Source organism: Jaculus jaculus, chromosome 1, assembly GCF_020740685.1.
Source record: "Jaculus jaculus isolate mJacJac1 chromosome 1, mJacJac1.mat.Y.cur, whole genome shotgun sequence".
NCBI classification, from domain to species: Eukaryota; Metazoa; Chordata; class Mammalia; order Rodentia; family Dipodidae; genus Jaculus; species Jaculus jaculus.
In genome coordinates, this window is record NC_059102.1 from 23356237 (window position 1) to 23932952 (window position 576716).

General features: G+C 42.8%; 5 protein-coding genes and 1 pseudogene across 9 annotated transcripts; 2 read left to right on the forward strand and 4 right to left on the reverse strand.

Annotated features, from left to right (window-relative positions):
- Nucleotides 1-20781: 20781 nt before the first annotated feature.
- Shoc2 (SHOC2 leucine rich repeat scaffold protein) lies at nt 20782-110621 on the reverse strand. 2 transcript variants are annotated; one of them, XM_045140228.1, is made up of 9 exons: nt 110409-110621; nt 72491-73421; nt 48160-48297; nt 34891-35021; nt 26956-27144; nt 26088-26210; nt 24593-24730; nt 24173-24290; nt 20782-22834 (listed from the first exon to the last, which is right to left on the reverse strand). In XM_045140228.1, the coding sequence occupies exons 2-9, from the start codon at nt 73191-73193 to the stop codon at nt 22626-22628; spliced, it is 1749 nt and encodes a 582-aa protein (XP_044996163.1). In that variant the 5' UTR covers nt 73194-73421; nt 110409-110621; the 3' UTR covers nt 20782-22625. The 2 variants fall into 2 exon arrangements, with proteins under 2 accessions (XP_044996163.1, XP_044996168.1); XM_045140233.1 differs by lacking the exon at nt 110409-110621 and adding an exon at nt 109750-109831.
- Nucleotides 62193-62562, forward strand: LOC105944068 (annotated as a pseudogene).
- On the forward strand, nt 110098-121512 carry Bbip1 (BBSome interacting protein 1). Of its 2 annotated transcripts, none has more exons than XM_004659231.2 (4): nt 110098-110531; nt 111177-111262; nt 119898-119972; nt 120892-121512. In XM_004659231.2, the coding sequence occupies exons 3-4, from the start codon at nt 119927-119929 to the stop codon at nt 121047-121049; spliced, it is 204 nt and encodes a 67-aa protein (XP_004659288.1). In that variant the 5' UTR covers nt 110098-110531; nt 111177-111262; nt 119898-119926; the 3' UTR covers nt 121050-121512. The 2 variants fall into 2 exon arrangements, with proteins under 2 accessions (XP_004659288.1, XP_044996218.1); XM_045140283.1 differs by lacking the exon at nt 110098-110531 and adding an exon at nt 110770-111039.
- Nucleotides 121513-122623: 1111 nt separating this feature from the next.
- On the reverse strand, nt 122624-153269 carry Pdcd4 (programmed cell death 4). Of its 2 annotated transcripts, none has more exons than XM_045140243.1 (12): nt 153108-153269; nt 147144-147248; nt 141291-141593; nt 139546-139640; nt 136702-136815; nt 134100-134321; nt 132614-132711; nt 131670-131784; nt 128508-128615; nt 127996-128106; nt 126860-126999; nt 122624-123337 (listed from the first exon to the last, which is right to left on the reverse strand). In XM_045140243.1, exons 2-12 carry the CDS (start codon nt 147184-147186, stop codon nt 123277-123279), a joined length of 1410 nt encoding a protein of 469 aa, XP_044996178.1. In that variant the 5' UTR covers nt 147187-147248; nt 153108-153269; the 3' UTR covers nt 122624-123276. The 2 variants fall into 2 exon arrangements, with proteins under 2 accessions (XP_044996178.1, XP_044996186.1); XM_045140251.1 differs by lacking the exon at nt 153108-153269 and adding an exon at nt 151149-151167.
- Nucleotides 153270-194836: 41567 nt separating this feature from the next.
- On the reverse strand, nt 194837-436884 carry Rbm20 (RNA binding motif protein 20). 2 transcript variants are annotated; one of them, XM_004659350.2, is made up of 14 exons: nt 436715-436884; nt 258999-260073; nt 257214-257275; nt 254886-254977; nt 254420-254517; nt 237542-237682; nt 234631-234762; nt 223541-223620; nt 220880-221549; nt 212223-212327; nt 210240-210897; nt 208625-208759; nt 200710-200831; nt 194837-196457 (listed from the first exon to the last, which is right to left on the reverse strand). In XM_004659350.2, exons 1-14 carry the CDS (start codon nt 436882-436884, stop codon nt 196347-196349), a joined length of 3651 nt encoding a protein of 1216 aa, XP_004659407.2. In that variant the 3' UTR covers nt 194837-196346. The 2 variants fall into 2 exon arrangements, with proteins under 2 accessions (XP_004659407.2, XP_004659408.2); XM_004659351.2 differs by having other exon boundaries at nt 210255-210897; nt 237542-237685.
- A 79078-nt stretch (nt 436885-515962) lies between these two features.
- Smc3 (structural maintenance of chromosomes 3) lies at nt 515963-565380 on the reverse strand. The gene is made up of 29 exons (XM_045155549.1): nt 565254-565380; nt 564368-564443; nt 557520-557558; nt 555771-555838; nt 551055-551126; nt 550396-550475; nt 550082-550160; nt 548729-548846; nt 546650-546825; nt 545583-545663; nt 545196-545360; nt 544802-544923; nt 544288-544501; nt 538564-538667; nt 538107-538206; nt 537255-537415; nt 536523-536664; nt 535076-535226; nt 532364-532516; nt 531203-531354; nt 529601-529759; nt 524902-525009; nt 524003-524111; nt 521962-522209; nt 521579-521791; nt 520772-520963; nt 520446-520623; nt 517927-518033; nt 515963-516362 (listed from the first exon to the last, which is right to left on the reverse strand). The coding sequence occupies exons 1-29, from the start codon at nt 565266-565268 to the stop codon at nt 516291-516293; spliced, it is 3654 nt and encodes a 1217-aa protein (XP_045011484.1). The 5' UTR covers nt 565269-565380; the 3' UTR covers nt 515963-516290.
- Between the last annotated feature and the right edge of the window lie 11336 nt (nt 565381-576716).

Consider the following 576716-nt stretch of genomic DNA (forward strand, 5'->3'; position numbering starts at 1 on the left):
TTCTTACTTCCTAGGTTTGATTTTGTTTTATTTATTCATTTAAGAATGAGAGAATATATTGGCACACCTGGGCCTCTTGCCACTGCAAATGAACTCCTGACACATGTGCCACTTTGTGCATCTTGTGTTACATGGGTACTGGAAAATAGAATTTGGGCTTGCAGGCATGGCAAGCAAGCACCTTTAACCACTGAGAAATCTCCCCAGTCCCACTTCCTAGGTTTGGAGTCTCCTAAAAGGGATGGTCAATTGGAACAAGAACTCCCTTTTCATCAGGGAACTAGTATGCATCCTGTCCAAGGCTGCATGGGTGGGGCCAAAACCATATTACATAGAGTTCTTCCTCCTGTCTGGTGTTCCTTATCACCCCAGGTTCTGCCTCCTTAATATGCCACACAGGGGTCATGTCAGTGAACTTGGAAAAGCTGCATGTACATCACTAATTTCTGCTCAAGTGTTTCATGATATGTTAGCTGAGGAAGCCAGGGCCAACAACAGACATTTCCATGAAGCCGAAATATTCTGCATCCAGCCAGTACATCACATTGCCCAGGAAGACACATACATTTATCAGTGCCCAGCCAGGCATATAACAACTCCTGGAGCCCAAGGCGGGATGTAGCATGGATCCTTTAGCACAGCCCCTTAAGAGATATCAACATGAGCATTGCTAAAGTCCCTCCATCCAAAACAATACCTCTCAGCAGGGTGCTGACGAGCAGGGACAGTGTCAGGTTGAGAATCATTGCTTTGGCTCTAGGGCCAGCAGGACCCCCAGGACCTCCGGAGAGCTGAGGTAGAGCAAACAATGTGAAGTCATCATAAAAATATGGAGGTGGGCATTGGTGGCATAAGTGCCACCACTGGGCACACAAGTAAGTAAGGTCTACCATTGTTTATTTATCTATTATTTATGTAGTTATTTGAGAGAGGGAGAGAGAGCTATGTGCCATGGCTTCCTGCCTCTGCAAACAAACTCCAGACACATGGTGCTACTTTCTGCATCTGGTTTTATGTATGTTCTGGGGAATCAAACCTAGGCAGTCGGACTTTAAAAGCAAGTGCCATTTCTCCAGCACTATTAATATTTTTTAAATACTTTTTACAAGAGGGGGGAGGGAGGAAGGAAGAGAATGGGCATGCCAGGGTGTCTTGTTACTGACAAAGAACTTCAGACACATGCATCATATCTGGTTTTACATGGGTACTGGAGAATTGAACCTGGGCCAGCTGACTTTGCAAGTGATCACCCTTAACCATTGAGAAATCTCCCTAGCTCATATTTTGCTTTTTCTTTCTTTCTTATTTTTGTTTTTTTTCCTCCTTTTTTTTCATTGATAGTATTAATAAAAATGAATACCATTGATTATCACTTAATGCATGCCAGGCACAATGCTGACAAGCTTACACACTTACACATTATATAGTTCTCAAAATAGCATCACAGCATAGATTTTATTTGCCTATATAAATGAGGAAAACAAGGCTAAGAGAAACTAAGTAAATTATTCATCCAATAAGTAGCAGGGTCAAATGTGGACTTGTGTTTCCTAATTTTGAAGTCCAATAAGCTTTCCAACTCCCTCTGCCTAGTGGTAAAGGAGACCCTGCAAAAAATTGATCTAAAATGAGAATGTTGGGCTGGGGATGTAGCTAAGAAAGTAAGGCCTTGGGTTCAATGCCCAGCACTGAATAAACCAGGTGTAGTGGTGTATGCCATCTTGGGACAGTGAGACCCTACCTAAAAATAGGTAGATCTGTGCCTGCTCTCCTGTCCATTTGTGAGTACAACAGATCAGCATGGGGTGAAATGTATGCCTCCACTCCACAACTGATGCTCACAGTCCTGGGCGCCGCCTCAGGGAAAATGACAGAAAGCTGATGCTTTCATACCAATGGCCAGTCTGATGCAGAGCAGACAGGACCTCAAATGCTTTGGTAATGCCTGAGTCCAAAGGAAACCCCTACCCACCTGGTTGCTAGCACATGGGCCCATCATTACATTCACAGAGCACACCTGAATTGGGCTGCTTAAAAATCATTCCTGGGGGTGGGGACAGATCTGAAGAGTACTTGTCTAGTATGTACAAGGCACTGAATTTCATCCCTACAATAGACAGATGGTGATAGACGATAGATGATAGGTAAGTAGATAGACAGATAGATAGATAAACAGATAGATAAAAGATAGATTATAGACAGATGATAGAATAGATATACAGATAGATGATTGATAGACAGACAGACAGACAGATAGGTGGTTGTGCATGATTTTTGCCTTTAGTCCCAGCACTCAGGAGGTGGAGGTAAGAGGTTCACCATGAATTTGAGGCCAGTCTGACTTACAGAATGAGTGTCAAGTCAGTTTGTGCTAGAGTGAGACCCTATCTCAAAAAGGAAAAAAAATTAGGGCTGGAGCGATAGAGCTCAGTGGTTAAGGTGCTTGATTGCAAAGCCTAACCACCTGAGTTTAGTTCCCCAGTACCCACATGAAGCCAGATGCACAAAGGGGAACTTGTTTCTAGAGTTTGTCTGAAATAGCTAAAAATGCTGATGTACCCATTCTTTCTCTGTGCCAGGCATGGTGGCGCACTCCTTTAATCCCAGCACTTGGGAAGCCAAGGTAGGAAGATCACTGTGAGTTCGAGGCCATCTTGAGACTACATAGTGAATTCCAAGTCATTCTGGGCTAAAGTGAGACCATACCTCAATAAAAAAAAAAAGGTAAAAAAACTACATATATTTTTCCAAGCATGGTGGTATGCACCTTTAATCCCAGTACTCAGGAGGCAGAGGTAGGAGGATCACTGTTAGTTTGAGACCAGCTTGAGACTACATAGTAAATTCCAGGTTAGCCTGGACTAGAGTGAAACCCTACGTCAGAAGAAAATAGATCGAGATACATAGATAGAAGAAAGAAAGAGAGAGAGAAAAAAATATGTTTTTTTGGAACAGAGCCCTTGAACATTCAGATTCTTTAGGAGTAGGATGGGGTCTGGGCACTTACATTTTAAACAAATATATTAGTCATTCAATAAATACCAAACTATAATAAATACTAGTATAGATACTCACTGAATGCTTGTGTGATGAATTAATGAATCAGCAAATGGATTCTACTCACGACTGAGCTACCAACGAGGCAACAGCACCTACAAGAAGTCCAACATAACTAGTATTGCAGTCCAAATCAGGATTTAATTTAGCCATCTAAACTAATTCATGGATGCAAATATTTTTTCCTAAAAGGAAGATGAAAGTACATGGCCATGTTCTAATCATAACTATCAGCTTCGCAGTTTACCAATAAGTGAACGCTGCTTACGCTGAATAATCCGTTTGCCTTGGAATTGCATTAAAGTTTCAGGCAATACACAAACATTCCTTGGCTTCTCTGTTTCACTGTTATGGCTTGAATATGAAATGGTCCCCACAGATTGATGTGTTGAAGGCTTATACCCCATCTAGAGGTGCTATTTTGGGAGGTAATCACAGCTTTAAGAGGTAGGGTCTACCTAGGAAACAGGTCCCTGAGGGTATGCCTTTGAAGGGCATACTCAGTCCCTTGTCCCTTCCTCACTCTCTCTGTTTCCTGTCTGCCATGTGATGGACATAGCCCTGACACCATGATGTTCTTTCCGCCCAAGCACATGGGGCCAAGCAACCATGGGCTGAACCCTCTGAAACTGTGAGTGGAAATAAATCCTTCCTCACTTGTTTCTGTCAGATATTTAGTTATGGCAATAAAAAGGAACTAGTAGGGCTGGAGAGATGGCTTAGCGGTTAAGCGCTTGCCTGTGAAGCCTAAGGACCCCGGTTCGAGGCTCAGTTCCCCAGGTCCCACGTTAGCCAGATGCACAAGGGGGCGCACGCGTCTGGAGTTTGTTTGCAGAGGCTGGAAGCCCTGGCGCGCCCATTCTCTCTCTCTCCTTCTACCTGTCTTTCTCTCTGTGTCTGTCGCTCTCAAATAAATAAATAAAAAATTAAAAAAAAAAAGGAACTAGTATACTTAACCTTGATGGAGTGTTTAATCTAACAGATACGCAATGCTATGTAATTTGAGGGGTGATAGGTTTTTATGATTCTATTATCTTAAAAAAATCTAAGTTCCATTAGCCTGTACTCCTAGGGTGTGGCAAGACACTTTTTGGTGGGTTGCATTAGGTGTCCCCCATAAATCCATATGTTCCATATCTGCAGCTAATGACAATTTAGGAATTGGAGCCTTGCTGGGGGAGTTGTGTTGTTGGGGCAGGTTTATGGGTGTGATAACCAGCTTCCCCTTGCCAGTGGTTGGCTCACCCTCCTGCTGTTGTTGGCTGTTGTAGTTGACCTGATGTTGGAGATGATGTCCAGTCTCTGCTCATGCCATGTTTTCCCCTGCCATCATGAAACTTCCCCTCAAGTCTGGAAGCCAAAAGCAACCCTTTCTTCCCACAGCTGCTTTGAGTCACTTGTTTTGTGTCAGCGACGAGAAGGTAACTACAACACCCTCTCAAATAGAAATTTTCCACCCATGCATATAAACACAGGCAGGCCACACCCCCACCCAAAGACAGTAAACTTAAAACCCATACTCTCTCTTGTCAGGGAACACAATGTTCCCAACTACTGCCTGTGCCATGCGCACAGCTGGAACCCAACGCTCTAGTAAGGCACAAGCATCTTTCAACTTGATGCTGACAAGAGATAACTAAGGGAGTCTGTATTGTGTAAGTCCTCCATCTTGCTATTGCTGTGTGGGAGCCCTTGGGAATCCCATTGTTATTGAAAGTGGCTGGGGACCAGAAGGAAAAGAGCTTTTCCAGGAGTGCTGTGCTAAACAGCCTTCCTCATCACCTTCCATGTTGCTCCCTCGTCAAGTCTGTTCAGCTGCTCACCAGCACGAGTGACTGGCCCTGACACTGCCTCATCTCCCTCTCTCTAAGGAGTCAGCCCACTCTGCCCCGGCCTGGTGTTTGGTCTCTCTGCAGTGGCCTCCAGCCAATGCCAAACAGACAACGGTGAGAGGCAGGATCCACTCTACCTTAAGAATGCCAAGCAATATTTGAGCTCCCAGCTGGCTCTGTGCCATAACCTCACTCTGTTGGACATACTGTGTTTGCATTAAAACGTGACTGGAGGAGGTGAGTGCTCACAGAAAACTTACCATAATGCTTCTCAGTCCTTGCAAATACGTGTCTTTCCCCTCATACAGTTGTTATATTGCCCACTTTGTCCAGTGAGCAATGGCTACTTGTTCTCATATACAACACATGAGAGGAACCAGCCCGTGGGTATAAAGGAGACGTTTGTCACCAATGTTAATAACTCTTAAGCTAACATTCCATTAATCTAATTAGGTAAGGTGAATCACCCTTCATGTTTGCTCAAAGAAAACACTGTGCCTAAAACACAGAGGGAGAAGAGAGAGAAAGAAGGAGGGAGAGAGGGGAAGAGAGAGAGAGAAGCAGTTACTGCTCCCTAGAAATGATCTCTTTTCTAATCTCCCCATTCAATGACAACACACAAACCCTTCCTTCCTAAAAGAACTGCTGTCTGACAGATCCTGGAAGGCAATTCAAGTAAGGTCTTAATAATTTTGGGCTTTGGAGCTCTGGACCAACTTGTGCCATTTAATAACTATATTACTTAATTTCTCTGAACTCAATTTTTTCATATGGAAAATAGTTTTAAATGCCTCATACGTACTCTTAAATGGAGGTTATGTGTGTGAATATACAGAAAATGCATAACACCTACTTGGGTTTAATAGGTGCTGAACACATATGAGGTATTTTGTTTATCTAACAACATTTCTCCTTTGTTAATCCGAGTTTTCCTGGGACACATGCAAATAGACACTAAGAGCTACCCATCTCAGAGATGGAATAACATGCTAGCATGAGGAATAAAAAAGTAAAACAAACTGAACAAAATGAAAGTGGGAAACATGGCCTTAACATATTTGTTACATTTGTGGGTCAGGCAAAGGAAGAATTGGAAGTTGATGTTTTGAACTATTTGTGATAAGAAAGGAACTGCTTATATCCCTAGCCACCAGAGGACAGAAACACCAATGGTGTTCAGAGAAGCAGCAAATATGGGCTTATCAAACAAAGGCTCTCCACAGTGCTAAAATCTGTAGCAGAAGAAAACTGGGACTTGCCTCTTGGAGGAAACCCACAAGCAGGAGTCACATGTGTACTGATCTGGAGCCAGATGTGGAGATGTGGACTAGGTCAGGGCCAGACATAGTGAAAGGTGTCCAGCTCAGAAGGCTGAGGAACCTTAAGAGGATAAACAGACTGATGCATTTCAGGGAGCTTTCTTTCACAGCTGGAGCCAACTCTAGCTACAACAGAACAGAAAAATGGATGGATTCAGGTAAATGGAATTTGGTTCAATCCAGGAAGTGGCTTTGGGAAAGGTTGGTACAGTGACTCAGTGCTGTCACTCAGGAGGGGATCTGAGGCCAGAGAGATGGCTTAATGGTTAAGATATTGCCTGCAAAGCCAAAGGACCAGGTTCAATTTCCCAAGACCCATGTAAGCCAGATGCACAAGGTAGCACATGCATCTGGAGTTCATTTGCAGTGGCTAGCGACCCAACACATCCATTCTCTCTCCCTCTCTCTCAAATAAATATTTGGGGAGGTTCTTTTTATTATTTTTTCTTTATTAATTATGTACATACTCAGTGTGCAAACAGCCATGTTGGTACCATCCTTAGCCTCCTACCTGTCCTCCCCCTTATGCAGGGACCCTCCTTGTTGGGGAATGTGGGTCATGCATTGTGCCGGTAGCCATCAGTTATGGGGAACAGCCAATGTCTCTGTGCATAATGACCCAACTTTTGGCTCTAACAATCTTTCTGCCCTCTCCCCCATGAATTTCCATGAGCCATGTTGGGTTCGTTTTAGGTCTATTTCAGTGACAAGGTCTTGGGAGCCTCTGTGTCTTTGGATATGTGGTTTGGTTGCATAACCTGAGGAATCAGCCCATCACACCTCACCAGGGTCCCAACTGAAACCATAAAGGAATTGGGGATATAAGCAAAAGTGCTGCTTTCTTGGTGAAATGGGTATCAGCACAAGGATGGAGATAGACAGAGAACACTCAAATAAATAAATTTTAATTTTAACAAATTTTTTAAAAAGGTGAGAGTACTCTCTCACCTCTCCTCTTGCAGGGAGAAAAGAAAGAGAATTAGGCAAAAACATGGTGTAAAGGACACACGGAACCATACAGTCTTCTCTCCAACAAACCCTGGCCAAGAAGATGACTCTTCTGGGTATTCAGGTTTGCTTTCCTGTGCCACTGAAGTGGCATGGACCTCTTGTTTCTCTTCCATGAGTTCCCATGCAACTCCAGAGCCCACACAGCTACCTCTTTACCTCCTCGAGTTGCATTCTGTTCTGTGGGACTAGAACAGTTGACTATAAATGGACACAAGCCTGTCATGAAGCATCATCAGGGAGCCAGTCCCATGATGACACAGCCAGCCCCAGACATGGTTCCAAGTCTGCACTGAGAACACTGAGAAGAGTCTTCCGTATGGCCTTATAGAGATGCAAAATATCTATGTAACTGAGCTTATTAAAAGGCAGAAGTAGGGCTGGAGAGATGGCTTAGAGGTTAAGCGCTTGCCTATGAAGCCTAAGAACCCCGGTTCAAGGCTCGATTCTCCAGGACCCACGTTAGCCAGATGCACAAGGGGGCATATGCATCTGGAGTTCGTTTGCAGTGACCGGAGGCCCTGGTGTGCCCATTCTCTCTCTCTCTCTATCTGCATCTTTCTCTCTCTCTGTCCATCGCTTTCAAATAAATCATTTAAAATAAAACAAAAAAAAATTAAAAAGCAAAAGTTGGTTCAATTCCCCAGTACCCAGGTAAGCTAGATGCACAAGATGGTGCATGTGTCTGGAGTTCATTTGCTGTGTCTAGAGGCCCTGGCACACCCATTCTCCCCCTTCCCCTCTTTCTCCCTCTCTCAAAAAATACATAAATGAACAATTTTTTTTTACACAAAGCAAAAGTATTTCCAGCCATGATGGTACGCTGACATTTGAAAACACCCCTTTGTCTAAGTATGCAGAAATAAGATTAAAGAGATAAGAAATAAGATTAGGGCTGGAGAGATGGCTTAGCGGTTAAGCGCTTGCCTGTGAAGCCTAAGGACCCCGGTTCGAGGCTCGGTTCCCCAGGTCCCACGTTAGCCAGATGCACAAGGGGGCGCACGCGTCTGGAGTTCGTTTGCAGAGGCTGGAAGCCCTGGCGCGCCCATTCTCTCTCTCTCCCTCTATCTGTCTTTCTCCCTGTGTCTGTCGCTCTCAAATAAATAAATAAAAATTAAAAAAAAAAGAAAGAAGATTAAAGAGATAAGATGTAAAAGATGCCCCCACAGGAAGCAAACCTCTCAGGGCCTCTGCTACCATACATCCCAGCAGAAAACCAAAGTGAACGCTAAGACTAAAAACATCTGAAAAATACAAAAGCAACTGCTTCAAAAATAAACAATAGCAGGCCAACTAAGAAGAACAAACAAAAATTGAAGAGGAAACCCACATAAGAGCATATCCTGTTTATTGTTTTTATCTTTTACCTTCCAACTTGACCCACAGAAAGTTTCAGGTGGAGCTCAATAACAGGTGTGAGAGCAAGTGAAGAAACCCCACCCATCTAGCTAGAGACAGCATTCCTAGGGAGCTAGGGAAAAAGGTTCGCTGGAAGCTGGAAAATGTGGAAAGACTAGGAAAATAATTTTCTTTCCTCTCTTCTCACTCTCTTGGCTCTGCCCCAGAGTGTTTGCAGGTGGGGAAGAGTCTGCTGGCAGCAAGGGCAGCCAGAACTTTGAGAAAAGAAAAACGAAAATCTTTTCTGGATGGAAGAGGTTCCCTGTGTAGAGATGAGCAAGCAGGGCTGGGCGCTGAACTCAGTTCCCTTTCTGTTATTCTCTCACGGCTGGGGCGGAGGATGGGCTGTGCCAAGCAGAACAGAGCAGCAACATCATGGGTGACCAAATTCCAAACTTCTGGCCAAATGAATGGGAGATTGGGTCCCAGGAGGTGAAGAGCCTTGGGGAACCCACAGAGTGGAGAAGGGGGCCTCAAACCTTGGGTAAGTATCAGGGGGAAAAATGAAAAGATGAAGATGTCATTATTTGGCAGAGATTAAATTGCTGTTATAGTTAGGTCCCAAGAGTAGGTAAATAATCACGAAGTAAAAGTAGTTTTCCCATAAATGGAAATTATAAAGAGGTCCTTGTGGCAAATTTTAAAATTAAAAAGAAAAAAACCTCACTGAAAGAATTATATGAAGTCCCTATGGCTGTTATCATAAACTAGGTGGCTTATGATAATATTTTCTTTTTCCTCTCACAGTCTTGGAAGCAAGAGGTCTGAAATTAAGGTGTGAGCTGGATTACACTTCTTCTGAAAACTCAACCTAAGGGAATTTCTTGTATGCTTCTGAAAATAACTCTGTGCCAGTTTGTAATGATCTCCTCAAATACTTTTCTATAGTTGTATAGTATTCCATTGTGCCTATCATGATTTCGTCAACAAATTTCCTGAGCTTGGATCCAGCTTCCAACACTTTGCCACAATAAATAATGCTGTGATGCATAGCTTTATGCACATGTACATCCATATTGCTGGAGGTGTATCTCCAGGGTAAATTTACTAGCAGTGTGACTACTGCGTTTAAGAGAAAATACATATCTGGTTGTGCGATATACTGGCCAATTTCCCTTCATAGAAGTCGAACCATTTTGCTTTCCTACCCATGATTTATTAGTGATTTTATCCCCCTGAAGTCTTGCAAATTGAACCTATGGTCAAACATTAATTCTGCCAAGCCCCTGTGTGTATGTATGTGTGTGTATATATATATATATATATATATATATATATATAGATATAGATATAGATATAGATATAGATAATGTAGATATATATACACACATATATATGTATATGTTTATATATATATAATATATATATGAAGCATTAATTTGCATTTCTCTTATAAGTGGACATTTCTTTCATGTGTTTATTGGTCGACTGCACATCTTTTGCTACTTACTTCTTCTCCTAGTCATTGGCCATCACATTCTCAAAACAGCAAACACTATTTTAATTACATAACCAAGTAATAACATATCCCTCTTCTTAAAACGATGAGGAAGATAGTTGTTAGGTTCTGTACACTTCATGTGTACTCATTTAATCCCCAGGACACTGACAAAATAGTGATTAGATACCCACCCTGGCTTAGACAGGAGTACATCTGAAGCCGGGAGACATACTTGGCCTAAAGTGTTATGGCTAGCAGTGCAGAGTCACATTTCAGGGTAAAAACTAAAGTCCTTACCATGATTCCCAAGGTCTCAATAACTTTCCCCTTCTTGGATCTCAGTCCAGCACAGGCTTCTAGCCAACTTGCTTTCCCAGCTCTAGCCACATGCACCTCATTTTCCCTCCAGTAGCAGAGTTCTACCAGAAATGCCCCTTTAGTCCTAGAGGCAGTTGAATAAAATCTATAATGTCTGACTCAATGGTGTCCTCTTAGACAGAGTTGGACTGATCACCCTGTTTTGAGTCACCTGTTTTGCCTTAACATACTTTACTGTTTAGAATAGTTTTAGATTCACAGCACAGTGATTAGAGAGTGCAGAGATTTCCCATGTGGTGCTCCTCACACATACCCATGGCCTGACTGACCATTCTCCTCCTCCAGAGTAGCCCATTGACTATAGGAGAAAAATCAGTGGGGCAGTAAGATCCACATTCCATAGCTTACATTATAGTCCACTCTTGGTGCTGTTCATTCTCTGGATTTTGACAAATGGATAATGATATGTATCACGTTATTTTTTTTTAATGTTTTTATATTTATTTTTTAAGAGAGGGGGAGACAAAGAAAGAGGGGGAGGGAGAGAAAGAATTGGCACACTAGACCTATTAACATTGCAAATGAACTCCAGAAACATATGGCACTTTGTGCATCTGGCTTTACATGGGTACTGGGGAACTGAACTCAGGCCAGCAGGCTTTACAAACAAGCGCATTTAACCTCTGAGCCATCTCCCCAGCCCTTCTTTATATATTAAAATATATTTTTTCAATTTTATTTATTTATTTATTTGAGAATGACAGACACAGAGAGAGAGACAGATAGAGGGAGAGAGAGAATGGGCGCGCCAGGGCTTCCAGGTTCTGCAAACGAACTCCAGACACGTGTGCCCCCTTGTGCATCTGGCTAACGTGGGACCAAGGAAACCGAGCCTCGAACCGGGGTCCTTAGGCTTCACAGGCAAGCACTTAACCGCTAAGCCATCTCTTCAGCCCCCCTTTTGATATATTAATAGGTATGAAATGGCATCTCATCTTGTAGCTCCCTAATGGTAGATAATATTGACCACTTTTTTCAGATTATTTTTATAACTTGAGGTAATGTTTAAATCTTTTGCCCACTTTTAATGATTATCCCCCCTTATTTTAAGTTTTGATATTTTTGCATATTTTAGAAAAGAATCTATGCTAGAGAAATGGCTTAGCTGTTATGGCACTTGCCTATAAAGCCAAAGGACCCAAGTACGATTCCCCAGAACCCACATAAGCCAGATGTCCAAGGTAGCACATGCATCTGGAGTGTTTGCAGCAGGTGAAGGCCCTGGCACATCCATTCTCTATTTCTCTGCAATAAATGAAATGTCTTTAAATAAGAGAACTCTATACATTTTCAAGTGTTTCCTGCCATTCTGTGGGTCATTTCCCCAACTCCTTAATAGTACCTTTTGCAGGGCAGAAACATTCAACTCAGGGATTCTTCCTTTGGTGGATGCACCTTTGCTGTTATGTCTATAACTCCAGGGCCAGACGCAGGCATCTAGTCTCTCCAGGCCTTGTGGAAAGTGTGCCTTGTGTGTGTGTGGGTGGGGGTGGGGGGGGAAACAGTCTCAGCCCTTTAACTGTTCCTTCTCCTTCAACACAATATTGAACTATTTGTTTATGGAGCTAATATTTTAGTTAATTTTTGTCAAAAGTTTTAGATGCAGTTTGTGTGTATGCAGATAGATGCCAGGTGTGTGCATGCTGTTTGGAAAGGCTATCTTCCTCCATTCAATCCTCTTTCAGCCTTTGGGAAGAACAGTTGTACTTGTGTTGGTTTCCTTTGGGGCTCATTGTAATGTGAAATTGATCTATTTATTCTCTCAACAGTACAACAGGCATCTCTGTCGTGTCTTTTTAGGGCAAAACTAGGGATTGAACCCAGGGTCTTGTACATGCTAAACAGGCACATTAGTACTGATACTGAGCCCCTGCCTTCTTTCTTGCATCTTCTTTTAAAAATTTTGAAACAGAGTGTAAGTTGCCCATGCTAGCTTTGAATTCATTTTGTAGCCCAGGCGGGCTTTAAACTTGTGATTCTCATCCTGTAGCCTCCCAAGTAGTCAAGATGGGATGACAGGCCTGGCATCATAGTGGCTAAGCTGGGTAGCATCAGCCTTCTCCCTCAGCATTATGCTGCATGGTCTAGGGCTTGTGCTTCTCCATGCAGATTCTAACAGCTTACCAGCATCTGCAAAATAACCTTCAGGTATTTGGAGTCTCTTGAATCTGTAATCATGTTGTGAACATTAAAATATGGTCTTCCTTTCCACAAACATGCATCTCTCTCCATTTTTTTTTAGCTTTTCTATCATAAGATACTTATTTTTCCATATGTAGATCTTGTATTTTGTTAGACTTAAGAAAATGGCTAGCTTTTATAATTTTAACTATTCTTTGATGTTACATAAAAAGCAACTGAATAAAATATATGCTTTTTCATTATGAAAGAGTGTTGGGTTTTTGTCAAGTGCTTTTTCCCATCTATTGATACAATAATAGAGAGCTGGCCTTGAACTTGTTATGTAGCATAGGATGACCCTGAACTCCTGACCCTCCTGCTTCCTCCTCCCAAATGCTGGGATTGCAGGCATGAACCAAATTCCATAGCTTACATTATGGTCCACTCTTGGTGCTCATTTTCTAATGTTGAAATGGCCTTCTTATCTGGCATAAATACTGCTCAGACATGTTGTATATTTCCTTTTACATTATTGGATTCAATTTAAGAATGTTTTGTTGGAGACCTTTACATCAATATAAGGCAATTGTCGGTGCCCATCTGTTGTAAAGCCTTTGGCTTTGGTGTTAAGGTAATCCAAGTTCTGTTGAATAAGGAAATACTCCCTCATTCTATCCTCTGGAAGAGAGTGTAGAGCTGACTGTATTAACTATTTCAGGAATTCCTTTCTTTAAATGCCTTACACACTTCACCAGTGAATTCTACGTAGTTAAGTCTTGACTCAATTGCTTTCATAGGTATGGGCCTATTTACTTTTTTTGGTGAGTTTTGGCACATTGCATCTTTCAAGGAATGTGCCTATTTCATCTAGGTTATCAAAGTCAGAGGCATGTTTTTTTCATACCATTTCTCACCATTGTACTATCCTGGGGAGTTGTAGTGATGTCTGTGCTTTCAACTCCAATAAGGAATTGGGGGGGGGGTGCATTTCTTAGCCTAGCTAGAGGCTTACCAATTTATTAATCTTTTCAGACATTGTTTTTGTTTCATTGATTCTCCCAATTGACTATTTCCAATCTTATTTGTCCACTCTAATTTTTTCTTCTGTTTATTTTGGACTAAATTTGTTCTTATAAATGTTCTACAATGGATCTTTCTTATTCTTTAGAATAGACACACAACACAATACTATAAATGTCCCTCTGGGCCTTGCTTTCACTACACTCTACAAATTCTGACAACTTGTATTTTTCATTGTTATTTGGCCCAAAATGTTTTTGAAGAAATCAAAAAACACATAGGTCAAAGTTATTTAGGTTTTAATATCTAATTTTTATTGCTTATATGAAGGAAGCCCCCAAGTGTCATAAGGAATTGACCAGCTTCTTATAGTAAAGTAGTTTGATGGCCCATTTTTAGACACATTAAAGATTACCTTCAAGAACTACCTTTCATCATTTAACTATTGACCCTCTCATCTCTAACAATTTTCCTCTCTAAAGCCAGCTTTGTCTGTAATTAATGTATCTATCCAGGCTTGATTAGTTTTAATATGGCATGTGTTTCTCCATCTCTTTACTATCTGTTCTACAATTCCTATACACACCAGCCCTCAAGAACATGCTGTGTTCATTAACTTACCCATAAACTAGACTCACCAAACAAAGCACATTCAGTGAGTAGTGAGCAGCTGTTACTATTTTGAACAAAAAGATCAATTAGAAAGCATGAGGGCTGAAGAGATGACTCACTGAGTCTGTGCTAAAGCATGGGGAAGGGTGGCATCCTTAGTCCTGTAAGTAGGTTTCAGCATTTGAGTGGGGCATTGCTTCTTCTGGTCTGTGATCACAAAAGCTTCCAGTTTCCAGCATGGGGCAGGAAAACTAGAGGTGCCTGGAGTCACACATTTCCCAATATGAATTTGGCTCCGGTAAAGTAGTTCTTTGGAAGACAGGTCTTATCAAGAACAGAGATCATGGGGCATTTCAAAAAGTTTCCCTTTTCCCTCTTCTTGATGGAAATACATCATTTCTACTCTTCATTACAAGATCCTAAGACAACACCTGGAAATCAAGTAAGAGGAGATGTACTTCTCCTGAAGTTCAATTTTAAAGTATTTGGACATTATATACATTAGAGGTATATAATGAACATGTGCATTACACGGTGATTTCCACCATCAAGTTAACATACCCTTCAACACATCCCGACTCTCACTTGACCACACTGCTCCTCTAGCCATTTTCATTTGAAGTCTGGTTCTACACCCAGGCACTGCTGAGTTTCTGCCTGGCTGTGAGTCTCTAGATTGGCTTGTCTGTCTCCAACATGGGGTCTAGGGCTGCAACCTATCCCTCACTTCTACTCTGTGATGAAGCCACAGCTTTATTTTCAGCTTGTTGATCTACTTGTTAGGAAAGAATGACAATTTCTAAGCACCTTAAATGCCAGACCAAAACCCAAAAGCCTTTTAAAGTGTTTTTTTTTTAAATTTTCATTTATTTATTTATTTGAGAGCGACAGACACAGAGAGAAAGATAGAGGGAGAGAGAGAAAATGGGCGCGCCAGGGCTTCCAGCCTCTGCAAACGAACTCCAGATGCATGCGCCCCCTTGTGCATCTGGCTAACATGGGACCTGGGGAACCCAGCCTTGAACCGGGGTCCTTAGGCTTCACAGGCAAGCGCTTAACCGCTAAGCCATCTCTCCAGCCCTTTTAAAACCTAATTTACCAGCCTCTAATTAAAGTAAAAGCTTTACTTAGTATACTTATCATTTGTTTGCATCACTGAAACGATAAGTTTCAGGCACATGATACTGTTTACCTCTAAAGGAGTCATTTATCTGACACAAACCCCTAACTCTAAAGTCACTATCCAAAAAAGTTAAAAATTAGTATTCCCTCTTCAAAAATTAAAGATATACAAATAAAAATAGCAGCTAAGTACTACTGATGTCTAGCTAGATGGATATACTATGTCCACCAATCTGACCGCCCCCCCTCCTTTTTTTGAGGTAGGGTTTTTGAAAACCTTAAGTCAAAAAATACACAGATGAATAATTGACAGAGGATAGCCTGATACTACCCTCTGGCCACATGTCTGCATGGGGCACGAGTCTGTGTGTGTGTGTGCGCGTGTGCACACACACACAGGGGTGAGGGGGAGAATACTGTAATTTCCTTTTCTCGTCAACATTTTAGAGCTTAGGCTGACCTGGAATTTACTATGTAATCTCAGGGTGGCCTCAAACTCATGGCAATCCTACTATCTCTGCCTCCCAAGTGCTGGGATTAAAGGTGGGTTTCAGCACACCTGGCCCAATCTGCCCTTTAAATACTTATGCCCCATATACTAATGCTCTCATTTTTGGTTAGAGAAACTTTTCAGATTATGTTGACCACTGGGGTGACTCAAAACTCAGCAACAAGCTGAGAAGACAGTGCTGACAGTGTTCAGCACTGAGATCTCTTATCACACCCTCCAAGGCACAGGGTCCCTTGTGGAAGAGGTGGCCAAATTAATCTAAGAACCAAAAGGGGAGAAGTGCTTACAATACTGTCTTCCAGAAACGGGGGATTAATATTCATGACCTCACAATGGCTGATGCTACCTACATTAAGAGCTGTATAACAGAAGGGAGAAAATGGTATCAAAATAGGACAGTAGTTGGAAAGAAAGGACTGCAGGGGAAAAAATGAGAGGGTGGTGGGAGAAGACTATGATCATGATATATGGCCTATATTTATGGAAGTTGTCAAAACGTTTTTTTTTTTTTTTTAAGGCTGGGAATGGCCATGCATGTAGGTAACCCCAATGTGTGTGGGGGTGGGGGAGATGACCCAAGAATCACTGGAGCTCATGAATGGAAAAAAGCAGCTCCAAGTTGAAAACCTTAGTCAAAAAATAACATAGATGAGTGATTGACAGAGGATAGCCTGATACTACCCTCTGGCCACATGTCTGCATGGGGCACATGAGTCTGTGTGTGTGTGTTTGTGCACACACACACACACACACAGGGCGGGGGGGGGGGGAGAATACTGTAATTTCCTTTTCTCGTCAACATTAACTTTCCCCTGAAGGGATTCTGTACTTTATTTCTACCATTAATTGACATACCATAAGAAAGGTGAATCCAGGTATTAAGAGTACACTTAAAAATGTTCTATTTATTTGTGAGGGGGAAGGAGAGCGAAAGAGAGAATGAATGGAGGCACTAGGATCTCTTGTCACTGCAAAAGAATTCCAGAAGCATGTGCCACTGTGTATCTATCTAGCTTTACATGAAAATTGGGAATTGAACCAAGGCCAGCAGACTTTGTAAGCAGTGCCTTCAACCACTGAGCCACCTTCCCAGCCCCCAGAGTAGACTTTCTTATGAAAGGTTAAACACAAATATTTCTTTTTAGCACTTGAAGAACATGCTAGAAAACAGGGTCTAGTCTCAGAGAACAGTGGAATTACTTATAAAAATATTTCTATCACAGGACAGGCATCATTTCAGACTGTAGCAGCAAAGCATATACCTAAAAGCCCTGTGGTATAGGGCTTTATAGAGTAAGCAGAAGGACTGTGCATGTGACATTGCTGCAGGCTGACATGCACTAGCCTTGTGGAGGTTTTTCAAGTTATACCATTTCTGGTTTTAAAGTTTCCCAAAAGATTACATGTAATGAAAAAAAAATTTTTTCCCCATCTTGCTATGTAACCCAGGCTGGCCTCAGACACATCTCCTATCTCAGACTCCTGAATGCAGAAGTGAGTCCATAGCATCCATCTTCAGTTCCATTCAGTTCTTTGTGGTTTCAAGATACTGCAAAGTGTCTCCACTGTCAGCATTAAAAATTGTTTGCTTGCCTCATATCCAGAACTGCTAAGCATATGAGGCAGTACTAATACTGTAACAATGGTGGAAGCCTGATCTTTCCAGGAGAAATATATACACATTTTGTTATAATCTCATTTAGCAAGAAGGCAATTTTTGAACTATGTTAAAATGAGTTCTGGTGTGGGAGAATTAAAAAAAAAATGCCTGAAGAAAAATTACATCAGCATACTTTCTCATTATAAACCAACATCAAAACAAGTAAATGATCTGAGCCAAACATATCACACTTTTAGTACTGGGTACCAGGTTTTAAGTACTAGGTACATGAATGGATTTCAGGTAACACTGTTTAGTAGTGGGTACCAGTTTTAAGTACTAGCTAGATGAATGGGTTTCATGTAACACTGTTTAGTAGTGGGTACAAGGTTTTAAGTGCTAGCTACTTCATCAATGGATTTCATATAAACATTCTTTTGTAGTGGATACCAGGTTCTAAGTGCTTGCTAGATGGACTTATCATAATTTCTTCAAGTTCATGAAAAGAAAATGTTAGATGGCTGGTATCACTGCCACTTGTATATCAAGTTTAATTAAACTAAAAAGATTAAATCCTCCATATATATAAAAAGGCAAATTAAGTAATGCAGGAAATCTACTGATGATCACTGATAAATCCTTAGGCACAAATCAGATTTTCCAAGTAAGATGGTTCTTTTAGGAATACCTCTTTTATGGAAAATGCGGACATTGTCATCTAAATATTATCCCGTCATTACTACTAGTTTAGAAAATAGCTCTAATAAATGTTATAAAGACGGACTCCACTCTGGTCTAGCGAGAGTAATAAGGAGCTTTCTCAAGACTACATCTGTCAGAAATTTGAAATAACATAGCCTTTTTAAAACAAGGAACTTTAATGCCATACACTGAAAATTTGTCATAATAAATATATAGATCTATAAAAGCCAGGCGTGGTGGCACATAGCATTAATCTCAGCACTAGGGAGGCAGAGGTAGGAGGGTCGTTGTGACTTTTAGGCCAGCCTGGGACTATAGAGTGAGTTCTAGGTCAGTCTCAGCTAGAGTGATATATTATCTTGAATCACAAAACACACATACACACAAATCTGGCAGGGGTTACAGCTCAATGATAGATCACTGGCCTAACATATGCAAGGCCCTATATTTGATCATTAGAACTGCAATAAATATGGAATAAAACTAAGATGAAAATGAACATTTTCCCAATACATATTTCTGCCACACACTGCACAAAATGTTACCTGACAGCCATGCCCTGATGCCTCTCAACTTTACTAGACCTTCTCCTGCTAAATCAGAGCAAGTTCCCAATATCAAGTACTATGAACTACTACCTAGTTGAAGCCTTAACCACAAACAGGGATTTATAGTTCAAGCAGTTTACATGGAGAACGTATAATGCCACACAAGTAAATAGAAGAAAGTATTATAGGAAACGATAATCAACTCAAGTTTTTAAAAGTTTAAAACAGAAAATTCAGGCTGGCGAGATGGTTAAGCAGTTAAGGTGCTTGCCTGAGAAAACTAAGGACCTAGGATTGATTCCCCAGTACCCATATAAGCACCCATATGCACAAGGTGGCACATGTGTCTGGAGTTCATTTGCAATGGCTACAGGCCCTGACACACCCATTCTCTTTTTCTCTCTTAAAGATCAAAACAGAAGTATTTTTAATTCATAAAAAATCTCTTATATTCTTAGCAATATCAAGATACCTCCTTAAAGACCAAGTCAATATCACAACCCACCTATTTAAACTTTCAGGGCAGATAATCATCTGAAGATTATCTTTTCCAATTGCCCAAGTCATTTACCATAGCAATCAAAGGATAAAATAAGTGAAAAGCATTAGCTATTTGGTAGGCTAGCTTATCCTCTGGTACAGGCAGAACCTTTTAACTCATGAGTTATTTATCTTCATTGAATTTAATGAGTTTTAGGAACTTATTCTTGTTTTGGATTTTGTTACTTGCTATGTAATTTTTATCATGCAAAAGTGATGAAACAACCCCATATCTCCAAGATAGTTCTGACATATGGCTGTCAGCCAAACATCTCCAATGGATAGTGCCCCTTCCCTTCACGAGTGTCCCATTTTATACATCTCCTTGTAGCCCCCCACGCTATTTTTCAAATGACAGGAAAGGGTTTATTTTAGGTTTACAGGTCCTAGAGGGAGCTTCTTCATGGTGGAAGCAGCTGGCTTACTTCATCACACATCCACAGCAGAGACAACAGGCAGCAGTAGCAAGCATGAGTTGATGCTCGTCATTCTTAATGATAAAACAACTGCAGATTCTGTGAGCTGAAACCTGGGACTTAATATGCCTGCTGAGAAATAACTCAAATGAAAAACAAAAATTTCTATTAAAAATGTTTATAGAAAACCTAGATAAACTGTGACTGTAAAACTTTATCCATCTAATTTCTTTTGTTGTTATTGACAGGGTCTCAGTATGTCACCCAGACCGACCTTGAACTTATGATCCTCCTGCCTCAACCTATCAAGTTCATACTACCATGTTTGGCTGTTTGTCCATTTTATTTATTTTTTTAATATATGATAGTGGGAACTGAAATGCTCCACTACTGAGCAATATCCCTAGGTCTAAATGTATTCACTTTAAATGGCCTAGGCTATATAAAATAAATTGGAAAATTTGAAAAAAAAATTCCCTTCAGGAGTCTTTTACTGTTGTTTTAAGTATCCAGCCATCAATTATTTAGCATCTGTTTTTCTGTATGAAATAAGCATTTGGAAAAAGAAAGAGTTTAATACTGCCATTTCCCTACTACAGATGAATGCTAGGTTCGTGCTTTTGTAATATAACATTTTATGGCATTCTTAACTGAACCTCACAGACAGACTATACCTAATTTCTTATTTAACAAAGGAAAATTCTGAGATATGATAAATTAGTCCTACTGATGTTTATGGAAAAATAATAGCTCATAAATGGTCACTTTGTAACAACCCTTATTTAAGTAAGAAATACTTTGATTTTACAGCCTCCTAACTAAAGTCCATTGTACTTTGTGGATACAAACAGTTAACAATATCAATGGGCTCTTCAAAGGCGGCAGCCATACAGAGGATATATATACTGAAAGCATATTAAAGTCTGTGGAAAGTCAGATGCAATGTTTACATGTAACATTACTTCTACATTTAAGACTGCAATCATTTTACACTTTAACTATAACATAAATTAATGTAGGGGAAAATGTTTTTAAAATTACAACTATTAGATGCTTAGATTACTACTCTTAAAGTTTTAAGTTTCATCATCTTAATATCTAAATACACCTAGATATGAGGGTTAAAGAAACAAATGACACACAGACACACTCTAGGTAGAGCTGTAATAAACAAATTCCTTTTATAAACATTTTAACTGAAAAGCCACAGTAGATGGAAAAGGAAGAAAGGATATTACTTGGTAAAATCCAGTGACATCTACAATAGTTTTACAGCACATTTAAGCATTCTAGAGTTTTAAATCTTTACCTGCCTCCCATTTCTTAGTTGCTTCTTCTTAGAAATTTGCCAATTAGGAATACAGATTTGATTTCAAACCTTGTCCTGAATTTGAATGCCAGGAAAAGCCAAAGTCCAAATTTTATCTTAATATTATAATTTTAATTTAAAAAATAGTTGTTTAGGACACAAAGCCCAGCAACATAGAAGAAAACCCAAAGCAGCAATCTGTAATTATATATACTAGTTGTTCAAGACATGATTTTAGAATGGTATCTAGAATGCACTTGCTCTGTGAGTCTCCTCAATAATTAAACTGACTTAGACCAATACTACCAAAGTAAGAGCACTACATAAGGGGCACACATTTACAATTCTGCTAGTCTTAAAGGCAGTAAAGCAAAAGAAAATAGCATCAAATAGTACATGCACATCTTACATAACTTCCACGGAACTACCAATGGCTTCTACACAATGTGTCTCTTTTCAATAACTGTATTACCAGCTACCAAGAAAGGAAAGATGAGATTAAAAGTAATGGTACTGAACTGAATTGTTTGAAGCCAGTGCCCCATATGTGGGGAAAGTGCATTTAGTTCAGCAGCGATACAGCCCAGTGTGAAGATATTGTGCTTAGACACAGATATTCCAGAACAGAAAGATGTATGAGGCAAGTCAAGATATGAAACCATAGAACACTGTTAAATAACCTTGAAACGCAGATATTGCAGTCTTCAAAGACATTCATTTCATTGTACAAGGATAGGGAGAAATCTTTAAAGTTACCTATTGTAGTTTATGATATAATAAATACATATCTATATAGCATTGTATATACATATATAGAATGTGTGTTATGTGTAATTTATTTATTTGCCAAATTTTTCTGTTAATTTTTGTGGATCTGCAACATTTAGGAATGGAAAAAATAACTCCAACAACAAAACCATTTTATCACAAGTTTCTGTTCCCCCCAAATTAAGAAAACATTTATATTAGGACAGGTCTCAACAACCCCCAACCCAGACTGACTTTAGATAACTTTGTCTCACAGTTCATCACAGAAGCAAAATTAATAGAATTACAGGTTTCTGAGTGCACATTTTCTTTTGCCAGTTGTTTCTTTAATATTTAAACTAGCTGATGAAATTCTTTAACAGAGGATATGAACTGTATATTTAACTGATTAAAACAGAGCAAATCAAAACAAATAAAAATCCAGTGATTTACTCTGACTGTAAACAATATATAAAATTTAAATTTCAAATTTCAAAATAAGTTAAAAGAAAAATTCTACCTTCAGGGCCTACAATACTATAAAGATCTGACAACTGGTAAGGGAAAAATGTATATGAAAAGTTGCGACGAAATTTTTGGCCCATATTTTTCCTTATAAAAAGAAAAGCATATATCTTACTATACTACCTCTGTCCCTTAAATTTAATAACTGCATCATTTGTTGGCATTTTTTTAAGCAAACTGGCATTATCAGATTATAAAAAGAAAAATATCCATCAAATTTAGCAAAGAAAACTTATATAAGCCTTTTTTTACAGAATTAAAAAAAATCTAAATGGCTATGATTCCTCTATTAGCAGAAACACATAATGCAGTCCTTATAAATCTGCCATATATCAATATCTACACAGAGATACAGATATAGATAGGAAATATTAATGGCAGTCTATTTTTGAACAGTGTGTGGGACCAGCAGATTTGTATCAGACCATGGCACGATACGGACCCTGCATCTTTAAGAACTGAATGATGAAGGAAGGCCCTCCAGCAACAATTTGAGGTGGAAGATGACTGAGTGGACAGTTCTCAATACTCATGATTGAAAGCTTGCTGCAGAGAGCCAGCTCAAAGGGAAGGCTGTGCAGGTTGGGGTTGTCATTCAAATACAGTTCTTCTAGGTTCTCCAGTGTACCTGTTTGGGAAATTAAAAAAAAAAAATTCAATTATTCTTGTTTTTAGTAAGTTACTATTTTAAAAGTTTGACTGGACATATCCTGAGTATTACATGCAAATAACAACTTCCAATCTTGAAAGTTCAAGACCCATAAACATTAACAGAAATTTGGCAAATAAATAAATTACACATAACACACATTCTATATGTGCGTATACAAAGTTTTATAATAACTAATCTCTGCTCACTACCTTCTTTTAGTTTTAAAATACTTTCGTGTGGATCTCAAACTTTGTTTCATATCCAAATCAACTGAGCTTATGATTAAAAAAACAAAAACCCAGGTCATACTCCATAGCACCAAAATCAGTAACTCTTCCTTTATGATTGCTTTTAAGCTTGAGCAGCTTTTTGAAAACATGCCATCTTTAGAGATCCTGTTTGGGCATCTTGTTGTTCACATATGGATTTTTAATCTTCTAGAAAAGAATTTATTATATATTGAGGGCCTATAGTCACTTTTCTGTTACTGACAGTATAATGATTTTTCATTACTAATACATTTCTCCTGCAGACAGTTGTTACTTGTTATAAATCACATTAGTAAGTAAATCAAAAATCAATTTTTTGAAGCCTTTAAAAAAAATTTTTTAAGACTATCATAGGATAGTCATGCTTTGTGAGCAAATTTCTCAAGTAATTACATGAGCCCAGCTGGAAAATGATGCTAGAACTTTAAGTAGAAAGTTGTCTTATGTGTTCTCAATGTATTTTGCATGTGTATGTATGTGGCATATATGCATGTTTGTATGCTCATGAGTGTGAGCACATATGCATGCACATATATACATGTGAAGGAAAGTAGCATCTTCTGCAACCGCTCCCCACTTTATTTCTTGAGACATGGTCTCTGTTGAACTGGGAACTCAGTGATTCAGCTACAATGGGTGGCCAACAAAACCTTGAGATCCTTCTGACTCAGCTTCCCCAGTGTTGGGGATTATAGGCGTGTGCCATCACACCTGGGTTTTACATGTGTGCTGGTGATCTAGTCTCAGGTCCTCACGCTCGAATGACAAGCACTTTTACCAGCTGACTAATCACTCTAGCCCATATTCTCTACTTTTTTTACTTTGTATTTGTGTGTTTGTGTATTGAGGGAACACACCTGTGTGTGCTTACATAAGGAGACCAGAGGTAGACTTCCTCAGTTGCTCTCCACCTTATTTTTTGAGATGGTCTTAAGCCTAATATAACTTGAGTTTACCAAAAAGCAAATTTGTCAAACATCTCTGAAATTGTTTCAAAGCACAAGAACAAATTACTAATAGAGTTTAACCGTCCAAGGGGTCATACCAATTTCCTCGGGAAGATGAGTAAGTAGGTTTTCTCCAAGTCCGAGATGTGTGAGATTGGTAAGGTGACCAATGCCTCTGGGAAGAGTGGTCAGCTGGTTGTTTGTCAAGACTAATTTCTAAAAGATTATCAAAATAAAACAGTTACATATATTTTTCCTGAAACTGGTATAAACTTAAGATAACTTATGAAGACTAGAACTTTTTTCTGTGTTGCATAAGACTAACTTGGTAAAATACAATCTTTTCTCTCAAAAGATATTTGTTAGAACAAAAGCAGACAAGTTTTACCTTTGCTTAACCTAACTTTAACATAAACATTTTTATAGTCTAAGAATTAAACCAAAATCTTAAGAAAATGTGGAATGAGTTCCAAAACCTTTCATCATACAATGAGAAAGCCATCAAGATAATGGTTTACCTGTAAATCCTTAAGATAAGCAATTTCATTTGGCAAGGATTCCAATTTGTTCTCTTCTAGATCCAACTCTCGTAATTTCCTAAGGTTTCCAAGACCATGGGGAAGCTTCTTTAGAAGATTGTTTGATAATATTAGAACCTACAGAGAAATGATTGATAACAATTAGCAACTCACAAGATGACATTATATTGTTGTGTGGCTTAAAATTTATCAAACAATGTTAATTTCCTTAAAAAGTGAATATTAAGGGAAACATTTAATTATAAACCACATTAAATATTTTACTTATTATTCTAAAGAAAATTTAGACCCACTATAGTTGCTGGAAAGAGATTTTTTATTTAGTGATGTAAAAACTAATGAAAGGAAGTAATCTGAACTGAATTACAAGAAGCAAAAACTATTTGTACTAATTGATAGAGTTAATGCATTATGACAGAGAACAATTATGAATGTGTAATACGAGATTTTTTTATTTAAAACTCTTTTTAAAATTTTTTTTGTTCATTTTTATTTATTTATTTGAGAGTGACAGAGAGAGAAAGAGGCAGGTCGAGAGAGAGAGAGAGAGAGAGAATGGGCACGCCAGGGCTTCCAGCCACTGCAAATGAACTCCAGACGCGTGCGTCCCCTTGTGTATCTGGCTAACGTGGGTTCTGGGGAACTGAACCTTGAACCGGGGTCCTTAGGCTTCACAGGCAAGTGCTTAACCGCTAAGCCATCTCTGCAGCCCTATTTAAAACAATTTTAAATGCACTCACTTAAAAATGGTAAGAAACAGACTTACAACTAACTCCTGTGTCATCAACACACTATAGTCATTATTTGTGATAGTCTTATATTTCAAGGATTCTATAATATACTGACATTTATCTAAAGAACATGAATACACAATACCTTAGGAATAGTACATGTATGTACTGTTCTAGAAAACTCGATCAAAAATAGGAAAACTCTTGAAACTCAGAAACACAGGTAATCATTCTTGACTAAAAATGTAAGAGCAAGATAGATCTTTAATTATGGGAAAGATTTTTAAAAGAAAAAATTAAGAGGCTGAGAAAAAAATATTCTAGATACCAAGAATAGGGCTAAACACACAGAATAGAAATATGGATACCACATTCCCAACAAATAGGTGGGTGGTTAGGATAAAAATCAGGCTGAAATCATACCATAAAGTTTCTGAATGCCAATATAAGGAATAAGTAATTATTTTTGCAAATCATGTTACATTTCTTTAAAAGAGTTAAGGAAAAAGTTTTAAATACACTAAGGTTTAGAGATTTCAATGATTCTTTACAGTAACATTTAAACCTATGAGCTATTAATGGGTAAGCATAATTCAGAAATTTTAGAATTAAACCTCTATTAACTAATATAAACACCTCACAGCTCTAATTATGATCATTTCTAATTACTCCATTCACCCAAATAAAAACTGCTGTGTTAACTTGAAGCTTTGTATGATAATTGTTCATCTATGTTCACTCACCTCAAGAGAAACGAGACCAGATACATCCTCTGGGATCTTTGTGAGCTGATTAGTGGCTAAATTCAATTCTACCATACTGGTCCAAGTTCCAAAATCCAAAGGAAGTGATGTTAACTGATTGTCCTGGCAACGGCAAAAAGAAGCATCCCAGGTAGAACCATAGAAACAAAGTTCCCATTTGGAAAAAAAAAATCTTAGAAAATTTTATTCCCCTTAAATCATCTAACTATGGAAAGAAAGGAAAATCAATTAAAAACCCTGAGCTCCCAAAGTTAAGTAGGCAAGTGCTTTAACCACTAGGCCATGTCTCCAGCCCCCAAAGTTTTAAGTCAAGAAATTAGACTTTTATTTTGGGATCAAACAGAAAGCTTTCTTTTTAAGTGGGTATTTATTTATTTATTTATTCATTTGGTTTTTTGAGGTAGGGTCTCACTCTATCTAGCCCAGGCTGATTTAGAATTCACCATGTAGTTTCATGCTGACCTCAAACTCATGGTAATGCTTCTACCTCTGCCTCCAGAGTGCTGGGATTTAAAGGCGTGTGCTACCACACCTGGCTTTAAGTGGATGTTTATAATGAAATTGAAAAATATGCAGAGAAACAACCTGAAATTTCAAAGATCCTAGAGATAATGTTTTGTCTATTTTACAATAATGTTCAGAAAACATTGAGTAAAATATGAATGTTCAAATGGAAGAAGACAGTAGCACAAAAGGAAAACCAAGAGTTTAGGAATTACAGAGATGCTGAGCAGTAAAGTAGGAAACAAAAAAAGGGGAGGGGGGGCTCCTGGTAACATTTACCTAAAACTTCATCTCCAAAGGCCATGAAATGGTAAACTATCCCCCAAAACAAACAGATGCTTACCTTCATATTGAGCTTACTTAATACTTTTGCTCTGGAGAAAATTCCAAATGGTATTTTGTTGATTCGATTGTGTTCCATGTTGAGGGAATAGATGGTAGAAAACTGGGATGGACCACCCACAGGATATAACTGGAAGCAATTTCTAGCTAGGGTCAAACTATTCAATTTTACAAGACTGGATAAAAGACTCTGTAAAGAAAAAAAAAAGCATAAAATTTAGAACTGGAAGGAGACTTATTTTGAATACAACAGCAGTTCGAACCACAAACTCTTAAAATAGCTTTGCAGGAAACAAAATGGTAGACCAGTTAGATGGGTTCTATGATCCCCTCATCTTCAAAGCTGTTGCCATGGCTTGTAAGACGGGGAGGAGGGGCGTCACTGTAATCAAATTTCCAGAATGCACAAGAAATAGGAAATTATCCTGACTCTTATTCTTTGGTCTTATTTTATTTAAAACACTCTATATAGTAAAGAAAACATGACTGTAGTGTGAAATGTTCTACAGTGGCCAGACACACATGGCCTGAAGCCAGCTCTGCCATGTACTATGTGATCAATCCTATCTAGGTCTTAGTTGTATACCCATTTCTAAATTACTAAGATTAACAATTTTTGGCACTGAATAAGGTATTGTTCAACAGTTTAATGATCCTTTAGGAAAATTACATTCCATAGATTAAATTTATTAATATTGTATGTCACTTTTCTATGCTATTAAATCTAAAAATGTTAACTATCAAAAAAAAACCAAAAAACAAAAAACCGGGGTCCTCAGGCTTAACAGGCAAGCGCTTAACCGCTAAGCCTTCTCTCCAGCCCAAAAGTACAATTTTTAAAACCATTTTTAATTACACTTTATGAAAGAGGTAAGATTTAAAAAAAAAAGAAAAGAAAAGTATCTATCAAAAGTGTTCATTGAGTATGTAACTCCATCTCCCCTAACTTAGCTTTCTACTATGCAAGCAAAGTACTAAATATATAAAAGAAATTCTGGCATAAAATTGAACCTTACTTAAATCAAGTAAACTGATATGAAAATAGTATAAATTGCTCATCTTCAGTAATAAATTACATAGAATAGGCTCTTCCTCTTCAAAGTCTGCGTCAAGGAAGGTAAAAATCAGCATCCCATGTGGCCTGCCAGAAATTTTAGGCTGTGGGCACATACCCAAAGAATCATAACATTTATTGCAACAAGACTCACTAGTGATTCCTATGTTCATTAACACAAGAAACTCTGTATATGCTAATAAAACTACCTTTTAATATAGAAAGAGACTTTGAGCCAGATACTTTTCTGAACCTTAGTTTGTTAATTTGTTGAAATAATGATGCCATATAGACTGTAGTGAAGTTATAAATCTCTTTTCAATTTACATGCAAAAGAAAAGAATAATAGAATAACTAGATATACAGAAAGGTTGGGATGAGATCTTAAAGGGGGAAAAAAACCCTTAAGACTTCAGAGTAAAAAAGAAATCTGGAATGAAGCAAAAACTTAAGCAAAAAGAAATGAACAGCTGTGGGGTATGTTTTGGTTCAAGCTTCAAGTTGTCTACCATGACAAACTGCAGACAGTATGTCAGTCAGTACAGTTGGCAAGGTCAGGTATGAAATAACTACACAACTGAAGGAATAGATACAGACTAAATTGAAACTTGTGCTCTATACTGAATATTAAGAAAGTACTTTTACCAGTCATCTTACATTAGAATTGTGCTTAAGAAACCCCTGTATCAAAGTCAATTCAAGAAAAATGTTTTTAGTCTATTTAATTGAAAATAAAGCTTTACTGAATCTCATGGCAAAAAGTCATGCTTAAATTGACTTTCTGTATTGAATTACATTCTCTGTGGCAAAATGTCACTGTCTGCGATACTATGAAAGCACAACAAGAAAACTCTTTAGTCCTTCATTTCTTATGTCACATTGTAAATATGGGAGGGAGTGGTTCCCAATCTATCTTCTGCTAGCAGTTTTGCTGAGTTAATTATATACTCAATCTATATCTTGTACTTTCAGAAATATAAATAATCATAAATTTGGCACAAAACTTTAACTTTTCTTATTCCTTATCCAACAAGAACACCTCCCAAAATAGTAGGACTGTACTGAAGATTAAATAATACCTGTATAGCTCTTAGCCTCATGCCTTGAACATATGTGCTTAAAGTTTTTTTCTTTATATGTCTAAATTAAAGCTGGTCCATTTTCTGAGGTCTTCAAGGAAAAACTTAGTTCTTTTACCAGCTTTAATTTCAAAAATATAACAAGCTGACACTGAAACATAATTTCCTTACCTAACTTAGCTTGAATGTCTCATAAGTGCAAATTGATTTTATTGTTCTCCTTGCTGAGCTTATTTTACAAACACAATTACACATTTGCATTAAGAATATGCTACTTCACAAGCTGGGCATGGTGGCACACACCTTTAATCCCAGCACTCGGGAGGCAGAGGATCACCAAGAGTTCGAGGCCACCCTGAGACTACATAATGAATTCCAGGTCAGCCTGAGCCAGAGTGAGACCCTACCTTGAAAAAAAGAAAAGAATATGCCGCTTCTGGAGCTAGGGAAATGGCTCAATGGGTAAAGTGCTTATTGTGCAAAGATAAGGACCCGAGTTCAGAACTCAAGGTGCTATGTGTAAAAAACAAATGTCTTGGCTGCTTCTTGTGGCACATGCCTTTAATCCCAGCATTTGGGAAACAGAGGTAGGAGGATCGCTGTGAGTTCAAGGCCACCCTAAGACTACATAGTTAATTCCAAGTCAGCCTGGACCAGAATGAGACCCTACCTCAAAAAACCTAAATAAATAAATAAATAAATGTCTTCTCATATATTATTACTAACATGGACCAGCATCAGTTAATTATAAGTCATTATAAATATTAATAGTAGAGACTAGGAGGGGGAAAGAAGGAAGGGGACAAAAAGGCCTTGGGAGTAGAGGAAGGGGAGATGGGGAAAATACACAAAATTAAGGGCAACATGAATCAATCCCATAGAAATCTTCTGGGATACTGTTCTATAATTCATTAACCTCAACAAGGGGAAGGGGCAACCTGAACAGAACAGCCCCTTAAAAGGTGGAGAAAGCATAACTCTAAAACCATGGGCTCTGGCTTATAATTCCCAGGGACAGAATTGGGTTCCTCCCACAGTGAGTTGTTGTTCAGGGAGATTCAACAAGGTCCCCAAAATAATACAGGTCATTGCCAAAGCATTAGGTTACCTGTAAGAGCTATGAGATAAATCCTTAGTGCTGAAGACACCACAGCCTTTGGCCACAGGACATTAAGTGAACATGCTGGAACAGAGAGGGAATCCAGTCACCTCCCAGCTAGCCCTCATAGTGATGGAAAGTGCTATGAAAGCAGCTGGAGAATAATGGTTGCCAACAGACTGAATAAGCAGGAAATCCTGCCAGATACAAAATCAACCAGCCTAGCAAGAAGTATACACTTGTGTAATAGTGGCACACAGCAGATGCAGGTAACTAACTGCTCATGGATAGGACATGAGACATACTTAGTGGGGGAGAACTCATATCTGATTCAGGAAACCAAACCAGATTCCCTAAAAAAGGAAACAATAGACTTCAGAAAGAATCTCCACTGCTCGTTGGAAGAATGGACACACACATCAATAAGTCTCTAGAAGAACTAGACTTATCCCCTTTAATTCAAACTACTCTCACCTTTGGTTGGAGAATATGTTCAATCTTACAGATAGTAGAGAATACTAGGGAGAACCAGGATAGATCAATACATCAACTGATTGCCTATCATGAAATGAGTCACTGCCATCTCATTTGCCCAGGCCCAGAAGTCACTAGAGGAAGCAGTGACATGAATATTGTTCTCAAGGCTAGCCTGAAAACCAGTTCCAGAGATGGAAACAGACACTGTGGCCATTCAAACCTTATCAAAACAGAGATCTAGAGGCTATAGAGAAGCAACCCTAAGTTAGATACCTACCTTGCCAGCCAAGGCTCAGAGAACATTGCAGAACAGGGGATACAGCCAGGTGTGGTAGCACACACCTTTAATCCCAACACTCGGGAGGCAGAGGTAGGAGGATCACCATCAGTTTGAGGATACCTTGAGACTACATAGTTAATTCCAGGTCAGCCTGGGCCACCCTACCTCGAAAAACCAGGGGAAAAAAAAAAAAAAAAAAAAAAAGAAGAGGGGATACAAAGACTGAAAGAGCCAAAGGGTGGGTGAGAATAGCCTGAGGTAGTGTATCCCCCACCCCCAGAAACTGACTGAGGCCTCTTGGTCCCCACAATAAATACCAATAACCCCACCAAAGAAGACCCTCAGCAGAACTGGGAAAGAGATAAAGAAGGAAGTGAGGCCTAAGAATATAACCTTTTTACTTAAAAAAATCAATAAATAATAAAAACTAAACTAAAACAAAAAGAGCCAGATGTGCCAGTGGGTACCTGTATATTCTAGCCCTGCAGAAGAGAAAATAAGGAATCTGTAGAGCTCACTGGCTAGTGTCACTGAACCTGTGAGCACTAGGCTCAGCAAGAGACTAAGATTCTATCTCAAAGAATAAGGTGGAGAGTGACATTTGCTATTGAATTCTGGCCTAGAAACACACACACACGGAATATGCTACTTCAACAGCATAGACAACTTTTAAATAAGATTTAGTAATTTTCATATTTGGACCAGGCCAGTCAAAATTCTCCCCTATAGCATCTCTATTTGAAAATAAATCTATTCAAATATACACCTGTATACATAATCATACGATCTTCCTTGTTCAGATGGAAGAGAACTGTCCTTTTATAATCTTATCAAAATTAAAATGACTTCTCTCTCTCTCTCTCTCAAATAAAAAAATAAAATAAAATTTTAAGAGCAAAACAGGCTGGAGTGATGGGTTAGTGGTTAAGGCCTTTGCCTTCCATGCCTAAGGACTCAGATTTGATTCCCCAGTACCCTGTTGCACACAGTGGTGAGAGAGTCTGGGGTTTGCTTGCAGCGGCTAGAGGCCTTGGCATGCCCATTCTCTCTCTATCTTTGTCTTTCTCTTCCTCTCTCAAATAAATACATGAAAGCAAAATGACAACCCTAAAACAGATGTGTATAACATCTTCCAAAACTCAGGAAACATTGTTGAAGAGGGGACAAAACAATATGAGTCACAAGAAGTGGAGCCATACTTTGGGGCACTATGTTCCCATCATGAACTGGTACCTTCATGACTTCATAGTAGTTACCAAGAAACTTTCACTGTTCTGATCCCATCAACATTTTGAAATGGAGGTTGGAGGAGGACAAAAGGAATGAAGCAACAAAACAAGGGAAGGACAACATTGAAACAGGAGGTTCCTCAGTGAATGAGGGTGTGTGGGACAGGGGACAAAAGAATGTGACAGGACAGGAACACAATGAAATTACAGTATGTTCATGTATGAAATCTTTCAGCTAAACAAAAGAAAATGGGGCTGGAGAGACGTCTCAGTGGTTGAAACTTGCTTACAAAGCCTAAAGGTTCAAATTTGATTCCCCAGTTGGATGCACACACTGGCCCATGCATGTGGAGTTTTGTGGGCAATGGAGACCCTGGCATGCCCCTCCTCTCTCTCCTTGCAAATAATTTTTTGTGAAAAGTAAAATTAGGGTTTACTACTCCCATGCCTACAGCACGTAATCTGTTGGCATAAATTGCAAGGAAGGAGGATGAACAGGTGAAACACAGACGACTTTAAGGTAATAAATTTCTTTCGTGCAATATTGTAACTGTGGAGATATGCTATTATAAGCTAGTCTAAATAAATATAATGTACAACAGCAAAAGTACACCCTAATATAAACTATGTGCTTCATGTGATCATCATGTGTCCACATAGCTTCATCAGCTATGTTGTAACAAGTCAGGGGATGGATATAAAGAAAATCTTTACTATCATGTCTCAATTTTGCTAAGCCTACAACTTACCTTTAAAAAAGAAATTGTTACTTATTTCAGGTATATGCTGTGTAAGAAAGTAATCACTTCTCACAAAGTTTAATCCTAATAGCCCAATAATTATTATTTTCCTCCGTTGACACTAAACTGTTCATAAATTCATATATTTCTCATTTTTAAACTTTGCAAAGACCCAGTCTTTATATGTAAGCAAATAAGCAGTTGAACTTGAGTTCACAAACTACACCCAAAGAGAACATCTCCTTGGAACTTAGCTGAGCACAGCAGCACACACCTGTAATACCAGCACTGAGGGAAAAGCTAAGGTAGGAAAACTGCTGAAAGTTTTGTTAGTCTGAGCTATATAGTGAGTATTACATCAGCAAGGCTACAAAGCAAAAACAAAATGAAAACAACAACAAAAGAACTAATTAATTTAATGCGCTAAGTACCCTATGATCAATGACTCACCATTAGAAGAGCGTAAGACTAAACAGTACAACCTCACTCCCTTTCAATACTGTGAATTAACACTCTCACGGGACAAAACTCCAGAGTCTAGTTCTTGGGGCAGTTCCTGACATCTGTGAAACTTATTTCTTATTCCAGTTAATTTCTACCAACAGTACTGCATTTGTTACAGTAAGGTACTGTCATGGTAGTGTTATTAAAGTGGCCTATCCTAGAAACTGCAACTGTGGGAAACATCTTTATAGTGTAACCAAACTATTTCCTGAAGACAGAGACAAACTAATACTAGCCAACTTAACAGATGCTGCTTTTTATTTTTTGTCCATCCAGGAAACAAGTCAAATGAGATTACTCATATTATACATTAATCGATACAAATCTACATAGTTATATCTACTCAAATGGTTCTTCATGTATCTGGCTCCAACCTGAAGTACATGAAAGTGTATACACACACACACACAACACACACACACACTTACATATACACCCCCCAAACCTATCAATAGCCAAACTGTAAAAAGACCACTTAGGAAAAGACTCTGCAAAGCTCAATCTGTGACTCCAGTCTTCACTTGTCAGGATACTATAATATACATGAATAGACATAAGAAAACTGCTGAGTATGCAAAAATAGGATCATACTGTTTCAACAAAGGCAAGAATGAAATTGTAAATCACAATGAAGTCCACTATTTTGTACAGTAATTAGAGAAAGAAACAGAGCGTGGCTCCAGAACTCAATAAACAGGAGCTATCTTCTCCACTAGTGCTAGAAGGAAGCAAGAGAAGAGAGATCAAAGAAAAGGAGGGAGTATAAGTAAAATTGCCTTTAATTATGCAGAAAGATTATTTGAGTATTTTATCTGACACAATTCCTAAGTAAGTATTTTCCTAATAGAAGTAATATAATCCAAATTAAAACATCAGATTTGGTAATAATAAACTATATATAAAATTATGTATTTTTACATTTTAAAATTTTATATAGACCTTTGTATTTAAGCAAATGGCTTAAATACTTAGAAAACACTGGCACCATTTAACAAACTCATCTTTAGAGTCAATTTGTAACAAATGTTTTTACAGGTCAAACATCTCTAATCTGAAAAAACCTGAAATGTTCCAAAACCAGACACATTCTGAACATCATACAGTAAAACAATATTCAGGTCACAAGACAGTTGCAGTCAATTCTAATCTTGAACTCAGGGCAAACTTCCTACCTCCACCTACCGAGGAGGTGTGTGCCACCACACCTGGCCTTAGCAGTTTTTATTGTCGCTTTTAGGCCTACAGGGCATTGCAGCACACTGAGTTTTTTCCCTGCTCCATATACAATAATAATTAATAAATAATAATAATAAGCTGCTGTATCCATTCTTCCCTCTTTAGAATTTTTATTTCAGTGGTGGCTATATGCCCAAGCATATTATTTAAACACTTTCAGGCACTAAATTATTGGCTCAGCTGTAAGACTGATGAGTTTTCTCTTCAGTTACCTTGTTTTCTCTAAAACACTTCTTACCTCAGGTAAAGTAGAAATGTTATTGTTCTCTAAATTTAATTCTTCAAGTGCACTGCATTTTGCTAATGATCTGGGTATTGCTGACAATCTATTGTATCTCAGGCCAAGACGATTTAAACTGGATAGGTTTCCTGTAAGTAAAAGAAAAAGGAATCTTACACAAAATATGATAAACATCTTAGAGAGGCTATCCACTGGAGATTTATGGATTATTTTGAAGCACTACTTCAGCTAGGTGTTTAACTTCCAGACCCAGGGACTAGTGTTAGAAAAACAATGGAGTATACAGCTATAAATTGATTTTTAAATAGAAAACACTGGCACTATTTAACAAACTCATCTTTAGAGTCAATTTGTAACAAATGTTTTTACAGGTCAAACATCTCTAATCTGAAAAAACCTGAAATGTTGCAAAACCAGACACATTCTGAACATCATACAGAAATATACCTACAATATTAAGGCTCTCTAAGCATACCTAAGGTGAACATATATAATCACTGCTGAATAAATGAAAATAGCTATCTTAAGGAATAAGGTTATCTACTGTCATGAAAGATTCAAATCACATTTAATTTCCCAAGAAATATGTGTAACTTTGTTGTAATATTCTACTTTAACATTTTATTTATTCCTTTGAGAGAGTGAGAGAGAGAAGAGAGAGAAAAGGGGAGATAGAGAATGGGCATGCCAGGGCCTCTAGGCATTGCAAACAAACTCCAGATGTATACATTACTGGCTTTATGCGGGGCTCAAACTCAGGTCCTTGGGCTTTGTAGGCAGTACCTAAACTGCTGAGCCATGTGTCTGACTCCTGTAGTGATATTTTAAAAGGTAACAGTAATAAGAATTTAGTTTAATGTACTTCTTGGTTATAACCAATTAATTTCTAACTGCAAATTGTAACTGCTGTTATGACAAGCTTGGGTGGGTCAGATTAAGAGTCAAATGTTGCCTTTACTTCTAAATTAAATGGATTTCCCCAAAGTCAGAAATTACAGAAATGGATGTCTAAAGCCATATGCACATTTTTTGAGACAAGTATTTTGAGGCATTTTCATCAACCTCTTGACATCTTGTTGCTTTCTTTTTGCCCTGTTCATTCTTCAAACAGCCGTTATATGATCAACTTTCTTTCTTAAATGAAACACTACTATATAATACTTAAAAAGAAATAATATTAGTTAATAGCATAAGAGGGCAGTAGTTTATGACCAAATTCTTACCTACCTATTATTCATCTGCTGTTCTTCTGAAGAAATTAGTGGCAAGTTCTTTAAGAAAATTAGTAACTAGAGCTATTTTTAAACCTCTACACTATCAAGGTAAGAATCAGCCATTGCAATAAAATTCTAATGAGTCTATACTGTAAGTCTAGCCAACTATAAGGAGAAAATTTTGGCAAGCATTTCCACTAGAACTGTTCCATAGGTGCATGAGGCTCATTTACATCATTTTCTGACAGTGGTGTGGGAAAATGGGCGTAAAAGATACCAAAGGAATAACTTAAAATATAGAAGCAATAAAAACTACCATTTAGCAAAGACAATTGAGCTTTCCAAACAAGATTTCACTAGCTTCTTTATGATTAACACATGGAAAATGTATCCATGTTCAAGAGACAAAACAAAACAAACAAACAAACAACAACAACAACAAAAAACCAGCACTAAGGCAACTTTCCAAAACACCAGAGAATGTACAGATTAAAGATAAGGGTAAAAGATAGTACTTGCTATTGTTACTTGACACTGTTATATCTTGACACTGAATGACCTAGGTAATAGTTTTATGTTTTAACTACATATGTTAAGGCTGTTTACATACTGGCCAAGAAATAGGAACAATTTAAGCATTCAATGACAGAAGACTAATTAAACTGGAGGTAGCTGGGCGTGGTGGCGCATGCCTTTAATCCCAGCACTCAGGAGACAGAGGTAGGAGGATCACCGTGAGTTCGAGGCCACCCTGAGACTACATAGTGAATTCCAGGTCAGCCTGGGCTAGAGTGAGACCCTACCTCGAAAAACCAAAAAATAAATAAATAAATAAAAGTGGAGGTAACATAGTATAATAGGAAATGAAAATATTTTATACCATTTAATTGGATAGTGACTTAACTCTCCCAGTCTGTTCTTCATTCATCAAGTGTAGATAATTCTTTATAATACAAAGACTGTTCTTCTAAGTTAGGTCTAATGTGGCTAAGATACTTAGGCACCAAGACAGTACATGGTCAATAAAAACTTTTGTTCTGTGGTTCAGCTACAAAATTATATCTCAGCATGTAATCCCCAGAATACTGGAGGCTGAAGCAAGCAGATCCAAAGCAGATCCTAAGTTCAAGACCAGCATGGGCAACATAGTGAAACGCTGGAACAACAACCAAAAAAAACTAAATAAAAACAAGTAAAAAAATTTAGGGCTGGAGAGATGGCTTAGTGGTTAAGCGCTTGCCTGTGAAGCCTAAGGACCCCGGTTCGAGGCTCGGTTCCCCAGGTCTCACGTTAGCCAGATGCACAAGGGGGCACACGCGTCTGGAGTTCGTTTGCAGAGGCTAGAAGCCCTGGCGCGCCCATTCTCTCTCTCTCCCTCTATCTGTCTTTCTCTCTGTGTCTGTCGCTCTCAAATAAAATAAGTTTAAAAAAAATTTAAATGTACATACATAACATGATGTGGGTTTACATATTAATTGAATAAAATAAAATAAAGCTGTATTTTTATAATCTCAACAATGTAAAAAACATACAGGCAAAAAGAAGAAAATGCATCAAAACTGAGTTATCTCTGCAATGGCAGAACTGTGGGTGGAAGATTATAATGTTTTCCCTTTTAAGTTTGTCTACCCTTTCCTTAATTTTCTATTGTGTTTTAAAATGTTTTAAATTTTACTAATTGTTTGAGAGAGAGAAAAAACAAAAACCCAGGACAGAGAGAGTGTGTATGAGCACACCAGGGCTTCCTGCCACTGATAACAAACTCCCAATACATGCATCACTTAGGGCATTTGGCTTGATGTAGGTACCTGGGAATCAAACTCAAGTCCTTAGGCTTTGCAGGCAAACACCTTAACAGCTGAGCCATCTCTCCAGCCCTCCCATAAAGTCTTTTAGAGTATAGCCTTTAATCCTAGAACAGGTCAATTTCAAAACTTTTACAAGGTAGGTATTAATACATCAAATTATACTTATTTTTTATTTTTATTTTATTTGAGAGAGAGAGAAACAAAGACAGAGAGAATCAGAGAATGAGAGCACCAGGGCCTTCAGTCATTGCAAACAAACTCCAGATGCATATGTGCCACTTTTGTGCATCTGGCTTATGTGGGTCCTGGGAAACTGAACCATGGTCCTTTGGCTTTGAAGGCAAGCACCTTAACTACTAAGCCATTCCTCTAGCCCCAAATTATACTTCTTTATAGAATGACCCTACCCAATTACTAGAGTCATAACTGAAGTTAATTCTGTACACATATATCTTGTGTTTTAATTTGTTTACAAGAATACAATATTCAAGAGAAAACATTTCAAATGAAATTGATATGGCTATTTCACTAAATTCAGCCATATAAATAAATATTTTTCAGCTGGAAGGACATGAGATAGCCTAGCAATGCAGATCAAAGGTAAGGAATGTCTACAGAGTATATGCCATTTGCATCTTGAAGAAAGCAGACAATTATCCATAAATTTTATCCTAAAATTTTCTTTTTTAAAAATTTATATTTATTTATTTATTTTGGTTTTTGGAGGTAGGGTCTCACTCTAGCACAGGCTGACCTGGAATTCTCTATGTAGTCTCAGGGTGGCCTTGAACTCATGGCAATCCTTCTACCTCTGCCTCATGAGTGCTAGCTAGGATTAAAGGTGTGTGCCATTATGCACAGTCCTATCCTAAAATTATCTAAGATAGTTTCTTCATAGCTAACTCCCTTAACTTTACACTCGATGACACAACCCAACTCCACCAACCTCAGGGGCAGGCTGCATGGATGTACCATAACACCAGGACAATAGTTCAAGAATCAAAGATGTCATACCAGTTACACATGGTAATTTCCATTTCTATGTCTCTTTACAGACCCTAGTGAGTTCTCTAGTGTCAGAATGCTGGTACAGAGCCAGTCAAATAATATACCCATTTGAGTATTACAGGAATCTCACAAGCACTGAAGTGCTAGACTGTATCCTAAAGCGTTTTATGTTATAGTGATACAGAATGGGAACAAGGTAGCTTTTTTCCTATAGGTAGTTAGCTAGGGCCTGGCCCACAGAAACACAGATGCCACCTTGCTTGCCCTGAGAGGACTGAACCTACATCTGATCCAGGTTAATCCAAGATGGCTGTAAGCAACTATTCCTCAGCATCAACTTCCTGTTCCTTTCTCAACTTTTTCTGGATTTAGCACCTGTGGGCTGGTTCTGCCTGAGTCAGCCTCTTTCCAAGGCTGTCACCCAATCAAGTTTCTTTCCACACATCTGAACATGGTGATGAGGCTCATTCTAAATGGATGTCTACTTCATATAAACATACCTGTGCAAGCCACTTAGCTTCTTCTCTAAAGGGTTCTTTCTCAGAGAGAAACCCTTCTCTGTATGAAGGAGATAGTCTCCATCTTCCCTCCTCCTTCTGGCATGGGAGCTTTGCTTTCTCTCTCAACTCTCCCGAAATTAAATCTCCTAGTTAACCTTTCTTAACTCTGTGTTTTCAATGTCTTGTTAATGTGGATAAGAACCCAAGACCTGGGATGGAAAGATGGCTTAGCTGTAGAAACACTTGCCTGGCAAGCCCAAGGATCCAGGTTCAATTCCCCAGTACCACATATGCCAGAGGCACATGGTAGCACATGCATCTGGACTTTGTTTGCAGTGGCTAGAGGACCTGGTATGCCCATCTATCCATATATTCTTTCCCACACACACGCACACATATGTACACATATACATAAATAAATAAAATATTAAAGAAGAGAACCCAAGACTTAAGAGTTGTTGTTTCTTAAGAGCTCTCTCCCAACTCAACGGAAAGGGATTTCCTAACACCAATTTTAGTCACTCCAAACCTGTCATCAAATTCTATGTCCTCAGAACACTTTTCTCCTCTGTCCCTACTCCAGCCCCTCTCTTGTCATCTTGAAATTATGATAGCTGGCTTTAAAAGTACCTTTTAGTACTTACTCCTATACCACAAAATGGTGGGGATAATTCTTTTTTTAATTTTAATTTTTTAAAATTTTCATTTATTTGTTGGAGAGCAACAGATAGAGAAAGAGGCAGAGAGAGAGAGAGAGCATGGGCGTACCAGGGCCTCCAACCACTGCAAACAAACTCCAGATGTGTGCATCCTCTTGTGCATCTGGCTAACATGGAATTGAGCCTCGAACCTGGGCCCTTACATTTCACAGGCAAGTGCTTAGCCGCTAAGCCATCTCTCCAGCCCATAATTCTACTTTTTAATCTTGTTACTGATGTAGGGGGAAAAAATTATACAACCACCCCCCCCCCCCCCCGTCACCAATATACCAAATGTAAGCAGTCTGCTACTTTCTAAGGCTTCCCATAATTGCACCCTATCTGCTGATCCAGATACTTAACATGTAAATGATACACAAACAGTGTCCAATTTAAGACAGCTGATCTATTCTTTTAGAAGCTTACTGTTACAAGTATTTATTACACTTTGATTACGAGTGGCCTAAGAGAAGTGTTAATGAAATGCTTTGTATGTCTGCCATGAGAAAGACAGTTTCCAGCAGGTTTAAGTTACTCTTACAAAGGAGGAATATCTTGGATAAAGGAGAATAAAGAAAAGATAAAGAATGAAAGCAAAGAAATGTAGAGTAAGATGTTCAGATATTGTACTGTGTGAGCTCATCTACATAAACTGAAGATATGAACTAAACTAAAAAAAATAGCATGGTGGCTTAAAGTTTTAGGCAGTCATCCAGTAAAGAGGGAAAAAAAAAATCAGCAATTACAGCTGTAATAAAGTTTTCTTGTTGCAACTAAATACCTGTCAGGAAGCAACTTAGAGAAGGAACGATTTACTTTGGCTCACAATTTGAGTGAGGGCATAGTGACAAATTGAATGGCTGCCCTGGGGCAGAAGAGGAAGCAGGACTGGGCTATAACCCTCAAAGTTAGTCCCTAGTGATCCACCTACTCCAGCTACACCTTACCTCATAAAGGTTTTACAATGTCCCAGAACACTGCCACCAATTAGGGATCCAGTGTTCAAAAAAATGAGCCCATGAGCCCTAACAAGACTTATCTGTGGTAATCAGTTTGAAGTTTAGCATGTGGCATATGAAGTGACATCAGAGTCACCAGCTCAGAGGCAGAAGGAGATCCAAGCTCAACTGGCTGCTCCCAAGAAATCCTCTTTCAGAGTCTTCATTAACTTTGTCCATTATCTTGCTTCCTCACAGACACAGAAGCATGCTTTACTCCTTCTTAGCTCTGTGCCACATGACTGTCCATACTGCTATGCTCATTGAATGCATCTTCTTCCATAGTCCACAACATTTGGTCCTGCAGCTTCCCTAGCCATTCAATCTCCATCTTAATGATCCTCTAGGGAAGTGAACTCATGGCAACATGATGTTTTCACCATAAATTGGCATTTAAACATATCTGGTCTTAAGTTGTTAACTGTTTCATAAATGGGTTTTCCTTCACTAGAATGAAAACCCTTTATGTAAGAGGTGTTGCTGTTCATTTCTCTTGCTACAGAATTTGCTTCAGTGCTAAACACATAGAAAACATTGACTTATACTTTTTATAAAGTAGGTATTCATTTGAGAGAGAAGGAGAAGGGGGAGATAAGGCAAGGGGAGGCCAGGGTTTCTTGTCATTGCAAACAAACTCCAGATTCATGTACCACTATGTGCATCTGGCTTTACATAGATACTGGGGAACTGAACTTGCACCATCACTAGGCTTTATAAGTAAGCACCTTTAACTGCTGAACCATCTCTCCAGCCCTGATTTTTACATTTTAATAGTTACAAAAGCTAATAACTTTATTTGTCCTTTCCTTGATTACTGTTAGGTAAGGGTATTTGTCCTTTCCATTGGAACAAGACTCTAAAGTAAAAATTGCTAAAACTCCCTGTCTTTGACCCATTATTTAAAACAGTATGAGTATCAAAAGATAGTCGTTCTTTATTTTTGAGAGAGAAAGAGACAGCGAATGGGCACACCAGGGCCTTTCAGCTGCTGTGAACAAACTCCAGATGCACGGACCCCCGTGCAACACTATATACCTGAATCACTGCATCTGGCTACGTAGGACTTGGAGATTCAAACGTGCATTCTTAGGCTTCACAGGAAAGTGCCTTAACCACTAAGCCACCTCTCCAGCCTTCAAAGACAGTCTTTACTGATTCTGAGTTAAAAGTATTTATTTGATTTACTTAATTCATCTGAATTAACTGTCTGACAAAATTTTCAGGAATTGTTTTGGGATACTCAATTTTTGTGTAGACCATGCTTAGTTCTCAGTCATCAAGAAAGTGCTACCAAAACTTTCTACAGTCTTCCTATTCCAATATGCTTTTTAATTACATCAATGCATTGTACTGTATTCTCCAGATAACCATGGCTTCCACTTCAGTGTATACTGCTGAGACCTCTTCTAAGTATTTACCCAAACAATACAAATACAAAGATTACTTTCATATACACTTTCTTCCCATATGAAAGGCCACAGAAATGGTTTCATGTGAGTATAAAAATGTATTTCATTCCACTCAACCACTGTAAAGTTTCTGTATTTGTATACCACTATCAAGCTAATCATGATCCAAATGCTATCAATTTTTAATGTTTAAAGAGTTCCATAATGAATACCCTTAAAGCTATATTTGTGCATATATGAAATCATTTTCTTATGTCAGAGGGGATATGTTAAGTCTTGACGAATTTGATGACCACAAGGCAACACCAATCTTATTTTCACAAAACAAGAAGGGACAATATCCTTACAAAATAGAGTGACAGTACATTTTATCCTTTGGCTACGGTCACTGCTACAAGGTTGTTAAAGGTGAATATTTGTCCTTCAAGTACTAATTGTGTCAGTCTACAAAACTGTAATATCTTCTTATATAATTTTATCTTGCTGTAGGTAGCAAAAGATGCAAAAAGGCAGCCCACCTAAAGGAAGAAGCAGAAGTAGTCAATGCCTCCTCTTCCTCTTTACACCACAGTTTTCTCTACAGAAGCATTTACCAGGGGATATCTGAAGTCAGCCACAAGAGCAAAGGGCCTATTAATAATGAAAAACCTCCATCATTTTGCTCTAACAAGTTGTAGGTCCCATTTCCTCACTACTTACAGGTGAACAGTAGACCATGTGTTAAATGTTTCTTATCCTGGGCTACCAAGATGGTTCAGCAGTTAAAGGCACCTGCTTGCAAAATCCTAATAGCCTGGGTTCAATTCCCTAGTACTCACATAAAGTCAGACGCACAAGGTGGTACCATATCTGGAGTTTGTCTGCAATGGCAAGAGGCTCTGGCATGCTCACTCATTCATTCTCTCTCTCTCTCTCTCTCTCACCTTCCCTACCACCCTCCTTCTCCTTTAAAAACAAATTAAAATGTTTTTTATATTGTATTTTAAAAATTTATTTATTTGACAGCAACAGAGAGAGAAAGAGGCAGATCGAGAGAAATAGAGAGAATGGGAGGGCCAGGGCCTCCATCCACTGCAAACGAACTCCAGACGCATGTGCCCCCTTGTACATCTGGCTAACGTGGGTCCTGGGGAAACGTGCCTCAAACCAGGGCCCTTAGGCTTCACAGGCAAGCGCTGAACTGCTAAGCCATCTCTCTGGCCCCAAAATAAAAACGTTTTTAAAAAATGTTTCTTATTGTGACTGAAACCTAAAAACATTCTGTGGTAAAATTACACACACACACACAAACACACACACACAGTAATCAAATTATAAATGCTCATCTCAAAAGCCCAGTAAAAAGAATCCAATCCAACTTCTCTTCTAAAAACCTAAATTTCACTCTTGAAGTCACAATAGGATTCTAGAATTTAAGAATTATAAAATGAAATGCCAATGTGGAATCTCTATCTTGCTTAGAAGGCAGATGAATTTAAAAAGAAAGAAAATGTAACCCATGAGAACTTCACATTTTCAAGTGCCTTATCACTTGTTTTAAAGTGTGGCATATTCAAAGAATTATTGACTTTTACCAAAATCCTACTGTGATTAACAGAATAGATTTTTTAAATTAAGGATAAGATAGCAAAACTTCTTTATGCCAGAAAAAAGAAGGAACAGCAGATGCTTGGCATTTATTGTGATCTGCCCTGTGCAGTGGTTTCAACTCTAACCTCTTTCAATGAGTGGTTGTAACCACAAGTAAACCACAACCCAGAAATCCAGAAGTGGCTTGCTTTAATGTTGAGACATTGTAACTAACACCACTGTGGCTGAACTTCTCTGTGTAAACGGAGGCTGAAATGCCAATTGCCAATCACTGGCATTTAGCTTCTAAGTACTTAACTCTGACTACAAATTGTTCTGTGCTCCATTCTGACAGCTTGCTTTCTTTATATTGTCAGATTAAAAAAGTATATGGAGAAATTACATGGCTATGAATTAAAATAGATGTTTTTTAAGTTCAGCAGCTATAAGACATCTTCTTTAGGTTAATTCAGTGTTAACTGTTAGTAAGACTAATTAAAATGGTCTTCAACTTATTTGAACAAAGTAGCAAAAGAATTAGTAGGAAGAACGCAAGTCTAAAGATAAATAATGTCAAAAGTACAATTAAAAAAATTTTTTTTGTTCATTTTTATTTATTTATTTGAAAGTGACAGAGAGAGAGGGAGAGAAAGAGATAGATAGAGAGGGAACGGGCCCACCAGGGCTTCCAGCAACTGCAGACGAACTCCAGACGTGTGTGCCCCCTTGTGCATCTGGCTAACGTGGGTCCTGGGGAAAGGAGCCTTGAACCGGGGTCCTCAGGCTTAACAGGCAAGCGCTTAACCGCTAAGCCTTCTCTCCAGCCCAAATGTACAATTTTTAAAACCATTTTTGGTAACACTTTATGAAAGAGGTAAGATTTTAAAAAAAAAGAAAAGTATCAAATGACCTTGCTCCAGTCAGATCAAGTGCTACTTCTCCAGTGAATGAGAGGGAGGATCTTAAAGGCAGTCAAACCTATCTGAGTGAGTACTCTAGGTGGCACAGTTGCCTAAAATACTCAACAAACAATAGTGTTTAGCATCTATAGGAGCCTAAGAAATACATAGTGACTAAACACCAATGAAAGTATCAAAACTTTAACTTTCTTTCAAACATCTTGAGTATGTTATAAAATTTTGGCTTTCCTATCTTACAGTAAAGCACTACTCTTTCTTTCTAAAATTAAGATTTTAGATTGCATGAGTTATTTTTGAAAGTAATATTTTTGGCACAAGTGTATTTCAATGCTCTGCATAGGTGTGCTTACGCATGTTCGTGTGTGTGAGTGCATGTTTGTGGATACATTTGTGTGCATGTATAGGGTAGACTTTGACATTAAGTGTTTTCCTCTAGTGTTCTCCACTTATTTACTGAGATGGTATTTCTCACCTCAGCCCAGAGTTCACAGATTGAGCTAGTTCAGTGGCCAGCTTGCCCCACATTCTCCTGTACACCCCCACCCCAGCATGTATATGGGTGCTAGGAATCCAAGTCTTCATGCTTACATGCCAAGTGCTTATCTATTGAGCCATCCCAAGAGGCAGAAAGAGAAAGAAGGTATGCCAGGGCAAATGAATTCCAGATCCTTGAGCATCTGGCTTGTGTGGGTACTGAAGAGTAGAACCTGGGTCCTCAGGCTTCACAGGCAAGTACCTTAACAACTAAGCCATCTCTCCAGCCCTCTTTTTTTTTTGGTTTTTCAAGGTAGGTTCTCACTCTAGCCCAGGCTGACCTGGAATTCACTATGGAGTCTCAGGGTGGCCTCGAACTCACGGCAATCCTCCTACCTCTGCCTCCCGAGTACTGGGATTAAAGGCGTGTGCCACCATGCCCAGCACATGTTATTTTTCAATGTGACATTCCATTGGTAAGTTATTGTGTTCCGATTATGTACTTTTTTTTTTCCATTACTATCCCAATTAGTTGTTCAAAATAAGCAAACCTACAGAAATATATTTCAATGTAAGAGTATACAAAAGGAACTAAGCACATCATAATGTGCTTTTAAAACAATACTGAAATAAAGTCAACATAAATGTTATGCTGGCCTAGAAGTATACTATAGGAATGTCATTGCAAAAGATCAACACTGAGTAAATCTAGTTTTTAAGTTTTAAAAATAAAACGTTATGTGCCTGGTAAAAGCTTAAGTGATTTATAATGGGGAAAACTAGACTTGCCTCATATTTTGTATAATTAACTCCAAAGACAATAAACTACCACTTGGTTCTAACATCCTCAAAGAAAGGAAAACAGATCCAGTGATTTCATGCTTGGCCAAACTGTTCAAACATTCATGAACTATGTTCCCAAGGACAGCACTACTGCTTTCAGTCCATAAAAAGCTGATGAAAGTAACTAAGGCAATAGTAATAAGCTGATGAACATAAAACTAAAACAAAATAAGGGTTACATATCAGCAAAACAATGTTACCTATCCTGACAACATAACTTTTGAAAAATGGAGGAAAAGTACCCCCCACGCCTCCAATAGTACAAGGTATGGTGAGGGTAGAATAAAATCACTGACTCATCTATACTATGCTTAGAGTTCATGGAACACTCCATGCAGCAGAAGTGGAATACATATTCAATTGCATATAGAATTTAAGACAGAATACTTATTTTGCCAGCATTACAAACACTAATTATTGTGATAGGAAGAGCGGTGCACCAAAAAGACTAAAAGTGCAAATTTGCCCACTTTTCTATGTAAGTAAGCTGTTTGTTCATATAATCTGAGAAACCTACTCAGCCCTACTAAAAATTTCCCTAATCCTTCTGTTTGAAGAAACAGTAAATGGGCTGGAGAGATGGCTTACTGGTTAAGGCACTTGCCTGCAAAGTCTAAGAACCCAGGTTCATTTCCCCAGTATCCACGTAAGCTAGATGGACAAGATGGTTCATGTGTCTGGAGTTTGTTTGCTGCAGTGGATAGAGGCCCTGGTGCCCCCATTCTTACACTCTACTTATCCCTTTATCTCTCATTCATAAATAAATATCTTTCTATTGAGCAAACAAAACATAAACAACAACAACAAAAAGACTCTAAAAACATCTTCCAAAGTAAAAGCCAAGAGACCTAACAGGTAGACTAAATGAGTCCAGAAACAAACAAAACACTGGATAAAATTGTTTCTTAGAGAGCTTCACTAGCCATAAGATACAGCAGAAGTGCTAAGTCGTATTTCTGATAAAGCTAGAACCTTTCAGGGTTGGTCCTTACTAATATACAAGTAGCTAAAAGTAAAGCAGTCTTCCAGTCAGACTTCAACAAACCTTTGCATCACACAAAGGACCAGAAAAAAAAAATCTCAAGCATTATAGTAATTGATTAAATGGTTCCCCTACGAACATGACAGAGAAACAAACAAATACTGTTTTGGAGAAAGACAGCATCACTGTAGACCTCAATGATTCAGTAACAGCACCCCTAAAATATTCATTATTAAAGTTATACACAGAAAGACAGATATAATTATCCTAAATAAATAAATAATATCCTCATACCACACTGATAACTAAAAACCCATGAGGGTATTTTACAACTTGCCTTTTGGTTTGTATATATTTATAAAACTGAAAACTAGATAAATGTAGAACATTATCACATTTAGCTAAAATCAACCATTTGTAGTTTGGCAAAATCTTCAAAACCATTTTAAACATGAAGACATCTTTTACTAAGTGAAGGTTCCAGATAACAACTTTAAATTGTATGTTTTAAAAACTAAGCAATAGTTTAGTTTTCAGTATGGCCTATTTTAACAAAGAAGGCATGTTAACAGTATGTAACATGTTAAAATAAACAAGTCTCCATCCATTCTGCAATAAGCTGTAAGTATACATATAACTTAAGTCTTCTGAGTAAACAAACTCGGTTCATTTCCTAAAATCTATTTTCTTTGTTAAGAAATAGGTAAGTATATGAAATATCATCTTTGAAGTTTTACCTACTAACTTCTTTGACAATTTTGAATCTGTATTACCAAAATGGATATAAGTTATTGTACTATTAAGGTAGCTATAAATATGAATGACTTCTTTCCCCTCTCATACCTATAGTATCTGGGAGGTCTAGGAGTTCATTGTGCTGCAAGTCAAGGTTGGTTATCTGTGTACAGTTTCCAATCTCCTTTGGAAGGTGTTCAAGTTGATTGTGAGCTACATCCAGCGTAATGAGGTTACATAATTCACCTATAAATTGAAAAACACAAAAATTTAATAAGTATTAAAGGATATAGCAGGTAACACTTGCAAGCAAGGAAGTAAATTTTATAATTTCTAAGCAAAACTTCTATTTGAAAATGGTAAATTAGGGCTGGAGAGATGGCGTAGCTGTTGAGTGCTTGCCTGTGAAGCCTAAGGACACCGGTTCGAGGCTCGATTCCCCAGGACCCACGTTACCCAGATGCACAAAGGGGTGCACGCGTCTGGAGTTCGTTTGCAGTGGCTGGAGGCCCTGGCGTGCCCATTTTCTCTTTTGCTCTTTATCTGCCTCTTTCTCTCTCTGTCTTTCTCTCTCAAATAAATAAATAAAAATCTTAAAAAAAAAGAAAATGGTAAATTATCTAATGAAGACACCTGTACTCTAAGAAGAAAAAATTTATCTTTCCCTATTATAATTATATTCTTTCTGAACAGTCAATCACAAAACCTAAAACTACTATTTCAAAGTGACATCTGATGAAATTAAAATACTGCTCATACTTTATCAACATGTGCTTTATATTCTTATTGAACTCAGGGCCTCAAACATGCTAAAGCATGCACTCTACCAATTTAAGCTACACCTCCAAGCTTCTGTGTTATATATTCATTTTAAATAGCCAGTTCAACCACAAATGTTAATATCTTGCAAAGCTTTAAAAAAATCAATTTTTGACACCAAATTCAATGAAATATTACATAGAACGTCAGATCAAGAGATACTACTTTCCATTTTTATACTTTTAAACATAATTTGTTTTGATGTTATGTTAATGGATAAAATGAGATTTATAAGTAAAAAATGCTTCTCATTTTTGAAGAACTTTGATAGGATAGAAGTTAATGTGTATTTCTCCAGCCCATTCTGGTTAGAATATGCAGAGTAGCATCTCAAAAATCTAAAGATACAATATGCATATAATCTATCAATTCTACCTCTGGAAAGTTTTGAGTTCCACTGCATAAAAATTGATATCAGAGACTTATACAGATATCTGGAAAACAATGTTCATAGCAGCATATTCACAGTAGCCAAAAGGTAGGCATAACTCCAATGTCCAGCAATGAATGCATAAACAAAACATGGTATGTGCTGATAATGGAACATTTTATAAATTTATAAAAGAATGAAATCCAGATATATGCTATGAACATGGTTTAAGCTTTAAGAAATGAAATCAAGTGAAATACCATCAAGACACAAAAGGACAATGAATTATATAATTTTGTTTACAATAGATAACCTACAATAGCCATATTTATAGATAGAAAGTGAAAAAACAATTACTGGCTTCTGAAGGCAGTGGGACAGAAATTCTTTAAAAACTAAAGCTACAGGCTAGAGAAATGGCTTAGTGGTTAAGGTGCTTGCATGCAAAGCCAGAGGACCCAGGTTCGATTTCCCAGTACCCACATAAAGCTGGATGCACAAGGTGGTATATGTGTCTGGAGTTCATTTGCAGTGGCTAGAGGCCCTTGCATACCCTCTCACTCTCATAAATAAATAAATAAATGTTTGTGACCAGAATTAATGCTAGTAAGCAGTACAAAAAAGAAAGCTACAGACCAAAGATCAATGTATCTCATGTACATACATACATACATACAGGTATACACACACACACACACACACACACACACATCCACATATACAACCTTACATGCACTATATATATGAAGACATTTACAGACACAATGAAAGAATCATAGACCCTGTTTAAATGGAATTATGTCCAGATACAAAACCCTTGTACAGTATTTTAAAAATCAATCAGTTTTTAAAAAGTAAAATCATCTGACAATTGATACAAGGAACAGTATTTGACAAAATGAAAAATGTCATGATGTTAAAAACTCTAATTAGAAAAAAAAAACTGTAATTAGGGGCTGCAGAGATTGCTTAGTGGTTAAGGCACTTGCCTGTGAAGCATAAGGATCCAGGTTCAATTTCTCAGGATCCATGTAAACCACATGCACAAGGTGGTGCATGAGCCTGGAGTTCGTTTGCAGTGGATACAGCCCTGATAAGCCCATTTTCTCTATCTCTACCTCTTTCTGTGCCCCTCAAATAAATAGAGAAGACAATTTCTAAAACACTCATTAGCTCTGCCTGACATGGTGGCACATGCCTTTAATCCCAACACTGAGGAAGCAGAGGTAGGAGTATTGCTGTGAGTTCGAGGGTAGCCTGAGACTCTAGTGAATTCCAGGTCAACCTGAGCTAGAGCGAGACACTACCTTGAAAAAAAACCAAAACAAACAAATAAACTCTAATTAGGAACAGAATAAGAATATAAATTATACATGTATATACAGTTCATTTTTATTTTCAGAATGTTATGTAAAGAATTTGTCAGTCAACACTCCTGTATTCACAATAATAAAAAGAGTGAGAGCTGGGTGTAGTGGCTCACACCTTTAATCCCAGCAGAAAGGCAGAGGTGAGAGGATCACCAAGAATTTGAGGCCACCCTGAAATTCCAGGTCAGCCTGAGCTTTAAAAAAAAAAAAAGAAAAAGAAAAAGAAAAACACAGCTGAGAATCAACAACTCTTCTTATCTCTTTCAGAGACTTGAGGACAAAGGACAAACTTGAGCTGGGGAGATGGTTCAATAGATAAATCATGTTTGCTTCCAGAGTTTAGATCCACAGAGTCTTTATGAAGCCAGACACTGTTGCAGGAGCCTGTCATCCCACTGTGCGCCTGTATGGGAGATAAGAGACAGGAAAATCCCCCAGAAGCTTAAGGACCAGTTAGCCTGGTGAACACAATGGTAAATGAGAAACTACCTCAAACAAGATAGAAGGCAGGGACCTAGACTCAAAGTTGTCCTCTGACTTCTACACACATACCATGACCCATGTGCACCTACACACACACACACACACACACGTGTGTACACAAACTCATGGCCCCAAACCAGGCGGAAAATAGCAATTCAGAAATGAAGTATACCAGGAGTAGAAGCTGGAGCCCACTAGGAATGAATACCTGAAGGATACCTGAATAGCTACTATAAACCGAGTGTGGAATACAGGAGAGATAAAATGGAGTAGAATGGAGGGTTGAATATGAGGGCCCTCCTAAAAAGAACAAACCCTTCCCAATCTATGCTTTCATGAGTTTTACTTCCAAGAGCTCTAACCCAGATCCTCAGAGTAATGACATAAGAAAAACAGTCTCCCATTTCACATGGACATAGAAAACTACAGAAAATCAAAGACAAAGAGAAATTTCTTAAGACAGAGGAAAAAATATCTTATATTTAGAAGAACAAAAATAGGAATTTAAAAAAAAAGCGAAAAAAAAAATAGGAATTTCATCAGACTTTTCTCCAGAAATCATACAAACAAGACAGTGGAGTAAAATATTAAAAATGTTGATGGGGCCGGGTGTGGTAGTACATGCCTTTAATCCCAGCACTCAGAAGGCTGGGGTAGGAGGGATGCTGTAAATTCAAGGCCAGGCTGGTGCTACAGAGTGAATTCCAGGTCAGTGAGGCCTAGAGTTAGACCTTGCATCAACAAAAAAAAGAAAAAACTGCTGATGGGAGAATTCCAACAAAATTATCCTCCAAAGGTAAGGGAGAAATAAAGACTTCTCACACAACAAAAACTGAGAATGCAAAACTGTCAGCACATGCGTGCACACACACATACTCACTCTCTCTGTGCTGAGAGAGAGATATAACTAATAAGGTAGAGAGAATTGAAATAATGTAAAATGCTGAATTAACATTATAGAGAACTGAACCTGTTGACACATACCTATAATCCCAGCACTTGGGGTATATAGGCAGGTGAATTCCAGAGTTCAAAGCCTGAGATCCTGCTTCAAACAAACAAACTATGGAGAAGACATACGAAGACACAAACAGTGGGTTTAACTAAGGAAGAATAGTTTTTTAAATATTTATTGATTTATTGGCAATCAAAGGGAGACAGAGAGAAGATGGACAGATGGGTGGATGGAGAGACAGAGAATGGGCGTGTCTGGGCCTCTAGCTGCTGCAAACAATCCCCAGGTGCATGTGCCACATGGTGTACCTGGTTTTACGTGGGTACTAGGGTACAGAACCAGGATCAGTAAGCTTTGCAGGCAAGTGCCTTAACCACTGAGCAATCTCTGCAGCCCAAAAGAAGTTTTAAATATTAACCAATAATCCAACTAAATCAGGTAAAATTTAAATGTGAATCTTCTAAATATACTAAGTAATACTTTCAGGGTAGTCCCGAAAGACCCACCACTATAAACATAAGCATATAAACACAAGCAAATTAACAGTGAAATGTTAAGTCAGTTATTTTTACTTCTTCATTTCACTGCTCACACAACCACATGGGGAATACCTGCAACCCTACTAAGAAACATACCAATGGAATGGGGGCAGAGATGAGGGAAAAGTGGGTACCAAACACATGATATATCCATATGAAACATTTTGTTAATAATAATAATAAACATTAAAAAGTGAAATTAAAAAGAAATGCAATCTAACACTAATCAAAACAACGTTGGAGGAGCTCTAATAATTTCAGATAAAGTAAACTTCAACTAAAGGAAATTATCATGGAAACAGGAAAGCACAACATAAAGGTAACATGAATGGGACAACTGTTAAAGAACTAACAACCCTCAGAGTACAAGCACGTGTATATATCATGTATTAATTAAAAGAATGACAAGCAGAACTGAGGAATATCAATTTGGGATCCTAATAGTCCTCATATCAGTTTTGTCTTTTTTGTTTGTTATTTTTTTGGATGGTCTCAGTGTATAGGCCAGACAAGCCACCTTACTAGGTCAGCCTCACAAGTACTGGGATTATAAGCATGCACCACCACTTGTAATTATCTTTCCTAATAAATAATGCCTAAGGTTATTTCAATTCCCACTAATGTACTAGAAGCTACATAATAAATTGAAATGTATACAAGGATCAGACCATTATATAAGGCAAGCTGGATGGACAATATGGCTAACTTTTTAATCATAAGCAGCTATGATTCAATTCAGGAAGATAATTATTGTTTTGCAGCACTTCTAAATCTCAGCCCCACTGACATTTTAGACTATTCTCTACTCTCTATTGTGGGAGGCCATCCTGTACATAGACAGCATCCCTGGCTTTTAGCCATTACATATGAATAGTCATCTCCAATGAGTCATGACATCAAAACTGTCTCTAAAAATTACCAAAATGTCCTCTGTTGAAACACTGCCCAGTATGTCCCCGCTTGAAAAAGCAATGTTATGCTGGAATGAAAGTTCAATTACATCTAAGTCTCAGTTTTCATGAAAAGGTACAGATGTAGACTTCCATATAAAATCTGGTTCTTAAATGCCAGTAACTAATTCATAGGTTAAAAGAGAATGAGAGACTTTTACTCAACACCTGTCAGCTTTTTGAGTAAACAGTACATACTTTGTTACCTCTGCAAACAGAAAAGAATTATCAACATCTTTAGAGAGAAGCTTGCCTGTGACTATTCACTATGACCACTAAAGAGCACTTTTCAAAAAGCAGTATAGCTGGCCATGATGGTACACACCTCTAGTCCCAGCACTCAGGAAGAAGAGGGAGGAGGACTGTAGTGAGTTTGAGGGCAGCTTGAGACTACACAGTAAATTCCAGGTCAGCCTAGGCCAGAGCAAGACCCTACCTCAAAAATACAAAAAAGGCCCCTCCTTTTTTTTTCAGGATTGATAAAGGAACTTGAATCTATACATACTAGGTAAGTGCTATGTCACTGACAGCTATCACCCCAGCCCAATACATTTATTATTTTAAGCCTATATTCTTTCAACAATGTTATCCTCCTGTAATAATCCTCTCCAATAAGTCAGAAGACACTGATACATTAAGAATGTCACCTAAAAATGCCTTTCTTTTTCAATATTCAAATTCACAAATAAAGAATTTTTAAAGGTTTTAAAAATCCTTAAAATTCACAAAATGTGACATAATTTTAACAACATGACTTAAATATTGTCTATAAATCTATGATATATAAGTAGCTTAAAGCTAAATTATAAGCTACTGTCAAATTTAAATTTTGTTTATAATTTTCCAACATCTATATATAAATTTTATAAGAAAAAACCTATTTCTGAAAAATTTTAATTTATAGGATTGAGAAGATAACTCAGTTGGTAATGTGTTTGTCTCTCAAAGGTAAGGACAGAAGTTTGATCTCTACAATGCAGGTAAAAAAGCCAGGCATGGAAATACACACTTATAATCCCAGTGATGGGGAGGGAAGCTGAGGCAAGCAGACTTCCAGGGCTCATTAATCAGTCAATGTAGCCTACTTGACAAATTCCAGGGCAATGAGAGACTGTGTCTCAAAGAAAGTTACTAGGACTTGAGGAAGAAGACCAGAGGTCGTCCTCAATAAAAAGATTAATAACTCAAACAAGTTTATTATAGTTTCTCTAAAAATCGAAAATACTTTTGAAATGAATTCAAAACTTTCACAAAATATTTTTAGTCAGCATTTTCAGGATTTTAAAACATGTCTGCTTGTCAAACACCAAAGCGAAGTTTTTGGCTAAGAAATGTGGCTATACCCATCAGAAAGCTTCTTAAATAATTATTCTTATTTCCTTTAATCCATGCTGGTCTCACTCCTGTTTGGAGAATCTGTGTTTATTAGCAGGTGGCAGTGAAAACCAAGAAGAATCAAGATCCACCACAAGAAAAGATAGCTGACTGCCTAGCACAAGATTACTCACCTCTACCATATCTACTAGGGCCCAGGAAATATTACAGAGAAAGTAACAATCTAAATATGAGTGTTGCTCTCACTGCTAGCCTGACAACCAGCTTCGGGGAGATGGCAATAGACAATGAGGACACCAAAAACTCATCAAAGCAGAAATCCAGAGGTTTCAGAGGGCTCAACTCTAAAGGAGACTTATAACATACCCACTATAAGGCTCAGGAATGGGAATATTGCAGAAGATGGGAGTTAGAAAGATTGTAGGAGCCATAAGATAGGAAGGTGTATCCCAAGGCACTGTCCACAATACACAGACTGACAGGTGCATTTATGATCACAGAGTGAATACCAATAACCCCAATGAAGAGGGTCCTCAGTGGATTAGGGGTGGGGGAGAAAGGATATAAGAGTATATCCTGGGCTGGAGAGATGGCTTAGCAGTTAAGCGCTTGCCTGTGAAGCCTAAGGACCCTGGTTCAAGGCTCGGTTCCCCAGGTCCCACGTTAGCCAGATGCACAAGGGGCACACGCATCTGGAGTTCGTTTACAGAGGCTGGAAGCCCTGGCGCGCCCATTCTCTCTCTCCCTCTATCTGTCTTTCTCTCTGTGTCTGTCGCTCTCAAATAAATAAATAAATAAATTTTTAAAAAAAGAGTATATCCTGATGGCAATATGACCAGCATGCAATTAATTAGTTCATATAGTGAAGTCCATAATTTAATTAAAATATTACAAACAAATATCTTCTTTTGAGTAACATTAATAACAACTACCAATGCTGCTCTTGGTCATATTCAAATAATCAGGAAAGTCTGAAAAGTTCAATATAATGTAAATTTTATACCAGACACACTGAGGCAGTAGAAGAGCCTAAGTTATCCTATGATTTATAAATAACAAAATATCAAATATGAAACAGTTAATGAAATGTATCATTTACTATTCTCTACTCTGTCCACTTACTTTTAAATATTTCCTTTACCATATTAGACACATTAACAAAAAAACTATTAAATCTATTTCAGATGATTTGAAAAGATAAGGCCTTTAAAGTGATTTGTTTCTGATTAAAGTTAAGAGTATTATTTTTTCTCTATACATTTATAGTTTGTGGTTTTTCTGTTTTAATACTTTTAAATTCAAAGAGGAGTTAAAGGAGATTCAAGATGCAAAACTATCAACCTAACAAATATCATACACACAGAAAGCTATTTTCTGAATCACAAATAGAAGTTTTCTATCTGTGTACATGTATCTGCTTAGTGAAAATTTATTATGTAACATAGCATATTGATATGTTATTAATATTCATTTTCATGACTAACTCCACACTTAGTAAGCAATATATTTTTTAAATATTTTATTTTATGTATTTATGAGAGAGACAGAATGGTCACACCAGGGTCTCTATAGCCACTGCAAATGAACTCCAGATGCAAGTGCTACCATGTGCATCTGGCTTACATGGGTTCTGGGGAATTGAACCTGGATCCTGAGGCTTTGCAATCAACCACCTTAACCACTAAGCCATCTTTCTAGTCCATTACTAAACAATATTTTAATTTTAGGTCGGGCTTTCCACATAGATTTGCATAATGAGAGAACAAGGACTTCAATGACATATATATTCTACAAATACTTATTAAGCAACAACTATGTTCTAAATGCTAGGTATACAAATGAGGGAAAAAGGAGAAAAAGTTTCTGCCTTTATAGAACTGTATCTTAGTAAGGAAAAAAGTAATATGTAATCAACATCAAGAAATTTAAGATCTAGAAAAAAAATAATGCAAGGTCAAAATCCAGAGATGAGAGGTGTCGAACTCATCATACAGAATAGTTTCAAACCCTTCCAGAGTTCCTGCAACTATTCATCTTATAGTTTCACTTTTCCCAAAACATCATAAATCACTGAAGTGGCAGCCTAGCATTCCCTGACATCCAAATGCTCTTTCATTTCTTCTGTGGCTTAATAGTTCATTTCAGTCACTAAACAATACTCGACTGCATGGATGTATGACAGTTTATCCATTCACTTGTTGAAGGACGTCCTAGTTGCTTCCAATGTTTGACAACAGTAAAGGTACTAAAGACATTCATGTGGGATTTTTATGCGAACATAATTTTTTATAACGATTAATTTTTAACTCATTAAGGTGTATACCTACAAGCATGCATGACAGATCCTATGTCAAAACTTTATTTTTGTAAAATAAGGTGACAATTTTCTCCTAAAGTAACAGTACCATTCTGCCCTGGATAAGAGCCTCATCCACATTTGACATTACCAGTGTTTTGGATGTTAGCATTTCTAATAGGCATGCTGTATGCTGTGGTAGTAGTCATATTTTCAAGTTCAGCTTAAAAGATAAAAGGTAGTTTATGTAAAAACTAGGTTGTAACAGTAACAGTGTTTCTCCTTATTGAAACTGAAAATCTATTTTGGAAAATAATTTCTACAAAAATAAAAGTAGAATGCTAGAGACAAAGTAAACTTGTACATTCAAGTGAAAACACACACAAGCACACACACACAATTACAGATAAACAGAGAAGCAAGATTCTAGATGAATGGATTGTGGCAAGCTAGACTATATGAAAAATGAGCAAGAACTACATAGAAATTCCAAGAAAAGAAATACTATGATGGAGGGGGCAGGGTGGAAAAAAAGCATAGGCTCAGCAATTCAACAAGTCCATATATTTACCAAAAGACTTATACTTAGTATAATACAATAGCACTATTTACATTAACTTCAATTTTAAAATTACCAAAGAACAAAATGGGTAAATCGTGGTATATTCACAATTATAAATTAGATAGCAATGCTAATACATAATCTATAGCTTTATATATAAATACAGATGAAAAAGTGCCAAGTAGAAGAAATCAGACACAAAACACACATAAAGTTCAACTTCATTTATAGACCATGAAGTAAAATGAATGTCTTTGTAGAAGTCAGAATGCAGGTGACCCTTAAACCTTGAAGAGCAGTGACTTAACAAAAGTGAAAGAGGAACTTACTGGGTGGTCTTGATTGATGGCTCACATTTTAACTTAAATTCTGATTATATGGCTTGAAAACATTCATTGTATTATACATTGATGACAGGTACAGTTGCTTATAAATAAACTTCAACAAAAACTTAAAACACAGTTACAACCCCAAGTCTTTGCTTTGAACATTTAAAACCAAAGCATTTATGAAATTTGCTATATAATCTTCAACATATTTTAGTGAAAATGTTTTTTACACTATACAAAAAAAAAGCTAACTGTGTGCTGGAGAAATGGCTTAGCATTTAAGGCGTTCACCTGCAAAGCCAAAGGATCCCAGTTCAACTCTCCAGGACCCATGTAAGCCAGATGCACAAGGGGACGCATGTGTCCAGAGTTCGTTTGCAGTGGCTAGAGGCCCTGGCATGCTCATGCTCATGCTCATGCTCATGCTCATGCTCATTCTCTCTCTCTCTCTCTCTCTCTCTCTCTCTCTCTCTCTCTCTCTCTGCCTCTCTCTCAAATAAGTAAATAATTAAAAAAAAAAAACTAACTGTATTTTGAATTTCTGAAATATTTTTCCTTTTGTCCTGTCTTTAGAAGAGGCATTCACACTGTGTCTGGCTATATACATTCTAGGGATCCAAGCTCATGGGGTCATTCACAGCAAATACTTTCACACAATGAGCTTCAAGACTAAGAAATTTTTACTAGACTTAAGGACATAACCAAGTAAAAACTCTAAAGGCTAAAGCCAAGTCTCTACAAAATTAAAATGACTAGATAATAATTTAGTGTGAAGCCAAATAAACTTAACACTTTTCAGGGTATGACAAGCAAATATATTCCCAGCCACTATAAAACATCTACTCATAAGAGCCAATCAACAAACTACTAGATCGATTTCCACATCTGGCCATAACGAAGAAGAAAATGAACATACTATACAAATGTTTTTGTAGGCAGTAAGTAAGAGCCAAACATGACTTTCCCTGATACCATGGGAAAACTATGTGAGCCTTATGGTTTCTGTTACAGCCCCAAGACATAGGTTCAACTCACAAACCAGGAGGAAAAGAATGCGCAAATAGCAACAAATTCACTGAGTTCTGGCACAGACCTAACTTTAGGACTGAGAGGAGGGTACAGTTAGGGTGACCGGGCCCCTGGAAGTAATAGAAAGGGCAGGAAATCACTTGTAAGAAACCAAAGATGATCTAACTTCTGTCTTTTGCCTAGTTCCCTAGACCTGTTTTTCTACAAACAGGACCCCTCCTGGGAGGGAGGCCTTTCATAGGATTTAAACATTGTGGCTAGTCAAGTTCAGCCCCTGGCACCAAGGTCTGAGACAGTCCCTAATCCTAATCAACCAGCTGTCCCTCTGGTTCACCTGAGCTGAAAGACAGCCCACCAACAAAAGATCATAAATACCTTTAGAAGGGGAGGGCCGGATCTCTGACCACTCCTGGCTGGACCTCAGCCAAGACCCAGCTAGGAGGGTACACTAGCCCTTACTTTCCACATGGGTTCTTTATCCCCTCCAGTTTTCCACATGGCAAGAGCTCTTTGAGGTTTCTTTTCTCTTTTCTTTCATTGGTTTTTCCAGGTCCTCCACGTGTAATCTCTAGCCATGTGGGTGCCTTGACTCTGTACTTCCCTCAATAAATATAATAATTTAATAATTATCCTTCTCGGTCTTTTTTTTAATTTAATTCTTTGGTTAAAATTAGAAATGAAAAAAAAAAAAAAACAAAAAACTAAAGCCAGCAGGGTGGCTCACGCCTTTAATCCCAGCACTCGGGAGGCAGAGGTAGGAAGATCGCCGTGTGAGTTCAAGGCCACCCTGAGAATCCATAATGAGTTCCAGGTCAGCCTGGGCTAGAGTGAGACCTTACCTCAAAAAAAAATTACAAATGAGCCTAGGGTTTGGGGTTCAAGGATGACTTTCCTGACCTCAAACACCCGGTTACAGGACAACTAAGGGAAAGTAGGGAAATTTTTTTTACAGGATTTGAGAGACAGCAAAGTGGCAGAAAGACCTGGGAAGGAATGTCCCATTCATCATTTGCTTACACTCTCATCAGTAGTATATATGTGAAAGCAAATTATGAAAGATCAGGCAAGAACCAAACAATAAAAATAAAAACAAAATAAGGCAACCCTAACTAATAATTCCCAGTAACAGTAGATGGGTAATACTCTGAAATCTTGCCACTAAGAGAAACATGCTTGGCATGGTGGGGCACACCATTAGTCCTAGCACTAAAAGGTTAAGTAATGAGGACTGCTGTCAGTTCAAGGCTAACCTGGACTAGAGTGAATTCCAGGTCAGTCTGGATTAGAGTGGGATCCCACCTGGCAGGGGGTGGAGAGAAAGACCTCATAAAATACAGTGTATAATGCTGCTAAATTAAATCTACTGGAAACACCTTATAACCAAAGCTTAATAGTAAAAGAATCAAACTGACTCCAAAGTGATGGAACTGTAAGCCAGAACAAAGTCCAACATTATTTAAAGGAACACAACACAAAAAAACCTAAGACTCAGTAAGTGCAAACTGAAGATAATAGTGCTAACATCCAATTAAAATTTACCAGTCATGAAGACAAGAGAAAGATGTGACTAATCCTTGTCCAGGAGAAAAAAAAGAATATGGCAAAAGAAGCAAAACCAAGAGATGGCAGATCTATAAGAACACTGAAAAAGCTACTAAAAATGAGCTCCATATGTTTAAGAAAGCAAAAGGAAATATGAAAAAAAAAGACATTCAAATGGGATATACAGTGGAAAAATGTTTGAAAAGTGATTTTCATTGCACTGAAATAACCAGATTTAGACAGAAAAATAGCAATCTTTAGAATCAAATATACACACAAAATAGTAGTGACCTCAGAGACAATACAAAGAAAATGAAGGGAACAAGAAAGGGGAAACATTTACAGAAATAATGGCCAAATTTTAAAAAAACCATGAGCACCATGAAGCTCAGAAACTCAGTAACAGCGACCAAAAGCTAGGCCCAGAGCAGCCCAGCTGTACCACTAGCACTCAAAAAGCCAAAAGGGGAGACAGGAACATCAAGAGTCTGAAGCCAGTCTGAGTTACTCCAAGAAAAGAAAGAGTAATAGCAAAGTTTCTGTCAAAAGCTAAGCAAAGAGATGGGAAGATGGCTCAATGGTTAAAAGAACCTGCTGAAGTTTGGATACCTAGTACCCAGGCAAAGCCAGACTTGTCTGTAATCTCAATGTGCTAATAGCAATAGGAGGCAGAGACAGGAGAATCCTGAAGATCGCAGGCTAGCTAGTCTGGCCCTTGCGGAGGAAAAAACAAAGAGTACTTATCTCATACAAGAAGGAATACGAATATCAACACCCCACGCCTGTCCTCTGACTTCCACATGTGAGGTATCTCTCCTCTCTATTTCTCTCTCTCTCTCTCTCTCTCTCTCTCTCTCTCTCTCTCTCTCTCACACACACACACACACACACACACACACAGAGAGAGAGAAAGAGAGAGAGAGAGAGATACAAAGACAGACACCACACAATTTTCTTTAAAGTTAGGTAAGCCAAAAAAAGAACACAAAAAGAGTCACTGGATTTTCAAAAGTGAAAGCAAAATAAATGCTTTCAGACATACAAAGATGAGAGAATTCACTATACAGAGACATACATACACACAAACACACTCACACACAAACATATATACATGAAAGTTTTTTAGGGAAAAAAAGAAAATTAGCTCAAGAATGAAATGGTAAATAAATAAAAAGATACTTTTCTCATTTTTAATCTTATTTGCATGTGTGTGCAGGCCAGAGACTGGCAGGATCAGTCTCTACCTTATTCTTTGGGGCAAGGTCTCAGATCACATATTTGACTAAACTAGCAGGCTGATGAGCCCAAGGACTTCCTGTATCCACCTCCCAAGCAATGGGACTGAAGGTACACCCAACTCAGGTCCCCATGTCTATGAAGCAAGCACTTTACCAAGCCTTCTCCTCAGCCCTTTCACCTATCTTTTTTATTTTATTTACTTAAGAGAGAAAGAGGGCAGTTTGAATCACCTTGCGAAGAGGAAGTAGGTGTTGTGAATCTCGCCATCTCACTAACTTAGCCTCTTCTCTCCCTTGCTTGTGTGAGCTTTAGCACACTTGGAGATGGCTGGTGGCAAGGCTGGAAAGGACTCTGGAAAGGCCAAGATAAAGGTGGTTTCCCGCTTGCAGCCAGCAGGCTAGCAGTTCCCTGTGGGCCGTATCCATCAACACCTGAAATCTAGGACAACCAGCCATGGATGTGTGGGCGTGACTACAGCGCTGCCATCCTGGGGTACCTCACCATAGCAGTACTTGAATTGGCAGGAAATGCCTCAAAAGACTTGAAGGTATCACCCCACGTCACTTGCAACTTGCTATTCGTGGAGATGAAGAATTAGATTCTCTGATCAAGGCTACAATTCCTGGTGGTGGTGTCATTCCACACATCCACAAATCTCTCTTTGGGAAGAAAGGACAAAAGAAGACTGTCTAAAGGATGCCTGGATTCTTCATTATCTAAGGACTCTAGATACTATTTACAGCTCTAGAGTGTTGGTGATTCCAGTGGACTGTATCTCTGTGAAAAACACAATTTTGCCTTTTTCTAATTCTATTTGAGCAAGTTGGAAGTTTAATTAGCTTTTCAGCCAGCCAAATTTCTGCATTCGAGTCTTAACCATATCTAAGTGTTACTGTGGCTTCAAAGAAGCTATTGATTCTGAAGTAGTGGGTTTTGATTGAGTTGACTGTTTCTAAAAAACAGTTTGGATTTTAAGTGTGATGCAGAAGTTACAGTAACAAACATTCAGTTTTGTACAGACATTCTTTCCACTCTGGTGAATAAGCTCAATAAAGGTCATATCCCCCCCCCAAAAAAAAGAGAGAGAGAGAGAAAGAAGCAGATAGAGAGACAGAGAGAATGGGCATGCCAGGGCCTATAGCCACGGCAAACAAACTTTAGATGCATGCACCACCTTGTGCATCTGGCTTTACACGGGTACTGAGGAAATGGAACCTGGGTACTTAGGCTTTGCAGGCAAACAAGCCCTGAATCTCTCTATCCCCTCACCTATCTTTTTTTAAAAAATATTTTATTTATTTATTTGACAGAGCGAGAGGGAGAGAGAGAGAATGGGAGCGACAGGGCCTCCAGCCACTGCAAGCAAAGTCCAGGACGTGTGCCCCCTTGTACATCTGGCTAAGGTGGGTCATGCATGGGGAATTGAACCTGGGTCCTTTGGCTCTGCAGGCAAATGCCTCAACAGCTAAGCCATCCCTCCAGCCCTAACCTATCTTTTTTGAGACAGGATCAGCAAGACTAGCTAGCTATTAAACCCAGGGGCTTCCTGTCTCTGCCTCTTAGCACTGAGATTACAGTTGTGCAACATCACGCACAGAATTTGGGGATCCTAACTCAGATCTTCATGTTTGTGCACCAAGCACTTTAACCACTGAGCCTCTCCCAGACCATGCAACTTCTTCTGAGGCAGAGTACTAAACCTAAAGGTCACTGATTAGGCTAAACTATGTAGCCAGCAAGTCTTAGGGATTCTTAGGAAGGGAAGAGAGGGGGAGATATATTAATGATGGCATGAATCAGTTAGCTCATTAAAGCTGGGCCTAGCTCCCTCTTAGTTAGCTAATTAAAAGATAGAATTCTCTTAAAAAGAGAAGGGGGTTGGCTAAAGAAAAGAGATGGTTTGGGCAAAAGCACCCTGCAGGAGTGAGAAAGCTAGACCCTAAAACTATAGCCTGTTGCTGGAAAACCCCAGTGCCAGAAATGGGTTACTCCCACAGTGAGCTTTTGATCAGGGAGGCTTGAGGCCCTCAAAACAATGCAGGCCATTGCCAAAGTACTTATTACCCACCAGAATTCAATGGTAATACGCTATTTCTAAAGACACCACCGGCTGCTGTTGTGAGCAGCACTCACTGAGAGATCATGCTGGAACTGAGATGGAAGCCATTCTCCTGATGAATAGCTCTCATAAGACTAGAAAGCACCATGTGAGCTACTAGGGAATAAAGGTCATCAACAGCACGAACGAACAGTGGATCCTGCAAGCTACAAAAGCCTAGCAAGATGTACACACCAGTATAGCAGTGGCACATAGACTATGTGGGAAAATCAACTGTTCTCTGGTGGAATAAGACCCATTCAGTGGAAGGAATTCATCCTGGTACTGAAAACCAAGTCAGAAACCTGTGTTTGGAAGGTTATAGAATCTAGAGGGGAGCTTCCACTGTATATTTACTAAAAGGAGTGGTTACACCTGCCCAAAAGTTTTCCACATAACTCTGTTTATCACCTTTGATTCATGCTTCTTTCACTCTGGGCTAGACAATCTTCCTTCCTTCCTTCCTTCCTTCCTCCCTTCCTCCCTTCCTTCCTTCCTTTCTTTTTTACCAAGTAAACCAAGACAAGGTGTAAAAAGAAAACAAAGATAACTGTCTAGCATGAGCTGGCATCTCTATCACATACGCCAGGGCCAGGAAACATTACAGAGGCAGAGGCAGAGGCAGTGGCAGATTAAATGAGTGCTTCTTTCACTGCTAGCCTAAGCACCTCCTTCAGGGAGACGGTAGCAATGAGGAAACTCACAACTTATCAAAGCAGAAAATACTAGGTTGCTGAGAGCTCAACACTAAAAGAGACATATAATTCATCTTCCAATGCTCAAGAAACTTTGCAGAAGATAGGGCAGAAAGAATGTAAGATCTACAGGGAAAGAAGATGTACTTTGGGACATTGCCCTTCCCCAAGTTGACTGGTGCTTTCAGACCCCACACTGAATACTCATAACCCCACCAAAGAGGGCCTCACCAGAATGGAGGTGGAGAAGAGGGAACATAAGAGTATAACCTGATGGGAGTATGACCAATTTTCAGTATGTTCATATAATAGAGTTCTCAATATCTTTTTATGTGTACTGAGTAGATATTCAAAGATTGGTAAATGAATAATTTAGGTTTCATAGGTTGTAAAAGTTCCTATCTATTGTGGTCATGCACGAAGCAATGTCTGAGATATATTCTAAGATGTAATTTCACAAGGCAATTTCCTTGAATAAACATCAGAGTGTATTTATACAAGAATGTCATATAGAAATTTCATAGGATTACCATCATACAAGCTGTCCAGTGTTGGCTAAAATACTGTTATGTGGCACAAGACCATATATGAGTCATTCAGAAAATGTTTATACATTAAAAAAAAAAACTCATTCTTGGGTTGGAGAGAGACTTAGCAGTTAAGGAGCTTGCCTGCAAGGCCAAAGGACCCAGGTTCAATTCCTAGAACCCACATAAGCCAGATGTACAAGGTGACACATACAGCTAGAGTTCATTTGGAGCTGCTGGAGGCCCTGCCATGCCATTCTCTTTCTTTCTCTCTCTCTCTCAAATAAATAAATAAATATAAACTATGTTTTCCAAAACTCATTTGTGAGCTATTTTTATTTTATATTATTTATTTATTTATTATTTATATTTTATTATTCAGTTTAACTCTATTTTAAAAAAATAATCTCAGGCTAGAGAAATGGCTTAGTAGTTAAGGTGTTTGTCTGGAAAGCCAAATGACTTTGGTTCAATTCCCTAGGACCCAGTAAGCCAGATGCACAAGGTGGTCAGGCGTCTGGAGTTCATTTGCAGTGGCTGAAGGCCCTGACACACACATCTTCTCTCCAATAAGTAAATGAAAATATTTTTTAAAAATCTCATCAAGCCTTAGTAATACATGTATAAAAATAATACTAGGAGGCTGGAGAGATGGCTCAGCAGTTAAGGTGCTTGCCTGCAAAGCCCGGGACCCGGGTTCAATTCCCCATTACCCAAATAAAGCCAGATGCATACACTGGCACATTCATCTAGAGCTTGTTTGCAGTGGCTAGAGGCCCTAGCATGCCCATTCTCCCTGCCCACTGAAATCAGTATTTTTAATGGTACTAATAATGAAACTAATTCATGTGTAAAAATACACTTGTAAAACTATGTAAATACACTATGTAAAACTGCGTAACTATCAAATCTGGAAATAACTGTCATACAAGCTTGAGCATATGTTGAGATTAGGATTGATATCATCACATTTAGTCCATGGTCAGGTGGCATCACTGTTTCTGGACCTGTGGAGAGGTCATGGCAAAGCAAAGCTGCTCACAAAATGGCAGCCAGGAGGTAAAGAGGAGGAGGAAGAGGGAGAAGACTGGGGTGGGAGGGAGGGAGAGAAAAGGGTAGAGAGAGGTTGGGGACAAGCTCTACCTCTCGAATACTTCTTCTGACTAGGCCCTACCTCCTAATAGCCCATTCTGTTATGAATTCACTAATGGATTAATCCATTGCTGAATTTAGCATCCTTATGACTTAATCATCTCAACAAAGCCACCAGCTGGGAAGTAAGCTTTCAACACATGAATTTTTGTTGACATTTTACAGCCAAACAATAATGAGAATAAAAACTTAGAATAAATTGCCTAGTGCTAAGGACTTGTGAAAAAATAAGAATGATCAGTTACGGTCACATATTTTCTATTCATGATGACATAAATGTACTAAAATTATTTGCAATGTCCACAACAGTTCTGAATGTATTAAAAATCACTTAACTGTATATTTTAAATATATGAATAGTATTGTGTGCAAATTACATTTCAGTTAAGCTGATCGCATCACATCACAGAGTTTCCTCCACAAAGTGGAGTACAATGGTTTTCACCAGAAGCTGCACATAAAATACAACTTACTCTTTAAAAGAAGATACCTTAAATCTGCACAAGACCACATCAGAATCCAGTACCCACTTTTCTAGATCAGGGGCCAATACAAATGGAAGCAAATAAAAGTCAGGTTCAAATCCTGTCTCTGCCAACATCCTGGCTGCATGATCTTCAGTAAATTTTCAGTAAATTATCTCGTATGATCAGGAGCCAATAACACTTTCATTGGATTACTGTAAGGCTTTAATTAATGACATATGCAAAGTATACATGATGTACAGTTCAGATGTGTTTTGTCCCACAAAGATTCATGAATTAGAAGCTTGGGCTTCAGATTAGCAATGTAAAAGTGGCTGGGTGAGCTGAGGCCTCGTGGCAGGTCCTTAGATCACTATCGGGAATAAGGAAGTTACTGTGGGATCTCTAATCTTTTCCAAGAAGGCTGTTATGAAGGAACAAGCCTGGGTATCCCACAGCCTCTTTGGTTTCCTATCTTGCAGCATAATTGTTGCTTCTTGCAGATACTCCCCCAAGGTGATGCTATGTTCAATGAGATCTTCAACTATAGCCAGCTAATGTCAGGACTGTGCAGTTAAATAAACCCTTTTTAAGTTATCCCTGGCTTAGGATTTCATTATAGTGATAAAAAAACAGACTAAAAAAATACATATCAATACAAGATATATGACACTAAGCTCAAGCAAGCATACATACATATACACATATATACATACTAGTATATACATACATACACACACACACACACACACACACACACACACACACACACATATGAATGATATATTGGGGGGTGTTTGTTCTGAGGTAGAGTCTCGGTCTAGCTCAGGCTGACCTGGAACTCACTCTGTAGCCCCAGGCTAGCCTTGAACTCATAGCAATCTTACTGCCTCTGCTTCCCAAGTGCTGGGATTAAAGGAGTGTGAAACCTTTTTATTAGACTTTTTATTATTTTTATTAGACTTTTCTTTTTCCCTAAATGCAGAATTTGTGTATGTGTCCCAAATTCATGCATCTAAGTTAAATATTATAAATCATAATGCCTAATAAACATTAATTAGGATTTACTTTATACTTGATGTACTTCTTAGAATAAAATGAACATATATGATGCTTTAATTTTTAGAGTAAATGGAAATTAGAAGAACATCAACTAAATTTTCACTAACGGTGGGAGAAAGATTATTAACAAATTCAATGGTCATTTTTAGAATTACAAATACATAAAAATGTCAAGAGTAGGTACCATAAATATAAGCATTTAATATGTAAAGTGAAAATTGGAATGATAGATTTGTTTTCAAGTAAAAATGTGGCAGATATGCTTAAGAACAAGCAAGTCAAATTCTGGGCTGGAGAGATTGCTTAGTGGTTAGGTGCTTGCCTGTGATGCCTAAGGACCCCAGTTCAAGGCTTGATTCCTCAGGACCCATGTTAGCCAGATGCACAAGGAGGCACATGCATCTGGAGTTCGTTTGCAGTGGCTGGAGGTTTTGGCACACCCATTCTCTCTCTCTCTCTCTCTGGCTCTTTCTCTCTCTGTCTGTCGCTCTCAAATAAGTAAATAAAAAATGAACAAAAAAAGTTTAAATTCTGTGAAATAATTCCTCACCAGTGAAGATACTCAACAGTGGACACTGCAAGCCATATATTTTGCCAGCCAGTCCAAATGAGCCAATGGGTGCAATAGTGGAACGCCTATCATGGTGGAAACCAACTGCCTTCTAATTGGACTGGAGGTCCACACCATGGGAGGGAATACATCCCTAATACTGAAAACCTACAACAGGGGTAGTCATGAACCCTAGGGATGTAACACCTACAGATGTCTGGCTAAAAGTATGTACTATGCTCATCAAACTGCCCAGTAAGCACTTCCCTTAATATTCATACTCTTATATTAATGCTACTCTCACTTTTGGTAGAGAACTTTCTCTTTTCAGATGGCAGTGAACTTGGGATGACTTGGAAGGCACCATGGTGCTGGGAAGAAGTGACATAGGAGTGCTAAACACTGCAATATCTCTACCACACCTTCCAAGGCTCAAGGTCCATTGCAAAAGAGGTGACAGAATGAATGTTAAGAGCCAAAGTGTGCTCCCCCAGTCAAAAAAAGGCCTGGATATCCATTGTGACCCCATAATACCCGACACTACCTACACAAGACCATCATAATAGGAGGAAAAGATGATGACATCAAAATAAGAGACAGACTGACTTAGAGGGGAGGGGATATGACGGAGAGTAGCGTTTCAAAGGGAATGGGGGGGAGGGCATTACCATGAAAAATTATTTACAATCATATAAGTTGTTAATACAAAAGTAAAATAAAATAAATAACTAATTAAATTTTAATAAATAAATAATAATAATAATAAATATATAAATTCTCAGAAGCCAGATGCAATTGCTCATGCCTGTAATCCCAATAGTCTGGAAGCTAGGGAAGGAAGATCACAGGTTCCAGACCAGCCCAGGCTACAAAATAAGCTCTTGTCTAACTACCTAAGAGAAAAGAAAAATAATAAATTTATATTCTACTTTTGTCTGCTTTTAAAGGCTTTCACTATGTGGCCCAGGCTGGCCTCAACCTCAAATTCACAACACTTCACTAAGTGCTGAGTATACAGGCATGCACAATAATGCCCAACAAAATGTATGTTCTTAAGTCCCAGGTGATTTGAGAGTAATACTATGGAAACATGTCCTAAAAGAAAAACTAAGGAAATAAAGTCAAACTTTTAATACTAAGAGTAGCACAAATAAGAAAGATATTTAAGACATTATAACATTTTATATTTCTACATAGAAATTTGCTTTGGTTGTTTCCCCAATAGCTTATTGCTAACCAAAAATGAGCTACTTATACAGGTCACATTTTCACCTAAATAAGTATGAAAAGTCATTCAACAACCATTTTTCTATAGGAAGACATGGATAAAATCATTTGTATCCACAGATTCCTAAAACTAGTTCAATATCTCATAAGTGAGTCATAATTTGTATGTGTAATTTGTATGAGAAAATTTGTAATGAGTTTTCTAAATATATTTAATTAAATCAAAACTGATGTTTAAGTATATAAAAGTAAAATGTACTACAACAAATATATAAAGTTTAAACTGTAGTGTTTTTAAAGTTAAACAAATTTTTAAATATCTGATAAAAACATCAGAAAACATGATAGCCCTGGAAAGCTGCAGAACCTGAAATCAGAAAATTTCCTTTATCATTCACTATAATGCTTAAAGCAACAATAATTTAATTAATTAATCTCTGTCTATTTAGAAGAAAACAATTTGTCTGTGGCAAAGCAAAGACTCTTAAAATTCCCAAATATGTTTTTATTTGTTACTTAATTGTCTTGCCAGGCATGGTAGCACACACCTTTAATCCCAGCACTCAGGATAGGCAGAAGTAGGAGAATCACCAAGAGTTCAAGGTCAACCTTAGACTACATGGTGAAATTCCAGGTCATCCTGGGCTAAAGTGAGACCCTATATTGAAAAGACAAAACAAAACAAAACAAAAAAACCGTATCAAGGGGCTGGAGAAATCACTTAGCGGTTAAGGCATCTGCCTGCAAAGCCAAAGGATACTGGTTTGACTCTCCAGGACCCACATAAGTGGTGCATGCATCTGGAATTTATTTGCAGTGGCTGGAGGCCTGGCACACCTGTTCTCCGGGACCCCTCTCTAGCCCAGGCTGACCTGGAATTCACTATGTATTCTCAGGGTAGCCTTGAACTCATGGTGATCCTCCTACCTCTGCCTCCCAAGTGCTGGGATTACAGGCATGTGACACCATGCACAGCAAAATATAATTTTTTAAAATATATTACAAAAAAATATTATCATGGGCTTGGGAGATGGCACAATGGTTAAAGATGCTTGCTTGCAAAGCCTCACAGCCCAAGTTCGAGTCCCTAGTATCCATGTAAAGTCAGAGGCACAAAGTGGCACATGTGTTTGGAGTTCATCTGCAGTGGCAGGAGGCCCTGGCTGGCTTACTCGCTCTTTCTCCATAAACAAACAAACAAACAAACAAACAAACATACATACATACATTTTCAAAAAGCTCACATAGACAATAACTTTGTCATTTCTTCAAATAATTGCTGCCAGTGAATTACTATATTCCAAATGGTTTTAGAATGTTTTTCTATAATTAAAAATTATCAAGTTAACTAATTTGTTTTCACTGACTTGCTCACATATCTATATTCCTTACTTCTTCTACTATCATCCTTTAAGTTTTTCATTTGTTTCAGTATAACTTAGCTTATGTACACCACTAAAATGAAATCTAACAAAGTGCCAACAATGTTGCTTTTATTATAGGTCTCCCTTCTGCCTTTCTGTATTGGAATTTTGAGGGTTTGTCTTCAGTGTTTGTTCTTGTTGTTTCTGAGACATAATCTCACTGTGTAGCTCAGGCTCAAGTGATCCTCCTGAGCCCCCTGAGTAGGTAGGATTATAACAGAATCACTGTACCCTGATGTTATATTTTATTATTATTTAAATTTTATTTATTTATTTGCAATCAGAGAGAAAAAAAGAGGCAGAGAGAGAGAGAGAGAAAATGGGCATGCCAGGGCCTCCAGCCACTGCAAATGAACACCAGATGCATGTGCTCCTTGTGCATCTGGCTTATGTGGGTCCTGGGGAATCAAACCTGGGTCCTTTGGCTTTGCAGGCAAACTACTTAACCCATTTCTCCAGACCTATTTTATTATTTTTAATAGACATGCAGTAACTTCAAAATGGGGAAGATTTTTTTCTGTTTTCTTGTGGCACTATTATTTTACAAAGATGTAATATGACAACTGTCAATGCTGCAGTAGGTAGAAAGTAATGTGAACTTAAACAAGCACTTTTCAGAGAAAGCACAGAAAGTAGGGATGGGAAAGTAGAAGCCATATAACTGATATACACATACAATGATACTAAAAAAATATGGTAACAACCTTTAAAAAGTAGACAATCATCTTTCAAATTTATTTTTTCCAATGAAAAATTAAAGCAGGGCTGGAGAGATGGCTTAGCGGTTAAGCGCTTGCCTGTGAAGCCTAAGGACCCCAGTTCGAGGCTCGTTTCCCCAGGACCCACGTTAGCCAGATGCACAAGGGAGCGCACGCATCTGGAGTTCGTTTGCAGTGGCTGGAAGCCCTGGTGCGCCCATTCTCTCTCTCTGCCTCTTTCTCTCTGTCACTTTCAAATAAAAATAAATAAATAAATATTTAAAAAAAAAATTAAAGCAGTTTAAGCTGTGAGAAAATTTAAGTATATCTATCTTGTAACTCACTTAAGCCTATAAAATAATCATAGTCATATCATAATCATATATCATAATCATAGTCATGCATACTAATGTGTTTAAAAAAACATAAATATGACTGAATTTAGAATAAAATGTTTTCAGGAAAGTATAAGGAAATTTCTGACATGCAAAAGTGTTCAACATCCAAGGCATGGTAATGGTAGGGCATGCCTTCAATCTCAGCACTTGGGAGGCCAAGGTTAATAGGTTCAGATAGCAGTGAGTTCAAGGTCAGCCTGAGATATAGTGAATTCCAGGGCAGCCTGAGCTAGAGTAAGATCCTACCTCAAAATAAATAAATAAAAGATGTACTCAACAAATTTATCATAACAAATACTACAAATAATAGTAATTAGGACGCTTACCAATTTCAGCAGGTAGTTGTTTGATTTTGTTCTCTCGAATGCTGAGTGTGCTGAGTTTTGGCAGGTTTTTGATGTCCTTTTCCACAGTAGTTATACGATTAAAGCGAAGGTAGAGAGTGGTGAGAGAATCTAGCCTATACACAACTGAAGGGATTTCTCTCAGTTTATTATGCCGTAAATCAAGCATCCGCAGCTTCTTCAAGTTATCAAGAGAGTCAGGCAAACTGGTTAGTGAATTTTCACTCAGAGCCAGTGTCATGAGATTTACTAAACAGCCCACCTCAGCTGGAAGGGACTGTAATTTGTTACTGTATAAATAAAGTTCTGTTAATTGAGTCAACTCTTTGATTGATGATGGCAGTATGTGTATAGACCTTTTGGATAAGTCCAAGCGCATTGAGTTCTCCTCCCGGCATTTGTTAAGCTCCTTAATTACCTCAGCATTGCTGGATTTTTTTCTAGTCCCAGGTGCTGGATTTGGCCGTTTGATAGTATTATCAACTGAAAAAGCCACCCCTGGCTGGGCAGCACTGGAATCCTTCTTTCCATCTTTGGCATCTTTCCCTTTGGTTTTAGGTTCTTTTTCTTTACTTTCTTTCCCAAAACCTCCAGAGGCTTTTGCCTCTTTTTCTCTTTCCTTGGCTGATGGTACTTTGGGATCTTTCTCTTTAGAGTCTTTTTCTTTTCCTAAACTACTACTCATGGTGATTCAAGGTTGGACAAAACACTACATGAACTCCTTTTATTGGTCAGCAATCCAAAATCAAAGATGAAGAGACAAAGATCTACACAGTCAAAACAGTGTTGGCATGAAGTAATCAGCATGGAGTAACATCCACCTGCTACATGTTGGATCAATACATACTATGACCATTTCTGATAGCTCATTCCAGCTGGTAAAATGGCACTTGTCAGTGATTCACTAGAATTCCTGAAATACAAAAGAGAGTAGTAAATTACCTTAGGTTACAATTTACATTATGTAAACAAGCCACTAAAAAACAATCAGTGTAGAATTTTTATTTTCCTGTGACTTGATAAAGCAAATATTTATCATTTACAGTATAGCCATGAGGAATTCACTGGAAACTACAAAAGTTAGTAAAGCACATTAGCCATTCTTTTGAGTAACTTATAATCAAACAGTTAAAAGTAAAAAGTGAATCCAAGATGGTCCTGAGACTTCTGGGTAAGGTAGCTTAGTTGCATAGGAGTCACACCAATCCAGCCTACAGAGGAATTTGAGCAAAGCCACAGCAAAATACACTCTTCATCTGAAAAGTGAAGGTGTATAGGTTTTTTTCAGCCAGAGAAGCAGGAAAAACCAAGATCTATCAGAAAAAAAAGAAATCAGCCAGAATCCCACATAGGAGCTTGTGAACCCGGACCAGATTGGTGTGGCCTTTGGATTTGCGCACTAGCCAGGAACCCAGGTGCAGGAGCAGAGACCAAACATTTTTTTTTTTTTTTTTTTCAACCTCATCAGCCTCCTTACGAAGTCAAGACACCTGAAGAGGAGACAGCAGAGGAGCTGCTGAAAGGGACTCAGGCTGGACCAGCTGAGTAGCTCCAGTACCACTACAGCATTCCTGCACCCTCCCATCCCCCAACCTACAGCACTGCAACCCCCTGGAGAACAAATTCAGCTCCCAGCAGCATGGCACCCAGCACCAGCTCCACAGCACCACACACAGGGATCAAGGTGGGCACTAGGCATTGGTGAGATATGAAGCCAACCCAAAAGGTAACGAGGCCTACTGACGAAGAAGCAGGGCAGGTTGCTATGGGTTATATATTCTTGGTTGGATTTGCCATTCTCAAGCTGTATTTAGGGGTTCAATGGTTGCCTTTGATGCTTTCAGATTCATAGGGCCTTTGTCTTTTTCTTCTGTCATTATTGGGAGCACAGTCTCATTCAGACCCAGGCTGACCTGGAACCCAATTCAAAACAGAAATCTCAACCTCCCAGCTGACAGGATTAAGGGTGTAGAGCAACACAAACCCCTAGGGATATTGGCTTTATAAGATTATCTGGTTTTTTTTTTCAATCCCCACAATTGCATACACTGTGCTGGTTTTTATTGAATGTGTATATTGCTCAGTTGAATTTTAGAATTTGCCAGTAAATTGTTCCAACCAGCCCATTAGAATACTGGAATAACAGGCAAACTCAACAACACCTAGGATTACTTCTGTGGTAGGACTGGAGTACAAGAGCTAAACTTGTCACCTTAAACTTCTACCCTCAAGGTACATTAAACTGAATTTCCAAATCTGAAAGCACCCAAGATTATTAAAAACCCAACATCAAATCAATTCAGGAGGCAAAAACCGCAACATTATATTACAAGAAAACACAAACGAATCCCACCAAAAAGTATAAATGCATCAGAAATGGCCCTCAATGAGACTGTTTTAGATGAAATGCCTGACAAAGATTTTTTTTAAAAAAATGATTTTTACCTATACTCAGAGAAATAAAAAGGAATCAAAGAAGAAAACAAAGGAATTAAAAAAGAAAGCAAACTCCTGAAGGAATTCCAAGGGTACACAGGAAAAGAGCTTAAAGAAATAAGGAGGTCACTACAAGATATAAATAATGAAGTAGAAATACTGAAGAAAAACCAGGCAGAAATTCTAGCACTGAAAAACACAGTCAAGTGAAAGGACAGAACAGGAAATCTAAGCTAGAAGACCAGGTGGCAGACGTAATACAGTCCAAAAAACAGAAAGACATATAAATGGGAATTCCAAGATATCTAGGACACTATGGAAAGATCAAACATTAGAATCAGGGTATAGTAGAAGAAGAATTTCAATCCAGAGGCTTAGTAGGTATTTTCAACAAAATCATAGAAGAAAACTTTCTCCAAATTGGGGAAGAAATGCCAATGCAGATACAAGAAGCTTTTAGAAACACCAAACAGACAAAACCTGGAAAGAACATCTCCTCAACATGTTATAATTAAACTACTAAACACACAAACCAAAGAAAATATATTGAAAACAGAGAGAAGAAGCAAGTTGCCTATAAAGGCAAGCCCAGCAGGACCACAGCAGATTACTCAACACAAACTTTAAAAGCCAAGAAGGGCTTAGAATGATGTATTCCAAGTTCTAAAAAATAACAGCTGTCAACCAAGAATATTTTATCCTGCAAAGCTATCTATCCAAATTGAAGAAGAAATAAGGACATTCCACAACAAAAACAGGCTAAAGGAATTTATGACAACTAAGGCAGCTCTACAGAAAATACTTGAAGGAATCCTTCACGCTGAAGAGAAGGCAAAGCATGCATATGAGGAAACAGGAAAAAATAAACCATACTCAAATAACAGTTAAAACAAGAAAGCAAAGGGAATCAGGAAGTACTACAAAACAAGAAGAATGGTGAGAATAAACACAAACTTTCAATAATAACTCTTAATATTAATGGCTTCAGTCCCCTAACCAAAAGACACAGGCTTTCAAACTGGATTAAAAGGCAAGATCCTGCTGTTTGTTGCCTCCAGCAAACTCATCTCTCAATAAAAGATAGACACTGTCCATCTGAAAGGACGGAAAACAGTGTTTCAAGCAAACAGGCCTAAGAAACAAGGAGGGGTTGCTATCCTAATATCTGACAGAACAGACTTCAAACCAGCATTAGTGAGGAAAGATAAAGAAGGTCACTTTATGCTAATTAAAGGAACACTCCAACAATCCTAAATGTATATGCACCTAACACAAGGGCTCCCAATTTCATCAAACACTATTAGACTTAAGGTCTAGAGACAACACACCAAACATAATTGTAGTGGGTCACTTCAATACCCCACTCTCATCAATTACAGGCCATCCTGCCAAAAAATAAACAGAGACACAACTGAATTAAATGATGTCATGGAACAGATGGACCTAACAGATACCTACAGAACATTCTACCCAAATGCTGCAGAACATACATTTTTCTCAGCAGCACATGGAACATTCTCCAAAACAGACCACATGTTAGGATACAAAGCAATTCTTAACAAATACAGGAAAACTGAAGTAATCCCTTATATCTATTTGACCACAATGGGAACAAGTAACAACAACAACAAAGACAGAGCATACAGAAAATCATGGAGACTATACAGTATACTATTGAATGAGGAATGGGTCATTAAATAAAAAGGAAATCGATATATTATAGAATCAAATGATGAGAATACAACATACCAAAACCTTTGGGACACAATGAAGGCACTCCTAAGAGGGAAGGCAGTCCTAAGAGGGAAATTTATAGCTCTAAGTGCCTATAGTAAGAAATTAAGAGAGTTCACAAGTAAACAATTTACTGTTTCACCTTAAGGCCTTAGAAAAAAGGAGAACAAGCCAAACCAAAAATACGCAGACAGGAAGAAATAATAAAGATTTGGGAAGAAATCTTTTCCATAAAATAGAAAAGAAAGGAATTCTATCAAACTGCTTCTACAAAGCCAGCATCACCCTGATACCAAAACCAGACAAAGACAGAACAACAACAACAAAAAAATTACAGATGAAATCTCCCTCATGAGCAGATGCAAAAATTGTCCATAAAACATTGGCAAGCAGAATACAAGAATACATCAGAAAGATCATTTACCTTGACCAAGTAGGCTTTATCCCAGAGATGCAGGGATGATTCAACATATACAAATCAATAAACATAATACACTATATAAATGGACTGAAGGAGAAAAATCACATGATCATCTCAATAGATGCAGAAAAGGCATTCGACAAAATCCAACATCCCTTCATGGTAAAAGTTCTACAGAAACTGGGAATAGAAGGAACATATCGCAACACAATAAAAGCTATTTATGACAAACCTACAGCCAACATAATACTAAATGGGGAAAAACATGAAGCTTTTCCACTAAATTCAGGAATAAGACAAGGGTGTCCACTGTCCCCGCTTTTACTTACTATAGTATTGGAAGTCCTAGCTACAGCAAAAAGGCAAGAGACACTCATAAAAGGGACACAAAATGGAAAGGAATAGATCAAAATATCATTATTTGCAGATGACATGATTCTACACATAGAAGACCCTAAAGACTCTACTGTTAGAGCTGATAGACACCTTTCAGCAATTTAGGAGGATATAAACTAAACACACAGAAATTAATAGCTTTCCTATATACTAACAACAAACATGAGGAGGATGAAACCAGGGAACCATTCCCATTCACAATTGCCTCCAAAAAATAATGAATAACCTTGGAATAAACCTAAGGAAGTGAAGAATCTCAACAATGAGAATTTTAAAACACTCAAGCGAGAAAGTGCAGAAGACACTAGGAAATGGAAAGATATCCCATGTTCTTAGATTGGAAGATTCAATATTGTAAAAATGGCAATCTTACCAAAAGCAATCTACACATTTAATGCCATCTCCATTAAAATTCCAATGGCATTCTTCACAGAAATAGAAAAAAAAAAAAAGATCTTGAAATTCATCTGGAAGCACAAGAAACCTTGAATAGACAAAACAATTTTGAGCAACAAAAATAAGGCTAGTGGTATCACCATACCCGATTTTAAGCCAGAGTACCAAAAACAGCAAGGCACTGGCACAAAGAAAGACGTAGATCAATGGAAGAGAACCCAGATGTTAATCACACAGCTACAGCCATCTGATTTTCGACAAAGTGCCAAAAATATTCATTGGAGAAAAGTCAGCCTCTTCAACAAGTGTTGTTGGGAAAATTCTATGAAGGATGAAAACAGACCCTTGTCTTTTTCCATGCACAAGAATCAAGTCCATATGTATCAAGGACCTTAATATCAGACTTGAAACTCTGAATCTGCTAAAAGGAAGAGGAAACCCTTCATCATATTGGCACAGGCAATGATTTTTTGAATATAACCCCAATTCCTCAGGAAATAAAACTACTAATCAACCACTGGTATCTCATGCTGTGAATAGAGCAAAGAGATAACTTACATAATGGGAGAAAATATTTGCCATCTACATATCTGATAGAGGATGAATATCCAGAATATACAATGAACTCAAAAACTAAACAATAAGAAATCAAACGATCCAATTAAAAAATGGGCCATGAAATTGAATAGAGAATTCTCAAAGGAAAAAATACAGATGGTATATAAACATCTATAAAAGTGTTCTATATCCTTAGCCATCAGGAAAATGAAAATTAAAACTACTTGGAGATTTCATCTCACTCCTGTCAGAATGGCTATCATCAAGAAAACAAATGACAATAAATGCTGGCAAAGATGCGGAAAAAGGGGAACCCTTCTACACTGTTGGTGGGAATGTAGTCTGGTCCAACCATTATCGAAATCATTGTGGAGGTTCTTAAGACAGCTAAAAATAGATTCATCATATGATCCAGCTATAGCACTCCTAGGCATAGATCCTTATGACTCTTCTCACTACCTTAGAAATACTTGCACATCCGTGATTATTGCTTCTTTATTCACAATAGCTAGGAAATGGAACTGAGCTAGATGCCCCACAATAGATAAATGGATAATAAAGATGTGGTACATTGACACAATGGAGTTCTATTCAGTGGTAAAGAAAAATGAAATTTGCAGGGAAATGGATAGATCTGGAAAAGATTATACTAAGTGAGGTAAACCAGGTCCAGAAAGCCAAACGTCACATGTTCTCTCTCATATGTGGATCCTATCTAAAAATGACCTGGAACCAAAAATTGGTAGCAGAGGCCAGTAATCATTAAAAATGCAATGAGGAAGAGAGGAGAGGAAAGGACTTTAGGAGGATGATATTATATGTATGTATGTATATATGTGTGTGTGTGTATATATACACACACATACATAAATAAAAATAACAGATTACAGGGAGTGGAACGCCCTAGGTGAGGCCAAGGAAATAGACTGAGTGCGGCGGGAAGGTCAATCAAAATTCAATGGCATGGCTGGAAGCTGGAAGAGAGTCAGTCCCCAGTCAGTCAGTTTGTCTAGTGCCAGAAGGTGCTACATGGGTGACTGGGGGAAAATGACCAGTATCTGTCCAAGCAACTCATGATCTAACCTACTTAGCCACAAATAACCTGCAGTGATGCTTGCAGAAGTGTAATTGTGGCGCACAGCCATGGTGGGAAACTAATTACTCTTGATTTGGCTAACTGATTCCCTCAGTGGTATGGGACCCATAGCTGGATCTGGGAAACAAGTCAGAACCATACTGAAACATAAGCCTGCTCTCCATTATCAAGCTACCACCAATTGTGGGCTACAAGAGGGCCTATACCTATTAAATTCTCTATAAAAGTAAGGGTTATCTCATTTGTTGGGTGCTAACTTACTCTCTGTTGGAGAATCTGCTTCTCTTTTTTCAGACAGACGTAGATCCTAAGGAGAGAACCACCCTATCATACCTCAAAACGGCCCTGGCTGAAACTAAGAACAATTGGCAAAACAAGCAAAGGTGCTATTTTCTTGGTGAACTGGGTACCAGCACAAGGGTGAAGGAGATCAACACAGAGAAATATCAACGCCTACCAAATAAAATATCCAGAGATCCCCAGCACCTCAGCACTGAAGCAGACCAAAAATGAACCCAACATGGCTCAGGGGAATTTCGTGGAAGAGGGGGCGGAAAGCATGTCAGAGCTACATGTTGGGTCATGATATGCAGAGACATTTATCCCACCCATAACTGTGGGCTAACTCGAGAATGCATAACCCATATACCTCAACAAGGAGGGGCCAGAGGGAGGGGGTAGGACATGGATGAGCCTAACAATGGTACCAAATTGACTGTATTCACTGAGCACAAAGCTAATTAATAAAAATAAAAATATCTAGATGCTTAAAAAAATTCAAGATATTCTGAATAAGACATAAAAGCCTACGTTTTTGGATAATGGCATATCCAAAAGCCACAGATTGCTACTAGAAAATTTCCAGTGCCAGGGATGGGATACCTTCCAGTCAGGTGTTGGCCAGGGAGGTCCCTACTCCCTCCATAACATTACAGGCTATTGCCAAGGCCCTTGGTTTCCCACAAGTAACAGGTAAGACTCTATTGCTGAAGACTTCACATGCACGGGCAACACAGTCACTGAGAAATCAAGCTGGTGCTGAGTTGAAAACCATCTCCCTATTGACCAGCCAGCTGAAAGCTGGAAAAATCTGCACTGCATGCAGCCCTATGGGAGACAGAAGTCATCAATGGTGTAAACAGTGGACACCGGAAGCCTCAGGTTTAGCCTAGCAGGCCAAATGAAGGAACAGGTGCAACAGTGGCATGTCTGCTCTGGGGGTAATGAGCTGCTCTCTAATTGGACTGGAGGCCCGCTGCATAGGAAGGAACATACACCTACCGAAAACCTGATCAACATCCTATGGCAGGGGAGGTTATGAGCCTCAGGGTTATAAAGCATGCTCTTATCTGGCTAAATGGATGTATTATTCTCATCAAACTACCCTGAAAGCACTACACTTAATCTTCATATTTATATATTAATGTACTCTCACTTGAGAAGCTTCTCTTTTCAGATGGCAGTAACCACTGGGATTACCCAAAAAGCAACATAGTGCTGAGAAGTGACAGAGTGTCCAGCACTGAAACATTTCTATCACACCCTCCATGGCTTACAGTCCATTGTGGAAGAGGTGGCGGAAAGAATGTGCAAGCTGAAGGAAGGGTACCACTGCTTAAAATGCAACTGTCCACACAGAAATTGGCCTTGATATCCATGCCCTTGCAATCCCTAGCAATACCTTCACAAGACCCTCATAATAGGAGAAAAAGATGATGGCATCAAAATAAAAGAGACTAACAGAGAAAGGGAGAGGATATGATGGAGAGTGGAGTCGTGAAGAGGAAAGTGGGGGAAGGGAGAAAATTTTCATGGTTTATTGTCTGTAAATATAGATGTCAATAAAATAAATTTTGAGTGGCCAGGCATGGTGGCGCACGCCTTTAATCCCAGCACTTGGGAGGTAGAGGTGGGAGGACTGCTGTGAGTTCGAGGCCACCCAGAGACTCCATAGTGAATTCCAGGTCACCCTGGGCTAGAGTGAGACCCTACCTCGGAAAAAAAAAAAACAAAAAAAAAAACAAAATTAGGTGAATCCAAGTTGACTATGGCACAAAACAATTAAGAGTTCAAAAGCATGTGATATCACAATAGCATTTATTAAGTATTTTCTATGTGCAAGCACTGCCTAAGGAACACGCAAATATTTATTTGTTAATATATGTAACAGTCCTGTGAGGAATAAACTGTTATCTTGATTTATGCAAAGAAACAGTAAAGTACAGGAACTTTCTAGTATTATTAACTGTGAATTGTACTATATGCACATACAGTATATTGGTCATATTCCTATTGGGTTAAACTCTTATGTTCCCTCTCCCCCACCCTCATTCCACTGAGGGCCCTCCTCAGTGGGGTTAGTGACATTCACTGTGGGGTCATAAATGTACCAGTCTCTGGGGAGACAGGGGGACAATGCCTCAAGATACTCTTCCTCATCCTGTGGCTCTTACAATCTTTCCATAGCAACGTTCCCAGAGCTTTGGAGGGTATGTTGCAAATCTCCAATAGTAATAAGCTCTCTAATCCTCTCATTTTGCAGGGGAACATTTTTAAGTAACTAACATTTTAATCTTGGAATAGTAACACAGCCAAGAATCCAATTAGATAGTGTACATCCACAGTCTATTTTCCCATTACACCAAGAGTGCTTTGTCTACAACTAATAACCAGATAGCTTTAAATACAATGAGAATGAAACTGATAAAGACTAGAATGTAGTACATCAAAAAGTACATGAAAGCCGGGCGTGGTGATGTATGCCTTTAATCCCAGCACTTGGGAGGCAGAGGTAGGAGGATCACTGAGTTCAAGGCCACCCTGAGAATGCAGAGTGAATTCCAGGTCAGCCTGAGCTAGAGTGAGACCCTACCTTGAAAAACAAAAAAAAAAAAAAAGTACATGACAGGGCTGGATAGATGGCTTAGCAGTTAAGGCATTAGCCTGAAAAGCCAAAGGACCTAGGTTAGGTTCCTCAGGACACCCACGTTAGCCAGATGCACACGGGCATGCACATGTCTAGAGTATATTTGCAGTGGCTGGAGGCCCTGGCATGCCCATTTTCTCTCTATCTCTTCCTCCCTCTTTGTCTGTCAAATAAATAAATAAATACATGACAAACACAGTGAACGACACATGAAATAAAAGCATATGGGCTGGGCTGGAGAGATGGCTTAATGGTTAAGGTACTTGCCTGCAAAGCCTAAGGACCCAGGTTCACTTCCCCAGTACCCACATAAGCCAGATGCACAAGGTGATGCATGTGTCTGGAGTTTGTTTATTGTAGTTGGAGGCCCTGGTGTGCCCATTCTCCCTCTATCTGTTCTTTCTCTCCCTGTCTCTCTCAAATAAATAAAAATAACTTAAAAATTACATGAAATGATTCTGAAGGAATTAAACCATAGGACTGCCTTTGAGAACCAGTGATTAAACAGTCTCCAATAAGTGCTATTACTTTAGGATCAGGAGAACTATCAGAGGCACAAGATTCTTAAAGACTGAAAAGATAAACAAAATCTTTGTGGAGTCGTCTCTGAACGTTTTGAAGTTTAAGATAATAATTCTCTCAACTTGTGACTTGTTAATTCTGTATCTCTGGTAGTTTTTATCTTATTTTTTGGTGCTGTGACTTAAAAATTAAATTACAGCACCTTACCTAGTTAACCTAAAAGGTTTTAAAAGTTACTAAAATTTGGGCTGGAGAGATGGCTTGGTGGTTAAAGCACTTGCCTGCAAAGCCAAATGAGACAGGTTCTATTCCCAAGTACCCATATAAAGCCAGATGCATGAGATGACACATACATCTGGAGTTCGCTGGCAGTGCCTAGATGCCCTGGTGTACCCATTGTGTCTCTATCTGCCTCTTTCTTTCTACCTCTCAAATATTAAAAAAAAGTAAGTTACTAAAACTTAAGCTGGGTATGGTGGCACGTGCCTTTAATTCCAGCATTTGGGGGGGCAGAGGAAGGAGGATTGCTATGAGTTCAAGGCCACCCTGAGACTTCATGAATTCCAGGTCAGCCTGGGCTAAAGAGAGACCCTACCTCGAAAAACAAAACTGAAAATAACAAAGCTTTCTAAAATTTCATCAAATTGTCAAATGCAGACTTTCTTTTTAAAATGTTTAATGCTAGACATGGTGGCACATGTCTTTAAGCACTCAAGAGGCAGAGGTAGGATTGCTGTGAGTTCAAAGCCATCCAAGACTACACAGTGAATTACTGGACCAGACTGAGACCCTACCTTGAAAACAAAAGCAAAAAAAAAAAGAAGAAATTCTTTTAGTGTGGCACTATAGCTCAGCAGTAGGCTGTGGCCTACTATGACTGATAGCCCTAAATTCAATCCAGGAGTGCAGGTATTTGGATATGAGCCTTACCCATACATGATTAGGGCTTAGACAGCAAGAACACATACAAATGGTAAGACAGCATACTAGTTTCTCAGGTGGGAGACATAAAGTATGATATCAGTGTAGCCTGAGATTACAGGGAAGAGTGGCAAAGCACTGTAGGTAGAATTCCATGAAAGGAACTTAGATGGGCAGCTGGGTAGTTGGCTCAGTAATTAAAAGCACTTGTCATTCAAGCCTGACCACCAAAGTGTGGACCACCAGAATCCAGGTGAAGATACATCTGAAATCTCCACAGGCCTACAGAAATGTAAAGCAGCCAGGAGAATGCTGACATTCATGAGCTACCTAGCCTGGTGTTTACACAAGAGATCCTGTCTCAAGCAAGGAGGAAGGTGAGACAAACACTGTCCTGACATCTGCACTTGCATGCACACACACAAGCCAGCAACCATCTGTATGGCTCTCAAAATCACCCTACTGAATAAAACAATCAAAACCAAAAAGTTACACATTTTAGGATTCGATCTGCACATAAAGTGACAAAATTATAGTGGTGATGACTCAGTGGCTGACATGACTTGGGCTTCAGGTGGAAGTTTAAGGGTAGCATGCAGTAGTTTCTACAAGATGAAAAGTTTGAATCCTGTGACAGTGCTTATAAATATCCATACATGCAATCAAATTTTATAGTACCATCGACTCCTATAGGGGAGTAAAGGGTGTTAATTTATAATTTAACAGTATTAATCAGTATCAATTTCCTGGTTTCAACAGCTATACCATTTTTCTTAAGATGTCATCATAAGGAGAGACAGAACAAAGGGCACAGAGCAAAGGGAACAGGGCCATGCTGTACTGTTTACATAAATGTTGAATTTAAAATTATCTCAAATAAAAATGTAAAACAAAAAGCCCACAATGGAAAGTACAAAACTACAATATGTACTCATAGATGTATGCATTTTTAAGTAAATAGAAAATTTTAAGATCACTATTTCAAAAAATAATCACTGAAAAGATAATTTAAAAATAAGTGCAACAGCACTGATCTGTGATTCCTGGCATGTGAAAAGTGGACATAGGATGAAATTAAGTTCAAGGTTAGCCAAGGCTGTGTAGTGCCTTCATGAACAGCTGGGCTACAAACGTAAACATGTCTAAAAAAATATATAAAGCCTACATTAGACTTCCCATGCAAAATACACAGGGAAAACATTTCTCAATCTAGTTCAATAGCAGATTTCTAAAATTCACAAATGACATCTAATCTGAAAAGATGCCTTATAATAAATAGTACCAGGAAATAAAAGGGTTTATTTTAAATACATACACATATGCTTTAGTTAAAATAATGGCTATTCCAAAAGTAATGATAAGCATATCAGGAATAGCCTAGTAACCATTCCCCCATCTTCTGGGTAAGTTAATTAAAACAGGATTAAAGGCTTGCCTTTATACTTCATATTCTCAGTAACTCCATTTTTATCACTAAAGCTAGTATACAAAACTGAGCCTCAGTTTAAAAAAATTAAGTGGGATTAGAATAAAGAAAAATACTTATGATGTGTCGTGTTACCATAATCCTGAAAGACAGCCTGCCAATTCTAGTAAGTAGTGTGCTGATGTAAAAATCATTACTTTTTTGAAATTTGGAGGTCATATTTAAAAGCCACAATTACAAATACTTTCTTTCCTTGTATATAATTTCATTAGTTTGTAATTCACTTGCTTAAAACTTAAATGCCTTCTATAAATAAAATCAAAGATGAACATTAGTGTTAGAAAACATATAAAGAAGAAATGATTTAAAACTAAATTGAAAGCAGGTATGGCAGTGCACACCTTTAACCCCAGCACTTAGGAGGTAGAGGTAAGAGGATCCACATGAGTTTGAGGCCACCCTGAGACTACAAAGGGAATTCCAGGTCAGCCTGGGTTAGACAAAGTCCCTACATCAGTCTACTCTCCACCACCACCCCCCCCCCAAAAAAACCCAACTGGGCTTGGAAGGAGGGGATCCGGACTACTGTTAGCATGGTCTTGGTAATGTATTTTTTAAAAAATGTAATGCATAAAATAATTATTGACTTGAACATTTTGATAAATGTGATATGAACAGAAGATACCAGTAAGGCATAGGTAAACAGTTCCTAAACAGCAATTCACATAAGACCAAAAGAAAGACTGTAATTATGTCATTCATACTTTTAACATGTATTTACTGAGCTTCCCCCACGTGTCAAGCCTTAATACTAAGTGCTGACTAAATAAAACAGTCCTGTTTCCTGTCTTCAAAGTGCTTACATTCATGTAGAAAAATAAACAGGACATTCTATAATGAGAGAACATTTACAGGCTGGGAGATCCAAGACACTGTGAAACAAAAGGACTAAATGGAATCTAATGTTTCATAATTGTTAATAAGGTTTGAGTAAGACAGACAAGGCACAGTTAAGAAAACGTCTTTTATTTTAAACTGGATATTCCATAAGCTTATCCACTGCTTCCAACTTCACTGTGCTCCATTTATTTATTCCTTTCTCTTCTCGGGGACCCTGTAAAATACTTCTAAATGCCTAAATCATGTGATGAAAATGTGCCAATAACTTTACACTGTGTCTCTCCCTGAAGATAAACACCAAATAACTGTCCAAGTAGACCTTGTCCAACTGTTAAGTAGAGCTACTACAACCAACAGATGATCTCTGATGACAGCATGTCCAGTTAACCACTGGACAAATTAAACCTGGAACCTAATGTAACAAGGTCTAACTACATGTTGTCCAATGAACTATACCATCCCAGTACAAATAAATAGTGCCTTTTTTTTTTTTTTTTTTTGAAGTAGGGTTTCACTCTAGCCAACGCTGAACAGGAGTGTGTGCCAAACACTGGCAAGGGGAAACTGGCTGTAATACCTATAAACCGGCCCCCAACAATACACTGCCTCCAGGAGGTGTTAATTCTCCAATCTCCATCTGAAGTCCATCAGCTAGGAACCTAGCATTCAGAACACCTAAATTTATGGGGGACACCTGAATCAAACCACTGTATCAGTAATGCCAATATTCTAATGATTTTTCTAACTTCAAAACCACAAGTATATTGCACAGGTTTGGTATCCCTTATTACAAAAGCATGGGAACAAAAAAAGATTTAAGATTTCAGTTTTTTGAATTTTAGAAAATTTGCATGTGCTTTCCCATTTGAGCATCCCTAATCCAAAGAACTAACATCTTAAAATGCTCCAAAATTTGAAGCAGTTCGAACACCACTGATGCTCAAACTTTCAGACTGTGAAGCAGTAAGGATGTTCAAGTTAGGGATGCACAACCTCTATACAGGAAAAGATAAAAAAGGAAGCTGATTTTAAAATGTTAGTAAATGTTAGTAGCATAATAAAATATACAAAGAAAAGACTTCATACCCACTAAAAGTAAACTTGGGAAACTTCTGGCTTTCTTCCCCTTTTGTTCACAAACCTAATGATTAATGAGGGGAAAAGGTGGGAAATCAGGCAAATAAGAAGGTCTTCTTTCCCATTAGACAAAGCAAGAAGCTATGTGGTACCCAGGCAGTAGGTGAGACAACAGGCTTCACCTTTCAACAGAGTAGCAGGCTCAAAGGATCAGACATGAACAGCAACCTCAAACATGAAGCACATCAGCATGTGGTTCTCTATTATCAAGACTGAACTCTCATCATATTATAAAGCTAGATTTATCTGGCTATATCTCCTCATTCACTCTGTATAAACTAACCTTTAATGTAGCAGTTGATTATGTCTAACCTTAGTTTATCTCAAAGTTCAAGCAATATACTTTTAATCTGCTAAACCATGAATATGTAAGAGTTTTATCTTTAGATTAAAAACTCTAGGCCTGGAGAGATGGTTCAGTGGTTAAGGCACTTACCTGCAAGGCCTAAGGACCCTGGTTTGATACCCCAGTACCCACATAAAGCCAGATGCACAAGATGATGTATGAATCTGGAGCTTGCTCATTGAAGTGGCTAGAGGCCCTGGCATGCCCATTTCTCAAACTATCTGCCTCTTTCTCTCTCAAACAAATATTTTTAAAGTTCTACAGTTATGTAAATCAAATTTTAAAAGTAACCAATTAGAAGGGAAGAATAAGGTGGTGTACAAGGGACAAGCATGAACAAATTAAAATGATAAAAAAGTATGAAAATGTCATAAAGAATCCTATTATTTTATACACGAAATTTAAAAATAAAATTAATTAATCCATATACATTCTCCTAGAAATTATCAATCCTGGGCTGGAGAGATGGCTTAGCGGTTAAGCACTTGCCTATGAAGCCTAAGGACCCTGGTTCAAGGCTCGATTCCCCAGGACCCACGTTAGCCAGATGCACAAGGGGGCGCACACGTCTGGAGTTCGTTTGCAGTGGCTGGAGGCCCTGGCGTGCCCATTCTCTCTCTCTCTGCCTCTTTCTCTCTCTGTCACTTTCAAATAAATAAATAAAAATAAACAAAATTAAAAAAAAAAAGAAATTATCAATCCTATTAATATCAATATAGTACCATTAAAAAAACTTTGGTAAAATTATCTGGTACAGGGCTGAAGAGAAGAGGCACTTGCCTGCAAAGCCTAATGACCCAGGTTTGATTCCCCAACATGTAAAGCCAGATGGGTAGTGGTACATAGTAGCTGGAGTCCCTGGTGCACCCATATATTCTCATATTCTCTCTCCCCTCCTCTCTGCTTACAAATAAATAAAAAATAATTTTAAAAAAGATTATCTGGTACAAACTATCCTTCCAACCATACACTCATTCATGAAATGTTTATGAGTCAGATACTGTGTATCTGAGGCTTATTCTAAGAAAAACAGACAAAATTTTTGCTTTCAAAAGCCATATAAGAATCAAACTATGAGAACAAAGAAACAAGAGGAGGGAAGAGTGTGATGATGTGTAAAGTTTAATAAGGACTCACAAGTTCACACTGCAGGTAAAGGTATTCTGAGCACAAAAGATACTATGAGAAACTGCCCCTATCTGGAACAATGAGCAGTTTTCCTAAGACTTAAAGTCAGGCTGTAAGATAAAACTGGAAATGTGACTTATAAATCTTGAAAAACTTGTTATTCAAGTTTAGTAATTTGGGCTTTATCTCGATGACACCATGATTTTCAAGCTATAGTCTCTAAAGTTAACATTGAGAGAAGATATTGTCAAGAACTGCTCTAAGCAAACACAAGGAACTAATAAAATAGTGCTGAAGGCAAAGTGGGGTGTGGTTACAAGTATATTTGTAAAAGTTTATCTGATATTGTTTAGAATGTTTTAAGAAAACAACAGAGGTTCAGGAAGAAGGCAGCAAAATAGTTAAAGGACAGCAATAATTTAGTTCTCAACTGCTTCATCAATACCAATCAGTAATAGTAATTTGGAAAGCTTAGGAATGTGATAATTAACCCAATCATGCTAACCAAATGAATATTCTGTGGTAAACACTATTAATTTATACATTTAAAGAGTTTTCCAGGTAATTCTAATGGAGCTCCAGATTTATAAACCACACCCAAATTTTATGGTGTACATAATAAAGGTATAATCCAACTACTTTTAATTGTGCTATGTAGGAATTTCACAGATTTACTTACTCTAAGTTGTTTCAATGTTCATGAAAATGATACTGGTATTTAATAGAGTTTAGAAGTAAGAAAAACTATCTTTCTATAATACATATCATTAAGATGGCCACCAGATATATAACTAGATGAGAAAATATTTGTTAATAATTTTAAGTACCTATAGCCTAATTTCATTTTACATATAAACTTTCAATTATTTTTGCGCATCTACATTCTAGAGGGAAAACGACTTTAACCTGAAACTTCCAAGATTTACTCATGAACTCTGACAGTCTCTGACACCCATATTGATTTTGGTGTTTAAGTCACAAACAACACAGTTCATACTTTCACTACTAATGATGACAAATGTGCAAGTTTTTATATGTAAAAAATTATTGATTGCCCTCTAATTGTCGCTGTACTTAAGCATTTACATGAAGACATACAAAATTTCCTTTTATTTCCCTTACTATATTTATATTTTTAATTATGAAGATTACTATTTTGAAAGGGGTATTACAATATAGTTATATAAATGTGATACTAGGTCTGATTTACTAAGAACCATTGGTTTAAGGCAGTAGAAGATGATAATACATCAAGACACTTTTAAGAAAACAGGGATGAGTAGACATGGAAGAGCAAGGGACCCACAGTAATGCATAACCTACTACTCATATTAGAGAACATGGGAAGGAGAAACTAACATTTTGGATAAACTTACATTGAGGTTTCTGAAATAAGGTCAGGACTTTGGTGTCCACAAAAAAAGGATTAGGATAAGAAATCCACAGATGATGATGAAATATATTGACACTGTGGGAAGAATAAACATTTCTAGACAGAGGGATGACCGGCTTTTAAAGAAATGGTGATATGCATTATGGTTGTTTGAATCTAAAATGTCCCCTATAACCTCATGTGTTTGCAATTAGGCCTCATACTTCACCCCTGCTGGTGGATCCTTGGAACAGAAGACCTTTGCTGGAGGAGGTTTGTTGCTGGAGGAAGGCCTTGGGATATAATACTCCAGACCCATTTGGAGTACTGCTGCTGTAGACATGTGGATGCTCAGCTGTCTGCTCCTGCTGTGCTTTCCCCGCCATGATGAAATTTGCCCTCAAAACTGTAAGCTAGTTCCCTTGTTTTTTGTGTGGTTTTTTTTTTTTTTTGGTCTTTTTATGATTCCCCCCCCAGTGCTGAGGACCGAACCCAGGGCCTTGCGCTTGCTAGGCAAGTGCTCATCCACTGAGCTAAATCCCCAACCCCTCAAAACTGTAAGCTAGAAATAAACCCTTTCCTTCCACAAGTTGCCACTAGCCAGGTGTTCTGTCCCAGCAATAAGAAAATAACTGCTGTACATATGAAACAGGTAAAATTATTCCCAAGGAAACAGTTCAGTCATTTAAATTGTAGGAGTAGAACTGGAAAGATAGCTTTGCAGTTAAAGCATTTGCCTACAAAGCCAAAGGACCCAGGTTGAATTCCCCAGGTGCCAGATGCACAAGGTGGTGCATGCATCTGGAATTCATTTAAGGTGGCTGAAGGCCCTGACACAGCAATTCTTTCTCTCTATGTCTCCCTCAAATAAAAACAAACTGAATTTTAGGAATAGTGAGAAAAGATCTAACATACTGGCAAAAGGTTAACCTTAGAGGAAAAGGATCATTTCTCTTTTCAAGCAGAAAACTAGAGTAAGGGACAGGCATTCATTTGGAGATTACATATAGAATCTTATTGGTTTGGAAAAGCATAAGCAAATTACTCTGTTGAGAACAAGAGGCAATGTTCTGGAAGAAAGACCTAAACCAAACAAGAGTCTGGTAAGGTTAGATATCAATTTGTAGTACCAATCTCCAAAGCTACAGATACTATCCCAATATTATTTGGAAATCTGTGATGGTTAATATTGTCAACTTGGCAGCACCTAAAATCACCTAGTTATGCCCATGGGAATTCAGATGACAGATTATCTATATTATGTTAACCTCTGGACATGTCTGTAAGAGATTATCTTGATAGGTTAACTGAGGTGGAAAGATCCACCATTTTATGAGCTAGGGTCCTAGATTATATAAAAAGGAGAAAGCTGGCTGAGCAGAGTTCATCATGCTTTGTTTTCTGAAAGTGGACACAAAGTGACAAGCTTTGCTGCCCGCTCCTGTCAATGTGCCTTTCTCACCATGTTTAACCATAACCTCAAATTGTAAGCTGAAACAAACCCTTTCTCCCCTAAACTGATTTTTGTCAGGTATTTAGTCCCAACAAGAAGAAAGGAATACCATCAAAAGCATATTCCTAAATTAACCAAAAGTTGGGAGGATTTGGACCCAAATCAAACACAAAGTAAAAGACCACACAGTAGAGATTAGAGTGGTTGAAGAGTAAAAAGTAAACTCAAAACTAGGAAAGAAAGAAGAAATCAAGGAATTAAGAGGAATAATTGAAAACTGGGTATTTTAATGACTGATAAGCTGATGTTTTATCTGAGGATGAAAGAACTTCATATTTATCCACACACATATACATACAATACCAACAAAGGCCAGCAAAAATATAAAAATCACAATGAAATATCACAACATATTGAGATAATCTAGAAGACAGCAGTTACTGGACTTATAAAACTAAATACACACTTACCATAAAACCTAGCAATTGAAGTTCATGGCATTTATTCTCAAGAAATTAAAACACATCTTGATACAAAAAAATCTGTGTACCACTCTATAGTTATATTAATTATGATGGCAAAAAGTAGGCAAATGTCCTTCAATGAGGGGTTGAATAAACACTTTTATGTCCACATAAGGGAAGAGTACTGAGTAACAAACAGGAAGACACTACTGACAAATGTAACAATCTGGATCTCAAGGGTATCATTTTTAGTGAAAAAGTCACTATCAAAGAGTGATATACTTTATTTCATTTTTACAGCATTCTTAAAATTATAAAACCATAGAAATGGACAAAAATAGTGAATCCCAGAGGATGGTATTATGAAATAGATGTGGCCACTTTAAGAGAACAGATGCTGCCCAAGCCAAGGCAACCTTGAATCATAAATTTACCTTCTTGATCTAGTACCTTTCTGAATTCCCCAACCCCCATCCCTGCTTCAAGCAGGACCAGGGCAGAATCACAAGAGGACTGCTCCTCCCTCTTGAAGACCTTGAAGCACTAGAGGCCTTCAACTCCTCCTCACTAGTCCATTGCCTCCTTGACTTCTCTCAGAGTCCATGCAAACACATCCCTTCTCACCAGAAATGTACATAGGGACAACATGCTTTATTCTCTGGAACTGAAGCCTTGCTTTCTGTCAGAACCCTGCCATGTTCTTCCAAAGCATACTAACCACTCTTCCCCCAATAAACCTTTCCATTATATAGAAATCATGTCAACATCTCTGTACTGAACCTACCTTTAGGAATCTTCTTTTAGTAATTCTAAAGATGGTAACAAGATAGACAACGGAGAATTTGTTTTTAGTCACAGAAACATTCTGTATTGTGACTGTAGTGGTATTTAAATGAATCTATATACCCAGGATAAAACTATGTAGAACTACACACATAAACAATGAATACATGAAAGAACGTTTTCAAAGTCTAAGTAAGTTTTATAATCTACCTATCAGTGTTATAACAGTTTGATATTGATATAGTACTATAATTATGTAAGATGCCAACATTGAGAGAAGCTAGGAAAAGTTCTTTTTGTAATTTCCTATGGGTCTATCATTATTTCTAAATAAAATTTTCAAAATGGTTCACTCTGGTAGTCTTACATAAATTACATTTAACTTCTAAGAAACTAGATCAGGTTTTCAAACAGTGTTAGAGAATACAACACCTTCAATTATCTGAGAAGAGAAACAGTCCTATAATTTGCAATTATATTTCTAGGATAGGTGAGAGGGGCTAGATAATGGCTTAATCACCAAAGACCAATGATTTGACAAATGATACTGTGTAATGAAAGTTTCTTAAGAATCTCTAACTCCAAGGTTGAGAAACTTGGTTTGATGAATATGTAAAGGTACAAAGGTGATGATGTACTGAGAGTATAAAATATTCATGCCTCTTTTGCCAAATATTACCCTTAGCTTGGTTCATGAGTTGTATATCCTTTACAATAAACCAGTCAAGTATAGTGTCTTTCTGAGTTTTATGAACAGTTACAGCAATTAATTGAACCTAAGGATGGACCTTACAGCTGGTTGGTCAGAAATTTGAAGTCTGACACCACCCCAGACAATGTCAAAACTTAACTGTAGGATGCCCACTTGGTGTCAAGAAAAAAGTGGAGAAAATCCTAACCACCTTCAGTGTCGGTTTGAAGTGAATAAAAACAATTCATATTCCTTTAAGGTTTAGAAACACATACAGAGTGCTCAATGCTACCAGTCAGCAGAAGAATAACTACAGCATCATCAAGGACAGCATCACACCTCAAGAATTTATACCTAGTTGAACTATAGTTCAGGATTGAAACAACAGTTAGAAACTATTAAATATGTAAAAGCTCAAAGAATATTGCATCTATAAAGAAAAAGTATGCAAAAGCAAAAAGTAAAACCACTGACCAAAAAAAAAGTCTTGAGCATTGGTTTCAAGACTAAAAAAAGATATGACTAGAAAATATAATGCATATAGTGCATGACATCAAAATAAAGAAACTGAGAGGGGGAGGGGATATGATAGAAAGTAGAGTTCCAAAGGGGAAAGTGGGAGGAGAGGGGAATTATCATGGGATATTATTTACAATTATGGAAGTTGTCAATAAAAAAATAAAAATAAAACTTAAAAAAAATAAAATAAAAAGGGAATATAATACAAATGTTACATTCCTGACTATGCGGAGAAAAAAATATTGGGGTAATAGGGAGACTAAAGTATAGTTTCATCTTTATGCTACACTGCTTTACACCTTTAAATAAATTCCTATATTCCCATTGCTGTAATTTATCTCAATCTATCGACTGTAAGTGGAAATAAACGTGTTGCCCTAATCTATAAATACAGATGAGCTAAATATACTCATTAAAAGGCTCAGGATATATCACAGAACATTCATATTCATAGTTATATGAATATAAGACATCTTACCTCTAATTTCAAAAAGATGATAATAAAGAATAAGTATAGATTCTAATATTCAAAATGATAGAGCACAGGATACGTGACAACAGCATTATTTTTTAAAATATTTTATTCATTTTTATTTATTTGAGAGCGACAGACAGAGAGAGAAAGAGGGAGGGGGAGAGAGAGAGAGAAAGAGAGAATGGGCACGCCAGGGCCTCCAGCCACTGCAAACGAACTCCAGACGCATGCACCCCCTTGTGCATCTGGCCAACATGGGTCCTGGGGAATAGAGCCTCGAACAGGGGTCCTTAGGTTTCACAGGTGTTGCATTGCTGGTAGAAATCACCTAACCAAGAGCAGCTTCTGGGAAAAAGAGTTTTATTTTGGCTTACAGGCTCGAGGGAAAGCTCCACAATGGCAGGGGAAAACGATGGCATGAGCAGAGGGTGGACACCACCCCCTGGCCAACATAAGGTGGATAATAGCAACAGGGGAGTGTGCCAAACACTAACAAGGGGGGCTGGCTTTAACACCCATAAGCCTGTCCCCAACAATACACTCCCTCCAGGAGGCATTAATTCCCAAATATCCATCAGCTGGGGAGCTAACATTCACAACACCTAAGTTTATGGGGGACACCTGAATCAAACCACCACAACAGGCAAGTGCTTAACTGCTAAGCCATCTCTTCAGCCCAACAGCATTATTTTTAACTATACATAGAAATACCAACATGCCCCTCAACAAGGACCTGGTTAGATTAAAATTGATATTACTGGAACACTATGTAGTTATTTAAGAGAATGGGGAAGTAAGTATTCAGTGGTATGCAACAAATGAATCAGTACAGTAGCACCCTCTCTCTTTTTTTGCTTTTCATGATTTTAAGTTATTTATATAAACTTCAATTATGACTTTCAAAAATATCAAATGGAAAATTTCATAAATGAACAATTCAAAAGTTTTAAGTGGGACAAAAGTTTCATATGATTCTCTACTGCACCAGCAATAGGAATCATCCCTCTGTCCAGGGATATCTATGCTGTTGACGCTACTAAGTTGGCTTAGTAGTTAGTCATATCCACTATCCTACTGTAAGAATTATTCATCCTATTGGTTACTAGGTATTGTTGATCTCTTTCTGTGCCCACTTTATAAGTTAAACTTTATCATATCTTTATATGGATAGTAAATAAATATTATACTTGTTTTTCAGCCTTCCCGTGGTTTCAGGAATCCACAGGGTTAGGGGACAGTTTTGAATGTAAACCCTGCAGAGAAGGACAAGGTACTGCATGGCAAATAAGCTAGCAGTGAGACCTTTAACCAGTCTGCTGGATTCACCTCCCAGCTCCACACCTGCAAGCATGCTAATTTCTGTGCCCCAGAGTCTACCTCTGCAATGAGGGCATAACACTGCTTCTCAGAATGGAGATGAAGAATAATAATCAACACTAGTGCTTGTTAAGCACTGTATGTTAGATAATATCACAGTTAAGTGAGAAAACTGAGCTACGGAAAAGTATGCTACCATTTATGAAATATATATGTACATATGAGTAAAATATACATTTATTTATAAGCTATGTATAGAAAAAGTACATAAAACTGGTTTCCCAGGAAGAAAAACTAAGCAGAAGTTGAGAGTGGGACAATTATTTTTTCCATTTCTATCTCTTGTATTTTGTACCAGCTACATATTGACTAGACAAAAACCAAATTATCTTTAAAGCCCTTGAGTAATCTAGGATAACCACACAGTGGCATGTGTCTAGCTTGTTCTGATCACCATGTCTAAAATATATTTTACTTCAAAGGTCATATAAGTAGCACACTCTCAGATACTCAGTTTCCACAAACTATGAAATTTCATATATTTAATGTGTCACTGTATAAAACTACAAAAAGAACTTATCACAGAAAACACTACTAAGACACATAAAACTGGGTGCTTACTACAATGTGCATACAAATGGCTAAAAATAAGAATAACCCAACTACATATCAATATACTCTTAGTGTCATCCCTTAAAACTACTGAGCAGATATCAGGAATAGCTCATACATACAGTATGAAAGTTGAGTCAACTATCTCATATATTTCCCCTATTGTGCTAACCAGTTTAGGTTATCTGACTGGTATCATGTCAGAACTGAAGCTTAGGGTTCCACTTCAATTGGGTTATTGACTTATATACCATTTATCAGGATTCAGACCTAAATATCTTCTTATATACATGTTGTAATGTTGTAATGCTTCTTTCTTAGTTGGGTTTTTCTTTTAACGTAATCATTCACAAATATAAATGAACTTTAAGTCTAGAAAAAAATACCCATCAAATTTTAGGAATCTTGGGCTTAAAAGATAGCTCAGAGGTTAAGAGCACTTCCTATGCAAGCATGAGGGTCTGAAGAAGCCTGAGAGACTACTGGATTGTGATTCCCCAGGATCCACATAAAAGCTGGACATGGCCACAAACACCAGTAACCCCAGTCTTGTAGGAGAGCAAAGACCCAAGAATCTGCAGATTCCAGGGGGAAAAGAGCAAGTCCAGGATCAGAAAGACTGTCGGAATAAGAATGGGCTCAAGAGTCATGGACACATACACATGCATATACCACACACATGATAAAACACACACACAAACACATACATATATTGAAAAGTTACTTTTTACTTTTGTCTCTGTATGAACATTTCTTAAATAAACACAATGGTCATCACTTTCTAAGTATTAAGCAAAAAAAAAAGTCTAACAATGACTGGTTATGTTGATATTTAAACAGACAGTGGAGAAAGCAAATTAAAACTTAAGAAGACTGAATGTATAATACAATATAATAAATTTCTCTTAAATTAACCTCTAAGAGCTTCTAAAGAACTTAATTTAAATAGTACTTCAGGTCAGAGTTGCAATACATATTATTTTTGTAAGTGGAATTCAAAAGTCATGAAAAAATACTTTAAAAATTTTTTTTAGATTTTTGTGTTGATTTTTATTTATGTGAGAGCAACAGACAGAAAGAGACAGAGAGGGAGAGAGAGAAGACAGACAGACAGACAGAATGGGCATACCAGGGCATCCAGCCACTACAAAGAAACTCCGGACGCGTGCACCGCCTTGTGCATCTGGCTAACATGGGTCCTGGAGAATAGAGCCTCAAACTGGGGTCCTTAAGCTTCACAGGCAAGCACTTAACCACTAAGCCACCTCTCCAGGCCTAATTTTTTTTATTTATTTACTTATTCACAATCAGAGAGAGAGAGAGGAGACAAACAGGGAGAATGAGCACACCAGGCCCTGCAGCTGCTGCAAATGAACTCCAGATGCATGTGCTACATTGTGCATCTGGCTTTATGGGGGCACTGGAGAAATCAAACCCACATCATTAGATGTTGCAGGAAAACATCTTAACTGCTGAACCATCTCTGCAGCCCAATTCACTTTTAAGTTGCAAAACAGAATCTGAAGATTAGCAGTTTAGAAAACCAATTTTCTCCAGTTACAAATGTTAAAATTTTAACAGGTGTACTTTCATTGTTAGCATTTACTTAATAGATACTGTGTCACTGTGCAAGGTGCTACATGTGCAATATCAATAAGGCCAAGTCCTTACTTGTAAATACAGGCCAAGTAACACAAGAGAACAGTGATTGGTTGACACACATAGAAGACATTTAACCCAGACTTGGTACTCAGAGGAATCAGGAAAGACTTCTTTAAAACAGAGATAACATCTAAGCAGAAAGCAAGCAAAAAAGGTGAGAGGTGGCCAGAAATTCTGCAGTTGTGCTTATTCCTTCAATCTCTCAATTTTCAGATCCTAACCATTACCAAATCCTACTAATTCTTCTCCCAAAATGTCTCCTGACTTCGTAAACCTCTCCTCAATGTCACTGCCAGTATCCAAAACAGGGTACAGTGAATATCCACATCTCACCTCATCTACTCCCCATCTTGTTCCTGCCTCACAACAAGGTACTCAGAATTCTTTCCTACAATAGCTTTCTAACTTGTCTCACCATATCCACCTCCATTCTGTATTTAACACAATCATTACACTGTAAATAGAGTGACCTTTCAAACACTCAAACCTGTGTTCTTACAGTTCAAATTAAAACTCTTGGAGATAGCCCTCGAGATAAAACCTAAAAAATTCTTAGCAGTCCTTTCCAAGTCTTTCAGGATCTGTCTCCTGCTTAACTTTTGCCACAACCCTAATATTTTCCATTCTGCACTATGATCACATGAACTTTTTTCACACACCATAGCAAGGCCTACCACTTTTTGTAACCAGTACTTTGCATAAGCAAAAGCTATTTTTTTCTACCGGATGAAACACAGTTTTACAGTTCTCTACTGAGCAAACTCCCATTTATTTCTAATTATTGAAGAGTCTTTTCTACATACCCTCTCCTCTGTGCTCCCACTTAAAAATTCCCTCTATCAGAATACTTAACACACCTGCATTATACTTGCCAGGTTAGGTAGCTCTTGCATTTTAAAGGTAAAAGAAAAACAAAGGGAACAGTCTATTATTTTCACTTATACCCCAAGAGTTCAAGCAAACCTTATGACTGTTTTATATAGTAAAAGGATGATCTTCATCAACTTTAGGGTGACATGGGATGATGGACTTTTGAGACAGGTCTCAAACTCATAAACCCTCTGCTTCAGCCTCCAGAGTGTTGGAATTATAGATGTGTACCACAGGTACATATCGCCATTTAAGTTTTACCTACCATACTAGACAGTTAGTTCCTGAGATATAGAAGCAATTTCTTTACAAAGTGCTTAATAACACAAGATATTATGAGTTTATTTAATACACAATTTAGGTGTTCAATAAATACTTGTGGAATATAATTGAATAAGCAAAACCAAAGCCTTGTTTCACACAGAGGGTTTTCCAGTATCCTACTTAAAATCAACTCTCTATCATATGTTTTATACCTAAGAATAGCAAGATTTCAGTTGTACTTTTTGCTGTTGTTTATAAGGATCTGCAAGGTTCATTATTCTTTTAAATAACTTCAAGGACAAAAATAAACTATTACCTCTAAATAACTTAAAGCTGTTTATGAGTTTAAAATGGAATCTTCAAAAGTAGGCCAAAAGATTGTTCCAAACAAGAAAACACCCAATAATATTAAAGTGGACACTACTGTTTACAGAAAAATGCATGGTTACATAGCTAAGTTAACCTGAGGCCTGGAGAAATTTCTGTGCATGGAAAATAAACTTCTCTGGTAGGTGGGTGCTGCACAGCTCATTGGAAAAGGTGCTTGCAGTAAGGGAGTTTGGATCCCTAGCACCCACATAAATGCTGATGGTATTTCTGTAATCCTAGCATGCCTACAGGAACATGGGAGGCAGAGACAAAATTGAAAAGTCAGGCCAGCAAGCTGGCAAGAGCAGTTATGAACAGAGATCCTGCCTCAAAGTGGAAAGCAACAACCATAGTTGGCCTCTCTCTTTGACAAGCACACCCCACACATCAAAATATGTGCTCATATTAATTAATGTCAGTGGTTAAAGCACTTGTCTGCAAAGCCTCAAGACAGGTTCTAGTCCCCGGTACTCACATAAAGCCAAATGTACAAGGTAGCACATGTGTCTGGAGTTCGTTTACAGTGGCTAGAGGCCCTAGCACATCCATTCATTCATTTTCTCTTTCTAACCCCTCTGTCAAATATCAATAAATAAAATATTTTTTTAAAGAACTATGTCCTCTTTCTATCTCTGCCTCTTTCTTGCTCTCTAAAATAAGTAAGAATTATATCAAGAATTCACGTAACAGTACCTTTAAGTTCATTTTTCCCCACTCCTTGCTAAAGAGTAAGATCAAATAGTTTGGCAGATATGGTGATAAGACTGATTGATTTCATATTGTAGCAAGTAAATGGGAATTGTTTTGAAAAGATTCATTACTTTATATTTACAAGTTTACAGCAAAGAGCTGAAAATTCCTGTTTATCCAACCAGTAACCTAAGTCCTAATTGGGATCATAGCTCTCTTGTACATCACTTTGCCATGTGTACAAATTATAACAGTCTGCAACAAAGTCTCAATATCAAATATCATCAAACATTATCTGAAAAGCTTTTATACCTCATAAAACATTACTAAAAAAAATTTACTAGAGCCAGGCGTGGTGGTGCATGCCTTTAATCCCAGCACTTGGGAGGCATAAGTAGGAAGATCTGTGAGTTCAAGGTCACCCTAAAACTACATAGTGAATTCCAGGTCTGCCTGGGCCAGAGTGAGACCCTGCCTCAAAAAAAACCAAACAGGAAAAAAATAATAATAAAGGAAAGAAAGAAAATTCACTTATGAGCACTGCTTAAATGGTCTTTCTTACCAAAGGCCTACAGATTATACACAACCTAAGTATTTCCATTATATACTTTAATTTCCAATGCATACTGGCAAAAAATTAAAATGCCAGTTATTGCAGGGGGCATGAGACCACTGTATACCACAGAGACACTGAAAGAAAACCTGTCCTCTTTTCTATCAGTATCAGGAAGAGGGATGCTCTGGGTATTTTTGTTGTTGTTTTTGTTTTTTATTTTTATTTTTTTGTTTTCTTGCAGTGGTAGCAATTTATCCCAGGGTCTTACCTATAACCCTAAGCCTTTTCTGATATAACTTTTATTATCTGACTTTATCTACATATCAAGATAGCCTTTATGTCATGAAATTCAGCCCATCACTCTAGCACCTTCAGAAGTCCAAAGCCCATATTCTTTTCTATGCTCAGGGTATTATAATATCTTCATCATTTGATCCTTGAGTCTCATACTTTGGGAGACTCGTGTGTAAATATGTAATGAATTATGGTTTTTCTCCTGTTAACTTGTTACATGTTAATTTAATTCATAGACTACCCCAACTATTCAACCTTGCCATATAATCATTCTCATATGATTATGACATATAGCTAGCTATATAGGCTATCTATATATAATGTCAAGTATAACTGACCTCCAGTTGAGAAAAGGCCAGATGGTTTTTAGTTTTGTTTGCAAATAACTGGTCATACAGTAGATCATATTCACAGGGCTCATCCAAGAAGAGTTTTAAAAATGACTTTTAAAGCAAATTTGTTAGGTCAGTCCTTTTTTAATCACAGAAACTGAAACATTTAATGCAGGCTCAATTTGGTCCCTTTTTAATTTAAAAGCTGATGAAAGTATTTTTAACAAATCCCTTTACAACTAAGTAACAAAAATTAACTAGTAGATATTATTCTTTGGGTTTATACAATGTGCATGTGATTGATGGAGGTGTACACATACCATGGTAAGTATGCGGAGGTCAGAGAATAGCCTTGGGTGTCAATCCTCTTTGTTGTTTGCTGCTGCATATACCCAACAAGATGCCCTGCATGCTACCAGGGATTCTCCTGTCTATGTCTCCCACTTTACTGGAAGAGCACCTGAATTACAGATATGTGCTACTGTGTCCAAACTTAAGTCCTTACATGGCAAGTGCCTTTCCCACTTCCCAAGCCGTAGATTTCATTTATAATAGTTTCTAACCAAATTCAGTTCTCACAATGTGACAATGCTACAGTGTACAGGCTGTGTAACACTAGGCACAAATGAAATGCTCAAAATATACACACGCATCATGGCACTTACATCAGTTAACAAACTTTTAGTAAAAAAAAAAAATAGGATAATTTTTTTTGTTGTTTTTTGTTTGGACCCTAAGACACTTGCCCCCCAATTCATAACAGACTTTCACTGATCACCACAGTTAACCATTAGGACTTAGTGTCCAAAACAAAGCATGATAGTCTCACATACTCTTTTGGCTTCAATATACTTTGTTCTTGTCTCATATCCTGTATGTACTACTATAAGCTGTTATATAACAGGAGGTGGGGAACATAAAAATATTGCAGCACTACTAGCCATTTAGTATGCTGAGTTCCCACAGTTGCTTAGTGGGTGTTCTGAAATGAGGCCACATTTGTAGTATTAAGAATTTCAAATCGCTGCTTCCAAAGCACAGAAATAAATGTCTTCAAGATTAAATCATAAAGCCTTACTATTTTAAGCTGCCTAGTATATAAGCATCCCACTTCTATGAATTTAGATCTATGATTAACATGTGGAAAATAAACCAGTATTTGTTTTAGCAACAAAATAACTATTTTTTTCTACCTATCTTTATACAGCCACTGAATTTAAGAGATCTCAATATTCAGTTAAAAATGCAACACATTTAACCAGAACTAAAGCCATTAACAGTAATGTTCAATTCTCTATCCTGTATACACATAAGTTAAAGCTTCTGAATTTAATATAGTCTCCTTCAGGTTGTCCTATCTCTTCCTGACCAAAGAATTCTGGTAAAAAAGTAACTGTAACCTCAACTTATTTTCCCAATCCAGGTGACTAAGATGCCAAGAGAAATAAAGCTGACTCTCTGTAACACAATGAAAGTAGCAACAACACTTATGTCATTTTTTCACATCACTTTAACAGATTGGATTTTCATTCAACACTGATCAAGAAAAACATGTTACAAAATTTTACATCTTACAAAGCTAACAAAGAAACAAGTGGTTAAAGTATAAAACCGTACCTCCAGAAATTTAAGGCAATATTCTTAGACTTTCAGGTAATTACTGTTTCAGTTTATTTTGTCCAATAAATACTAACACCTATGTTTCACCTGATTAATAACAAAACCTTTCACCCTAAAAGCTTTCAATTGCATCATTTTGGATGAAAATCTTCTTTACCTAGGTAACCACTAAACTATTTATAAAACAAACAGCATTTTGAAAGATTTTTACATTTGTGAATTAAGCTGATGTAAAATACTATCTTTTAAAAAAATGTCTTGCAACTTTTTTTTTGGCTTGTTTTCTGACACAGGATCTCTATAGCACAGGGTGGCCTGGAAGTCCACCATCCAGCCTCAACCTTAGGCAGAAAGTCACCACACCCAGTTTTCAACTGCTTTTCTTCGGGTTTTTGTTGTTGTTGTTTTTCCAGATAGGGCCCAGGCTGATCTGAAATTCACTACCTAGTCTCAAGGCTGGCCTCGAACTCACAGCAATCCTCAGCCTCCCAGTGCTGTTTCAACTGCTTTTTAAGTATTCTCCCTCTGCTCTTATTTGCAACTCTTTATGGCTTCTAGGAGTAATTACAGTCCTTTTAACATTGGCTTACCAATGTTTTTAAAAATTACATATCATATGATAGTATAGCAGGCCTAAATTAAGGCCTAAGGGGATCCAAGTACAAGAAATGTATGTTGAAGAACAAAACTGTGATCCTATCTCTTTTCCTTTTTAGTAGCCTATTTAGTTTGTTTGAAGCTCTACACTAGTAATTTAAAACTAATTTCTACTAAGAAGCTACAAGGTCTAGACATTTTACAGTGAAGAACTAGTAAAGACGGGTATGCTCAGTGCTCAACGTGAAGCACGCATTTTAGAAAAAAAAAAAAAGCATTAAGCAAGTCACTATAAAAAGGATGCCTGGTATAAATGAAAATACAGATGCTAAATACCCTTGAAACATGATCTTCTAGTCATGAAAAGTCTTCCAAATGTCATCTAGAACCCAGGCCTGAGGAGTGATGTGAATTTAGCCAGAAAAGAATACATGGTACCTAAACTGTTTAATACCAGAAAGTCTTAGTTTCCTCTGAATTTAAGTTTGAAATTAAATGGAATGTTTTACAATTCAAGGTAATTACTAAAATGTGAAGATCTTAAAGAATCTAGATTGTTTTTAAAAAAATTACAAAAAGAGAAACATCTCAAACTTGAATAATAAGCCTCACTACATCCTTGAAAATACAGTAAGTAAACCTATATGAGAAATTACTTAATTGTTGGGTGTGGTAGCACAAGGCCTATAATCCCAGTGGTTGAGAGGCAGGAAGACCAGTTCAAGGCCAGTCCAGATTACTCAGGGAGACCCTATTTCAACAATAACAAAAACTTCCACATAAAGTCAGACAATAAGAGCATATAAAGCTTTCTACTAGAACTAGTTGTTGACCATACAGTCTGAGTTACCTGGAGAATGATCACTGTCAAGTTAAATACACATGTAAGTTTTTGTTATTCTCAAAAGAATTTTAAATGCTTACATGATAAAAATTCATCATGAGATCTAGGGAAATTAATGTGACTCATAATGTGCTGCAGAAAAGGATATTTAAATAAAAATTTGAAATGTATTATCAATATCCAAGTTGCCTGGGAATTATCACAAATTAGGCTAGCATGTTCTCTTTGTAATTAAAATATTAAAGTTCACATAGGTAAAAACTTTAAGTAGCCAGGCGTGGTGAGACTCCATAGTGAATTCCAGGTCAGCCTGGGTTAGAGTGAGACCCTACCTCAAAAAAAAAAACAAAAAACTTTAAGTAGTAATTTAGAACAGCCCCTCAACATTAATATGAGTACATAGCTCACAGCCCATATTAAACTAGGCACATAAGAAATAACCACTAAAACATAAGTTTTAATGACATTCTACTGTAGGAAATAAAATATTGTTATTAGAATCCAGTTACTCCTCATAATGTTAAAGATGGACCTTAATTATCTAAGCTTGTTTTTTTCTAACCCTACATCTATCACACTTGTTATTCCAGTTAGTGATAGCCTTAACACAGTAAGCACTGTCAGTTTGAGTCTTAACTCAGCATTTGCTAACTATTGCAGTGCTTGTCACATTAAAGTCATAAACTACTGACTTGTCCACACAACAAACCAAAACTTGAAAGCAGAAAACATGATATATTTTTCTCTGCTTTCAAAGAGCCAGAGTCACATATGTGACACTCAATAGAAACAGTATGACATTAGTAAATATAAAAAATACAGTAAGAAGCTGGTCGTGGTAGTGCAAGCCTTCAACCCTCTAAGCACTCGGGAGGCAGAGAGGAAGGAGGATCGCTAGGATTTCAAGGCCACTCGGAAACTACATAGTGAAATACATGTCAGCCTTGGCCAAAATGAGACCCTACCTAGAAGAACAAACACACAAAAAAAATCCCAACAGTAAGAAATACAGAACAGAAAAGTCAGACTTTGCAAGACTAAAACTTGAAAGCGTAAGTACTATACAACACGAAGATTGAAAACACAAAAAGCCCAAATCTCACTGCTGATAAAACTAACCCTAGTACTAGAAATGATCTGTCACAATAAGACATTTCCAAATTACTTCCAGCATATGAGAAAAATTGGTGTGGAAATGCATGCCAACAAAGCCCAGCAATCAAGAGGCTGTGGCAGGAGGACTAAGTTGTAGGCCAGTCTGGGACTGTACAGTCTGAGACCAGCCTGAGACTCTTGTCTCAAAAAGGGGAGAAAAGGAGAGACAGAAGAAGAGGGAGAGGGGAAAGAAAAAGGAGGAGGGGGAAAGAGGGGAAGAAGAGAAAAAACAAGGAGGGGGAGAGATTTATCAGCTACAAAATTTTCTAATGGAAATGGTACAACTTATAAAGAGTAACGGAGGATAAACCACCTACTTTTAAAACATGAGAAGTTTTCATACTGACATAAAGACAAAACTACAAAAATAATTTATAAAGTCAGACATTCTTCACATAGAGGTCTAGTATACCCCCTTTTTTAAGATTTCCTATAGTTCAGCTACAAAAAGCATGTTCATTCTTTTAGAGGAAAGAATCCTAACCTTTTACAGAATGCATTACTTTCTGTCATCAGCTCTGATACTCAGAAAAATTGGAATGAGATATATGGTGTAAAGTCAATTTAGTTCTTTCAAGTCTTGATAATGAGAACTGCACACTTCTCAAGAAGCACATATGCTACCAGCATCTCTAAAAGCTTAAGAACTCTTCGTAATTATAATATTTTTTCTATGTGTTTGAACCTTGCTTTGCTAAATTAAAGATGTGTTGCTAAAAGTTGGGAACCAGAAAAGAATACTTGAATAAAAACTATTTTACCTCAAAATAATTTTTTAAAAAGTCTGAGATTTCTGCATGTTTCTTTCAACCTGCACTAATTAACAAGCACATTTCAGAATACTCTATAATATGCCAAATTCAAGCACAGAATAAGTCACTTGTAGCTAAGGAATTTCAAATCTAAAAAGTATGGACAGAGCCGGGCATAGTGGCACATGCCTTTGATCCCAGAACTTGGAAGGCAGAGGTAGGTGGATCATCGTGAGTTCAAGGCCACAGATTACACAGTGAATTCCAGGTCAGCCTGGGCTACAGTGACACCCTACCTCAAAAAAACAAAGACAAAACAAAAAATGTAAGTAAATATAAAAATTTAACTGTATTAACAGAGAAAATAATTCTTAAAAAGATCTATTGGACATAACTTTGACATTAGTGTGGCATGTATATGAAACAAAGTTCAGAAGACTAAGCAATTAAAATAAGAGATACCAAGATAACAGATAGCTGTTTATTATCCTTGAATTATAAACTGTCTACTATGCAATATAAATGCATGAAATATGGTAAGTCTAGCAATACACAAAATTATCTACCAACCTAGTATTTGGAGACATTTCAAGAATCAAATAAAAGTACTGTATCATTCTACTGCTAAATTATAGCCACAGCCTAACCAATTCATCTCAAATAAAGAATCCATTTTCATATTAGAAATAGAAAGTATTTACATCTAAATTCCATATCTTAAGACTTGTACAAACAAATTATAGAACTCTTGCACTGAGGTCAAACTATAAACCTCAGAACCCATGGAAGAATCTGATTTAACTTATTTGCTTGCTTTTTTTATTGCTCGGGTTTTTTGTTGTTGTTGTTGTATTGTTGTAACCATAAATTGTATGCCTTTTTCAGAAACGAAAGATACATAAATGGCACAGCAAACACATTCCTATTTTATTCATAATCCATATGGGTAAGCCAAGGCAATAAATCCAATTTATGTGCACTCTGCAACCAAGGCAGAGAAAATATAATTTATTTATTTTTATGTATTTTTTGGTGCTGGGGAATCAAACCTAGTTGGCACTCTACCACTGAGCTACATCCTCAGCCTAACGCAACAACATTTTAAAAGCATGATTTCTACAAGTATAAGAATTTATTTATAGGTTTGGTGTTCCTAATTGGTTCGTTCTTCACATATTGATATGTGATCTTTACTTGCTACAATTACCAAAATAAAGGATCTGATCAACTTCCCAAATATGACAGTTTAAACACAAACTCAAAACTAATTCAGGTGCAAACTATTAATCTAGCTCTCAAAGCCACTCACTCTTAGACCAAAAAAGACAAAAAAATAACCAGAGATCTGAAAACAAACGCCAAATGAGAAAAATATACTTTTTTCTTCAAAAACTGAACAAGCACTTTGGAAAAATTTAAGTGCCCTCAGGGAAAAGGCTGTGTCCATAAGCTCAAACTGAGACTTCAAGAATGTGATTTTTATGTCATCTTTATGGTACATTTTAGTCATTAAAAAGTGAACAAACGTTAGACATTAGTCATTAGAAAGTGAACAAACCTTAGACAAAAAAAAATACTTTTTGTAGTCTAATTTTCAAATGCATGTTCATAATTATTTTACAGTATATACTTTACGTCCAAATGAGTATAAAAGGCTTATCATATTCGGTACAGAATACTCATTTAGGGACCTTGTTTTTAAAAATTATCACTGCCACACAGAAAAGTACCAAAGCTTATAAGCTTGCCAAATGTTACAAATTGGAAATAAAAGCTAAGTTTCTTCAAATACATAGTAACAAGCAATTATAAGGACCCTGCTGTCATGGAGGAGTGACGTTGGAAATTAGTACACCAGTAAATTTAGGACTTTAAAAGAAAACTATTTGTCAGTGTTGATTTAAAGACAAAAACGTTTGGTTACCCAAAGGTATCCTGGTTCTTAAACAACAAGAAAGTTTTGTGATCCATCAATCCTTCTGAGTAGATAGATATGAGACCTCCTGACGTCTATGAAGAATGTAGATTACACGGAGACTAAAGCTGGAGACAAATACCATTAAGTCCACATCTGTAACCTCATTTTGCTTCAGCATCCCCAGAGAGTTCTAAAATATTTTTGGGGTTAGGTTGCAAAACAGTGCTTCCTCTTTTTAGTCTGCTCACCCTCATATTGATACAAATCAATAGACAAAAAAGAAAATCTCCAAGTGTAAGGGTGGTATTAAAAACACACCCAAAAAGCATCTTCCCAAACCCATAATCGGCATTCAGTCCACCTGTTTGTAAACCCCTACTTCTACAATTGACACAAACCCTCGGTTGAGAGAAAGAGGAGGAGGAGAGGAGAAAGCGGAGAGAGGAAAGAATAGAGAAAGGCAAATTAATAATGCTTTGGAGTCATTATTCTTCTACCTAGGCATGGGGGAGGGGATGGTACAAAACAATGGATACGAAGGGGCGGGGGGGGGATCGTTTTGTCCTGAACCCTCTGGCGCTGTGAGCGGGGGGAAGGGGCGGGGAGTTAAACTACTTTTCCTCTATCCCTAAAAGCTATGGGAGAGATTGCCACCAGGCACGTTTAACCAGACGCTCTGGGAGGCTGCCGCTCGCTTCGCCCAGCCACACACCCAGCGCCGCTTCGCCGCTCTCCGCCGAGGGGTCTTTGGGGAGGAGACTGAGAGCGCGGTGGACTTTGGGGGAGGAGAAGACCCCACCCCACACGGCCAGAGCTGCGCCCCGGCCCCGGTCAACCATTTACCCGACCCCGGCCGCCCCGCAGCCCCGGCCCTGGCCCGGGGGCCCAGGGAACCGACGGGAGGTAGCCCGTCCGCCCGGCGCCCCGGGCCCGCGCCCTCGCGCGGCTCGCCCTGGCCCCGGCCCGGGTGCTGTCCCGGCCTCCCTCTCCGCAGCAGGCCCGGCCCGGCCCGGCGCTGTCAGAGTGAGCCGGCGGTTCTCCGCGCCCGGCCACTGGCTCCAGGCATGGGGCCGGTTCCAAGGAGCCAGCAGTCCCGGCGACGGCACCCCGGAAAGCGGCGGCGGTGCCTCCTAGGGCCCCGGCCCCTCAGGCCTCGCCCCAGCCGCGCCGGCTCGCGCCTGTCAGGGCGCGCGGGGCCTCCCCCTATCGACAGCCAGCCCGACGGAGAGAAAGACAGGCAGGAAGAAGCGACCCACTGGCACCCTCCGCCTGGTCCACCCCAGTTTTACCGTCAGGAGCCCGGACTCCGCCATCCTTGCTCGCCTCCTTCCTCCTCCTCCTCCTCAGCAGCGACGCTACCCTACCGCCGCCCCCCGCCCGCCCCTCCCCCACTCGCCCCGCCCCGCCCCCACTCGCCCCGCCCCTCCACACACTCTCGCTCCGATGTCCCCGCCCCGCCCCTCCTGCGCGGGGCCGTCATTCGCTAAGAAAGATGGGAGGGCGGAGCCAGAGCCAAGAAAGTTGTCCAATCAGCGTGAAACACTGGCCCCAGCTTCCCTCTCTCCGCCCTTTTCCTTTCCTCCGCTGCTTGGCACGGTCTCCCGCCCACTGGGCGCCGCTGGCTAGCTCGGTCACCGAGTAAGCCTCCCGGAGGGTAGAGAAACAACTCCCTGTCGGAAGTTACAGTTGACGCTTGGGCAGCCATAGTTGACAATGGCAAGAATTGTTTGCTAGCTTCCTGTCTCCAGGGTGACGTATTCTTCCTTCGCCCAGCCTCTTCGTTTCCCTGGGCGACGGCGGAGTCGTCTGCGAAGGGATGCACCCGTGAGTAGGCCTGGAGGATAAGCCGTCGGTGACCAAACACCCAGTATTTACGAGTTCATTCGCAGTCAGGAGCTGCACGCTTGGTTTCGTAGTGATTACGGTACCTGGACGGCTGATTACTCACCTACGAGAACTAAAGTGGAGGGCTTCGAAACGCCCTCTCCCCGGAAGTGATAGCTAGGAAGTGGGAATCGTCCCCGCGGTCGGCGCCCCCAGGGTGCTCTCTGCACCCAAGTTGCCCAGAGAGGTGAGTGTCCCTCGGCGTCCATCTGGGGGACAGAACGGGACTGGATGGACCAGGTGGAGGGGAGGGCACTGAGAAAGACAAGCGGGAGCTCTGGCGGTTTCCGCTGGAAGAAGGACTTCTTTCCGGCTGCCGGGGCGGCCCGCCTCCTTTCCTCCCTCCGTCCTCCGCCCATCTGTGGTTCCCCGCGGGCCGCCCTGGCCTCGCCTGAGCCTGCCCGGCGGGAAATGCCCTAGCGGGTGTGAGCGCTGGCCCCGGGGCGGAGCCCCAGCGAAGGCCACTTGGCGCTCCCGACCACGCCCCCACTAGTTCCTATTTACTGTGTTTTCACTCCGTGGCCTTTCAATATTGGAGATTTCAGGAACTCGGGGAAGGCAGTGTCCACCCAAGTATAAAGGAGAGAGAGATGAGGCCTTCCCTGCCAGGGCGAGACCTCTACAGCTTAGTTCCCCACCTCCTGTCTTCAAATTTCTGTTTGTTGTTCTTTCCTTTCTGAAGTTCTGGATTAAGGGTATGTTGTGTTAATCCTGCGTGTGTACAGTTTACTAAATAATTTAATGCTTGTGAATCGTTTTAAGACCATATCCTTTAAAATATTATTTCAATGTTTGACAGAACTGTACAAGACTATGACATTATCTCTTACAGTTCCTTCTGTAGGTTTGAGTCAAGATCTCAGTCATCCTGATAATCCCAAATTGGATTCTAAACGCTGCAAGAAAAAGAATTTTCAGGTAAACTTAGAAATACATATATAGGTAACCAATCAATGAGTGTGCAAATTACCTAAATTTTACTTGCTTAGTACTCATGCTCCAGGCTAAATGAACTACTCTTGTTTCTTCTGAAAGTAATTATTGTTTAGTGTATTAACAGTAACCTTTCGAGATTTTGTATCATGATTCTGTTATCCTTGGAGACACAGAGGTAGCTCCAGATTCTCCCCAATGCGAAGTAATTTCCTCTGAGCCTTCCTAGCACTTACATATTTCATGGCAGTCCCTATTATGTATCTGCTGCTTATGATTAGCTTCATTACTATTTTTATGCTTAAGTAGAAATGGATTGTATCAGCTTCATCTGCCTGTCAAGTTCACTGGATGTCCAAGACATTTTTAGCCAAGTTTCATGTATCTTCAATTTATCAGAAATTCAACATAGTCGCTACTATTCTGCCTCCTACATTTCCCCTCTGAGGTCTACTACGCAATGCCATCCTGTGCCAGCCCAATGTTATATTGTGAAAATGTGCAGACATTAAAAAGCTGAAAGAGCTGGATATGGTGGAACATGCAACCAGGTGGCTAAAGCAGGAGGGTCACAAGTTTAGAGCTAACCTTGGCTATATAGTCAAATCCTGTCTTAAAAAAAATAAGTTAAAAGAATACAATTAAAATTCCTGTATCTTTCACCTATATACAACAGTTAATATTTTGGTATATATGATATATATGTATTTACCAAATATATATATATTGTGTGTGTGTGTGTGTGTGTGTGTGTGTGTGTGTGTGTGTGTATCAGTCATTCCTTCTCATGCATTATTTGATTGCTATGTGGAAAGAGATTGTAGGTACTATTGTTGGGCAGAACCCCTTATGAATTTTGAAGTAGTTCTACTGAAAACATAGAATTGTTATTACAGCAAAGAAAACGATTCTGTGTGTGTGCACAAGTACACATATATGCCTGCAAGAGATAAGGGGCTTTCCTTGGCCTGGAACTCACCAAGCAGGCTTCAGGGGTTCACCTGTCTCTGTCTCCCCAGCACTGGGATTACAATAGGTTACCACACCACCTGGCTTTATTTATGGTGGTTCTGACCATCTGATTCAGATCTACATGCACCTATTGAGCTATCTCTCTAGCCCAAGAATATCATTTTTATTTCTCTTAACCCCCAAATCAGAATGTGATCAAAATTTATGTATTGTACACAGACATTACTCTTGAACCTTAATCTACAACTATCTCCATTCCTTTTCTCCTCTGTGACATTAAACTTTGAGGAAGTTAAACTAGGAGTGTTTTTGCAAGAGGCTTGATTAACATTTGACACTTTTCTAATTGTGATGAACTTTCTCAAGTGTAACTACTTGTATCCTTACTATAAGTTGCTACTTAAATCTATACCATGAGCCCAGAGTTTGGCATTTAATCCTCCTGTGTCTGTAGAGTATATGTTTGTGCCTTGAGCTGGCAATATACTCACTTACCTTTAATAAAGCACTGCAACTTTGCCTGAACTTATAGCTGATGCAGTGAAATCTGTAGTAGTGTACTGATGTCAGCACAGTAGAGTTTCAACTCTTGGCACACTGCAAAGTGTTGTTGAAAGATGTGTGGGCTCTGCAATTCAAATACAGATGAATCTTGATGTTATCAAAGCACATACCAAGACAACTATTGTCCATCTGGCCACAATCCAATTTAGCCAATGTTATTTCTCCCTGAAATTCTTTTGCAAGTTCTAATTGGTCCTGATGTTTTTGTGATGGCTTTTTGGTAGCATCAAGCACAGCCTATTAAAAATTGCAAAATCAAGATTATGCTTAGCACTTAGTTCATTAGGAACATTCTCTCCCCTGTGGATTCCACTGTTTGTGGAATTTATAATCACCAAAGGAAAACTCCCAAGACTGCCTAGCTCTTGTGCTCTTACCCTAGACTTATTTTTCATGTTCAAAGATAAGATGAAAAGGAAAAAAAAAATTTAAGAGAGTAAAATCTCTGTTAGGTAGATGTGGAATGTTTATAGTCATTACTGAAAGTTAAATAATGTACTTCATAGGTACTTTCTTGGGTAGCTGTAAATTTGCTCATGGGACAATTTTGAGTTGACTCTGAATTCAAGAAGACAAAATAATATACCAGCTCAGATTAAGGTTTTAGAATCAGACCTGGGTTTCAGGCATATGACCATTCACTTACTATCTTTTCAAAGTTTACTTGTTATGTCTAATATCTAATGAATGGAATCTGAAGAGCATGTCAGTCTGTTAAAAAGAATTAACTAAAACATATGTACACAAAGTACCTTAGCTTGTCTTATAGCACATATAATATGGCTAGAATATGGTGCTTATTAATTCCTAAGGCAGTCCAATTTGATTCTGACTTCTGGAGAATTCAGAAAAAACTTAGATTTTTAATAATAGTACTAGGCATTTTGGTGTAGATATCTGAGGAGATATCTTTGAAAAACTATAAAATAACAAATCTCTTCGCATAATGTTGAACTAGCTAACCACACAGCGCAGTTACTAAGCAAATAATTTTCCTAAAGGTAAATTGTTAGCTTTTTTTTTTTTTTTTTTTTGCCTGTGCATGTATATATGCGCATCTGTGTGTGTGTGGTATATGTGGCCTTGTGGTGCCCCATATGCTTACCTGCACCAGGGGTCACTGGCCTGTGGTGACTAGAGTGGAACTTCAGGTGTGCCACTCTAACACTCTTCCACCTGGTCTTGTTTGAAGCCTGTCTCTTTTATCCATTCCAGAGCCTATGGTGGCCATGTCCCAGCTGTTTTACATGGGATCTGAAGATTTGAACACAGGTAGTCTCAGGCCCTCATGCTTCCACAGGAAGTGCACTTAACCACCAAGCCATCTCTCCTAGCCCATGGTATTTTTAAGACCACTGTCCAAAACTAAAAATGAATTTTAAAATAAGAGAAGTTACTAGAAAACAGCATAAGTAGTACATGCCACTTTCTATGAACCTTTCTATGAACCTGCTATTGTAGTATACTGGAGCCAGTGGCATCATCCAAATCCACCAAGAACAATTCCTGTTATGAGGGAGGCCTAGGCACATTTCAAACAGTAGACACCACACATTTTATTCACATGACTCTGAATTAATTAGTGAATTGAGCATGTTGCAACCTTTTTCTACTAGCTGGTGCCAGATAGCAGAGTAAAAACTACTACGGTCTCCAACTATATAACATTTCATGGGCATAGCATCTCCAGATAGAGGTTGTTAGTCCACACAAAGTACCCTGCTGGCATGTGCAATTGCTTGAAGAGAGTAAGCATTACTACTTTGTTTACTGAAAACTGAAAATCTCTTTTTTCATATTTGCAGTGAAAATTCTCTATGGGACTGGAGGTATAACTCAGTCCTAGACAGCATCTACTGAATTTCATAAGGAGCTAATTTAATAAGTCTAGAATGTCAAAAAAAAGCAATGTCAAAGTTCCAGTGGCATATTCTTTGAAAATAATACTTGGGGCTCAATGGTAGGAGCAGTTAATTAGCATACACAAGGCCCTGGGTTTGCTCCATAGCAGCAGCAGTGGCACCCCCCGCCCCCCAAAACTGATGTGAACAAAATTCCATAGGCAAAAACAGGCTTTCCTCCTTTAAAACTTTCCAGGTTGGTGTCAGACATGACAACTGGAACACAAAGTAACAACTAAGAAGCAAGAAAAAGAACATTCACATTCTGGCTAGACACATACATTAGTCTGGTTGTTTCCAAACTAAAGAAAGAAAAAAAAGAATGGTTTCTGAGTTTGTGTGCTGTGTGCCCAAGGCTTACTGTTTGACACATTGTATTTTTAGCCTCCTGTGTGAAGGTCATTAGTGGCTTTAAAATTGTTCAGTCCTGGGCTAGAGAGAGATGACTCAGTGGATAAAGGCCTTGCTTGTAAAGCTTGATGGCCGGGGTTTGATTCCCCAGTGCCTTCATAATGCCAGATGTGCAAAATGGTGCAGGCACCTGGAGTTCCTTTACAGTGACAGGAGGCCCTGACAGACCCATGTTCATTTATTTATTCTTTCTCTCTCAAATAAAATAATTTTTTTAATGTTCAATCCTGTGGATTTTGAATAGTACATTACTTCAACCTTCATTAGTTTCTACTCAGTGTGGTCTACTCTATCATTTAACATCTTAAAAGCTTTTGTTTCTTGGGTGGAGCTCCACAGTAAATCTACTTGGAGCCTCCAAGCCATTCATCCAGGTACAGAAAAAACTGAAAACAGGACCTGGTGTTGGAGTAAGGCAGATAAGCAAATCTGGGCTAGTGCAAATTCTGTTTCTGTATTTACCAGCTAATCATGTTGGACAAGTAACTTTAGACTTGGTCTTAGTTCATTAAATTGAACGACATATGAGCTGGAGAGGTAGCTTAGTGGTTAAGGCACTTACTTGCAAAGCCTAAGGACTCATGTTCAATTCTCCAGATCCCACATATGCCAGACACACAAGGTGACACAAGCACAAGGTCAAACATGTACAAGGTGGCACACGTGTCTGGAGTTCAATTGCTGGAGTTGGCTGGAGGCCTTGGCATGCCAATTCTCTCTTACCCACTCTCTCTTTAAAAAAAAATGTAATGTGTACATAAATATTGGGCGTTATAGTGGGAGGATGGGTACATGAATAATTCAGTTTTTTGATAGTGCCCAGAGCACTTTAATTCTAAAATCTCCTTTTGGAGTAATAAACATTATATACAAGTTATAGAGAAAGTCTGTTAAAACATTGCTGTTACAAAGCTAAGGTTCATACCTGAATATTTAAATTATTCTGTATTTAGCAGCCTGGGTAGTTCAGTAGGTATAGCTGTGCAGGTCTACAACATTCAAGTCCAACAGATGACATGAGCAAACTTTTTCATAACAAAATCATATATTTGTGTTCATATTTTCAAAAGTTCTATTATTGATAATTGCTTTTGTTTTATGAACTGTTGCCTGGTATAGCATTGTTTGCTGGCAGGAGCTATCTCTACCCTCTCAACTTACATAATATTCCATTTTTTACCCATACTTCCTTCCAACTATCAAGTCTTTCATGTTTTTTGCTTGCTTTTTGTTTTGAGGGATTTTTTTTTTTTTTTTTTTGTATGAGGTCTCACTATAGCCCAGGCTGGCCTTAAACTAACTCATTGTTAGAATACCTCAGCCTCCAGAGTGCTGGGATTATAGGTGTGAGCCACCATGCCAAGCTTCAGAAATTTCTTAAAAGTTTCGCAAACATCTCCATTAATATTCACAAAAGTGGTAGCTGGGTTTGGTGGTCTTTAATCCCAGCACTCAGGAGACTGAGATAGGAGGGCTGCCATGTGTTCAAAGTCAACACGTACTACATAGTGAGTTCCAAACACATTTTGTGTGTGTTTGGGTGCAATGTGTAATCTCACTTGTCCTTGTCATCTCCTTTAGCTTTTCTTGACTTCACGATTATACAGTCCAGCTTATTGCTAAGATTAAAATCTTTCACCTGCACTAGACTACTTAAAGAGCATTTTAATTGTCCTCCTAAATATTTAAGTCTGTTTGAGTCATTTTTGTCTTTGACATTTCAATAGTTACCTTTATATCCTTCTAAATCAATTTAGGTATAATTTAGTTAATAGTAACTTTTGTAGTATTTCTCCCTGTCTTCCATCATAATGAACCCTGGGCTTTGAATTACTCGTACTGCTATTGAAAAAACTGTTAACTTTTTTCCTTCCCAGGGCTTCTCAAATTTTAGTAACAATAAAATTGTCTCAAAAAAATCCGTAACATTTCCAAGAATAATATGGTGTTGATTGTGTAGATCAGTAGTATTTGTGTCAGGGTTCATATGTCCTTCAAGATGAGTAATGATAATAAAAGGAGAATGGAAGCAAGCAAGGTTGAGAGTAATAAACTCACAGACTACTAACTTCCATGTTGTCTGCTGCTGTTAGAATTCTCCATAAAAATGGGGCTGTGGATAAACCGGCATGGTTAATCTCATTTCCCATCTCCCCTTTCATAAACACCTTTCTAAAACTTAGCCAAGAAAAGCATTATAAATTATTCATTTGCAAGCAGAGAAGAGAGTATGGGCACACCACTGCCAACAAACTCCAGGTGCATGTGCCACTTTGTACATCGGGGTTTACATTGTACTAGTGAATCAGACCTCTGCTGCAGGCTTTGATAGCAAGTGCTCTTAACCACTGAGCCGTCTTCCCTATTCCAGAAAAGCATGTTTCTACTTCATGTGGAATTTTGTGATGGATGCTTCAAGGTGTCTTCAGTTGCCAATTTCAAGACATAACACATACTTGTGCCACAAAAGTCTTTCAAGTGTCACCCTAATGGGATCATGGTTTTCCTATTGCAATTGGATTCCCCTCCTCCAGCATTCCTAGACCTTAAAACTGTTTTTTCTGTAGCACATCCTACCTTCTTGTATTTTCTTTTCTCTCTACTCTAGGCTGTAAGCTCCTGAAGCAAAGGTCTTGTTTTGTGTGTGTGCCGCTCACTGATGAACACTATCTGGCACATGATAGGCACTCATTTATTGAATGATCACAGCACTTGTATGATACATGAGTGTCAGCAGCAGCTCTTGCATCTCCTTCTATCCATCTGTTCCTGTTTGTGTGTGTGTCTCCTAACTGCTGAGAAAGTATGCTTAGAAGCAGCTACAACTTGAGTATGCTATACCATACAAAACACTTGGGTTCAACTAGTAACATGCTGTTGTGGGAGAAGGAAGTAAATCTTCCTTCCTGTTGTAGGCTCTCAGAGCAGCTAATTATCAAAATAGTGTAGCCTAGCCATCCAACCACTACCTTGCTTATTTTAGCCCTTCCCTTCCTGTTTCTCTCCTGTCAGTGCCTAAGGGGCCTAGGAAGAATCAGCACTACTAAAGCTGAAACCACCTAGACAAGTAAGGACACTGATCTTACCCAAACCAGATCCAGCACACTGTACTAGTCATTTGGCCCCACACCCTTTCAACTAACAATAGCTTAGTCAATCAGAGAAGTAAGCACCAGGTTTCATTGTTTTCCTCTGGACAGTTTGTGGATATGTAAAGGTATAGACTAAAAGAAAACAAAGGACAGCAGCTTAATTGTTGCTCATTGTCTAAAACAGCGAAGTATTTTTTGCACCTAGTGTCATAGCATTTTCTAATACATACAAAAATGCTGAGTTGCTGTGTCTTGTACTTAACAAGGTTAGTAATGCCCCTCTGTTTTAGTGGCATATGTCAGATGTGTGCCAAATATGAGAATACTGTCTTCATTGTGCTGTCATGGAGAGGCTAGGGGGTTTGGGTAGCTATATTCAAAGTTAATCGTTAACTAGCCTTCAACCTAACCTGGGAGGGAAATAAAAAGGTTATGACTGTCAGGTATCAGTCAGGCCTAAATAACAACAATGAATGTCATACAAGGTATGCATTCTAAAGAAACTGCACAGTCTTTTTACCTCACATTTCATTTAATGATGAGCTGCTTTTTTTCCTGGGCCATTCCCTACTTCATCTTTCTTTGACAGAACAGTATGGGGTTTAAGTTTTCATGACAAGTGTGCTGAAAGATTAGATGTTTCTCAGGAAACTAAATATTGCAGAGTAATTTGCACTAGAGGGAAGAAACTTGGATATAAATTATTAGGAATGTCAAAGTAGTGGAACTAGAATGAGTAAGACCAGAAGCAGCTTCATTTGATTATAATTGTCTGTGGGTGGAATAGAAAAGGCAAGCACTAAGCCAGCATCACTTTATAAATAATAAATCTTTCTTTTGTGGTGATGTTGTGAAAGACATGGTAAGGTTACATCAGTGTGGTAAAACATCACTAGTGGGTTGGACTGTCTGGGAAAGGATCATTGTACAACTTTTTCAGAACACCTTGAGCGTTGGAGCAAATGTCCTTGGCCAAAGATGGCACATAATGCTTGGAAATTTACAACAGACTGTTAAAGTAAATGCTGGTTCTTTAGAATATAGCATCATAGCAATAAGGAACAGTACTGGAAGCATTCATTTCTATTCAAGAGTTATTTTACCCTTCTGTGCTTTCTTACAGATGATATCTGTAGACAATAACTGATCTTTAAGCTTCTTTTTGTTAAATGTATCTATAAGGATTAAAAGTAGAAATGAACTGTTAGCTACTGAGAAAGGTGGGAATGTTAGAAAGCATTTGCCTACTAGCTCCTCTTCCTCCCTACCTGCTTCACCCCTCCCTTTCAGTTGACAGTCATGTTTAAGTCTTCCCTTTTAGGAGAAAGACCATTATCAGTGAACCGAGATGACTCTCATATAAATTCCTTTTCCTCAGCTGATATGCATGAATCATTTTCTCTTTAACAAACTGAAAGCCTACCAGTTTTTCTCTTGAATGGGAAAATATAGAAGTCAGCACCCCATTATCACTATCATAAACTGACTGGATACTTACACATAGTATCTCAACCTTGTTTCAGTACAAAGAACCACAGAAACTAATGGGGAAATTCTGCAGAGTAAGTAGTTCACTTTCTACAGGAATTTTGGTTTTACTTCTTAACACTATAATGACGATGTCTCTGCTAATATTCTTCAGGAATTGTTTTAATATTAATACTTGATTTCTCATCAAAGGAAAAAGTGCTATATCCAACAGTCTACATATGGCAGAAGTGAGGTCAATGTTCCGGGAAGTTCTTCCAAAACAAGGTAGGGGTAACACACATATTTAGGCCACAGATTTGAGACCTATAAAGTAACAGTTGTTATCACTTAGCAGAAATTAATAAATACCTGCAACTATTGTGTTATGCTTGTATTTTTACTATATGCTTTTTTTCCATGAGTAAGCTATAAAGGGAAATCTCACTTTTCTGAAAGGATAACAAAAAAAGCTCTGTTTTTTTAAACTAGAAATCCTTTTACATGTACAATGTGAAATTTTCCACGAAAATAATGGAGTTCATCCTAAGATCCAAAAGTGAAGGAAAATAACCTAAATCAAGTAAGAAAAGCTCACATTTAAGAGTTCAGCACTTTGAGTATTTGTACTGTTATTCCTTGTGGTATTTTTGTACATTACATATTCTTCCAATTTAGCTTTTGGTACAAAATGTTGTTTATGGCACCTTAAAGAGTTTGAAGTTTTAAGTCTTGGGATTGGGTGCGTAAAGTGCTGGCTATTCAGGCATGAGGACCCCAGTTCAGATACCTAGCACCCAAGTAAAAGCCAGGTCGGATACGGTCCTGCAAAACCAGCACTGAAGAAGCACAGATAGGATTCCCTAATGCTTGCTTTCTAGCTAGCTAGTAGTTGGTAAGCTAGCTCGAGGTTGTGTGAAACCCCTTTTAACAAAAATCCCTCAAAAAAAAAAAAGTACAGTAACTGGGAACACCTGACAGTGCCTGACTTGCATGCATACTCGATACACATTTTTTTTTTAAAAAGTTCAGATCTTGTCTTTAAGACATACTGAGAAATGCTGCTTATAGAGTAACTGCTTATCTAGCAACAGAAATTTTTCATTACAATGGATAAGTTTTTAGACATTCATTCTATCTGTAAATCCAAGCTACCAAACAACTCAGTCTTCCTTGAATTAATTTTTTTATTTCTCATTAAACTTAGGGCAGTTGTCTGTGGAAGATGTAACCACAATGGTGATGTGTAAACCCAAACTTTTACCCTTAAAATCTTTGACTCTGGAAAAACTGGAGAAAATGCAGCAAGCAGCACAAGACACAGTTCGCCAACAGGAAATGGCAGAAAAAGAAAATGGCAAATAATTCACTGACACCTTAGGAAACACCTACCTTACCTGTTAGAAACTAGAAAGTGTTGTGTATGCAAAAAGACTTGGTAATAAAATGGATATTCATATAATTTTAAAACAACCAAGATGTGAAATTTATGAATTTAAACAATGGCTTGTAGTGAAAGAACTTTGAATCAAGTTTTATGGTATTCTTTTTATAAAATGATCTTAACCATTGTAAAACATTCATGATTCCTAGTACTGTTTCCTGTTGCCATAAACCAAATACTCTTTTAAACATTGTATCTATACATGTATACAAAATCTAATTTGAAAATACATTCCAGACTTGGCATAAAGTATTCTGCACTAATTAAAAACAAATGTTTTAACTATGTACCGTGATATGTTTAATGTTATCTAGCTGACCAGTAATGACACCAGGAATGATAAGCTCATTTTTTGAATAAACTTTAACTTTTAACAAACCTTCACATAGTCTGTCACCAACTTTTGTTTTTTCAAAGTAGGGTCTCACTCTAGCTCACGCTGTCCTGGAATCCACTATGTATTCTCACGGAGGCCTCGAACTCATGGCAATCCTCCTACCTCTGCTTCCCGATGTAATATACTTTTAAGTACACTAACTTTAAGAAGAGAAGAATTACATAACTGTCCTTATCATCCAAGTACTACATAAAAACCTGAAAATGTTTATTATAGTTACCTATATAAGCCTAAGTAGCATGGGCTTTTGTAAATGTGAACATTATGGAGTTTTAATTCTAAAAGTACCTGTACCTAGAATTACAATACACATATTCCTTATAGTTACCTTTGTAAATTAGGAATGTAATTCTTGGTTTGCTTCAAGCACTAGACACTTTAAATTACCATGACTCTGAAGCCTGATCAATAAATTAGGCTCTGCTAAGAGGTAGAAATGTGACCTTTTTTTAATGTAATAGTCATTTATTGGTATATTGTGTTTTCTCAAACGTTTGGGTAAATGGTAAGCTTTAAGTCTTTGGAGAATTTTTAAAACATTAACCATTATTTGTTAACAATTTAAGAATTTAATAAAACTATTGTATATTAGAAAAGCTTCACTGAACTCTAGTTGAGGTCAATAAAGAGATTAAACTGCATGCATCTTCCCTAATAGAATACTAAAAGAGTTGTTTTTTTTTTTTTACTATTGTGCTGTTGATTTAAATGTTTGCAAGTTAAATAAAATGTATCAGTTTGAATTCACTAAGTTCCCAAGTGTTTCATGCTTCCTTATGCTGTATAAAATTTTAAAGTTTGGGGGTCTTTTTGTTGCTGTTTCTTTTTGAAACAGTCTATCTCACTATGTAAATCAGGCAGGCCTGGAACTTGCTGTGATCTTGCTATCTTTGACTCCCAAATGCCAAACATGATGGTACATGCCTTAAATCTCAGTACTTAGGAAGCTGAGATAAGAGAACTGCTTTAAATTCAAGGCCAACCTAGGCTACATATTAATACCCGAGATTGAAATGTTAGGGTTTATTATACATAGGGCCTTGTATAGGCTAGACAAGAAATCTAAGCTTTCAAAAGACAAAATAAACGTACTCCCACTAAAGAATCAACACTGCTTCACATGTTTTATTTTGTTGTACATTCTTGTAGAACCGGGTTCATTTTTCCAGTTTTGTAGAAAAATAGATGTTCCAGCCACCATTTACTTAACTGTCTAGTCTTTAAAGACCAATCAATATGTTCCCTGGAAAGATGAAAAAGTCTCATGACTTAACTCATTTTTTAAAAATTCTTTAAGACAAAAAAAAATTTTTTTTTAACTCCCAAAGCACAGTATTTCAACAGCAGCAGCCAACATGGGGTTTTAGCAGCTTAACTTTACCCCCTAAATAAAGCTTTGTATAAACCAGTGATTTTACTACAAAAAAACACTGTCCTTGAAAGAAAGGAGTGGCAGTCAGACGTCAATGCAAAACTTGGAATGATTAGGTCATAAACATGGCACTTAAAAAAGGTAGCTTATTACAATATTCCACTTAAGAAGTGGTTACTTTTCTGTCTCTCCTTTAATCCCGTCAAAGAAAAAAAAATACTTCCTTTAAAAATTCCCCTTAAATGTAAGTTTATAAAATTTCAGAAATGCCTTGTACCCAAAACAAGTACTTAAAAAAAAAAAAAAGAAACCTGTGCTAACAACTCTTACAATTCAGATATATATTTTATAACATCTAAGACTGCAAGAGTTCTTAGTTTCAGTAGCTCTCTGGTTTAAGACGACCTCCATCTCCTTCACTTACAAAACGCTTTCTGCCCCTGTAATGAAAAGAACAAAAACATGAAAACACATAAAGATTTGAATCCTTTCTGCATTGTTTTTGCTTATACATTTAAGATTTAAAGAGTCTTCATAATGGTTGCTTCTACACTCATCATGTCTTAATTACTATGAAAAAGATTTTTCCTTGCAATACATCTTAGCTTTATAAAATGGGAGCTGGGGAGATGGCTAGCATTAAAGGTGATAAATTTAAATTTAGAGCTTAAAAGTATGAGCTGGAGGAATGGCTTAGTGGTTAAGGTATTTGCCTGCAAAGCCAAAGGACCCAGGTTCAGTTCCCCAGGACCCACATTAGCCAAATGCACAAGGGGGCACACGCGTCTAGAGTTCATTTGCAGTGGCTGGAGGCCCTGGCGTGCCTATTCATTCCCTCCCCCCCCCCACACACACACACTCCCTTCTCCCTCTCTCTCTCTGTCTCTCTCTCTCTCTCACACACACATTCCTTCCTTCCCTCTTTCTCTGTCAAATAAATATTTTTTTAAAAAGTAAAAATAGAAAATGACATTTTATTTAGAATTTAATATTTATTTCTACCTCTAATATGTATCTATCTCTACCTCATTATTTGAAAACTAAGCAAGGAGACAAACAGCAAACAATTTTAACATGACTGAGAATTACACAAACTAGAACCAATCAAAATGTGTATATTTAACAAATTTTTCTCAGCTTTAGGAAAGTACTAACATGAATGTAGGAAACAAATCCAATTTTAGCCTATGCTCCATTTTGGGATTCTTGCTACCTTTGCTAAAAATAGGCCAGAAGGAAGAGCCTAAAGGCTAAGACTATGTTAAGACCAAGGTAAAGGATGACACAGTGAGCAGCAAGAAGCCTTTTACTGATGCCTATCATTTGACACACAAACTGTGCCATCACCAAGCCAAGATCTTCATCTCCAACCATTTTTACTGCCACTATTAATTTTATTTACAACCATTTTGCACTTTTCTCTCAATGGCTAACAAACTTTCTAGAGAGACTACCAAGAAATATTTTTCTGAAACAAATTTCACAGAACAAAATGAAGCTTGGGGCTGGGAAGTTAGCTAAGGTGCAGTCTCACAAAGCCTTTGAGCCTGGGTTCAACTCCCAAGCCACCCACATCAGCCTAACAAAAACAGTGGTGAAAAGTATCAGGTGGTGATCATTTGCAGCAGCAAGAGGCTGGGCTGGAGAGATTGCTTAGTTGTTAAAGCGCTTACGCTAGCCTCTGCCTCTCTTTCTCCCCTGCCCCAATAAATAAAAACAAACTTTTAATTAAAAAAATGAAAATTTACAATGTACTCAAAATAAACATGTTTAGGTGCAACTTACTACATTATAAGCTTAGTTTAACCAAGAAAACCCTATCAACTCCTTAAGTAATCACCTACAAAGCAAAACACATCTGCCCTGCCCTCCACACACACTTTCTAACAATGAGTCCCACGTCTCGAAGGCAGCTCAGGTGGTAAAGTGTTTGCTGCATAAACATGAGAACCTGAGTTCTTATCCTCTTATCTTACTTATAGCTGGGTGAGGATTTACTTTAGAACTTTTCCAAGCATTTTTATATCCATTACTTCGTGTAATCAATATGACCACCTTGAATTTATAATCCTGTTTTACAAGAGTTGATTCAAATCAAGTAGCTCTTAAATTAGTAATTCTATGTATCCTATTTTGCTATTTATAGTGTGTTGTCCCAGAAGCAAAATATTTTGGGAGACTGGGCTGGGAAGATGGCTTGCAGTTAAAGGCACTTCCTTGCAAAGCTAGCTGCCCCGCATTCAATTCCCCAGTACCCACATAGAGCCAGATGCACAAAGTGGTGCATCCATCTAGAGTTCATTTGCAGTACAGCAAGAGGCCTTGGAGTGCCCTTAGGCTCTTTCTCTGACTTTCGAATAAAAAAGAAAAGAAAATTTTAACAATGTTTTTAAAATGTGACTGTCACTTACTAGCCTTGTGACATTGGATAAGGTTGATCCCTCTGCAATCCTCCAATTTCTTACCTAGAGAAATCTATTAGCTGTTAAATATTAGTTTTACTACTCTGCTAGTACTAGTGGTTAAATACTCCAAATCTTAAAATTAGGACTATGGAGGAAGGCTGGGGAAGTGGCTCAGTGGGTACAGAGTCTGCTGTGCAAGCAGGAGGACCTGACATTGGATCCCCAGCATGCACACAAATTGCTAGGTATGGGACTGGAGAGATAGATGGCTTAGCAGTTAAGACGCCTGCCTGCAAAGGACCCAGGTTCAATGCGTCTGGAGTTCGTTTGCAATGGCTACAGACGCTGGCACACCTATTCTCTGACTCTTGTTCTCATCCTTGAATAAATAATTGTTTTTTGTTTGTTTGCTTGTTCATTTTAATTCTGGGCATGGTAGTGCACACCTGTAATCCCAGCACTAGGGAGGTGGAGACAGGAGGATCCCTGAGGCTTGCTATCCAAGTAGTGTATAGCCTAGTCTTGAGTTGCAGATTCAATAAGAGACCCTGTCTCAAAAGAATAAGGTGTTGGGGGCTGGAGAAATGGCTTAGTGGTTAGAAGCTTGGCCTGTGAAGCCTAAGGACCCCCAGTTTGAGGCTCGATTCCCCAGGACCCACGTTAGCCAGATGCACAAGGGGCACACGTGTCTGGAGTTCGTTTGCAGTGGCTGGAGGCCCTGGTGCACCCATTCTCCCTCTCTCTCTCTCTCTTTTTCAATCTCTTTCTCTCACTGTCAAATAAGTAAGAAAAAATAAACAAAAAAAATAAGGTGTTGGGCTAGAGAGATGGCTCAGCAGTTAAGGTGCTTGCCTGCAATGCCTAATGACTTAAGTTCAATTTCCCAGTACCCACACCCACACTGTCAGATGCACAAAGTGGCACATCCATTTGGAGTTCATTTGAAGTGGTTAGCGGCCCAAGAGTGCCCATTCATACTCATTCATTCATATTCTCTATCTCTCTGCTTATAAATAAATAATATTTTAGTAAAAAAAATACAGTGGAAAAGCAAATCATAAAGGAAAACAATGTCAATCTGTGGCCTCCATGTACAAATGCACACACCCACACATGTATCCACACACAAAGAAATGGGCCTGCACACCTATACACAGACAAAAACGTCCTATTTCTCCATTCTATGAGGAAAAGAAGCTACACAGTATAGGAAAAAGCCTTTGATCTGTGAAATCGTTAAAAAAAAAAGTATAAATTTAAATTTGGTCTTTGCCATGTACAAGTTATCTAAACATGGAGAAGGTACATTACACATACATCATATTCTTGGTAATAATACCTACTCACATGAAAACCACTTACAGCCTGACACACAGAACTATTCCACAAAGAGAAAATTTAATATAGATTTACAAGGAAACAAAACAAGTTTCTCCATAAACTCCCAGTAAATGGTTCTCTTCCAGAAAGATTTTTATGTTTATTAGAGTTAGAATAAGTAAACTATCTTATCTCCCACATACTAAGTATTCTACAATGAGAAAATATTTAAAGTACCTTGAAGGACAAAGATCTCGGAGTTGTTTGGAAATTATTCCAGCCTGAAAACATTCCTCCACAAATCTCTCAAGCACAGAATATGAATGTGGGGCATCAAGATTAATGTCTGGAATTTCATTGTAAATTCTCTCATAACCCTTTAACAATGAAATTATACACAGAATTGTTAACCTATAAAATACATGCCATAGAACCAATTTTTACTTATGTATCTATACGTAAAGCCAACTGTTTACAAAGTGAAATAAGTCGAATTTAAACCTTGAAAATAAAGTTAATTTGATGGTAGAGTGTTTCTTTAAAACTTTAGTGGGCAAACATCAGACACTGAGCAAAAGTCCTGCCTCTTTGCATAAAAATGCAAAACAAATAACCTCATCAACATTTCAAAAATAACACATAAACTTTTAAATAGGAGGCTGGAGAGATGGCTTAGCAGTCAAGGTGTTTGCCTGCGAAGCCTAAAGACCCAAGTTCAGTTCCTCAGTTCCCACATAAGCCAGATGCACAAGGTGGCACATGTAACTGGCGTTTGTTTGCAATGGTTAGAGACCCTGCCATGCCCATCCTCTATCTCGCTCTCCAATAAATAAATAAATAATTTTTTAAAAAAATTAAATAGAGACTAGAGAGCAGTGAAGGTGCTTGTCTGCAAAACCAAAAGACCCAGGTTTGATTCCCCATATCCACGCTTGCCTACAAAGCCAAAGGACACAGGTTCCAAGCCCCAGTACCTACATAAAGCCAGATGAAAAAGGTGGCACATGCACCTGGAGTTCATTTGCAGTGGCTAGAGCCCTCACGTGCCCATTTTCTCTCTATCTGCCTTGTTATCTCTCAAATAAATATTTGAAAAAATATTTTAAATAAGAAAAAACTGAAGTACAACTCATTTAAATGTTTTTTTCCTAGATATAAAGCAAATTATCTTAGAAACAGAGGAATTTTAAAAAAGCACTAAAGTGTTACTACAGTCCAAGAATCCTTATGAGTTTCAAACCCAAACAGTAGAAAAACAAAACCTACAGGCATAATAATAAACAAATCTAGAATAAACTTTTACTAACAAGTCATAGGCTTTACTTAATCATACAGTTAAGCCTTAAAGCTGTTCAAAATAATGTCATACTTACTCTTTTCATTTGGTCTACAGTAATTGTAGAAGACTTCCACAAGGATTTTAATAAATCCAAAATCATCTTGAATGCACTTTCTCCAGTTGACTCTAAAACCAATACAATAGCCTAAAAATTGAATAGTAAACGAATTTTTGGTCATTAACTCATAAGAAACTACTGCTCCTAAAATGTATCAGATCCCTTCTCTAATGTGTAATGACTGTATAAATTTGTAATGATTATGGAAGTTTTAAGGTCATCTAATAGTTTAAGACAGAAAGAACAGCAGGGCATGGTGATGCACATCTTTAATTCCAGCACTCAAGAGGCAGAGGTCAGAGGACTGCCATGAGTTCAAGGCCAGCCTGAGTCTACATAGTGAATTCCAGGTCAGCCAGGGATAGAGAAAGACCATACCTCGAAAAATTTTTAAAAAAAGAAAAAAGAATATGTATTATTAAATAAGTATTACTGTTGTGCTAAAGGGATGATTAAAAATTCTCTTTGTTGTGGGAAAGTTATCATACTTCATATACAAGCTCATGGTGAAAATGAGGTACTTCCAGTTCCTTAAGGCAATGTTCAGCTTCAGATATATCTCCAGAGAGTAAATACTCTTTCAGCAGCATATCAATCTGTTAAGATTTAAAAGTGGAAATATGTTAAAATTCCTGATTTTTGGAAAAAAGATTGTGCTTGCCTAAAATTGTTTTACATTCATCCAATATACTAATTACATAATGACACAGCAAGTCACAAGTAAGAACATACATCCTTATCATGGTACTATCATAAAATAACTTTTCATATTTAAAAATAAACTTCCAGGACTAGAGAGATGGCTTAGCAGTTAAGGTGCATGCCTGCAAAGCCTAAGAACTCATGTTCAAATCTCCAATTCCCACACAGCCAGATGCACAGTAATGCAAGTGCATAATGTTGCACATGTGCCACAAGGGGGCACACACATTTGGTTTCCGCAGCAGGCTGAAGGTCCTAACGTACCCATTCCTATTCATTCTCTCTCTCTCTTTCCTATTCATTCTCTCTCTCTCTCTCTCCCCCTCTCTCTCCTTCTCTCTCTCTCAAAATAAAACCTTTGGATGGTTCATTGATATGAAGCAAATACAGAACTTCAGTGTGTCTAAATAGGCCTGGGTTGGGACTATAATGCATCCTATTAAAAAGGTGTTAGGGGCTGGAGACATGGCTGAGTGGTTAAGGCACCTGCTTGCAAAGCCAAAGGACCCAGCTTCGATTCCTCAGGACCCACATAAGCCACATACACAAGGTAGCACATGTGCCTGGAGTTTGTCTGCTGTGGCTTGAGATCCTGGCTCATTTTCTCTCTCTTGCTCTCCACCCCCTCTCAAATAATAAACACACACACACACACGTATATATGTGTATTTGTGTATATGTGTAGATATGTGCTGGGGGGGGAGATATATATATATACACACACATATATATGTGTATTTGTGTATATATGTGTGTGTGTGTGTGTGTGTGTGTGTGTATAGATAGATAGATAGATAGATAGATAGATAGATAGATAGATAGATATTCCCCCCCCCCCCCGCCCCCCGCAAGGTACGGTCTTACTGTAGCTCACATTGACCTAGAACTCACTATGTAGTCTCAGGGTGGCCTCAAACTCACGGTGATCCTCCTACCTCTGCCTCCTGAGTGCTGGGATTAAAGGCATGCACCACATGCCCGGCTCTAATAAAAATATTTGGGGGGAGGGCTGGAGGGATGGCTTAACAGTTAAGGTGTTTGCCTGCAAAGCCAAAGGACTCAGGTTCAATTCCCGAGGACACACATTAGCCAGATGCACAAGGGGGCACATGTGTCTGGAGTTTGTTTGCAGTGGCTAGAGGACCTGGTATGCCCATTCATTCTCTCTCTCTCTTCCTTTCTCTGTCAAATAAATAAATAAATAAATATATTTTAAATGTTAATCATAATACTACTAATAAAAAGGAAAATATATAAATCAAAAAACCACTAGAGGGCACTAACTTACAGTCTCCATGAGTTTTTAAAGTGGTACAAAGTATCAGGAAGATATTAATGCAGTGGCAGCCAAAAAGTAAAGGAAGATAATGGGGCATTACTAGACAGGGCAAATATTTTCATATAGTTTCTCTTTACAACTGAGGATTTGAAACTAAGTATCAAAAAAATTCAGTAATTCAGCTTCTAGTTTTATAATTGTACCCAACTCAAGCTATGTAGTAACATCTCTGACTTTAGGGGGGAAAAAAATGGGAAAAGATTATAAACATTAAAATTTTCAACTAAGAATGCAAGACTGCTTAGAAAAACCATCTTCCATATACTGGGCACTACACTAAATGAATGTTAGCTGACTGAATAAAGTAATTTTACTAAGAAATCTACTTCTATTCCAGCACTCAGGAGGCAGAGGTAGGATTGCTGTGGGTTTGAGGATGTCCTGAGACTACATAGTGAATGCCAGGTCAGCCTGAGCTAAAGTGAGACTCTACCTGGAAAAACCAAAAAAAATCTTCCAAAAGGAAAAAACAGAAAACTACTTCCAAATTATGTATGTTCTTAAAAGGAAAAGGAAAATTTTATCACTAGACATATCTAATAATTCCTATTGCCTTCTTTAAAAAAAAGAAAAAGCACATCATTGCTGGGCATGGTGGTTCATGCCTTAATCCCAGCACTTGGGAGGCAGAGGTAGGAGGATTGCCCTGAGTTTGAGGCCACCCTGAGACTACATAGTGAATTCCAGGTTAGCCTGGGTTAGGACAAAACTCTACCTTGAAAAAACAAAAATAAAAGTACATATTGGAGCTGCAGAGATGGTTCTGTGGTTAAGGCCTTGCCTACTAAGCCAATAACCCAGATCAATTCCCACCACACATGTAAAAACCAGATGCACAAAGTGGCACATGCATCTGACGTTCATTTGCAGTGGCTGTCAGCCTGGTGTGCCCATTCTCTGTCATTCTCTTTCAGCTTCCAAATAAATAACACAAGAGTAAAATGTTCCCATCATATTCAATGTATTTTTCAAAATGACAGATTATAAGAGCATAAATAGATTTCAAAAATGGTCTTTAATTAACCCTTGCTTCCCTGCATATGGGTATCCAAATAAGGTCTATCTCAAACTCATATACTGGTAGTTTTATTTTAGTTCTTCAGTAATTCACCTATCATAAAACATCTTGGCAGTTTCTTAAAATATCGTATCTAGAAAGGATTTTTATCTTAATAATATTAAGTCTTCCCATCCATAAACATGGGTTATCTTTCAGCAATTTTTTTTACAATTTTCAGCAAATAAGATATGGCTTTTTTTGTTCAATTTCTGAGTGTTTTATTGTAAATGCAGTTTTAATTTACTTCCAATCATTCACTGCTACTACTAGAGAACTAAATTGTATATGGTAATCTTATATCCTATAAACTTGCTGAATTATTAGTTTGGTTTAGATCTTCGAAATTATTTTATGGATTCAGATGGATTATGTCATCTGTCTATAGAGCTGGTTTTATTTCTTTCGAATCTGAATGCCCTTTACTGTTCTTACTTGCTTCGTTTCCCTAGCATATTGACCATGACTGAAGTTAAAATTTTTAAAAAAAGATAGTAGATAAGTTTTTTCTTTCACACAAATGCACATAAATTTGTAATACCCAGTAAATACCTCTTTAACAAGTTGATTGACAGATTGCTGCCCACCTCCAGAGCCCCAGACACTATCTTTACGTTTTCCACCTTTAGACATACTCAGGAGCACAGTAGCCTTATCCAGAGCAGCTCTACCAAAAAAAAAAAAAAAATTAATTTTAATACATGCCTAGGCTAAGCAAATTATCAACAGATAAAATCCTACATGAACTGAAAACTTTCATATACCAAAGCAATATAAACTTTTGAAAACTTTCAAGACAAAAAGTAGGTACCAAAAATGTATTATTAATATTCTCATGTTGTCTTACTTCCACTGCTCAACAACAAAAAAAGACATTACAAAATAAATGATCACCAATAAAAGAACATTTCACATATAACTAACTTATCTACATCTAGGCCTTTCCATCCAAGGTTAGGCAACTAAAAACTAAAGTAGCCCTACAAAGTTAACATCTAGACCTGGGAAACCTAAGGCGTGTCTAAAGACACAATCTAAGTCTCCAGAAAATTAAAAGCATAGAGCCAAAATACCTCATTGGCTTAAAAGCAATGAAATCAAAAATGAAAAGGAAATTTTCTAAGTAAAGATTTCTATATTAAAAAATAAAACTATAAATGGGGCTCTTCTGCTAATAAGATTGTTCATCTTGTTAGAATATTAAATGACTATAGAATCATAGAACTGGAAGAGACTTTAAACATTGTACATGTGGTGCTTTCATTTTATAAGTAAGGAGACTGAGGCTCAGAAAAGGGTGACTTGCAATGTTAGGTAACACCCAACTACACTTCAGCATTTTATTACTGTCTTCTTTCTGTTATTTCATGCCAATAATTTTACCAGTGGAATATAGACTAATGGCAAATACATGTCCATAATGTCTGATTAATGCAAGTTTCATTTCACAGGATGCTATAGTTTTGAAATGCTAAGTAGCAAAATTTTTTACTTACCTAGCCTGTACACAATCTACAGTTCCTTTGTAACTATCAATATAGGTATTACATAAAATTCCATCTCCAACAGCTCTAGCAATAAACTGGCCCACCAACTATAAGAAAGAGAGAGAGCTATTTAAAAAATTCTAAAATAAACCCTTACAGGATACAATTTCTAAATACATGAATGATAACAATTAGTTGTACTATAGCCAATGCCTAAAATATTTATTAGGATATTCAAAAAGCACCTATTTAACATCAATTACTCTTGGCACTTACTCCATATTGGCCTTCAAGTTAAAATGCCATTGGAGTCAAGGCAACATCTGTTTTGCTATTAAATCCCAATACTTTGCACACTATCTTAACATATGATCAAAAATACTTGTCAAAATGGCTAAAAGTCAAGAGAAATGCATTTTCTAAAATATATATATATATGTGTGTGTGTGTGTGTGTGTGTGTGTGTGTGTGTATATATATATATATATATATATATATATATGAACATCTCCACACGTGTATAAAACACATTCCACACACACTAAAAAAAAAAAAAAAAAAAAGCATAGAAAAAAAAAAAACCTAAAATGTATGCACAGCATGGGGAAGGAAGGAATAAGATAAAATTCAGCTTACAGTCTCAATGAGACTGTTTAAAAGAGGGTTGGGTATATTACCTAGCATATGCAAGACCCTGAGTTCAATCCCTAGTACTCAAAAAAATAAAAGCAAGCAAAAGTTAAACTGGGTGTAGTACAAGGAGGATTGCAATGAGTTCGAGGTCACCCTGAGACTACATAATGAATTTCAGGTCAGCCAGGGTTGGAGTGACACCCTACCTTGAAACCCCACCCAAAAAAAGAAAGTTAGAAAAGGAGCTAGGGAGATGTCTCAGTGTTTAAATGCAAATGCTTACAAAGCCTGCCAGCCAGAATTTAATTTAGTACCCAGGTAAAGCCAGATGCGCGCTTATAATATCAAGAGACCCAGGCGTGCCCATACACACACATATACATGCAAATAAATTTTTTGTTTATTCTTCAAGGTAGGGTCTTACTCTACCCCAGGCTGGCCTGAAACTTAGAGCCATTCTCCTTCTGCCTCCAAGTGCTGGGATTAAAGGCATGTGCCACCACACCCAGCTATATTTTTTTAAGTTAGAAAAAAATACACAAAGTTACAATGCATTTTAAAATTTTTATTTATTTATTTATTTGCAAGGAGAGAGAGAACACAGGTGTGCCAGGGCTTCTAGCTCACGAGCTCCAAATGCATTGCCTCTCTGTATATCTGGCTTTACATGAGTACTAGAGAATTGAACCCAGATCCTTAGGCTTTGGAGGCAAGCGTCTTAAGAGCTGAGCCATCTCTCCAGTACCACAATGCCATTTCCCTTCCATCTATTAAAATTTGCTAGGATAATGTATTATTTTTATAGTCATTTAAGTGTAGAAAGTAATGAACAAAAAAAAATGACACAAAAACTGACACAAACCTGGGGTGCTCTAGGAGTATCCAATGCTAATTCAGGTAGATCTTTCAACAACTTATCAAATGACTTTTCTACATCATTTGTGCTCATGACTGTCCCACAAAGGTCAGAAAGAAGCTTAGATGTCATTTCTCTATGACTAGCCTTGCCCTCCAGTGCCAACGACACTGCCAACACCGGTACTCCACTTTTCATTTCTCCAAGGTTTAAATCTCTTAACATTTCCTATTGAAAAGAATAGGGAAAAAATGTATTTTAGAAAGCATGTCATTATAGCTCAATGGAGTTTTATTTTTGGAAAATTATGCCTCTATATATTATCTTTCCCTTTCTTAGATATAGTCAGAGAAATAGAACTATTAAGCACAGTCAGAATAGTAGTATTAATCTACTTTGTCTAGCTTTTACTGCCTGAATATCAATATATCCAAGACTATGAATTATACTGAAAATAGTTTATTAAACAACAAAATACTGCTAAGGGTTTTTTTTTGTTAAGATTTATTTATTTGAGAGAGAAAGATACAGAAATAGGCAGGGAGAGAGAGGGAAAATAGGTGTGCCAGGACCTCCAGGCACTGCAAACAAACTCCAGACGCTCCCTTGTACATCTGGCTTATGTGTGTACTGGGAAGTCGAACCTGGGTCCTTTGGCATTGCAGGTATGCGCCTTACCCACTAAACCATCTCTCCAGCCCATTGCTAAGTTTTGAATTAACTAATCCTTTAATCCTTGGCTTGACATTCTATTACCATTATTTCTAGGAATACTATTAGATAAGCATTTATTGTGAAATTCATTTTTAGATTATAGGCCATCTACACACTCTTCATAAAAAGAAGACAAAAGTTTACTGTTTCATGAAAAATTTAACATGTATCTAAAGTGAGATTAATGTTTTATTTAAGTGCTGGGATAAAATTAACTTCCCCCATTGAAAATAGCAATTAATATATACTGACCACTAACAGTGTTATCAGGCATTGTAACAGACATTTTGTATTACCTCAATTTAATGATCAAAATAACCTGAAGTAGAATACAGGTGGTATAAACCTAAAGGCTAAGTTCTAAATCCATTACTTAAGAGGGACTTCTTTACTGAAAATTTTTTTGAGGTTCTTTAAATCATGATATATCACTAAAAGAATGCCAGAACTATTTTCACAGCTACCTAAGTGGTATCCTTGTTAGTAATTCCTTCATCTTGATAATTTCATTTTCCTCTGACTATAATTTAACAATGTTTTTAAATATGATACTCTTTTTCCTGGAAAGCTTTCTCATCATCAGATGCCTCAAAAACACCTCTTTGATTGTTCTCCATTTTATACTTCCATAACACTGCTCATTCCTTGGTTCATCAGGATACAACTGGTTTACAGGACAATCAAATATTAATAGTCCTTGCCATCACATGACTCTTTTGCTCCAACAGAATGTTTTACCTTGTATTTTAAGAGCTGTCTACTATCATTTCCTTCAGCTGACTGGGCATAGAGTAGGAATCACCTATCACAAATTCCCCCCATGTGGCAATGCAATAAACCAGTAATTATTTTGAACTGAAATCCTGCAAATCCAAAGATAACAAACCTCAAATAGCAGACAAATCACATTATGAAACATGTAAATCAAAAAAGACCAGTCTGGATTTTAACAATCCAAATAATAAAATGTCTTTAAATAACTTCTACTGTATTTCATTCTATAATCCTAATGAAAACAATAATTTTATTTTACCCTTTTAGATTTATTTTATGAAAAAATGATAAACACATTAAATATTCTCACACAAATTACGTTTCAAAAACATAATTTTATTCTCTTGGTTTACTTTTTGTTTTTAAATAGCTGTATTGGTGTTCTTTGTTTTTTGATACAAAGAGACCTTAGATCTGGAGGGATGACTTAGTGGCTAAGGCGTTTGGCTTCAAAGCCAAAGGACCCAGGTTCAATTCCCCAGGACCCACATTAGCCAGATGCATAAGGGGGTACACACATCTGGAGTTCGTTTGCAATGCAGAGGCCCTGGTGCACCCATGCGCGCGCGCGCGCGCTCTCTCTCTCTCTCTCTCTCTTCCTCCCTCCCTCTCTCTGCCAAATAAATAAAAATATTTTTTAAAAAAAAACAAAGATACCTTTAAGCTAATCCAGAACATTCAGGCTTGCTTAACTGAGTCTCATGAAGAGGCTTCAGACAATCCATAAGTGCCCTGAAATTGCTAAAATTATCTTTTATAAGTTACAAAAACAGATGTTATAAATGTGTATTTATTTTATTTATTTATTTTTTTTTTTGGTTTTTCGAGGTAGGGTCTCACTCTGGTCCAGGCTGACCTGGAATTAACTATGTAGTCTCAGGGTGGCCTCGAACTCTCGGTGATCCTCCCACTTCTACCTCCCAAGTGCTAGGATTAAAGGCATGCGCCACCACGCCTGGCTAAATGTGTATTTATTTTTTAAAAAAATAGTGGTTGTATCATTTTTTCCCCAGAAAAGACACAGTATGTAGATCTCATCAGATCCCAAATATACAAGCATGCTTCTAATAGCGTTTTCTCTCCTACACTAAATAAATTATACTTGTAACTTTACACCTACCGCAACTTCATTAGTATCTCCATGCTCAAAATATTCCTGTATAATTGGTGTCAAAGTCTTCTCAAATGCTGTTTCATCCAAAGGTAAAACTAAAGTTTCATAAACACAGTTCTCCTATGAGAAGATGAGAGACATATGTAAGGACAAAGTATTCAGATAAACTAATTGGAATTTTAAATTCCAACTGGTTAGTTATCACATTTAGGCAAGATAAAAAGTTCAAATTCAGGACTGGAAAGATGGCTAGACAGTCAAGGTGCTTGACTGCAAACCCTAATGACCCAGGTTAAATTGCCCAGTACCCATGTAAAACCAGATGCACAAAGTGATACATGCATCCAGAATTTGTCTGCAGTGGCTAAAGGTCCTGGCTCGCCATTCTCTCTTGCTGTGTCTATCTCTCTCTATTTCTCTCTAGTTGAAAGGTTTCTTTTTTTTAATTCAAATTCAATTAAGTCAACAAAATATTTAAAATAAATAAGCCAAGAGCCAGGGCTGGTTAAGGCGCATGCCTGCGAAGCCTAAAGACCCAGGTTCAATTCTCCAAGTCTCACGTAAGCCAGATGCACATGGTGGCACATGCATCTGGAGTTCGTTTGCAGTGGCTAAAGGCCCTGATATGTCCATTCTCTCTCTCTTCCCTTCTCTCTGTCTCTAACAAATAAATAAAAATAAATAATGAAAGCAAGAACCAAAGCTTTTATAATAACCATAATCAAAGTATAGAAAATCAATATTGTAATAATAAAAATAACCTAAGGAAAAGCACTATTCTAACTGAAATTTTAAAAAGGAAGATTAAAATGACAATCACAAAACCATGTCTCTCCCACACAAAAACTTGTACTAAAATATCTATGCAATTTGTGACTGTCTACAGTCTAACAACATATACTTGGAAAACAATAAATATGAAGCAGATTCCACAATATTTGCACACCATTAATTTTAAATCTAGTTTTTTCATGTTTCATAGAAATATTTCCATGTCCAATCATTAAAGTAAATAAGTACATACAAACAATAAACAATGAAATCACCATATACCCTGATATTTTACTGTTTACATTTTTTATCACCAGTTCTTATGCTGTTCAAAGACAGAATGTAAAAAAAAAAAAAAAAAAAGAACTTCGTGAAAGCTGGAATTTAATTTTAAATAATCCAGAATTGGGAACAGGGGAGTACACAAAAAGAAGGTAGAAAGTATATAAAGGTACAGGATTAAGTAAGGTTGCCTACAAGTTAACAAATAATTAAGCATTGATACTGATACAGCTTAAAGTTGAGTACAAGCAGGATCATTATACTAATTGTCATAGTTTACAATGGATATTCCCAATAGATTCAGGAGTTTACTAAAGCTTATAATTAGAGATCTCCAGCCACCTTGCTGGAGGAGGTGTCACCCTGGCAGATCTTAGGGTTCAGCCCTAAGGTGTACTTGGAGGCAGATCTGATTTCTAGTCTAAGGTATGCAATAGTTGGTTGAGTTCTGCCTGCAGTTTCTAGAGTGTGCTAGTGGCAGTATCTGTGTGCATGGACCTGTAAAAGCGTCTTCTACCATTATAGAACAACCCCTCAATCTATAAACATTAAATAAATCCTTTTCCTACCATAAACTGTGTCTGGTTTGGAGGTTCATCCCAGCAATGTGAAGCTGACTATGACACTAATCTCTATTTTTGGAATTTTTTCATTGAAAAGTATACAAGCTAGGAAGATGTCTCAGCAGATAAGTGCTTGCTCTACAAACATGTGGGCCAGTATTTGATTCTTTTAACACCCATGTAAATGCCAGGCGAGCATGGCAGCATGCAACCTGTAGTCTTCATACTAGAGAAGAAGGGATGGGATATGCAGGGCAAGTTATCCAGCTAGAGGAGCTTAATCAGTGAGCTCTGAGTTAAAGTGACAAGGCCCCTGCTTACGTAAATAAAGGCAGAGCAACTGAGGAAGACACCTAATACACAGCTCTGGCTGTCACACACATGCCAACACACATCATACATGTTAAAAAACATATATATGTATAAAACTTCACAATAAATATTAATACATTTGCATTTTGGCATTAACCCTGGAGAAAAATGCACATATCCTCAAAACTTAATTATCTGTAATTCTTAGGATATTCAGATATATCATAGGATATTCAAAATGTTACATATCTCCTTTTTCAACTAATATAGTAGCTATGTGAACTCTAATAAATTTAACAATCCTAATTCAATGATCCTAACCCTAAACTTACATCCTTTTGACTCTAGAAGCAAAGTGAAAATTACACATAATTATAAACTAACTGGTTTTCCTAATCTGAAATTAACTTAGCAAACGGAGTTCTGATCTTAATATACATGCTGTGTGAATAAATATATGATTTGATAGCTACAGAGTATAAATTAATGCACATCACTTCACGAACTTATGAATAAAACTAAAAGTTTACATTTTTTCCTGTTTTATTTTTTATTATATTATTTATTTGACAGAGAAAGAGGGAGCAAGACAGAGAGAGAAAATGGGCACACCAGGGCCTCCAGCCACTGCAAATGAACTCAAGACATGTGTACCACCTTATACATCTGGCTAACATGGATCCTAGGGAATCAAACCTGGGTCCTTTGGCTTTGTAGGCAAATGCCTTAACTGCTAAGCCATCCTTTCTTTTCTTTTCTGAGGTAGGGTGTCACTCTAGCCTGGAATTCACTATATCATCTCAGGGTGGCTTCAAACTCACAGCAATCCTCCTACCTCTGCCTCCCGAGTGCTAGGATTAAAGGCATACACCACCACACCCAGCTTTACAAGCATTCTGAATATTAAAAAAGTAATTAATACCTGGTCATCGTCATAGTTTGGATCTTTCACATCCACTTCCTCCACATCATATACCTGCCCAGGTGTACCCCAGACACCTTTCCCTCCTGCACCACCTGAAAAAGTTTATAATTTAAAAAAAAAAGAACACAAAGCTGACAGCCTGCCAAACAACCAAAATTTGAAACGGTAAATATGAAAGTGTTAAGTAACAGGTAAAAAAAAAAAAAAAAATCTGTGTTTTTTATTTCTATGCTAGTTTTTCCAGTTAAAAAATATATTTGAAACTTTTTATTTAGATCCCATTTGATTGTATGCATTTTGCACCTTTAAACAATATGCCATCTTCTCAGCCCAGTATTTTTTATTTCCTAAAGCTAAAGTATCAAGTGCAAATAATAAATAATGTAAGACTTAAAAACTAAAAAGGCAAAGGTTTTAAAATATTTTTTTAGAAAATCTGAAGAGTAGACCTATTGAGGAACTTATGGGAAATGATACCACAGTTGAGCTCTAAATTCTTGACATTTCTGAGAGACAGCGAGAGAAAACACACACATCAAAAACAGCAAAATGTGGCATGCAAAGCTCAGCAAGACTATTCAACAAAAGAAAAAAAAAATGTCAGGCATGGTGGTGCATGACTTTAATCCCAACACTGGGAAGCTGAGGTAAGTGGATCGCAATGAGTTTAAGACCAGCCTGAACTACAAAGTAGGTGAATTCTGGGTCAACTAGAGTGAAAACCTGCTTCAAAACACACACACATACACTGCCTACTAGGTGAACATTAAATTTACTTTAGGTATAAAAGTATACATTAAACTATACTTTGCAAATGCAAATAGCAGTACGTTACAAGTAACTGTTTAAGCATAAATGTCAAAATACTCAAAAAGCAGAGCTATAAAGACTCAGAAACAGATCTAGGAAAATGTTAAAATATAAATTAGGGGACTGGGGAGATGGCTCAGTAGGTAAGCACTTGCTGTATAAGCATGAAGACCTGGATTCAATCTTCAACACCCACATAAAAAGCCAGGCATGGCTGTGCATGCCTAACCCCAGTCTTACATGGAGCAAGGACAGGAGTGTTGTGGTCAGCCAGTCTAACTGAAAATAAGCACAAGCTCCAAATAATAAGGCAGTGTAAAAATGATTATGGGCACTTTCCTTCTCTATCCTCTGCAACATAGGGCACATACCACATGTATAGACACAGATAATTTATACTGTTATTAACAGTGAAAAAAAAAACAGATTTATTCAGTAACACTTATGGATTCACGACTTCTTTTAAAATGCATATATAACTGAAAAGTATCAGCATATACTCTACTTTGCTGGGAAAAAAAAATTAAGTTGTCAAAAATAAATAAACCTGGGCTAAGGAGGTGGCTCAGTGATGAAAGGTATTTGCAAAGCCTGCTAGCCCAGGGTTCAATTCCTCACTAGCCATGTAAAACCAGATGCAGAGTGGCACATACATCTGGAGTTCATGTGCAGTAGCTGGAGGCCCTGGCACACTCGTGCTTTCTTTCACTCTGTCTCTCTCAAATAAATAAAATATTGTTAAAGGAAAACATAATATGGTCCTTAGTATTACTATGTAAATACACACACACACACACACACACACACACACACACGCACAAACCATAAAACCCTTATGATTGTTCATATTTCTATCATTCTTAGATGAAAATTACAGTACAAGGACTAGACAATTCTTCCACATTTATTCACTGCACATGGTATATGCCAACCTTTCTTTGGCAGTCCTCTTCCCTTCCCAGATCTAGATCGTCTATCTAGCAGCCTTCCTTTTGGACTGGTGGGCACAGTTACTCCACTTCTAATTGTTTCGCTTCCATTATCACTGACAGAATCGCCTCTCCCAGAGTCCCGGGATGAGTTTTTTCGTAGTCGTCTTTTTGCTTTGGCATTAATTCTAGCTTCGTTAATGGAGGATGCGGAAATCCAATTTCCATTTATTTCATTCTTTATTTCTTCAGTACCAGTATTTTCTTCATCACCAGAAAAGAAAGAGTCACTTAAATTATCAGGATCTTAAAGAGAAAAACAAAGAGAGAAAACTAAGTATTTTAAGTATCTACTATTAGGCCACATAGTCTTAAATTTGATCATAGCAACTCATATGAAATTAACATTTTTATAGATTAGTTAACAGTCATATTGTCAACTTCATATGGATCAATCTAATAAATAACAACTAAATATTACTTTTCGTATTGTCAAGGAAAGTAAATAGGCATTAACTTTTAATAAGCAAATTTTCCTGAGAAAAAGTCACATAACATGTTTAATGTGATAATAAAATTTATCTTAATATGAATACCAAAAAATCAGACTTGTAAACAAAGAGTTGAGTACCTGAAGGTATTAAGACAAAGGATCTTGATGGGAGATAATCTATTTACAGAATGTCTATTATTTATTAAGCCTTATAGTGGTACTACCAAATTCAGAAACTAATTATACCATTTATACAAATATGAAAACTAAGGCTCAGAGTATATTTAAATGACTGTCCAAATACTATCTACTTAATTACAAAGATGAATAACTCCAGAGAGCAAGCAACACATTGGCAAATTTGTCATCATAGTTAATAACTGAGCTTCAAAATAGGGCATGTTTTCAAAACCATGATCTCCAAATCGTACTTCATCTCTCCATAATTGACTCAAATTAGTTTCTATTCTATGAAGTTTCTAGTCTACAAAAGATGGGCACATTGTCCCCTGAAAAACACTACCATATTGGAGTTCCATATGGTCCCTTACTTGAAATGTCATTTAGCCGGGCGTGGTGGCGCACGCCTTTAATCCCAGCTCTTGGGAGGCAGAGGTAGGAGGAATGCCATGAGTTCAAGGCCACCCTGAGACTACAGAGTTAATTCCAGGTCAGCCTGGACCAGAGTGAGACCCTACCTCGAAAAACCAAAAAAAAAAAAAAAAAGAAATGTCATTTAATAACTAGTCTCTCAGTTATCCAAATTATTTAGGAAATACCTCAAGTCTTATTCCCTAACATCTATAGCAAAAGTAACACTAAATACTTTTTGTCTATTTATACATACATACATATATATTTATATTTATATTTATATACAAGGAGAAACAGAATGGGTGCACCAGAGCCTCTTGCCACTGCAATGAACTCCAGACACATATACCACTTTGTGCATCTGGCTTTACATGGGTACTGGGTATTCAAACCCAGGATGTCAGGCTTTGCAAGCAAGTGCCTTAACTGCTGAGCCATCTCTCTAGCAGGGCCTCACTGTAGCCCAGGCTGACCTGGAACTTATTCTGTAGCTCCTGGCTAGTCTTGAACTCAACTGTGATCCTCCTACCTCAGCCTCCCTAGAGCTTGAATTAAAGGCATATGCCACCATACCTGGCTCTCTAAACACTTTTAGTCAGAAAGCCTTCTGAATTATTACTGCACCAGAGTTTTGTTCAGTGTGGCTAACTCATCAGAGCTGAATCACCCAAACAATTTTTTTACTTCTTTTTTCTGATTTATTTTTATTCATTTGAGACAGAGAGAGGTAGAGAATGGGTGAACCAGGACCTCCAGCCCCTGCAAACAAACTCCAGAAGCGTGTGCCCCCTTGTGCATCTGGTTAACGTGGGTCCTGGGGCATTGAGCCTTGAACCGGTGTCCTTAGGCTTCACAGGCCAGCACTTAACCACTAAGCCCCCAAACAGTTTTAAGTATGCTGTGGTGGTTTGACTCAGGTGTCCCCCATAAACTTAGGTGTTCTGAATGATAGTCTCCCCAGCTGATAGCTATTGGAAATTAAAGCCTCCTGGAGGCAGTGTATTATTGGAAGGGGGCTTATGGGTGTTATAGCCAGTTTCCCCCATAGTGGTGTTTGGCACACACTCCTGTTGCTATTGTTCACCTCATGTTCTCCAGGGAGTGATGTCCACCCTCTGCTCATGCTGTTGTTTTCCCTGCCATCGTGGAACTTTCCCCTCCAGCCTGTAAGCCAAAATAAACCTCTTTTTTCCCCACAAATTGCCCTTGGTTGGGTGATTTCTACCAGTAATGCAAACCTGATTGCAACAGTAAAGTGGTACTGAGGAGTGGGATTGCTGCTAGACACCTGACTGTGTGGCTTTGGCCTTTTGGAGCTGACTTTCAAGAGGAATGTGGAAGGATTTGAAACCTTGACCTAAGAGATGCCTTGCAGAGCTGTAAGTACAGCTTGATGGACTATTCTGGTCAGAGTTAAAAGACCTGAATGCAGTAAGAACTATGGACTGTGAGGTTTAGCTTATGAGAGTGAAAAAAAGCTTTGCTTGGACTGGGCTGGAAGCAGTTTGTGTGAAAAGCTTGCCGTTATGCCTGTGTACTGAGAAGTTGTGCAAGACTGCTTTGTGAAGAAATGAACTGGTGTGAACACAGGGGTATGACACAGAAAGAAATCTTTAGGCCAAAACTGCTGCCTATTCAGCTGCAATTGAGAGATTACAACCTTTGAGATTGGGCCAGCTGACCTGCACTAGAGCAACAAGAAGAATGCAGACTCTTTTAAAGGGGCCTGAGTGCTCAAGGAGTGTCCTGTTCTTCAAAGTCTGCTTTATTCCCCCCTGGATTAACAAACTGGCACTCTATCTGATGCTGTGGAGTATAAAAAATGCAGGAAACAGACGGTCATTGAGTTTCCAACACCGTTTTGTGTTTTGGAAACAGCCATAGGCAGTATGAAGCAGGTTTGCTGGATGCCTGCATGGAGACCCGATGGGCGTCATGAGGATGAACTGTGTGTTGCAGTAGAGACCCAGGGAGATGCCGGGACCATGAGATGGCTGCCAAGGAGAGCTGCTGATCCCACAGGAAGTTTTCTAGGACTGTGAGTAGCCTAGCTGGAGGGGCAGAATTGGAATACCAGAGACTTGTTCCTGGTTAGAATTATTGGACTTGGAAACTTGTCATTGACTAGAGTTGTTGGACTTAAAGCTACAGAGTTTGATGTTTGTCCTGGTTGTTTTAAAACTCATATTGTCTAAATGTTTCTTTGCTAGGCCTAATGCCATCTTTTGCAATGTGAATGTTTATTCTGTGCCATTATGCCCTGTGGGGGGATATTTTTGGTATTATGGCTCAGTTGAAAGACCTTGGACTATGGGGATGTTTGAACATCATTGGGATTGATAAAAACTATGGAGACTTATAAAGTTTGATAAATGTATTACATTTTAAAACATGTATGGTTATCAGTTTATGGGGGCCAGGGGTGGAATGTGGTTTGATGTCCCCCATAAACTTAGGTGTTCTGAATGCTAGTCTCCCCAGCTAATAGGTATTGGAAATTAAAGCCTCCTAGAGGCAGTGTATTGTTGGAGGCAGGTTTATGGGTGTTATAGCCAGTTTCTCCATGCCAGCGTTTGGCACACTCTCCTGTTGCTGTTGTCCACCTTATGTTGGCCAGAGGGTGATGTCCACCTTCTGCTCATGCTATCGTTTTCCCTGCCATCATGGAGCTTCCCCCTCAAGCCTGTAAACCAAAACGAACCTCTTTTTTTTCCCACAAGCAGTGGGAAAACTCTTGGTTGGGTGATTTCTACCAGCAATTCAAACCTGACTGTAACATATGCCTACTTATAATTATGTGTCCAGTCAATGTTCATTCAGGGCTTTGAAATGTTGAAACTAAAAATTTTAATCAACCTATTAAAAAACCTAGATGTGTTAAACCTTTCTCAATTCAAAAAGAAAAATGTCAAAAAATAAATACACACCTTTCAATAATAACTCTTAATATCAATGGCTTCAATGCCCTAACCAAAAGACACAGGTTTGCAGACTAAATTAAAAAGAAGGATCCTAGCCCAGCGTGGTGGTGTATGCCTTTAATCTCATCCCAGCCCTCGGGAGGCAGAGGTAGGAGGAATGCTATGAGTTCAGGGCCACCCTGAAACTACATAATAAATTCCAGGCCAGCCTAAGGAGTGAGACCCTACCTTGAAAAAAAAAAAAAAATAGCAGGATCCTTCAATTTGTTGCCTCCAAGAAACTCACCTTTCTATAAATGATGCACATTATCTTAGGGTGAAAGGATGTAAAACAGTGTTTCAAACACATGGGCCTAGAAAACAAGCAGGAGTTGCTATCCTAATATCTGACAGGGTAGACTTCAGACCAACATTTGTTAGGAAAAATAAGGAAGGCCACTTTATATTGATTAAAGGAAAACTCCACCAAGAGGGTATATCAATCCTAAACATATATGCACCTAACATAGGGGCTCCCAATTTCATCAAACAAATGCTATTGGAACTAAGGTCACAGATAACACCAAACACTGTTATAATGGATAACTTCAACATCCTACTCTCATTAACTGACAGGTCACCTCAGCAAAAGACAAACGAAGATGCATTTGGATTAAATGAGGTCATAGAACAAATGGACCTAACAGATATATACAGGACATTTCATCCATGTGCTTCAGAATACACATGCTTTTCAGCAGTATATGGAACATTCTCTAAAATAGACCATATGTTAGGACACAAAGCAAATCTTAACAAATACAGGAAAACTGAAATAATTCCTTGCACTCTATCTGATCACAATGGTATCAAACTACAAATCAATAGCAAAAAAAAAAAAAAAAAAAAAAAGCTATGCACCATAAACAAAATCATGGAAACTAAACACTACACTACTAAATGATGAATGGGTCATGCAGAAAGCAAGAAGGAAATCAAAAAATTTCATAGGATCAAATGATAATGAGAACACAACATATCAAAATCTCTGGGACACAATGAAGACAGTCCTAAGAGGGAAATTAATAGCTTTAAGTATCTATATTAAGAAATTAGAGGGCTGGAGAGATGGCTTAGCGGTTAAGCGCTTGCCTGTGAAGCCTAAGGACCCCGGTTCAAGGCTCGGTTCCCCAGGTCCCACGTTAGCCAGATGCACAAGGGGGCGCATGCATCTGGAGTTCGTTTGCAGAGGCTGGAAGCCCTGGCGCGCCCATTCTCTCTCTCTCCCTCTATCTGTCTTTCTCTCTGTGTCTGCCGCTCTCAAATAAATTTAAAAAAATACTTAAAAACAAAAAGAAATTAGAAAGGTTGCAAGTAAACAACTTAATGCTTCACCTTAAGGCTTTGGAAAAAGAAGAACAAGGCAAACTGAAAATCAGTAGACAGGAAGAAATAATAAAGATTAGGGCAGAAATTAATAAAATAGAAACAAAAAAATCCAAAGAATTAATGAAACAAAGAGTTGGTTCTTTTAAAGGATAAACAAGATTGATAAGCCCTTAGCAAATCTGACCAAAAGAATATGAGAAGAGACAAAAATCATTAAAATTAAAGGTGAAAAAACTCCAGACATATGCACCACTTTGTACATCTGGCTTTATGTGGGTACTGGTGAACTGAACCTCAGCCATCAAACATTGCAAGCAAGTGCCTTAGCCTCTGAGCCATCTCTCCAGCCCTTAAAATGTTTTTTAAAAGTACAAAATGTGTTAACTTCAAAACATAACAAACAGTTTTACTATCATGCTTCCATAAAATACAGAATGGCCTGAAGCTTGCTCACAAAACACAGTTTAAGATATTACTTACCTGTGGGGTTTACATTTAGTATTTGCTCATTTTCTACATCCATTTTTCCTTAATTTCACTTGCACTGATTAAACTAATTACCAAATGAAAGTCTTCCTTTTGAACCTATTTTTTTAAAAAGAGAAGAGTAAAAGTTTCAGTATCTTCTACATTGATAAAATTAAATTCAACTTAAGCACATTATTTAAAAAACACATAATTCCATTTTTAAGTGCTTTACTTTTAAAGATAACCTAATTAATATTTGGTTCCAATTCTCTTGACAAGTTTATCTGAGATTTTTAAAAAAAAAGCAATACAGGGCTGGAGAGATGGCTTAGCCTTTAAGGCATTTGTCTGCAAAGCCAAAAGACCCAGGGTCAACTCCCCGGGAACCCTTGTAATCTAGCACAAGGGGTGCATACATATGGAGTTCGTTTGCAGTAGTTAGAGGCCCTGAGCGCCCATTCTCTATCTGCCTCTCTCTCTCATTTTCTCTCTCAAATACATAAAAATATTTTTAAAGACAAAAAACACTGGATTTTAGCATATGCCAATATCACATAATTATTTCAAATTAAAGAAATACACACCAAAACTTTAGGAACATAAAAATATTGGATAGTTCTCCATCAATAACATATGGTAACTACTATAAAACATATACAACTCAGTTTTGGTCAAGCATCTGTAATTGTTATCATTCACACCACAGCAAATCTGAAAGCAGACAATTATCTACCCCTTTATTACCCACATCTCTATTATTACTGAGACTAACAAAAAATGTGTAAGTCAGCTTTTTCTTTTTAATTTCTTTTGAGGCAGGGTCTCATTCTAGGTGGACCTGGAACTCACGCTGTAGCCCCAATCTGGTGTTGAATTCAGTTACCCTCCTACCTCAGCCTCTCAAGTGTTGGGACTAACAGTGTACAGCTCCACACCCGGCCTCATTCAGCTTTTTCTATGAAGAACTCATTTCCTCTTTAAATTTTAGCATATTGTTTTCGTATTTGAAAAATTAAATCTTTTTTTTAAACTCTTGGTTAGAGAGATGACTTAGCTATTAAGGCACTTGCCTGCGAAACCTAAGGAGCAGGTTCAATTCCCCAGTACCCACAAAAGCCAGTTGCAAAAAGGGATGCATGCATCTGGAGTTCATTTACAGCCCATTCATTCATTCTCTCTCACTCAAATAAGTATTTAGCCAGACATGGTGGGTGCACACCTTTAATCCCAGCACTCAGGAGGCAGAGACAGGATGATCACTGTGAGTTCAAAACTACCTGAGGCTACATAGTCAATTCCAAGTCAGCTTGGGCTACCTCAAAAAAAAAAAAAAAAAGTTATTAATGTCATAAGGTTTTAATAAAATCAATTGTCTCTTAGGACAATTAACTGAGGGAAATCCAATGTTACCTGAAATGCTATCAAGGTATTTTTTAAAATATATGTCCATGAAAACTGTTACTAGAAGGCATAACCAAATTAAATTTGAGAAATATTCTTTAGTTAAATGTTTTTCCCTGTTTAAACCAAAGAGGTTGGATATAAGTTCTTCTGCCCAGTTACAATCATTCCATTAACAATATTATTTGTCTTTGAGATGTAGACTGGCAAAAATTCATTGTAGAAATGCATTTTTACACAACATAAAAATAAAAGTTGTAATCAGTATACTAGTTAGTATACCAGTCTGACTTAGGTTGTTCAATTTATTGTTGGATACAATGATATGGGATGTATCCTACGATTCAAAGGTGAAACTGGTTTTTTTTTTAATTCTTCAATAAATATACCATTATTTATCATCTTTATGTTTTTTCTCAAAAAAATAAGCAAGCATCAATTCCTAAAACAAAAATAATACCCTATGCTAAAGTTATGATATAATCCTTTGGCTAAAACCAAGATGCTATCATAGTACTTGAGAAACAGAAAAAGGTAAAAGTCTTTCTCTAGTTCTCTGCAAAATAAATTGACATTTGATTCCTTATAGCCAGTGACTAATGGGGCCCCATCCCTCACCATACAATTAATGGTTGATATTAGAGGGAGAGACCTTTTTCAGTAATGTAGCCACTGATACTGATATGGTGACCATGATCCTGTAAATAACCCTAACTAAACTCAATGGGCCACAAAAAAAATAAAAGATGTAAATAGGAGACTAGTTTGAAAATGGGAAGGGATTAGTTGGGGTGAGAAGATGGGAGTAAATATGATCAAAACACATTATGTACATCCATAAAAAATATAAAACCCACTATCATATACAAATAAAAATATTGAATATATAGGGCTTAGTGGTTAAGGCACTTGCCTACAAAGCCAAAGGACCTAGGTTCCCCAGGAACCACGTAAGCCAGATACACAAGGTGGTGCATACATCTAGAGTCAGTTTGCAGCATCCGGAGGCCCAGGCTTGGCCATTCTCTCTCCTCTCTGCCTCTATCGCAATTAATAAACATATACATACACACACACACACACACACACACACACACACACACATATATTTTTTAATCCTGATAGAGAGCTGGAGGGATGGCTTAGCAGTTAAGGCATTTGCCTGCAAAGCCAAAGGACTCAGGTTGGATTCCCCAGGACTCAAGTTAGCCAGATGCACAAGGAGGTGCACATGTCTGAAACTCGTTTGCTGCAGCTGGAAGCCTTGGCATGCCCATTCATTCATATTTATTCTCTCTCTCTCCCAGTCTTTCTCTGTCAAATCAATAAAAATATTTTTTAAAATTTTTTTTAAAAAACTCTTTATCTATGAAAAAAATACTAGCCAAGCATGGTGGTGCATGCCTTTAATCCCAGCACTTGGGAGGCAGAGGTAGAAGAATTGCATTGGATTCAAGGCCACCCTGATATTACACAGTGAATTCCAGGTCATATTGGGCTACAGCGAGACCCTACCTGGAAAAATCAGTAAAAAATTAAATAGTAAAAATATGTATATAGGGGCTGGAGAGCTGGCTTAATGGTTAAGGCACTTGCCTGTGAAGCCAAAGGACCCAGGTTCAATTCCCCAGTAACAACATAAACCAGATGCACAAGGGGGCACATACATCTGGAGTTCATTTGCAGTGGCTAGGGGACCTGGAGCCTCCATTATCTATCCTTCTCCTCTCTCTCTCTCTCCTTAAAAGTAAATTTTTAAAAAATCATTAAAAGATGTATATACTCATACAGATAAATGACCAAAAATAATTTGTAGAACTAAATATTTAATACTTGCCATGATTTTTGAAAATGCCACATGGTTTCATCTCAGTGAATGAATTGCATCTTGTAAGGCTGTGTCATGTATATTTGAGACTTTTTTTTTTTAAATATTTTGCTCATTTTTTATTTATTTTGAGAGTGACAGACAGAGAGAAAAACAGATAAGAGGGAGAGAGAGAGAATGGGCGAGCCAGGGCTTCCAGCCACTGCAAACGAACTCCAGACGCATGCGCCCCCTTGTGCATCTGGCTAACATGGGACCTGGGGAACCGAGCCTCGAACCGGGGTCCTTAGGCTTCACAGGCAAGCGCTTAACCGCTAAGCCATCTCTCCAGCCCTATTTGAGACTTTTAAAATTACACTTGAGTCTTATATTCTTTTTTATCTTTTTGTTGTTGTTTTAGTTTGCTTTGGTTTTTATTTTTTCCAAAGCAGGGTCTCACTCTAGCCCAGGCTGAACTGAAACTTACTCTGTAGTTCAGTTCCAGGCTGGCCTCAACCTCACAAAGATTCTCCTTACCTCTATCTCCTGAGTGCTGGATTAAATGTGTGCACCGCCACACCCAGTGTATATCTCACATTTTTGATGCAAGTATGTTTGAAAAATTATTTCATGGCCAGGCATGGTAGCACATCCCAGCACTCTGGAGGCAGAGATGGGCTGGAGCAAGACCCTACCTCAAAAACAAAATTTTTGCAAAGTACTTAATAAATGAAAAGAAATACCTATAACTGAAGCTTACAATGCCCTTTATAGTTCAAAATGGATTTGATATTCAGTATTTCATGTACCTCGCAGGACAGTCTTGAGGCAGGCATTCTACTCTGAACACAACTCACAGTAAAAGAGGGTTCATGATCTTTCAAGAAAAAAAAAAAAACGCAGCAAAATGAAGAACCAGAATCCAAACCTTGTAATTTTAATACAAAAATCTATAATACCCCATAGAAACATAATTAAGATTAAAAGAGATTCATGTATTAAAACATATACTTATTATGACAAATTCTAAAATAGTGCCTGCCAACACCAAAAATAATTAAACCATTACACAGAAAAGTAAAAGAAAATTATCAAGAAATGACTATCACAGCCGGGCATGGTGGTGCACGCCTTTAATCCCAGCACTCGGGATGCAGAGGTAGGATTGCTGTGAGTTCGAGGTTACCATGAGACTACATAGTGAATGCCAGGTCAGGCTGGGCTACAGTGAGACCCTACCTCAAAAAAAAAAAAAAAGACTATCACTAACAACTTACCAAATTTGTTTCAAGTTATTATAACAATAGTCCTTTTTTAGACAGTAATTTGATCAAGCAATCAAGAACTCAGATACACTTGATGGCAACAAAGCTGTTTTAAAGGATATGTTCCACATTTTTACCCTCTTTCATGTACTAGGCTTTTTTCCCCCAATACATTTAGCACTCCTTAAGATACTTACCTCAAACTTAAAATGTAAGTCAAAAAAATAAAATAAAATCTTCACTCAATTTCTTTCATGCTAATCTATAAAAGTTCCTTTTAATTGAGAAAATTTCTTTTCTCCAGTGACTATGCCTTGAAAATTACTGTGACATTTCTGCCCCGTCAAATTTAGACCTTATGTTAACTAGTATGTTCCTGGAATTCATTCCTGAGTCACAATCACACTAATTAGCAACTTGAAGTCAGGCTAGCAGCACTCTACACAATGATGCAAAAGCAATAAGTACAGAAAATATCCAAGCAGCTTTTATTTTTGCAATGCTAATAATTATTTTCCCCTTAACATTACCACAACAGAAAAAAAATCAACGAAAATATAATTCCAACATGCTATAGAAATAGGAACTAGGAAATCCAATAAACCGTAATGCAGGAACGTTATAGATCTAAATATCAATAATTACATTTTAAAACCTGGCTGCTAAAGTCTTTTGGAGGGGGGATTTGGGGGGATTTTTTTGTTTGTTTTTAGAAAGGAATACGGTGGTTTCCCAAATGGCTCGTTGGTTTCTTCAACTAGAACACCACGGCCGCAGAGACCATGGTGAATCAGGCACAAGTTAAAGCAGCGGATAACCGCCCCCGTCCCCGTGGCTGCTTCTCAAGCCCGCGGCGGCGGCGGCGGCTAGCACCGCGGCTGCTCCCGGGGCGTTCGGGGCGGGCGGGCGGGCGAGGGCCCCGGAGCCCGCGCACGCACTCCGCCTGCGTGTGCACAGACGGCCTCCTTCCTGCCTTTGTTTTCGCTACATATTCCACTTTGGGGGTATTTGGGGAGGGGAGTATATTTTTATTTGTTTTTGGAGAGGGCCCTCTTTGGCCAGCGCGGCCTCGCGAGCCGGACCCTCCGACGGCCCCAGCCCGTCTGGCCGGGGCCAGGCGGCGGCCACGCCTGGGCTCCGAGGCCCGGGAGTGCGGGACGCGGCGGGCGCCGTGAGGGTGGCCGGCTGGGGGGTTCGGGGCCGCCTCCCCCGGGCTCTCGACGCACACGTCTCCCGTGCCCAGCGCACGGTTCACCCTCGGCCGGCCCAAACCCGAGGAGACCCGCGCCCCCCGCGGGCTGAGGAGAGGACGGGCCCCGGCCGGGCCTGCAGGCTCCGAGGAAAAAACCCCCGACGCGAGGAGACCCGACCGGCGCCCCCTCCCCCTGCCAACGTGCGGCGCTCCTCACGGGAACCAGCGCCCAGGCACGCCGTCTCCCCGAGTGCGCGGGGCGCGCCCGCCGGAACCGACCCCTCAGGGCCGCCGCCCCCGCCGCCGCTCACCCAGGCCCCCGGGTCCGCCGGCCCCCGACCCCGTTCCTCAAGCCACCGCTGCAGCCTCCGAGCGTCTCTCTGACCCCTCTGGCTCTGTTTGTTTTTGTTTTGTTCTACCCAGTAACACGGGGGCGACTGGGTGGCGTTTATTGGCCGAGGCCAGGAGGTGGACTGGCCAATCGTGGCCCGAGGAGCTGCAGCTGAGGAGGCAAGGGAGGGAAGTGAAACATGGAAAGTCGGGGAGGGGCGCAGCAGAGCGCGTGCGCAGCCGGCAGGGGCGGGAGGTTGGGGGGGGCGGGAAGTGGCCGGCCTAGGAGCCCCAGAGCGGGAAGCCTGGGTTGGAAAGCGGGCGTGGAGATGTAAACGTAGGCAAAAGGACTGCGCCTGGGCTGGGATCTGAAGTCTGACTGCTTTGACCTGTCTCGCCTATTCCTTTCCCAGGGAGGGCGTAGGGCAAACTCAGCCAATGCAGACTTCCCTGTAGGTGGGTCCTCACCTCCATTGACAGAGAGCCATCCTCCACGCTTAGTTCCTTCTTTGTGCACGCCATGGCTCCTCTTGCGTGCCCGGGTGCTGAGAACTTTCTTTCGGCGTGTGAGAACTTACAGCCCTTCGTTACCATTTCAGCGCTAAAAGAGACTCAGAAACTTTGCAGGCCACGCTGCAGGGGTTCACATGTTCCGGATTCCAGCACTGGGCTTCTCAACCATGGCTATAATTTTTCGAGCCCAAGCAGCCTCTGTGGTTGTGGTCTGTGCTTTTTTTTAAAAAAAACCCTCTTCCTGACTGTCTTTTCTTTAGCTCATCTTTCACCCAGTCTTTTAGGTCACTGTCTCCAAAGGTGATGATCAGTAGGACTTTGTGCAGTCTCTCTTTTGGCCTGAATTCCCTGTTGTCTGGTGGGCAGTACCTAAATGTTCACTTGGGAACCGAACTGCCTCCTCACTCACTACCCTTTCTGCCCAGTCTCCCCTTGCCTAGTGCTATTATTATCTAGTGCACACGAAGTCCTTCACAAGCTTCCCTCTGCCTCCCTGGAGTGCCAGGACCTCCGCCAGGCATTCTCGGCCTCACTGTGTGGTTTCCAGGCTTTGGGGCCCTATCTCTTCCACCCCTTACTAGAACCTGCTGCTCCATATGCTTCCTGTCTCCTGGTAGGTCTTTATCATTTAGAAATGCCTCTCTTTAACTGCCAGCTTTCTGCCTGTGAATATCCTACCCATGCCTCTTGGCCACCCTCACACTCCTTACATTACTCATGATATGATCCATTTTTCTGTCCTGCCACACATCAGAGTATTATTAACCTCCTGTACCTCAGCTGGAGGCCCTAATCACATTCTACTTGGTATTATTTTATCGTATCTCCCTATCTTGGTTCTTCTCCCTAAGAAAAATGTGACCTTGTTGAAGACAAGATCATTGTCTCATTCATCATGTATTCCTGTGTGTTTCTGACACTTTGTACTTTATTAGACCCATACAATAAATACCCTTTGATGAGTTGCAAAGGATCCTAGCAGTTGGTGTCATCGCTGTCTATTGAACAGGGGTCTCCTGGCATAACCATCATCTGAATGGACCTTATTTGTCATCTCCACTTTTTTTTTTTTTTTAATTTTCAAGCAGAGAGAGAAGAGAGACAAAGAGAGAATGGACACACCAGGGCCTGTAGTCCTGCAAATGAACTCCAGACTCATGTGCCCCTTGTACGTCTGGCTTACATGGGTCCTGGGGAATCGAATTTGGGTCCTTTGGCTTCATAGGCAAATGCTTTAATTGCTAAGCCATCTCTCCAACCCTTGTCATGTTCATTTTTATATTTTGTTTTGTTTATTTTTGAGGTAGGGTCTCTAGCCCAGGTTGACCTGGAACTCACTCTGTACTTCCAGGTTGGCCTCAAACAGTGATCCTCCTACCTCTGCCTCCAGAGTGCTATGATTAAAAGCATGTGCCACCACCCCTGGCTTACTTTTTAAAAATAAGTGCTTCCCAGCCACTCAGCAACAGCTCCCTCTCTTTTTCCCCTTATCAGTGACCATCAGTTCCTTTTGTACTCATTCCTCTCTCTACATGTTTCCTTTGCCTACTTGCTTTTTAATTTTAAAAAAAATTATTCATTTATTTGAGAAAGAGGTACCAGGGCTTCCCTTAACACTGCAAACAAACTCCAGATGCATGTGCCACATTGTGCATCTGGCTTCACTTAGGTGCTAGGGAATCAAACCCAGACTATAGGCTTTGCAAGCAACTGCCTTTAACTGCTGAGCCATCTCCCCAGGCCTAATTTTAGTTCTCAACCCTCTCATTTGTCCAGCCTGCCCCCAGCCTCTGACTCCTGATAAGTCCTTTCCTTTACTCATTTAGTACATTTATTAAGCACCAATGGCATATTCATGCTTCGTTGGACAAGTATCCCAAAATATATGAGAAAAGGATGGGCTATGGTTACCATTTTTTAAAAAAAAGATATATAAAACAATATCTATGTTTAGCAAATTACCTCCAACAAGTCCTAAAAGGGAGTAAAATATTCATATTGAGGTAGTTTGGGGATGAGAGGGCCCCAAAGTGAATAACTTGTTCCTTGATTAAATGCAGGAAATGTCCTTGTGCCTGTAAGGGGAAATCTAGATCATTACAGTTTATTACAGGTTAGAAATGTCCGAAGGGTCGGGCCTTTTCCTATATCTGCCCCCTTAGGGAGTCCTTCCACCTGCCCCTCCCAGAAGGCCCTTCCTCCAGAATTAAACTTTCTGGGAAGATAACCCTTTTCCAGAGATCTTGACTCCAGAAACCTGATGTCGAGACTAGACTGACAAGATCAGCCACCCACCCAGGGGGCTCACATAAAAGACCCCAATCTAAGTCTCAACATGTGCTTCTCAAACTTCATCTTCCCCTCTTGTGCAAGAACTCTGTTTTCTTTCTCTTCTACGTATAAATCTAATAAAATCTTTTTGAACCTTCTGCTCTGGTCTGTGGATTTCATTCATTGTATCCATACGACAAGAGCCCAGAGACCTCTGATTCAGTGAAAGTTTTGTGTGACAACACATTGAGTTTTCCAGCTCCCTGACTCCTGAATTATCATCCACCCAAGCCAAGATAAAGACCCAATGTTCTCAATCTCTCAAAACTGCCCCCCAAGATCCCACATCAACATAATTTTTGATCACCATTTCAAACATTACTCATGGTATTTGGAATCATAAGATCTACCTTAGGATGTGGTTGACCAGTTTTGGGAAGAGAGGAAATGGAGGTGTAGTCCCAGCTCCTCTGTTCTATTCCAGTAAGAACTTCAGCCCATCTTAGGACCTGATTATGCACCAGTCAGATTTGCATATTTTCCAAAGAATATGAATTTTACCTTTAATAGATAGTGCAAAAAAATTAAAGTTGGGGACGGAGTATTCCATGGGATCTTGGAAAGACCTTGTTTCAACAAATTAAACTATTCCTTTAGCCCCAAATCTTCTTAATATTTTGGGTGTTCAGGTTATAAAACTTAATGTCTCCTTATTTATTTGGAAAAAGAAATTTTTCCTCAAGATACTTAAAAACTAGTTTGGAGGGCTGGAGAAATGGTTTAGCAGTTAAAACGCTTGCCAGTAAATCCAAAGGACCCAAGTTTGATTCCCCAGTACCCACATAAAGCCAGATGCACAACGTGGCACATGTGTCTAGAGTTCCTTTGCAATGGCTAGAGGCCCTGTTGTGCCCATTCTCTCTCTATCTACCCCCACTCAAATAAATAAAAATATTTTTTTAAATATCAGTTTGAGAAATATAGACAACAGCTATTATGACCAAGCTTCCTTCAGTCATATTGAACCCTGACACCTATGCCTTTGTAGCTAAATGTTTTTAAAGCATGAAAAATTAAATAAGATGGAAATGGAAAAACATCCAAGTGCCAAGGATTCTTGCCTAGCCAATAAACTGACAAACATTTGCCTATTCTGTGAAAAGAACAGAATTTCTCCAGCTGTGTTCTTGGCAAAAAGTATTATTCTACCTTAGGGCAGGTAATACCTGAAGCCTAGAGGAGCCCAGGCTTCTGGCTACTGCATATATTTTCATTTTGCATTCAAATTTTTCATGAACTGACTTTGTGTTATTTAAAGCCCTGCATGGCTCATTGTTAATTTAGTTATTGGGAAAAGAGCACGTCCTTTTAACTCATTCTATTCTTTTATCCAGAATAATGGAATTAAAATGACTATTTTCCTTCAGAATGACTCATTCCAGAAGCCAAGGAGAAAAAAGACTATCATCACAGTTACCTAGGACAAGACACCTGTTCAGAAGTAGCAACACAAACCTATGTGATCAGGTAGACATTACTCACCTCAGCTTCTCAATAAGTGACCCCCAGGTTTCAGTGCTGTAAAGGTACACAGGATCAGTACAGTGTTTGCAGCACCTGAGTTCTCCAGCACCCACATAAAAGCCAGGTACATCAGCACATGCCTGTGATCCCAGCAAAGAGGAGGCAGAGGCAGGAAGATCCCTCATGCTTGCTAGCCAGCTAGTCTAGCTGAGGTCTAGGTTTAGTAAGAGACCCTGTCTCAAAAAATAAGCAATTAAAGCCGGGCATGGTGGTGCACGCCTTCAATCCCAGCATTGAGACTCTATCTCAAGCAAGAAAAGAGTGGTGATTGGTGTGGAGTGCTAACGAGTTAATGTGGATAAATTGCCTGTAAATGCCCAGATGAAAGGCAAAAACACCTAAAATAATTGTTATTACCCTTGGAACTCTTCAAAGCCTTTTCATGCTTTGGCCACAGGCACGTTTTGAAATTTGAAAGCTCAGATTTTTTTCTTTTCTTCTATTTTTAAATCAAGATTTTTACTGTAGCCTCCAAATCCCTTCAGTATATGAAACTCTATATATCAGACTTTGTTAACTATTTTTGGTTTTTAAATATATTTTGTATTTATTTATTTGAGAGACAGGCAGAGAGAAAGGGAGAGAAGGAGGGAGAGAATGGGCATACCAGGGCTTTCAGCCACTGCAAACAAACTCCAGACCCGTGTGCCACCTGGTGTATCTGGCTTACGTGGGTCCTCAGGAATCAAACCTGGATTCTTCAGCTTTGCTGGTAAGTAACTACTAAGCCATCTCTCCAGCCCTCAGAATTTTTTAAAAATATTTTTATTTATTTATTTGAGAGTGACAGACAGAGAAAGAGGCAGATAGAGACAGGGAGAGAGAATGGGCGTGCCAGGGCCTTCAGCCATTGCAAACGAATTCCAGACGCGTGCACCCCCTTGTGCATCTGGCTAACATGGGTCCTGGGGAGTTGAGCCTCGAACCTTAGGCTTCACAGGCAAGCACTTAACCACTAAGCCATCTCTCCAGTCCAGAATTTTTTTTTTTTTTTGTAACTCATGTAAGTTTGAAGCTATTGTAGACTTTTTTTTTTCCTGGCTCATCATAAAGATTAAGTACCCTAGTAATTCTTTCAGAAAGATTTTTTTGATGTGTGTATGTGTAATATGTGTGGCATATATGTGGATATGGTATATACACATGTGTGCAGATGGGAATGACCAGTACATATGTGTGCAGAGGCCGAGGGAGGATATCCAGTGCCCTCCTCTGTAGGGTTACAGGCAAGTGCAATCATGTCAACATTTTTATATGAATGCTAGAGATTGAACTCAGGTCTTCATGCTTGTGCAACAAATTCCCTTCCCCACTTAGCCATCTCCCCAGGTCCAAGAGAACCCTGATTTTTAGTAAGCACCTTTCATACCTTTTAGTGAGAGAGAAGGAGTGGTCTCTGGGGAATAAAGGTCAGTCTAGCCCACTTTCTTCCAAAGAACTTGGCAGGTGTTATTGTAATTTACCATCAGCTTCACTCATCTTAACTAATGTCTTCTTTTGTGGAACTCAGGTCTGAATTTTAGGAACTCCTGTGAGGGCCGTGGCTCCTTTAGCACAAATTAAGTATGCCTTGGAGAGAGCTGTGAAAGGCATGCTAGTAATGCTAGCTTACGTTTGTGTTGTTCTAAGGTTTATGGAGCATTTTTGCATAGATTTTGACCATTTCCCTATGCTGTGCTTTAAACATGAACTGATGATCATGGGATTTTTATGCTAAATGCAATCTGGGGATTCCCTAGTTCAAACCCTTCATTTGATAAGTGGAGAAATAGATCCAAAGAAACTGGGTGAGCTATCCAAACCCACACAACCAGTTGGAATCAAAGCCATAAGTGTAAATGAGGCTTCCTGCATCAGCCTTGTAGGGATCTGTAGACTGGAGGAATCCAGGCATCTGACACCCAGGCTGGATAGATTCTTCGTGACACTCACCCATTGAAATCAAACAGCTGGTCGGAGAGTCTCTGGTATCAGATGCACCCATTTTCAAGCACTGAAAATGAGGGTGAAGGATGGAGGAGGGGTAGAAAGAATTTGTATGATGTTAAGAAACTTCATGGGGCATTTTTGAGAGTCTTTTTCCTAGCATAAAGAGGACACAGTAATGAATAGCATGGCCCAAGTAAGTAGAAGCAACATTTTGACATCCCTTGTACCCAAAAATATGGAAGACTAATGAGGATTTACTTCCCCAATTCAACTTTGAGGGGGTTTCATTTTGCATTTTTGGGTTTTTTGGGTCTTATTCTATCAAATCACTCCTACTACTTTAAGAATTTAGAAACAAGTTCATTTCAGGTTGAGGAACTCCAAGAAGACATCTTCCCCCTACCAAAAAAAAAAAAAAAAAGTAATCTTTTCTTTTTGGTGGGTAGGTTTTGAGGTAGAGTCTTGCTGTAGCCCAGGCTGACCTGGAATTTACTATGTAGTCTCAGGCTGGCCTCAAACTCATAGCCATCCTCCTCCCAAGTGCTGGGATTAAAGGCGTGTGCTACCACGCCTGGCATAAGTAATTCTTTTAACCACATCTGTACCTGGCTTGAGTTCTAAGCTTGTGCAAACTCAGATCCTCCCGCTTTTGCAATCATGGGCCATCCAACCCCTTGCTTTCCAGTGCTGCGATGACAGCTCCACCCTGCATTTAATTATGCCAGGCTATGCTCCTTCCACAGCATCTCTGGGGGCTTTATTTGCATTCTTCTGGAACACTGGGTCCTTGGCGAGACCACACGTCTCACTGAGTGCACATAAGTGCCATTACACCCTCCTCCCTGCTGTCTGCACGGTGTCTGCTTGCCTCACAAACACCAAACTCAAGGCTAGCACCCAGGGGGACCTGGGTGGGAATGAGAGAGTTTTTTCCTGTTAGAAAATAAGAGTCATGAGGTGAGCTGACTCAGTGGATAAAGTGTTTATTGCAGTAGCCTGAGAAATGGAGTTCAGATCCCCAGTTCTCACATATGTGCTTTGTGGACATGGCAGCCTGTCCGTAATCCCAGTATTAGAGAGGCCGAGACAGAGGATCCCCAAGGACAAGCTGGCAAGCTTGACTAGCCAAATTATCAAGCCCTGGGTTCAAGTGAGAGACACTGACTCAAGTAGGGTGGAGAGCTGTCGAGGAACACACCCACGTCAACCTCCGGCCTCCATACACATACAAACACACACATGCACTCATACAACACACACTTAAAAAGTGTAATGAATGATCTTCAGTTGTGATTAGGAGACCAAGGTCTGCATGGAAATACAGAAGAGGGAAAGGGTACAGGATGGGTTCAAGAAAATGCTGGGTATAAGGAGATACACAAAGAAAAAGAAGTTAACAGAACTAATCAAGGTTCTATTTATTTATTTTAATGTTTTTTTCATTTATTTATTGGAGAGAGAGAGAGAAAGGCAGATATAGAGAGAGTATGGGTGGGGTGTACCAGGGTCTCCAGCCACTACAAACAAACTCGAAATGCATGTGCCACCTTGTGCTTCTGGCTTACATGGGTCCTGGGGCATCGAACTTGTGTACTTTGGCTTTGCAGGCAAACGACCTAACCACTAAACCATCTCTCCAGTCCCTTCTGTTTATTTTGAGCAGAAAATATAAATAGTAGCAAATAAGAGAATGGGGAACGCCACAACAAAGGTCAGATTTTGTTATTCAGTTTCATAGTAAAAAGCGAAGTCCACCCCCATGGCAGGTGCAGGGGAAGGGGAAGGGAGATGCCTAGCAAGGCCCAGATGTCATGTGAACCAACCCAAACTAAGGCCCAGAGATGGATGCATCTAGCTCCAGGCAAATACAGAGAAATCTTAATACGTGCAGCTCCCTGCTTTCTTCGCGCAAGACCCTGCTTGTGCCCTGCCGTTCTGCTCCTCTGCTGCCTCTGTTCTCAACCCTGCATCTTCTCTCCAATAGGCTAGGAAAGCCACTTCCAGAAAGAAAACCTAGGACTGGCATTCTTAGATCACAGCTCTGGGAAATCCCCAAGCCATGCAGCTGAGCATAAACAGGGACATGATTGACATTCCTTCAGCACAACGGCACAACTGTTATGGAAGCAGGACCTAGCTGGCAACAACCACCCTCCAAAAACTCAGAATTCAATTCAAAGAGGAAAAAAGTACTGCAGAGGGGCGACAGAGAGGCTTACCGTCCCTTGTGTTGGGCATGTATGTACGTGTGATGTTTTTAGAAAGTTCTCTTTGAGGGCAATAAATCATTAATTTCAAATATTTTAGATATTTATTCATTTGCAAGCAAAGAGAAGCAGGGGGAAGGAGAGAGAGAGAGACTGGGCACACACAGGACCTCTTGCCACTGCAAACAACTCCAAATGCATGTGTCACCTTGTGTCTCTGGCTTTTGCATGGGCACTAGGGAGTTGAACCCAGGTCCTTAAACTTTGCAGGCAAGCACCTTAACACCTGAGCCAATTCCAGTCCCAAATCAATGGTTTATTGATGCCCTCAAAGGGTGCAAAAACTCCTAGAATTCTATGTATGTTTTACATATATGCATAATGAATGTGCATTGATGCATTTCATGAATAATGAACATGCATTTGATATCAAAGCAAGAATATAACATTTTTCATTAGAAACCAAAGCAAGTCATTTTCCAAAAAGGATCAAGAGCATTTAGAAAATGCCATGCTTTCACATTGGGGCTCATGCTCAGAGTGGGTACTCGACCAGGTGTGCCACCAGACTCCTTTCCTCAATAAGTCAATCCTGGTACATAGTCAGATATGATTAGAGTAATCACAATAAGCAAACAGAGCAAATTTATTTTAAGAACAGTAGTTGTCTTTTTAAGAGGTAGAAATGGCCTGGCATAGTAGCACATGCCTTTAATCCCAGCACTTACTGAGGAGGCAGAGGTCGTGGTAGCACATGCTTTTAGGAGGCAGAGGTAGGAGCACCACCATGAGTTTGAGACCACACTGAGACTACATAGTGAATTCCATGTCAGACTGGGCTAGAGTGAGACCTTACCTTGAAAAACCAAGGAGAGAAAGAGAGTAAAAGGAGAGAGAGAGGGGTAGAAATGTGATTTTGGGATACCCCAGGAATCATTCCTGTCAGGTATGCCAGTAAAAAGAATATAAATTGAACCTCCAAACCTTTCTTAAACAAAATTTGTAACCTCATCATTAAAATCTCTTGAACTTAAGAGAGGAAGCCTCATACAATGTCCCAAAATGCTCCACAGATGACAGATGTTCTACCACAAGAAGGTGCTGGGATGAAGGAAGCTGGAGAGAAAACTTATCTTCCTTCTTGGAAGATTACAACATCAGAGGTAAACACATAACTTTGTTTAACCCAGTGTGTACAGACCTTTCTTTTTTTTTCAAGTTGCCTATTAATATCTTAGGGCACACACATTGAAAAACACAAATTCAATGAAATAGGGTTTTAGAATAGAAGGTAAGTAGCTTGATTTGTAATTCTAGTTCTGAGTTTCATTATATATATTACCTATGTCTTTTTAAAATTTTTTGTTTGTTTTTATTTATTTATTTGAGAGCGACAGACACAGAGAGAAAGACAGATAGAAGGAGAGAGAGAATGGGTGCGCCAGGGCTTCCAGCCTCTGCAAACGAACTCCAGATGTGTGCGCCCCCTTGTGCATCTGGCTAATATGGGTCCTGGGGAAATCGAGCCTCGAACGGGGGTCCTTAGGCTTCACAGGCAAGCGCTTAACCGCTAAGCCATCTCTCCAGCCCTTGAGGAGAATTTCTAAGTTCTATTTCAGATAGTCAAAAGACATAGGTCGGAGAATTTTTAAGTTCTATTTCAGATAGTCAAAAGACATAGGTCGGGCTGGAGAGATGGCTTAGCGGTTAAGCGCTTGCCTGTGAAGCCTAAGGACCCCCGTTCGAGGCTCGGTTCCCCAGGTCCCACGTTAGCCAGATGCACAAGGGGGCGCACGCGTCTGGAGTTCGTTTGCAGAGGCTGGAAGCCCTGGCATGCCCATTCTCTCTCTCCCTCTATCTGTCTTTCTCTCTGTGTCTGTCGCTCTCAAATAAATAAATAAATAAAAATTTAAAAAAAATTCTCCTCAAGTTCTTTCTGGGCTTTCAAGCAAGCTTTTTTTTGTGTGTATTTTCTGGTTTTTCAAGGTAGGGTCTCACTCTTGCCCAGGCTGACCTGGAATTCACTATGGAGTCTCAGGGTGGCCTCAAACTCATGGTAATCCTCCTAACTCTGTCTCCCGAGTGCTGGGATTCAAGGTGTGCGCCACCACGCCCGGCCTCAATCAAGCATTTAAAATAAAAGTTAAAATTTATTTAGTTGTGCATGCATGTGTGCACACATGTGCACCAGTAGAGCCTCTTGCCATTGCAAACAACAGATGCTTGCACCACTTTTTGTATCTCACTTACATGGGTGGCTTGGGAATTGAATTATGATCAGCAGGTTTTACAAATAAGCATCTTTAACTGCTGAGCCATCCATCTTCCCAGATTCCCAGGCCTGTGATCAATCCAATATAATCTCTGGGTTGGCTCATGGCCCAAGATTGTGCTTATAGCATGAACCTCTTTCCATGGTTACACGTAGTTTCATCCTGGAGGATGAGTGGTATAATATTTGTGCTTATAAGCTAATTTCTCACAACATGCTTTGAAGAGACAAATCTCAAGAAAACATGAAAACTACGTGGAACCGACCCTCTATAAAAGCCCTTTCATTAGCCATATATGACTAATGTCATATAGCCATTGTGGTGCCCAAGGCCATCAACCTTAGCAAACCCAAAGGCTCATAGCTATGGACATTGAAGGATTAATTTTTGGAAACTATACAATCTCTTTGAAACCAAAGTTTTGCCAAGCACAATCGATGATCATAAGAAGAAAATAACACTTTTCAAAGGACCGCAGCTATTGCTATACTCTGGGGGAATCCTCTAGCTGAGGAAAGGAGTTGCTGACTCCAGCTCCCTTTCAAAGGTGATTGAGTCAATAGCAGCCCCGATGCTGGGTCTCCCAGGGACTACTAGAGGCCTGGGAATATTTTAAGTACCACCTGTGAAGTGTCTCTAGCTCTTTCACAATCAGTGTGGAAGTAGCCTCGGGTGGTGCATTAATACTATGTGTGCTCTCTGAGTCCTAAACTTAGGAAGCACTATAAAATTTCTGCAGGCAGAGCACAGGAAGGCCTCTTAAAAAGTAGAGGCCCCGGGGCTACAGGGAGCAAAGCCAGAAAGGAGTTGGAACTTGTTCTGTGGAAGGACTTCTTCACAGCCACCACTGTGGCAATTGATGTGACCTTGTATCCAGGTGAGACCACATGTCCAAGCAGGCTACGCCGGGCCCTGTTCCCTACCTCATCTCAGAAGTCTTTCAAAAACAAGTCCATCTTATTGTCCCTTTGCTCTCTGGTTCCTCATGAAATCTAGACCCTTTGCTTCCCAGATGAACTTTGTTCAACAAATGAAGTGTCAGTTTTGAGCAAGTTACATTCCCTGTGCCTCGCCAGGTATGGTGGTGCATGCCTTTAATTCCAGAACTTGGGAGGCAGAGATAGGAGGATCTCCGTGAGTTTGAGGCCACCCTGACACTACACAGTGACTTCCAGGTCAAACTGAGCTAGAACGAGACCCTACCTTGAAAACCAAACAAACAAACAAACAAAATTCTCTGAGCCTCAGTTGCATCTCCTGTAATACAGGGATAATAATAGTGTCTGCTGCAGGAGAGCTGTTCAAATAAATGAAATAACATTTATAAAGTGCTCATCAAAATGAGTCACCTATTGTAAGTACTCAGTAAATAATAACAACACTACTTCATTGCTACTGAAATTACTTTTACTTCTGGAATCCTGGATGGTCTTTTCAGACTTGTAAAATAGCATCAGCTATGCATTTTCTTCAGGCCAAGAAAGAGTGAACTTTCCTTCTCCAGTGTTTGCATTATCTGTCCATTCTCATGCTGGGGGGTTTCCAGGCTCATTCAGCCTTTTGTTTCCACATTTGATTCTCAACTGGTTTGTGTGTTTTTTCTTTTTCTTTTCTTTTCTTTTTTAGTAGGGTCTCATGTAGCCCAGGCTGGCCTCAAAACTCACTATTACCTTGAACTTCTGATCCTCCTGACATTTCTACCTCTCCACCTACCAAGTATTACAGGTGTGCATCACCATTCCAAGTTTATGCAGTGCTAGGAATTAACCCCAGGGACTTAAGCACTCTACCAATTAAGCTATATCCTCAGTTGCCTGGGTTGTAGGTGTCTGAAAAGCCAAGCCTTATCCCTGCATTTGACATAGTATAGGTGCTTGCCAATGTTTGGTGAAAGAATAAAGGAACTAATAAGATTACTATTTTTCTGTGCAAGAGTCTGTTTGGGACTGTCCTTAGAGTTTCACATCCTGATTTGCCTAAGCAGATGCCTTTCATTTGCTGGGAATTCCAGGTGCTCTTCAGTAGAATAAATCACAATGCTTGCAGCTGAGGCCTTACTTTACGGTAAACATGCCAAGAGAGGAGCTGTTGCATTTTTGCCCACCATTCCCCAATGGCAGGGACTTCTTCAGGGTCCCCAGCCACACTGGATCCTAGGTAACCCAAGCAAGTTGATCTACCCAGAATTGATCCCTCCACCTCAGTCCAGAGGCCAGCCTTCTTTCCCCAGTGAGCTGGCTTCACTGGGGTGAGACCTGGTTCAGAGGAAGAGCTCACAAAAACAAACCAGGGTGTCAACAAGTGGTACAGGAAGTGGCAGGTCTAGGAGCCAGAGCAGAGCATAGCTATGTGGGTGAGCCACCACAAGAAAAGCAAGGGGAAGCTCAGACACAAAACAAACCCTCACTCTATCTGCATTCAGGATGGGTCTCTTCTTCATTTGGGGTTCAAGCCCACAATCCCTGCTACTGTCAGGTAGATCTAGGCCCAAGGTCACCTCTGCTACCCAACTGGGGATTGAGTGTATAAACAAGTGATTTCTCTTGTCCGAGACCCATTGGATTATAGAATATATATTTTTTTAACATAATAAATATATAAGTGTATTATGTATTGGGTAAATTGTGTATTTACATAATGAATATATATATTTACACTTGCATAATAAATGTTTCCTTCCTTTACTATTGATCATCAAAAGACAAGCCTCTACAATTTTATTGTAGACAACACAATCCCCACACACATGTACACCACACACATACTGCATGCAGATACACACTCTGCATATATGAATACACACATACCTATACATCACATATACACCACACATTATATCATATACCACACAGACACACACACATTCTAAATTACACATGCTAAGTTGAGAACATTTACAAAGCAACAACTCCATACTGTTCTTCCGTTAGCTGCTTCCTAACTAGAAACACATTGTCATCCATTCAACTGTCTCTGGGCCAAAGTTCCTCTAAATGTGTGTCTGCTCATGATTATGTTGTTTCCTCTTTTTCAGCCCATACTCATTCGACACTATTGCCTGGGTGTTCTCTGCAGTCCTGGCCTTTTATTAGTTCATAAATCTGAGGACTGGGGGGCTGCTCACAAAAGTTCCTAACTGCTCGACTATGTGAGTAACTACTGCATACCCCCATACCCCATGTCTCTATGACCTCATCACACCCAGCAAGTGACTGCTGTTATCCCCCTTGTACCACAAGTGAAGAAACTGAAAGCCAGAGATAGGAGGATCGCTGTGAGTTTGATGCCAGCCTGAGACTACACAGTGAATTGCTGGGCTAAACAGAAAGAAAAGAAGAAGAAACTGAACTCAGAAAGGTAAAAAAAAAAAAAAAAAAAAAAAAAACCTGCCCAGGTCCTCCCAGCAATAACAAGCAGGACTGGGATTAAGGGATTAAACCAGCCTGAGTTTTCGACTGCCTACATCAGCTTTGTGAAACAAAACCCTAGTTCAAGTCCCCGAGGGGTTCCTTGTCTGCTGCCCTGAATACCACCCAGGCTACTGCTTTCCCAAGTTTCCACTTGGGTTCTATTTGGCGGGAGCACCAGCTCTGCTTGGAGCAGAGCCCCACTGGCAGAAGGCTGGAGGCCTCCACTTCCCTTGCCCCCACCAGCATAGCCAACACAAACTCCTCACTGGAGAACTCTGTGCCTTGTGTACAAAGGCTCTGTGTGACATTAGGGGAGCTTCCTGATAGATCTTCTGTCAAAAGGCCCAGCTGGGGTAGCTGGGCTGCCAGGTCTCAGACTGCAGAGTTCATAAACAGCTTCGAATGGACTGCAGCCAGCTGCTGCCTGTCTTGGTGCCTAGACCCTCCCTGACCTGGCCAGCAAGAGCCATTTTCTGGGAAACCAGTGGGGCAATAGACTCTTCAGGGGCAGGACCCAAATAGGCTGCCTCTTCACAAGACAAAACAGATTTCTATGGGAGGCAGACCCTGATTTAAATCCCAGCTCCCTCACCTGCTCCCTGTCTGACTTCAGGAACGTTGATTCTCCTAATAGGACCTCAGTTCCCTTGGCTTTAAATGAAGTTAAACACATCCACAGCCCATCACCCGGTACTGGGTTTTAGTCTCCTTGTCTCGCCTCTGAAATGAAAGCGTTGGAGCACATGCCCTCGAGGTCTCTGTCCCCATTGCTCTTTGGGGAGGCTGGGGTGGAGGTGTTCTTTCAGCAGATGGGTGGAGTTGGGAAGTTGGATGCCTTGTCACTTCTCTCAAGGTGAATTCAGCCTTGTGGTTGTGGGTTCCTCCTTCAACAAATTTTATTGAGCACCTCACAAAGCGTTCCACATTAAGGCCTCGGGGTACAAAGATAAACAGAGGCCCTACCCCTAAGGAACATATAGATTAGGCCAGTAGAAATGATGCAACCCACAAAAAGTATTGTATGTGGTGGGAAGTGATAAGTGCATTAGGAGGGTGCTAATCAAAGACGAGAAAGAGAGAGCAGAGAAGGCGACTCCCTGCTGGGAGGGAGGTAAAGCGTGGCCCGTCACTCATGGACTTGAATGATAGTTCAAACACGTGAGGACCATGAGGACCCAGGACCTCGGAGGGAACAGCTGGAGGGTTAAAGCCTTTGGTTAGTTCTCGGTAGTGTTTCCAAAAGAGAAAGCCCATTTCCACCATGGTTCTCTTAATGTGCAGTGGCTCAAGGTCCCTGCTTGGTCCTGGCCAGTTGGGCAGCCTGATGCCCACTCTCCTCACTGCCTTCTCGCTGCAGGCGAGATGTGACAATGAGGCACGTGGGGCAGAAGACAGGAGGCTCACAGATACAGTAGTACCTCCGGAGACGGACTCCCCTGGGGGCCGTGGCAGTTTGTTTTGGCCAAGTTCTCAGCATTCTGAGAAGTCAGACTGTTGGGGAGAGGACGTGTCAGTAACATTTGGTTTAGGTTACAAAGAGCGAGCGAGAGGGAGAGGGAGAATGAGTGCATGCATGTGTGTTTAGGCTAGGTGTTTTGCAGCTGATTTCTATCTGGGTCAGAATTGTACAGCCCTCAGCACATCTCACGCTAGGGAAGATAAGCTCCAACAATCCCCTGCAGGACACAGCTGCAACAAACCAGCACTCTGGATATAAACGCAGCTATTTGGCAAATGCTAATTCCTTGTGGTGAAGGGCCCTGCTTCATCAGCAGAAGGGATCTTGGTGCATCAGGGAATTGGTTAAACCCCATGAAGTGTCAAGGGTCTACAAAGAGCTGGCCCACACTTCCTGAACAACATCCAGGAGAGGCTCTAGGGAGCTCTGCCCCAGCCAAGTGTCCCCACTGGTCTCAGCAGGGCCAGACCTCATGGGATCATAACAGTGAGGAAGGCATTCATGTTTGAGTACATGATTTGTCAGTTACTTGCCATGTGCCCTTGCCAACTCACTATGTCTCATTGGTATCCATTCCTTCATGTATAAAGCAGCACTATTGCAAAAATATCTTTTCAGTGTGGAACCAGAAAAAAAAAAAAAAAATCCCAAAAGACTTGTGAATGAGCAAAAGAGCTGATGCCATCTTTTCTCTTTTCTCTCAACTCAGAGGAAAGCTTTATAGGCCCATATTTTCTTAGCTTACATACTGAGAGTAAGCTTGGATTTTTGGCTTCCTGCCATGGGTGATAAGTAATAATTAAGGAGTTTTGCTTTTAGAAATAAACATACTGGGTTGGAAGGATGGCTTAGCAGTCAAGGTGCTTTCCTGTGGAGCCTAAGGACCCACATTCGAGTCCCCAGTACCCATGTAAGCTAGATGCAAAAGGTGGTGCATAGGTCAGGAGTTTGTAGTGGCAACAGGCCCTAGTGCTCCTGTTCTCTTTATCTGTCTCTTTCTTTCAAATAAATAAACAAATAAATAAATAAATCTCACACACGTGTGTGTGCGCGCGCGCGCGCACACACACACACACACACACACACACAGTGCATGGTGGTGCATGTGTCTGGAGTTCATTTGCAGTGGCTGGAGGCCCTGGCGTGCCCATTCTCCTCTCTCTATCTGCCTTTCTCAAATAAAATAATATTTAAAAAACAAATAAACATACTGATTATTAATTGGAACATAAAAAGGTCAACATGAGAGCAAGGAAAGGGAAAGCAAAACTTTAGAGAGGAAACAAGACCTTTAAAAGCAATGTAGTCATTGAGTTCTAGGGCAAACAGGTTTGCAAACATCACATATCCAAAACTCTGAGGTCACCTTCACTAGGAGCTTTGTAGAAGGATTGACACAAGGGCTTTCTCAGAAAATGTCAAATGTTAGCATTCTATAGTTTAGCAAGACAGAGCTTTAGGGAAAACACACTGTTGGCAGCCAGAAAATATTATGTCAGAAAATATTATGTCAGAAAACACACTGTTGGCAGCCAGAAAGATGGCTCATGGGTAATCTGCTTGCTGCAGAAGCATGGGGACCCGAGTTTGATTCCCAGAACCTATGTGAAAAGTCAGGTGTGGCCACACATGACGGTAACCCCAGGGATTAAAAGAATCACTAGGGCTCACTGGTAAGCCAGTCTAACCAAAACCTAGTGAGCTCCAGGTTCAATAAGTCTCTGCCTCAAGGAAATAAGGACAAAGAATGACAGACGACACCCAAAGTCGTCCTCTTGCCTCTTCATGTGTGTCTGTGCACACACATCTGCACACATATGTGCATACACCACACACCTAAATAAATAGGACGAACAAATGAATGCGAAATTGTTTTCAAATCTGGAAAGTTTAGATGCTTAAAGGGCATATTCTCCAAATTGTTGAACCTCAGATGTGAGGGAAGATCAGCATTTCCCACAAGTGCTCTGGTGGGTGTAGTTATGCCATTTCCCAGCATTCCTGGGTCTGGTCTAAGGATCAAATCAATGACACACATACTACTGAGAAGTCATACCACATAATCCAGGGAACCCCTGGGGCAGTGGTGGGCAATCACGTTAGTGTCAAAGTGTTGTTGAAGCCTGAAGAAATGATCCTTACTGGTCATTGCTGAGTTGGCCTACAATATAAATTCATTTGGCTTTTATTCATGTTTTTAGAGTTGATTTTCCCAAACACATGTAGCTTACCCACTGTAGGAGAAAAGGGGGAAGACAGGAAATAGATTTGCGGCCAGAATAAACATCGCAGTTCAATGAGTTGACATCGCTATGAACACTAAGTCTGTAGAGAAATGGAGCCATTGAGTGCAAGCCTTTGCTGGGTATCAGACCCCACACTTGAAAGGAGAGCCGAAAGTGTGAAGACACCTGGGGCTGCCCTCAGAGCCTGCCTGTGTGCCTCGTGAGGACAGGCCTGCCGGGACCACTAGGAGATCCTGATGAAAATCACCTCTCCTGACTTATTTCTTTGGATATATTTTAGTGCACAGATAGTAGTAATTTATATAGGTAAACAAGAAAGTGCAAATGAATACAGGAAATTTAGAAACATCTGCAATCCCATCATAGAAAAATAACAAGTGTTTGACATTTATATTAATAATCAGGATTAACAAGCTGTTGAATTATCTATGTAAGTGTGTACATTAATGAGATCTCATGCCGACATTTAAAAAAAAAATGGTTATTTTTATTTATTTATTTGAGAGCAACAGACAGAGAGAAAGAGGCAGATAGGGCCTCCAGCCACTGCAAACGAACTCCAGATACATGTGCCCCCTTGTGCATCTGGTTTACGTGGGTCCTGGGGAATCAAGCCTCGACCTGGGATCCTTAGACTTCACAGGCAAACGCTTAAGTGCTAAGCCATCTCTCCAGCCCTCATGATGACTTCTTTAAAAAATAATTTATTTATTTATTTGAGAGATAGAAAGAGAGAGAGAAGGAGGGAGAGAGAGAGAGAGAGAGAGAGAGAGTAAGTGAGTGCCAGGGCCACCAGCCACTGCAAACAAACTCCAGATGCATGCTCCCCCTTGTGCATCTGGCTTACATGGGTACTAGAGAATTGAACCCAGATCCTTTGGCTTTGTAGTTAGACGCCTTAACCACTAAGCCATCTCTCCAGCCCCATCATGCTGAGTTTTTTTAACTCCTAAAAAGGAATAAGGGCTGGAGAGATGGCTTAGCGTATAAGGCACTTGCCTGTGAAGCCAAAGGATCCAGGTTCAATTTCCCAGGACCCAAGTAATTCAGATGCACAAGGTGGCACATGTGTTTAGAGTTCATTTGAAGTGGCTGGAGGCCCTTGTGCACCTATTTTCTCTCTCTCTCTCTCTTTTCCTCTCTCTCTTTCTCTTAAACAAATAATATATTTTTAAAAAATCGAATGAAACCAGGTTTGGAGAGATGACTTAGCGGTTAAGCACTTGCCTGTGAAGACTAAAGACCCCGGTTCAAGGCTTGACTCTCCAGCACCCACATAAGCCAATTGCAAAAGGTGACACATGCATTTGGAGTTTGTTTACAGTGGCTAGAGGCCCAGATGCGCCCATTCTCTCTTTCTCTCTCGCTTTCTCTCTGTGTCTTTTTCTCTCTTGGTCTGTCACTCCCAAATAAATAAATAAAAATAAACAAAAAAAATTCATAAAAAGAATGAAACCATCTCCCTAATGCACTTCCAGGGACAAGAAAGGGAAGGTCAGAGATGCAACTGGACTCTGCTAGCCATGTACATTCCTCATCTACTGTGAATACAAGTTCCTGAGACGCTCACACAATGGATATAAGTAAGCGAGGCCATAAAAGCGTTATAAGACACAGGAGACTAATTATGTAACATGAGGATGAGGAGCCTGCTTAAGCAAGACAGGAAACCCAGAAGCCAGGAAGAAAAAAGAATTGCAGATATGACTACTGGAACATTTTGAATGTTTGCATGATGAAAGATAGCACAGATAAAGTTACAAAACAAATGGCAGAGCTAGGGAGATGGCTCAGCCGTTAAGGCACTTGCCTGTGCAAACTAAGGACCCAGGTTTGGTTCCCCAGTACCCATGTAAGCTACGTGCACATTGTGGTGCATGCATCTAGAGTTCACTTGCAGTGCCTAGAGGCCCCAGCATGCCCGTTCTCTCTCTTTCTATCTATCTCTTTCTCTCTCTCAAATAAATAAATAAATATAACGTTAAAAAAATAAATGCAGCCTTGGGTGAATTGTTTGCAACATTTAGTAGTCAGAGTGTTACTACCCTCTTATCAAACACAGTCCTCTGGCACCCAGTTCTGGCTGTACACCCTGACTCCACCCCATCCCTGGGTGATTCAAAATACATTGTTTTTCACTCTGTGACAGATGTCTGTTCTAAAATACAGAGTGATTAAAATTTAGAAAATTCAGACATCCAAACAGAAAAACAGGTGAAGAATATAAATCAAAAATTCAGAGAAGGGCTAAGAGATGGCCCAGTGGTCAAAGGTACTTGCTTGCAAAGCCTGCTGGTGTGGGTTTGAATCCCTAGTAGCCACCTAAAGCCAAATGTACAAAGTAGATCATGCATTCTCTCTCTCTCTCCCTCCCTCTCTCTCACTCACACATACTCTCTCTCTCCTTGCAAATAAATTTTAAAAAGAATTCAGAGAAGAAAGGCAGATGGTGAATAAACATTAAAAGATGTTCAACTTCGCTGTTGTCGGGGAAATGCAATTTTTTAAAAAATTAGCTTATTTATTTATTTGAGACAGAGACAGAGAATGAATATGGGTGTGCCAGACCTTCTTCTAATGTAAAGGAACTCCAGACATATGCACCACCTTGTTTATCTGGTTTTACATGGGTACTGGGGAACCAAACGCAGATCATCAGACTTTGCAAGCAAATGCCCTTAACCATTGAGCTATCACTCCAGCCTGGAATTCAAAAATTTAAAAAATGAGTAGAGCCCAGTGCTTGCAAGGATGTATGAAAGTTAGCATGTTCATACATTGCTAGTGAAAGTCTAAATTGGCACAATTTGGGGAGGAAGGTGATTTGACAAAATCTTCTAAAATTTTACACATGTACTTTTGACACAGCAATGCCAGTTTCAAGGAATTGAAATAAGACAGATTTATAGACACATATGTCCATTTCAGTAAAATTTGCAATAGAAAAAAAATTCAGACTGGAGAGATGGCTTAGTGGCTAAGGCATTTGCCTGAGAAACTAAAGACCTAGGTTCAATGTCCACATAAGCCAGGTGTGTAAGGGGGCACATGCATGTGGAGTTCATTTGCAGTGGCTGGATGCCCTGAATTGCCCATTCTCTGTATCTGCTTCCTCCCCCCCCCCACCCTCTCCTTTCCTCCCTCCCTCTCTCTCTCTCTCTCTCACTTTGTATCTCAAAATGGATAAATAAAAGTAAAAAAAAAAACATTTGAGGGCTGGAGTGATGGCTCAGTGGTTAAACCACTTAACTTGTCTGCAAAGTTTAACAACCCAGGCTCAATTCCCTACATAAAGCCAGATGTACAAAGTGGCCCAAGTATCTGGAGTTCATTTGCAGAGGCTAGAGGCTCTGGCACACCCATTCTCTCTGTTTCTCTTCTCTCTCTCTCTCTCTCTCCTTGCAAATAAATAAATAATTTTGAAAGATGGGTATGGTGGTGTACGCCTTTAATCCCAGCACTCAAAAAGCAGAGGTAGGAGGACCACTGTGGGTTCCGTCCAGCCTGAGACTACATAGTGAATTCCAAGTCAGCCTGGGCTACAGCAAGATCCTATCTTAAAAAAAAAGATTTTTTTTTCAAGTCAACAAAATAACCATTACTAGGTATGTTAATTACCAATACCCACACTAGTCACTGAAAAGAATATTTTGTGTATGAACTTGAAATGACATATATGATATATTGTTGAAAAGAGTTCTTATATTTAGAAACAAATAGACCAATATGCACAGTAATATTTTCTTTATAAAATATACACACATATATGTACACATTTGTATCAACATAAGCATGGGGAAAGTCTGGAAGTATGTGAACTGAAGTATTAATGAAACATGTCTGGGGAGAAACATTTGGTTTAAGAGGACTTTTACTTTCATCCTTGCATATCTTGTCATTATCTTGACTTGATACAGTTATTTATCTATAGAATGGATAAAAGGCCATTGCCATAAAAAAGGAGTCTGAGGCTGGAGAGATGGCTTAGTGGTTAAGGCACTTGCCTGCAAAGCCAGAGGATCCTGGTTCAACTCTCCAGGACCCATGTAAGCCAGATGCACAAGGGGCAAGGTGGCGCATGCATCTGGAGTTCGTTTGCAGTGGCTGGAGGCCCTGGTGTGCCCATTCTCTCTCTGTCTCTTTCTCTCAAATAAATAAATAAAATATATTTTAAGAAAAAGAAAGAAGTAAAGAGTGGCTTTAGTGATTAGTGTGAAGCCAAAGGACCCAGGTTCGATTTCTCCAGTACCTACTTAAGCCAGATGCACAAAGTGGCTCATACGTCTGGAGTTTGTTTGCAGAGGCTGGAGGGCCTGATGTGCCCATTCTCATTCTCTCTCTTTCTCGCTCTGTCTTTGTCAAATAAATAAAATAGTAAATTAAAAAAAGAAAGAAAAATAGCCAATGACAAAAAGAAGAAGAAGAAGAGGAAGAGGAAAGGCCACTAACTAGCCAGCAGCATGGCTACGAAGGCCACATCTTGATTTTTATATGCTGGGCTGCTTGACTGTCTGGCCTCCTGCCTGAACCAATATGTCAGCACCACCCTATCCTGGTTGACATTCCGGACTTGGCTTCTCCCCTCAGGTCTCATGATGCTCACCTGATCCTCCTTCCTGATACACCTTCTGGAATTGCTCAGGCAGAGCCTTTCTGGGCAGACATGCCCTGGCCAAGGTGACCCACTGACAAGCTGACACCTTAAAAAGCCCAAAGCCATCAGGGGTCACTTTATCTCAATATCTTATCCACATGTACACACAGGCTGGCTAATTTCCAGTGACCTGTTCTGGATGGTAAGCTCCCTAAAGGCAGTAACCATGTCTGCATTTCTGCTTCGTACCAAGAGTATATTCAGGGCCTCGTACATAGAACCCACAGAGCTCCCACAAAATCCTGATGACCATGTGGCTACTGGAAGAATCTGCTTATACTCCCTTCCTTCCTGCCACAGTTGGCCACTTAAGACATTGCTGTGGAGACAGGAGAATCAAGTTTAGGCTCACTGTCAGACACATAGAGTTTGAAGCTAACAAGTTTCTATGAAACTTAAAAAAACTATTTATTTGAGAGAGTGAGAGAGAAAGAAATAGAGAAAGAGAGAGAAAGAATGGAGGAGCCAGGGCCTCTAGCTACTGAAAATGAATTCCAGATGCATGCACTATCTTGTGCGTCTGGTTTACATGGGTCCTGGGGAATCAAACCAAGGTCCTTTGGCTTTGCAGGCAAATGCCTTAACCGCTAGGCAATCTCTCCAGCCCTCTATGAAATTTTTATTGATGAAATTCAAAGTAATCATTGAGTATATAGCTCATTGGTAATATAGGTCTTCTAATGAGAAAAGCTAACTTTGTTTTTGAGGAATAACATTTTACATAGTTGAGATTCAAAGTGACTTCTACCATTAAAATCTACTGTAAATGTTCATGTATATGTACTGGTGTATTCCAAGATTTTATATATTTTGTTTTTAAAAAGTGATAGCTGAATGTCACATAAGTTGTTTATGTCATAAAATATTGTCTTTTTAAAAATAATTATTAGCTCATGGGGAGTGGGCTGTGCTTGATCGGTCCTTTCAGCAGAATGCAGAGTGGGATATTTTCAGTCTTTTTCTTGCTTCTGCCCCTAAAATAAAGCACTTTAAAAAAAATCTCTGAGCTGAGGAAATGGCTCAGGGGTTAAAGGCTCTTGCTTGTAAAGCCTGCTGGTCCAGGTTCAAATCCCTCAGTACCCAAGTAAAGCCACATGCACAAAATGGTTCATGCATCTGGAGTACATTTGGAGCAGCAAGAGGCTCTGGTGCACTTTCTCTTTTTCTCTTCCTGTCTTTCTTTCCTTGCAAACAACTAATTTTTTTTTTAATTTTCAAAAACATTTTGTTGATTTGAGACAGGAGGGAGGAGAGAGGGAGAGAGAGGGGGGGGGGAGGGTAGAGAGAGAATGGGCATGCTAGGGACTCTAGCCCATGCAAACACACTCCAGACCCATGCACTACCATGTGCATCTGGCTTATGTGGTCCTAGAGAATCAAACCTGGGTCTTTAGGCTTTGCAGGCATGCACCTTAACCACTAAGCCATCTCTCCAGCCTCCTAAAATATTTTTTGGAAAAAAAAAAATCTTCACTGGGATGAGATAGCTGAGTAGCTCCAGCAATGGACTGCTACAAACCCTTCCCCAAGAAAGAGCCCATGCTGAGCCAGGAGCTCAGGAGCACTCTCCCACCAGGGTGGAGGTGGCTCAGCTCCCTATTGCTCAACCGCCCCAGCATGGCAGAGCCTGCACAGAGTTCCTGTTTGCCCTTCCCTTTTCCGAGGTTGGCATTAGCACTTTGTTAGCCAGGCCTAAATGAAAACCTCTGGGAAGGGCCGACTTGTGGTTCTTTTCCAGCCCAAACCATACAGAAGGGAGGCTTCAAAGAATCTGGGTTAATGGAAAACAGTTGTGCTTGTTGAGCCCTATGCACTGAGGGAACAAATTTAAATGCCTAAAGTCTCACTACATCCTGAAAAACATATCATTTGGAGAAGATAACTGTTTTGAAATGTTGGCAAAACAGCATAAAGAATGCACTGTGGGGAGCTCAGGTTTATAAATATAGAGTGCCAGAGAGAGTGGGGACCATGAGCGCATCAATCATTCATGATTCAAGGGCGTCTAATGGGCTGAGAACATATCAAGCCATGGGCATACTACAATGAAGAAGGGAAACACAGTCTCTGCTTTTGTGCAGTTTATGGCATAGCCATCCCTCAGTTCTTACTGGCATTGTTTCCAGGACCTTCTAATAGAAACTAAGACCCACGAGGACTCAAGTCCTTCATGTAAAATGGCATAGTGTTTGCATGTAACCTTCACATATCCTCTCATATATCTTAACTCATCCCTAGATTACATACATTAACCAATACAGTGATTAACTTACTATTTATTAAGAGTGCTTGCCAAATGTACAGATTTAATACAATACCAATAAAAATTCCAATATTTTTCTGCACAGAGAGAAAAAATGATCTCAAAATTCATATGGAATGGCAGAAGGCCTCAGATATCTAAGCATATCCTCAGCAAAAAGAAACGCCTCTGGAGGTATCACCAAACCTGATCTAAAGCTATATTGCAAAGCCATAGTAATAAAAACAACATGGTACTGGTCTAAAATCAGGATTATAGACCAATGGAACAGAATCGGGATCAAGCAACTACAGCTACTTGATATTTGGCAAAGGCCCTAACACTGTAGGTTGGAAAAAGATAGCATCTTCAACAAATGGTGCTGGATAAACTGGATAACCATATGCAGGAAAATGAAACTCAATCCATACATCTCACCATACAAAAATCAAGTCCAAATGGATCAAAGACCTCAATATAAGACCAGAAACTCTGCTACTACTGGAAGAAAAACTAGGAGGAACTTTCCTTGATATAGGAATGGGAAAAGAATTCCTAAACAACACTCCAGTAGCTCAGGAACTTAATCACTCAACCACTGGTGTCTCATGAAGCTGAAAAGTTTCTTCACAGACAAACATACAATAAGCAGAGCCAACCCACAGAATGGGAGAAAATTTTTGCTGGAAAGACAACTGACAGAGGCCTAATTTCTAGGATCTACAAAGAACTCAAAAACCTAAACAATGAAAAGTCACACAACACAAAATGGGGCAGAGAACTAAACAGAGAATTCTCAGAGGAAGAAATATAAATGGCAAACACACACTTAAGAAAATTCATCATCCCTAGTCATCAGGGAAATGCAAATTAAAACAACTATGAGATTACACCTTACCCCCAGGAAAGATAGCAAACATTAAAAAGTCAAATGAAAATAAATGCTGGTGAAGATGTGGAGAAATAGGAACACTGTTGGTGGGAATGTAAGATGGTACAACCACTATGAAAGCAATATGGAGACTCCTAAAAAGGTTGACTACAGAATTACCAACAGAGCCAGTTATTCCCTTACTGGGCATTTACCCTAAAAGCTCCATGCCTCAGTTCAGAGAGATTTGCTCAACCATGTTTATAGCTGCTCAATTCATAATAGCTAAGAGCTGGAATCAATGTAGATGTCCATCATTAGACAAATGGATAACCAAGATGTGGTATATCTACATGATGGAATTCTACACAGCAGTAAGGAAAAATGACACAATGAAATTTGAAGAAAAATGGCCAAACCTGGAACAGATCATTCTCAGTGAACTCACCCAATCACAGAAAGACAATTGGCACATGGTCTTACTCATCTATGGCTCCTAACCTGAATCTACCTGAGATGCTGACATACCTCATAACCATTTCAAGGACCGGACATTAGGGAGGGTGGGACAGGAGGGGAAGGTAAGCGGGGGGGGGGGGACACAAAACTGAACCCAAATGGCAATGGTACCATAAAATTCTATATCCTAAAAGACAGACTAAATGGTTGAATCTTCATCATGTCCTTAGAAGGAACACCTGAACCACAAGGCCCTGGAGAGAGTATGATGAAGACTAACCTTAATCTTCTCATTTCTCTCTTTCTCTTTCATATTACCTATCTTTTTCTTCCTTCTTTTCTTTGGCACTGACCTATAACTCCCAGTACCAGCATGTGGCTACCATCCACAATGAGCTGTTGACCAGATATACCTACAAGGTTTCCCAAAACAAGACAGATTTCTGTCAGAGTACTTGATGACTCACCAAAGGTTAATGGTAACACCCTATTGCTGAAGACATCATATGCTGTTGGTATGGAACATGCAGTGACCTGGCTAGAATCTGGAAGAGAGTCAGTCCCCAGACAGCTCATCTAGTACCACAAGGTGCTACATGAGTGACTTGGAGAAAATGACCAACATCTGTCCAAGCAACTCATGGTCTAAGCTACTCATCAGTAAACAACCTGATGTGATGCTCACACAAGTGCAATGATGGCACACAGCCATGGTGGGTAACTAACTGCTCTTGATTTGGCTAACAGATCAGCTCACTGGAACAGAACCCATAGCTGGTTCTGGTAAACAAGTCAGAACCATATCCAGAAAATGGGCCCACTTTCCATTATCAATCTCCCACCAATTGTGGGCTACAACAGGGCCTACATCTATTAAATTCTCTCTGAAATAATAATGTTTATCCCATTTATCTGGTGCTGACTTCACTCTCCATTGGAGAATTTGCTTCTCTTTTTCAGATGGGTGCAGATCCAGAGGAGAGAATCAGCCCATCGCACCTCACCAGGGCCCCAGCTGAAACCAACAGTAATTGGGGAAATGAGCAAGAGTGCTGTTTTCTTGGTGGACCTGGTCCCAGCGCAAGGGTGAAGGAGATAGAGAACACTCAACTCCTACCAAACCAGATATCCAGAGACACAAGCTCCCAAGACCTCATCACTGAGGTAGACCTAAGATGAACCCAACATGGCTCAGGGAAATTCGTGGGAGAGGGGACTGAAAGATTGTTAGGGCCACATGGTGGGACACTACACAGAGACATTGCCTCTTACCCATAACTGATGGCTAACCCCACAATGCATGACCCATATTCCCCAGTGAGGAGGGTCCCTGTGGGGGGGGGCAGGGAGGAGGCTAACGATGGTACCAACATGGCTGTATACACAGTGTACATAACTAATAATAATAATAGAAAAGAGGAAACATTTTCAAATAAAAATTTCTAAAACACCAAAAAAAAGAGAGTGCTTGCTAAGCACATTTTCCTTGCAGCAAAAAGATCACAAGATGAAATAGCAGAAGATAGAAAGGACAAAAGTAACCAGTGACTTTAGGACCTTCAGCACACTACTTCGCATTGAGAATCTCGAAGGATGCACCCATCCCCAGCTTATTTCGTTATGGTGTCCTCTCAAGAGTTGCATCTTGGGCACCAAGTCACATGAAGCATGGGACCATGGGCTACTGCCATGTAGGGTGTGCTCTGAACACCTCTAGTAAGGTCACTCACGTTGATACACATCCATGGCGCATGACTTTTAAAAAAATATTTCATTTATTTATTTGAGAGGGAGAAAGAGGCAGATAGATAGACAGACAGACAGACAGACAGATAGAGAATGGATGTGCCAGGGCCTCTAGCCACTGCAAATGAACTCCAGATGCATGTGCCACCTTGTGCATTTGGCTTACATGGGCACTAAGGAATCAAACCTGAGTCCCTAGGCTTTGTAGGCAAGCACCTTAACTGCTAGGCCATTTCTCCAGCCCCCAAGGCACATGACTTCAGCAACTGTAGGGCAAAGCATGAACTGCACATATTCATATGGTTCAAGACGTACTAGATTCGAATTCCTGAGCCAAGCCTGGCCAAGATGGAGGCGCAGTCACATCTTACCGCAGCGCCTGGCTGCGCCGCCCTGAGGATATATAGTGACTTGCATGAATGACTGTTTACCAGTTTCTTATCTTGGTCAGGCTTGGCACAGGAATTGGAAGCCAATGGGGTCTCAAGGGGTGATTGGTAGAAGGCATGGCAGAGGGGATTCCAATGTCAGAACTTAGGATGGAGAATGATTATCCACAGTCTGCACCAACTGATGAATGGCTGGCGCAAGACCCTGCCTTGAAAAAAAAAAAAACACACCAAATGTCTCAGCATCACTGCAAAACTAGTGTTGACTTTATGCAAACATGTGTAGTCTATACACCAGCCACTGACATACAGCCAGCAACTTCGGCACACAGTGTATCTTATTGACGGTGCTGGCTACATCATGAGAAAGAGTTTAGTGAGCCCATCAGGATCATGTTCCTCTCTCCAAATCAGTCCCAGGGGCTAAGGAGGAAGTGTTCTCATTGCTTAGGTCTACATCCCATAAACACGTGTCTGAGAAGAATGGGAAGAATGGTGCTCTGCCTATCAAATCACAGGGAATGGACTTCCATAAATAGTGATGACTTCCTTGCAGGAGGAAGAGGGAAAGGACAGGCTACAGCAAACACTTTGTGACTCCGTAGGATAAGTAGGTGGTAAGTGCTTCAGCAGAGGCCTGGGGCCATGCCGGAGGGAGCTGGAAGCCAGCACCAGGCAGGAGAGGACTTGAAAGCAGGAGGATCCTAGGACAGACCTGCTCTCCACCACCCCAGGACACCAGCTGCTGCAGCCAGTTTGTTAATTCAGCGGGAACAGGTGGCCAAAGCCCAGGTTGGTCAATGTATGTTTATAGAGATTGGTGCTTCCTTCTGTGGCAACTCTCGCCAGGGGTACCATATGACTTTTACCAGTTTCTTATCTTTGTCAGGCTTGGCACAGGAATTGGAAGCCAATGGGTCTCATGGGGTGATTGGTAGAAGGCATGGCAGAGGGGATTCCAATGTCAGAACTTAGGATGGAGAATGACTATCTACAGCCTGCAACTGATGAAAACAAGCTATGGTCACTCCAGGCAATGCAGCTTTAAAATGCTATTTGCTCAAATGCAGTGCTATCTACCAGAACATTCTGCTCTGGTGATTAAAGCCCCCCTTACCCCTTTTTAAGTGCTCCCCTAGGTTTCCTTGATGTCATACTTTCTCAGCTTCCCTCATAATTTCCTGAAGGCTGCTTCTCAGATTCCTTTGCACATCCCTTAAGTGATGGTAGGATTTGGGGGCTCGGCCACAAACCTCCTTTCTTCCCTTGAGGGCAATGTGATCGACCCCCATGCTTTCAATTCCCACCACAATTTGTTTCTTAAAAACCGCTGAGGGCCACCCCCATGTCTGCAGGCACAAATGTGCTCTTTGTGCACTAAGCTCCCTCTGGACTCTCCTCAAGAGCCTGGGATAGTCAGAGAAGTTGGCACCAAGGCTGTCACAAGCCTAAACATACACAGTGGGACAGAAACCAAGTCAGTGTGATTACCTCAATGGCTGACTGGTACGGTAAGGGACGGGGGGGGGGGGGGGGGGCGGGGGGCATGAGTGTGGCCTAACTTTCTATCCACATTTCAAACTGACGTTCAAATGAAAAAAAAAAGTTCTATGAAGACTCTGAGAGAGGACTTGCTACAATTCCTTAAGACTATGTCATTGCCTCATCTAATGTAGCTGAGTGAATAATCCTTCCATGTGTCAAGCTCGGAGAGTAGACATCAGGAGGGCACAGGGCAAGAAAGGATCCAAACATATCTGTAGTCTAAATCAGTGTAAGAGCCACACACAGTCCAGCTCCAGCAAATTGTTGCATTTGAAACAGTCTAAACTGAAAGTATTAGATTCATGTATTTTAACACACACACATCTCACATTTTAACATAGCTGAACCACGATGTGTCTAAAAAAAGATTTGTTTGTCAGAGTTGGACTGAAAGTGTTATTTTCTTTTAAGCCTATCCAAAAGACAAAGATAAAGAAAGGAGCTGGAGCACTGGCTCAGTGGTTAAGGGTACTTGCTTGCAAAGCCTGACAGCCCAGGTTTGATTCCCCAGGACCCACATAAAGCTACATGCACAGAGTGGCATATGCAGCTGAAGTTTATCTGCAGTGGTAAGAGGCCCTGGTGTGCCCATTTCTCTCTCATTCTCTCTCTCTGCTTAAAAATGAAAACTAAAATTTAGGGCTAGCAAGATGGTTCAGCAGTTAAAGGTGCTTGCTTGCAAAATGTGCAGGCCCAGGTTCAGTTCCCTAGCACCCACATAAAGCCAGATGTGCAAAATGGCACATGCATTTGGAGCTTGTTTACACTGGCAGGAGGCCCTGACATGCTCTCATTGTGTCTCTCTTTCTCTCTCCGTTTTCAAATAAATATTTAAAAATTAAACTAAAAATGTTTTTAAATTTTGCAGAAGATAAAGGAAATTTATAATTAATAAACCACTGCTGTCTTAGGTTAAAAAATATGTGGATTGCCCAAAGAACATGAAATGAGATCAGATCTCTACTCCACAGCATGGTGCCGTGAAGTCTTTGCTTTTGTTTCTTTAGGTTTTCAAGTCTCTCATACCTGACAACTGCCCATATGCCTCCCTCTGCATGCCTAACTCTCAACTGAATGAAATAAATAGGCTCTCGAGAAAAGAAAAAAAAAACTGTTCTCTTTCTCTCCCTCTCTTCTCCTCCTCCATGGAGCCAGCCTCAGCCATCTTTGCCAGTCATGTCCCAGGCAATCTACTCTGGTTCTTTCTCAAGCCTGATTTAGACTGATCTTCTCAATAGGAAAAAAAAAAAAAGGAAAAGAAAAAGAAAAAGGAAAAGGAGACACGTGGCAGATAGTACTTCATTTACCTAGGAAGGAAGGAAGGAAGAAAAAAAGCTTTGAATTGTCCCACGGGCATAGCTGTTAGGCGGGAACCAAGGATAGCAGGCACTGGAGGTGGGTGCATAGAGCCACAGCAAGGGAGGGAGGGGGCGTTACCTATTATTGAGATCCTAGGAAGGCTCAGCAGGTAAAACCTCCCCGCAAGCTTCGTATGTGTGCCTGTACATGTACACATCTGACCACTTGCACAAACACATGCATATGTATGGTGGGTTGATTCAGGTGTCCCCCATAATCTTAGGCGTTCTGAATGCTAGGTCCCCAGCTGATGGGGATTTGGGAATTTGCTTGCTGGAGGCAGTGTATTGTTGGGGCGGGCTTATGGGTGTTATAGCCAGTTTCCCCTTGTCAGTGACAGGCACACTCTCCTGTTGCTACTGTTTACCTTATGTTGGCCAGGGAGTGATGTCCACCCTCTGCTCATGCCATCGTTTTCCCCTGCCATCATGGCACTTCCTCCTGAAGTCTAGAAGCCAAAATAACCATTTCTTTTCTCCCCACAAGCTGCTCTTGGTTGGGTGATTTCTGCCAGTCATGTGAACCTGACTGCGACAACATTCGAAGTGCGCATGTGCTCGCACTGTAGCCAGAAGCCTGTCTGGGCCGCACTGCATCGCACGGGGAGGGACGGAGGGAGGCAAGCCCAGCACGGCTGCACTTCTCCAGGGATGAAGATGCCCAAGGAAGGGGCAGGGAAGTGGTCCTGTTAGCGGACCCAGCCAGTTAGTGTCAGGACAGGAGCCCGATTCCCACATGCTGGTGTTGCAATCAGGTTCACATTGCAGGCAGAAAACACCCAACCAAGAGCAGCTTGTGTGTGTGTGTGGTGGGGGGAAAATAAGGTTGATTTTGCCTTACAGACTCGAGGGGAAGTTCCATGATGGCAGCTAAAAAAAATAAGTGGCATGAGCAGAGGCAGGACATCACCTCCTGGCCAACATCAGGCAGACACCAGCAGCAGGAGAGTGTGCCAAGTACTGACAAGAGGAAGCTGGCTAGAACATAAGCCCACCCCCAACAATACACTGACTCCAGGAGGCTTTAATTTCCAAGTTGCCATCAGCTGGGGACCTAGCATTCAGAACACCTAAGCTTATGGGGGACACCTGAATCAAACCACCACTGGCTGCAGAGAACTGGTGGAAGTGTCTCATCCCAGATAAGAAGGCTGGGTTTTCCAGGCTTGTTTGAGGCCAGGGAAACGGTGGGGATGAGCTCCGTACCTACCTCCATTCCCCCATTGAATCTACCCACAAATCTTTGAATAACATGAGCAAAGAGTGGCCTCCACTGGATAGAGAAGGTCTTATGACTGGGGGCATGTGAAGCTAGGAGAAAGGAGAAAAGGGGGGCCTCTGGGGAGATCATACATCCCAAGGATCTTAGAAAAATAAAGGCAAAGCTGGGAAGATGAGCCTGAAGAGGGGGAGAGGGAGGGAGCCCCATTTTGACCACAGGTTTCTACCCCAGAGTATGGGTCATCCCCCTCTGTGTGGGGGGGTGTTAAGGAGAAGGTGGAGTCTGGACAGTGGGAGGTCTTATTGCTGGAGAAGGTCCCATCGGAGAACTTGGTAGGTCCCTGAAGTTAGGGGTGGGCTGCAGCCTGGCCACCTGGTCCCCACCTCTCTGAGCTGAATGTTGTTCCTCAGCTAGCCTCAGGCAGCAAGCCAGTCAGAGGCAGGGTGAGTGTGCCCTGCCCTGTGCAAGGCACCCAGCAGTAGGAATATAAGTAAGGAAGGGAGTGGTTGTACTCAGGAGCTCTGAGGGAAATTGGGTGTCAACACAGGTATAGTCGTAATCCTGTCTGAACTGCAAATCCAACCACACAGCACAGCCAAGGCTGGCTGTGCCCCAGCCGTCAGGCTGCTCAGAGCTCAGAGCCTGAGAAAAAATGGAGAAGGGCTTTCTACCGGAGGATGTGGAGACCTTAAATCCTGAATCCTTATTCCCTGGAAGCTTCCAGAGTTGGGCCCCTGGGAAGCTGTAGAGGCTGTTTCTCAGCAAGGGTCTGCAAATTTCTGGTTGAAAGTGTGTGTCACCCAAAACAGGTTAGGTTTAATTATTAATCACCTGGCCAAGGCAATCAACCTAGACCAAGGTCTCTTTCTCCCAGGGCTCTTCCACTCCATGTTATCTGTCCCCCACCCCCATCACACTCCCCAGTGCCTTCTAGCTAGGCAGAGGGGGTGGTGGCAGGGGCTCCCTGCAGCTCCTCGGTGTGCAAGAGGCATTAATGAGGTGTAGGCTTTAGGCAGGCAGGTGTGGTTTCCAAGGTGCAGGGTGAACCAAGGCCATCCACCCAGTGTTGACACAAGTGTCATAAACACAGCTTTGTTCCCAGCTCTGCCTGAGAAGGTTCTGGGGAACTGGGTGAGCCTGGCTAGGTGGGGACACAGAGTGAGGACAGACAGGTTTGGGGAGGGGTGACCCTGGGGACACAGGGCCATGAAGCCCGCATTGGAGGCCCAGCTCTGTGGCTACGAAGGAATCTGGCTTGCATTAAAAGGCTAAGATTTGGGCGACACAAGCAGAGTGATGAGCTCATCAGAGCTGGGAGCCAGCCCTGACGTAGGGGATGCTGGTAGGGGAACGATGGACAAAGTAGAGGGTTGTGGGGGGATGGTTCCTGGGTCCATCCTGCTGCTACAACAAGGTAGGCCAGTCCTTGCTGCGTCCGAGGCTCGGGCACCTGTTGCCCCAGTCAGTCCTAGGGATGGGCAAAAGCTCTTCAACAAGTAGTCATTAATCACGACCCCATCATGCACACAGGCCTGCCTTTGTAGCCTCAGTGACTGCTGTCTCCCTCTTAGGCCTGTAGGCAAACAAGGAAGGCAAACTTAGATCACAGAGCAACATGATAAGGTCTTGAGAGCAGGGCCCTGAGTATGATGGTGCTCTAGGGTAGGGCACAAAGGGATCTGGAGCACAGTGGGAGGAAAACCTTGAGGGCAGCAGAGAGAGTCAAGGCTTTCTAAAGAAGGTAACTCATGAGGAGAACAAGAAAGAATGTTTAGTTGTCAAGTAGTGAGAAAACAGGTGATCCTGGGTAGCTAGTGGAAAAGCCACTTGCAAAATCAAGCAGCTGAGAAGGGACTTGTTTGGGGACCAGTGAAATAGGAGTGGGAATGGGTCTCAATGGAGGCTTGTGGGGAGCGGAAGGGGATAGGGTAAAAATGAAATAGTGTACATTGAGCCACAAGCTAAGGCATATGAAAAACACACGAGTCTAAGACCAGGGTGGCAGCACCTGAGGAAAACTACCCCACAGGGGTTCTTCACCGGGAGTGGAGAGATGGTAACATGACGGTGTCCTTCCCAGGACTGTGGCCGGCAGCACGAGGGATTTGAGAGAATTCAAGGAGGAAAGTGTCCAGCCACTCCACGGAGAAGGACAGCAAGTCTCTATCCCATTTTGCTCTCGCCCTAATGCTTCAGGCAAGCACACATCAGATGGCCATGTGGGAAGCCTGAGCTGATGAGGTCACATGTCCCAGCCTCACTGTGGATTTGATCCCAGGAAGTCAAGGTTCCTGACCCCCCAGTGACCTGTCTCTGAACCAAAAAGCTCTCCCTCTCAAAGGCTTGCAAACAAGGTCGCCCCTGCGTTGTGCTCCCCAGGCTGCACCTGACCACACAGGTTATGAGACAGTTTCCAGGCTCCCCTGAGGAAATCAGCATTGCTCAGCAGGTTGTGGTCATCCTTTAGGGGGGACTCCTTGGGGAGTACATGCTGGAAAGGTTTCCTCCCAGAGCTCAGATGGGCAAGGACCTGACCCGGAGCTCACGGCGGCAGTGTGGTACGGCGCTCGAGGGGTAACACTTCCCTCTTCCTCGTCTTATGGACACTGGTCCCAGAATTTTTGCTAATCAACAGGAGTGAGAAATTTCAAAAAACGAGAACAAAAATGAAACAAAAGCTCCACAGATTCAGGCCAGTATGCTTACTGTGAGGTAGACTGGGCAGGTGTGAGCCTTTGGACCCTGGGATGCCACCTTGACAGAAACTATTGCACACAGGAAAGCGTCATTTTACACCATTCTAACGTCCCCTCCAGAAGGGTCTCCGCTGTGTTCCTCTTCGACACTGGGCTGTCAGGCACTGACACCTTTCAGAGCCTCTGCCCACACCACAGGCAGGTCAAAGTACCCGCAGACCCTAGCTAGAACAATCTCTCCTGGGTAAACTGCCCATTCCAACAAGGAGGAGGAACTAGATCTTTTGTTGTTGTTTTGTTTTGTTTTGTTTTTAGTTTTTTGAGATAGTGTCTTAGTCCAGGCTGACCTGGAATTCACAATGTAGTCTCAGGCTGGCCTCAAACTCACAGCGGTCCTCCTACCTTGACTTCCCAAGTGCTGGGATTAAAGGCGTGCGCCACCACACTCAGCCACCGTGTCTTCTTCCTGTTGCCTTGGCTTCCAGGAGGTTCCCAGGCACATGTCATGTTTACTTACTAATCCTCTGTCAGCTCTGACTGATCACATGCTTGCTGCCTTCAATCTACAGTTCTCTGTTGTCTTAATCTGCTCGCACCTGGCCTGTATTATACAACCTCTGACTCGTGGTGGAAAGAGGCAGGAAGTAAATAAACAACTAAGTTTCACTGAGGAAGGGGAGGTCAAAAGCACAGTGTTTGCTAGCCTTATGGGGTCATGAGGCAATGCCTTTTAAATTTTTTTTTATTTGTTCTTATTTATTTGAGAGTGATAGACAGAGAGGGAAAGTGAGAGAGGGAGAATGGGCAGGGCTTCTAACCACTGCAAACAAACTCCAGATGCTTGCACCCCCTTGTGCATCTGGCTAACGTGGGTCCTGGGGAATCGAGCCTCGAACCACGTTCCTTAGGATTCACAGGCAAGCGCTTAACCACTAAGCCATCTCTCCAGCCCAGGGAATGCCTTCTGAATCACAGGGTACCTGACAACAGAGAACAGGGGCTTTCCTTTCGGACCTCACCTGGAGCAGGGAAAGTGGAGCAGCCCCAAGGCCTTCCTTCTTCTCATCCAGCCCTTCTTGTCCCCTAAAGACCCAAGTTCCCAGGCAAGATCTCCAGAGTGGGAAGTGTTTCTTCTGCTCCTACCTGGGCCTGCTTTTCTGGTCTTGTTGTAGGTGGGGAACGTTCGGTTGACTTACTTTCTAGGAAGGGGGAGATGTTGGAACAATCACTTTCTGGAATTTAGTAATGAATATATCTGTCACAACTACCTGGAATACAGCCAAGTTAGGCTGCTCTTGACATACAAAGGTTTTAGGAACAAAAGTCAGCCAGCCCTGAGATAGGCAGGTGAGGATAGTGGCTAAGAGCATGATTTGAAGCCCAAAGTGGTGGCCCATACCTGTAATCCCAGCACTTGGGAAGCTGAGGCAGGAGGAATATAAATTTGGGGCCTGATAACATGGGCTACATAACAAGACCCTGTCTCAAAACAAAACAAACAAAAAATCATGGTTTGTGTCTAGCTCTCCCGCTCACAGCTTATCCCCCCACACACACACCCAACTTCCGCTGCTGTAAATGGGAAGAATGCTTGCCTCTTGGCTTTGGGAAGAGGCGAAGGGACAACATCCTTGCAAAGTCGATACAGGCCCACAGAGGGGCTCGGGAATCAGCAGGACTAGTGAGGGGCACGGTATTAGCTCAAGAAAGTGAGACAAACGCGTGTGACCAGGGTCCCTGATCAGTGACGTGGTCCTGGCCATGCCCATGCTATCCAGCCCTGCCATCTCCTCAGAAGGATCACTGACTGGGCAGTGTGACCTCAGGGACTGGACTTTGGATCTCCAAGGGCCTCACTAAGGACCTCTCATTTCCAGCGACAACCCTGAAAGACTGACTGGCTGACCAAGGGCAGTAACTATTAAATCCACTAAACAAACCTTTCCCATGCCCTCACCCTGGTCTCGTGACTACCCCCAAACTAGCTCCCACAGTATCCATCTACCAAGGCCAAGCTGGTCACCTTTCCTATAACCCCCATTGTCAAGCTTTTCTACGTGAGAGACCCTTCCGTTGAATGTTCTCTGTTCAGATCACTCCTTCATGCAAGCCCAGTAAATGTCCCTTCTATTCTAGGAGATTCTGGGGAAGTCCCTGGTAGTCATGGAGAACAGCACTGTTCAAAGTGTGATCAGTGGACACCACCTGCCCTGAATGCCCCAGAAGATTGTTAAAATACCCAGGCTTGACCTTGATCAAACTCTCCATAACAGGCCGAGAATCTGCAGTTCTGGCTAATGCTTCCTCCAAGTGACTCAGATCAAGGATCTGTCTTCAGTCCCTTGCTGGCTGCCAATGTCCAGTTAGGACTGAAACTGGAGGATTCCCAACATAATCTGATGACTCTCTGGGTGGCCTCAGCAGCACTACCCAGGAGATCAGCAATTCAAGAAGTTACGCTGCTTTAGGCAAGTCACTTCCTCTTGCTAGGCCTTTTATTTCTTGCAAAAAGAAGGATCAAGCTGGGCAGAGAGGCATGTGTCTGGAGTCCCCGCACTTGGGAGGCTGAGGGGAGAAGATTGCTTGAGCTCGGGAGTTCAAGATCGGGCTTGGCAATATAGCAAGACCATGTTGCAAAAAAAAAAAAAAAAAAGGGGGTTTCAGGAAGGGTGGACAGAGAGTTCAATTGGCAAAGTCCTTGCCTTGAAAGCAACCTGAGTTTGATTCCTTCATCCCCATGTAAAACACCAGGGACCATGAGCCTTTAATCCTAGAACCAAGGAGGCAGAGACAGTGACACCCCTCCCTGTAGCTCTCTGGCCAGCCCGTCTAGCCGACTCAGTGAGCTCCAGGCCAATGAGGGACCCTGTCTCAAACAGAGATGGAGAGTGTATCTGAGGAATAACACCCGAGATTGTCCTTTGGCCTCCACATGCCCCCAGGCGTGCGCGCGCACACACACACACACACACAGAACCAAGACTAGAGTCTCTGGAGTCATCCTGTTCTAACATGCTTGCGGTTGCATTTGGGTTAGGTGCCTGTGCAAGGCCATCATTGTGGGAAAACAGAGTGGGAACCTATTGAGGACCCGCCTAGGTAGTCAGTTAGCATTTGTGATTGGCTGTTCAAAGAGCACAGAGTCCTCAGACCACACAGGGGCCAAGGCCATTATCCAAGTGGCCTGACCACGGAATACTAAGCCATGGCAGCCAGGAGCTGACCCCTGAGGACAGGTTGGGGAATAGGGCAGAATCTGAATATCAGGGCTCCAGTCCAGCTGACTGAGTTAGAGGCAGGCTGTTGGCCCCCAGGGACATAGGGAGCAGATGGGAACACCCAGGCATGGGGGAGCAACGGCCGCTCAGGATGGAGGGAGTGATCCCAAGCTATCTACACTGCAAAGACCTGTGCCAACATGACACGGAGGGCAGCGTGCGCAGTGCCTTCCCGAGTTGTGCCTGTCATTCAATATGCTGGGACTGGGTACTGGGCCACTCTGAATCATCCAGGACACTGAATTTGGGATAGCGAGACAAGCTCATACTCTGTTTTAGCCAGCTAGGGCGCAGACTGCAAGTATAGGGAAGGGTGTCCCCTAACCCTCTCTGGAACTGAAGGCTAGTCACCACAGGATGGAGGTAGGGTGGGGCAGTAAGAAGTGCCACAGGAAGTGCTTTTAGATCTATACTATAATCTATTTCCAGTAATGACAAGTGACCCCACTCTGCCTTGTGGGTCTAGGCGTCTCAGCCCATCCCCATTGACTCAGGAGCACTGCCAACCATGGGAAAGGACCTACGGAAGGCTCCAGGTCATTCAAAGCACTGGCCAGCAGAGCGGGGGAGACTGGCATTGTTTTTTTGGAAGACCTCCTGTAATAAAGTGGGCTACTATTCAGCACAGACTGTGAAAACCAAAATGATTGGGTGCCCTGCTGTGTACAAATGCTCTCACCTAGAGAGCTTAACCCTAGAGGCGATTAGCATCACTACTTCCTTTCATGCCCAAGGAAATAGGCCCGAGGATGTCACAGGGCTGATAGTAACAGAGCCAGGCCTCTGCTTAGGCCTGTTATGTCCACTGTAGCACTGACCACCAGATCTTTGTCATCACCTGACCCTGGTTCAGGAAAACTGGATGCAGTCAGAAGGAGGCCAAGAAGCTCCGGGTGGCAAAATCAGGGGTTTGTAAGGAAGCCGACCTTGAAAAGGGACAACAGCCTTCTTCTTCAATCCCATCCCGAAGCCTCACGACGGAGAACCCGATTCTCTCGAGTGTCTTACCCAGAGTTCTGTGTGGAAGCTGTTTTGTCAGCTCTTCACAACCCTTTAAAACATCTGAGATTCAGGAAATGGCCCAAATGCCAGGACTAGGTAGATGGCTCCATTGGTCAAGTGCTTGTCTGCAAGTATAATGACCTGAGTTTGAGTCCCAGAAACTCATATTAAAGGGGGGGGGGGTGGAGCTGGAGCGGTGGTTCAGCCGTTAAGGTGCTCGCCTGCAAAGCCAAATGACCCAGGTTCTATTCCCCAGTACCCACATAAAGCCAGATGCATATAATGGTGTATGGATCTGGAATTCGTTTGCAGTGGCCCTAGCATGCCTGCTCCCCCACCCCTCCTCTCTCCCTCTCTCTTTCTGCTTGCAAACAAATAAATACAAAAATTTAAATAAAAGCATAGTGGTATACATTTATAATCCCAGTGGTGGGGAGAGGAAGGGAGGGAAGACTGGGTGAGTTCCTAGCCAATGAGAGACTCTGTCTTAACACAGGTAAATAGCACCTGGTGTCAACACCCAAGGCTGCACGCAGGCACTCACACGTGTTCCTGCGCATACATCCAGCCCAGGGCTCTGTGAGCTACCCCGGACTAGACATGGACAAACACTTGCACATGGCCACGCACTCGCAAGCTTTCAAAGTCTCTTTATTAAAAATTCTTTTTTTTTTCATTTTGTAAAAACAAACACTTTGCAGTCAGTTATACAAATCAGGAAAAGTGATAACAATTTATAAGACACTCAAAAAAAAAATCAAATACTTTACAAGTTCAAACTTAAATTAACTAAAGCTTTTCTTTTTCTCCAAAAGCCACCAAACAAACTCTGGTCCAGTTCAAGTATAATCTTATAGATCACAGCCTCGGACTGTCCAAGAATAGGAAACACTGATACTAAGAGCTGCTGCTCACACCAACATCAAGTTTGCCAAATTCATCGGGAATACCACCTGGATATATTTTATTCTGGGTGTTAACAATGAAGAGAAAATTAAATAGGCCTTCTGTTCTATTAACCCAAGTGAAGCTGTTATGCAAGGCAATGACTGCTCTTGGGCAATCTTTCCAGGGAGAAACATTTTAAAATGGTTGACACAACGCTGAAGAAAAGAATTAAAAAAGAAATCAGTATTTTCCTGGTTGCTTTAATATTGCATTGCATGTGACATACATAGGAACAAAAGTGCAAATTATAAGGTCAGTGAAGGGCCATGTCAATGGAATTATATAAAAAATAAATAAAAATAAACATATAAATATATATATAAACACATACATGTATAGAATCTCCAATGATTTTATTAATTAATGTATTTATTTTGGTTTTGCAAGATAGGGTCTCACTGTAGCTCAGGCTGACTTGGAATTCACTATGTAGTCTCAGGGTGGCCCTGAACTCATAGATCCTCCTACCTCTTCCTCCCAAGTGCTAGGATTAAAGGCGTGCGCCACCACGCCTGGCTATATTTATTTATTTTTTAAATGTGTTGCCACGGCTTGCATTGAACTCCTGATCCTCCTGCCTCCACCACTTCAGCAATTTCCTACTGGCATGTGCCACAACAACCGGGTCCAGTGATTTTAGACTGAAGGCTTTGACTGAATGCAGAAGCTGCCTCTTCTCTCTCCCTTCCAGGGACATCCTCCCTCTTGCTGTCCCATATGGAGGTCAATCTACTAACAAGGGAGCTGGGAACTGGGCCGTGTGGATTTCCATAGAAACACTACTGAGGTGGGGCCAATGGAGCTGGGGAAGTCTGCTCCCACTGAGCTTGGGGAGCAAGGTTCTGGCCTCTGATAGAGGTGGCCAAACAGCTGCTCCCAGAAGGGATTAAAAGCTTGCTAAGAAATGAGGGGTTTAGCTGGTGATCAGAATGTTGGGTTTAAAAACTGGGTGGAATGAGCCAGAGGAACAATGGGTGCTAAGCCATAATCTTCAGCCTTTTCTCTTTGAGACACAGTATTCCTGAAGCCCTCCCCAGATAGCCCAATGGTGGGCTATTTCTTGCTTCTTCCAACTTCTCACCACCCAGTCTATACAGACCTGTCTTCCTCCCCTCCTTGTCGTAACTCTTTCCTCTCTCAGGTTCCCAAAAATTCTGAGAACCAAGGTTTATACATGGTTAATTTCAGATTTTGCATTTGTTTCATTTATATGCCTCAGTTTCCTTGCTAATAAAATGTTAATTGTTGAACTAAATAATTTCCCCACCCTTATTGCATTTGCACAGAGTGCAGAATACAGTATAAGGGGGAAAGAAAAAAAAAAAAAACAAACACGATCCCTGCCCAGTCTGCCTGCTTGCACCAAGGAATAGAAAACCCACACGATCCCTGCCCAGTCTGCCTACTTGCACCCAGGAACAGAACCCACATCAGAAGCCATCTGCTTCTCTTTCATTCTCTCAGGCTTAGCCATGTAGTGAGCCTACAGTGGAACATCTCAGCCCATGGAAACTGCACCAGGCTCTCCCTGCCCTCCACGGCTCCGGTAGAACCTCATTCCCAGCATCTTTGTCCCCAAAGCTTCCACCAACACCATATGACCTGTGTAAGGTGGGTGGCTGACTCTATCTTTTCTTCCCAACATCTTCACTTCGAGGCTTGTACCTGTGGTCAACCCCTTTGAGCCCTTCCAACCCCTGTGTTGTCAGAATGGGCCCACCTACCTACAGACACCCGGCACACCAATGCTGTTCTTTGGTCCTCTCTTATTTTCTCTGGCGCTGAGGAATCATTTAGAAACCGCCCCGAGGTGAGGTCAGTTGGACCCCAGAGCAGAGGCACCCAGGGTGAGTCAAGGTCAGATGGCCGTTCCTTTATTCTGAGTCAAACCAATGCCTCAAATTGCAGAAGCCAGCTTGTACCCTTGGCCCACACCAACTGCACTTTAGCTGGAGGAAGAACATACAGCTGTTGTCGTTTTTAATTAAAGCGAACCTAGACCAAATGCATTGTCCTGAGGAGGACAAATCCTGACACCTTCTGCAATCAAGAGGGAGCAAGGGAGTTTGGATGGAGCCTATCAGAGCTCCCACAATAAAGAGCTCTTATTTTCTCTATAAAATTAATTGGATTTTACTTTAAAGTATAAACCTGGTAGAGCCCTAGAATAATTGAGACAATGAAAATTCTATTAAAAAGGGAGCTTTTGGCTGGAGATGTAACTCTATTGTAGAGTGCCCACTTAAAATGCCCAAGGCCTTGGGTTTAATTCCAGACACCACCTTCCTCTCCCCCTCCAAAAGAAAGAAAAACAGGGGCTTTTCAAGCCAGTGAAGTCCAGCTGAGGAAACTCAATGAAGCTACTCCCATGTTTGCCAGCTGGTTCTCTTTGGTGAGTGGTCTCAGAACCACAGGACCCAACTCTTCTCTCCCTATCCATGGGACGCACAGAGGCCGGGCTGCAAGAGTGCTGGAGATTCAGTGACGAGGTCCCCACGTGCAAGGACTTCTGCCCGGCCTTCTCCTCTCATGGTTCAGCTCACCTGAGCTGTCATATCCTATCAAAACTTTAAAAACACTGACAATCCCTGAGACATTGGATTTTATGAAAAGGAAATGACTCTTGGCACAGAAGGCAAGAGGAAGGGAGAAGAGCAAACTGAAAGTTTGTGGGAAAGAAACTAGAGTGTGTAAGGAGCTGGTGGCCCTCGATGACTGGACAGGCCAGGGTGACTTGGGTCTTGGGAGAAACTTTGGGGGCATTTTAACGAGGTTTCTGGAAACAAGGCCAAGCACCATGCCCTGCCTGGCTGACAATCCTTTCTCTCTGGTGTCATTCCTGTCCCCAAGGCTGGGTGGCTCCCACCTCAGCAGACCTTTCTGCCCAACTTCCCGAGACAGCACCAGTAGCTGTAGCATCAGAGCCGTTTCCTCTCAAAGTGTGGCACAATTCCGCCGTCCTCAGGGCTCGGGCTGCCGGCCCCCTCCGTCTCCTTCAGGCCCTCCTCTGCTAGCTGGGATAGGTACTTCTGTGGAGAGAGCACAGAGGAAGCAGGGAGATGTTAGCAGTGGCCTGGAGGGGGTGGTGTGTGCGCCTGGGGTCCCTCTCCTCAGCACCTCCCTCTTTACCCCATTCTCTTGGGTGGACAGGTCCTCATTATGTTCATGTACAAATGATGTGAGTCTCTTGGAGAAAAAGTAAAACGTACAGACACTAACAACAGCAGCCACTTCCCACGCCACCTTCGGTGCCAAGCACTTACTAAATGCCTGGTTTACATAAACTCGGGCTGCATGACAGTTCTTACCTGCTTTCTAAAAGACCAGCACGTCCATGTGTAAAAAGCAGAAGGAGCAAAGCTGGAGGGACACAGAAACCCTGGACGGGCTCATTTTGACATCAGAGACCCTCAACAACCTCTTTCCTCCAGGGACAGGTCCTGGAGGTTTCTCGATGGAGTGTAAATGGTATGTTTGCTGTGTAGTTGGGGGCTACCTCTGCAAGTCCAGAAGCATTCGGGGCTATGATTGACCCTGCCAGAGAGCCAGCTGGGGCTGCCTTTGAGATGTTTAGGACCAGTGTGGTGAGACAAGATGGGGAAAGACCTGGAGCCCCAAGAGAGGTCCTGTGACTGTGATGGCACCAGATAAAATGGCAATGCCCACAGTAATGTACTGGGAGCCAGAAGGGTCAGATCCAGGCCAGTGGTTAAGCATGCAGGCTTAGCTGAAAAGGTGACCTGAGTTCAAATCCTAGCTCTCCACTGGTAAGTGACTGAATATCCCTGATTATCTGTATAGTGTTGAGTAACCATGGCAACCCTGCACAGAGCTGCTGTGAAGCTGACAAGAGACCACACAACTCTTTCAGCACAGTCCCTGGCAGTAAACACTCAGGAATAGCATCTTTTCTCATGAACAGAACCAGTGGTAGGAACTGGGGGACGTTCTTCATCCCTCTCTGCCCTAGGCTTCTAATCTGCTAAGTGAGGGCAATATGTCCTCCTTACCCTCATCCCGGGAGACTGCTTAGCTTTCGGAGGTGGTTGCCTCCTGATGGGGAGAGAGGCCTCTGTGGATGCCTACGGGTGAGTCTGCTACTGAGAAACCTGTTTCTCCTCTGCCTGGCTCAAGAAGCTGAAGATAGTGAGTGAATGAGTTAACCTACTTTTGGGCATGCTCTTCTGCAGGGCCTGTCGCCAGCAAATGTCTACTTTTACTACCCAGCATGGCCTCCACCTGCTGTTCCAGGTCACTCCGGGCAGGTTCCCATAGGGCCAAGACCAGAAGCAGGCACAGCAAAGGTTACTGGAAGAATACAAGGGCACCTTCCAGCTGCGCCTGCCTCTCAAGGCATCCCTGACCCCCACCCAAGGCCTCCTGGTGGGTGCTAACTTTACAAGTTATCTGACTTAAGAGCCAGCAAGCACTCCCTGCTTGGGCCTGAATTCTTCACTTTTCACACATGTAGTTTGAGGTGGGGTGGGCGAAGTTGTGGGAACAGAGGCATTCTGTCAAGGCCCCTGACAGAAACCCTAGCTGGAAACGCTGTGACTGAGGCTCCTGGATCCCTAACAGGTGCGCCAGGGAAACCTGAACTGAAGTTGGCCAGCCTGAAGGGATTAAGCAATGTCTACTTGTCATGTGTCTGTGGACCACAGGAGTGGTGCTGGCCTGCTGTGGGGAGGAGAGGCTCCCCGGGTTTCTCCTAGAAGCCTTGAACACAATGCAGGCCACTGCCCTGAGGGGAAAGAAATCAGGCCTTGAACTCTTCTTAGCTCTCTGAGTGACAGTGATCTTGGGCTATGTGGTCTCCTTGGAGGCTGCATAATTCCACTAAGAAAAGACAAGATTCTCATTTTGAGGCATTCGAAGTTGCTGGAAAGGTTTTTTAAACTGCAGATTCTTAGGCCAGATGTGGCTCAGTGTTACAGTGTTTGCCTACTATGCATGAAGCTTTGGGTTTGACCCTCAGTACTGAAAAAACTTAATGCAGATTCCTGGGCCTAGCCCAGAAACAATAAGCAAGCAGGTAGTAAATGGGGTCCAGGAAGCCACATTTTAAAAACAGGCCACCTGAGACAATGACCAAGGTTTGGAAAATCAGAACCATTTCATCTCTACCCTTCCAGCTTGCTATTCTAGGTCTGGGAGAGGATGATGAGGTTTTGGGGCTAGATGACTGTCCTCAGCTGGCTCTACAGAGGACAGCCTGAGCCTTTCACCAAGCTAGGCCTTTACCCACCACACTTACACACACACACACACACACACACACACACACACACACACACACAGAGGAGATGGGCCTGTGGCTGGCCAGGTCATAGAGCAGCTGCTCTCTGGATGGAAATCAAGAAGATTAAATGACCTGAGCTTGGGCACAGCCAGTGACAGTCTTACAAATGGTGACCTAGGCCAGGACATTATAGGTTTCAGTTTCCAAGACTAACTTAGTAGAGTAAAAAGAGGCAAGTGATTAAGAATCAAGTGATTCTGATCCTAGGCCCAGGAACTTACTTCTGCATGGCCTTGAACACATCATAGAGCTTCTCTTAGAGCCTCCATTTCCTCAGACATAAAACAAGTAAGAGCTTCATAACTACACGCGCACATTGTAATCGGTTCAAGAACTTTCTCAAATTACACTTTATTGCCTACCCCAACTCTCCTAAATATCTGACCCAGTTACATGTATGCTCAAAACTCTGTCCACATGATTTGAGCTCACATTCTTGGTTAAGAACCACTAGGTCAGTCACTAACAACCTAACAGTAGCTGGAAAGTCTGGTCTGGAACCAGGGGACAGACAACATGGTGACCACTTGGCTGTGATTCAAACCTGGCTCTTACAGTGAAAATGGAGGTGTTTTGAGGTGCTTACACCTGGGTATGTGAAACCCAGTCTATACCAGAATTTGATCATCAAAACTTAATTTGCATGTATTAGGTGAGTATGTATTGAAGACCATATTAGTATTGTTCATTGATTTTAAGGTACCCATATAAAGGCAGATGCACAAAGTGGTGCATACATCTGGAGTTCACTCACAGTGGCAGGAGGCCCTAGCATTCCCATACTCTCTCTCTGTTTGCCTCTTTCTTGCTGTCTCTCTCTCTCTCAATCTTTCTCTCTTTCTCAAATAAATAATAAAAAATGTTTAAAAATAAAAATAAAAACATATTTGGAGCCGAGGAGATGGCTCAGCCTTGTTTAATTTGTAGCCCTGCTATTTCTAGTTGGTCTCAGAAATAATGTACTGGGGGCTGGAGAGATGTCTTAGTGGTTAAGATGCTTGTTTGCAAGCCTGATGGCCCAGGTTCGAATTCCCAGTACCTATATAAAGCCAGATGCACAAAGTGGCACATGCATCTAGAGTTCATTTGCAGTGACAAGAGACCATCTCATGTCCATTCTTCACACACCCCCCCCCTTGCAAATAATAAAATTTTTAAAAATGTATTGTGCTGAGGATGTGGCTCAGAGGGAGACTATGTGTTCAATAGGACCCTGGTTCAATACCCATGATGTTGAAGAACGAACAAATGAAAAATGTTGTCTTACAAACTGTGGCACCTTAGGTCAGACGATATACAGCATATAGTATATTTTGAAGGTGTCTTGTTTTCATCCTGTATCACGTAGCTTTTTTTCCCCTTGGTGCTGAGGACTGAACCCAAGGCCTTGTGCTTGTTAGGCAAGTGCTCATCCACTGAGCTAAATCCCCACCCCCTCACTATGCTAGAATGGAAGCTCTATTAGGACAAGGATTTTGTCTTTGTTGTTGTAGTCTCAGTATCTAGAATAGTGGCCACTGCATGATCTACCTGTGACCATTATCTGCTATGTTCCATTCATTTAAATTGGACACAACCATGATTTGTATTCTCCAGTAACCAGGGTACCTGCATGGAGGAAGAGAAAAAGAAATGTCTGCACCTAAAGTGCCCAGGCCTGGTGGGAAGGGATCAGACATACCATACGTCAGAAAAATACCAACCTAACTTGCGTTATGCTCAGTCTAGCTAGGGAGGTATGCAAAAATCAAGCCCAAATGTAGTGTGGTACCAAAGTGGAGGCAATGCTCTGGCTGCCCATGGGATAAAGACACTTATGCAACAGCCTGCTAAAGTCAGGCATTCATTCTCCATGTGTTAGGAGGAGACATAGACTTTCAGAAGCAGACTAAAGAGTGGGAGCTCAAGTCAGACTCTGGGTGCCTGGGCTGCATGTGGAGACTGGGGAGCCTTGCAAGGGCCCCAGCAAGGAAGGCAGTTACCTGTAAATTCCTGTAGTGGATAGTACTGCGGCAGTGGCTCACCTTCGCCGCCTCCTCACTTGTGTAAAACAGGCCACACAGCTTGCAATAAAACCCAGTCCTGGGAACCACGAACTCCACGCCTGGGAAGGGTGGGGAATGGACAGCATTAGGAAAGAGATGGAGGCCTGTGGTCCCATCAGCCACAGAAGATCCAAATAAGAGCGAGCTCCACCCCTCTCTTGCTGTTGACTTTGGAGGATTGCCTAGCTCCTCCACGCCTCACCTCACACTCCTCATTTGCAAAACAGACACAAAGAGCATCAGTGCCTAAGTGATTCACAGAGGGCTGTGAATACCCGATGTGCTGGGCAAGGTGGACTCTCAGGTTCAGGCTCTCCGTCAGCTGCCTGCTTCCAGGGATAGCAGGAGGAAGGAGGCTTCTGCCACCTTTATTTGGATTTCATGTCTATACTGCCCTCCCCCCTCCAATTGTGACCAAGATTCTGGAAGAATTTGTTCTGTTTTGTTTATTTTAGAATTATTTTCATTAAAGAAAAATAGGGCAGGGGGGATGGCATAATGAGTGACGTGCTTGTTGTATGAACGTGAATACCTGAGTTCAGATCCCCCGAATCTACGTAAAAAGGCTGACGCTGAAGCACGGGTGTCTGCAGTCCCAGCGCACCAACGGTGAGAAGGAAGGCTGAAACAGGACAAGCCCATGGGCCAGCTAGCTTGGCAAATGCAGGGGTGAACGGCGGAAGTGAGAACCCCTACTTCAAACAAGGTGGAAGGCAAGAGCTGACATGTAAAGTTGCCTTCAGACCTCCACACATGCACCATGGGACCCCTCCCCCCCCAGGAACAATCTAAAACAAAAGTGAAAGGAAAAGTCACCTAGTCACTCCAATGCAAATATTTCTGTCCATGGGACTGATCCATATGCAGGACTGCCCCCCTCCCTGCCCCACCGCTGCCGGAAGTACTTTATTGTTTTTTCATTTATTTATTTGAGAGAGAGAGAGAATGAGAGAAGAGGCACACCAGAGCCTCTAGCCACTGCAAATGAACTCCAAATGCATACACTACCATGTGCATCTGGCTTACATGGATTCTAGAGAATCGAACCTGGGTCCTTAACTGCTTTGCAGGCAAGCACCTCAACCACTAAGTCATCTCTCCAGTCCTCTCCCCAGAAGTTTTAATCATACCCTAAATGTAATTCTTTGTCTTCCCTTTCTCACATAATAATGTATCATACACATTTCTACCTTCCTCGCAACTTATGAAATAATTAACAGCACTCAATTTATGACTTATTACATAAAAAGTCCAGGATTTGGTGTGGGGAGGGCTTTTGACTCCAATGGAAAGAAAGCATGTCTTCCCACCCAGCTAGAGACATCCCAGCTAGAGAATTTGTCCTTCAAGTGCTGGTGACTGGCCAGTCTCCTGGGGTCCCAGTCCTCTTCCTGAAGACACAAAATGAAAAGAGGCCAAGTCTGAGGGGTCCAGGCCAGATGCTAAGAACCTATATAACTTGGGGTGAGGGAGCTGGCCAGCCCATGGGCCTCAGTTTTCTCACCCAAAGATGAACACATGTCATGACCCAGAGTGTCTGATGGGTACATTCTGTGAGGAAGCAGAGAAAGAGAGGCTGTAGGAAGCAGGAGCCCATGGGCCACAAGAGCTAGGGCTAAGCGTGGTCAGGTTCGGTTGCCAGATGAGGGCCTGTCCTGTGTGTAAGTAGAACGTGGCAGCTGTTCTAGGCTGTCCCCCTCTCCTGTCCTAGACTGGGCTACGCTGGGACAACTGGCCACGCTGGGTAAAGGGAGAAAGGAATATGGCAATTTTTCACAGGGGAGGAGACAAGATCTCCACTACCTGAGGACCCCTGAGCCTGACTCCTGACCACAACCCTGGCCCTTCTCCTCCTTCACTTTGTCCTCAGTACGTAGGAGATCCTGCCATGAAGACACAGCCTAGATTTGCAATTAGAACATTGTTATTCCATTTGAAAAAAAAAAACAACACTATTTAGTGTAAAGGGAAAGCAGAGGTAGGACAGGAGAAGGGAGCAACCTGCCAGGTCCGAGTGCCACACTGTGGCTTGGGACCTGGGTTTTCCCTTAGTGCCATGTAGCCTTCAGAGAGCCCTCAGCAGTCAAAAATAAAAGGCTGTCACTGAGCTGAGCTGCTCACAGGGGCTGAATGTCCTTTTCCTTCTCCCTCTCTCATCCTCAGGGCAGAGAATGGACACATGGCCCCAGCTTGATTAGTGGGGGGCTTATGGGGAGGCCTGTTCTCCTCTCCCCCTCACAATACAGGCCGCAGGCTGTTGCTGGGGAAGGATTGTTAAAGCAAGACCTGCCTCCTTCCTCTGCTGCTGCAAAAACAGTTTTGTGTGGGCTGCTGCTCCAGGGGTACTCAGGCTCACACAGTCCAAGAGCAAAGCCACTGGGACAGGGCTTTGATCAGAGCCATGCCCACTGTCTTATCCCAGACTCTGAAGGGTGGGCCCCTTAGGCAGTGCCAGGAACACAGCCCTACAGATTCCACTGTAGACCTCTTGGTGCCTGTCCTGGGACACCCAGAAGGGGCACAGCTGCCTCAGGAGCAGCTACAGAGCCTGAAGCTGAAGTGAGACAGGGCAGCCCTTTCGACCAGAGTGGTGCAACTACCATCTGTAGAGGTCTGGATGGGATTTCACCAGAGCAAAGCTTTCTACCACCAGAAACAAAAAGGCTTGGAAGCCATAAGATAGTGGAGAGAAAATGGCATTTAGGGCCCAGGCCCCAGCGCTTCAGAGACCAATCTTCTGTCTGGGATGCTGTCACTTCCCTAGCTAATGCTTTCACGTAAGCTGGGTGAATTCAGGTACATTATTTAACCTCTTCATTTTTATTTTTTATTTTTTGGTTTTTCGAGGTAGAGTCTCACTCTAGGTCAGGCTGATCTGGAATTCACTATTTAGTATCAGGGTGGCCTTGAACTCAGGGCAATCCTCCTACCTCTGCCTCCCGAGTGGTGGGATAAAAGGCGTGCGCCACTACGCCCAGCTCTATGTAACCTCTTTGAGAGCAGGTTTTGGCTATCTCAGTCCTCCATTGCGAAAGCTGGACGTGGAGTAAGAGGAAAGGGAGCTTGGAATCCCACCACTAGCAGCTTGGCAATAAATAAAAGACTGGGCCCAAGAAACTATCTGTCTTGGTCCTCTGCTGCAAACTTGGAACCTGATGGTTTTCTCATCTGTAAAGCGGGAATAATAAGGCCACACAGGGTACTGTGAGGAAGCAACTGTCATTTGGCCTGGTACTCAGAAAAACACATTAGTCTAGGAACCCGTGTGTTCACAGAAGCCAATGTCCAAATGCCAGCCTTCTCACCTACCCTCAGCCTTTTCCAAGGTTGCCTGGGAAACCAGCTCCTCAGATTGGCAGCTACCTCTTTCCCAGTGGGTTGGGTCAATACCAGGAATTAAAAGACAGCATGGGTGGGTTGTGGGGGGGGGGGAGAGCAAGGATAGGAGGACTCTCAAAGGGCTAGAAGCCCACTCCACAAATAACCAAGGCATTACATGGGCACCACGCTGCTTACAACCACTGCCATAGGAAGCCTGAATATGGGGATTTGAAGTGGCAGCACCAGGATATTCAGCCACAGCCCTGGCAAAGTCTACTTACTGAGCCCTCCATTTTCTCAGCCTCTATTAAGTACTGTCATTAAAGCTGCATTCGCCTACTAATAATAGCTTCTGGCATGGGTAATTATGACTCTGTCATCCTAGTAAATCCAGGGCTGGAAAGAGGGGGAAGCTTGCTTTTTGCCAGCGATGCTGTTTGGTTCTGGTAAGAGCAGGCCTTGGCAGGTTCATGCTGGCTAGGGTCACAAAAAGCTGGCCTGAATCACATGGGCAGTGTGTCCTGCTCCAACCACGAACACCACAGTCCCTTAACAACAGGACTGGACCCCACTTTTATCCCAATTCTTGGCACCCTGAATTTCACCTTTGCACACTTCTATCTGAAGCCTGAACATTTATCTCTCAGGTTTCTGGAAATCTCTCTGAAGGGTTAGCAAGTTCCGTGAGAGGAGGCAAAGTAGGTCTCAACAAATATTTCATGAATGAATAGCAATCCTTCAATCCCTTAAATTCCTCCTACAGGAAGGGGCCAAGATCTTGCACATATCCACTCATTCCCTCTTCTAAATAACTACAAAATAGGTTGTATTATTTCCCAAGTTTATAGATAACGAAAAGCAGGGAGGGTAGACATGGTGCTCTTTGTCTCTCAGCCATCAAGCAGCAGATGAGATGGTACTTGAACCCAGGAAATTAGAGGCTCCAGTCCATGCTTGTAACTTTAGCATAAGAGCAGTCGTCTATACTGTGTCTGAACTGGAAGACAGGGCAAAGTGGTCAGAACACATCCTGAAGTCCTGAAATTGATGTGTGATCTTGAAGAAAGTCTCTGGACTTCAGTTTGCTCACCTGTCAAACAGAGAAAACAGTGCCATGCCCTTCCTGGGTATGTGTGTATGTGTGGAGGGGGTCCAATTAGGTAATGGTCCTCTAAGCTATCTGAAAATGATCTGTAATAGCCCAAGCTGAAAACAACCCAAATGTCTGTCACCAGGTAAATGAATCCAAAATGACGTATTCAAATCCACAATGCAGTATGGGCGCATAAACAGATCAAACCACATCCTTTAAATAGGAGCACTTCATTGTATACCGATTTCACCTCCATATAGATAAATTTAAGAAATACAAAATGAGATATCATTTTCTTCCTAACAGGCTGCAAAGATTGAAAACTGATACCCAAGGTTGGCAAGGAGGTGGGGAGTGGGAATTCTCCCTCAAGGTGGCAGTGAAAGCTGTTATCATCTTTTCAGAGCTCAATTTAGTAGCAATTATAAAAATTTTAAATGCAAATACCTATGGCCTCACAATACCCCCCACGTGGCTAGCTTCCTGTCCTACAGGAACTCTGGCATGCACACAAAGCGAACAGAACAGGCACATCTGGAAGGCAGCTGGGAACAGAGGGAAAGAACATACTACTAGAATTTGAATCCTCATTCCAGTCTTTTCTGACCACGAGTTCTGTAATTCTACATCTCAGACTGTTTTGCCTATAAAATAGGGACTATTATATACCACCTGCCTCATCAGTGTTTTGAGATGTTAAAGAAAGTAATGAGTGCAAAGCACTAGGAAGGTTGCATGGTAAGTGATGATAAATAAGGGCTTAGCTGTTACCATGTTCTCATAGTGGGGGAAAAAACAGGAAACAGCCTAAGTGCTCAGCAGTAGAGGAAAAGATCAGCAATTACTGATACAGATTTTATGATGGAATTTTTGCAGTGGTTAAAAGGAATGTGTTCGTTGGGCTGTTGGGCTGGAGAGATGGCTCAGCAATAAAGGCCCTTGCCTGAAAAGCTTAAGAACCCAAGTTCAATTCCTCACTACCCATATAAAGCCAGATACACAAGGTGGCACATGCATCTGGAGTTCATTTGCCACAGCTAAAGGCCCTGGAGCACCCATTATCTGTCTCTCTCTGTCGGGTGGTACACACCTTTAATCCCAGCACTCGGGAGGTTCAGGTAGGAGGATTGCTGTGAGTTTGAGGCCAGCCTAAGACTGCATAATGAATTCCAGGTCAGCCTGGGTTATAATGAGACTGTACCTCAAGAAACAAAAATAGGGGCTCGAGAGATGGCTTAGCGGTTAAGGCGTTTGCCTGCAAAGCCAAAGGACATTGGTTTGATTCCCCAGGACCCACATAAGCCAAATGCACAAGGTGGCACATGCCTTTGGAGTTTGTTTGCAGTGGCTGGAGGCCCTGGCACACCAATTCATCTTCTTTCTCTCTCCCTCTCTCTCTCTCTCTGCCTCTTTCTCACTCTCAAATAAATAAAAATATTAAAAAATGTATTTTAGGGCTGGAGAGATGGCTTAGTGGTTAAGCGCTTGCCTGTGTTGCTCGGTTCCCCAGGTCCCACATTAGCCAGATGCACAAGGGGGCGCACGCGTCTGGAGTTCGTTTGCAGAGGCTGGAAGCCTTGGCGCACCCATTCTCTCTCTCTTCCTCTATCTGTCTTTCTCTCTATGTCTATCGCTCTCAAATAAAAAAAAAATTAAAAAATGTATTTTAAAAAAACAACAAAAGAATGTTTGCTAGTATACAGAATGAAGAGATTAATATAACCTGATGTTATAAAAAAATCACAGAACATAACATGCATACTGTTTTTGTGGGAGAAAATCTATCTGTAGGCATAACAGTAGCTACCTGTAAGGCTGGGGAGGGACGGACTCATGGGACCAGATAAGCCTTCAACATTGACTTTATCTGGTTCTTATTTTCTTGGAATTTGTTATGATAACCTTTCGTAGTTTCTGTAACAAAAAATAATAATAAATAAGGAAGCAGGATTCACTCTTCATTTCTGTTTGTTTGTGTCTGATTCTAAATTCCTGCCTGGCTGGAGACATGTGGTTCACTCTCAGTTCCCCAAGGCTGCACTTCCCAGTGACATAGTTCAGTCAGTGTTTTTGCATGAACGAACTGTAGCTTCTGAGAGGCAGGCTTTGTAGCATTGGTTTTCATCATAGTCCGTTTGAAAGGAATATTTGTGTGTATGTGCCTTGGGAGACATTAGGTAGCAAATATCCCAAATGAAAAGAAAAGGAAAGAAAAGAAAAAGTAAAGAGATAAAGAGAAAAAAAGTTTGCTGCTTGCCAAATCTGACTACCAAAACAATACACTTGAGGTAAAGAAACAGTAAAGAGTTATTTTTTTAAGGGATAATAAAAGAAAAAAAGGTGGGCTGGAGAGATGGCTTTGCGATTAAGGTATTTGCCTACAAAGCCAAAGGATCTCAGTTCGATTCTCTAGGACCCATGTAAACCAGATGCACAAGGGGATGCACGTGTCTGGAGTTCATTTGCAGTGGCTGGAGGCCCTGGCTTGCCCATTCTCTCTCTCCCTCTTTCTCTCTCTCAAATAAATAAATAAATAAAATATATTTTTTTAAAAAAGAAAAAGAGAAGGTTGGAGGGAAATAGTGACCCTCCACACTGATGCATCCTCCCTGGGTGACCAGATTCATGACTATGGTGACCAGGTAGCCATTCACATCTCATGCTTCCTTGGGAGACTTTCCTAAGAGGTGAGACTCTCCCAGGCTCTCCCTCTGAACACTGCTCTTTGTCCTTTATTTCTTTGCTTCTACAGTCAATGCAGAGATCAAAGACCTCTCTGCTTAGGTGCACCCCATCACAACCCCAACACCTTCATTATTGACAATCCACTGATTGGTCCAATTCCCTGTTGATGAGGAGACTAAAGCTTGGGAGGGCAAGACTTGTCGAAGGTGACAAGACCATCCATGAATGAAAAAGGAAGTCTAAGGACTTGGGTCTCCTGGGCTCTGTGCTTCCTTTTGCAACTACCTTACCTGTTGCCGACAGTCTATCCAACATCACTCAGTGCCTCAGAAAAGGAGGTCTTTCAAGGAGGAAAAAATATTCTGGGGTGTTCTGTGACAGAGGGACAAAGATCTTGGAAGATGGTAGCTGAGAAGGTTCTTTTAGTTGACTATATAGAGACCATTGGGCCCCTGCGCATAAAGTATCTGTGTTTCAAGAATAAAACATCCCCAGGTGGACAAAACGGGTTTCTCTTAGCCCTGGGCCTTCTACTGTGCCATTCAAGTCCTGGTCCCATGGAGCATCAGGCCTACCATGGGACCCTGAGATTGCAAAAAGCTTGAAAGTTGCATCTTGGGAATCTAGGTTATTACATGTACCAAAGCAACAATAACAAGAGAATAATAAGGAACCTTTGCAAGCTCCTTGGAGCTGTCACAGAATTGACATTTCCTGGAGCTGACCTTCAGGAAGAACATTTTCCCCACCTACCTAAAGGAATGCTAAGTTCACTGAACACATCCTCCGGTTCCCAGGAAGGCAAAGAAAGGGGTTCTTTCAGCTCCACTTCAGTGAATTCTGGTGACCTCGTATCCAGAGATTTCATTTCCATATACCTGGAGTTTTCTGCAAAACATGAGCCCAAGCAAATAAGTAAATAAACTCACGAAACACAGCAGGCCTGAAGGAGTCCCTGCAATTCTATTCCCTGCACTATGTGACTGGGAATTGTCCCTTGGTCTGCTTAATCCCATGGGGCTGGGACTGGGTCTGCTAATTAGAACCAAAGTACTATAATTAAGAGCCTTTTTTACTGCCAAAAGAATGCCACACACAATAAAAGTTGGCACATCTTTGTACTTGGCTTTGGGGAGGATAGACTATTAATGGATTCACTGGGGACAAACTACCCTCTATTACACCCAAAATCAGTGTCACTGTATCTTCTGAAAGAAGAATTCTTAAAGGTCAAAAAATTGTGCTGACATCCACCAAGGCTGGCCAAAAAGGCAATGCCATTCTCACCCAAGGCTTGGGAAGCAGTGCTATTAAACACAAACTCCAAACGCTGGGTAAGCTAATAAACCACTTGATTGGCACATGTTGAGACCTATACCATGGAATGAAAGGGGTTCCATCAGAGTGGGGTGCCTGCTCTAGACAGGCTGGGCCTCTTCATTTCTCTAGCAACAAGCAGGTTAATCATGGCCGAGTTGCTATGGAGACTCAGATCCCAGCAGGTGAAAAACAGCTCAGGTCAGATTGACATGGAGGAAAGCCCAAGCCTTCAAGTCACCCACAAGGCTCTGGGTCAAAATGTTTACTTTTTTCACCTTTCTTCTATATTTTCAACTGCCCTGTGTCTCTTACTTCAACCTCGGTGGTTGCTGTAAGCCTTTTGTAAAATGAATCTCTAGTTATTTTCACTGTAAAAATCTTCATTGCTACTCACCACCACCCCCATCCCCCGGCCCCAAGCCCTGACAGATCTCAGTTTCCACTTGGCAGAGAAGCCAGGGCTTAGCCTATTTTAAACTCTCTAGTTCATGATGTCACAGTGCCCAGCATAGACACAATATCACCTCTGGTGGAGGCGGAGCTGCCTCTGAAATCACTATCAGACCTTGGAGCAAAATGGATCTGAGATAGTAAGAAGGGAAACAAGCCATACCCTTTACTATAAGGTCTTGTTCTCCCCGCATTCCTCCTCTCCCGGTACAGAAATAAAGGCAAGGGACCCGCCACTGTGCAGGAAGGGGTGGGTGGCTGGCTGATCCAAAATCTCCTTTTGCTGCAAACCCAAGCTGACCTTAGCTGTCCACACTCACGTGAGCGCCCATAAATGCAGAGAAGTCTAGCCTGGCTGACGTTTTCTTCTCAGAACACAGGCAATTCCCCTGTCTAATTCCTTTCCCACCATTTTCCAGAAAGCCGTACCAACTTAACCAGGCCTCGGAGGCTTGCTTCTGTCAGTACAGGACTTTCTGCCTCAGCTTTAAGGTGAGTTGAAAGCTCACGTCTGTCCACTCCAGCGTGCGCATGCCCGCGTGCTGAGGAGCTGGGGTCTGACCGCCCCACCACCCGCGGGGAAAGGAGCGGTAGTTACCCTCGGTCAACATGCCTTGGCAAGCCTGGCCTTGGAGGTCGCTTTCAGTGGGGGGGCTGGCTTTTTCTTCCAGGGAGCTGCTTTCACAAGCCCCATCTTCAGGGGTCCCCCTGGCCTTGCAGTCGTGGAGAAAGGGGCTCGCCTCGCGGACCCTCTCCTCTGCTGGCTGAGGGGAAGACATTTGCGGGGCTGCAGGGGCCAGCCGCACATCTGAGCTCTCTGCTCCTCTTGCCTCCTTCTCGTAGCAATCTGAGTCCTCCAGTGAGAGGCCTGTCTCACATTCAGCTGGCTTCTGCTCAGCGTCCAGATTTAGGCCAGGCATCTCCACGGCCGTGTCACTGGGACAACGCGTGGAAGCAGGAGGCAGTTGTCTGGGCAGCTTGAGGCTCAGTTCTGCAGCCCCGTTCCCCATGGTGTCTCCTTCCTTCGTGAAATCCTTGTCCGAGTCCAAGTCTAAGGAGGCTATCACACAGGGACATATTTCAGGGCAGAGCTTGTCTTTCTGGGTAATGGGTATAATTTCTTCTAGCTCTGGGATGTCCGGTTCCATGATGAAATCCTCTTCTTCCCCCACCTCGTCCACTGTGACCAGCTCTTCCATGTTTGTGGGGTACCAGCTTTCCCCTTCAGCCTCACTTTCACTCTCCAAGTCTTGCTCCTGCACAAACGCAGAACAGAAGTCAGAAGGTGCTGAGAGTATTTGAGCGGAAGACACAAGTACCAGTCACAGGAGCCTTCAAACTAGAAAGATCTGGAGATTCTTCCTTCTACCTGGGGAACCTGGAGCTGGGAGCCACTTGGGACCCACATCACTGCCTCATCCTTAGGGTGATGCTCAGAAAGGCACAGGTTGAGGGATCAGCCCTTAATGCTCAGGCTACCATGTTTAAAATGACACAAGGAACTTCAACCTCTGCTACATAATAGGTGTTTGATAAATGGGTTTTTTGTTTTTTTTTTAAATATTTTTTATTTATTTGAGAAAGAAAGAGGGAGGGAGGTAGGGAGGGAGGGAGGGAGGGGGGGAGGATAAATGAATGGGCATGCCAGTGCCTATAGCCACTGCAAAGGAACTCCAGACACATGTGCTACCTTGTGTGTCTGACTTTATATGGGTACTGGGGAATTGAACCTGGTTCCTTAGGCTCCGTAGGCAAGTGCCTTAACCACCAAACCATCTGTCCAGCCCATAGTAGATGGTTTTCGAATGAATGAATAAGTTATGAACATCAAATACTTGCTGGGCATGTTTTCATGTATATAGGGGGTATTACTAAAGGTAACTGCGGTAAAGTTAATCACAGAATTCCTTCAAGTTCCCTCTCTCAGCAAAGGTCCAACCTCCATCCACAGCACAATAACTTCTGTTCTCACACCTGACCCTCCTATACTTTCTCCTGGGTGTTCCCAGCAGCCCATGGGCTCAGCAGATGGGTTAGGAGAATAGCTTCCCCTGACCAGAAAGCTGGCCATAGTCCAAGGACATTATTTTTTTTGGGGGGGGGTGGAAGCCCAGCTCAGAAAGACTACTACAGAGTTTTTCTTTATAAGTAAAATAATGTTTTCAAAGTACAGAAGATATGTCTTGTTAATCTCAGGGTCTGGGTCTGCTGAGGTCAGGGTACCCAGCTCAAGTACCCAAATCAGTGTCCCCTACCCAGTAAGGGACCTGACTATTTTGGGAGGCTGGCTCCGAAGCCTGAGTCTTTTTTTGGGCACATGTTTTCTCTTAGCAGCACAGCCAAGTTACTAGAGAGGGAGGTGGAGCCCACACATGTGGCTGAAGGTCTCCCCAATAAAGATAGCCCAAGATCCCAGCAAAGCCATTCCTCCAGGAAGTGCTGGTACCTGGGGCTGTTCATGGAACCACTGGTAAGGACTCACACGCATTGCACGCAGCCACTGCCAGGTAGGACAGGGACTCCTGTGACTTATCCTTGATGATTGCTGTGACAATACTACTGAGACCTGGGACAACTTTACCTTCTTTGTCCTTGTGCTTTCTGGGTCGGCAGACTCTGTCCCTTTCTCCTGTCTTTTCACTGACTGGGCACTGTCTTCCATGCCCTCCTCTTCCTCTTTTCCAGCCTTACCAAACAATAGAACAAATGAGGTCAACAGAGAGTAGGCCCGCGGAGTGAAGAGAGCTCACAGAATGAGAATATCATTGAGGGGACAGAAATCCCTGGCAAATGGGGTGCTTTTGCAGTGAGGGTCAGTACAAAAAGTCAAGGATAAACTGAGGCAGGTGAGATCCTGGGGTTGACCACTATGGTGACATCTCCCCCAGTGACCATCTTTACCATTAAAATAAAATCATGTTGGGGCCCCTTATGGGTAGAAAGAAGTCATCCAGCCAGAGCCTTCCAGTCTCTATTTTGCACAGTCTCCATCCCAGAACTACTGCCCAGGTAAACACTCCCTTGCCTTCCTCCTTCCTGATTCCTCCTCCGGTTAATGTCCTCGGGGTAGTGACCCACATCTGGGAAACTAAGCAACTGAAAGCAGGTGTTTGGTTGGAGAATTAGGGCCACTAACTAGCCTTATCACAAGGGTCAGCAACTGATAATCACAAGCCAAATTTGACTCACTGCCTGTTTTTCTAGTCTGTGAACTCAAGGTTGCATTTTGTACTTTTGAATTAAAACACACTTTAAGTGCCTCTATAAATGCCCACATGAAATCCTCAGTTTTGCTTCTTGGTCTGCATGGACTGATATTTCCTACCAGATCCTTTGTGGAAAAGTCTTGGCAACTCCCACGATAGAAGTTTCTGCAGGGTACTCATCCATGCCTTTCCCTTTGGTGATCACATCAGTGACTACTCACGGGCTTCCTTGGGGGCAAGACATATTTTCTCAACATTTTTGACTGAGGTTGGTTCAACATAAAGGCTGAAGTTCTAATTATGTATAGATACATCCCCTTGAGCTGAAAACGGGCTAGCAGCAGCAGGAGCTGAAGCCTGAATGGTTTAACTGGTTATTACTGGACAGGGACAGTTAAAAACCCTCAACCCCTTGCAGCGTTAGAATCCACTGAAAAATTTGCTCTCTCTTTTGAGTGTGAACCCAAATGAAGAGCAGCTCGGATTTCTTTCTAGTGACAGCATCTACCAAATAGTGACCACCTATTTCATTTGTTTATTCATTTACTTACTTATATTATGCTACTTTTTGAAACAAGTTCTCATGAATCTCGGGCTAGCCTCAAACGAGCTAGATAGCCAAAGATGACTTTGAGCTTCTAATTTTGTCTCCACTTCTGGAGTGCTGAGATTATAAGCATGTACTACCATGCTGGGTTCATGTAGTTCTAGGGCTTCATGATGCTAGGCAGGGCTCTACCAATTAAGCTACACCTTCCTTCCTTCCCCTTCCTTCCTTCCTTCTCTCTCTCCCTCTCTCTCTTGCTTGCTAACTGTGTCTGACTCCTTTTTCTTCCTGAGTTTCCAAGTAAATTATTCCTGGTCTTCCCTTGTCAAAATAAATAAGCCTTACCCTTTATAAGCAGTTTCTGTAGATATGCTTCTGGGTCAATATAGTAAAATGTCCCTTTCAGTTTAAACTGGCAGGGAAGGGAACATTCTTGGGGACTTAGCCAGCCTGAAACATCTCACCAGCCAGACCTTTGCAAAGAAGCAAGGCAGTGCCATTCAGGACTTCTTTCTTTTGCCTTGGGTTACCTCTAGTCAAAAACAACAGGGGGATGGAGATATGGCTCAGTGGTTAAGGCTCTTGCCTGCAAAACCTAATGACCTGAGTTCACTTCACCAGTACCCACATAAAGCCAGATGTCCAAAGTGGCCCATGTAGCTGAGGTTTCTTTGCAGTGACTAGAGGACCTGATATACCCATTCTCTCTCTCGTCTCTCTCTTCTTACAAATATTTTTGTTTGTTTGTTTGTTTGTTTTTCGAGGTAGGGTCTCACTTTAACTCAGGCTGACCTGAAATTCACTATGTAGTCTCAGGGTGGCCTCGAATTCTTGGCGATCCTCCTACCTCTGCTTTCTGAGTGCTGGGATTAAAGACATGTGCCACCACACGTGGCTCAAATAATTTTTTTTTTTTTTAAAGAACAGCAGCTTCAGGGGAACAGTCTAATGCAAATCATGTTTAGCTTCTCAACCCAGCTAGCAGGAGATTAGGTCCCAACCACTACAGGGAGGCTCCGCCGCCCCAGAGCCTGGCCAATGGATGGAAGGCTCAGCTACCTCCCCTCTGTCCTCTCTACCCTCTCCCCAAATCTACCGTCGCCAAGGAAATCAAAAGAAGCTTCTTTTAAAATGGAAAGACAATTATATTCTTGCTATAGATTTTTTGCACCAAAATTTCATTTACCTCTCTTCTCATTAAAGATACAGATAAAAAAAAAATCTTTAACCTGCTCACAAAGCCCTGTATAATGCGGCTCCTGTGTGCAAATCACTCACGCTTCCCAACATGCTAGGTCGGTGCACTCTGCTCCAGCAATGCTGGTGTCTAGCCACACACAGGGCCTTTGCAAATACTCACCCCTCTGCCTGACTTCCTTCCTTTTCATCCAGAAAATATTTAGGGATCCTTCAAACTGTAACAGGGAAGCCTTGGAACCACCAGAGGCACTAACAGCATCTTACACCTCTCTCTTTCCTTTGCTCTGACACTGCCCTTTGTGCATTTGAAGAGACTTGGTTTAGCAAGTCTTTCTACTAGACTCTGAGTACCACAAGACCAGGAGTCAGTTTACTTTCCCTCAGGAATACTAGGTGCTCTGTGGACACTAGTTATTAAAAGGATGGATGGAGTGAGTGAATGGCGCCTGTCTCCCATCAGGCTGAGGTTTCTGACTGGGTCCTGACTGAGCACACGTGGTGTTTCTTTTCTTCTTCTTACTTTTATGGGTTATTTATTTATTTTTGTTTTTCGAGGGAGGGTTTCCACCCTAGTCCAGGCTGACCTGGAATTCACTATGTCGACTCAGGGTGGTTCGAGCTCACGGCCATCCTCCTATCTCTGTCTCCCGAGTGCTGGGATTAAAGGTGTGCACCACTGCGCCCAGCTTTTTGTGGGTTATTTATATGAGGGTTACATTCTGTAACACCCTGGCTGCAGGTGATCATGGACGCAGCTTGGGCTGTGCTCTTTCTCCGGCGTGGGAGAGTCCCCCAGCCTTGTAGACTTCGTGTGCTCCAACCTAGCAGCTACTGCCTCACGTTGCCCGGCTGCTGGCACCCCCTCCCTGCTCTGCAGGGGCCCATCGTGCTTCGTGGTCCCCATTCACCCTACACATCTCTCCACCAGCTGCCTGGCTTGCCTTCCCTGCATATATCAGTAATCCTTGATCCCTCCCTTCTGGAAGGATGGAGGGGCACATCTTTTCTGGGTTCGTTTTTAGTAATTTGGTTTCTTTCCTTCTTCTAGGCTGCTGGGGTCAGGGCTGGAACGCGTGTACAGGCTTGACCGTGCATGAACACTGAGCAAAATACACACCGGCTTTTCCACCTGGGCACCTTCTCCAGAGATCTCAGAGGGCCTCTCATGTGCATAAGCTCGTTAAAACACAACAGCAGCCTCGTGACCACACGCGCTTAACAAACACCACTGAGGTAGAAAACACAGCGTGACCCGGTTCTCAGAAGTCAGGACTTTGCCTCCAGAGCCTGGGCCTGGTGTTCCCTTCTTCAACAGATACTTATCGCACACTCACTCTGTGCCAAGCCCTGCTCCACAAACAAGAGACTATGAACACAAAGGATGAGAATCTCTGCCTTGTGGAGATCAGGCTCAGAGGTTGAGGGCCAAGAACAGACACTATATGAAATGAAGGTATTAAGTGATCAGTGCTACAGAACACAGGAAAGCCAGGAGGGGAGGCAAGTGGACTGGGATGGTAGTGAATTGAGTGTAAAGTGCCCTCCATAGCCTGGCGTGTTTGAATACTTAATCCACAGTTTGTGGCACCACTTGGGAAGGTTGAGGAGCCTGTGAGACGTGGAGCCTTGTTGGAACAAGTGAGTCACAGGGAGTGGGCCTTCGGGTGTTCCAGCCCAGCCCTGCTTGCTGTGCTTAGTTCTCTCTTGCTACTTCCTCCTTGCTGATACGAAGATGTGATGCCTAGCTGTCTACTCCGGCCATGATGAAACTTCCCCTACAAACTATAAGCTGTAAATAAACCCCTTCCTCCTATAAGCTGCTTCTGGTTGGGTGTTTTGTCACAACAACCAGAAGGTGACTGCTATAGGAATGTTGAGATTTTGGGCAGTGGCCATGGCTGTAGACAAAAGAGGTGAGTGCAAGTGGGGCTGCTAGGGGGCTCTTTGGCAAAGTCCCTGTAGGAGAGGAGTGCCCAGTGTCTCACGCCTGCTGCCTTCCTCTCTGTGCTGACTCCCGTTGTCTGACTATTAAAGGCATCTAAATTTTTCCCAAGTTCTCGATATGGAACTTGAGAGTGGTGTAGGAAACTTTGTGTTTTTACTTTAATACACAGAGCTGGGTTAGCTGGCTCAAAAGCCACAGAAACCATCAACTCAGAAACCCAACAAAGACATACCGAACCCACTCAAGGGCTGTAGAGAAGCAGAACCAACTAGGAGAGCAGAATTATGGGATAGACACAAGGGACCTGGGGAGAATATTTTTGCTTCAGGGGCTCTTGGAAGAACCCTTGCTATATCAACCCTCAAGTGGACAATGTTAGGCAAACTGATGAAAGCAGAGTGAGAAAACTGGGAGATAAACAAGGCTCCCAAAGACAAGCTTCAGAAGTGAGTGTGAGTGTGCAAAGTGGCAGCTTGGCCTTTCTGCCTTGGGAGACAGAGGGTCTGTAGACTAGCAATCAGCAGGTGGCCTGGGCCTGAGCCCCTGCCAGTTTGCTCTTTGCTTGTGGCACTGAGCTGTCACCAGCACCTTGAACATTTCTGAACAAATACTTACTCTACAGTGCCCACATGATATTGGTTCTAGGATTTGTTTAGCATGCTAAAATCTGCAGATGCCAAAGTCCCTTATATAGAATGGCCGTAGTGTTTGCCTATAACCCATGTACATTCTCTACCTAATACTATGTAAATACTATGTAAATATTGTTATCCTGCCTTGTTAGGGAATAACAACCAGAAAAAACAATCTTTGTGTGTTCAGTACAGACATATTTGTTCTCAAATATTTTCGATGTTTGGTTGGTTGAACCAACAAATATGGAACCAGTGGATTACGGAGGACTAGCTATATTCTCTTAAAAACTCCTAGCAGTTCCCCAGGCTCTTGGATCCTAGTTCAAGTCCTTTGAAATGGGCAAAAGGGACTATTGGATGTTCTTTCTTTTCTTTCTTTTTTTTTGTTCCCTAGGTAGGGTCTTATTCTCTAGCCCAGATTGACATGGAATTCAATATGTAGTCTCAGGGTGGCCTTGAACTCACAGTGATCCACCTCCCTCTGCCTCCTGAGTGCTGGGATTTAAGTAGTGCACCACCATGCCCAGTTCGGATGTCCTTCCTTCTGTCCCCTTGCCATTTTTTTTTTTTTCAGTACTGGGAATTGAATCCAGGGCTTCCCAAATACTAAGCAAGCACACCACCACTGAGCTTTAGACCCCCCTTTTAAAACTATTTTTGAGACAAGCTCTCCTTAAGTTGACCAGGTTGGCCTTGAACTCACTCTGTAGCCCTAAGTAAGCCTTGAACTTGTGATCCTCCTACCTTAGCCTACTGAGTAGCTGGGCTTACAGGCCTGTTGCAGGGCCCAACCCTGGGTGTCATTTAAACAGAATGTTGGGCATGTGTCTAGTACATTCTTCAAGGGTTTCTTTCATGAGTTTATAACTCTGTAAGTTGCAGACAACTGATCACTAATTGTAATGCAGATGATTCTCCTTCCTAGAGATGCAAATGAATTTTACCCAATGAAAAGGAAATTGGCTTCCTGAACTCTGTGGAAGATAGTTCCACACTAGCAAATCCATTTCATGATTGCTTCTGTAAGTTACCCACTCTTTGAAGTCCCCTTTGAGCTGACTTTTATATCTTAGGTTTATAAGATATAATGAATGAGTTGAATAAAATCTTTGGCATGTGTTCACTACATGCTTATATCAGGGTTATGACTTTAAAGAGTGGTATCTTTTTGTAATAGTGACCAGGTGTTTTTTTTTTTTGTTCACTTTTTATTTATTTATTTGAGAGCAACAGACATAGAGAGAAAGACAGATAGAAGGAGAGAATGGGCGCGCCAGGGCTTCCAGCCACTGCAAATGAACTCCAGACACGTGCGCCCCCTTGTGCATCTGGCTAACGTGGGACCTGGGGAACCGAGCCTCGAGCCGGGGTCCTTAGGCTTCACAGGCAAGCGCTTAACTGCTAAGCCATCTCTCCAGCCCAAGTGACCAGGTTTTATCAGAGCTGTTTTTAATGATGTTACTCTAAAATGTTTTCTTTCTAGATAATGACTGAAAAGCTAATAAAGGGCTGGAGAGATGGCTTAGCAGTTAATGTGCTTTCCTGCAAAGCCTAAGAACTCATGTTCAAATCTCCAGGTCCTACATAAACTAGACGTTCAGTATCACAAGTGAGCAATGTCACACATGGGCACAAGAGGGTGCATACATCTGGAGTTCATTTGCAGCAATTGAAGGCCCTGGTGCACCCATTCTCCCTCTTTGTCTCTCTCTCAAAAAAAAAATTAAATAAATAAATAAAAAGCTAATAAAAACCAGGCATAGTGGCACACACCTTTAATCCCAGCACTCCGGAGGGCAGAGGTTAGCCTGAGACTGCATAGTGAATTCCAGGTCAGCCTGGGCTGGGCTAGAGTGAGACCCTACCTCGAAGGAAAACATAAAAATAAAAGCTAATAAAAGAGAAAGTGCACAAATGGCTCCAGCAATAGAACTTTGATGTTTTCTGGAATTTTGTTCTTAATTTCTTTTAAATGTACACATGTGCAGAGGCCAGACACCTTTGGAGTCAGGCTCAGGAATGCTGTCCGCCTTATTATGAGACAGGATCTCTCACTGGCCTGGAGCTCACCATGTAGGTAGGACAGACTGGCTTGCCAGCAAGCCCCAGGGACCTGCCTTTCTCTGCTGGGGCTACAGGCACACTACCACACCGGATAGCTTACATAGGTTCTGGGCATTGAACCCAAGTCCACATGCTGAAGAAGGAAGCAGTTTTCAGACTGAGCTATCTATCTTCCCAGCCCTTTTAACTTTTTTTTTTTTAATGGAATATGTTGGATGTCTCAGCCATTGTATTTGGATGACTACAGAACCTGGCAAAGTGGTTGCTGTCATTTATGCAGAACATACTGCTATTATTGATCTTTTTGTGATTGTTGTTTTTGAGGTAGGGTCTTACTCTAGCCTAGGCTGACCTAGAACTCACTCTGTAGTCCCAAGCTGGACTCAAATTCACAGCAATGCTCCTATCTCTGCCTTCCAAGTGCTGGAATTAAAGGCATGCACCACCACACCTGGTCAGTCTTTTTATATAATTATAAATATATACACACACACATAATTTTAACTTTGGGAAACTTTAGTTCTGCTGTCAATTTTGGAAAAACATATCCCAATACACTGTGCTGGGTTGCCATTATATAGAAATTAGCAACCATATCAACCTAGAAATATTAAGCTTAACTATCTTCCACATATTTAAGACAATATATTAAAATCATAGGTTATATATATAAAGTTTTATCTATGTGAGCTTAATTAAAGAAACCAACAAAGTGTTCTCTAAATAAAAACAAAAATGGTCTCTTTTCTTATGTCCGAAGATATAGCCATACTGAATATCTCCAGGGTCTTTGTCTTCATTTTTGCCACTGTGATAGTTTCTACCAAGAATACAAATCTAGCTTTTATCCATCTTCAGTACCCAGCTCACATACTCTTAAAAGATCCCCTAAACCTCTATCATCCCACACCTACTTAAATACAGGAGGTCTTGGCAAGAAGAATCGAGAAAGTCAAGTTATAATTCAAACCTGGTACCCCAGGTTTGCCTGTAACTCCCCTGGGAATGGAAGAAATGCAGAAGGCACTTCACTGAAAGAGCCCAGCTGCTTGCCATGTGCCTTTATTAAAATGAAACTAAAACCCTTTATCTAGAGAAACACACCTCGCCCTGGGCGCCTTGTATAATTTAGGGGGTGGTACCTGCTTCTCCTTTCCCACCTCTCATTGTGGTTCTAGGATTTGGCAGGAGGATAGAATGGACTAAAGATCTAATCTCCCTTGGCAGACTCTGTGGGTGCCAACACCTCAGGGCCACTCCACCCTGGACACACAGGACTATAGAAAGCCTTTCCATTACATCCCTCCCTACTAGAAAGGGCAATAAGGCATGACGAAATTTGGGGTCAGATTGCTAGATATAATTCTGGCTGTTCCATTTCCCAAACCATTCTTCTTGGGCAAATAATATAGTTCTCCATGGCTCAGTTTCTTCCTCTGCAGTTATGCTAGTACCAACCTCATAGGGCCACCACGAGGACTGAGTGATATCATTGATATAATGCGATTAGCAGAGTGCCTGGCGCAAAGCCAACAGCCAGGTAATGTTCACGTGCTCCTCACTGAACAAATGCACGTCATCATACATCGTGCTGGTTATTTCCGTGCCTTGCCTTACCTGGGGAAACAATTGCATCATTACCTCATTCTCTGCCATTTTGCTTTCTTTTTTATAATCAGCTTCTTCTTGGTCTCTATCAGGTCTCTTGGTTTTATTTTTTTCACTGTGCTTGGACTTGGCCTCCTCAGGGGCCCTAACAGCCTTGGGCTCCTGCCCATCTTCCTTGCCCGAGTCCTCCAGGTGGGGGTGCCTGCTCTCCCGTGGTCTGGCTTCCTCTTTCCTCCTGGACCTCCCCAGAGCATCCTGCTGCTGCTTTAAGTACTTATCCAACTTGGCTTTGGGATCTTTCCGATAGTAACCATCTTCTCGACTTTTGTGAGTGGACGCAGCATGGAGCGGGCTGGGGGACCCAGACCTCAGGTACTTTTCTCGGTGGCCCCGCCCTCCTTCAAGTCTCTCTTCCAACTCAGCTATGTCCAGCTGCCTGGGGTAGTGTTTGCGATCATGTGCCCACATGTCTGTTCTGTCCCTCTTGTCCTCCCCGTTCTCCCTCCAGAGAGCAGGATCTCGCTCGTCATCCCTCCTTGCGTAGGGAGAGTGCTCCCAAGATTCCCGGCCATTGCCCCAGTCAGCCCTGGAGGGGCCTGGAGGACTGTGGGAAGAGCTGCAGGAGGTGAAGCTTGGAGTGTGGGACCTGGGAGACAGTGACCGACTCACTGGGCTACGAGAACGTGGCCTCTCTGGGCCGTATCTGCAAGAGAGGAAGGAAGAGCATTCGGAATGTGCACATCCCATACTCCGCCCCGGCCAGATGCAAGCAGACATACAGTTTCTCCTGCAGATATATGGGGCACACCTACCCAGCTGCACACTGTCCAGTCACAATCCAGCACTGCACAGAATGATGCGGGAGGAAGTCTGTCCTCCCTCCTGCCTTCCTTGGAGGAACGATGTTCCTTAAACCCCTCTCTTACCCCTCCTCAGTCTGCTCCTAGGAACTTCCAAGGATGATTGCATTGGCTTGACTCAGCTCTGTCTTCCTCGTGGAAGTGAGCCCGGCTCACAAGCAGACCCCAGTAGACTCTCTTCCTGGGCGCTGTGGCGTGAGGACTGGTGGTGAAGTTGCCCTAATCCTGTCTGAGAAAAGCTGTCTAACCTGGGATCCAGTTAGGGGGCCCCTTGCTTAGAAGATTTGAAACCAGTCCTCTACTTAGCTCCCATTGTTCTCATTTAGTTGTAGTTTTTCAATTTAAGATCCTGAGTGTGAAAGAGGGATGCTCATCATTGAAGAGTGGCTGGAGTATGAGGACAGGCTCAGAGATCCCCAAAACAAAGAATTAGGAAGACAGCTAAGGGTTTAGAAGAGGTTTCAAAAATCTGACCTACTCATGCTTGAAATGAAGAAATTGAAACCCAGAAAACGAGACAGACCTCCCTGGAACAGAACGAGACATCCTCACTCTTCCCATGCCCCATTACAGTAGAACTACAGGTGGTATGCTCCTTATCCACATCATTTAAAAGCCCAAACAACCACAATTTTAAATTAATAAAAACCAGACAGGCAAAAATCCCAAGCCTGAACATTCACACACACATACACACACACACACACACTCTGAAGGCTGGTTAGTAAACTGAATTGTGTACTTGATCTCCTAAAAGGACAGGCATTTCCATTTGGTTCTCAAAGACAGGACAACCAGTCGCCCTCACTGTCAGAGGGACTCCGATCTGTGTTTTCCTAGGACTAAGCTGCTTTGAGGAAGATGGAAAACAGCTTGGGCTCTTGTAAGGTGAGGTTAGAGCGCCCTCTGTGGTCACCCTGGGTAAGAGCCACAGTCTGGGGACAGCCACAGCTCATTCCTGCTGTTTCCCACTTTGACTCTTCAAAGGGCTGATGATGGTCAACTTGTAGCTGAGTTATGAACTTATGAACTGGAAAGTAATAATGCCCAGAGTGACAAGTAACTGGGTGGGTTTTGACCATCTATGTTCTTATTCCTACTGCATTCAGCTCATGAAAATCAAGGGCCAGGCCTAACAGAAGAGACACATATATTCAGGTCACTTCAGGAGAGTGCAGACTTGCTCCAAAGGGTCAGGTATTAACTGATCCTTTGCCATGTACTTTTCCAACAAAGGAGTTACAACTGAGAGGAAGCCTAGCAGCTCTCCATTTCCTGCGGTAGCCTGAACAGCATTTTTGGACTATACTAGCATTTTTCATCGGAAGAGGGACCAGAGGGAAGGGGTAAGGTAGGCCATGGTGAGACTCAAATTTCCTTAGTAAAAAAGAATAAGGGGCCAGGCATGGTGGCACACGCCTTTAATCCCAGCACTTGGGAGGCAGAAGTAGGAGAATCACGTTGAGTTTGAGGCCACCCTTAGACTACATAGTGAATTCCAGGTCAGCCTGGGCTAGAGTGAGACCCTACCTTGAAAAACCAAAAAATAAAAAAAATTAAAAAAAATAAGGTGCTGTACAGATGGCTTAGTGGTTAAGTTGCTTGCCTGCAAAGCCTAAGGACCCATGTTCAATTCTCAGTACCCACAAAAGCCAGATACACAAGGTGCTGTATGCATCTGGAGTCTGTTTGTAGTGGTTACAGGCCCTGGTGTGCCCAATCATTCCCCTTCTCCCTCTTAAATAAATAAAATATTTAAAAAAACAGGCAAAAAAAAAAAAGACTGAAAAGGTGTCTAACTGCCAGAGTTCTGCCCTGAGACCCAAAGCCTCACCTGTCAGCTTCCCGGAACATGTCCCTCTCCCTCTGGGAATGGATGTCCTGGATGATGGCCGCCACAGTTTTCCCGGGTTTCTAGGCAAAGTCAGAGAGCTCACCATCAGATCAGAGACAGCCTCACAAATACCAGAAGAAAGCAGCCATGACTTGGGTGTTCCATTGCCCACTCCACAAGAGGTGGGAAGTGCCTTTTTCAGGAAACAGAAAAGCTCTAATCCAAGAGATGAGGCACACGAGCATAATATGGACTAGGATGGAGGTGATGGGGTGGAGGTGATGCAAGAAGTGTGACATCCTTTCAGCTGCAACAAGAAATAGCTGGAGGAGTCCACTGTCCTTGTGCTAGGGACAAGCAGCAATTGTTAATCCCCTCCTTCCTCCTTCCAAAGGCAAAAAAATAAGTAAAATTGCAAGAAGGGAGTCAGAACAATGATACCATCAACTTGGAAAGGGACTTGCAGCCTCCATCTTCCATATGTGTCTCAACAGAACAGACTCAGGCCAAAGCAGAACTTCTACCCTGTATAATGCCAAGACCACCTGCCACATTTTGTTATGTGCAGATGGTGACTTCTGGAATATGTCATAAAGGTCATAAAGATAAAAAGAGTAAGGACTCAGCAACAGACACTTTAGCTAAGTTGCTTTCTGTGTGCCCCACGTCTCTTCAATACCTGACTCCTTAGCATCGATAGCTTGAATGCAGTGGTATGGTTTGAATATAAAAATGCTCCCATATCCTCATGTGCTTGTAATTAAGCTTCATGCTTAATTCTCAGCTGGTGGAGCCTTTGGGAGTTGGAGCTTTGCAAAAAAAGGGATGTCACTATGGGCAGGTCTTGGGGTGTTATAGTCTAGCCCTATTTACTGTACCTCACTGCAGATGTGACAAGATGTCATACCCAGCTGTCTGCTCTGCCATGTTTTTCTTGTCATGCTAAAACTTCCCCTTGAAACTATGAGCTGGAAGTAAACCCTTTCCTCCCATACACTGCTTCTGGTTAGGTATTCTGCCTGAGCAATAAGAAGTTAACTGCTATGTGTAGCTAGTGAGGTTTACTCAAGGTGTCATTATTGCTAATTGAATATTTTCCCCAATACACTTCAGTGTGTTCGGCCACATTGGTCACTGGATGCTCAAAGTAAATTGGTGGTGTGGACATTGAAAGCTGTGTGGCATATTTCACAGCTGAGGATGCCAGGCAACAATAGACTCAGCTCTGTCCAGAGCCACTTTGTGGTAGAATGTGCCAGAATGGAACCAAGCTCAATCCTCAAATCACAACCCCCAAGAATGGAAAATGACAATGCGTTTAAAAAAAAAATCATAAGCATGAGAAAAGAACAGGAGCATCTTCCAAAAAGACTACAGAATTTATTCATTCAACAAAACATGTCCAGCAGGGTGAGCTTTATGATTTGTGAATTCTATCAGACTTTAAAAAATATTTATTTATTCTTATTTATTTATTTTTAAGAGAGAGAGAAAGAGAAATAAGCAGGGAAAGAGAGAGAGAGAGAGAGAGAGAGAGAGAAAGAGAGAGAATGGGTGCACCAGGGCCTTCAGCCACTGCAAACAAACTCCAGATGTGTGTGCCCCCTTGTGCATCTGGCTTATATGGGTCCTGGGAAATCACACCTGTGTCCTTTGGCTTTGCAGGCCAGCTCCTTAGTGGCTAAGCCATCTCTCCAGCCCTCTATCAGATTTTTAAAAGGCCTAAACACCATAACTCTACCATACTAACTTTTTTTTTTCCCCGAGGTAGGGTTTCACTTGGGCTGACCTGGAATTCACTCTATAGTCTCAGGGTGGCCTCGAACTCATGGTGATCCTCCTACCTCTGCCTCCCAAGTGCTGGGATTAAAGGCATGCACCACCATGCCCAGCTACTATATCAACTTTTGATGAAGAATTTTAGTAAGAAGTGAAATTAACTTCTTTTTAAATTATTTTTCCATGTAATTTACAAAGCATGAAACTTTAAGAGCCACTCAAACATTAGTATTTGGGAAGTCCAGGTCCAAAGGTACACAGTAACTGAGTCAAGACATCCATGTTCTCTGCATTGCACAGCTAACCTGTCACTGCCAAGGCTGAGGGTTGGGCTGGAAGAAACAGTTAGTAAAGATGATGATGGAGGAGACAGTGCCTGAAGTTGCAGAGTGAGTGGCCAGGGACATAGAGAGGAGATATGCATGTTCAGAGAAGGTGTATCTTCAGCTCAGGAAGCACAGAGAAGTCAGAGAGAAGACCCTGACTCGGAGCCATGAAGAAGCATGGGTACAATAAGCCAGTCCATTCTCTGTGTGAGAAAAGACCCAATACCTCACAACTTTGACAAATTGTGCCTTATGTCTGATAGTAGATATGAAGGTTGACTCTATTTATCAGCACATGAGCATGCCACCTGCAAGTAACCAGGTCACCCAGAACAGGCACTGTCAACTGGCACTGCATCTATTTGAATGGGACCAAAGCCTTGCAGAGTCCAAGGATGGTCAAAGAAGAGGCAATAGCTAGTCACCTGGGGTGAGAAGAAAGCTGCTACCCAAGATGCCCCCACCTACTCCAAATCGTTGTCCTCCAGCCAAGGTTGCTGGCACTCCCTTGGGGTAGGCAAGAAGACTTATTTGGAGGTGATTACATTAAACATGAACCCCATTGATCTGGTCTTTTCCTGCCTGTCCACCTTGAAAGTCAGTGACTACTTTTGTGCAGTGAAATGAGCATTGGAGCTTGGACAAGCCAATGGGAACCATCAGGACCGCATCCATGAGACTAGATCTGCATCAGTTAGGAGGCCAATTCTATGTAAGTCCCGGATCTTTGGCTCCACAAGCTGGAACCTGGAATAAGCTAAAGAACATGCCCCTCCCCCCGCCCATGTGAACATGGCAACCTTTCAGAATACAAAAATAAAAGTTCCCGGAGGGGTTGGGTGAGGAAGTACCATTGTACAAGGAATCCTTGAGGTCCAAGCTTTTTTCTGGTCTTCTGGAACCTCCTTTCCTCCTGACCCTTTGAAACCCAGAGGAGGGGAGGAGGAGGATGGCCTCGTGAGAGAGAAGATGAAGCAGACAGGGTTTGTACAGAAATCCCAGGACATCCAATGTCAAGGCCAGAAGCATAAGAAGCTCTTGCTTACCACAGGCAGCTTCCTGCCCTTCTCTTCCCAGCTGCCCTGATGAGCAGAGCAGAGGCCCAGCAGGTACCACAGATGAAGTCATCCTCTACTGACTCCCGCTGAGCCCCGGGAGTCACAGTAATGAATTAATAGTGTTTGGGGGCTGAAAAGAGCCACTCCTTACCTTAAATATCCCATATACTTAATTCCCCAACACACACTCCTTTTGAGCCCACTTTTAACCCAGTGTTGTATGGGAGTTATTTATTCTGAGATTGCACAGCCCCACTGAGGTCATTTACCTTCACATAGGAAGAACCTCGGTGTAATGGGTCCCCTCCCCCATACCTGTTCCACGATGGCTGGCTGGAGAAATGGGTGGAGGCAGCTACAGAAAAATAATTTACAATAGTCAGCAAGTACTACATGTTGAGACTAGAATGAACAAAACCATGGCCCCTTTCTGAGGATCATTGTTTTAAGTAACAACTAATAATTGTTTGGCACTCTCTGGACCAAGCACTCTGCCAAGTGTCATCAGAAAAGAAGGAAAGAAGCCGGTCATGGTGGCGCACGCCTTTAATCCCAGCACTCGAGAGACAGAGGTAGGGGGGTTGCCGTGATTTCAAGGCCACCCTGGAACTCCATAGTGAGTTCTAGGTCAGCCTGGACCAGAGTGAGACCCTACCTTGGAAAAAAAGAAAGGAGGAAAGAAGTGGCCAAAGATTTTCCTTTCTAGCTGGCCTTTGCATCCTGTGCTTATATAAAGGATGCAGATGGAAAAATGCTGTGATCATCATCTCAGGAAAGTTGACATGGGAGAGAATACAATCAGTCTATGATGAAATTATGGGTACCATCTTATTATAGAAAATTCTGACTACATGAAAGAGGGGTGAATGGCATGCGGAATCCCACAGGCAGTCCTTAACAACCCTGCCTGATCCTGCTGCCTCTGTGCCTCCACCTTCCCTCCCCATCTCAGATGTGACTGTCAAGGAAATCTCACTTGTCACCAACCTGCCATCCCATGGCAGTACCGATACAGCCCAGCAGACACACCGGGGACCAGACACAGTGCTCACTGTCAACACATCCTGCTGCTTCTAAGACAAAGTGACACTCTCAGCACCACCGTGTCCTAGAGGTACCACAAGCTGGAATTTCAACGCAGCAAGAGCTGCCCTACCTCTGCCCTCCTACTGCCGGGGCCCTGGGGTCACAGCTTAGTGCCTGTGGGAGACTCACCTCCTCCACCTATGAAGGTGGAATGATGAGACCCATCTGGCCTCCACCAGAGGCCTCAGGGTGTGGCGAAGTACAGCAGTGAGAGCAGAGGAGTGTTTGGCCAACATGAAAGAGCTCCTGGGGGTGGGTTTGTGCTCTCTGACAGCTCTGCAGCTGTTGGCTTCACCCCTCGAGGCTTGGGGAGATGCTGAGCCCTTCCAAATGAGCCTGGAACGCATCAAAGCTATGTTCTGTCAAGGCAGCCCCAATCCTTTCTGACATTACTGAGCATTTAACTCCTCCCTAGAAGCCTCATTTCTGTGCAGCAAATTCTCCCCATCCTCCAAGGAACCTCCCTTTCTTTACACTGTCAGACTGTCTTTTACTGATGAACTTCTTTCTAGTAGTTTCCATGCTTACTCACACATGTTTAAATCTCAAATAACTTCTGCACAAGAATAACATGTCTTTGGCCATTGTGCTCATGAGCTCACAACAGCTGCGGTGACCTGCACAGGACAGAGCCAGTCCATATGTTCCATGGGTAGAGAGAGGCTCATTTGGCCCACTCCTCTCTGAAGAGCTAATGGCAGTTAATGGGAGCAAAGGGGGGGGTCATTTTCTTCAATGGTATAGCTGCTGGTAACTGGTGGGGAGAAGAAGGGGTTCAGCTGGAATGGGAGGGGGATAAGAGAGGGTAATGGAAATATATGTGATCAAAATACAATATATACATGAATGAAATTGTCAAAAAACAAAAAAAAAATAAAGTTAGGGCAGCTAGGAATGGAAAATGAAGCTATAAACAAGGTGGGGAGAAATAGTATGTCTTCCCATTAGACAGTAAATTCTATGAGAATTATGTCTTATATTCACCTCAGCTATTAGCACTGTGTTGTACATAGAAGACCCTCCATCTTCAATTGACTGACTTAATATTTCAAAGTGAGAACAGTAACAAGACTGCTTCCCAGGCCAGGGGTACCCACTGTGACCAGACCAGTGGCTTTGAAACCAGGCCCTCTCTCCACAGACCTCTTGGGAATCTCAGTCCTACCTCGATCCTACTGCAAGAGAATCTCTGGGGACATGGACCCCAAAACCCTCTGACAATTATCTGATACAGAAAGTGAGAGACAGTGGTTTAAAGTCAATACCAAAGCCATGTGATTCTATGAGAAATGTGAATAGGACAACTCCACAAATGTCCCAGATCTACAAAAAGATAAACACTTTATATTGTTCCTTCAGTGACTCTCTTCCTCATTCATCCTGGCTAGGTTTTTTGTTTGTTTGTTTTGAGGCTGGGTCTCACTTTAGCCCCGACTGACTTGGAACCCACTCCTGTGGCCCCAGGCTGGTCTTAAACTCACAGTTTTCCTCCCATCTCAGCCTCCCAAGTACTAGGACAAAAGGCGTGAGCCACCACACCTGGCTCATTATTTATTCATTCTGTATATTTGATGCACACCTATTATGAGACAGAGTTGCACCAAATGAACCCCTGCCACAAAGAATATAAGATTTGGGGATGAGGAATAAGCTATCAAAAGAAAAGTTTAAAAAATACCTGAAAAGCTGGGTGTGGTAGCACATGCCTTTAATCCTAGCACTTGGGAAGCAGAGGCAGGAGGATCATCGCCATGACATCGAGGCCACCCTGCGACTACATAGTGAATTCCAGGTCACTCTAGGTCAGAGTGAAACCCTACCTCAAAAAAAAAAAAAATTAAAAAATAAACCCTTAAAAATCTATCTTTCCTCTATACTTTGTGCAGCCCCTCTACTTTGCCTGACAAGTAAATAGTAAAGTTAGAGGAGGAGAACAAATTAGAATTTTCCCAAACTCTGCCTACCCTGGTGGGCCGTGGTATGGTGGCGTCTGGACTACAGACACAGGGTGTGGTGGTTTGAGTCAGGGGTCCCCCATAAACTTCGGTGTTCTGAATGCTAGGTCCCCAGCTGATAGCAATTTATGAATTACAGCCCCCTGGAGGCAGTGTACTGTTGGGGGCGGGCTTATGGGTGCTGTAGTCAGCTGCTTCTTGCCAGTGTTTGGCACGCTCTCCTGTTGCTGTTGTCCATCTGTTGTTGGACAAGAAATGACGTCCACCCTCTGCTCATACCATCACTTCCCCCGCCATCATGGGGCTTCCCCTTGAGTCTGTAAGCCAAACTAAGCCCTTTTGTTTTCCCACCAGGTACTCTTGGTCGGGAGTTTTCTGTCAGCAGTGTGAACCTGGCTGCAGCACCGGGATACAGTGTTTTGCCTTCCACTTCCTCAGCAGCCGCTCCTTCCCTCTCACGCTGGAAGCCCAGGTGAGCCTTCGCCCTCGGCCCTGAGGTGGCAGCAGGTGACGCACATCAATGGTTCAGGGACGGGCACATGTGCTAAGCTACTCCAGTCACAAGACTCTCAGAAGTTCTGTGGAAGTTATGAAGGAAAAGTGTGGCTCATCTTGAAGGAGATGGAACATGATAAGAGACGCCAGAACAGCGGAAGGCCACCCTGAGGAGAGCCCCTAGAGCTACTAAGGGGTATCCCCAGAAGCACCCCATCCCCATAAAAACAAAGCCATGGCAACAGAAGGCAGATGGAGAGAAACCAAGTCCTAATGATCTCATTTGGGCCTTGAATCGAGCCATACATGCAGCCACAACCACTCCTGAACTGTTCAATAACATAAGCCAATAAATTCCTTTACCTAAGTCAACAGACTTAGTTGAGACAATTTTCTGTTACATGAAGAGAGAGAGAGAGAGCGTGCCAGCCCACGCTCATTTATGTCAATGCAGGGGCCATAGAGCCTGCATTCTCACATAGTTTTAATGTCGAAAGTCACCCTCAAAGGCAGTGTGGCAGCCTGAGAAGCAGAAAACCGACACTAATGATCAGAAAACAATGCATTGTAGAGCCTTGCTACTTAAGGTGTTCACTGTGGACCAGGAGCATTAGCAGCTCCTGACAGCTTGTTAGACATGAACAGTTGGACCTTGTCCCAGACCTCCTGAATCAGAAATGCGATTTGACAAGAGCCCATGTGATCTGCATATACAATGAAGTTTGAGATGCTCTGTCAGAATACTGACTGTGCAACTTTCTGGCAGAGCAAATTACCTGATTTCTTTGTTTTTGTCACATTGCATGGTGGAGATCATAACAACACAATGTGACAATGTGCAATGTTTGGTGCAAAACCAAAATAATCTCAGGTTTCAGTCATGGATCTTCCACAACTACAACCTTGGGCAAGTTACTGAACTTCTATTAGCCTCAGTATCCTCATCTGTAAAACTGAGATAATAACACCCGTCAGGCAGGATTGACGTCAGGATGAAAGTAGATAATGTATGTAAAGTGCTTTGTGCATTACTTGTCCCAGAGTACCAGGACTCAATTAAAGGTACATTTCACGTTGTACTCTTATAATTACTATTATTAGCCACCCTTCACACCTCATGGGATGAGGTGATTGTGAAACACAAAAGACAGTGTATGGGAAAAAATTGGTAAAATCAGTTGTAGTCCTTAACTGATCTGGATACGGAGGTTCATGGAGGTTAAGCACGGTGTCTAAGCTCCTCAAAGCCGAAAGGGATAGAGCCTTGGATGATACCACCACTTTCCAGTCTGGCATAGGTCACAGGGATGCTCTGTTTCTGTGACTCTTCTCCTACCAGACTGGGCTCCTCACCAGCCTGCCCCTCTGTGTCTGTGGCCCCCCACCCAGTCCCTGCCCACAGTGAACATTCAGTAAACATCTATCTACTGAACGCGAGCCCTGCTCACCTGAGCCACAGCTTTGCACCACCCCTAACAATCTCCCCGGGAAGGTTATGTCCATGTGTTGGTACTTTAAGGAACTGATTACTGCTGTTCATCCTAATTAGAATCTCAGGATGACATTCACTTGGAGACCAAAGCTCCACTGGGAACTTAGGGCAGAAATTCGCTTCCAATCCTCAGGGAGAATCTGAGAGAAAAGGAACCAGCTGTGTACAAAACAGAGCTGGGCTTTAATTTAATGACACTTTCATTAGGAAAAAAAAAAAAAAATCCAGGTTGTGCCTGAAGCAGAACTGTTGGCAGTAGAAGGCGTAATGCAAGCAAAGCAGAACGAGGACTTGGGAAACTGGCTGACTTATTGCGCATGTACAGATGGAGGCTTGTCAGAACGCTGGTCCTTGCTAGAAGCAACCACTGATGATGTCAGCCTTGAAGATGAAGGGCAGATTAGTAGCTGTGAGTTGTGAACAAATTAGATTCTAAGTAAACATGGAAATGAACTGGGAAAATTCCTATGAAATAGGACATTAGAATGCATAAAACAAAAGGGTTGATTTAAGCACAAATATGGCACTAGTTATAATAAATCCAAGTGGACTAAGTGGCCCAGTTATGAGAACTCCTGCAAATCAACAAGAAGACACAATGTAAAAGAAAGCAAAAAAAAAAAAAATTAAATGGGTTGGAGAGATGGCTTAGTGGTTAAGGCGCTTGCCTGTGAAGCCTGAGGACCCATGTCCCACTCACCAAATCCCATCTAAGCCAGACGCACAAAGGTAAGGCAAGTGCAAGGTTGCACATGTCCACTAGGTGGCACAAGTGTCTGGAGGTGGATTGCAATGTTTGAGGCCCTAGTGGGCCAATTCTCACTCTCTCACTCTCTCTAGAAAAATAAAATAATAAAAAGAAAATCATGGGCAGATGATGTAAGAGAACTTTCCCTGTATGAAGATCCAGATGGAACAGGCAAGAAACGTGAAAATCACTCCCTGTTAATACCATCAGGAAAATAAAAAGTAAAACTGCCGGGTGTAGTGGTGCACACCTTTAATCTCAGCACTCAGGGGGCAGAGGTGGGAGGATCGCCATGAGTTCAAGGCTACCCTGAGATTAATTGGTGAATTCCAGGTCAGCCTGGGCTAGAGCAAAACCCTGCCTTGAAAAACCAAACCAAACCAAAACAAAACAAAAATAAAAACATAAAACCGTTATCCTCACTCCCTAATTAAAAAGCCAGACAAGGTAAAGTTAGCAAGAATGTGGTCCATTGCATGTCCTTTTACTACCAGGAAGAATGTGAAATTGTACCCACTGGTTTTGGAAAGAGCTCTGTGTTTTCCAGTAATGTTAGCATACCTTGCAACCCAGCAATTCCAACCCCAGAGACTCATGTACTGCCTGGTTATATGATCAAGTGTGTTTTCCCCAAGACAACATGTTTGACAAGGATATTAGCATGGACCCAGGGGCTTCTGGGTACTGTCCATACTCAACTTTGGTGGTGGTTTTTTAAAAAAATTTTTGTACATTTTTATCTATTTGAGAGTGACAGACAGAGACAGAAAGAGGCAGAGAGAGAGAGAGAGAATGAGCGCGCCAGGGCCTCCAGTCACTGCAAACGAACTCCAGATGCATGTGCCCCCTTATGCATCTGGCTAACATGATGTGGGTTCTAGGGAATCGAGCCTCACACCAGGGTCCTTAGGTTTCACAGACAAGCGCTTAAATGATAAGCCATGTCTCCAGACCTGGTGGTGGTTTTACAGGATGTATAACATCTCGTTCAAGATTAGTTCTTAAATTGCATAATATATGATTAGTAATTAATTTCTCAAAGATATTATACATCTTAGTATGAAGAAAATAAAAATGTACCAAAACAAAGCCCTTTTGGGACTGACTGGATTCATCTGAGTTCTGTTAGTAGCCAAGTCAGTCAAATGTTGCTTAGAAGGACTTCTAAGGCACGCTGCAGAGATGGCTTAACTGTTAAGGTGCTTGCCTATGATGCCTAACAACTCATGTTCAAATCTCCAGGTCCCACATAGCCAGATGCAGAGTGGCACAAGCAAGCAATGTCCACATGTCTGGAGTTCGTTCACAGCAGGCAGAAGATCCTGACATGCCCATTCTCTCTCTCTTGCTTTCTCAAAAGTAAAAATAATAAAAATGAAGGATTTCTAAGGCACCTAAGATATAACTGTGGAGTTGGGAAGATTGCTCCATGGTTAAAGGCACTTGCTTGCAAAGCCTGCTGACCTTTGCCAATCCCCCAGTACCCATGCCATAAAAAAACCTAATTTGGGGCTGGAGAGGTGACTCAGTGGTTGAAGTCTCTTGCTTGCATAGCCTGATAGCCTGGGTTCTATTCCCTATTACCCACATAAAACCAGATGCATAAAGTGGTGCATGCATCTACAATTCATCTGCAGTAGCAAGAGGCCCTGGCATGCCTATTCTCTCTCTCCTAATAAATAAATAAATAAATAAATAAATAAATAAATAAATAAATAATAAATAAAATAAGAGGCTATAACTACAGGGGAGGGAGGAGAGAACAAGAGATCAAAATAAAAGTGATGGAAAAAGAAAAAGCTATTGAGGTCTAAATGGGTAGAAAGAAATTATATTCATGGGTTTATGCCTGGAATTATCTTCATCAAAACACAACCATCTTTCCCTTCTTACTTTCTCCCACAAGACTTCTGTAATCATCATCTGAAAAGTCTTCCTCAGCTCCCAGCTAGTCACAAGCATCGTGCTCATCTCACTAAACAATTTTCTTGCCATGCTGTAATTTGCCTTTCCAAGCATCATCCTCAACAGTAATGAGCAATCTGTTAATCATCCCTATTGTCTTCCCAAGCATCACTTGGGTCAATGCCTGGCAAATGGGAAAGTTCAGCTTCGCCTGTCGAAGGACGAATGAAGAAGAGGATGTGTTACCTTTAGCTGCAATTCCTGATATCTCTTGGACATCCGAATGAGCAACTTCTCACTGTTGATCACAGCGGGTTTTTCTTGGTAATACTGGACCATGGCCTGGGCAGCTTCTGTGTAAGCCATCTCTAAAAAAGCCTAGGAAAGACAGGATGGAGATACACTGGATTTGATTTTACTGACCTTCAACAAAGTTCAGTACAAGGTATGACTCCATGCAGGTAAAGTGGGAACAGGGGAAATAACTGATGGTGACAGAAATGATTAAAGTCCAGCTTCCTTCCAGGGTGGGGGTGGTAAGTTGATTGGGTTGAGCCCTAGGGAAGTCTGATGTTCTGGAAATGCCCTATAACTTTTGTTTGTTTGTTTTAACTCTTCACCCATTTATTGGGTTACTGTGAAAACCTCATAAATGATCTGGTTTTCATCCTGGCCTCCGAATCCCAGCACAAAAGAATTTCAGCAAAGCAGTAGCAGAGATCCACTTCTGTGCTCAAGACCCCCCAGTGATGACGCTTCATTTTCCGGATGGAAAGCTAAAAGCCCATGTGATCGGCCTGCTGCCCCTGGGACTCATATCTCTGCTGCTCTGCCCAGCTCCTTCCTCTCCAGCCCTCAGGCCTCCTTGATGGCCTTCAAAACCATCCAATACTACCTTTGCTCTGAGTTCATCTATGTTGCTCCTCAATGCCTTGCTCAGCTTCCTGATGAGGTCTACCAGCCCTGACCCATTCAGTTTAAGTTTTCAATTCCACCCCGTGAAGCCGACCTGAATTCTCAATTCTAACTGATTCGTCTAACTGAAGCCATTTGTAATGGGCTGGCTTCTGGGCTGTTGGGACCTTTTGCAGCTAGGTACTTTCACAGGAGAAAGAGCCTGTGTATAGGCATTCTGAATGAAATGCCCTACATTTTGACCCGGGTGTTAGTTATATGGAGATACACATGTAAAAGTATTTATAGAGCCACTCACTGCACAGTAGTGTACTACATGCACTCCTGAATATATGTTTTATATCCCAATAAAAGAGACACATCAGTACAAGGAAGAACTCTCTTTGATCCCATCTGTTCAAAGAGAACTTTTTATTGACTTTACCAAAAGAGCTCATTATAGGATGGCCCTTCTCCTGCTCTCCATGGTTACTAAACACTATTCTTAATTATGTCCATTCTGGTTATATCATGCCATGGAAGGCTTCCTGGGATGGGAGGCTCCATTAACGCACTTCCCAGTGGGGCTATTGCACATGCAGCCTTGAATTGCTATTTGGTGGTGGTAACAGCCAGAGGTCTAAGCCCCAGGTTACCTGAGCTCTCCCATGTCTTATAAAGAAAGAAATGTATTCAAAAACCCAGGGGCACCGGGCATGGTGGTGCACGCCTTTAATCCTCGCACTCAGAAGGCAGAGGTAGGTGGGTCACTGTGAGCTCAAAGCCAGCCTGAGACAACATATTGAATTCTAAGTAAGCCTGGGCTAGAGCAAGATCCTACCTTTAAAAAAAAAAAAAAAAAAAAAAAACAACCAGGGGCTCATAAGCCCATAGAGTCAAAGAAATACCAGGCTGTTGTGAGTTGGAGAAAGGAGACCCCGGACTACATTGACACAGCCTCTTGCTCTTCATTTAACTGTACGTATGAAACCCTTACAGAGAAATGAGCTCTTCCACTCCATCTGTGTCTACAGAATATCTACACAGACTATTTGGATAGACTTATCTTTACCCAGTAGCTGTTGTGATAAATTCCTGGCTGTTAGGATTTCTTAGCTTTCTTTTGTTGATACTATACTGCCTTGTACCCATGTCAGTCCTTATAGGTTAAGTGGGGGGAAAATGCCTTGTGACAAGGGAGTCCTTGTTGTGAGCTCCTAATTTTCCCATTTTCATTGCTCCCCTCTTCTTCCCCAACCCCCCAGTCCCCCCCCCCCGTGTTCTGGTTGAGTTCAGATGTACAAATTTTCTTCACGTCTTCACAGTTGTGTGGAGTGTGTGTCACTAATAAGTCAAAATGCTTCAGAGTTTTATTTCAAATTATACCGCCCTCCTGCTTGATCTAAACATTTAACACCTCAAGCTGTCACTGGGGTAACATTAATCTAGGCAGGGTCATTGCATTAATGTTGTAAACTGACTTTTCATACATTTATCCAGAATAGAACCCCCAAAAAGCAAGCACAGAGACAGAATTCTATCTCCAGGTTGAGGGGGAAGACCACTAATGATCTACTAGGTTTTTGAGTTTCCAGAGTTCACACCTTCACTGGGGAAAGAATTCCTCCATTGGATTCCTAAAGCAAAAATAGCTACTAAAATAAAGACAAAGTATACTGACTTCTGACCATCCTCCTCTTATAATATACTCTTCTCCCCTTGACTTTAAAAATGAAGACAAACTTGTACAGTCCCCATGGGCTCGGTCAGTTCCCATAGGTTCAGGATTCCCAGGTCCTTGGATCCGTGTGGCCTCCCTCAACTCCTTTCTGCTCTCCTGCTAGGAAACCCAAGGGCCTCACACATGGACAGCAGGAACCAGTGAAGACACCACTTCCTAGGTCTTGGCTGGCTCACAGCCAAGTACCAGAAGTGATAAGCTTAGATGTGACAGTAGCAGTTCAGGAGGTTTATAACACAGCAAAAACATTCGAGTCTTTAAATTTTTATCTGGAGGCTAACAATTAGATTTTCTATATTAGCAAGCACCTCATGCCAAAGTGACTCTCCTCCTCCCTTCTAGGCAATTCAGAAAGGCCTGTACCCAGCATAAGTAGGGCAATGTAGAGCCAGGGAGACAAAACGACCAACATAAACCTCTGTGTCATGCCAAAAGAAATCAGCTGTGTGTTGCCTCTTTATGTTAAGCATGGGTATACAGGGCATGTCCATCTACCCGCATCATGAATGTGCTTGGGCCTACCTGATTAGTTGACTTCATGAGGATGTAATTAGTGACCTTTCCAAAGGGCAGCCCCAGGTTAATCACATCGTTCTCAGTGCAGCTGCCCTCTGGTAGATTGCAGATGTGCACCACACGTCCAGCACCTTTCCGCTGTGCAAACTGCTGGGACAAAGAGCAGTGGTGAGTCTTTAAAAGGAAGTTCCCTCTTCCCTTCTAGTACAGACCTTCCTAAGGCCATCTTCCCCTAAGCAATGATTGAAAAATGGTCATTTACAAAACCAGTGCAGGCCAGGAGTGGTGGCACATGCCTTTAATGCCCGCGCTCTGGAGGCAGAGGTGGAAGGATCTCTGTGAGTTTGAGGCCAGCAGTGAGTTATAGGTCAGCCTGGGTTATAGTGAAACCCTATCTCAAAACAAACAAGCAAACAACAACAACAACAAAACCCCAAGCCTAAAACCAACCAACCAAACAAAAACTCAATGCAGGAAAGAAGTCCATTTATAGTTACACATAAATACCACTACTATGTCATATATTTTAAAAAGGATTCAAATTTCTACCAAGCAGTTACTTCCAAGGCTGGAATAAGGCCTCAGATGCTACTTGGGGCAGATGCATGTACTCCTAGTGATGAGTTCTATATCTACAACCTTTCAAGATACACTATCTCAATATTAAATAAAACTTAAAAGTATAGTCCATGGTCCTATGAATCAAAGCTCTCAGAAAAAAAGGCTGATTGACACATTAAAACTTCTATGATTAGGGCTGGAGGGATGGTTAAGCAATTAAGGCATTTGCCTGCAAAGCCCAATGACCCAGGTTCTATTTCCCTGTACCCAGTGAAAGTCAGGTGCACAAAGTGGCACAGGCGTCTCAAGTTCTTTTGCAGTGGCTAGAAGCCCTGGCATGCCCTTTCTCCCTCTCTCTCTCTCAAATAAATAAATAGAAATTTACAGAAACTTGATTAGACTATGATTAGAGAAACTTGATTAGACTATGATTAGAGAGTTATAGCTTTGGAGACAAATTATCTCGGGCTCTCTTAGCCCCTAAGTAGCTCTTATTGCCCACCTCTGTGAATGACCAAACATCCTTGTGAGTATGAGATAAATGCTGTTGGAATGTATAAACAGTCCCCTAGGTTCCATCCAAAGACAAAGAATGTCATCAGATAACATATGAGGCTTATAACACATGGCTATAACCCTGATGTTTCTGCCAATGCATTTTTTAAAAAGTCTTGACTTATAACTTTCTTTGTTCCATTCTTTTAAAATCCTCATAAAACTGCTACTACATTGGAAAATGGAATTTGTAAACCTAAACCTGGGCCACAGTCACTCTTATTTGGTTTCAGAATAAACTGCCTCTGGTTTGCTTTGAGGTGAGAGCTGTGTTGTGTTTTTGCATCAACAATCTATCTCACAGGAAAAAATAAAAGAGAGAGGAAAACTGCATCAATAAACAAAGACATGTACAAGGACACTTACTGAGTACTCCATGGGGTGGCAAAATGTTTTGGAAACAGTCTGTACATCCAGCAGCTGGGGAACATTTAAGTAAATGATGGTTCAGGCATACAACAGAAAGCTTCATGACCAGTAAAAGGAGAGGGCAAGTGTGCAGACATGGGATCTTTTAAAAAATATTTATTTACTTATTTAAGAGAGAGGCAGAGAAAGAAAGAGAGAGAGAGAGAGAGAGAGAGAGAGAGAGAGAGAATGGGCACACCAGGGCCTCTAGTCACTGCAAATGAACTTCTGACACATGAGCCACCTTGTGCATCTGGCTTACGTGGGTCCTGGAGAATTGAACCTGTTTTCTTAAGCAAGCGACTTAACCTCTAAGCCATTTCTTCAGCCTATGAAAGATGTTTTGTTTTGTTTTTTTTTGTTGTTGTTGTTGCTTTTTAGAGGTAGGGTCTCACTCTAGCCCAGGCTGACCTGGAATTCACTATGGAGTCTCAGGGTGGCCTCAAAGTCATGGCAATCCTCCTACCTCTGCCTCCCTAATGCTGAGATTAAAGGCATGCACCACTACATCCGGCCTATAACATATTTTTAAAACAGATTATCAAGTGAAAGCTTGGTTGCCAATTAGTGTGCATACTAAAATGTCACTTTCTATAATTAAACGACACAAGAATGAGAGAAAGCGAGTATTAGTACATTTTCTGGTAATGATCAGAAGTGGGTAACAGGCACTCAGGGCTAACTATCCTACCTTCTTCAGTTTTGTATGTTTGATTTCTTTTTCCCAATGGGGAAATTTAAAGGCTATAAACACACTACCGAGAGAAAAGGCGTGGGACAGTTATCAAGCTGTCAAGACTGGTTACGCTCAGAGGCAGAGCAGGAAGGGAACAAGGGCAAACATGTTGAACCTGTTTCAGATATACCTCATATTGCTTGACTTGCAATAAAAAAAAAAAAAATCCCAGTTTAGAAAGTAAAAGGAACATAGAAAAGTTTGTGGGAACTAAATACCCATACCCAGGCATTCATAGCACCAACCTGTGGGTTAGGGCAGTGGTTTTTTAAATCTGATTTTTAGATTTGGGATCTTTTCTTCAAATAAAAACCTGCTCTCCAGCTAAGTATGCGTGACAAATAAAGGAGGAGCCTCTCTAGTCAAACCTTGGGGCTCAGAGCCCTGCTTCCATCCCCGCCAGGTGTCTCCCAAGGCAGATCGAAGGAACACATCTTGGAGAAGCCAAACATGGGCCTAATCCAAGCTCCTGGGGGACGGGGTTAGGGGAGGAAGTATGTCCATTAGGTCTAGTCAAGCCTTAATCAACATTAATCACCAGAAGTTTCAGGATTTAGGAAACATATGCCGACCCTATGTGGAAGAGAAGGATGCAATTTTCCAAACTGGAAACCTACTCTAATAAGCATGACCTATACATGCATAGCCCTCGTGTTTACTATAAAGTGAACTCCAGCATTATGTTTGATGTGGGTCTGACTTTGCTTGGAACGTAGATGGGGAATGACTGAATTCTCATCCCTAACAAGGGCTGACAGGTAGGCAACTCGACCAGTGAAACAGCCCACATTTGTCTCATCTGGGTTGAGGACAGTACATCAGGAAAGAATTTCCTGTTGTGGCTCAGCCTTGAATTGAGACACTCCAGTGCCCCTTGCAGACTCCGCCCTCAGCAGTGTCCACCTGTCTAGCACTTTCCCAGAGATGAGCACTGGATTCAGCCGGGTTTCTGGCAGCCCATGTCCCTTCCCCTCAGCAGGACCCCTCCTCACCCCACAGAGTGCAAATGAACTGTATACAGCTGGCAGATTCGGACCCTGGGCTGTGGAGCCTGAACGCTTCTGCAGGAAGGGGGACAAGAGGGCTGTTGTGAGGCAGGATGGGATTGTTGCCTTCCCTTGGAGTAGTCCAAAGGCACAGCCAGCTGAGCTTTCAAATAGGGCAAAGGGGCTGGTTGAGTTCATCACCAGGAGAGCTGGGCCTGGGCACTCCACCTGGTCTCCTGTGAACATAGCACATTTCTGTTCTGTGTGACTTTGCATGATTGGTCTGGGTAACATGTGCTTGGACAACAGAACAGACGTGGGCATGTGGAGTGGTTTTAGAAGGTCTCTCTCCAGCCTGTCTAGTTGCCTAGTGACCAAGCACGAGGACCAGCGCCTTTCTCATTGTCTACTCTGGCCTAAAAGAACCACTCTGGAGGCCTTATCTGAGCACAGCAGAATAAACAGGAACATGCCACCCAGAAAGTAAAACTTCGCAGCTGCCAGTCACCAGAGACCCATCCACACAATACACTTCAGTGCTGAAGGCCTAAAATGAATGTGTCTCAACCAGGGTTTTACTCACATTCCAGAGACACCCTTCCTCTTTTAGTCAGAAATAGAAATGGACGTTCATGAATCCCTATGCTGTCATTTATTAAGGTATCCATGTGAATTTAGCATTCTTCCAGTTCATTATCTCAATTTGGGGCTTCCCAAGTGATAAACTACAAACAGGTTTTCAGAGGGCCAAGATTCAGGCTGGAGGCCACAGACCCCAGTGAGCCACCCTATCAGATGCTCATTTTCTAACTGAGCCATGAAGTGAAACCTCCATGGAACCATGAATCTAGAAAATCGCTGTGTTAATGATTTGCTCTGGGTTGGGTTTGGTTTCAGGGCATGTGGTAATTCCTAACAAGAACTCGTTCATGTAGTAAAATCTTTTGCCAACATTTTATTTAGAAAAGTTTAGTCTAAGTTCTTTTTCATCTTTGATCTAAAGTACTCTTGTGGTGGTTGAATTTGACTTAGGTTCAAAACCGTGTTTAGGACTGGATATGGCTTAGTGGAAGAACCACAGGACCCAGGTTCAATTCCCCAGTACCCACATACTCCAGATGCACAAGGCAGCACATGCGTCTGGAGTTTGTTTGCATTGGCTAGAAGCTCTGGTGTGCCCATTCTCTCTTTCTGTCTTTCTCTCCCCCTCTTTCTCTCCTTCTCAAATATTTTTTTTTAAGTTTGATTCATAAAGCATGGAGCATCAATGAGTATTATCACTATATTCTTGAAACAACCTATACAAGCATGGCTTCATTTGCCCTACACTCCATGGGAGAGCTGACTGAGAAGGGAAGGGGGCAAAGAGTGGAAGGGAGATCCCTGGGTGGTGTATCTGGAGTCAAGTTTGTTCCCTGAGGGCCCTGACAACTGTAAATGCTTTTGGGCAAGCAGCATGATACTATGTAGTAATTCACTATACTAACACACTGGGTTCACTAACACACCCAAGAGGTCTTTGACGTTAACAATACAGGAGCCCTTCCCTTAGCACTGTGGAATATATTCCAAACCTGATTCATGAAACCATGGATAGTACCAAATGTGATTTCGACTGCTTTTTCCTTATACATACATGGCTATGATTAAGTTTCCTTTATAAATTAGACACAATAAAAAGTGAATAATAACGAATAGAACAATTGCAGCAATATTGTATAATAAAAGTTACTTTAAAATTATGAATTTGAATGGCATTTTCCATTTAATATTTTTAGACCTTAGTTGAGCTTGGGTAACTGAAATTGTGCAAAGCTCAACTAAGGATAAGGGGGACAGACTGCTTTCTGGAGGGTGCTAAACAATACTTCTGATATTCTAAAGACTGACGTAATATTGTGCTTCAATACACGGATACTGTGTCAAATTATTTTTTGGGTTTTTTTGGGGGGGGTAGGGTCTCACTCTAGCCCAGGCTGACCTGGTATTTACTATGTACTCTCAGGCTAACCTTAAACTCAGTGATCCTCCTACCTTGGCCTCCAGAGTGCTGGGATTAAAGGCATGTGCCACCACACCCAGCCCAAATTAAATTTTGCATGAGGATGACTGTGTACTCACAGTCCTTAGCTAACACACTGCCATCTGACTTAGTATGCAAATATCCTGAAAGCCTAACTTAGGGGTATACTTACATACCAATCACAACAGCATCACTTCAGCCCATTATAGGCAGCTAAGTGATAGGCCCAGGTTCTGGTAAGGCAAACTCCAATGTGCAACCAATCCGACTGTCTTTGTACCTTCCTTACCTTCCCTGTCCATGAGTGCTCCCTGCCCAGATCTTTGTTCTGGTGCTAAGGGAAGCTTGGATTATTCTGCTCAGTTTAGCAGTTACATGCAACTTCCATGACAATGTTCACTTAATATCAGAAATGTGGTTGGTGTGTCTCCGTGCTTGATTAGTAAAAATGTGTAACTAGGTAATTACTCATTAATATCTTCACAGATAAGATCTTTCTAAACATGGATGGAATGTGGGATAGTGGGTGCTTGAGGTAGGAATAAGTATTAGAAGGGAATTTGGGTTTAAAAAAGCTCTGAGCTTCCTTGATATAGTAGGAAGAATCTCAGCACAGGCAGGGGATGACAGGTTCCAGTCCCCATCTAGTCACTGATTAGCTGCAGAACCAGTTTCCCTTTCTGAACACTAGTTACTCACTATCTGGAATGAGGAAGATGGTTGAAATGTTTAAAGCCTTATTAGAGGTAAACTATCTCTGCTTATGTGACTCAGAGTTCTCAAATTGTGGTCCTCCCAGAAGCCTTGCCAAGCAAAGCCTTAAGGTACAGGATAATGGTAACTCCGCACCTGGGCTCAGCTCTACGTAAACAGAAAAGTCGCGTCTTCCACCCACTGTCCTGGGGAGTGTACCATTTGTCCTCCCTCTCCATGAGATCAGCTGCTCATCCCTGCGAGTCCACAAGGCCGTTCAGTCTTCCATGTGTTGCTGGTGATCTCATCTTTATAGTGCTATTGATAAGGTCGGAGCAGAAGTGCCTTGTTTATGAGCTGTGTTTCTCTGACTGACTGCTGCCATGGTGCCAGAAAGGGCTGAGACAGCAGACACACTGAGAGGAGCTGAAGACACACACGTCTCTGGCCTTTCGGAGAACACACCTACATCAGGTGTGTGCATTACAGACACCAGGTACCAGAGGGAGAGCAATGGGAGAGAGGGACGCAGACCTGAGCCTGTGTCTCTGCAACCTCATAACTAAGTGTGGGCCAGTCTGCCAACCCACATTTGCTTGTCTGTAAAGACAAGAGAATAAAATCTGATTCCACAGACTTGAAACGCCACAGTGTAAGTCAAGTGTTTAGGTACAATGCCTGGCCTCCAACAGGCTCCCAGAAATAAATGCTTATCTCCTTCTTTCCACCAACAATTAAAGGATATGCTGTGATGATCTTGGAGTGGGGGGAAATATTGCTGTGATTAAGTAAGAGGGTGTCCATGCTCTTGGGAAATCATGCTGAAATAGAGGTGAAATGGACAATGTCTTCAAGGTATTTGAAAGAGATTTGGGGGGAGTCGGGCGTGGTGGCGCACGCCTTTAATCCCAGCACTCGGGAGGCAGAGGTAGTAGGATTGCCATGAGTTCGAGGCCACTCTGAGACTACATAGTGAATTCCATGTCAGCCTGAGCCACAGTGAGATCCTACCTTGAAAAACCAAAAAAAAGAAAAAAAGAAAAAGAAAAAAATGAGATTTGGGGGAAAAAGACTTCACTGACTAAAGAAGATAGATGGATAGTCAGATAGATAGATAGATAGATAGATAGATAGATAGATAGATAGATAGATAGATAAATAGAGATATATAGATGGTGGCTAGATAGATGATAGAGGTACATGATAGATATAGATAATAGACCTATAGGTATATAGATATAGAAGTCTTGAAAAGATGATGAAATGAATGGGGAGAGATATAAAAGAATACTGAGTCTGGGTAAGTTATACAGAAGTTCCTTATGCCTTTTTGGTAACTTTTCTGTAAGTTTGAAATATATTAAAAGTAACAAGAATACATTTTAAAATATGAGCTCTGGAGCTGAAAAGCAGATGGCTTCCAGGCAAACGTCTCGATCTTACCAACATGAGTTTTTGATGTGAGGTGCTGATGGCTCAGTTCACACCCGGCCACCCTGACTGGTGCTGAGTTCCCAGGAGGCACAAAAGTGACAGGTGCACTTGAAACTTTCCAGGCCAAGGTCAGAGCTCTAAAAGAGCTAAGGTGTCTGGGCTGTAACCAAAGCCCTAATTACCAACCTAAAGGGACAATCACCCTTTCTCAGCTAGAGGAGGCTTCAGCAGGCCAGCGCTAATCTTGAGTGCCCCCACATGGGATCAGAGGCCCGAGCTGGGTGCTTTCTCCTGCTGGGGCTCCTATGCTGCGTCTAATGGGTCATGTTCCCAGGTCCCAGACCTCTCAAGTCCCTCACACATTTTTTATAGCTGGGTGGAAATGTGAAAGGAGCAAACAGACTTGTCTCTGAAGATACAACCTTTCCTCACCCTTGTATGCATGTAGAAACAGGCTTTGTGCATGAGTTCAAAGAAGAGGCCCAGTTCAAATAAGTTAGACTTATAATAAGGAGGTGGCTCAGGGCAGCAGACCTGGGCGGTGAGCGTAGCCTATTGGTGGGCTCACAGCAGCGGCAGGTCATAGGTTTGTAGATTTGACCTTCAGTATGTGACTTCAGTGCTACAACCTGACTCTTTGACTGATTTCTTTTCCTTTCCCCTTTCTCCTCTCTTCGTTCCCTTCCTCTCTCCTCCCTTCCTCTTGTCTTCTCCTATCCTTCCCTCCCCTTTCTTTTCCTTTTCATGAGAGTCTCATTTATCTAGGCTGGCCTCAAGCACACTATATGAAGTTGAGTCTGGCCTTGAACTCCTGATCTTCCTGCCTCCTGAATGACCTAGTTTTGTATGGCAGACACAAGGCCAATGGCACATGGGTGTGGATTCTACATCTGCTTCTACCGCATACATAAGCTTTGAGTTAGAGTCAGTTCACTGCTGGGGCCACCCTTGTCCAGGGATCTTGGGGGGTGTGCCTGCTGAACAACTTTATCACTGCAGTGTTCAAACTGGAGGTCATGCAGTCCACACTGAATGTCATGACAATGAGGTCTGGGAGAAGATGAGCTTAACTCATGGCCAATTAACTCGTGATAGATTTGTGACTGAAAAGTGATCGATTTGAGGGCTGGAGTGATGACTTAGCAGCTGATGTTGCCTGCAAAGCCTAAGGACCCAGGTTTGAGTCCTCAGTAAGCCAGATGCACAAGGTGATACATATGTCTGGAGTTTGTTTGTGGTGACTGGAGGCCCTGGTACCCTCATTCCCTCTCTTTTTCTCTCTTAAATAAATAAAATGAAAATGAAAATATGTAAATAAATAAGTGATCTCATGGAGGGGCTGGAGATATGGCTCAGCAGTTAAGGCACTTGCCTGCAAAGACTAAGGACCTGGGTTTGATTCCCGAAGACTCATGTAAACTCAGATGCACAAGGTGGCACATTTGGAGTTTGTTTGCAGTGGGTAGAGGCCCTCGTGCCTCCTTTCTCTCCCCTCCTTTCTCTCTCTCTCTTTCTTTGTCTCTTTCTTTTACTGTCTCTCTCAGACAAATAAATAAAATATTTAAAAGACCTCATTGAAAAATCTATCAACCACAGGCTTGATGACGTAATGTGAAAAGATCATATGTGATGTGATAAAATAAGATAGGTTTTTATGTTTGATATGGGAAAGTGTCTAGAAATTTAAAATATGTACTGAGAAAGTTGGACATGTTGGTACATACCAATAAATCACAGCTTTTAGGAGGCTGAGGCAGAAGGTTTACAAGAACTAGGCCAACCTGGATAACACAGTGAGAGCCTGTGTCAAATTTTTAAAAAAATAAGTACTAAGAGCTATGTTAAGTGAAAAATAGCAAATTATATAAAAGGTTATAAACTGGGCATGGTTGCACATGTCTTTAATTCCAGCACTCATGAGGCAGAGGTAGGAGGATCACTGTGAGTTTGAGGCCAGACTGGAATTACATATATTGCTCTAGGCACCTGTATGCTGACTAGAGATACACAGTTGTATGGAGCACAAGTTTACCTTCAGGTTTCTTTGCAAAGTAGGATTTTTCTATCTTTTATGTTTCTGTCAGAGTTAGAATTATTTTTAGACTATATCTGTATTACTTTTGCAACAAGAAAAACAATAGTCAACATAAGCCAGGCATGGTAGCTCATGCCTTTAATCCCAGCACTCAGGAGGCTAAGGTAGGAGGATTTTTGTGAGTTTGAAGTCATCCTGAGCTACAGAATGAGTTCTAGGTCAGCCTGGGCTACAGTGAGACACTGCCTCAAAAAAAGGGGGGGCTAGAGAGATAGCTTAATAGTTAAGGCATTTGCCTGTGAAGCCAAAGGACCCAGGTTCAATTCCCCAGGATCCATGTAAGCCAGATGCACAAGGTGGTGCATGTGTCTGGAGTTCGTTTACAATGACTAATGGCCCTGGCATGCCCATTCTCTCTCTCTCTCCCCCCAAAATAAATAAATAAAAATTTTAAAAGTCAATCAATAAACAAACAAAAAGGGGGATATAAAATATCTTATTAAAAATCAAAGATTAATAAAAAGAAAAGAAAAAGAACCTAGAAAATAAAACCTATCCAGATCTCCTCTCTTTGAAAATGTAGCAGGTCTCTCTTGCTGAGGGGCAGAGAAATGAGAGCTATAGTGTTGAGGCAACAAACAGGACAGGCACCATCACTGCCTTCATGCTCAAAGACGTCAGGACACTGGTCTGCTCTGAGCCGTGGACGTGGAATGTCAAGCAGGACAGACAAATGTTCTAGAAACAGCCAGCAATCTGTGGGACAACCTGTGACTTAAACTTCTGGCTTTCTACAGACATTTATGTTTCCTTCGGTCCCGGTGACTTTCTTCATCCAAGTAAGTGTATTGATGCGAAAGACAACAATTTAAAACTGTGCCTCGTCCCAAGCCAGTGAAGTCCACTTGTATCAGGCACTACATAAACACGAAGGTGGCTGTGAAAACTTCAAGGTGGTTTTGTGGGGACAGTCACGGGCAAAACACATCTTAGACAGGCGCAAAGAAACTATTTATGGCCTGAGAAGGTCCAGACGGTCCCTTGAAGAAACCTGATTACTCTGTTTATGACGACTCAGCGGGCCAAGGAGAAGACACCTCGGCTCTGTCAAATGGCATAGCCCAAGTGAAAGGGGACCCTGGCTGGGGTGGGAGAGACTGGGGACACACACAAATCATGTTCCAATAGCAAACACAGCATACAACTGTCACTCCAGTGTCCCGTCTCTGTCAAAACATAATTGGAGAGGAGAAGTTTGGACTCCAGCAGAGACAAGAGGAGTCTAAATTCAGCCCAGCTGTTGCCAAAAGGGCCCGTGGTGGTGACAGATGGTTTTTGTGGTGGTTTTAGATTTTGTGGCATTTGGTATGTTCCTCAGTCCTTCAGCCCTGTGTCGCTTTGTTCTGCTGAAAAACAGGGAGATTTAGACACAATGACTGTTCTTTGCTCTACAAACAATAGTAGTCGGCCAGCGGCAAGGTCCTGGCTATACCTGGTTTTGTTCCACAAAATGTTTTCTTGAAAAGATGTATGGAAACAGAATCAGAAAAAAAAAATTAAACCAGATGTTGGCACATGATTAGGGTATGCTAATAGAGGAAAAAGCATCGCAGCCCCTGTGGGATCTCCAAGGGGCACTTTCACGCCCACACTCAGGATTGTGTCTCCATGTGAATTTTTGCAATAAGCAGTAAGGCAAGAGAAATGTATACTATGCAAAAAAAGCTCATGGTCCTTCTTGGAACCTGGCAAAGTCTCTTTCAGTGACAGTACCCACCTTCTGATGTATCTGCTTGTCTTTGAAGGTCAGTATTTGTAGGTGGCGGGGAGAAATCAACAATAAGTTACAAAATATTTTTCAGCAGTGCATTAATTTCTCAGCTTCTCTGCTAATGTCAGTATTTTTGTATTTCAGGTTTTTCAAAAAAGAACTCTACGTGCCTTCAACTCCATCTGCCAGAAGTGGCTACCCTGATTCTAGAATCTAACAGAAGGATACAGAGCAAAGCAATGTTAAATGCGGGAAGTGCCTGGACAGGTTTTTGTCCTTGCCTCCACATATCCTCAGGAAGGTACATGTGACCAGCAAGACTGAACAAAATTTATGATGATAAGCCAACGAAGTGATGCTTCTCCCCTTCTGTGGCGTCTATAGGGAATGCCTCTAGCAGCCTGTGTTCATCTTGGGAAGTGCTGCCTTCACGCAGAAGAATTTGGATGTCCCAAGTGACTGGTCTTTTCGCCTTGCTCCATGGCTGGCTGAAGAGCAAGGTAGCTTTCATATTCCCTGGAACCATTTATGGGGAGGCCATATGCAAAAGGGAGAGGGACTTGCTAAGGAGAAGAATCTTAACGAGCAAGAGAGCTCTGAGGTCCTCAAAGCATGGCGGGCAGCTTGGTTCAGTGGTAAAAACCGAGGCTCCCAGAGCCAGTTTGCCTGGCTTCAAACCACCTCCTTTCACCAGTTACATGGCCTTAGATAAGGCACTAAGTCTTGCTAGGCCTCGAGTTCTCAAACGTATGGTAAGGATAATACAGCACCCACCTCATGGCATTGTCTGGAGGACTACATGAGCTAATATGACATGAAAATGCTAAGAACACATTAAGCACCACAGAAATGTTTGCTGTCATTACTATCATTCTATAATGTCTAGACCTCCATCACCTGCTCACTTCCTATGTAGAAAGCAAAATGTTTTAGGTAAACTCTGCACCTTTCAGAGGAAGTTGCATCAGAGCTTTTGAGGATTAACAATATCAGCATCATCATCCACACAGGCCATCCCATTGCCTGTGCTTGTCCGGCTTGTGTGTCATTGAAGGTGCTTTCATGGGAACCTCCAAACATCTAAGGAGGCTGGAGAGATGGCTCACTGGGTAAAGGGCTTGCTGTGTAGGCATAAGGACCAGAGTTTGCATCCGTAGCACCTCTGTAAAATGCCAGGTGTCACGGCACGCATCTGTAACCGCAGTTCCAGGGAGGTGGAGACAGGGACGACCTCGGGCTCACTGTCTCCCTGGTCTAATCATATCAGTGAGCTCTAGGTTCAGCAAGAGACTCTGCCTCCAAGAATACAAGTGGAGAGTGATGAAGGAAGACCCCCAGCCTTGACTTCTGGTCTCCACACACACATGCATGTGCACCTGGATGCACAGAGACCCACATGTGCAGACATGAATACATGCATGTACACACACACACACACACAATCTAAAAAGAAGCAGGGATGACTGGTAGGCAGAGTGGTGCAAGGTGACACTGGTACCACGACCCACCCTCAGTCACCGCAGTCACAGAGCTAGCTGACGGGGCCAACCTTGACTAGAAGGGTTTTCCCACCACTGTGGAGCTAAGGGGTCTTTGCTCACCAACAGTCACTATTACGTCTCACATACAGGACAGTGTGCAAAGCGTTACCACACACTCTGTCCATCTGAGCCTCACAAGGACAGTACTCTCCTGGGGCTGACCCAAGGCTACCACTGACCTAGGCATGGTTCTCAGTGATGAGATTGTGTGAGGGAAACAAAAAACTCTCTTTGACAAAAATACATAAAATGGGGCTGGAGAGATGGCTTAGTGGTTAAGTACTTGCCTATGAAGCCTAAGAACCCCTGTTCGAGGCTCCATTCCCCAGGACCCACGTTAGCCAGATGCACAAGGGGGTGCATGTATCTGGAGTTCATTTGCAGTGGCTGGAGGCCCTGGCGCACCCATTCATTCTCTCTCTCTCTCTCTCTTGCTCGCTCGCTCGCTCTTTCTGCCTCTTTCTCTGTCACTCTCAAATAAATAAATAAAAATGCTCTAAATATTAAAGAAGAAAGCTCTTTTAAAAATACATAAAATGACATCAAAACAAGAGACTGAGAAGGGGAGGGGATAAGATGGAGAGTGGAGATTCAAAGGCAAAGTGGGGGAGGGAGGGAATTACCATAGTCTATTGTCTATAATTATGGAAACTGTCAATAAAAAAATAAATAAAACCCTGAAAAAATAAACAATACATTTTTAAAAAAATTCTCTTTGACAACCAGGCACGGTGGTGCACACCTCTAATCCCAGTACTTGAGAGGTACAGTCAGGAGGGTCAGCAGTTCAAGGTCATCCTCATCTACGTATTCAGGCCAGCCTAAGCTACACGAGATCCCACCTCAAACAAAAGTAAATGAAACAAAAATTCTACTTGACCAAAACACGGGCTTCCAGACCGGTACTGTTTGCCAGAGTTCTCCTACTCGCTATCACGGATAAACAGCCATGGGTCAGCAGAAACCTGGGCGAGGTGGGCCTCACGTCTGGCTCCCCATCTCGCCATTCATTCGCTCCCCAAGGGCCCAGAAGCTGCGCTGTCAGGCTGGCTTTTCTCATATTTTGCACGGATCCCCCACTCCCGTGGCGGGGACAGCACGTGCGTGGAGGAGTGCCAGGGCAGCTCGTGAGCAGGGAAAGCGGCCGCAGCTGCACTCAGCGGCCATGGGGACCCCTGCAGAGCTGCAGCCCTGGACAGGCGCCCCCTAGCAGGGCTGTGCCTGGGGAATTTTGCTTTACAGCAGGTTTTGACTCCCACCCACCTTCCTTGTGACAGGGGAGGGGGAGAGTGCATGCAGAGGAGAACTCACAGGGAAGGGTTGGAATCTAAAGAAAGAGCTGTCACAACCGTACAGAAGAAAGAAGGACAAAGGGGGCCATGAGGAAGGGACGAGGGGAGGGGCTAAGGGGAGAGTATACTAGAGGGACTTAATTCTGGGGGTGAAATAGTTAAAGTGGGGTCAGGGGAGGGGATGGAGGAGGGGAGTAACTGAGATTAAAAATGTCATGAAGAAGCCATATGGAAACCTGCTTCTTTGCTAGATTATATACAAATTGAATAGTTTGGTCAGAAGTACCCCATGGGGCAATCCCCATGGGATAACCAGCAGCCCCAATGAGGAGGGTCCCTTCCAGGAGACGGGGGGGGACAGGGATGAGGGTAAGGGTGGTACCAACGTGTGCTGTTTACACACTGAGTATGTCCATAACTAATAAAAAAGACGTATCCTGTGGGGGTGGATAATGTTGTGCCCAAAGCCATAGATTATTATAGGAATATTTCAGTGCCAGAGGTGGGAATACCTTCTAGCAAGTTGTTGGCCAGGGACGCCACAACTGCTGTTGTCTGGCTAAGTGGATATATTATGACCATCAAATTGCCCTCTAAACACTTATGTTTATGCATATATATTAATGCTACTCTCACTTTTTTGTTTCATTTATTTGTTTGTTTGTTTGTTTTGAGGTAAGGACTTGCTCTAGCCCAGGCTGACCTGGAATTCATTATGTAGTCTCACATTGGCCTTGAACTCACAGCCACCCTCTGCCTTCTGAGTGCTGGGATTAAAGGCATGCACCACCACGCTGGGGTTACTCTCACTTTTGGTTAAAGAAGTTTCTCTTTTCAGATGAGGGCAACTACTGGGGAAACTTGAAACTCGCCAAAGTACTGAGAAGAATTAATAGTGGTGTTATTTAGCATGAAGCAAGACATCTCTATGTCACCCTTCACATCTATGATGACATCAAGCTAGAAAAGAAAGTAGCTGGAAGGAAGGCTTCCGTGGAAGGGAAAAGCGATGGTGGGGGAGGGGATTAGGATCATGATATGTGTCTATATGTATGAAGTTTGTCAGTAAAACATTAAAAAGAAAAACTCCAGGGGGCTAGAGAGATGACTCTGTGGTTAAGAACACGTCCTGTGTAAGTATGAGGGTTTGAGGATACCTGAAAGACCACTTTGAGGTAGATCCCCAGGACCCACATAAACATCTGGGCATGGCCACATGCACCTGTAAACCTCAGTCCCATAGGGAAGCAGAGGAGCGCATGCGCGCGTGCGCACACACACACACACACACACACACACACGCACGCACGCACACACACACACGCACGCACAATGGCTAGCTTCAGAATCAGTAAGAGACTCCAGGTCAAATAAGGTTGGGCAAAACAGCAATGAAGCGAGACACCAGACATTTTTTTCCAGCCATCATAGGCAAGCATACCCCACAACAGGCAAGTGAATGGAACTCTACATAGGCTTATACATGTGCATATCACATACACACACACACACACACACCCCCCACATTATACATTATACACATAAGCAAAAAATAAAATAAAATAAAAATGGCAAAGAAAATCAAATCCAACTAGCTCCTTGTGGGGTCAGCAACTGTTAGTCCTTAATGTCACATACACTTTCCCTTTCTGCTCAAGTTTCAGAACCACCCTCTCATAGGAAGTGATCCTCTAAAGTAAGATATCAAAAATTCTTACAAAACAAAAAAAGTTTAAGAGGCTGAGGAGACAGCTCATTTGATAAAGTGTTTTTCTCACAAGCATGAGGACCTGAGTTTGATTCCCATAGCCCACCTAAAAATTCTGGGTGTGAGGATATGCACCTGTATGTAACACCAGAGCTGGATAGGTAGAGACAGGAGGCCAGCCAGGTTAGCCTAATTGGTGAGCTGCAGGTCAGTAAAACACCCTGTCTTGAAAGAAAGAAGAAAAGTAAAAGAAGAAAGAAAGAAAGAAAGAAAGAAAGAAAGAAAGAAAGAAAGAAAGAGAGAAAAAGAAAGAAAGGCAGAAAGAAAGGGGGGCTGGAGAGATGGCTTCGCAGTAAAAGCACTTGCCTGCAAAACCTAAGGACCCATGTTTGACTCTCCAGATCCCATGTAAACCAGATGCACAAAGGTAAGGCATATACAAGCTCTCACAGGCCCATTAGGTGGCACAAGTGCCTGGAGTTTGATTGCAGTGGTTGAGACTCTGGCATGCCGATTCTCTCTCTCCCTTTCTAAAAAATTGTAAAAAGAAAGAAAGAAAGAGAGAGAGGGTGGGAGGGGGGGAGGAAGGGAGGAAGGAAGGAGAAGGTAAGGAGAGAGGAAGAAGAGAGGGCAGGACCTGAGGACCAACACTTATGCCTCTCTATGCACGTGAACACACACTTGCCACCACACAGACAAGAAGCCACACACACAAAGCATAAAAGCATAGATCAATCTTGAATGCGAGAAGTCTGTGAGTGCCTTCAATTTTAAAAATTTAGGCAATAAACCAGGTACAGTAGCGCATGGCTGTAATCCCAGCACTTGGGAAGCTCAGACAAAAGGATAATTACAAGTTCAAGCCTAGCCCGAACCACATAGTGAGTCCCAGGCCAACCAGGGCTACATAGTGACACTAGTAAAAAAACTGACCACACAAAGAATTGACAGCAGGGTTGTCATGTGTGTGCTCCAGTACTGGTCGGATAGCATGAGCATCTCTCAGCATCTGTCTAGCCACTTTTCTGAAAAACATATAACTTCAGCTTCATCCAACCTCCCCTGGACCTTCAGGCCTGCACACACTTGATGATGCTAATGGTTATACCTTCAACAATGGAGACTATATATTTGTACTCACATTTGTCCCCAAGGAAGCTGTAGGGAACGTGGGATTTGACTGAGCAAAGGACCTTGCTGGAATGGCTGCGTATGGCACTCCAAGATTTGAGGCATAATCTGAGTGAAAAATGACACACACCAGGTAAGAACCGAGTCATGAACTTTATCGTCCAAAGCCATGATTAGTACTTTTGAAAGTGAAGATGAGATGAGAAACCTGGAAATTTCCTCTTACCCTATTTATTAGTGATTGCATAATGATACCTCTGGGCTCAGTGTAATTGGCTGTGGGTCTGAACTATCCCAGAGAATACTGATGGGTACAGACAGCCAGGCAAACATGTGTTAATACTTGGGATCTGCTTGCCTTACACATGCATAGGAAGCGGACATCAGAGAAGTCCTGGTTCTTAAAGAGAGGACACAGTGAACCTGCAGGTAGCTGACTTCTGCAGACAGCTGCCCTCAAGGCTCCCTCCACTCACCTTCATTCCCAGTAGGGTTATAAACAGCCGTGCTGTTGGGGGAGGTACACAGTGTCCCCTCTGCTGAAGCAAGTATACAGCGGATGCCAGCACTGAGAGAGGTGAGAAGGAGAATCAGTTTTTTGATAAGTTAAACAAAAGATCACCATGGGCCATAAAAGTAGACCCCAAAGAGTTGAAAACATGCTTGAATAAAAAAATTCATGCATGGGCTGGAGAGATGGCTTAGTGGTTAAGGCGCTTGCCTGCAAAACCAAAGGACCTCGGTTTGACTCCCCAGGAACCCACACAGCCAGATGGACAAGGTAGCACATGCGTCAGGAGTTCGTTTGCAGTGGCTGGAGGCCCTGGCACACCCACCCTCTCTCTCTCTCCCTCTCTCTCTCTCTCTCTCTCTCTCTCTCTCTCTCTCTCTCTCTGCTTCTCTCTCAAATAAATAGATAAAATATTTTTAAAAAATTTTAAAAGTCTCACGCAAGACTTCTTGCAGCAGCATTATTCATAGCGGCACAAAGAGAAAACAATCCAAATGTCCATCAGAGGATGACGGATGGGCAAAACATGTTATGTACATATGGGAGAATGCGAGTCAGCCATACAAAGGAAGTGTGCACTATGATGTGGATGAATCTTCCAAATACTACGCTAAGTTTCAAAGGCGGTTCCCAAAGTCTGGGTGAGGGGGAGAGGAGAGAGAATAATGGGTAGATAGAGTTAATCCTTCCCATTGTGCTAAATCGTAAACTTCAAACATGTTTACAATGGAGAGTCTTACGTGAATTTTACCACAACAAAGAACACAGACAAGGGAAACCTTTATAGACATCACGAGCTATGTGTGATGTGTTTGAGTGTGTGCAGGCATGTCCATCTGTCTGCGTGCTTATGTGGGCGCAGGTGCACGGCAGAGGTTGATGGCAGGTATCTGACTTGATCACTGTCCACCTTACCTTGTGACACCGGGCCTCTCACTGAACCTGGGGCTCGCCATTTCAGCTAGACAAGCTAGCCAGCAAGCCTGAAAAGCCTCCTGCCTCTGCTGCGCCAGCACTGATATTACAGGTGTACATCACCCCACCTGGCATTTTGCAAGGGGATCTTAACTCGTGTTGCTTGGTAAGCACTGAGCATTACCCACTGAGCCATTTCCAATCCCCATAAAAACATTATTTTTCATTGCTATAAAACACACATTACATAAGTCTTGCTGTTTTATCCACTTTTAATTGCACAGTTCAGTGACAATAAGTACAGTTGCCACCTCCCACCCACAGAGCACCTCCTCTTGCAAAACTGAAACTCTGTACCCCTTCAACCTTGAATCTCCATTCTGAACAACCTGCAGCCCCTGGGAACCACCTTTCTGTCTCAAGGGTGCTGTCTCTAAATATGCCCTATGTGTGGAATTATCCAGTATTTGTCCTTTTGTGCCTGGCTTGCTCCACACAGCACAGTGTTTTCAAGTGCACGCTCATGGCGGTGTGTGTCAGGATTCCCTCCCCCGGCAAGCCTGAGCCACATCCATTGTGTGAGTGGACCGCGTCTCACCTATCTGTTCATCTGCTGCTGGGCCTCCCAGTTGTTCCCTTTTGGTTATTGTGAATAATAAGTGAACGCATGCATTTCGAGACAGTGAACCCAGTTGTCTGTTCTATATCTTGAGGCTAGAAATCCTCTTCTCCACCTCATCACTGGCCTCTTGGGCCTGTCCTCCCCCCCCCCCCCCCGTGTCCTGTTGAGTGGGACCTGCACCCATCACTCCTTCGCTTAACCCCTTAGCAACTCTAGTCACACCGCTAAGCCAAAAGGCTTCACAATAGCCAAGGGCCTGGTCCTTCCCTGGCTCCTTTCCTCTGTCTGGCCCTAGTCACAATGGATGTTAAGGAACACACCCCCCCCATTTCACATCTGTGGGCCTTTCAAACCTTCATATCCTGTTGCAAGTTGTGCCAGGAATATTCTTTCCCTAGACAGCCCTGCATTCATCCTGCCCATTCCTGAGGTGTCCTCAGTGAAGTCTCACCCAACTGTCCTGTTTGGATTGCAAGGACCACCTCGGAGCCCACATGCACACAGGCACACACACTCCTCCTGGCCCATCCCAGTGCTGATTTCTGCTTGGCGTTAATGTCAGGAGCACCATCTAGTGCGCTTGTCCATTTGTTTAGCTTGTGTCTGCATTAACCATACGCTCCTTAAGGACAGTGTCTTGGTCTGGTTGGTTGTCTGTGGTTTCTTTGCGCCCAGCCTGGAGTGTGACATGTGTCAGGTGCTCAGTGGATGCTTGCTGGGCACATGCAAGGGCCTGCTCTCCTGGACAGCACTTACCTCTCAGAGAAGAGCAGACATTTCTGAGCATGCAGCTTCCCTTTCACATGCAGCTCCCAGTCCTAGGCAAGGAGAACAAAGAAAGGATCAAAGTAGAACGGAGTCCAAGGGAGGAGAGGGTGAATTTGAAGGCAGTCATGAGCACCCAGAGCTAACCACCCCCGCTGCACACCTCTGTCTCTCTCACCCTCCGGCTCCTCCTCACAGGGGCTATTGTTCCTCCATAATGTTGCCACACCCCAAGGAGTGTCTCCTACCTCCTCAGTTCCTCATCTGGACACCTCACACCCATCTTGGACGGCTGCCCAGATGTGAATGTCAGAGTCCCTCTTCCCCTCTGGACCCACCTCCTCCGACCTCTCATTCCTCCTTCTTCACAGAGAGACCCCACTCACCTCTCTCTGGCCTGGGGATAAGCCCTGAGCAGCTCCTAGTCAACAGCACCCCAAGAATGGAGGTGAGAGGGTGTGTCCCACCCAAGTCACAGAAACACGTCTGAGTGATGTGACCCAATCAGAGATGAAGGGCACATTGTGTTGTGATTCCCACTAGATTCCCATCATGTTATGCTCTAGGACTAGATGAAGGAACAATGGTTTAAGAAGAGCTCTCCAGAGGAGCAGGCTCAGGGGTGGCCAGACCCAAGTTGGAATCACTACACTGTCACTTTCTAGTTAAATGACCCAGGACAAGTCATCAAGTCATCTCCTCTCGATGGGCTTTAATTTTTTTCATATGCCAAATGAGGATAATAACAGTGTCTACTTTAACTGGTTAACTGGGCATGGTAACACATGCCTTTAATCCCAGCACTCTGAGAGGCAGGATGATCAGAGTTCAAGAGCAGCTTAGGCTATACATGAAACCCTATTTCAAAAAGCAAGCATATAGTAAGCAAACAAAAGCAGTATGAACCTCATAGAGGTACCCCTGTCACACAGAAGGGTCAATCTATGTTAGCTATTATATTATTTTTTTTATTATGTTACTCACTAGGAGCACATTTAAAAAATATTTTTATTTATTTATTTGCAAGCAGAGAGAGAGGGGTAGGAGAAAGGATGGGTACACCAGGGCCTCCAGCTGCTGCAAGCAAACTCCAAATGCATGAGCCACTGTGTGTGTGGCTTTATGTGGGTACTGAGGGAATCAAACCTGAGTCCTTAGGCTTTGCAGGTAGGCGCCTTAACCACTGAACAATATCTTCAGCCTGCTATTATATTATTACTGCTTTGGGACATTTTGCTACATCATCAATACATTTTGAAGCAAAAATCATACTTACATGATTTTGTTTGCAAAGCACTTTACAACTACTGGGGAGGTCTCCTGAGCCCGGCCCCGAGCACGGCACGTTCTGCAAACGAGCCTTCTAGCATGATCTGAAAACTGTTCTTACCCCTGACCCAAACTTCTTACTTCCTCCCCTTTCAAACTCAGTACAACATATGTACTAGGGGAATTATAGCTTCCGAGCTGACCATAGAGGAAAGCTCTCCACAGGAAGGCAGGAAATGAGTTCCTGAGCCTTCTCTACAGCTGGGTGGGGTCTTCTGTCTTCCCTCAACATCTGCTTTCTCATCTGTAAACAGAAGAAATCTCTTACCTGCCTTCAAGCAAGGGATGGACTGTGACACATTTCTGAAGTCCCCTTGCATTCTACTATCTATGATTATAATCAAAAGTACTGGTGGCCAAGTTTGGTCTGCCAGTCCCCCAAATGAGTTCATTGCTTACAAGCAGCTAGAATCCAGCCTGGCTCTGAGACCCTTTTGGGCGACTCACCTTCAAGTCAAAAACCTTCTTGTCACAGATGCTACAGATGTGTGGCAAGTGAAGGGGGGCTACCCCATGGAAGTCATTCAGCTCATGAGCCTGCAGGGGCCGCATGGACAGCATCGCCTGCTCCTCCTGGGCCCTCCGTCGTGCACCGCTGAACCCCTGCTTGCTGTTGTTAAGCCGGCCCCCAAAGGATGGAGGGGTCCGATCGGAGGTGGGCTCCTCAGGGTCATACAGCTCATAGGGCTGGCTGGGGGGCGGGGGCCACAGGTTGGGATCAGACTTGCTTTGGCCAGAGAATCCAGGGGGGCTCTCCCACTGGCTGTTTGTACCTTGCAGCAACACCCCGACCTCCCCTTTCATGCCCCCTGCCTGCTCAGCTGGAAATCCACCTGCCACATGTGACCCTTGAGCGCTGGATCCATAGAAGTCTTTGGGAAAGGCAGCTTGGCCATCTTGCCCTGTGTGGCTGTAGTGCCCTTCATAGGTCACACTGCCTGAGGCGGACGCCGAAGTTGGCAGGAAGCCGTGGTGACCGTCTGTGTCGGAGCCGTAGGCCTGGCCAGGATTGGCTTTGCCATACTCGTAGAATCCCGCCGAAGCGGGTGCGGGCCCAGCCTTCCCGACGCCCAGGAGGACCGCCGGCTGAGCGGGGGTCTGCGGCATCACCGCACTGAAAGGATGCACCATCACGGCGCTGGGAGGCTGGCTGGGGAGGCTCACTGAAGACCCTGGGCCTCGCGCCTGGCTGGGAGGTGAAAAGGCAATGGGGTTTGAGGGAAACCGCGCACTGGGTATGGTGGCAGCATGTTGAGACGCCCCAGTGGGGCCATGGGGGCCACCGAGCACGGCCGGATGCCTCAGCTGGTTGAAGAGAGGCTGGGACATGGCCACTTTGGAGAGGACTTGATTAAGAACGGTGGCGGCCGCAGTGTTGTTGGTGACTGCTGTCTGTGCCAATTTCAGCCGGTGGAGGGTTAGCTGGGCCTGTAGCTGGGCCAGCTGGAGACTGGCAGGCGAAGGGAGCAGAGGGTTCGGGTTGCTGACGGAGAAGGGGTTCTTGTCCAGGAGCTTGGCAGCGCTGCAGGAAGACAAGAAATCCAAATGCACTGGGGTTTTCAGTGAGGGTTCCCAAGGGCTGTTGGTGCCGAGCAGTGACCCTTCCTACTACTTAAGCAAGACCCTCCTAAATAGGTCCTACAGACCAGTGACTGTGAACCCCAGTGCTCACACATACAAAACAAACAAAACAAAACACCTGGGGCTAAGGAGACAGCTCAGCAGTTAAAGGCACTTGCTCATAAAACCTGTTGGTCCTGGTTCAATTCCCCAGTACCCACATAAAACCAGATGCGCAAAATGGTACATGTGTCTGGAGGTTGGCCCTGATATGCCCAGATTGTGTGTGTGTCTCTCTTTGTGTCTCTGTCTCTCTCACTCACTGGCTCTTCTTGCTCTCTGCTTACAAATAAGTAAATATTTAAAAAAAAAAAAAAACAGATACTCTAGAAAACAAAGACAAGACGGAATGCTAGTCTCCTTGATAATTAGATATAACCATCAAAACAACAGCTGCATGGCAAAATTGCTAATATTAAAAAAATAAGAAGAGTAGTAACAAAAACCCAATATTCAGTGTTGGGGAGGTAAAGTAGAAAAGGCCAGGCATGGTGGTGCATGTCTTTAATCCCAGGACTTAGGAAGTTAGGGGACTGCTGTGAGTTCCAGGCCAGCCTGGAGCAATGGAGTAAATTCAAGGTCAACCTGGGCTAAAGTGAGACCCTACTTCAAAAAAGAAAAACAAACAAATAAAATAGAAGAGACATAGGATTAGCTGGATGTGGTGCCCATGCCTGTAATGTCACCACTTGAAAGGCAGAGGCAGGAGGAATGGCTCAAGTTGAAGACAAGTGTGGTCAACATAGAAAGTTCCAAGCTAAGCAGGATAGACCCTGTCTCAAAACAAAGGAAAAGAAATGATGTCAATTATACTCTAAAGTCATACAGTTTTGATCAAAGGTAGTCAGGAATATGCACTTTGACAGCCATATTCTCTCATTCAATGATTCAACTGTATAAAGGTATCCTAAGAAAAAATCTGATACCTAAAAATGTCTAATATAATATTTCTTAAAAGTCCAAACTCAGTAGCAGGGAGCTGAAGCTTGATCTGAGTAAATTGTGATATATCTATGTAATGAGATACTATGTAATCATTGATCTGAATAAATCATGATAGATCTACATAATGAGATATTATATAATCATTTACTGTTGGTGTTTAACTTTCTACTTTATTATTGTAACATTGAACATATTCAAAAACTTGTGTCCCATGCCATACCTAAGATAACAATCATTCAAACATACTGAATCCTATTTGGGTTTCTACCTCTTCACCATACCTCAGCATTGCCAATGATCAACACCATCCTGACTATGATAAACCACATTGTTTGTTACAAAACAAAATGCAAACAAACGTAATGACATGTGTTCCAATGTTGGTAGGGGGAGCAGGCTTCAAAATTCCAGAAGGAGTTGTATGTATATTTGTGGCAAACACAGTTTCAGTAATCCTCATTTAACATCCAAGAATAACAACCCAGCTCTTAATCCCAGTAGTATACAGAATAACCACAACCTTACCAATGGAAAAATCTAAATTGGAGGTAGTAGGTGGTGGTCTGCTGTCACAGAATCTTATGGGGAGGAATTCTGTCTGCCACAACTTTCCTGTGACCTACGTAGGTTGGTTATATTGTTTTCTAGACCCATATGAAAGCATATCTTCTATAAGTGAAAGAGACTTTCCCAGAAAGTCAGTGATGTGTAGTTACCACAGTCAAGGCTCTTGGGTAAATCATATTTTCTGGGTCTTAAGTTCTTCTTACAGGAAGCGGGTATAATCAGGAAATGTGTTTGGGATGCTGGCGAACTGGAATTCCAAGACATCTGAAGGGGAAGAAGGGGACTGGAATTTGCCATGGGGATTGGTGTGGATTGCCGGCTGCACACCAGCCCGCTCCTTAAGGGGAGCGCGGAGAGGGGCGCAGCTGGGGCTGGTTGGCCTGCACTGTCACCTGCTCTGCTCTGCGAAATCTAATGACATAATGAGGTGGAAAAGAGAAGGCTGGGGGTGGGCTCCAGGGAGGAAAGACAACCAGACAAGAGAAGTGTGTGGCACAGCACACAAATCTCATTTTGGAGGCTGGCACACCACAACTCCCTCCCTTTGGAGCTGCTTTGAGGAAAAAGATCTTCCATTTAGGTTTGCCTGGCGGGGGGGGGGGGGGAGGGAAGGAGTGGGGGAGACGCTCACATTTTCCTCATGATTGTAATGTTGTGATGCTCCTGTGTGCCATGTGTAGCTCTTTCGATTCCATAGTATAGTTTTTGTTTTGTTTTGTTTTGTTTGTTTTTTTTAGGTAGGGTCTCACGCTAGCCCAGGCATTCACTATGGAGTCTCAGGCTGGCCTGGAACTCACAGTAATCTTCCTACCTCAGCCTTCCAAGTGCTAGGATTAAAGGCGTGCGCCACCACACCCAGAAGGATAGGTCACTGTTATCCCAAACGTGCGAGGCAAGAACCTACATGCAGCTGAGGGAGATTGGTAACCTGCTCTGCACACTCGCTGTTGGTGAGGACGGGGCCAAGAGCACATGGGATGCAAACTCCCACCAGGCTTTGAGGAGGAGAAAAAAAAAACAACCCAGTAATAGTGCTCAAGGTTCTAGGTGCTCTTTGATCCATACATCCATCCTCCTGGGCTGTTCTCCTGTTCTGTTTAAAGTGAGATTCCAGAACACCCGGCACACCCACACTCAAATACAAGTACAAAACATACTGCAGAGCCAGATAAAAACGACTTTGTTACTGGTTCCCATTTGTGTGACAATCAAAAACTTTCTGTGAGTTGTTCAAGAGCCGCCCTGCTAGCAGTCCTGCTGAGCTCAGAGTGCAGAGCAAGCCAGCTGCATTTTAACACAGGAAAGGGAGGACTGGGGTTAAAGGTGTCATTGACCTTTTCTCCTTTGAAGGGGGCAGCCAACTGGTAGAGCATGGCACAGTGCCAGTCTTGTGGCAGCAACAGAGTCGGGAGGCACTAATTGTTTATGCAAGCAAGAATATGAGAGAAAGGGCCATCTGATGATAATTTTTTAAAAAATTATTCTTATTTATTTGACAGAGAAAGAGGGAGAATGAGAGAATGGGCACTCCAGGGCCTCCAGCCACTGCAAACTAACCCCAGATGCATGTGCCCCCTTGTGCATCTGGCTAATGTGGGTCCTGGGGAATCGAACTTGGGTCCTTTGGCTTTGTAGGCAAACACCTTAACCGCTAAGCCATCCCTCCAGCCCTGATGATAAATTTTGACTTGGGGGGCTGGAGAGATGGCGTAGCGGTTAAGCGCTTGCCTGTGAAGCCTAAGGACCCCGGTTCGAGGCTCGGTTCCCCAGGTCCCACGTTAGCCAGATGCACAAGGGGGTGCACGCATCTGGAGTTCGTTTGCAGAGGCTGGAAGCCCTGGCACGCCCATTCTCTCTCTCTCCCTCTACCTGTCTTTCTCTCTGTGTCTGTCGCTTTCAAATAAATAAATAAAATTAAAAAAAATTTTTTGACTTGGGTCGTATTAAGTAGCTGGACTTTAGAAGAGCAATTAAGCTTAACTCAAAACCCTGACCACACAGAGCCAACCCTTCGTCCCAGGTTTGTCCACCACACAGACTGTCCTTACTAACAAGGCGATAATGAGGTGCCAATGTGGTTTCCATGACCAGGGGAAGACAAAGTTGGTTTTGTTTTTCCCAGAGACGTCAGCTCTATTTTCTAACCTTACATTCTGGGCTGAATGGGGTGCTTGCTGGAGGGTCCCCCTTTGACTTTTAAGTCTGCGTGAGGGCTAGAGAGATGGCTTAGTGGTTAAGCATTTGCCTGTGAAGCATAAGGACCTTGGTTTGAGGCTCGATTCCCCAGGCCCCACCTTAGCCAGATGTACAAGGAGGACACACGTGTCTGGAGTTTGTATGCAGTGGCTGGAGGCCCTGGTGTGCCCATTCTCTCTCCCTCTCTCCATCTGCCTCTTTGTCTCTCAATCTCAACTAAATAAAAATAACAACAAAAAAAAAAGTTTTTACAAAGTCTACGTGAAACAGGGTATGGCAGTGCATGCCTTTAATCCCTGCCCTCAGGAGGCAGAGGTAGGATTGCTGTGAGTTCAAGATCAGCCTGGGCTAGAGTGAAACCCTACCTTGGAAAAAAACAAAACAAACAAACAAAAAGTTCTATATGAGAAGCACCATCTTCCCGTCTAGAAAAGGCAGTCATGCTGAGTTAGACCAGCAGTGGGAAACACACACTTTTCGGAGGTGGCTGCATCACAGAACTTGTCTGTTCAGATCCAACAAGAAACCAAACCTATAACTAGATTTTCTTCCTAACTTGTGTTTTGCCTAACACGGTCTTTCTTCATTCAACATATGACTCATCAGTGCTGAATATCTCTTTTAAACCCAAGTTGTGGATGAGCAAAAGATTATTCTATTAAGGAAAAAAAAAATCCCTTTTTTTTTTTTTGGCATGTTTGGTATGTGTGTGTCTTCCTCAATCATTTCCACCTTATTTTTTTTCCACCTTATTTGCTGATGTGCCTTTTCTCCCTGAACCCAGAGTTTACCAGTTTGGCTAGACTAGCTGGCCCGCAAGCCCTAGAGGCTGCCCTGTCTATCACCGGGTTCACAGGCCTGCGCTGCCCAGCTTTTACGTGGGAGCCGAGGGTCTGAGCTCAGTCTTCATGCTTGCACAGCAAGCACTTTACCAATCACCTCCCCAGGTCCCCTAAAGTCTTCAGTGTGTAGGAGTTCATACCCTAGCTTGTATGAGGGTGGTGTATGCCTGTACTCCACAGATAATCAGTAGTTCAAGGTGAGTCTTGGTTACAAAGGACATTAGGCCAGCCTAGGCTACATGAGACACTATCTTAATAAAAAAAAAAAGGGGGCGGGGAGGAGAAGGGCTGGGGAGACTGCGTAGTGGTTAAGGACACTTATGGTGCAAGTCTGACAACCAGAACCCATGACACAGTGGAAGCAAGCAGCACCTGCATCCACAATCCCAGAGCATTTGCAGGAATGGGAAGCAGAGACAGGAGGATCTGTAAGCTTCCAGACCAGCCAGTCCGGCATTCGTAGCAGCAAAGCAACAAGAGAAAAATCAATGCTGTCCTCTGAATTCTACATGCACACATGACACATGTGCCCATACATATATACACACCACACACGTGTGTGCACCTGCACATACAAACACGCATAAACAAAGAGAGAGAGAGAATAAATGAAGTTAATAGCTTGACATTTAGATGCATAGCCCAATCATGCAGCAGATCTTCATGGGCAGTTTTACTGTTTTGTTTGAAGAGAGTCCTTAGAACATCAGGCACACCCACACTCAGATACAAGTACAAAACATATTTTAGACCAGAGAAAAAATGTCTTTGTTACTCTTTCCCATTTCGGTGAAAAATCAAGCTCTAAAATAATAATCAAGTATGTCTCAGAGATTCTTGCATTTTCCCAGCACACTCGGAGGCTGACAGCTGCGAACAGAATGAAGAAGGAGGTTGATGGCTGTGTCGTACCAGAACCCGGTGGCTGTGAGATGTGGCCGCTTCTTTCGTGTGCACATTTCTGTGAGTAAAGTCTTGAACAGTTTGAAAAGGTGAACATGGGCTGGAGAGATGGCCAAGCAGATAAGGCACTTGCCTGCAAAGCCTAACAGCCTGGGTTCAACTTCCAGGACCCACATAATGCCAGATGCACAAAGTACTGCATGCATCTGGAGTTTGTAGCAGCCAGAGGCCCTGGCGTGCCCATTCCTTCTCTCTCTCCTTGAAAATAACTAAATTAAAAATATTTTTAACAAAGAGCAAAATAAATGGAATTTGCTGATGCACAGCTAAACACACAAGCAGGCACCCCACTGTAGTATAAGCATTTCAGCTCACTTCTCTCTGTTTAATTACAGGTTTCGACATTGAGTGGATAATCGGATCATGATCTAGCAAATATGTTCATGTTCCAATTCGTAGAATCTGTGTTTCTTTACCTGGTAAAGAGGACTTTGCAGGTACGGTTAAACTAAGAAACTTGATCAGAGAGAAGACAGGTGAGGCTGGAGGTAGAGAAAGACAGACCATATAGAGATGGAGGTCAATATGAGGAATGAGAGAAGCGGTTGTGCTGCTAGCTTTAAAAGTGGAGGAAGAGGTCGTGAGCCAAGAAAATGCAGGCAGCCTTGGAAACTTAGTCCAAAAACTAAAAAAACAAAAAACAAAAAACAAAAAAAAAACTAGCTCTTTAGACCATGACTTTAGACCTAGTGACTGATTTTGATTTTGGACTTGTGAAAGCTATTAAATGTTGGTGATTTGTATCAGCAGCCAACAGGAAATGAATACAATCCCCACCCTCAAGAAATTTAGATATGAAGGGCTATTCCATTTAAAGAGGTGGGCATGGAGTGACTGCATATTGTGGGCATATCTGACACTGCCAGGGACCCTCAGGAGTGCAGACCACCTGAGTAGGGATCCACAGAGCCTCTGGGAGTTCGCCAAGGGCTAAGGCTACCCAGGCAGCAAAACCTCAGCTTCCAGCACCCAGACAGCATACAGCATACAGAGAAGAGCTACAGACTCTTAGGGATCAACTCATCCCACCTCTTAATAAGTACGCAGAGAAATTGACTTGTCCTAAACCACATCGACAGCTGGTAGTCAATATCTTAATTGTAATCCAGATCATCAAACCCAGCTTCCAGGGACTGAGAGAATGGTCTTGTCTCTCTGAAAAGCCTCTCGACTGTCTCTCTCAAAACGACTCTGTTCACACCTCCATTCAGAGAGGTACTGAGTACTTCACTTGTGCAAGTCACTCACTGAGTGCGAAGGGAAAATTCTGGTCTTTTCTACAACCCTGCCCCATCCCAAGCTCCAGCGGTAACAATGGCTGCGTGAAAACTCCTGTCTAGGGAGTGGGTGGCCCAGGACTACAGATCTCCCCGAAACCATGTGCAGCTAGCGGCCGCGTTTACAGCCGTGTTGGCAGGCCTCCTGGGATCTGGGAAGGAGGGAGAATGGCACTGTGGGCTACATAGCTGGCCCACAGTGATGGTGCTGTCTGTCACACAATCACCCTAGCCTGATCCACAGTCCCAGAAGAATGCAGCAGACTGCGTGCTCTGATTCACCCAGGCCACTGTGAGGCTGAACTGCCCCAGGGCTGAGATTTCATTTCTGAGCCATTAATTGTTACAAAGAATTCACAGTGTATAATTAGATTAAAAACGCTGGTTCTCTGTTTGTTTAGAAAGGTTTTTTTTTTTGTTTTTTGTTTTTTTTAATTAAGGCAGTATTTCCCTGAAGAGTTTTAAAACTAGACTACAACGTGAAGAAATAGTTACCCGTAGAATGCTGGAAGATCTAAGCAATTTAGAAAAGACAACTGTCCCTAGTGATTCGATTGCACTGTGTGGAAATGAGGTGCTCTCTATTGTTCTCACGGGGAGAGTGGGACAGCTGTCCCAGCCTGGTAGCACCCGTGGTTAATCCCGAACACTTTCACTTTTCATTGTTCCAAGCGAGATGCAATGGTGCATTAGTATTTGGCCAGAAGAAGTGAGTTGGGTCTGGGCATGGTAGCCCATTCCTGCAATCCCAGCACTTAGCAGCAGAGGCAGGAGGACTCCTGTGAGCTTGAGATCAGCCAGAGCTACACAGTGATCCCGGGCGTGGTGGTGCATGCCTTCAACCCCAGTACTTGGTTGGCAGAGTTAGAAAAATCACTGAGAGTTTGAGGCCAGCCTGAGACTACATAATGAATTCCAGGTCAGCCTGGGCTAGAGCAAGACACTATCTTGAAAAAAAGACAGACAGAAAGAAAGAGAGGAAGGAAGAAAAAAGAAAAGAGAAGAGAAAGTGAAAATGAAAAGAGAGAAGAGCAAGTGAAAAGAAGAGAGGCAAGGAGAGGGGCAGAGATAGAGAGAAGGGGAGAGGGAGAAGGCAGGAGGGGGAGGAGCAAAAGAAAAGCAGTTAGGATACTTGAAATCCAGAAAGGTTTTAATTTAATTTTAATGTTAAGAATAGGCTGGAGAGATGGCTTAGCAGTTAAGGCATGTGCCTGCAAAACCTAAGAACTCCTGCCCAAATCTCCAGGTCCCACGTAAATCAGACACAGTGACACAAGTGTGCAAAATGTTGCACATGCACACAATGGGGTGCATGTATCTGGAGTTTGTTTGCAGTAGCTGAAGGCCCTGGTGTGCCCATTCTCTCTCTCTTTCTCTCTCTCTTCCTGCCTCTTTCTCTCTCCTTCCCCCCTCTCTCAAAATAAATTTAAAAGTAACATTAATATTAAGGACATACTTTGTATGGATACATCATGTGTTGGTATGATCTTTTCCCTCCTCCCTGCCCCCATTGCACTGGGGCCCCCCTCAGTGGGTTATGTGTTGTGGGAGCAGTAGTCACTTATCGGGGGGAGGCAATGCCTCTGGGTAGTACATCCCAATCTATGGCTCTTACAATCTTTCTTCCCTCTCTTTTGCAAAATTCCCTGAGCCTTGGTGGCTTTTTGATTGGCTAAGAGATCCACTCAGTGGAAAGGAACCCATATCTGGAACTGGGAATCAGGTCAGATCCTAAGGAGACAAAGATGATGCACTCCAGTGTCAAGCTCCCACTAGTCTTTGGCTAAAAGAGGGTTACATCCATGAAATTCTCCCTAAATTAATAACACTTACCCCATTTAATCTATGCTAACTTCACTCTCCATTGGAGGATGTTTGTCTTTTTCAGAAGGTAGCGAGACCCAAGGAAATAAACCACCCCTCACATTTCAGCCAAGGCCCAGACGAAACCACAGAGGAACTGGGGAGAGGAGCAGGAATGCTGCTCCATGGGGAGCCTGACAAGCAGCTCCAGGGTGAAGGAGACAGACCCTGCAGACACTCAACACCTACCCAAGCAGAGACCCAGAGCTCCTAAGAGCCCATCACTGAAGTCGACTTAAAACACACCCAGCAAGGTTTTTGTTCTGCAATATATCCAGTGTGGGAAGAAGAGTGTGATGTACATGGGGTCCAGGGCTCCATCTAAGGACCATATGGGTCCTAAGGAGTTCATGCCTTCAGCCCACATGGGCTGAGCATCTGTCAGGAGCCAGGCAAAGCTGCCAGGTATGGGAACATAAAGATGCCCAGATGGCAGGGGAGAGCGATCAGCTCACAATAATGAACACTGACCGAGGTGAGCTCAAGGCAGCAGGGACAGGTTCACAACATCGATTTCAAAAGTCTTAGCAAATTTTCATTTGAAGTCTATCCCTAAACTCTGAGCAAAGACTCAAACAGGTTCTAGACTTATCAAGCCCATGTAGATGCATCAGTGGTACATATCAGACAGTGAGAGGATGGGCTGGGGTCAGAGATCTGGGCTTCCATCTGCTTGTTAGTGGACCTGAGATTAGAGGAACTTTACTCAACGTTTACTACCCTCAGAATGTCCTCATCTGTGAAATGGAAAAAGTAGTGCCCATGTGTCTCAGACCAGGCTGGTCACAACACATTCCCTTGGTTAGCCATATCTTCCTAGTCACAGTGATTGGTTAGATACTCCTTAACACTTTAAAAAATATTTTATGTATGTATGTATGTCTTTATGAGAAAGAGAGGCAGAGAGAAAGAGAGAGAGAAAGGGCACACCAAGGCCTCTAGCCACTGCAAATGAATTCCAGACATATGTGCCACCTTGTGCATCGGGCTTTTGAGGGTACTAGGGAACACAACCTGGGTCCTTAGGCTTATGAATGGCCTATTGGGAGGTGGGGTCTGGTTGTGAAACAGGAAGTTAGGGGCTCAGGAAAGTCCTTGAACCCCAAGCCCTAGGTTCATGTTTACTTTTAACCAAAGAATTGAATAAAATAAGACTGAGAAGGATAATTATTATTATATTTATTTAGGGAAGTACAAAACCAAGGGTAGGCAGCACACAGTGAATGTCTATGGGGCTGAGAAATGTCCTTTGTGAATCGGGGGTAGGAAGCAGACATCCTAGGTTCCAAGCTCAACTGGATTCTTATCAGCTCTATGACAGCAGAAGAGAGTCCTCACCTCTCTGTGCCTCAGTGCATTGATTTATCTTGGGTGTTTTGTTTGAGACAAGGTCTTGCTATATATCCCTGGCTGGCCTGGAACTCTTGATGTAGACCATGCTGGCCTCAAACTCACAGCAGTCTTCCTGCCTCAGCCTCTCAGTAATATGCCCATTTATAAGAAGGTTCACTCTTCTACTTTACAGCATGAAGGTCATGGAAGTAAGAAGCCATCTCTGTGAACTGTTAGGCATCCGCAGAACATTATTGGAAAGGACATTTCCTATGTGACCTGAACAAATATTTTCCTTTCAGAAAATAGTCCTCTGTGTAGGAAGTGATATTATTCACATTTTTGGTTAATCTGGTTGCCACTAATAATCAGGGGAAAATGAGTAAACATTGTTCAGTTGTAATAATGGAACACTCATCATATAAATTTGATTGTGTTATGCCTTACAACGTGTGTGTATGTTGGGAGGCGGGTGCTTTTTCCAGAGACAGAACACAGGTCTCGGAGTCAGTACCAACTAAGGTAAGAATTACGCTTTGGCCATCTGCAAACCGGGGCTCTGGGCCAATACTCATCCTCTGTAAGGCTCATGGTTCTCATGATTAAAGGGAAGGTGGATATAGCTAGAGGCTCCTTCTGAGAGTTAATAGGCATGTATATTACGCAGCACTATTCTTACCACACCGTAGGCAACCATTGTTATCATTAGTACAGTCATTGTCATTGCTGTCCTCATCACTGGCAACCTCAGTCTAGGCTGCAGGGGAACTCTGCCCAGGAAGATAACCTCCCCTAGAGACACAGAAGGGTGACCGGAAACGCAGATGCGACTGGAGAGAGGAGGACTAGAAGGTAAGGGTGGGCAGCTGCTCAGAGAGGAGAAAGAAGGGGGTGGGGCTCCAAAAGCCGAGAGGGTGACAACCAAGGCTGTGGGGACGAAACGAGGCAACAGCGGGTTTGCAGGACTGTGGAATAACAAGGGGCAACCGAAGCTCCCACAGTACGACCACGGGCCACTCAGCACAGCCTCTTTCCCGGTGACATCCAGCCACCTACAAGAAGGAACCAACAGCCACAGCCAGGGTACCGTGGCGCCCCAACCAGATAAAAACCAAACTCATTCACAAGAAACACAATGGTTTCCCAAATGAGCAATTCAGGAATTTAACTCCACACCCAGTTCAACTGAGTTCGCGTTCCAGACTGAGTAATGACTATGCTGGCTCTTCTTTGCGTTAAGATATAAAATGTAACCCAGTGAGAAGGCTCATGACCAGGCAAGGGAAGGTTTTCCAAATTTGAACACATCTTTACATAAGGCGAAATCCAGTCATGTGTGATGCTTGGCGCGGGGCTTGCCTGGGTCCTGCCCCTCTGCTGTCCCTGGGAGCTGAATGTCTCCTAAGTTGTAAACACTCAGCTCTAGGGCTCGATTTGGCAGAGCATGTACAAAATCTGGAATGATACTAAAGCTCAGCATGGCCCTGTGCAAAGAAGCAATGTACATTCACAAGGCCATCCATATTTTTATACAACACATTAGCTCACAGTTTATCTATTATATATTTTATTTAGACAAAAGGAACTCAAGGGCTCCAAATATCAAGTAATGGTAAGAAAATGGAAAGGCTAACCAAGCCCTGATTATCAGTCCACATTGTATACATTCTTTTGAAGTTCACACTGTAGGCCATGATATGTCCAATTATTGTATGGTAGTTAAGAGGTTAAAAAAAAAATTATTAACTCCATTGCCAGGCGCTGTGGCACACGCCTTTAGTCCCAGCACTTGGGAAGCAGAGAGGTAGGAGGATTGCTGAGAGTTTGAGGCCAGCCTGAGTGAGTTCCAGGTCAGCCTAGGCTAGAGTGAGATCCTACCTTGAAAAACTAAAAAGAAAAAAAAAGAAATTTCTTAACTCCATTGTAACACTCTCAGAAGTTGGGTCAGGCTATGAACCATAGGGAAGTTCCTAAAAGCCAGATTATAAAGATGCCAAGAGCGATATTCCAGTCCTGCAGAGGCTAAAAGTTGAAATTCTGGATAATTATTACAGACTTGAAGAGCAAAACAAGGCTTTTGGGATCACAACCTACTCATTCTAGAGAAGGAAGAAAGTGAAAGCTGGCCAGGTTAGCATAATCGGTGAGTCATCCAATGCCACGCACTTGGGTAAAGGAGAGCCGGTGGTGAGCAGGTCTCCCCGCGTGCATCCCAGGTCTGGGGATGAGGCCCCAGCAGCCGTCAGCAGCGAAGCCCTCTCCTCCAAGGGGCCTGCACGCTGCTGGCAGTGCTGTCTTTGTGGGCGAACAGTGAGGGCCTCGGGCTCGTCCCTGGGTAGGCCTCTGTGACTAATTTCGAGATTACCGGGTCAATGCTGCTAACCCATGTTTTGGCCTTCGCCACAACATTCCCACGGGATGATTCATGTCACCGTGACAGCTCGTGGGATGATTTGTAGCTGCACTAATAATCCTGCCATCTTTCCTTGCTTGTGCCTTTTTCACGTGGGCAGGTTATTGTTTTCCCTTTATCAGATAACTGATCTCTAGAACAGACACAGGGGTACTGAAGTCAGACATGACCATTTCCAGTTTAAATTAAGAAGCCTAGTGGTCAGGCACAATGTATAATCCTGGCTCAGGACACTGAGGCAGAAGGATTGAGTGTCTGAGGGCAGCCTGGGCTACACAGCTGGACAGCAAGACCATGTTTCAAAAACACAAGTCTGTGGGCTGGAGAGATTGCTCAGTGGTTAAGGCACTTGTCTGCAAAGCCAAAGGACCCAGGTTTGACTACCCAGGACCCACGTAAACCAGATGCACAAGGAAGCACATGCATCTGGAGTTTGTTTGCAGTGGCTGGACGCCCTGACATGCCCATTGTCTCTCTCTCTACCTGCCTATTTCTGTATCTTTCTCTCTCAAATAAATAAATAAAAATAAAATATTTTTTAAAAAGAAGTCTGAGACCTAGACTGAGGAAGGTGGGGGAACCACCTGAGATCACTCATTGACTAAGGGACTTGACTAAGTAAGGGTCTTTGAACTGTGGAGTCAGTGTTCTCTCTGTTTACACGTTTGCTGGTTTGCTAAGGGAGCTTCCAAAACTGCACCCCTGGCCGACTTCCCCTCCTCTGGGTCCTGTGCACTCCTCACCCCTCTTATCAGGCAGCCTGCGACTCTCACAAAGGGGCAGTTAGTGGTTTTATAATGGGCAGAGGAGGGGACTGCCTTTCCTTCCACAGTTATTAGAAGAACCCACAATGTGCAAAAGGGAATTGATAATGTCTCAGATGAAGAAAAAAAAAAAAAAGCACACGTTTGACTAGTGCCCCCAAAGAAAAGGGAGAATTTAGGTCAACTTTCACTAAGTACTATATATTGGCTTTCTTTTCCTTCCTTCCATACCATACCATTTTCCTTTTTTTTTTTTCTTTTTTGTATTTAAAATATTTTTGTAAGGGCCAGGAAGATGGCTCAGTGGGTAAACTGCATGCTATGCAAACATGAGGACCTGAGTTCAGATCTTCAGCACCCATACAAAAGCTAGACACAGACTTATGCACCTGTAAGCTAGCGCTGGGAAGGCAGAAAAACCCAGACCCCTGGTTAGTCTAGCTAAATCAGCGAACTCCAAGTTAAGTAAGAGAACCTATATAAAATGAAATAAAATATCCTTATTTCATAAAATGATGATCTTAGAAGTAGACATTTTTTTTACACAAGCATTATAAATTTCAAAAAATAAATTAATTAAAAGGTCGGAGCTGGAGAGATGGTTCAGTTGTTAAAGGCACTTGCTTATGTAAAACCTGATGAACCAGATTCAATTCCCCATATAAAGCCAGATGCACAAAATGGTGCATGCATCTGGAGTTTATTTCTAGCAGCAAGAGGTCCTGGTATGCCCATTTTCGTCTCCTTCTCTCCCTCTCTCTCAAATAAATAAATAAATAAATATTTTTTAAAACAAAAATGAAAAAATTGCAAGGGCATAACAAATACCTAAAAATTTGGGCTGGAGGGATGGCTTAGCTGTTGGTGCTTGCCTGCAAAGCCAAAGGATCTGGATTTGATTCCCCAAGATCCATGTAAGCCATATGCACAAGGTGGCACATATGTTTGGAGTTCATTTGCAGCAGCTGGTGGCCCTTGCATGCCCATTCTCTCTTTATCTGCCTCTCTCTCTCTCTCTCTCTCTCTCTCTCAACCCCCTCTCTGTTTCTCTCTCTCAAATAAAATAAATAAATAAATAAAATATTAAAAATTGTTTTAAAAAGTTTACTGCCCACCACATCAAATGAACACATGATGCTACTATGTCATTTTTTAAAAAAAAAATAGTTTTATTTATTTGTAAGCAGAGAAAGATAGAGAAAAAAGACAGAGGGAAAATGCGTGTGCCAAGGCCTCCAGCTGCTACAAAGGAACTCCAGATGCATGCACCACTGTGCATCTGGTTATACATGGGTGCTGGGGAGTCTAACCTGGGTCTTTAGGCTTTGCAGGCAGGTGCCTTAACCACTGAGCCATCTCTCAGCCCAACTCATACTTTTTAAATAAAAAAGACAGAGAGATAGATACATACATACATAGATGTCAGATAGATAGATCTATCATCCATCCATCTTTCTTTCTTTCTTTCTTTCTTTCTTTCTTTCTTTCTTTCTTTCTTTCTTTCTTTCTTTCTTCCTACCTACCAATCAGTCTTGTGCTACTATTATCTGCACATCTAGGCATTGTGGCACATACTTGCTCTCTCAGCACTCAGGAGGCAGAGGTAAGAGGGTGAGAGAGAGTTTGAGGCCAGCCTGGACTCCATAGTGTCTTATGCCACCCACATGTATATATGTAGATGTAATTATACAGATAGTTGCCATCACCTTTGAGGCTCTGCTCGATCCAATTCCACCTTCTTCTCTCCATAGACACTTATGGGTGGCTAGTGTATCCACCAATCCCTCCATGTCAGAATCTGCCTACATGTTACAAAGGATAAGAATGAATCTTTTCTTGTATGTACGTGTTCACAAGACATCATATAGAATTATTTTAAACAAAAAGTAAACAAATGTATGTCCTCCCAAGTTTCTTTTAACAGAACATTGAACCTAGCGTGAGGGAGTGAAAAATCAGTTAAGTATAAACCGAAGCCCCACCCATCCCTCAGGCCATGGTTTGCTCCCTGTGACTATAGGTCATCTCAGGGAATTTTTTTCTTTTCTTTTCTTTTTTCTTTTTCTTTCTTTCTTTTTTTTTTTTTTTTTTTTTTTGGTAAAATGAGAAAGCTGGTTGAAGGACCTCTGAGGTCCCTTCTGCCTTTGAAATCTGATGATTATAAGGTTCCATTTCTTCATCCATCAAACAGAGACACCAATATGTGCTCTGCTTGCCGCTGGACAAGACTGTTGTAAAGATCAAAGAGGATCTACAGGTGCTCTGCCAGGCATGATGAGAATCCGAACGACTACTTTTATTAGTCTCACAAAGCAGGCTGTCTTTAAACTCTTGGGAATACTTTTAAAGAAGCCATTGTAATGCATGTATCCTGGTTTGGCCAGCCAGGATGAAATAATTTAATTTCCTCTCCCCCTGCTATCTGGGAGAAGTGGTCCAGAACAGCAGCTCTCTCAGCTCTACCAGTAAAGATTTAGTGAATGAAACACCAGAGTGTCTCAGTATACAACTCCCCTACTCCATGACGATGTTCCTTGCTTTCATAGTGAAATGACTTAGGATCCATCAAGGGCTGGAGTTGGTTTTTCTGATACATAGTTCTTCAGAAAATCTATGTCACCAATATTTCACTGGTGTTATGGAGGCTAAAATCCAGGATGCTGGTTTGGCCTCTGGAGTTTTTTCTCAGTTATGGAGACCTTTCAGCTAAGATACTGTATTAGGGAAGAACATCTGAGACTTCAGAAATGAAAAAATCAAGGGCTGGAGAGATTTCTCAGTGGTTAAGGTACTTGCCTGCAAAGCCTAATGACCTGGGTTCAATTCCCCAGTACCCACGTAAAGTTAGATGCACAAAGTGGCACATGCATCAGGAGTTCACTTGCAGCAGCTAGATTCCCTGAAGCACCTATTCTCTCTCTCTCAATCTCTCTCTTTCTCATTGCAAATAAATAAATAAATGAGCTTTTTGAAACCTGTATTTTAAAAGGCCTGTGCAAAGTTCTGTAGTATTTATAGGCATGAACGAAACATTAAGGCTTTTCAGAGATTGCAATGCTACCCCAGTGGAACTCATGTACACAAAAGCATCAATGCCTCTGTGTGTGCAAGTCCCTCTTCCTGCGTCATTTTCACCTAAGAACCACAATCCTCCAAACTGCAGCTCCCCTGGAACCTCCTCAGGCAGCCTTCTCTGACTCCTACACCACCCAGAGTGCACTGGGGGCCTCTTGTACGTGCCCCAGAAGGCCTCACCACTTTGCCTCAGCTTCCCTCTCTCATCTCCCACACTACCCCCTCAGAAGTGACTACTGAATCATCTGTCTGACTCCTCCACTACCCCATGATCATTTGAAAGCAGAAACTATATGTATTGTCCCTTGTCACAGTGCCTAGCACTTGGCAGGCATACACAACCAATAAATGTTCTTATCCTTATGTACGACTGTGTGTGCGCATGTGTGTGTGTGTGTGTGCACACACAGACAGTAGTTGCGTATCACATTCTCAATTTATTTTCCTGGCTACATGGCATGTGTGGGGGGGGGTGCACGCGCATTGCTACAAAGCTTTGAAAGCTGAAGCTCTGAGTAGAATTTGGATTCGATTCAGTCTTTGAACACTGTCAGAATTATGTAAACACTACCAATCACATTGAGTATAAAATTGTAAAATATTCAACAAACAGACTTGTTGTCACATTTTCCCTTTTCACTCAATCTGCAGAGAATGCCATTTCAGCGTGTGATTTAAGATGCGTGCAGTCTCCACGGTTCAGAAACCAAACGCAAGCTGCAGGCATGCTGCCCGAGTCATGGGGTTTTCTTTTCAGCAGTGTGTATCACTGGTAAATGGACAGCATGGTTATAAAACCCAGACCAATTTTACACCAAAATGAGATTTTAGACTAATTTGAATGTTCTCGAACTAGTTTGGTCTTTTCCTAAAGTTACCTATTAACCTGTGCATTTTAACCAATGTGCTTTTAAAGCCAAATAAGTACTAGATGGGATCATTCTGAAACCAAAGAGGCAGGACAGGCTAGTTGAAAGGGAGACCTTGACTTGACTGTGAATAAAACTGCTATTTTACTAGCTCTGACACAAGCAAGTGTACATTTTATCAAAGTCATTGATATTGAAGTAGACCTTAATTTTCCCATTTGCAAAATGAGAGAGTTAGTTGAGGCATTTAGGGTTTCTTTTTACCTTATGGTTTTAGGGTGGTAAGCATTTTCTTTTCATTTAGTTATTTTTTTACATTTATTTATTTTTGAGGCAGGCTCTCCCTGTATTCCAGGCTGACCTGGAGTTCACTCTGTAGCCCAGGCTGGCCTCAAAGTCACTGCAAGCTCCCTACCTCAACCTCCTTAGTGCTGGAATTAAAGGTGTGTACCACCATACCCAGCCCAGTGAGCATTTTCTTCAAGCAGTCATTGATGGGATATGGACCTGTTGGGACAATCAGGTACACAGGTACAGAGAGTTCAGGATGAAAGCTCAGCTTCTGGTCCCGGTCCTGGGCTGGGGAGAAAACTCAGCCCCCAAGCCGTCTGGCTGTGAAGTGAAAGGGGACGTGACTGCAACAAGCCACAGACCGCACAGAGCACCAGAACAGTGAGCGCAGATGCTGGCTGGGCCCCGGCCCAGTGTCGGCCTCAGCATGTCTGGGGCTGAGCCTTGGAATCGGTATTTCAGACAAACTCAGGCCATGCTTCGAGAATGCTGAACTCAAAGGTGTTGAAAATGCTCTTCATCTCTAGGAATCCAGCCACCAAGTATATAAGAAGGGGCTTCTCTGCCTGTAGGGTTGCAGATGCTACAAATATAACCTCAAGGGACACATGTCAAGGGACCTCCCTTTATGAGACCCCATCAACACTGTCAACCTTTGGAATAAAAACGCTCAAGGCTCAGAAGCCTTCGCTTGTGTCTGTAGATTGATTGGCTCCATGTCACATGATGAGGCTTGCTGCACAGGGGGAAGCAGAGCCCCGTTCACTAATTTTTACTGTTTACTAATTCAGACAGCAGAGGATCAGCCTTTACAAGCCCAAGTGTTTCAGCTGAATACCACCAGCATTATGATAAGTCTATTTCCATACTCACCCTCAAAGGCCCAGTCTATTTAAAAGAAAAAATCAAACAAGACCAGGCATGGTGGTGCACGCCTTTAATCCCAGCACTCAGGAGGCAGAGATGGTAGGATTGCCGTGAGTCTGAGGCCACCCTGAGACTCCATAGTGAATTCCAGGTGAGCCTGGGCTACAGTGAGACCCTACCTAAAACAACAACAACAACAACAAAAATCAAGCACACAGGCTAGACATGGTGATATGCAGAACTCAGGGGGCTGAAGCAAGTAGATCACAAGTTTGATGCCAGCCTGTGCTACACAGAGAGTTCCAGGCCAGCCTGAGATATACAGTGACATCCTGCCTCAGAAACAAAACAAAAAAATTAGGGTTTGGGGGTTGCTGGGAAGATGGCTCAGTGGGTAAAATGCCTGTCACACAAGCACGAGGTGGTGAGTTCACATCCCTAGCATTCATGAAACAATGCCAGGTATGGTGGCACACACCTACCATCCTAGAGCTGGGGAGGCAGACACAGGAAAATCCCCAGGGCTTGCTCATTAGCTAGCCCCGCTGACAGTGGTGAACTCTAGATCCAGTGTGAGACCCTGTCTCAAAAAAACAAGGTGGACAGCTCCTGAGGAATACACCCAACATTGTCCTCTTGACTCTACACACATGCACACATACGTGCAAGGCCACCCACACGTGAATATGTGTATATACAGACATATACATCACACACATGCATGCACAAATATGAAAAAAAGAGGTCTTTGATAAAGTTGTCAATGTCAATAGGCCTCAAAGTCGGAATTAAGGAATTTTTCAAAGAATGGATGTTTGGGTCCCATCTCCAAAAACTAAAGACCCAAACCCTGGGATAGTAAAAGATCCCCAGAAGAACTATCATGAAACTAAGACCGAAAACCATCAATCTATAAAGTAATGAAATCAATTTATTATTTCTTAAATATATTGTATTTATTTGTTTGAGAGAGAGAGAGAGAGAGAGAGAGAATGGGTGCACCAGGGCCTCCAGCCACTGCAAACGAACTCCAGATGCATGCGTCCCCTTGTGCATCTGGCTTACTTGGGTGCTGGAGAGTCGAACTCGGATCCTTTGGCTTTTCAGGCAAACACCTTAACCACTAAGTCAGCTCTTCAGCCCCTTATTATTATTATTATTACAATTATTATTATTATTTAGGTCTCACCAGCCTTTTTTGGTCACTCCAGAGTATAACTATTTGCCTTTAATTACCTAAAGGATAAACATTGAAATGTTTATAAACCCACAGAATGATACCATAGGGCAGGCCAGTCGATCAATGCTCATTCAGCTTTCAAGAAATTCAATAAAATCTATTTGTGTGTGTATGTGTAGCGTCATCTAGAGAACACATACAGTGTCTGCCACAGAAAGCCAGGTGGCACTCACTTGCTTGTTGAGGCGGACTTTCACCTTCTAAATTACAGGTGCCTTAAGAACACTTTGCACATCCTTAGATCTTTCAAATTCCTAACTGTTCACCTCAGCATGGTTTTGATTAGAGGCACAGAGCAAATGCTTGCTTCCTGAATGAGTCTGTGGCTGTCTCTAGGCCTAGGGTAATTCAGGATGGGCACTTTCATCATGAAGTATAAGCTTTATATCAACAGCATATGAAACTGTTTAATACCTTCACATTCTTTAGACTAAATGAGACCATTAAGGCTGGGTCAATAAACTACAAAACTATGGAGAAAGTATGCGTCCCAAAAATGAACAGAAGTTTCTGGTTCCTTTCTAAGTATAGCTGAGAAAAGCCTGGTGGCCCCCACCCTCCCGGACCCTGGCCAGGCGGAGAATGTTACATGCAAGTTACTTCTGGCTTTGACCTCTATCTTACAAAGAAAGCTGTGGCCATTTGAAAGTTATTGCAGAGTGCAGATAAAAGCGAAACAGCAACGGTTAGAGGGACAGGCCCATCTCGGTTGCATTTGCACGTGCCATCCGTGGTTGATTCTCAGAACACCACAAAGTAAACCTGTGGTAGCAATCCAAAGAGACTGAGAACTGCCTTGGCCAAGACTGGCATGGCTAGAACTTGAAGGAGGATTTTTCACTTGAAACCACCCCGCAGCTCTCTCCCCTGCCAGCCCATGCATTGCTAATTAGGAGCAGTCCAGACTTGACATGTACACAGTCTTGTATGGTGAAATTGATTATTGTATTACTATGGAAAGTAAGGAAGTCATTTTGTCCAAAATATCAAATTCCACACAATCATATATGACAGCTGTTGGCGTATGCATGTGGGGGAGGGGCAAGTGTGTGAAAATACCAACTTTCTCCCTTCAGTTTTCTGACATCTTTGTGAAGTAGCTATGGTTGGGCGGGGGTGGGTGTTAATTCAAAACGAAGGAAGGAAAAACAGGAGGTAAAAACCAACAGCAAAAGTAAGTAATGGATTCTTTTAAATGTTGAATGTTAAAAGACATTCCCACATATCGCCCATGTCATTTTATGAGTGTGAACTTGCTTTTACACACTTGCAAGCAGACAATTCAGTGTTCCCTCACTGCCTGTGCCGAAGCTACTTTTAATTACACCGGATTAAAAAAACTAGGTGAGTCATGTTCGGTTGCACTTGAGTCTGCTAAGTGATCACCACCTCCGTATGCAAACATGTCTTCAAAACCTCGCTACCGACGTTCACACACTCACTTGTTTACTAGGAAACTATGTGTAAGAGTTGTCTCGACAGAAGCCCCTGTCCCTGCATTGTAACTGCACAGTCCCCTCCCCAGTCAGCAGGAGTAGGAGTCTGCACTCAACTGAGCCAAGACGTTTAGATTCGTTCCTTTTCCATCGCTGACAAATTCCATCCATTCCCCCCTCCCACCCCGGGCACCTCAGCCTGAACAGACCACCCCCCCCATGTCCCTAAGATTTTGAGATTCTGAGCGTGTCCCCTTCTTGTCCCCTCAGATATGGTGAGGACGCAATCTGTTTTCCAGTAGCTACGCGACTTTTCTTTCTACAAGTTTAGGAAACGGTGTAAAAGGAGCATCTAGACTTGCCGTCATTGGAACTGCTGATTTCACTGGGGTCATGAGGTGCCGCTTTAGGTCACATGTTAAACGGCCGTTGGGAATCATTTATTAAGATTCTTTTAAACAGGAGGGGGTGGAGGTAGCGACAAATCGCACACTCATGCACAAACGCCAAGCGCCAAGGACATGGTGAGAAGTACTGTGTGGACCAGAGAATAAAAAGAAACCCCTTGGCCTCCCCCTTGGGCTGGGGAGAGAGGTAGGGTGATGTCATGCAACCTTACCTTTTTGAAACAGACCAGGGCACCTGGCATGAAGCGCTGACTGCGGCCACCGAGGCTGGGAGTCATTTTGGGTATCGCGCATGTGCCTCCCTAGAAAATTCCAACAACATTCTACCAGCTTTCTGCACGCCAATCATGACGAGCCTCCACCGAAACGCTCACAAAGTCTGGGAAGGGGCAGAGGAGGAGGGGATACCAGTCACGGAGCCGGAGCGAGCAGCAGAGGAAGAGCGGCCCCAGACACTGCCTACGGTCTGCAAGGGGAGTCACATGCGCCCGGAGCCATTCCTGCTGCATTACACACGCCGAGTGTAAATGGCAAACAATATCAGCCCATGTTTACGCCACATGTTCTCAGCCTCTTCACATATCAACACCCAGGCCAGCCCTATGCAGAGTCTCCTGAGAACGCCTCAGAAGGAGGCAGTCTTCAGGCTGATCCTGCCGAAGATTTTTAAGAACGTTCCAAAGCCTCCCCGGCCTGGCTCACCTCCCTGGCTTTCTGTGGCTCGTAGTGGTGGTTTCTTATTATCTTTTATTTGTTTGCTTGCTTGCTTTTTACTGGGTTCATGGGTGACAATTTGATCCTGAAGATACCTATAGGAACCTTTTGCAGTGTAGCCACATTAAACCGCACCGACACAAACTCCTAGCCAGCAATCCTCCGGCACACCCCGGCATCTTTGATTTTTGTGGAATTGGAGACAGAACGAGAGGAGCCATCTCCCCACCTGCCCGGGGGAAGTTGACACCTGTGATCAGGAAAATGAGATTCTCCTGTGCTCCAGGAACTGGCTGGGACATTGTTGCCCTTTATAGGAACTGCCAGAGAGATTTTGTCAGAACTTGGAGGAAGACTGGTGGCAACTAGCATTTACTGAACAGAGATCAGGATGCCTGAAAGATCAATCGTGGTGATGTTGGGGGGGGGAGCTAAGGCCTTTACCATATCCTGCAGAAAATACCTTCCCTCTTCCTCCTCCTCCTCCTCCAAAAAAAAAAAGCCCCTTCATGGTGATGTTGCTTAGAGTCAAAGCATGGGATTGACTTTTTGTTGTTGCTTTGAGACAAGACTGACCTTGAACTCCCGATCTTTCTGCCCAACCATCTCAGAGCTGGACTTACAGGAATGTGACTTGTTTATGCAGCGCTAGGGACTGAACCTGGGGCTTCATGTAGACTAGGCAAGCACTTTACCAGCTGAGTATCCCCAACTTGGATTTAGTCGTTAAAAAAAAATGGTCTAATTATTCACAAACCTATTCATTGTCTTTCCAGGAACTACCATTCTCTTACAAATTTTAATTTCTTGTTTCAAATCTCACACTTAAACTACTGAACCAAATTAAACCTCCATGTGGTTTCCTAAATTAAAATGTGCCATTATTACATTGCCAAGTTACATTATGTGACCATCAGCCCATTTTTTACCTTGTGGGACAGTCCAATGTTCACCTGTGATACCCTGTGTTCATTATAATTCACTCAAAAAGTGACCAATGATGTGCTTTGGGGGAGGGGAATGTGTGTGCATGTGTGTACATGTGTGCACGCATAAGAAAGAAAGAGTATATGTGTATGGAGGCCAGAAATTGACATCAAGTGTCTTCCTGATTGCTTTCTGCCTTTTTTGTGTGTGTGTATTTTTTTTAAATGAATGTGAGAGAGAATTGGCATGCCAGGGCCTCCAGCCACTACAGTCAAACTCCAGATGACTGCACCACTTTGTGTGTGTGTGCAGCTTTCTGCACTCGCATCACCTTGTACATCTGGCTTACATGGGACCTGGAGATTCGAACACGAGTCCCCGGGCTTCTCAGGCAAATGCCTTAACTGCTAAGCCATTTCTGCAGCCCTACCTTATTTTTTTTGAAACGGTTTCTCACCAAACCTATAATTAAACTACATATCCAGAAAGCCACAGGAATCCTCCTGTCTCTACCTCCCAGAGCTAGGGTGACAGGTACACCCCACCATGCCCAGCTTTTACATGGGTGCTGGGGATCAAACTCAGATCCTCAGGCCTTCACAGCAAGCACTTTACCAACTAAGCCACCTCACTAGCCTTAGAGTATGCTTTTTAAGAGAGCTTATAAGTGACTATAACATGAATGCATATTAGGCTCTCCTCCTTTACTTGGAGCCTTAGAGGGGAGGGGTGTGATGAAGACTATCTCCCTCTCACCACCTACAGGTATGCCAGTGTCGGGGGCTGTCCCTCCTTCCAGGGTTGGAATGCCATGTTTCCACAGCCCATTGAGAAGCCAAAGAGAAAGGTGTCCAGATGCTTCTGAACAGCCTGTTTTTAGCTGCCCACCAGAGGCACCACACTGCCCATCTGCCCCACTGAGCTCCCAGGAGAGCCCAAGGGTGCCTCTTCCTAATTTAGTCACAACCTACAGGCTGCCCCGGCCTTGGTGGCTCTCGGCCACTGACTCAGTCCCAGACACCTAAAGGCGCCAGTCCCAGATCCTGACCTATGAGAAGCAGCCAATCTGGCCACAGCTACATCTCTGCTCAGGCCTTGGTTCATCCCTGGTCTACTAGGTTTCTCCAAGGGGCAAGGCTCAGTGCCAATCAGAGGTTGCACATTTCACTCTTCCTCAGTCTTCGTCTTCATTCTTCGTATGTAGGACTTTCTTAGGATAAGGTTTTCACTGGAGAAGTACTACAGGACACACATCTCCTGAGCGGAAGTCAACGGCTCTGCTCCCACTGGGCCCTGGGGAGACACTCAGAGGGGAGACCTGGGAGAGCCACAGAAGAGGGGGAGGACTGGGCCCACCTCCAGGGACAGACGCAGCCTCACACCTGGCACAGTCAGCACTCGGTGTCTGCTACAGCAAGTGCCGTGGCACAATACACTGTGACCTTGACTTTGAAAGGCTGATCTATGCCCTGGACAATGAGGCCTAGGAGAAGAGCGGAAGCTTAGCATGAGTCCTTCTAATGGTGTGCTCCTAGATCCCACCCAGAGGCTAGAGTACTCCAGGTCCCATCTGAAAAGGATGATGCACAAACTGGCCATCAAAAGCTGAAATTCACTGGGTGTGGTGGCGCATGCCTTTAATCCCAGCACTCGGGAGGCAGAGGTAGGAAGATCGTGGTGAGTTCGAGGCCATCCTGAGACTACATAGTGAATTCCAGGTCAGCCTGGACCACAGTGAGACCCTACCTCAAAAGACCCCCCCCAAAAAAAAAAAGAACTGAAATTCAAGCCAGGCATGGTGGTGCATGCCTTGAACCCAGCACTCGGGAGGTAGTGGTAGAAGGATTGCTGTGTGTTTGAGGCCAGCTTAAGACTACATAGTGAATTCCAGGTCAACCTGGGCTACAGTGAGACCCTAGCTCAAAAAATAAAAATAAGGGCTGGAGAGATGGCTTAGCAGTTAAGCGCTTGACTGTGAAGCCTAAGGACCCCGGTTCGAGGCTCGGTTCCCCAGGTCCCACGTTAGCCAGATGCACACGGGGGCTCACGCGTCTGGAGTTCGTTTGCAGAGGCTGGAAGCCCTGGCGCGCCCATTCTCTCTCTCTCCCTCTATCTGTCTTTCTCTCTGTGTCTGTCGTTCTCAAATAAAAAAAAATTAAAAATAAAAATAAAAATAAAAACCCTGATGGGGCTGGAGAGATGGTTTAGCAGTTAAGATACTTGCCTGCAAAGCCTAAGGACCCAGGTTTAATTTCCCAGGACCCACGTAAATCAGATGCACATGGTGGCACATGTGTCTGGAGTTTTGCAGTGGCTGAAGGCCCTGCTGTGCCCATTCTCTCCCTTTCTCTCTCTCTCTCTCTCTCTCTCTCTCTCTCTCTCTCTCTCTCCCTCCCTCTTTCTCTTTCTCAAATAAATAAACAAAATAAAATATTTTTAAAAACCTGAAATTCAGTTTGGTGTTAGTAAGCACATGTTGAGTACCAACTGTTTACCAGCCAAGGAAGGTGGGGCAAGGTATAAGAGAACATGTGGACTGTGAATGCACAAGGTATGCATGACCCTGTCTGCTCCACACATTCTCTTAATCTCGAAGCTTTAAAAAAATTGGATTGGAGAGATGGCTAGTCTAAGGACCCAGGTTTGATTCTTCAGAGCCCACATAAGCCAGATGCATAAGCTGGTGCCTGCATCTGGAGTTTGTTTGCAGTGGCTAGAGGCCTCGGCACACCCATTCTTTCTCTGTCTGTTTGTCTGTCTATCTCTATCTCCCATAAATACATAAAAATATTTAAGGCCAGGTATGATGACATACACCTTAATCCCAGCACTCAGGAGGAAGAAGTAGGAGGATCACTGTGAGTTCAAGGCCATCCTGAGACTACATAGTGAATTCCAGGTCAGCCTGAGCTAGAGTGAGACCCTACCTCAAAAAACTAAAAAATAAAAATTATGATCTTTGCACTTTCCTGAGGAGAATGCTGAGACTCCAGTGACTGAATGCATTACCTGAAGGGCCAAAGCAAGTGTCCTTTGAAATGTGGTCTGTGGATCCCAAAGAGTTTGTCTTCTTCTAGAAACCCCCAGTAGGCAAGGTGAGTCATATTGTGACTAATTCAGTCATCAGAAATAATTGCTGTAGGCAAGGTGTGTTCCAGGTGTGAAACAGACACAGGGCCGAGTGCGAATGCAGGAGGCCCGTTCAGATCCTCACTAAGACTATCTAGATGGCTCCCGCGGAGCAGAGGACAGTCAAGACAGGGGCCTCGCCGTGGGCCCTTGCGCAGGTTCCTGCACCCGGAGCCCGGCCTGAGCATCAGAGACGAACTCACAGCCATGTTGGAAGGCCCAGCAGCTGAGACAGTCAACTCAGCCTCTAATGCCTTTGCCTGGCTCTTCCTCTGGACAGACAGAGATGGCTGGAGGGTGAGATGAATAACTTGGGTTAGAAGAAGCGGGGGTGGGTGGGGGAGCATGTCGCACACCTGGCTCAAGAAGGTGAGGCTGTTGTTTTGTTTTGTCTTGTCTTGCTTTTATTTTGCTGAGGACTGTGCCCAGGTCCTTGCTCTTCTGCTAGCTGCATCCCCAGCTGCCTGGCCCAGGTGAACACTGCTATGCCTGGTGCTCCAGGTCTTTTCGGCTACCACAGTGAAGAAGGAGAATACTGCTTTCATACCTACAGACATGTCTTGCAGGGGGTGGTGTAATGATCATCAGTGAAAGTTGGAGGGGATGCTAATGAAACCAATGTAGCAAGGGACAAAACTAGAAGGGGTCTAGAGCTCCTTAGACAAAGACAAGAGAAGGTTAAGAACCACTGAGCACAACGGGTGCTCGTCTTGGAAGCTCAAGATGTGGGCTGGATCTTGCATCATCACCCACTCAGTTCATCACCACTCACAGCCAGTTACCAATTCCTTGTGACTCGAAACCCGAGTGTCAAGTTCACAGAAGTGTAAGGAGATATGACATAAACATTTAAAAAGTGGACACAGGGCTAGGGAGATGGCTCAGTGGTTAAAACTGCTTTCTGTAGGGCTGGAGAGATTGCTGAATGGTTAAGGCACTTGCATGCAAAGCCTAACAATCCAGGTTCAATTCCCCAGTACCCACGTAAAGCCAGATGCACGAAGTGGCCCATATGTCTGAAGATTGTTTAAAGTGGCTTAAGGCCCTCATGTGCCTATTCTCCCCCTTTCTCTCTCTGCCTGCAAATAAGTAAATAAAAATATTCAAAGGATAGAGCCCTTACCACTTTTTTTTAAAGTACAAAAAAACACACAATATTTTGGCTGGGTATGGTGTGAACACCTTTAATCTCAGCACGTGGGAGCTAGAGGTAAGAGGATCACCATGAGTCAAGGTCAACCTGAGACAACATCGTGAATTCTAGGCCAGTGTGGACTAGAGCAAGACCTTACCTTAAAAAAAAAAGTGCTTTTGTGCAAACCTGACAAGTGAAGTTTGGGTCCCTAGAACCCATGTAGAAGTGGACACAACTAATGTACACGTCTGTAGTCTCAATGTGCCTACGGCAATGGGAAGCAGAATCTGGAGAATTCCAAAACCCAAAAACGTATGAGGATAGCTAGTGTAGCATTCCCAGAGGCAAAACAGAGCCTGCCTCAAACAAGATGGAAGGCCCAATACCCTGAGGTTGCCCTCTGATTTCTACGTGCTTGCTGGGGTACACAACACACACACACACACACACACACACACACACACACACACACACACGTGATGGTTACTACTACCCTCTTACTATTTTGCATGCTAAATGCCACTGAACAAAATTATATGTGTGTGTGTGTTATACACATATTACATATATACGTAATAGATATAACAGCGTATACACAAAATGGCTGATGCTCAGGCCGGGCTCCGGGTGCAGGAACCTGCGCAAGGGCCCACGGCGAGGCCCCTGTCTTGACTGTCCACTGCTCCGCGGGGGCAATCTAGACAGTCTTAGTGAGGCTCTGAACGGGCCTCCTGCATTCGCACTTGGCCCTGTGTCTGTTGTCCTCACACCTGGAACGCACCTTGCCTACAGCAATTATTTCTGATGACTGAATTAGTCACAATATGATTCACCTTGCCTACTGGGGGTTTCTAGAAGAAGACAAGGTCTTCAGAATCCACAGACCACATTTCAAAGGACACTTGCTTTGGCCCTTCGTGTAAGGCATTCAGTCACTGGAGCCTCAGCGTTCTCCTCAGGAAAGTGCAAAGATCATAATTTTTTATTTATTTATTATTAATTTATTTGGTTTTTCGAGGTAGAGTCTCACTCTAGCTCAGGCTGACCTGGAATTCACTATGTAGTCTCAGGGTGGCCTCAAACTCATGGCGATCCTCCTATCTCTGCCTCCTGAATGTTGGGACTAAAGGTGTGTGCCACCATGCCTGGCCTTAAATTTTTTTTTATTTATTTATGAGAGAGAGAGAGAGACAGACAGAATGGGTGTGCTGAGGCCTCTAGCCATTTCAAGCAAACTGCAGATGCATGCACCACCTTGTGCATCTGGCCTATAGCAGGAAAGACCCACACTCTGAAAAGACGAGGCCTGTGTAGAAGTGAGTGTACGGACGAGGTACAGGCATGTTGGTCTTCACACGAAGGCTAATGCACACAGTTGCAATGTGTTTTCACAGCAACGATCCAGGCAGACGATAAAAGAAGGTGGAAGACACTGGTGCATTCTGCAGAGACTAAAGATGTTCATTTTATGGCCTCAGACTTCCCCACCAGAGGGCCAAGGTCGCCAGCACCTTGGTACATGCTGAGCTTGCCGTCTATAGCTGCTGCCCTTCCCTCTTGTACTTCGTGCCCCACCCCACTACCATCGCCACTGCTCTAGATCCCTGCAATAATCACCGAGGACCCAGGGGAAAAGGCACGGTGCCACTCAGCCCACGGAGGTGGGCTTGGCTCTGTAGTCTCCAATTAAATATCTTGATCCTCTTTGCTCAGTTCAAGATAACTGTCAGGGCGGCACTAGGCAACTGGCTTTTCTTTTCTTCTGGTGATGCGAACACAAAGGGAATAGTAACCAAAGACAAATCCGGGCCAGGCCAGGATTAGAGGCTCTGTAGCAGGGCCTCCTCTAATCCTCAGCACGCTGAGCCAGGATTGGCTACCTTGTCTCTGCGTTCTCCTGGGAATCTTGCTGGAACCGACTCTCTGGCCATGCTGGGTGGGCAGAGCTGGTTCCTGCCATGGCCCTCCCCACTTTTTCCACTACTGGGATAAGACAGTGGCTGCCTAGAATAACCCAATTATTGGATAAGAAGTATAGAAATTTCTCTATTCCTTTCTCTCCTCTTTCCTTTTCTTCCTTAACCTTTTCAAATAAAGTGGTAATTCAAGGATCAACTCTCTTTAAGTATCAGTTTCTCTTTAAAACCACAGTTGACCCTGTCATCTTACTGTCTTACTACAGGCAAAATAAGGTCTCGGGCCCACAGAACAGCTAAGAAGCAGCAAATATAAAGTGAGCCCTTGAAAGAGCAATGGCAGAGGTTAGGTACAGCAGGACTGTAGTCTGTCTATGGCGGTGTTTCCTTCCAGAACGAACCAGCCTGGCCTCTGGGAAGGCTGCGTCCTGCACAAAGGCCAGTCCCAGCCCACTGGCAGAGGAAACTAGTCCAAGTGGTGAGTCAGATAACGTGGGCATGAGCCCATCCTAGGGAAGGAAACTGGTTCTTTGTTGTGTGGGGCTTTTAATTTCCGTCTGGCTGAGTGATATTCCTCTGTAGGTTCTCGGGGGACCCTCAAAACAGAAGCAGGAAGCAGCATTAACTCTTGCAGATTTGCTCTTCAAAAGTTGAACAAACTGAGCCGGGTGTGGTGGCGCACTCCTTTAATCCCAGCACTCGGGAGGCAGAGGTAGGAGGATCGCCGTGAGTTTGAGGCCACCCTGAGACTACATAGTGAACTCCAGGTCAGCCAGGGCTAGAGTGAGACCCTACCTCGAACCACCCCCCCCAAAAAAAAAGCTGAACAAACCTTCCAGGCACAGATCTCATCCGGGATCTGCAAGGTGACCATATCTTCAGGAGCTTTGCACAAATTATTCTCTCAACCTGAGCAGGGCTGTCCAATAGAACATCTGTACATGTATCAATGTAAATATGATATTTTTGTGTGTGGTAGGCTTGCATACCATAGGTATGCATATCTTCTGTATGTATGTGGCATATGTGTGTAGAGGTTAGAGGACAATCTTGGGTATTATCCTAAGAAATAGCATCCACCTTTTTTTTTTTTTTTTTTTGGTTTTTGAGGTACAGTCTCACTCTAGCTCAGGCTGACCTGGAATTCACCATGTAGTCTCAGGGTGGCCTCAAACTCAAAGCAATCCTCCTACCTCTGCGTCCTGAGTGCTGGGATTAAAGGCGTGTGCCACCATGCCTGGCACATCCACCCCTTTTTAAGACAGAGTCTCTCATTGGCCTGAAGCTCACCAATTAGGTTAGGTTATCTGGCCAGCAAGCCCCAGGGATCCAACTGTCTCCACACATGTGCCATCATGCCTGGCATTTCATATGGGTACTAGGGGCTAGAACTCAGTCGTCCTATTGCTTGAAAGATAAGTACTTTACTGACTGAGTGATCTCCCCAGCACTAAATTAAATTACTACATAATACCAAATCTTACTCATATTAAATCAAACTAATAATCAGTAATATTGTCTAACTCATATTAAGTCAAATTTTAAATTTCTTCCACGGCACTAGCCACATTTCAAGTCCTCAACAGCCACGGGAGACTAGCAGCCACCACAACAGACAAAGGGCATGGAAGATTCCCAGCTTGCAGAAAGTTCTATCAGACAGAGTTGCTTAATGTTCATGTGGCTGATTCTTCCAGCCCCAGACTCAGAGGCTTCTGTCATCTTCTCAAAGAGGGTGGGGTATATGACCACTCTCTGTCCCCTTCCCTTAGCCTACCTCTGCCAGTAGGAAATGATCTTCTTGTTTTCTTTCTCTTGTGCTTTATTACCCATCCATTCCCTATAATATAAATGCCAGTCGAGCAGACTCTTGAGCCTGTCTCTTACTGCTCCTGTAACCATACCTGGCACATGTGTCTCTCCACATGCACGTATAAGAAATCAGCAACAGGGTCGGACGGATCAATATTGTTGAACAAAGTATTCACAGTAGGATCTATCCCTTCACTCTGGACTTAGAGAACAACCCCCCCCACCCCCCACACACCCGAACTCAGAAAGCTGTAATGTATCTTCTGATAACATCGAAGTGTGAGCTCTGAAGGGTCTGGGGACACCAAGCACTGAGGAAGTGCTAAGGTAAAGTAGCTAAAGCCAAATGTCTTCTAGGACCCTAGTTACTTTTCAGTGCCACCTCCCATCAGACAACAGCCCAGCGCCCAGCACTTCACACTGTCTTCCTTCCCATCCTTCTTTTACAGAAGACCGAGAGCTATCCTCAGAGATACCATGTTACCATAGCAGGCATTCTCTAACATTGTATCGGTTTCTTTTGCATGCATGCATGTGTGTGTGTGTGTGTGTGTGTGTGTGTGTGTGTGTGTGTATGTGTACAAAGGAAAGCAACTGGATGGGATGGATGGCTCCTAAGTACACAGTCCTGGTATGTTCACACTTGACCCACCCTGGGAGCTCTTTCTGAGGCCTCTAGAATAGGAGGAAAACAAGACAAGAAACTCTGCTATTTTGTTTTCGTACTTCAATGGAAGTTGGAATGGCAAGAGTATGACATTCAGCAAACGTTACTCCCCATGGTCAAACACCACAGCACAAAGATAGAAAAGCTATAAAGCAGGCCACATGTCACATGGTACTGATCTTTCATAACAAGTATAAAAGCCACCTTTGGTCGCAATCAAAATGTGTGGGCTACAACTGGAGAGCCAGGACCTGCACCAAGTGTGTGCTAGGAAGAATAAGCAAGCAGAAATCACCACAGAAGGTGGCGGGTTCTATACCCTGAGCCAGGCCAGAGAGGAGTCGTTGTAGTTAAGGGAGTCAGTTGGAGGGCTTGAGGCTAACGGCCCTGTAGCTTGCCAAGAAAGAGGGGGCAACTTGAAACTTTGGCAGTGTCTGCTCTATTTCTTGCTGAGGAAACAAAGGTAATTGGAAGAAGCTGTTTCCCCTCAAAGACCCCTTGGCCATTGTTTGCCAGGGCTTTTACTGACTTCTCAGTGGCACGATTTAGTAAGTTCTCCGACCTTGCTTGTGTAAGAGCTCTGCAGAGCAGGGAGTCTCCAGAGGCTTGGCAAAGAGATACATCTTACACTCCAAAGTTTCAGTTACTCAAACGCCAATTACTGTTCTGAAACAATTTCCAGGAAATTAGGTCTGCTCCAATGCATAGCTCCTGAATCAATCATAAAATCGCATAAAATCTGGTGACAGGTCGTGGGACTAGTTCCCACCAGCAGGCTCTTTGCACTTTGAGTCTTAAACACAGAAGCATAGCTACTCCATTCTCTGACCCAATGACAGAGTCCTCCTCTGGCTGGGAAGGTCACACGCACTGCCAGGACCCAGAGTGGAGGGATTGCACAATGGGGTGTAAGGAGGGAAGAGGCGAGGGTTATATGGGCCACATCAAACCCCATGCACAAGGGGACGGTAAATGTCACAGCTGGGTCACTTCCAAGCATCCTCAACAGGTGACCCTACTTGACTTCCAGGCACAGGTCTAGACTATCAACATTTGGAGGAAAAGGACTCAACAAATGACCTAAAGGGGTTTCCTCACGTTGATGATAATTTCAGAAGTTTCTATCCAAATGTGGGATCTAAGGACCCACTGGTCACAAATTCATAGTTGGTTGACATTTGGAATCTAAAGTTTGGAAATCTTGATCCAGCACCAACTGGTCCAAGCGTGACATTGTGGATAGGCCAGAGACTAGACTCACAAATCCACGAGTGGCCTGAACTTATCCACTGATACATCCTAAGCCACAGCCAGAGGCAAAACCCCGCCTTCATGGTCACAGACACACGTTGGAACGTTAAGGATCCGGGCAAGAGAGAAGACATTGCTGACTAATGTTGTCACAGCCAGCTGCCCTCACAGCCACCCTAGAAGAATCTGGACCTTGGCCACCACAGGGCAGCTCAGGACCAGGCAGGATGGCCGGGAAGACAGCTGAGGGCAATTCTCCTTCATTGACTATTTATTGTTTTTTTTTTCAAGGCAAACATGAAACTTAGTAACCAAGTAATGAGTTACCCCTGGAGGAATTAGCAAGCAGTATCAAGCTGGGTTTTCAAGTTATAATGCTAATGGGCAATCGGCAACCATCTAGATCCTTTGTCCAGAATCTACACCACATTAGCGTCCCTGGTGGCTACCAGGCTTGTAAAACAAATGCCAACTTGTGGTCCAACATTCTCTTGATCTTTCTGCCCTTTAAGTTCCATAATTTCCTAAGGACAAATATCATTGTTAAACATTCATGCATAACCTTATATACAATAAAAATGGAATCACTTTCTTTTTTCCAGAAGGGTGGGTGAGATAGTCTGAGTTATTTGGATCTCAACTCTGGTTGAAGACAACTCTTTTTTTTAAATCTATTTTTATTGTCATTTGACAACTTCCTATATGTATATATTTTGATCATATTTACTCCCCATTACCCTCTCTGATCTCCCCTTGAAAACTACTCTTATTTATTTATTTGAGAGAGGAAGAGAGAGAGAGAGAATGGGCACACCAGGACCTCTAGCCACTGCAAACAAACTCTAGACACATGCTCCATCTTGTGCGTCTGGCTTATGTAGGTAATGGGAAATTAAACTTAGGTCCTTAGGCTTCGTAAGCAAGTGCCTTAACCACTAAGCAATCTCTCCAGCCCCCAAACAACTCTTAATAAGTCACATGAAGGCAAGAGCAGGTGGCAGAGCAATGGAATACCCAATGTTCTGCTCCAGCCACAGAAGGCAAGATCGTTCCACCACAGATAAGCAATAGGAGGCACAAAGACACATATATATACATACACCACACACCCCCACAGATACCACATTGCATACATACTACATACAAGCAAAAAAAAAAAAAAAAAAGGAATCTGTACAGGGCTGGAGGGATGGCTTAGCGGTTAAGGCATTTGCCTGCAAAGCCAAAGGACCCAGGTTCAATTCCCCAGGACCCACGTTAGCCAGATGCACAAGGGGACACATGTGTCTGGAATTTGTTTGCAGTGGCTGGAGGTCCTGGCATGCCCATTCTCTCTCTCTCTCCTCCTTTCTCTTTCTCTGTCAAACAAATAAATAAAAATAAAATATTTAAAAAAGGAAATTGCAAAAAAAAAAAAAAAGGTAGTTAAGAGTTAGTTACAAAGATACCTCTGCTAAGACAGGGCAGTGCTATGATGTGTTATGATGGTAAATTTGTGTTGTCAACTTGGCTGGTTTAGAATCACTATGGAAACATACCTCTGGGTGTTTCTATAAGGGTGTTTCCAGAAAGGTTTACCTGAACTAAAGAAAACCCACCCTGAATGTGTGTAGCACCTACTCATGGGCTGCAGGCCTGCCAGAAAGCAAAGGGGAAAGTGGGCTGAGCTCTGGTGTCCCCTCTGCTTCCTGACTGCAAAAGCAATGGGACCAGCAAGCTCGGGCTCCTGCCAACACTCCCTTGCCATGATGGACCGCACCCTCAAACTGCGAACCACAATGAACTCTTCCTCCCTTGAGTTGCTTTTGTCAAGCACTTTGTCACGGCAGTGAGAAAAATAACTAGTACAAACGTCAGGCTATTTTCTCATTAGATACATTGGTGGCATAATGGTGATAGATGCCAACGCCCAGAGCACATCCCATGTAAAGACTCTCACAAAGGACTTTTGCTTGTATGAAGCTTGGTCCAAAGGACTGCGCACTCAAGATGAGAATGAACCAGAACTGATGTCCTTTCCTAGCCCCAGGACCCAGGAAGAAACCTCAACAGAGCAGTGAAAACAGGAGGAGAAAACTACACCTGAGAAGATGTGGCTACAGGCATATTTACATATAGCCCAAGGTCACACAGTGCAAAGGGCAATGCCCCTCTATCATGACTCAAAAGCTGCTCCAGGGAGGGGCATACACTTCTTCCGGGTCTTGGGAAAGCTCCACAGATAATTTCTTTAAAAATTTTTTAAATTTTTTTGTTCATTTTTTCTTTATTTATTTGAGAGCGACAGACACAGAGAGAAAGACAGATAGAGGGAGAGAGAGAGAATGGGTGCACTAGGGCCTCCAGCCACTGCAAACAAACTCCAGACGCGTGCGCCCCCTTGTGCATCTGGCTAACGTGGGACCTGGGGAACCAAGCCTTGAACTGGGGTCCTTAGGCTTCACAGGCAAGCGCTTAACCACAAAGGTATCTCTCCAGCCCTTAAAAAATATTTTTTAATATTTATTTTTTATTTATTTGAGAGAGAGAGGGGCAGATAGAGATAAAAAGAATAAAAGAATGGGCATACCAGGGCCTCCAGTCACTGCAAATGCTACAAATACATGTGCCACCTTGTACATCTGGCTTACATGGGTCCTGGGGAATCGAACTGTGGTCCTTTGACTTTGCAGGCAAGTGCCTTAACCGCCAAGCCATTTCTCCAGCCGCTCTACAGATAATTTCTTAAGGACAATAACTAGCAAAATGTATATAAGGAAACGGATAACCAGTAGTTCAAGGAAATAAGGCAATTTGAGTGAATCCTGTTTAAACAACAACCTGGACCAGCCTACAATACAGATGGGCTAGGTTTTATGTGCTAATCATACAGATGGGCTAGTTAACATGTACTAATCATACAGACAGGATAGAATTATGTGCTAACTACATAAAAGGGAAGCACTGAGCTTTCAAATGTCTGTAGGGAACAATAACCTATGATCTGCACTGAGTAGATTTTGAAAGAAACAAAGAGAATTTCTAGGAAAGAAGAATATAGTTACAAATGAGAATCTTGCCAAGCATAGTGCTTGAATTCCAGCACCTGGGAGGCTGAGGTAGGAGGATCACTGTGAGTTCAAGGTCAACCTGGGGACCACAAAGTTAGTTCCAGGGTAGTCTAAGCTAGAGTGAGACCCTGCCTCAAAAAAAAAAAAAAAAAAAAAAAAACGGGCTGGAGAGATGGTTTAGCGGTTAAGCACTTGCCTGTGAAACCTAAGGACCCCAGTTCGAGGCTCGATTCCCTAAGACCCATGTTAGCCAGATGTACAAGGGGGCGCATGCATCTGGAGTTCGTATGCAGTGGCTGGAAGCCCTGGCGCGCCCATTCTCTCTGTCTTCCTGCCTACCTCTGTATATATCTCTCTCTCAAATAAATAAATAAAAATATAATATTTTTAAAAAACAAAAATAAATGAAAATGTAGTTGAAGTGTTTGGCAACCCCTTAAGAGAGGCTAGGTCACCAAACCAAGATTACTCGGAGCACAAAAGCAAACACATAGCAACAACAGAAGGAAGGTGTTGTCTCAGCCACGACCTCACTGCTGTGACCAAACAACCTGGCCAGAGGCAACTGGACAGAGCAGGGGTTTATTTCGGCTTACAGTTCAAGGTCAAAGTGCACCATGGTGGGGAGGGCACGATGGCAGGATCACGAAGCGATTGGCGGCATTGCATCCGCAGTCAGGAAGCAGAAAGCAGTGAAGGCTGCTGCTCAGCTATCTTTCTCATCCTCATTCAGCCCAGGACCAGAGCCCCTGGAATGGCCCACCCACAATTAGGGTAGATCTTCCCACTTCAATTAACCTAATCTAGAAAATCCCTCATAGACATGCCCAGAGATTTATGTCCATGGTGATTCTAAATCCTGTCAAGCTGACACTCAAGATCAAGGTCACAAGTGGCTTCAGGACATGCAGGATAGTGGGAAAAGAGCCAGCATGCATTTACTCGGGAGCCCAGAAGAGAACAGTGGGATGGGGACTGAGGTAACGTCTGGAGAATTTCCAAAAGGAGCCTGAGCAGAATAAATGTTTAGCATAAAGAACACCAATAGTTATCTGTGATCCCAGCTAAGGGAAAAACTTAAAGAAAAAAAGATTACCCTAAATAAAACAGCAGAGTGGAAAAGCATTTTTCAACATTAAAAGTAAAAGGCAAAAGACTGCTGAGGGGCTGGAGAGATTGCTCAATGGTTAAGGTTCTGTCCTGCAAAGCCTAAGGACGCAGGTTCAATTCCTGAGTACCCATGTAAGCCAGGTACACAAGATGGCACATGCATCTGGAGTTCATTTGCACTAGCTAAAGGCCCCAGCATGCCCATTCTGTCTTTTTCTCTCTCTCTCAAGTAAGTAAGTAAATAAATATATTTAAAAGACTACTGAGTACCTTTAACATGCTGAAAGAAAGCAATGGGCAAACTATGCACTAATATGTGAAGATGAATAATGGCCCCCAAAGATATCCAGGTCATACTTCCTGGGACCTGTGAATGTTGCCTTATAAGAAAAACAATATTTATTTATTTATTTATTTGTTAGAGACAGAGAGAAGGCAAGAGAAAGATAGAGAGAACGGGCATGCCAAGGCCTCTAGCTACTGCAGAGGAACTCCAGACGCATGCACTGCCATGAGCATCTGGCTTACATGAGACCCGGAGAATCAAACCTGGGTCCTTAGGCTTTGTAGGCATGCACCTTAACCATTAAGCCATCTCTCCAGCCCGAAAAACAATATTTTATAGGTAGGTTCACTATCTCTGCTTGCAAATAAGTAAATAAATAAAAATATGTTTTTTAGAAAAGAAAAAGTAGGAACAAAAACATGAAAATGTTCACCACCAGCAAAGAGAAGTCTAAGGTTGGGTTTTATGCAGAAAGAAGCAACCGCACATGAAAGGCTGGAAACACAGAAAAGAATGAAGAGCAAAGAAAGTGACAAGAAAATGACAAAGTGACATTACTACCAACTGTGTAGAGTGAAGTGTTTCAAAATATAGAATTGGAATGACCTCAGAGAAAATATGTTGGGAGATGTTAGAAGATTCTTCAAAAAATCTGAGTGTAGTATAAAATAGAAAATGAAGGTTAAGGGCTGGAGAGATGGCTTAGCGGTTAAGCACTTGCCTGTGAAACCTAAGGACCCCGGTTCGAGGCTCGGTTCCCCAGGTCCCACGTTAGCCAGATGCACAAGGGGGCGCACGCGTCTGGAGTTCGTTTGCAGAGGCTGGAAGCCCTGGCGTGCCCATTCTCTCTCTCTCCCTCTATCTGTCTTTCTCTCTGTGTCTGTCGCTCTCAAATAAATAAATAAATAAATAAATAGAAGTGAGAATGGGTATGAGTGGTTGCCTAATTCTAAAAAAAAAAAGAAAATGAAGGTTAATATAAACTCTAGACTTTGTCAAGTATAATTTTTAGAGTACAAAGAAATGTGTAAGGCCCCAAGCTACAGAGAAAGTAAAACCACGAGGAAGGAGGCTGGGCTAGACCAGTGTGCTTTAGGGCCTCAGATGCTAAGGTTCACACTCAGAGACCTCGTGAAGTTTCTGTTTGCTTTATTCACTAAATTCCCTCTTGCTGGAGTTGGAGAGATGGCTCAGTGGTTAAAGCCTGAAGGCCTGGGTTTGATTCCCCAGTATCCAGGTAAGTCAAATGTATAAAGTGGCCCATGTGTCTAGAGATCATTTGCAGTAGCAAGAGGCCCTGGCATGCTCATTCTCTCTCTACTTGCAAATGAGTAAATATTTTTTTTTAATTTCCCTATTGCTTCTCTATTTTTATGTGTATGCAGTACTTTACAATTAAATGACTGGAAAAAAAACACAAGCATATTTTTATCTCTTTCTACTAGACCATATGACTGGACAAAAACCTGCATGTGGATATTAATAGCAGCTTTATTCATAATTGGCAAAGCTTAGAAAAAACTCAGATGCTCTTTCAGTAGGTGAGTGGATAAGTAAGTGTGGTATATCCAGACAATGGAATATTATTATTCAGCGCTAAAAAGAAAGAAGCCATCAAGTCATGACATGAGATGCAAGAAGTTGAAAGGCAAATTCTTAAGTGAAAGAGGCCAGTCATACATGCAGCACACTGGGAAACATTCTGGAAATGGCTGGAACAGAAATGGTAAAATGCTCAGTGTTGCTGGGGGAGAAAGGATGATGGGGTAGCACCCCGGGGAGTCTAAGGCAGCGAAAGCAGCTGTATGACTCCAGTGATGGATACATGCATTCCCCAAACACACCACCAAGAGTGAACTCCACTGTGAGCCAAAGCCTCGGCCAGAGCAAGACCCTACCTCGCAAGACCAACAACAAGAAATAATAATTAGTCTTTAAGGAAATTAAAGGTTGCTGTTGGGAGAATGTCTGCTCTCCTCCAATTTCCTTGCCCGAGTTCAACGTGAGCAGTGTTCTATTTGCACCTGGTATACTTGGTGCCATAAGCCCTGCATGTATTTAAGCACAAAATCCAAAGGGTTCTTCGCAGTCCTATATGCTGCCTCTGGACGAGTAAATTAGGGTTATACTCAGTTGATGGATAATGCTACTGAAGTCTGATGAAATCACATGACTAATCCAAAGTCTTCGAGACTTCTAGGTGGTTGAGGATAGCTTTCATGTCCATTTATTTTTATTTCTTAAAAAAGCAAATTTGATTTTTTTTAACCCCTCTGCTTCATACATCACAAACATCTGAACAATTTCTCAGCATTGGTTGATTATGCTGAGGGAGCCCAAGAGCTCGCTGGCATTCTCTTCCATCTGATGATTCTACACATTAAAGAAAGAGCCCCACACAGGTATGTGCACACATGGCTGGCTGTGCTTTTGAAAGATTCCCTTAATATTGATGAAATCGTGCAACTCAAAGGCATGACATGGGAATTAATAACATCAAGACTTAAAATCATGGGCTGGAGAGATGGCTTAGCAGTTAAGCGGTGAAGCCTAAGGACTCCGGTTCGAGGCTTGATTCCCCAGGATCCATGTTAGCCAGATGCACAAGGGGGCGCACGCGTCTGGAGTTCGTTTGCAGTGGCTGGAGGCCCTGGAGCGCCCAAACTCTCTCTCTTTCTATCTGCCTCTTTCTCTCTATGCCTGTCACTCTCAAATAAATAAATAAAAATAAACAAAAAAAAATTTTTAAAAAGACTTAAAATCAGACTCCACTGTGGCTTCCCAAGGAAAAGCTTCTAAAAACAAAGCTGCTAAAATAGCAAAATCTTATGCACAACACCTTTGAAGACCTGAACCCCAAGGAAGGAAGGGATACAAGGCTTTCCCTGGAAAGAGGCTTGGAAGAAGCCAAATGGTAGTGACTAAGGAAATAAATCCGATCGGGAGCCAGTGCGCGCCTTTAATCTCAGCACTTGGGAGGTAGAAATAGGAGGATCGCCCTGAGTTTGAGGCCACCCTGAGAATACAGAGTGAATTCCAAGTCAGACACTAAACTAGAGTGAAACCCTACCTCAAAAAAACAAACAAAAAACAAAACAAAACTTGACCAGGCATGGTGGTGCACACCTTTAATACAAGAACTTGGGAGGCAGAGGTAGGAGGATCACCATGACTTCAAGGCCACCCTGCGACTACATAGTGAGTTTAAGTCAGCCTGGGCTAGAGCAAGACCCTACCTCCAAAAAAAAGAAAGAAAGAAAGAAGGAAAGAAAGAAAGAAAGGAAGGAAGGAAGGAAGGAAGGAAGGAAGGAAGGAAGGAAGGAAGGAAGGAAAGAAAGAAAGAAAGAAAGAAAGAAAGAAAGAAAGAAAGAAAGAAAGAAAGAAAGAAATCTGCACAGAGTTTGTTCGTGGTGGTTGTTGCTTAGGCAGTCTGACTGTGGCCTAGGCTGACCTAGAACTCAGGCTGATCTCAAACTCATGGCAATCCTCCTACCTCAGCCTACCCAGTGCTGGGACTAAAGGCATGTGCCACCATGCCCAGCTTGCACAGCCTTAAAGAAAGCAATTTTATTTATTTTTTTTTAATTTTTTTTTTATTTATTTATTTGAGAGCGACAGACACAGGGAGAAAGACAGATAGAGGGAGAGGAGAGAATGGGCGCGCCAGGGCTTCCAGCCACTGCAAACGAACTCCAGATGCATGCGCCCCCTTGTGCATCTGGCTAACGTGGGACCTGGGGAACCGAGCCTCGAACCGGGGTCCTTAGGCTTCACAAGCAAGCGCTTAACCGCTAAGCCATCTCTCCAGCCCAGAAAGCAATTTTATTTTAATGCAAATAAATTTAAACAGAAACTTCATTTACTACTAATTTTTGGTATAGTTTCCTGACAAAATAGAACAATTGCTATAAAGCAGAAGACTTCAAAACAGACCACTGAAAACAGGAATGACTCAGTCACCACTGGCAAATACCCACTTTCCCAGGTCCCCTGTCTTGACTGTGCTGTGCAAACCCCGTCATCTCAAGGCCTCTCCCACTGAGGTCATTCTCCTCATGTACTTCAACAAGCTAGTTTCAGTCAGAGTCAAACCACACAGCCTGAGCTTTGGAGAATATGTTTGTTTGTTTGTTTGTTTGTTTTTTAAGCATGACACACACATACACATGTAAATAAATAAATATTTTTAAAGCATGGCACTTTCAGCTTTTAAAATTATTTTTAAAAATATTTTATTTGGGCTGGAGAGATGGCTTAGCGGTTAAGGAACTTAACTGCAAAGCCTAAGGACCCATGTTCTACTCTCCAAGTTAGCCAGATGCACAAAGGTGAGGCAAGCGCAAGGCCGCACATGCCCACTAGGTGGCGCAAGCGTCTGGTGTTGGATTGTGGTGGCCAAGGCTCTGGCGGCCAATTCTCTTATCTCTACTCTCTGTCTCTCTCCCTCTTTAAAAAGAAAAATATATTCATTTATTTGCAAGCAGAGTGAGATAGAGAGAAGAGAGAGAGAGAGAATGGGCGTGCCAAACCCTCCAGCTGCAAGTGCCACCTTGAGCATCTAGCTTTACAAGAGAACCAAGGAACAGAACTCAGGTCATTAGGTTCTGTAGGCAAGCGCCTTAACTGCTGAGTCATCTCTCTAGCCCTCAGCTTTTTTTTTCTTTGAGATAGGGTCATGCTTTGTAGCTCAAGCCAACCTTGAACTCATGATCCTCCTGCCTCAGCCTCCTGAGTGCTGAGATTACAAACCATTTCCACTACAATGGCTCCAGCTGCAGTGGGTTCGTTCTATAAAACAATGTAACACAGAGTGGAGCCCTTGAAGCCACTAAATTTCTCAATCTACCTTGTCAGGGCTGGGGAAAACCCAGAAGGTACAAAAAGGAACTGGCTAAGTGAAGTGAAGAACTCACTCTTCTCCAAGAAACGAAGAACACAGGAAAAGACTTGAACCATACCATGACAGAGACATGAGGAATTCCTTCTGCCCATACAATGGAAAGATTGAGCTGGATGCAGTGTTGGGCTACACTCCAGTCTGATCCTGCTACCACTACCTCTCAAGATTCTAAACTGAGCAGCTTAAGATCCATTCTTCTTGGGCTACAGAAATGTCCTAGTGGTTAAGGAGCTTGCCTATGAAGCCTAAGGACCCAGGTTCCATTCCCCAGGACCCACATAAAGTCAGATACACAAAGTGGCACATGCATCCGGAGTTGATGTACAGCAGCTAGAGGGCCCTGGTGTGCTCATATTCTCTCTCTCTTTCTCTCTCTCTGCAAATAAATCAATAAATAAATTCTTCTCTCAGAAAAGCCATTAGAAATGCACTGCATCTCCATTGTGACTTTCTTGTCATCCAGCATGCTGACCTGCTTGGCAGGCACATGCTGTAGTTTGAAGAGTCTGTCCACACACACAAATGACTAAAGATAACCAAGACTTTGCCTACGCACCCTGCATGGGCAGATAGCAGAGATAGCTATAATTATACCTACTCATCCTAGAGGAAAGCTATGGCTCCCTCTTCCCCTCTCTCTGTTTTCAAAGCTCTGTGAGCAAGAAGGAAACAGTCCTCTGTATCACTCTGCTCTTATTGGCTCAGACTCATTTCTCAGACGAGAACTGCAACGGAGGCAACATTCCCAGCTCTCAGAGAGCCATCTTGGTCAAAATACTGGTACCTCCCTAGGGACCCATCACACCCTCCCTCCTCTTCATTCTCTGTCCTCGGGCGTATCTCTTGGCTCCTTGTCAGGCCTCCTGACGTCAGAGCAATAATCAAGGCCAATCATGCCAACACGTAGCTGTCAGCAGATGAAGTCTCAGCTAATTAAAAACTTGCTACTTGGTAGTGAGAGCCCTTATCACGGTAAGGCCCTCGCATGGGGAAACAGCAAGGTCAGGCTTAAGTGAAGGCAGGCAGGGCCTGTGTGAATTCCATGATGATCTCTTCCCCCATGCTCAAACAGAACCTTCCACTTCCCATGCCTGCCTTCCTCCTGTCTGTTCCTCTAGCACTTGAGATACAGGTAGGAGAAAGCGTGAGAGCCCTCAGGGGAGGAGACCCTGAGCACATCAGCATTTCCGCTGTCCTCCTGTTTGGAATTCCCCAGTGACAAGCCCCTTGGACACAGCTTGCACACACATGCTGAGACAACACTCTGGGGCCTGACTGCATGCAGAGGTTGGCGACTGCTTTGTGTTTCTGTGCGAAATGTCTGTGAGTGGAAGCCGAGCTTGGTGGCGCACGCCTTTAATCCCAGAACTCAGAAGGCAGAGGTAGGAGGATCACCGTGAGTTCGAGGCCACCCTGAGACTACATAGTGAATTCCAGGTCAGCCTGAGCTAGACTGAGATCCTACCTCCAAAAACCAAAATAAAAAAAAAGTCTGTGTGTGTTCACATGGGCGCAGGTGTATGCATGTGTGGGTATACATGTATGCATGTACATACATGTGGAATCCAGAAGATAAGGTGGAAAAAAACAAAAGACAGAGTCTTTTATTGGCCTAGAGCTCACCATGTAGGCTAGATGGGTCAACAAGCTTTAGGGATCCACCTATGGTAGTGCCCTTCTCACTGCTGTGACGCAGCACCCTGACCAAAAGCAGATGGTGGGAGGGAAAGATTTATTCTGGCTTACAGTCTTGAGGAGAAGCTTCATGAGGGCAGTGGAAAGCATGGCATGAACAGAGGCTGGACATCACCTTTGTCACAGCAGGTGGAAAATAGCAGCAGGGGAATGAGTCCAACTTTGCCACGAGGGAGCTGACTATAACACCCCTGAGCTCGGCCCCAATAACACACCTCTTCCAGCAAGGCTCCGCCTCCCAAACTGACACCAACAAAGCATTCAAAACACACGAGTCTACGAGGCCATCTGATTCAAACCACAGCCTCCTTATCTGTATGTCCCACACACTGCGATTACACATGTGTGCCACCACGCTTGACGTTTTTACACAGGCTTGAACTCTAATTCTCATGCTTGCAAGGCAAGCACTTTATTGGCTGAGCTATTTCTACAGCCCTGAAAAATGTTTTAAGTACAAAAATAGTTAGTAGTGCGGATGTGGCTCAGTCATATATGCTTTCAGTGCTGAGTTGGATCCTCAGCACTGAAATAAATAAATATTTCTAACAAGCTGTCATGTTTGTATCATTCAGAATTAATCAACTGTAACATTTTGTCGTTTTTAATGTTACAGATGAACCTAATATCCTTGATCTGTCCTTTCCCCTGAATCACGTCCAGAGACACCATCTGAGTGCACCTCTACATCCGAAGCGATAGCCTTGCTAAAGGTGAAGAATTATCACCTACGGGTGCACAATGTACTGTATATTCTTGGGATAGAACACTAGAAATTAATCCTCTGCCCTAGCTATAGTTTTATAACATTCACCATTTATTCCCTACCTTTTTCCCTTTCTCTTCTCAGCCTCTTGAAACTATTCTCAATTTGTTTTATTGGGTATTCTTTTTGCAATGCCAAGAGTTGAACCCAGGGCCTTGCACAAGCTAGACATCTACGCTGACACTGAGCAACATCCCCAACCCCCTATTCTCACTGTCCATGAGAACAACTTTTTCATCATTCAGATATGAATAAGAACATGTGATATTTGGCTTTCTGGACCTGGATTAGCTCATTTAACGTAATTCCTCCAGGTTCACTCATGTTGCTGCAAATGATTGGACTTTGCTCTTTTTTTAAAAAAAGTTTATTTGTTTATTTGCAAGCACAGAGAGAAGAGAGAGAGAGAAAATGGGGCTCCAGGACCTCTAGCCACTGCAAATAAACTCCAAATGTAGGTGTTACTTTGTGTATCTGGCTTTATGTGGGTACTGGAAAATTGAACCTGGGTTGTTAGGCTTTGCAGGCAAGAGCCTTTACTGCTGAGCCACCTCTCATTTTTTATGGTGAAGAGTATTTTATTGTGTATCACATTTTTTTCTTTATCTTTCCACAAGAAATTCTTTCTAACCCCTGAGGCCCTAAAGATCTTCAACTAGGATTATCTTCTTGCAAGATTAAAGGCTCGAATTTCAAATTTTAGCTGGGCTATGTCTTTGTGAGATATAAATAATTTTTTTTTTTCTACAGAAACCCAGTTGGAAGCCAGGCATGAGAGTGCACACTTAGAATCTCAGTATTTGAGATTGCAAATTCAAGGCCAGCCTTAGTTACACAGTAAGACCCTGTCTCAAACAACCCAAAACAATCAAACCAAACCAAAACAAAAACCAATAGAGGGAAAAAAAAATCTACTGTTGCATCAAAATGAGTCACTGGAGAGTGCAGCCTTCCCCACTGATTTAAAATCCACAGGTCTCCTGTGCTCAAGTCATGGCGGTTCTTGGGTTTGTTTTCCTTTTCCCTAGTCAATTTTCTTGATCGCCTTGGCAGTTTGCTTGGTTTTGTTTTGTCTTGCTTTTCTGGTTTTTCGAGGTTGGGTCTCACTCTGGTCCAGGCTGAACTCACAGCAATCCTCCCACCTCTGCTTCCTGAGTGCTGGGAGTAAAGGCGTGTACCATCAAGCCTGGCTCGCCTTGGTAGTTTTTTAATTTACTCCCAAAAGTATCAAATCTATTAATATATCTTCCTCCCAAATGAATTTTAGATTTTGTGGGTGTTGTAAGAGAAATTCACTGGGGGTTTTTATTGAAATTATATGAACTGTGATAGTTTTATGCTACTGAGTTTTCTATCCTTGAACATAGCATTAACCATAAATTGTATACTTTGATAATATTTTATGAGTTTCTCCACTAAAGTCTTAAGTGTGCTTTAATTTTTACATCTAGTAACCCTCCAGTTAGTTGCTATTATAAACAGACTATTTGCCGGGCGTGGTGGTGCACACCTTTAATCCCAGCGCTTGGGAGGCAGAGGTAGGAGGATCGCCGTGAGTTCAAGGCCACCTTGAGACTACATAGTGAATTCCAGGTCAGCCTGGGCTAGAGTGGGGCCCTACCTCAAAAAACCAAAATAAATAAATAAATAAACAGACTATTTCTGTAACATTGTCTATAGGCTGCTGCTGTACTACGGAAATGCTATGGCTTTTTGTGCATTGATGCCTTACCTGCAACTCTATTGGCCTCTCTTTTAAAAATATCTTTATTTATTCAAGAAAGAGAGCAAAAGAGGCATACATACATATGTGTGTGTGTGTGTGTGTGTGTGTGTGTAGATAGATAGATAGATAGATAGATAGATAGATAGATAGATAGATAGATAGATAGAGAGAGAAAATTGGCAAACAAGGGCCTCCAGCCACTGAAAATAAACTCCAGACACATGTGCCAACTTGTGTATTTGGGTTTATGTGGGCACTGGGGAACTGAACCTGGGTCCTTTGGCTTTGCTTTCAAGTACCTTAACCATCAAGCCATCTCTCTATCCCCTAGTCTCTCTACTTTTGAAAGTTCTTGATTTGAAAATGCGTAAACATATCATCTTCCTAGAACAAGAACTTGGCCTTTTATGTTCTATTATTTTGTCTTCTTTTTAAGGATTTTTTTCTTACTTTATTTATTTGTGAAAGAGAGAGGGAAAGAGCATGGGCACACCAGGGTCTTTTGCTGGTACAAACTAACTCCAGAAATATGTGCCATTTTCTGCATCTGGCTTTATGTGGGCACTGCGGAATCAAACCCAGGCCAGTGGGCTTTGGAAGCAAGCACCTTAACCACTGAGCAATATTCCTAGCCCTTCCATTTATTTTTCTGGTCATGTTGTATAGGTGACATATTCCACCATGATGCTGAAAGCAGTGGTGGTACATTACCTTGCCTCATTTCTGATGCTAATTGGGAATGCTTACATGGTTTTCCTTAAAATTCAGCATGGTGTAGGTCATAGGGTATAACTGCTCTTCCTATGTTCTCAGATGACATCTTCTCAATTAAACCTTCAGAGCAAGGGTTAAATCTTACATGTCTCCCCCTCCAATAACAAAATACTCACCATATGCTAGGTACATAATAAATGCTTGCTTATACACTTCTAAACTTCACAAGGATACTGTGCTGATAGACGTTAGGGCAACATTTGAGCTAATGGTTGTACAATGAGTGCTTTTTAAATCATGAGAGGTGGGTGTATGTATATACTTAACTATGGGAATGGAAATGGTAGCTCATTTAGGCAAGCTCTGAGGTTTTTGTTGGAAAACAAAATAAAACAAACAAACAACAGAGGACTTCTATTGTTTTTCTGTTTGTTCTTCTTTTTTGTTTAGAAGTGAGTTCTTTGAGAGATTTTGTGTATGACTATCCTCTGGAGACTGTTGGTTCTCCCTCCCCCTTCTTGTGTATCTTGTATGACCGAGGATTAACTGAGAGATTAATGGTCCCCCACATGGGTCACTGATTTTCTCAGATCCACAGCACCTACTCCTTTGTATAGACCAATAACTTCAGAGGAGGGAGACAGCAGCTTACAGTGTTCGGACGGATGCCACACACCTCTGGCTTCTCAGAGAGAATGCGGTTCCTGGGAACATAGCCAACAATCTCCCCGAGGCTGTGCACACAAAACCACCAGGAACTCCATCCGAGTCTGGATGAGAAAATGCCTGTGGTGAGGGAGAGAAACAGCCAAACTGCAGTCCTAGCTTCCTTCTCACACCGCAGGCCTCTGGCGGCCTTGCTCCCGGAGCTGCAGCAGGGATGCAACAGGGCTGAGGCAGAAAATGCAAGCATCGAGCTCTTCGTCGTGGCAGAGGAGAGACGACAAGCCTCAGAGACAATGTCACCCCCACCTTGAAACTCTCCTCAGCTTGCCCAAGCAAACAGCTGGAAAAAGGAGAAGCAGGAACTGCACTGTACATCTAAGGAAGAATTAGAGCGAGTAGAGGAAGCCTCCCCAACTTCAGCAGAAAAGAGTGCAGACTGGGTCAAGAGGAAGCAGGGGCATGCCCCTGAGTAGTGCACACCCTCTTCAAACCAGAAGACAGGGCTCAAGCCTTAGCCCTGCCACTCAAGACTTCGTGACCAACCCTTCAATCTCAGAGTACCTCATCTGTAAAATGGGGACAACTTCTATAGTCCCGAGTGCTACTCCAGCACAGGCAAGGGTGAAGGGCCAGTCTGGTTAGTTCCTGAAAAGTTTCAAGACGTCTGAATTAAGTTTCCAGCATGACTAGATACTGAGAATCCCTGAGTGACTGGCTTGGGGCACAAGGGCAAGATGAGAAAATGGGATTCACTGTTAGCTGAGCTGTGACCAGAATACAATTTGTGTGCCTTCCTTTGTCGGGTCATTACTTACAATTTGCCTTTAATTACTTACACCCTGACTTAGAACACATGCAGCCCCTTGCCGACAGAGCTTGTTTCCTGGGATAATGCCCTGGCCAGCACTCTGGCCTGGGTGAGGATGGCAGTCTTCCAACTTTCCCCTCCTCCCAACACCCACCCACCTCTCCTAGACGCAAAGGTGCTCCAGGAAGGCACCAGAGTTGTGTTCCTAAAGAGCAAGACGGAGTGCGCCACCCGCCCCCACAACCTCCAAGGGCTCCTATTGCCAGTGACGAAGTTCAGACTCAGAAAGGCATTCAGTTTAGTGGGGTCCCTCTTCCCCTCATGTCCCTATCTTCCCTCTTGTCTTGGCTTATATGTACCGAAGGCACACTGTGCATCTTTCTGCTCCAGAGACTGTATCATACGTCGCTGTGTAATATCAGAATCAATGGAGTGCAAGCCTTTCTTCTTGAACACCATGAGGGCGTGAACCACATTTTTGTTCAGTCCTTGCCACATTTCAAAATACAAATCATGATGCATGATGAAGGAAGCCATCCACAAAACACCATCTGCTGGCTGACACTGCATCCAGAGAGGCTAGGTCCATGCAGACAGACCGCAGATTTGAGGTGACCAGAGGTTGGGGAAGAAGAGAGTGGTCATTTAATACGTACCAGGCCTCCTTCCAGAGTGATGAAAGGATGGCAAAAATGATGAAAAACATGGAATTATGTGCTACAAGAAAAATGGCCAAATTCAGTCAGGCAGAGTGACGCATGCCTTTAATCCCAGCATTTAGGAGGCAGAGGTAGGAGGATTTCTGTGTTCGAGGCCAGCCTGAAACTACATAGTGAATTCCAGGTCAGTGTGGGCTAGAGCGAGACCCTGCCTCAAAAGAGAAAAAAAAAGGCCAATTTTATGTAATGAGCACTAGCTATAACACACACACACTCACACGCACACACACACACACACACACACACACACACACACAAAGCAAGAAACAGACTGCAGAAGCAGTAAACAAGGGTACAGAGCTAGCAAGTGCAATCACAGAAGCCCCGTTTCTCACTGCAATTTTACGTGTCCACACAGTGCTACCCTCCACCTCCACCTTGAGCCTGAGTCCAGTCATTCTTCCCGACCCTTTCTTGAGCAATCGGGCCTGGGCAAGCCCTCCTTTCCAGAAACGCCCATGTTGCACACCCTGTCTCAAAGGAACGTGGCCGCCCGAGGCAGTCTGGCAGCTCGGTGCCCGCGGGCTGGGCTCCACGGCCACGACAGCCTCCCGCCTGGTGCCGGGCACCGAAAACGCACGCCGAGTGCTGTTTATATTTTCCAGTTTTTACTTGCATTTTAGTTGAAAAGTTCTCACGTTCTTTTGGTCAGCAAAACATAACAAAGTCTCCTTTTGCCCTGTGACTCAATCTCAGGAAATGCCTTTTTTACCACAGAACAACTAAACCTGTTGCTGCCCATTGTGTTCTCATTGATGGGTGAAAAGAAAAGTTAACGCTGCTTTCTCCACATACTCGTGGCAGAAATCTTCATTTCTCTCTCCAGACACCATGTGAACATTATGTGTTTTAAGTTGCATTTTAACAGAGCAAGTCACTAAATACGGGCTTGAGAGATGACAGTTTAGAGTTTGAACATGGGACCCTTGACTTGGAAAATGTTATTTTTCTGAGTCTATTTAAAAAGCAAGGCAGACAGATTCAGAGTCAAGTCCTGCATTTGGGAAGAGGAAGCAGCCAGAGACAAGGGCCAGGTGGAGGCTACGGGAGGACAAATGTGACCAAATACATTATATGCATACATGAAAATACCATAATGAAACCCATTGCTTTGTACAGTACGTCTATTCTAAGAATTTTTTAAAACTTTCTCATATTATTTTTTTCTTCATTATTATTTTTATTAACACCATATTTTGTATAAATACATCACATGTTGGTACCTTCTTTTCCCTTGTCCCTGCCCCCATTCCGCTGGGGACACTCCTCAGTGGGGTTGCAGGTATTCCCTATGGGGTTGTGGTTTATGCTTTGTGGGAACAGCAGTCAGTCATTTTGGGGGGAGGGAATACCTGTGGGCATGATGTCTCAACCTATAGCTTTTACAGTCTTTCTGCCTCCCTCTTCCGCCAAATTCTGTTTGAGAGAGAGAAGGAGGCAGAGAGAGAGAGAGAGAGAGAGAGAGAGAGAGAAATAGGCATGACAGGGCATCTAGCCACTGCAAACAAATTCCAGAAGCAAGCAAGAGCCACCTTGTGTATCTGGCTTACGTAGGTCCTGGGGAATCAAACCTGGGTTCTTTGGCTCTGCTGGCAAGCTCCTTAAGTGCAAAGCCATTTCTCCAACACAGAATTTTGCTTTTTCTTAAAGAAAAAAGTATTCTACCTTTTAGCTTTTGATTCTATCATTAAGTTATGGCCTCAGACAAGCGCCTCAGGCCTCCAGAAGTGAGCGTTCTCTCAGAAGTGAGTACAAACTTCCTTTGAATCTTCCCTATGTCACCAAATGGTTCTCCTTCAGAGCCAGAGCCCTGGATGATCAGAAGACACTTGGAACAAACATCTCTGGGTCCAGAGAAGACAGTGAGCATGTGCCCACTCACACTGGTCATCACAGTGGCTGGGCTGGCCCAGCCAGTACTTTGGCATAGAGAGGCCACCAATGCCACTCTGCCCAAAGAGAAAAGGAGGTGGTTTAAAAAAAAAAAAAAAAAAAAAAAGCTAATGCTCAACTCTCTTCTCCCAAGTGATCATGGAAAATACCAGTAACACAACCAAATAGTGGCTTTTTTTCTCAAGGAGCTCTTTGTTGTATTTTATCTTTCTACTCCAAAATAATTATAGATTCATAAGAACTATCAAACATAGTGCAGAGAAGGCTGTGCCCTTATCACTAGCTTCCCCATACATACAGCATTCTCTGATTTCCCACAATTTCTAGTCATCTTTGAGCAAAGGAAGGTTCCAGAGTACAGTTTGTGAGTTTCAAGTTGTGCCATTCTGAGTGTCACGCTACTCTGTACTGCACAGGATGTGGGCCGCGTCTTCGTGCAGCATGTCCACACTGTATAAGCCACCACTGAGTTACCTAACAGCAGGTCTGGTTACCTAGTCAACCAGTTTGGCACCTCAGTAAGGCTTGTTTTACTTGGTAATCGCCCATCCCATTTTATTTCCAGTTATTGATCTCTTACCATGTCTAATTCATAAATCATGAAATTCATAAATTATGAAATGCATATGTAGAGAATTCAGTAGCACCCGTGGTTGCAGGCCTCTGCTAAGAGCTAGAAATGAATCCTCCACGGACAACAAGGAACGACCGCAATTGTATTAGGTTATCAAGCCAGGAAATTGTCACTGACACAATGCAATAAACTAAACTACAGACCTACTCAGCAAGTCATTCACATTGGTGTTTTTCAATCTACAAACAACTATAGAGGCGCAAAGGCTAAAGCAAGTATTGGTGGAGCCTTATTTACATCCCTGTATTGAATGAAATAATGCTAATGTCATGAGTGTGCCAAATATATCCATCGTGATGCAACGCAATCTGCAGCAACATCTCAAGACTACTGTGGTTTCAAGGGCATCTTCAGGTGGGATTTCCTGCAAGCCTTTCTTTAATGAATCTAACTTGACTGAGCAATGCCACCATCTGGTGGTCAGACCAAGAATTAAGAAAAACAGATGTGCTTTCTCTTTCTCCACTTGAACATTATTACCCCCAAAGAGGTTAGCCAGGGCTTGTTCACAAGACAGCACTTTCTGAGACAGGAGTGGGCTGGTCCCCATTTGGGGACCTTGAATGATTAAATCTACTAGGAGGCTGTGCTTAGGCACACCTCTCTTGAATGCGGTAATAAAGAATATTTTGTAATGAGAACATTCACTTCCTGGTAGGTTCAATATAGCTATGAGGCCTTCAGAGCCTTTTCCTGCAGTCTTTGCATCTGGACCAGGCTCTTAGTTGTCTTAGAAACCGAATACACAGGAAGTGGCGCAATGTAATTTCCCCCGTCCTGTCTCAGAAAGTGCTGCCTTGTGAACAAGCCCAGGTTAACCACTTTGAGGGTAATATTCACGTGGAGAAAGAGAAAGCCCATCTTTTTCAGCCTCTTCTGAGTATGATGAGACCAGCAATCCCTGGCCGCAGTGTGGCAATGACCGAGCCCAAACGAGACCAGCTCAAGTTGTAACCGGTACACACATGAGAAATCATCAATGTTGCTTTAAGGCACTGAGCTGTGTGGTGTGGCTCATGACTGATACACACCCTCCAGTCTATGCTTAACAAGCTGTACTCCAGGCTCTGTTGATGTCCTGCTGACCAGATGTGTTGTAAAAGTGCCTCCTAAATATTTATATTCATGTCCACAGACCAGTTCTGCTCTCAGCTCTGGCCAAGAAAGCTTTTGTCTGTGTGTGTGTATGTGTGTGTGTGTGTGTGTGTGTGTGTGTGTGTATTAATTTGGCAGTGGGAGATGGTCAAGCAAAAAATCATAACTGGTTAAGTGCTGATAATGAGCGACTGGTAAGTGTTTGGCCTTAAACAAGATATCGACATTATCCCTCCAGGGCTCAGAGAACATCACAGGAGGAGGGGACAGAAAGCATGTAAATCAGAGGACAGGGAGGCATGCTGTGACACGCTGACATCCAGACATGGCAAGGTCATTGCACGCAGGAACTCACAGCAGATGTGGTCAGCTACATGAGACCTGCACATGACGGGGCTGGTCAACATCCTGTTCTAGATGGGGAAGGAGGCTTGGGAGGCCACTCACCTACCTGATGAGCTCATGGCAGTTAATGGTTGCCGGGGAAGAGGAGTCGTTCTCTTCCAAGGCTTTGTCACAGGTAAGTGATGAGAAGAGTAAGGTGGGAGTAAGGGGGGGTAATATGGGTACTAATGATCAAATTTTAATATACGTATACAAATGTCAAAAAAACAGTAAAACGTCTGTACTCTGGAGTGCAGGCCTATTAGAATACAGTAGTGACTACCTCCAGGGGCAGGGTGGTAAGGGGCCTCATTATATCAGTCAGGACCCAATGAAGGAATTTAATCCAGGGAATCTGTTACATGGCTGAGGAAGCAAACAATGGTGGGAACAAGGGTAGGAATAGAACTCTAGATGACATGATGCTTAGCCATTGCCAGAGATGCAGAGCTGTAGTTATCCACCTCAGCAGCTGATGGGAGGAGTTTATTCGGGCTTACAGTCTCTGGAGGAAGCTTTGTGATGGCAGGAAAAGATGGCAGAGCAGAGTCTGGACATCATTTCTTGCCAACAGCAGTAAGAGAGTGACCTGAGCTCTGGCAAGGGGAAGCCAAGCTATAACAGCCCTAAATTTGCTTCTAGAAACACACCTCCTCCAGCAAAGCTCCACCTCCCAAGTTTCCACCAGCTGGGGACCAAGCATTCAAACCACACAACTTTATGGGGACATCTGGTTCTAAACACTGCATGCAGTAACAGAGGAAGAGGGGCATTCCTCTCCTCTACCTTGGTCCCTTTGTAGGGTCTGACACTAGTCAAATCCAGCAGGAGCCTGGGCAATGCAGTCTGTGAGGAGCGACTTCACAACTGGGGCAGTGGATGAGCTGAGCTGGGTGGCATGGATAAGATGATTGCAAGCCATCCATGCATCTTTCTGCCTTCCCCATCCCCACCCCATCCCCAGAGCAAGACAGTCCTTCATCCTATTACAATGACAGCTCTCATATGAAATATGTCAAAGACCATTACAGCACAAAAGACATCACTCCTTAGGGGACCTTTCCGAAGGAAATTCTCAGCAAACATTTGAACAAGAAACATGAAGCTATCTGGGGGCAAAGAGCAGAGCATCTACCTGTTGGCATCAATATCTCGTGAAGATGTGAAATTCTGGGGGACCCTGTTCCCATGCCCAAATAGTTAAGGCACTGGAATATGAGAAGGAACTAAGAGCTATTTGTGGTCTTACATGCTGTGACAAGTCTGTAAAGGGAATCCCAAGTACCTCGTCCCCAAACTGGAAGACAGGGCATCTGGATGGTAGATATCAGCCACTGGGACTTCAGCTTCAAATCCCGGTCCTGCTTCTTGCTCTCCGTGACCTCAGGTATGTTCTCGCTCATAGCCCTTGTTTCCTCATATGCAAGATGGGGTAGTCGTTTCTCACTTACAGGGTTACTGCAAGGATGAAGCCATGTAACCCCTTGAGTTCCTGCTGGATGGTGTGGGGTGGTGTTTGTTGGTATGGCCTCTAGACTGCAGCATCAACGCCACGTGGGATTTATAAGGCCTGAAACTTCTGGGGCTCCACCACAAACTTAGCAAGTCAGAAACATGGGGTGAACTCAGCTACCTGTGTGTGAACAGCTCTCTAGAGTGCTTGATGCCTGCTGAAGCCCAAGAACCAATGATCTAGACAGAACACACGGCACCCTCAAGAAACAGTGTCTCCTGTTGCTATTTTTACTGATTCAAGAAAGAAGTTCGGAAAACACAGTGTTTCACACATCACCAATGGCCAGAGTCACTGGAGAAGAGCTGGAATCTGAGGACATCCAAGGCTCCCGAGATGGCTGCGACTGGCCCACTGACCAGGGAAATTCTTCATACTACCCTGGTCCCAGCTCACCCAGGCCTGCGCTGGGCTGTCTAGAATCTGACTTGCTCAAGATGAGAGGCTCTTCTGTACTCCCAAAGGAATTTGGAAATATCTCAAATGGGGTGAGGAGAAAAGTAAAAGAGGTTTTTGAAGAGGAAAGGAGACAGTACAAGATAAAGGAAGAAATTAAGTGTTCATCCCTAATAAGGGGGAAGTTAAAATATAGTAAAAAAAAAAAATCTCTGAGCCTGGAGTGGTGGTGCGTATCAACGATCCCAGCATTGGGGAGGGTGAGGTAGGAGCATCACCGTGAGTTGAAGGCCAGCCTTGGCTACAAAGTTACTTCCAGGTAAACCTGGGCTAGAGTGAAACCTGCCTCAAAAAAAAAAAAAAAAACTCTAGGGCTGGAGAGATGGCTTAGCAGTTAAGGCACTTGCCTGAGAAGCCTAAGGACCCAGGATTAGTTCCCTAATATCCAAGTGAGCCAGATGTACAAGGTGGCGCATGCATCTGAGGTTCCTTTGCAGCGGCTAGAGGCCCTGGGGTGCTCATTTTCTTTATCTTCATCTTCTCCTCTCTCCCTGCCCCTAAATAAGTAAATAAACAAATAAATAAATAAAATATTTAAAAAATCTCTATGTTGAGAGTCGAGGGGCAAGAACGTTGAGAAAACAGGAAGGAACAAACAATGACAGGTGGTCTAAACAATTCACTGAACCCAAAGAAAGCACAGAGAGTAGCACGAAAGAAGCGGGAGAAACCAGAAGCCATTCAGAAAGGGGGTGAATATTTTTACTTATTTATGTTTTACTAACAACTTCAATTACTGTAAACAATATCCCATGGTAATGCCTTCCCTCCCTCCCTCCACTTTCCCCTTTGAAACACCATTCTCCATCATATCCTCTCAAGAGGGTGAATGTTAATAGCTGCCCCTTTCCTGCTGATGTAGGGTGTAGCCAGCACCTCCTTTCCAGAGCAGCAGCTGATTCTATAGGCTACTAGAAGCTATGATCACGGGTGCTCAGACGGCTCAGCTGCCACTAGATGGGGGTATTTTGCTAAACTGGGTGGGAGACACTTTTTGGTGTTATGTCTTCTCTGTTGGGCCTTGCCCTGGAGAAACAGGACAGACAAAGCACAGGTTCCCATCCCAGCAACCTCGTCGATAACAGGAGTGCAGAACGCTGGCGCCAGCAAGGAGGAGGTGCTGGCGTTCCTGGGGAGAGAAAATAGCTTCTTGGCTCTTTTTGGCGCAGGGAAGACAAAGAGATTAAGGCCCATGCCTCATTTGTCCCTGCGGTCAGGTTCTCTGGTCCACATGCTGGCTGCTGGGTTTCATGAGGAGGCAAGCAAAAAATCAATGTGGATTTGTCATCCTCAGTGGAAACATGAGAGAATCAGTTACTCTCCATATTAATGGATCTTTTTCTCTTCTAACACAAGCACGTTATATCTTCCTATCTCCTCCTCAAAAGCTACATGTACATCTCAACATTGTGGAAAAGAAAGTAGGGTGCTTTTTAAAATGTAATTCTAAGGTATGGTCCACAAACTTCAGCAGACATCAGAATCACCTTGAGTGCTTATCCAAACACACTGTGGCTAGCACCTACCTCACGATCCTACTGGGCCAGTCTGGAGGAAGATCTGGGGGTCTGTGTTCCTGTCAACCTCTCCAGTGACACTGCTTCTGGCCCAGAACCAACCTTAAGAATCAATGTGGGGGCTGGAGAGATGGCTTAGCGGTTAAGCGCTTGTCTGTGAAGCCTAAGGACCCCGGTTCGAGGCTCGGTTCCCCAGGTCCCACATTAGCCAGATGCACAAGGGGGCGCACGCGTCTGGAGTTCGTTTGCAGAGGCTGGAAGCCCTGGCGCGCCCATTCTCTCTCTCTCCCTCTATCTGTCTTTCTCTCTGTGTCTGTCGCTCTCAAATAAATAAATAAATAATTTTAAAAGAAAAGAATCAATGTGGGGCTGGATTTGCATTGGCAATGGCAAGAAACCCTGGTGTACCCATTCTCTCTCTCTCTCTCTCTCTCTCCTTACAAATAAGTAAAAATATTTAAAAAATAAAAGATAGCCAATGTGATGAGACTGGAGAAATGGTTCAGTGGTTAAAGGCACTTGCCTACAAACCCTGAAGGCCTGGGTTCAATCCCCAATACCCACATAAAGCCAGATGCACAAAGTGGCATATGCTTCTGGAGTTCGTTTACAGTGACAAGAGACCCTGGCATGCCTATTCTCCTTCGTTCTCTGTCTCTCCCTGCAAATAAATAAAAATATATTTTTTAAAAAAGAATCAATGTGATGAAGCAGTAACTGTCCTCCAAGTTCTTTTACTTTCTATACAAGGTCACTGATATCATCTCATCACATTGGTAGTAGTGTTTTTGAGCCATCAGCTGGCTACTGATGAAACTGTAATCTCTCAGTGCCTCCCTTAGAGATTCTGAGCGTCAGGCAAGTCAGCTTCAAGAACCCACGTGTGGCACTTCATGCCCATTGGGCCCACTGTCTCCGTGAAGGACTACTGTGCCAGACCTTGCTCTTGACGGTGACTGGCAGGCCTCATTCAGCTCGGTCCTTCTTGTAATGCCACCTGCATTTCCTCTGCATGGAGAGACGCCTTCAAATTTAGGAAATGCAGCATAGCACAGATAGGTCCAGCCACTCATTGGCTCTGCTTTCTCCTAATAAAAAAAGGGCCGAGAGCCCCCTCGAGACGGGGTCACTAACAAATCTCTCAGGCAAAAAGGAGCTGATCTCCCCTCCCCAAAAAAAGCCAGGCGTGGTGGCGCACACCTTTAATCCCAGTACTCAAGAGGCAGAGGTAGGAGGATCACTGTGAGTTCAAGGTCAGCTTGAGGCTACCAAGTGCATTCCAGGTTAGCCTGGGCTACAGCGAGACCCTACCTCAAAAAACCAAAAAGAAAAAAAAAAAAAAGCAGTAGCAGCAGCAGCTGATGTCTTCTCACAAGATATTTCTAACAAAGACAATTCAAGCACTGAAAGAGAGAGAGAGAGAGAGAGAGAGAGTGTGTGTGTGTGTGTGTGTGTGTGTGTGTATACTTACTTCAGGTCAGAAGGCTGTGAGGTCAGAGGAGGAAGAAACTTTAGAGTAAAGCTGACAAGAATTTGTCCAGGGAGTTCCACTAGTACTCTGTGCCCTCTTAAGACACACAACTTCCCTTCCCCTTTGTTTAATGACCTGTAAAATAGATTCATTTATGCCATTGAAGGCTAAGAACATTAAATGAGAGAATGAATGTGAAAACTTTTATTGAGCTCACAATAACTTTTTAAATTTTGGATAAATACATACAGCAAATTCACCATGGTATCATAAATTCTCAAAAGTAATTTGGAAAGTGCACTTATTGTTCTTTCTGAGGTAGGGCCTCACTCTAGCCCAGGCTGACCTGGAATTCACTCTGTAGTCTCAGGGTGGCCTCGAACTCACAGCGATCCTCCTACCTCTGCCTCCCAAGTCCTGGGATTAAAGGCATGCGCCACCACAGCTGTCCTGGAAAATGCACTTTTATCCTAGCTCCCCAAACAAGTTGAGATTAAGCAAAGAGGTCTTCAGAAGTCCCCCAGGCTGGAGCTGCTCTAAGAGGGACAGCTGTATCACAGCAAGGAAAGACCAAGCAGCTTATACCGCTGACCCCAGCGGCTGTGAGAGGCCTGCTCCCAGCTCACACGCTGTCCCCAGATCCAAGCTCACCAAAGAGTGGCTCAGTCACTGTAGAAACTGGGATTGGAAAATGAGGTTGGAGAAAACAGAAATAAATCTTTGCCATTTCTGGTTTTAGCCCTACTCAGAAACCAGAGGACTCTCTGCTCTCTGCCAACGCAGTTTGGGGTTTTATCGATTTGTTTTCTCCTTTCTAAATACTAACCAGGCTCAACCCTGCCTAACTTCAAGATTAGATGAGATCTGTTCAGGGTGGTATGGCCGAAACTTTTTATTTGTTTTCTATTAACATTACCAGAGCCTCCCTTCAACTACTCAGATGCTTTTGGCACAGACAACATTAAGAACCATTAAAAGACAGCGACTTTGGCTGGGACAGGGATGTAGCTCAGTTGGGAGAGTGCCTGCCTCCCATGCGTGAAGTCCTGGTTGCATTCCTAGCACCATGTAAAACTGGGCATGGTGATGCATTCTTATAATCCTAGCACTTGGGAGATTGAAGCAGGAAGATCAAAAGTTCAAGGTCATCCTTAGCTACACATCAAGTTCAAGGCCAGACTGCACTAAAGACCCTATCTCAATTAGTAATAATAATAGAGTTCTTGAGCCAGCTGTGCTAAAGAGTTCAGCAGTATTACTTGGATTTGAGGCTTATATGTAAAGTTTGTATTCTTTATTCTTTTTTTTTTTTTTTTTTTTTTTGAGGCAAGCCCAACAGACTGGCGCTTTTTTTTTTTTTTTTTTAATGAGAAAGAGAGAATTGGCATGCCAGGGCCTCCAGCCACTGCAATTGAACTCTAGATGCATGCTGGAGGAAGTGTTGGGCGTTGCGGAGGGAAGCTCCAGTTAACCAGAGATAGGTCTGGTTACCATCTTAAATGAGCCAAAGGCATGAAACCAATGCAATGCCACAGAATCAAACAAAAAGTCAAATGCAGATGTCAAGAAAGCTGAACTCTGGATAATGGGGGACATATGTTCTAGACAGAAGAACCCAAAAGTCTGGTTCTCTGTGGATAGTTCTCCCAAGCTAGGTCCAGCTGGCTTCTGCAACTTCTTCCAGGGGTCACAAGAGCTCCTGTGTCTGTCCATGTACTTGCTGAGCAATGCTCTTGACATCGTTTTACAAGAAAGAAACAAACAAACAGTCATCTGTGGTTGCCTTCCTGTGTAACAGGATGAGTCGAGGTATGATAGAACCCGGACCAGCAGTCTTTTGTCCACACCTAGCGAAGGGCAACGTGGCTGTAAAGGTACTACCTCCACCACAGAACTGGTCAAGGGAAGGGCAGGAGAGAAGGTGGGCTCACTTCCCTGCCTGATCAGCACGGCTCTACAGAAAGACAGCTCCCCATACTGCATTTCCACTAGCTACCCTGTCCCTCCCTCCCTTCTTCTCTTCACAGACCTCAGCTCACCTATGAGACCCTCAGACCAAACTGGTGCTAACCCCAACACCCAGCTATGTGCAACCCATCGGGTTTGGCTGATATGAAAACACCCCATCTCCGACGGAAACTTAGTTTTCTCTCTACCACACAAGCCTCCTACCTTATACTCGACAGTGCCACCAGAAACAAAACACATCTCAAGCCTCCAAGGCCAACACCCCAACCCACAGCCAAGACCACCAAATACACACGTAAGCAATGATTTCTACAAAACTCTGAATGGCCATCTTTCTAGAACTCTGGAGCAAGTCACAGATTAACCTTCCTTGGTTGGCCCTGGCCTTGCCCATGAACCTGTTTCAGCTCAGCAGTTGGCCTGGAAATGGCAAGCTGCCCCAGAGTCCAAGTTCCCAGACAAGTCTGCATTGCTGGGGATCAGAGGAGGCTGGAGTGAGCGTGGGCCCTGAGCAGGGGGGGAGAGGGAGGCCGCACAGCTGGGGTAGGATATCCCCGGCCCAGCAGGTCCTCGGGGTGCAGCGTTCTTACTGTCTGTGGTCTCTAGCAAACACACGGGGCTCACGAAATCTTCAACCACAGCAGCTACGACAGCCACCCAACACTCAGGCCAGGGGTTTGAGCCACTGGTCTTGGTTGTTTGTCACAGTTCAGTCCTGCAGGTGGGAATCAGTAGTCCTCATTTCCAGATCAAAATCTCCCTAAAATCACACCACCATTTACAGGGATGCTGGGTCAAGATGCTCAGCCAATGCTGATGTACCACTCCCCGCACCCCAGGGTCCCGGCCACATCCAGCTTCAAGCTGAGTTCTGCCTGGAAGGTGTTGGAAAACTGGCTCCAATCTCTAGACTTTCTTTTTCCTTAGGCCTACACGCAAGCATGTTTCTGTCATGTAAAATCCTCTAAGCGGCCAAGAGCTAGAAGAGTTAACAAAGCAGTCGTACTCTGAGAGGCAGTCATGGTGGATGAACACACGCTTCTTAAGGAGAGGGAGCATCTGTTCTGTTCACTGCTGAGTCCCCTGTGTCTAGGACAGTGGCAGAATGGGCTCACACCCAGCGGGTGCTCAATAAATATCTATGAAATAAACACCCTCTCCTGTTACAGATTATAAAACCCTCATGCTTTCTTGCTCAAACCTCTTCCCCAAAACAAGGCAAGACTGCAAGTACTGAGCTGGACCAGAGCAGTGACACGATGCACACGCAGCCTAACTTGAATGTGTGCGCTCCTCAGTGCTCAGGGGACCAGGGTCCTCTCCGCTGTCAGAGGGACGTCCCTCGTCTCAATGGGGTAGGGTCTACGTATCATAAGGATCTTTCAGAAATAAGAACATAAGGGATTTTTTTTTCATTGGATCCATGCTAAAATTTCAGCTTTTGGGTTTCTTTATGGTTTTAAATTTTTTGAAAACATTATTTATTTATTTGAGAGAGAGAGAGAGAAAGAGAGAGAGGGCACTCCAGGGCCTCTAGCCAATGCAAAAAAAAAAAACTCTACGTGCATGCGCCACCTGCTGCTTACATGGGGATTCAAACCTAGGTCCTTAAGCTTTGCAGGCAAGCACCTTAACCACTAAGCCATCTCTCCAGCCCTTGTTTTAAATATTTTAAGAGGTTTTTATTTATCTGTTTGAGAGAGAGAGAGAGGAAGACAGAAAGTGAATGAGAATGAATATGGGCTTACCAGGGCCTCCTGCCACTGCAAACAAACTCCAATACATGTAACACTCTATGTGTCTGGCTTTATGTAGGTACTGGGGAATTGAACCTCGAGCTATCAGGCTTTGCCAGCAAGTACCTTTAATCACTGGGCCATCTCGCCAGCCCACCCATGGGTTTTTAAAGCATAGGCTACAATTTGAACATCAATACAGATACAAATCCACTTATAATGCGGGGGAAGTTATACCTGAGAGGTGAGACTCACTTCCAAGGATGTCTACAGTTCTAAGCTCACTCAAACTACTTTGGCCCAGTGCCAGATAGAGGAAGAAGGAAAAAAAAAAAAAAAACCACTTCTGCAAATAAATTACTTCACAATACAACCTGATAGAGCCAATTCTTGGAACCTTCTTTTGCTTTTGCTTTAAAAAATTTTTACATAGGTTATAGGTTTAAACCCCCTCTCCTCCAGTCCTTGCTTCATTAAGGACCCTCCTCAGTGGGGTTATTGGTGTTCACTGTGGGGTAACTAAGGCCTTAGTCGGTCTTGGCAGGCTGGGGGGCGTCTGCCTTGGGAAATGTCTCCCCACCCTGTCTGGCTCTTACTACCATCCTATCCCCTCTTACACAACGATTTCTGAGCCTTGGCAGGTCTGTTAGTAATTTAGCTTACTGTTGAGTTCTCTGTATCCTCTATATTTCTGTTTTGATGCATTTCTTTTCTTAGATACAGCTATAATTTTGGAGCTCATTTTCTTTGTCCATCTTCATCCCTCTTTTTTCCCCACAATCTCACCACCCTTTTCTTCAACATCTTAAAGAGCAGATCATCGTCCAATGAAGCGGAGAGTAGCTTTTCCAAGGGTACAAATGATGCTCTCTTATCATTCTCTATTCCATTCTAAAAATCCAATCAAACAGGTAGATACTCTAAAATAGTGTGCCCCTGTTACAGTGAAAATTTCAAGACAAAATGTCACCTGTCCTTAAACTAAGAATATTCACCTTCTCGTCCAAAAGAGGCTGCTTTTATTTCTGTAAGACAAAAAGAAGAAAAGCACCAGAAGAATATGGTTCAGTGAGCATTCCCAGATGTACCAGCAAGATGAGAGTAAACATCCTCCACATCCTGGTTAGCTCCGGCCTGCATGCCCAGGTGTGTGGTGTGCATGCATGTGTGCATGTGTTTGTGTGTGTGTGGAGGGTGATCTGCAGTGTTACCCTCAGGAAACATTATCTACCTCATTTTCAGATAGGATTTCTCATTAACCTGCAGCTCCCCAGTTAGGCTAACCTAACCAGCTAGCTAGCAAGTTCCAGGAATCTTTCTGTCTCTGTATCCCCAGTGCCGTGACTACAGGAATGGGGTACCTACCACACTCAACATTTAAAATTTTTTATTTATTTATTTTAGGGGGGCATATATATAGAGAGAGAACAAGAGTGCTAGGGCTTCCAGCCACTTAAAACGAATGAACTCCAGATACATGAGCCACATCTGGCTTTATTTACATGGGTCCTGGGGAATCAAACCTGGGTTCCTTGGCTTTGCAGGCAAATGCCTTAACCGCTAAGCCATCTCTCCAGCCACACACCCAACATTTTTTTTAAATTTATTTGAGAGCGACAGACACAGAGAGAAAGACAGATAGAGGGAGAGAGAGAATGGGCACGCCAGGGCTTCCAGCCTCTGCAAACGAACTCCAGACACATGTGCCCCCTTGTGCATCTGGCTAACGTGGGACCTGGGGAACCGAGCCTCGAACTGGGGTCCTTAGGCTTCACAGGCAAGCGCTTAACCACTAAGCCATCTCTCCAGCCCCACACCCAACATTTTATACAGGTACTATAATCCCTCATTCATGCTTACAAGACCAGCCCTTTACCCATGGAAATATCTGCCTAGTCCTGTCACATTCTTTTGAAAAATTCCTCCAGAAGGTCAACACAAATTGAGGGGCACGGACTTGTTCATTACTTTGTTTTAGCAGCAATCATCTTCAAAGTGACAGTGAGTAGTTCCAGGGCATTCTACAAAGCATACCAACATGATGTCAAAGGCAACCAAAAAGTGCTGAGTCACCTGTCAACTAAAGTTCTCAGAAAACAGCTCCATCTGCTGCACCTACTTCCAGCAAGGCTCAGTGGACTCATCAAGCTCCTGTGGTCTCAGAGACAGAGTGTTGCAAGTCAGAGCAAAATTACCTTGGGCTACCTTTAGCCCATTAATAGCCATTTATTGAATGTCATTAGACAGCACCTGAGGCCTATGTTGGAGCTTTGCTGTAACCAGCCTACCCGATGGTCAGCCAGTGTATTTGAAAAGTGCCTGATTAATGACTTTCTTTTGTTCTGCAACTCTAAAACCTTCATGAAATTGTTAACACAGTGGAACACAGAATCTGGGGTAACCTAAATCTGTGTTCTCGGGACATTTGGCTCCAGAATAAACTATCCCTTATCACCTTTGAGGTGAGAGCTGTCTTTTGCATCAACACACACACAAGTGAGGGAACTATATAGACAGAGCTCAGCAGTATTTCTGGAACTAAACAGAAACCACGGACATGATTCCAAAGGACCCTAAAAGAAGATACACCCCTGATTTGCCACAAATTTAATCAAGATACACAACACTAAGAAGCCAGCCCTGCATGGAAAATTCCACTGGTGACTACTACAAATCACCATGTTTGCCTCGTCGGTGGTCTCCTCCAGAGGTCATGTATACCAGTGCAATGTCCTCCAAAACATACTTTCTGGGGAGGTGACACATGGACAATCCCACCAGCCAACCACCTGTCTCTGAACATTGTGTTTCCCTCATAGGCCTGCTCCAGCCTGCATATCCACCTACGTGGTAAGGAGGAGAGGAGTCTTTGAATGTCCCCCAGAAGAAATGTCAAGGGTAGAGACAGGATGACAAGACACCATGAGCCAGCTCTGGAACTAGAAGGACAGAAAGAAGTCCTAAGAAGAGCTTCAACCAAGTCACACACACACACACACAATGTGTTCTGAAAAGCTATTGCTTGTCCATAGCTATAGAATCACATTAGCATCTTGCAAGTTTCTCCCTTGTTGTATTTGTAAGGAACAGATGGTGTTGAGACAGATATTATGAATAATCCATATGGAAACCTACTTTGTTAGTTAAAAAAGAGAGAGAGAGAGCTTGTGCATTAAGTACCCTGCAGGGGTAGAAAATGCTCACCCGAAGCCATAGATTGTTTCAGGAAAATCCCAGTACCAGGGATGGGACATGTCCCCATGAGTTGTTTGTTGTAGAGGTCCCTGAACCCCCTAAAGCAATACAGGCTATTGACAATGTTCTTGGTTGCCCACTAGACCCAGATGGCCAGATCCCATTGCTGAAGACACCTTAGGTTGCAGGATATTGTGAAATCAAGCTAGAGGTCTCCTACCTGCTGGCGAACTGTCATAGTGCTGGAAAGTGCCGTGCAGATTGCTGGAGGAGAAAAGTTGTCATCAAGAGTATGAACCAGCAGTGGACCCCACAAGCTGTGTAACTGGCCAGCCAAGGTGTGCTAACTGGTGTAACAGTGGCACGTCTGTTATGGAGGAAACCAATTGCTTTCTGATTCAATAGTATTGGAAAATGCTGTGCAGGTTGTTGGAGGAGAAAAGTTGTCATCAAGAGTTTTAACCAGCAGTGGACCCTGCAAGCTGCGTAACTGGCCAGCTAGGTGTGCTCACTGGTATAATAGTGGCACGTCTGTTATGAAGGAAGCTAATTGCTTTCTGATTCAAATGGAAACTTGTTCCATAGATGGAAATTCATGCCTGGTACTGTAAACCTAGTAAAAAGCCTATGGCTGGGAAGGTGATTTATAGGCCTTGGGGGCGGAGGACGATCTCTCTTATTGTTGTTTGGCTAAATGGATGCGTTGTGTCCATCAAATGAGCCTCTAAATATTTGTTTATGCCCATAGATTAGTGCTGCTCTCAAATTTTCAGCCAGAGAAACTCTTTTTTACAGATGGCAGTGACTCCTGGGGAGGCTCAAAACTTGTCAAGGCGCTGAGAAGAAATGATGGTTGAGTGCTCAGCACAGATGTCAGAGAAGACACCTCCATCATACCTCTAAGCTCAGAGAACATTGCTAAAGAGGTGGCAGGAAGAATGCAAGTGCCAAAGGAAGGTAAAGACACTTTGGGACATTGTCTCCCAGACATGAAGAGGCTGCTGCACTCAGGACGTAGTGGCTGTCGTTACCTGCACAATGCTGGGCCCGCCAACATGTCACCATGATGGAGGAGGACCCCTCAAAAAATGACACCAAAAAGAAAAGGGACTAGTTAGAAAGAAGAAGAGGTTCAGTGGGTGGAGGAAGTGGGACAAGAGAAGGTAACAGTAGGGAATTATGATCAAAATACATTATTGTTATATGTATAGTAATTTTCAATAGAAAGTTTTTTTTAAGTAATAATTTTTATAGGACAGGATACAGACGACTATGGAATGAGCTATGGCTGGGGGTGAGTCAGGAAAGGGAAGTCAGCCATTACCTCTCAAAGAAAAACAGCAGGGAATAGTAGAGGTGAAAGGGAAAAGTAGGCTGAACAGTCACAAAAAAAATTTTTTTTTTCATTTTATTTGCAAGCAGAGACAGAGAAGAGAGTGAGAGAGAGAGAATGGGCATATCAGATCCTCTTAGCCATTGAAAATGAACTCCAAACACGTGCACCACTTTGTGTATCTAGTTTTACATGGGTACTAGGGAATCAGACTCAAGTCATTATAGTTTATAAGCAGGCACCTTAACTGCTGAGCCATCTCTCCTGCCCCTTAACAGTTATTAAAAAGCAAAGCAAGCTGGGCATTGTGGTGCATGCCTTTAATACCAGCACTCTGGAAGCAGAGGTAGGAGGATCACTGTGAGTTCAAGGCCACCCTGAGACTACATAGTGAATTCTAGGTCAGCCTGAGCTAGAGTGACACCCTACCTTGAGAAACCAAAAAAGAAAAAAAAAAAAAAAGAAGAAAAAAAAGCTAAGCAAACTAGGGCTGGAGAGATGGCTCAGTGGTTAAGGTACTTGCCTACAAAGCCTAAGAACCCGGGTTTGATTTCCCTGTACCCACAATAAAGCTAGATACACTATGTGGTGCATGTGTCTGAAATTTGCTTGCAGTGGCTAGAGGCCCTGGCATGACCATTTCCTCTATATACATCTGCCTTATTTTCTCTCTCAAGTAAATATGTATATTTAAAATTGGGCAAACTGTTGTACCTAGGAAATACCCTGTAGTAAAGAAGAAAGCTCTGGGCATGGTGGCACATGCCTTTAACACCAGTATTTCGTTTTAAAAAATATTTTATTTATTTGAGAGTGAGATTGAGAGAGAGAGAAAAATTGGGCCCAACACCAGTATTTCTGATGGAGACAGGGTCATCCTTAGTTGCATAGTTTGAGACCAAACTAGGCTACATGAGATCTTGTCTTAAAAAATAAAAAATAGGGTGAAGAGATGGCTTAGTGGTTAAGGTTATTGCCTGCAAAACATAAGAACTCATGTGCAAAAATCTCCAGGTCCAGACATACAATAACACAAGTGTGCAATGTCACACATGTGCACAAGGTAGTGCATACATCTTGAGTTCATTTATAGCAGCTGAAGGCCCTGGCACACCCATTCTCTCTCTCTCAAAATAAAAATAAATAAATAAAATAGGGCTGGAGAGATTACTTAGTGGTTAAGGTGCTTGCTTATAAAGCCAGAGGACCCCAGTTCAATTTCCCCAGGACCCATGTAAGCCAGATGCACAAGGTGGAGCATGCATCTGGAATTTGTTTGCAGTGGCTGGAGGCCCTGGCGTGCCCATTCTCTTCCTCTCTCTCTCTCTCCCTCCCTCTCATTTGTCTCTTTATCTCAAATAAATAAATTATAAACAGAAAAAAAAGAAAGGAAAAAGGGGGTGAGAAGAATGTTATTATTAGGAATACAGCCTAATTATTAATTCATATCAAAAGTGGTAGTTATTGGCTGTAGTGAAACATGTCTATAATCCCAGCCCTCAGGAGGCTAAGGGGGCAGGAGTATTGCAAATTCAAGTCCAACCTGGATTAGAGAATAAGGATTTATCTTTAAAAAAAAAAAAAGGCAGTTATTTGAAATAGGTACACTGTTTAGAAAAAATAGGTAAGGAGAATGAAAAGACAAGAAACGACTATGGGTGTTGTAGAAATTCTCTGGAAAGATCACTCCAATGCCAGTATAGTGAAAGTAGAGGAGTTCATTACCCGGGGGCCAAAGAGCCTGAGGTCGCCTCCAAAGAAGCTCTGGCCCAGCTGAGATTTTGCTTCCATTTTATAGCTTTCATAGCCAAGGGGAGGGGAAAGTGAGCCAGCAAGACGTGGCAATTTGCATATCAATCATTTCGGTATTCAGGCCGCCCTAACAGTGAACTCCATTTTACTTTGTTTTAACCTAACTGTCTTTCCTTCTTATCATTCCTTTGGGCCCTTTCTGGACAGTTTCTTTGGGATTTTTCCATCTGCTGACAAAGATAAGCTTTAGGTCTTCAGCAATTAACTCTTAGAGTAACTCAGTGAATCAGTTCAACTTTTAGCTTTTTTTCTACTACATGGGTAGATGTGACAAAGGAAGATAAACAATTAAGATGTGGGATTTAGGGGGCTGAAGAGATGGCTTAGTAATTATTAAGACACTTGCCTACAAAACCTAATGATCCAGGTTTGATTTCCCCAGTACCCACGTAAAGCCAGATGCACAAAGTGGCGCATGCATATGGAGTTGATTTTCAGTGGCTGGAGGCCCTGGCATTTCCATTCTCTTCTCTCTATCTCTCCCTGCTTGCAAATATCTAAATAAATGTATATTTTTTTAAGAGAGAGAGAATTGGCATGCCAGGGCCTCAGCCATGGCAATCATACTCTAGATGCCTGTGCTACTTAGTGAGCACGTGCAACCTTGTGCTTGCCTCACTTTGTGCATCTGGCTTATGTGGGATCTGGAAAGTGAACATAGCTCCTTTGGCTTCGCAGGCATGTGCCTTAATTGCTAATCCATCTCCCCAGTCCTAAATTAATATTAATAATAATAATAATCAAAGAACATAAGAGATTTAGATGCCTCTGAGCCAGACATGGGAGGCAGAGGTAGAAGGATCACTGTAGGTATGAGGCCAGCCTGGGACTACAGAGTGAGTTCTAGGCAAGCCTGAGCTAGAGTGAGACCCTACCTTAAAAAAAAAAAAAAAAAAAAAAAAAAAAAAAAAAACAGAAGTAGCCTCTGACTCTGACATCAAGTGCAAAGGGTGAGAATTCTAGACAGCCAAATTAACATCCTGAAGCTTACCAAAATAATGTACTGAGGTTTTCTGTTTTTTGCTTTTTGGGGTCTTTTAAGCCTGACATTTTGCAAACAGCTGAAAAGAACACGCTATTCAGTATAGAGTTTCCTGTAGAAACATCAACTCTGCAATGGACACAGAAAGGTAGGTTTTTCTTCAGAAACATTCAAACAGAAGACTTTCTGCTCCTTAGCACGCTCTTGGAAAACTCCAAGAAGAACCAGTCTGGATGACAAAGAGGGGAAGAGGATGGTTTCTACAAATACCCTTTTTAAAAAAAAAAAAAAATTTATTTATTTGTTTATTTATTTGAGAGAGGGTGTGTGAGAGAGGCAGATAGAAAGAAAGAGAATGGATGTGCCAGGGCCTCCATCCGCTGCATACAAACTCCAGATACATGCGTTACCTTGTGCATCTGGCTTACGTGGGTCCTGGGGAATCAAACCAGAGTCCTTTGGCTTTGCAGGCAAGTGTCTTAGCTGCTAAGCCATCTCTCCAGCCCCATTTCCACAAACTTCTGACATAAGGAGCTACTGAAAATTTACTTTAAGCATCAAGATGCAGGTGGTGGCATATGTTGGAAGAGACAGCCTCGTCACTACAGGAGGCTGACTTCTGAATCTAGCTGAATGGGTGGATTTCTGCAGTTTTTCAGAAAGACGGGACATAGCAGAGGCACCCTGGTCTAGTGCACAAGTGTAGGACGTCAGAGATCCAATCCAGCCGCCTGCTGCTAGTGGGAGTTTTAAGAGCGCTTTCAGCTTCTCCCCTCACCTTCCATCTTCCCCTTGGTTCCTTCTCATAGGGATGGCCTGTCTTCCTTCTTTCATTCTGTCAAGATAAGGAACCTGCAGAGAAAACTTGGCAACTTCTTTGCTTGCTTGATTGTTGTTTTTGTTTGAATGTGAGGGCCGGAGGGGGGGCATGAAAGAAAAGGAGCCTGGTTACTCTCAACACTGACAACTGCCCAAGTGCAGAGAACTTACCTCTCAGACTGACCAGAAGAAGTAGGTAAGCTGACCTTTCACAGGAAGAGAGTGTGATAATGGTCTGTACCACACTCCCTGGCACCTCTTCCCTGCCCTCATTTAAACTATCCTTTTGTTTTTGTTTTTGAGGCAGGGTCTCAGTCTAGCCCAGGCTAACCAAGAACTCGCCATAGCACAGGCTAGCCTGGAACCCATGCCACAGCCTCCCAGGTGCTGGCATTACAGGAGTGAGTGATACTCTTTTTCTGTAATAAATCATAAGTGTGAGAGGACAGCAGCTTCCAATTAGTTCCACTAAGTCATAGACCCCTAAACATGTAGCTGATGTCAGAGTGAGGGTGATCTTGGAGAGCCCCTGACTTTGCGGTCCCTTCTCAATGTCGTTTAACCCTCTTATAAGCTCAAGGGAGCAGGTGATATTCCGAGCTCACAGACAAGGCAACTGAGTGGTAAGAGAGGCCATCACTTCAGGAGGGGGTAAAGCGTCTTAGTTCCCAAGCTGCAGGCAGCATCAGCGACATTCTCACCTGGGCACAGTGGCTCTGCCTGTATCTAATGGACATCTCAGGCTACTCTGAGAGCCACAGAAAAGTGAGTAGAGGCCCTCCCTCCATGCTGATCCCAAGCCAGGAGAGGACAAAGGAGTTGATTGAAGTTAGTTGAGGAAGGAAAAAGTATGAAGGTGCATAGATGCTGCCATTTCCAACTCTAAGACAGGCCACCCAGGACAGAGACACCCACAGCAGCCATGAAACCCAAACCTCAACCTTCTCATGGTCAGGGCGAAAGCCGCCCCCAGGAGCGGGAGGCTGGACCGTGGTGATGCAATCTCCCAGGACAGGACATTCCACTGAGAGGCCAGTGGAGGGGTGCGTCGGAGGAGCAGGGGGAGGGGTGTTCAGAGAAGGAGTCCAGGCAAGAGACAGATGGGGCAGCCAACACACATCTGTCCCTGAGAAGGGGAGGGTGTCTGTCTGCCCAGCACCGCCACCCGCCAGGAAAAGGGGGGACAGGAAGGAGGTTGCACACACAGCAGATTCCACCAGAGCACCGGCACCAAGCTGTGGCTGTCAATCCTGCCTCCCGTCGCCGGGGCCCTGGCATGGCCGATGCCCTAAGCCTCCTGCACACATGCCACCCCAGCCCCGTGCCATCCAATTTCTTTTACAAGAGTAGAGGATGTCACACTGCCTCCACCCTTGCAACCAGCTCTTTGAACTCTGCAGTCCCCTCCCCCCACCTTCTAAGCAAGGCAGCATGTTAAAAATGCACGTTTAGGTGCTTGGCTTATACATCAAAAGGAAAAAAAAAAGTAGGTCTACTTTTACACCCCCTTTTCCCATGTTTTAAATTTATTTGCAAGGAGAGGGAGAGAGGAAGAAAAAGAGAGCATAGGTGCACCAGCACCTCTAGCCATTGCAAATGAACTCTAGACAAATGGGCCACTTTGTGCATCTGGCTTTATGTGGGTACTGAGGAACTGAACCCAGAGCATTAGGCTCTGTAGGCCAGCATGTTGATCACTGAGCCATCTCTCTGGCCCTTCCATTTTATTTTATAAACGTACAAAAGAGCATGGTCATTCAGAGTACCTCGCTCTCACTTATCTTCAGCATTAGTTTGTGGATCCAAATAATACCTGGTTATAAAGAACATTTAGCCAATAAATTTTTAAATAATTTATTTATTTATTTATTTATTTATTTATTTATTTATTTATTTGAGAGAAAGATAAAGGCAGATGATAGATAGATAGATAGATAGATAGATAGATAGATAGATAGATAGATAGATAGACAGACAGATAGAATAGGCATGCAAGGGCCTGTAGCCACTGTAAACAAACTCCAGACACATACATCAACTCGTGCATCTGGCTTATGTGGGTAGTGGGGAATTGAACTTGGGTCCTTGGATTTCACAAGTGCCTTAACCACTAAGCCATCTCTCCAGCCCCAGTGATTTTTTTTTTTATTATTTATTTATTTATTTTGGTTTTTCGAGGTAGGGTCTCACTCTAGCCCAGGTTGACCTGGAATTCACTATGGAGTCTCATGGTGACCTCAAACTCACGGCGATCCTCCTACCTCTGCCTCCCGAGTGCTGGGATTAAAGTTAAAATATTTTTAATTACTTATTTATGTGCAAGGAAAGAAAGAGAATGAATGGGAGCACCAGGGCCTCCAGCCACTACAAACAAACTCCAGATGCATGTGCTAACCACTTTGTGCATCGGGCTCCACGTGGGTGCTGGAGAATCAGAAGTCGTTAGGCACTGCATGCAAGTGTCTTAACCACAGAGCCATCTCTCCAGCCCTTGCCGATGAATTTTTAAATTTCTACTAGCTATAAAGATAGAAAAGGAATATTTCTGTGCAGGTATATCCTATGGAATGATCAAGTCACAGTAGTATTTCTGTTTGTTTGTTTGTTCTGGTGGCACTGTGGGTTAATCCAAGGTCTTGCACATGCTAGGCAAGTATTCTACCACTGAGCTCTACCCTAGGTCCCCTTAAAGAGTTTTTCTTTATTTACTTTTGGTTTTGGGTACAGAGTAGTATTTCTATAACTTCAAACATTAATCATCTTCATGTTAGAGCTATTTAATATATTTTAGTAATATAGTAAATTCTTTTCTCTGTCATATTTTTTATTTATTTACCTGTGAGCAGAGAAAGACGGAATAAGCACATCAGGGCCTCTTGCCACTGCAAACAAACTCCAGATGCATGCAGTACGTTGTATGGCTTTATGTGGGTTCTGGGGAATTGAACTTGGGCCAGCAGCCTTTGCAAGCAAACACCTTCAACCGCAGAATATAGTAAATTCTTGTTAAATGTAGCCATCCTACTGTCATCTATAACACTAGAACTTGTAGCTTCTATTTAACTGTAAATTTTGGTGCATATTATCTCTCTTGTCTAGCCTGTAGTGGGATTAGCTTTTTAGTCTCCATATGTAAGTCAGATCTTGCAGAATTTGCCTTTCCAGGCCTGGTTTATTTCATTTAATATACGATCCTACATTGCTACATATGATAGGACTTCATTCATTTTTGTGGATAACATTCTATGATCTGAATAATATATTATGTATATATGCCACAGTTCTTTATGGACACCTGGAATAAGTGATGTTTTAAAAGTCAAAGATTCTTAACAAAATAACTGAGAAGTAAAATAATCTTAACAAGAGTAATGTAACTTAACCTGGGATTTGAGAAAACTCTTCAAGGAAGGAATGCTGAAAGAGATGTTATGAATCTACAGGTCCCTGCAAGGGTCTGCAATTGGGTTTCAGTATGTCCATATAAACACATGAAACTGCTAGTGAAATCCCACAAATTGTACTCCTAAGGATTTCTTCAGAGGTGGGAATTACAGCTTCCACTAACTTCTGAAAGGACTTTCTGACCCCAACATGTTGGGGCCACTTGTCCATTCATATCTGACACACCCATGGTCTCATTTTGTGACTTTAACCAGGGTCAGAATGATTAGCCAGGCGGATGGGAAAGGCTCACAGAGCGTGTCTGTCACCACACTAACAGCTCAGTGACAGGGTTTATCACAGTCCTCCTTGCTAGGTGGTCCACATGTGTTTCTCTACCCACAGAATTTAAAACTTCTTGAGACAGACTGGACTTCATTCTGGGAAACCCCAGACGGCTGGCACACCATGAGGGTCTGGGAGGTCAGCTTCCTAACAAGGTCACAGCAGACCGGAGCCGAGGTTGCTGGGGGCCAGCTCTGTAAACCTGGTGCACTTAGGTAGGTGCCTGACAAATGCTTCGTGGTGATAATGATGATCCTGTCTTCTCGGCCTGCTATTCTCACTCCTCAGATGATTCACACGCAGCAAAAATATCTGCTTTGGCTACAAAGAAAGAATGTACCCTTTGTAGGTATTGAAGTGCCCGGCCTCTGGCAGGACAATAATGTGACCCAGCACACCCATGGAGGCAGGGACATTGCTGGGCATTTTAAGGTAGCTATTTTGGAGGAGAAGCCAAAGATGTGATGGAAGGACACTGAGCAACTGAGTCCTGACCCCCTTTCCTCCACTCACGCTAAAGGGATTGAGCCCCCTCCTCAACCCGGAAGCAAAACCACTGCACTGCTACAGCTGGCAGCCCAGGGCGGCTCCGGCCTGCAGCCCGTGGGAGCAGATGCTGTGGCTGCCAGAGCATCGCCAGTGTGAAGTCTCAGCCTGTGCTTTTGACTGCTGCCCCATGAGCAAGTGCATTCCACACACACACCAGCAAATGGGACTCGCCTGCCTGTCTTCCCCACGTTGTAAAGGAGGAGGAAGGAATCAGTACACCTGGCAGGTCTCCCTGGGTCAGGAGGACAGGGGAGCATGCGATTCTATGTCCTCTGTCTGCTGCCCTCAGAAGAGACTTGCTTTGCACGGTATGGTAAGCTCCATAAAAAGACAAACGGAGGGCACGGAGACATGGCTCAGCAGTCAAGGTGCTTGCCTGCAAAGTCTAACGACCCGGGTTCAATTCTGTAATACCCATGTAAAGCCAGATGCACAAAGTAGCCCATGCATCTGGAGTTCATTTGCAGGGGTTGGAGACCCTGGCACACCCGTTCTGTCTGTCTCTCTCTTTTCCCTCTTTCTCTCTCTTTGAAGATAAATAGAAATATTAAAAAGAAAATACAAATAGGCTGGAGATGTAGCTCAGTGGTAGAGCAATTGCTGAGCATGTTCAGGCCCTGACTCAATCTGCCAGCACACAAAAAAAAAAAAACAAAACAAAAAACCACAGACAAATAGCCCAAACAAAAAACTTGGCAAAGAATTTAAATACATGGTTCTGCAAAGAAGAGAGGCAGATGGGGCTGGAGAGACAACTTAGTGGTTAAGGCACTTGCCTGCAAAGCCTAAGTCCCATATTTGACTCTCCAGATCCCACATTAGACAGATGCACAAAGATGAGGGAACCACAGGGTTACACATGCCCACTAGGTGGCTCAAATGTGTGGAGTTTGATTGCAATGGCTGCAGCCCTGGCACACTAATTCTCTCTCTGTCTCTGTCTCTGTCTCTGTCTCTCTCTCTCTCTCTCTCTCTCTCTCTCTCTCTAAAAAAAAAAAATAGAAAAAAAGAAGAGATGCAGATGACCAACATGCATAGGCAAAGGCCCTCAATGTGATTAGTTATTAAAGAAATCAAAACCTCAATAAAATGGCTCTTCAGATCCACTAAAATGGCTCAAATTTTAAAGACAAGCAATAGTAAAAGTAGCAAGAATGGGGTCAGGCGTGGCAGTGTGCCTCTAATCCCACCACTCAGGAGGCAGAGGTAGAAGAATTGCCTTGAGTTTAAAGCCAGCCTAAGACTACATAATGAGTTCCAGGTCAGCCTGGGCTAGAGTGAGATCCTGACTTGGAAAATAAAAAACAAAAACAACAACATAAAAAAAAAAAAGAATGGGGAGAAACTAGAACCCTCATTCATTGCTAACAGAATTGCACGGGTTAGCTACTTTGGAAAACAATGAGATCATTCCTCAAAATGTTCAATGGAAATGTGGACTCCGCTCCTGTACAGACCCAAAAGAACTGAAGACATGTGTCCACTAAAACCCTGCACATGGATGCTCATAGCAGTATAATTCCTAACAGACAAAAAGTGGGGAGAAACCAAACGTCCATCCACAGATACAGGAAATGTGGTCAGTCTGCACAACGTAATGTTATTCAGCTATACAGACAAACGATGTACTGGTACACATTAGATCACGGCTGACCCTGACAGCTGTTACGCTAAGTGGAGCAGCCAGTCACAAAAGGCCACATATTACATGATTCCATTTATATGAAATATCCAGACCAGGAAAATCCATGAGATGGAAAATAGATTATGACTGCCAAGGAATGGAGGAAGGGGAGAGGTGGGGAATGGAAGGGAGGTGTTAATGAGTACACAGTTTCTCCTTGTGTATGAAAATGGCTTGGAAGTACATAGTTATGGTGCATGTACAATACCTCAATAAAGCTTTTGATGGTACTCATCCAACCACACACTGACAGCGATTAGGAATAAGGTAGCTTTTTTTGCTGGTAGGCAGTAAGCTGGGGCCTGGCTTACAGAAACATGGAGGCCACCTTGCCTGCCCTGGCAAGACTAGAACTCGTGCCTCTTTCAGTCTCATCCAAGATGGCTGCCAGCATCCGCTCGGCCGACAGCTTCCCACCTGTGCGCTGACCCTTCCTGAGTCAGCCTCTTGTGCCACCAACCAATCAGGTCCCTCCTCTGCACACCTGAGCGCCACGACGGGGCTCATCCCAATTGGACAGCTGATCCATATAAATGGGCCGGAAGCACGTGTGTGAGCCTCTTGGCACCTCTTGTAAACTCGTGGCTCCTCCGACCCGCTTGGCCTCTCGCTGCTCTTGTAGCTCGCTCTTTCCCATGAGAGAGGGATCTTCTTGGTCTCCCCTCCCGCTGCCCAGGGGGCTGGGAAGGGGGGGGCTGCTGTGCCTCCGCATAGGTGTGCTCTGACCCTTCTCTGGATAAGGTAGGCTCTCTCCAACTCCCCTCCACTTCCCTAGCCTCCCCAGCGGGCTGCAAAGGTAGAGATTTCTCGTGGCTCGGGTTCTTCCGCTTTGCTTTCCCTCCTACCACTCCCTAAAAATAAATCTCCTAATTCGCGATTTTCCCTTGTCCTAACTTGGACAAGGACCCAAAGTTGGGGTTCTCTGGCCTGAGGTCTCCTGAATCTTTATGGACATCTAACCCCTCCCAGGACGCCAGGTCCGTAGGGTTGCTGGAAGCTGATGGATGTGCGCACCCCTGCAGCTCCTTTGTCAAGAGTCTTAGGCTTATCGTAAGTGTTGTCACCCCACACTTCAGGATTACCCAGGTGTGACTGAAATGACACAGACAAGTTAACAACAGTTGAGACTACATAGTGTATTCCAGGTCAGCCTGGGCTAGAGCCAGACCCTACCTCAAAACAAAAAAGCACAGTGAGTGCTGGAAAGATGCCTCAGTGGTTAGGCTGCAAAGCCTGAAGACCTGGGTTCTGTTCCCCAGTAACCACCTAAAGCCAGATGCATAAAGTGGCACATGCACCTGGAGTTCATTTGCAGTGGTTAAAGGCCATGATGCATCCATTCATTCTCCCTCCCTCTATCTCTCTCTCCTTGCAAATAAAATATATTTAAAAAAAAAAAAAAAAACAGGGCTGGAGAGATGGCTTAGCAGTTAGGGCGTTTGCCTGTGAAGCCAAAGGACCCAGGTTCGATTCTCCAGGACCCACATAAGCCAGATGCACAAAGGGCACATGCATCTGGAGTTCGTTTGCAGTGGCTACAGGCCCTGGCATGTCCATTCTCTCTGTCTCTGTCTCTCTTCTATCTTTCCCTCTCTCAATGCTTGCAAATAAATAAATAAAATTTAAAATAAAGTGAGTCTTACTATAAATTTTGTGGGCTGGGTTTATACTGCTGTCACTGTGGATTTATCAAGTTCAGGGCCCATACACTGTGGTGGGGGCCCTGATAATGGGGAAGCTGTGAGCAAGAGGATACCGAAAAAGCTTTGTAGCTTCAGCTCAATTTTTCTATGAGCCTAAAACCGCTCTAAGCAATAAAACATCTTAGCACTGATTTTTCAAATACCTGCTCTTACGCCTGAGACACATCTCTCTATTAGTCACTTCACATAGCTAACTTCTGCCCGAGGCAATGCTGTCATTGAGAGAAGCGGGTGTTCCTTACACAATCAACATAACTTCTCAGACCCCACACGCACACCTGAATTATGCAAAGCCAAAGAAAAAGCAGTGGTCAGAGGGGGAGCTGAGGGCAGGTGCCCAAAGAGGGAGCTCTTCAAACAAGGAGAAACACCCCAACAAGCCTCCTTCCAGCATGAGGATTTATGGGTTCCCTTCCTCACTGAGTGCTCTGGGCTGCAGGTATAGCTTATAGAGAAGGTCTGCAATAAGCTGCCTTCATCTGTGTGACACCTATTTTTAGGCCTCCGTTTTATAGCATGTCAAAATGGGCCGGTGCGGGAAGGCCTGCCCGCCAGGCTTCATTAAGATGTTTCTTGAGACGCAGGGAAACGCTTTCACAAGCAAATCTGGAGTCGGAAGCCACAGGCTGTCTTTAAAGATGACACCAATTAGGGAGGCTGCTGAGTGGCTTGCTGATGTGCCCTTTGGTCATGTGAAAAGGCACCATCTGCACAGACGTGATTTACGACTGGCAGGACAACGCCTGGACAGACCCAAACAGGGACAGACAACTGCACACCTCCACCTGTCTGGGCTCTTGGCAGAACGTACTGGGCCCACTGGAAATAGCATTAAGAAAAGCAGACATTCAAACTGCCTGTCAGGAGGTCACAGAGGTAGCAGCAGGCAGACTCTACATCACAAAAAAAGTGTGGGTTTCACATGTCTTTTTTGTTTTCTTTTTATTTATTTGAAAGAGAGAGAATGGGCACACCAGGGCCTCCAGCTACTGCAAATGACCTCCAGATGCATGCGCCACCTTGTGCATCTGGCTTACATGGGTCCTGGAGAATTGAACCTGGGCCCTTTGGCTTTGAGGCAAGTGCTTTAATGGCAAAGCTATCTCACAGCTCTGGGTTTGACATTTCTATACTCATCCAACAAACCTGTGTGTATGCTTGGCATGTGGTGTGAGCACACGTGTGTGTGGTGTGAGTGTGTGGCTTGGTGCATGTGTGTGTGCAAAGAGACCGGAGGTTGACACTGGGTATCTTCCTCAGTTTCTCTCTTTATTTTATTTTTGTTTTTTTTCAAGGTAGGGTCTCATTCTAGTCAATGCTGACCTGCAATTCACTCTGTCGTCCCAGGCTGGCCTGTAACTCACAGCGATCCTCCCTCCTCAGCCTCCCGAGTGCTGGGATTAAAGGCATGTGCCACCACGCCCGGCTTCCTTCTTATTTTTTGAAACAAGCATGAACCACCTTTCCCAGGTTTTGCATGGATGCTGAGGGCTCACGTTAGGATTCTCATGCTTGTGTAGCAAGCACTTTACCCGCTGAGCTGCCTCCCCAGCCCCATGCATTGTGCCCTAACTTCTCACCAGTAAAGAAGGAGCCTACCAAGTATGCTTGTCTGTGCAGCATTGGAAAGGACGTTATGACCTGAGTGTCTGGGTCTCCCACCCTCCAAAAGTCACATTAACCCTAACCCTCCGTGTGATGGTATTAGGAGGTGGGGCCTTGAGGAGGTGATTAGCTGATACAATAGACACCCCAGGAGAGCTCCCTTGCCTCCTCTGCCTGGTGAGGACACAGTGAGAAGGAACCTCTGAAAACCAAGAAGTGGGGTCTTACCAGACACCCTATATGCTAGAGCCTTGATCTTGGACTCTCTAGTCTCCAGAACTGTGAAACAGAAGAAGAGAGGATGGGAGGGGAGGGAAGGAGACGAGAGGAGAGGAGGGGAGGAGAAGAGAGGTGAGAGGAGGGGAAGGGAAGGGAGGGAGAGGAAAGGAGAGGAGAGGAGAGAAAAAAGGAAGGGAGAAGAGCAGGGAATGGAGGGAGGAAAGAAAGAAAGAAAAGAGGGAGGGAGGAGGGAAAGGAGGGAGGGAAAGGAGGGAGGGAGGGAAAGGAGTGAGGAAGGGAGGTGAGGGAGGGAGGGAGAGAGGGAAAGGAAGGAGGGATGGAAGGAAGGGAGGGAGGGAGGGAGGGAAAGGAAGGAGGGAGGGAGGGAAGGGAGGGAGGGAGGGAAAGGAAGGAGGGATGGAGGGAAGGGAGGGAGGGAGGGAGGGAAAGGAAGGAGGGATGGAGGGAAGGGAGGGAGGGAGGGAGGGAAAGGAAGGAGGGATGGAGGGAAGGGAGGGAGGGAGGAAGGGAAAGGAAGGAGGGATGGAGGGAAGGGAGGGAGGGAGGAAGGGAAAGGAAGGAGGGATGGAGGGAAGGGAGGGAGGGAGGGGGGAAAGGAAGGAGGGATGGAGGGAAGGGAGGGAGGGAGGGGGGAAAGGAAGGAGGGATGGAGGGAAGGGAGGGAGGGAGGGAAAGGAAGGAGGGATGGAGGGAAGGGAGGGAGGGAGGGAAAGGAAGGAGGGATGGAGGGAAGGGAGGGAGGGAGGGGGGAAAGGAAGGAGGGATGGAGGGAAGGGAGGGAGGGAGGGAAAGGAAGGAGGGATGGAGGGAAGGGAGGGAGGGAGGGAGGGAAAGGAAGGAGGGAGGGAGGGAGGGAGGGAGGGAGGGAGGGCGGGCGGGCGGCAGGCTTGTTGTCTAAGACACTCAAACTCTGGTGATGTTGCAGTAGCAGAATAAGGCAAGGAGGAAGGGGGGAGGCAGGACCCCATGTTCCTGGAACTCACCAAGTCTTCAGGAGAGATGTAATATAATTCTCATTTATAGGTGATGACACAAAGAGAAAAATAACAAGGCTGGATGAAACATCTCACTGTAAAAAGTTAAGCAAGCTGGGTGTGGTGTGCCCATCTTTAATCCCAGCACTTGGAAGGCAGGAGGAAAGAGCGTCACCATGAGTTCAAAGCCACTCTGAGACGACAGTGTGAATCCCCATCAGCCTGAGCTAGAGTGAGACCTACTTCCAGCAGCAGCTGAAGGCCCTGGCATGCCCATGATCTCTCTCTGTTTTTCTCTCTTTCCCTTTCCCTGTCCCTCTTCTCTTTCTGTCTTCTATCTCTGTTCACAAATAAATAAATGAAAAATAAAAATTAAAAAAATAAGCCAGGTGTGGTGGTGCACTCCTTTAATCCCAGCACTCAGGAGGCAGAGATAGGAGGATCTTCCATGAGTTCGAGGCCACCCTGAGACTACATAGTTAATTCCAGGTCAGCCTGGGCCAGAGTGAGACACTACTTCGAAAAACCAAAAAATAAAAAATAAAATTTTAAAATTGTAAAAATAAAAAGTTACACAGAGGATAAGCCTATAATCTAGGATGGGGGGAAAAAAAAACTTTCCTCACACGATACAAAATTCAGATACAATAAAGAAAAAGACTGACAAGTTAGAATTCATAAAAATTAAAAAATTCCACGTGATCAGAGGAAAACAAAAACTAAATCTAGAAGTACATGCACCTACACCCAGAAGGCATAAAAGCAAAATAAAACCAATTTATAAATGAACCGAAATGCAGTATTTGAGAGAAGACATTTACAACAATAGAGTAGCATGTTGCATAAAGAATTTCTATAGGGGCTTAGCGGTTAAGCGCTTGCCTGTGAAGCCTAAGGACCCCGGTTCGAGGCTCGGTTCCCCAGGTGCCACGTTAGCCAGATGCACAAGGGGGCGCACGCGTCTGGAGTTCGTTTGCAGAGGCTGGAAGCCCTGGCGCGCCCATTCTCTCTCTCTCCCTCTATCTGTCTTTCTCTCTATGTCTGTTGCTCTCAAATAAATAAATAAAAAATGAACAACAACCAAAAAATAAAAACTAAAAAAAAAAAAAAAAAGAATTTCTATAGGTCAGTGAGAAAAAAAGACAGCCCACATTTCTTTTAGATCGTGCGTGTGTGGCGTGGTATGTGTGGCGCATGCATGTGTCTATGCCCGGCGGCAGCATGTGCCCAGGGTGGGTGGGGGAGCGCACGCCAACAGTGGCCAGAGCAGAACATCCAGGGTCCAGCTCCACTGCTCTTCAGACCCTTCTACTTCAAGCTGGAGTCGATATGGGAACGTTGCTTCTTTTCAGGAGCCCAGGCAATTCCCTGCTTTCTGCTCCCTTTTGTAGGACAATCCACATCGTTAAAAAGCAAAAGTTAGGGGGCTGGAGAGATAGCTTAGTGGTTAAGCGCTTGCCTGTGAAGCCTAAGGACCCTGGTTCAAGGCTCGATTCCTCAGGACCCACATAAGCCAGATGCACAAGGGGGCGCCTGCGTCTGGAGTTTGTTTGCAGTGGCTGGAAGCCCTGGCGTGATCTTTCTCTCTCTCTCTCTCTGTCACTCTCAAATAAATAAAAATGAACAAAAATTTTTTTAAAAAAAGCAAAAGTTAGGAGTATTAATTAATAGAAGAGGAAATACAAGAGAACAAGAGCTCTATGGAGTGTGCTGTTCAGGTCTGAACTTGAAATGTCCCCCATAGATCGTGGGTTTAAGCACTCAGTCTCTAGTAGCATTGTTTTTTGCAAAGTTGTGGAAACTTTGGGGGTGTGGTCTAGCTTGCAGATGGGGTGGACCTTTAAGGTGACCCCTTCCTCGGATGGAGCTCTCTGCTTCCTGTCTGTCCCTGCGAGGGACCAGCTGCCACAAGCTCCCACCATCAAGGACTGGGCTGCTCTGAAAGCGCGCGCCAAAATTAGCCTCTCCTCCTTAAGTTCCTGGCCAGGTGTTTTGTTAAGTGATGAGAAAAGCAGCTGAGACAGGAGTCCGCCCCCCACCGCGCCTGCTCAGAACACGTGACTGCGCGCTTCTCACTGTGGCGCGTAGGAAAAGCAAAGCGGACTCACCTTCAGAGTAGGCGAGGGTGTGGGACAGTAAATCGCCTATTCTGGGAGTGGGAGTACAACTCAGAATGGCCTTTTTGGAACCGAACTTGGCAGAATGTACAAAAGTATCTTATGCACGTGTCCTGGGGCTCAGCCTTTCTACTAGAAGGCTACTTATGAGCTGTGTCATGTGTACAAGAGGGGACACACACACACACACACACACACACACACACACCTCCATGCACTATTGCAACAGAAAGTTAAAGATGGGGCAATAGCAACTGAATGTCTATTAATTGGGTATTATTTAAGCAAAATACACATATTATGAAATCTCTTGAAGTCTTTAATAGGAATGAAGGAGATGCACCAGGCCCCACATAAGCCAGATGTATAACTTGGTGCATGTGCATCCGGAGCTTGTTTGCAGTGGCTAGGAGCCCTGGTACACTCGTGTTCTCTATCTGCCTGTTTCTATCTCTTAAAATAAATAAGATATTTTTAAAAAAAAGAATGAAGTAGAAGTATATGTTTTAACATGTAAACATATAACTGAAAACAAAGGGACATATAAACAACATATAACCATCTAACTACAAATGGGGAAAAGTTATAGAATACATGTAAGATAATACTCTATGCTAAAAATAAAACAAATTGTCTATGTGTATATACATGTGTGTGAATATAAATGCAAAGAAAGGGGCTAGAATCATGTCGCACAAACTATTCCCAGCAATTACAGTTCTGAAGAGCAGAATCAACTGGAGCAGGATGAATGGACCCTCTGCTTACTGCTCAATACTTCTCAAGAAACACAAAGGTGTTTCACTGGTTTTAATTCTGAACTCACCTATTGCTTATAAAATATAAAGTATTTTCAAGAAACTAGAGTGTGGTAGTTTGAATTTATGTCCCCCAGCAGACTCAAATGTTTTATTAAAGCTTGTAACTTAGATTTCCAGCCACCTGACTGGAAGAGGTGTCACTGTGGGCGGATCCTGGGGTCCAGCCCTAAGGAGTTTGTGGGGGTGGATCTGAACTCCAGCCTAAGGTATGCGGAGTGCTTGAGCTCTGCCTGGGGTTCCTGGTGGGTGGGTGTTTGCTTTTGGTGGTCCTGGTGGTCATTTCTTCTCTCTCTACTTGGATCTGTGAAAGGGACCAGCCTCTTTTGCCAGTATAGAACTTCCCCTGGATCTGTAAGCCTGAAATAAACCCCTTCCTCCCCAAAACTGTGTCTGCTTTGGAGCTGACTATGACATAGAGGTTGGTGACACCAGCATTCAAACTCCTCTCATGGCGTAGGACAGAAACTCCATGCAAAGTTTGAGGAACACAAAGAGAAGTGCTGCCTTCTCTATTTGGAAAGCCAGAGGGGCTGGCACAGCCTGGCAATCCTCCCAAACCTCTGTCCCCGGCTCTTCGTCCTCTCTCCCTCTGCTCACCTCCGTCTTTTTTTCCCACTCTCCAAGGACATCAGCACGTGATGCACTGAGGGTCTACCTGATTCCCCAAATGTTTATCTTCTCTGCAAAGCAGCCTTAATGCAAAGGGAATTGTTTTGCTCCATCTTTTAGTCCAGAGGAACTGCTGCCTGGGGTTGCTTGGGACTGATGTGCCTTCCTCACGCAGCGAGTGGGGCCAGCTCAGGACGCTTGTGGGCGAGGAAGACCGTCCATGCAACTACACAAGTCGAAGCCCCAGTAGCACTGGGTGGGATGGGTGCGGCGTGCCCCACTGCACCCACCCGCACACAGAGGAGAGAGAGAGAATGCAAGCCTTCTGCGGGCTTCACAGTCCAGGAAGTGTGTGAGCAACAGACAACAGTATCCACTACAGAGCACAGGGAAGAAGACCTAAGCTTTCTGCCCCAGGCCGCATGCTCTGTCCAGGGCAGAGGTGGGATTCAGACAGCTCTGGGAAACCTAAAAGCCTGCACTCTCTCCACTGCCAGCTCAGTGCCACTCCAGGTAGCCAGGAGACAAAGATGGCACCAGCAGAGCAGGCCCTGCAGATATGAAGGGGGCACTTGCACTTGTCACCCTTAAGTAAAGCCATCACATTCTTTACGTTTCCTGCAGCTTATCACTGTTAGAACAGAATGAAATGTTAGTAGAGGAAGGGAAGGAAGGAGGCAGAGGGGAGAGGAGGGCAGTACAATATTACTTATGAGATGTGAAGGGAAAACATACGAGCTATGCCCCATCAGCACTTGTAAAAACTAGAAAGTACGAGTAAGGCGAGTTAAATACAGTAACTTCCTGTGGACTCCCTCACCAGCTTCATCATTGCCGAAGGAGGAGGGCTCAGCAGGTAGGAGTGCTTTCTGTGCAGCACAAGGGCCCGAGGCAGCCTGAGACTACCTGAGTTTGATTCCCCAGCACCTACGTAGACAGATGCATGTGGCCACACTTTCCTGCAATCCCAATCCCATGGGGAGTAGAGGCTGGAGATCACTGAGGATCCTGAAAAGCTCTGGAATCAGTGAGGGACTCAGGGAGACACACAGCTGAGTGAGGAGCGGGGTGGGGGGGACAGGACACCAACCTTCTCCTCTGGCTTACGCGCACACCTACATATGCCACACACACCACCACCAAACCACACATATTGTACACATATACAGACTGAATAAATGAGTAAGTAAATAGAAATGAATGAAAGGAAATGGAGCAGGCATCTCAAACTCTGTCCTCAGAAACCTGCATCTGAAGATGGCAACACAGGGGTAGATACCCACCACAAGACACACAGAACAAACTTGACATCAGCCCAGCAAACAGATGCTTCTTCGGGCAGAATACAAACATCATTGTCATCATCATCATCATAAAAGCTCAGTTAACTAGTATTTTAAAACACAGAAAAAAAGCACAGGCACCATCACCAATAAAAAGTTTCTGTATTTTGCCCCATACTCCAGCCACGGATTCAATAAGTACATGGTTCCTTGTACTTACATTCCCATTCTCATTTGAAGTGTAACTCACACCTCACAATATTGAAGTGCTCAGATCACCCCAACCCCAAAGCACACTCTTTCAATGATGGCAATGAATGCAGGTAGAGAGTGCATTTTTAAAAAGAATAATCCAGGCTATCTCCGCATAGGCCAGCAGAGAAGGAATGGGCAGGCTCTCTGGAGCTCATGGGTGGGGCTGTTTCCCAACCAAGGCACTTAATCCATGGCAAAAACTGAAGGCAAACATTGCCCGGGATGCCAGCACCTGGTGACTTCTCACAGAGCTGTCTCTGCCCCTATCCACTCATCTACCTTTCTACCTCCATTACTAGCAAAGAGAAATGACAGACTTTCTTCATAATGGATGCTTAAATTGCATTTTCCACACCAAAAAGTTGGTACTACACAGAGTCATCCCTGGGGATTGGTTCCAACACCCTGTAAATACATCAAGATCCACAGGTGCCCACGCCCTTACATAAAATTGCATAGTACTTATGTAGAACCAAGCCTATCTTCCCATATACTAGCATTTTAAACCATTTACAATGCTTTGTAACTACTCTATAAATTATTGCTTTGTTGGGCACTGCCAGGCACAGCTGAGGACCCCCAGCCTACAGGAGGCCACTCCCTCTCCAAGCCCAGACACCTGGACTTAGGCTTTGCCCATAGCCCTGTGACCTATGGCCAGTTGCCTAGGAAACTTCTTATATGGTGTCAGCCAGCAGCCTTCACACAGCCCGTCCCCCTGCGACCCTCTTCCCACCAGGACGTAGATCACCTGACTCTCTCCCTACATCCTGGAATGAATGTTTCTAGGCAAGCAACCTTTGAACCCACCGATCCCCTTAGGATCCTCTTCCCACTCTCAACTGCTTATAAACCCATTTCCCTATTGAACAATCAGAACTGCTCTCTGAAGTCGTCTCCTGGTGTACAACCCTTCATGCTCACGGCTGCTCAAGACCCCGCTCTCCGTGGCTGCCTGGACACCTTCAGGGAACCGCGGGCCCGAGGATCCATGGACCCACCCTGCTTTTCTATATTGTTTAGGGAATCATAAGGAAAAAAACAGTCAGTTTGTGTTCCATACAGATGCAATTTTTTTCCCCCAGATATTTCAATCTGCATGCGTTGAGTCTGAGGGCACAGAATCCATGGAGATGGAGGGCCCTGTGTTTCACTCTCATTACCCACACCCCACCTCACCTGCACAAACCGGAACGTAAGACTTCCTGGGACAACTTTGCTTCAAGTCAATGGGCAACCAAGATTATCATAAACTGGCTGTGGGGCTTCCACCTTTTCCGTTTGTTTTCTTCTAGGCACACATGAGGATTACATGGATAAATATCCCACGTGGTCAGCTCTGGTCAATGGGCTGTGGGCAGAAATAATGCCACCTCCAAGCTAAAACACTTAGTTGCTAGTCTGAGACACTTTCATACTATTTCCCTGTCTTGGGGACCAAGAAGGACCACATGTTCCCATTAGCACCCTGTGTCCTTGAGGGGCCATATGAAGCAGCCCTCAGTACTCATGTAGGACAATGGATGCATGTAGGAATTCCATGTAGGAATGGGAATGACTAAGAAATCATTGTAGTTTTTGTTTTTGTGAGTCAGGGTCTTACTGTAGCCCAGGCTAACCTAGAACTCACTCTATAGCCCAGGCTGGCCTCAAATTCAAAATGATCCTCCTACCCCAGCCTCCCAAGTGCTGGGATTAAAGGCATGCACCACCACGCCTGATTGAGAGAAATCCTTTTTGCCTCTGGGACATTGTGGCTGCAGCATAAACCTAACCCTACCATGACTTAATGAGAAAACTTTCAATCCAGTGAAGGGCCAAGATGCATGCACAAATAAGCCAAACACCACAAAGAAAAGCTGGAGTTGGCATGACCCACCAGAGGCGCTGCACCAATGTCTGGTGCCAGATTTCCTAAAACATTGACATAAGGGTGCTCCAGATAGCTAAGTGGATGGACACATTTCCATTTGGGAACTAACTGGTAAAGATGTGTGTGAGAGAGAGAGAGAGAGAGCAGAAGAAATATTAACAATATAAATATGTTTAAAAACTGACTTGATCAATGGTATTCTCAAGTTCATTTGGGAAGGTCACTACCAAAATGGTAATTCTTTTTTCTAGAGAATCCCTCCACCACAAGCCAGAGAGCCAATTGTCAGTCAAAACCAGCTAGAGCCCCTCAACCTGGGCTACTGGATCTCCAACCAGGTCAACTAATGGCACATGATTCTTCTTAGTCTTCACTGAGAGGCATGCTGAAGAATGGACCATGTGGTCCCTCCTCAAAAGTTCTGTGGGGTTGGGGACTACCAGGAAGGATCCCCCAGCCCAGCATTCTTCTCTGATTTCACCAGAGGTTCTCACTGGCCTGGGCCACCAACATCTCCCAGAAGCATCTCCACTTGCCAGCAGCCATAGCTGCTCTCATCAGCAGGGCTCCCCAAAAGCTCCAGTAATAGAAGTTCTTGGTCTCACGTAATGTGATCATGCAGGGGTGCCTCAGATTGCACCTCAGAGGTCTTTTGGAGGCCCTGCAGTGGCTCCAGGGGCCTGGCAGGCCAAAATGGTTAGCTCAGCATGACCACCACCCCGCAAAGCACAGCTTGAGATAGGATCAGTGCTACAACAGCCTTCTTTGATGGAATCATGGTACTCGAAACAGCAGCCAAAGATCTACCTCCAAGTCAAACCTTTCTACTGCACACCAAGGACTTTGAATATATTTACATCCCAGTAGGGTCATGACCCAGATTCATAAGCCTCTTGAATCAAAGGACACTTTTCTCCCTAAGAAGGGTCTCCTGCCATTCCTCAAGGTTGCCACAGCTCAAGTATCTTCTTGGTGGGCTTGGCCAAGGTCCCAAGCTCCTCTGCCCCTTTGTTATCCATAGGACCAGGAATGCCTCCATGAGCCTAGCTGTAAGCAGACCCACTTTACTCAGAATCCCATAGAGTTGTGGGAACGACCTCATAGCGTTGCAATGGAGATAAAAGGAGCGTACACAAGCAGGCATGGACACACACGGAGCACACGCTATATAAGTGTTCTATACTTCTTGTTATTTGTTTGATGTTTTGGCTACATTTCCAAGTAACTGGGAAACAACCTACCTATTTTGACCACTGCTCTGGCACTTCAAGCAAGGGTTGGAGAGATGGATCAACAATTAAGGGTGTTTGCTTGCAAAGCCTGATTGCCTGGGTTCAATTCTTTATTACCCACATGAAGCCAGATGCACCAAAATGGCATATGCATGTGGAGTTTGTAGTGGCAGGAGGCCCTGGCATAACAATCCTGTGTGTGCATGTGTGTCCTGTGTGTGGGTCTTCTCTTTCTTTCTCTCTCAAATAAATGAATACAAAAATCTTTTTTTCTGGGCTGGAGAGATGGCTTAGTGGTTAAGCGCTTGCCTGTGAAGCCTAAGGACCCCGGTTCGAGGCTCGGTTCCCCAGGTCCCACGTTAGCCAGATGCACAAGGGGGCGCACGTGTCTGGAGTTCGTTTGCAGAGGCTGGAAGCCCTGGCGCGCCCATTCTCTCTCTCTCCCTCTATCTGTCTTTCTCTCTGTGTCTGTCGCTCTCAAAATAAATAAATTTAAAAAAACAAAATTTTTTTTTCTTTTAATTTTTACTTGAGAGAGCAAAAGAGGCAGAAAGAGAGAAAGAATGGGTATTCCAGGCCTTCAGCCACTGCAAACAAACCGCAGATGTATGTGCCACCTTGTGCATCTGGCTTACATAGTCCCTGGGGTATCGAATCTTGGCCCTTTGGCTTTGCAGGCAAGCACCTTAACCACTAAACCATCCATCCAGCCCCCCAACATAATTTTTTTTAAAAAAGAGAAAACAACTGGGCTGGTGGTGTAGCTCAGTGGTTGAACATTTGCCTAGCATAGGAGATGCCCTGGGTTCAATCCCCCAAACACAGCAATGTACACATACACACATGTATACATACACACCACCTCTTAAATATGTTTTGAATTGGTTCTACTTTGAACCTTTTTAAAAAAATATTTATTTTTATTTAGTTGACAGAGAAAAGGGGAGGGGAAGAGAGAAAGAATGGGTGCACCAGGGCCTCCAGCCACTGTAAACAAACTCCAGACATGTGTGCCCCCTTGTGCATCTGGCTAACATGGATCCTGGGGAATCGAACCTGGGTCCTTTGGCTTTGCAGGCAAATGCCTTAACCACTAAGCCATCCCTCCAGCCTTACTTTAAGCCTTTTAATTTCTGAAATTATACTTTATCTTTTAAATCACTCTTTTGGCCAAAATATTTCTCCCCACAGAACTCGAGCAGATAAACAAGAGCTGTCCCAGAGTGGACTGCTTGTCCACTCTGCCATGCTGAGCCGTTACAGAGTCGCCCTCTTCCAGGCAGGTGTGCGGCATCAAGATGCCAGAGCCATCCCCTGGCTCTTTGACTCCTGATCCCAGCATTTAAATCTTGGCCATTTCACAAGCAGCAGGAGGGCATTAGCAAAGCCACATTGTACAGCAGGAATGACATATCAACACAGGTTCAGAATCCCAAGCTGGTTATCTCACATTGAACCTGACCCCGCATCAAAAAGACAGCCTTGTCCTGGCCCAAAGGCGGGCTGCACTGTGGGCCAACAGCAGCATATTTCTGACCTGGAACTGACGCAAAAAGAAACCATCAAAAACCAAGATGAAGCAAAGAAAGAGCTATTGGTAGCCAACGTCTTAAAATAGAATAAAATTCTACCAATGCCTCATGTAAAATTGGCTCATGGGCCTATATCATCCCTAAGTTGACAAACACCCACTGCAGGTTTCTGCTACAAATAGACCCTCCCACCCTCAACATTCCTCCCTCCTGCAGCCTCCAGGCAACTTCTTGGAAGTCACGGACTTTTCTGTGGCTGCCTTCAGAAACAGGAGCCCCAATTTTACAATTCCCAAGACTGCCATTTAGAATCAGAAGCAAAATTCACAGAATTTTTTAGAAGTCTATTCTTTTTCCCTGATGACAAAGATAACTCTTGGGCTAGAGAAATGGCTTAATGGTTAAGGTGCTTGCCTGCAAAGCCTAAGGACCCATGTTTGACTTCCCAGAACCCACAGATGCACAAGATGATCATACACATAAGGTGATGCGTACACACACAGTGGTACATGCATCTGGAGTTCAACTGCAGTGGCTAGAGGCTCTAATGCACCAATTCTCTCTCTTAAAAAAAATTTTAGAGGGAGGGAATTACCATGGGATATATTTTATAATCATGGAAAATGTTAATAAAAAATTTAAAAAAATTTTAATTTTGAAAAAAAAAAAAAACTCTTGCCTGTAAAAGACTCAAACTCAGGCTGGAGAAATGGGTGAGCAGTGACCTGGGTTTGATTCCCTAGTACCCACATAAAGCCAGATGCACAGTGGCACATGCATCTGGAATTTGTTTGCAGAGGCTGGAGGCCCTGGTGCACCCATTCTCTCTCTCTCTCTTTCTCTCTCTCTCTCTGTCTGTCTCACTTAACTTTCTCTCTGCTTGCAAATAAATGAACAAGGATATTTTTTAAAGACTCAAACTCAGTGCTATAAATATTAAAAAGTAAAAATCCTTTGAAATCTGAGCCTTCAGGGTAGCCTTCATGAATAATTTGAATTTAACAGAAACTACTAAGAGCCAGGCGTGTGGGGCACGGTGCTTCATGTCTTTCATCCTGGCACTCAGGAGGCTGAAGTAGGCTAGTCTGGGACTTCACAGTGAGGTCCAGGTCAGCCTGAACTAGAATGAGACCCTGCCTCAAATAATGAAAGAGAAAAGAAAGAAGGAAGGGAGGGAAGGAGAGGTAAGGAGTAGGATTTTAGTTTTGCATTGCTTGTGACAAAATTAAAAGGTTCAAACACACACTGCTAATCCAATACTTAGAATTTTGCCAGTAGTTGAAATGTATCTAGGCAAAAGCTTTTTAGCCTGGCCCTCAAATTTTCATGTATGGAGTGAGTTTTGAAATGTTTACTTTGTTAGGATTGGGGTACAAATTCCAAATTCAAAAACTAGCTAGAGCGGAATTACCAGGTAGCCAGTAAGTAAAACCAGTTTCATCACTTTTAGGGTCCAATGCAAAACAAAAATGTGGGCTTCAGAGCTGGAGAGATGGCTTAGCAGTTAAGGTGTCTGCCTGCAAAGCCAAAAGATTCCAGTTTGATTCTCCAGAACCCATGTAAGCCAGAAGCACAAGGGGGCACATGCATCTGGAGTTCATTTGCAGTGGCTGGAGACCCTGGCATGCCCATTCTCTCTCTCTCTCTCTCTCTCTCTCTCTCTCTCTCTCTCTCTCTCTCTCCCTCTTTCTCTCTCAAATAAATAAATAGAAAATAAAAAGAATAAACCAAACAAAAGGTGAGCTTCAGATTATCAAGAATTTCAAAATGGGGGCTGGGGAGATGTCTCAATGGGTAAAGCACCTGCCATATAAGCATGAGTACCTTAGTTTGTGTCCCCAGAACCCATGTAAAGTTGAACACTATAATGCTAGCTAGCAGCTGTAATCCCAGCATGCCTAGGGCAAGAAGGGAAGCTGAAACAGTAAGCTTGCGGGTCAGCTCTCCTGATGTTCAGAGCCGTGAACAATGAGAAACCCTGCCTTAAACAAGGTAAGGGCAAGGGCTGGCATGCAGTTGTCTTCTGGCCTCCACACATGACATCACACACACACACACACACACACACATTAACATGGTGATAACAGTAAACCTGCACAGGCCTCTTAAAGAAAGGAATCCCATGCAAAAGTGAAGATCTTCTGCCAGTGAAGCTGGCACCACCGATGCACATCATCTGACACTGGACAATCAGGTGTTCATGTGTTTCAGGCTTTGGCTATGTCATGATGGCCTTTACAACAACTCATTCTGATGTCTGAAAATGTTTTAGCTTTCTCCAAGAAATAAACTAGTAGGATGGCAACAAAGCCAGGAAAAAAAAAAAAAACAAAACTTAAAAATGAGGCATTTTCTCTTGGCCTTGATTAAACTATATGTATTTTGATAAGTTTTTTCCAGTATAAATGAATTAGCTATGCAGCTAATATTATAAAAATAAAATACATTCTGGAATATCAGGTTAGCAAAAATAAACTTTAAAAGCCGGGTGTGGCGTTGCAACGCATTTAATACCAGCACTCGGGAGGCCACCCTGAGACCACGTAGCAATTTTTAGGTCAGCCTGGGCCAGAGTAAGACTCTACCTCAGAAAACAATAAATAAATAAATAAAATAAACTTTAAGCTCCATTTTATACCCAACAATCTACATCTGAGATTATTTATACCGTAAGATACTTTCATAAACTGGATATCTGATATACTTCCAATTTAAGTTTTTTTTTTATTTTTTTAAATTTTATTTATTTATTTGAGAGCGACAGACACAGAGAGAAAGACAGGTAGAGGGAGAGAGAGAGAATGGGCGCGCCAGGGCTTCCAGCCTCTGCAAACGAACTCCAGACGCGTGCGCCCCCTTGTGCATCTGGCTAACGTGGGACCTGGGGAACCGAGCCTCGAACCGGGGTCCTTAGGCTTCACAGGCAAGTGCTTAACCGCTACGCCATCTCTCCAGCCCCAATTTAAGTTTTAAAAAAAATGCTCCCTCCCATTACTAAATAGTAATCACTGAAGTTATCACTAAATAGACTTATTCTAAAAAGAGAAAAGAAGGGCTAGAGAGATGGCTTAGCAGTTAAGGCACTTGCCTGCAAAGCCTGAAGACCCATGTTCGACTCTCCAGGTCCCATGTAAGCCAGACGCACAGGGGACTCAAGTGCACAAGGTCGCCCATGTGCACAAGGTGGTGCACGTGTCTGGAGTTTGATTGCAGTAGCTGGAGGCCCTGTTGTGCCAATTCTCTAGTGCACATGTGAGTGCATTGAAACAAGGGAGGGCAGGAGAGCCAGCTTAGTAATCAGGTGCTTGTCTGCAAAGCCAAAGGACCTTGGTTTGATTCCCCAGGACCCATGTAAGCCAGATGCACAAGGTGGTGCATGCGTCTGGAGTTCATTTGCAGTGGCTGGAGGCCTCGGTGTGCCCATCCTCTCTCTCTCTCAAATAAACAAATATATTTTTTAAAAAGGCCAGTCTGTTGGGCTTACCTCAAAAAAAAAAAAGGGAAAAAAAGGAAAAGAAAACCTTATCACTTGGCAGATGAAACTGCAGAAAATTAAGATGCTCTTTGGCCCTTAACATGCAACAGGTTCATTTTACAACACAAAATAGTCCTGTAAAGAGTCATCCAGAGTCTCCCTGGGTCAGTTCAACGTATTTCCTGTTAAACATGAGTTGTGTCTTACATAAGAATAGTTTAATCTCTTAAACATGATAAGAATACCAAGAATTCCTTCTTGACTGCTATAAAGGGCTCTCATAAGCCACCCAAAGAACTGGACCACATTCTTTGGCAATTACCGGGATGAGGAGGCAGAGTAGGGGCAGAAGAAGGGGGAAAGTGGTCTATAAACAGCCACGACCACAACCAAACATCTTCAGTTAGGACAAACAGCTGCAGAATCCCAGGATCTCCATCCGAGGGGAACCATTTGTGCATGTCTGGGGATTGCTCTTCCAGTACTCACCACACTGGCCTGGACCCCTGCAGCTTTCACCACTGGGACCGCACATCTGAGGATGCCCCATGTTTGTGCAAGTTTCCCTTGGGAGTCTATGTTGTCACTGTTGCACTGCCCAGGGGAGGGGGGATCGTAAAAGGACCAAAGGGATGAAGCCCTGTGCTCCTTCCTCCAGGTGCGAGGCTATCCTCTATCCTCGAGATAGATGCCACCTGTGGCAGGTGAAAAAAAACCAAAGATTCATGTTTCTTAAGAACCTTCCACCCGCCAGAGCCTACGCCAGGCCTTCTGCATGGGTCGTGTGCATCATCAGCAAACACAAAACCCTACCATTTTGCAGAGAGGAAAGCAGAGCACAGCTACTAAAGTGATACAGGTCAAAGCCACACAGCTACAAGCTGACAAGGACGGGCTTCATTCTAGGTCACAGGCCTCCGTTGCTCCTGATCTTTGCACCTTAGTGGGGAAACACAATGTAGGACACCCCAGGGCAAGAAATCAGGCAGGGAATTGACTCTAGGGGATTTTTTTTTTAATCACTAAAAGCTATCTGCTTTTAAAATCATCAAGCAGTGTGGGTCCCTGGGTCCTCTGGGTCCTGGTTCCCTAGAGACGGTCAGGCAAGTTGCAGGAGACAACTTCAGAGAACAGCTCGTTTTATTTGTCAGGGGACTGAGGTTTTATAAGCAGTTGAGAGAGAGTGGGAAGAGGGTCCTAAGGGTATTGGTGGGTTCAAAGGTTGCTTGCTGATAACTAGGAATGTTCACCAGCACATACGGAGTAAGGTGATCTACGGTGATCTACGTAGTGGCGGGAAGAGGGTCACGGGGCATGGGCTACGTGAAGGCTGCTTGCTGATAAGGAGTTTCCTAGGCAACTGGCCAAAGGTCACAGAGCTATGAGGGAACCCTAAGTCTCTGGAGGTCCAGCAGACCCGGGCTTGGAGAGGGAGTGGCCTCCTGTAGCCCCGGGGGTCCTTAGCCATGCCTGGAAGCTCAGGCCTGTTTTAACCCTCAGTGGCCCAGGGCCCTAACCTGTGCCCCACAAAGCAGGACTGGGAAGGTAATGGCCCAGTGGTTCGAAGGCCCTTGGTTGCAAAGTCTGCCTGCCAGAGTTTGATTTCCCAGGACCCACATAAAGCCAGATGCAGAAATAATACATGCATCTGGAGCTAGTTTGCAGTGGCAAGAGGCCTTGGTGAGCCCATACTCACTTTTTCTCCGTGTCTCTTACTTGCTCTACTAGCAAATAAATAAAAATATTAAAAATAAAATCATCAAGCATTAGCAGTTCTAAACAAAGCCCAATATTTTTGTTGGTTTGGGTTTCTAAACCATCATTGCAGATACTATTCAGCTAAAATAACGTATGTTTCCAATTCACTTTTTTTTTTTTTTTTTTTTTACAAACTCCAGACACATGTGCCACCTTGTGTATCTGGCTTACATAGGTCCTTTGGCTTTGGAGGCAACTGCCTTAGCCAATAAGCCATCTCCAGCCCTCACATTTTTCTATTACTTCTCTTTTATTTATTATTTTTTATTTTTATTTTTTATTTATTTATTTGAGAGTGACAGACACAGAGAGAAAGACAGATAGAGGGAAAGAGAGAGAATGGGCGCGCCAGGGCTTCCAGCCTCTGCAAATGAACTCCAGACGCATGCGCCCCCTTGTGCATCTGGCTGACGTGGGACCTGGGGAACTGAACCTCGAACCGGGGTCCTTAGGCTTCACAGGCAAGCGCTTAACCGCTAAGCCATCTCTCCAGCCCTATTCTCTTTTAATAAACATGATATTGGATTCCAATATCGTTCAGTTGTAGAGCACTTGCCTAGCATGAGAAAGGCATTTCATGTGATAGCTAAATGGAGAACTCTCAGCTTCCAGATTCACATGCAAGCTTAAACCCAGCTGTACACACTGATTTTGAAAATAAATTCATAACAGTTCAGAATCTTTTTTAAAAAATGTTTAAATTTTTCATTCATTTATTTATTTATTTATTTGAGAGAATGATTGAGTTAAAGAGGCAGACACAGAGAGAGAGAGAGAGAGAGAGAGAGAATGGGCACACCAGGGCCTCCAGCCACTGCAAATGAACTCCAGATGCATGCGCCACCTTGTGCATCTGGCTTACATGGGACCTGGGGAATTGAACCGAGGTCCTTTGGCTTGCAGGCAAATGCCTTAGCCACTAAGCCATCTCTCCAGCCCAGTTCAGAATCTTTTAATCCCACCTAAAACCCAGTTTATATCTCCAATCTTTGTAGTCATATATATTCTTGGGTTTAAGCTGATTTGAAATAGTGATAATAGTAATTGTAATAAACAAAGAAACAGAATTTGATGTGACCACCTAGAGCTTTTATTTGCATTTAAAATTCAATACAGTAAAGCAGCCAACTGCAAGATGCAATAATGTTGATTGTTAGGCTACACAATTAATTCAGCTGTGAAAGCTTTTACTGAATTTTAGTAGCATCTTTAAAACTTAGGTGGACTCTTATTTTCTTTAATATTTTTATTATTTATTTTGAGAGAGAGAAAGAGGCAGAGGGAGAGAGAGAGAGAAAATGGGCATGCCAGGGCCTTCAGCCTCTGAGGGCGAGGTCCAGTGGTGTGTGCCCCTTTGTGTGCATGTGTGATGTTGCGTACTTACGTCACTGTGTGACTGGCTACATGGGACCTGGAGGTTTGAACATGAGTTCTTAGGCTTCACAGGCAAGTGCCTTAACTGCTAAGCCATCTCTCTAGCCCAGGTGAACCTTTTTCAATCACTCTCTTATTACAAACTAAAGAAAAAAAAATCAAGAAAATAACGACCACTGGTCACATTTTTTTTCCCCAAGGTAAGGTCTCACTGTAGGTCAAGCTGACCTGGAATTCATTATGTATTCTTAGGGTGGCCTTGAAGTCATGGCAATCCTACTTTTCCTCCCCAGTGCTAGAGTTAAAGGCGTGCACCACCACACCTGGCTGATTACATAATTTTCATTCAAAACATTTTTGTCATACAAAGCATAGAAAAAAATTGCCTAGAGCAGTGTCAGAGCGACCTGGGATTGCGCTCCACACACTGACCTGCACCCAGAAGACCCACCCTCCCATGAGAGCCCAGGACAGGATGTGGCCAAGGCCAGTGGTGGGATGCTGACTTCTCAGCAAGCATAAACTACTTCAGGAGTTTTTCTCTCTCTCCCTCCCTCACTCCTTCCCTCGATTCCCCCCTGTGGATTAAACCCAAGGCCTCAAACAATACACCACTGACCTTCATCCTCAGCCCTTTGGTTTTTTTTTTCTTTAACTTATATTTTGAGATAAGGTCTTACTTCATTGCCCTGCACATCACTCTGTGTATCCCGGGCAGCCCTAGAACTTCTCATCCTCCTGATTCAGCCACCTGAGTAGCTAGTCTTACAGACCTAAACCTAGCTCTGGATTATCTTCTTATAAGTATGCAATGCACTTTCAAAAGAATCAATGGCATTTCAATACTCCTTAGCTATGACTAAATATTTACCATGTAAAACATTGATGGCTTTTCTTCAAATCTAAGTATTTTAAAATTTTTCTCAAATACAAATACCATCAAATTCCAAGTCTTGGGTTCCAGTGGCACCTATATGATTGACTCTTTCCCAAAGTCTGCTCTATCTTCATCTCTCACTTTCTCCATCATCCCCTCTACCCCCTGTTTTTTCAGCCTTTAACAAACTGACCGCACCGTCTAATGGCTCTTGTTTCCACCTATGTAATATTCACAGTTAAACATTTTTTGCAGACAAGACCCATCACCATACCATTTGACTCTCCTTCCCTCCTTACACAGTGCTGGACACAACGCAAAAGCCAGTGATCCGTCTTAACGTAGCTAACAGTAATACAACACTTGCTACAAGCCCAAGAGCGGAGCACAGGCTGGGCACGGCGCTATGCGCCTGTCCTCCTAACCCTTGGCAGGAGTACAAGGTCATCATTATCCCCTGCTGCATAGGGAACTCGGGGCTAGCCTGGGCTACATGGGAGCCTGAAATATAGAAAAGAGGGAGGGAGGGGAGATTACAATGTAAACTTATAGCAGGAAGTACATGGGATGGTTAATCTTGATTATCAACTTGACAGGATGTAGAATCACTTAGGAGACAAACGTAGCAGTTTAGCTGAGACAGGAATACCCACTCGGAACGTGGGAGGCACTGTTCACTCCACGGGCTCGGACCTCAGATTGAAAACAAGGGGAAAGTGAGTGAAGCCCGGCATGGCTCTCTCTCTTCTTCCTCACTGTGGATGCAACGTGACAGCTGTGTCACACTCATCTGCCACCCCTTCTCCATCACATCCTTGCACATTTACACCAGAGAAGTAAAAGTTTGTGCTCTAACAAAAACCCATATGCAAACATTCACAGTGTCTTTATTCTTTTTTTTTTCTTCTTTTTTAAACTATTTATTTATTTATTTGAGAGCGACAGACACAGAGAGAAAGACAGATAGAGGGAGAGAGAGAGAATGGGCGCGCCAGGGCTTCCAGCCTCTGCAAACGAACTCCAGACGCGTGCGCCCCCTTGTGCATCTGGCTAACGTGGGACCTGGGGAACCGAGCCTCGAACCGGGGTCCTTAGGCTTCACAGGCAAGCGCTTAACTGCTAAGCCATCTCTCCAGCCCTACAGTGTCTTTATTCTTAATAGCCCCCCAAAACCTCGAGCTCTTAAGACTTATGCATGAAACAACGCTTCCATGGTGCTTCCTAATTGCTGGGTTCCATTTTAGGTCCTTCAATGCTGACCATTTACTCCCATGACAGCCTCCCGTGGAATGTCCCGTTATTGTTCCTGATGACGAAACTGGGATGCAGAGATGTTAACAACCTGGGCAAAGGTACAGAGTGATTGAGTACATGATAGAATCTGATCCCAAGGAGGGGAGCCTGGATCTAGAACTCTCCTTGAAGACAGATAGGTGGATGGAACTCTAAATCCCATCAGTAGCTCGTCTAGGTTAGCAAAATCCAACCGCCCCCCACCCCAGCCAAGAAAAAGCATGGTAGACCCTTCCCATCCCAAAGGGAGCCATAAACCCTGCACGCGCTCAGCTTTAAAGGAAGTAAGCAGAACTGTGGAATCCCGAAGTGGAACCCCTCACTGGTGGGAAGACGAACACTTTGAATACTTGGGCACAACATGCTGCTTTCACCAGCAAAGGTTGGAAAACAGAGAGAAGAGCTGAGCACACTGGGGTGCACGTTTCAGGGGGGCAAATGAGGAGCCACGGAAAGCAAGCGCATGTGTGAGTGGATACAAGGCAAAGCGGGGGCTGGCTGAAACAAGACAGTGTGATCACATCATGCTTCACATGCAGTTGCCCAGCTCTGCGGCTCTGGGGCCGTAGCACCAAGGACTGGGTCTTTCCTGGCACGCGCTCTCGGAACAGCCTTCCGTCAGTGCTCTGCCTTATCGGCTTCAAGCCTGCAGCCTCTTGTAAACTGACGTGGGCCCCGGGGATTTAAATGTAGAACCGATATGGCATTCCAGAGTAAGGCCTGTAGCAAGGCAGCCTGGCTCAGAAGATTTTCAGATTATCAAGTGGGGAAGGCAAGAATGTCATGGCCTCTCTGGGTGGACGCGGGGACATTCATCAAAAAGACAGCTACCATGAAATCACTGTCTCCCTTTCCCACTGGAATGGGGCAGCATGGGCAGATGTGCATGTGTGTGTGCATGGACATGCACACATATGAACCCAACAATTCTAGCAGGGAAATCATTTCCCAAGATAGGGACAAGGAGGTCTAGACCCAAACTTTCAAGAGACAAACTCCTAGTCAGAAGGGCACTGTAAAATGCTCACAGTGAGAGCTCTGGCTTGTAGTTTTCACTAGGAAACTGACGGGACCAACTAACACATCACTCATGATCCAAGCTGATGCAATGTGCCATTTGGAGGGCCTGACTGGTCTCTAAGGGGGGAACTCTTCGGGCTTCTCAACTGAAGCTTGGCTCAGCGTTCAACCCAACTGTGAACTCCAGGCTGGAGAAAGCTAGCAGGAAATAGAATTCTTCACAGTCTGTGACTGTGAGAAAGAACCATTGGGGATGAAGTTGGAAATGATCACAAAGGAAAATGTCACAGCCCAAAATGACGCAGGTCCCTGTGTCAGATTTCACATGCACAGAACATTATCTTGGGGACTGGGGAGATGGCTTAGAGGGTAAAGTGCTTGCCATGCAAGCATGGCGACCCCAGTTTGGAATGCCAACACCCATGTAGAAAATGAAAACTGGACACCGTGGCAGGTGTGGGACAGCTAGCCAGACAAAAGCAGCAACAAACAACACGAGACCCAGCCTCAAAGGAGGTGGAAGAACCAGCCCCCCTAAAGTCGTCCTCTGGCTCCCACACGCATGCTGTTGTATTCACACGTCCCATGAAAACACACAAACGCACACGTGCACATGTACAAAGAGAACATTTTTCTTTGTAACAGGGACTGAAAATGCCCACTCCCAGGGAAAGCAAATGGATCTCTGTTGTCCACCCATCCACTCACCCGCCTCTGGCTTCCGGCCTCTGTCACAGTGTATGAAGAGGAAGCCTCAGGCATGAAAGCAAAAGGGCAGCCTCAAAACTAAGCCTGGGTCATTGGTCTGCATCCATCTTATCAAGCAGATGACAACCACCCCTCCGATTGCTGGGTCTTCTGTTGGCAGCATACTCAAAACAGCTCCCCTGTTATGACTTTGCCCAACAATCATGTTATAGTAACCAATATGGTGCCTCCTAACTGGCCCAAGACTGAAGGTTGAATGGAATCTTTCATTCTCCTAATCGTATTATCTGAAGCTGAGGTCTTTAGGGGGAAGCATGTACTATCAATAAGCCTTGCCAAGCTTGTCTGGTGTTGGTGCCAAAGGCCCAAGAGACAAACACAAAGATACAGACATGGGAATGGGCGCAAAGGAAAAGGGACAAACAGAGAGGGAAGGAAGTATTAGGGAGAAGACAGAAGAGAAATGAGTGCCCTTTGAGAATGGTGCCTCTTTGTAAAGACATGCCCTCCTGCTTTTCAAAATCAGCACATTCTACATGAGAAGCCACCGTGTGCTGTATCTCCATCATCACATAGCTCCGGAGAGGCCGAGTCCCAGCACTGGAGCCCCTCGGCCACATGGTACAGACGTGTGAATGACCGATGGCTTCTTGTATTGCCTGTGCATGACTTGGCTGGACAAGACATATTTTACATTAGCTTAGGTCCTGACATTCTATCATGTTCCCTGTCAAGAGGCCAAGTTGTTCTTGGAACCCTGCACACCAAGTGACATATAAAAGAACCCACAAATATAAACGAGGCGGCGCTTTGCTAAGTGCCCTTAAACCGAAGGCTCTTCTTGCCATTCCCGTGTGCATGGTGGCAGTTGGGCTGACTGGACTGGGGACAGAAGTCTACTAAGAAAAGTTTACCATCCTTGGCCAGCATCTACAGCATTTTTTCAAAGTGTGGGGTTATTTGCCACCGAGCTGCTTTTAGCAATCAGTACCACTGCCTCAGGAGCTAAAAGTGGGATAGAGCCAGGTGCCCAAAGCTTTCAATGAAGCGTGGCAGAAAGCTGAGGGAATGGCCATCAAAGTGACACCTTCCTTTCCAAGACCCAAGTGTCTTCAGTGAACCTTCTGCCGTCCCGAGAGACGCTCTGTCAGGCTGTAAGGGGAGAAGCTCCAGTGCCACCTCACATGACACTGTCTGGAATGCCTGTGGCCAAAGGCCATGTCAGTGGCCTCCTCACAGGGTGTCAATGCGCTCTCGCTCTCTCAAGGATGCTGGCGCCTCAAGGACAGGCAGGTTTCCCACCAGGCTCCCCACTGAGGGCACTTACTGGAAGGAGATGAGGCTCCTCCCCTGAAGCCCCCCACCACCCGGGGCTCTCCTGACTCCCCTCCCGTTGCCTGTAATCCCTGGTGCCTGTTGCATGCTCAGGCATCGAAGAGTGAAGTCAAGAAGTCCTAGGGCTGGGGTCCGAGGAGTTGGTTCAGTGAGTAGCAGCCTGCTGTGCAGGAGCGGAGACCTGAATTCAGGCCCCAGAAGCCACGAAGGCCAGATGCAGTTGCACAGCTGCAACCCCAGCATGCCCACAAGATAGGAAGAGGAGACAGGAGAACCCCTCGAAGCTTGAGGGACACTATCCTGGTGTAGGCAGTGAGGAACCCGAGGACCTTGCCTCAAATAAGTGTAAGGCAAGGACTAACACCCAAGCTTGACCTCTGACCTCCACACATGTGCCATGACATGCATGCGTCCCCATACACTTGAATACACACACACACACACACACACAGAAAGATCACAAAAGAAATAGAAGGCTTCATCTGCCCCAAGGGCATGCCATCAATCGTTTAAGAACAGGACCTTTTGATCCTCAGCGTAAGGGAATGAATGGCTCAGAATGACCAGTGGTGTACACAGTGTGCTCCTGAGGGTTCAGAGGAGGGCAGCAGCCAGGGAGGAAGGGATTGGTTACGAAAGTTTCTTCAAAGGGGTGGAACTTGAGTAAAGGTTTGCAGAAGGGGTCTGTGATGATTGTAGGGGACTGGGGATGCAGCATGGTGCCCCGAGGGATGGAAAGAAGCAGAACCACAGAGCAGAGCTGAGCCACATTTTGGCCTCCTGCAAGAGCAGCTCACCAACAATGCGGCCATCAGTCCTACTTAAGAGCACCATGCATCCCAACATCTGGCACATGCCTACCTCATAGTCAGCACTCAATGAACCCCAAGGACTGAAGGAAGAAAAAATAAAAGTGGGGCACAGCTGCACATGCCTGTGACCTCAGTGTGAAGGGGGTAGGAAGGAAGATCATTGGGACTCACTGGTAAGCCAGTCTAACCTAAAAAAAAAAAATCGGTACCAGCTCCAGGTTCAGTGATAGATTCTGTCTCAGGGAAATAAATTGGAGAGCAATAGAAGAGGTCATGTGAAGTTCTCTGGCCTCTGCATGAATGTGCACGGAATACATGTATCTGCATACAAATACACGACACACGCTACACACACACAAACACACACACACGCACGCACGCACACACTATCATCCAGCACACTCAGCCAAATTGGGAGCCCCAAACTGAGAATGGAAACAGTACGTGAAGGCATGGACCACAAGCTCAAGGGCCACTTAAGCCAGGAAGGAAACACAGGTTCCGCGGGCGGGCAGTGGGGACAGTAGGAGGGGGTCTTCTGCCTCCAGGGTCGGGCCTCCCACTCTGCAGCCCCGTCCTGCTGCGGAAGGCTGTGTGCCCAAGGGCACCAGATCTTTTTTTTTTTTTTTTTTTTTTGTAATTTATTTATTTCAGAGAAAGCAAGAAAGAGAGAGAGAATGGGCCAACCCAGGATGTCCAGCCACTGCAAACGAACCCCAGATGCATGTGCTGCCTTGCGCATCTGGCTTACGTAGGTCCTGGGGAATTGAAGCAAGGTCCTTTAGCTTTGCAGGCAAGCGCCTTAACTACTAAGCCATCTCTCCAGTCCCCATCAGATCTTTGAGTATTGTGTGCAATCCTCCAATTTTGAAACATTGGCAAAAATAAAAATACTACATGGATGGGAAACCACATCATCTGAAGTCATATTCAGCCTGTTAGTAATCTTTGATTGGACAGGCTCAATTTAGTTCAAGAAATTTATAGTCAAAAAATGTCTCAATAAAACTAATTTATGATGAATAGGGACTACCTTTGGGGTCAGGAGCCATGGTTAGGAAAGGCACTGGGAGCTTTCCAGGGGGCTGTGAAAGTCCCGTATTTGGCCTGTGTGACAGTTATGGAGATGGGGATACATGTAAGAATTCCTCAAACTGTGGCTAAGGAGATATCTCAGTGGTTAAAGATGCTTGCTTGCAAAGCCAGCCATCCAAAGTTTGATTTCCCAGTGTCCTTACAGAACCAGATGCTCAAAATAGCACATGTGGGCTGGAGAGATGGTTAAGGCATTTGCCTACAAAGCCAAAGAACCTCAATTCAATTCCCCAGGACCCATGTAAGCCAGATGCACGAGGTGGCACATGCATCTGAAGCTTATTTGCAGTGGCTGAAGACCCTGACATGCCCATTCATTCTCTCTCTCTCTCTCTCTCTCTCTCTCTCTCTCTCTCTCTCTCTCTTTTCCCCTGTGTCTTTCTCTCTCTCTCAAATAAATAGTAAAATATTTTAAAAACATAGCACATGTGTCTGGAGTTTGTTTCCTAAAGCCAGAGGCTCAAGCATGCTCATTCTCTGTTTCCCTACCTCCTGCCTCTCTCCTTGAAAATAAATAAATAAAAATATTTTTTAAAGTAACAGGTATAGGCTGGAGAGATGGGTCAGCAGTAAATCACTTTCTTGCAAAGCCTGATGACCTGGGTTCAATTCCCTAGTGTCCATGTAGAGCCAGATGCACAAAGTGGTATATGCATGTGGAGTTTGTTTGCAGTGGTAGAAGGCCCTGGTGTACCCTATTTATTCATTCTCTCTCTCAAACAAATAGTAAATTTAAAAATATATAAATTTTAAAAAGTGTCAGGTGTGGTGGCATATGCCTTTAATTGCAGCACTTGAGAGGCAGAGGTAGGAGAATTACTGGGAGTTTAAGGCCAGCCTGAGTTCCAGGTCAGCCTGGGCTACAGAGAGATTCTACCTGGAAAAAAACAAACAAACAAACAAACAAACAAAACCCAAATTCCTTAAACTGTACTTAAGAGTCACTGTTATTTGCAGCTCAATTTCAAAAGTGGAAAGAAAAGTGCATGAGAGCTGAAGAAGCCCGTTTAACAAGCTCCACTCCCAGCGTGCCGCCCTCCACCTCGGCTTCCCTTCTGCCTTCCCGTCGTCACCCTGCCACCCGCAACCCGCAAGACCCAGCCTGGACAGCCCTTCCTCCACACTGCGCTGTCTCCTCCCCCTCAACCCAGGTCTGCCCTTGACACATCGGGACTCTCCCAGATATAGTCCTGGGTACCACCCTCACCTGCAGCATCTACGGGATGATTCTTCATCTTCATGTCTGCCCCCTTGGAGCTCCTGAGGCTCTGGATACAGGACTATGGCGTCTGCCTGCAGCCTAAGCCCAGCACATGGCATTAGGTATTCAGTAAATGCTACCCTGACAGTGCAGCCTCCTCTTACAATCAAGAGGAAGGATGCCTCCTACCCCCACACCCTTACTTCCCTAGAGTGACCAGTCAAAGAATCTAGAAATATTAGCTCTGGAAGAAAAAAAAAAAGGCAGAGGATAAGCTAATGGGTAATTGAGGGACTGCACAGATAACTTAGTGGTTAAAGGTGGTTGTTTGCAAAGCCTGACATCCTGGGTTCAAGTCCCCAGTACCCACATAAAGCCAGATACACAAAGTAATATGAGTTTGTTTGCAGTGGCAAGAGGCTTTGATATACCCATACCCATACTCTTTCTCTTTCTCTTTCTCTGTCTCTCCCACTCAGCCTCAGATAAAGAAATAAAAATACTTTAAAGTGTGAGTGAGAAGCCCTAGGGATGGGATGGACTTGCACATCTAAGAATTGAAAATGTAACTCTCCTGCAACGGGCTGTAGGACTTCCCACTGAGGGGAGGCAATGAGTGTGTGTGTGTGTGTGTGTGTGTGTGTGTGTGTGTGTGTGTGTGTGTGTAGGGGAGTGTGTGTGCACACACAAATGCTTGCATTTATATATGAATTTCTTTTCTTTCCCTTTTTTTTTTTTTTTTGGCCCAAGTTGACATGGAACTTACTCTGTAGCCCAAGCTGGCCTCAAACTCACAGCAATCCTCCTACATCAGCCTCCCAAGTGCTCAGATTAAAGACATAAGCCACCACACTCAGCTTCATGCATAATTCTTAAATTACTTCCCTGGCCAAAGAAACTCCTGGCCAATTATTCCCAAACTTCAGCAGGTACCAGATTCCCTAAATGGTTTGTTTAACTGATTCCTGGAACTCTAGAGACCTGGTGAGTAGGTCTGGAACAAGACCTGAGGAATTGCATTCTTATTTATCTACCATGTGATGTGGACACTACTGGTCCAGGAGCTTCCTGTCAGTGGCCCTGTACCACACTCAGGAAGTAAGCATCGCCAACATTCTTCCGGTTGTTCACCTAACAAACCACTATTAGACCCAGGCCATGAGCAAAGCCACACGAAGGATGCAGACAGAGTTATAGCCAACAGTTGTGGCCTCACCTTTGGTCACCAGAAAATGGACTGCTACTTCTGAGTGCCCTTCACAAGATTGCTGTGGAAGCAGAAATTGACACCCACTGTCAGCCGCTCCTCAATGCTCACATGGTCTCAGGTTCAAACTCATGACACTGAGAATAATGTTTTCAACGTCCACTCCCACCATCTGCTTCCCCAAATGGTTCTGGTTAAATGGACCACTTGCCAGGTCCGCCTTCCATAGATAATTCCTTCATTTCACCACAGAGGGCATGGCTTGGGGGTTTTGTCTCCAGTGTTGCGCAGGGGGTAGATACACTTTCCCCAGAGATCAGGCCAACACAGGGTCTCTAGCAGCAGTGTCAGAGGGTGAGGCAGCCTTCCAGCGGACAGGCAAGCACACCGCTCCGAAATAGCAGCATCCCCTGTTCCAGGCAGGAGGTACGTTCTGACGTATTCAGTTACGAGTCAGTGCCTGGGCAATAAATCTAAATGGCCCATGATATGGAATGCCTGGGCAGTGTGCAGTTAGGTTATTTATGCCCTCTGCACCTGTGAAAGCTGAAGTTTAATTATTTATTTCAAGTTAAGTTTCCAATCCTGGGTTTCCAGTCCACAAAGCCATAGAGCACTTCAGTTAAACTGCAGGGGACTCTGGGTCACCACTCAGCAGGGGCCAGCAAACTTCAAGACTTTTGACAGCCGGGATGTCATCTCACTCAGTGCCTGGGGATATCCCAATGAAATTCAATCAGGTGTGGCAGAGTTTTTAAGAACCCTTTGAAATGGCGATACCTGAAAAATTCATCTGTGGCAGCTCCCCAAAAATGCAACTCCAAAATAAAGAACTCAGGAATAAAGTCAAGAGCAGAGGCACAGGGGCCATCGGCGCAGGGGCACATTCCTGTCCTGGTCGATGTTTCCTGACACATCTGACTCGCTGAAGGAGGCCTCTGGTCACTCAGTTCTATCCTTCACAAATGTGGGCAGAGTGTATTTCAAAATTGTTAGAACTCTCAAGTTAAACACTGCTTGGCTTTTTTTTGTTTGTTTGTTTAATTTATTTGAGAGAGAGAGAGAGAGAAAGAGAGGGAGGATGTGCGAAGGCCTTCAGCCACCACAAACGAACTCCACATACATGCAACGCCTTATACATCTTTCTTATGTAGGTCCTGGGGAATTGATCCTGTGTCCTTTGGATTTGCAGGCAAGCACCTTAACTACTAAGCCATCTCTCCAGTCAGTTGGCTTCTTGTATGATGACATAGAAGGGCCTAATCGCTTATGATAAAATTCAGTTCACTGACATCAGCAAGTCTGTGGTCTGAAAATAACTATTTTCCAGCACTGGGGAAGCAGAGGTAGGAGGATAACCATGAATTTGAGGCCACCCTGAGATTACATAGTGAATTCCAGGTCAGCCTGGGCTAGAGAGAGACCCTACCTCAAAAAAAAAAAAAAAAAAAAGAAAAAGAAAAAGAAAAGAAAAGAAAATTACTATTTTAACTCAAACTCTCACTGGCTGATCACTTCCACCAGACGTACTCAGAATGCAAACATCTTCTCCCCCGTCTTTCCTCAAACAGAATGGAATCCAGCCTCCTGTTACTTTGGAATGGTTAGATATCCCTTTTGACATATTGTCATCTCTGGAGACAATGCCAGTTCTCACATACAATTCTAGAAAGTCCCCAAGGCCCTGCATAAATTTACCTACTGCTTCACCACAGTCCCCTGTCCCTTGAAAAGGGCTCCTCAAGCTCCCAACAAGAGAGCCAACCTGCTCCAGCAAGCAAACAGTGCCTGAGAATGCTCTCATGTCATTAGTAGAAGCAGGATGAAAGGTTCTCACCTTACAATCGTTTGCCAGAATCATGGTTTTTTGAGGCTCATCACTGCTTTTTGGTTGTATCAGTTACTTTTTCATTGCTGGGACAAAATACCCAGCCAGAAGCAGCTTAAGAAAGAAAAGAATTATAGCTTATGGTAGGAGGCCCTGGCACACATACACATTCTCCCTCTCTCTCTTTCTCTCTCTGCCTCTTTCTGTCTCTCCCAGATGTTTTACCAGAGGACAGAGTCCCTCATGGTGGGGAAAGCATGGTGGCAGGAGGAAGAAACCAATGTCACATCTATAGGGAGGAAGTAGATAGCACAATGAATGCTAAATGCCCAGCTAGCTTTCTCCTTTGTATATATACTTTTAATCTATTTATTGAGAGAGAGAATGGGCATGCCAGGGCCTCCAGCCACTGCAAACAAACTCCAGATGCGTATGCCTCCTTATGCATCTGGCTTACGTGGGACCTGGGGAATCGAACTGGGGTCTTTTGGCTTTGCAGGCAAATGCCTTAACCACTAAGCCATCTTCTCCAGCCCTATCTTTCTCCTTTTTATACAATCCAGGAACCTAGCCCATGGAGTGCTGCCACCCATGATTAGGTGGGTCCTCCCACCTCACCTAAGCTAATCTAGAAAATCCCTCACAGAAAGACCAGTGTTTCCAAGATTATTCTAAATCCTGTCAGTTGACAAGAGATTAACCACCACATTGGTTCTCCCAGTGCATAGCACACTGTTTTGTGTGTTGTGTTATGGGAATTTATGATAATTTGAATTTATGTCCCCCCAATAGACTCAGGTGGTTTTGTTTGTTTGCTTGTTCTGAGGTAGGGTCTCACTGTAGCCCAGGTTGACCTGAAATTCACTAGGTAGTCTCAGGGTGACCTTGAAATCAGAGTGATCCTCCTACTTCTGCCTCACTAGTGCTGAGATTAAAGATGTGTGCCACCGCGCCCGGCTCAGGGGATTTTATTCAAAACCTTGTCTCCAGCCACCTGGCTGGAGGAGGTGTCACTGGGGGTAGGTCTGATTTCTAGCCCAAAGCTATACAGAGTGCTTAAACTCCGCCTGGGTCCCTGCTGTTTTGCTATTGGTGTGACTCTTGCTTGTTTGTGGTGCTGGCTGTGTGGTCCTTCTCTCTGCTTGGATCTGTGAAAGGGACCAGCTTCTTCTACCATCAGAGGAACTCCCCCTGGATCTATAAGCTTCAAATAAATCCCTTCCTCCCCAGAGCTGCGTCTAGTTTGGAGATTCACTTCAAAAACATGAAGCTATTGACAGCAGGATTCTTATGGCTGTGGTGGGGCTTGGCACATGGCCTGTACTTCATAAGTACTTGTGGAATGAATGACTTCTAGAAAACCCCCACTCTTGAGGACTAGTGTGGAGTATGAAAGAAAGTTACAAAGCTCTTACACTACACAGATCTGGTGTTTCTCATCGCTCTGTCTGACCCAGTTACTGAAAACAAACTTGAGAAATTTAGACTTGAGCCAAATATATCCTTGATTCATTCTGTTGCAGAAATTAAATAGGTTAAAGACCATATAAAAAACAAAAGTCAGTTTGCCAAGGGTGAGGATAATTGTTGGTTGTTAATATTTTACCAAAAGCTTCACAGCGGCCATAGAATCAAAATTATGTCATTGATATGTTGGAATCATTTTATGTAGCTTGATAATCATATATATGAGCTCCTATCTTCAATGAGTCACAAGACATATAGCCAAAAGTGTTATTAAATATGGGACAAAAACAGAATATATATCAACATTCTATAGAAGCAAAACTTTAATATTCCTTGCTACTTTGAAAGAAACAAAATGCCATTTATAATGAATTTTATTCTTAGGCAAGAAAGCAATTCAAAAAAAAAAAAAAAAACAGAAAATAGTAACTAAGTTACCAGTAGTTCAGTTTAGAATGGTCATGTTCAGGGCTGAGAATGTAGCTCAGTGGTAGGATATTTGCCTACCATATGCAAGACCATAGGTACCATCACAAGCACTAAGCAATTAAATAAACAAATAAATAAATAGTAATGGTCAGGGTTGGAATGGGCAAATGCCTAGAAACACAGAGACTGCTTTGCACTCTGACCCATGAATAAGTACAATGTATAAGAAAAGCTGTAACAAGGAAGACCACTGAATCAGGAATCAATGCCTCATAACAATGGCAATTCTTGGGCCAGATGGTTTCAAGCATCAACTCTACCAAGCACTTTAAAAAGAATTAACATGAATCCCTCTGAAGCTTTTCCAAACACTGTTAAGGAAGGATAGCATCCTGCTGATTCTATGAAGATAAAATCATCATGATAGATATTAAGGCCAGAAAAAGACACTATAAGGAAGAAAATTACATTACAGTATTCCTGATGAATAGGATGTAAAAATCCTCAATAAAATGCTGATAAACAGAAGTTGGCAATGTATTTAATTAATTATACACCATGACCAAGTGATACTTATTTCCAGAATGCTAGAATAGTTCAACATAAAAAGTCAATTAAGTATACCCTTACCACATCAACAGAATATAGGGGATAAAAATCATATGATCATCTACTTGATGCATAAAATGCATTTTACAAAAATCCAATACCTCTTCATGATTAACAAATAAAACTCAGGCTGGAGAGATTGCTCAGTGGTTAAAGGCACTTGCTTGCAAAGCCTGAAGGCCCAGGTTTGATTCCTCAGTGTCCACATAAAGCCAGATACACAAAGTAGTGCATGTGTCTGGAGTTCATTTGCAGTGGCAAAAGACCCTGGCATGTCCATTCTCTCTCTCTCTCTCTCTCCTTGAAAATATATACAAATAAAAATAACCTGCAATATACTAGGAATAACAGGAAACTTTCTCACATGATAAAACTCTTACATGAAAACCCCCAGGCTAATATTGCTAAAATAAAGATTTTCTCCTAAGATAAGGCACAAGACAAAAAGGCCTACTACTCGACATAAAACTAGACATTCTAGCCACAGCAATTAGAAAAATTATAAAGGAAGAGGCCACATTATTTCTGGCCACAAATAGTATAATCTTATGTGTAGAAATCCCCAAATTAATATCTCTCCCTCCCTCTCTCCCTCTCTCTCTCTCTCTCTCTCTCGTTACAGCTAATGAGCAACTAATCAAATCACAGGACACAAAAAGACAAACATTACTGGTGCAACTGTATCCATAAAGTAAATCATGCTGGGCGTGGTGGTACATGCCTTCAATCCCAGCACTTGGGGGGCAGAGGTAGGAGGATCACCATGAGTTCAAGGCCACCCTGAGACTACATAGTGAAATCCAGGTCAGTCTGAGCTAGAGTAAGACCCTACCTCAAAAAAAAAGAAAATAAAGAAAAGAAAATCATGCAGGGTGCATGGTGGCACACACCTTTAATCCTAGCACTCAGGAGGCAGAGGTAGAAGGATCACCATGAGTTCAAGGCCACTCTGAGACTACATAGTGAATTTCAGGACAGCCTGAGCTACAGTGAAACCCTACCTCGAGAAAAAGGAAGAAAGAAAATCATAAAAATAATTTTACTTATAATAGTATCACAAAAATAAAATATGGGGATGGGAAGATTGTTAAAAGGTGCTTTCTTACAAAGTATGCTAGCCTGGGTTCAATTCCCCCAGCTACCCACCTAAGACTGATGCAAAAAGTAGTAGAAGCATCTGGCATTCATTTGCCATAGCAAGAGGCCTGGGAGTACACACACACACACATAAACACACACACACACACACACCTGCAAATAAATAACTTTAAAAATATGGGAAAAAATTGAACAGTGGAGATGAAAAGCAAGCATGCTGAAAACTACCAGGTACTGCTGAAAGAAATCAAAGACAAACAAAGTGGGAAGAAGTCGCACATTCATGAGTCAGACTTATCAAGTGAGCAACAGATTCAATGCAATTCTCATAAAATGACATATTTTGCAGAAATAGAAAAATTCCTTCTAAAATTTATAAAGAATTACAAGTAACCGATCCCAACTAGCCCAAGCCCAATGATCTTGAAGGAGGAGGAGGAGGAGTTCAGAACACTTGCTCTGCCTGATTTCAAAATGCACTATGAAGCTAAGTACTAGAGTCATTATGCAGTGTCATAGGACAGGCACACAGACCCACAGAATGGAACAGAGCCCAGGGAAGAAAACTTATGAACATGGTCAATTAACTTCCAACGTGTATATCAGGACCATTCAATGGGGAAAAGGACAGTCTTTTTCAGTAGATAATTCTGGAAAAAATTATTCCATGTACAAAAGATTGAAGTTGAACCATTACCTTATACTGTATGCAAAAAAAAAAAAAAAAAGGCAATGGGCTGGAGAAATTGCTTAGTGGTTAAGTGCTTGCCTGTAAAGCCTAAGGATGCCAGTTCGAGGCTCCATTCCCCAGGACCCATGTAAGGAGATGCACAAGGTAGCACATGTATCTGGAGTTCATTTGCAGTGGCTGGAGGCCCTGGTGTGCTCTCTCTCTCTCTCTCTCTCTCTCTCTCTCTCTCTCTCTCTCTCTCTCTGCCTCTTTCTTCTCTCTGTATGTTGCTTTCAAATAAATAAATAAAAATAAACAAACAAAATTTTTTTAAAAAGCATAAAAGACCTAAACCTGAAAATTGAAACTATAAAACTTTGAGAAAAAAATTCATGAAAGATGGCCTGCAGCAACCTCCTTCCTCCTCCCAAAGGTCCCACAACTTCCCAAAATAGCATCATTAGCTGGAGACCAACTATTCAAACACACAAGCCTAAATGGTACATTTCATGTTTATACTAGAACAGCCATTTTAAAAATAAACACATTGGGGGTAATCCCAGCACTCGGGAGGCTGAGCATCATTGCAAGTTCTAGCTCTTGTCTCAGAAAACAAAACAAAAATAAAAACTAATTTTTTTTTGATCCATGCGTGGTGGCACATGCCTTTAATCCCAGCAGGACTGCCATGAGTTCGAGGCCACCTTGAGATGACTACATAGTGAATTCCAGGTCAGCCTGGGCTACAGTGAGATCCTACCTCAAAAACCAAACAAAAAAAGTACTTTTTGAGAATGTGGAGAAAATGGAATTATTCTTTACATTGCTATTAAGAATGTAAAATTATCATATTGTCTTAGTTTGCACAGCTACAACAAATTTCCATAGACTCTGTGGCTTACACACACACTTTTCAAACGTAGGCTAGAAAATCCAAAAGCAAGAAACCTGAATGTAGATCTTGTATCTAGTGAAGACATTCTTCCTGGCTTTCAGACAGCTGTCTTCTTCCTGGATACTCACTTAAAGGGAGGGAGATGACAAGAGAAATGCTTCCACATTGCTTGCCTTTCACAGGGCACTGATTGATGAATGAGGTCTCTTCTCTCGTGATTGAATAGCTTCCCAATGATCCCACTTCCAAATCCCACCATACAAAGGGACAAGCTCTTACCACTTGAATTTTCAACACATTTTTTGTTATATGTTTCATAGTACAGAAATTCTTCTCCTAGGTACATACCCAAAAGTATTGGCTCAGTTCTATTAAGCTTAGCAGAAACTCAGTCATATTTGTATGCCACCGTTCCCACAAGCATTATTCACAGTGACCAAAAGGTAGTATATGTCCATCAACAAATGAATGTATAAACAAATATAGTATACACATATAACATACACACAGTAGAATGGTAGCCATGAAAAGGAATGAAATCCCCTGTACATGAATGAACCTTGAAAACATGCTCAATGAAATAAGACAACTAAACAAAGGGATAAATATTTTGTGGTTTAACTTACATGAGATATTTAAAATCCATAGAGACACAAAGCAGAATAGAAATTAATGGGGTCTGGGAGAAAGAAGTAGAATGGAAAATTATTGTTTAATGGGTACAATTTGGGAGGATGATTAAAAATTCAGGAAATAGAGTGGTGATACATTATTATGAATGTATTTAATCTCACTGAATTGTATACACAAAATAACTAAATATAAAATATATGACAAAATTTAAGAGTATATATATATATAAGGCATATTGAAACCTACTCTTTTGACAATGGAACACCCACAAGCCATAGATTGTTACTAGAAAATTTTCAGTGCCAAGGATGGGATACCTTCCAGAGAGTTGTTGGCCAGGGAGGTCCCTGATGCCCCCAAAATATTACAAGCCATTGTTGAGGCTCTGTTTCCCACCAGGAGTAGATGATAAGATCCTATTGCTGAAGACTCCACATACTTGGGCTGCAAGGTTACCAAATGTTCTGCTGGAACTGAGCTGAAAACTTCCTCCATGTAGACCAGCTGACAAAAAGCTGGAAAAAGCTATACCGCATGCAGTTCAATGGGAGAGAGAAAAATCACCAGTGGAGATACTCAACAAGAGACACTGCAAGCCTTGAATTTGGCCAGCCAGGCCAAATGTGCCAATGGGTACAATAGTGGCATGCCTGTTATGGGGGAAACCAGCCACTCTCTAATTGCACTGGAGCCCTATTCCATTGGAGGGAATACATCCCTGATACTTAAAACCTACGACAGGGGTAGTCATGAGCCCTAGGGGTGTAATGTCTGCTGCTGTCTGGCTAAATGTATATATGCTCACCAAACTGCCCAGTAAGCACTTCTCTTCATGTTCACACTTATACATTAATGCTACTCTCACATTTGGTTAAAGAAGCTTCTCTTTTCAGATGGCAGTGAACTTGGGATGACTCAGAAAGCACTATACTGCTGAGAAGACGTGACAGAGGAGTGCTTAGCACTGAAATATCTCTATAACACCTTCCAAGGCTCAGGGTCCATTCTGGAAGGGGTGGCAGAAAGAATGTAAGCACCAAAGGAAGGGCAGGACTCCTTACAATGTGCTCCTCCAGAGGCCAAATGGCTAGATATCCATGACCTTGCAGTGCCTGACACTACCTACACAAGACCATCATTACAGGAAGACAAGATGATAACATCAAAATAAAAGAGAGACTAATTGAGAGGGAGAGGAGATATGATAGAGAATGGAATTTCAAAGGGGAAAGTTGGGGGAGAGAGGGAATTAACATGGAATATTGTTTACAATTATGGAAGTTGTCAACAAAAACAAATAAATTATATACATATATATATATATGATTTTAATTAAAATGACCATAGTTGTTCGCTTGACATTATTTATCAAGGGTATTAAAATAACTAATATCATTCAATTTATTGACCTTATGGTTCTACTTAAGTATTATTTCATACCCATTTTCTGGAAACACCTAACATGGAGAAGTTCATTATGAAAAACGCAAATTGAAAATCAGATGAAAAACCGACCTAAATATTTACAATCCAGAGTTTTCTCTAGCCTACGACTTTGGCTGGGTTGCAGCTCTTGACATCAAGAATACCAAGTCATAGAAACACTGCTACTTCAGGTTCCTAGCAAGCTGTGTGTTCTGTTCTGTAGGTGGAATCACTAATGCCTTCACTGTCCGAAAAGGACACAGTATGGGACCAGAAGCCACAGGAACGATCTCCACAGAGTTTCACTCGGAAAAAAAAAACCTCAGAGTTTTAGACACGCTTCCAGCACAGACCACCACCATGGAGTTCTTGCATACAGAGCACAAAATGTTATAAACCACGGGTGAGCCCCGCTCCTTGATGTTCACCTCCTCTAAAGGGAGTTGGCCACAGGTCTGGAGCTCCTGCCTGCTGTGCTAAGAGGGAAGCTGACCCAACAGGACCAAAAGAGAGGGAATTCTAGGAAGCCTCCTCTCTAAGACAATTCTCAAACTGTCTAACTGCTTTTTCCTTCATCACCCTTATAAGTTCAGGACCACATCGTACTATAAATGTGAGCATTTCTTCAGCAAAGTACATGGATGAATAAAAAGAGCAAACAGCCTCTCCTTTGCTATCTTTTTTGTTTGTTTGTTTGTTTGTTTTTCAAGGTAGGGTTTTGCTCTAGCCCAGGCTAACCTGGTATTCACTATGTAGTCTCAGGCTGGCCTCAAACTCACAGCGATCCTCCTACTTCTGCCTCCCAAGTGCTGGGATTAAATGTGTGCTCCACCATGCCTGGCTGTCAAACTATTTTGTACAAAAATTAACACAAAGAACTTGTTTCCAGAATTTTTTGGATTTGAGATTTGCAGATGAGGGGCTATAGACTGAATTAGCAGGATTCCAAATGAATAATTCTTCAGCTTTTTAATCTGTTAGGTTTCCAAATGCTATAAATTTTCACTTTGGTTTTTTTCTCTCATTACATTTAAGGTTAACACTCATGGTGCAAAGGAAGAACAAGGGGTCAGTTCTAGGGTGTTAATAATGTTTTATTTCTTTTTAAAATTTTTACTGGAAGGGACTGGGGGTGTAGCTTAATGGCAGAATGTTTGCTTAGAATGTGCAAGGCCCTGGAATCAATCCCCAGGACTATGCAAAGAAAAAAAAGAATATTCTAAATTTTAATTGATATGTATTCGCTCATTTATGCAGTGTAGCATTATAATTTGATACTTGTCAATGTGCTGTGATCAAATAGGGTAATTTGCATTTTCATCTCCTCAACCAGGACCAATTCTGTGTGCTGGAAACCCTCACAATGATGTTCTGTAGTTACTTTGACTTGCACAGTAAATTGCTGTAGACTGCACATACCTGCTGTGCTGTGTTAGAGTATAACCAATCCTCCCCAACTAGCTATGTCCTCTGACTCCTATTTGTCAGTCGTTATTTTCTCACCCTTGTCCCCACTTAGACTCCAAGAACCTCTGCTCTACTGTAAACAACTTAGTGGGCTTCCACACATGCGTAAGAACATGTATTATGTGTTTTTCTTTAAATATGTTTTTTCTTCAAATTCAGAGGCTGGTTAGAAGGATGAATGTTCAACAAATTATGCATTTATAATTTCTGTTCTTTTCTATATATATGTTAAATGTTTAATCTTTAAAATATAAATCCTACCGTTAAGGTAAACAAAAATGTGGAGCTAGAGAGATGGCTTAATGGTTAAGGCACTTGTCTGCAAACCCTAAGGATTCAGGTTCAATTCCCCAGTGCCCACATAAGCCAGATGCACAAGGTGGCACAGGCATCTGAAGTTTGTTTGCAGTGGTTAGAGTCCCTGGCATGAACATTCTGTCTCTCTCTCCCTATCTACCTCTTTCTCTCTCACACACAAGTAAATAAATAAAATATTTCTTAAAAATGTGAACAGGAAAGAAATCTTCCTCCTGTAAAGTATGTAACCACACTCTGCACTTCCAGCCCCACAGTGCTGAAGTGACCCGATCAAGGTCACAAATGCTGTGGAAAACTGAGGCCTTCCAGATCAGCTTCTGGTCCATTACTCAAAAAAGTGAGATTTCTAAAGCCAGGCATGGTGGCGCACGCCATTAGTCCCAGCACACAGGAGGCAGAGGTAGGAGGATTGCTGTGAGGTTGAGGCCACCCTGCATAGTGAATTCCAGGTCAGCCTGGGCTACAGTGAGACCATACCTTGAAAAAACAAAAATAAATAAATTAATAAGATTTCTGTTTCAAACATTTGTCCTACAATATGTGTTACTAATTAACTGAGAAAACTTGTAATACCATCACATCGAGTTAACACCAAAACATTTTTTGCTCATTTAGGTTGATTTTTTTCCCATGAAATTACTGAACTGATGTCTGGATCAGATATCTCTATTTAATTTGGTGTAACTATGCTTCTCCCTAATAATGCGTAAAACCATCAATGACCCTAGGAATGATTCAAGTGTTCTGTCTCACCATCCGACTTAATCAATCTGCTTCAAACATATCATGGATGATTTCAGCCACATTGACCATGTTCATCAAATAGAATAAAAAAGTAGCTATGACATTTTAAGGAGGGAAAGGAAGATACACTTTGAGCTCCTTTGATTTATGTCCATTCAGTACCACACTGCTTTCCTGGCCAATAGACATGACTCAGCTTTCCCTTTTCTTTAATTTTCAGTCTCAGGGCTGTGAATGTAGCTCAGTGGTAGAATGCTTGTCTCGCATGCCTGATGAGGTCCAAGGTTCAATCTCTGGTACCACAAAACACAAATTAAGTAATTAATTAAAAATTTAAGGGACTGGAGAGAAGATGGCTTAGCGATTAAGGTGCTCAGCTACAAAGCCAAAGGACCCAGATTCAATTCCCCAGGACCCACATAAGCCAGATGCCCAAGGTGGCACCTACATCTGGGGTTCATTTGCTGTGGCTGGAGGCCCTGATGCGCCCATTGTCTCTCATTCTATCTACCTTTTATTCTCTCTCTCCCTCTCTCAAATAAATAAATAAATAAATAAATTTTAAATTAAAAAAAATTAAGAAACTGCCAGGCATGGTGGCACATGCCTTTAATCCCAGCACTCAAAAGGCCAAGGTAGGAGGATTGCTGTGAGTTTTGAAGACAGTCTGAGACTACATAGTAAATTCCAGGTCAGCACTTGTGGCGGGGGAAGCTGAGAACCTTCTTTTTTTTTTAAATATTTTTTTTAATTTTATTTATTTATTTATTTATTTGAGAGCGACAGACACAGAGAGAAAGACAGATAGAGGGAGAGAGAGAGAATGGGCGTGCCAGGGCTTCCAGCCTCTGCAAACGAACTCCAGATGCGTGCGCCCCCTTGTGCATCTGGCTAACGTGGGACCTGGGGAACCGAGCCTCGAACCGGGGTCCTTAGGCTTCACAGGCAAGCGCTTAACTGCTAGGCCATCTCTCCAGCCCGAGAACCTCCTTTTGATAGCAAGGAGTCTTGCACTAGATGGTTGACCAGGACAGTACTGGAAAAGCAAGAGCTTGTACTAAAAACCTGGAGAGATGGCTCAGTGGGTAAGTGTGCTTGGCATAGGAGCATGAGTGCCTGAGAGGGACTGCCTCACCTAAATCCCATCTTCAGAACCTGAGAGGGACTGCCTATCCTAAGCACGATCCCCAGCGCCCCATAACCAGCTAGGTGTGGCCATGTACACCTAGAGCCCTAGTCCTGAGGAGAGCAGAGACAGGAATTGCTGGGCCCAGGCGGACAGTAGCACCGCGTTCAGTAAGATTCCTTGCAAGCAAACATGTGGATGAGTGACAGAGGAAGAATATCTGAGGCTCTCTGGTCTCCACGTGCATATACATGGCGTGCCCATCTATACACACACATGTATACATCACACACATCATACAAGCCACTAAAACAAAAATAGAAAAAAGTGATCCAGAAAGATCAAATAACAGGGGATAGAGTTATGGCTCTGCAGTTAAAGGCATTTACCTACAAAGCCTGATGGCCTCTGTTCAATTCCCCAGGACCCGTGTAAAGCCAGATGCACGAAGATGGCGCATGCGTCTGCAGTTCATTTGCAGCAGCAAAATGGCCCCACCCCATGTCCCCTCTCTGCCTGCAAATAATTAAATGAAACAGAAGACCAAACAACAAAAAAAATTTTTAAATGCAGAAACAAAAGAATGAAAGACACATACAGCGGAAAATTACAATTATATAAACCTAATTCTATCAAATACAATTGCAATTTCCATAAAGAAAAATACGCTATGGGTTGGAGAGATGGCTTAGTGGTTTAGGTGTTTGCCTGCAAAGCCAAAGGACCTCTGTTCGATTCCCCAGGACCCACATAAGCCAGATGCATAAGGTGGCACATGCATCTGGAGTTCATTTACAGTGGTTGGAGGCCCTGGAATGCCCATTTTTCCTCTCTCTCCCTCCCCCCGCCATCTTTCTCTCAAATAAATAAATAAGAATAAAATATTTAAAATAAGATAATTTTATTAAAAAAGAAAAGCACACTAAAACAGAGGTTCTCCATAGTTCATCATGTTAAGTGAAATAAGCCAGACTCAAGAAAGCATATAAGATGAATATTGCATGTTTTCTCTCATACATCAACTACATATACAGTTGATATGTATAGAGAGAGATAATATACATAAGATATATATATATATATACATGATTGCATGAAAGCATAAATGGGTCTGTGACAGCAGAGAAAGAAGTCTCAAGGGAGAAGAGGACTAAAGGGCTGGAGACGAGGCTCAGGGCTGGAGTGCTTGCCTACCAAGCACAGGCTCTGAGCTCAGCCCCCAGCACTGCACTCAATCAATAATTTCAGTTGGGAAGGTAGCTCGGTGCTAGAGTACTTGCCTAACACACACACACACACACACACCTGTGGGTTTAATCCCAGAGTAAGAGAGGAAGAAGAAGGGAGGAATACACAGAGGGAGGGAGGAAGGAAGGAATTGGGATTATATTCAGTGACAGAGTACTTTCCCAGTATGTGCAAAGCCCTGTGTTCAACCCCAAGCACTAAAGGAAAAAGAAAAGTTTATAAATGTAGATGCAAGAAGCTGGGCCTTCAGGCAGCCTTTGGTTACCACCCTGAGACTATGTGGCGAATTCCAGTTCACACTCTGCTAGAGCAAGATCGTACCTCAAAAAACTTTAAAAAAAAAAAAAAAAAGGGATCATTCAGAGAATAAGCATGAGTTTTCCACAGAAGAATTTTGTCCACGATAATATTGTTGGTTATGTTAACCCGATCCCACATCTAACCAATCTCTATGTTCCATCTTCCTTTTCCAGGCACTAAAATCCCTCAATAGTAAAATGTCTCTCTCTTAGAACCTTTTGAACCTAAAGCTGGCTGTCTCGCTTCTTCTCTTGTTAGTGACTACCAGGAACTTGCTAACCAAAATAGCAAGAAAAACACATTCCACTGTAGCCTTCCTATCTAGGTGTCTAAATGCCAGAGCTATCTTCCAGCCACCGCATGACTGCTCTGAACACATACACAGCTGTCAACAAAAGAACAGAAAACAAGAAAGTCCCAGCGAGTTGGGCCTGACAGAAGACAGCTTTGTCACTGGTCTCCAAGTCAAAAATAGATCACCCACCACTCAGAAGGGCATAGGACATTTTTCAACCCTATCTCAGCGGCCTCTGGCAGTTCAGTGAAACATGCCGAGCACTTGATGGAATGAAATGTACAAGCAGCGATAGCCTTTCAAAATAACTTCTTTTTAACAGGTCTGCCAAGGACAAGACGACAATGAACCCATAAGGTCATGTAGGAAACTGCCAAGCCCCCACTGGTCACAGCTCTCAGAAAGGTCAGGAAAGACTCACACAGTGACTCCCAAACTAATAGCTTTCTCCCTGGCCTCATCTCAGTAATGGGTGAACCCACTTGTTGTTTACAATGAGGGAAATCCACTGCCTCTCAGGTAAGCTGTTGAGCTGGCATGGAGGCTTTTATAATAAAAATCCAGATGGCAGGATCTTGGGGACCAGGTCTGCGGTAGAGTGCTTGCCTGGTATGCACGAGGCCCTGGCTCTGATCCACAGCATATGCACACACACATACACAAAAACAGTAAAATTAAATAAAAAGACAAAGACAAATCCACCACAATCATTCAAATATTTTATTTGGATATTAGATATTTGTCTCACCCACATTTTTTTAAGTTTTCTTTAATATTCTTAAGGTTTTATTTATTTGAGAGAGAGAGAGAAAGGCAGAAAGAGAAGGAGAATGGGTGTTGCAACAAACTCCAGACGCATGTGCCACCTTGTGCATCTAGCTTATGTGGGTCCTGGGGATTTGAACATGGGTCCTCTGGTTTTGCAGGCAAATGCCTTAACCACTAAGCAATCTCTCCAGCCCTCACCCACATTTTTTGAGTGTATAGTCATGTGGCGTGTGTGCTTATGTATGTTTGTATGTGTGTGTTTGCACATATATGTGCAGGTGTGCAGGTGTGCACATGCCTGTGAATGCCAGAAATTGATGTCAGATGACTGACTTCCTTAGTTGATCTTTCACATTATCATTATTATTTTGGGGTGTTTTTTTCAAGGTAAGGTCTCACTCTGGTCCAGGGTGACCTGGAATTAACTATGTAGTCTGGGTGGCCTCAAACTCACAACGATCCTCCTACCTCTGCCTCCTGAGTGCCCGGCACATTATTTTATTTTTTGAGACAGCATTTCTCACTGAACTCTCCCAGAGTTCACCAATTCAGCTAGCTCCATCCCCAGCCCATCCGGGGGTCCTCCTTTCCCCGCTGCTCAGCACTGTGACTACAGGTATGCACCACGATGCCTGGACTTTCACCAGGTGCTGAGGGCCCAAACTCAGGTCCTCAGTCTTGCGTGGCAAGCTCCTCACTCAGTCACCTCCTCAACCTCCTCACCCACATTTTGGGGTAGGGGATTGCTTTGGTGGCCCTAAACGTCAAGAGAACTACATCTGACTCAAGCATGTGACTTCATGACACTGCTAACCAAGAGGAAAATGAACACATCATGACAAGACCCATGTTCTTCATTGTAAATTGTTTTAAGACTGGAAGAGACTTTATTAGATTAAGGAAAAAGAATAAAAGTACAGAGAGCTCCTGCCATGTGCAGGATAAGGAGCCCACTTGGGAGTAGGCGTCCCCTTCTCCATCTCAGCCCGATAAGAACTCTCCAGAAGAGCTTCATGAGACCAGAGTTTAAAGCTTGGATCATCCTAACCCAAAATGTAAAGAAAGTACCTGAGTCCTGCTGACATAAAACATTAATAAATACATAAGTAGTGGTTCTTTACAGGAAAATCCAACTAAATGTAAAAGGACTGAGTGAAGTAAAAAAAAAAGAAAAAGAAAAACACCATTAGAACAGGCAGTCAAGCTCTGCTGATGGGTGCTAAAATTAGCAGGTGAAAGTTTGAAAGGAAACAGGGTATTTGCATAATCCTACAGAATCCCTCCAGAAATATTCTGAATTACAAAGGAAAAATACTGCAGCTGGCACCTCCTTAAGCAAGTGCGGAACAGTGATGGCGCACCCCCCTTCTGGTTAACAAGTGCTCGGCAAGCAAACTGGAACCCAAGAACTGTTTCCAACAAGGTTTGGCAAACCACAGCCTGCAGCCCAAATCTGAACCTATGCTCCACTTCCTAAGTGGTGTCATGTTGAGACACAGCCCTGCTCGTTCACTGGCGCTCATCTACGGCTGCGGCTGTACTACGACAGTGAAGGTGGCTGGTTACAACTGGGACCATCTGACCTGCAAAGCCCGAAATACTTATCTGCCCCATGACAGATAAAGCGAGCTGATCCCTACAGGTCGGTATCCTTGAAAAGTGCCAAGGTCATGAGAGACCAGAAAAGATGAAGGCATGGTCACACAGCAAAGGGGACTTAGGGAGCTGTGACAACCCAATAACACGTGGGGTCCTGAATTGTACCTTGAAGTCGAAAAAAGACATTAGTGAGAAAATTGATGAGTGTTTTTTAAAGTCTGTAACTTTACTAGTATTGTACCAATATTCTTCTCGTTGTGCGTGTACGTGTGCATGTGTATGTGTGGGTGCACATGTGTGTACAGATGTGCATGTATGTGTGTGCATGGGTGGAAGCCGGGGGACAAGCTTGGGTGACACTCCTCAGACACGGTCCACCTTTCACGGGACAAGCGCCAGCACATGACACCACGCCCTGCTTTCTTTACGTGGGTTCTGGGGATTGAACTTAGGTCCTCACGCTTACAAGACAAGCACTCTTCTGTCCTAAGCTATCAGCCCAGCTCCTGTTACCAATGTTCCTTTCTTGGTTTTGATGGATGCATCAGGGTTATGCAAGATGTGAACACTTGGGTCAATGAAAGGAAATGAATATGGATAATACTTTATGTAGTGGTTTTGCAAGTTTTCTGTACATCTAAAATTATTTCAAAATAAGGTGTTAAGAATGAACTATGATAACTCCTCATCCTGAGCTGAGCCCGAGCAGAGCAGCTACAGCAGGCTCTAACCTTCCAAGGTTTGTCTTTGTAGGGCTTAAAAGCAACTGTAAATGTAATTCCAGTATCACCAACACTTCAGGCCAGAGCCCAGAGGCAGACAGACCCAGCAGGGACTGTACTGATTCCAACCCATGCTGCCTCCAAAATCATTGCAGTCGGGGCTCCCTAAAATCTCCTCCGTGTCATCTCTTGAAGCCCAAGGCTAGGTGACTGTGAAGATGCTCTTGGAAATCTCTGAGGGGGACACTGGGGCAGACCCCATGTCAGAGGAGGCGTAGTGCGACAGCAGAGGGAGACAGCATGTTCCTAGGGTTCAGAGCCAGTTCGGTCACCAGCTTTGTGGACAGCCCTGACAAGGGAGTGAGATGCCTTCAGCAGACACTTCTTCATCTGCTCAGAGGCTGTCCTTGCATGGCCACTGAGGAGCTGAGAAAAAGGAAACCATTCTCTCCCACCAAGTGGCTGCCCACAGGACAGAGACGTGCCACACAGAACTCAGTAATTTCTGTTTGTTGGTGCAAGTCACATGTGAGGACAGAATCACAGAGATTAAGAAAAGAGGTAGAAGAGGGGTGCAAAGGGAAACTGGGGGACAAGGGGATCACTCCGGAGGAACTGGAAAGAAAAAGGAGGGTGTGGCTTTCTGTAGGGTCTAAGAACAGCTGAGCAAACCACTCCCCTCCAGAACCGCTCCCCTCCTTCAGCCTCAGGGTGGGCCCTAGCCTAGGTGCAGCAAAGCTGGGGCCAAGGAGAAGGACTTGACACCCAGTGATGGGATGTGGGTGGGATCCTTCCTTCAGCACCCACTCCTCCCACCCCAGGCGACAAGCCATGGGGAGTAGTGCACCGAGCTCAGGCTGGTTAGTTGCGTGTGTCAGTCCTGGAGCTGGCAAAACACCCTTGGCAGGTTCAGCTCACAGCTGAACACACCACCCGTCGCGGCAAGTGAGGCCCAGGCCATCTATCATGGGCAGCCAGGGAGCAGAACAGATGAAGTGTGGAGAAGGAGGTGCCTGGCCCTGTGAGATGCCCAGGCTCCTCCTCCCCCTCTGAGAGAAACGGCCCTGAGATGGGGGGAAGCCGGCAGTGGCGGGGTGCTCTCTGGAGAAGGAAGAGGAGGCGATTTATGAATGGACCATTTGGACAGGAAATTGTCCCCAGGCGGGTATCCCTCCCCACTCTGAAATTCCTCTAGCACATCTGTTAGGAAAGAGGAGACACACCCAAGAAACAAACCCACCACCCACTCCCTGGCTTCCCCCCAAACAAGGACATTTCGGGGACTTTTGCCAAGCAAACCCTTGCTCTTTTCCAGAGCAGCCAGCGTGACAACAGGTGCCATGGCTCACAGTTTCTGGATTTCATGAATTAGCCTGCATCATTGTTCTTCAAGTCAGCGGAAAGCAGCGTTGCCCTCCTGTGCCCGTTGCTAGGAACTTCCGTGGTGGAGTCGGTCCAGGGATGAAATGAACCTCCGACAGGGCAGGGTTTGTGAATGGCCGGGGCCAAATGACCGACTCCTGGGATCCGTCTGCACTGCGTCTGTCTTCTAGATGGGAAACTTGTAGGTATGTGCCACCATCTGTCGATACCTCAGGGAAAGCAACCTTCAGCCATGCCCCAGCCACTTCCTCCCTGGAAGTCAGCCCATCTGCAGACAGACCTCCAGGACCACCTGTCACCTGCCAGGCCTTGCACCTGGCCTTCCAAAAGGGCTCAAGAGCTCTCAAAGGATTTTTCCAACAGTGCTTCGAGGAAAGCATGACTGACAGCAGAGCTAGGAGACTGTGCACCGGATGTCACCGCTCAGTAGTGACCCTCACGGAAGCCACAATGACCGCTAGTAAGAAGGAAAGGCCGGCAGAGGCAGAATGAGTCCATCCTCGGTGCCTGGCATGGTGCTGCCGACATTAGACACCTTTGGCCCAACCTTAGGAGGAAGGGAGGCAAATTTGTAAATCATAAATGGAGGGCTTGGGCTGGAGGGATGGCTTAGCAGGTAAGGCATTTGCCTGCAAAGTCTAAGGACCCTGATTCGATTCCCCAGGGCCCACGTAAGCCAGATGTACAAGGGGCACATGCATCTAGTGTTTGTTTGCAGTGGCTGGAGGCCCTGGCATACCCTTTCTCTCTCTCTCTCTCTCTCTCTCTCCCTCATTTTCTATCTTTCTCTCTCAAACATATAAATACATTTTGAAAAAAGAAAAGAAATGGAGGGTCTACTTGGGTTTTTCTTTTTGTCATCCTATAGATCTACCATGAAAAGTTACACTGCCCTCCCCTAGCCTGGAGGTTCATTTTTAAAAATATTTATTTATTTATTTGAGAGAGAAATAGACAGAAGCAGATAGAGAAGGGCTGTACCAGGGCCTCTAGCCATTGCAGACAAACTCCAGACACATTTGCCGCCTTGTGCATCTGGCTTACGTGGGTACTGGGGAATCAAATGTAGGTCTTTAGGCTTTGTAAGCAAGCATTTTAACCACTAAGCCATCTCCTGGAGGCTCATTTGATGGACTGGAAAACTAAGGCTCAAGAAGGTCAAGATGCCTGCCCTAAGTCTGTTAGGCTACTCAGCATAGTATACTGGATTGGGACTGAGCACCTGTGTGCCAATTCACTGTCTGTATCTGAGTGTGAACTCGCCTCTGCTCAGAAAGAATGGAGGCTGAAGCCAGGCCTGGTGACTCACTAACGCCTTTAATCCCAGCACTCAGGAGGCAGAGGTAGGAAGATCCCCATGAGTTCGAGGCCACCCTGAGACTACATAGTTAATTCCAGGTCAGCCTGGACCAGAGTGAGACCCTACCTTGAAAAACCAAAAAAGAATGGAGGCTGAGCTAGTCCAGACATCTGTGATGTTGCTGAGCCTGCAGTGTCCTGACTCCCGGCCCAGTGTACCTTCTACTACGTCACTCCAAAAAGTGTCTCCCAAAACATCCTCCCATTGCCCACTAGAACCTGGACCTAAGAAGACCTTTTACAGCCATCAAGCTCAACTCCTTTACGTTCTTGACTTGGAAATCAAGTCTCCAAGACTCAGCAAAGCCACGCTCATGACCAGAGGGTTTGGTGGCATGCCAGAGGGTGGAACCAGACCACATCCATGGGTAATCTCTAAGGCCAAACTGTGCTTCTCAGAAATGAACAACAGGGGAGGTCACACTATCAGAGCTTTGTGGTGGTAGCTTCCACTCTAGAGGCCCCTCACCAGGGACACCACTGAGGGAACCAGATTACAAGAGCACTGTCTCAATGTGGCTGTGGGATCAGGTATGTCCTGAAATAGAATCCCAATCAGGGACTCCTTTGTAGCCAATCAATGGAAAATTAGTGTGTTTAAATGCTCTGACACCAGACAGTTTTACATGATTATCTTTCTTTTCTAAAAAAAAAAAAAAAATATATATATATATATATATATATATATATATATATATATATATATATATATATGTTTGTATGTATTTATTTGAGAGAGAGAGAGAAAGAGACAGATAGAGAAAGACAGTGGGCATGCCAGTATCTCCAGCCACTACAAACAAACTCCAGAAGCATGTGCCACCTTGTGGATCTGGCTTACGTGGGTACTGGGAAATCAAATCTGAGTCCTTTGGCTTTGCAGGCAAGTGCCTGAGCTGCTAAGCCATCTCTCCAGCCCCATCTTTCCTCTTTACTCTTGCTTAGTTTTTCTTTAAAAAAGGAATCTGTTCTGTATGTATAAACTCAAAGGTATTCTCATAGCTTTATTTCCCCTTCCTCCCTCCTTGCAGTTCTCTCTCTCTCTCTCTCTCTCTCTCTCTCTTATTACACCTTATCACAGTTGGAAGAAATCCTTTCTTCATATTATTTGTCATTTATCCTGGTTTATACTTCTATCATTATCTGCATGGGTCTTGGTTTATGTGTCCTCTCACCAGACTGTAAGCTTGGTCCACCCATAAGGATCCATCATTTATCATTTGGCAGCTAAACCAGTTCCTGACACACATATGTGTTGTGTAAATGCTTCTCTCTTAGTTCAATAAGCTGGAAATGTAGTGGTTTGTGGCTTAGTCTGGACAGCAATAAGTGCTGCAGAGCAAGAAACCCTTTTGCTTCAAGTAAAATGATCTGGCAGGCCATTATTTTATCAACCAAGTGAACAGCCTTGTCTTTAGACAAATAGCCATTCTATGAAAACACATATGAAATACATGCCCACAAAAACAACCAGCTCCAGTTGTTTCAAGACCCTCTGGTTTCTAATGTGACTATTAGAAAATTTGAAAACTTAAATAATGGTTGACACCCCAGTTTTTCCAAAATAGCATCAAAAATGTCTGCAAATAGCACCAATCTGAGTTTTTTTTTGTTTTGTTTTTTGGGTTTTTTTTTTTTTTTTTTTTTGGCCTTATTTGAAAGCCTAGAAAATGTTCAGAGATTCAAATCTGAATACAGTTTTCACATATTTGGACAAATCACACTTATTTAAAATTTTTCCTTTTGTTTGTGCCTCTTTTGTTCCCCCAAACTTGAAACCTACATTAAATTAGCATTTGGTGGCTCTAAGGAAGCCAAGTTTCATTATGTCAAAGAGTCAAGGACAAAAACAAATAGGTTTGTCATAACCAAGGACAAGAAATTGCTCTTAGGTGCTTCTATAGGTTTCGACTGGACAACGTGACATACGGAGAACTCTCCAAGCACAGAACATCACAGAGGGCAGACCACCACCAAAAACAGTTCTGGAGGGGCAGGGACTTGGGTCTGGGCAGTACTAAGTGGCTTTGCTCCTGTAATTCCGAGTGACATTTCTAATCAGCATTTCATCTTAGAACAGCTTTCCTTCCACTGATTTTTTTTTTTTTTGTCATGTTTGTTAAATGCCCTGGTTAAATCAATTCATGAATTGTTTAACCTTCTAGACAATTAAGTGCACTGCTTTCAAACACCTATTCTCCTGAGAGGTGCAAGGCACACATACACGGTCAACAGCAGCAGGAAGCAGGGGCTGGCAGGAGGACACTGGTAACTCAGCGGACCCCCACTTCAGGCCCTGGAATGCACTGCCTCTGGCACCAGATCCTGCGCCGTTTCAGTTAATGGCAATGTCCTGGTTTTACCCTCCAAATTTTAGAAAACAAAGAGAAAGGCATTCAGCTCTCAGAGCAATGCAGGCCCACATCTGGAATTTAAAGCCTATTTCTTAGTTGCTCCAGGAGGAATCCAGTACCTAGAATCTGTGTTGACCATCTCCTACTGCAGATGGCAACCCAACATTCTCCCTGAAGGAGTCTTATGATCACACCTTCTGATTCCCAGGGATTTTGTTACCCCACTACGCAGATCTGAGAAATTCAAGCCCACAGCAGCTATCGTTTCCTTCCCCAAAACCTTCATTTCCCTGTCATCCATGATGAAATCCAGGCTCGGAGACCTTGGAAACAGACCACCTCTAGTGACATTGCCTAATGTGAGCCCAGGTCTGTGTGACTTGAAAGGTTAGGATCCCTAGGACTCAAGGGAGGACCGTGTGCAATGCTCAGCAAGAGCTGTCAGCTATTACTAACAGATGGTGTTTACAGTGCTGGAGAGAGAACCCGAGCTGGGGAACCAAGCTGTCTGACTCAGTTTTTCGAGGCAGGGTCTCACTCTAGCTCAGGCTGATCTGAAATTCCCTCTGTACTCTCAGGGTGGACTTGAACTCACGACAATCCTCCTACCTCTGCCTCCCAAGTGCTGGGATTAAAGGCATGTGCCACCATACCCTGTTGGAGGCTCTTTCTAAACCTAACTTACCATCGTATTCAATTCTTTCTCATTAAATTCTATTAAAAAAAAAAACAAACTCTATGGGCTGGAGAGATGGCTTAGCGGTTAAGCGCTTGCCTGTGAAGCCTAAGGACCCCGGTTCGAGGCTCGGTTCCCCAGGTCCCACGTTAGCCAGATGCACAAGGGGGCGCACGCGTCTGGAGTTCGTTTGCAGAGGCTGGAAGCCCTGGCGCGCCCATTCTCTCTCTCTCCCTCTACCCGTCTTTCTCTCTGTGTCTGTCGCTCTCAAATAAATAAATTAAAAATTAAAAAAAAAAAACTCTAATCTTCAAAGCAAGCTTTGTTTCTCCCTTCTTCCTGCCATGTTCTCCTGTGGGGATAATTTCAATAACATTACTTCCACCTTCTCACGGCTTCACAGCTCCTTCAAGTCCCACCTCCTCCACTTAAGCCCTTAAGTACTGAAGCCCGCTGGTCATCTCCTGCCACATAATTTGCAACCTACAACTGTCAGCACTTAACGCATCACTGGCAGTCAACAATGGTCTATGGATAGAGAATCCTATCCTATCTTGAAACATTGTTAAATGCTTCAGCTCTGTTTGCTTTTGTCCTCATGGTTTGGTGACAAAGTCCTCAAGAACCAGGTGTGAGATGATATTTCAATTTCCTCCCGTAGGCAATAAAACAGAAAGAACTAGAACTAATGTGTACATACCTATATATACACACACACAGACACATATGGCATGTCCACTGGTGGGTGAATCCTGGAGTTATTGGTTTAAATTATTTCAAATTCCAAGAAGGACAAATGAAATCAAGAAAGAGCCTCAAGAACATAGTCCACTGACAGCCTCAAAATTATCAGAGTCCACTAGATCCAAGGACTTCAGCAGCACTCGGTCTTAAATCCTGCACTTATTACCAGCTAGTGAATGTGCAATCTTTCTAATGCGATTAAAATTATTTGGATTAAGAAGACTCAACATTAATCCAGCGAGCTTCGAAATGATCCACAAAGACTTGAGAGACATTGTTAAGTTTTTGTGACCGTCACAAAAATGTCCAACTACAGATTATATAATTCAAGCCTGCATCTGAAATCTGAAAATGGGCTATGGATTGAGAGTAATTCTCAGAAGATGCTTGGCTTGTGTTTAAAACACAGGTCACTTGACCCCTCTAACCTGAGAGCAGGAGTGTAAATACAGCAGCCCCGGCTTTAAAGGTTTCCTGTCACAGGCAATGCCCATGGCTGGGAGAGCCAGAATAGAACATAGGAACTGACATGTGCAACAAATGTCTCTTGGATGCTCAGAACCCAGCAGCTTAGATCGTGATGACTCAAACGTGAACCATACCTGATGCCGTTCCTTTCTCACTAAAGCCCAGAGAAGTTCTAGAATGCTCGACTGGAGAGAGGCCCTCTCTCCAAGCAGCACCCCAACAAGCAAAGAAGAGTTAAGTGTAGAAGCAAGGTTCAGGAAGGCAGTTCTCACGCTGCCACCGGAAAAGCCTCTGCATGAGCAGACTTTCTCCTCATCATATTGAGAAGGGCAACCCCAAAAGGTGTGCCACACATGCCAACTGATATTTCCATCTTATGTAATGTAAACATGACAATTGAACAGCCTTCTATGTACACCAATCCCATATAACCTGTAGAACTGCCTCAATCCAACAAAGAATCAAGCCTCATTCTCCCCGGCCCCCAAGTCCACCAATGTCCTCAAGTGGAAGAGAACAGAGAGGGAGACGGTCACAGAACGCGGCTCTAGGCTCTGAATCCTTCATCAGCTAGAATCCAGGGAGCCCCCTTCACCTGCACCAGCCCTCACGTCCTCGGGCACCCTCAACACCAGGTACCAGCAAGGCCCCCCTGAAACACACCTGAGCACAGGTAAACCCCTGCAAGCCATTTGGAAACCCATTTGAAATGTATCAGATGGTTTAACCCCTTTCCACCCTCCAACCTATAACAGATTATAACAATGTGGCAACAATTTTAGGTGAAAGACGTTTAACATATTTTTTAAACCTCTTTTTAGAACACCCCAAATACAACAACGGAATGGTTGTATATACTTGGCAGTATTACGTAGTGGGCATTTGTATGGGGGTGGGGGTGCAGGGTGACAAAATTCAGAGTTGAGCTTCATATTCCAGAACAAGTAAAATCAGGAGCAGGCATAGAAACCATTAGTTGAGCTGAATGAAACATGGGCAAGGTACAAGTCCAAGGTACAACCCAGCACTCTGGGGGCTTTGATGCATACAGAGAGAGAGAGAGAGAAAGAGAGCGAGAGTAGGTTTCCCATCCTAGGACACCTCTCCAGGAGCCCTTATCACCTCCAAGCCTGCAAAGGTCTCCAAGCTGGAAAAACTGTAGCCAGAGCATCTTGCAGGGGAGCAGGGTGCTGGGGACCCAAGCCCTCGCCTGCTGCTAGGGAGGCGGCCCCTGACACCCCTCAATCTCCGGGGCCCAGGGCCAGGGCGGCGGGGGGAAGGGGAGAGGTGATCACCTGAGGAACAGCCTCCACGCAGGGTCCTGGCAGAGGTGACGTCGCCTTTCACAGGCTCGCTGACACTTCGTGAAGGTGGACTAGTGGGTTGAGCAGAAAACCACAGAGCTAAGGAGAAGGGGGCAGATTCAGCCACAGACCCCGGCGCTGGCCACCTCTGCCCGATGGAGCATCACCACCACCCCACCCACGGCTCCCGGCTCCTGATCATCGCCCTCGTCCCACCGTGGCCACGGGACGCACCTAACTCACTGCCCGGGTGAAGGCCATCAGCAAACCCAGGGTGCTCTGAGAACAGCCACCCAAGTCTACAACCCCCAAATACTCCACAGTTTATCCCTAAGGTATGAATTTGAATTCCTCATCCAAAATTCAAACCTGTACACCTCAGGTCCAGCTAACATTCTGACCATCAGATCTGACCCTAAAGGGACACAAGACCATTTTGTTTTAAAAGGCTAAGAAAGGACTGACAAGATGGCTTAGTGGTTAAAGCAGCTTTCTTGCAAAGTCTGCCATTACAGGTGGCTCACGTATCCAGAGTTTGATTGCAGTGGTAAGGGGCCCTGGTGCACCCATACATGTTCATTCGTTCTCTCTCTCTCCCTCTCCCTCCCTCTCTCTCCCTCTCTCTCTCTGTCTCTGTCTCTGTCTCTGTCTCTCTCAAATGAAAGCCCAAGGAAGGGGGTTATAAGTGGTATGAATGCCTCTGCTGTATAAATTAATATTTAAAAATGTTTACCATGGCTCAGCACTCAAGAAGAGCACTTCCTATACAAGCATGAGGGTCTCACATTAAAAAAAAAAAAAAAACAAACAAACCAGCAAGCTCCTAGATTGGCAAGAGGCCTTAGCTCAAATAAGAGCAGGCAGAAAATTGTTGGAGGGGGATACCCCAAGTTGTGTCTGGCCACCACAGGCCAGCCCCACACCACCCCTCCGTAGGGAAGCACATTGGGTGCTGCATAGATGCAAGTATACCATGGAGAGAGAGACAAAAGTATATCTTTTCCAGAAAAACAAAAAAGATTTAAAAGGAGCCAGGATTGATGGTTCACACCTGTAATCCCAGCACCTGAGAGGTCAGAGGCTGAGGCAGGAGGACTGTGCAAGTTACAGGCCAGCCTGGGCAACCTAGTGCCTTTGGAGAGGAGAAAGGGAGGAAGAGGAAGAGAGAAATGTAAAAATATTTCTAAGTATCATGTTACTTCTGTTAGTTTCTTTTTTAATCTTGGACTAGGGAAATGCATATTGCACAGGCATTGCTGTACGGCTATAACAAGACAGTTCAGGCTGGATGCATTATACAGAGGAAGTTTATTTAGTTCACAGTTTTACAGGCTCAAAGTCAGCCTCTGCTAAAGGCCTCCTGGGTTGTATTCCAACATGGCATAGGAAAGAAAAAGAAAAATGATGAGACAGGAAGTGGAGGGATTCGGTAGCCAGTCTCTCTCATGGGAACTAACTGGGGTCCCATAAGGAAAGCAAGGGCAGGGCTGGAGAGATGGCTTAGCAGTTAAGGTGCTTGCCTGCGAAGCCTAAGGATCCATGTTCAACTCTCCAGATGCCATGTAAGCCAGGCACACAAGGTGATGCAAGCGCAAGGTCACACATGCACACTAGGTAGCACATGTGTCTGAAGTTCAATTGCAGTGGTTGGAGGCCCTGGCATGCCAATTCTCTCTCTCTCTCTCTCTCTCTCTCTCTCTCTCTCTCTCTCTCTCTCTCTCTCTCTCTCATTAAAAAAAAATCAAGGGCAGCAAGTACCCCCAATGAACTAATCACTCACTTTCCCACTGGAACTCACCTAGGCTCCACCACCTCGCAACATGACCACACTGGGGAGCACACTTCCAGCACAGGAACTTCTGGGAGCCCACTCAAACCAGATCCAAGTCATAACACCTCCACCTCACACAGAGAGTAACAGGCATTGGGAGGCCCAACAACTTGTCCAAGAGCACACAGCTGGTAAGTGGCAAATGGAAGGCTGGGATCAACCCAAGCAGACTGGCTCCATAGCCCACTACGTGAGGATGAAACTAACCCTCAAATGCTACTTTGGTTTTTTAAACCAGTACAACTCTATTGTAAAACAATATGGCAAAGATATCAAGAGCAACAAAAACACGCATAGTAATTCCACTCCTGGCAAATAGTCCATTACAGTACTGAGGAGAGTGAAAATATAGGATCCTAACTGCCTAGCAGTAGGTGAATAATTATCTAACTTTCAGGAGATCACCAAGCCGCACTCAGCAGAATGTCAAGCTGCCATGAAGGCCAAATGTGGTGGTGCATGCCTTCAACCCCAGCCCTCTAGAGCCAAAGGTAGGAGGATCATTTTGAGTTTGAGATCAGCCTGAAACTACAAAGTGAGTTAGAGGTCAATCCAGGTTAGAGTGAGACCCTACTTCAAAAACACCAAAATACGGCTGGAGAAATGGCTTAGCAGTTAAGACACTGCCTGCAAAGCCAAAGGATCCAGGTTCAATTCCCCAGAACCCACATTAAGACAGATCCACAAGGTGGTGCATGTGTTGAGTTCATTGCTGTGGCTGGAGGCCATGGTGCACTCATTCTCTATCTACCTTTCTCCCTCTCTCCCTCTGTCCCTCTGTCCCTCTCTCCGTCTCTCCCTTCTCCCCCTCTCCCCCTCTCCCTCCCTCCCCCTCTCCCTCTTCCTCTCCCTCCCTCCCTCCCCCTCTCCCTCTCCTTCTCCCTCCCTCCCTTCCTTCCTCTCTCTCTCTCTCTCTCTCTCTCTCTCTCTCTCTCAAATAAGTAAGCATAAATAAAACATTTTAAAAACTGGGCCAGGTGTGGTGGTGCACACCTTTAAACCCAGTACTTGGAAGGCAGAAGTAGGAGGATTGCTCTTAATTTGAGGCCACCCTGAGACTATAGAATGAATTCCTAGTCAGTCTGGACTAGAATGAGACCTCCAAAAATAATAATAATAAAATCAATAAATTATGAAGATGCAACTTCAAGGAAAATATTTTTTAACAGAACATTAAGAAAACAAAATAAGCTAAGTGTGGTGGGGCACACCTTTAATCCCAGCACTTGGGAGGCAGAGATAGGAGGATTGCTGTGAGTTCGAGGCCACCCTGAGACTACATAGTGAATTCCAGGTCAGCCTGAGCTAGAGTGAAACCCTGCCTGGAAAAAAAAAAAAGAAAACAAAATATATGAAGCATTAAGCCAGAACTGAGGGTGGCTCTCCTAAAGGTTGTGTTTCTTCTCATTTAAAAAAATTTTTTTTTTTTATTCATTTGAGAGAGAAAGAGGCACAGGGCGGGGCGGGGGGGGAGGAGAGAGAGAATGGGTGCCCGAGGGCATTCAGCTGCTGAAAACAAACTCCAGATGCATGTGCCACCCTGTGCATCTGGCTTCCGTGGGTCCTAGGGAATCAAACCTGGGTCCTTTGGCTTTGTAGGCAAACACCTTAACTGCTAAGCCATCTCTCCAACCCATTTCTTCTCATTTTTATGTGCAAGTGCATACTGTTGAGACTTGCTCCATTCATGTTATGACATGTCTCTTAATTGGAGGGGTTTTTATTGTATGTGCTCTTATTTTACCTGTTTATACTTTGGGAGGGAAAAAGTCACCCAGTATTATCTTGAAGTTTGTAAGTGGTAAAATTACTATAAATTCTAACATTTGCCTAGGTGTAAGTATCACCTGGTGAATTTTTATTTTATTCTTTTGAGACAGGGTCTTACTGTATAGCCTTTACTGGCCTGGCACTCACTATGCAGCCCTCAAATTTGCCAGGATGACAGGCATGTGCCACTGTGCCCTGTCTCATCAGGTGGATTCTTAAACGTCAGTGGAAAGCTAGAGCTGTGTGAACTATGCGTTACATTCAAATATTAACTTCAGATGGAAGAATAAATACAGTTAATAGAGCTAGCTTGAATTAGCCTGCTTTCATGTTTGGGAAACAAATGAGAATGCAGTATGATGCCTGATTTACACATACGCCAGCTCTGTTAGCTGACTGTATACTCCCATTGGCTGGGTGACCACTCATCTTTATTTACTGTATAGTCATTTTTTCCAATATCTATAATACTGAGACCCTTCTTTACCTTTTAAGTTATTGTTCCTAAATGAAAAAAATAATAAATTCAGTGTATATACTCAAGAAAAAAGAACATAAAATATAAAACTATGTGTGATACAGGAATCCCCTTATCTGAAGTTTCGCTTTCCACATTTTCAGTCACAGTCTGAAAACATTACATGAAAATTTCCAGAAATAAATAATTCTTAAGTTTTAAATTACATGCTAAAATTGTGCCAACTGATGCAATGGTGGCATGTCTCTGATGGGGAAAACCAACTGCTCTGTGATTGGATTTAAGGCCCACTCCATGGGAAAGAATCCCTGCCTGGTACTTGAAACCTACTCAAAAGCCTATGATTGGGGAGATTACAAGAGCTGGGAGAAAGTTACTGGTACGGTTTGGCTAATAAGTATATTCTGCCTACCAAATTGCCCTCTCGATACTTATATTTATGCCCTTATATTAATGCTACGCTGACTTTTGTTTAGAGAACATAGCAACGACTACTGGGGAGACTCAAAACTCACCAAAGTGCTGAGAAGTGACAGTGGAGTGTTCGGCACTATATGACACACCTCTATCACCCCTCCAAGGCTTAGGGACTATTACAGAAGAGGTGGTGGAAAGAATGTAAGAGACAAAGGACGGAGAGGAGTGCTTTGGAATGCTGTCTTCCAGACACAAAGTGGCTGTTGCATTCATGACCTCACAGTGGCTGGAGCTATTTACACAAGACCTGCATAATATGAGAGCCAAAAGAAAAGTATGACATCCAATAGAAGAGGGGCTAGTTGGGTAGAAGAAGGTGTTCAGAGGAAGGTGAACAAAAGAGGTGGTAGAAGATTATGATCAGGGTATATTGTGTGTATGAATGGAGGTTGTCAATTAAAAAATTAAAACAAATTAAATTGTGGGCTGGAGAGATGGCTCGGCAGTTAAGACACTTGCCTGCAAAGTCTAAGGACCACAAAGTTTGATACCCCAGTACCCACCTAAAACCAGATGCACAGGGTGGCGCATGTGTCTGGAGTTTGCAATGGCTGGAGGCCCTGGCACACCAGCCCAGCCTCTCTCTTTCTCTCTATCTGCCTCTCTCTCTCTCCCTCTCAACTGAATAAATAAAATATTTAAAAATAAAATAACATGTATGCTATTTTGAGTAGTGTGGTGGTTTGAATGTAATGTATGCCCCCATAGCCTGAGGTATTTTTGGTTAAGATTGAGCTTGCAACTTGTCTCCAGCAGGCAGCGCCCTGCTGGGGAAGAGGTATGTCACTGGAGTTGGATCTTGACTCCATCTCTGCTGAGTGTAAAGAGCCAGTATGAACTCTGGCTCCTCATGTTTTTGCTGCTGGTGGCTTTTCTCTCTCTGGTGTGAATGCATCTGCGGAAGAGAGCTGGCTGCTTCCATCACAATGGAACTTCCCCTGGATCATATAAGCCTGAAAGGAGCCCTTTCCTCCCATAAGCTGCTTCTGGTCAGGTGGTGTCTCAGCAACGTGAAAGTAACTGCAACAAGTGGCATGATGAAATCTCTCCCAGTCCTGTTCTGTACAGCCCGGGACGTAAATCTCTCCTTTGGTCCAGGGGAGTATACTCTACCTGTCCATTGGTTATTTAGTAGCTAATCTGGGTTTTCAGATCCATTGTCACAGTACTGAGCTGTCTGTACCCAAGTCACTCTGATTTCACGTAATAAAAACTCCAATGACAACGGTGACACAAAGGAGGCAGAGCAGGCCCTAAGGCACAGAGGGACAGATTGGCTCTGGGTATCAGGAGGCGACACGACGGGCACAAGCCGTCGCACACAGGGTTTAGTGCCATCTGCACTTGCAGGCATCCTCTGGGAGTCTGTGTTGGGAATACAACCTTCATAAGTGACAACATTTTACCATACTTTTCAACTTACATGAACATGACCAAAAATAAAAGGAATGATCACAAAATAGACAAATAAGTGAGTCTGACATGGTGATTATTGCTAATATTCTATTTCTTGCAAAACTTTTCTGTACATTGTTACAGTAGTACTTTTATGCATAAAACCTGAAGAAAGAGAAGACTATTTCCACGTGTTCATGCAAGCCAGCTGTATTTTCCAATGCTACGAGCCCTCCGAAGGAAACGCAACGGGGATGGTTCTACAGCAGTTAAATGTTACCTGAGAGAGATTTTCCTTGGTTTTTTGAGGTAGGGTCTTTCTCTAGCCCAGGCTGACCTGGAATTCACTCTGTCATCTGAGGGTGGCCTCAAATTAAGGAGTGTGTGCTGGGAGGGGATTGAGCATGCCTCGGTCTGCTGTGATGGAGATCTGCTACTGAGCCAAGCATGGCATTCCAGGCCTACCCACGTCATGCCACACAAATCACAGAGTGCAGGAAACAAAACCAATGTTTGGGGTCTTACACACACATGCACACACACGCACACACACACACACGCACACACATACACACACACACTCACACATTTTCTCTCTCTCGTTAAAGTATAGTTTCTTCAACTGTGGGTTGCAACCCTATGCAGAGGCCTATAACTGATTGGGGGCGTGGGTCACAAAAAAAATCGGCAACAGTAAAAGGTTTTTGCATCCATAATGACCAAAAGTTAACTCAAAATCAAACACATGGCCGGGCGTGGTGGTGCACACCTTTAATTCCAAGCACTCAGGAGGCAGAGGCAGGATGATCGCCATGAGTTCAAAGCCACCCTGAAACTCCACAGTGAATTCCAGGTCAGCCTGGGCTACAGTGAGACCTACCTCAAAAAAAACAACAAAAAAAATCGAACACCTGCTGAATCCAGGGTCTTTCTGGCTGCTCCCGTGCCGCATCACACCACTTCACACCTTGGTTCTGAACCCACGACCCATGCACTTTGCACTGCACATGATGTCACAACACACAATGCCTTTTGCATGGCCTGAAACACAGCTCAAGCTGCAGACCAGTATAAATTATAAGTTGTAGTATTTTTACTGTACGTACCAAGTTTTCTGCTCTTACAGAAACATAATGGTTTAATTATAAAAAATAAAAACTTCTAGTATTATCCTTTCATCATTCTTCAGCATGTGTCAAATGAACATAGCTTGGGATTGTATTGTCTTAAAATGCTTGATCTTTTTAAATTTTATTTTATTTTATTGACAATTTCCATAATTACAGACAATAAATCATGGTAATTCCCTATGCCCTCCCCCCGACATTCCACTTTTCAACTCTACTTTCCATATCCCCTTCCCGTCTCAATCAGTCTCTCTTTTATTGTTGATGTCATCATCTTTTCCTCCTTAGTGTTCTGGTCTTGTGTAGGTAGTGTCAGGCACTGTGAGGTCATGGATATTCAGGCTATTTTGTGACTGGAAGAGGGGTCCTGCCCTTCCTTTGGCTCTTACATTATTTCTACCAACTCTTCCACAATGGGCCCTGAGACTTGGAAGGTGTGATAGAGATGTTTCAGTTCTGAGCACTCTTCTGTAACTTCTTGTCAGCACTATGATGACTTCTGAGTCATCCCAAAGTCACTGCCATCTGAAAATAGGAGGTTCTCTACCAAAAGTGAGAGTAGTATTAACATATGGGTATGAACATTAAGAGCAGTGCTTACCAGGAAGCTTGATGAATATGGTATAACATTTAACTAGACAGCAGCAGACGTTACAACTCTAGAGAACATGACTTCCCCTGTCATAGGTATTTCAGTACCAGGGATATACTCCCTCCCATGGAGCAGGCCTCCAGTCCAATGAGAGAGTGGTTGGTTTCCTCCATAACAGACATGCCACTATTGCACCTGTTGGCTCATTTGGCCTGGCTGGCCAAATTTAAGGCTTGCAGTGTCCACTGTTGAGTATCTCCACTGGTGATTTCTCTCTCCTATTGAACTGCATACAATGTAGCTTTCTGTCAGCTGGTCTACATGGAGGAGGTTTTCAACTCAGCTCCACAAGGATTTCTCAGTGACCTTGCAGCCCAAGTATGTGGAGTCTTCAGCAATAAGGTCTTACCATCTATTCCTGGTGGGAAACCAAGGGCCATGACAATGGACTGTAATGTTTTTAGGGTATCAGGGACCTCCCTGACCAACAACTCACTGGAAGGTATTCCATCCCTGGCACTGAAAATTTTCTAGTAACAATCTATGGTTTGTGGGTGTTCCATTGTCCAAAAAAATACACACATATGAGAGAGAACATGTGACACTTGGCTTTCTGGACCTGGGTTACCTTACTAAGTATAATCCTTTCCAGGTCCATCCATTTCCCTGCAAATTTCTAATTTCATTTTTATTTACCACTGAATAAAACTCCATTGCATAAACGTACCACATATTCATTACACACTCATCAGTAGAGGAGCATCTAGGCTGGTTCCATTTCCTAGCTATTGTGAATAGAGTGGCGATAAACATGAATGTGCAAGTACTTCTAAAGCAATGAGTCGAGTCCTTAGGATCTATGCCTAGGAGTGCTATTGCTGGATCATATGGTAAAACTACTGTTAGCTCTCTCAGGAACCTCCACAACAGCTGGACCAGATTACACTCCCAGTACATAGAAGGGTTTCCCCTACTTTTTCCTCTAGCAGTTTCAGAGTTTCGGGTCGGATATTAAGGTCTTTGATCCATTTGGACTTAATTCTTGTGCATGGCGAGAGATAAGGCTCAATTTTGATCCTTCCACATACAGATATCCAGTTTTCCCAGCACCATTTGTTGAACAGGCTATCTTTCCTCCAATTAGTATTTTTGGCATTTTTGTTCAAGAGCAGGTGGCTGTAGCTGTCTGGACTTACATCTGGGTCTTCTATTCTGTTCCATTGATCCACGTGTCTGGTTTTTTTTTTTTTTTTTTTTTTTTTTTTTTTTGCCAGTACCATGCTCTTTTTGTTACTATGGCCCTGTAATATAGGTTAAAACCAGCTATGGTGATACGACCAGCCTTATTTTTGTTGCTCAAAATTGTTTTAGATATCTGAAGGTTTTTATGCTTCCAAATGAATTTTAGGAATTTTTTTTCTATTTCCATAAAGAATGCCATTGGAATTTTGATGGGACTGCATTAAATGTGTAGATTTTCACAGTAGTGATCCTTCCAATCCAAGAACATGGGATGGCTTTCTATTTCCTAGTTTCTTCTGCAATTTCTGTCTTGAGTGTTTTAAAGTTTTCACTGTAGAGATCCTTCACTTCCTTTGTTTGGTTTATTCCAAGGCACTTTATTTATGTATTTTTTTGAGGCAATTGTGAATGGGAGAGATTCCCTGATTTCATCCTCAGCATGTCTGTTCTTAGTATATAGGAAGGCTACTGGTTTCTGTGTTTATTTTGTATCCTGCTATGTTGCTAAGTGTTTATCAGCTCCAACAGTTGCTGGTTGAGTCTTTAGGCTCCTTTATGTACAGAATCATGTCATCTGCAAATAATGATAATTTGATCTCTTCCTTTCCAATTTGTAGCCCTTTTATGAGAGTCTCTTGCCTTATTGCTATGGCTAAGACTTCTAGTACTGTATTAAATAAAAGTGGGGACAGTGGACACCCTTGTCTTATTCCTGATTTTAGTGGAAAAGCTTCAAATTTTTCCCCATTTAGTATTATATTGACTGTAGGTTTGTCATAGATAGCTTTGACTATGTTGAGATATGTTCCTTCTATGCCCCAGAATGTTTGAGTTTTAAAACTGCTTTTGAGTTGCTAACTTAAGTTTCATCTAAAAAAAATCATAATTTCTGAAATAGCCCTAAACATATTTCTGCCATTTTATACTACATATTTCTGCAAAACAGTACTCTTAGCACTGATGATTATAAAATCAAATATACCCATAAGCTCTGAAAAATGCTGAGAGGCTGTATGTCCTACAATGGCAAGCATGCTGCCAAGATTTATTATGTAAAAATACCTATCTCATTAACATGCAAAATTGATTTCATTTTTTTAAGTTTTTTTTTCAATTTATTTATTTGAGAGTGACAGACACAGAGAGAAAGACAGATAGAGGGAGAGAGAGAGAATGGGTGTGCCAGGGCTTCCAGCCTCTGCAAACGAACTCCAGATGCGTGCGCCCCCTTGTGCATCTGCCTAACGTGGGACCTGGGGAACCGAGCCTCAAACCGGGGACCTTAGGCTTCACAGGCAAGCGCTTAACTGCTAAGCCATCTCTCCAGCCCTGATTTCATTTTTAATAAAGGGCAAAATTATGTATGTATAGTGAAGAACTGTTTTTAAATAAATTTCTTATTTGTTATCAATAAATGTTTGCTTTTTATGCTAATTTTACATATTTAAATGCACAAGGCCATGTAAAACTTTCTCAGGCCAAAAGGTCATGAGTAGAAAATATTCAAGAAGCCCTGCTCTAAACAGACATGGTCCAGTTGTGAGAGACCTAGACTCAGACCTACCAGGAAAAAACTTAAGGATGGGTCACAGTTTTCACCTCCTTATCCATTTACCAAACAAAGGTCCCTGGGAGAAAGAACAGAGTGAGATGGACCCATTGCTGAAACTCCTAGATGTAAACTTGAAGCAAGTGAAAAACAAGACAAAAATATTCCCTCCCTCAGGAACAACCAAACAAGGTAAAACAAAATGGTTTCAAGGGGATGAATCATGAGAATGACTAAAGGTGAATCATGACCAACAAGAGAATCAAGTCAAAAATATCTAGAACAGCTAAATGGGGCAAAAAGAAATCATTTCAAGAAATGGTACATTATTCAGCAACTCTAACCATGAGTTTATCAGTCCCCTGCCAAGCCCTAAGCCTTACCTAGAAGCAAACAGGGCATCCATTGGTACTATGTGCTAAGTATTATGGCCAATCCTGCCTTTCACTAATTGGCCAGACCCCAAAATGTGTTTAGCTGGTAGAAACAGCCCCTTAGAATTTACCACCACCACAAGAAGGTACAAAGTCCATAGACCTGAAAACAATCTGCTAAGCCTCAACATGTTTTAACTTAACCAAAGGATTTTTATTTTGAAAGAAACACAATAGCATGTAAGTAAGCGATTTTGACAACCAAAAAGCCCCTCAGAGCATTTTCAGACAGATGGTGGTTGCCTTTAAACACATCATATTTCACTTTGAGTGCTTTTAACAAAAAATGCAAATAGTATGTGGAGTTTGTTTTTAAGTAGCTTTCTTATTTCCCAATATATGATTGCACACACACACACACACACACACACACACACACACACACTCCTTCCCAATGTTCCCCTCTCACACTATATCTACAGACATTTTCACAGTTCTCCAGTCATAAGCAACTTCATTGTCAGCAAAGTAACAAAAGTAATCTCATTTCAGTTTAATATTATTTTATTTATTTGTTCTGTTGCACTGGACTGAGCCGAGGACCTTGTACCCCCGACTCATGCACCTATATGCAACTCTAATTAAACTCATTGGTCTTCACACATACCCACACACACATGTAAAAGTGAGATAACAGGACCCCTGAAAATAGACTAAAAGATGTGAAATGTCCTCTAGCCTATGGGGGAAGAGTCTGGTTCTTCCTTATCTCTTCTACCTAAAGTCCTCCTTCCTGCTCCTTGCTGGAGACAGAAAGAATATGAGTAGGAATATTTTCTTTCCTGGAAACCTGGTGGTGCCTGGACACCTGAGTTGCTCAATCAGCCCCCATTCAGTAAATTACCATAAAAGATCTGGAGAGATGGCTTAGCGGTTAAGCACTTGCCTGTGAAGCCTAAGGACCCTGGTTCAAGGCTCAATTCCCCAGGACCCACGTAAGTCTGATGTACAAGGGGTGCATGCATCAGGAGTTCATTTGCAGTAGCTGCAGGCCCTGGAGGTACCATTCTCTCTCTCCCTCTCTCTTTCTCTCTCTCTCTCTGTCACTCTCAAATAAATAAATAAAAATAAACAAAAATGTTTTAAAAAAAATCCCAGAGATACCAGGTGAGCTTTCCCATTTTCCAGGAACCCCTTTTTCCTCCCAGCAGGAGCTCTGCCTTCTTCCCTTCACTTAACCCCTATAATCTCTATAATAAAATCTTTCTAAAATTCACCCTCTGTGGTCTGTGGATTTCATTCATAAAATCCATAAGACAAGAACCTGAAGGCCACTGACTCAGTGGAAGTTTTGTGTGACTGTGAATATCTGATATCTTAAATCCTGAATTATGGCCCAACCGAGAGCCAAGAATAGCTCCTTTACTTAGACAACCCAAATTCCTGTATTAAGAGGGGGACCGCCAGGCATGGTGGCTCACGCCTTTAATCTCAGCACTCAGGAGGCAGAGGTAGGAAGATCGCTGTGAGTTCGAGGCCACCCTGAGACTCCATAGTGAATTATAGGTCAGCCTGGGCTAGAGTGAGACCCTACCTTGAAAAACAAAAACAAAAGGGGGGGGGTCTATTCTATTAGTGAAATGGAAAGATCGGTGGGAGAGAGGGTAACATGGAGGTAAATATGATCAAAGTACATGATATACAAGTATGAAAATGTCATAATGTAACCCATAATTATGTATAAGTAATAGAACTACAGAGAACTCAACACTAAACCAGACTACTAAAAAAAAAAAAAAAAAAAAAAAAAAAAGCCTGCCAAGGCATCATTGTGAAAGAGGTGGTGAGAAGATCGTAAGAGCCACAGGTGGGCAGAAACATCCTGAGGCATAGCCCCCCACCCCAGAGAGACTGACTGAGACCTTAATTACCCAACAATGAACACCAACAACCCCACTGAGGAGAGTCTTGAGGGAAAGTGGGATAGGGGAAAGGAGATATAAGACTACAAGGGGCTGGAGAGATGGTGCAGTGGTTAAAGTGCTTGCCTGCAAAGCCAAAGGACCCTGGTTCAATTCCTCAGGACCCACGTAAAGCCAAATGCACATGTGTCTGGAGTTCATTTGCAGTGGCTGGAGGCCCTATCGTGCTCATTTGCTATTTGCCTCTCTCTCTCTCTCTTTCCCTCCCTCTCTCTCTCTCTCTCTCCCTCCCTCCCTCCCTCCCTCCCCCTCTCTCTCTCTCTCTCTCTCTCTCTCTCTCTCTCTCTCTCTCTCTCTCTCTCTCGCAAATAAATAAATTTTTTTTTAAAAAAAAAAGACTACAGGCTTGGGCTGGAGAGATTGCTTAGTGGTTAAGGCACATGCCTGTGAAGCCTGAGGACCCAGGTTCAATTCTCCAGGTCCCACATAATCCAGGTGCACTGTAACATGTGACATGTAACTCCAGATGCATCTGGAGTTAATTTGCAGTGGCTAGAGGTCATGGTATGCCCATTCTCTCCCTCCCTGCCCCTCCCTCTCTCTGTCTCTAATAAATAAATAAAAATAAAATCTCAGCAGGGCATGGTGGTTCACACCTTTAATCCCAGCACTTGGGAGGCAGAGGTAGGTGTATCACTGTGAGTTCGAAGGCCACCCTGAGACTACATAGTGAGTTCCAGGTCACCCTGGACTAGAGTGAGACCCTACCTCGAAAAACCAAATAAATAAATAAAAATAAAATCTAAAAAAACAAAATCTATTAAAAAAGACCACAGGCTTTTTAAAACAATAAAAGTAAGTAATGTTTTTCAGAAAAAAAACTATTTTCATATTTTCTTTATTTACTTATTTGAGAGAGAGAGAGAGAAGCAGATATATACAGGGAGAGGATAGGCACACCAGGGCATACAGCCACTGCAAAGGAACTCCAGACACATGCGCCACCTTGTGTACCTGGCTTACGTCGGTACTGGGGAATTGAACCTAGGTCTTTAGGCTTTGCAGGCAAGCACCTTAACTGATTAGCTATTTCTCCAGCTCCCCAAAAAACTTGTTTTTTTTTTTTTTAAATCAAAGCCAGCATGATCAATGGATTGTTTAAAAGTGATATATATATATGTGTGTGTATGTATGTATACATGAATAAAACTGCTTTAAGAAGCTCAGGAAAGAACCCTGTCCAGCAGCCTGGCCTTCAAAGTGAAACTTCGGACCAAAGAATCCTGAGCACTAGGCTGCATTCTGGTTGAACCTTTCTCTCCCTCTTCATTGTCCTCAAAGAGCAGATGTTAAAAGATTTCCAAGGGAGACCTGAAGCAAAGGTTTCTAAAAGTTTCCCCGGCACTCTCATCACTCATCGCGAACTCTCTGCCCTGGGCAGGAATGACACTTGCTAGGTATTTTTTCCTCTCCCTCCCTCTCCACCTGTCATCCAGTCTCCCTTGGTATGCCAGGCCAGGGCCATTCGCACTCTGGGCTTGAATGACAAGGTCTCCCCTACAGCCCAGAAACTCCCCTTCTACCCAAGTGGCTATACCAACTTGGAGCCTCCTACAATATATAGGTGCCACTTTCATAGCCAAACATCACAGCATGGCCACGATCTTTGCTTTCTATATAATGATTGTTCCTGCTCAATCTTCCAGAATACACGAAGCTTCCATGGAAGACACACAAACTCCCAGGCACAACTAACTTCCCCTGTGGCCTGTGGACTAGAGGCAGACCCAGCCACTGTTCTGGAATTTGAGGCAGAGATGGTTGACATAAGTAAGTAATTGAGTTAAGGGAGATCTAAAGAAAGACTTCACATTCACATTCATATGCTAAACTGGGTTAAAAATAGACTCAAGAAGGGCCTGACTTCACTTTTAATTTTAGCCTGGTGATGAACATGCCCTAAAGACAGAAAGTCACCAGGCATTTTCCTGAGTGCAATGATCTCCATATTTTTATAAAAAGGAAATGCAGCATGTTCTATTAATAAAAGTGCTGTGGCCTCAGTTAAATCTGGACAGTTCGTAAATCAGGGCTCGCTCTGGCCTCACCTTCCTGGGCCAGCCGCGCACTCACACCCAAACCCAGGCAACTGGCAGGTCACATGCATTGGGGAGGAAGTAGCTCAGAGATCAAAGGCCACATGTGATCAGTTTGTGATCACAGAGGCACTGCAAGGCATGGCTTCTGGACACTTCCCAGGTGACAAAGGGACTCAACTGCGCACATCTGCCAGTAACTCTTAAAGGGCGGCAGGATCTAGGAGCCCTGTGTGGAATGAAATTCAGTGACAATGGCAAACTTGGGTTATGATTTTAAGAGGGAAATGAGGTAGAGAGGACAGAAACTGTGGCATTTGATTCAGAAAGGACAAATCTGAACTGAAGTTTCCAGAAACAGAAAGGAAGGAAGGAAGGAAGGAAGGAAGGAAGGAAGGAAGGAAGGAAGGAAGGAAGGAAGGAAGGAAGGAAGGAAGGAAGGGGGAGGGAAGAAGGAAAGGAGGGAGGGAAGAAGAAAAAAACAAGGAAGAAGGAAGGAAGGAGAAAGAAAACAAGGAAATAGGAAGAAGAGAGAAAGAAAAGAAAGAAACAGGAAGGAAGGATGGGAGGGAGGGAAGTAGGAAGGAAGGAAGGGAGAAAGAGAAAAACAAAGAAACAAAGAACAAAAAGAAAGGAAGGAATAAAGAGCGAGAGACAAAGAGAAAGGAGGGAGGGAGAAAAAAAATGCCCTGCCTGTGTTAACCATCAGTAAGACTGACCGACTAGAATGTTATACATCCATATGTTCAGAGCCAAATTACTTCACTCTACCTTTTAGTCGTAATAGCTTATGCATTGCCACCTCTAAATTTGACCTAACACACCCCTGTGATGATCAGGTAACCCCTGTTTGGAATACACAGACATACCCCTTAGATTCCACCAACCTAAAGTCCAAAAATGTTATCAGATGACATGTAAGGCCTATAACAAAGATTTTCCCACTTTGTCATAACTCACCTACCTGATGTTTCCACCAGTGAATTTGAAAAATGCTTTGATTGATGACTTTCTTTGGTTCAGGCTCATAAAAGCTTCGTAAAATAGTTACCACATTGGAACGTGGTATTTGAGTAACCTGAATCCATGTTCCTGGGTCATGATCAGTCATATTTGGGTCCAGAATAAGCTACTTCACTGCTTCTGAGGTGAGATCTAAGGTTGTTTTTTTTTTTAACATTTTTTTATATTTATTTATATTTTATTTATTTGAGTGAGAAAGAGGCAGATATGGAGAAAATGAGCATGTCAGAGCCTTCAGCCACTGCAAATGAACTCCAGACGCATGCACTACCTTCTACATCTGGCTTACATGGGTCCTAGGGAATTGAACCTGGGACCTTTGGCTTTGTAGGCAAGCGGCTTAACTGCTAAGCCATTCCTCCAACCTGAGATCTGAGTTTTTATATCAACACAAACATAAAAGTTACCACCGGCCTCTGGCCATCCAGGTAGTTACCTTCCCACCTACCAAAGGTGCTCTGTCCCAGCTCCCTGTGCCTAGCAAGCCACATGATGAAACAAAACATGACCGGGTATAAAAATCACCCCCTCAGAGTGCTGGGCAATGACAATTCCAAACATAGGTAAGACTATAGGGCAACAGTAAAGTGCTGGGGCCACTTCCAAGCCCCCGCCCCCAGCCCAGCTTTGGGCATCTGCATACCGTATGAGCTGCGCTTCTGCACTTCCTTTCTAAAAGCCCAGTTAGTGCAGCCTTACTCCCAACAGGCAGCGCTAAACATGACACAGACAATCTCATGTCACCCTGACAACAACCAAATAAGACTGACTAAAATAAAATAAAATAAAATAAAATAAAATAAAATAAAATAAAATAAAATAAAATAAAATAAAATAAAATAAAATAAACTGAGGCAAGGGCAAGAATGGACAGCCACCCAACAAGAACAGCCATGTCACTCTAACCCAGAACTCTCTCATCCCAAAGCTCCAGGTGAGAGAAGGTGTAGCAGACAGCTTCAGGTTCGCTGAGATGAACTTCCTGACCAGTCACAGTTATGGAGGAAGGGATATTTATTGAAGCTTACAGATTCAGGGGAAGTTCCATAATGGCAGAAGAAGCTGGCCTGCCTTCACAGGACCAAGCAGAGAGAGAGAAGTACAAACCTAAAGGTCAAAAGCCACAGCACACTTCAGGAACTCCAGCTAGGCACACTTTGCATATCTTTAGATTGAAATCTGAAACCCACCACCACACCTTAAGAGCCACCCAGTGACACTGCCTCCAGCCAGGTGGCTGCAGATGCAAATTACAAACAAATAACTGAATATATTGGGGGCCATCTATTCTATTCAAACCACCACAGAAGGCAACAAAAGTCCTAATGCCATCAAGGTAGAAGTTATTTAGTGCATTTCCATTTTCTTGCTTTACCTTCAGGTAAATTAACATATTTCATATGTGTCAAGACAGTATTTGTGTGTGTGTGTGTGTGTGTGTGTGTGTGTGTATTCATATGTGTAGGGGTGCACGTGAACATGTGTGTGCAAATGTGGAAGCCAGAGGTGTCTTCCTCAATCCTTCTCCACCTTATTTTCAGAGACAAGGTGTCTTACTGAACCCAAAGCTCACCAAGTTGGCTAGAGTAGATAGTCAGTGAGCCCCAGTCTGGTTCACATTGCTGGTAGAAATCACCCAACTAACAGCAGCTTCTGGGAAAAAGAGATTTATTTTGGCTTACAGGCTCGAGGGGAAGCTCCACGATGGCAGGGGGAAACGATGGCATGATCAGAGGGTGGACATCACCCCCTGGCCAACATAAAGCGGACCATAGCAACATGTGAGTGTGCCAAGCACTGGCATGGGGAAACTATAAAACCCATAAGCCCACCCCCAACAATACACTCCCTCCAGGAGGCGTTAATTCCCAAATCTCCATCAGCTGAGAACCTAGCATTCAGAATACCTAAGTTTATGGGGGACACTTGAATTAAACCACCACATTCCGCCCCTGGCCCCCATAAACTTATATCCATACATGATGTAAAATACAATGCATTCAGTCTGACTTTAAGTCCCCATGGCTTTTATCAATTCTAATGATGTTCATACATCCCCATAGTTCAAGATCTTTTAACTGAGCCATAATACCAAAAACTAACCTCAAAAAACCCATAATGGCACAGAATAAATATTCACACTGCAATAGATGGCACTGGGCATAGCAAAGAAACATTCAACTAATACAAGATATAAAACAACCAGGGAAAACATCAAACTCTGTAGCTTCAAGTCAAGCAACTCTAGCCAGTGACAAATCTTCAAATCCAATAATTCTAACCAGCTACAAGTCTCTGGCATTCCAATTCCGCCCCTCCAGCTAGGCTACTCACAGTCCTGGGAAACTTCATCAGGGCCGGCAGCTCCTTGGCAGCAATTTCATGGTCCCAGTATCTCCACTGGGTCTCCACTGCAAGCCATGGTTCATCTTCATGGCCCCATGGGGTCTCTATGCAGGCAACCAGCAAACCCACTTCACACTGCCCATGGCCATTTCCAAAACACAAGACTGTGTTGCAAACTCAATGACCCTCTTTCCAGCATTTCTTATACTCCACAATACCAGGTAGGGTGCCAATTTGTTAATCCAGGGAGTAATAAAGCAGACTTTGAAAAACAGGACACTCCTTGAGCACTCAGGACCCTTCAGAAGAGTCTACATTCTTCTAGTTGCCCCAGCGCAGGTCAGGTAGCCCAGACTCAAAGGTTATAATCTCTCAGTTGCAGCTGAATGGGCAACGGTTCATCCAAAGATTTTTCTTTCTGTGTCATATCCCTCTGCACACACCAGTTCATTTCTATGCAAAGCAACCCTGCACAACTTCTCAGGACACAGGCATAAGAGCAAGCTTCTCACACAAACTGCTAGCCCAGTCCAAGCAAAGCTCTTTCTCACCCTCATAATCCAAACCTCACAGTCCATAGTTCTTACTGCCTTCAGGTCTTTCAGCTCTGACCAGAATAGCCCATCAAGCTGAACTTACAGCACTGCAAGGCATCTCTTAGGCCAAGGTTTCAAATCCTTCCACATTCCTCTTGAAAATCAACTCCAAAAGACCAAAGCCACACAGTCAGCTGTCTAGCAGCAACCCCACTCCTGGTACCACTTTACTGTTGCAGTCGGTTCACATTGCTGGTAGAAATCACCCAACCAAGAGCAGCTTCTGGGAAAAAGAGATTTATTTTGGCTTACAGGCTCGAGGGGAAGCTCCATGTTGGCAGGGGAAAACAATGGCATGAGCAGAGGGTGGACATCACCCCCTGGCCAACATAAGGTGGACCATAGCAACAGGAGAATGTGCCAAACACTGGCATAGGGAAACTGGCTATAAAACCCATAAGCCCACCCCCCAAAATACACTCCCTCCAGGAGGCATTAATTCCCAAATCTCCATTAACTGGGAACCTAGCATTCACCTAAGTTTATGGGGGACACCTGAATCAAGCCACCACACCCAGGATTCCTCTTGTCTCTGTCTTCCCAGACTGGGATCCATGGAGCATGTCACCATGCCCGTCATTCATGCATGGGTGCCAGGGATCCATGCTCAGGTCCTCAGGCTTCCATAGCAAGCACTCTCCCCAGTCTATATATATTTAATGCTCAAATTGTTTTAAGATCTGGCCACTAGGAGCCTCTTCAAGTTGCCTTCTGAGTCCTTTTGATGAGATGCAGTGGTGCTTCATAGTTCCTTGGTTGTCTGGTGCAGTAAGACATTTGTTTTCATGTGTGTTTTCTGTCCCAGATCTGAAATCAGCCATGTACCTAAAGACTCTTGGTTCCTGTTCAGTGGAAATTGCTCTACACGCATCTGAATGCTATAGGAGTTCATGGCTACCAGGTCAGTCATTATTTCAAGACTGCTCAGTGGTCAGGGCTAAAAACTATTTATTGAAGAGAAAAACCCATAAAAAATATATACTAATAATTCAAAGCTTACATTATAGGATTTTTACATTTTGCTCTTTCTTTTGAGAAATAGTCATATGTTCCAGGGCCCACTCGTCTACCCTGCCTTCTCACAGCAGTCATGCACACTTCCCTCTCAGTATTAAATATTCAGATTTAAAATGTCGTAGGTCAGCTTGGCCCTTTGTTGACAACACATAGTTTCTTGAATCAGTAAATGGAAGGTCACTGGACTGGGAGGGGCTTCTTAGTACTTTCCCTTTCCTAATCCCCTTACAGCCTTTCTAACAAAACACAGATTTGATTTGGAATTTAATGGCACCACAGCCAAGTGCTGGCTCCCCTCCACACCGCATCACTGAAGATCATCTTCCCCAGCTTTCCTCTCTCTGTGGTCTCCTCCCAGTGTCTGAGACCAGGTGGCACAAACACTTGTCTTCTAATTTGCCCCTACTTCAAACGCCTCTCGAAGTTGGCCCTCTGGTCCTGGAGGCAATTATAAATATAAATTTATCTCCCCTCTCCCACACTACTTTCTCATACAAAAAAAATAAATTGCCAACGTTATGAACTTTTTAGGAGACAGGGTCTCTTTTAACTCAAGTTGGCTTTGAATTTGCTATGTAGTCAAGGATGACTTTGAACTTCTGATCCTCCTACTTCTACTTCCCAGTGTAGGGCTTGAACCTAGGGCTTCAGGCTGGGAAAGCGCTCAGTCAGTTGATCTATGTTTCCGTCCCCTATGTCCACTTTCTATTCGAAGCTTTCTTCTTTAATAATATAGTCTTGAAATTTCCCCACATTTATGCATGAAGTAGGTCTTGGAGCATGGGGCTGAATTAATTGGCTGGACTGCTTTTGCCCAAAATGCAATTGCTATATTCTTTTTTTTTTTTTTTTTTTTTTTTTGCCTCTGATTCAAGGAACTGAACCCAGCCTGTTGCCCTCCACCCATGTGCAAGAAGACCACAGCAAATCTACAACTCACATCTCAATCCACAGAGTCTAGCTGGAGGTCAGCTGTCAGAGGCAGGCTCCAAAAAGAGCAGTCACAGGGATGCGTTCCACCTCTAAGGACCATGCAGGAGCAGAGGCTATTGGCCCCTCGCCTTGTACCCTTCACCTTCCCGCATCCCAAATCTCAGATTCTAGAGCCCATATGGGTCACATCTTAGGTGGGCTCACAAGACACCTGACAATCACTTTAGTTAGTGTTTTTACTTCTTTTCAACATTTTATTTACTTATTTGCAAGAAGAGAGAATGAAAGAGATACAGGCATACCAGAGCCTCTTGCCTTTGCAAAGGAACTCCAGATACATACTCCACTTGGGGCATCTGGTTTTATGTGGGTAATGGGGAATGAAACCCAGACCATCAGGCTTTACAAGCAAGTACCTTTAACTGCTGAGCCATCTCTCTAGCCTCAGCTGGTATTTTTATGACAGTTTTCTAAGTCATTCACTAAAGATATAGTGAGTGCCTTCTAGTAACTGATCTTAAGACAGAAGCAAGGTTGGGGTTGGCAAATCTCTGAATTTAAAAAAAAACAAGCCGGGTGTGGTGGTGCACTCCTTTAATCCCAGCATTCCGGAGGCAGAGGGAGGAGGATCGCCGTGAGTTCGAGACCACCCTGAGACTCCATGGTGAATTCCAGGTCAGCCTGGGCTAGAGTGAGACCCTACCTTGAAAAAAAAAAAAAAAAACACACCCTCCCCTGTGGGCTGGTTCAATACGTAAAGTGCTTGCACAAGAACAAGGACCCGAGTTTGAATCCCCAACACCCATGTAAAAGCTGGGAGTGCTAGCACGTAACCCTCGTGACTGAGAAACCATGCGACTTGTACTGGCTCTCGGCCTGAGTGGGTCTATTGAGAAATCGTGAGCAGTCGTTCATTTTTCAGACAACTGCTTTATTTCAGCTGCCGCAAGTCAGCTGTCGTCATTGAAACAAGCTGCTTATGACAAAAGAAGCATCTCACTGCTGCAACTGTTTTGAGCTGCATTGCTTTAGAAACTGGTTAAAATAAGTAGAATAGGGGCTGGGGAGATGGTTAGTGGCTAAAGACACTTGCTTGCAAAGCTTGACTGCCTGGGTTCGAGTCCCCTGTACCCACATAAAACCAGATACACAAAGTGGCACATGCAACTGGAGTTTGTAGCAGGAGGTCCTGGTGTGCCCATTCTCTTGCTCTCTTTCTCTCTCTCTGGGTGTGTTTCTTCCCCCTTTCTCTCTCTCAAATAAATAAATAGAGTAGTTTTAGCAGGGCATGGTGCTGCACGCCTTCAATCCCAGCACTCGGGAGGCAGAGATAGGAGGATCACCATGAGTTCAAGGCCACCCTGAGACTACCTCGTGAATTCCAGGTCAGCCTGGGCTGTAGTGAGACCCTACCTCAAGAAAAAGAAAAAGAAAGTTTTAAAAATAAGTAGAATATTCACTTGGGCTTAAAACCTGTGTTTTGTAACCCAGAAGCCTTTGTTGTTGAGCTGTGATACAGCAGGGTTTAAGGAGTGTCCCCAATGGTCACCTGTATGCCTGCACATACTGAGACCTCAGCCCAATATGACGGACTTACATGAATGCCAGTCACCTAGTAGAACATGTATGAAGAGAAGGTTCAATTACATTTCCCCTGGCCATTCACTATTTCATCCCCAGTTGATATGAGTCTTGTGTTTTTCCATGACACAAGACCTAACACTCCATTGGGAATCTCTTCTGAGTTAGACCAAATCTTGTTATCTCTTCCTCATCATACAACTGAACACATTCCAGGTCTTTGTTTAGCAGCATTACTTCCACTTACCCTACTGTTATTTTCATCTGACCTTTTAGGAGACTCAATTATATACCCGCAGACCCCCTTCCTCTCCCACTCCTATCAAACTGGAACAGTACTTCCTATTCAGCTATTCAATCTTAAGATGCCCCTATGAAATGAGATCATTTTATAGCTCCTGTCTTTTCAGTGGATCTCAGCAATTACCCAACACTTCCATCATCTAAACAGTGAAACTTAACACTGTGACCCGTAAGCCAGTGCTCATTGTGAACCCCAGCAGAAAACTGCTTGGATATGGAAAGAAAACAGAGGTGGGGTGTCTGACCTTCCAAATCTATGCCAAAATGCCTGTTTAGTCTGCCAGTCTACCAGTCTGTCATCCACACAGCCCAAAGGAAGCACAAGATGGGGTGGGGCGAGGAATGAGCTTTGGTGCCACACAGTTCTCACCCAAGTCAATTAGCTGGAAGTCTACAAACCATCTGACAGGGACCTTGGGAGGTGCTGAGCATAGCAAACTGGATCCCACTGGCCCTGCCTGCCAGGACTATGGAGTTCTCTAGGAGAAAAGAAACAAGAGGTAAGCATGGGATGGAGGCTGCAGGGGTCACAGGGCATCACAGAAGAGGGTTGTCACCTGGCCTCTGTTCTTACTTGGGCTCAAGGAATGTTCCCTGAAAGAGGAGAGGTTTAAGCAAAATCCACGAGGATGAAACTAGAATGTTCTGTCAAGGAAAAGGGATAATGGTATAGGCAAGAATAGAGAAACAAGAGAGCAGCCTAAGACAGCAAACCCAGTGATAGTGAGTTAAGTGGAAATGGATCTGGAAGGATCTGCTAAGCAGGCTGAGTCTGTCCTCCAAGCCACCATGGCCTCAAGCAGCCAGATGCCAAGCTGAAGGTGGTACTGGTCCATGGGGGTGAAATATCAGGGCCCAGGTCTGGCCCTAAGGGTGGGTGTGGTGGCCTGAACGGAGTGAGTAGCAGCAGGCACGGCAGGAGGAAAGGGGCTGAGAAGAAAAGAGGAGGGAGTGCATGTCGGAAAAGGCAGAAGACCTGGCTGTGAGCCTGGACATTCCGGTCACTGGCTAGGGGACCCTGAGCCACTATGCGTTTCTTAATCCCTACCTTCTTCACAGGGCTATAGGAGGACTAGAGGGGATAACTGAGGAGGAAACCAAGCACCCTACGAACACCCTAACACTGCAAGCGCATGGTGTTGCCACCGCCAAGTCAGTGGCCTGTGCAGAGACCTCATGACTAGGGACTTCCAGTTACCCTCACAGGCAGCAGCCTTCCCCCCGCTTCCCGTAACTTCTTCAGTATTAGTCAGTGGACAATCCAGTCTCCTTTCCAGAGCTGACTTCCTTGTCTGTATCACAAGACAACCGAGGTAGATAAGTCCAAAATCTTCTCCAGCTTGAAGTCATGTGGTGGCATTGCCTTAATCACCTTCCATGCCAACTTCCATGGCAATACTTGTTTGTCAGATGAAAAATATGGGGAAAAGATTCGTTAATAAAAGAAAAACTGAGCTCATGATTAACTGACCCCAGAAATTAAGATAAAGAAGCATGTGCTTTTCAAATACTTTGAAGAGATATATTAATGCCCATGTGTTGATGCTTCTCTTGATATTTGTTAAAGAAGCTTTTCTTTTCAGAAAAAAAATATATAAAAATTTAAAAAATTCACCAGGTATGTGGCACACACCTTTGATCCCAGCACTTGGAAGGCAGAGGCTACAGGAAGACCCTACCTCGAAAAGCCAGAAAAAAGGTGGGCAGGGAAGGAATATGAGCTGGAGAGATTGCTCAGTGGCACTTGCCTGCAAAGACGAAGGACCAGAGTATGATTCTTCAATACCCATATAAAGCCAGATGCACAGAGTAGCACAGGCATCTGGTATTCATTTGCAGTGGCTGGGTGTCCTGGTGTACCCTTTCTATCCACCCACCTATCTTTCTATCTGTCTACCTATCTGCCTCTCTCTCAAATGAATCAATAAGTAAAATAGTTTAAAAATTAAAAAATAAATAAAATGGAACTTTTAAAAAACCTTTATTGCTAACCACTGTACATACTGACAATATTCCATGATCATAATCCCCTCCCACCATCCTCCTCTTCCCCTCCAAAAGTGAATCCTTTCTGTACACAGGTAAAATCTGAATAAAATCCGTAGTTTTAATTTTACCAAATAGCAATGCTTGATGATAAAACTACCACACTAGGGTTAGAGAGATGGCTTAGCCATTAAAGTCATTTGCCTGTAAAGCCTCCCAGCCCAAGTTCAATATAATCCAGTACCCATGTAAAGACAACTGCAAAGTGGCTCATACATCTGGGGTTCATTTGTAGTGGCACAAGATCCTGGTGTACACACACATGCACACATGCACACACACATACATATACGTAAATCAAATTGAAAATAACAAAGGTACAGGAAAACAATTCAAAAAGGTTTCACCAAAATAATTATTTTTATGTACAACATTTATGCTCCTAAAAACTTAAATTATCATTAGCCTAGTTATTAACCCAAGAGAAACTATAAGAAATGCTGCATAGGAATGTTAAGACCAGCATTGTTTGTAACAACCTCAAAACTGGAAATAATCTAAATGTCTATCAACAGATGAAGGGATAAATAACTGTGGTATATCTAGAAAATAAAATGTAATGCAGCATTAACAATTCTATTTTAAAATTGATGAGACTTGAATAGAAATTTATCTGAAGCAGATGTACAAATGGCCAGCAACTGTATGAAAAGCTCAAAAGCGTTAGTTATCACTGAAATACAAATTGAAACTACAATGAAATAGCACTTTATGCCCATTGACTGGCCATAAAAACTAATAACAGAGATGCTGAGGATCTAGCTCAGTTGGTAGCAAACACAAGGCCCTGGGTTCAATCCTCAGTGCTGTGTAAACCACTCATGGTAGTGTATACTGTAACCCCAGCATTCATAAGGTAAAGGCAGGAGGACTAGAAATTCAAGGTCATCCTCAGCTATATAACTAGTTGGAGACCAGCTTGGGCCACATGAGACCCTGTCTCAACAAATAGTAGTAGTATAGGAGTAATAATAATGAGTATTATCCAGGAGTGGTAGCACATACCTTTGATCCCAGCACTCAGGAGGCAGAGGTAGATGGATGGCCGTGAGTTCGAGGCCACCTTGAGACTACATAGCAAATTCCAGGTCAGCCTGAGTTAGAGAGAGAACCTACCTCGAAAAACCAAAATAATAATAATAATGATAATGAGTATTTATATAATGTAAAATAGTGCACTTTGGAAAGTAATCAGGAGGTCCCTCAACAAATTAAACATAGAATTACCATTTAACCAAACAATTCTACTCCAAGATACATCCCCAAAACAACTGGCAACAGATGCTTAACTAAAAACTTGTACACAAATATTCATAGCAGCACTATTCACAGTAGCCCAAAGTGGAGCAACCCAATGCCCATCAATATACAAACGGATAAGCAAAATATTGTGTACCCATACAATGACATGATAGTGTGGTAACAGTGGAGCCTTCAGGAGGTGGGGCTTAGTGGGAGGTATTTAGGTAATAAGGGATGCTGGTTCAGAAGTTGTTTTTGAATATTTTATTTGCATTCCCATTTGAGAGAGAGAAATAGGCAGAGAGAGAGAGACAGAGAGAGAGAGAGCACTCCAGGGCCTACAGTCGTTACAAACGAACCCCAGATGTGTGTATCCCCTTGTACATCTGGCTTATGTGGGTCCTAGGGAATTGAACCTGGGTCCTTTGGCTTTGCTGGCAAGTGCCTTAACTGCTAAGCCATTTCCCCAGCCCCAGAAAGTTTTAATATAGTCCTCCTGGGCTCCCAATCAGTCCCCCCAAGAACAAGCTACTACGACTGGAGGCCACCCCACACGCTTGCCATCTTCTTCAGGCTGCTGTTGTACAACTTCTCTGCCATGGGCGACACAGCCAAGGAGCGCCTCACCAGCAGCCAAACCAATGAGGCCTCTAGATTTTGTACTTTCACCTCCATAATTAAATGAAGCCCTTCATAAAGCAATGGAGGCTTGGGTATTTTGTGGTGACAACAAAAGATGGACAGAGGTGTTATGTATGTTTTTAATACAAAATTTAAAAATATTATTTCTGGGCTAAGGAAATGGCTAGGTGGTTAAGAGTACTTGCTGCTTAAGCATGAGGGTGTAGATAGCCAAGTTCAACTCCCCAGAATGCACATAAAAAGCTGGGTGGGGCTGGAGAGATTGCCTAATGGTCAAGGTACATGCCTGCAAAGCCTAAGGACCCAGGTTCGATTCTCCAGGACCCACGTAAGCCAGATGCACAAGGTCTGGAGTTTGTTCGCAGTAGCTAGAAGCCCTGGCATGCCCATTCTCTCTCCCTCCTCCCCGTCATAAACAAATAAATAAATGGAAATCTTTATTTAAGAAAAAGCTGGATGTGTCCACCAGTTCCAGGTTGAGGGACAGACCTCTGATTCAAGGCAGGACATAGGTGAACTAGAGAGGCTTACCTGAAGTTTTCCTCTGGCCTCTAAATTCACACACCGGTGTGTGCATTTATACACACACACATGTGCATACACCACACCACACATACTATACACACAAAAAAATTATTTCCAAATGAAATCATTGTGCTACGTAAAAGTTTATCCCTAGCCAGGAGTGGTGGCTCACTCCTTTAATCTCAGCACTTAGGAGGCAGAGATAGGAAGACTGTGTGAGTTCCAGGATACCGTGTGAGTACACAGTGAATTCCAGGTTTGCCTGGGATAGAGTGAGACCCTGCCTCAAAAAAAAAAAAAAAAAAAAAAAAAAAAGTTTACTTCTGCCAAAAAGTGCATAATTTGATTTGTTTCCATAAAACTCTAGAAAACACAAACTAACATAGAGCAATGAAAGGCAGATTAGCTGATACAGTGCTCTGAGGATTAAATTACCAAGGCAGAAACAAATTTGAGGGTAATACGTTAACAGGCTAAAGAGATGGCTCAGTGACTAAAGGTGCTTGCTTGAAAAGCCTGATGGTCTGAGTTCGGTTAAAGCCACTTAAAGCCAGATTCACAAAGTAGCACCTGTGTCTGGAGTCCAGGCGCTTTGGCAGAAGGTCCTGAAGTATGCTCAATCCCCCCGCCCCCCAGCCTCTCTCTCTCTCTTTCCTTTTCTCTCAAATAAATGGATAAATATTTTTAAATGTCTGTAATCTCCATTGTCTGATGCTGATGGATGTGTTAAGTACAGCTTCAGGGCCTTCAATTCTACCTCTGTAAACCTGGGGGGAAATCTTTTAGTTTTATAAATTATCATTGCACCACTGAATTATAGAACTCTTGAATTTCTGCTTGGAGGAGGCCACTTCTTTTGAGGACTGTCACTGTAAACCCTTTTTCAGATCAAAAGGAAACTATTATTTCCGATTTGCTGATTCGCGTCATTGTAGTTTTTATTCCCCATGGCTTCTCAAAGATGAGAGCACCCGCAATCTCACCTGCAAAGACGCTTCAACAAGCTCTGGCTGAAGCCACAGCGAGCCCGGAGTGGCCAAGATTCAAGGCAGGAATTCCTTCTGCTATTAATAGAGTCTGAGATGCTTGAATCATTGCTGAATCCTGGTTTTCTGAATTGGTTCAAAAATGGTTTGATAGAACTTGGCACTCACTTTGCAAATTAAACTACCCTATCTATTATTATTTCAGCACATGCTGAGGGATTACAAGTGTTTATACACTCTCTGCTCGGTGAGCATCAAGTTCAGGTCTCACCTAACATGCACAGTAAGCACAATAGATCAGTGAATCAAATGCCAGAGGCAAATTTGTTCATGGAATTTAAATTGCAATACAGATTTCACTTTAAACCAAAGGCATACTAAAGGTACAAAAAGTAAAAAGCTTATTTCTAGACTGCTCAGTTTGTCTCAAATTAAATTTGAAATTTTTAAAAAAGATTTTAGTGTATTGAGAGATTGAGAGAATGGGCATGCCAGGGTCTCTTGCCACTGCAGATGAACTCTGGACACATGCGCCACTTTGTGCATCTGGCTTTACATGGGTACTGGGTAATAAATAGAACCCAGGCCATAGACTTTGCAAGAAATTACCTTTAACCCTTGAACTATCTTCTCAGCCCCTCAAATTAAATTTGACCCACTTTCTGATTTGTTTCAGTCATTGTTTTTCCATAGTATATTTTCCTAAGCAAATGGGTTTTATAGACACACATATTCACCCAGAAATGATTTGATCACTTGGGCTTCCATGACATTCTCCCTTCTCAGGCCCCACCCGTGCTTTTGTAAGCTTTCCTTGCAGCTTTCCAGAGGACTGACTGTAAGGTTGTGACTCAGCTCCTTCATCTAGAAAGTGGGGAGAGTAACAGCTCTTACTTCACAAGACTATTGTTGAGCTAAAGCAGTAAGTGGCGTTAAAGCCCGTGAAGTCCTCTGCACAGGGGCTGGCATGCAGAAGCCCTCAGTGAGGCCCACATTCCTGTCCTTTATCACTGTTGTGCCCTTTGGGTAGGCGGGCACTGGGTTCGCGGTTGGTGGTGGCGGAGCTGGGTTGGGTACACGGAGACGGAGCACACCTGCTACTGATTCTGACACATGCCCACCTTCCCCACCCACACATAGTTTCTGTATGAAAATCAGCATACAAAACTAGAACAGGCAAAAATAGAGTGTAACTTAAATCTAAAAAGCATGAGCGGACCCAGGCCAGCTCCAGACACACCCAGTGTAAGCTGCGAGGTGACTAAGTCATCGGTCACTTTTAACATCCGCTTCATATAGTTATTTAGAAAAAGACAGAAATGCTGAGGCAGGAGGATTGTTGTGAGTCTGAGATAAGCCTGGGCTACAGGGGTAGACTCTATCACCAAATCAAAACAAAACAAAAAAATGAAGAAAGGAAGGGAGGAAGGAGGGAAGGGGAGGGGAGGGGAGGGGAGGGGAGGGGAGGGGAGGGGAGGGGAGGGGAGGGGAGGGGAGGGGAGGGGAGGGGAGGGGAGGGGAGGGGAGGGGAGGGGAGGGGAGGGGAGGGGAGGGGAGGGGAGGGAAGGGAAGGGAAGGGAAGGGAAGGGAAGGGAAGGGAAGGGAAGGGAAGGGAAGGGAAGGGAAGGGAAGGGAAGGGAAGGGAAGGGAAGGGAAGGGAAGGGAAGGGAAGGGAAGGGAAGGGAAGGGAAGGGAAGGGAAGGGAAGGGAAGGGAAGGGAAGGGAAGGGAAGGGAAGGAGAAAAAGTTTCTACACAGAGTCAAGACAGCTTCAGAACAACTAAAAAAGTTTTCATGGCCAAATAAAAAATTATCCTAGAAAACACTTCAATGCCTTAGCTTTGAAAGGGATTCATAGTCACCTTGGATGGATATGACAATGCCCTGTGGGGACAGAATACCTTCTGCCAAGCTAAGTGGGAAGTAGCTGGGCCATGGGTCGAGTCCCATGAAGCCAGGTCTACAAACATTCGTAGTCTCAATATAACACCTATGGACTAGTAGAATCCAATTATATCTACAAGGTTGTTTGATTTCAACTAAATGTCCAAACTCATTTCTAAAAACAATATTTCTTTTAAGTTCCATATATGTCACTGAGTATTTATTAAAAATTCAGTCACATTAAAACCACTAGAAATCTCTTGGGATGACAAAACCCCACACAGACCACTTGTCAATCACAAAGAGGAAAATGTTCCTGTGTCCTAGAGAGACCTAGTGATCACTATGTTAGCCAAGGGATCAACTTTTGCTGGGCACACATCACTATTTATGAAGATGCATATCCTGAACCTGGCCATGAAGACAAGTTGACATCGGGCATCATTCTTCAAGACCACTAGCCTGAAATCTTTGATCAAGAAGAACAGGAGTGGACTGGAGAGAAAGCTCAGTGGCTAAAGCACTTGCCTGCAATGCCTAACAACCTGGATTTGATTGCCCGGTAACCATATAAAGCCAGATGCACAAAGTGGTGAATACATCTGGAGTTCATTTGCAATGGCTAGAGGCCCTGGCATACCTGTTCATTCATTCTCTCTCTCTCTCTCCCCCTTGAAAATAAATAAATAAAATATACTGAGCAGGAGGAGGATGGCTGCAGAGATAGCTTACAGTTAAGGCACTTGCCTGCAAAGCTAAACTACCCAGATTTGATGCCCGGTACCCATGTAAGTCAGATGCACAAGGTGGCCTACACATCTAGAGTTCACCTGCAGTGGCTGGAGGCCCCAGTGCACCCATTCTCCCTCTTGCTCCTTCTCTCTCTCCCCCTTTCTCTCAAATAAATAAAAGGAGGAGGAGAAGAAAAAGATAAAGGAATAAGAGGAGGAAGGGGGGAGGAAGAGGGGAGAGGAAGAGGTGGAGGGAGAAAAGGAATAGTAGAAAGACAAGGAGGAGGAGGAGGAACTCCAACAACATGAGGCCAAGCATGGTGGCACATGCTATTAATTCCAGTACTCAGGAAGCAGAGGTAGGAGGATCACCATGAGTTCAAGGCCAACCTGGGACTACAGAGTGAGTTCCAGGTCAGCCTAGGCTAATGTGAGACCCTATCTCAAAGAAAAAAAAATGGAAAAAAGAAAGAAAGAGGAAGAAGTGGGAACATTTGGAAGACTAAGATAAAGTGATACCATAAGCAAATGCACTTGTGAACCTAACCAGGGGCTTTAAACCCAACTATATGAGAGATTTTTCTCTAAAAACTAAAGGTCTATGGCATACCACCCTGAATGGGCCTGATCTCGTCTGAAAACGATAGGAAGTTAAAAATCTAGTGTTGGGGGGCCAGAGCTGTGGCTCAGTAGCACAGCACCTGCCTAGCAAGGCCCTGGGTTGGATCCCCAGCTCCACGGATATGTTCAAGCACGCGCGCGCGCGCACACACACACACACACACACACACACATGCGTCGTGTTGAGGAAAAAATTATTTAAATAGGATTAATTTATTTAGCTACGTTTATACAACTTATTTTTAAATAGTTCAGTGGGGAGGGGAGTGAGAAGAGACACACACAAGAACAAGGAAGGGACTGGAGAGATGGCTCAGCAGTTAAGATGCTTGCCTGCAAAGCCCAACAACCTGGGTTCAATTCCCCAGTACCCACATAAAGCCAGATACAAAAAGTGGCACATGCCATTTCTGGAGTTCATTTGCAACAGCTAGAGGCCCTGGTGTACCCCTTTCTTTCTCTCTCTCTCTCTCTCTCTCTCTCTTTTTCTCTTTGTCTCTCTCCACTTGTGAATAAAATAAAATAAATAAAATTTGCCAAGTTTGGTGGCACAGCACTTGGGAGGCAGAGGTAGGAGGATCACTGTGAGTTTGAGGCCATCCTGAGACTACATAGTGAATTCCAGGTCAACCTGGGCTAGAGCAAGACCTTACCTTAAAAAAACAAACTAAATAAATAAGTTTTTGAAAAATAACAGCAGTAACAGAAACATAGTTCTCCCAACATAAACCATATCCTAATACAGCCAAACTTAAGTCCTTGGCAGAAACAACTTTGTAACAGAGTGAAAGACGAGGCAGCAGAAATGATAACAGGCATTCCTGTCATTGGTTTAGGAGGAGTAGCATGTGCTTTCTGCCCTTTTAATAAAATATTAGCTATTCTTTTACACCTTAAAAAGTCCATTTTTACAGCCTAGCTTGACAGGTGTCAAGGGAAGGCGCCTGGGTATGAAAGGAAGACAGATCTTCGGGGTTTTCCTAGGAAAGACCTGGAATGAAGTAATCTTGACTCAAGAAGAGTAGAACGTGTGAAGCCTGGCATTTGCTTGGCAGGAAGGCAAACACGAGATGCCCCAGAGAGACCCCGTTTCTTGCTGTGTACACAAAATTCAAGCAAGGCAAGGAGATAACACACACACACACACACACACACACACACACACACACACACACACGAGTGCTCTTCTTGGTCACGTGGTGAGCAGATGAGAGCCAGTGCACAAATGATGAATTCACAAATGACCTTCATTTCTCTGTCCACTTCCATACTATCAAAAGACTAGCCTCACCAGGCGTGGTGACGCACACCTCTAATCCCAACACTCAGAAGGCAGAGGTAGGAAGATGGCCATGAGTTCAAGCCCAGCCTGAGACCACATAGTAAACTGCAAGTCAGCCTGGACTAGAGTAAGACCCTACCTTGAAAAAAACAAAAAAGTGTAGCCTAATCCCAACACTCAGAGGCAGCTAAGGCAGGAGGATCTCTATGAGCTTGAGGCCAGCCTCAGCTCTAGAATTACAGAAATACAGAGTGAGTTCCAGGTTAGCCTGAGTTTGATTCAAACAATACAAAGAAAAGAAATGAAAGAAAAATAGTAAGCCAGGCGTGGTGGTGCACACCTTTAATCCCAGAACTTGGGAGGCACAGGTAGAAGAATCACCATGAGTTCAAGGCCACCCTGAGACTACATACTGAATTCCAGGTCAGCCTGAGCTAGAGTGAGACCCTACTCCCACCCCTACCCCCCCCCAAAAAAACTCACGCCTTTAATCCCAGCACTTGAGAGGCAGAGGTAGGAGGATGTATGTGAGTTTGAAGCCAGCCTGGGACAGCATAGTGAATTCCATTCCAGGTCAGCCTGGGCTGGTGTGAGCCCCCACCTCGAAAAGCAAACAAACAAACAAAAGCAGCCTAGCAGAAAGGACAACAGATGAAACAGAGGGGTTCTCATCCCAGCATGACCAACCACTTCACTGTGCGATTTGACACAATTCTCTCATGTTCATTTGTCTTCCCAGGAAGTTGAACTAAAACAGCTACCAGATGCCTTCCAAGATGCCAAGGGCAGTGTAATCTTATAGACAATGCAGCAACGCCAGTGTGAAATGTCTGTTCCTTGGGGAGGGGGGTTGAAATAGTCTCTAATGGCAACAAAACACACTCACTGAGAAAATCTATATAAAGTAAAATGTATAGAAAGACAAACTAGAATTGCACTCTAATTGTATGATCCAGAGTTAGGACTACTGCAGACATCTTGATATTTCAAGTTTTTTAGGCCTGTAGATGCTGGCACATACAACTCACATACTTTTTTTTTTTTTTTTTTTTTTTTTTTTTTTTTTTTTTTTTTTTTTTTTTTTGACGTAGGGTCTCACTCTGGCTCAGGCTGACCTGGAATTAACCATGTAGTCTCAGGGTGGCCTCGAACTCACAGCGATCCTCCTACCTCTGCCAACCAAGTGCTGGGATTAAAGGCGTGTGCCACCACGCCCAGCACACATTTCTTTAAATAGAAACAGGGACTGCTTTTACACATGCTTTCTACATGTTTATTTGCTACTACATAGACTTCATTTCATATCAAATTCAAGATGATATTCTAATGGCTGGATGATATATATTTTACAGACATATGATTTATTTTCTCAAATGAACAATATTTCAGTGGTTCTTTTTTCTTCTCTGCAACATTTCAAAAAATATCTTTCTATTCATCCTCATTTGTGTATATAACTTAAAGTATATACACCAAGATTTAATCATACAAGTCAACTTCTTCTTTTGTTTGTTTGTTTTCTGGGGGGGGGGGGTTGTTTTTGAGGCAGGGTCTCACTCTAGTCCAGACTGGCTTCACAGTGATCCTTCTACCTCAGCCTCCCAAGTGCTAGGATTAAAGGTATTAGCTACCACACCTAGCTTTCACCTTCTTTTTTATGCAAGGTTTACAGGGATGCCCAACTTTTTAAAGCTGCAACATGAAGTTGTCATCTACAAATGTGTTGGGCCACATTAACAGCTATCTTGGGATACATACCCACAAACAACAGATTAGACATGCCTGGTCTAAAATATGTCTTTTTGAGGGCTGGAAAGATTGCTTAGTGGTTAAGGCACTTGTTTACAAACCAAAGGACGCAGGTTCAATTTCCCAGTACCCATGTAAGCCAGATGTACAAAGCAAATAATCATTTTCAGTGGCTAAAGGCCCTAGTACATTCATTTTCTCTCCCTCCCTCCCTCCCTCCCTCCCTCTCTCTCTCTCTCTCTCTCTCTCTCTCCCTGTCTCTTTGTCTCTTTCTAATAAATAAAATATAAAATTAAATAGGTCTTTTCCAATATCAAAGCTTTCCCACAGCTCCATGCCTACTAGAGGAGGACACAGCTCTGGCTAAGGCACACTTGTCCTTCAGGGACATGGAAACTTTCCTTTGGTCTTTGGATACAGCAAGAACACATGAAAACCTGAGGCCCAGCTTGGGGGAAATTGCAAGTTTTGTAAGATAGAAAAGAATGTTTACTGAGCCATCTCTATCACACCTTCCGAGGCTCAGGGTCCATTGTGAAAGGTGACAGAAAGAATGTAAGAGCCGAAGGAAGGGTAGGGCTGCTCACAATGCACTCTTCCAGATACAAAATGACCTGGATATTCAAGAGCTGGCATGCCTGGCACTACCCACACAAGATCTTCATAACAGGAGGAAAGGAGGATGACATCAAAATAAAAGAAAGACTAATTGAGAGGGGGAGGGGCTATGATGGAGAGTGGATTTGTGAGGGGAAATGTGGGAGTGGGGAGAGAATTACCATGGTTTATTGTCTATAATTATGGAAGCTGTCAATGAAGCTTTTAGAGAGTTTAGCGGGTCAAGTGTCAGGTGGTCTCTGCAGCCCATGAAAGTAACTGACTGCACATCCCTGTATACGGAGTGGGCGCTCAGCCACTCTGATGACACACTTTCTCATTTTATGTTTACATTCTTTTGCCCATAAAGCCAATGGCAAATATATTCCCATCTGCTTGTGTGAAATGCATCCAATTTAGACAAATGAAAACTGTAGATTCAATCTCTTAAATTGAGAACAGTATTCAAGGATTTACTTTAACTTCCCCAAATCATTAACATGTTAAAATAATTAGTTTTATAATGCTCCAAAATGTTAAAGATTGGAAAATGTCTTCCTTTTACCAGCTTTGGCATCTGTATTTCTGATTTCAAATTATGTCACAGATGCAAATATTCTTTGTAAACACTAGAGAAAGTATTCACTTCTCTTTCTGTGGCTGCTTAGTGGGTGATCAGTCTCATAAATATGTACCTGTGGCCACAGCTGCAAGGTAGCTGAAGAGGGAGATGGGCTCTAACAAGTGCGTGTGGGATGCAGAGGAAGGCTTTCTACGTTGACGATCACTCAGCAACATTCCTGAAGACTCACCTAATTTGATTTTTGTCAGAAACTGTCCCTCATTTCCAATCCCTGGGGAAACCGTATTGGAAAGGTTAATTTACTTGTCCGAGCCACCCACTCTGAATCCAAAGATTTTCTCCTTTCTGAACCTCCTTGTCAGAAACCCAAGAATTAATTTAAACTAAAGATGCTGTGTTCATTTTACACTGGATGATGTTAGGCTAATCCTAAGTTGTTCTGCTTAATAAGGTACTAAAATAAACTGAAAGAGGAAGTTTAGTAAAATTAATGATATCTTTGTTTATTTTCTTCTATACCCATATATCTACCCCTATGTGTTGCATACACACACACACACGCGCACACACACACACACACTCACACACACACACTCACATAGGCAGATATATCCTGTTGTCCACTCCTGACACTGGAGGAAGCAGGTCTGTTGCTGGACCATCATGGCAAATGTCTAAAATCTCAGCACTTAGAAAATAGAAGTAGGGGACTGAAGAGATGACTCAGTAGTAAAGGTGCTTTCCTGTGAAACGTAGGGACCCAGGTTCCATTCCCCAGTGGCCACGTAAGCCAGATGCACAGGGTGGCGCATGCTTCTGGAATTCATTTGCTAGATGCCCAGGTGTGCCCATTCATTCCCCCCCCCCCATCTCTCTCTATCTATCAACCTCTTCCTTTCAAATAATTTTGTTTGTTTGTTTGTTTTCGAGGTAGGGTCTCACTCTACCTCAGGCTGACCTGGAATTCACTATGTAGTCTCAGGGTGGCCTCAAACTCTCAGCGATCCTCCTACCTCTGCCTCCCGAGTGCTGGGATTAAAGGTATGTGACACCACGCCTGGCTCAAATAATTTTTTTTTTAAAGAAAATAGAAGTAGGAAGATCAGAAATTTAAGGCCATCCTTGGTTATACAGCCAGTTCCAGACCAGCCTGGGCTACATGAAATATTGTCCCAGGGCTGGAGAGAGATGACTTAGTGGTTAAGTGGGCTTCCTCTGCAAGCATAGGACCTTGTCCCACAGCAACAATTTTTTTTTAAAGATGGGTCTACAGGATGGAAAGACAGGTCAGTGGTTAAAGGTGCTTGCTTGCAAAGCCTTCCAGGCTAGGTTCAGTTCCCAACACACCCACAAAAGCTGGAAGGAAGGAGTGGCAAGAGGCGCCAGGAGTTTATTTGCAGGGGCAAGAGGCCCTAGAGTACACGTGCACGCCCACACACAAAATCAAAAATAAATAAAAGACGGACCTAATGAAATTCAAAAACATAGTCGAGAATGAGTCTACAGAGAAGCTGTAAAAGGGAAAAGTGTTTAAGATGTCCCGACAGCCCTAAGGAGTTTGCCAGTGCGCTTCAGAGCTGAGATGTGATGGGTGGTTAGTGTGATGGAGAGAAAGCAGATGCAAAGTCAAGGCAGGAGCACATGGGCCGGGTGTATCTTTAAAGCAAATACCCACATTAAAGAAGGAAAAGGCAGCGTGAAAACTATCTTCATGGGGTGATAACCACTCCCTGAACACATGTGCGCCCCCAGCCTTTTGTTTCTGAACACATGGAAAGATTTATTCTGCAAACTGAGCCGCAAGTTATTAACACATCGCGAGCAAGCGGCCTGCCTGCTCTCCTTTCACCCATAAAGCCCATCTAGCATCAGCGTGGGCCATCTCCCCTACCGACCCGCTGTCAGCACGCTGGAAGACTGCCTTGTAAGCCATCAGCGGGCTTGTCTTCTAAACTCCAGCAGGAGCTGTAGAAAGGAAGGAAGCGTGATCATTTAGATGAATATCTGTAACGTACCTGACACACGTGAACCAAGTATCTGGGGATTAGGGTCTTTCCCTTCTACTACCTCCCCAGACAGCTGCAGATAATGACTTGTCCTCACACTCCCTGCGCCACAGAAACTTATCTAGCTCCTCCATTAGGTGAAATTTAAACAGAGACCACCCATTGAGACAGTCAAACTATCAGCCCACCAACTGTGCTAGAAACTCAACTCCTGTTGCAATTTCAAAAATATGTCTTCTTTGGCTGCGGAGATGGTCTACTGGTTAAGGCACTTGCCTGCAAAGCAAAAAGGTTCGATTCCTCAGGACCCACCTAAGCCAGATGCACAAAGTGGTGCATGCGTCTGGAGTTCGTTTGCTACAGCTGGAAGCCCCGGCACACCCATTTTCTTTCTCTCTCTCAAATAGATAAATAACTATTTAAAAACTTTTAATGTGTCTTCTTAATTCGAATCAGGATGTCCTTGTCTGCTCACAGGCAGGAAGCGGCACTATAAAGTGTCTAGAATAACCCATACGTTACCAAAATCACCCAGGTTCATTAACCAGAAAAGGAACTGTGTGCTGTCCCACTGATTGCTAATTGTCATCTTTCTCTGATGTTGAAATATATCCCAAGTCATTTTAATTTCTGCAAAGATTTTTAAGATATAGTCTCAATAGCCCTACAAGTTCCACTTCACACCCACAATGAATCCATAGAAAATTTTGCTGTTAAAATATAAAAAATATATTGATTAGATCATCCCAAACTAGAGTATCACCATTCAGGAAGCAGAGCCGTTAAGTAGCATTTTGTGCCACAAGAGACTCCTTCAAGTGTTTGTCTGGGGTAACTTCCCGCTTAGGAACCTCTTTTTGGAGTTAACGACTTCCATTCCCATGTTTGGTGAAATTATTTTAAGTTCTATCTTTCAGTGACACCTTAGCTCCCTGCATTGTAATGTATTTTGTTTATCGAAGCTGTTAATTTAAACTATATGGTTTTGTTTACTCAAGGGGGGAAAGAAAAAATAGTTTAAAGTGGAGTCAGGACCGTGCAGCTGCAAGAAAAATAAATCAAGGGGAGAAAAAGAAACTGGGTAATGCTGAGTATTTCACCTTCAAGTCAGTCTGGTTGGGGTTCCCCCCCCCCCCCCGCCACTGGCTATTGGGACAGGTAGAGAGATCTTAGAGTTCACTTCCAACTTGTAGAGGTTAGCTCTTTAAATTATAAATCTGATCAGTTGCTAAGGATGTAACGAAACAAGAAGTGTATAGAAGAAAAGGGATCAGTGTTTCCTTCTCTCCCCCTCAGCACAGGCACCCGAGCAGCACCATATGTCCTCATTTACTGTGACTAATGGAAGTAATGTTCTACATTTCATAATACTGACCTCTCGGGCAATTTGAGAAAAACTCATAATTCAATGGCTATTCCTATTAACCAAAACTATTTGCAAAACTAAAACCCTCCAGCAAAAATGCCTTTTAAAAACTACCTTTAACTTTCTAGAGAAGCAAAGAAACTTTTAAGAATGTTAAGAAAAACCTTGTCCTCTGTCCTTCCCTGTTCGGGAAAACAATCCTCTCGGATGTTTTCCCCGGCCCAATGCTTATTTTATGTGCAGTTTAAGACGGTGTTTAAAATTTTCAAAATTCCTTCTACAAATGTATGCTATTCCCTCTTTAAAAGGGGGGAGCTCAAAAGGATGTTAGAAACTAGTACAGATGTTAGAAATTCCATCCTCTTTCCAGAGAAGGATCAAATATGTCTGTGAAGTACTCCCACCCCCTCCCCCGCCCCTTCTTATTGTTGTTGTTTAAGGTAGGGTCTCACTCTAGCCCAGCTGACCTGGAACTCACAAATGCTGGGAATTAAAGGCATGAACCACCACGCCCAGCTGGTAATGGTTGTTTTTTTTTGGTGTGTGTGTGTGTGTGTGTGTGTGTTTGGAGGTAGGGGGTTTCACTGTAGCTCAGGCTGACCTGGAATTCACTATGTAGTCTCAGGGTGGCCTTAAACTCACAGCGATCCTCCTACCTCTGCCTCCGAGTACTGAGTACTGCGATCAAAGACGTGCGCCACCACACCCGGCTTGGTAATGTCCTTTTTTAGCAATTATTTTATTTCCTCCCCTTAATTGTGGATATAATTATCAGCCTGTCCATCAAAGTGGTGGACATCACCTAGAAATCATGCACATGTCACACCCTAACAGTTGCATAGAGAGCCCTCTGTGAAGGAGTGCTGTTAAATTATCCACATGAGTCAGGGGAGCCCTTAGCTGAGTAAACACAGAAATGCAGCGACCCTATGCTAATGCTACAGTCTACACGAGGATTCAAAGCTGTGTTTCTGTCTTCATAAACCCACACTTGCATGCAGGTAACACTAGTTATGAAATGCTAAACAAAACCTTTCTGGGGCTAAAGAGATGGCTCAGCAGTTAAGACACTTGTCTTCAAAGCCTAAGTAGTCAGGTTCAATTCCCCAGTATTCACATAAAGCCAGATGCACAAGGTGGTTCATGCTTCTGAAATTCCTTTGCCAGTGGCTACAGACCCTGGCGTGCCTTCCTCTCTCCCTCCCTCTTCTCTCTCAGATAAACAAATAAAACATTTTAAAAAAACACCTTTCCAGGGCTAAAGAGATGGCTAAGTAGTTAAGGTGCTTGCCTGCAAAGCCAAAGGACCAAGGTTCAATTCCCCAGGACCCACATAAGCCAGATGCACAAGGTGATGCATCCATCTGGAGTTCATTTTCAGTGGCCGAAGCCTCTGGCACACCCATTCGATGCCTCTCTCAAAATAAATAAATAAATAATAAATAAAATTTTTTTAAAAAACTTTCTAGGCAAGGTGTGGTGACACATGCCTTTAATACAGCACATAAGTAGGCTGAGGTAGAAGGATTGCTGTTGAGTTCAAGGCCAGCCTGAGACTACATAGTGAATTCCAGGTCAGCCTGGGTTAGAGGGAGACCCTACCTCAAAAAAAAAAAAAAAAGCTTTCTATTTGCACACTTTTTTTGTTTATAGAAATTATCTAGAAAAGTAAAAATTATAATTCATACTGAAATTAACTATGTAACTTAATGCCATGCAGTACTCAGAAATATCTTGCAGCAAGTCAAATAATTCAGAAAAATTATCTACGTGATTTACTTCATAGAAGGTATGTATGGGCTGAGGAAATGGCTCAGGAATTAAAGGCACTTACTTGCAAAGCCTGGCAGTCTGGTTTCAATTCCCCAGCCACCCAGGTAAAGCTGGACAGGCATTCATTTGTAGTAGTAAAAGACCCTGACACACTCATACACACACACATGTAAATAATTTTAAATGTTTGTTGGTTTGGTTAATTTTCACCTTGACTAGTGGTATATACCTTGTAGTCCAATCAAACCACTGTTGTTCACATTTCACGTAAGACAATCTGTTTTCATTCTGACAGACGTTCAGAAACTTACAATCTAAAATTTAAATATCTGATCATTGTTCATTGAGGTTAATAACTTCTTATAAACCAAGGGTTATGTATGACTTTTAAATCACACAATTAAAATAATTTTGGAAGTAAGCCTAAATGAATGTTTGAGAAGGTAAATCCCTATAAAACATTCACTAGCACCAACATTTTCTTCTCCTGATATGGAAAATAAATGCATATCTTGTTTAAGTCCTTAAATTATTGTGGTCTCCTACATTCATCTTTTTTAAAGTGTTTATATTTCTTGCTGCCTAAAGGCCTTAAATAATGTTTCATATACTAATAGCTCTACATTGGGGAATTTGCAGAATCCACATTTCAAACAAAAAACTTACAAGATACTAGATATATGTGACGGTAATTTGTTTGATCATCTTTACAGGTAAGGCTATATTGGCCAGAGGCTAGGGACATACAAGAGCAGAAAGAATACAGGTAACTCTAAACTGAAGCTGAGAATGCAGTGAGAAGAAAACTAAACACACCTGATTAGAATAACAGCACTCCACAGAAATTAACTAAGACCAACCTTCCCAAGTACCGAGATGGACTGTGGTAAAGTAAACACCCAAGGAAGTGTGATTATCCATCATCACACTGCATGTGCTGAGTACTTAAGGGCAGTTCAGAGCAGGTCTTAAGACCAAATAGAATGCCTGCGAACAAAAATAGATTTTTATTATGATCGTTATTATGATGTTACCCAAGTTGCTGATCACCCAAAACAAAAGCCATCTCAGTAAACACGGACCCTAAAAGGTGACAAGGGACTTTTAATCCCCAAATGCTTTGCAATGTAAGATTGATATCCCCATCATTTCAAGATCGGAACATCTTAAGAATTACATATATCTCTTTGAAATATCTATAAAAACTAGAGATTTTTCATAACATCTAATATGTTTTAGTCAGCAAAAATTTTATCCACATCTTGTAGCTCATGGAAATCTCCAAACCCCCGAGGAGGGCAATTCACTTGCGGCCAAAGGCAGGCTTCCCGCTACCATATCTCGAAGATGGTTGGTGCAAACAGCACCTCGTAACGACATAGAAATGGCTGCTCAGATTAAATTATGCAAACGTAGTTTCAAAATAACCTGCTCAAGTTTCAGCGCATTAAAGATGGACCTGCAGAGCATTTGCTGTGTTGCGCCTGGTTCCAGCGGAATTTCAGGAGGGATTGGGAGAAGCATAAACCCCAAACCCTCCTTACAAAGAAAAGCTCTGAAACATAAGCACCCAGACATCATATCCCATGGGCACATTCACCCGCCCTGAACACAGACCCGGGATCTGTCACCAGTGCCATGGGCACTCCTTGAGGACTGCACCCTGGCCTGCAAGCACCAGAGGCCATCTTGGAAAGACTCCTTCTTATCTTTTCAAACAAGATATCCCACAGATGAAATATTTAAAGTAGGGGATAAACATATAGATTACATTATTAATTATATAAAATAATTAAAATAGATTTTAAATGGTCCATTTGTACAAGATGGAATTCATTTTCTGCCTGGTAACACTTCATAATCAAACAGCCATCTACAAAGATTTTTCTGGGAATAAAAAGCTTTCAGTTTCTTCTACTTAAAACTAAATGCTGTGAGATTACAGAACAAAAGCAATTTCGATAGATTCATGACACAGGCCAATTTCAAGGTCCAAGACACTGGTTTAGTGACACTGGTTTGAGAAGGTCAACGGATATCTCCTAATTAATAAATGGTCAAATTGGATGTTTTAGCAAATAAAGTTTAGATTTAAATAATTTTTCGCTGTTGATTTGTATTTCTGATGGGGACTATAGACAACTTTGAAGTATTGCGGTACATAAACTGTCAGTGATATTTAATGTTTGCTAAAATGATTTGCAAAACAGGAAAAGTAAGCACTAAGAAATATTTCCATTTTTAAAAAGTTGTAAACTACAAGTGAACGTTTATATATAAAACATCAAATTTTAACAGCAAAAAACGTAAAACAAAAAAAAAATTAATGGCATTTCAGTTCAACCACCCAGTATAGGAAACCATTTTGTTCTGAAATGTGAGACCAATGTGATTGATGTCAAAGTTGAATTTTCACTTTTTCTTTTAAATTTCGTAACTCGGTTTTCTAAAACAGCATATACCTCACCGGCCATCTACTTCCATTCGCCCTTCTCGGTGGTGAGCCCTGTCAGCACAGCCTCACAGTTTATGTAACTGCCAACATCAGCCTGGCAGAGCTGGGAAACTTCAGCCCTGTTCTACTGAAGCTCCCTGCATTTCCCTACTTTCGCTTGGTTTCTGTGGAGCGCTTAGCTTCCATTTCCCCACACTTCCCAAGCTACTCTTAAGGACCTCATCACGAGCTGGCCAAATCTTTAGGAAAATAACGATGCTTCAAATAATCCAACATCCTAGGCCTTACCCTGTTCCAAACACAATTTTGAGGGAATCAAGTATCTCCATTTTGCTCTTATGTTCTCCCCCAACCCCTAAATGGCCCAAGAAGCTTCTAGGGACCCTCTGATCATCCCAACCTAGACAGGTACTGGGAAAGACAGCGGAAACTTAAGACTCAAGTCGTGAAAAACTGCAGCGGGGCTGAGAACTCTTTAAGGGCCTTGTGGAAAAGTCTACGATTAGGACAAACCCAAGTGCGTCGTTTACAAACCCTCATCTCCCCCTTCGCCTCGGAGTCACTAGTTGACTCCAGGGCACCCTGGAAGGTGATTTCGTGGGTCGCCCGTGGAGGCGGCTCGCACGCGCGCCCTTGCGCTCCACTGTCCAGCTCCACTGTCCATCCGCGCCGGCGGCCTCTGGGGACCAAAGGATGAAAAGCCGTCTTGGGACCATCTCCACTCTCTCAGTTTGTACTATTTAGGTTCAAACTACCCAGCAACATGCCTCAAGTGAAAATAAGAGAGAGAAGGAAAAACAAAACTATTTTCCCCCCAAAATAACTTAGCGCTTTCTACCAGTTTCACCAAGAGCCAGCAAGACACGGACCCTGCCCGGAGAGATGACACAGGAGACAGAGAGAGAGAGAGGGCCAGGACCGGGAGGTGAACCCCAAAAGGGGTTACCTGGGGTGTGCTCCCCTCTTACTTTTGGATGAGCTGGGGCAGGCTGGCCTGCGGCTGGGGCGGCTGCTGCATCCCTCGCGGGCCCTGGGGCGCGGGGGGCGCCTGGACACCCGGCACCACGCAGGCATCTCTGTCGGCTGCCTCGGGACCGCTGGGATCCGCGTCCTGGCTCATGGCTGCTGCCAGCACCATGCGGGACGAGACGAGACGGTCCCCGGCTCGCGGAGAAAGAGCGCGCGGGAGGGGCGGTCCCGAGGCACCGGCGCTCACTGGCCGGGGTCCCCGTGCCCAAGTCCCCTTGTCCTTCTCGGTGGCGCGGGGAGGAGACGCGAGGGGCGGGGAGGAGGCCGTCCCCGCGGCGCCGCCTCCTCCGCCCGCCACCACTCGCGCTGCTGTGGCCTTGGCCGAGCGGGGGCGGGGGACCAGGGGACCGGGGACAGGGGGCGTCTCCCGGCCGGTGGGAGCCGCTGCGCACGGGGAGGAGCCGGGGAGCCGGGTCGCCACCAGCCCCCGTGAGCCCCACGGGGTCGCGAGCCGGGCGTCGGCGGCACAGCACACCGCACGAAAGCGCCGGCGACACGGTGACCCTCCGCCGCGCTACCTTCTCCTTCCCGGGCGCCCGGACCGACCCAGACCCGGCGCGTCCGCGCACCTCGCCAGCGGGCAGAGCGCGGGGCTGGGCTGCGTCGAGCGGCTGGAACTCTGCCGCAGCTACTGGCCTTGGAGGGGACCCCACCGCTCCAGGAACAAGTCTGGATGTCCCTATGCACCCCCCCCCCAACTCGGTGGGACTCGGAACCTCGGGACTCCGATGGTCAAGCCCGAGGCTCTCCATATTGGCAGCTCCAGCTGCTCGTGTCAAGGGTCCCCAGAGAGGCAGGTGGGGTCCCTTTATTTTTTCTGCACTTGAAAAGGCCCTGCCAAGACCCCACGTGCGCAGACAGAACCAGACATGCGTTCTGGCCGTCTCGTTTACTGGCACAACTGCGCGGAATTACAAGGAATAAAGGCGAGTTGGTGGGCATCGTCGTGCATCCATTTTCGCCGCCTCCGAAGCTCTGTAAATCCCAGGAGCCCGCGGGCGGGCGCCGGGCCCGGTGTCTGGGCCACCTGCACCCACCAAGTGCTCCTTTGAAGGCCCAGGAGCTGCTCCGCGTGTGCTACCTGACGTGCGGATTCATGTGTGGGGTCGTAGAAACACCTGATCCGGCTGAACCTCCCAGGAACTGGGCAAAGACCTGGGAAGGCGGCTGTCCAGGAGCGCCCGCGGGCAAGCTAGACCCCGTGACCGCGGGATGCAGCCGGGGTGCCCGGCAAACCAGGGCGCGTGAGAGCTGCCCCGTGGCCTAGGCGGTGTGCCGGCGGTCTCGCCAGCCTGTAGCAGACAGGGAGGAAAATTCCAGAGCGGGCTCCCCGAAACTGGCAACTAATGGTATTCCCTGGAAAAACGGTTTATTTTCCTTGCAGCCTGCGTTTCGATAGAGTTTCCCCATCTGCCTCAGGAAACTGCCCTCTTGATTTTCGCCATTCTACCTTGAGATTGATCTCACTTCTCTCCCCCCACCCCGCCCTCTCTCTCCCTCTCAAAATTATACTACCATTTCCTCGTATTCGTAAAGATCAGATTATCACAGTTTTGTGTTTGGTGTTTTGTTTTGTTTTGTTTTCAGTGACAGCAAATTCTTCTCAGGTAAATATGAGGCTATGAAGGGTTTCATCAGATTCATTGTGGTTAGTTTGCATCACTAAATTCTTGACTGACCTTCCAAGGCATTCCATCTTCTTTCTATCCTCAAACTTCCTTAATGGAAGGAAGTCACTTGAAGCTAACTTTCCCAGAAATCAAAATGAATCACAAAGACAGATCTATGAATCTAGACTGCAACTGAGCAGTGAAAGATAGCCCGAGGGTCAGTTAACAAATGCTCAGTAAATTGGGAGTACTGAGGCCCTGGTACAAAGTTACTGTGACATTTAGAGATAATGTGTCTTGTATACTCCGTGCCAAAGGTGGTCTGTGTTGAGGTTTTACAGGAGTGATTCTTTGCGTCCTAATCCTGTAGCCAACTAGAGTGAGGTATTTAAAACCCCCGAGGAGCTATGGGGCTGGAAGGCACAATAGTGCTATTATTAAGTGTATCTCCCCTTTATTCTCACCAGAGAGGAGAGGAGGAGCAAAGGGAAGGGAGGGATGAGAAGGGAGCGCTGAATAAATGTAGCTTTCTGAGTCACATTTAACAAAACGGAAAGCAATGGGTATTCAAAACAAGGGTAAGTGGGTGTTCATTGGACTTTTCTTGGACCTTATCCATAAATTTGAAATTTTCAAGACAAACCTAGAGACAAATGCAAGATCCACAAGGCATTTTTTTTTCATGATTATAACTTGATTTGAATTGGAGCAGATTTGAAGGGAAGGGCGCCTCTGGGACAGAAACATGAAGCTAGTTTACTGAGCCCTGCCTCAGCCCAAGCATTTCTCTTTTGCAAGTCACACATTAAGTGCATTAAATGTTTCTTTGAAAATGTTTCTTTGAATTTAGCTTTTCTCACTTCTTTCCTGGGAGTGATTTTTTTAAAAAAGATACAGAAAGAAAAGCTGGGGAGATGGCTTAGAGGTTAAGGCACTTGCCTGCAAAGCCAAAGGACCTAGGTTCGATTCCCCAGGACCCATGTAAGCCAAATGCACAAGGTGGCACATGCATCTGGAATTCGTTTGTAGTGGCTGGAGGCCCTGACATGTCCATTCTCTCTTGATCTGTCTGTCCCCCCCCCCCCTCAAATAAATAAATAAGCACAAAGACCGTGGCAGGAGCTTCCCACTTCACAGAGCAGAGTGTGACCAGGAGGACTGGGCTGGTAGTGGCTCTTTTTTCCCCTCTGCAGAAGCATCCTGTCCCTCCTTCACCGGAGTGACCAGGCCTGGAAGCTCTTGTTCAGCGCCTTTTAATAAGAGTGGGCTCGCCTGCCAAATATTTCCACGGGTTTTCTTACACAGTAACCCCATGAGATAAGTGCTGTTAAATGTGTTTTATAACTGAGGAAACTGAGTCTCAGCTTTAGAATTTGCTCAAGGTCACCACGCTTTCAAAGGGTAAGTCCAAGACTTCACATGAGTCCATCTATGCCCAGAGCACCCCTCTCCCCACTACCTGAGGCATAGAGCGTGGAGCGGAGGTCTCCTGCTTGGTGATGCCTGCGATTTAACCCTGCTGCCCATCTCTACCCAGATGTGTAAACAAATCAGAAAATCAGGAGGCGATATCTAAATTTTAATAATAAAAAGTAAAGAAATGGAGCAATCTGGGGGAGGGGGTAGGAAGGAGCAGGAAAGAGAAGTGGATCTCTTTTGTGTCATTCTCAATTCTGCAGGGACATTGACACCTAGCTTTTCTTGTATTGTGAATAATAATTAATTAATGTTCCAAGTTCCAAGCTCTGACTCTGTAGTTTTCGGGTGTGTTACTTCATTTAATACTACCACTTTGTAGACAGAGAAGCTTGAAGAACCTGTTGGAGATCATCATAGAAGTCAGGTGTGGTGGGTGACTCATGCCTATAATTCTAGCACCCAGAAGGCTGAGGTATGAGGATCACTGTGAGTTCGAGACCAACCTGGGCTATAGAATGAGTTCCAGCTCAGAATGAGACTCAGCCTCATAAAAAAGAAGATGAAGGAAGAAAGATGTGAATCTGAATCTTAAAAAAAAAAAAAAATACAGATCATCCCTTCTAAACCACACTAAATAGCAGAGCAGAGGTTGGGTGCTCCATCTGAAACCCTGTGACCCTCCCCTCAAAGGAGACCTCACCCACCTTCCAGAGTGGGTGAGCATCCCTCTCTGCAGAGGGCATCCTTGCAGATGCGGTTGCTATGGTAAGGACCCCCAAGGAAGACCATACAGACACCAAATAATAGGAAAGGAATCTTTATTAGCCGTCCACTACATCCAGGACTCGGGAGCCTGGATGGAGTGCCAAGCTATATTTAGGGCCCCTTTTATAGGAGATAAGCACAAGATTTCACATCTTAGTTTTACAGTTCAGAAGTTTAGTAATCATAATCTTACAAAACCAAGATTTAATTTCAGTTGATTTTAGAAAACACGGGAACTTTTTCTGGAATCTCCCCTCCCTGCGTTTTCCTCTCCTGCAACTGCAAGCGAGCAGCAGTTAATACAGAAGCTAAAACTTGCATTTAGCAACAGTGAGCAAAACATCTTGTCTTGTGACCCAGTGTGTTAAAGCCAGCTGAGCATAAAGTTCAAGTGTGGGTGAGATCATATCCTAAGGTACCAGCTAAGCTGAACTTTCTTGTGTGGGTTCATAATATGGAGTCACTTGTGTCCTTCTCTAGCTTAGGCCCTTGTCACACCGTTCCATCACGTAGACTAGTAGATGGCAAAGTTTCATGAGGCCCAGGTCTGGCAAAGCTGTGAGACAGGTATTGTCACACAGTAGTGAAAGCAGAAGGGCACACTGTCACTACTTCTTTGAACATGAATTGTCTATTAACACTGCAGCATGGTGCAGGAGAAAGAAGGGCACATCGGAAGAATGACAGAAGGGAAACAGGAGAGAATGACACAAAGATTTACATGTGTAAAATTTTCAGAATGAAACCCTTATTTTCTAAGCTAAACTAATAAGAATAATAAACACAAAAAAATGTGAGAAGGGAAATTGACTGGACAGTAACCCTTCTAGGAATTCACTCTATCTGTTTTTGCAGCTATAATCAAAGCTATGTGCACAAGGGAATTGATTGTGGCGTTGCTCATAATGGCAAAAACAGAAATAACCAAAGTGCTAAGCAATGGAGAACTGCTCACACAAACATGGCCCCTACTTGCAAATAAAGCCAACATGGACCTCTGTCCAGCTCTAGACACACTTCCTAGAGATATCAAGGGAAAATGCAAGTGTCTCAAGAGCATTGCCTTATGCCTAAGTTTGCATAAAATCAAGGCGTATAGAACATTTCTGAAAAAAAAAATTTCTACAGTAAATACCTGTAGAAATTGGGATATGAGTGGGGTGTGGTGGCGCATGCCTTTAATCCCAGCGCTTGGGAAGCAGAGGTAGGAGAATGCTGAGAGTTCGAGGCCACCCTGAGACTCTATGTAGTAAGTTCCAAGTCAGCCTGAGCTAGGGTGAGACCCTACCTTGAAAAACCAAAAAAAAAAAAAAAAAAAAGTTGCAATATGGCAATAGCCTTTCCCTCTTATGGCCTTTTATTATCTCAATATTTGAAACAGAAGTAATTGAAATACATACCATTTGAATTTTTTACTCTGAATATTGTTTCCTCAATTAATAAAAATAAAAATTAATAAAAACTAGTATCTGTAAACAACGAAGAGTACATTAATATGACATCTTATTTTAAAAAACAAAATTCCCTGGGCATGGTGGTGCACACCTTTAATCCCTGCATTTGGGAGGCAGAAGTGGGAGGATCGCTGTGGATTCAAAGCCAGCCTGGGTCTACAGAGTGAGTTCCACGTCAGCCTGGGCTTGAGCAAGATTCAGTTCTGCCCTTTTGGTGTCCTGGCAACTCTAATTGTCAAATAATGAAGCCATTAAGTTGTCAGCAGACATGTTGATGCAATCAGAATCTAATAGTTTGTTCATTAGTAACAAACATTAATCCACTGACAAAATAAGCCCTAACATATCAGCTGTTGTCTGGGTGTTAATAACAATTGTTGGAAAAGAAAAAAAAAAAAAGCTGGGTGTGGTGGTGCACACCTTTAATCCCAGCACTTGGGAGACAGAGGTAGGAGGATCACAGAGACTTTGAGGCCACCCTGAGACTACATAGTTAATTCCAGGTCAGCCTGGACCACAGTGAGACCCTACCTGAAAACAACAACAACAACAAAAAAAACAATTGTTGCCATTTCTTGAGTGCTACTGTTGTTGAGCTCTCACAACGCATGTACATTTTACAGATGAACAACTAAGGCTTGGTGAAATTCCCTCACTTACCTAGCTAGTGAGTAAAGGAGCCCAGTCCCTGTGGCTCCTGGAGTTGAGCTTCTAACCCCGCTGCGTGGTGTTTCTTGGTGAATTGCTCTTTTGAGACTGAACAGCTTCTCTCAACCCTCAAGGTCTGACCTGCTCTATAAGGTCCCATTCTTTGGAAGGCAGCTGTGCCCACCACTAAACCACCAATGCTATCTTTCTTTCTTTTCCTTATCTCTCTCTATTCTCCCTGATTCTCTTTTCTACCGCCCTTTATCTATCTATTCATCAGTCCCTCTTTCAAAACCAGAATATATTCTTTTGCTTGCACTCTGAAACCCCTGCAGATGTTTGAACGCAGCCATTCAATCAATTTTAGCTCCACAATAGATTACCTGTCTCTGAAAAAATGAAAAACAACCAGTAGGGACAGTGGCTGGAGGATGCTGTTTAAAAATAATGTGGTTACTCATGGAACTGGATGCACATCTGAATGTGAAGGAGACAGTCGGGAACTTTAGCTGAGGCACAGTGAGGACATGACCCATAGGGCTCTTTTCTGCCTAACAACTCAGAGAACGTCCCTCATTGGCTGCAGGAGAAGGCTTAGCCTCCTTCTCATTGGCCAGAAATACACTATTTAGGACCTTTGTCCTGTAGTAAAACTGATAGGTATTGCATTATGGTTAAAGTGGCAGTTGGTTGGGAGTCAGTAAATCCAAGTTCTAAGGCCATCAAATGTCTCCGATGTCCTTTGCAGAAAAGCAGTTATCCCAAAACAGAAGTGATATCGGCATCTTTGCCTCCTGCGAAAGCATCACTGCCCTGAGTCACAGGGGCACGGTGCTGTCCTTCCTCCACTTGTTCAGTACCTGGAACACACCCAGTGCAGGCCCAGTCCAGAATCCCAGCTGCTCAGAGCAGCAGAAGGCAAGGTCTACCTGGGTCTGGCTTCCTAGAAAAATAAGCTTCTGAGCTCGGCCTGGATGAGCCAGAAAAGGGCTTTCTCTCAATTGACTTTTCCAAGAAAATTAGACAAGATTCAGGACTACGTATTATAAAACCAGTTGTGGCTGAAATTTTTAGGGGTGGAGGGAGGTTGGGAAGTGATGGAGATATGACATGAATGTGGAAGAAATGTTACCAGAGGCTAATTGCATGATTTAAGTTCCATGGAGCTCTGTTACCCCCTGTGGAGACCCAGCTTCCACACTACAAACTTAATCCCTGGGGAATGACTCTGTCATGCAGAGGCCCCAGCCAAGCAAATAAGCACTTCTGGGAGAAAGGGGATTCCTTTATCCATTCCCTCCCCCAGTGACCTCCTCTGTCTTCTCTTATCACCAGGCTGTCTGTCTGTCAGGCCAGTTGGTCATCAGAGCATAAACATCTCAGGCTGTGTGCCCACCAGCTCTGGGATCAGGTGACCATTATGGAAGACTACACCGGAGGCCTCCACATGCCAGCATGATGCCAGGAACAGTGAGAGCCTGAGATGTGCTGACCTCACAGCGTGGGCACCCATGCAGCTGGCCTGGAGAGGGTCACTCCCTGATGTGGCCTCTTTGATCATCCCGGGCCACATCACAGGCACAGAAGACTCTGACTCTGGATTCAGAATCCCAGGCCCACAGCCTGCGGGCTGCATAATTTTGTTCTGGTTTCTCATGTGAGGGATTCCAGGCTGGGGGGTGGTCTGCTCCTTGGACCATTTCCATGAAAAACTTGACTTCCCATGGCTTAAAGAATTCTAAGGAGACCAGGTGTGGTGCACACCTTTAACCCTTGCACTCAGGAGGCCCAGGTTGGAAGATAGCCATGAGTTCAAGGCCAGCCTGGGCCACAGAGTGAGTTCTAGGTCAGCCTAGGCTAAAGTGAGACCCTATCTTGAAAAAGAATCCGTAAGAAAGCCTATTGGGCCAGGTGTGGTGGCACACGCCTTTAATTCCCAGCACTCAGGAGGCAGAGGTAGGAAGATCACCATGAGTTTGAGGCCACCCTGAAACTACATAGTGAATTCCAGGTCAGCCTGGGCTAGATTGAGACCCTACCTCAAAAAAACAGAAAAAAAAAAAAAACCTGTTGGGATGGAGAGAGATGAACTTTGCATTACCCTCCCCCTCTCTCTCCCTTGGAACCCTCTGAAGAGATATACATAAGTGTGTGCCAACTACCTGTGCAGGGAACTGTGTCCTCCTAAAAGATATGGTCAAGATTTGACCCCTAGTACCTGCAAATGTGATTTGGAAATAGAGACTTTTAAAGATGTAATTAAGGGTGTTGGAGAGATGGCTTAGCGGTTAAGACATTTGCCTGCAAAGCCAAAGGATCCCAGTTTGACTCTCCAGAACCCACATAAGCCAGATGCACAAGGGGTGCATGCATCTGGAATTCGTTTGCAGTGGCTAGAGGCCCTGGTGTGCCCAGTCTCTCTCTCTTTCTCTGCCTCTTTCTCTCAAATTAATAAAAAAAAAAAAATATATATATATATATATATATATATATATATATAAAGATGTGATCAAGGATGGGTGTGGTGGCACATGCCTTTAATCTCAACACTTAAGAGGCAGAGACGGGAGGATCACCTAGAGTTCGAAGCCACCCTGAGACTACATAGTTAATTCCAGGTCAGCCTGGACCAGAGTGAGACCCTACCTCGGAAAAAAAAAAAAAAAAGATGTGATCAAGGACTGGGGAAATAGCTTAGCACATAAGGTGTTTGCCTGCAAAGCTTCAGGACTCTGTTTCGATTCCCCAAGACCCACATAAGCCAGATGCACAAGGGGGCACATGTGCCTGGGGTTTGTTTGCAGTAGCTGGAGGCCCTGCCATGCCCATTCTCTTTCTCTCTATCTGCCTCTTTCTCTCTCAAATAAATAAAATTTTAAAAAATCATTTTAAAAAGATGTGATTAAGTTAGGATGTGGACATTACGGTGGATGCTAGTGGCATCTTGCAGGAGGGAAATTTAGATCTAGATGTACAAAGGATTGTTCCAGGTGACAACAGATATAACTGCAAGGTTAAAAACACCCCAAAATTGACAGAAGCCACCAGCTGGGAAGAGGCAAGGAGGGACTGGAGCCAGTCTCAGGTTATATTCAGTCTCACTCAGCATGGTCAGATGTTTGGAACAAATTTTTCCTTTTGGGGAGATGGCTCAGTGCGTAAAGTGCTTGCTATACAAGCATCTGGTTCTGAGTTTGAATCCTCACAACCACATAAAAAGCTGAGCATGGTGTGAGTGATGTAGGAGGACTTGGGGGTTTGGAGGGTACCCCATGTTTAGAAACCCCAAATTTGAGGACTGTTCTATTTTTAACAAAGAATTGATTTTAAAAAAATGAGTTCAAGAAGGATAATTTATCAATTGTTAAGCTTATTTATGGAGAAATCACAAATTGCGAGGTTAATTTAAGGGAGAATGGGGTCTAGAGCAGAGTCATACCACATGGCAAATAGGAAACATGCTCTCATGTGAAAAGCACTGATTGTTCATAAGGTTTATTTAAGAGAAACTGAGGGTTTTTTTTTTTTAATTTCTTTAATTTTCTTAGAAAGGGTGTGAGAGAGAGAGAGAGAATTGGAGTACCAGGGCCTCAGCCCCTAAACTTGAACTCCACATACTTGTACCACCTAGTGGGCTTGTGTGACCTTGCACTTCCTCACCTTATATGTCTGGCTCACATGGGATCTGGAGATCAAACATGGGTCCTTAGGCCTCACAGGCAAGTGCCTTAACCACTAAGTCATTGCTCCAGCCTGAAATTGAGGTTTTTAAGGAAAGACTGGAGTAGAACCCCAAGCACATGGAGGATAGGGAGCTGTAGAAAGAACACACACAGCATTTACTTTGTGCTCCCTGTGGAAGTAAGAGGGCAAATGGTGGGGGCTTAAGGAAGAATAGCAGAGGAAAAATGTCAAAGCAGAGACCAGGAAATTCAGATGAGAAACGAGGAGCAAAGAGAGTGGCACTCATGGTCACTCAGCGTTTCAAGAAACTACACAGGTGACAGACCTAGAGTTAGAGAAAACACGCATGTGGTAGATCTGGAGTTTAAGGGAAATACGCACATGGAAGGTTCAGAGAACAGAGGAAAATCATGCATGTAATTAAAGTGAGAAGTTACCCTGTTGGGCTCTGAACGGCCCAGGTGTGAGGCCTAGTGGAACTTCCTGAGCCTAGCTAAAGTTTGGTGACCTGTCTCTGGCCAGCTAGGACTCAGCAAGACACCTAATAGCTTCTGGCCTGCCACCTCCACACAGCAATTGTAATTACCATTTCAATAGTTAAAGTTTACTTTTGGCTCTTACCTCTTCCCCCAACCTAAAATCCCTGCCTTTGTCCCCAACATGATTTAGGCAACTGCTCTGAGTAATAAAGCGAGTTGTTTCTGTGAGTTCCTGCATCAAAAAGATTCCCAACTCAGTATGGTTTTTCTCCAGTGGCCAGGAGAGGTTTCTGAGTCGTCCGATGCTCATCATCCTCCTCAACCCCTAGGGAGGAACCAGCAGGCCTGGTTCTTCCCTCGGCACTACCTGACAGGGAAGGAGCCCCGCATTTGGCGCCCAACGTGGGGCTCTGGGACCCCGACAGACTAGTGCCCCCCGTGAAAGGCAATGGTTGAGGAGGTAATTGGTGTACATGTGCGGGTGAGCGTACCCTCATAAGTTATGAGGCAGTCTTCATATTTAGTACACTAAACTTTGCTTCTATAACCTGTACTTACTTGTCAACATCTCTTCGTTCCCTTTCTCTTTCCCTTCACCTTCGGTTCACCAGTGGCTTTTGTATTTCTAAAGGCTTGTGCTTCTCTCTCTCTCTGCTTGGGCCTGTGAAGGCAGGCCAGCTTTTTCTGGCATTATAAAACTTCCCCTGGATCTGTAAGCTTCAATAAATATTCCTTCCTCCATAACTGTACCTGGTCTGGAAGTTTATCTCAGCAAACCTAAAGCTGTCTGATGAGCTGAGATGAACATGACCATGTGGATGTTAATCTTTTGGAACCTTTGTTTTAAAGGAATAGGAATAGACTTGATACTTACAACTAAATATGTCTTCTGGGGTGCTAAGCAAAATTTTATGGACTATTCAGATAAAAGTTTAAAAATACTAAGTACAAACAACATTAAACTTCGAGGCTTGGCTTGTAAACTTTCTAAGAGGAAAGAAAGCCTACAGGGGACTTCGTTGGAACTGGGCTCCTGGCGTAAGGGCTGGCTGCGTCCTGCTGCCCAGGCCCAAAAAGTTTAATCAAGGTTAAATTTATAATAGACTAATATGCTTAGCTAAAGATATTGGATTAAGAGATTTTAGATTTGTTTTTCTTTGTTTGTTTATTTGTTTTGGTTTGGTTTCTCGAGGTAGGTTGTCACTCTAGCCCAAGTTTACCTGAAATTCCCTGTGAAGCCTCAGGGTGCCCTAAAACTCATAGTAATCCTCCTACCTCCACCTCCCAAGTGCTGGGATTAAAGGTGTACACCACCGCGGCCAGCTGAGACTTAAGATTTTAAGCTAAAAAACCTCAAACAAGTTAAAATTACAGGCACTAAGACTAATTTTAGATTATGATGTTTCAATATACATTATTTTAGTCTCTCCTTACTATACCTATAAGAGTTAAAAATATTTACTCTATGCCTTTATATATTAAAAGTGTATAATTTGTTTAATTTTACAGATCTTAATATCTTAAATTGGTCAAGACTGTGGGGACCTTTAAAATTAAATTAAGTACAATTATAATATATAATAGTTATAAATCTATTGGGAGCTGGGGAGAAATTTAGTAATTTAAATACATGCCCCCCCTCCTGGCAGCTTGTGCCCAACCCTCCCCTACTGGGAACTGGGGGGCAATCCACCTCCTGGGAGACTGCCACGTGGCTCCCTTGGACTGACCCAGGTGGGGACAGGGGAGACATCCGCCATCTTGTGGTGACTGGGCTCACTGACCTTTTCCTGTACCGGCTGGGCACCGGCCCATGCCGGAAAAAAGTCTAAACATGCCATTAGTCATATACATCAAGGTTTTGTCACTCTTGGGCTGCCTGATCAAATTAAAACAGATAATGGCCCCTACTTCGTAAGCAAGGCCTTTGTAAATTTCCTCCAGACCTGGAAAATCTCACATTCCACAGGCATCCCATACAACCCCCGGGACCAGGCTATCATTAAAAGATATAACCAAACTCTCAAATCTCAATTACAAAAACAAAAGGGGGAATCCTTACCCCCACACAACCAAATAAAAAAAGCCTTATTTACCCTAAATATTTTAATTTTTTCTAACAATTTATAATGTGTGATGGTTATAAATCTATTGGGCTTCAGAGGAGGATTATGATAATAAAAATAAATGGCCCCCAATATATTCAATTGTTTATCTTAAGGTGTGATGGTGGGTTTCAGATTTCAATCTAAAGATATACAAAGTGTGCCTAGCAGGAGTTCCTAAAGTGTGCTGTGACATTCGGCTTTAGGGTTGTACTTTTAATGTCTAACTATCCTTCATACTCACAGCTTTAAAGTAGCTCCTTCAACAGGGATACCCAAGAAAGAAATATGTCTATGACTTCTGTTTGTCCCAAAGACATTGCTATCATTTTCTGGCAAGGAAAGGCATCATTCTAGTGCAACATACAAGAACCTGTTTGGAAAACTGGAGACGCTGGGTGCAGTGTCATCTACAATGTCACCATGAAGCATAATCATGCCTGCTCTTTGTCTTCCATGTCACATGGAATTTCTCATGATTGTGAGGAGCAAGGACGGCCACAACAAATTCTAACTGTGTCCACAGTGGTCCGTGTGTTACGCACTTACCCTATTTGCCTTGATATCTGTGGACATTACTCAATGAACAAGGGGCACAACCCAGATTTTCCACTACTTACCCTTCTGGTCCTTCATTCCACCTGCGTCCATGTCGGGTCACAATGGCTCTCGAGAGCCTGCGAATGGGTACGCAAGCCCTCAGAATGCACATTGGACCCCGACACTCCTAATTCTTTCTGGCCTGGCTTCAGCAAATTTGCCCTGGGCCAACAAGGCATAAAGAATGTCGGTACTTGCATATGGGTTTTACGTTACTCTTATTTCCCTTCCCCTTCTGACCTCGGGAGACTCCTGTGTGTCTACTGCCTCAAACAGACATCGGTCCTCTTGCTAGAAAGGGGCTCAGCACTCATTGGTAGTGTCTCACTTCACCTGTAAGCTCTGCGTGTCCCATGCGGATGGGACCACCTAAGTCACATGTGTGTCAGGTGCCTCCTTTCCCTAGCGCACAGAGATTCCCTGCATCGTCGTGGCATTCTTTTGGACCAAAATACTCCCGATTCTCTAACCTAGGGTGAGAGCGAAGCTATCACCCTAGGTTAGAGAATCGGCTCTCTTCAGAAAAAGGGTGACATTGATCCAATCCACGACGAGTGGCCATGTGCCAGCCCAAGTCATTCTCGTTCCAATTGAGCAACTTTTTCGGATTCACCCCCTGGCTTACAAGTGGTGAGCCTACTGTAATGGGGATGTCTGAAATGTGAGGGAGCAGGACCCGGGGGGTGTCTTTCTCTGGGAAAAAAGAGAGCTCCAGAAAGTATCCTTGAATTGGCTGAAGGAGGAGGGCCTCCACGAGTGCCAAGCCAGCTAGCTGATAGACCGGGAGAGCCTGCCTCCCATATCAAACATTCAGAGATTTGAAAATCGTTGGGAACGTCTGAGTCCACACATGACAGGTGCTGGCCAAGGAGGCCCTCTCTCTTCAGAAACCTGTGTTGAGAGCGTTTTTGTCTGCCCTGCCCCCACCATCAACCAAAGAAATACACCCGAGGAAAAATTTGCCCTGTGTTCACAGTGGACTGTGTGTTATGTACTTTCTGTATTTTTTTTTCAATATCTGTGGACATTACTCAATGAACATGGGCACGACCCTGATTTTCCAGTACTTACCCTTCTGGTCCTTCATTCCACCTGCATCCATTGTCAGGTCCCGATGGTTCTCAAGAACCTGTGAATGGGTACCCCAAGCCTTAGATAACCTGTTTGGTCCCCAACAGGGTTTCTGGCAAGTTAGTTTGCACTGGCAAGTATCCCTGGTGTGTGTGTGCACACACATACACGCATGTGCAAATAAATAATTAAAATAAATTATTTTAAAGAAAATTTTCCCAGCCAGGTATGGTGGTGCATATCCTTAATACCATCATTTAGGAGGCATAGGTAGGAGGATCACCGTGAATTCGAGACCAACCTGATAGTACATAGTGAATTCCAGTTGAGCCTGGGCTGGAGTGAGACCCTACCTTTGTATATCCCCCCCAAAAAATAAAAAATAAAAATATATATATATTACTCCTCCCAAAATATCTTAAAAGTAGTAGAATGATTTCATGAATAATTTATGCTATAATATGTACTCTTTCCTTGAAAATATATACATAGTTGAAATACATATTTTAGGCTAATACAATAAGAAAAGAAAATATGCTGATTTTATTTTTAATGTATTAAATTTTATTCCATACAAATCACTATATTTTTTTTTTAAATTTTGGTTTTGTTTTTTTGTTGTCGGGTCTCACTTTCACCCAGGCTGACCTAGAATTCACTATGTAGTCTCAGGTTGGCCTTAAACTCACAGCAATCCTCCTATCTCAGCCTCCAAAATACTAGGTTTAAAGGTGTGTGGCACCATGTCAAGCTTCAAAATATTTCTTCGAATTTATTTGCAAGCGGAGAGAGAAAGAAAATAGGCATGCCTTGCCTCTTGCCACTGCAAAGGAACTTCAGATGCATGTACCACTTTGTGTATCTGGCTCTATGTGGGTACTGGGGAGTCAGGATGACAGGCCTTACAAGCAAGTGTCTTTAACAGCTGAGCCATCTCCTCAGCCCTCACTGCAAAATTTTAAAATGTGTTTATTTGTGTGTGTGTGTGTGTGTGTGTGTGTGGACATGTATAGCCCAGTTCTCATGCGGAGGTTAGAGAACAACTTTGAGGTATAAGTGTGTTGGGCTCTGAAAGGCCCAGGCGTGAGGCCTAGTAGAACTTCTGAGTCTAGCTGAAGTTTGGTGACCTGTCTCTGGCCAGCTAGGACTCAGCAAGACGCCTAATGGCTTCTGGCCTGCTACCTCCACACAGCAATTGTAATTACCATTTCAATAGTTAAAGTCTACTATTGGCCCTTACCTCTCCATCCCTCCTAAAATCCCCACCTTCATCCCCAACATGATATAGGCATCTGCTCAGAGTAATAAAGCGAGTTTTTTCTGTGAGTTCCTGCCTTGAAAAGTCTCCCGACTCAGTGTGGTTTTTCTCCGGTGGCCAGGAGAGGTCTGAGTCGTCCAACGCTCATCATCCTAGGGAGGAACCAGCAGGCCTGGTTCTTCCCCCGGCACTACCTACCTCACCGGGAAGGAGCCCCGCATTACCCCAAACTATAAAGCAGAGGCAAACAGAAAATTACCTGGGCCGCTGCATCTTGAGATCCTGAGCCCTGGGATGCAGACCTGGCCGCCAACTTTCCTCTTTTTCTTTCTTTCCACCCAATAAAACTTTGCCTCACACTCCATGAGTCAATGGTCTTATTTGAGCAACAGCAGACCCCATAACATCTTGGACCCCATAACATTGTCCTGGATCCACATTTCTAGACCTCCTCTCTGATTCTGGGGCAACATAGCCCTGGAAGGATCCCTAATCTCTGTCCAAGAACCATAACCCCATCTGTCTGCACGTTCCTGGTTTTGGAGCTGGTAACAAGCCATTGATGGGGAACTTTTACCCAGGACTGCTGGTCCCTCTCCCCGCCCCCTTTATTGGGTAAGATACCTCTGGAGGTGCTTTTTCCACTCTTTTTGCTTTTCTTTCTTTCTTTCTTTTTTCTGATTTTCTGGTTTTGCACACTTCTCTGGGTCCAAGAGGGAAGCTGGGCGCAGCATTAATTCCCCTAGAGGAGGGATCGAGGGGCTGCCCTTGGCCCTTCCGGCTCCACTTGGAGATTTTGAATGGAGGTCTGTTTCTGGTTCAGTTTCAGTTTGACAACACGCGACAGTGTCAGGAGAGCTGTTATTGTATGTTTGTGTTTTGTGTTGTGTTCATTTGTCTTGTCCTTGTCTTTGAAGATATGGGTCAAAATCATTCTTTTCAAGCTGGTTAAAAAGATAAAATATTAAAATGAGCTAGACCTATTATCCTAGCTACTTGGGAAGCTGAGACAGGAGGATCTCCAATTCAAGGTTCCAATGTGATAGCCTGATTCCACATTTTAAACCATGTGACTTTTAAATTGCTTGATAAAGATAAGTAAATAATTTTAATTTGACCGGTGCCTGATATTTCCTCTTTTGTTTAGGCTTTAAACAAATAAGACATTGTTTATAGACACCTTTTGGTTTCTTTATTAATCCAAATAGTCCAACAGGTCTCTCCTAAAGCTTTTGTTGGCATTTGATTTATTTCAAAGTTTTTTGGTTTTTGTCTTTAAAAGTCAGATATATGGTGATCTAAAATTTTATGTAAACAAAGTCATATTTTGTTACATGATCTCATAAGTATAATTACTGAGTTTATGTTCTAGGTCAACTTCAACTTACATAGAGGATTATTAAAAACATCAAAATTCTCCCTGAGGTGGTGACTCATAAATTGCCAGGTATTTTATTTCATTTATTTATTTTTGATTTCTCAAGGTAGGGTCTCACTTTAGCTCAGGCTGACCTCGAACTCATGGTGATCCTCCTATCTCTGCCTCCTGGGTGCTGGGATTAAAGGCGTGCACCACCATGCCCAGCTTTGCCAGGTATTTTAAAAGATTGTAATGTCCTGTTACTTAAAAGGATGACAGAACTGGCCTGAGTAATAGGCAAGCCTGCCTCAAGATAGAAACAAAATTTGCCTTAGTTACTTCTAATAAAATCATTTCCAAATATGTTAGAGGTATTGATAAAGATGATCCCCAAAATGGTTGTCATGTTTTGCCTGTATTCATAGAAAATGTATTTCATGGAGTTTATTAATAGGAGCTATCACAAATCAATGGGTTATATAAAACCTGAAGGTATGTATACTGGTATTATAAAGCAAGTCTGGTTGCCAGGTAGAGATTTTTTTGGTGACCTAAATACTAAGGAAGGCTTTTTCTCTACAAATTTCCAATAGTAAAATGGATAACTCATTGAAGCTGACTACTTGCTTCTTTGTCAGTGGGTAATAGGATTAATCAAGTTGGTGTAGTTTTTCTTAATAGTCTTATAAGAAAGATGGTTAATTATGGGTTGAGATGAGATGATAGAATGAACTGGGAAGGTATTTTTCAATTTTAGTCATAGAATGCTTGTTAAAAATGCTTTTGGAATGGAACTTAGATCAGAATATTAAGGTATATGGATGAAGATGTGTGTATGTAGAAAGAATTGGGAGATCTAAAAGGACCAAATTTTGCCTAAAATTAATTTTCTTTTAGACAGAACAGAAAACTAATTTTCAGGCTAAACCTAAACACCATGCCTGAAGTTAGAGAATTTTCAACTGTTTACAGATTTTCAAGGATGCTCTAAGTTTTATATAGGGACATAGACTTGATGTAAATTCAGCTTACATTAGACACAGGTAATGTCCTATGCTAGGTGGGTGACAAAGTCATAAGCACAGATGTAATTCATATTCTTTGGAGGTCTAACCACGTTATCCATAGACAAGACCTGGTCACCTTATGCATTACAAATGGGTAAAATCAATTTCCTAGGTAAAAACAACTTCAGAGTGAGACAAGGAATGTCAGGATGCTCATCTCTCTGTTCTGTCATTTCCTTTTGCTCTTGCTTCCTGTTATATGCTATTTAAAGTCATGGCAAGCTGGACTCTGGAAAAAGGTATGGTGCCCCCTTTATCTCAGACCTCATGCAAGTTTAAACCATGTGTCCCCCTGACCCTGTCCAGAGCCAAAATGACCAATTGTCTCTGACAAGAAAAAGGGAATGACAAAGGGCATGTAACTTTTTTTCTCTTGATAGTTCTTCTCTTTTGAACACCTAAAGTCACATCTGTTAGATGAAATTTCTCAGTAGACAAAAGGTTAAATAGGTAAAGTAAGTCAAGGTATTTGATCAAGTTACAAACTCCTTACCTAAGGCAAACCTCAGACTTACCCAAAATGTATATCAGGATATAAACAGATGATTTTAAAAAGGCATTAAGTAAATGATGGCTTCATGGTTCAGGTGCTTATCTGGGAAGCCTAAAGACCTAGGTTCAATTCCCAAGCACTCCCATTCTTATTGCTAAAGCTGAGTTTGACTTAAAGCAGATTCTCTGATATCCCTTCTCAAGACAGTCTTCTATACACATTAGCCCATGGGAGGACTGTCTGCAACTCTTGCAGACCCTCTTCACTACAGAGGAGCATGAGGAAATCTGAATGGAAGCCAAGAAACTAGTGTTGGGAGCCGATGGGCACCTCACGGACAACCCTAATGTTATTGATGAAGTCTTCCCTTCCTCGTGACTGGACTGGGATCCCAACACTGCTGAACCTCTTTTGCTGGACTCTGATGGGTGGTCTCCGGCAGCTGCTCACTTGACACCCTGCAAATTTTTCTAAGGTGAATGAAGTGACCCAGAGACCTACAGACTCCCCCACTGCTTTCCTAGAAAGGCTGCAGGAAGCATATAGGACATACCCCATAGATCCTGAGGCCCCTGAGAATAGGTGAGCTATTAACATTGTGTTTGTAACTTAGTCTGCACCAGATATTAGAAAGGAGATTCAGAGAATAGAAGGCTTTGAGGGAAAACTGCTTTCAGAGTTGATAGAGATTGCTGCCAGTATATAATATATATATAATATATATATATATATAATATATATATATAAAATATATAATTAATAATAATTAATATTATATATATATATAGTATATAATAGTATATAATAATAGAGACACTCCAGAAGATAGACAGACTAAGAAAATGGCTAAGGTTATGGTGGCTACCTCCCAGAAGACACAAGGCCCTACTAGACAGCCCTTATACTTTGCTCAGAATGATTCCACCTGAAAGGCAAATACATATGCTGGACCTAAAAGATGCTTTCTTCAGCATCCCACTGGCAAAGGGAAGTCAACCCATTTTGCCTTCAAATAGGCAGATGTGGAGCAAGGCACCAGTGGGCAACTAACCTAGACTAGGCTTCCACAGGGATATAAAACTTCCCCCACCCTCTTTGATGAGGCTTTTCATAAAGCATGCAGGCCTTTCACAAGAAACGCCTGAGGCAACTCTCCTACAATACGTGGACAGCCTCCTCCTGGCTGCAAAAGTGGAGGAGGAATGTCTCTCTTCCACAAAGCATCTCCCGGACAAATTACAACATCTGGGCTATCATGTATCAGCCAGGAAGGCTCAACTGTGTGTGCGTAAGGCAACCTACTTGGGACACAAACTGCAAGGAGGTAAGAGTATGCTGTCAGCCTCTAGGATTCAGGCCATCACTCAAATACCCACTAAGAGACAGATCTGAAAATTCCTCAGAGCTGTAGACTATTGCAGAATTTGGATCCCAGGGTTTGCTGAATTAGCCAAGCCTCTATATGAGGCAGCGAGAGGAAGATTTGAATTGGACTGAAAATGAGAAACAAGCATTCTAAGAACTAAAGTTAGCTCTGACCTCAGCCCCTGCCCTGGCGCTTCCAGACTTAACCAAACCCTTCCACTTGTACATGGATAAAAAGAAGGGGACAGCTAGGGGCATCCTAAACAAAGACTGGGGCCAAGGCATCGCTCAGTGGCCTACTTGTCTAAGAAGTTAGACCCAATAGCCACTGGTTGGCCCCCTTGCATCTGGGCTATTGCTGCTGTTACTACTGCTGTTCTGACAAAGGACACTAACAAATTAACCTTGGGACAAACTTTATCAATATGGCTCCACATATGATAGAGATGCTTTGAAAGATCCCCCAGACCAGAGGCTCTCCAACTCTCACATAACCCACTATCAGGCCTTGCTCGTAGATCAGCCAAGGATACAGGTTCGCCAAACCAAGGCTCTGAACCCAGCCTCCCTGCTGCCAGAAACAGATGAGGCATCAGCCCCTCCGCATGACTGCCCAGAGACCCCCTCCGCCTTCCATGGACTCTGCCCAGACCTGACAGATGTGGCTTGGCCGGACCCTGTCCTGGTCATGTATTCTGATGGCAGAAGCTTTGTCGTGGACAGAATCATGTATGCAAGGGCGGCTGAGATGACTTTGGAAAAAACCCTGTGGTTTGAGGCCCTACCGCAGGGTACGTCAGCTCAAAAAGCTGAACTGATAGCACTGACCAAGGCTCTGATTTTGGAAAAAGACAAGATAGTAAATATCTGCCCAGACAGCCATTTTGCCTTTGCCATGGCACATATACATGGGACCATCTAATTGGAGTGAGAGTTTTTTTTTTTTTAATTTTTTATTTATTTATTTGAGAGCGACAGACACAGAGAGAAAGACAGATAGAGGGAGAGAGAGAGAATGGGCGCACCAGGGCTTCCAGCCTCTGCAAACGAACTCCAGACGCGTGCGCCCCCTTGTGCATCTGGCTAGCGTGGGACCTGGGGAAGCGAGCCTCGAACCGGGGTCCTTAGGCTTCACAGGCAAGCGCTTAACCACTAAGCCATCTCTCCAGCCCAGGAGTGAGAGTTTTTAACAGCAGAAGGTAAAGACATTAACAATAAAAAATGAAATTTGGACTTATTGGCTGCCATTGGACACCTGCTAAAGTAGCCATAATCTATTGTTCAGGTCATCAGAAAGGGGAGACCACAGAAGCAAGAGGGGACAGACTGACAGACCTAGCAGCAAAGATGCCTCTCAGCATCTGTCAGATTTTCTGGTCACCCTCCCAGCACCTACTCCTCCTCAGCGACCAATGTACATGGAACAGGACCTACAGCTCACCACTCATCTGATAAAGGAACAGATCCCACAAAGATGGTATCAGCTGGAGAATGGATGACTGTTGCTGTTCCAACGCTAGGATGGAGACTGGCTAGGAAACTACATGAAGGAACTCACTGAGGAAACAACAAGCTACACAAGCTAATAAGAGTTTTTCTTCCCAGGAATGGACTCAGTCATCAAGGACATCACCACCTGCTGTCAAGCCTGCCAACAGACAAATGCCTCCTCTGGTAAGGTGCCACCAATGGGGGCGAGAGAGCAGGGAACAGAGCCAGGTAGAGAGTGGGAAATTGACTTCACAGAGGCAAAGCCAGATCAGTATGGACATAAATATCTACTTGTTTATGTTGATACCTTATCAGGATGGGTGGAAGCTTTACAGACCAAGTCTGAGACAGTGCAAAGAGTGACTAAGAAATTGTTAGGGAGGATAATTCCCCTGCTATGGGTTGCACCTCAGGATAAGATCAGATAATGGGCCTGCCTTTGTGTCAAGTCACTAGGGAATTAACCTAGATGTTGGGGATTAATTGGAAATTACATTGTGCCTAAGATCCCCAAAGTTCAGGACAGGTAGAAAGGATGTATTGGACCTCAAAGGAGACTTTAACCCTAGAGACTAGCGAAGGATGGGTGGAACTCCTTCCCTTCTGCCCTGTTAAGGGCCAGGCATACCCCTTAAGTAAAAGGAATTACTCTATTTAAAATTACGCATGGAACCTCTCCCCCCACCATCCTGCCCAGGATAGGTCTTGAACAGATAACTGATTTTGCTAATGAAAGACTTCTTTCTACCTAAGTCCTACAAAGAGTCCAGGAGTCCATTATTCCAGCAATCAAGGCTGCTTTTCAGACACACCCAGTTTGCCCGCATCCCTTTCAGCTCAGCTACAGAGTTCAGATCAAGAGACACCATATTGGGACATTGGGAGGACCCCTACCAGGTCATCCTAACCACTCCAACAGCTGTGAAAGTGGAAGGGACAAAATATAAAAGGATTAGACTTAATTTTTATGAAACAAAGATCTATGTATGGTTTTAGGTAAAACTTGTTGCTTTTATGACAATAAGTCAGGAATAATCTGAAGTATACTGGCTTTAGTTAGAGAAAATCTCAAATAAAGAGAACTTTAGAGACAAGCCACTAGTAATTTGTTTCAGTCTATGTTTAGTTGGTCTCTATGGCTAATTTCCCTTGCCTCTTCTATTCTCTATCTATAGATAGAGATAGATCTATAGATAGAGATAGATCTCTTCTATCTATATAAAGATACTACTACTCTTAGGCCTTACCATAGACCCCTGCATTACTAATGCTCTAAGTAGCTATATAAAGAATAAAACAAGTTCTGTTAAACTCATTGTATTGCAGACACAAGACACCCCCTTAGATGAAAACACCCTAGACACTGTTCTTCATGAGTCAAGGATTTGACTTAGTGCCATGTCAGAGGGGGAAATGGAAAATTTGTGACCTATGTAACCTTGTGACTTCTTGAAATAGCCCCCCATGTTTAACAGTATGCAACTTTGTGGTATAACTCCAGATCCTATCCTGTTTTTACTATAAACATGTGGTTATTTCCAATAAAACCTGACACTCTGGACTGGAAAGATGGCTTAGCGGTTAAGCGCTTGCCTGTGAAGCCTAAGGACCCCGGTTCGAGGCTTGATTACCCAGGGCCCACATTAGGCAGATGCACAAGGGGGCACATGCGTCTGGAGTTTGTTCGCAATTGCTGGAGGCTGTGGTGCAACCATTGTCTCCTTCCCCCTCCCTCCCTCTTTCTCTGTCTGTTTCTGTCAAATAAATAAAAAATAAATAAAATTTAAGCTGGCACTCCAAAGAGATAAGGGCTGCATCTTGAGGTCCTGAACTCTGGGATGTAGACCTGGTGCACCAGCTTTCCTCTTTTTCTTTCTTTCTACCCAGTAAAACTTTGCCTCACACGCACAAAAAATAAATAAATAAATATTAAAAAGAAAGAAAACTACCTAGGTCAAGAAACAGTACTCTCCTCTCCTCCACCCAGCCAAGCTAGGTAGATGGAAAGCCACTCACCTATATCCAAACAGAGATAAGAGGGAATCTGGAGAAAGGAGAGTGAGAGAGGAACAGAATGAAAAGCCACGCAGACAGGCCTCCGTAGTTAGTGGAAAATGGATTCTTTCATCACATTCCTGTTTGCAAGGGGATTTGAAGATTTGAAGGGTGGACTCCAGAGGGCAACCCACTTAGGTAGCAAGCTAGACTGTGGGCAGCAGGGGGCGCTGTAACTGAGTCTTCATCAGACAGAAGTTCCATGTTTGCCAAGAGTTTCATTCATGCCTGGGCGAGTTGGCATCGGTTCTATGTGGACCTGTTTCTAAGTGAAACTGCCTGGAGGAATCTAGTGTTCTCCTATTTCTCCTTCAGGTTGCATACCTGAGATCCCAGAGGTGGAGCTGCAGAAGCAGCTCTCTAGGACTTGCTGACTAGCTAAATGAATGGGCACCAGGTTTAGTGAAAGATCCTGTGTCAGGCTGGAGAGATGGCTTAGCTGGTAAGGCACTTTCCTGGAAAGCATAAGGACCTAGGTTCAATTCCCCAATACCCAAGTAAAGCCAGATGCACAAAGTGGCACATGTCTGGAGCTTGTTTGCAGCATCTAGAGGTTCTGTCATGCCCAGCCCATTCATTCACTTTCTCTCTCTCTCTCTCCTTGCAAATAAAATAAATAAATAAATAAATAAGATTCAAGGGCTGGAGAGATGTCTTAGTAGTTAAGACACTTGCCCGTGAAGCCTAAGGACACAGGTTTGATTCCCCAGTACTCACATAAGCCAAATGCAAAAGAGGCCATGTGTGTAGAGTTCATTTGTATTGGCCCTGGCATGTCCATTTTCTCTCCCTCTCCCTCTCTCTCTCTCTCTGTCTCTCTCTCTCTCTCTCTCTCTCTCTCTCTCTCTGTGTGTGTGTGTCTTCCTCTTAAATAAATAAGTAAATAAATAAATAAAGATTTGAGTTCTGGGCTGGAGAGATGGCTCAGTAGCTAAGTTGCTTGCCTATAAAGCCTAACAACCTGGGTTCTATTTTCCATACCCATGAAAGCCAGGTGCTCAAGGTGGCACATGCATCTGGAGTTTGTTTGCAGTGGCTAGAGGCCTTCGTGCACCTATATTTTATCTCTCTCTCTCTCTCTCTTTCTCTCTCTGTGCAAAGAAATAAATAAAATATTTCTTCAACAAAGAGCCTGTCTCAAAAAATATGACAGACTTCAGGGCTCTGGAAACATTTCAGGAGAGTGGGTGGAAAGAAAATAAGAATGGGAATGAGTGCTTTGAAACGCTATCTTCTGAACATGACGTGGTCATTGCATTCATGACTTTACAGCAGCTGTTGTGACCTAAACAAGGCCTGCACAGTGCTAGGTCCATCAGCACTCTGTCATGGATGGTGGAGGAGGGGAAAGAAAATGACATCAAAGTGAAAGACTAGTTGAAAAGAAGAAAGGCTCAGTAGAAGGGGTATAGAGGAGATTGGACAAAAGAAAGTAACAGGAAGGGATTATGATCAAAATGTGTTAAGTGCATGCATGAAAATTGTCAATTAAAAATTTTAAAGGCTGGAAAAATGGTTCAGCAATTAAAGGCACTTGCTTGCAAAGCCTAATGATCTGGGTTTGGTTTCCCAATACCCACGTAAAGCCAGATACACAAAGTGATGCTTGTGTCTGGAGTTTATTTGCAGAGGCCGGAGGCTCTGGTGTGTCCATTCTCTGTCTCTCTTTCTCTCTCTGCTTGTGAATATAAATAAATAAAATTTTAAAAAATAATGCAGAGCATGATTGAAGAAGACACTCATTGTTGACCTCTGGCCTTGACACACCTGTGTCCACATGGATATTGGCACACATATGTACATATGCATCACATACCATACGCTTGTAAAGAATAAATTTCTGTTGTTTTCAGCCTCCTGGTTTCTGGGTTTGGTTATAGCAGAAAGGGGACTAGAGGGAGAGAGATGCTGGGGAGGGGATTTTTCCTTTGGTCTGAGAGCACCCAAAACTAAAGTAAGGAATGCACAACCAGATGGCTCATTCCGAATCCATGACCACCAAGCTTCCTTCCAAAGGCAAGGTATTTGGATATAGTAAGACACAGAGGTCAGGAGGCACCAGGAAACAGACCCATGGTCCAACAAGGAAGGATTGTGACACTCATGTTCCAGTGGCTCACACTGGTCCTGCCCTCTGGGCTGACTGGGAGAACTTCTCTGTTTGCTGTCGTCGCCTGCTGAGTACCCCCCATTCCTGCCCAGTTGAGCCTAATTGTCTTCTCACACTCCGTGAGCCTCTAAGAAGTCTTCCAGCCCACAGTGCCTCCCTCCTTAGAAGCCTTGTTGAGCTCATGGTTGGCATACCCTCTTGGAAGCTGATGGTGTGTTACCTGGTAAGTCACATGCATTTTTCATTGATAATGTGGTTCCTTTTTACTTTTTCTCTTTTTAATTTTAATTTTTTTTATTTGAAAGAGAAAGAAAGAGAAGCAGATAGAGAGAATGGGCACTCCAGGGCCTCCAACCACTGCAAGTGAACACCAGATGCATGTGCCCCCTTGTGCATCTGGCTTTATGTGGGTCCTGGAGAATCGAACCTGGGTCCTCAGGTTTCACAGGCAAGAACCTTAATCATTAAGCCATCTCTCAGGCTGAGTTTTTATTTTTCTCATGTCTTGTATTATTGTTCCCCTGAATGTACCAAGAACGCCTAGGCTGCAGAGACTAGGCATGTCTTTCCTTGAGGCTCTTTCAGTATCACCAAGTTCTACCCACACAAGGCCCTGCATTTGTCTCTTTGATTCAAGGGGGGGAAAATGGTGGATTACAAAAACCTAGAGAAGACTGGCAGTACCTCAGTCAGTAAAGTACTTACCTAATAAGCATGAGGACCTGAGTTCAATTCCCAGAACAAATGTAAAAATAATAATAAAAAAAAAAGAAGCCACACGTTAGAGATGGTATACTTTGTAATCCCAGTGCTGAAGAGGTGGAGATAGGCCTATCCCTGGGGCTCACTGGTCATCCAGTCTAACCTACAAGATGAATTTCTGGGCCAATGAGAGACCATGTCTCAAAAAAAGTAGATGGTACCTATGGTGGTTTGAATGTAAATGCTTGTCCCCCACAGCCTCAGGTAGTTTTGACTAAGCTTTTTAGTCAGTCTTCAGCAGGCGGAGCCCTGTAGGAGGAGGTTTGTCACGGGAGGGGGTACAGACTTGAGTCTAGCCCTAAGGTGTGTAGAGAACCAGCTTGAGCTCCATCTGTTGGTGCTTGCTGGTGTTGGTTTTTCTCTCTCTCTGCTATGGATGTAGGATGAAGTGAGCCAGTGTCTTCCACCATGAAGAAGGTTTCCCTGGGGCCTGTAAGCCTGAACTAAACCCTTTCCTCCCATAAGCTGCTTCCGGTTGGGTGTTTGTCCCAGCAGCGCAAAGGAAACTCCAACGGTGACTAAAGAACAATACCTGATATAATCTTCTGACCTCCACACACATGCTCACACACATGCACATGCATCTGTACACAGACATACACCCGCACATGAACACACGTAGCTGAGACAAAAAGAAAAGGAGAAAGAAAAAGGACAACCTAGAAATCTGGGATGGTTGTGTCACTGTTGCCGGCTTGCTGGTAGCACTATTGCTAGGGAAAGCGAATTTAGAATAAGACCTGAGTGTGAATTCTAACAGTAGCTGTGTGAACTTGGGAGAGTTCCCTAACTGCTATGTGTCAGTTTCCTCACCTGAAAAATGAGGCTCTTCGGTTCAAGAGTCACCACACTGGTGGTTGGCACATTCTAGGTGAGTTATTTGTATAAGGGTTCAGCGCCATGTCAACCAAAGTCACTGAAGATCCTGTGGCAAACTCAGTTTCTCTGATGACACATTCAAAATACAGAGCACTCTGTAACCCATTTCTGTATGGGGATTTCTCCCCAGTAGCAAGCAAGCAATTATGCAGAGAGCTCTAATTGATAATTTCTTACAGTCAGATGTAAGGAGGCAGAAAGTAATAGAAAATAAAAGTTTCTGTGAACTTCCTTGGTGAAGAGAAATTCTAGTTTCCATGCCTAGCTTTGGACAGAGAGTTATGATCAACCCCCTTAAAATCTTGTGGGGTCCCTGATTCCTCAGGAGGCCATTGTGCACCGGCTCCCCAGAGGCATCCAGGCAACTGTGGAGCAGGGTCTTGAGTGCTGTGAGTATGGCAGTAAGAAACACCTGGGAGACAACTTCAGAGAACAGCTTATTTATTTGTCAGGGGACTGAGTTTCTATAAGCAGTTGAGAGAGAGAGTGGGAAGAGGGTCCTAAGGGGATTGGTGGTTCAAAGGTTTCTTGCTGATGCCTAGGGATGTTCATTCCAGCAAGCAGGGAGAGAGGTGATCTATGTAGTGGTGGGAAGAGGTATGGGGTACAGGTCACAGGGGATGGATGTGTGAAGGCTGCTGGCTGATATCATATAAGGAGTTTCCTAGGCAACTGGCCAAAGGTCACAGGGCTATGAGTGAAACCTAAGTCTTATCAGGATGTTCAGGTGTTCTGGACTTAGAGAGGGAAGTGGCCCTACTTCCTGCCATTCTTGGGGCCCAAAATTTTTGTCCAGGGGTCCAGGCTCACTATGACCCCCCAAAAATGGAAGGAGGAGCTCCCCTGCTGGTCTGGTACCCAAGATGTGTCCAGGGGTTCAGGCTGCTGCAACCTTTCCATAGCCTGGGGCCCTTAGTCATGTCTGACAGTTTAGGCTTGCTTTAACCCCAGGCCCTGCCTGGGCCAGACAAAAATCAATATCAGGTTTCTTTTTTTTTTTTAATTTTTTTTTAATTTATTGGTTTGAGAGAGACAGACACAGAGAGAAAGACAGATAGAGGGAGAGAGAGAGAATGGGCACGCCAGGGCTTCCAGCCTCTGCTAACGAATTCCAGACGCATGCGCCCCTTGTGCATCTGGCTAACGTGGGACCTGGGGAACCGAGCCTTGAACCGGGGTCCTTAGGCTTCACAGGCAAGCGCTTAACCGCTAAGCCATCTCTCCAGCCCCAATATCAGGTTTCTTAAGAACCAGATTTTAGCCGGGCGTGGTGGCGCACGCCTTTAATCCCAGCACTCGGGAGGCAGAGGTAGGAGAATCGCTGTGAGTTCAAGGCCACCCTGAGACTACAGAGTTAATTCCAGGTCAGCCTGGACCAGAGTGAGACCCTACCTCAAAAAAAAAAAAAAAAAAAAAAAACCATATTTTTTTCTTAACTTTCTAAGGACAACTTCTATAGACAATATATCATGACCATAGTTCCTTCCCACCAGCCTCTACCCCACCCCCAAATCTCCCCTCCACTGAATGCCTTCTTTCCAACTAGTCTATCTTCTATTTTTTTTCTATTTTAGAGAGAGAGAGATACAATTGGCATGCCAGGGCCTCAGCCAGTACAATCAAACAACAGATGCTTGTGCCTCCTAGTGGGCATATGCAACCTTGTACTTGCCTCACCTTTGTGTGTCTGGCTTATGTGGGATCTGGAGAGCCAAACATGGGTCCTTAGGCTTCACAGGCAAATGCTCTAACTGCTAAGCCATCTCTCTAGCCCCTCTCTTCTATTTTGATGTCATTATTTTTTTTTCCACCTATTACGCAAGTCTTGTGCAGGTAGCATCATCTACCTGTGAGTCATAAATAACAAAGCCACTTTTTGTCTGGAAGACAGTATTCCAAAGCACTCCTCCCTTTCCTTAGGCTCTTATATTCTTTCTGCCCTTCTTCCACAATGATTTCTGAGACTTGGATGGTGTGACAGTGAGATCTCATTCAGTGCTGAACACTCTATTATCTCTTCTTTCAGCACTCTGATGAATTTTGAGTCTCCTCAGTGGTCATCACCTTCTAAAAGGAGAAGCTCTTCTAACCAAAAGTGAGAGTAACATTAATATATAGGCATAAACATAAGTATTTAGAGGGCAATTTGGTGTCCATATTATACCCATTCATCCAGATAATAATAGTGCTTTCCCCCCTAGGGCTTATGACTTCCCATGCCATAGGCTTTTCATTAGGTTTTCAGACCCAGGCAGGAATTACCTCCCATGGAGCAGGCTTCAAATCTAATCAGAAAGTAGTTTGTTTTCCCCATAACAGACATGCCACCATTTCACCAGTTAGCGCATTTGGCCTAGATGTCCAGCTATAAAGTTGCAGGGTCTAATGCTGGGTAACACCGTTGGTGACTCTCCCACCCCAACAGGTTTCATGCATCTCCCCAGCATCCTGACAGCTAGCAGACAGGGAGGAGGCTTCCAGCTCAGATGCCACCTGATTTCTCAGTGACCTGCAGCCCAAGCATGTGGAGTCTTCAGCAATAGGGTCTTCCCGTCTCATTCTTGTGGGTAACCAAGAGCCTACAACGTTTTGGGGGCACCAGGGGCTTCCCTAACCAACAACTCGCCGGAAGGTATCCTACCCCTGGCACTGACATTTTTCTAGTAACAATCTATGGCTTCTGGGCACAAAATCTGCCTTTACAGGATACTTCTGCCCAAACTCTCTCTCTTTTTTAACGTACATATTTTTAGCTAGTGAAGAAATAGGCTTCCATATGGCTTATTCATGATATCTTAATTTTTTTTAATTTTTTTTTGTTTTTATTATTTTCATTTATTTATTTGAGAGTGACAGACAGAGAGAGAAAGAGGCAGATAGAGAGAGAGAGAATGGGCGCACCAGAGCTTCCAGACGCATGCGCCCCCTTGTGCATCTGGCTAACGTGGGTCCTGGGGAATCAAGCCTCGAACCGGGGTCCTTAGGCTTCCCAGGCAAGTGCTTAACTGCTAAGCCATCTCTCCAGTCCTATCTTAAATTTTGATTAACTGTCCTCACACCCCCTCTTCTTCTCCATTCTCACCCCTTAGACCATTTCTCCGCCCCCCCCCCAATCTTCCCTTGTACTTACATATCTACAATCACCTCCTCTTAAGCCTCTCTCTTCCCTCCCTAATAGACTCTTTCTAGCTTCCTGGTCTCTACTATAGACTTTTATTCCAACTTACGTACAAACCTAAACATTTGAAGCTAGGGTCCAATATGAGAGAAGATGTAGCCTTTGATTTTCTGAGCCTGCTGGGCTAACCTCATTTAATATCATCTTTTCCAGATCCATCTGTCTCCTTGTAAGGTTAATTTTCTTTACAGCTGAATAAAACTCCATTGGGTACATGTACCATATCTTCATTATCCATTCATCAGTTGAAGGGAATCAAGGCTGGTTCTATTCCATAGCTGTTGTGTATTTATTGAGCAGCAATAAGCATGGCTAAGTGGCTGGTCATGGTGGTGCACACCTTTAATCCCAGCACTTGGGAGGCAGAGGTAGGAGGATCACTGTGAGTTCAAGACCACCCTGAGACTACATAGTGAATTCCAGGTCACCCAGGGCTAGAACAAGACATTACCTCAAAATGGGAGGGGGCCTGGAGAGATGGCTTAGCAGTTAAGGCACTTGCCTGCAAAGGACCCAGGTTCAATGCCTCAGGACCCACATAAGCCAGATACACAGGTGGTGCATGCATCTGGTGTTCATTTGCAGCAGCTGAAGACCCTGAAGTGCCCACCCTCTCTCTAGCTGCCTCTTTCTCTCTCTCTCTAATAAATAAATAAGCTAATTAATTAGTAAAAATTATAAAACAGCATAGATAAGCCAGTGCCTCTGCAGTCATATGTGGAGTCCTTAGGGCATGTGCCCTAAAGCAGAATGGCTGGGGCACACAGTAAATCTACTTTCAGCTGCCTCAGGAACCTCCACACTGATTTCCACAATGACTGTACCAGTTTGCATTCCCACCAACAATGGAAAGGGGTTTCTCTTTACCCACACCCTGTCAGCACTTATTGTCATTTCATTTCTTGATGATAGCCATTCTGACAGGAGTGAGATGGAATCTCCCATCCAAGCACTAACAGGCCCGCCTCTGCTTAGCTTCCAAGACCAGGTGTGATGGGGCACATTCAGGGTGGTGTGGCCATAGACTGGAATCTCAAAAGAGTTTTAATTCACATTTACCTTATGGCTAAGAATATAGAACATGCTTTTAGATGTTTATTTGTATTGCTTCTTTTGAGAACTCTCTATTCAGTTCTATAGCCCACTTTCTTTCTGAGGTAAGCCCAACAGAGTGGCCTTTTTTTATATGAGAGAGAAAGAGTGAGAAACAGAGAGAAAAGAGAGATAATTGGCACACCAGGGCCTCCAGACACATGTGCCACCTTGTGCGCATGTGCGACCTTGTATACCTGGCTCACGTGGGATCTGAAGAGTCAAACATGGGTCCTTCTGTTTTGTAGGCAAGTGCCTTAACCATTAGTCCATCTCTCCAGCCCTAGCCCTCTTTTTGATTTGGTTGTTTGATTTCTTATTTAGTTGTTTTAATTCTTTGTATATCCTGGATATTAATCCTCTGTCAGATATATAGATGGCAAAGATTTTCTCCCATTTTGTAGGCCTCTACTGTATTCAGTGTCCTTTGCTGTACAAAAGCTTTTCACTTTCATGAGGTCCCAGTGATTGATTAGTTAGATCTCTTCCTCCCTGAATAACTGGGGTTCTATTCAGAAAGTCCTTGCCTATGCCTGCATGTTGAAGTGTGGAAAGCAGATTTGGAAGTAGAGAGGATTACAGAATTATTAAGGAGAAAGTATGGAAGCAATCAGGAGTGGATAAAAGCAAAACTTAAGCTGTGATCAAGTTGCAGTGGAGACCTTGGCCAACATCATGGAAATTCTAAAGCTTGGCGGCCCTTCCAAAGTGGCAAACTGATTCTCAGCATCTCCATGCCTCTGATCTCCCAGGCTCAAGTGAGCATGCCTTTCTCCCAATGATGCTAACAAAACCTTACTGCATTGCTATGCGCTGAACAAGACGAAGGCATAGTCATAAATCAATCAATGGCCAGGAAATCCAGTCATCTCCTGGGTTGAACCTTAAGTCACATACTCATCCTGGTAATGGCAGTGATACCTAAAGTTATCATATTCAAGGAGGAGTTGTGGCTTCAATAGTGGGAAGTCACAGGAAGCCAAGAATGAGTGGGTTCTCAAGAGCCTGCCTACGAATCTTCCATCCTTTAACTGACAAAGAGGCCAACATGTCCCCGGCTTTTGCCATGGAAGGCGCGTCCTGAGCACAAAGAACTTGAAGCAACAAGCACATAAGGGCTCCTGGCACACGAAAGGAGGCATCTGAAAAAATGTTTGCTGAAAAACAAACTAAAGAAATATGTCCACAGATGAAGAAATGGGCATGCTCCAAGCGATCGTTAGGCTGAGACTTCTACTTAGACCTGGAGGAGTCTGGGACTGCTGGAATGTTCTGCCGCTCCAAATGAGTGGTGGATTGATGGATGTGTGCACTGGGAGGAGATTCACGGAGCTGAATTCTGTACAACAATGTCGTTAGCTGCATGTATTTTACACTTCGGTGAAAGATTTCCTTAAAAATTAGAGACAGAAAAAGATACAATAAATCTCACATGGCCTAAGGCATGGGCAATAAAAACTGCATTCCTTCCTCATGCTCTAATCTTTTCTTTCCGTCCCTAATCTTGGACATGTTACAACCTTTCCACTGCTGAGTGTTTATTGCCCACAGAACCATTACGGCAAGGTTGGTTTTCATGATAATGCAATGCCCCACGACATTCCTGCCCTGACGATGAGTAGCCAGGCTTTTAAGCACGCACCATTATTGAAGCAAGAGTGTTCTAAGGTGTGTGCTGAATAGTGAGTGCCAAAGACTCAGGTCACTAAGTTCTCACTCTGAACTACTTAAGGGTAAATTGTAGGCACCGTGACAGTCAACCTATGAATAACAAGTATTCTCAGAGAACAAGGATGTCCTCCAACCCATACCATTTGGTCACCCTTGACCTTCACAGTGATTCGGTCACACAGAATTTCTGTTGTATGTCATCAGTTATCAATCACAGGATCTTTGGTTTTGTGTTTTGTTTTGTTTTCCTGCTTAGATAGCCAAGCAAATTTAATACATTGTATTTGTTAATTCTTTTTAGAGTGCCTTACCTTAGAATAGTTATCACATTTTTTTTTTTTTTTTTGAAGAGTCTAGTTGTTTGGAGGACTTAGTGTTCTGGATTGGTCTCATCATTTTTAAAATTCATACTAAATTCAGTTTAAAAATTTTTTGCAAGTATAAAAAAAAAATAAAGGGTCTGGAGAGATGGCTTAGCAAGGTGCTTGCCTGTGAAGCCTAAGGACCCAGGTTCGATTCCCAGTACCCACATAAGCCAGATGCACAAGGTGACACATGCATCTGGAGTTCATTTGCAGTGGGTGGAGGCCCTGGTGCGCCCATTCTCTCTATCCGGTTCTTTCTTTCTCTCTCTCAAATAAATATATAAATAAGATATTTTTTTAAATTAGAAAGGATTCCAGGCGTGGTGGCGCATGCCTTTAATCCCAGCACTTGGAAAGCAGAGGTAGGAGGATTGCCATGAGTTCAAGGCCACTCTGAGACTACATAGTGAATTCCAGGTCAACCTGGACTAGAGCAAAACTCTACCTTAAAACAGAGCCAGGCATGGTGGCACACGCCTTTAATCCCAGTACTTGGGAGGCAGAGGTAGGAGGATTGCTGTGAGTTTGAGGCCACCCTGAGACTCAATAGTGAATTCCAGGTCAGCCTCGGCTAGAGTGAGACCTTACCTCAAAAAACCAAACAAACAAACAACAATAACAAAAAAAAAAAAAAAAAAAAAAAAAAAAAACAGGGCTGGAGAGATGGCTTGCCGGTTAAGTGCTTGCCTATGAAGCCTAAGGACCCCAGTTCGAGGCTCAATTCCCCAGGACCCACGTTAGCCACATGCACAAGGGGGCGCATGCATCTGGAGTTCCTTTACAGAGGCTGGAAGCTCTGGCGCGCCCATTCTCTCTCCCTCTCCCTCCCTCCCTCTGTCGTTCTCAAATAAATAAATGTTAAAAAAAAATGAAAACAACAACCATATATATATTTTTTTTTCTCTTAAAAATTAGAAATAAAATGTGTAGAAAGTAAACCAGGTGTGGTGGTGCATGCCTTTAATCCCAACATTTGGGATGCAGATGTAGGAGGATTGCTGTGAGTTCAAGGCCACCCTGAGAATTCCAGGTCACCCTGGGCTACAGCCAGGTCTCAAAAGACCAAAAAGAAAAAGAAAGAAAGAAGGAAGGAAGGAAAGAAAGAAAGAAAATTATGTAGATGCTGTGTGTATTATCTACTTAAGTGTTCTACTACCAGAAATGCTAAGATGTCACAGTTATTTGAAGCGCCTCTTGCCTTTTCCCCCTTCATTAGAAACAATCTTTGGCCAGGTATGGTGGCACACACTTTTAATTCCAACACTCCAGAGGCTGAGGTAGGAGGATTGCTGTGAGTTCAAAGCCACTTTGAAACTACATTGCAAATTTTGGGTCAGCCTGGGCTAGTAGTAGGAGACCATACCTCAAAAAAACAAGAACAGGGTTAGAGAGATGGCTCAGTGGTTAAGTACTTGCCTATAAAACCTAAGGACCCTGGTTCAAGGCTCAATCCCCCAGGACCCACATAAGACAGATGCACAAGGGGCGCATGCATCTGGAATTCATTTGCAGTGGCTGGGGGCCCTGGCACGCCCATTCTCTCTCTTTTTCTCTCTGTCTATTGTTCTCAAATAAATAAAAATAAACAACAAAAAATTTTTTTTGCTGTTCTGGAGTTTTATTATTCTTGTCATTTCTATACCCCCCTTCCCTGTCCACAGGTTAGCTCCCTGAACAAAATTTTTTTAATTAAAGAAGTAATTTTTGTACTTACAGGTTTTCCTTCCTAGACAAGAATTCTACCACTGAGCTATATATCAGCCCTAGTATTTAATTTTCTTTTGAGATAGAATCTCACTCTTTGGCCCAGGCTAGCTTTATACTTTTTAGCCTCTTGAGTAGGGTACTTGTTTTGTTTTTTAGACCATTGAAGTGCAATAATCATTTACCCAGTGGTTTTAATATTTTGAGTGATCCCAGACTCTTATTACAAATGAAGATTTCCTAATCATATCAATATTTCTACTTTCATTAGGTGATTTTTTATATTTATTTTCTTATTTTGGTATTGGTCTTGCTCTAGCCCAGGCTGATCTGGATTTCACCATGTAGTCTCAAGGTAGCCTTGAACTCATGGCAATCCTCTTACCTCTGCCTCCTGAGTGCTGGGATTAAAGGAGTGTGCCACCACGCCCAACTTCTTTCAAAAAGAGTTTACCAGTCAGATATGGCATTACATGTCTGTAATTCCAGCACTTGGGAAGCTGAGGCAGGAAGATGACAAATTCAAGGACCATCTGGGCTACATAGTGAAACTCAGAAAACAAAACACTTTACCCTTTTCCCTCCTTTCTCTTCTTTCACAAAAATAATTTAAGGACATTGTATTTGTTTTGCTCTTTTTATATTGAGTTATTGGTCTTTTACCCCCTCAATTTTGAGAACTCTATATATTGGAGAGATTAGAAATTTTGTTTTTAATTTATTTTTATTTATTTGAGAGAGAGAAAGAGGTGGGGGGGTGAGAATGGACACACCAGGGCCTCCAGCCACTGCAAACAAACTCCAGATGCATGTCCCACCTTATGCATCTGGTTTATGTGGGTCCTGGGGGAATCAAACCTGGGTCCTTTGGCTTGGCAGAAAAGTACCTTAACTACTAAGCCATCTCTCCAGCCTTAGAAATTTCTTTCTTTTTTTTTTTTTTCTTTTTTTTTTTTTTCAAGGTAGGGTCCCACCTCTAGCCCAGGCTGATCTGGAATTCACAATGTAGTCTCAGGGTGGCCTCAAACCCTAGGTGATCCTCCTATCTTTGCCTCCCTAACACTGGGATTAAAGGCATGTACCACCATGCCCAGCTAGAAATTTCTTTTTAAAAAAATATTTATATTTATTTAAAGCAGAGAAAGCTAGAGAGACAGAGAGAATGGGCATGTCAGGGCCTTCAGCCCCTATAAACAAACTCCACATGCATGTACCACTATGTATATGGCTCTGTATGGGCACTAGGGAATCGAACCCAGATTGTTAGGCTTTGTAAGCAAGCATCTTAACCACTGAGCAATCTCTCCACCCCTGAGATTAGAAATTTCTATCTGATATTGATGGTTTAGTTTTTCTTTTGACTTTATTTTTTCCCATACATGTGTTGTTTTTATTTTTATGTAGTAAAAATTATCAATCTTTTATTTTGTTGTATTTCTATTTGAGTCAAAGTTAAAACATTTTCTCCACATTGAAACTGTTTTTTTTTTAATTATCATATTTCCTTCTCATCGCTATGTGGGTATTTTTTTATACTAACATGTTTGTCCATTTGAAGTTTATTCTAGTGTACAGTGTGAAGCATGGATCCAGTTTTATCTTCTCCAAATGGCTATCCAGTTGTCCCAACACCACTTATTAAAAGGATCAGCTTTTCTTTCAAGATTTAAGATACCATATTTATCATTTGCCAAAATTCCATGTGGAGTTAGGTCTAATTCTGGACTTTCCATATAATTCTAATAGCCTGTTCATTTACCAGTTTTAATTATAGCGTCTTTATCATACGATTTATTAACTGATGAGTCTACCCTCTTCTCACAACTCTTTGGGGATTCTTGACTTTATTCTTGAATTTTTTTTTCATATTAGCTAAAAGAATCAACTTCTCTAGAGTAAGAGTGACATTTTTCTTAGGATATCATTACGTGATTTTAACAAAGATATAATAAATCATATATTATCTTGGTGGAAATTGACTCTCCCTAATGTTTTTTTTCCATCAGAGAACAAAGAATGTCTTTTGCTCCATCCAGGTCTACTGTATATCTTTTGAACGTGTTTTAAAGTTTTCCTCAGGCAATTTTCATTAATTTCAGTGGTAGCAAATAAAGTGCTTGACCCTCCAGCAGATCAAAGCAAATGTTTTATTACATAAAAAATGATACTACAGGGAAGGCAGAGCCAAGCAAATCTCCACACTGACACAGGCTGTCACACCAAGCCCAGAGGGACAGGAGATCTGCAGCCAGTCAGACCAGCTGCCAAGACAGAAAGTGGCATCTACAGCCTCTCTCCTGGTGCAGACACTGCCCACAGCCCCATGGCCTGTGGTACCCTAGACATTCCAAGTTGGTTACATGGGGGCCATTTTAGAACCTAGCTTGTCTATTACACTTCTTGTCTTCTCATTGATGGTTTTTGAAACCATTCACCAGATTCGTGGTGCCATGACTTTGCACAGACTCTCCCTGGAAGATTGTCAGCATCTCCACAAAGCTTGCTTTTCCTCTTGGCTTATCCCTAAGTATTGTTTTGTTTCTATCACACAATAGAGCTTCTCTTTTGCTGTTTTCTTTAACAGGTTATTTTTAATTATTTATTTATTTGCAAGGAGACAGAAAGAGAATGAGCATGCCAGGGCCTCCTGCCACTGCAAACAAACTTCAGCCATATGCACTACCTTGTGGGTACTGGGGAATCAAACCCAGGCTGGTGGGTTTTGCAAGCAGTGCCTTTAACTGATGAGCCATCTCCCCAGCCCAACAGGTAATGTTTTATATAAATGGAATACATGTTTCTGTACTATCTCTCTATATATAGAGCTGTGCATCTGGATCTGCAGAATGATTTTCATTTGTGTTAGTTTTAGCACTGTAACTTTTGGGGAGCTGAGGATGCTGCTCAATACCTACAGTCTAGCACTCACAAAGCCCTGAGTGTGAGCCACAAACCAGGTGTGGTGTCACAAGCCTGTAATCCTAGCACTTGGGAAGTACAGCTAGGAGGATCAGAAGTTTATGATCACCCTCAGCTACATAAGGAGCTCAAGGTCAGCCTGGGCTACCTGAAACCCTGTCTCAAGGGAAAAAATAAGGTTTTAGGTTTTCCAGATATATTATGTCATCTAAAAATAAATACAGTTTCACTCTTTCACTTTTCAACTATGCCTCTAATATCTGGTCACTTGGACTAATAGACGTACTGAACTTCCTTGCCTTGTTCCTGATCTTGAATGTTTACCAAATAAGATGCTGACATCATCAGCTGTAGAGATGGCTTAGCAGTTAAGGTGCTTGCCTGCAAAGCCTAATGATCCAGGTTCGATTCCCCAGGATACACATAAGCCAGATGCACAAAGTGATCCTCCTATCTCTGCCTCCTAAATGCTGGGATTAAAGGCGTATGCCACCATGCCCAGCTTCTTTCTCTCTTTTCCTTTTCTTTGAATGTGTGTGTGTGCACACACATGTGCATGCATGCACATGCACACAGATGTGCTTGCATATGTGAGTTCCTGCATGTGGAGGCCAGAGGTCAGCATTGGGTGTCTCCCTCTGTAGCTCTTCACCCAGCTATTCTAGCCAACTTGTCTCAGCTCTGAGATCCCATGCTCAGCATTTCCATGGGTTCTGGGCATCCAAATGCAGGTCCTCACACTGGCTCAAAACTATTGAGCCATCTCCCAGCCCTACTCCTTCCTCCTTCTCCTCCTCCTCCTTCGTCTTCTTTCCTATTACCTTCTTTTTCTATGCTCTAATATTATCTGGTCTCTGAAGGATTTAAAGAATTAACTGTGAAATCTCCTAAGCCTGAGCCTGATGGAGAGATGGGAGAGGAGAAATGAGAAAAGAAGAAAGGGGGAGAGAGGGAGGAGAGAGAGAGATCACTGATAACCTTTTCTGATTCTTCTTGGAGTGCGTTCCCAAGTGGCCTGAGCGCCCTCAGAATTTATCATCTTTTCAAGGTAGCTACAAAGCCATCCTCCACAGCTATGTATCTGAATGAGGTTAAACTTTATTTTGTTCATTTTTTGCTTTTCAAGGTAGGGTTTCACTCTAGACCAGGATGACCTAGAATTCACTATGTAGCCTCAGGGTGGCCTTGAACGGTGATCCTCCTACCTCAGCTCCCAAGTGCTAGAATTAAAGGCGTGTACCACTAAACCTGGCTAAACTTTTTAATTTTTATTTATTTATTTGACAGAGAGAGAGAATGGGCATTCCAGGGCCTCTAGTCACTACAAACAAACTCCAGATGCATGCGCCCCCTTGTGCATCTGGCTAACATGGGTCCTGGGGAATCAAACCTGGGTTCTTTGGCCTTGCAGGCAAACCCCTTAACTGCTAAGCCATCCCTCCAGCCCTTCACTTTTTTTAAAGTGATTTTTTTTAAGTATTTTATTTATTTATTCATTTAAGAGGAAGAAAGAGAGAGAGGAAGAGAATGAGTATGCCAGGGCCTCCAGTTCCTGCAAATGAACTCCAGAAACGCATCACTTTATGTATCTGGCTTACATAGGTCCTGGGGACTTGAACCTGGGTCCTGAGTTTTCACAGACAAGCACCTTAACTGCAAAGCCATTTCTCCAGCCCTAAACTTTCTTTTTTATTTCTTTATTTTTCCAGCCCAAGCCACACATAACAAAAAACCAAATACAAAAGCAGATATGAGCAGCCAGTTGTCTTTCACTTAGCTAAACATTAAACGACTTTGCAAAAATAAAAAAGCAATGCCACCCTTCTCACTAACTTCTGCTGTGGAACACAAATGACTCCAGATGAAAATGTATGTAGATTCATGGTTTGGCTGACTAGCTAGGCGTGTGGAAGAGAAAGATTGTAGTAACTTCTGCTGTGGAACACAAATGACTCCAGATGAAAATGTATGTAGATTCATGGTTTGGCTGACTAGCTAGGCGTGTGGAAGAGAAAGATTGTAGTAACTTCTGCTGTGGAACACAAATGACTCCAGATGAAAATGTATGTAGATTCATGGTTTGGCTGACTAGCTAGGCGTGTGGAAGAGAAAGATTGTAGTACAGGTGTGAAGGACATTGTGGGGGGGGGGGAGCCGGGAAGGTAGCTCAGTCAAAAGCTTGCCCTGCAAACATAAGTACCTGAATGTGATCCCCAGCACCCTCTTAAGATGCCAGGTCTGGTGGCATGTGTCTGTAATTCCAGTGCTGGGAAGATGGAGACGGAAGGATCCCTGGAGCTCATGGGCCAACTAGTGCAGCCTCATTGGTGAACTCCATGCCAATGAGAGGTCATAAAGGGTGAGAGCATTGTAGAGCGTGCCAGTGCCCATCAGAAGTCATTCACCGCAGAAGAGGCACTGAACAGCCACATATCAGCCAAGGCTGTCGTTGGCTACCCCAGGGCTGTGCCAATGAGCATGTGAAGGAAACGTCCAGGGCACCAGGGATGGAGCTGCTCAGCACACAGTGTCTTGGTTTTATTCACCATTGCACTCCTAGATACGGTGTAGCAGCTGACAGCACCCAGGTGCTAATGCAGAATTTGTTCAGAAATTTCTTTTGATCTTGGGCTGGGGAGATGGCTCAGTGTTAAAGTCTCTTGCTTGCAAAGTCTGATGGCCCAGGTTTGATTCCCCAATACTCACATAAAGCCAGATGCACAAAGTGGTAGATGGGATGTGTCTCGTGTTTGTTTGCAGCAGCAGGAGGCTCTGGCATGCCCATACTCTCATTCCCTCCCCCTCTCTCTGCCTCTTTCTCTCTGTCTCTCACATAAATATATAAAAATATATTTTTAAAAAAGAAATTTTAAGATGGGCATGGTGGCACACACCTTTAATCCCAGCACCCAGGAGGCAGAAGTAGGAGGATCACCGTGAGTTTTAAGCCACCCTGAGACTACGTAGTGAATTCTAGGTCAGCCTGACCTAGAGTGAGACCCTACCTCCAAAAAGAAAAAAGAAAAGAAAAGAAATTTCTTTTGATCTTAGCTAGAAAATAATGCTATTAACATTGATCAGAATGGGAACTGGGGCTTGGTGGTGACTGTCCATTATCCCAGTATTCAGGAGGTGAAGGGAGAAGGGTCAGAAGTTCAAAGTCATTTCTGCTACATAAACAGTTTGTAGCTAGCCTGAGCTACATGATGTGTTGTGATGATTGAAAAAGACAAAACATGGGCTGGGGAGATGGCTCAGAGGTTAAGGCACTTGTCTGCAAAGTCTAATGACCCTACTTTGATTTCCTAGTACCCACATAAAATCTAATGCATAGGGTCAGGGGAAAAGATTGAGTAAGGGAAAGGTGGGGAACAGGTTAATCAAAATCCAAGAGGATATTAATAAGCCATATGGAAACCTACTTTTTTGGACAATGGCTCACCCAGAAGCCATATATTGTTACTAGAAAATTTTAAGTACCAGTGATGGGATACCTTCCACTGAATTAATGGCCAGGGAGGTCCCTGATGGCCCCCAAACATTACAGGTTATTGGCAAGGCTCTTGGTTTCCTACCAGGAATAGATGGTAAGACTCTATTGCTGAAGACTCAAAATGCTTGGCTATAATGTCACTGAGCTGAAAACCTCTTCCATGTAGATCAGCTGACAGAAATCTGGAAAAAGCTATGCTGCATGCAGCTCCATGGGAGAGAGAGAGAAGTCATCAGTGGAGATGAGTAACATTGGACACTGCAAGCCTTAAGTTTGGTCAGCCAGGCCAAATGAGCCAACAGGTGCAATAGTGGCATGTCTGTTATGAGGGAAACCAACTGCTCTCTAATAGGACTGGAGGCCAGCTCCCTGGGATGGAACACATCCCTGATACTGAAAACCTATGACAGGAGAAACCATGAGCCCTAGGGGTATAACACCTGCTGGTGTCTGATTAAATGCCTATATTATGCTCACCAAACTGCCCAGGTAAGCACCATTCTTAATGGTCATACCCATATATTAATGCTACTCTCACTTTTGGTTGGAGAAGCTTCTCTTTTCAGATGGCAGTGAGCTCTGGGATGACTCAAAAGTACCATAGAGCTGAGAAAAAGTGATAGAGGGGTGCTCAGCACTGAAACATCTCTAACACATTTTCCAAGGCTCAGGGTCCATTGCAGAAGAAGGTGACAGAAAGAATGTAAGAGCCAAAAGGGCTGGACTCCTTACTCTTGTACACCGCTACACTCTTCCAGACACAAAATGGACTAGATATCCATGACCTTGCAGTGCCTATCACTACCTACACAAATCCAGTATAATAGGAGGAAAAGATGATAACATCAAAATAAAAGAGACTGACTGAGAGGGGGAGGGGATATGATAGAGAATGGAGCTGTGAAGGGGAAGGGAGGAGGTAACTGTCATGGTCTACTATCTATAATTATGGAAGCTGTAACTAATAAAAAAAAATGCCAAATAAGAAAACAAAATCAGATGCCCAAAGTGGTGAATGCATCTTGCAGTGCTGAAGGCCCTGGTGCACCCATTCTCTCTGTCTGTCTCTCTTCTCTCTATCTCTCTCTGTTTGCAAATAAATAATAATAATATATATATTTTTAATTTTAGTTATTTATTTATTTATTTGAGAGCAACAGACACAGAGAAAAAGACAGATAGAGGGAGAGAGAGAGAATGGGCGTGCCAGGGCTTCCAGCCTCTGCAAACGAACTCCAGACACATGCGCCCCCTTGTGCATCTGGCTAACGTGGGACCTGGGGAACCGAGCCTCGAACTGGGGTCCTTAGGTTTCACAGGCAAGCGCTTAACTGCTAAGCCATCTCTCCAGCCCATAAAAAATATTTTTAAATTTCTAGGGCTAGAGAGATGGCTTAGCAGTTAAGGTGCTTGCCTGAGAATCCTAAGGACCCAGGTTTGACTCCCCAGAACCCATATAAGTCAGATGCACATGGTGGCACATGCTTCTGGAATTTATTTGTAGTGGGTAGAGGCCCTGGTACACCCATTCTCTCCCTCCTCTATCTGCCTCTCCCTCCCTCAAATAAGTAAATAAATAAAATATTTCTTTAAAAAATTCTATAAGAAAGACAAAGCATGGGCTGGAGAGATGACTATGGTTGAAGGCACTTATTTGTAAAGCCTGACAGTCTGGGTTCAACTCCCCAATACCCACATAAAGCTAGATGTACAAAGTGATGCATGCATCTGGAGCTGATTTGCAATGGCAGGAGGCTCTGGTATGACCATATTCACTTTCCCTCTGTCTGCCTCTTTGTCTCTCTCTCTCTCAAATAAATAAATGAAAATATTTTTTAAAAGCCCAAGGGGGCTGGAAAGATGGCTTAGTGGTTAAAGTGCTTTCCTGAAAAGCTAAAGGACCTCAGTTCGATTCCCCAGGACCTATGTAAGCCACGCATGCACCTGGAGTTCATTTGTAGTGGCTGGAAGTCCTAGAATACCCATTCTCCCCCCCCCCCTCTCTCTCTCACATAAATACATAAAAATAAAATATTTTTTAAAAGACAAAACTAGTATAATATTTAGCATGTATACTTACAAATATATGTTTGATAAATAAGAGTCACTTTGTTTTTGAGAATAATACCAAGTGAAAGAGAACAAAACAAAAATACCATTAGGGCTTGTGGGACTATGGTTAGTAAAACAATAGATTCTTAGGCATTTTTCTTTGTTTCAAGATAGGTTCTCACTGTACTCCAGGCTGATCTAGAACTCACTCTGTAACCCCAGGGTTATGCCCCCCAAGAGCTGGGCATAAAGGTGTGCACTACTACCAGACCCAGCTTGCTTTAGCCATTTCTAAATAATATGACCTCAACTTTTGTATAATTTCAAACATTTTGTAATTAAGTTTAAAATAACGTGGGTTTATTATCAATTTTATAACAGTGGATAATTAAGTAAAAGTAACTATCATGTCCTATTTGTTTTGTAGGGCTTCAAGGAATCAAATTAGTTTTCCTATGTGGTCACCTTCTTTGAAGAGCAAGGTCTTTCTTGCCTTAGTTTCTCCTGCTGACATCCAAAGAAAAGACAAGCAGGAAGAAGGGGCCTTTCATCTTCCCTCTCTACTAAGGCATTGGCTCAAAATGAGCTCCAACTTTCCCCACCTCCAGCACCTTCGCCCCCTCTGAACCTCAGCCTATTAACACAGGCTGGATGCAAGTGCCAGGAGCTGTTGACTCCGTTCCCCCAGGGTGAGAAAGACAGTCTTGTCTAGGTGAGTTCTCTGCCTTTCCAGAGATCCAGCAACAGATCAGCTGCGGGAAGCTCACTCCTGCTGCCATGGTTGGCCATTTCTGGCTCCAGAAACAGTGCACATTTCCTGCCTCTGCATGTTCTGCCCGCTCTCTCAGAGAACACACAGAACTGGATTAAGGGAGCACTCAGCTCAATGTAAACACTCCTGTGGATGAGGCCATTTGTTTTCCAAGGCCTCCTCTGCACCTGTTGGCAGACTATCAACTTCCTCCACTTCATTCAGGCTGCCTGGAAGAGCTCAGCTTAGGTTCAGTTACAAAGTCAACAAGATCTGAGAAGCCGTGCCAGGCACTTTTGCTTAGCCCTCACAAAAACGCTGAGAAGTATTATTAGGCCCATTTTAGAGAGGAGAGAACTGAGCCTCAATGAAGTTCAGACACTTAGACACGCTGACACAGCAGGACTAGGAGTCAGATGAAAACTGTGGCCCGTTCAGAGGCTGGCTTTGTCTATGACATCAGCCCCTAGGCATGGAACTCTGGACTTTGAAAACTTTGAGGCATTAATGCTCCTACAAGAACCTAGAAATCATAGTATGAAAAAAATTAATCTTTGCTCAAAAACACAATGACTATGTCTATAGGCTATCCAAAATGAACCTGTGGTATTTTGAATGGATGTCCCCCAATATATTCAGGAGTTTATTAAAGCTGTCACAGATTGTAGGGTCCAGCAATAAGGTATGTTTGGGGAATTCTAAAGATATTCAAAGTGCTTGAGCTTTGCCTGGAGTTCTTGAAGTGCGCTTGCCTGTGCTGGTGGCGGCTCTTCTCCTGGCATGACCAGTGACAGAAGGCCAGCTTCTTCTGCCATTATGGAACTTGCCCTCTATCCGTAAACGTCAATAAACCCCTTCCTCCATAAATGTCCCTGATCTGGAAGTTCATCCCAGCAACTGAGGTTGACTATGATAGAACCCAAAAACTGACCCTACTGCTGAAGTCACCATATGCTGTCCGCACGGAACATGGAGAGACCTGGCTGGAATCTGGAGGAGAGCCAGTCCCCACATAGTGAGCCCATCTAGTGCTGGAAGGTGCTACATGAGCTACCAGGGCGGCGGGGGGGGGGGGGGGAGAAGTGAGCAATATCTGTCTGAGCAACTCAAGGTCTAAGCTACTCAGAAGCAAACAACCTGACGTGATGCTCAAATGAGTGCGATAGTGGCACACAGCCTTGGAGAGTAACCAGCTGGTTTCAGGTTGGCTAACAGATCCACTCAGTAGAAAGTAACCTATAGCTGGAACTGGGAATCAAGTTAGAATCGTATCCAGACAATGATTTTGCTCTCCAATATCAAGCTCCCACTATCTTGGGTTATAGGAGGGTCTACACCCATTAACTTCTGTCTAAATTAGTAATGGTTATCCCATTTAACCTGTGCTGACTTCACTCTCCATTGAAGAATCTGCTTCTCTTTTTCAGACAGGAGTAGGACTTGAGGAGATAAATGACCCAGGGCACTTCACCAGGGACCCAGCTGAAAGCACAGAGAAATTGGGGAAATGAACAAGAGTGCTGCTTTCTCAGGGAACCTGATATCAGCACAAGGGTGAAGGAGGTAGACACTGAGGACACTCAGCACCTACCGAACCAAAGATCCAGAGGCTCCTAAGAGCCCATCACTGAAGTAGGCTTAAAACACTCCCAACATGGCTCAGGGAACTTTGAGGAAGAGGGGGCAGAAAGATTGTTAGAGCCACAAGCTGGGACATTAAGCACAGAGACATTGCTTCTCCCACATAACTGACTGCTGTCCCCACAATGCATGACCCACAATTCCCATGGGGATAAATTGCATCCCCAATGAGGTGGGCACCTTCAGAAAAGGGACAGGGATGAGGGAAAGGATGGTACCAACATGTGTTGTTTCCATGCTGTTTGTTCATAACTAATAAAAATAAATTTTAAAAAAGAAAAAACGAAATTTTGCCCCAGTGAAGAAAGCTAACAAAATCAAAAGTCAGTAAAAGGAATTAATATAAGTTAAAATGACAATATTTTCTGGCTAAATAGTTCAATAATAAGTTTCAGTTCCTCCAATTAAGGAATAAATATACACATACAAGAACATAACATTAGGGACCAAAGCTCACAGAAACTAACAACAAAGAGAGAGAGAGAGAGAGAGAGAGAGAGAGAGAATCTCTTAGTAATCTTGGCAAACATTAAACCTAGAGTTCTACTTCTGATTAAGATGAAGTAACAGACAAATTTTACCCTCTTTTCAGAAGTCATAAGGTAAACCAAATATATAAACCATGGACATTCAACCTGAGGTACCAAAGAGGAGCCCTTAATGAACAATGTAAGTCTCCTCTTTGCTCCAGATCACTGCCTTGAGGAAGCTTTTAGCCACTGTTCAGGGAGGGGGAGTTGGAATGGGGCCAGGTAGATGCCCTGAATTGAGGAGACAGCTCCGCCAATTATTAGTACAGCCAGGATTTGAAAATAAGCCATTTTATCCCCAGAAAGCACTCAAACTTCAGGTGATCCAACAATTAGAGATGTCACTGTCCCTCCACAGCAACCACATGAGCTTCATTGGACAAATGAAGAAACTGAGATCTCCTTAGCCCAGGGCACACATGCACCAAAGGGCAAGCTCAGGGTTGTCTGAATTTGAAGCCAGTGATTTTTCTTGCTGTGGACATTTGGAGGGCAGCAGAAGTAAGGCAAACAGAAGGCATGCCTCCCCCTAGAAGGGCACAGGCACCTGGAGATTCCTATCCAGCCAGCAATGACCCTCCTAAGTCCTCAGACTAAGGGAATCAGTGAACAAAACAGGAACGTTGAGACCCACACCTAGCAGGCCTGGGCCTGTGCAGGTGAGCCAAGACCCCACAGCTGGCACCGTGGAGGTGCTTGTCAAGAGTTCCTTACACCCCATGAAGAAGGGCTCATCCAACTCACCTCTCCCAGGTCTGCCTTTCATACACTCAACAAACAAGGAGGAAACCCCAAAAGATCTTCCTGCATTCTTCTGACAGATGCCGGCTTCCTTTCCTGACCCTATTCTCATCAAAATATTCCAAAAGCAAAATGTCTGGCCTTGGTTAAGAACTCAGAAGTAGTGAAAGTTGCCCCATACCACCTGATGATCACGCTCAGGGTTAATGGGCTCTTGAACTCTGCTGACTCCTGGATTCATATGACCTCTGGGCTGTAGGTGCTGGCTGAGGCCTGCCTTACTTCCCTTACCTTTTAGGTCTGTTGATACAACATTGACAGCCCCACTTACAGCAGCCTCCCCAGCCCTGAGGACGCAGTTCAACACCCAGTGCATCCCTGAAACCTGGAATAGCATGGAACCCTCTTGTGGTGGTTTGATTCAGGTGTCCCCCATGGACTTGGGCATTCTGAGTGCTCGGTTCCCAGCTAATGGAGATTTGGGGATTGGCACCTCCTGGAGGCAGTGTATTGTTGTGAACAGGCTTGTGGGTATTGTGGCCAGTTTCTCCTTGCCAGTGTTTGGCACATTCTCAGTTCTTGTTGTCCACCTGTTGTTGGCCAGGAGATGATGCGCACCCTCTGCTCATGCCATTGTTTTCCCCTGCCATCATGGAGCTTCCCCTTGAATCTGTAATCCAAAATAAACCCTTTCTCCACAAGCTGCTTTTGGTCAGGTGACTTCTGCCAGCAACGTGAACCTGATTGCAACACCTAGATACATTGCACATACCTACAATAAAGTTAGTTTGTAAATTAGGTGCAATAACCAAGTAACAATAACTACTAATCAGAGCCATTATTGCAGTGTACTGCAATCAAAGTTCTGCAACTATGGCCCCTCTAAGTATTGTGTGTGTGTCTGAGTGTGTGTGTGTGTGTGTGTGTGTGTGTGTGCGCGCGCACGCGCACGCATGCTATACTCACCCTTCTTGCAATGCTGGAAGATGCATAGTGCAGCTTCCACATGAGATGAGGTAAGCCTCAATGGAACTGTTAATTGGATTTCATTTTCTGCTAGCGTCTTCCAGCCACAAATGCAATACCTTTCCCGTGCTAATTAAATCCCTGTCACGTGCTGTGGAGGTAACAATTCCAGCCTGAGGTGTGACAGCAACACCATCACATACCTCCTTTCCTCTCTTTAATTGCACGGGTAGAAGGTTCATCTTACCGTAGAGTTCAGCAACCTCAGTACATACTTTTTCTCTGTAAGTTGAGAACTTTCACTCTCACACTTAAAGTCCTTTGAAGCTTCTTTTTGCCATATCTAAATTGGTAACATCATTGAGTAAAATAAGGGTGACTAGAGCTTAAGCACTGAGGTTCCCAATAGCTACTCTGATAACCAAGATAGCTAAGTGGCCAACAGGCAGGTAGTGTACCCTCCCCACCCCATCCCCCCGCCACCATGGATTCCCTGAACAAAGGGATTATTTAATTCCAAGATCGAAAGAAGCAGGGCAGGGTAAGATTTCATCAGGTTACTCAGAATATCATGTGATGTAAAACTTATGAGTGTCGGGCATGGTTGAAGGCCTCCGGGCTACTGGAGGTTTAAGCAGGCCTGAGCTGTGAGGCATGACTAGGGGCCCCACACCCCTAGCAAGCCTAGACCCCAATAATCTCGGCTCCAGACTGGCAGGACTGAGGCCAATCCCTCCTTTTGCCGCTTGCCTGGAACATCCCTATATGTTAATGAGGTATCAGCCAGCAGCCTTTGCATAGACAATCCCCCTAGGACCCATTCCCTATACCTTTTCCCTCCACTACTTAGACCATGTGACCCTTTCCTGCTCACCCAGAAAGTCTCTATGCTAATTAGGTATCAATGAGATCTCTGTACTAACCAATCTTCTTATGACCCATACCTACCCATACCTCTTCCCACTCTTTCACAAACACTTATAAATCCGTTCCCCTGATGAATAAACAAGCTGTCCTCTGACACGGTCTCCTGGGTGTTTCTTCCTGTAACACTCATGGACACTAAAGACCGTGCTCTGCAGTTGCCTGGATGCCCCTGGGAAACTGAAGTGCTGTGGCCCCGGGACAACTAGGAACCACAGCTGACACCTGAACAAGGACCCTCTGAGATGCTCCAGGGTAGGTGAGAGCTCCCCTTGAGGGACATCATCCTCTAGAGGAACATTGGCCCACTGTGGTCATGCCTCCACAACTGAGAGCTGGCAGGTTTCTCCTTTTCCTCCTTTACTTTCAGTTCACACCATTGAGAGGAACCAGATATGGCAAATGGGAAACTGATGTCTTTTGGCCGAGGCCACTCGTCAGCATTGACTGAAGGCCCCTAGGCCTCTGCCTGGGCCCCAATAGCCTGCTTGGGCATTGGCAACAACCCCCTGTCTATTTCTCTCCAACACGCGCACACACACACACACACACACACACACACACACACACACACACAATGGCAACACAATGACCTCTTAAAAGCCTGTAGGGTGGTTGCCAGTCTCTTAAACTTGTGGACAGGCTTGCACCCAGACCTTTGGGGAATCCCTCCTGGTGCTACCTAGCCCTCAGGAATATTGCCCTCTGGTCTTGGCATTTCCACTCTTTTTGTATCATGGGCAATATCACCTCCCAGCTTTGACTAGCCCCTCATTCAAAGCCTTTTGCATCCAATGGAAGATTACTCACCATACAGGAATCCCACATAATGCACAAGGCCAAGGTATAATAGAAAGGACACACCAAACCCTAAAAACCCAACTTAAAAAAACAACAGCTCCAGCCAGGCATGGTGGCACACGCCTTTAATCCCAGCACTCGGGAGGCAGAGGTAGAAGGATGGCCATGAGTTCGAGGCCACCCTGAGACTACATAGTGAATTCTAGGTCAGCCTGGGCTAGAGTAAGACCCTGCCTCAAAAAAAAAAAAGAAAAGAAAAGAAAAACTTAAAAAAACAGACCAATACCTACCTACCCAATCTTCTGTTGGCCATGGCCCTGACTACCTTAAACATTTTCAACATATATATAAAAACTCCCAACAATCCCCATCTCCCTCCACTGGCGTATACCAGACGCAGCCCCACCTATCCCAGTGCAGTGGCTAGATCCCTCAGATGGTATCTGGAAGGGACCAGACGCCCTCCTCACCATGGGAAGGGGATTTGCTTGTATCTTCCCACAGGACCAGCCCAGGCCCATTTGGGAACTGGCCCTAAATGTCCAATTCAATCCCACTGACCAAAAAGATGGTTATCTGACATTGACAGATCAAGGTCAGAGGAAATGGAGGAAGTGCCACCTCCACTGACATCACCAGAGGGGAAAAAAGGGGGAGCCCCCTGGGTTCATGACCTTGTGGATGCAGCCAAAGCCATATGCCCACCACAGGCCTTCCTTTTGGCCATTTTGTTGGCAGCTTTAACAATCTTGCATTCCAATGCAGCTGTCTCATTTGCTGCCTCTGCCCCGCCTCTCCCCCACAATGTCCTCCAATGGTGCTTTGAGGCCTGACAGACCTATCAAGGGGTCAATAACATCATCAGCACAGGATACTGCCCCTACTCAGGGCTGTCAGGACACTGACAGTTTTGTGTTTATCCTAAGTCTGTGTCTTGCAGGAACGGCAGGGCATGTTTTGCCTATCACCAAACTAACAAGGAGTGCCTTAAAGGTCAGGACTATTAAGGGGGTGTTGATACCAAAGCTTTGTCATCGAACACTATGGGCATTAAGACTCTGTCTTCAAAACCTCCACAAGTAAGGATTGTACAACCTCCATATGAGACCCCTGAGATGATCACTGGCAGGTAGGGGTGAGAGGAAAGCTCGATACTCCTAGCTTGTTAGAATCCCCCTCTGGTACTCTTCATATCTCTAGACAACTTGTCCCTGCTTCCCGCCCAGTGCAAACTAACCACCACATTCCTTCACAGGAAAAACAAGTTACAGAAAAAATGCATGCCACTATAACATGGGCACAATACATCCAATATGTGGCCAACGTTCTCCCCTTTGCCCCAATGCTCCTAACTGCTTCTTTTTCACATCCCCTACCCAACCCCTGCTGACAGCAGTCCCTATTAATGCCACCCTTGAATACCCCACATCAATAGCCAGCTATTCCCAACCCAGCCTTACTGATATTACCCTATTTGATTCCAATCAAGGTATGCCTCTCTGCCTGCCCAGCTCTAAACCGACCCGAGCTGAATGTCTCAATCTTTCCATAACAACACCACTTGTGTCAAGACACCTGCTCTCCTTTGGTGTGAAAGGGTAACCACCCTATGTATAAATGTTTCCTCTCCCACTTATTGTTCCCCAGTCTTGATTGTTCCACGGGTGTATCTCTACAAAGAAGAAGCAACCTACAAACTCCACCTGCATCAGCCAAGAGAGATTTCATCCCCCCGCTGGTGGGACTTGTGACGCTGTCCCTGGGTGCCTCCGGTGCTGCAGGAGCCACTCTTGTCCAGACCAACTACCTCACAGGAGACTTTAGAAACAAGCTTGACAGGCCATGATATCTACTACCAGCAGTGTCAAGTCTCTTCAGAGACAATTGAACTCTCTTGCGGGTGTGGTACTCCAAAATCACAGAGCCTTAGACTTCATGCTGAACATGGCGGAACAAGTGTAGTCTTGGGGAGAACATTGTCTTTTTTGTTAATGAACCAAACATTGTTGAACAAAATGTTAAAACCCTCAAATACTCTGCAAGGAGCTACTTGACACACTACAAACCTGATGACCCCCACCACCTGGTTCTCCAACCCTTTAATCACCTGGCTTCTCCCCTTCCTTGGCTCCCTCCTTGCTATAGGAACCCTGTTACTTGTGGCCCGCTCCATCATCAAACTTCTTAGACAACAAATAACTAATATTGCTAAGGTTGCTACCAATCAGGTCCTTGTGTGCCATCTAGCTCTATCTAGACCAGCAACAGACTATGATGACACTGCCTTATTCTGAAAACAAGGGGGGAGCTGTCAGGCATGGTTAAGGCCTGAGTTGGGAGGCATGACTAAGGGTCCTGGACTGTGGAGGTTGCAGCAGGCCTAGACCCTGATAATCTCTCCAGCACCTGGACATCCTGATAAGACTTAGGTTTCTCTTTCCCCAAAGCCTTGTGACCTTTTGCCACTTGCCTGAAATGACCTTATATGTTAATGAGGTATCAGCCAGCAGCCTTTCCCTATACCTTTTCCCTCCACTACTTAGACCATGTGACCCTTTCCTGCTCACCCAGAATGTCCCTATATGCTAATTAGGTATCAACAGGACCTTTGTACTGACCAATCCCCTTATGACCCATATCTACCCGTACCTCTTCCTGCTCTTCTACAAATGCTTATAAACCCATTTCCCTGATGAAGAAACAAGCTGTCCTCTGACACAGTCTCCTGGATGTTTCTTCCTGTTGCACTCACAGCCACTCAAGACCGTGCTCTGCAGTTGCCTGGATGCCCCTGGGAAACTGAGGTGTCACGGCCTCAGGATGGCCAAGAACCATATATGAGGTTTTGTTTGTTTCTTGGTTTGACAAGGTAGGTTCTTGGTTTAGCCCAGGATGCCCTGGAACTCACTGTATAATCTCAGACTGACCTCGAACTCACAGAGATCCTTCTACACTGGCCTCCTGAGTGCTGGGATTAAAGGCATGAGCCACCATACCCAGGAAAATGTATGGACTCTTTCTGGAATATTCTATATAATATTTTCAGATTACAAATAACCACATGTAATCAAAACCACAGCAAGTGATACAGTGGGTAAGATAAGAGTACTGCATTGGTGATCCAGGTATGAAGGTGCATGCCTTTAATCCCAGCACTTGGGAGGCAGAGGTAGGAAGACCTCCAAGAGTTCGAGGCCACCCTGAGACTACGTAGTAAATTCCAGGTCAGCCTGAGCCAGAGTGAGACCCTACCTCAAAGAAAAACTTAAGAGTACTGCATTGAGTCTTTTTAAATTTAGGCACACTACTGGGTGGGTAGTGAGTAATAACTCATGATTCTCATTTATTTCTATTTAATATTTTTATTTTCAAGGAGTATGGACACATCAGGGACACTGCTGCAGCTGATTTTTGTCCTCTTCCTCTTCTTCGTCCTCCTCCTCCTCTTCCTTTTTTTGCAGCAGGGTCTCACTTTCTCCCAGGATGACCTACAATTCAATCTATAGTCCCAGTATGGCTGATCTGGAATTCACTATGCAGTCTCAGACTGGCCTCAAACACACAGTGATCCTTCTACCTCTGCCTCCCAAGTGCTGGGATCAAAGGCGTGCACCACCATGCCTGGCTATTATTCATTTTTAAATTAACTTTATATTTTATATAAATTATAATGGGTTATTCTCTTTTATCCCCTCACCTCAGCTCTAGTTTCTCTGGCGTCCTCCACAGTGGGGTTGTGGTCTTCACTGTGGGGTCATTGAGACCTTAGTCCTATTGGGTAGTGGAGGACCACGCCTCAGGGCAGTCCTACCCATTCTATGGCTCTTACAATCTTTTGTCCCCTCTTCTGCAATGTTCCCTGAGCCATGACAGGCCTGTTAGCAGTCAGATTTAGTGCTAAGTTCTCTCTAGCCACTGGATTTCTGCTTTGATAGGTTTTGATTGATCACCATGTCTGACACCATCACTCTAGAGTTGGGTGTCAGGCTAGCAGTAAGAACAGTATTCATATTGCTGCTTCCTCTGCAATTTCTCCTGGGCCCTGGCAGATGTGGTAGAGGTGGCACATCTCATGATGAGCAGTAAGAGCAGCTTGGGTTAAAGGGGACATACACATTTATTTGAGCAATTTTTTTTTCCTTTGGTGTGCAAGCCCATTCTTCTTCTCCAGAGATCAGTGGAAGTTTCTCTCTGAAGTTTGAGTTTTCTGATGATGGAATTTTGACTTGGATTCCAGTACCAGAAATGAGTTCTCTCCCACTGAGTGCATCTCATATCCAATCAGAGAACAGTTGGTTACCCACAGAGGCTGCGTGCCACTATTGCACAAGTGTGTATTTCTTTTTTTATGCATGAAAATTGAGTACTTTATTGAACCATAACAACATATACAGAGAAATCCAACAAGCTTTTCACACACTCAACACTTCCATGTGACTACCATTGAAACCATTAACAGAACATTACAGGCATCCCATCAGCCTCTCTCCCCACTGCAAACGAATTCCAGATGCATGTGCCACTTTGTGTATCTGGCTTTATGTGGGCAATGGGGAACCAAACACAGGCTGTCAGGCTTTGCAAACCTGTGCTTTTAACCACTGGGCCATCTCCCCAGCCTGCACAAGCCTTTCCTGGTGTGTATTCCTAATCACAATAAAATGACTCCTGACTGAAAAAAAGTGCTGGAAAATTAAGAAGATATGGCTTAAGTAAAGAGTTGACCTAAACTTCTTGTCCTAAAATTTTTAAGATTTGGAAATTTAGGACAACATTTTCACCCTCAATTACCTCATGTTATTTTTTAATTTTAAAAAATATTTTTTATTGACAACTTCCATAATTATAAACAATATCCCATGGTAATGCCCTCCCTCCCCCCCACTTTCTTTCCCCTTTGAAACTCCACTCTCCATCATATCCCCTCCCCATCTCAATCAGTCTCTCTTTTATTTTGATGTCATGATCTTTTCTTCCTATTATGATGGTCTTATGTAGGTAGTGTCAGGCACTGTGAGGTCATGGATATCCAGGCCATTTTGTGTCTGGAGGAGCACATTATAAGGAGTCCTACCCTTCCTTTGGATCTTACATTCTTTCTGCCACCTCTTCCACAATGGACCCTGAGCCATGGATGGTGTGATTGAGATATTTCAGTGCTGAGCACTCCTCTGTCAACAAGTGTGTATTCCTGTCAGGTAACTCCTCTGTTCCTCTCTCCGGGTCTCAGTCTAGTTTTATGTCCACATTCCTGGTGCTTACTACCATTTGCATTCATCTCCAATTGATAGCAGCTAGGAAGTGCAGATGAGAGAATACACGCAGTGTTTATCTTTCTGTCTTTCATTATTTCATTTTTCCTTACCACTGAGTAGAATTCTATTGTGTATATATACCACAGTTGATGGGCATCTGAGCTGATTCCAGTTCCTAGCTGTTATGAACAGAGCATCAGCAAACATAATTGAGCAAATATGTCTGTAGTAAAAAGTGGAGGCTTTAGGGTATGTGCCCAGAAGTGGTACAGCTGGATCAAATGGTAGTAGATCTGTTTTCATGAGTTTCCATACTGATTTCCACAGTGGTTGTACAAGTTTGCCCTCCCAACAGCAGTGAGTAAGGTGCCTCTTTTCCCACAGCCTTGCCAGCATTTGTTGTCATTCAAAATTTCTTTTAAGAATTGTTATGGGCCAGCCAGGCCAAATGAGCCAACGAGTGCAATAGTGGCACATCTGTCACAGGGGAAACCAACTGCCCTCTAATTTGACTGGAGGCCCAATCCAAGGGAGGGAATACATCCCTGATACTCAGGGTTAGTCATGACCCCTAGAGGGTTAAGGTCTGCTGCTGTCTGGCTAAATATATGTACTATGCTCATCAAACTGCCCAGTAAGCACTTCTCTTAATGTTCATATCCATACACTGATGCTACTCTCACTTTTGGTAGAGAACCTTCTCTTTTCAGATGGCAGTAACATTGGGATGACTCAGACAGAAGGTATCATGGTGCTGGGAAGTGACAGAGGAGTGCTCAGCACTACAATATCTCCATCATACCTTCCAAGGCTCCGAGTCCATTGCAGAGGAGGTGGCAAAAAGAATGTAAGAGGGCTGGAGAGGTGGCTTAGCGGTTAAGTGCTTGCCTGTGAAGCCTAAGGACCCCAGTTTGAGGCTCGATTCCCCAGGTCCCACGTTAGCCAGATGCACAAGGGGGCGCACACGTCTGGAGTTCGTTTGCAGAGGCTGGAAGCCCTGGCGCACCCATTCTCTCTCTCTCCCTCTATCTGTCTTTCTCTCTGTGTCTGTCACTCTCAAATAAATAAATTAAAACTTAAAAAAAAAAAAAAGAATGTAAGAGCCAAAGGAAGGGTAGGACTCCTTACAACATGCTTCTCCAGACACAAAATGGCCTGGATATCCATGACCTCGCAGTGCCTGACCTATTTACACAAGACTATCATAATAGGAGGTAAAAGATCATGACATCAAAATAAAAGAGAGACCGATTGAGAGGGGGAGGGAAGGTGATGGAGAATGGAGTTTCAAAGGGGAAAGTGGTGGGGAGGGAATTACCATGGGATATTGTTTACAATCATGGAAGTTGTTAATAAAAAATTAATTAATTTAAAAAAAGAATTGTGGGCTAGAGAGGTGGCTTAGCAGTTAAGGCACATGTCTGCAAAGCCAAAGGACCCAGGTTTGATTCTCCAGGTCCCATGTAAGCCAAATGCACATGGTGGCTGGCACATGCATCTGGAGTTTGGTTGCAATGGCCAGAGACCCTGAAGCACCCATTCTCTCTGTGTGTCTCTCTCTCTGTTTCTCTCTCTCTGTGTCTCTAATAAATAAATAAAAATAAACCTTTAAAAACTTGTTATGTTCTTTTAAATATATATATATATATATTTGCAAGGAACAAAAGAGAGAAAATGGGCATACCAGGACCTGTAGCCGCTGCAAACAAACTCCAGATACTTGTGCCATTTTGTGCATCTGGCTTTACATGGGTACTGGGGAAATGAACCCAGGTCATTAGGCTTTGTAGGTAAGCATCTTAACCACTGAGATATCTGTCCAGCTCTCATTTAATTTTTTTGAGACAAGACCAACAGACTGGCCTTTCTATGTGAGAGAGAAAGAAAGCAAGAAAGAGAGAGAATTGGTGTGCTAGGGCATCTTGCCACTGCAAATTGAAAGCCTTTAATCCCAGCACTCAGGAGGCAGAGGTAGGAGGATCACTATGAGCTCTTGGCCACTCTGAGAATAGAGTGAATTCCAGGTTAGTCTGGGCTAGAGTTGGACCCTGCCTGGAAAAACAAAACAAAACGAACAACAAGGAAAAACTCATGACAATCCACCTGCTTCTGCCTCCTGAGCGCTGGGATATATCACCATGCCCGGCTTCATTTCTTTTTTTAAAAGGTATTTTTATTTGTTTATGCTTGAAGTCAAGCAAGAGAGAGAATGCAAGCACTAGGGCCTCTAGCCACTGCAGATGAACTCCACATGCATGCACCACTTTGCGCATCTGGCTTTACATCAGTACTAAAAAATCAAACCCTGGTTGTTTGGCTTTGCAGACAAGTGCCTTAACTTCTGCGCCATCTCTCCAGCCCTGCTGATCTCTTTTTGATTGACATGATTTCATTAAGTAGTCTATAGCGTACTCTTTCCTGATTCTGTTTGGTTTCTTTCAGCCATCTATTGAGTTGTTGTTTTTGTTCATTATCTGCCTTCATCCATCCTTTGAGTTCATTTTGTTACCTTCTTTCCAACTCATTGAGCCATGCTTTGACTTATAATTTGAACTCTTTTTGCCAATTTTCTTCCATTCTTAGAGTTCCTATTTGGTTACTCTTTGTCATATTTCTTCCTAATGAACCAGCTCATCGTATACTTGTTTGATTAAAATGCTTGTTGAGATTTCGTTTTGAGCTTCTAGACCCTGGGTTTCTTTCAAGCTTTCATTGGAGTCTTCCACTGTGGGACTAGTTATTCTTGATGAGGATCCCTTTGTAGGTGTTGTTATTGGCTCTGCATTTGGGTCTGCCCATCATTTCGCGATCAGTTGTCTCACTGAGGGTGCAGCAATAGCAGCTCTTGTATAGCCTGTGTTGGGTAGCCTGATCTAAATTGATCACAGTGGGTGTGGGATTGAAGACTATCCACTGGATTGGGGTGGGTGCAATTGAGCCTGAAGAGGGTCTATTTTGTGTAAATCTGGGTAGGACTTTGAGAGGCCTGGATTGCCTGTGACCAAGCTGGGCGCTGCTCTTCCAGATCTATTCACCGACTGGCTTTCTGGAGTGAGATCAGCTCCAAGCTTTAACTGGGGGCTCGAGCCAGCACACAGTTGCCTCTGCTTCAGCCCTTCTTCAGATGAAATTCTTTTGGAGGCAAGGGCACTTTCCAAAGTAGATATGAGTAGGATCCATGTTGGTTGGCTGCTCACCACTGACCTACCCCAAGGTTGTTCCCTCCCAAACAGTCGTCCTAGAATGGTGTCTGTCCCTGGGGCAAAGCCTTAGCCTTGTTACTCATTTTATAAGTGAACTTGAATATCTTTTCTTGCTTAAGATCTATTGGTATTTCTTTTTCTTTAAAAAATACTTTATTGGGCTGGAGAGATGGCTTAGTGGTTAAGCGCTTGCCTGTGAAGCCTAAGGACCCCGGTTCAAGGCTCAGTTCCCCAGGATCCACGTTAGCCAGATACACAAGGGGGCGCACACATCTGGAGTTCGTTTGCAGTGGCTGGAAGCCCTGGCGCGCCCATTCTCTCTATCTTTGCCTCTTTCTCTCTCTGTCACTCTCAAATAAATAAAATAAAATTTAAAAAACACACTTTATTTATTTGAAAGAGAGTGAGAGAAGCAAATAGAATGGGCATGCCTGGGCCTCCAGCCCCTGCAAATGAACTCCAGATGCATGGGCAACATTTGGTTTATATGGATACTGGGGAATCGAACCTGGTCTTAGGCTTCACAGGCAAGCACCTTAACTGCTAAGCCATCTCTCCAGTCCTTAAGAAAATAGTTTTATTGCTAGGCATGGTGGTGCACATCTTTAATCCCAGCAGTTGGGAGGCACAGGAAAGAAGATCACTGAGAGTTTGAGGCCAGCATGGACTGCAGAGTGAGTTCCAGGTCAGCCTGGGGCTAGAGCGAGACCCTACCTCAAAAAAATCAAATATGCCCCTGCCCCCCCCCACACACACAATTTTCTTTTTATTTGAGTGAGACAAAGACAGAGAGAGTCTGGGTGAGCCAGGGCCTCTTGTCACTGCAAATGAACTCCCTGTGTGCCACCCTATGTATCTTGCTTCATGTTGGTCTTGTAAACCAGCATCTTTAATCACTGAGCCATCTCTCCAGACTGGTATTTTTCAGTATTTCTTTTTCTAAGAACAGTCTTCATCCTTTGCTCACTCTTTATTCATTTATTTGAGAGAAAGAGCAAGGGAGGTGGAGAGAGAGGTAATGGTTGCACCAGGGCCAGTCGTTGGAAATGAACTCCAGATGCATGTGCCACCTTGTGTGTCTGGCTTATGTTGGTCCTGGGGAATCAAGCCTAAGTCCTTTGGCTTTGCAGGCAAGCACTTCAACTGCTAAGCCATCTCTCCAGCCCCCTTTGCTCCCTTTTAAATTAGGTTTTTTCCTTTTCCTTATAATAACTAAGACCTCTTTCTATACTGTGGAGATTAGCCTCATGTCTTAACAGCTTGTTGCCTTTGGGCTTTGTTGACTGTGCATTTTGGGCCACATTGGTTTTTAAAAGTCTGTTAAATTTATCATTCTTTTATGGCACATAATCATTTTAAGCCAAAATTCCCTTTTAGATACCAAAAGGAAATGATGTCAGGCAAGGGCCACTTTGTCACACTGAGCAATAGAAAGGCTTACGGGGACAGGGGCTCAAGTTCTTTCTCTTCTAGTTCTTAGCTGTGGATCTTTGGGCAACTTCATTCATCCTCCCTCAGCATAATCACTTTCTCTACCACAAAAGGGGGATGATAGGGTCCCCTTAAAATGCCCTTCTCAAGCCGGGCATGGTGGCACACACCTTTAATCCCAGCACTCAGGAGGCAGAAATAGGAGGATCACCACGAATTCAAGGCCACCCTGAGACTACATAGTGAATTCCAGGCCAGCCTGGGCTAGAGTGAGACCCTACCTCAAAAAACCAAAAAGGAAAAAAAAAAAAAAAAAAAAAAGCCCTTCTCTTATCAATTAAGAGTGAATGTGGGCTGGAGAGATGGCTTAGCGGTTAAGCGCTTGCCTATGAAGCCTAAGGACCCTGGTTCAAGGCTCATTTCCCCAGGACCCACGTCAGCCAGATGCACAAGGGGGCGCACGCATCTGGAGTTCGTTTGCAGTGGCTGGAAGCCCTGGCGCGCCCATTCTCTCTCTCTCTCTCTCTCTCTCTCTCTCTCTCTCTCTCTCTATCTGCCTCTTTCTCTCTCTGTCACTCTCAAATAAATAAATAAATAAATGAACAAAAAATTAAAAAAAAAAAGAAAGAGTGAATGTGATGAAAGTATATTGTGTACACGTATGAAAATATCAAAATGGAACCCATGGTTATGCATAATTAACATATGCTAAAATGTTATCAGAACAAAATGAGATCCTGTTTGCAGAGCAGCTAGCACATGCTTAGCAGATTATCAGCCCTGCATGCAAAGTTCTCACTAAGTGATCTGTGTGCAGGTGTCTCCCTCTGCGTGTGTGCATGTGTGTAACAGGTGTAAATGAGTGTTTTGAGTGGGAGGAGGCAGGGCCCCGGCTGTGGGATACAGACACACAGTTGGCTCAATTACTGACAGCCTCAAAATAAAAAAGCTGCTTGAAGTATTTACAGGCCCCAGGGTGACTGTAAATTGCACAGCCCTGGCTCCAGGCCAGAGTACTCCTTGCTAACCCTCTCCCGCCTTCTTCACTGGTGGCCAGAGCCTGGCTGCCTCCCTTCCTCCCCATGATAGTCTAACCCACCGATGCCCAGAGGAATGGAGACACCAGGGTGGTCCGAAGAGCAGAGGCTGGGTCCTTGGTGGTCTGCTAGACTTCTAGAGTCCCGCCTCTGGACTTCTTGCCTGCCTGGAAAACTCTCCACATATAGAGAGAGATTATGTAGAAGCAGTAAATAGAGGAATATAAGGCTTAGCCCTCTCCCTCTCTCCCCTTGGCTAAGCTGGGTATGCAGATCCCAAGTTCCTCCCAGGAGTAACTTGCAGGAGTCCACAAAACAAGTGGGGCTTTATGTTTCTGAGGCAACAGGGATTTCAAACAGCCATCCCCCATCCTAAGCTCTGGGACAGCTCTCAATTTAAAGGTGCCTTGCTATGAATTTATTTCTAAGCAGACCAGCCACCTCTTCCCTGATAAGCTTTGTTGAGCTTCTGTGAGGATGCTAGAGGGGAGGATGGCCATGTCTCCATCCACCCCTGCCCTTGTTGTCAGGTAGCCCTCCAGAAAGGCTGGTGCTAGGAAGAGGCTCGTGGGAAGCAACTCGAATCTCCTCATTCTACTCAAAGAAAAGTAGGCCTTGAGAAGGGACATGACCTGCCCAAGGTGACTACTGTAGGTATAGATATAGCTTGAGGAAAGAGATCTAGAACCTAGGAATACTGTCTGGTCTCCCCTCCATTCCAACATAGTTAGCAGGCTTGGAGTGTAATATGAGTTCAAAGTAATGGTTGGTAGACTCAAACCCAGGATTCCTGTTGGCCCATTCAGGACTCTTTCCCCAAGATGCCACTGGAAAAGTTCTGTAAGAAAAAGATACTTTGTAAGATCCTTTAAATTTATGTGCAAGCACACAAACACACACACACACACACAGAGAGAGAGAGAGAGAGAGAGAGAGAGAGAGAGAGAGAGAGAGAGAGTGAGAGAGGGAGGGAGGGAGATGCATTTATTGAGAACGGATGCACCAGGGCTTCTAGCTGGTGCAGAGGAAATTGAGATACATGTGCCATGTTGTATTTGTGTGCCTGGCTGTATGTGGGTACTGGGAATCAAACCCACATCTTTAGGCTTTGCAAGCAAATGTCTTAACCACTGACACATCTCTCCTGCCTGAGATCCTTTTTGAAGCCAGCTGTGGTGGTACAACCATGTATTTCAGCACTTGGAGACTGAAAAAGTTCACAAATTCAAGGTTTGTGCTACATAGTGAGACATTTTCTCTCTCTCTCTCCAACTTGCTGGACAAATGGAATGGCAGGAGATTAAGAATCTAAGACTTCCAGAGCTGGGTGATCAGAACTACCCTAGCATTTGTTGAGAGCCCTGAGCTTCCATGTTGGCAGTCCAGCTGCCCTGAGACCTCCATGCCAGAGAGACCATTCTCTCTTTGGCTGACAGTGGCACCTTGGCCAGTCTTCTTAGTCAACCCAACAACTCACCACAGTGAAGCTTTGGGCATCTGACAGCTCAGTTCCACCTACATCAGACAACAAGATGTCAGGGAAAAGCACTCAGCTGGGCCCTGATGAATTCCTGACCCACAAAATCATGCAATGCAATAAAACGGTGATGGTTTTGATCTGAGTTTGGGTATCATTTCTTACACAAAATAGATACTATATGATTTCTCCATCTTGGGAAGCTAGCTAAGTCTTTCCTACCAGATTTCATATAATCCTAAACATGGATTATTTGTGTATGTATTTAGATACAGGGTCTTCCTATGTTACTCCTAGACTGGATTTGTAAGCAAGAACCTTATACCGCTAAGCCATCTCTCCAGCCCCTGGACTGGATTTGTCCAGAAGCTCTTTTCCTTCCCAAATTTTTTTTTTTATTTATGAGAGAGGAAGAGAGAGAGAGAGAAAGAAAGAAAGAGCTAATTTGTGTGCCAGGCCCTCTAGCCACTGCAATCGAAGCTCTAGACGCACATCCTACCTTATATACATGCATCCGCTGGTGCATCTGGCTTTCATGGGTTCTGAGGAGTCAAACTGGGTCCTTAAAGGGCTTCACAGGCAAGTGCCTCAGTCGTTGCACCATCTCTCCAGCCCCAAGAAGCTTTTGTTAAAGCTATTCCCAGCCCCCAAACAAGAAGGATCTAATTTGGATATCAACTGGAACTGACACACACATGCGCGCATGCGCACACACACACACACTTAAACTTCACTCTCTCTGATAAAGCAACCACTTTGTGCAAGGGATGCTGTTCTCACTGAATTCTCAACCCACCTCTGAAGGCAGCATCATTGGCTGTCTCCATTTTACCAGAAAAGACACTGGGACAAAAGTTTAGTCAACTTGTCCAAGACCAGGTGACCAAGTGACATGGCTGAGGTTCAAACCTCCTACTTCCAGTCAACAGGGGCTGTCTGCCGCAGTGAGACATGCTCACTGTGGGGTAGGTGCCGGGGTGAAGGCCCCAGTGCCCTAGGAGAGCTGCCTACAGGAAGATAAATGAGGACAAACCCCTGCCTAGCCATTCTCTGCACCCCCAACCTCCCTCCTCGGGCCCCTGCCGCAGCTGTCACCATCACAACGTCCGATCCAGTTACAGACCCTGGGCCCCTGTGGCCTCCTCCTTCCAGTCCGCAGGAGGGCAGGGGCCCATCCATTCTGGAAACGTGGAAGCTGGATCATGGATCTGTCAAAGGCACTGCCAGCTGCTGACACTGTGCCCACCCCCCTCTGAGCTCATTCCCTGGGGTCGAAGGCGGCTGGTGCTGAAGAGGGACAGGAATGAGGGCCTGCGTGGGGCTGTGTGGGATCTCGCAGTTGGCTTTGTTTAGACATTCAGTGTGGCACCAGGCCTGCGCTCTGCACCTGCTGCTAGAGGAAGTCACCTCCTACTTCCCGCACCATCTACACACACACACACCTCCCGCTCAGGCCTCCCATGCACAACTGGCTCAGGAGAAACAGACCTGGACAAATCCTGGGCTTTAGCTGGGTGACTCTAAGCACCTTTTTAATCTAAGCTTCAGCTGCTATGAATTAACACCTCATTTTAGCCTGGGTCTTAATCAGCAGGAAAAGCAGGTCAGTTACCCTTGCTGTGTCACCTGTGTGTGAGCGCTGCAGGATCAGTTCATCACAGTACCCGATCATAGGTGTTTATATCCCAAACAAACGACTGGATGACCCGAGGCGTCCCTGAAACTGGACCACCATCGTTTCTCTGGTACAGAGATGACCGTACTCTTTCCCTCCCTATCCCACACCCACCCAGCTGGGCTTGGCCTAAGTAGCTGTCAGCCCTCCACCCCCAGCCCCCCACCAGCCCTGAAAGCCCAGTAGCTACTTTCTACAGGGTCATGCTTCTGAAGGCTGGAGTGGGAGTCAAACCCTCCACCTGGAAACAAGGCACAAGTGTCCTTACTGCATGGTCTTACAGCCACAGACATAAGTGTGCCTCTCCAAGGGTCACCTTTCTTTTATATATACAAATTTATTTATGAGAGAGACGGAGGATGGGTACGCCAGGGCCTGCTGCCACTGTAAACAAACTGCAAATGCATGTGCTACTTTGTGCATCTAGAATCAAACCAGGGCCGTCAAGCTTTGCAAGCCCTTATCTGCTGAGCTCTCAGTCTCTAGCCCCTAACTTTCTGGGTGAAGGTAACACTTTCCTACTGATTGAGACCAGAACTCAATTTGAGATGTTAATGTACTAGAGGATTGAAAACTGGAAGTGATTCTTGTAAGAACCAGAAGGGTTGTAACTTTAATTGCTTTATAGGACTTCTGCCGTCCTGTGTGATGATGCTCATGTGTGTGAGGGCGAGCACACATGCGTAGGTCAGAGGACAACTTCCGGGGTCAGTCTTCACCTGCTACCTTGTTTGAGGCAGGGTCTGTCATTCTCATTACTGTTCACCGCCATGAGCTCACCAGGCCCGGTGGCCCACAGGCTTCCAGTCTCCGCCCCCATCTCTTCATCAAGGTGCAGGATTAGAGAAGCCGCCATGGCTTACTGCTTCTACAGGAAGTCTGGGGATGACGTCTGGGACTCTGAACTCAGGCTCGTGAGGCCGGCACTATATCCATGGGGCCCCATCCTATAGCTTTCTGTGACTATTTTCAACTTTTCGAAAATCATGCTTCAACACAAATCACACCTTTCAGGAAGTCAGCGCTGGGGCAGGAGGTCTCTCAAAGGTGGAAACTAGGAAGGTAGATGGTACTGTGAAGCAAGAGGTAGGGGAGTGTACCGGTGTTCTGAGTATTGCTGTCTGTGGTAATCAATAGGTGTGTAAGAATGTGCAGGAGGGGGCAGACAGGAAAAAAGGTGTGACTATGGGCTGGAGAGATGGCTTAACGGTTAAGCACTCACCTGTGAAGCCCAAGGACCCCGGTTTGAGGCTCCATTCCCCAGGACCCACATTAGCCAGATGCATAAGGGGGTGCACACATTTGGAGTTTGTTTGCAGTGGCTGGAAGCCCTGACATTCCCATTCTCTCTCTCTCTGTGTTGCTCTCAAATAAATAAAAATAAACAAACAAAAAAAAGGTATAACTACTGACAACAGTGCTTTAAAAAAAAAGTACCTTACTGCAGGATCAGTTCATTTCAAACCTGAGGGTTTCAAGGCAAAGAGGTACAAGGAAGGTTTCAGTGGGTGGGTTACAGTTTCTAGAACTTTAGAGGAACTCACAGCAATCCTCCTACTTCTGCCTCCTGAGTGCTGAGATTCAAGGCCATGCCTGGCTGATCAGTTTTTGAGGTAGGTGAAAGAAAATGGACATTGCAGATGGCTAAGACGTTGCTCCAAGAATGAAGGCAGCTCTTGCTGCAGGGTTGGATTCTGTAAGCTGAGCAATATCACTGTGGTTTGCCTTGGCAAGACTCACATTGGCTGGTGAAGACAACCAGTGATTGGGTCATCTCATGCTGGCTTTAGCCAAAATCATTCTAGAAAGCAGTAGAAGGACTTACTTCCAGTTTATAGAGCAGCCTTTGTTCTAAAGGTTAAAGGTTTTAGGAGCCCTGACCCTACTTTGAGAGGCCTATAGGTTTCCCTGGCTAGAGGGATTTACTTGTGACCTAATCTAGACCTTAGAATCTATAAAGAGATGAGGGAGAAAAAAAAAATTCATACTTCATGAGCCACTCTGTATTGGTTACTTTTTTATTGCCAAAATACCTGAGACAACTAAAGGGAGGAAAGGTTTAACCTTGGCTCAGTTTCAGAGGGATTTCGGTCCATCATGGTGAAGGGAGATTTTAGTCCATCATGGTGAGAGGGGAGATTTCAGTCCATCATGGTGAGGGGAGATTTCAGTCCATCATGGTGAGGGGAGATTTCAGTCCATCATGGTGAGGCGAGATTTCAGTCCATCATGGTGAGGGGAGATTTCCGTCCATCCTGGTGAGAAGAGATTTCAGTCCATCATGGTGAGAGGGGAGATTTTTGTCCATCATGGTGAAGGGAGATTTTGGCCCATCATGGAGAGGGGAGGCAAGTGGAAGCTGCTCCACTTGGAGTGTGGGGCAGAGCAGCTGTTCACATGCTGGTGGAACAGGAACCAGGGCTGGCATAACCTTCAAAGGCAGCCCCCAGTGACCTACTTCCAGGCCCCACCTTCTAAAGCCTCCACACCCTTTACAATGTGTCACAGCTGAAGACCAAGTGATCAAAACACAAGCTTATGGGAGACATTCCAGACTCAAGCCATCACACCAAGGCAACACAAGGACAAGGATGGGGCGCACTGGGCAGTCCATGGAGATTCAAACTCTCTGGTTTGCTAGTGAGGAATTGGATGTGGGGTCTTGCCTACATTTTTTTTCTTTTTGCTTGTATGTGTGTGTGCATGTGTAGTGTGGTATATGTAGTACATGAACACGTATGTGCCCTTGCAGCACCAAGTACACCAGTGGGGGCTGGAGTGGACCTTTGGGTGTCTTACTCCATTGCTCTTCTGCCTGGTCTTGTGATTTTTGGGTCCCATGAGCATGCATAGCCACATGTGGAAGTGTATGTGGGATCTGCGGATTTGAACTCAGCAGTCTCAGTTCCCCCTGCTGGCACAGGAAGCACACTTAAAATGTCCAGCCCTCTCTCCAGCCCCTGCCTACATGTTTAAACAAAGTTCTGGTGAAGTTATTCCCGACTCTTAGCCTCTGTGCACCTCCCTAGGATGAGGTAAAGAAGGCCACAGGGGCAGCTTCTCTCTAACACCCACTCGCCATGCTCTATGGCAGGGCCTCGTTCTAGTACCATGGCAATGCAGGGTTGTGGGAGAAATTGCCAAGAGAAAAGCAGGCTGGGGTGTTACCTAAGCTGATCAGCCTACAAGTGGGTTCATGCACTGACAGAGAGGCACCTCGCCTCAGTGGAACTTAGAGATGGGCAAGTTTTGTATTAATTTTGGCTTTTGCTATCTAGCAGGGTGGGTGATAACCTTTGAGGGGCGGTTCTTTCTTCTGGAAAAATGGGAAACAGTCCTTTGTTCAGGGCTGCTGTGAGGCTTGTCTGCCATAGAGAACATAAATCATTACAGAGAACCTCACAGTGGAGAGCCAGTGCCAACTAGTATTACTAATCATTTGTTCATTCAGTAAACACTCAGTGGATAACAGTAACAAAAACAACAGAACAAAAACGATGTCAAACATGGTCCCTATACCCACAGAACTTTCAAGATAGGTCATAGAGGAATGAACACTTTACTCTAAAGGAAGAAAAGGGCTGGAGAGATTGCTCAGTGGTTAAGGCACTTGCCTACAAAGCCTAAGGACCCAGGTTCAATTCCCCAGTATCCACATAAAGACAGGTGCACAAAGTGGCACATGTGTCTGGAGTTCATTTGCAGTGGCTGGAGGCCCTGGCATGCCCATTCTCTTTCCCCTCATGATCTGCCTCTTCCTCTGTAAAATAAAAATAAAGTAAGGAAAAAGATGAGACTAGGGGACTGGAGAAATTGCCTAACTGTTAAGGCATTTGCCTGCAAAGCCAAAGGATCATGGTTCGACTCTCTAAGACCCACATAAATCAGATGTACAAGGGGGCACATGCATCTGGAGTTTATTTGCAGTGGCTGGAGGCCCTGGCATGCCCATTCTCTCTCTCTCTCCCTCCCTCTTTCTCTCTCTCAAATAAATAAATAAAATATATTTTTAAAAGATGAGACTGGGGAGATGGCTCAGTTGGTAAAGTGCTACCACACAAGTGTGAGGATCTGAGTTTGGATACCAGGAACCCACATAAATACTGGACAGCCATGGCAGTGTGCCTGTAATCCCAGTGATGGGGAGGCAGAAAAAGGATCTCTGGAACAAGCAGACTAGCTAGGTTAGCCAAACTAGCAAGCTGTGGGTCTAAGCAAGGCCCTCTGCCTCAGGAAATAAGGTGGAAAGCAATCTAGGAAGACACCCAACTTCAACCTCTGGCCTCATGCACACACATGCAAATACACACAGCCTTGAAAGTCAGAGGGAGGGCTTGGGAGGGCTCAGTAGATAAAGGTGCTTGCCTGCAAAGCCTGCTGGCCAGGGTTTAATTCTCTCACATAAAGCCAGACCAGGAAAAAAAAAGTGATGCATGTCTGGCATTTGTCTGTAGCAAGAGACCCTAGTACACACATACATACCTAAAATAAATAAATCAATCTAAACAAAAGTGACAGAGGGAAAAGAGCAGTGGGAGAAAATGCAGGTTTGCTTAGATGAGAGCTCTGCCCCACTCCTTCTTTGGACTCCGCCTGTTGGTACAAGAGATTAGAGATCTCAGAAAAGGACAAATGGGGTTAGAATGATGGCTTAGTGGCTAAGGTGCTTGCCTACAAAACCAGAACTCACGTAAGCCAGATGAGCATGGTGGCACATGCATCTGGCATTCGTTTGCAGTGGCTAGAGACCCTGACACACCTATATTCTCTCTCTCTCCCTCCTGCTCTAGCTGCCTCTCTTCCTCTTTCTGTTGCTCTCAAATATATATGTGTGTGTGTGTGTGTGTGTGTGTGTGTGTGTGTGTGTGTGTGTGTGTGTGTGTATACATACATACATACATTAAAAAAAGAGAGAAAAAGAAAAGCTGGCCATGGTGGTGCACACCTTTGATCCTAGCACTCAGGAGGCTGACATAGGAGGATCACAGTAAGTTCGAGGCCACCCTGAGACTACATAGTGAATTCCAGGTCAGCCTGGGCTGGAGCAAGACCCTACCTTGGGGGGTGGGGAAGGAAGGAAGGGAGGGAGTGAGGGAGGGAAGGAGGGAGGGGAGGAGGGAGGGAGGGAGAGACGGAAGAGACGGGAGGAGGGAAGGAGGAAGAGAAGGGAAGGGACAAATCAAGTTGTTACTCAAGACCTTGCCTTGGCAACCTGGAAGATTAGTTCTAGAAACTTCCATGTCACCCCTTACCTCAAATGTCCAAGTTTCTTGAACTCTTCTTGAACCTCCTGCCTCCACCTCCCAAGTGCTTTAATTACAGGCACAGAGCAGCATGCCCTGCTTCCGATGCCCCAGGTTTCTTAGCACTTTCTCATACTTGCAAACTACAGAGTGAGGTGTAAGTAAATGGATTTTTAGAACAAATGAGAAAATAAGAGATGGGGATAGAATCTCCTTCTCACTCTTCAGAGCTGGGGGACAGATCAGAAGCTGGCCCAAGCTTCTCCAGGAGAGCTGAGCCCTAAGTGACAGGCCCAGCTGCAGTGGCAGAGCCCGAAGTGCAATCTTTCCTCTTTCAAGGGGAGACAAGGGCTATAGCTGGAGCAAGCAAGAGGAGCTAAAGGTAGAGCAAAGCCAAAGACCTTCCCTAGTCACCTGTTGATGATGCACACAGGTCCTTCTCAGTCACCATGTGCCAAGGCCTCTGTTTCCTAGCATGTTGTTAAAGCGGTCTTCCTGTGGCATTCCTGGGCGAGAGGGAAGCAAGCAACAGGAGAGACCAAAGCTCCACATGTACCGCTAGCTTTGAAACTGCCTGGTCCGCATAGACATTCATTTCATTTCAGTTGGCATTAACTTCATTCTAGTTGAAAATAGCAGCCAAAGAGGTCTGGTGGAAAAGAGTAAACTAGGTCTCTACTATCTGCTCCACAACTTTGCAACAGGAATTTTTAAGCAAGTCATTTCATTATACTTCTAAGGAAATTCAGCTGCTGCTTCTGCAGCTGGCAGTTACCACCACTCACTGTGGAGGTGCAGCCCTCCTACCATCTCGTGAAAGGTCCTATCTGGTACCTTATAGGCACTGACATCACTCACGGGTTAGTCCAGATCCATCAAGATACATACAGCAAAGCTGACTCTGAAAGAGAGGAACTCTGATGCCTCAGCCCCAAGAGATCAGAACCGCTTTTTCTTCTTTCATTTCCTTCTATCCAGCAAGAGAGACACCATAGACATACGTCTACCAGAAACATCAAACAAGGGTAAAGCCACTGAAAAAGCCTCCTTAGCACCAAGCTCTAAGGGTTTTCCTTCTTGGAGATCTCCAGCATGCTAACCTCACAGCTCAGAGGTCGCTTTCAATGCCAGTGCTCACAAGGATCCTGGTAGTCATAGCATTAGGAAGGATGGGACTGAGCCCGCTGAAGTTGAGGCCTAGAAGCAGGATTCGTGATTTCTGGAATAATCCTGAAGCCTCCTCCAAGCTACAGAGATTCAGATAGGAAAACAAGTATTTCCATCACCCTGAGAGAACACAGGAGACCATGATTCAGATAGTTTCATTGGGGAGGAAACCTACAAACTGGTGACTGAAATGAAACATTATAGGCAAAGCTATTGTGATTAAGGAATGCCAAGTTAGAGCGCGCAATGGAAAATGAGGGAAACTAAGACAACCTCATCTGGGTTTGAGGATTCTGGAAGGCACAGGCAGAGAAACAAGTAGGGCTATTGCAAGAACGATCCCTTCCAACAGCCGAGGTGTAGCTTTCTGAACAGCGATAAAATCTGTTGCACTCATCAGGTAACTTTGGCTAACACATCCAACTTATGACTGAGCTGCAAGCAGTTAACACTTAGCTCATGCAGTCATGTAACAGAGATCTCAAGAATATCACACCCTTAATGAAGATATGGCACATTTATACAATGGAGTTCTACTCAGCAGTAAAGAAAAATAAAGTTATGAAATTTGCAGAAAAATGGATAGACCTGGAAAGGATTATACTAAGTGAGGTAACCCAGGCCCAGAGAGCCAAGCGCCACATGTTCTCTCTCTTATGTGGATCCTACCTACAGATGACTGGGCTTCTGCGTGAGAATGAAAATACTTAGTAGCAGAGGCCAGTAAGTTAAAAAGGAGACATAAAGGGAAGAAAAAGGAAGGGAGGAAGATACTTAATAGGTTGATATTGTATATATGTAATTACAATGATTGTAATGGGGAGGTAATATGATAGAGAATGGAATTTCAAATGGGAAAGTGTGGGGGTGGGGAGGGAGGGAATTACCATGGGATATATTTTATAATCATGGAAAATGTTAATAAAAATTAAAAAAAAAAAGAATATGGCTATATCCTGCACACCTGGTATTGGTTTCAGAAGCATGAAAAATAAGAGGCATGGTCGTGAATTGCACACGGTTCCAGGAGCCACTACTGCAATGCAGCATGAGGCAGCGCCTGATGCCCTGATAGGCTGAAAGAGCCTTTGGAAGATGGACCATGGTTTGAATAACAACCTGAATACATTTTGGATATACCAGGACTATGCAAGGGCTACCATAGGACACACTGTTGGCCTAGGATGGAAGTGTTCCCTGGCTACTCTGCCCAGTTGGAGGGGCAGAATTGGGAAATCTGGAGATTGGCAGTCTCTGGTTATATTGAACTTAAACTGCAGAAGTTTGATGATTGCTTGATGGTAGTGGAGTTTGCATCGTTTTAGTCTCTCCTTGCTATGCATTATACCAGTTGAAAATGTTAAAAAAAAAAAGAAATGGGGGCTGGAGAGATAAAAAAAAAAAAAGAATATCACACCCTGATTTTTCTCACTGATCCTGCAACTCTAATAAGGAACTAATTTGAGAAATTAGATGGAAACAGGAGGTGGGGTGGGCATGTATCAAGGGCCCCCTCTAGTGGTTGTAGGGAAATAAAACATTTTGGGAGTTTGGGTATCAAGAAGGAAAAGGAGCAACGTGGTCCAAGCTAAAGGAAGCCTCCACCTTACCCTTGTGGGCAGACAACACTTCTAAGTCTGACATGGCATGAAGGACCCTGTGTTCAGAAGAGGCCATCACCTTAGAAGTGGCATAGCCTTTCCCACATTCCAAATTTAATACGCTCTGTAACCCTTGGCCTTTAACCCATGTTCTTCAGGTTCAGCTTTTCATATTACCTACATGGACTTTGAGTTATTAATGACTCCGTATCTTCAGGCTGGGCAGGCAGAGGACTTGGTATCACTGCATATTCTGAGGTTTGCGCTTGATAACCAGCCAGCAGGCACTCAGGAATTCAGCAGAGAACTAACAAACTAACATTCAAATGTTAATGTCTCTTTGTGAGACAGACCAACCAAAGGTACGGCTTGAGAGTAAACATAGCCATGTTCTCTTTGCAAATGGAACCTCCATGCTGCCTCATATGCCTGTGCAGTTATTGGCTGCCACAAGGGCTCTTACACCCAGGAGAGAGAGTGCCACATGGTGGCAAATTTATGGAGCAACGCTGGCATATTCCATGCAGAAGGCTGGTTACCAGGAGTAAACCAGTCCCCTAAGACATGAGACAAGTGACCAGAGTTCACCTAAATAGGTAAGGTCCTAAGAAAATAGGCAAGTGGTGAGAAAGGGCAAATAAAAGATGGTAAGGACTCATATCTGTAATGTGTAGGATCAATCAGCATTGTAAAATACGGTAAGACTGCCCCACTTTCAGCTCACAGGAGAAACAAAAAACCAGTGTATTAGAGTATTCACTCTACTACAGGAAGAAAGCCAGGGTTTGGCTCTAGCTCTGTTTCTAAGCATTCTCATGTATTCAATTGAGTTGCTTAGTTGACCTGAAGTTCAACTTTTATCATCTATAAAATTCAAATATTAGAGCTGGGGAAATGCTTAGTGGTTAAGGCGTTTGCCTGCAAAGCCTAAAGACTCCGGTTGATTACCCCAGGACCCACATAAGCCAGATGTACAAGGGGGCACATGCTTTTGGAGTTCATTTGCAGTGGCTGGACACCCTGGTGCTCCCACATTCTCTCTTTCTCTCTGCCTCTTCCTCTCTTTCTCAAATAAAGAAATAAAATATTTATAATAATAATAAACTCAAGTATTAAACTTAAATTTTTTTTAAAAAAGCATCTCTAGATACAAATATATCCTAACTGCAATGTCCTGTTATTTTTAACTTAATGTGTAAACAAGGCCACATTTAATAGGGCATTTTATACAATTTAAGCTCTGCCAAATGAACAAATTAATGTTCCTTATATATTTTTTTATTTTTTTGTTTATTTTATTTATTTGAGAGTGACAGATAGAAAGAGGCAGATAGAGAGAAAGAGAGAGAGAATGGGCACGCCAGGGCCTCCAGCCACTGCAAATGAACTCCAGATGCATGCACCCCTTGTGCATCTGGCTAATGTGGGTCCTGGGGAATCCAGCCTCGACCCGGGGTCCTTAGGCTTCACAAGCAAGCGCTTAACCACTAAGCCATCTCTCCAGCCCCTAATGTTCCTTTTAGACATGTTACACAATCCACCCTATCAGGGACTATGAGCAAAGTCAAGGCCCCAACTGCCTCCTGGGCAGACTGCTGACACAGATGTCACTGGAGCTCCCTTTCCCCAAGAATGAGCTGAAGGAAGGACACCACTGCTTCCTCTTCACAGAGAGGAGAGCTTCTGCCTACCTGCCCATAATTAAAGACATGCATGTCAGGGCTGGAGGCATGGCTCAGGAGTTAAAGGAGCTTGCTTGCAAAGCCTAATGGCCTGAGCTCAATTTCCCAGTACCCATGCAAAGCCAGATGCACAAAGTGGTGCATGTATCTGGAGTTTGATTGCAGTGGTAGGAGGCCTTGGCATGCCCATACGCTTTCTCTCAAATAAATCAAATATTTTTAATACTTTATTTCTTTGCATGCAGAGAAACAGAGAGAAGAAACACATAAATACTGAGATAATGGGCATACCAGGGACTCCAGCAGACAAACTCCAGATGCATGCACCACTTTGTACATCTGGCTTTATGTGGGTACTGGAGAATCAAACCTGGGTCATTAGGCTTTGAGGCAAATACCTTAAACACTGAGCTATCTGACCAGTTCAGTAAAATATATTTACAAAAAAAGTTTCATATCTATACTTACAGACAATAAACCATGAAAATCCTCTCCCCTCCCCCACTTTCCTCTTCCCAACTCCTCTCTCCATCATACCCTCTCCCTTTCTCTGCTAGTCTCTTTTATTTTGATGTCATCTTTTTCTCCTATTATGAGGGTCTTGTGAAGGTATTGCTAGGCACTGCAAGGTCATGGATATCAAGGCCAATTTCTGTCCCGACATTTGCATTGTAAGGAGTGGTACACTTCCTTTGGCTCTTACATTCTTTCTGCCACCTCTCCCGCAATGGACTCTGAGCCGTGGAAGGTATGATAGAGACGTTTCAGTACTAGACACTCCTCTGTCACTTCTTCTCAGCACTAAGTTGCTTTTTAGGTCATCCCAGTGGTCACTGCCATCTGAAAAGAGAAGCTTCTCTAACCAAAAGTGAGAGAAGCTTAACAGATGAATATGAACTTTAAATGTATGCTTTCAGGGCAGTTTGGTGAGAATATATGCATAAAACCAGACAAGAGCAGGCTTATACCCCTAAGGCTGATGACCTCTCCTACCATAGGCTTTTGATTAGGTATTCAGTACCAGGCATGTACTCCCTTCCATAGAGCAGGCCTCCTGTCCAATTAGAGAGCAGTTGGTTTCCTCCAGAGCAGACATGCCACTATTTCACCCATTTGGTCATTTGGCCTGTCTGGCCAAGCTTGAGGCTTCCAGTGTCCAATGTTTTCACCACTAATGACTTCTGTCTCACATAGGGCTGCATGCAGTGCAGCTTTTTCTAGCTTTCAGTTGGCTGGTCTACAGGGAGGTTTCCAGCTCAGCACCAGATTGATTTCTCTGACCTTGCTGCCCAGGCATGTGGAGTCTTTAGCAATAGCGTTTTACCATCTGTTAATCTTGGGAAACGAAGGGCCTTGGCAATAGCCTGTAATGATTTGGAGGGAGCAGGGATCTCCCTGGCCAACATCTCGCTGAAAGGTATCCCATCCCTTGCACTGAAATTTTTCTAGTAGCAATCTATGGCTTCTGGATGGGCCATTATCCAAAATAAGTAGGCTTTCATATGTCTTATTCAGAATACTTTGAATTTTGATTGACTCTCCCCCTACTCTTCTTTTACTCAATCTCTTCCTCTGGCCTCACTTAGGCCATTCCACTCCCTGTAACCTGTTTGTCTACTTACATATATACAATACGAGACCCTAAAGTCCATCCCTCTCCTCACTCCCTTATAGCTTTTTTCTAGCTTAATGGCCTCTGCTACCAATTTTTTGGTTCCAACTTACACGTGAGTCTAAATATTTGTAGCTAGGATCCACATATGAGAGAGAACATGTGAGGTTTGGCTTCCTGGACATGGGTTACCTCACTTAGTATAATCCTTTCCAGATCCATCCATTTCCCTGCAAATTTCACAATTTCAGTTTTCTTCACCACTGAATAGAACTCCACTGTCTAAATTACCACATATTTATTATCCATTCACCTGTTGAGGGACATCTTGGCTGGTTCCATTTCCTAGCTATTGTGAATAGAGCAGCAATAAACATGGTTGTGCAAGTATCTCTAAGGTAGTGAGAAGAGTCATTAGGATATATGCATAGGAGTGCTGTAGCTGGATCATATGGTAAATCTATTTTTAGCTGCCTCAAGAACTTCCACACTGATTTCCACAATGGCTGTACCAGATTACATTCCCACCAACAGTGCAGAAGGGTTCCCCTTTTTCCACATCCTCACCAACACTTATTGTCATTTGTTTTCTTGATGGTAGCCATTCTGACAGGAGATGGAATCTCAACATAGTTTTAATTTGCATTTCCCTGATAGCTAAGGATGTAGAACACTTATTTAGATGTTTATATACCATCTGTATTTCTTCCTTTGAGAAGTCTCTTTTTATTACTATGGCTTTGTAATATAGCTTAAAGTTGGTGATACCATCACCCTTATTTTTGTTGCTCAAAATTGTTTTGGCTACACAATGTTTTTTGTGCTTCCAAATGAAGTTTAGGATTGTGGGTTTTTTTTTTTTCTATTTCTGTGAAGAATTCCATTGGAATTTTAATGGGGATTGCAGTAAATGTGTAGATTGCCATGCAGGATGTCACACACCTTAATCCCAGCACTTGGGAGGCAGAAGTAGAAAGATCACCTTCAATTTAAGGCCAGCCAGAGACTACATAGTGACAGGTCAAGCTGGGCTAGAGGGAGACCCTGCCTTGGGGGTGGGGGAGGAGGAATCAGTCTGAGCTGGAGAGAAAGTTCAGTGGTTAAAGGTACTTTGATAAGCATGATGGCCCCGTTTCAATTCCCCAGTACCCACTAAAGCTAGATGCACAAGTTGGTGAATGCATTTGGAGTTTGTTTGCAGAGGAGGTGGTCCTGGAGCAACTATACCATGCAATTTTTCTCTCTCAAGTAAATAAATATACTTTAAAAAATCAGCCATTGCCTATGTTTGTATTACATTTCTACTATTCAAAATAGTCATGAGGGCTGGAGGGATGGCTTGCGGTTAAGCACTTGCCTGTGAAGCCTAAGAACCCCGGTTTGAGGCTCAATTCCCCAGGACCCACGTTAGCCAGATGCACAAGGGGGCGCATGCGTCTGGAGTTCATTTGCAGTGGCTGGAAGCCCTGGCACGCCCATTCTTTCTCTCGCTGCCTCTTTCTCTCTCTCTGTCTGTTGCTCTCAAATAAATAAATGAAATAAACAAAATTTTTAAAAAACAAAAGAAAAATAGTCATGATTTCTAAAAACACTCCACATCATCCTTACAAAAATTATTAAAATAGGGCTGGAGGGATGGCTTAGCAGTTAAGGCATGTGACTGCAAAGCCAAAGGATCCAGGTACAATTCCCCAGAATCGACATTAGCCAGATGCACAAATGGGTGCACGCGTCTGGAGTTCGTTTGCAGTGACTAGAGGCCCTGGTGTGCCCATTCTCTCACTCTCACCCCCTCTTTCTGCCAAATAAATAGAATTTTTTAAAAAATTATTAAAATAATTATTTGAGAGAAAGAGAAGAGACGGCTTAGCTGTTAAGGCACTTGCCTGCAAAGCCTAAGGATCCAGGTTCAATTCCCCAGTACACACGTAAGCCAGATCTACATAAGGTAGTGCATAGGTCCGAAGTTCTTTGCAGTGGCCGGAGGCCCTTGCATATCCATTCTCTTTATCTGCCTGTTTCTCTCTCTTAAATAAATAAAATACTTTTTAGTCAGGCATGGTGGTACACACCTTTAATCCCAGCACTCAGGAGGCAGAGGTAGGAGGCTTGCTGTGAATTCAAGGCCACCCTGAGACTAGAGTGAATTCCAGGATAGCCTGACCCTACCTTGGAAAATCAAAAAAAAAATTTTTTTAATAAAATATTTTTTAAAAAAGAGAGAAGTATAGACACACCAAGGCCTTTTGCCATTGCCAACAATGTGCATGTTCCACTTTGTGCATCTGGCTTTATGTGGTTACTAAGGAATAAAACCCAGGCTAGCATGCTTTGCAAGCAAGTGTCTCTAACCTCTGAGCCATCTTTCCAGCCCCTAAAAAAATGCTTAAAAACCATTTATTTTGCACCCATGTGTGCATGTGTGGGTTGGCGCTCTGTGCTCCACCTTCTTTGGGACAGGGTCTCTTGCTGATGCCAACAAGTGTGACTGAGCTTCAGATTCTCCTCCACCTCCCACTGCTATAGGTGTGTTAGGATCACACATGCATGAGCCTTCTTGTGTCCAGCTTTACAGAGGTGTTGCGGAATTGAACCCAGGAAGGCAGGCTTTACAAACAAGCACCTTTAACTACTGAGCCATCTTATTTTCCACCCACGGTTATTTCAGTTTCTAAAAAGGTGTAGCACTGCATTAAAGAAGCCTGATTTATGGGGGTAAAAGGCCCAAGTGAGGTCAGGGGAAGAGATTGAGTAAAAGAAAGATGGAGGGAGGCTAAGCAAAATCTAAGAGGATATAAATAAGTCATATGGAAACCTACTTTTTTGGACAATGGAACACAGAGGAGTCATAGATTGTTACTAGAAAATTTTCAGTGCCAGGGATGGGATACCTTCCTGTGAGTTGTTGGCCAAGGAGGTCCCTACACCCCCAAAACATTATAGGCCATTGCCGAGGCCCTTGGTTTCCCACCAGGAATACATGTTAAGACGCTATTGCTGAAGATTCCACATACTTGGGCTGCAAGGTCACTGAGAAACCCTGTTCAAGCTGAGCTGAAAACCTCCATGTAGACCAGCTGACAAAGCTAGAAAAAGCTACATATGTAGTTCAATGGGAAAGAGAAATCACCAGTGGAGCAACTCAACGGTGGACACTGCAAGCCTTAAATTTGGCCACCCCAGCCAAATGAGCCAACGGGTGCAATAGTCTTTTATGGGGGAAACCAACCACTCTAATTGGACCGGAGGCCTACTCCATGGGAGGGAATACATCCTTCAAACTGAAAACCTACAACGGGTAGTCAGGAGCCCCAGGGGCATAACGTCTGCTGCTGTCTGGCTAAATGTATATACTATGCTCACCAAACTGCCCGGTAAGCACTTTTCTTAATGTCCCTACCCATATATTAATACTACTCTCACTTTTGGTAGAGAACCTTCTCTTTTCAGATGGCAGTGGCCTTGGATAACTCAGAAGGCACCATGGTGCTTAGAAGAAGTGACAGAGGAGTGCTGAGCACTGAAATATCTCTATCACATCTTCCAAGGCTCAGGGTCCATTGTGAAAGTTCCTAGGAGACTGACACATGCAAGCAGAACTGAAAGCTACTGACATTATGTACAGAACAGAAAACGGAAGGTTTTATTAACTTTTTTTAAAGCAATATTTTAGTTTCTTAAAAATTTATTCATTATTTGAGAGAGACAGAGACAGAGACAGAGACAGAAAGACAGCAAATGGGCGCACCATAGCCTCCAGCCACTGCAAACAAACACCAGACGCATGTGCCACCTTGTGCATCTGGCTCATGTGGGTAGTGGGGAATCAAACCTGGGTTATTTGGCTTTGCAGGCAAGTGCTTTAACTGTTAAGCCATTTCTTTAGACCAGTAGTTTAGTTTTTTTGAGGCAAGATCTCACTCTAGCCCAGGCTAACCTGAAACTCACTTTGTAACCCCAGGTTGGCTTGGAACACACAGCGATCCTACTGACTTCAACCTTCAGAAGTGCTGGGCTTAAAAACAACAGTCACCACCCCCAACTCTAAAGTAACACTGTCCTGTGCAAAACAGATTATAGAGAGAAACTTGTTTCTAATCTGTACAATGATAACTAATAAGCCACAATACAGCTGGTGTGATGGGGCACTCCTTTAACCCCAGCACTTGGGAGGCTGAGGTAGGAGGATTGCTGTGAGTTCAAGACCGTCCTGGTGCTGTATAGTGAGTTACAGGTCAGCCTAGGCTAGTGTGTGACCCTGCCCCAAAACAAAAACAAATTTAAAAAGGCCACAATAAATATTATTAGTCACAAAACAATTATTTAATTGAAGCTATAAAAAACAGGCAGTATAATTGAGCAAATAATTTGGAAGAATATTTCCGAAGATTTGAAACAGGAGGACACTTTACAAAAAGCTGTATGGGAAATAAAATTCCTAAACTATAAGTAGAAATGTAACATTACAGAGTATCTTATAAAATACAAAGACAGAAGTATAAAAGGACTGTGTGTTTTAAATCCAAAAACTTAATAATGACCAAATATTTAGGCTTAAAATTTACAGTTCTTGGGTATGAGAACCACATAACTATTCACATCTTCCATGACAGCAGGCCGTATTTTCAATTACCCATGTGTGGTATCATCTTCTACAAAATCTTTGGCCATCTCTGCTGTGATCACATCAATATGACTGACCTGAAGAACAGTAAGTGTTATAATATGTTAAATATTAAAGGAATTTATCAATTGGTACTTGCACTGCAAAGGTAATATCTAATATATATAGCCCATCACCTATAAATTGTATATCCCATGTCAAGTGACTCTGAAGCACTCCTGTAAACGAGCTGGTTCTACACGAGTAAACACTTACAGGCTAGCATGGTGGCACACACCTGAAATCTCAGCACTCAGGAGACAGAGTAAGGAGGACTGCCAATTTGAGGCTGGCCAAGACTAAATAGAAATCAAGGTCAGGCTGAGCTACATAGGGAGATTTATTCTCCGCCAAACAAAGAAAAAAAGGGGGAAAAAAATGAAGCACTGTGAGGTACCCCAGTGGTAGAACACTGCCTAGCATGTCCAAGGCTATGGCCTGGATTTAATCCCTAGCAATTCACACACACAAACCTACATTTTAATGTTCTGCTCTGATGACATAGTTAAGTACTTTTGTCTATATATTTTAACTACCCCTTTATTCAATTTTTATTACTTTGCTGTTTAAAAGAATCTTAAAATTGGGCATTTGGAAAATTGATCAAACCAATCAAAGCAGGGTGGGAGAGATGGCTTAGCAGTTAAGGTGCTTGCCTGCGAAGACTAAGAACTCATGTTCAAATCCCCAGGTCCCAAGTAAGCCAGACACATGGTAATGCAGCCGTGCAATATCACATGTGTGCACAAGGGGATGCATGCATCTGGTGTTTGTTTGCAGCAGCTGAAGGGTCTGGCATGCCCATTCTCTCTCTCTCTCTAACTCTCTCTCAAAAAACCAAAACAACAACAACAAAACAAAAACCTTTAAATATGCAGCAGCGAATAAAAATAATTAAAAAAACAACTAATCAAAGCAGAAAATTAGAGGCTGACAAGTACTCAACACTAAGGGAGACTTATAACATGCCCTCTAAGGTTCAGAGAACACTGTGGAAGAGAGGGTAGAAAGAATGTAAGAGTCATAGGCTGAGAAGGTGTACTAAGGTACTGTTGCCCACCACAGAGACTGATTGGTATATTCGTGAATCCACAATGAAAATTGAATCCTACTGAGGAGGGCCTTCAGTGGAGTGGGGATAAGGGAGAAAGGACATTAGAGTATAATCTGATGAAAATATGACAAGCCTACAATATGTTCATATACTAAAGTCCTCAATTAAAATAGAAGCAGCACTGAATAAACAGGAAGATAATGTCTCTTTTAACATTAATGAAAATCCAAAAAAACCAAGAGAGTAAATGCTATGAAAGTTTTCCTTTGAAAGATATCACATAAGCAATGACTTTCTCAGTAGTCTATCATTATTTAAGTGATATAAAACTGAAACCCAAAGCTGGGTATGATGGCACACGCCTTTAATCCCAGCACTTGAGAGGCAGAGGTAGGAGGATCCCTGTTTGAGGCCACCCTGGGAATACACAGTGAGTTTTAGGTCAGCCTACCCTGAAAAACTAAATAATTAAATAAATAAAATGAGAACCCAACAAATACAATGGATTAATTACCAGTAAACATAAACCTGATATAAAATAAAATTACCTTGTTTCTGAACTTTACACCATAGAATTTGTCAGCTGATTCAAGCAGTTCAGGCCTAAAAGTAGTTGTAATAAACTGAGCATGAACAGCAAGTTCCATGATCATATCTGTGAAAACAAATAGTAATATAATTAATCCCTCTCCTTGAATCTGAAAATCTGAAAAGCAACTATTTCTACTCTTGTCTAAAGATAGGGCTGGAGAGATGACTTAGTGGTTAAGACACTTGCCTACAAAGCCAAAGGACCAAGATTTGATTCCCCAGGACCCATGTTAGCCAGATGCACAAGGTGGCACATGCATCTAGAGTTCCTTTGCAGTGACTGGAGGCCGTGGTGCATCCATTTTCCTCCTTCCCGCCCCAATCTGCCTCTTTCTCTCTCAAACATAAACAAATTGAGTCCAGTGTGGTGGCATATGCCTTTAATCCCAGCACTCGGGAGGCAGAGATAGAACTTATATGAGTTCGAGGCCACCCTGAAACTACATAGTGAATTCCAGGTCAGCCTGGGCTAGAATGAAACCCTACCTTGAAAAACCAAAAATAAATAAATAGTTGAAATAATTGATTTAAGCCCACCCAGGGATGCCAAATAAATAAATAAATTAAATTAAAACCTGTGGAAGCAGCCTATGATTTTTATTTTTCTAAACAGACATTTGTAAACATTGCCAACTTAGCTTTTTACAGTAAGAATAAAATCTTTTAATCTTAAAGCTACAGAATATAAAGGGTGTTTAAAATAAGGAAACGTCTAACAACAATAAAATATCAGAGGCTGGAGAGATTTAAGGTGCTTGACTGCAAAGCCTAAGGACCCAGGTTCAATTCCCTAGTACTCACATAAGCCAGTTGCACAAGGTGCCACACACATTTAGAGTCTGTTTGCAGTGGCCAAAGGCCCTGGCACATCCATTCTCTATCTGCCTCTCTCTCTCACACACACACAAATATATAAAGTACTTTTCTTTAAAATGTCAGACAGAGGAGTATTCTGCACTGAAATATCTATAATTATCTTCCAAGGTCAGGGTCCACTGTGGTAGAGATGGTGGAAAGAATGTAAGAGCCAAAGGAAGGGTAGGACTGCTTACACTGCAACTGTTCAGAAATTGGCCTCAATATCCATGACCTCACAGTGCCTGGCACTACCTTTATAAGGCCCTTAGGAGGACAAGATGACATCAAAATAAGAGACTAAGGAAGAGAGGGAGGGGATATATTGGAGAGGGATCTGTGAAGGGGAAAGTGGGGAGGAGAGGGAATTATCATCACTTATTGTCTGTAATTATGGAAGTTGTCAATTTAAAAAGCTAAAAAAAGAGCAATTTTTTCATACACACCAAAAATAATAACATAAACAGCACAACAACAACAACAAAAACCCCAAAACCTAGACAGGCACTTGCTTATAAAGCCTGTCAGCCTGGGTTCTGGGTTGTTCAATTTCCTAGAAACTACATAAAACCAGATGCACAAAAAGGCACATCTAGAGTTCATTCCCAAGGAAAAGAGGGCCTGGCATGTTCCCCCTCACCCCCCCCCCTTCTCAAATAAATAAAACACTAAAAGACAAAAACAAAACAAAACAAAACAACGGGCTGGAGAAATGGCTTAGTGGTTAAGGTGTTTGCCAGCAAAAACAAAGGACCTCAGTTTGTTTCCCCAGATGCACAAGGTGGCACATGCATCTGGAGTTTGTTTGCAGTGGCTGGAGGCCCTGGCACCCATTTTCCCCTCTCTGTCTCCCTCGCTTTCTCTCAAATAAATTAAAATACATATATTTTTTTAAAAAAAAAAAACCTAAGCACTTCTCCATCTATTTTTATTTGCAAGTAGAGAGGAGAGAGAGTAGCCTTTAGCCTCTGCAAACCTCATATGCATATACCGCTTTGTGCATCTGACTTTACATGGGTACTTGGAAATCAAACAAGCGTCATTAGGCATTGCAGACAAGTGCCTTAACTGCTGAGCCATCTCTCCAGTCCCTACCCAAAATACTTTGAGCCTGTAAGATCAGAATTAGATTTTTCTAAATACAAAATCATTCACAAGTACTAGTCAATACTGAGAAAAAAAGCCTAAAGCTTTAGTAAAAACTAATTGAAGGAAGATTTTCTAATTAAATTCGAAGAATTACATCTATTTCTACAACTAAGCTTTGAAAACAGTCTATTAAATGAGAAATTACCTTACTTATCAAATATACATATTGTCTAGTCCTCCCAAATCCCACTAGAAAAGGGGTAAGTCATCATCTTTAAGCATTTTTTTAAAAATAGGTTTCCATGTAACCCAAACTGGCCTGAAACTCACTATGTAGCAGATGCTGCTCTTGAACCCTTTAACTCTCCTGCCTTCATCTCCCAAGTCTTCAATTATAACTGCACCGTTCCACACAGCTTATGCTGTACTGGGTGTGAAACCAGGGCTTTGTGTATGCTATGCAAAGACTCTACCAACTGAGATATATCCCCAACCCAGCAAGTTCATATTAAGAGTAAAATCAAAATTGTACCTGACACAGCTTTTCTGTGCTGAGCATCCAGGGCTTGGTCAATCTCATCAAACAAATAAAAAGGAGCTGGGTCACATTTCTGAATGGCAAAAATCAGGGCAAGGGCTACCAAAGATTTCTGTCCACCTGAAAGCTGTTGCATTTCTCTCATCTCACCTTGCTTTCCTGTAAATGATACCTAAGATAATATATTAGAAGTTAATGTCTTAAAGGGTATCACTGCTTCTTAAAGTCAAATCACAACAATGCAATTTAGATATACAAAAGATTCTACAAATTCTACTATGGCAATGCTGTAAGGTAAATTGAAAGCAAAGTTATCTTACTCTGATTCCAACTCCTGTGAACTGGTCAACTGAGGGGACGCTGCTTTGTGACCCAGAACCCCTCTCACTTTCACCACTCCCTTCTCCTTCATCCTGAGACTGGCTGCCCTCCACATCGCCTTTCTTCATCACCAAAGTAGCTTTGCCGCCAGGTACTAACTTCTGGAATACTTCGCTGAAGTTCTTTGATACCTTCAAGAAAAAAAGTCAATTTAAATGTAATTTTTGTTTTGTTAGAAACATACTTATTTCTGCTTAAAACAAATTTTTAAAGGCTATTAGATGTATTTTTTTAAATCTAAGAAACTAGAATAAGGCTGGGAGATGGTTCGGTGTATAAAGCACTTGTCATTCAAGCCTGAATGATCCAGTCCTCAGAACCCACGTAAGAAACAACAGCAGGCTTCTGCAATTCCTTCATGCTGATGAGCTGGGAGATGGAAACAGGAGAACGTCCCCAAGCGTGAAGCTGAGTGAGCCCTTCAAAGAACACCAGCGAGCAGAGCAAGAGGAAAGAGAGGGACCACCATGAGAAAGTGCTCACCTCCTCCACATGTGCTCTGTGCTGTGCTCGAGCTTACACACACACACATACACACACCCCTTTCTCTCTCAACAAACCAAAACAAATTTTTTAAAAGGAACTAGAATATAACAGGATTCTTTCCAGAGCTGTGTAAAACGCTCATGTTCCTGCTAGCAGACTGTAAATGGGTTAGTTCACATTCACTAGGTAGATTCCACCCTACAAACTGAGAAAGCGCTGACAATTCTGCCCTCAGTGCTTTAACTATAACCACAACATACCTGCTTGAAAGTTAACTGAATAGCTTCATACTTTCGAAGTTCAAGTACATTCATCAGCTCCATGATTGATTTGTACCCCCTATCCAATTCTTCTTGTCGCTTGATCAACTTTTCTTTCTGCTCAGAGAAATTTACAAACTGATCTAAAGCTTTTTTGTTAACATGGCTGTACTTCTTTAATTCTGTATTGCACTGCTCTAGTTTTCGAAACAACTGAAAGAGAAAAAAAAAAGAAAACATAAAAACATTGAGATACTACAAGGAAATATACAAGAATTTAAATTTAAACCCAACAAGGAGTTTGAGCCTGGGCTACAGTGAAACTCTGCCCCAAAAGAATATGAATGAGTAAATAAGCAAGCTAAAATAAACCCAAGATTTACCTGCTTAAGGCTCAGTGTCTGGTACTTTTCAAATGCTTCTTGGGGAAGGGACCCAAGCTCTCTAATTTTCTTCATACATTCTTCTTTTTTCTTCAACAGCATCCCTTGTCGATTTGTCATCTTTTCCAATTCTTTTGTATCATGATTTATAGCATCCATGTGTTCTTTCTCCATGTTTTTCCAGCGCTCCATACTTTTCTGAAGCTCTTTGATTCCAGCTTCTGTTTTGTCAATAGAGTTATCTAAATCTAAGATGGAGAAAAAGAAAAACTAGGTTATCAGACCTTCGTTACAGCCCAAGCAAAGATTTAATGGTCAAATCTTCTAAAAAAAGTAGGTTTTACAATTTCTCAGTGTTTAAATTTTACTAGGAAATTCATAAATCATTTAATTTTAGACAAAGTGAGAAATATACATGAGTCAAAACAATTAAGAAAGTAGAAACGGGCTGGAGAGATGGCTTTAGCGGTTAAGCGCTTGCCTGTGAAGCCTAAGGACCCCGGTTCAAGGCTCGGTTCCCCAGGACCCACATTAGCCAGATGCACAAGGGGCACATGCATCTGGAGTTCGTTTGCAGTGGCTGGAAGCCCTGGCGTGCCCGTTCTCAATCTCTCTCTCTCTGTCTCTTTCTCTCTCTCTGTCACTCTCAAATAAATAAATAAATAAAATGAACAAAATTAAAAAAAAAAAAGAAAGTAGAAAACAAAAGTATACATGAGTCACTCAAGACTCATCCTGATAAATAGTTGCACTTCCACCCACTGACTGATGGTGCTCTCAGCCTCAGTCATGTAAGTTTCTTTTTACAGTAGGCAGAGGTCACTACAGACAAACCTAGTTGGTAGAAAGTGCTGAGAATAAAGTGACTACCGTGTGCTCAGTGCTTAGATGGGGGACACCTATCCAACTCCCTACAAGTTGCAAGGAATACTGCAGAAGAGGAGGCATAATGAATAGCGGAGTACTGGGCGAGATGGCACACACCTTTAATCCCAGCACTCAAGAGGCAGAAGTAGGAGGATCACTGTGAGTTGGAGGCCAGCCTGAGACTAGATAGGGAATTCCCATTCAGGCAGGGCTAGAGTGAGACCCTACCTGGGGGAAAAAAAAAAAAAGACAATGACTGGAGGGGTACAATGGAATGATGCCCTCCCGGACACAACATGGCCATTATACTCATGAACTCAAAACAGCTATGGTTTCTAAACCTGCAAACATTCTGTCATGGATTAGGGAGGGGCTCACAAGACCCCACTCTTCCCAGAGTAGCAAATGGCAGTTAATGGTTGTTGAGGGACGGGTGTCATATTCTTCAATGGTGTAGTCACTGGTTAAGTCACCCAATTCCAATAAATGATCCTCAACTCATGCCAGCAACCCTGATTCAACAGTGGGTCACCCCTGCAAAAAAGACACTGGAGTGGGATTAGTTACAAAGAGGAGGGATAAGTGACACAGTTGGAGTAGGAAGCGATAAGAGAGTGTAATGGGGGTTAATATGATCAAAACACATTATACAAAAAGAAAAAGACTCATCCAGAGACTAACTGCTCATTAGTTTCCATTATTTAATGTCCATTTTATGAAAACCTAAAATTTTTTTCTTCTCAACAGCTGATTAAGAAACTTAAGAAGGTGGGCGTGGTGGCACACACCTTTAATCCCAGCACTCAGGAGGCAGAGGTAGGAGGATCACTTTGAGTTGGAGGCCATCCTGAAACTCCCTAGTAAATTCCAGGTCAGTCTGGGCTAGAGTGAAACCCTACCTTTGGGGGGGTGGGGGCGGGAAAGAAAGTTAATTTAGGTATTCCATTTTTTGTTAATAAATGAACTACACTCCAAAAATTTGTCCAAAATATTTCAACAAAATCAAAATTATTATTACTAATTAGCCTACTAAACTCCACTCAACACAAATGATTCATGACAATGAAAAACAGCAGAGTACATGGTTCTGTCTACTTGGACATTTTACACTGTAGTAATAAGTTCACAAAACAAGCTAAATTTAAATACTGAAAAGATTTTTACAAGCATTTACCTTCTGATCGTGCCATAGTATCTTTTACTCTTTTATTAATGGCTTCAAGTTCTGATGTAGTAGCAGTAAGGACAGTACCCCCTTCTGTTTCTCTCAGTTCATTAAGTTCCTGAAACACAAAATGAGCATTAAACCACAAAATATGAATTCTGTTAAAGCACAAAAATGTTGCCAGGCATGGTGGCGCATGCCTTTAATCCCAGCACTCAGGAGGCAGAGGTAGGAGGATCGCCGAGAGTGCAAAGCCACCCTGAGACTATATAGTGAATTCCAGGTCAGCCTGAACCAGAGTGAGACCCTACCTCAAAAAACCAAAAAGTACCTGAGCCAGGCATGGTGGCACATGCCTTTAATCCCAGCATTCAGGAAGCTGAGGTAGGAGGAGCATGGTGAGTTTGAGGCCAGCTTAAGACTATATAGTGAAATCCAGGTCAGCCTGGGCTAGAAGCGAGACCCTACCTTGAAAACTAACAACGACAACAACAAAATACTGTAACTACCAAGAGTTCCTATAGCTATTATTTTCAAATGACTATTCAAGGAAAGCAATACATACATACATAAAATTACACATAACTGGAGTATCTATTAAAGGAGAAAAAAAGTAATGACACAACTACTAAAAAGTTTTTCAGGATATGACTATTAAGAAATGATTTACTAATATGTACTGAACATCTAGAACATATCACAATAGTAATCATGCAAAGAAAGTACTACTATCACAGGGATAGAAATAGGACTTGCTCAAAATTGCAGGTGGCACTGTTAGAACTCCAATCCTAGGACTATAGTCAGGTCTTTTCTTTCCTCAAACCAAATGCTTCCAGTCAGAGCTTCTTAAACATGCACTTTGAACAAGTTATGATCACACAGGAATCCTCAAAACAAGAACATACCTGTTCTACTTGGTCCAAGCGTTTTCTCAGATTCTCATTGAGATATGTTTCTACTCGAGTAATAATACCTTCTAGTTTAATTCTTTCATTTAGCAACTGTCTGTTTTCCTAAAAAAGAAAAATGAATTGTCTACATAAGCATGAAAATGTCTCAAGAAATGCTTTTAGGGCATGGTGGTGCACGCCTTTAATTCCAGTATTTGGAAGGCAGAGGCAGGAGAATCACCCTGAGTTCCAGGTCATCCTGGACTAGAGCAAGACCTTACCCTGAAAGGGAAAGGGGGAGGGTAAGAAAAGGGAAAGGGAAGGGGAAGGGTTAATAGAAGTGGAAGGAAAGGAAAGAAAAAAGAGCCAGGTGTGGTGGCACACACCTTTAGTCCCAGCACTTGGGAGACAGAGGTAAGAGAATCTCCATGAATTCAAGGCCACCCTGAGACTATATAGTAATTCCAGGTCAGTCTGGGCTACAGTGAGACCCTACCTTGGGGGGAAAAATGCTTTTAAATCCACTTTGTGCTTACCAAATCAACTCAAAATGTGTTTTTTTTTTAATTTTTATTAACATTTTCCATGATTATAAAATATATCCCATGGTAATTCCCTCCCTCCCCACCCCCACACTTCCCATTTGAAATTCCATTCTCCATCATATTACCTCCCCATTACAATCATTGTAATTACATATATACAATATCAACCTATTAAGTATCCTTCTCCCTTCCTTTCTCTTCCCTTTATGTCTCCTTTTTAACTTACTGGCCTCTGCTACTAAGTATTTTCATTCTCACGCAGAAGCCCAATCATCTGTAGCTAGGATCCACATATGAGAGAGAACATGTGGCGCTTGGCTTTCTGGGCCTGGGTTACCTCACTTCGTATAATCCTTTCCAGGTCCATCCATTTTTTTGCAAATTTCATAACTTCATTTTTCTTTACCGCTGTCAACTCAAGGTTTTATAAACTTGCAAAAATGTTAATTTGGGATGGAACCTGGTTCTTTTTTTGTAAGTATCTCTCTCTGCATATGTGGGTATGAGTGCAGGCATACATGTAGAAGACAGTGGACAACTTTAGACCAATCCTCACCTTCCACCTCACTTCCATAGGAATTACATAAGATAGCCAGTTTTCAGCTGTTCTGTGGGGTTTGGGGATTTGAACTCAGGTTTGTACTTCAAGTGCTTTATCTACTGAGTCATCTCCCTAGCCCTGCCTGGTTCTTTTTAATCAGATGTTCTTTCCCTGTCCTTTTTATAAAAATAATTTTAATACATTTTATTTATTTAAGGGGGAGATGGGGGAAGAGAATGGGAGTGTCAGGGCCTCAAGCCACTACAAATGAACTCCAGGTGCATGTGCCCCTTGTGCATCTGGCTTACATGGGTCCTGGGGAATTGAACTGGGGTCCGTTGGCATTATAGGCAAATGACTTAATTGCTAAGCCATCTCTCCAACCCTCCTTGTTCTTTTAAAAAACATTTTATTGGGCTGGAGAGATATTGGGCTGGAGAGATGGCTTAGTGGTTCAGCACTTGCCTGTGAAGCCTAAGGACCCCGGTTCGAGGCTCGATTCCCCAGGACCCACGTTAGCCAGATAGATGCACAAGGGGGCGCATGCGTCTGGAATTTGTCTGCAGTGGCTGGAAGCCCTGGGGCGCCCATTCTCTCTCCCTGCCTCTTTCTCTGTCTGTCGCTCTCAAATAAATAAAAATAAGCCAAGAAAAAAATTTTTTTAAATATTTTATTTAGCCAGATGTGTTGGCGCACACCTTTAATCCCAGCACTTGGGAGGCAGAGGTAGGTGGATCACCATGAATTCGAGGCCATCCTGACACTACACAGTGAATTCCAGGTCAGCCTGGGCTAGAATGAGACCCTACCTCAAAAAAGCAAAAAATTTATTTACTTGAGAGAGGGAGAGAAAGACAGTAGCAGATAAAGAATGGGCACACTAGGGCTTCTAGCCTCTGCAAACTCCAGACACATGTGCCACCTTGTGCATCTAGCCTTACGCAGGTACTGGGGTATCAAACCTGAGTCTTTTGGCTTTGCACGCAAACACCTTAAACACAACGGCATCTCTCCAGCCCTGTTCATTTATTACCAAGAAAAGCACTACTCAGGAGTGGGATACCTTCCAGAGAGCTGCTGGTCAGTCCTGTTACTCATTTTATTTTATTTTAATTTGTTTAAAGTTTATTTACTAGCAGAGAGAGGGGTAGAGAGTGAGAGAATGAGAATGAAAGCAAGGAAATGGGTGAGCCAGAGCACCCTGCCACTGCAAATAAACTCCAGGTACATGCACTGCTCTATGCATCTGGCTTTACAGGGGCACTAGGGAACTGAACCCAGGTCGTCAGGCTTTGTAAGCAAACACCTTTAACCACTGGGTAATCCCCTCCAGCCCCTAGATTCTTCAGTTTTTGGACTTACAAGAACAAAAACAAAGTAACAACAACAACAACAAAAAAAGAAAAACAAAAAAACCCATGTCCTGAAATAGGATAAGCATGAATTAAGAGACCAGCATAAGCTACATATTACCAGTCCCCCAACTCTAAGAAAACTATCACTAAAAATATTACTCAGCCTCAGCCGGGCGTGGTGGCGCACGCCTTTAATCCCAGCACTCGGGAGGCAGAGGTAGGAGGATCGCCATGAGTTCAAGGCCACCCTGAGACTACAGAGTTAATTCCAGGTCAGCCTGGACCAGAGTGAGACCCTACCTCAAAAAAAAACCAAAAAAAAAAAAAAAAAAAAAAAAAAATATTACTCAGCCGGGTGTGGTGTGTGTGTGCACGCGTGTCTCATTTCACTGCAAACACCAGCCGCCTGAGCTACTTTTTGTATTTTGCCTATGTGGGAAACTTGGGAATTGAACTTGGATCAGAAGGCTTTGTAAGCAAGTACCTTTAACCATTAACCACTGAGCGATCTTCCCAGCCCTCCATTCTTTTATCATCAAGAAAAGCACTTCTCAGGAGTGGGATACCTTCTGGGTAGCTGCTGGTCAGCGAAGCCCCTAAAGCCCACCAAGCATTACAGGCTACCGCCAAGGCTCTCAGGTGCCCACCAGAAGTAGATGGCAGGACCCTGCTGCTGAAGAAACCACATGTTTTGGCTGTAGGACACTAAGAAATCACGCTGGATCTGTTAGATGTCTTCTCCCTGTTGACTAGCTGTCAGAATGCTGGAAAGATGCATGCAACCTGTTGGGCAGGAGGGAAGCATCATCGATGGTGTTACCCTGCAAGCTTTACAAGGAGACATCCAAGCCAAAAGTACCAAATGGTAAAATGGTAGCATGTCTGTAATAGGGGAAGCCAACTGCTTTCTGATTAGATCTAAAGCCTACTCTAGGGGAGGTAATGAGGGAATTCCTGCCTGGGACAGGAATGAAAAGTCTATGGCTTGCCATAAGCCCTAGGGGAAAATTACTACTATTGTCTGCCTAAATGGATATATTATGATCAGCAAGCTGCCCTCTAAATACTTATGTTTATGCCATATGTTAATGGCACTTTTGGTTAGAGAAGCTTCTCTTTTCAGAAGGCAGTGCCCACTGAGGTGACTCAAAACTCATCAAAGTGCCAAGAAGAGACAGTGTGGTGGTCAGTGTAAGTGAAGTATCTCCCTCCAAAGCTTATGGACAGCCTCAGAAGAAGTGGCAGGAACAATGTTGAGAGCCAAAGAAGAGGGAGAAGTATTTTGTCTTACTGGCTTCCACATACAAAGCGACCAAGGTTTTCAAAACCTCACAGTTGGCTGCTACCTACACAAGACTTACAAAACAGGAGGGGAAAACAATGACATGAGAATAGAAGAAAGGGCTACAGAGATAGCTCAGGAGCTAAGGTGCTTGCCTGTAAAGCCTAACAACCTGGGTTTGATTCTAGAGATCATTGGCAGTGGCTAGATGCCCGGTGTACCCATTCTCTCTGTGTGTCTGTTTCTCTTCTCTTCTCTCTTTCTCTCTGCTTGCAAATAAATTAATACTTTTTTTTTTTAAGTAAAAGAAAGACTATTTGGAAAGAAGAAGGGATTTAGTATTTGTTAGAAAAGCAAGAAAGGCCAGGTGTGGTGGTACACGCCTTTAGTCCCTCAGTAGTTTGGAGGCAGAGGTAAGAGGATCACCATAAGTTTGAGGTCACTCTGAGTTCAGCCTGGGCTAGAGCAAAACCCTACCTTAAAACAAAACAAAAAAAAGCAGGAAACAAACAAGAGAGATGAGCCAGTTCAACAGCAGAGGTAGGCTTTACTGGGGGAAGCCATGAAAGGGCTCTGGCCAGGTAGGTCAGCAGCTCCTCCCCTTACAGACTAGGGGAAACTTATGGCAGAGTGGAGGTGTTGTAATTCTATGGTTGCAGGACCATCCACCTTGCTTCAGTGCCTGGGCCACTTCAGGGCAGTAATAATTGGACAGGTGGCTTGGGCCATTCCAGGAAAGTGGTAACTGGGATGGGTGGTCTGCGGTACTCTTGGAAAACAGAGTTACAATGAAATGATAGTCAAGAGTCCAAATATGGAGACATTCTGGTTATAACAGGGGGGACAGAAGAGGAAAAAAAGGGAGGATGGTAGGAGGGGATTATGATCATAGTATAGTGTCTATTTGTATGAAGGATGTCAATAAAAAGTTAAAAAGGAAGCCACTACTAACAACAGCCAACTATTAATAAATTGTCTTTCTTGTACTTACCTGCTGAAGTTGGCGAATTTCATCGTTCAGTGCATCTACTCTTTTCTGATCTTCCAGACTAAGTTGAGAAAGCAAATCAGTTCCCAGTTCTGCCTTTAGTGACTCTCTGGTGGACTCCATAGCATGCAAACTTGCCTCCAAACTTTGTAAGCTACGTTGCTACATGAGAGATTATCCTTTATTAATAATGGTATTAGTCACTATAGTATTTACAACCACATCAACTCAAAATGCACTACAATGTGTTGCTAAGCTCTTTTGTTAAGTTAGGCATAAAAAGTCAATTTTCAAGTTGTTTTATCTGCAACTTAGTATGGATTTTCTGGTACACAACTCCATAAATAGAAGAGCCTCTGTACTAAGTTTTTCTTTTTTCCTTTTGGTGGTGCTGAGGAGCTGAACCAAGTCCTCGGCATCAACCCTGCTGAGCAATGCTCTACCACTGGACTGTACCCCCAGTTCCTGTACTAATTAGTGTAGATAATTAAAACTATGTGAATAATGCTATCAATATTACTAAGTAAGTTTGGTCAAAATTGCTTCAAAGTGGGCTGGGAGATGGCTCACCCGATTCAATCCCCCTAGTGCCCAAGTAAAGCCAAGTGTACACATTGGCACATCTATCTGGAAGTTTGTCTGCAGGAGGAGGGCCATACCTTCTCTCTCTCAAATAAATAAAAAACATTTTTAATATATTTTTTTAATTATTTATTTATTTATTTGAGAGCGACAGACACAGAGAGAAAGACAGATAGAGGGAGAAAGAGAGAATGGGCACGCCAGGGCTTCCAGCCTCTGCAAACGAACTCCAGACGCGTGCGCCCCCTTGTGCATCTGGCTAACGTGGGACCTGGGGAACCGAGCCTCAAACCGGGGTCCTTAGGCTTCACAGGCAAGCGCTTAACCGCTAAGCCATCTCTCCAGCCCATTTTTAAAAAATTATTTCAACATAGGTGTGGTGGTGCACGCCTTTAATCCCAGCATTCAGGAGGCTGAAGTAGGAGGATCGCTATGAGTTTGAGGCCAGCATGAGACTAATTCAAAGTCAGCCTGAGCTACAGGAAGACTCTACCTTGAAAAACCAAAAACCAGAAAAGCTCCAAGATTATGAAACAAGAGTAAACTACTATTTGTAAAAAGAGTCTTCTTTCCACTAGTTTTTATACAGTCTGGACAACAATCAAATATTCAAATAACACTATAATGCTTTTTAAATAAAAATTATTTATTATCAAATATTGGTTGTCAAGATGCCATACCTCAAAATACCCTTTTATCCAATTAAGGTAGACATTGAAAGCCAGGTGTGGTGGCACACACCTTTAATCTCAGCACCCAGGAGGCTAAGGTTGGAGCATCACCAAGAGTTCTGGGGCTACAGAGTGAGGTCCAGGTCAGCACGGGCAAGACAGAGACACCCCACCTCAAGAAAAAAAATGTTTGTCTGCAACCTACACTAGAGGACTTTGACTATGTATGAGTGTGAAGTATAATCCCAAACAAATAAACAAAAAGGAACATAAGATTCGATGATAGTCCTTACAACATATGCTCTATCCCACATCTATATAGTTAAATAAATCTCAAAAAATACTTACGGACCTTGGGCATAAAGGTTTTCTCTGACTGTTGCCTCTTCTCTTTTAGCATCTTCATTTCTGATAATATGCTATCTCTGGATGCCTTAAATTTCCTTTGTTGGGTCTCTATCTGCTGCATTTGGTTCATTAACTGATCAATTTCATTATTAATCCATATACAAGGCTAAGGAAAACTCTGTCCAAGCTATAAATGGATATCACATGTTCTAAATTCTCTTCAATCCTTTTAAATTACAATCCCAGGTACCATCTCCTTTTCTTTACCTCTAAATAAGTAACAAATTTATGTGGAACTAAATACAATCTCTAAACATGTTCAATCATAAAAGAAACTTTAAGCATTTCACCCATTTCACTTTCAAAATTTATGTATACTTAAAGCTTTACAAAACAACAATGAACAACAAAAATATCTTTTAGGGCTGGAGAGATTGCTTAACAGTTAAGGTGCTTGTCTGCAAACCCAGGTTCAATTCCCTAGTACCCACCTAAGCCAGACGCATTAAGATGGCACCTTTGTCTGGATTTGTTTGCAGTGGCTAGAGGCCCTGGCACACCCATTCTCTCTTTCTTTCAAATATATAAATAAGTAAATAAATAATATCTTTTAGAATTCATACAGAATATTAAGTAAAATTGAGCCACTAGTGTGTGTGTTTGTGGGTTTTTTTTTGTTTTTTGTTTTTGTTTTTTAAAGATCAATCATTCTGGTGTTCCTGAAATTCTGTTCTTTTAATAAAGAAGACTCAGGCTGGAGAGATGGCTTAGCAGTTAAGGTGTGTGCCTGTGAAGGCTAAGGACCCAAGTTCGATTTGCCAATACCCACATAAGCCAGATGCACAAGGGGGCAAAAGCATCTGGAGTTCATTTGCAGTAGCCAGAGGTCCTGGCATTCCCATTCTCTTTCTCTATGGGCCTCTTTCTCTCTACCTCTCTGTCAAATAAATAATAAAGAAAAAGTTGTTTAAATAAAGTAGACTCGTTAGTATTAGCTAAATAGATGAATAAGCTCATGTGCTTAGTAACAGCTGAAGTGAACCACAGGAGATTCTTTCCTGCTGCACACATAATGACACATCCAATATGCAAAAGACATACAATGTCAAATGAACTTCTTTCTTCACAGTATCTACTAGTAAGCACACACACCAAAAAAAGATATTTTCAATGTTTCTGCGCAGGTTTTCATTGAGCTTTGCTTCAAGCTCACCTAACTCTTCTTCTGCTTTTCTTACATCTTTCTGTAATTCAAGTCGAGATTTTCTGGTGTCGTAATAACCTCCAGTTAGAGCACCCCGATGGCTGACTTGGTCCCCTATAACAAAACATAAACTGGCAAATCTACATAGCAACTTATTATTAAATAACAACTTATAAGGGATAAAGTCTTGAACAAACATGAAAATTAAAGGGGGAAATTAATAATTTAAGCCATCCAGAAAAAAAATAACTTTTCAATGCTAAAAATATACCTTCTGAGCTGGCCATGATGGCTAACACCTTTAATCCCAGCACTCAGGAAGCAGAGTTCAAAGCCACCCTGACCTGAGGGTACAGAGTGAGTTCTAGGACAGCCTGGGCTAAAGTGAGACCCTACCTCAAACCAACCAACCACCTACCCACCTTCTGATGAGCCTAAGCAAAGTGCTAAAGACTAATAAAGAAAGGTCCAGGACCTAGCTTGAAATTACCACTAGTTTATTTGGAAAGATATGAACATCAAAAATAACAAACTAAATTAAAAAAAAAAGATCAGGCACCCTCCAAGGTGTACGGACCATTGCAGAAGAGACGGTAGAAAGAATGTAAGTGCCAAAGGAAGGGTAGTACTGCTTACAATGCAATCTTCCAGATACAAAATGGTCTAGAAATTCATGACCTCACAGTACCTGACAATAGCTATACAAGACTTTCATAACAGGAGAAAAAAATTATGACTTCAAAACAGAAGAGTAACATTAGAAAAATGGGATTGAATGGAAAGTAGATTTTGGAGGGGGAAGTACAGGGTGGTGGGAGGGAATTATGATGATTTATTGTTTATCTTATACAAGTTGTCAATGAAATGTTAAAAAAAAAAAAGAGGGCTGGTAAGATGGCTCAGCAGTTAAAGGCACTTGCTTGCAATGCCTACAATGCCCATATTCAATTATCGAGTGCTCACATAACGCTAAATGTATAAAGTGGTACATGGATCTGGAGTTCCTTTGTGGAAGCAAAAGGCCCTAGAGCACCCATACTCAAGTAAATACAAAGGGCCGGGGGTAAAGAAATGGCTTATCAGTTAAGCACTTGCCTGCAAAGCCAAAGGTCCCAGGCTAAATTCCCCAGAACCCACATAAAACACAAGTACAAGGTGGTGCATGCATCTGAAGGCCCTGGAACACCCATTCTCTCTTTTTGCCTTTCTCTCTCAAATAAATAAAATAAACAAAATATTTTTTAAAAATGCCAGGGATGGTGGCTCATGTCTTTAATCTCAACACTCAAGTGGCAGAGGTAGAAGGACTGCTGTGCATTCAAGGACACCCTGAGACTACATAGTGAAGTCCAGGGCTCTCAGCCTGGGCTAGAGAGCGAGATCCTGCCTCAAAACAAACAAAATACACACATACACACACACACACACATCCATGAATCACAAGAGTTATTAAAAAAAAAAAAAAATGGGCTGGAGAGATGGCTTAGCGGTTAAGCGCTTGCCTGTGAAGCCCATGGACCCCGGTTCGAGGCTCGGTTCCCCAGGTCCCACGTTAGCCAGATGCACAGGGGGGCGCACGCGTCTGGAGTTCGTTTGCAGAGGCTGGAAGCCCTGGCGCGCCCATTCTCTGTCTCTCTCTCTCCCTCTCTCTCTGTCACTCTCAAATAAATAAATAAAAATGAACAACAACAAAAAAAAATTTAAAAAAAAAAAAAAGGAAGGGGCTCTTCTTTGTGAAAATATGGTAGGTAATAAATGAGAATAAGAATCACCATTTGGAAATCCTGACTGAGACTAAAAAAGTTGTTAAGGAACTTGGTTCATGCAGTCTTAAGAATAACTACACACGCCACTCACTAGTTAAAAAGGACACCTTTCAATTAAGACACCTGCTGGTGATAAAATTTAGCATCATAAATGGGGGCAGCACACGATCTGATGCAAAAAGTATACCCACCATATCACTGTTGTACCTAACGAACTCAACACTGACCTATCGAAAGTGTCTAACCAGCTAACTTCCAATCAAGGATGAAGTACCAACATTTATGAAGCAGTCATGCCAAAAATGTTTAATCTGAACCCAATGAGGAGGAAGAACTATGACAAATTCAGAAAAGGAGGGGAGTTAGAGGAATTGTCTTATATTTATCTAAAGGAAAAATACTTCATCCTTGTTTGAATTCTGCAATAGAAAAATACTTTGGGGCAATAGAGAAATTTTGAACATAGTTATTTTTGAGAGATTATTGTTAGGTTAATGTTCTTTTTTGTGTGCATAGCAATGATATGATAGTTGTATTGAAAAAAATGTCCTTATTTTTAAGAGACATTTTAGCAATAAAATGTCAAAATGTTTACAACTTATCAGATAATTCAATAACAAAATGTACACAGAGATAAAATCTGAGACAAGTATAATATATTTTTAAAAATTATAGAGCATGCAGTAAGGTAGGAAGAGTGCTACAGTGTACTATGCTGATGGGGTGTCTACATGAAGTTTAGCATCAGTATGGTAACCTCCCAGGCTAAAGTGAGACCCTACCTCAAACCAACCAACCACCTACTCATCAGACATGCATATAACTCAAGTGACATATTACATAGCATATTCCATGTGTTAAATGCACTATCATAGTGTTCCTAAAGCTAAGCATTACTGTTACAAACCTTCCAAAGTAATACAATCCATAGTGAAAGCACGGGCCAGCTGGGTTGAAACTTCCATGCTGCGGCAGATAAGCGTCTTTCCAAACACATGTTTGAAAGCTTTGTCAAACCTGGGGTTGTATCTCAGTTTACTGATCATAGGAATAGCATCCTAAAAATGAACATTTTGTTAATAAAATGACTAAAACACAACTGATTAAAAACTGATTGCAGAATTAAGATCTATGTCTTTGTGAAATACAAACAATACTAATGCCCTTATATTTGAAAACACCAGGTTCTTGTAGTAAAGACATGAATGATTCTACAGGACTACCCTGCAAAGACTGCCTGTGTAACCACAGGACTTTCAAGAGAAGAGGATGATGATAGAGCTGTGCAGCTATTGAGCTAGACTGCCCACGCTTAAATCCTAGCCCTGCCACTTGTAGATGTTTACTCTGGATAGCCTGCTTAACTTACCTAGTTAACAATAACTTTATATACAAGACTGTGATGGTAACAGTACATTCCTTATAATTTTTTAGATTATGAAATGTATCCCATATAGAAAAATGTAACATACAAATTAAAATCTAATAATTATAAAAAGAATACCACTATAACCACCAAACCTAACACTGACAGTAGTCCAGAAGCCATGAGAGCCCTTCCTAATCACATAGCCATTATTTGCAGTGGTCACCATCATGATTGCTTCCTGGCACCCCTTCCAGTTCTAGCATCATTGCTTTTTACGTTGGACAAATGTAACTATACTATATATATTGTGTCTTGTCTTATCTACATATCATGTCTAAAAGTCTCAAACCCCACAACCAAAATATCAAAGCTAATTTTACAAATCTGAAAGTAGGAAGTTAGACCTTTCAATACTTTATGAAGTTCTCAACATTCCTCTTAAGTCTTTCTAATATGGGTTCAGTCTAAATCTTACAGGATTAAGTTTGCTACTATAACCAACATTCTAATATCAAATACCTTAAGACAATTAAACTTTTTGTTTTGTTTTGTTTTTGTTTTTCGAGGTAGAGTCTCACTCTGGTCCAGGCTGACCTGGAATTAACTCTGTCATCTCAGGGTGGCCTTGAACTCATGGCAATCCTCCTACTTCTGCCTCCCGAGTGCTGGGATTAAAGGCGTGCGCCACCACACCCGGCATGACAATTAAAACTTTTCAAGGATGATAGCTGAAGACTATTTTTAATCCACTTACCCAAATCCCTAACCTCATTGCTATCATCCAGGAAATAAAGACCTTTGCAAAGATTTGTTCTATATATTGGCTGTGAGCCCTCCTTCCCCCACCTAGCAATAACTACTCTCCATGCAATGCTTACTTTAAAGGCCAACAAATATCAATGTCTTTCTACACTAGAATGTAGTAAATGAATATTATTCTAAAAAGTAAACAATGAAAGAGATATCTTAATACATATTAACTCACATTGGTTTCAGGATATGCAGTGTCCCTCACATCTAACTTGTTAAGAGGCAGAAATGTGACCTCTCCAGGAAGATTCATTTTATTAAACTCCATTAAAATCTTTGTGCTGACTTCATCTGAATCAACAATGTGATAAAATAACCTAAACAGAGTGAGAGACAATGTTACTGCCAGACTTTAAGGTGTTACAAATTTAATATAAAGAACATACAATTCACTTTCTTCTCTGTATCCCAACTCATATGCAGAAAAGATTACTTAGAATATTCAAATGAGTGAGGAAGAACCCTGAAAGGGAAAAGTTCTTATTACTACAGTCAGAAACAAAGGTCTAGCCTTTACTCTTTAATCAGGATATTAAATATGGGAGGCCGGGGAATATGCTCAGAGGTTAAAGGCAATTGCTTGCAAAGCCTCCTGGCCCAGGTTCAATTCCCAAGGAGGATGGGCATTTGTTTGCAGCAGCAAGAGATCCTAACAAGCTTGCGCACACATGCAAATAAATAAAAAAAAATTAAATTAAGGGGATAAAAAGCAAACAGCAGAATAGGCATAGTTGAGAAAAGTAAATGGAAGGACACAAGAAAACAACTGTACTAAAACTACAAAAAATTGCTTTTTAGATTATATTATTATTCCTGTTTCCAAGAAAAGGAGGGAGGGAGTAAAGGAGGGAGGAAGGGAAAGAAAAGAAGAAAAGAGAATCCTTAAATCTCAAGCAACAAAATTCACCTGTTTCCAGCAGTGACTTCTACGCAAGTATAAAACGCCGGCTCACATTCAAAGTTATTCATCACAATGCCATGGTAGCCATTTTGAACATGCTGGTTTATTCCTTTCCGGCGGAAGTGGTCTAGCACTTTGTTTATGCTGTCTATTCCATTTAAAATGGCCTGTAACATGGTGAGTGAAATTATCAGTATCACTAATGTTAATCCTTCTGATAAGAAATGAGCCTATTATGCCATACCTTTAGACCATACCTGAGCAAAGATTAAATTAAGCATCCCATCTAATATATCGCCTCTAAATATGCCAAGTACATTTAACACAATATTACAGGTTCTACTTTATGATGCTAGTGTTTAAAGTTCATCTCTTCATCTCATTAACAACATGGGTGTGAGCCAGAGATGATGGCACAAATCTGTACACCCAGTACTAAATAGGTAGAATGTATAATGTAAAAAGCAATGTAAAGGGCTAGAAGGATGGCTTAGTGGTTAAGGCGTTTGCCTGCAAAGCCAAGGACCCAAGTTCAATTCCCCAGGAAGGACACCCATGTTAGCCAGATACACAAGGGGCACAGGCATCTGGAGTTTGTTTGCAGTGGCTGGAGGTCCTGGTGTGCCCATTCTCTCTCTTTCTCTTTCTCTGTCAAATAAATAAATAATTTTTTTTTTAAAAAAAAAGCAAGGTAAAAAAGGGAAATAACAATTGTTTGAGTAATCCCAACCATGTCTTATTTATAAGCTAAGTGATTGTGGACTCTACTTGCCTATTTTTTTGGCCTATAGTTTGAAAGCTGATAAATTCTTGTGCTATGACTGACCAAATGACTCAGGCAATGAAGAGGCTGCCTACCTTTCCTGTGGCCGCTCTAAGGAGTTGCTGCTTCTTTTCCAGATCTTCTCTTTTAGCAGCAAGTGCTTGCTGTTCTGCATTCTCTTCTCTCCACAAGTAACTATTAAGTAAGAATTAGATGACCTTTAATTTTAGACACCTAAGATGTACTAACATCATGATCTAGAATAAAATACTGAGATGAACAGTTCAGTCATAATTGGGACCATGTAAAGTTAAGAAGTATTTTAGGGTGCCTGGAATGGTAGCACATGCCTTAATCCCAATACTTGGGAGGCAGAGGTAGGAGGACTGCTGTGATTTTGAGACCAGCCTGGGACCAGAGTTCCAGGTCAGCCTGGGCTAGAGTGAGATCTTACCTCAGAAAAGAAAGAAAGAGAGAGAGAGAGAGAGAGAGAGAGAAAGAAAGCAAGAAGGAAGGAAAGAAATAAAGAAAATATATGAGTCTATTACTAACTTTCTTTCACTTTGTAATTCATCTTTCTTATTTTTGACTTCATAGTATTTTCTGTCCAATTCTTCTACTCGAGCTTTGACTTCATTGAGATCCTGATCCAGTTTCTATACGGAAATAAAAATTCAAACTTAAAATTCAATTTTATCAATTCAATCCAGTGACAGAAAGCAGATCACTGGTTGTAAATGATTATGGGAGAAGGACAAAGGTAAGGGAGGGATTACCAAGATATATAGAAAACATTTGTGAATAAATATTATGAATAAATATTATCCTGTGTTGATATGCTTTACAGACATACATACACACACACACACATATATACACACACAAATATATCTGTGTGTTGAAATTCATCACATGACACAATCAAAATATGTCCAATTTAATTATGCATTGGTTATGCCTAAGGCTACTGAAAAATCTAATCTCAAAATGCCTTTAGGCAAATTATAGCATCAGAAAAGAAACTGAAGTGTACTATACTCTGCAATAGAATACACATGATATGCAAAAGGAAATAGGAGGAAGAGGGAGTACAATGGGGCAGAGTGACAAATAAGAGCAAAGTATGACACATATGCATGGAAATGTCATGATGAAACCTATTACTTTGTATGCTAACTCAAAATATAATTTTTAAAAAAGAACTCTTTCAGAAAACACTGTTAAGATTAATGTGTTCATTACTGATCTAAGCCTTAGTATTTCCACAACATACCTCAAAATTTTAGAAAATACAGCCTATGAAAAATACATGGAACATTATACCACATGAAATATCTAATCAGTCTCTGTCACAGCAACTGCTATGTACAAGATACCATTAGTATCAATTAGAACACTCTAATCTACAGGCTGAGAGATGGCTCAGCAGTTGAATGTGATTGCTTGCAAAGCCTGCTGGCTTAGGCTTGATTCCCTAGTACTCAGATGCACAAAATGGTGCATGCATCTGGAGAAACTCCAAAACTACCTGAAGATGTGGCTCAAGTGGCAGAATGCTTGTTTAGAACTTGGATATAAAGCTCTGGTAGTATAACAACAAAGAAAATTCTAAACTGTGTTTGATAAATTTATAGGTATTATAATCCATAATGAAACAAAACAAAACATAGCAAAACTACCAAAAAGGTATTTCATTTTTCATACAATTGGTGTTAGAAATATACCGTAGCAAGGCATGGTAGCTCACACCTGTAATATCAGCACTTGAGAAGGTGAGAGAGCAGGGTCATCATGAGTTTAATAAGGCCAGCCTGGGCAAGAGTGAGAGTACAGAGGAAGTTCCAGGTTAGTCTGGGCAAGAATGAGACCCTTCCTCAATGAATAAATAAATAGGCACAGTAGAAAAGTCAGCTCAGGATTATACCAAGAATCAAAGAGTTGTTTTTAAATACTGCAATCATTGGTATAAAAATTTGCTTCTATCCAGGATAAAGGACACATTTCATCTTTACAGACATACATACACACACACACACACACACACAAGTGACCACTTCAATAACCGAAGGTGTGGCTGAAATACTAAAAATACTGAAATTCAAACTTGAGAGGGAATAAGGCATCTCAAGAGAAATTCTAATCTCGAAGGGTTGGGGAGGTAGTTTAGTCAGTAAAGCACTTGCCATCCAAGTGTGAGGGCCCAAGTTCAGATTCCAGCACCCATGTAAGTGCTGGGTGAGACAGCACACACTTATAATACCAGTGAATGGGAAGCAGAAACAGGTGGATCCCTGGGGCAAGCTGGCTACCTAGGCTAGACAAATCTATAAACTCTGGGTTCAGTAGAGAGCTTGTCTCAGTAAATAAGGTGAAGAGTGCCGGGTGTGGTGGCGCATCTCTTCAATCCCTACACTTGGGAGGCAGACGTAGGCGAATCACCATGAGTTTGAAGTCACCCTAACACTACATAGTGAATTCCAGGTCAGCCTGGGCTAGAGTGAGACCCTACCTCGAAAAAACAAAGAAAAAAAAAAAGTAAATAAGGTGGAGAATGATTAAAGAAGACACCTAACACTAACCTTTGGCTTCCACACAGAAGCAGACACTCATGAACATGTATCTTCACATGTGCACCCCTCCACACATACATTCACACCCACACACCAAAAAAAAAAGGGTTTTGACTTATCATCAAGCCCTTTCAAAAAGGATATGTGCTATTATTGGTGGTTCCATGAACTCAAGATAAATTTCATTTTATTTCAAGAAAGGATATGTAGCGATTATGCTGAAAACCTGCTAACCGATTTCCACAAAACAATCTAGTTTAACCTGTGTTTTGTATTTCTTCCTTAAAGTATTCAAACTCCCACAGTACACTTGACTTTCAGAAGTTGTATACTATTGCTTATTACGACTGGTCATTTTGCCCACCAAATAAGGGCACTTGCCTTCAAAGCCTAACGACCTGGGTTCAATTCCACAGTACCCATGTAAAGGCAGATGCACAAAAATGGTGCATACATCTTAAATTCACTTGCAATAGGCCATGCTGTGCCCATTCATATTCATTCACCCCACCCTCACCTGCTTGCTATAAATATTTTTTTAAATAATGTCTATGGGCTCTTTCTCTGTGCGTGTGCGTGTGTGTGTGTGTGTGTATGTGTGTGTGTGTTTAGGGTAGAGTCTCACTGAAGCCCAGGCTGACCTGGAGTTCACTATGTAGTCTCAGGGTGGCCTTGAACTCACGGTGATCCTTCTACCTCTGCCTCCCGAATGCTGGGATTAAAGGCGTGTACCACCTGCCTGATAAGAGTTTATGTTTTTAATGTGTACTTTGGGGTGTCTAATATGTATGGTATATGCCTGGGTATGCAATAACATGATTAATGTGGCACCCCATGAACCTGCCTGTGGAGGCCTGAGAATTCTCGTCAGGTGTATCCCCCTCCACTGCTAATCCACCTTTCCAGAACTTGCTGGTTTGCTTTTCTTTCTGTGAGCACAGTTATTTACAAGAGTGCTGGGAATGGAACTCAGCAGCTCTAGGACCACTCTGGCTTTTACGTTTTCATGGAAAGTGCTCTTCACCATTGCACAATCTCCCCAGCCCCTTTAGTGGGTGTTTTTGATAACCAACTGGTGTACTTCTCACAGGAGAGGTTCATTCTGTATATGTACTATATACTCCTTCACCCCATGCTTGTCCTGCATAGTCCCTGGGTCTCTCCTCATCTAATTCATCACCTTTCACTACCTGTATACACCATGCAAATCACTTTAAGAAATCATTTTTCCTTTTTCATTTGTTTCAAGTAATATGGCATCATCTTTACTCTTAGTAAAAATTCTTTGAATTTTTAGAAAATGGCCACCAGGCATGGTGGTGCACTCCTTTAAGCCCAGCCCTAAGGAGGTAGAGGTAGGAGTATAGCCATGAGTTCGAGGCCACCCTGAGACTCCATAGTGAATTCCAGGCCAGCCTAGGCTAGTGTGAAACCCTACCTTGAAAACCCCCCCCAAAAAAAAGAAAGAAAGAAAATGCTAGCTATGGGGCTGAAGAGATGGCTTAGTGGTCAAGGCACATGCCTGCAAAGCCTAAAGACCCAGGTTTGATTACTGAGGTCCCATGTAAGCCAGATGCACATGATGGTGCATGCGTCTGGAGTCCATTTGCAGTGGCTAGAGGCCTTAGTGTGCCCATTCTCTCTCTACTCTCTCCCTCTCTGTCTCTAATAAATAAATAAAACCAATCTTTGAAAACAAATGATAGCTATGTTAAGTGTTTAATTTATTTAGAAAATGTTTGTATTCTCTCTACCTGCCTTTCTCTAACAAATAAAAGAAAAAATACCTTTAAAAAACTCAGAAGTGGGGGTGGAAAGAATGTCAGAGCCACACATTGGGTCATGATACACAGAGTCATTTCCTCCTACCCATAACTGTGGGCTAACTCCACAATGAATGACCATACCTCAACAAGGAGGGGCCAGGGGGAGGGGGTAGGACATGGACGAGCCTAACAATGGTACCAACTTGACTGTATTCACTGAGTACAAAATTAACTTTAAAAAAAAAACTTAAAAGGGGGGCTGGAGAGATGGCTTAGCAGTTAAGTGCTTGCCTGTGAAGCCTAAGGACTCTGGTTCAAGGCTCAATTCCCCAGTACCCATGTAAGCCAGATGTACAAGGTAGTTCATGCATCTGGAGTTCATTTGCAGTGGCTGAAGGCCCTAGTGTGGCCCATTCTCTTTCTCTCTCTGCCTCTTTGTCTGTTACTCTCAAATAAATAAATAAATAAAATATTTGAAAAAAAAAGCTTAAAAAGGGTTGGAGATAAAACTCAAAAAAAAAAAAAGAAAATGTTTGCAAAACCGCTACTGCTTACACCAACAAAAATATGTTCTGCATTAAGTTATTAAAATGACAGAAAATTATGCTACAATAAAAAAATGAGGCTAGAGAGAGAGAGTTTAGTGGTTAAATCATTTGCCTGTGAAGCCTAAGGACCCAGGTTTGATACCCCAGCACCCACGTAAGCCAGATACACAAGGTGGCTGGTGCCATGTGTCTGGAGTTTGTTTGCAATGGCTAGAGGCCCTGCATATCCATTCTTTCTCTCTCTAATAAATATATAAACAAGAATTAATTCTTAAAAAAAATTAAAAAGGTTTTAGAATTGTAAAATGGTTAAAATGAAAGGCAGAGTAGATACTATGAATTTGTAAAAATATTTAAAGTATATTCAACCTATACAAATACTGACAGACTATCAATAAATAAATTTAAGAGAGCTGAAGAGATGTCTTAGTGGTTAAGGAGCTTGCCTGCAAAGTATAAGGACCCAAGCTTGATTCCCATTCTTTTTTTTTAAGGTTTTTATTTGAGAGAGAGAAAAAATGGACATGCCAGGGCCTTTAGCCACTGTAAACAAACTACAGATACATGTGCTACCTTGTGCATATGGCTCACATGGGTCCTGGGGAATCAAACCTGGGTCCTTAGGCTTCACACCAAGTGGCTTAACCGCTAAGCCATCAACCTAGCTCCTCACTTCTTCTATCTGCCCCTTTTCTCTCTCTCAAAATAAGCAAGTAAACAAATAAAATACTTTTTAAAAAGTTTAAGAGGAATATTACATATATTATGTTAGTCTTTTCTAAATAAGTATCTAGTTTGTACATCTTAAGAATAAACTTTATGGGCTGGAGAGATGGCTTAGTGGTTAAGCGCTTGCCTGTGAAGCCTAAGGACCCCGGTTCGAGGCTCGGTTCCCCAGGTCCCACGTTAGCCAGATGCACAAGGGGGCGCACGCGTCTGGAGTTCGTTTGCAGAGGCTGGAAGCCCTGGCGCGCCCATTCTCTCTCTCTCTCCCTCTATCTGTCTTTCTCTCTGTGTCTGTCGCTCTCAAATAAATAAATAAATAAATAAAATTATTAAAAAAAAAAGAATAAACTTTATTACAAATAACAGAGTAGGTAAAACTGTATGTTTATCTCATCTAAAAGATTTTCAGGGCAAGGGATATAGCTCAGTTGACAGAATTTTTATCTAGCATACACAAAGCCTTGGGTTAGATTTCCAGTATATCATAAACCAGGTATGGTGGTACACACCTGTAATCCCAGTACTTGGGTGGTGGAGGCAGGAGGCTTGTCCTGGGTTTGATGCCAGCCTGGGCTATATGAGTTCCAGGCCATGCCAAGGTACATAGTGAGCCTTTGGTTTCAAAACAAAAAAAACAAAAGGCAAACAAACAAAAAAAGTTCTTACATTATATTGCTCCAGATTTTTCTCTTTATTTGCCTCTGTGTCCTCCAAATCCTTATGTATGGCGGCAATCTGTCTCTTTTTATCATTAATAGCCTGATCTAAAGACTTGAGTTCCTTTTTAATCCACTTATCCCTTTCTTCTTTTGATGTAAACTGGCTTCCTCGACCCTGCTTTGCATAAAGATCTGTTCTTTCCTGAGTAGCCTGAGCCAACCTACAGAACACAGAAGAGAACAAGAAATAAACAAATTCAATTACAATCAGTAATTGTACACAGAAAAAGTACATTTTAAAAAATACATACAAAAAGGCATTAAGCATCAAAAACAACTGCTAAATAACAAAGCTCCTTATATTAGCTAGTTTTATGTGACATCAATTAAACTTTGAAAAACAATGGCTATTTGAAGCAGGTATTTGCCTCTAGTTACTATGCCAGTATTTTTAACCCACAACTACATAGGCTCTATATAAGAACTATGAAGAAAGTTAAGAGTTGAGGAAAATTTCAGACCTAGCAATTCCTCGCTCCTCTTTTTCTTTTACACTGTTGAATTTAGGTTCTGTTTCTGCCAGCTCTTTCTGCTTTTCTTCTATTTTCTCAAGCAGCTTCTGCCTTTCTTTTAATAAACGTTTCTGTAAATAAAGTAAAAATGCAATCTGCTTAAATTTTTTGGTTTAATTTATACATCCAGAATAAAATGTTCTCTCTTAAAAAATCTCAAAAATAACTCAATCTGACAACATAGAGTTAATATAATAAACAAAAAGTATTACATTACTACTTGAATACAAATTGTGACAAAATTTTTAGAAAAACCACAAGTACAGATCTATCACAGAAAGGATTATCTTCTCCAGTTCCACTCACCCAAACTAAGTATCTCCTTTCCAGCATTTTTACTTACCCGCTGTTCACTGTTGCCTGCCAATTCGTCTTGTAAATCCTTGGCTTTAAGCTCCAACTTAGTCCTCTGTTTAATTTGCTCTTGTCTTTCAGCACTCAGTTGTTCTTTTTCTTCTTTCATAGCTGAAATTTTTGTTTTCAATTCTCTAACCTGGCGCTCAATATCCTGTTCAATAGTATCCAAGAGAAGATGTGTCAGACACAAAAGCACACTAGAACCGAGGCACCATTCAGCATGCTTTCTTTGCTCTTTTCTTCAATTAGAAGTTTTAGTTCAACTTCATCTTTCCAATGCTCACATCTGTTAATCCCCTTGTGCTTACCATTTTATTAATCCTGGTACAAAAAGATTTGCTGAGGTTGAAACTATAATATCCCCGAACCTTACCTCCATTTTGTCTCTTGCATCCTGTTGAGCATCTCTTAGCTGTCTGGACTTTTCTCCACTAGTTTCTCGCTTAGCAGAAAGCTGAAAAACAGAACAAGCTACTATATCTAACTCATTTTGCATTTATTTTTATATTTCATAACATCTGGTAGCTGTTTTAAAATTCCTAAAATAAACTAGTAACTATTCACTTAAAAAAATTAAATATTGGGTTGGAGAGATGGCTTAGCGGTTAAGCGCTTGCCTGTGAAGCCTAAGGACCCCAGTTCGAGGCTCGGTTCCCCAGGTCCCACGTTAGCCAGATGCACAAGGGGGCACAAGCGTCTGGAGTTTGTTTGCAGTGGCTGGAAGCCCTGGCGTGCCCGTTCTCTCTCTCTCCCTCTACCTGTCTTTCTCTCTGTGTCTGTCGCTCTCAAATAAATAAATAAAAAAAAATAAACAACAACAAAAAAAAATTAAATATTGCTGGGCATGGTGGCACACGCCTTTAATCCCAGCACTCGGGAGGCAGAGGTAGGAGGATTGCTGTGAGTTCAAGGCTGCCCTGAGACTACATAATAAATTCCAGGTCAGCCTGGGCTAGAATGACACCCTACCTCAAAAAAATTAATTAATTAATTAATTAATTAAATACTCTTTCATATTTTCTTTTAAATAGAAAATTCAAGGATTACCTAAAACAAATTTCTGTACAAAATATGGCAATACTAATTTATAAAATACATTCTAAAATACCAAGTAAAAAATTTGGTCTACCTGACATTACCATCTTATATTTCAGATGTAATTATAGCAAGAATAAGAGTCTAGGCATTTTCTTCACAGTAAACTAGACAAAATACTGGTCAATAATGCTTTGTCAGGTATGCTGGTGTGCTCCTAGTTCTTGCACTCAGGAGTAAAGGCTAGCATGGGTTACATAGTAAAACCCTGATTCAAAACACCAAAAACAAAAAAGGTTTTAATTTTACATTTCTATTTAAAAATCACTGAAAATATAAATACAAGGAAAATTTAACATACTCATAAATAAAATTAGTCTGATTGTCAAAGGTTAAGTATTTTACCTCATCAAGCTTAGCACGAGTCTCGTTAAGTTCCTGATTGTAAATGGTATATTCCAGGGCTCGTCTCATTTTATCCCACTTCTGATACTGAGCTAGTTCTTCCTTTTCTTCCTCTAAAGTATGTAATCTCTCTTCAATGTATTTTAACAACTCATTGATTTTTTCCCGTTTGCCCTCTTTAAAAAAAAAATGGGGATAGGATGGAGTTATATAAGTTTCACCTATTACTTCTCAAACATATCATGAATTAAAATTACAGTTAAGAATTATAACTTTTTTAAAAGATACTTTTATTTTTTATTTATCTGAAGCAGAGAGAAAGAGAGAAAGATAAAGAGTAAATGAGAACTGGTGTACCATGGCATCTAGCCACTGCAAACAAACTCCAGACACATGCGCCACCATGTGCATCTGGCCTACGTGGGACCTAGAGAATCAAACCTGGGTCCTTAGGCTTTGCAGGCAAATGCCTTAACTGCTAAGCCATCACTCCAGCCCCAAGAATTGTAACTTTATTTTGTGGGTTTTATGTGAGAACCAATCTAAGATATTAAAATGGCAATTTAGGAGCTAGAGAGTGATTAAAGGTGCTTGCTCTGAAAGCCTGCTGACCAAGTTTGATGCCTAGCATCATGTAAAGCCAGATGCAAAGTGGTGCTCATCTGTAATCCAATATGCCTTTGGCAATGGGGGCCAGGCCCAGGAGAATCAGATTCCCAAAGCCTGAAGGCCAGCTATACTGGACTGCCCAGCAGCAAAAAAAAAACAGAGAACCTGGCTCAAGCAAGGTAGGAGAGATCCAATAACCTCAGGCTGTCTCTGACCTCCACACCCACACAACCATACAACGTACTCAGATACATATACACAGAGTTTTTTTTTTTAAAGGCAATTAGGGGCTGGAGAGATGCTCAGTAGTTAAGGTGCTTGTCTACAAAGCCTAAGGACCTGAGTTCAATTCCCCAGTACCCACATAAAGCATGATATGCAAGGTGGTACATATGTCTGGAACTCATTTGCAATGACTAGAGGCCCTGGCATGCCCATTCCCTATCGGCCTCTTTGTTTCTCTTAATCTCTCTCAGATTAAAAAAAAAATTTTTTTTCAAGGCAATTAAGATGCTTTTAGATGGAAAGCACTGAGAACTAATTTATACACTATAAAAATGATTCTCAGCCGGGTGCAGTGGCACGTGCCTATAATTCCAGCACTCGGGAGGCAGAGGTAGATGGACTGCTGTGAGTTCAAGGCCACCCTGAGAATACATAGTGAATTCCAAGTCAGCCTAGGCTACAGTGAGACGCTACCTCAAAAAAACAAACAAAAAAAGGTTCTTGCATTATATTATATGTAGCAAATAGCCATAATTAAATCTTCCTCCCTCACTCTCTCCTTCCCTCCTTTCATCTTCCCATATTAAAGAAAAAAGACAACCACTGGCATTACTGAGTCTCACTTATCATTAATGACACTATAGATAACAATCATATATGAAATATCTATTATGTTTTACCTGTTACAGTGCTCTTTCCTTGAAAGCTCATTCTACAGAAGGAGATTTTGCAGATGGAGAAGTTATGGACCAGAGATCAAGTCTGAATTCATGTTAGTGTGTTTTTAGTCAGAAATTGACCCTAGGATGCCTAACTCTAAGCCATGGTATGGCACAGCACTTGAGCAACAAAGTAGGACTTCCAGAGTAAATGTGCTGACAAAGATTCTAAGTTCAAAGTTTTGTATATACTTGTTTCTGAATGACCTACACATTTATAGCACTGGATTCCATATAAGCAGAGAAGGAAGAACATCCAAATTTATCAGCCTCTGTAATAATAGAGAACCTGGAGTCCAAAATAACTGACTTGCAAAGGCCCTGTTATCTAAATGGTCCTTTTTATTCAGAGATGAATTACTCACAGATTCAAACCTTAAAACTCCCTCAATCTAATTTACCTCCATTCAATAAAAAAGCAAACTATCAGTCAATGTTCTGAAAAGAGACAAAACTTTTAAATCATTATAACAAAATAAGAAAATAATCTACAACAAGGAATCAGGCAATATCACATTCATTTTACCTGTTTCTTTCATTAAGGAGATGCTTTCTTCTTTCCGCTCATCATACACTCTAGTTCCAGCTACTTCTCTTAACAGTTTCAGTCTCTGAGAATCTGGTGCAGTTGCCATCTGGTTTATCTAAATTTAAAAAAAAGAAAAAAAAAAAAAAAAGGAAGGGAGGAGGGTACTTAATAGGTTAGTATTGTATATATGTAGTACAATGATTGAGATGGGGAGGTAATATGAAGGAGAATGGAATGTCAAAGGGGAAAGTGGGGGGGGGTATTACCATGGGATTTTTTTTATAATCATGGAAAATGTTAATAAAAATTAAATTTAAAAAAAGGGAGGGGGGCTGGAGAGATGGCTTAGTGGTTAAGACACTTGTCTGTAAAGCCTAGGGACCCAGGCTCAATTATCTGGGACACAAATAAGCCAGAGGCACAAGGTGGTACATGCATCTGGAGTTTGTCTGCAGTGGCTGGAGGCCCTAGGTGCCCATTTTCTCTATCTGCCTCTTTCTCCAATAAAAAATATTAAATATATATAATTTTTTATTGAAGAAAACAAGAGCATGTACAGGCACACCAGAACCTCTGGCTGCTACAAAGGAATTCCAGACACATAGACCATTTGTGCATCTGGCTTTATGTGAGTACTGGAGAACTGAACTTGAGCCAGTAACCTTTTCAAGCAAGCATCTTTGAGTGCTGAGACTTCTCCCAGCCCCATCTTAAAATGTTTAATGTGGTGGGGGGGGAGGAACTTAACTATACAGCCCAGGCTAGCCTCAAATTTGTGATCCTCTGGCTTCAACTTCCCCAATGCTAAGATTACAGGAACATACCATTATGTTTGGCTCTCAAAAGGGTCTTACATACAAATATACATAGGCTAAGTTTTTGGTAGGTTAAGATTTTAAACAGGGCTGGGGAAATAGCTTAATTGATAAAGTATTTGCATAGATAGCAAACATGAGGATCTGAAGTTGGATCACCAACACCAGCATTAAAAAAAATAATAAAAAAATAAAAACTGAGCATGGTAGCATACACCCACAGGGGAGGCAGAGACAAGAGTTCCTGAGACTTGCTCACAAGCTAATCGGCCAAATAGGTGAGCTACAGATTCAATAAGACCCTGTCTCCAAAAATTCAAAAAGAGCTTTGGAGATATGGCTCAGTGGCTAAAGGCACTTGCTTGTAAAGCCTGACAGGGTTTGATATTTCCAGTACCCATGTAAGGCCAGATACCCGAAGTGGCACATGCGTCTTTGCAAGAGGCTATGGTGTGCCCATTTTGTGTCTGTCTCTCTGCTTGTAAATATAATAAATATTTTTTTTAATTTTAAAAAGAAACACACATTGTTTTACCTTTCCTTGTTTAACAATGTAGTAAGGATTGCTTCGAGAGAACCCAGCACTTTCAAGGAGGTTCATCACATCATTTTTCCTGTTGATAAACAGTGAAATTATTTTCAGATAATATGACAATAGGCAAACTAGCTCCTGGGTTAAACAGCATTGGGAACTACAGACTAGAATTTGAACTATCTGTTGTAGCAGACTCGAAGAATCTTCTTATTGTCATGTTCACAGTTCTAAACACTGAATATTAGGTAAGTACACCTCAGATGAGATAATATGCATATGCATTTGTAAAGAAATTTTAAAGAAACAATCCTTACGTGACCATCTTCTTGTCTAGGAAATACTGATCTTTTTTGGCACCAATAACTCTTCGTAGTGACACTTCCTCTTTATCAATCTGCAAAAAAAAAAAAAAAAAAAGTAAAAACCTAAGGATAGTGAGCTAGAAACACTTTACCTAATTTCTTTTTAATTTTTTTATCATATTTATTTATTTATTTGAGAGCGACAGAGAGAGAGAGAAAGAGGCAGGTAGAGAGAGAGAAAGAATGGGCACACCAGAGCCTCCAGCCACTGCTAACGAACTCCAGACACGTGTGTCCCCTTGTGCATCTGGCTAACGTGGGTCCTAGGGAATGGTGCCTTGAACCGGGGTCCTTAGGCTTCACAGGCAAGCACTTAACCGCTAAGCCAGCTCTTCAGCCCCACTTTACCTAATTTTAAAGTCCTTGATAATGACTATTTATTTTACAACTTCAATTATCTCACTACAGATGATGTTATTACTGACATAATCCCATTTATTTACTAGAATGTCAACTACAATTTAAAGTCAAAATCAGTAAATAAACTGTATTATATGTTTGCATGAACTAAATTATAAAAGCTTAAGAATCATCATGTTTCAAAGTATGAAAAAAACAAGCAAAAGCAATAAATTTTTCTACATTACAGAAAAGCACTAAGAATTACTTACTGGTAACCGGTTGTCTGAATTGTCAAAAATGATTTCCACAAAAGCAGAAATAACACGAGGACCTGTGCCCTCCTGAAATGAGAAAAATGGGATGCTTGTAATTTAGTATTATTGTCCTTTAAACACCTTTTAAAGTTCAGTGCAGCTAGGTGTGGTGCTCCACACCTAATCCCAGCACCTAGAGAAGACACTAAGGCAGGAAGATTGATGTTAAGTTCAAAGTCAGCCTGGGCTACACAGTGACAGCCTAGCTCAAAGAAACAAAACAAGGTTTAGTGCATGATAACAAGCCTGATTTAACAGTGAAATAAAAATATCTATCATACTTGTACATATCTTTCTTGTCAAAACAGCAGACATTGGATCAGGATAATAGAACTTCCCAACCAAGTACTTTTCAAATTCTGAATTAAAAAGTAATAGGGCTGGGGAGATGGTTCAGCACATAAAGGTGCGTGTTTGCAAAGCCTTCTGGCCTGGGTTCAATTCTCCAGTTCCTATGTAAAGCCAGATGTACAAAGTGGTGTGTGCATCTGGACTTAATTGACAGTGGCAAGAAGCTATGGTGCTCTCATTCTGTTTCTCTCCCCCTCTCAAATAAATTATATATATATATATTTTTTTGTTTTGTTTTTTTGAGGTAGGGTCTCACTCTGGCTCAGGCTAACCTGGAATTCACTATGTAGTCTCAGGGTGGCCTTGAACTCTTGGTGATCCTCCTACCTCTGCCTCCCAAGTGCTGGGATTAAAGGCGTGCACCACCACGCCTGGCTAAATTATATTTTTTTTAAAAAACCTATATATGTATTTGTGGCAGTTAAAATGTCCCCCATAGTGATTAAGCCTCATACTTCATCTTCAGCTGGTAGAGCCTCTGGGAGGTGCAGTCTTGTTGTAGGAAAGGTGTCACTGGGGTTAGGCCATGAGGTTCATTAGTCTGCCCCACCGAAGCTCACTTTGCTGCTTCTTCCCTGCTGCAGGCAGGAAAGGGGTCCAGAAATGCACATGGTTCTGAAAGTGTGAGGCAGGACTGAGATTCCTGCAATGGAAGGCCTGTGCAGCCATGGCGTAAAGCTGGGAAGATGTGGGTTGTAGTGGAAACTCCACTACTAGGATTTTGGAGATTCCAGGACTATGGGACTGCTGCCAAGGCAAACAGCTCACTCTGGTTTGGGTAGATCTGCCCAGAAAGCAGAGATCCAAAACTATGGAGGCATAGTTTGGATCCCCAACATTCATCATCTGTCCCTGATGTGAGACATGGAGCTGTTAAGAGTTGATACTTGACCTCCTTGTTTTTGATTTTGCATCAGTCCAATCTTTCTTGGCTATGCCGAATTTCTCCTTTTGGAATGGAAGTATTTATTCTGTGACATTGTTGGGAGGACATAACATGTGTTTACATGGTTCACAGTTAAGAGACTGTCTTGGGTCTCAGATGAGACTATGGACTTCTGAATGGTTTTGAGAATAGTAAAACCTATGGGACTTTTCTTAAAGCTGGACTGAGTACATTATACCATAAGATGGTCATGAGACTGAGGGCCAGGAGCAGAATGTAGTTGGTTTGAATGTGAAATATCCCCCACAGCTTCATGATTTATGATAAAGCTTCATACTCAATCTCTAGCTCGTGAAGCCTTTAGGAAGTACAGTGTTGCTGGAAATGTGTCATAAATAAGCCAGCTTGCCAGTGCTCATTAGCTCACTGCTATCTCCTAGGTGATGTGACAAGGTGTAATGCCAAGCTTCCAGTCTCTGCTCTGCTATGCTTTCCTTACCATAATGAAGCTTCCTCTCAAAACTGGAAGCTAGGACTGGAGATATGGCTCAGTGGTTAAGGCATTTGCCTGCAAAGACTAAGGACAGAGGCTTGAATTCCCAGTACCCACAAAAGCCATATGCACAAGAGGGCACATGCATCTGGAATTTGTTTGCAGTGGCTAGAAGCACTGGAGCAAACATTCTCCCCCTCTCTCTCTGCCTCTTTCTGTCTCAAATATATAGTAAAAAGAAATTTTTTAAATATTAAAAAAAACTTGGAAGCTAAAGTAAACATTTTCCCTCCCATAAGCTGCTTTTGGTGAGGTGTTTTGAACCAGTAGCAAAAAGGTGCCTGCTACAAGGGATTAAAAGGTTTCTGTCATGTTTACAAAGGATCTGAAGTTTAAACTTTTTGTTTTGTTTTGTTTTGTTTCAACTAATTTACTTAGGCAAGGGGAAAGGCACAGTACCAAGGTGCATATGGAGATAAGCAGACAACTTCCAAGTGTCTGTGATCCACCTTCTTTAAGACAGGGTCTCTTACCACTGCAAATGAACTACCCGACCACTAACTGTCCCATGAGCTTTGTTGTTTCCTGGTTTCACCTCCCACTGTCATAGGCCAAACTTGGGATCAGAGATGCATGTACCACTTTGCATCCAGCTTTCTGTGGGTGCTAGGGAATAGAACCAGGTTAGCAGGCTTTGTAAGCAAGTTCCTTTAACCAATGAACAATCACCCCATCCCTAGCCACTCAATTTTATTTTTTTTAATTTACTTGACAAGAGAAAGAGACACTGAGCGCACCAGGGCCTCTAGCCACTGCAAACGAACTCCAGATGCATGTGCCACCTTATGCATCTGGCTTCCGTGGGACCTAGAGAATGGAACCTGGATCCTTAGGCTTGGCAGGCAAGTGCCTTGTGGTGGTTTGATTCAGGTGTCATCCATAAACTTAGGTGTTCTCAATGCTAGGTTCCCAGTTATTAGAGATTTGGGAATTAATGCCTCCTGGAGGGAATATATTGCTGAGGCAGGCTTATATGGGTGTTTTAGCCAGTTTCCCCTTGCCAGTGTTTGGCACACTCTCCTATTCCTGTTGTCCACCTTATGTTGGCCAAGGAGTGATGGCCACTCTGTTCATGCCATTGTTTTCCCTTGCCATCATGGAGCTTCCCCTGAAGTTTATAAGCCAAAATAAACCTTTTTTTTCCCAAAAGCAGCTCTTGGTCAGGTAATTTCTGCCAGCAATGCAAACCTGACTGCAACTGTAATGTTAGTACTGAGAAGTGGTGTCATTTGCTCCAAACTGTATAGCTTTGGCCTTTTGGAGCTGATTTTCAAGAGTAATGTGGAAGGATTTGAAATCTTGGCCTAAAAGATGCCCTGCAATGCTGTAAGTACAGCTTGATGGACTATTCTGGTCAGAGTTAAAAGACCTAAATACAGTAAACTATGGACTACGAGGTTTGGCTTCTGAGGATGAAAAAGAGCTTCACTTGGACTGGGCTAGAAGCAGTTTGTGTGAGAGGCTTGCTGTTATGCCCCTGTCCTAACAATGTGTACAGGGTTGCTTTGTGTAGAAATGGACTAGTATGGGCAGAAGGACATGCCACAGAAATTAAATCTTTGGGCTGAAACTACTGCCCATTCAGCTGCAATTAAGAGATTACAACCTTTGATCCTGGGCCAGCTGACCTGCAGTGGGGCAACAGGAAGAATGCAGACTCTTTTGAAGGGGCCTGAGTACTCAAGGAGTATCCTATTCTTCAAAATCTCCTCTACTCCCCCATGGATTAAGAAATTGGCACCCTACCTGGTATTGTGGAGTATAAGAAATGCAGGAAAGAGAGGGTCATTGAATTTGCAACATGGTCTTGTGTTTTGGAAACAGCCATGGCAGTGTAAAGCAGGTTTGCTGGATGCCTGCATGGAGACTGGATGGAGCCGTGAGGATGAACTGAACTAATTACAGTGGCGACCCAGTAGAGATGCTGGAACAATAAGATGGCTGCTAAGGAAACATGCTGCCTTCAATGAAGTTTTCCAGAACTGTGAATATCCTACCTAGAGGGGCAGAACTGGAACTCCAGAAAACTGTTGCTGGTTAGAATTATTGGAGTCAGAGATTTGTCACTGGCTAGAGTTGCTGGACTTAAAACTACATAGTTTGATCTTTGCCCTCATTGTTTTAAATCTTGTACGGATAGAATATTTCTTTGCTAAACCTAATGCCATCTTTTGCAGTGTGAATATTTATTCTGTGCCATTGTGGGGTTTGGGGGGGTTGGTATTATGGCTCAATTAAAAGATCTTGGGCTATGGGAATGTTTGAACATCACATTAGAATTTATTAAAAAAAAAAAAAACTATGGGGACATTTAAAGTGGGACTTAATACATTGCATTTAACATTATGGATGGTTATCAGTTTTTGGAGGCCCAGGGTGTATTGTGGTGGTTTGATTCAGGTCACCCTCACAAACTTAGGTTTTTGAATGGTTCCCAGCTGATGGTAATTGGAAATTAAACCTTCCTGGAGGGAGTATATTGTTAGAGGAAGGTTATGTGTATTGTAGCCAGTTTCCTCATGCCAGTGTTTGGCACACTCTCCTGTTCCTGTTGTCCTTATGTTGGCCAGAGGGTGATGGCCTCCCTTTGCTCACGCCATCGTTTGCCCCTAGCATCATGGAGCTTCCCCTCAACTCTGTTGGCCAAAATAAACCCTTTTGTTCCAAAAGCTGGTCTTGGTCAGGTGATTTTTGCCAGCAATGCAAACCTGAGTGCAACAAGGCCCAAGGCTAGCCCCTAAGTTGATACAATATTCCTGCCTCAGCCCCTTGAATGCTGGGATAACAGGCATGAGCCCATACCCAGCAATCTTTTTTCTTTTATTAAGATAAAAATTACAATATATGTTTAAAAATACGAAATAATATCTGTCTCACTCACATGCAACAAAGCCAGTCGCTGTTCTGGACGAAGATGACTAAATTCATCACTGAGAACAAATTGAATTGCTGGAAAAACAAAAATAACTTGATTCATTCAAAACATCTCATACCTTAATACAGTATGACAAGTAATAACAAACACTGAAGATACAAAATACTTGTTTCATATAGACAAAATGATTATAGAAAATGTTTTATTAGGCTAATCAGTTGGGAAATGGTATGACAAAAACAGTTTTTACTAAAATAGATAAAGTAAATAAAGAGATAACAGCAAGGTACAAGAAAAAGAGACAATCAGAAGTCAAGTAGGTTTACCTCATCAAAGTATTTACTAATTAGTTAGGTCAATACTATGGTCATGCACTATACAACAAACTACGTATGTTAAGTATGGCCCCTAAAGGTTTTACAGGAATTGAAAAAGTCCTATTGCCTAATGATATTACAGCTCATGTAGCACACACATTTCTCAAAATTAAGGAAATTCAGGGAACTGTTTCGAAAACCAAATTTCTATTACAGTGCTTAGATGGGCCACTATGCCCAAAAAATGGACCCTATTCATCCATCCTATCCAGGTTCACCCAAGAGATCTTTGGAATTCTGTGTCTGTGTGAGTGTATGGGGGAAGCAGAGGGTACTAAGGCTAATGCACTATTATGAGTGTGTGGAGAATGTGTATGCTCAGAACAGAGACTGGTTGTCTCTCAAAATTACCTAGGAAGGATAGGTTCAAACGACTCCCACTTCCCTGGGATTCCGAAATACATACATACTTCTCCCTGCTCTCCCATCACCAAAATGCAACCATTACAGAGCATACACAGGCAGCTTTCTGTGCAGAAAAGGGAGACGGGACAAAACCTTTACTCCTACTAAATCCCTTTTCCCTCAACTCAATTGAGAAGTTCAAAAACTTTTCTTTTTTTTTTTTGGTTTTTCGAGGTAGGGTCTCACTCTGGCTCAGGCTGACCTGGAATTCACTATGTAGTCTCAGGGTGGCCTTGAACTCTTGGCAATCCCCCTACCTCTGCCTCCCAAGTGCTGGGATTAAAGGCGTGCGCCACCACGCCCAGCTCTCAAAAACTTTTTAACATTGCTTCATATAATCCAATTCTGTTATATTTTTCTCCTCAAAGAACAAGAGTATACTTGAATACATTCTATCTTTCTTTAAAATATATTTTTAAATATTTATATTTATTTATTTATTTGACATGGGGGAGAGAGAGAGAGAATGGGCGCGCCAGGGCCTCCAGCCACTAAAAATGAACTCCAGACGCATGCGCCCCCTTGTGCATCTGGCTAACGTGGGTCCTGGGAAATCAAAACTGGGTCCTTTGGCCTTGCAGGTAAACACCTTAACTGCTAAGCCATCCCTCCAGCCCAATAAATTCTATCTTTAGAGAATGTTCAAAGCTCCATGTACCATCTTCAAACAGACAACAGTCTTTGAGTCTTGAGGTTTTTTTGCATCTCTTCATCTTTTCTCAGAACCCACCTAAAATAACCACTTCCACTATTACAGTACAGAGAATATCAAGCAATGTCTTGCTAAGTCTTACAAGTCAGTCACCTGAGACAGAGAACTGAGATTCTACACTCTAAAACCTCTACATTAACTGCAACCATGTTTGAAGTGCTTCTTGGGCTCCAGAGACATAATCTATGAAAACTGATGATTTTAATAAACTACCAAAAGACCTCGGGTCAATATATTTAGAATTCGAAACTCAATACCTACCATAGAAAAAGTTACTTTTTCCGGATCCATTTCTGCCCACTATAAAATTTCAAAAAGTACAGGTTACTGCATAGAAAAACCAGTAAAATTAAAATGACTAACTCTACTCAAAAATTTTAAATGCAATTTTTCAAAAACACCTTAATATCTGAAATTAAATGCAAACATTAACAAATGATACCAATATGTACTTACAATAACATAATTAAGTTTAATTTTTGTATAGACTTTAAATAAGCTTTATTTTCTTCTGAGACAGAGCCTTACTATGTAGTTTAGGCTGACTTTGAACTCCTGACAATCCTGCCTCACCTTCTGAAGGGATAATTATAGGTATGTGCCACCATGCCTGGCTTGGAGTTTTAAAAACAAAACCAAACCAAAACAACAACAAAAGAGAATTTATTGTTTTTATATGCTCTTTCCCAACAGTTTTTTTGTCTTTTTTTTTTTTTGGTTTTTTGGTTTTTTGAGGTAGGGTTTCACTCTAATCCAGAAATCACTATGTAGTCTCAGGCTGGCCTTGAACTCATTCATGGCAAGCCTCCTACCTCTGCCTCCTGAATGCTGGGATTAAAGGTGTGAACACCACGCCCAGCTACTATTTTTTTTTAATATTTTTAATGTATTTATGTGTAAGAGAGGGAGAAAATGAATATAAAAGAGCACATCAGGCCTCTTGCCCCTGCAAATGATTTTTAGATGCATGTACCACTTTGTGCATCTGACTCTGTGGGTGCTGGGAATGGAACATAAGCTGCCAAGCTTTGCAAGCAAGCATATTTAAAAACTGAGTCATCTTCCAAGCCCTCTGTACTATCCTTACTGAGACAACTTTTCTGTAAAGTTTAAATCACTTATAAATAAAAGCTGAAACTATCATTATAGGAATATAATTTAAACTTTATAATCCATTGGTAACTGAAAATTTAAAAATTTCTCTCTAATTATTACTCCTACCCAAATTGATAAACACTACTTAGCAATTTTAAAGATCATTAAAATTATTTTTAGAGAGAGAGAGAGGGGGGATTGGCGGGCACCAAGGTCTCAGCCATTGCAATCGTACTCCAGATGCTGAAGGAGTAAATGCCCTATAAAGTGAACTTGGACTAAAGAATGACAGGCACCAGCAGACAAAACCCTCTTCAATCCTCTTCCTCTCCCTTCTTTCTTTTTTTTTTTAAAGTTTATTTTTATTTATTTATTTGAGAGCGACAGACAAAGAGAGAGAGAGGCAGAGAGAGAGAATGGGCATGTCAGGGCCTCCAGCCACTGGGAACAAACTCCAGATGTATGCGCCATCTTGCATTATCTGGCTTACGTGGGTCCTGGGGAATCGAGCCTCAAACCAGGGTTCTTAGGCTTCACAGGCAAGCATTTAACCGCTAAGCCATCTGTCCAGCCCTCCCTCTCCTTTCTAAGGCATAGTGCATCTAGAAATGCCTGTCTGGAAGTTATCCAACATGACCACAAACCAGCTGTTTCTTCCTTATAAAACTGAGATCACCTTTTGTCCTTGACTCTTGCCCTCGGACAGCACCTTCCATTAAATCTTCAGTGGCTAAGTCTGCCTACTCTGTTTTCTAGGAAAACTGGGCTAATACAAGTATTGGCTGTTAATAATGGTTATGGAGCCAGGGGTGGTGGCACATGCAGAAAATCTCAGCATTAAAGGAAGTTAAAAGAGAGAATTCAAGGCCAGCCTGGCTACATAGTACAGCCTGTCCCAACCAAAAGAAGAGGGGGAGTGTTATTTCTAAATGGAAATAATTTTTTTTTAGCTTTTATGCTTTCCCATACTATGTTAACATGTATCTGGTTTTTTCAAGGTAGTCTCACTAGCCCAGACTGACCTAGAACTCTGTAGCTCCAGACTGGTCTCAAACTCAGTGATCCTACCACAGGCCTCCAAGTGCTGGAATTAAATGTGTGTGCCACCACACCCAGCAACATGTATTTCTTTTATTAGAAGAGGGGAGAGGGCTAAAAATAGCATATACAATCATTCCTAATATCCACAAGAAATTAATTCCAGAACAACCTCCCTCCCCTGCCATGTATACCAACATCTGAAGATATGTATGTCCCTTATAAAAAATGCCATTGTATGGGCTGGAGAGATGGTGTAGTGGTTAAGCGCTTGCCTGTGAAGCCTAAGAACCCCGGTTCGAGGCTCGATTCCCCAGGTCCCACGTTAGCCAGATGCACAAGGGGGCGCATGCGTCTGGAATTCGTTTGCAGTGGCTGGAAGACCTGGCGCGCCCATTCTCTCTCTCTCCCTCTATCTGTCTTTCTCTCTATGTCTGTCGCTCTCAAATAAATAAATAAAAAATGAACAAAAAAAAAATTTTTAAAAATGCCATTGTATGTACATAGAACATACACAAATGCTCTCTAGGTTACAGTGTGGACATATAACACATGCAGATCCTCTCTAGATTATTGTGTGGACATATAACACACGCAGATCCTCTCTAGATAACTGTGTAGACATGTAACACACATAGATCCTCTCTAGATCACTGTGTGGACATGTAACACATGCAGATCCTCTCTAGATCACTGTGTGGATGTGTAACACACGCAGATCCCCTCTAAATTACAGTGTGGACATGTAACACACACAAATCCTCTCCAGATCACTATGTGCATGTGTAACGCAAGCAGATCCTCTCTCAACTGCTGTTTGGACATGTAATGCACGCAGATCTTCAATCTGCACTTAATTAAATCTGAGGATTGGGAACAAGTGGATATGAAAGGCAAGCCATATGTATATATCAGCAGGAGAAATATATGCTCTCAAAAACAATTTTTTTTTGGTGGAGGGGTGTTCAAGGTAGGGTCTCCCTCTAGTCCTGGCAGACCTGACAGAGAATGACTGTTCCAAGCTGGCCTTAAACTCACAGTGATCCTCCTACCTCTGCCTCCAGAATGCTGGCTATTAATGGTGTGTACCACCATACCCGGTTCAATTTTTTTGGTATTTTATTTATTCAACAGAGAGAATAAGGCAGATAGAAAGAGAATGGGCACACTGGGGCCTTTAGCCACTGCAAGCCAACTCCAGACACACATGGGTACTGGGAAATCAAACCTGGGTCTTTCGACTTTGCAAGCAAGCATCTTAAACTGCTATGCCATCTATTCAATCTTCAAATCTTTTTTTTTTCCATTTAATTTAATTTTACATATTTGACATAGAGGCAGAGAGAGTAAGAGAGGGAGGGGGAGAGAGAGAGAATGGGCATGCCAAAGCATCCAGCCACTGCAAACCAACTCCAGATGCATGCACCACCTTATACATCTGGCTTATGTAGGTCCTGGGGCATTGAACCTGGGTCCTTTGGCTTTACAGACAAGCGCCTCAACCACTAAGCCATTTCTCCAGCCCCTAATCTTTTTTTTTAAGGGTCAAAATCATTTTTTAAAAAAATCAAAGCTATATGCTTTCACCAGATATTTTTAAAAGTGAATTTCAGTACTTAACTACTTTTCATTTTCTTAATTAAGTGCCTGCTTTTAAAATGTTTAACCAATAAGACCACTTGTTTCAGTTAAAACAAACCAAAGTGTCTGGGGAGATGGCTCAGCAGTTAAAGGCACTTGTTTTGCTGGCTCAGAGTTCAATTGCCCAGATGCACAAAGTGGCACATGAGCCCGGAGACTATTTGCAGAGACCCTGGTGTACCTATTCTCATTCATTCTCTCTCTCTACTTGTAAATAAATTGAGGCTGGAGAGATGGCTCAGTGGTAAAGAAACTTGCTTAAAAATAAGTATTTTCTTTAAAAGCCTACAGATTTCTTAACCAATTTCCCTTTGTAACAGCGCCAGTGATGTTGTAACAAATTTAGCAAAACAAGTGCTTGATAACAGCTGAAACAAAGATAGTTGGCAGACCTTACATACATCATTTTAGATAATAATGGTCATTACTTTATAGATCACATATAATTATACATCCAAAATGTTAGGCTATTTTTAGCTTCTAAGTAAAAGAAATAATACATATCTAATAATTTTTTTTCACATTTCAAAAGATTTGCAGAATGACAAAAAAAAAAAAAAAGCTAGGTGCTCTTGGCAGTTAATGGTTGTTGGGAGAGGGGAGACATTGTTGCCCATGCTCTGGTAAATAACCCCCATCCATGATCATGTGAGCAACCCTAATTTTAACTCAATGGGTGGTATATACACACAAAAGGCATCATTAAACTGGTGGTGGTTATTCACACCGGATACTTCCAGTATTCAGGAAATAGAATTAAGAGGAGGGCCCTGAGATGGAGGCCAGCCTGGGCTATAGAATGAATCACAGGTTAGCCTAGGCTACAATGAGGACCTGCCTCAAAAAAAACCATCATCGACGAAGAAGGTGAGACTAGCTGCTGGGAAGAAAGGGTTCAGTGGGAACAGGAGTACATGACAAGATAACGGGGGGGGGGGGGGGATGGAGTTAATATGATCAAAATACATTTTTATATATGTATAATTGCCAATTAAAAAAATCAGAAGCTGCCAGGTGTGGTGGTACATGTCTCTAATCCCAGCACTAGGGAGGCAGAGGGAGGAGGACTGCCATGAGTTCAAGGCCACCCAGAGACTACACAGTTAATTCCAGGTCAGCCTGAGCTACAGTGAAACTCTACTCGGGGAGGAGGGGGGGGGGACAGAAGCCCATGCAATCAAAATGGAAGCAGGGGGCAAAAGATGGCTTAGTGATTAAGGTGCTTGCTTGTAAAGCCAATGTACCAAGGTTCAATGCCCCAGGACCTTCATAAGCCAGATGCACAAGGTAGCACATGCATCTGGAATTCATCTGCAGTGGCTGGAGGCCCTGGCATGCCCATTCTCTTTATATATACTTACATGCATATACATTCACAAACACACATAAATATATCTGCCTCTTTCTCTCTCTCTCTCAAATAAATAAGTATTTGGAAGGGGGCGCTGATACAGGGCCTTGCTCTACCTCAGGCTGACCTGGAATTCACAACATAGTCTCACACCTGGCCCATTACTTAACATTTTTAAATGTAAACACGTTTAGTGATCTCTGTTGAAGTAATAGGCCCAGCATAGTGGCTCACATCTGTAATCCCAGAACTGGAATGGCAGAGGCAAGAGGATCACTGAGTTCAAGGCTAACCTGGTCTACATACTGTCTACATCTAAATTTTTTTTTTTTTCTAGGTAGGGTCTCACTCTAGCCCAGTCACTATGTAATCTCAGGGTTGCCTCAAACTCATGGTGATCCTCCTGCCTCTGCCTCCTAAATGCTGGGATTAGAGGCGTGTGCCATGACACCCGGCTAAATAATTTTTTTTTAAAAGAGAATAAAATGGAAGCAGGGCTGAAGAAATGGTTTAACGGTTAAGGCGCTTGCCTGTGAAGCCTAAGGACCCAGGTTAGATTCCCCAGAACCCACATAAGCCAGATGCGCATGGTGGTATAAGCATCTACCATATGCAGTGGCTATAGGCCATAACACACCCATTCTCTAATTTAAAAAAAATTAATTTTAAAAATGTAAGCAAAAAAATAAATAGAAAATAAATGTATGCAAAACCCTAGTGCAATCAATTCAGTTAACACTCTTCAGTAGCTAGAGCATGCATGGGGAAAACCACATTTTCTGTATTCCCAACTAGAGGCAGCAACTGAAGTACCAAGAGCAAGATGCATCTACCCCTTCACTTTACATTTTTGTGTATTTAATTTTATTTTGAGACAAGGTCTTGCTATGTTAATCAGTTGGAATATGGCCTCATCAACATAGCAATACCTTCCCAAATAGCCCTCAGCTCAAGTGATCCTCTCAGCTGTCTCCTTAACTAGGACTATACAACCACACTGGGCTTTAATTTATTTTACATAAAAGTATGATTTTAAGGGTCTTCTACAAACATGGACATTCAGTACTACTTTTTAACATTTTATTATGTATTAAAGAGAGAGAATATGAGTGTACCCATGGCCTCTTGCCACTGCAAATGAACTACAGCTGCATGCGTCGTTTTGTGTATCTGGTACTGGGGAATGAAACCCAGGCCATGAGGCTTTACAAGCAAGCACCTTCAGCCACTGAGCCATCTTCCGAGCCTTCAATCTTTCTTTTTACTGATTACTGCATGCAAACCTCACTTTTGCTATAGACTGGGAGATAATATTAAGGCTAGATGACATTTTGATGATGGGACCATGTGATCAAGATATCAGTTATATGTTAGCCACAAAGGAGCCCTTATCAGAAATCAATCATGCCAGTACAAAGATTTCTAGCCTCCTGAACTGTGGGAAAACCAGTCTATAGATCTTTATAATGGCTGATCAGGAAGCTTACACTGAGGATACTGTATGTAATACCAAGCTGTCATTTGCACATTCTGGTTTTCTTATTTCTAGAAGCATTCATTTCATCCAGCCTTTAAAAATTCAAGAGGGGCTGGAGGGATGGGTTAGCGGTTAAGGCGTTTGCCTGCAAAGCCAAAGGACCCAGGTTCAATTCCCCAGGACCCACTTAGGCCAGACGCACAAGGTGGCACATACATCTGGAGTTCGTTTGCAGTGGATGACAGATCTGGGAGGCCCTTTCCCCCCCCCCCCCTCTCTCTCTCTCTCTAGTAAATAAGATAAAATTTTTAAAAATCTGGCGTGGCGTGATGGTGCACGCCTTTAATCCCAGCACTCAGGAGGCAGAGGTAGGAAGATCGTGAGTTCCAAGGCCATCTTGAGTCTACATAGTGAATTCCAGGTCAACCTGAGCTGGAATGAGACTCTATCTTTGAAACACCGCCCCCCCCCAAAAAAAAACTGACATAGCAAACAATAAACACTTACCAATAACGTTATGTTTTGAACTGAAGGGATCTACAATTGTTTGATCTCTGTAACTTCGAAAGCCCTGGATAATCACCTAATAAATAAGAAACATTTTTGAGAACACACACACACGTCAATCTAAGTCAACATCTTTGCATTCCTCGTTTCTCACTTAGTGCAAGACAGAGAACTAGTCCATTTCATATAAGAAAATTTCATTTGGAAGCATGCGGGTTAAGAAAATCTGCTGAAAATTGTCTTGTCTGCAACCTCGACGGGCGCAAGGTTGATTTTCAGAGAATTTCCCTTAGCAACCGTCTGCGGAGCTCTCAAGATTAGGAAAACTGTCTAGCTGGTTGCCTGGCACACTGCCGAGCTGGATCCCCGCTTTTCCTGCCTGCAAGGCCAGCGAAGGCATCTTTCAGGCAGACTCCGCGGCCGGCCAAAGGAGTCAATGTTCCCAAGGAGGAGTGCTGAAGAGACCCACTCTGCCAATAGAAAAGCGTCCCCACAAATTCCGAGTGCAGGGGCTCGTCTGGACGGCGGACTCCGGCGCGGGAAGTCCACTTTGACAGACGTCAACAAGCGAGCGAGCGAGCGCGCCGGCGCCTCACGGGTCGCAGTGGCCCGCCCGCGCAGGGCCACCACCATCCATCCCCGCAGGACAATGCAGCCTGCGCTCCCGGCAAGGCCCCGGCGCCTCCGCCCACCACCGGCCCGGAGCGGCGGCCGGGGCGGCGAGCCCGCATCCCGCCGCGGCCCAGCGTCGGCCGGCGCGGGGTCCCGCCCCTCCCCCTGCACGCCCAGGTCCCGCCGGCGCCCGCGACGAGACACCCCACCCCGCGCGCCTCACGGGGCCCGTGACGGGGGGGGGCGGGTGAGACGAGGCCCGCGCAGGCCTCACCTGCTTGATGTACATGGCTCCGCGCCCCGGGCCCCGAAGACCTGCCCGCAGAGCAGCAACAGCCGGGTCTCACGGTCAGGTGAGGCGCCCCGGAGACCCCTCCCCCCCGAGCGCCGCTCGCTCCCCTCCAGCCAAAACAAAATGGCGGCGGCCTCGGAGGCGGAGCCCGCGCTCTGGACGGAACCATTCTTGAATCCCCATGGAGCGTAGGGGGAGTCATGGGCAGCCCTGCTCTTTCTTTTCGGGGGGGGGAAAAATAAATAAAACATATGGCAGTCCCACATGGATTCCATTTGGAAACTAACTGTTTAAGCGATTGTTTCCTGAGACTCGGACGGGAGATTCCTTTGGAGAGAGACTCTGGTGGGGGGGTTAGGCCTAGCCTCCCTCCGTGCGTGGAGCCAATGGTCGCGTCCACAAGGGGGGCAGGTTCGGCGCCAAAGCCAAGAGTGAGAGTCGCGGGGCCCCGAGCGGGCCGGTGGTCACGTGGGCCCTCGGGTGTCCGAAAGAGCGCACGGGAGGAATTCCGTGAGCTGAGTCTCCACTGCTCCATTTTCTCTGACCCTGGGCGCTCTCCTCTTAAGGAGCGCCTCCTGCTGCTTAGGACCCGCCTACAGTCCCGCAGGGATAGACTGATGCTGCAGTTTTGTTTTGATTCTTGGTTTGTTTGGGTATTTAAAAATATATATATTTATTTATTAGAGCGACAGACAATGGGCGCGGCAGGGTGTCCAGTCACGGCAAATGAACTCCAGACGCATGCGCCACCTTGTGTATCTGGCTTACGTGGGAAGTGGGAAATCGAACCTGGGTCCTAAAGCTTTGCAGGCAAGCGCCTTAACCGCTAAGCCATCTCTCCAGCTCCCCTCCCACCCACCCACCCTCTCTTTTTTGTTGTTGTTTTTCGAGGTTGGGTCTCGAGCCCAGGAAAGTTGTTTTATTTTTTGCTTTTTGAGGCAAGGTCTTTCACATGCAGCTCATACTGACTTCAAACTCGAAATCTATCTGAGGATTACCTTCAATTTTTCCTTCCGCCCCCACCTCCCAGTTACTGGGATTAAAGAGGTGGGCTTCACCACACCCTATTGAGAATTGGTTTTAGTAATGTGATAATACCCCGTGAGCCGTTACTGCTCTGCCATCTGCTGTACATCTAAGCGAGCTTCACAACTGTTCTAATGCGTTTTAAAATTTATTTTTATTTATTTATTTGCGAGAGAATGGCCAGTGCTTCCAGCCACTGCAAACGAACCCCAGACACATGTGCCATTTATGTGGTTCCTGGGAAATTGAACCTGGGTCCTTTCACTTTGCAAGCAAGCACCTTAGAGGGAACCAGCCCTCCTTTGAAAAAAAATAAAAACAGCATGAAATATATTAGTAGTAATGTCAACCCTAAAGTATATGCAATCATTATCAGTCTTGGGAGAAAACACTTGCAAAAGTAGATCTCTGGGCCTGTTCTAAAATTAACTGCTGGAAAGAGAAACATTTATCTATTTTGGTCCTGGCCACACTTCATGTTGCCTAAGGCAATTCTGACCCCAAGAGTTCTAGACTGAACTAAAAATCTTGTTTTATTGCCCCTGAAAGTCCTTTAACTGACCTCAAATTTGGTCAAATCCTATCCAGCCATTGAGAAAAAAAAAAAAAATCACCTGGACTGGAGAGATGGCTCAGGGGTTGAGGCTCTTGCCTACAAAGCCTAACTGCCTGGGTTCGACTCACTAGTACTCACGTGAAGCCAGATGCGCAATGTGGGCTTGCATCTGGGGAGTTCATTTGCAGCAGCTGGTGGCACTGGCATGCTCATTATCTGTCTCTCTTTTCCCCTCCCTCCCTGACTCTGTCTCTCTCTCCTGGCAAATAAATAAATAAAATATTTGAAAAAAAAAACTTTATGTAGTACTTCATTTTAGGGTTTGTAGTAGTCAGCTCTGTGCTGCTGGGATGAACCCCCAAACCAGACACCCTTGATGGTGAAAGACCCCCCAGAGGGAGACCTTCACTCAAGTCTCAAGATAGCATGCACCCGAAGACACACGGGAGACCCAACTTGCTGCAAAAGCATGAGGCTTTATTCGGGAAACCAGAGCTCTGGGGTCGACTCGTATCTCATGCAGGAGACAGAGGAGTCGATCCTGAGCCCTATTGGGTGTTTCTTTTTAAAGGGTTTTTAGCAAGGAAAGGAAAGGGGAGGGAGTTTCATAAGGGCATTTGCCAACCTTGTACAGTTATGTCTACATATCTTATTTGTGCATAGCCAGAGTTTAAGTCCTTGGTCAGGCTGTCTTGGGAAACTATTTTATTATTTTGGTTTTTCTCAAAACTGTATTTTTGTTTTTCCTCTTTCCGGGACATAAAGTTTAGGTTGACCCGACCAACCCATATTTTGGGCCATTCGCAGCCTATCTTTTAGCCTATTTTTGATTTACTCCTGAATATACAGTTCAGGCTGTCCCCTACCTGTAGCAACCAGCTATTTCTTTACCAAGTTTACTTTAAAATTTTCCATCCTGCCTTTCAATGGGAGGATAGGATTTATTTCAGGCTTACAGAGCTAGAGGAAGTTCTATAATGTTAAAAGAGGCTGGGGGCTGAAGGGGTAACTTAGCGATTAAGGTGCTTTCTTGCAAAGCCATAGGACCTCGGTTCAATTCCCCAGAACCCATGTAAGCCAGATGCATAAGGGACACATGCATCTGGAGTTCACAGGACCGGGGGCCCTGGAGTGCTCATTCTCATTCTCTCTCTCTCTCTCTTTCTCTACTTGCCTATTTTTGTATCTCTCTCTCTCTCCCTACCTACCTATTTTAGTATCTCTCTCTCAAACAAATTTGAAAGAAAAAAAGGCTGGACCCCCTTTCACAGATCCAAGCAGAGAGAGAAGAAACTACAACCAAAATCAAGCACCCAATCAATAGCAGGGACCTCTACACAGAACTCAAGCACTCTACATACCTTTAGGCTGGAAATCAGATCTACCCCAGTAACACCTTAGGGCTGGACCCCAGAATCCACTCACAGTGACACCTCCTCCAGCCAGGTGGCTGGAAATATAAGTTACAAGCTTAATAAAACATTTGATGGGCTGGACAGATGGCTTAACAGTTAGGGCACTTGCCTTCAAAGCCTAAGAACACATTTTCAACTCTACAGATCCCACGTAAGCCAGACGCACAAAGATGAGGCAAGCATTAGGTCGCACACGATCACTAGGTGACCCAAGTGTGTGGAGTTTGACTGCAGTGACTGAGGGCCTGGCACACCAATTCTCTCCTCTCTCTCTAAAAATAATTTTTAACAAATATTTGAGTCTATTGTGAGACATAGCTTCAAACTATTGACAGGTTAAAGTCTCTAATGTTTAAATTTGTGAGATGTTAGGCAATTATTATTTTTTTTAAGTTTCAGCCTTCAATTCCTAGTGTATAAAAATAAAAGGGAGGGCTGGAGAGATGGCTTAGCAGTTAAGCACTTGCCTGTGAAGCCTAAGGACCCCAGTTTGAGGCTCGATTCTCCAGGACCCACGTTAGCCAGATGCATAAAGGGGTGCACACGTCTGGAGTTTGTTTGCAGTGGCTGGAAGCCCTGGCGTGCCCATTCTTTCTCTCTTTCTATCTCACTCTGTCACTCTCAAATAAATGAATAAAAATGAACAAAAAAATAAATAAAAGAGGGGGCTGGCCTTGGATACATAGCCAGAAAATTCTCTTACTCTTCTCTCTCTCACTCACTTTCTCTTTCTCCCTAGAAAAAAGATAAATAAATAAATAAAGCAGACTCAGCAATTAAAGCTGCTTCAAAGACTGCTGGCCTAGGTTCAATTCCCCAGTACCCACATAAAGCCATATACACAAAGTGGCATATGTGCCTGGAGTTCGATTGCAGTGGCAAGAGGCCCAGGTACACCTCTTCTCCCCCTCTCTCTTTCACTCTCTCCCTTACTCCCTCCTTCTCTTTCTCCCTCTCTTCACATAAATAAATAAAAATGTATAGGGTTAGAATCCCTGTAAGGAGACCCTGAAAAACCATTATGTGAAGTTGTGAAGGTGAAACCCAAGTTTCAGTGAAGACACCAGAATTTTGGAGATGCCAGAACCATGGGATGTCTACCAAGGAAAGACAGGGTAGAGTAGAGCCAGCCCCAAATGAGTCCTAAATGCCAGATAAGGTGCTACAAGATTTCATGCTTGCCTTGCTGTGTTTCCGTCTTGCTTTAATGCAATCTTTCCTTGTTATGCCTCCACTCCTCCCTTTTGGAATAGTAATATTTACTCTGTGCCATTATATGTTTAAAGTATGTAATTGTTTTTTTTCCAAGATGGGTCTCATTCTGGCCCAGGCTGACCTGAAATTCACTATGTAGTCTCAGGGTGGCCTCAAAGTCATGGTGATCCTCTGCCTTCAAAGTGCTGGGATTAAAGGTGCCACCACGCCCTGCTGTAATTTGTTTTTGATTTTACAGGGGATCTCAATTAAGAGCTTGCCTTAAGTCTAAGAATAGATATTGGACTTGGGGCTTTTTTTTGTTTGTTTGTTTTTGTTTTTCGCGATAGGGTCTCACTCTGGTCCAGGCTGACCTGGAATTAACTCTGTCATCTCAGGGTGGCCTTGAACTCACAGCGATCCTCCTACCTCTGCCTCCCGAGTGCTGGAATTAAAGGCATGCGCCACCACACCTGGCGGACTTGGGACTTTTGAACAGTTTGGGGACTTAAAAAAACTATGGGGACTTAGAAAAATAGTTTATTTTTTTATTTGAGAAAGAGGCAGACAGAATGTACACACTAGGACCTCTAGCCACTACAAATGCACTCCAGATGCATGGGCCACCTGGTGCATCTGGCTTTACGTCAGTACTGGGGAAATGAACCTGGGCCTTCTGCTTTACCAAACTACAGTTGCAAGGAGCTGCTTATGCCCAAAGCAGATGACCTTGAATGGCCCCTGAAGCCCAGATGAATTTGTAGCCAGCCAGCACTTTGATTTTAGCCTGATGACATCTGAGCAAAAGACCCGATTCCCTCCTTGTGACCAGACTCCTAATTGTATTTCAGAACTTCTGCCTGCTGCTGTCTCAACTCATAACCCACAACCACACACTGAATACCAGTAACCCCACTGAGGAGGGTCCTCAGTGGAATGGGGGCAGGAAAGAGGGGGTTGGGACCAATATATGATTTGTCCATACAAAATGTTTTGTTTTGTTTTGATTTTTTTATTTGTTTGTTTGTTTGTCTTGGTTTTTCGAGGTAGGGTCTCACTGTAGCTCAGGCTGACCTGGAATCACTATGTAGTCTCAGGGTGGCTTTGAACTTACAGTGATCCTCCTACCTCTGCCTCCTGAATGTTGGGACTAACGGCATGAATCACCATGCCTGGCTTCCATGCAAAGTTGTTTTTTTTTTTTTTTTTTAGTTTTATTACATCAAAGTTTTTAAATCAATAATAGTAATGAAAACCTCTGAGGCTGTAAACCTAGTCTTACTACAATTTTTTTTGTTGTTGTTGTCCATTTTATTTATTTGAAAGTGACAGAGAGAGAGAGAGGGGCAGACAGACAGAGAGAGAGAGAGAGAGAGAGAGAGAGAGAATGGGCATGCCAGGGCTTCCAGCCCCTGCAAATGAACTCCAGATGCATGCACCCCCTTGTGCATCTGGCTAACGTGGGTCCTGGGGAATCGAGCCTCGAACCAGGGTCCTTAGGCTTCACAGGCAAGCGCTTAACCTCTAAGCCACCTCTCCAGCCCCTCACTACAATTTAATTACTTCACAGTATCTAAATCAATGAAGACTCTAAGAGCAGTGCCGGTAAAGCACAGTGTGATATGCTTACATGACAAGACTCTCTCAATGTCCTGGTGACTGGAGTCCTCTCTGTTTCTTATCCAGGGCTGAGAGTTTCGCGTTAAAGTTCTAAGCTGTTCTCAGTTCATGAAGGAAAGAATCATGGACTGACTTCATCTCTCTTCCTTCCTCCCCTTTTCCTTCCTCCTCTTCCTTCCCTCTCTCTCTTCTCTTTCCCTTCCTCCTTCCTTTCTTTTCTCTTTGATGTTATCCTATTTCATTCCTATGTGGCACATACTTTCTGCAGGTATTCTCCTATCAGGAAGAAATACCTCACTGTAGCCCAGAATCTAATTTATTTCTTATGGATAAAAGTGGCACCCCAACAATGGCACCAAGTCACAATGTTCTCTTAGTGACTTCTGGGACTTTTTTTTTAGTCCTAAGTTGCCTAAAAGAAGCCCATCATGGCAAGATGGAAGCACAACATTCACCGGGAAGATGAGGCTTGGAAAAGAAAGACTAAATCTTTTCTTGCTTGGTCCTTATGGAGAAAAAAACAGCAAAGGAATAAAAGAAAACCTTTTCAGATATCAGGTACAATTTCCAAACACTACACATCACAGGAAATACAGACCCTTGTCCCTCCACTAGATGGCATCAGAAGCATTGTCATTTTTGTCATTCAAACAACAAACAAACTGTACCAGGCCTTTCATCCCAGCACCATGGAGGCAGAGGTAGAAGGATGGTCCTGAGTTTGAGGCCACCCTGAGACTACATAGTGAATTCCAGGTCAACCTGGCCTAGACTGAGACCCTACCTTGAAAAAAAAAAAAGTACAGGGCTGAAGAGGTAGCTTAGTGGTTAAGGTGCTTGCCTCCAAAGCCAAAGGACCCAAGTTCAATTCCCCAGGATGCGTGTAAGCCAGATGCACAAGGTGACACATAGTCTGGAATTTGTTTGCAACATCTGGATACAATGCCAAGCCCATTTTCTCTCTATCTGCCTCTTTCCTGCTTCTCAAATAAATAAATAATTTTTTAAACAAATGCAAATTAAAAACTAATGGGCTGGAGAGATTTAGAAGTTAAGGTGCTTGCCTGCAAAGCCTAAGGACCCAGGTTCAATTCCCCAGTACCCACGTAAGGCAGATATACAAGGTGGCACATGTGTCTGGAGTTCATTTGCAGTGGCTAGAAGCCTTGGTGCACCCATTCTCTCTCTCTCTCTCTGTCTCTCTCTCTCTCCCTCTCCCTCTCAAATAAGTTAAGAAATAAAAATAAATTTTAAAAACTGGTGGCAGTACTTGGGAGGTGGAGGAAGGAGAACCAGAAGTTCAAGGCCATCCTTAGTTACATTGTAAGTTTGAGACCAGCCTGGACTACAAGAGACCTTGCCTCAAAAAAACACACAGATGTCCCATGGGTCCAGGTTGTATATCATTTTCCTGAATAAGGATCTGGAGGGGGTGATAAAACCTAAAAATAAGCTTTCTTGGGTCTGTTAAATATTCCCTAAGAGCTAAAGACCAAGCCCTCAGACCTATAGGAAATACAGACACCATCTCTCCACAGAATCAACCATGTATGAAAAATGACAGACATTACAAAGGGGAAAAAAAGGCAATGGAGGACTATAGAGGTGGATTAGTGCTTAAGCACTTGCCTGTGAAGTCTAAGGACCCAGTTTCAATTCACCAGGTCCCACATAAGCCAGATGCACAAAGTGGCACATGCATCTGGAGTTCATTTGCAGCATCTAGAGGCCCTGGTGTGCCCATTCTCTCTCTCTCTCTCTCTCTCTCTCTCCCTCCCCTTTTCCCCTCTCTGTTTCTAATAAATAAATAATTTTTCAAAAATTTTAAAAAGGCAATGGAAAAATAAAAATTGCTTAAATAAACCCTGATAAACCTTTTGGTCCAAGTCTCTACAACCTCCATATCCCACAGTGGAACCATATACTATGTAGCAGTTTATGTCTGTCTGGCCTCTTTCCCTTAGCATGATGCTTCTGAGGCTCATTTGCGTTGTTATGTGTGTTAATATTCTTTAGTCTTGCTCACTGGGATTTCTTTGAGTGGCTATTCCACATTGTGTTTATTAATTTGCTGGTGTGTGTGTGTCCCTTGCTACTGCAAGTGAATGCCCATCCAGCTTTTGTGGGTGCCTGGGAAATTGAACCCAGGCCTCAAAGCTTTACAGGCAAGTGCCTATAACTTGCTGAAACATCTCCCCAGCCCGTCTACTTGTTGCCTGCTATGAACACTACTGTATAATCTTTTCTGTTGGTTTCTTGACACAGGGTCTGTAGTCCAGGCTTTCTGTTCTGAACTCACTATGTAGACCAAGCTGGCCTTGAACTCGTGGTAATCTACCTGCCCCGGCCTCCCAAGTGCTGAGATCATAGGTATGAGCTATCATGTGTGGCTTTACTGTACAATTTTTGTGCAGATACAGGTTTCCCCTTCTCTTTAACATGTGCCCAGGTGTGGAGTTTCTGGGTCACGTAGTAGGTCCACAGTTAACTTTGGAGGACCTGTAAACTGTTATCCAAAGGAGCTGCACCATTTTATAGCCATATCATGAGGAATGAGCAGTGTGCGAGGGAGGGCTCCAATTCTCCACATCGTTGCCCAAGCCTATTATTGTCTTTTATTTCTCAGCCATCCCAGTGGGTGTGAAGTGGCATCTCACTGTTGCTTGCATTTTATTTCTTTGATGACTAAGGAGCATCTTTTTTTTTTTTTTTTTTTTTTGGTATGATTTGAGTGCTGGTACTTTATATGAAAGGTGATCTCAGAGAGCAGAAGTAATGCAGTGGGAAGAGTAAGACAGAGAAGAGAGAAAAGCCAATAGCTGGACAGCTTGCATTGGCACAGCCTGGAGGATGGAGTCTAGCAGTAGCCTCCCATGCTGAGGGCATGTGCCAATCTTTTTGACTGCTTGAACTTTGCACATTTTTTATTTTTATTTTAGAGAGAGCAAGTGAGAGAGACAGGGAGAGAGAATTGGTGCACCAGAGCATTAGCCGCTGAAATCAAACTCCAGATGCTTGTGCCACCTAGTGGGCATGTGCAACCTTGCACTTGCCTCCCCTTTGTGCATCTGGCTTATGTGGTATCTGGAGAGTCAGACATGGGTCCTTAGGCTTTACAGGCAATCGCCTTAACTGCCAAGCCATCTCTCCAGCCATAGCTTGGTTTTTGTTTTGAGAGAGACATAACCAGGCTGTCCTGAAACTCTGTACCCTCCTGCATCATCCCTCCAGAGTGCTGGGATTCAAGACATGTGCCACCACACCAGGATCTCTGTAGTCTTCTATTGTTTTGAATGTTTCCACATATTTTGGTCTTATCGCCTCACCTCTTTTTCACCCTCCTGACAAGCAAGATGGTTGGCCAATTTGTAATATATTTTACAATCTCTGGAAATTAAGCAGCAGCACATTTGTCATTGGTTTCTTCTTCCTCCTTGTCCCCCTCCCCCTCTTATTCTTCTTCTTTTATCTTTAACCTCAAAATGTGATTAAAAAAGGAAGGAAGATATGCTTAAACACTTGGAAGTTTATACCCAGATGACCTGGACTTTTCTTATCCAAAATACTGGATTTGCCTTTGCCTCCCAATTTTGTGCATCTGAAAAAAAAAAAAAACTAGACAAGTATCATGATGCCTGGATCAGATAGTGAGCAGAACCTTAGCTGTAAGATGCAGTGGGCAAAAAAGCTGGAAGCCATGAAAGAAAATCTCTGGGGTGTGCAGATGCTGCCTGAGGTCACAGCTATCTTCCTAGAGCTTTGTAAGGGGATAAAGATAGTGATATGAATGAAGTCTTAATTATACTGTATCAATTGTGCTTCGTAGTCACCTTAATGACTTCTCTGGAAGGAAAGCCAGTGATTCTGCTATCTGAAAGAAAGCTTTGCTGTGGGGGTTGAGAAGATTGCTCAGTTGTTAAAGGCACTTGCTTGCAAAACCTGCTGGCCCTGGTTCAATTCCCCAGTACTCACATAAAGCCAAATACACAAAGTGATGCATGCATCTGGAGTTTATTTGTAGTGGCAAGAGGCCCTGGAATGCTCACACATACACAATTTCTCTCTCTCTCTCTCTCTTTCCCCTGCCCCACCTCTCTCTCTCTCCTTGCAAATAAAAATATTTCTTTAAAAGAGAAACCCTTGGGGCTGGAGAGATTATTCAATGGCTAAGGTACTTGGCTGCAAAGCCTAAGGACCTGAATTAGATTACCTAGTCCCACATAGAGCCAGATGTACAAGGTGGCACATGTGTCTAGAGTTTGTTTGCTGCACACATTCTCTCTCTTTTCCCTCCCTCCCCTTTTCACTCTCTCCTTCCTCTGTCTCTCTGCTTGCAAATAAATAAATAATTTATTTTTCAAAAAAGAACACCTTATTGTGAAGCACTAGCCCTAAGTAACCAAAACAGTGCTACAATGTACAGCTAGATGACCAAGAAAAATGCCACCATGTACTAACTGTGTGGAGTGCTCTGCAGTTTCCAGTGTCCTGTTCCCATAGTAGTGCAATATGGAGACCTGATGAGGACCTTGAAGGAAATCTCAAATAAGAAAAAAAAAAATGAATAAGGAGCATGTTAATGGGTATTTATGCTTATTGAATGGTACCAGTTAACTGACCTATCCCCCACAACTTTGACCTGAGGAAGACAGTGATGGCTGAGATTGTGTAGTTGGAAATAATAGTCTTAACACCTACTCATGACCAGGCTCTATGCTCAAGATTTCACATGAATAATCTCATTTCATCCTCTTACAACGTCACTTAAATGGTGAAGCAGCTCAGCTGGAGAGATGGCTTAGCGGTTATGGTGCTTGCCTGCAAAGCCAAAGGACCCAGGTTTGATTCCCTAGGACCCACATAAGCCAAATGCACAGGGAGTGTCTGGAGTTTGTTTGCAGTGGCTGGAGGCTCTAGTGTACCTATCCTCCCTCCCCCACACCTCTTCCACCCTCAAATAAATAAAGTAAAATAAATACATATTTTTTTTTCGGTTTTTCAAGGTAGGGTCTCAATCTAGCCCAGGCTGACCTGGAATTCACTATGTCGTCTCAGGGAGGCCTCGAACTCATGGTGATCCTCCTGCCTCTGCCTCTCAAGTGCTGGGATTAAAGGTGTGCACCACCCCGCCCAGCAAAATAAGTATTTTCTAAAAAGATGAAAAGGCTGAATGAGAGTATAACATGAAGAGAACATTATACTAGAAGCAAAATGGCTCACGACTCACCCTTCAGTAAACTTTGGGCAAGCCACTGAGCCCTCTGGTTAGTGCTATTCACAGTGTACTTCAGGGATCTCAGCAGACTATAGACTCTTTTATTTTATACATATATTATAACAGGTTATATTCTTTTATCTCCTCACCCCTGTTTCTGTTTCCCTGGGGCCCTCCTCAGTGGGATCATGGGAATCCCTGTGGGGTCACAAAGGCCTTAGTCAGTCCCTATGGGGTGGGGGACTATGCCTCTGGGTATTTCTACCTCTCTGTGGCTCCTATAGTCTTTTCACCCTCTCTTCTGAAAAGTTCCCTGAACCATGACAGGCCTGTTGAAAGTTTGATTTAGTGCTAAGTTCTCTGTAGCCTCTGGACTTCTGCTTTGATAGGTTTTGATGGATCACTGTGTCTGTAACCAT

Excerpts from the sequence above, each read along its gene's own strand:
- Shoc2 (XM_045140228.1), bottom strand. The coding sequence starts at position 73,193 with ATGAGTAGTAGTTTAGGAAAAGAAAAAGACTCTAAAGAGAAAGATCCC. Across the intron at positions 35,022-48,159 it reads AGACCTCCCAGATACTATAG|GAAACCTATCCAGTTTAAAT; the intron begins GTATGAGAGGGG and ends TTTTACTTACAG. Across the intron at positions 26,211-26,955 it reads TAAGTAAGCTCAATATGAAG|GACAATCAGTTAACATCACT; the intron begins GTAAGCATCTGT and ends TGCCGTTGCCAG.
- Bbip1 (XM_004659231.2), top strand. The coding sequence starts at position 119,927 with ATGGCAGAAGTGAGGTCAATGTTCCGGGAAGTTCTTCCAAAACAAG. Across the intron at positions 119,973-120,891 it reads GGAAGTTCTTCCAAAACAAG|GGCAGTTGTCTGTGGAAGAT; the intron begins GTAGGGGTAACA and ends CATTAAACTTAG.
- Pdcd4 (XM_045140243.1), bottom strand. The coding sequence starts at position 147,186 with ATGGATGTAGAAAATGAGCAAATACTAAATGTAAACCCCACAG. Across the intron at positions 131,785-132,613 it reads GTAGATTGTGTACAGGCTAG|AGCTGCTCTGGATAAGGCTA; the intron begins GTAAGTAAAAAA and ends TTTTTTTGGTAG. Across the intron at positions 128,616-131,669 it reads TCAATCAACTTGTTAAAGAG|ATTGATATGCTGCTGAAAGA; the intron begins GTATTTACTGGG and ends AAATCTTAACAG.
- Rbm20 (XM_004659350.2), bottom strand. The coding sequence starts at position 436,884 with ATGGTGCTGGCAGCAGCCATGAGCCAGGACGCGGATCCCAGCGGTCCC. Across the intron at positions 234,763-237,541 it reads TCATGAAGTCAACTAATCAG|GCTTTTTTAGAGATGGCTTA; the intron begins GTAGGCCCAAGC and ends TGTCTTTCCTAG. Across the intron at positions 208,760-210,239 it reads CCAAGGCATGTTGACCGAGG|AAAACTCCAGGTATATGGAA; the intron begins GTAACTACCGCT and ends CATGTTTTGCAG.
- Smc3 (XM_045155549.1), bottom strand. Across the intron at positions 551,127-555,770 it reads AGCGACTGGCTTTGTTGCAT|GAGGGCACAGGTCCTCGTGT; the intron begins GTGAGTGAGACA and ends TTCTCATTTCAG. Across the intron at positions 520,624-520,771 it reads TCACAGGAGTTGGAATCAGA|GTATCATTTACAGGAAAGCA; the intron begins GTAAGATAACTT and ends ATATTATCTTAG.